Raw genomic sequence first — 488784 nt, 5'->3', positions numbered from 1 at the left:
AATAAAAACATAGATAAAGAAAACAGTTCTGCTTTTAGGAAAGACATTATGTTTTCATATATTTTTTTTTTGGAACTTTCCTTAGCAGCCATAATAAAAAAAATAATATGACATTAATCAGTTTTATTTCCCTCGCTGAAACTCACTTTGTGGCATTACAATATAAAATCTTGGGGGAACTGGAAACTCACAGAAATGGGCAAGAAACAATCTAGAGATATTAAAGAACAGAATTTCCCCAAATAATGTTAATTTTTCTCCCAGGAGACACAAAAAAGTAGCTATATGAAATTATACACCAAAAGTTTAAGTCAGTAACAACCTGTTGTGACATTTAATCTAACGGTTAATGAAACCCTCACTTCTTCCATGAAAAAGAACTGACTTTTTATATTGACCATGGAGCCAAAGTTGTATTGCCAAAAAAAAAGTAAATGAAAGTTGCATTACTGCTCCCTGAAACTTATAGATAGGTATCCGTGTGTTTGTGTGTGTGTGAGGGAGTGATGGAGGATATTGATCGCCCCCCCTCTACTTTATATACATTTCAAATTGGTACTGTGGTAAATGCTACCAGTGATGACTGAGTAGGAGTGTGTGTGTGTGTGTGTGTGTGTGTGTGTGTCTTCTCTTAATGTTCTCCTGCCTTGGTTCTCTACAGGTTCTCCCTCTTCAGTGTAAAAAAAGTCTGCAAGGTCATTGAAGATGTGAATGAGAGAGCAAATGGTTGGATGTCTTTGTATGATTGACAGCTGGTCTGTCCAGGTTAAGCTCCGCCTCCTGCATCAAGGTCATCTGGGATTGGTCAAAGTCAATCCTGGGCCCGAGAGCGCAGGATAAACACAGGTACACAGGTAATGAGGTATTTGGAGTTTTGACTTTTGGGGGCCTCTAGGGCCACGTAGTCCACAACACAATCAGTCCATGGGGTGAAAATTCATGTTTGGCATAAAACTTGAATCAATTTTAACATTAAAAGGCAAAGAACAACTTTTCAAATGATGTAAAAGTCATGGAGTTATCGTTTTATCCCCTCCTGTCCATCTGGAGTTTATTAAATGGGTGCAGCGACAGGGTGTTTGGCAGTCGACATCCTCGGCGCCGCTTCCAGATACTGGTTTGGCCAAAAACTGGTAATTTGGGTCTGATTAGGTTTGTTCTTTACAGTCGGTTAACGGCGAGACGCGCCGCCTGCCAGGAGAAGACATGATCAACTAACCTCAAGTCAATCATCTTCTCCGTGTTCTCCTGTGTGAGTGTTCTCCAGGTTCTCCGTCCTCGCTTTAAAAAGACTGGCCGTAGGCGTGCATGATAAAGTGTTTGGTAGGATGACTTTTTGCAGCCTGTGATTGGCAGGTTGTCCAAGTCAAGCTCCACCTCTCGCCCCCTAACACCAGCTGGGATTGGCTAAACTGTGAATGTAATATAGCCAATGAATGATTGAACACATAAACAGTATGTAATCCCTGTGGGCTTGGTATGACTTTTTGTTGAATCCCAGCGTGGAAGAGAAGATTTGGCCTGAATCATCCAAGGAAAATAAAACAAAATAAAATGCAATAAAACTCAGTTCTGCTGGCAGAGACAGGAAGTGACACTGAACCCACGCCAAATCAACGCTTCCTTCAAATGCTCTGAGGGGCCAGCTGTCAATTAAGAAATAAAAAATCGCCTCCCCACTTGCAGAATTTGAAGTTGTGGTGTTTCCTGGGGTATTTGAACACAACATTAAAATGTGTTTTTTTTTTTCTAATTTTCTTCTCCCCCTCCACATCTTAACTTCCCCCCTAAGATGCATTATATTAAATAGCTCAATTTTACTGTGCGCCTGATATTTCCTTTATATCAGCGTCCCCGCCACCCGTTGCGTGCCTGAGCTCTTTTTAAAAAAAATTTTTTTACTTTCCCCAATCTTATTTTTGTCCCCCTTCCCCTCCCCCCAGCACCCATCCCCTTCAACCTAAATCTCCCTGCCGTTTCCACTTCTGCTTCACTTCCCGTGACATCCACTCCCTCCACCGACCGAGCAGCCACCCCCCCCCCCCGGTTCCCCCGGTTCCACTATCTGTCTCCCAGACAGCGATCACTCCCGTCTGCGTGGAGATACAAGGGGTGAGGGGAAGCGACCCCCCCACACACACTAAAAGATGGGGGGGTTAATAATATTCAATGGGACTTTGCTTTGTGAGATCGAGCAAGGGGGAGCGATGTCTTCCCTTCCCTGCTCCTCTTCCTCCCTCCCTCCATCCCTCCCTCCTCTCCCTCCCCTCCTCTCCTCTCTCTCTCCTCCGCTCCGTGTGAGCATGTGTAGTGGCGCGCGTAGCTCCGGTCTCCGCCGGGCTCCGCCGTCGTCAGGCGCCGCCGCAGATGAGCCGCGGAGCGGGGGGACGCCGGGCGTGTCTGACCGGAGGAGGACGGGAGGAGTTCGGATCGGCGCGGGAGACTCGCCCGGCATCATCATCATCATCATCATCATCATCATCATCACCCTCCTTTCCCTCCATCACCCCCCCATCCCTTCCCCTTCATTTTTGGGTCTCTCCATCCCTCCCTCTTTCTGTCACACACACACGCACGCACACACGTGCGCCCTCTCAGACTGACACGCACACCCCGCGCCCGCCGGATGTCTCCACGCTAGGCGGAAGAGGAAGAGAGAGGTGCTCGCAGGCTTGTCATTAGTTGGGAGAGCGCGGGAGATCCCCCCCCACCCCCCCGGAAGCCCGGACGTGCGTGTGTTTGCGTGTGCGTGTGTTGCACGCGTGCAGGAGAGGGGGAGAGAGAGAGTTACCGCGCGCACGCGCCTGGATGGAGACGAGCCGGGACGTGAAGTACACAGAGGCGGCTGTGATTGGCTAAGAGGAGCCTTCCTCTGGGAATCTTTTTTTGTCAATTAAAATCGCGGTGACACGGACGGTGAAGGGAGATGTGTGTGTGTGTGTGTGTGTGTGTGTGTGTGTGTGTGAGCGTGTGAGCGGAGTGCATGGCTCCATTGCGCGTGCATGTGTGTGTTTAGTGAGGAGTGATTGACATTGGAGGCGGGGATGAGGGGGGACCACACACCCCGCCCACCCCCTCTGCGTTTTGTTGACTTTTTTTTGTTTTTAATCCAAAAGTTATCTTTTGTCAATTTGTGTTATTATAATTTGGTTTTTTTTCATTGTTTGGTGACTTTTGGTGCCGTTATTCCTGTTTAAGGTCTCAGTCCTGTTTCAACCAGGTGCTTCCTGGTTCTGACCCTCCCTCTGTCGGCCAGGTGTCCGGCGCAGCGTGGGGTCTCCCCCGCCTCGGGGTGACGCGGGCCGACGATGGATCTGAAGGAGGGTTGCGGCAGCCAGGGGAGCCGCGGGAGCTCCAGCCTCCGCCCCACTTCCTGGCAGGCCTTCGCCCACGGCAGCACCCTGCACGGCCTGCGCTTCGTGTTCCCGTACGGGAAGCCCACGGCGCGCCGGCTCCTCTGGGCCACGGCGCTGCTCACCTGCTTGGGACTCCTGGCGCTGGAGAGCGCCGAGCGTCTGGCCTACTTCTTCTCCTACCCGCACGTCACCAGCGTGGACGCCGTGGTGTCGAGCAGCCTGGTTTTCCCCGCCGTGACCATTTGCAATCTGAACGCCTACCGCTTCAGCCGCCTGACGCGCAACGACCTGTACCACGCCGGTGAGCTGCTGGCCCTGCTGGACGTGCACCTGGCCATCCCGCAGCCGCACCTGGCGGAGCCCGACGTGCTGGCCCTGCTGCAGGAGAGGGCCAACTTCACGGCGTACAGGCCCAAGGCCTTCAGCATGATGGAGTTCATCGAGAGGGTTGGACACGACCTGCGGGAGATGATGCTCTACTGCCGCTTCCAGGGCCAGGAGTGCACCCACGGGGACTTCAAAACGGTGAGTCCACGCATCTCCTCTTCCTCCAAACGCGTGGCCTCCACGGACCTCGTCGATGGTTGTTCACTACCTCTTGTGTTTCTCAAAGGATTTGTTGATTTTTTTTTCTTCTTTTCGGGCTGTTCTTCACCCACCAACCAGGGTGTGCTGAGAGTCGTACCCCTTATCTGCTGCGTGTTTGAGACCCGTTCTGCACACTCCTCATTGTTAGTGGTGTGCCATCCCCCCCAAAAAAACGATGCGTGTGGTGTCTGTGCAACAGGTCCATGCACTCATGTGTTTTTTTTTTTTTTTTTTTTTTCTTTTGTATTTGATCAGTGGTGGAATGCAAACTCACCTCAACCCTAACATGCCAGAGGCTGTTTGTGTGTCTGCTGGGAAAACAAGAACAACAACACAATTTGCTATTTGGATTGTTTCTAGTAGTTTGTTTCTCTTGTGTAAATTCTGCACTTGTGGATCTAGACGGCACGGAAAAGAGCTTGTACATCGCGTCCTGTGTTTTTTTTTCCATTTTTTTTTTTTTTTTTAAAATACCACCCGACCATTTCAAACCTTTTTGTTCGAGCCAATGATTTGCATACCAAAGCGTACATATTCACCTCACACCTCAACTTCATTTACTTGTAAACACCCACTTGTGTCACCCCCCCATCACTTGCACCCCCCAGGCTTGTTACTTGTACCATCTGCCGGGTGTGTAGGTGAAGATATGTAAATGTTAAAAGGGAAAAAAAAAACAGGGAAGCTTTTAAAAGTGCGTTCTCTCTCCACCGATGCTTGACCTTGCGAATACAAAAAAAAAAAAAGAAAAAAACACTGTCTGCCATTTCTTCAAGGGCAGTCCCCTGTGATATCTGTTCAGACAATCGCAGAGGATTTCCCTGGCGTTCTCTCCTGGCAGTCTGCAGCGCGACCCCAGACCCAGGTCCGCCTCACGAGCGCAACTCTCGTCCTCCCCTCCGATTTCAGATGTTTTTCAGCCCTTGTGTCTTTTAATGGAGTTTGGCAGGCTTTAGCTGTGTAATCAGCCTCCCTGGAAACCTCCGCAATATATCTGCAGCTCTGGCATTATTACCGCCTGACAGAACAATGTAGGTGCGGGTCGGTCTCGAAAAAAACATTCTGCTTTTTCCTGCCTTGTTAGAATAACGCGGGGTCGGCGGGCCCGCGTCGCCGCGCCACGCGTTTTGCCGGATCCTCTGTTTCCTAATCTCTCAAAATCCCTCAGCAAATCGAATTTGCGCTGGCTTTCTGCTCCTTTGACTGAAGAGAAAGCGGCAAGGTTCGGCTCGGCCTTTTTTCCGTCCCTCATCGTTGCCTGCCAGCTCCAGGCGGTGCGGCCGCTGGATCCAGGTGTCGCCGTTACCTTCCGCCGAATGGGGCGCTGCGGTTGACTTTTTCCAAAACGGTTTTCCAAAACAAAAATGGCGGAGTGTTGATTGCGCTGCAGCATCAGTGAACCGGGTTATTTCGTCATCGAGCACAACGTTTCTTGGACGGATTGTTAATTTTGTTTGGCATATCCTCCAGAAAGTAGCCTCCCCCTTGACAAGAGTGCCTTTCTGGATGATTCTGTGTATTTAAAAGACAAACAAACAAACAAAATGAGGCCTTTATTTGGTAAACAGAGGACCTGATTGATGAAGTTATTGACTGTTGTGAATGAGGAGGTGGAATATAACATTAAAAATCCTCAGACAAGGGGAGAAACTTCATTGCAGAGCTGCCGGTTCTTTCCCACACAGTTATTGGAGAACGCAGTCTGTCCCTGCTCAGGCGCCGTCCCCCCCTTTGGGATTTCGCATCCTAACTCCCACGTTTCCGCAGAGTCTGAAATGTAGACGAGTGCGAAGCTCTCCACTCGCCGCCTTGCACTTTCAAAATGTTTTTTTTTTTGCTTTGTCCCACGTGCCGCTTGGCTGCCCACCTCCGTCGTCCAAACCCCGGACTTAACTCACTGCTTCACACGGCCTGTGATCAGCAGTGAATCTCTCATCCAATGAAACATTAATGCTTTCATCCGGCATCGACGCTTGCAGACCTGTGATGTTTGATCACACAAAGCCGCGTTGTTGAGGTTCTCTGCTAGCGCTGTCAGACCTCTCTCCATCTTTTTCTCAGCCCACAGATCGCGTCCCGGAGGCGGTTCTATCAAGCGCTCTTGTGCGTCGCTAGTCTTTTTAAGGCCAATGAACAAAAAGGAACATCTTGCTAATAGAATGCTCCTGCAGCCCTAACGTTAACTCAAAAGGCAGGTCTTTTCACGATTGTTTGGTTTCTCTAGAGGCGAAAAAAAAAAAGCCCAGTGCAAAATATAATCGCATCACTTCTCTCGGAGAGTAATATTAAAAAGTATGTAGTTTTTTTTTTCTTTCTTTGCCTGACCACCGCTGAAAGCCGCTGTCATCACCGCCTGAGGCAGATTTACCACCTGCAGGTGGATGAAGACTTTTGGCTCAGGTTTTCAGGTCTTTTGTGCATTATGATTAAAAAAAAAGCAAAGTTTATACCTGTTAAATTTCAGCAATCCGAAAACTGCATAGCTTTAACCTGAATGGGGAGGGGGGGTCCGCTCTGCTTCAACTTTTGCCATCTCAGCTGCACAATGAGTAATGCAAGTGTCAGGTATTAGACAGAGGAGAAGAATGTATGGCATAAAATAAAAGCTCCGGTCGGTGTTGGGATGCATGGATTTTCTTCGCCTCTCCATCCTATAAGGAAGTGGTGATAAATCAAGGCGGTCGTCCTCTAAGCTCGGTCCCCGTTACACCGGCCAACGTGAAATTTCAGGCTGCCGTGTGATGGATGCTCCTTTGCCCGGCCGTGTGAGGAACACGCGAAGGTTCTTTGTTTCAAACTTGTGTTTCTTGTGTCGCCGATGCGCCTCGAGTGAAAACAAAATAGAAGCCTCGGTGAGCGGTTTGAAATCTCGACCTTCAGCCTCCGGGACCTGTCTGACGTCCGCACGCCTTCGTTTTCTGTTTCGGATGGAGCTCAGAAGGTTATAGTCACAAGCGGGCGAGGCTGCCGTGGAAGGTCGATGGATTTCATCTGAAATTAGTCCGTCTGATTCTCCGCTGTCTTCACCTCCTGTCGAGTTTATTAGTCATAACCCAAGCGTTTCTCTTACTATTATCATTTTTCTTTTGAATCGTGTGTTTGCTTTCTTGCCTCTCTTATGTGTCAAATGCCGGTCGGAGAAGCCGTTATTTTATTTGAACCGTAAATAAATGATCCTTGTATACATTACGGCCGCCATGAGCCGCCCCTGTAGAGCCGCTCTCTCCTAGACACGTGTGATGTGTGATTATTATTTTTTTTTCCCTCGACTCGTTCGGCTGAATCTTAGGGGAGTGTGTGCTCTGGGCCCTGTCATGGCCTCCGCGCAGCCCGGGGAGTCTCGGCTCGCCCCCCCGCCGCTCCACCTCCAGCGCCCACGCTGTGTGAAACGTCTTTGACCCCCAGCTGGGTTCAGAGATAATCATGTTGACAGAGAGCCTACTAGGAGGCACTGTCATCTTCTTTGCCCTCTGCCTGTTGCTGCTGCTGAGCTCCTGAGCCTTTCCCTTCCCCCGAGTGTCGACTCACTCGTTCTCCGCTACTAAAGTGACACACCTTCATCATCAGTATTTTATTTTCTGCTGAGGAGAGAGAGAGAGAGGACCCCCCCCCCCCTCTTGAAAGAGAGAAAGTGTGCATGAATGAAAGCTCAGAGAAGAAATGATTTGAAGGAAGACACACACAGACTCAACAAAACACACACACACACACGCAGGAGGGGGGTGGACGATTACCGCGACACCCCGGGGACCCGAGTCAGCATTTGAGTGGCATCAAGATGAGTGACCGTGGGGTCGGTGTAATGCCAGGGGAAGGAACCCTGTGTGCAGCGCTACAGCGCTGGCGTGCACGGAAAGGCGCTCAGCACGCTCGGATGTGTCGGCCGCTCAATTATTTATTCTACGTCTGTGAAGGCTCTCAGGGTCATGATCCCCGTTGTAAAATCTCCACGCGGCACGTTTCGCGGGCGTTCGGCCTCCCGTCCCAGAGGCCTCTCCGCCTCTGTGGATGTCATGTTTCCGTACCAGGATGTCTAATCTGCCTGCCGTGATTTATCTCAGATAAGCGCTTTTCTCTTGTTCTTTAATGGTTCCAAAGACGGACCCCGTCCTCTCGTTCGCTTCTGGGCTGTTGGAGGTGAAAAAAAATGGGCCGGTGAGAAAAGTGGTCTCATTGTTTCAGCTGATTTGCAGAGACAGCTGCACCGTGAGCTGACTGGTCGGGTCCGGCGTCGGTGAACACACTCTGTCCAAGGTGCAGAACCCTCCACGTGACCTATGTTTAGAAACTGATAGGAACGGTGCACGTCGGGGCCCCGCGCAGCGGTTGGTTCATGGTTACATTCCAACCAAGGCCTTTCTGTGTGGAGTTTGCATGTTCTCCATGTCTGCGTCGCTTTCCTCTGGGTTCTCTGGTTTCCCAAAGAACATGCTGGAGGTTGATTCTTCTTCTTCTTCTTCTTTCGGCTTTTCCCTTCAGGGGTCGCCACAGCGAGTCAACTTTCTCCATCTAACCCTATTCTCTGTATCCTCCTCTCACACAACAACTACCTTCATATCCTCTCTCACTACGTCCATAAATCTTCTCTTTGGTCTTCCTCGAGACCTCTTGCCTGGCAGCTCCAATTCCAGCATCCGTCTACCAATATATTCACTATCCCTCCTCTGTACATGACCCAACCATCTCAGTCTGGCTTCTCTGACCTTCTCTCCAAAACATCTAACATGTGCTGTTCCCCTGATAGACTCATTCCTGATCCTATCCATCCTGGTCACTCCCAAAGAGAACCTCAACATCTTTATCTCTACAACCTCTAGTTCTGCCTGCTGTCTTTTGGTCATTGTAACAGTTTCTAGTGCATACATCATCGCTGGTCTCACCACTGTCTTTTACAGTGGAGGTTGATTGGAGACCCTAAATTGCCCAGAGTTGTTAAGGAGAGAGTGAATGGTTTTATTTATCTGTCTGTTATTGAGTGGCGACTGGTCCAGGGTGAAACCCAACTCTCGCCCAATGAGAGCCAGGATAAGCAGGATCAGCGGTATGGATAATGAATAAATGTGGTGTTAATATAATATATTTGTTGCGTTGACATAAAGTCACAATTATGAAAAATGCATCAGTAAGAACAGATGAATCATTTGAATGTCAATATTGGATACGATTATTTGGATAGAGGTCTTAGGACTATATTAACTTGAATGACATGCCTAACACACACACACAAACACACACACAGATATTTGCAATCATCCCAGGCAGGTAGAAGCTGGTCACATTCCAGCGTGACCGGAGGGCTCTGTCGCACAAACACTGATTAGCCGTCTGACCGGAACAGAAGTGCTGGTATTATGACGCCGTCTGTTTCCAGCAGTGGCCAGTTAGCTGTTGACATGCGACTCGTGACCCTGCAGATGCAGGTCCCTCAATGTTGCCAAAACTGGCGCTGACCCACTGTGCCATCCTCATCTGCCGCTACACCTCCGCCGCCAAATTTGATCGCTTTTGCATGAAACCCTCTGTCCTTTCGGGGACGGTACCCGGCTGGTTGCTTGTTCGCGGGCTTAATGACTAACGTGGCATTATGGTGGCATTTCATATTTATGGCAGGCGGGGTTTCTTAAAGGGCAGGGGAAGCACCGCCACCACACAGGCGCCTGGCCCTTCTGAAACACCCAGAGAGGCGGCAGGACCGGGGCTAATTGGTTTAGGGTAAGGAGAAGCTGGAGAGCAGCCACAGACGAACGTCTCTCACAGTGGAGACGCTGCGGTGGTGGGTCACGGTGAGCTTTTCTGTTTTAAATGTCGGCCTTAAAGAGCCAGTAAAATTTTTTTTCCCCCCCAGAGGGATTCCCTCGTCCTCAAATAGCCGATACTGTTTTTGTGGCCGTGCAGGTTCAGTGCTTAATGGAATTATCATTTGTGTTTGTACTGCTGGGAAGAAGGTCAAATAAACATCTTTGCTGCGGCTGTGGAAGCAAGCTAGTCAGTGTTTGGCCTCTTCCTCCTGTGTAAGGTGATATGTTGTAAAGATACAACATACAATTCAAGGTAAAATTAGGAATGGCCTTAAATAACAAAATCAATGAATTAAAGCAATAATGGCAGCACTCATTTCTTTCCAAGTAATTGTATCATGATTTTTTTTGATCCCGATCATCATTATGTTTTGTAATGTTTTTCTTGTGGATTCAGTTACGTAACGTAAGGGTGTCACGGCAGATAGCTTAGATCAGACCTCGGCATTTTACGGCCCGTGGGGCACATCCGTCCCGTTTTGCTTTTTCAACCAGCCCGCCAAACTATTTTCTCTGAATATTTTTAATCAGTCAATTGAATTTTTTCCCTTTGTTTAATTTTGTGTGGATGATCCCATAAAAAACAATATTGGTCCATTGATATGATCATTCATTATTTTAAAAATAAAAGGACAAAAAATGTAAATATTTAAATTGCAATTTTCATTTTGTTCAATTTACATGATGCCCATTTTGGACGGCAGGTTCTTAAAAAGGGACTGGATGTCTTGGCAATTGAGGGACATCCTCAAAGGGGCAACGGAAGACAGGGATTTTCAAAAATGGGCGTCAGGGAACCGAGGAGAGAGCGATATTTTCTCGAAAATCAGGGACACGGTTCACCGTGGCTGAGTAAAATGGTACAGTGGAAACATTTTTGAAAGTTTCATGGACAATAATTACCACTGTCTTTTATTGGACAAAGAGAGATTGGCTGCAGGAAAAAAATCTGTGCAGACATTCCTTATCATATCATTCACAGTTAAATCGCTCATTCAGATGCAGCCAGCGAACTTCCAATTTGGTGTCTCTCCATTTCAGTTTTAGCCCCTCTGCCTTCCCACCTAAAACCGCAAATGGGTTCATCCATCCAGGGCAGGGTTTTTGGCAGTTGGGGTCTGTCTAGATTAGCTAAAAAGTGTTAGAGGAGTCCCTTGCAGTTTGCATTAAATGTCTGGATGAGGGTCTCGGCATCATCATTTCTGTTTGTCATCTCTGAATTTTTTCATGATGATTTGTTTTACTACAGAAATGTTCACATTGGATCCAGAAACATAAATAGATAAAAAAAATATAAAAAAAAATCAACACTCAGGTGCGCGAACACGGAAATTGCTCTGAGTGATTTATTTAGACTGTACAATAAAACATGGGACAAGAGCAGGTCTGGAAACATCTTTTATTAAGTTAAAAACTCATTAATACCAAGGGGTTGGCGTTATAAATGTGAAAAATTAAAATTCCCCAAATAAATCATCCTCTACTTTAATTAAAGGAGATAAAAACCCGGTAAAGACGGACAGCTGGGCTGAGAGGGTCTCGCGTTGCGACATGCTGAGACAGGATGTAATAGATCCATTTGAGACATAATGAATAAAAATGAGGGGGGCGGGTGAGTGGGAGTTGTGAGCGAGAACCAGGTGACCAGTCTCACCTCGAAAGATTGCAGGTTCAGGTGAATCTTTTTTTTTTTTATTTTTCTGAATCCATTTCCCCCCCCCCTCCTTTACTTCATGGTAATTCCTCATGGTTGTCGTAGCATAGTGGTGCTGAAAGTCCGTCATGTTGTTTCACGCTTGACATTACCACACAAATAATGAAGGACGCGAAGGGGATTGTGCACTTGCTGCTCGGCCGGCGGTTTCTTGTCACGCATGGCAACAGGACACAGAGAGCCAGAGAAAGCTACGCGGCGGTGAGACGCTGCCACAGCCTAGCCCGCTATGCTAACTGTTTATGTGGCTGCCACTTTGTCATGTATCATCCAACAGTGAGGAATTTTTATTGTCATTATGCAAGTGTAATGTAATTTTTTAGGGACACATAAAAAAGAGAAACAACACATTTAAATAGACAAAGTACATACACAGTAGAAAAAGAAAAAGTTTGATAGCAGCAAAAAAAGTGGGTGTTATGATTCAAGTGCAGAGGGTCTTGAAAGGACGGTTTCTCCAGATTTCCCCAGATTTCAGCCCGAGAGAGTGCAAATGCATCAGTATAAGGCTTGCTTTCAAAGGGCCAGATTAACACCATGAATGTGACAAAATGCAATATAAATTTAATTAAATTAAACTACACCCTATTATATTATCAAACAGCTGTTTCCGTATTTATTATGTATTCAAGTTACAGATATTACATATGCATTTGCATTTATGTAAAACTAAATTCTGCTGCAGTTCTTTGTTTTTTGTCGGGGCTAAATTACTTAGCTCTGTGTTTGGTGTCAAAACGCAGATATAGATTATATTCTTTTACCGCCTCATAACCCAGACAACATACTGGTTTTTCCCCTTGAAGTATAAACATGTATTCATTTTCACATCATTCTTGAAACAACCTTCCTCAGCATATTTTTTTCTCTTCTTGGACATGTTTGGGTTAATTTGTGGCGATATCTAAATTCCATTTGTTTGGAATATCACCTTGACCTCTAGCTAGTGGCGAGATACTGTTACCTTTGCGGATAACAACTGAAATGCATTGTGGGAGATGTTGTTCATGGTCAATGCGCGCTTTAAAGCAGCATAGTTATTTTAAGACAATCATGCACAAGGACACATAATAAAAGTGTGGCGGGCCACATGTGGCCCGCGGGCCTTGGGTTTGACACGTGATCTGGACCATAAACCACCGCAGGGCTCGATGCTGTCGCGCTCTCGTATGCAGGGATCAGCGCCGATCTGAGACTTTTGCGGGCCGTACTTGTCGGCAGGTAGGAGAAGGAACAGCAGACTCCGCGTCTCTCCCGACGACAATATGTATGAGCTGAGTGGCAGGAACTGCCGGGGCTGTCTTTGTACCCCACTCAGCGGAGAGTTCAACTGTCAAATGGAATCTCCTGCAGGAACGAGAAGGATATTGTGTTTCATAGATGAATACCTACAGCGTAATAATGTTTGCTCTGTTTTCTTTGATGCCGGCGAAGTGAGGAGTGTCAGAGCGGATGTACTGCAGCAGGCAAGTGTGGATTTGGATTTAGACACCCCCCCCCCCCCCCCCCCGCCCCATCCCCTTCATGCACAAATGGAGTTCAGTGGGAGTCCAAGACAACGGTGGCGTCGCTGCACCGTTGTTGTGAAATGGACAAACACGTTTTTAACGGGCTTTTGTTCGAGGTGTTTTGCTTTGCGTACGTTGCTGTCGGTCGGCGAGTAATAACATATAGGGGACATGTACAGCCGCAGATTTGTCGCAAGACTTACACGGTTTACGATGGAGGGAGGGCACTGTGTCAGTGGGTAAGGAGGGGGGGCTAGCAAGGGGGAGCTGGCTCGCGTTGGTATTCATCCTAGCAAACAGGAAGTCAGAGGAGAGGGGTTCGGTCCATTACTTCAGCAGCTCATCCAGAGACCCACTCCATCATGGCCACGAGAGGAGGAGACAACATATCTGTGTGTTTGTTTGTTTGTTTGTTCACCGAGTGTTATGTGAGCATCAGCTTCAAAGTGCTGAAGGGCATGTTTGCATTTCTTTGTGTGTTTTTGTTGGGGTTTTCTGCTGCGGCCTCAGTTCATTCAGTTTGTGTGTGTGTGTCTGCGTTTGAGGTCAGGCATCTGCTGCTTTCAAACAAATATAAAGTGAAAGGTTACGATATCAAAGATTAATTGCCCACAATTAGCTTTGTTTGTTTTGGATGCCAGGATGTAAATGATGAGCTGGCCTCCGTGCTTAACTTCCAAGAAACACCCGTGTCTTGCATGGTAATTACAAAGTTCTAGCCTGTTGATACGTTTAGGCGTAGAAGACAACAGCTTCAGAATCTTCTTTCGTACGTTATCAATATAGCTTATCCCTCTCAAAAGGGCTACGAGAGGGGGCGGAGCCAATCCCAGCTGACAGTGGCACAAGAGGCGGGGTTTATCCTGGACGGTTCAGCTGTCAATCACAAGCTCCCCATGCCCAGCTTTGAACACGTTTCATCTTCTTTTTTTATAGTTTCGTACACGATGTCTGAATGAATAAATAGCAATAGATATGAACAGTGGATGGGTTGACTTCCTGGCTGCTAACAGTTAGTTAAGGAGTCTCGCTGCCCGAGGAATAAAGCTGCTCTGTAATCTGATGGCGACACGGAGGCTACTTGAGAATCGATTGTCGTGCCGCGGCGGAGTCAGCAGGCTGTTGCTGGGTGGGTTCGCTTGTTTCCCCCTGCCTCATTGCTGGTGCTCCTTAGACACCTACCGAATATTTTATAGGCTGTTTTTTTTTAGTTTTCTAAACACTTCCTGTCCGGGTCTGTGCACCTGCCGTGGCGGTTGTCCTCACAGGCCCCTGCAAAAGCCGGAGGGACTCTCGCCTGTGTTTCCTTGGAGAGCAACAAACAGATGCTGAGCTAAGAATTCAGCGAACCTGCTTTGGAGTTTTCTTGCCAAGACATTTTCCAATGTTAGCGCTTCAGCCTCACTTCAGGACCCTGGATTGATTCCCGCAGGGGGATTTTCAGTATGGAGTTTGCATCTTCTGGCCATGGCTATGTGGGTTTCCTCCAGGTTCTCTAATTTCTTCCCACAGTCCAAAGGAGCTTAATTGGAAAAAAAATGTAAAAACACCGAAATGTGTGAATAACAGAGTGAACGGTTGTATCTGTTTTTACCCCTGCAATCAACTGGCAACCTCTTGCCCAATGACAGCTCGGATAGGCTCCTGCATCCTCATGACCCTACGTGCAAGATAAGCGGTAGATAATGGATGGATGGTATTTCAAGAGTTCTCACTGCAGCTTTGCAATCACTGACGTGCACAGGCTGAGCCAACCATTGGCTCCAGATCGAGACACCAGCTGATATTTAGTCCCACCAAATAGTTGGGATGGTCGTGGGATGTGATTTTGTATGGAATCCATCTGGCATCGCAGCCATCGTGTCACTGACTCGAGGAGCTGAGGAAGAGGAGGTGGCGTCCAACTTGAGTTTGGCAGAAAAGAAGAGGCGTGAAGAAGACAAAATAAGATGCCGGTGAAGAGAAAAAAAAAATACAGAACATGTCGACTATTAAACGCACTTCAATGACATTTGACATTTCCTCTTTGGAGGTGTGTTGCGTGAGCGGCCTTGTCCTGGCGAATGCATTACAGTCATTCAACTGAAAATCATGTTGATGCAGCAATCAAACTGAAATTCTGTATTCTTTCTTTTCTTCAACCTCGGCCAGAGACTTGCCTGTTGATGGTGCCTTTTGAATAATTCATCGTCGAGTCAGTTCAGTTTCCCCACATACCTATACACAACCAAAACAAAGCGTTTGTGCTCTTAAGTTCTCAGTTATTTCTCCTTAATGAAGGCTGTTGCTTGGCTTATTCAAATGAACTTTGAAACATTATTTAGTAATTAAGGTATGCCTCCGTCCTCTAGATGCTGGGAACAGTCATTATAAAAACATCCAGGGGCCTAGAGAAGCCATTGAAAATTTGGAATGCTGACTATAAAAAAAAAAGTCTGGCGGGGGCAGATTCCTCCGTGTCTTCTTAAGCGGAGGACAAAATCGAATATTATTTTTGGACCAAGCACTGGCAGTCGAGCGGAGATGGGACCAGTCGGCAGTCATCGGGGACAGTGGGCTTGGCTAGTCGACACAGAAATCTATTTGTTTGTTGGGGGAATTGACCCGGCCTGACCTCAGTTGCAGTCAGTCAAACATATTTGAATATTTGAGACGACCCAATTATGCAGCGTTTGCTGATTACCAAGTGCAAACATGTGCCGCAAACGTGCAATGAAAAAGAGGAGGTGGGATTCAGGGAGTTCGGTCAAAAGACGAAGACGACGGGAATCAGCGGGACTATCAAAACAACGATGGCGAACAGTGAAGGAGGGCGTGGGCTGACAAAGACAAACCGAACTACAGTATACCCTTGTTTTTCGTGGGGGTTACGTTCCAAAGAGAACCCATGATAGGCAAAATCCGTGAAGTAGAAACCTTTTTTTTTTTTTTACAATTATTATACAATTAAATACTCTATTATACATTGAAAAGAAAGCGCAAACCATTTTACAGGCTCAATCATTCATTTCACAAATAAAAGTACTGTACTTTAGAAAGTTTTTTTTCAACAAATAACTTCTGGACTGTACTGTCAAATAATAATTTTAATCATCAATGTGAACAGAAGGCTTTAAATTGCGGAGATTACCACCGCCCACTGCGACCTTAACGCTGCTGCAAAACTTATTGCTGCTGTCGTCCTTATGTTTTTTTCTTCCTTCTTTATGGAACGAACGGAAGATTCATCAATTCCATAATACCGACCTACAGCCGCATAGCTTTTACCTTCCCTTAGCATGTCCAAAAGTTTAACTTTATCTGCGATAGATAGCATCTTCCGCTGCCTTTTGGGCCCTGCCGCAGGTGCTTTTGTCGATCCAGAGCGTTTTGTCAACATTATGGGGTTTTAGAGAAACTCGAAATTGCAAGAGAATTAGCACGTACGTAATGTAAATTTGGCAAGCTGTTTTACGTACGTGTACGTATTAAACTGCAACGTTATTGACACACAGGTAGAGAAGAAGCGGAGTGACTTTTTTAGCCAATCAGAATGCAGAACACAATGCACGATGCAAATCCGTGAAGTAGCGAAACCGTGAAAAGTAAACCGCGTTATTGCGAGGGATCACTGTACACTAATAATTTATCCTTTATCAATAAAAAGTGGGGAAATTCAGTCTCTGCAATGAACCCATCACGGAGGAACCATGATCTACCGTCCACCAGCGCCAGGGGAGCACTTAGGGGTTCAGTGTCTCGCTCAACAGGAATCTTCGGTCCCAAAGACGATCGCTCAGCCAGCGGTTTGTCCCCCATGTTTCTTTACCCTCTCACGGCCTCTCACAGACATGGCCACGCTGTCACGCGTTTGATGCCGCCAATCATATCGTCTTCGCTCCCTCATCGGGTGCAGTCGGTAAATGTCTGATCCCCAGGCCTCATAAAGAAATCTGCCGAAACCACTGGGCTATTGTGAACCTTCAAGCCTTTTCAACATCAGTAACCACGGTGACCATTGTGTCCCCAGCTTTACTCTGGAGTGTGAGGTTGCAGAGCCAATGACCAGAGACAGAACTTATCATTAAAATCAAGTAAGATAATTCTAATCTTATAAGATGTGAAAAAGATTCCACTGCTAATAGCAGTGCTAGCCTAGCGTTTAGCTCAGAGTGAAAACACATATGGGGGCGCTGCAATAACTCTGGATGATGTGAGGGACCTCCCCACCCCCATTTCAGCCCAAATCTCCGGGCTTGAGGAACTGTAAAAGCAGTGCTCCAGAAAGTTTAAAAATATAGCTGCAATAAAGATCTTTAAATGTCCTGGCACAGATTTACATATGAAAGTCACATTTTTGAGGGGGAGGGACCTTTATTTATTTTTTTTATGTAAAATCATTTTGGTAAAAGCCGGCCAACGGGACATTCAAACACTGGATGACGAGGGAGATCAAATACATAAATTAAAAAAAAAAAAACTATGAATAATTAATGAGTGAACTGATTTCTGACTCTCTCGATTAGAATCAAACTCACTCGCTCAGTATTCTGGACAACGCTTCATCTGCACGGCGGGGAGCTGGAGCCATTCGAGGAGTGAGAGGCGGGCTTGAACCACGATGTTTCACCTGTCAGTCACAACCCAGCAAAGATTTTAACGTTCTTTCCTTATGGAGCTGTGCCACGTGACGTCATCTGGCACGCCGCGGTAGACCGTAGCGGCACACCTGCTTCACTTCCTGCCCTGGTAGCATGCACGTTATCCATGTTTTGCGGTTCCTCCAGTAAACACCCACGGTCTGCAGGCAGCTTCCCCAGGTGTCTTGCAGATGGATCTGCGGTTTCGATCGCGACGGGGTTCAAATGTGCCAAATTGCTCTCCGTCTCATCCCCCTATTGTCTGCGTCTCGCGTTTCATATGATCTGAGCTCGAGACCCTGCGGACCAGACGTGCCTCTCCCTCCTTGAAAAGACTTAAGAGTTAATACACCTCATTGTAGACACCGTCTTTTGTGTCTAATCTCCGAAAGCTTCTTTTTGATCTCGGCCTCACCTGAGAAGGGTCTGCTTTGGCACCCGTTGGTTAGCTGATGCTAAAAGATTTTGGCAGCTTCAGTGAAAAGTGACTCTGGCTTTGCGGGCTGGCCGGTGATGCACATCTTTCATCATTTCCATTCATCTGTTGTGATGGGGCGGGGGCGGTGAACTGTCCATCATCGGACCAAAACTCCGAGCTCGCCGAGCTGCTTGCAGCTACTATTAAGTCGGTCTCTATATCCCTTATGCTACCTGCAGAGTTGGCCAATCCCAGCTGTCACTGGCTCAGAGGCGGGGTTGAACTTGGACGGGTCACCTGTCTATCACATGGCCACGCACATTCACCCGCTCACTCGCACCTACGGTGAAACGGGTGTCTGTTTTTGAACTGAGGACGGAGAACACGGAGAAGAACAGGGAGAACATGGACGTCTCTCCTTGCTTGAATAGAATCAGAAACTCCTTTTTCGTGAGGCGAAGGTGCAGAGCACTGCAACGTTGCGACGTCGCGCCGCCGCGATCCAAATCGTGATTAATGGTTGTTGAGACGCTTCATGCTGGAAAAAAAAGCGGTTTCTCCCCTTTTTTCCTTTTTTTTGCACATATGACAATTTTAAGCATTTTAAAAAAAGGATTCACAAGAGAACTCCTCATCACCGAACCAACTACTTTAAACTTTTAGAATGTCAAGATATCCCCTCAGCGGTTCCGCTCTGCAAAACCGACCGTTCTTGTCTCCCGGCACCGCTGCTGGAAAGGATCTTGATACCGGTGTCAGGGCGATGTGCGCTCTCTTTGTCAAAGTGATGCTTGTGTGCACGATAGCGTGACTCAGAATCGGACATTTTTTCTCACAAGGCCAAAGTTGGATTGATTTACTGTCTTGGCTATTTTTTATATATCATTTAGGTCTGACCAGAGGTCATCATTCTCACTGGGGAATAATAATAGGCTAAAGCCAAGCAGTAGGAAACAGCAGGTGCTCGGGTTCATTCTCTAATGGATGCTGTAAATGCCCTTCAAAATAAAAGCACAAATCTCTGAGTGTTTCATTCTGTGAGCAAAAAGGTGCAGTTCGGCTTTATCACCCGAAAGACTTCTGCTATTTCAGAATATCTGAACTTCTGCACAGAAACGGGAAAGCACAGAAAAAGACAATCACGTCAATCACGCTTTGTCGTATTGATTTTGAAAACTATCTTGCAAATGCCGGAACGAAGGGAACGATTGCGGCCACAAACTAGACGGAAACCGTGTCTACAATCACTGCCGTATCTTCATTTTAAACGATTTCCCGTCCCCTCTCATTTACCCAGCAATCAGACTTTTGTTCTTCCTCTCATTTCAGCCACAGAACAGATCCAAAGATCTTCAGCGGGAAGCTTAGTGACTGTTAATGACTGATTTTATTAAAGTTGACGCGGTGTGGAGTGAATATAAATATTTGGCAGGTTAAATCTCTGCAACACAATTTTAAGATGATGATGATGATGATGAATATGCCAAGTGTTTCCATGAATATAAACAAATAATCAACAACTTTTTATGGACCAGATCAGTCCTGTCAATCACAGAGCAGCATATAAAGACACCCACTCTCTCATTAGCGCCTTCGGACAATTGACGGCGCTTTTCCACGACACGGCGCCACCATGACTCGACTGTCTTTTCGTTTTTGTATTTCAATCGCGGGATCATATCCGGTACCTTTTTGCTAGCCGCTCCAGTGAGATTCCGAGGTTCAATTCCGGGCTCCTCCTGTTTGTATGACAAAGGCAAGACACTGAATACCAAGGTACTTCCGATGGTCAGCGCCTTGCATGGCAACTCTGCCGCCATCACTGTGTATGTGTGAATGGGCGAATGCTATCTAGTGTAAAGTGCTTTGAAACTGCAAGGTGTGAAAGTGCTCTGTAAGTGGAGACCATTTACTGGAAACCCACCCAAGTGGAGTCAAGTCGTGCTTGAACTGCATAGAGCAGAGGTCTTCAACGGCGGAATAACTGCAGGGGGAAGGGGGGGGGTTGTGAAATCTTCGGATATTTGTTTTCTCCATAAATTTAAATGCCATTATTATAGTGACAGAAGTGGCAGAAGAAGTCCTCTTTTTTCATGCAGTGGACGGACAACGTGGATACTAGCATACTAGTATTTACTAAAAAGGCATGTTTTGGAAGGACCACCCGAGCTCGCGCATGTTTGAAATAAAAACATGAATATATGAGAATTAAATACAAATCTAGACAGCTTAATAGTGAATGCATAGTGGATACCAGCATTTATCAAAAAGGCATGTTTTGGAAGGGCCACCCGAGATGGCGCACGTTTGAAATAAAAACATGAATATGTGAGAATTAAATACAAATCTAGACCGCTTAATAGTGAAAGCACAATAACGAGGTACATTTCTATGTGGCACTAGGTCTAGTGAAATGCAAAAGACAATTTTATACTGTATAAATAGTGATGTTCCACCTCTCTATCAGTTTGGGGGTCATTGGCCTGAAAAACATTGGCAGACGCTGGTGTGGAGGAAAAGCTCCATTGCAGTCAGCAATGAACCGACTGACTGTTTTTGGACTGCGGGAGCAAGATTCAGTGAACCGTGGGAACAATGTACCAAGTTGCTCCGATGTCTGAAAGGGGGGAAAATTATGATATTTCTTAACACCAAGTTTTTTTTCTTGTTTTTTTAGAGAACGTGGCCAGGTGGCGTGTACAACAAAGTGCACAAAGAATACTTCTGTCATACCTCTGAATGTGTGTAAGAGTTCTATGAAGGTCAAGGTGCTGCTACTTGGAAGGATAAACCAATAGTCTTGCATATCACTGGCATAAGAGTTTAATGAGAAGTTAAAAAAAAAAAAAAAAACAAAGGCAGGTGCTTAACGATGGTAGCCGAGGGAAGGCGAGACTGCTGCTGCGAACAAATTAGCCATGTTAGGTCAAAGTAGCAGACGCTGTCGGCGATCCATTACACGCAACGAGCCACCTCTGTCACCGTCACAGCACATGCTGTAAAACAACAGGTGGATTAGCCGTGCTCTTTAATTAAGCCACGAAAAAGAGGATTACTTTAACAGCTGGATTCGTTCGACCGACTGCCTTGGTCGGAAGAGAGTAGGAAGCGCCGCGGCGGCAATCAGAAGCGTGTCTGCCGACGGAGCAGAAGTCTTAGTTTTCAGCTGAGGGGCTGTCGATGCTGAGCATCCCAACCCTTTTGGACTATGCTGTTTTTAACATCTTTTATCTGGTACAGGGGATTTTAGCCATTGGACATCTGGGTTGTAGGGTTTCAGGGACAGAAATGGCAGCAGCCGATCCCAAGATAGCACTGGGCAGAATTTATGCCGAATCTGGCCTAGAATCTGGTTCCAGCAGTGTTGTTTTGGAACGTGACTATCGCCTAAGCCCAGATTTGGTCACTGAAGTAAAATAACGTGGGCTTGTTGAAGCTAAAACAGAGCTGTCACACTTTGATTGGCAGCTTCTTTAAAAAAAAACGCAAGAATTCTAAAGCTTGGCTTTTACCTTCAGACTTCAGACTAAAGATTTTGTTCAGACTCAAGTAAAACTATCAACTCACACCAGCTCACATCTTATCACTAGTTTTTAGAGTCTGTGAGATTGTTTGTCTCACATCTAAATACTTTGTAAATATGCTGAAAAGACTGGTGGAAAACTACAACTACATCATTTCAACTGTTTTTTGCCACCATGCAATGTTTTCACCGGCTATTTGCAGAGCCTGGGCTATTTCAGTCCACTAATCAGACTCCGAATCAGAGAAACTTCATTTGTCCCTGAGGGGCATGGGGTAGCATAGCAACCTAGAGCAGATGAACATCTCGAAATATATAAAATGAATGGAGATATATAAAATAAAGTAAATACGAATAAGAAATAAAAATAAAGGGAAGTAACACCAACATCATTAAGGCGCTTTAAATAAAATGTATCGTAAGACTCAGAAAAGACTGAGTTACGACTGCATTAAGACCCAAGACTACCACCTCACACTTTACGACCGAGATGACGGGAGCGCCGCCGGACTCAGTTAAGACTCTGCTACGATTTCCTTATGACTTCCAGTTTTAAGTTCGCGATTGGAAAATTTGAAGTTGCCTGTCTCCGGACGGCTGATGTGACGAGTGGCCCTCCTCCCGCCTCTGAAATCCCCCTGGTTCTGAACCCTGTGGTCTGATCTGCTTTGACTCTGGCTGTGCTGATCCCTCGCAGGGCGCCGGCTGCTTCGCTGTGATTGGACCATGACCGTCCCTTATGTTCCCGCTGCAGCTAACGCAGCTCACGCTAACCACCTCAATTTCCCGCCACACTGTCGTAGACATGGCTCCATCATCGCGGTTGCAGTATACTCTTATTCTCAGCTCGAAAAGTTCTCGACCTACTTTTTCGTATCCCCAACATCACTGAGCTCCCGGATGACTGTGCACTCAGAGCAGCGATGGAGACTCCTGGCAATATTTGTGTATTTTTGGATTTAATCCCCACCCCTCCAAGCTCTGCGATGTTCAGCCTTCTCTGCAGTGCTGATCAGTGATTATGCAGTTAGTTTTTTTTTTTTCTTGGCACAAAGCTTCGGGTATCTCAACTGCTTTGATTCATTTTGCAAGTTGTCTGATTTGTTTAAGTCTGATAATCTCCATCTCTAACAGTAACAGTCTTGGTTTCCGAGCTTCTCCCGCCAGTATTTTCCCTCTCTCGCTGGCCGAGGTCGTCCTCTTTAATAAATTGCAACCAACTTATATAATTGTAATTGTGCGATATCACAACCCAAACCGTCTCCTGCTGGCAGTCGTACCGGCTCTCTCAGCTCCGTCTCAGGAGCAGAAAGCAATCTGACAGGAAGTGATGCACCCGCTGATCCTCGGACAAACTCCTAAAATACAGCTTTCTGCTTCAGGCTTGTTTCATTTAGACATAGATGCACTTCTGCATGGAGCTACTGTACATAAAACCATTGTAAAGATACACAAAATGTGGATTCCTACACATCAAAAGCTGTTATAAGAACATTTTTTTTTTTCTTTGAGCTTGGCTAAATCTGTGAGACAAAAGGCTTTGAAATTCACCTTTTTTTTTATTATATTTTTTTATTTTTTTATAAATTGTATTTAAAATCCCCTCCCCCGCCATTCCCTGCCCATGGTTTCGCTAAACTTCCACCACCTGGTTTTTATCAACTTTTTATCTTCTGTCACCATGTTAGGAAATTTTAATTATTTCACTGATTTAAATTTTCACATTGGTGATTCTTCTCTGCCCAAAGCCACGTGTGATGTTCTCTGTGTTATTGAATATTTTAATTTCACACATTTCTTGACCCACTCATTGTGCAGGGCAGCCTCTGGATCTCCAGATGTGCTTGATATTGAGAATATTCATATGAAGGAATTCCCGTACAAGTTAGCAAGAAGTGGTTCTTTTCGACTTGATCGATCCTGATGTCAAATAGCAATAATGTGAAATCTTCGTTCCTGCCTGTTGATTAAAAAAAATTACTGCTCTTCCTTATGAAAACTAGACTGTGTTCGCTTCAGCAAAATATGTTTTTTTTAAAAAAAAAAAAAAGGATTTTCACCTCGGATCAATGACTATATCCGTGGCTTTAGGGCAAAAACGCATGAGGAATCTGTGTTTTATGGAAAACTACTAAACCGAAGGTCCGTCGTCAGAATCTTGAAGAGCTCTTGCCTTTAAATCGTTTATTCAGGAGGCGAGGGCTGCTTTTTTATTTCTCTCTCCGCTCATTTCAGCCTAAACTTCAAACATGAAACGCCTCTTTGAAACCATTAACCCCATATCTACCCGGACTGCTCCACAAGAGCTTCTTCGGTGATCAACCCCTGTGAAACAAGGAATTCCTTGACCCCAGCTGAGCACCACATTTCCTCCCCCGGCTTGAACACAGGTACAGCACTGGTTGAGTCACCTGTCAATCGCAGGATCGGATAAAGAGACGTCCAACCAATCACACTGTCATACACATCTAAAGAAAAGTTAGAGTCTTTAACCTAGAAAACCCAATTTCCTCATTCACTGTCTTCAGCGATTCCACCTTTCTTCCAACCATTGGCCCTCTCATTCACATCTATGGAAAATTAAGGGTATTTAATGAACCTACTGGCTGTTTTCGGCCATACGGGAGGAAGACTGAGAGCCTGGAGAGAACCCAGGCAGGCAGGGCTCGGGGAGAGAACATGGTTCTTCGTGTTCTTCATCGAACACGATGCAGACCATGGCAAAGAGCCCGCTTTTCATTTTTATGTGCCCAGATATATCATGGCCAAGTAACGAACAAATGTTTTGTTTATCTAGCTAGATCACTAGTCGCCAAGTGGCATCATTTATGACTGATAGAAATGATATGCAGTCAGTGACTGTGGTGGAGCATCACTAAAGTAAAAAAATAAAATCAATTCTCCAATCTCAATCAGGTGTGTTTTAATCAAATTTTTGGTGCAGTGACTTGACTTTGCCTGATTTAACTTCGCACCTGACTTAGTTTTATGAAATGACTCACCTTAAACTCAAATTACCAAGGGACTTTTTTCGTTGTCCTCACAACTCTCCGGCGCCGGTATTCTCCGGTCCCTCGAGAGCGGGAATCTAAAAGAACCCACGAGAAATTAGGATCCTGCTCTTTTCGGGGCCGGCTTCTTCCGACTACTTCTTATGCGGCTTGGCAATTACATCGTTGTGGAATTAAAACAAATCCTGCATGAATTAACTGTCTTTACTCGCAGTTATCAGGCCCGATGTTTGTTTGTATAATTGGAAACAGATGAAGCAGTACCTCCTCCTCCTCCTCAGCCCTCTCTTTAGCACGGCTCCCAGGACCTCTACCTGCTTGCCAACCGCCCAAAACAAAGCGCATTCAGAATATTAGCCCTGTTGCCATGGGGACATCATAGATAAACAACCCGGGTGCCGCAAAAACAAAAGTCGATTGGCCTGGCGGTGCAGAGCTTGTCCCCTATTTTCTCCCTGAAAGGACAAAGAGCCAAGTGGCGATGACAGCCGTCGTCGGTTTGATAAACCCATGTCGTATTCGGCCGGCACTTCCTTTTCGAAAAGAGACTGACCTCCCGGCTGGATATGAACCGGACACCCGTCGAATCACAGGTCCTCGACATGAGGATGAATATCTTATCAGGCCGAATCCTGGCATCTTGGCACTGATTGAATTCCAATGAAACAGCTGGAATATGTTGAGTTGTGGACCAGTGGGTGTTGGATGGGGAGGGACGGCGGTGTGACGCAGGGCTGGGGTCAGATCACGCTTGGATGATGGTGTGAAAGGAGTTTTTTTTTTTATTCTTTTAAATTTATTTCCGATCTCTGTCATGACAGAAGAAAAATCTAAATACTTTTTTGAATCTGAGTCCAAGTTGAGGAAGTCTGGTTCTGCCGCTCAGTGCAGTTGCATCACACCGGCTGTTTGTCCAGAGGACTGAGGTCGACACAAAACTACTTAGCATAAGTCTCTTGAAGTTAATTTGTCACATATTTTGCTTTCCTCAGGTTTATACAATCCAGACTTGATTATGGGGGGAAAAAAAAAACAAAAGTCAGATTTTTGTCTTTATGGATACATACAATTTTCATTTCTCACACATGAATCCACATGGCTGAGAACTGGGATCTCTCAAACACTGAAAAGGATTCTGACCCCCCCCCCCTCCGTGTGCCATCTTTACGTCTCATTATTATTCCGATGTATTTCAATGCATCTCGTTTAGTAAATACTTTCAAAAACCGACAGATTCCTAAATTGAATCTCGCCATTGCTCCCCCTGAAATGAGATGGAATGAGTGGGCGGTGGAGTGTGATGGATGATGATTGCAAATTAATCACAGGGAAACAACAATCAACATTCCGTGTTAATTTGAAAGCCCTCGTCTGTTTGCCCAACATCTGCCGGATATCCAGCGTCTGGACGTCGCTGCGCCTCTGCCTCATCCCGCTCTTTGTTTAGTAAATTGTGATGTTTTTTCCCCGAGTCTTTGGTTATAATCCTTTTCATTAGCCCGGGGTTCATCGCACGTCTTTCAAATGACCTTCGTGCGAAGAGGTCTCCATCATGATATTGGACAATCCAAAGTCGTCTCGTGCTCTCTCGGGATGTTGTCCTCTCCTCTTTGGAAGAAGTCGGGCCCGGGAACCGGCAAGGACGTCCGCGATGCTATTTTTCCACAATCCTTTTACGGATCCGACAGTGAGCAGTGCGGCTCGTCAAATCGTCTGCTGAAAACGTCACAACCCGGCACGTCAGGAAGCAAGGCCGCACGTCTCCTGAATATTGTGGATGATTTAACCGCCGTTGGACGGAGCTGCAAACTACATTGTTAGAAACAGAACCTTGGCTTTAAAAGCATCATCGGGAAGCGTTCAGGCGGGGGGGGGGGGGGGGGCAGTCAAACTGCAAACCAAGATCTGTGGATCATCCAGAGACAAACCTTGTCTGTTGAATTTATTATTACTTTTTTCCCCGCCAGTGTTTCGGAACAACGCGAGCCGCATACTTTCCAGTCCTGCTGTGTCGAAGAGCGAACGCAGACGCCTCTACAATCGGCATCAACAGGATTCAGCCGCTGACAACAAATCAATGAAAAATGGATAAATGGTTTGCAGGAAAAAGCAAAAAAAAAAAAAAATTGTTTTTTTAAGTTGTGCTTGTCTCCTATTTCAGTTATTTATATTTATAATTGCTTTCACCGATGTAATTCCACTCTAAAGGGTCAGAGGTCATCGCTATTGAGATACTTCAGGCATCTTTATTTAACAGACTTAGGATTCCAAATAGAATTGTATGGGTTTGTTGGTGGGGTGCGACAGTGGTGCAGTGGTTAGCGCTTCCACCTCAGTGTCCTGGTTCGATTCTCAGAGGGGGGCTTTTCTGTGTGGAGTTTGCAAATGTGTAAATGACAGAGTGAATGGATTGGTCAATAGACCAGGGTGAACCCACCTCCCGCCCAATGACAGCTGGGATAGTTTACAGCATCCCTGCGACCTTGACTGCAGCATAAGTGGTAGATAATTCATCCTTTAAACAAAACCTCAAGACCCACCTCTTCCAAACCACTTACAACACCTACAGCCTCTCCCAATAATTGTGTGTATGTCCTGAATCTTCTGTCTTTCACTTGTAAGGCGTCTTTGAGTACTATGAAAAGCGCTATACAAATCTTATGTATTATTATTATTATCAGATAATGGATGGATGGACGGATGGATTGATGGATGGGTTTGTTTGTAACCACAGTGAAGGTGTGTCCTTTGTTCATATGTTTATCTTGGTATCAAAAATAACAACTAGATTGCTTTGTAAAGGAGACACATTTTCTTTCATTCATTCATTATCTACTGCTTATCCTGCGCTCAGCGTCATGTTGGTGTTGGAGTCCATCCCAGCTGCCAGTCGGTCACAGGGCCACATATAGAGACATACCAACCAGTCACATGTATGAGCAGTTTAGGATCTTTGCATGTTTTTCGACTGTGGAAGCACCGCTGTGGTTCATTGCCATCGCCATCGTCCAGCTGGTCTTCCCTGGGCGCCGCTCCGGTTTTTCGATGAATTTGGATTGGGTTTGATTGAAGGTTGTGTTTTTTAGCTTTTAGCTTGGTGTTTATCTCCCTTGTCTAGAGCATTAACACTGGAAATGATTATTGTTGTGATGAAACTAACCGTGCTCGGTCATAGACGCCGCCTCTGCTTTGTGCTGACATATAAATGAGCGTGAGGCTGCAGGCCAGCTGAGGAGAAACTGCGCTGTTTGATTTATCAAGTTGAGGTTTGTTTGGAACATGCTCATCTAGCCACGGGCACTAATTATATTGTTTGGCCTCATTGAAATTGTGCTTCTTCGCTGCCCTGATATTTCTGTCAAATATCTATTTAATATGCCGGCATTTGGATAAAAAAAAAAAAAAAAAGATTTTTGCATCACATTGCTAATGTATTTTTTTTTTTTGCTGGAAGATATTTTTCTTCTGATAATCGTGTAGAGATTTCTCGAATAAAAAAAAGAGTTGAGGAGAAAATGATTCAAACAGGGTTCAGACAACATGCTCTGTGCAGAAAATGGAGGGGAAAAACCTCTTGCATGCTAAACTGAAAGAAATCTGTTAAGGTGTAAAAGCTGAGATGCTCGGTGTTCACAACGCAAAATTCTTTTTTTTGGCCTGAAACTACATGCCCCTCCAAAAAACAAATCTCCGATGTCCCCAAAACCCAAAATATTAGATTTCTGTAATATCTGCTCTGATCAGGTGGCAGTGGCATACACATTTCTCTACAGGGTATTGGAGTACCGTCCACTGGACTGACACTTTCAGATGGCATTAATATAGATTCACAGAAATATAGGTGTATAGGTGTTATTAGTTAGTAAATTCAAAATGGAGTCCTACCACGGTGCCTTGTAATCTCCCGTATTTGGAAAATTTAAAGAGCCGGAGATGAAAGGGAGGTCGTGAAGAACAACGGCATGACTCAGACAGTGTGCAGCAGACATGCGAAGAGCTCTCCGATGTCTTCGTCACAGCAGGAAAATAGGAAGCGGCTGCTGAGAGAGAGGATGAAGGGGTGGGCAGGCCGGCCAAGGGGTTGCTATGGCGAATGAACGATCGGATGCGATGTCAGGAGGCTGCTACCTTCAGCCCCAAGCCTCCTTCAGCGAAAAAGAAGAAGAGGAAGAACATGTTCTCTTAATGAGGAGCCGGCAAACGTCGGTAAACTGCTTTGGAGGTTTGCTTACGCCACGAGTGCCGCCTCCGTGCCAGGAACCCTTCATTCACCTGAGCTCAGGTTTGACCGGAGAGGCCACACTCTTCATCCATCACGCCTTATTTTTTTTTGGTCACCATAATGGTGATAGTAGATCACCAGGAGGCCGTCTTCCAAACAGCTCCTGCAGCAGTGGCTGTCCGAGGGGTGAAGACACCGCCGTTGTGGCTCACGCAGCCCAAACGTGAAATGGGGGGACGGAGCTGAAAGCTGCGGCAACGCCGGTCGCCCTCCGCTAGACGAACACGGAAATGCTTTTAACCGTCGGTCCCTTCGGAGGAAGAGAGAAGTTTTACTAAATCACATTAAGTGGTGGAATCGAAGTGGAAGGGCTCGTGTGCGGCAGGGATTTTTTTATTTTGTAACCTCCGTTTAACGTTTTGAAAGATCCTTGTTTCTTGTACACAGTAGGAAAGTCTACGAACACTGTCAAGGTATTTGTTCAGGGACGCAACCTCTCTGTGACCTGAGGGTGGCGACAGAGTCGGAGTACCTACAGAGACCTGGGGGCCAGAGACAGTTATGTTCTCATCATCTTCTCATCTTAAACCGTTTCCAGGCTTGATGACCTTGGGTCACTGTTCCACTGGAAGGATAACCCCTAGATTTTCACGCTAAACACAAAAACTAACTGTCCTGTCTGCTCTGTGGGTGACTTCAGTTTGAGCGCTAGGAAATTATGTTTAAAAGACTCGAAAGAACTGGAAATTTTTTTTATTTCTCCATGTGAAAATGAGCCAGTCTTAATTATAGACCTATAGACTCAGTCTCATTTATAGAAGAGGGCTTACATGGATTCTTTCACTGGGCCTTCCAGTAGAGAACTATTCATTTTTTTGAAGGGTAGCAGGGCTCAGTTGGTAAGAGCGGTTGTCTTGGAAGTGAAGGTTCTTGGTTTGATTCCTAAGTGTTTGTTTTGCTGATGGCTGTCTGGATCACTGAATGTGACAAAAGATCTGCTTCATCTTCTTCTTTTACAGCATTCTAAGATCATCTTCTTCTTTGTCATTGCCCGGCGTGTCCTTACATCCGACGGGAGGACGTCTCCTCTCCTCGAGGAAATGCTCCTGTTTGTCGCCGGCAATCTACATTTGACCTTCTGGGCGGGAAGTATGGGAGGTGGGAAGGGTGTTCAAGTGCTTAGCTACACACTCACTGTTCACTCTCCTATTATAGCAAATGTTTTTTTTTATATTATATCAGCTTCTCACGTCGCATCGTGACCTTCAGAGACAAGTGTCTGAGTGTGTGTGTGTGTGACTGTGTGCGCGTGCATATGTGTTGGAAAGGTATAACAGTGACACCTGACTGGGTTCTCCACGTTCTCCTACCTGGGTTCTCTACAGGTCATCCGTCCTCCACCTTCTGTCCAAAAACACTAATAGCTTCATTGACGACTCCTAATTGTCCAACAATGTGAATGAATGAATTTTTGGGTGCCTCTACGCGGCCCTGTGATCGACAGCCGACCCATCCGGCCTCAACCCCGCCTCTACCCCTTGCATTTGTAGTCAATGAACAAGTGTTGTTTGCTCTCTGACACCAGTTTACATTTTCTTTGAACTGGAGAAGCTCGGATCAGACCATCTGCTGGATCGAAAGGATGTGGGACGATGGCGGTGCATTCAGATCAGGAGAGACATAAATAAACGAGGGGTGTGAAGTAATGAATTCGACAGCTCGCGATGAAAAAGCTTGTTTTTGTGTTGCCGGACGAGGGGGACAAAAACGGGAAGGGTGACGGTTGTGGAGCCGCCGGCTGAACAGAAATATTCCCTGAAGAGCAAAGATGATGGGATGCATCGATCTGACGCTGCAATGATTGAATGAAGCACGGCGTTGACACTTGAGAGCTGGTGGGATAATTGCCACACGCGGCACGTGGCAAAAAAATTGTTTGATTGAACCTCAAACCGGTTTTCTTATAGAGATGAACCCATGAAGCGTAAAGAAAACACAAGGAGAGAATGTAAAATGAATGAGTTAAACTGACTAAACAAGCAGGTGGTGTTTGCTGAAATGGGCTTGACTATTTTCTGGATCCCCCTCAAAGATTCACCTCTGTCAAGGTCATTGGAGTGTTCTTTCTGTTCCTACCTGGGTTCTACCCAGATTACCTTTACCTGAAAATTATCCTGAGGTAAGAATAAGCAGGGGACTAGTTGGACAACTCTGTATGCGGTCCCTGGAGGCGGCAATTTGAATTAATGAATGAATGTTTTGAGCTGCTGAATTTAATGAGGTACTCTTTGGCCACAAACGTCAAACCAGGGACATTTTTTTTTACATAAGGTTTCATTGATGGCAAGATTATATGTGTGTGTGTGTGTGTGTGTGTGTGTGTGTGTGTGTGTGTGTGTGTGTGTGTGTGTGTGTGTGTGTGTGTGTGTGTGTGTGTGTGTGTGTGTGTGTGTGCGCATGCATATAAAAGTCATGATGATCATGATCATATGACTGGAAGAGTTAAAGTTATGTTTTATTATTGGAAAATTAGAATAATACTCCTTTCTAGAACTGTCCTATTGCCATATTGGCATTTCAAGGTTATGAACACACTCAGGCCCTCTTCTTTAATATTGGATAAGAAAATCAGATTTTCTGTGCCGAGCACCTGAGCGGGGCTTATTTAACATTTCCATTTTATTAGGTTTTTTTCATTATGTGCATTGTAGGGGGACCTATTGATCAGTAAGCCAAGGGACAGACAGGTTGGATTGATCTACAGTCATTCATTTGTTTATTATCTAAAAAATATTTCCAGTTCTTTCAATCTCAGAGGATATTTGGATTTATCAAGATTTTAGCTTGAATGTTGTTGAAACGTACTGGTTTGACGTGTGGTGGTTAGACAGCAAGAGGGAGACGGATTCCTTCAGCAGTACTGATCTTTAATATCCACGCTTTCACAGCTTCGCAACAACCTCACTTCCTTGTTACGGACCACATGTCCATGAACTGACCAATCGGGAGTAGGAGATTTCACAGTTCAGGAAAAGTTCACTAAATTATTTCAACCGTTTTCCAACCCTGCTGGAAAAATTTTACATGAAAATTGATACTAATTAACAACATGGATATGCGTGTATTATACTCTATTAAGATAAGATAAGATATACTTTATTGATCCCCATAGGGGTAATTCTTTTGTCACAGCAGCACAACAATGATATTATCAATAAATATGAGTATAAATATAAATAAGAGACAATTAAAAGGTCGCAAAAGACATCCGAAAATAAATAGACAGAGTGAACAACAAGGGTAAGAATAGACAACATAATGGAAAAAAAGGCAATCTAAGACAATCAAAATGATAACAAGGATAAGAACAGAAACAGTGACAATAACAACAAAAATAAACGTAATGTGAGTGGAGTGACACCAACAAGGATAATATATATAGTTACATGATTTAATTTCACTTGTAAATCTTGTTATGGTCCTGCCTAACAGTGGAATGCTCTGTTCCATTGGATCGTCCTTGGTGCTTTTGTGCACTGTCCATTTTCCTGCCGCAGGTGTGCTTTTTAAAGGTCCGCTGCTCAAATTTAGGGGATGATTTCAACACTATTGCTAAAATAATGGGTTTTTTGAAACCAGGAAAAAGTCTAAACTGCCAAACAGCCAGTAAATACTTTGGAGTGCTGGTTCCTTTAGACCCTACAACTCAACCATTACAATCAGTAAAACGATTACTCTTGCGATGATCAAATCCATAGGACGAATAGTTTTGCCCAGTCTTTTCAAAATCTTTAGTCTTAGGTGGATCACCTCTCTATTCAAATAGTAATAGTTCACAGTTAGGACCAGTTACCAAGATCTTAGGGAATCGCTCATGAAGTCCGTGATGGAATATCAATATTAACAATATTAATTACCACATAAAATTTAGTTGGCAACAGGTACATATATTAATTCCGGGAAAACAACATATATCAACAAACCATCAGTAAAATTGAACAAGAAAAATAACAAAGTGCGCAAAAAATGATGAAAATAAATAACAAAATACGTATCCTTGTAGCTGCCCTTATGTTTAGTCTTATGGCTTTCAGTTTGTCACGAGCTCAGGTTTGATCTCGTCGGGTCCCTTTGATTTGTGTGGATTTCAACGTCCCACCACACCACTCCTTTGTTCCTTTTTCACCGGCACGCCAAACAGTTCACCGGATCCTCAATCAGGTTATCGGGAAGCCGCCCTGTAGCTGTCCTCTGCTGGTCTCCTCATCTCCCTAGTGTCGACTGCCTGTGTTTTTTCCTCAGAGTCAAATTTCCAACAAATCATTTCCAACACAACTGACTGTTCTGAAGTTAACGTTCTCCTCAGTGGCTCATACACACGAGGCTCTATATTAGCTCGCAGCGAACCTTCACTTTGCGTATAGAGACGCTTTTATTCGACGCCTTCTTTCTCAAAATTTACAAATAACTCACCGCCGGGAAGAAAAAGGTAACTCAACACCCTTCGGGTTGCCAACTTCGACAGTCCTAGAATCCTCTTTTTTTCTTATAGCAGCTTCTGAACAACTTTTGGTAAGGGCAATTCCTCTAAGTGCACAGTCAGCCCGTCTGATCTCTCCTTTTCGAACTCTCTCGAATGCGTGAAGCCACTCGCCAGTGTCCCATCTGCGAGCTACAGTTAGCCCTATAATCGCCGGCTAAGAAGCCCGGGCTACATAAGTCCCTCGTCTTAAAGTGGAAGCTGAGCATAAAACAGCTCGTGCTCTCCAAAGTTATCTTCCAGGGAAAACTCTGAGACCGCACATTGACAGCTTATTACCAGGAGCAGACTCTCCCTCTGGACTTCTTTCTTTAAATATTAATAACTCATCGGATTTGACATCGGATGAGTCCACAAACAACCGCTCGATGGCGGCTCTGAGCTGGAAACACCTCTCCGTCTTTCTGTCGGTCAAAAATACAGAATGACATTATCCAAATATCTTTATTGTTCCTTGATGAGACATTGGTGATGGTTTGAGCCTCCACCTGGACAGCAGGTGTCTTCCTGCTAATTTCCCCATTTTGAATTCAGGCTATAATAATTGGTGTTTTATTCCATCATCATTATGATTAAAAGTCAATAGTACATTCATGTTTCTTTACAGTTGTTGGATTTTCAAGAGAAGCTAATCTGGACTTTTTCAGAACCCCGGGTTTCTTCAGCTTTTCAAAAGGTGTGTCTAGAAAGCATGAATCATGCGGTTTTGTGGGTTGTAAGAGGTCCGCCGGCGCTGTAGCAGTCGGAGGGGGTGTTTTGATGTTCGCCTGTGTGCTTCTGGTGTAATGAGGCTGTCACTGTGGACGTGCGGTGCTGAAAGCGAGGAGGAAGAGGGCGAAAGAGGTCCACGTGACCGGTTAGATGTGAGAAGGCCGGCGCCGATCGGGCTCTCGGGATCAGCGTCGGCTGGAGGGAAATGAGTCCCGAAGATTTGGACTCGCATTATGTGAGTGAAGCACTGAATCTCTGGATCTGAAGCGGCTGTGAGCCAGGTATCTCCCGTCTCAAAACAAAACTCCAACACGATGGAAGGAGATTCTGCTGCGCCGATTCACGGATGTGTAAAGGCAGGCCAGGCAGGAACACGGCCGGACCGTCTGCAATTAGGGGCCTGCCGCGCTGGAGGATGTAGGCGGGCGGATGGATTATACGGAGAGCGGCGGCACTGAGATCATGATTGACAGACGAGAGAGATCTTCCGCCGGCCTCAAGGCCCCTGAATGGATGCTGCTTGATTGATTATTATACCTGGCTCTGGTGCCGTGTCCCTCGTGTTTACTCGCTGACGTGGAGACGCATCCAAGGACCCATAGTTTTTAAACAAGCCATTTCTTCTTTGTAAGGTTCTACAGATGCAGTTTGTGTGTATGTATATTCCCTATGATTCACCCATATTGCTCTGCGATTGAACGGACGAGGTCCGCGAAACAGAGATGCTTTTGTCTAAGTTAAAAGATGCGAGTTGTTCTGCATGTCGAGCGGGAGCTACAGCCACTGTCTCACTGGTTGGGGAAAAAAAAGATTAAAAAAGGATAATGCATAATACATAACATACCTCTAGTTCACAGGCACTTTACAGTGGAAGAAAGAGACTTTATAACCTGAAAGCGGTTTTTTTTTTTTTCTCTCGACTCATCAGGTTAAAAATGCAGCGCACAATGATGATATACATCTAAAACTTTCATTAGCATCTGTAACATTTTCCCCGAGCTCCCATTTCCATACTGTCAAATGCGCTCCCGTCGTACGCGTTGAACAAATAACTTAAAAATCCGATCTCGGATTCAAATCAAAAAGACTTTTATTTTCTTTACCTCCTTTCAACCCCTTTTACTCATCTATTCATGATGAAAGTCTTTCTGCTAAGGATCTGTATTTCCTGTATCCGTAGCAACTGCATCCACGAGATCAATCGTGACTCCGTTTGTCTGTTGACGTCAGGTTTCTGAAAAGTCTTTACAAAACTTTGCCAATGAATGCCAATGTGTTATAATGTGTCTTGTGGAGCCAAAACCAGCTGTTGTTGAGGCTGTAGGTGCGGCTTAAACCTGTCAATCATACAGACACATCTTACCAGTCTGTCTTCAATGAACCTGCTGACTGTTTTCAAACTGTGGGAGGAAACGGGGAACTTTGTAGAGAACCCAGGCGGGAGAACATAAAGAGAACCCTATAATAAGTGAGAATGCTAACCACCTAGCCTCTGCACCGCGCGCTATGAGGGGATGCAACCCGGGATGTTTAGAAAAGCTCAACATATTTAAAAAATTCAGCACCACGGTCCACAAGTAGCCTGGAGGAAAAAAGTGCAACTTCAGCGGAGAGCCTCGCCCAACGAGTCCACGGCCAGAAAATTAAAATCAAACTGTTTTGCGAGTCAAATTTTGGAGGCTATTAAAAAGTCAAATGTTTCCTTACAATTGCAAAGTGCCTTCAGATGTCCAGAGACCTGTTGCTCATTTATTAGATCAACAAAAAGCCATGAAAAAAAAAAAAAAAGCCATGCACTGATATAACCTGAGAAAAAGCGTGCATTTGAGCGCGTGCCTCTCTTGCTACGCGAGGAAATCGCAGGAAATGTGGCGCTTCGCCTGAAGGACGGAATGGTCAACTTTGAATATTTTCTCTGGTTTTGAATGAGGGCTGCGACGTTCTTGACACTGGCCAGCTACTCATCGTGTTACGCGGAATAACTGCAGACTCTAAAATCACGTTCACGTATGTGAAGAGACATTGTCAGGGCCTTGTCAGTTAAATCCCGATCCAGATCTTCCATTTGTGATAACAAACTCCCAGCTGCCCTTTGCATATCCACTTTAAGTATTCAGCTTGTTTCTGATGCACTTGTTCAAGGGCAAGGCAGACTGTAAAATGAATTGGAAAAAAAATACAAGGTGCCCAATATATTTAGCTTTAACAAAACACCTTCTTAGTGTTTGTGAAGGTGAACAAGTTCAAAATAAAAGAGTTCAGAACACTGATGTAATGATTTCTTTTGTTTTTACTGTTTATTTGTTCCAAAGGAGTATTTTGATCAATTTAATTTAGTATATTCATATAAATATTTACAGTATATGCTGTTAACCAGTAGCAGCTAATCAAAATATGTAATTTACTGTCCTTTACATAATTAATACTGAGCATAATTAAGTTGGTTCAGCCCTTCGACATCCGAGTTTCTCATGATGCCTTGAAAAAATTAATCGCCCACTCCTGTACAAGAGCTAGCTCTATTTTTCTACTCACTGTGTGGAAAAGAGAAAAGAAATAAATACATGAACAAAAAAGGGTAATAACAAGGATGACGCCTTAAGTAAATACTGCTAAAGCAGTGTAAGGTTGAGGATGTCGTTTCAGCTGTAAGAGGACACACAGTGGCGGCACCTGCGTGGTTCTCAAGGGGACGACGAGGGTCCCAGGAGTCACTCGACGCAAGGATTGGCGGGGGGGGGGGTTTCCCATCCCGACGCCATGTCACGCCGCTCAACACGGCTGCTGATGAACAGGGAGGGAGCGCAAATCCAAAAAAATCCACATTCACATTGCAGCGCCGGATCTGTCTTTTGTGTCCCTGCAGCCGTGATGTCGCGCTCTCTGAGAAATGGTATCATCCCGCCGTTGCGTGCACGGAGAACCAGGGCGTGCGCATGCATAGTCAACAGCCTCGTACCCACAGCAAGCACCGCCACTGCGTGGAACCTCATGGCTTATGGAATGTTAAGATTTGAACGGGCTCGCATTCAATGAAACAAACCCCACATACAGTTATAAGAGCTCGATGTCATAATAATAATAATAATAATAATGTGAAACGTTCATTCACTCATGTCGGCCTTGCTTCTCCTTCTTTCAGGGTTCTCCCATTAATTCATCCTCGGCACCTTTTACCTTTAACCAACCCTGCTGTTCGCAATTACCGTGTAGTTATTAGATAGATTCCCTAATTACACATTGATGGTTAAACAGTGTAAATTATAGCCCGTGTTTATAATGCGGAGGATGTTTCTGGAAGCAAACGAGATGCTGCGCAGCGAGCCTCCATAAATCAATTGAAAGTAGTCGGACAAATGGGAGAGAGAGCGGCAGAGAAACAGAACAGTTCAAGACCGAGTAGATCCATTAGTAGTAGCTCTGATTTGTTTGGTTTTTCTTGCCTTGTCCTCCGGTGTGAACAACAGCTAACAAGCCTCGTCGTTGAAGCGCTTGCAGGCGCACCTTCGCTCCCGGAGCCACCTGAGGCGCCGTCGTTACCGTCCTCGTTAGCGTTAACTAAAACCCAAGACGCCCGACGAAGTCTTCGGCTCTGCCGCGCCTGGGACGTCTCGCCCCTCGCTTCTCGCCCTTCCCTCCCTCTCCGTCATTAGAGGGGCTAGATCCGGGTCAGGCGGAGGCTCGCATCCCAACATCCCCCTCATTTACTGCATAGAGAAACGCCGGCTGATTAATTCCTTCCGCTGGTCTTCAGAAGCAGCGCCCGGGATGGTAATAAAATCTAAAAACCCCGAGCCCATCCCCTGTCAATCACTTGTCTCCCCCTTGATGTTCTGAACTGTGCTCATCGGCAAATCCAGAAAGCCAAAATCCTAACTTACTGATTTATGAGATTCAAATATCTTCTCATAAAAGAGAGTGGGTCAACATCCAGCTGTTGTCTGGGATGAGTGTGTGAGCTTTAATGACAGGAATTAATTCACGTCTGCTCATTTTTGCAGGAACCCCTCTTAGCACACACACACACACACCTCCGAGATAGGAGTCAATTCTGTATCAATAAGCGGAATCAATCACCGCTGTGCTGGATCCATCAGCTACTTCTAAATTCCCAGCACAGCTCTGCAGAGTCCATCTGTGAGCCAGTGCCAAGAGCGGCACTTCTTGGATTTTTCACGTGCGGGTGACTGACACACACACACACACACACACACCCTGACACTGACTGGGCTTTCTTTGCTGAGAGCAGGGAAGTCAATCCCAAATCCATTGTGGATCAAAATTTACCAGAGTGGTTCAGTTTTTATTAAAAACTTATTGAAATGAACTTATTGCACATATTGACCCTGAGAATAACAAAGCTTTTAAATAATTGCCTATTAAAACACCATTACACATTTAATAAATGAAAAATCTGTTGCAATAAGCTCTATCTGCAGCATTTTCAGGGTAATTTCGAATGAAAATATATTTCCACCGCTAAAAAAGAATTTCCTTTCAAGAAAAATCCAACTTGCCTTGTGGTAGCAAGAAAAAAGTACAAAAAGGAAATTTATTACAGCTCAGTTTCCTGCTCTCTGATGCTCTCTAGTCTAAGCCACAACCTTAAACTGACAAGTTTATAAGTTCTGGGATATAAACAACACACGAATTACAAGAAAGACCTGTTGCATGTATTTCTTATGGTTTTATAATAAACACATTCTCATCCCAATGTGTCAACTGCCTGATGGAAGGTGACGCTTCTCCGGTTTAACATACCGATACACTAGGCGCCTCCTTTTCCTCATTTTTCGACAAACCTGGAGAAGCGTCTAATTTTTATTTTCCTAATTTTTTGATGACACCCTCCCATGCGTCACATACTAGCCCATTAGGTGTCAGTGGAGGTAAGTGTTTTCTCCTTTAGAAAACAAACATATATAAAATACTAACACCGCTTTTATTTTCGTTGGGTTTCGAGAGAGATACAAGTGTTGATGTAGACATGACATGCCAGGTCTGTTGAAAAATGACAAAAAAGGGATTGTTAATGCGTCAGTATGTGACCTGAAAGGAAGCCTTCGGCATTTGTCAAGCGTTTGACGCATTGCGATGAGAATGTGCTGCTATAAGCAGCTTTTTCTGAGTAATTTCCTGAGTAATTCTCGCGCATTTTCTCCCAGATCCTGCCCACCAGTCCACTTTTTTGACCTGGGTGCTCCATCTGTTTATCAGTGCTACAAGTTTATCCCAAGGCAGGCCTATTTCATCTACGCATCCGCATACCGCTTCAAAGATATCCTTTCCCGTAGTTGTGTCATGGATTGATCTTAACCCCAAAAGTTCCTCTGGTACCCAAAGATCTGAGTCCACTCCACTGATAAAAATCAACAGCTGCGTGGTATCACGAGTTGTCTTGAAACCCCCTGTTTTCAAAGTCCACCTTTGGTTTAGCCAGAGAGGGGGCAGCTGACAGTTGACAACAGGTGACGCAGTAAGGCCAGCTGATGAGCGGTTGCGACTCGTGCTTGCCAGTACCAATTGAGGCGCCGCAGTACTCGTAGTGCATTGTGGGACTTGTGTTATTAATGGTGCGGGCCAGCTCTAATAGTAATTAAATATCATCCTGCGGGCCAATGGGCCAAAGATAATCCCACTGCGGGCCGGATTTGGCCCGCAAGCCGTAGGTTTGACATCTGGCTTAGAGCTTAGGGAGTGAACGGAGGAATAAGAAACAAAATAATGGGTCTATGCATGTATTTAAATATGAGGTACTTAAATTTCAAGGGGTCATGTGAATCATTAATTTATATATGTATAGATTTTTTGTGTTTATACATATATATATTTTCATTGTGTGTTGGAGTAGCACACATCGTCTGCATATTGCTCCCCTGTGTGTGTCCTTACTCCTGTATCTCTTCTATGGAAAGCGGGCATGCTGATGTCTGTTCAGATCACTCCAAGCCAAGAGAGGCAAGAAATGAGCAGGGACGGGGGTAGGAAGCAATGGGAGAGCTGGGAGCAGGGAGGAGAGTGTGTCGGTTGTGATCATGGGCTTGTTGCTTGTAACCAACAGCTGAGGAACTCTGGAATGAAACTGCCATATACCATATAGTTGAGTTTAAAAAGAAAAAAAAAAAATCTCACTGGATCAACTCAGCTCTTGTTGAGAACAGCAATAATAGATCCCGGATGTCCCCGCTGTAATATTCAGAGGGGTTTTGCAAACCTGCCCGGGGACCAGAGATGTTTGATCCATTTTTGGGATCCATGTCTTAAAAAACAAAGTGGCTATGAGGTCATCTTATGGAGGTCAGGTTCACTGCTCGAGCCAATGGCGAGCTTTTAACGGTGACACCAGTTGTTTGTCACAGAGAAGAGATGTTGGAAAGGAAGGCAAAAAACTGTTTCCACTGCCAATTGCACCCCGGTTATGGTCTGCTCTCTGTCATTTGTGCATTATCACCCCTGATTCTGTGAGATAGGGGAAATCCTCGTTTTCAGGAAGTATAGAGATTCATTATGAGGCAAGGATGTTGCAGGGGAAGTTCAGGGAGGAGGGAAGTGGGCTGACTCAGTCAAAGGGAGGAGTGGTTTCATCATCAACAATTAAAAACAAAAAAAGACACTGAAGAACTGCTGGCTAATGAGGAGGTAAGAGGGAGATGTTTCCATGGAGATGGTACACGGTCTCATCTGGTTGCAAGATGTTGCAGGCTGTTTCTGTTTTGCTAACCCGTCACGGTTTATGAAGTTTTAGCCGGTTTTCTGCCAGGAAGTCTCGCAATGTCAGCAAAAGTAACCCCCCTGCTTTCCCCCCAGTTTGGCGGCTGTTCAATGAATCCATCCTTACACAAAGTGTTCTAACAAAAAAAAAAAAAAAATCGACACCTGATATAGTCAGTCGGATAATTACCTGCTTCATCTGCAGCAGGTTTGAACAGCATGTCTATAAATGTGCAGACGTGGTCATTTACATACTGTAGATCACAGCGGGGATGTCATTGAAGCGGCGACAAAAAGTGCACGGTAAGGGCAACTTGCTGAGCATATTTACTGAAGCATCAGTGGGCGCTGATCAGAGTTAGCCAACACTTTTTGACGCCCTTATAAAATCTTTAGAGGAATCAGGTGAATGATCGGAGGGCGCTATTGTCCAGGAGGTGAAAATCCACTCTGGTTTTCGAATGAGTTCAAGGGAAGGCCATTGGCGAATGATCATGCGACCAAGAAACCAAGCCAGGGCCACCAGAAAGAAAGAAGTCAGTGGTGTTTGGTAACATAAAGCTTTAAAAATAACCACCCGTTTTAAAGGTACAAACTGTAACCGAAAGCAGATGAAAATCAAACGAAATGATATTGATGTCGTTCTATTACTTTTTATCAGTTGAGTAATTTGTGGATAATTTCAAGATAAATTTAAAACAGATACATAGAACACAATTTGTTCGTTGAGGCCGTTAGCGAACTGCAAACTGTTTGTGAGCCAATTCCATTTTTTTCCCCATTGAAATCAGTGTAAATCCCATCGATCTGTTCTCCAACACCAAAAAACATACTGCACTTTTGAATGTTTTTTGTGTTTATTTGTGGCAAAAATATGAAATAGAATTAAAAATAACCTCAAATATCATTGTGTTTCTTTATTTCTTTCTCAAACACTTGTACTCCGCATTTCCTTCACCAAATCAACATGCAAAAGTAAAGCCTTCTTGCATATGAGACCCCTGCAAAAGCACCCCAGCAAGCTGTCTTTTATTAAACCTAACTAACTCTAGCTTTTCTACGTCTTCTAAGACTTGAGACCTTTGTGTTTTTAACATAGTCACTCCTTTTGCCACATCAGCCTTCTTTAGCACATCTTTGTTCTTCAGGATTGTGCAGATGGTTGACTTTGCCATGTTGGAGTGTTTGGGGAGATCAGAAACACAAAAACCACTCACACATTTTGCTATTATTTTCTACTTCAGATTGACTATAATTCTTAACTTCTTCTTAACACCACCATCAACAAGCACTTTGAACTTTTTTGGAAGCCATAATAAGGGCTCACTTACTCAAAAAAGCAAAAATATGCATTATAACACATTGAACAATGCAAACAATGCAGATTAACAAGCACGATGCCGCAATCAACTTTAATTTGTGTGTTTGTGCACCGAGAACTGTTCAAAGCTGTATTCAAAATTTGATCGAAAACTGCATTCATAGCCATTTTCTTTTGTGATTAGGATGTTTGCAAGCTGAGGTTGTACCCTAATAATGTTGGAGAATAATAAATGACTCCAAATACTTGTCTATTTTTTTTTTTTTTAAATTGAGCATCCTAATCTGAACTTCATCCAGACTTTCATTAAAGTCTGAATGCAGTGAGACCGGCATGGGACCCTAAATAGAGCCCTGTGGGACACAACAGGACACGGGGACCGATATGCAGAGACAAAAGAACCTTCCGGTTCAGGAATACAACTAAAAAAACAACTGATTGAGTCAGCAAGTAGCACAATTAACAGTTGAAGAGAAACGACCTTGAATGAAGGAGCATGCACCGTCAAAAGTAGAAACATTTTTTGGAAATAAAAGTGACTGTTCTCTATTTAGTTATCTTTTTCCGCGCTTGAATTATAAGAGGCAACTCTGATATGAATGTGTGATTAACTGGAAGTCAGGGTTTCATTTCATACCCATTGGTGGCTGAATTATAGCGTATTAAAGAAGATTGGTCATGTCTAAAAATGGCTGAGCTCATTAAACCTAAACGCACCTAAAAACACGGAGGGGGGAAAACGGATGGGGGGGGCGTGAAGGCTTCATTTTTTGCAGTTGTTCAGAGATGCCCTCCGAGGAAACTGGAGAAAATGAGAACCCATGAAATCCGGCCACAGAGGGTTATTTATTCTGATATCGCAAACCTCTTCCATTAAACATTCAAAATAAGTTATTAGAGCAGGAAGAGCAGACGGGCTCTCGTGGTGCTTCTCAGCCCGAAGACAATTTCCTGTTGAAGAAGACAAGAAAAAGCCAGGTCGGGCATTTCAAACCGATACAAATCTCCGAAATGCAGCCAATGACTGGTGAGCTTGGTGGTGAGTTCTCCGTCTCTCTGTGTTCCCGCCTAAAGCCGAGAATGCTTCGGCGTGTTTTTCCATACAAAACTTGAACAGTTCGGGCTGATCTTCATTGAAATTGAGTGCGTTTGTCCAAAACCGAGTAGCGGCAGCGGCCCCGACAGCAAAAATGAAGGTCTCGGCCGATTTCCAAGATGAGTTTCCAAGGAAATGCTCAGCTTTAGGCCCTGGACTCTCAGTCCTGCGTCGGCACAGATCGCTGCCATGACTCATCCGTTGACTAGCAGCCGCGTGGAGTGTCTCAGAGATGAAACGCAGTGATACAGAGATAAAGTGAATGGTGGTTAAGTGATTGGATTTCGAGGCAGATTTTTTAGAAATAGAAATTCGGAAACGAATCTTCATGTTGTTTATCGATGTAAAAAAAAACAAAAACGGAGTAATAAGTCCCAATGTGAGCTGGGAAATTGAAAACGAAACAAAACAACAAGCTAACTGTGCTAATAATTGCATCCTGCTGCTTAAAGTGAAATGAAGTGATCAGTAAACACTTTGAGGTGAGGTATGTGTCTGCAACGCTCAGGAACCCGGGAGCAGTATTATTACGAGGCGTGGAAGTGCCTGCAAGCACATTGTCTGGTGTCTTCTCATTGTAATGTGAATGACGGTCTAGCAAAATGATATATATTTGTGAATACAATAACAGCCAGTAGGACTTTTATTTGAGTTTTCCATAGCTTTTCTTTTGTAAACCTCCCGATTCCTCGGTTCCTGCTCCCCGAATGATGCCGAATACCCGCGTTCCTGCAACAAGCTGTTTCACCCAAAAAGGTTTGCGATCAAAGTGTATAATTACCCCCTGGCGAGACGCAATAAAGACCCATTCTCTCTTTCATGGCGGTTAATCTCCAGATATTCCCTCCTTTCCTACCCGCTTCTCTGCTCCCTTGTAGCCTCTGTGACGATCACGTCCCGTCACTGCTGGCTCCATCATCCCAGGCTGCTCTCACTCCAGTCGGAGGAAAATTTTGAAATACGTCTGTGAACCCCTGTACCTCATGGGATTCCATCCCGCAGCCCGTAGCGTTCTCATTATCGCGTAAATATGGGTGGGTTGCTGTCACATTAGCTATGCATCCATCTCAAATGAGGTGACTACGCGTGCGCGCGCGTGTGTGTGTGTGTGTGTGTGTGTGTGGTGTGTCACGTTCACCTGGAGGAGGCTATTTTTCAGTGGCTGAGAAGCCTTTCATACACTCTCTTTTAATCAGACATGGGTCAGGCGGTGTTAGATTGCAGGAGTGGGCGATGGGAGAGTGAGAGTGTGAGAGAGCGAGGGAGAAAAGTAATGAAGATGTTTTTTCAAGCTTCGGGGTGAACGCTGTCTGAAATAGAGGCGTCCCGGTTATCCATTTTTCACATTTCTTCTGAGACACGCTGCCTCTTAATATTAATGGTGATTAAGATTAACAGCCACCGAGTCCGGGTCCGGTAGAGGGAGGGGGTTCTACTCTTTGCGGCTTTCAGGGAAGCCATCCATCACTCAGGCTCTCGCAGGTGATCCGTCTCAAGGTTGAAAGGCAGATACCGCAGTAATGTTTGTGTGCCACTATGGAAATGTCTGAATGAATGATGGCCCTGGACAAGAGAGCGAGGCGGGGGGGGGGTCAGCAGGGGCAAGGCCAAGACAGGTGACAAATAGTATTGATAGAGTGACGGATATAGTGGCTGAGTGGTTTGGCCTCCCCATTTAAATCACCTTTGCTCTGCACTCCACTCAGTGAATCAATCCAAGCCTTCAGACTGCCTGCTGCGGGGGCAACTATAACCTCAGATTCACTGTGGACTGAAGCGAAGTAGCCCAAAAAGCTACTAGCATCTGGCCGAAGTAATGGAAATGATGGAACGCAAAGTCATGCAAAGTCACTGGACTTGCGGAGGCAGGTTATCACGGCGGAGTTGTCCGATGACACTTTCCTTGTAGGTCCACAACGCTTTAAGATGATTGACAGAAACCTAACCAAGCAAGCACTTGGCGAGGAAATAGATTCCCGCTTGATGTTGGCGGCCTTCTGTCTTGACCGGTTAGGGTGGAAAGAGAGAGACAGAGGGCTAAAAGCTAGAGGGTGACCGAGACAGAGGGGGTATGAAGGTACGGGGGTACGAGGGTTGGGCGGGAGGGTCACCAATGATCCTTACTATGGATAACTGTAGCGGCATTCATAAAATAAATTAAAATAGTGCGGTAGATCAAGCCATCCCCCTGGGAACCTGGGATATGAGAAAGCCCAGGGACTCAAGAGAAGATATGAGGTTTCCATTATGCATTAGTGATGAGATAGAGGAGACAGGATAGGAAGAATGGGAGGAATGAGAGAAGAGTATCATGGGATGTCCTTTGTCAGAGTAAGCCTTTAGCAGCATAACTAGAGGCTGATCTGGCTCTATTTATACGATTTTTAAGGAAGATTTTAAGCCTATTCTTAAACAAGGAGGGGGTGTCCGTCCATCCCGATCAAGATTGGACGATTGTTCCGCAGAAGAGCGGCTCGATAACCGAATACCCCGGGTCCCGCTCTGCTTTGAGAGACTCAAAGGGAGCGCAGAGATCAGACCAGGCGGCGGGGCTGTAAGAGTTCCGTCCATTTAGGGCCGTAGAAGCGGGGAGAAGGATTTAAAGGCAACTCTGAATCGCACAATGAATAAACACCTTAACTCTAACTCAGAAAGAAATATCTTGACTAGTCTAGAAATGTGGGAGTGGATAATTCCTGTAATAAAAGGAGGCTAAGTCAGGATATCTGTCTGCAAGCAAAGAAGCTTGGTGTTTGGTTCCATTTCAAACAGGACTGAGACTAACATCAGCTTATCGGTGTGTGTTTGTGCGTGTGTGTGTGTGCGCGTATGGGAGTGTATGCTGCACACTCCCAATATTTCTCAATGATGCGAGCATCCATTGGCCCCGTACGTCACTTGGTGACCTCATGCTGTGACATCATAGTGATGTCATCGGTATCTCCCCCAGGATTTACCTCAGTGACGAACCTAGTAGGATCAAGTAATCCCAATGTCGGGTGGAATGAAAAGCCAATTTTGCAGATTAGAGGGATCCGAATCCTTTAGATTTCTGAATAACACGTCGGTCCCCAGAAGCGATTGCCACGTCTTTCCTCTGAGTATCGAAGAAAAAGGCTCCTTAAAAACTCCGCCGTTGTTCTGCTGTTTTTTTTTTTCGCTGATCAAGACGAAGGCGGCTTGTCTCTCTTTCAGCCAATTACTTTTGAAGAAGAAACGCGATTCGATTACAGGGAAGAAAAGAGACCCGCACACATCTGTCACCCGGGGATAGAAGACTTTTGATCCACTGTTACGGGTGTATTTAGAATTCAGTCTTCCTACTCCCAAGAACGAGCTGCTTTCTAAGCAACATTTCATTTTTTTTCCTCCAGGAAGTGTGTGACAGTAGGTGGAATGGTGGCGCCCCGTGTTGTCAGACAGCCTGCAGGCCGCGCCCGCCTTTGTTTCTTGACAAATTCGATGGCGCGTCAGCCTCCGACTCCCCTGAGCGCTTTCTTTAATTCACGGATCCCAGTTCTGCTGCCAGTGAGTTAGCCATCGTGCGTAATTCTGGCCTTGTCCCTTGAGACTCAAGACTAAAGATTTTCTTAAGACTCAGGTAAACCAGCTTACATCTTTAGACTAGTTTTTGCAGCCTTAACTCTTAGGGTAGTCTTAGACCAAAGACTGTGCGTCTCACATCTAAAAACTTTTCAAAGATGTGAAAAGACTTGTGGAAAACTAAAGCTACATTTTTACTAAAGCAATTTTTTGCCACCATGCGACGTTATCATCGGGTATTCGCTATTTCAGTCCAATAGTCGGAATCAGGATCAGAGAAACCTTATATGTCCCTGAGGGGCGATTGGAGGGCAGAAAGGGTAGCATATCAGCACAGATGAATATGTATAGATATATGAAAGAAATATAAATTAATATATACAGAATAAAGGTAGAATAAAACATTTATAAAATCAAGTGAACTTACTCCAACATCAACAAGGCAAGTAAGTAAAATGCATTATTACTGTCGCTTTTCCTTTGCCACTTGGTTGTGATACATTGGAGAGTTGACATCGTATGAGCTTTGCTGCTCCGCCATCAGCTCCTCGCTCTGGACGCCCCATATTGATCGGGGGTCCCGTTCATCCATACCGCTAACAAATGGCGTCTGAGCCGCCGATACGGCTCTCGGGATTGTCTGTCCATCAGGTTTCCTTTTTCCGGTTTTGTTGGAGCTCATCTATTAGTTGATAGTCCAGTCTTTATGGTGACGTAATGCTAAGACTTGTGATAATATAAAACATCTTTAATATTGTTGTAAGGCCTAAGACTTGGAAAAGACTTAGCTACAACTGTGCTTAGACTTAAGACTACCAGCTCACACTTAACGTCTGAGATAACGGAAGCTCGCCGCTTCTTAAGTCTCTGCTACGACCCTTGCTACAACTCTGCTAAGATTTCCTCACGATGTCCTTACAACACTCGGTTTTAAGTCTGCAACTGGAAAATTGTAAGGTGTAAGTCCGGCATTGGCCAACAGAAAGGTTTATGAGCAGCCTCGAAGACGCTCAATCGCATTTAACTTTGTTTTCCCCCTCTGCCTCCTCCTGGATGAAGATTTAATCCCCGTAGTTGAGTTTGAAGCAATAAGAAGCAATGGCAGAAATTGTTGTTATTGAACTTTTTGAGGTGAAATGTTATTTTTTGCTGTTTCCATTTTTCTATATAAAGCAAATTGTGGTCTGGTTGGAACAAATTCCCTCGGATAACTGCACAGCCAGCTTAAATATGATGCTAATAAAAACTGCCTAGAAATTAGCTTCAGACAAAATATAGAAAAAGGGTTTTTGTCTGGACTTGTCCAGCTGGGAATTTTGCGAATGAATATGCAAAACATTGTTAGTTTCTGCCCTAACAGCATAATTAATTCCTTTGAGGGTGAAAAGCAGTTGCAAAATAAAAAAAAGAGAACGACTTTCCTCAGTTTTAATGCTGCATTTTTATTCATTACTTTGTTATTTGCACTCACTCCGCAGCAGACGCTAACAAATCCGGTTAGTTCAGACGGAGGCAGACGGCGCCGGTCACATCGCTCGCCGACCGCTCAGTCTTCTGGTATTCAGGCTGCTGACATCAACGCTCAGCCCTCCAGACGGATGAGTTTGTTATTTATGGACATCTTTGATTCATACATTTGGAAACGCTCTGCGGGTTAGTGGGTGACTCAACTCCTGTGTTGCAGCGCTGCTTTATGGACATGTTTTTGCGGAAACGGTCAGTTTCCCGTGGCCTGCTGGGGAAAATTGCGACTCGGAATGATGTTTCCGTTGCGAATGTGCTTTATTTCCCCCCGGGCTTATTTAGTGTGTATGTTTTATTAAAAGCGCTTTTTTATGGGATACTAGCTGTGTGGCGCGTTTATGGAAGGGAGGATGAGGACAATGATGGGGAACCGGCAAGAGGAGAGATGGTGAAAGGGAGGGCAAGTTTTTTAACGTGAGCTCGCTGACGGTTTGCTGCCAGAGCTGAGACTGGTGTGAGCAAACGCATCAACGGGAGAGACGGGAACAGGAAATGGAGCGAGGAGGTGAGAGATTTCAAAGGGGGTGGTCCCGGGAGTGGCGGGTGGGAAATTGGGGGTGTTTTGGTGTTCCCTTTACCTCACCCCAGCTCATTAACGCTCTCATTTAGTCAAGACAGTGGAGTGTGCAAACAAGGATGAGAGTCTGGCATCTCAATGAGGAAGAGGTGAGCAGACGGAGAGCCAGAGAGAGATTGATTTCTCCCCTGAACTACCACATCCCTCTTTTTGTCCCGAGTTGTGTTAAAAACCCCGACAAAAGGTTTTCACAGACTCTGCATAAGGCCAATAAATGAATAGGGTGACGCTCATTCCCTGTTGACAGTTATGACAAGAAATCGATCTCCGTTTCGGAGCGTTAGACTTGAAAGATGGCCTCTCAAAATGCATTAAAACAACAACAAAAACTCCACTACACAATCCATGTTTTGAAACAGTGCCCGCCGGCTTGCCTGCTCTGTGACGGAGGGAAAAGCATTGAAAACCAAATGGCGTTTTTCACATCCTGGATACTTTTCAATATGTTATTTTAAATGATTTAACCCTTGTGTGTTTATTCGGTCCCAAACTCCAATCCTTGCAAGAGCGTTGATAAGCAAACCTGTGAGATCTCGTGAAATCTCACTCAGAGAGTCTGCAGGGTGAAATAAATGAATGAGGATCTAAACCGTTCCCTGAGCTGCCGGCCATGTAATTGATTGATTGATTGATTTATTGATTCATTCATTGTCTTCACCACTTATCCCGCTCTCAGGCTCGCAGTGGTGCTGCAGCCAGCTGTCATTAGGCAATAGGCTGGGTTTAACCTGGAAGGGGAATCTGTCAATCACACCTGCCACGTATGGAGACATCCAACTACTTGTTTCAAATATGTTTTTCAAAAGCACTGAAAAATGATTCTCTGTCAAAGAAAAAAATGGTGGAAAACCAAAGTAACAAAAATGGACCAATGACATTCAGCTGCCAATCCGAGCTAACACTCGGCCGAGAGGCGGGGCTTAACCTGGTCCTGTCACCCATCAGTCACAGGGCTCGGATAGACATCCAACCACTTACCCTCACAATGAAGTCTTTTGTTTGTTTTTGGACCGTGGGAGGAAGTTTGGAGAACCTGGAGAGAACCCAACTGCCTGCTGGATCCAGAATGAGAACTGTCTTTCCAACCACACGGGACGTGAAATGAATCGGTATTCAGTAACTCGCCGGAACACAAGATTTCTGACCGGGGATGATAAATTCACAGCTCTACGTCAAGTCTGTCAGAGCCCGTTAAATTGTCCCGATCTGTCGTCCAGTGAACTGAGCACTCTTGTTCCTGGTCCTGGCCTTGATGGAGAAATCCCACGGTAGCAAACCAGGCTTGAATTTATTTCCTAAAGCTGCTTTGCCTTTTGCTCAAGAACCTTCTTGAAGAAGCTGGAAGTTAGTCACGCATTTTGCTTTACACTTTTTAATTTCCGCGCACGGCATCGGTATTGGAGATTCTGGATTTTGCTCTCGTTTTGCTTTTCATCCTGTGAAACTTTTCGGTTTCCTGCTCCAGCACATGGGGATTAGCGGAGGCACTCTGAAAGGACCGGCTGGAACCCGAGTCCTGCCGAGTGTATTCATCTCGTTACGGATAATTCAACACGGACAAAACCTCCACGAATCACATCTCATTATCACAAATGGGCTTTCAAAGACAATTTTCAACGCGTTTCTTTTAAATGCGGACTAACCATGAAATGTTTGACGTTGCTTTTATTTCCCTAACATGGGGCTCCGCTGCGCTTTTACAGTCTGCTTCCAAATTGTCCGTCCGGGTCTCATTTCCACAGAAATCTGTGTTAAATTGACAGAAGGCTGTTTGAACATCAAGAGGATCAATCCTTCCCATTTCTAGGTCAGTCAGAGGCAGCGGCGGGTTGTAACACTTTATGTAATGGTGGTGTTTGCGAAGCTCCTTGGTCGGCAGTTACGGCCGCTTTCTTGATGTTTAAACAGCAGTAAATCTGTCGATGCAAGGAAGGGGAGGCCGGCGAGTTAAACAGCTGGAATCATGGATCAGAGACTGACGGCGTCGAAAGGCTCTTTTCCTTTGGCAGGCCAGCGCCTTGCCCGCCACAAATCCATCACCAAGCGGCTCGGTGTGTCGCCTAGGGCAACATTGTTGACTCGTCAGTCCAAAGAAAAGGGAAAAAAAATGGACACTCGCCATCGTGAGATGTGTAAAAATAATATGAGTTTCTTCAGTTCTCACTCCAGACAGCGGAGCGTGCTGACCTCTAAGTGCTAAATGTTCAGTCACTGTAAAGTGAAGACATTCCTATGTAAGAAGTCTTCAGGTCAACTTCCTGTTCCATATTTTCTTCATATCGGCAAGCACCAGCTCGTCCACGTGTGCAGATTAAACACTTGAGCTCAGTCTGATCAATCAGTTTCAACATCAGGGTGTTTACCTATTTATTTTTCTTATCCAACTCCGGAGGCTGGTGCCTTGGCGCTGCTAATTTTTCTCTGCTATTCTCTCCGAGTTTAAACCCTCCCGAGACGATCCTGACGTTCATTTCCGATCCCTCTTTCCGCCTGCCACCTCCACCTGTCAGCTGATCCCTCGCCCGAGGTGAACTTCAGATGTCGGTGGCTGGCGTCTGGGGAGAGGGCAGCGCTTGGCGGGCGCATTTCCGGAGATGCAGATGCTTAAAATCAACTCCCTCCGGTTTCTCTGATGAGTTTGACACATCACGTGAACCTCGGAGTTGGACTCTACTGATTGGCCACAGCGGCAGCGCATTTCGGTACATCGGGTGTCAGCGTGGGCTGCCCCTGCACGCATCAGGAGTGTGATAAACTGGATAAAAAAAAAGACCCAAAAGTATCCTGCTGACACGAATGGTAATGTTTCCTGCCCTGACTACTCAAGCAGCTGGAACAAATCGTGGAGTGGCATCTCATCTTGATCGGCCAAAGCACTGTAATGTGTGCGGAGGCAGGTCCCGGCCTGGGTCCCAACCGGACGGCTTGCAACTGCTGGCCTTTATATTTTGAGGCGCCAATCAGCCGCAAATAAGACTAGGGATGTCCTGTTGAAGGTAGTCATTGTGTCATCGTGCAATTTTATATGCATTATATTTAGATGTATAAGATACAAGTGGATAAGGGGGAGTCATGGTGGTGCTGTGGTTCGTTCTTCCACTCACAGCAAGAAGGTTCGATTCTGTCAGGGTGCCTTTCTGTGTGAAGGTTTGAAGGTTTGTCCTTCCTGTGCGTGAGTGGGTTTTTTCCGGCTTCTCAGGTTTCATCCCACAGTCCGAGGTTCATTGGAGACCTCAAGTTGCCCAGACGCGCAAATGAGTTGTGAATGGTTGAGAGAGTGAATGCTTGTATGTTGCCGTTTGGTTGACTGGCAGCTCGTCCAGGGCGAATCACGCCTCTCGCTCAATGTAGGGAAAATGAAAAAAAATATAGAGCAGCACTGTAATAAAGTCTTACTCCAAACATCACCAAGCGACCATGATGAAGCTCAGCAGAAGAGAATGAAATGGAGTATATGAGCTAATATTGGCGCTGTTTCTGACTGGAAAGTTAAATTAAAAAAAAAAAAACACCAGTGTGTCTGTGGCAACACCCATGCAACACTTTTGGTGGTGGATCTTTTGATTAGTTCCTTGATAAAGTAATTGGCAGCGTGTTTTGTACCATAACCAAGAAAAAGAAAGGGTTGGAAAAAAAATGTTGATCAGAAGGCAAAATGATTCCAATTTTCCTTTTTGGCGAGTATTTTGATGTTGTGCTACAAAAAGCGGCGTCAAATTATTTCTGAGTCGGCGATGTTTGAAAAATGATCAGTGGGTTTTTTGCAGATCCAAAGTAAACTAACCCCACCCCTCCCTCTGCTATTATCCATGTTACTGATGTTTTTTTATTTTGCATATATAAATGGCTTTTTGCGGAGCCAGGCTGTTAATAGTGAGCGCTCAGTGGGGAAAACATCACTCCTCTGAGAGCGAATTATCATTTTAATTTTTTATATAATTTTTTTTATGTCATGGAAGAAGCAGATGGTTGGGTTTCCCCTCCTAATCCGAAAGCATTATTGGCACTAATAGATGTGTCTTAAAAACAACAAACAACTATATAATACATAATCAGCTTAATGGTGAATACCAAGACAAACACAAGCCGAGTGTCTTTATGTGTCTGATGAAGGTTTAGTGCCATCCGGGAAAATTAACCGATAGGAATCTCTGTTGACTTGCACTCCTGGTGTTGACTTTTCACGGACCGTGTTTTTTTATTTTTTATTTTCCACTCCCATGGGCATCAACCAGCCCAGGAAAGCAAATAAGGATTTGCTTGTTCAAACATTACAGATCAGGTTTACATGTGTGTGAACATTTTCTTTCCCTTTTCTTTTTTTTTTCTTACTGGACTGTCACTAGCTTGTTTCCCAGTCCAGTTTTATCCGAATTGCGTATATAGAAACAAGAGTACTTAACATTGCCGCAAACAAGCGTTAAAGGGATTGTGCTGGCGGCTTGGGCTGCTCCTCATACCAATGAAATCATGTGCCTTGTACGTTTTGTTACCTTGTTTTGTTTACTGTGGGGCCAGAAAAGTGGCACCCGCAGGCAAAACAGTCAAAATCTATGAGATCCCTCTTGCTGGGGTCTGGCTCTGGAAACCTGGAAAAATTACAGTATTGTATTCCAGTGCCGACTCCTGGGGACAAACGTCTGCAAACGTCTTTAACAAAGGGGATCGGATCCCCATTGATTAACCTGGGTCCTTCTCAGATATGGTCGATTGCGTGGTTGAATGCAGATTTTAAATCACAGGGTGATTAATAGTGGCAGGGTACTTGAGGCAAGAAATTATAGGAAAATTAACAAAGAATAAAATAATCAGCCCCTCTATTTTGGAAGGGCAGATCCCTTGCTGAAAATGGATTCATTGTTTTGGGGATGTGACTCGGAATAAAAAAAAAAATGCTGTCTGCCGGCAGATCATCCTCAGCAGTGAGCAATGAGCTATTAGCAGTCGCAGATTTTGCCAAAGTTGTTTGAAAATAAACATTTTTAGGAGTTTGCTTTGAGTCAGAGAGAGAGAGAGAGAGAGAGAGAGAGAGAGAGAGAGAGAAAGGGAGATCTGCAGCTTCTTCTTTTTATTTAAGTATGGAGGGGAGAAACCCATAGATCTTGAAAAAGTACGATACAAGGAAATCTGGAGTAACAGAGAAGTATGTTCGACTGGGGCAGGACATGTATGCCTGCTCTGAGAAAGATTGGGAGGTGTGCTGTAGGTGTGACAGAGAAGTTCAAAGGTGGAGGTGGGACTAAGGGATCAGCTCTGAGCCCCTTCTTGTTTACAGAGGCCATAGACAGACTCGCAGATGAGGTCAGACAGGAATCTCCATGGACCATAATGTTTGCAGATGGCATTGTGATTTTAGTGAGAGCAGGTAGCGGGTGGAGGGAAACCTGGAGCGGTGGAGGTATGCTCTGGAAAGGAGTGGAATGAAGGTTAGCTGCAGAAAGACAAAACAAGTGTGTGAAGGGAGTGTGCGAGGGGGACCCAAGTGGAACCGTGAGGTTACAGGGAGTGGAAATAAAGCGGGTGGAGGATTTCAGGTACTCTGGGTCAACAGTCAAGAGCAGGGGTGCCCAACACATCAATTGGAATCAACCGGTTGATCGCACAGACAACGTGGGTCACTAAAATTTGGAGTCCTGTCTTTGAAAATAAACCCTATTCCACCAAGAATGATGGAAGTCTGTTTTAGGCTGGCTCTGACTGATTCCATTCAGTGCAAGACGTCATCATGGTAAGGTGTTGGCAACAAATTAACAGAATTATATTGTGCCATACATGCTTATGGTGTTATGCAAGGTAAACAATATATATTCTAAATATAAAGTATACTTGGTATATATATATATATATGTATATATATATATAGTATGTTTAGGATTTTCATATTTGGTAGAAGGATGTTGAGATTGGAACTACCATGCAGGAGATCTATAGAAAAGACCAGAGAGGAGATTTATGGATTCAGGTAAAAGAGGGCAGGAAGTTATTTGGTGTGAGAGAGGAGGATGCAGAGAGGATTAGATGGAGGCAGATGACTGGCTGTGCTTTCCCCCTGAAGGGAGCAGCCTAAAAGAAAACTAGAAGATTGAGGGAAGAGAGCAGGGCACGAATCTGCAGCAAGGGCCAGACTGGAGATGCTGTGCACCCTTGACATGAAGTTCCCCGGAGACAGATAAAAGATTGGAGGAAATCCAACAGTGTTGTCATTTGTTGCCTCACAGCAGAAAGGTTCTGGGCTTGAAACCAAACCTCAACAGGATTCTCTAAGTGGAGTCTCCGTGTTCTCCTGTCTGGGTTCTCTCCAGGTTCTCCAACTACCTCATGGAATCAAAAAAACTGTGTGTAGGAGTGAATGGTTGGATGTCTATATGTAGAGCCTGTAATTGACCTGACCAGGTTAAGCTCCGCCTCTTGCCCTGGCGTCAGCTCCGATTGGCTGCTAAGTGTGATAGGTCCTTTTTCGTAACTTTTTTTTTTTTTTCTTTGACAGAACTATATTTTTGCTGCTGTTGAAAAAAAGTATTTTCAGAATGTTTAGTGTTCCTGGTTGGTTTCTTTTTACTTAAAAAAAAAAAGAAAAAAAAATCTTTGATACTCTGCCAATGGGAGTCAGCTGGCAGTGATGTTTCCCCAGTGCAGAGTGAAATACTTCAAGGAAATCACGGAGAACTTGGAGCGATAAAGACCGGACTGAAGTTATCTTCCCTAATAAAAAAAAAAAAAAAATAGTTGCCAAAGGATAATCTACTGAATGCGAACCCTTGAAACATCAGTGGATGTGAACGTCCAGAACTGACATTTGGCTTCAAATGAGGCCGGATATTCGCTGAAATTCCATCTCCGATACCATGAGGTTTTCCGGGGAAACTGAAGCGAAATGATGCCCCTGCTAATAGATGAAAACGTATTTTGAGCCAGTTACGACTATTTCCTTTATCGTTTCGTCGTCTGGAATCTCAGCGGCACCTACTGGTTGGCTAACGGCTCGCTCCGGCCTCCAGAGATGGAGGTCCGTCTTTCCTCGGCTGCCATGGTCCCTCCTTCATCAAACGAGAACAGAGTAATTAATTTGCTGGAGGTTTGCTGGAGGGAGAAACGGCTCCCTGGGTTTTCATCATGTTTGAAGGTCTCTTTCAAGTAGAGGTTCCCCTCAGGCCCGTTTTTGGGGAAAAAAAGACATCTTTATAGTTATTTAAACTGTGTGACCCATTTTTTATTATTATTTTGCACGTCATGTGCCTCAGCTGTACAATCATCTGTGTGTGCGTGTGTGTGTGTAACACAAAGACTTAGCTGATCGGCTGCAAAAATTGGAAGTGATTGTCAATGCGAAAGAGCTACACTGCAGTTTGCTTGCTTTTGTGTGTGTGTTTGTGTGCGTGACATTCCAGTATAAACTGCTAAATCCGGAAGTAATTTGAAGAAAAGGCGCAGCTCTATCTGCTCTCTGTGGGGACACAAAGCCCAGCAAAAGGCCTTGTTTATCCGCCGAGTTTTTCTAAAGCAGAAAAATAAATAAATTAAAAAAAAAAAAAAGAAAATTAAGCGTGCCACAACTAAACCGATAAAAGCTGCATTAAAGCTGTTTTTTTTTTTTTTTCCTTTTTCCTTTTTCCTTTTTTTTCCCCTTGCCGAAGTCAAATATAGTGTTATTTGGACTTGCCGACTGAGTGCTGTGACAAATTTAGCGTAAAAAAATGGCACTTTCATGCAGTTGTGTGAATTTTTGAGGCTTCCCTAGGAGATGCTTTTTGAGCCAGAATCATCTAAGGGGCCTGCAGATCATAGTCTGCTGCTTTATTTTGGGAGGGAGGGGGTGAATCACAACACCGAAGGAAGGGGGAAGCTTTGAAAAATACTCCGAATTAGCACCAAGCTATCATTTAGGTGGTTGTACTGAACAGCTTTATTCTGAACACGCTATATCCATGATATGTTAATCTAACGCAGCCTGAAACAAGGTCAAAAGGATGGCAGTGGAATTCAGAGGATTTAACTTAAAATAACAGTGATGTTTCTGTCCATTATTAGCATCCTTATTGTTGATCTGTCATTTTTAAGGGTACATTTGTCGCTGTGCTTCCTGTGCTTACATTAATCCCTCAACCCAAAATACTTTCCAGGGATATTTCTTTCCTATTTGTGTTTTGGTTATAGTTGCTGAAGTGTCATGTGTTTTTTGAGACTTGCAGTATTAGCGGCTTCACGCACATGCACACACACGTGTGTGCGTGCGTGCGTGCACGTATGCTCCATGTCTGCTATCTCGTTCTTTGAGATTCCTCAAAGCACAAGGATTCCTCTATTGTTATATCTTGACAGGGGTCTTTCTCTGTGTGCACGTTCTCCTGGTTCCTGCGTGGGTTCTCCGTGTTTTCCTCCTGCCTGGATTCTCTTTGTGTGGGGATCCATGTTCTCCCCTGCCTGCCTGGGTTCCCCCAGGTTCTCTATCTTCTTTCCTCACAGTCAGAAGGTCTGCAGAGGTGACCAGGACAGTGAATGGTTAGACGTCTCTTTATTTGGATCCTGCGATCGGCTGTTTCGGGTTAGACCCGTTCGGCTTCACTGTCGGACAAGTGCTGCGGATAATTCATGAATAGATAATTACTACAGTTAGAAGAGTAAATGCTGATGTAGGCTAGACGATGGCAATAGCAATTAGCTGTAATTGTTCGGTAAGGAGCCATAAATGTTTGCTAAATTCCGTTGCTTTTGTGCAGGAAGGTCGAGGATAAATTATAGCCCTCAACGCTGACCACATAACAGACACCATGGGTGAGCAGATTTACTCTCGATTCTGAAATTATTCCAAATGCTTTATACTTTATTTGTTTGTCCGGAGCATTCCTTTCATGCATGACTTCATGCTATAATCATGTATTTAATTAAGTAACAAGGGAAACGGAAGAGCAGCGCTCACCCTCACTTTGCGACGATGCTCCCTCACAGCCAGAGGATCCTCAGTTTCCCCTGCCTGGGTTCTCCTCTGTCTCCCTCCCACGGTCCAAAAACAATTATTAGGTTCATCGAAGACTCTTAAATCCGCTGTTGGTGTGAATAAGAGGTTAAAGCCAATATATGCAATGAATGGATGACTACATACGATCTAGTCTCTAAGTTCACCCTCACACAACCAACCATTTGTTGTTTGCGTTGCGGCTGTAAAATCCCTTAAACTACACGGCGGAGGGCTTCCTTCATCTGGCGTTGCAGTGCGGCCGCTGACACGGCTGCAGATGGATTAAGTTTTTTTGCCGAGCCTGAAAAGGGGCTTATGGGCGACTGATGTGCCGAGTGTCCTCCAGGTCATTTACTCCAAAACTGAAAGGCACCGCATTCCGAGAGGAGATCCTGCCTTCCGAAATGTCCTTTGACAGGGAGGCTTGATTGAAAGGTCAGCTAAATAAATACTTAGAATTTCAAAAGAAGGGTTAAGACGGCCTCTAAAAAATGAGCAGATAATCCTTGAAAACTGTCTAGCGTCTTTTTTTCCTCTTTCTTTCACTTATCATTTACATTTTATTACGTTATTTCAATGAAAGCAAAAAATGGCCGTTCAAGGATATTTGGCAACCCAGTGCTCTTTGTAGAATGTATGCATCTTTGTAGTTAAGTACTACTAAATCACGCCGTGGAAATACTTGTAGGTGTTGTAATTCAGCTGTTTTATGGTGTTTTTACAAGAGAGGACAGTGCCTCTCCTGGGTGACGTTCTCGTATGGCCCACCAAAGCCTCTATTCAATCGATTTCTTCATCTGCTTGGAGTATTTGTGTAATCATCAGCAAGTATTTGCAGAAGCAGAACATGCAACCCCCCCCTCACACACACACACACACACACACACAAAAACACCCACCATTGTCCAGGATCTGAGGTGATATTTTGGAGAGCGAGGATGATGTCCTTTTGCGCCTTCTTCAGGAAACAAGGGAAATGTCTTAAGCTGAGTTAGCATGTCTTTTTATGTTGTCCATCGAGTGCGAGGGGATCGACTGACCTTCACTTTCCCTTGGTAGTGACTTTTCTGGTGATAGATGATCGCTCATTGGAGTCGTAAAAACTGGAGCCTTCCAAGCGTCCTTAAACTGCCATCAACTGTGCATCATCATCATTACCAAATACACAATGCTCAATTTTGCAGTCTAGGATCAACAGAAGAGTTCAGTTTATGACAGGAAGCGAATAAAACAATCCAAAATACGCAACTCTTTATCATTACTTGGCACCGACATGTAACGCTGTTGTTTCGTTCTTGTAAATCCGGACATGAAATCTATTTAGCTAATTGATATGGTTTTGTTCTCCTTAAATGACTTCCTTCATGGGCCGGCGAGGTGCCCGATAACTGCACAGTTTATCAAATTTCCAACAGAACAGGATACGAAGTCTCTCATTCAGAATCCAAATTGGTCTTTGCCCCCTGAAGGTTCTCACACTCGCCGTAACTAAAACCTTGGCACCCTTCGCTCCTGAAGCTGCCGGGAACTATAGCTGCTCAAGTTGATCCGAGACGTTTGGTAACCAGATGTGTTTTCGCGTGATTACTATGAAGCTGGGCTTCTTTCAGGAATGGATGAATCCATTTTGCGTAGTCTCTTACGATGTAAGAAACTTTTGTCTAGGATTTATGAAGAGTTTTGTTTAAGAACTACATTTAGGAATAATTAGACATGTATTTGAGTACAAGCAGATTTGTTCCCGGGATTGTCACCTGGCAGATGCCGCAGACAGTATCCCTGACACGCAGCTCTGTGGAACGCCCACGGGAAGGTCAATTGCCTTTCGACCCGCCTTCACTTCCCCCTGAAAACGTAGGAGGTTTGTCTAGTTGTCCTGGACTGTTAAGGTCAAAAAAACCAAACTTGGAAAAAAAAGAAAGTCAACACTGCTTTGCCTAGTGAGGTCTTGTTATTTTCTACAAGGTGACAGTTTGTCGTTTTCTCGGCGCCGTCTTAATTCCCAAAAGGGGAGAATGAGTGTGTTGTCAAGGTGATCTTCTGGTTCCTCCCTCAGGTCTGGGAAAGCAAAGGAATTAATCAGACTGTAATTGCCTTTGTGCTCTCGCTCTCCAGCTTTTCAAAGAAAAATTGCTTCCAGTTTTGTGAGAATAATGGCTTTCAAAGAAAGATTTGCCAGGTGGAAGGAAGGTGTGGTCAGAGTGGACCAGTGTGTGTGTGTGTGTGTGTGTGTGTGTGTGTGTGTGTGTGTGTGTGTGTGTGTGTGTGTTGCGTCAACCCAAAACAAACCATTCACTTTTCAACTTCCAGTGACCTGTGATTTTTTTTTTTAACAAACTGACTGAGTGAAATCATTAATAATACACTTTGTCTTCACTGTCAGCGCTAAATGTGTCTGTGCTTATTGTAGACCTGAGCGTCTCAGACGGGCTGGGCGAAGGTACCGCAGACCAATTATCGCCCGTCTCGAGTTGTTTATTCATTTATTCTTTGAATGTGGAGCCGATTTTGGGATCCGAACATTTTCAGTACTCTCTTGAGATACTCCTGTTTACTCTGCTCCCCCTTAGAAGTTGCGTCTTTTTTTCCGGACCCAATTGTGGAAGGCCAATCTGATGTCCGATGTTAGTCTCATGGTGAAAAAATTGAGATTGTTTTGGTTTTATCTGTTATTTAATTTTTAAAGCTTCAGTCGTCTTGTCTTACAGGGGACCTGCCGGTTGTCCACTTCAAGGACCTGAGCTCTAAAACACTCCCCTGATTTGAAATTGGCCAAAATGTTGACCATGTTGGAGTGGAGAAGACCTTGCTATGCTCATATCAGGTCCATCTCGATGGTAAATTCAGAATTAATCCCAGACTTGCTCCGCATACAACCACTAATACACCAGACAGGACTGAATTAAAAACCGGGGTCTAAAACCTCGGCTGGATTACTCATCATTGATCCCCTGTAATGTTGTTTCTTTGCCGAAAATGTGGAAGATGTGTTGTGATTGCTTCGCGTTGAAACTTTCACTGCTTTCAATGGGTTGATTTGTGCTCAAATGGGGACGGCGGTCGGAGCAGATTCTCTAGTGATAATTGCAAAGTTTAGGAACACCAACTGCCTCGGTTCTGAAACTGCAGCGCAGTCAGACAGAGGAACCGGGAAGCCAGAGGTCCGGCTGCCGAGAGGGAGCGCGGGAGGCGGCGCCGTGACGGCGGTTGAATGATGAGCTAATAAGATGCGCTGAAGATCAGTGTGGAGTTTAACAAGCCGAAGCAGAAGAAGGAAGTGATTTTGAACCAGAAAGAAACAAGTAGCCTAAAAACCCCGACTGACGCGTTTGAAACATATTAAAAAGATAGAGCTATTTGATGAAAAATAGATTGCTGGAAGCAGATTTCTATCCAGACGTGGTAACAACCAACCGGGAACTTAATACTGTGGTGTCTCATTAAAAAAATAAAGGTTTTTCCAATTTAATTCGAAAGCACGTTACCGGCAATCCTGACAGGATTGAATTAATAAGGGTTTGCAACATTCAGCTACTGTGTTGGTGCGATGAGGTTAACATGCCATCTCTGATATGATACTGTGAAGTAAAACATTGTCTGTTCCTGTGCCTGATGTTGACCCTGGTCTTCACAGACATTAGTTACACAAAGGCGGCTTGTTGAGAAAACACGTCCTTGGCAGCGTGCACATCTCCTCACTAGTGGCAAAACACAAAAGCTTCACCAAAGAGTGACAAGAGGAAGAGAAAGAAGCCCGGGCCGACAAACAAGTGAGAGAAATCTCGGCTCAACATCCCATCAATAATTCAACACCCAGCGGCGTGAGAGGTAACACAATACGGGGGGAAGGCGGGTGGGGAGAAAGGACAGGCCCTGGAAAAAAAGGGAGAATGAAAGTGAAGGATGACTGAAGGATATGAAATCAGGTGGCGGTATTAATGGAGTATTGGGTTTTCGCCCGCCGGGAATGGGAAATCCTCCGTTGTGATCACGGTTCGGTCCTCAGAGGAACCGACTACCGTTCACACGCTCATATGCCATTAGTGCAAATGACTCCGCCGTAATTTGCGTTTCGCGAGGCGCCTGACCTTTGCTCGCTTACGGCCACACCGGTATGCGGTATGTTTGCCTTCAATCCGGCGTTTACCTCGGACTTGAAAGGACTTTCCTCCGCGCGGTTGTCAAGCTCAGTACAAGGCGGACGAGGGAAAAAAAAAAAGAAGGGATTAGTGATTCTCAGCAGATCCCTGAAGTAATTGAAGTATTTCTCAGCTGAAAGCTCCTGTTCATTACTGTGCTTATTGCTCTTGTTTCAGCCTCAATCGAAAATCCTCCCTCAGCACCTTAACTCATCGGGGTTACTGATTCCTGATCGCCGTCCTTGTGTGTGATCAGACTGGACGATCATCCGTCTGTCTCTTTTGCCTTTTTTTTTTTCCCCCAAAGGGTCAAAACCGAACACTACCACCCAGAAGGGTTTTTAACCGACTGTGTGGATGCAGTTTGTCTAATTGCTGAATTATTTTCCATAAAGGGTTGCTATAACGGATATTGTTTTGTATCTGAAGTCTGTAGAAATACTTTGTTTTATATGGTTGCAAAAGTTGGGCAAGTTTTAACGCTAATCCAAGCTTAAAAATTGATATTTTGCAATATTTATCACCCATACCAATATTTTGAGTAGGTGGAACCATTTGCTGCTGGGGATTTTGGCGAGAGGCCTTGATGGGTCGCCTATCAGTAGAGAGACATCCAGCCGTGCACTCTCTCATTCATGAAGGACAGTTCAGAGTCTCCACTGAGCCTGCTAACAGTGACAGTGACAGAACCCAGGCATTCACAGGGGCTGGACATGCACCGCCTTCACCCCCCCCCCTGTGAGACAGTGTGCACGGTAACACAAAATGCAGATTGGTTGAGTTTGGCTTTACTTTCTTAACTTGTGGGTCAGATAGCCTCTGGTCAGCCTTTGAGAAAATGCCATGGGTTAACACAGGTCAAGAGGTCAAAGCGCCATTTAAGGCGAAGGTACTATTTCACTGTAGGCAGCAGCTGTGCATAACCAGTCCCCCCCCCCCCCCCACACACACACACACACATACACATCCAGTGGGCGCTCTTTTGGCACGGCTATCTCTACATCGATGCCAGTTAAAGGTCAAAGGTTAAATCTTGTAACATTAAATTCTGTATTCCTCTGCGGTTGGATGAAAATGAAGGTAAAGAGAAATATATGCCAGTTTCTGTTCTGCTTTAGCCTGAGGAATAAATTCTGTGTGTGTGTGTGTGTGTGTGTGTGTGTGTGTGTGTGTGTGTGTGTGTGTGAGAGAGAGAGAGACACACACACAAGGTTGAAAATTATTAAGATTTGAAATTGATTTATTTTTTAAATCACTGTAGAAAATGAGGTTTGGTTGGGCTTAAGAAAAACGTATTTGTGATGGTCAAGAGGTGAAACTCGACCCTCATTCTTGGCTGCAGGAAGAAATACATTAGGATTTTTCAAACAAGGATAACTTGAAGAGCTATATTCTTCAAAAATCTTCAAAATCACCACAGACGATGTCACGTTGTCACACCATCGCATGCAAAATACTTGAAGGCAAGAGTCCCTATGCGTTTATCGTCTTTGGCAAACCATGAAACTCCATCTCTTTGACTGGCACATCAATGTTTGAGTCACAACATGGACAGCCAAGTAAAAGAAACCAAAGAAAACATGTTACAAATAACATATAAGAACACACACACTGGAGTCTATCCTAGCCATGATCGGGCGGGAGGCAGCCAAAAGACAAACAATCATTCACTCACTCATTCGGGGCAGTTTTGATCGGGCATTCAACTGGTCTTTTTGGTTCTGCGACGTCAGTCCTCCCTCGGCTGCAGATCAGGGAGCCTTGCGAATCATCCGATGACATCATATGACGGGAATTTTTTTTTTTTTCTGCACCCGGGAGTCGATCAGTTTAGGACGCCGGCGGAGAGCGGCAACGGCGGAACTGTCATTCTTCGGATGAGAGGCAAATTTTGCATTAAGACAAAGGTCGCTCCTCCCCCCCCCCCCCCCGGAAAAAACATCTGTAACCAAACAATCAATCCGGATGCACAAATGAATGCTGTCAGTGAAGACGTCTCTATGATGCAGCATGTTGCTTCAGCGCAGCCTCTCCAGCTGCTTTATCATCTGCATTTCCTCCACTGATCCGCAGGTGCCGGATGGATGCTGATGAGCGCCGTCTAACGACAAAACGCTTACCACCACCAGACTTTTCTTTCTCATGAACACGTGTCGGGAAAAAACAGAGGTGAGGCGGGAACAACGATAGAAAAGAATCCAGAGCTTCAATCTTGAAATATTAAAAATTTAGAATAGATTTGATGGGTTTATTTTTCTGCATCACCGTTTGACCGAGTTTGTTGTCACGACTCCCCCAGCAAATGAACCATTCACCTTATCAATGTCAGGAGGATCAATAATCATGGCGCTGCTATCATTGTGTGTGTGTGTGTGTGTGTGTGTGTGTGTGTGTGTGTGTGTGTGTGTTCCGAAATGCTAACAGACACAGCTGATGGAGATTTTCTACAAACTTTAGATTTCTGCAGCCTGATATTGAGTCACACAGCTAGCCAAACATCGTTGCCCCATTTATCCTTTTTTGGAGGAAGGGACGTTTCAGCATATCAGCAAATATATATGAAGGAGTCTGTCTCTGTCTGACAGAGAAGTTATTTATTTCTGTTATTTATTTATTTTTTTCTCCCCTTCCTATCCCCTGAGACTCTGCGATGCCAATAATTTCCAGCGCTGTTATCCCATTATGCCTTATGTCGTGAGCGCCGGATGAGTCTATCGTCCGCCTGCTACAGGTGGGGTTTAAGTGCACGGCCAGTTCTGCTCCCCCACCCCCGCTCCCGAGGGACCTCCTTGTTAATCTACGCTCTGCCTGAGCGAACACACACTGATTTACACATGATGAAAGCCTAGGTGAGCCGGGGACACGGCGGCGGCCGGGACCTGGGTTTATGTGGTGAGATGAGTCGGCTCCTGCAGACGGCATTATTTTTGGAGACGGAGGAGCGCTGACATTTTTATTTTGCTGCCCGTTATCGCAGCGTGACTTTGGTCCACAGCGGGGGGACGTCCCACTCTCTTTTGGTCTGACTTATTAAAGCGTAGTGCGTTAATGGTCGGAACCGCAAGAAGACTTTTTGGTTATCTATTTTTTACCGCTGCTTTGTAAAGTACAGCTGGATCTCAATTGTTTTGTCTCCATGGTGACAGTTTTTAAATAGGTTTGCGTCGTAGAACCCCCCCCTCCCTCCCCTCGCCGGGTCCTATCTGGTAAAGATGTCTGTTTCGACCAGCTCCAGATGAATGAACTCTTTGTGAGTGGCGTATGCAAGCGGCCGGGTGTATTTTTCTGGTGGAGTGGGTATCTGTGAAGGAAATTAAACAGGGAATTTGATAAGACGAGACGGATTTTTTGAATTGCGAGAGGATGAGAGCGGACAGGCAGAGGCAGCCTGGCTTTTAATTTAGGCGTGCCGCTGCATCTGTGTGTGTGAGGCTGAAGAGCCTCTCCTCGCTCACGCCTCCCCGATAAGACGGGTCGTTAAGCCGCGGTGATGCCCGACTGTGGGGTTAAGGGTGCGTTCACACCTACTTAAGAGCAGTTAATTTGACACTGAGTTAACAATTAAATCGCAATAATCATTAGAATAGAAAACATGCTATTGGAGTGTCGGGATGTAGGGGTACTGTGCGATAGAAGACTATCAGCCAGAATGAAAGGAAAGGTCTACAACACATTGGAGAGACCAGCAATGTTTTATGTTGTACAGAAAGGAAAAGAAGATATTATTGGAGTGTTGGACTTTCTATAATTTGACATTGTTTGCACTGTTGCCATTGACTGGGGAATTAAATATTAGCAATAGTAGTGTCATGGCTCTGTTATGTCAGCAAATGACCCCCTGCCTGGCAGTTCCAACATCAGCATCCGCCTATCCAGATATTCACTATGCCTCCTCTGTACATGTCCAAACCATCCCAGTCTGACTTTATCTCACAAAACATCTCACTGGCTCTCCGATGGACTCACTCCTGATCTTATCCATCCTTGTCACTCCCGAAGAACCTCATTGTCCTCATCTCTCCTACTTCCAGATCTGCCTCCTGTCTTTTCTCCAATGCCACCGTCTCTAAACTAGACAACGTGGCTGGTCTTGCCACCGTCTTGTACACCTTTCCTTTCATTCTAGTTGATAATTATATCACACATCACCCCTGAAACTTTTCTCCACATGTTCCAGCCTGCTTGCAGACATTTATTCACCTCTTTTCCCCACTCTCCATTGCTCTGAGCTGCTGACCCCAAGTACTTAAAAATACTTCACCTTCTTTATCTCCATTCCCTCTCGTCTCAGCACTTGGGTTCCTCCATTCACACACATGTGTTCTGTCTTGCTGCAGCTAACCTTCATTGGGATCCTTTCCAGAGCATACCTCCACCTCTCTAGATTTCCCCGCACCTTCTCCCCGCTCTCACTACAGATCACAATGCCATCAGCAAATGTCACAGTCCATGGAGATATCTCTCCAACAGGATCTGTCAGCCTGTCCATCACCACTGCAAACAAGAAAATGCTTAGAGCTGATCCCAGATGTAGTGCCACCTCCACATATATCTCCGCCGTCGCACCAACACCTACGCCACTCCTGTCTCACGGCTTGCATACATGTCTTGCCCCGATCTAACATATTTCTCTGTCACTCCAGACTTCCCCATACCGCACTAAAGTTCTGCTCTCAGTGTATTCTCTGTACATCACTACCACCATTCTTAAAACAAATACTGCATCTGTCGTGATCTTTCTTGGTATGAAACCATACTGCCGCTCACAATTGCTTACTTCTGGTCTCGGTCTAGTTTCCAGTACCCTTCCCCATAACTTCATCAATTTCATAACTCCTCAATAGTTATCACAGGTCTGCATGTCACCATTCCTCAGGCATCCTCTCACTCCAAGGTCCTATTGAATGATCTAATCAAAACTTACTGCCACCTCTCCCAGACACTTCCACACCTTTACTGGGATATTATCAGGACAAACAGCCGTGGCACGTTTCGCCTTCAATTCAGCTTTGCTAATCTCTAGTTTGTGGTTCACACCGGTATTCTCCTCTACTCTTCGTTCTCTCTCATTTTCCTCATTCATCGTTCCTCAAAGTACTCTTTTCATCTTTCCAATACATTTCTGGCACTTGTCAAAACATTTCCCTCTCTATCCTTAATCACCCAAACCTGCTGCACATCACTCCCATCGCTATCTCTCTGCTTTGCCAACCTGTAAAAATCATTCTCTCTTCCTCCTTACTTTCCAACCCCGCATACAAGTCATTCAACGTCATTTGTTTGGTCTTTGCCACCTCGACCTTCACCTTGAGCTGCAACTCCCTGTACTCCTGTCTGCTCTCCTCAGTCGCATCAGTGTCCCACTCCTTCTGTGCCATCCTCTTTCTCTTCATATATGCGCGCACTTCCTCATTCCACTAGTATTTCTCCTAATCGATCTATTTTCTTCCAGATAGAAGGAGGCAGAGGAGGTCTGCCGGTACTCTCCCACCTTTCTCCTTGACTCTATTAGCTGCAGTTGCATTGTCCTCATACGTATTAAAAGTTAGTTAATGTTCCTGCCTATTCTGGAAAAAAAGTATTCAATACAGCCATTTCCATATTTTTTTGCAAAGTCTATGACCCTCTGTCCGTCTGTGTTCCGATAATGGATACCAAATCTGCCCATCACTTTTTCATCACCTCGATTTCCTGATCCAACATGTCTGCAACCGAGTACCACTCTCTTATCTCTGGGGATATTCTGCATCACTTCATCTAACTTACCCCAGAATTTCTCCTTTTCTTCTTAAGCAAATCCCAAAGGCGGGGAATAGCCATTACCAACATTGAGCATCAGACCTTCAATTTCTAGCTTCAGACTCATCACTCTGTCTGACACTCCTTTCACCTCACGAACATTTATAATGACCTCCTTCAAGATAACTACTACTTCACTTCTGCTACCATTGAAACCCTCATAAAACATCTCCCGTCCTGCTCTTAAGCTTCCAGCCTTGATACCTTTTCATTTGGTCTCCTGGATCCACAGTATATCCACCTTCCTTCTCTGCATCATGCCAAATAACTCTAGCATTTTTGCATTTCCCAACATTCAAGTCCTCACCCTTAGTCACAAACTTTCTTCTCACTACTCCTCTCTGATGTTGACCCACTGTAGTCAAATTTGATGTCCTGTAGTTTATCAGCACCACCAGTAATTGTTGTCAACCTGGGATTCGACCGATCTGGCATGGAAGACATTGATTTGATTCACGTATTTAATCTGGAGTGGGTTTTATGTCGAATGTCCTTCCTGACACAGCTTTGTGCCTGGAACCTGCTCAAGGAGAACACTAGTTTGTGCCCCCTTAGGGCTGCATTACCAGGAGTTATTATGGCTGCCGCTCACATATAAAAGCCCACCTGCTGGCATTGTTGGAGAACATTCTGACCCTGAGACAGAAATTGTAGGACATAGAAAGCGTAGACAGATGAAATAAGAAACTCACGTCTCGAATTGGACCCCGGCTGAATCTTGCCAAAGCAGCGACATTAGCATTTTAGCAGAACAAATGAGCTACATATGCAAACACAGCCAAAGGCGACATGGAGGTGTATCAGTGCTCTGTGTGATGTTGGATTTTTGGAGATTTGTGCGCCGTGCCCCCTGCCTTCAAGACTTTTTGGGAGGCGTTCTTCCCCCAGCTATGTTCGTATAATATTTTGTCCCCACTGCTTTCTTGTTCTTGTCCCCCTCCCATCGGCTTCATCTTTTATTCAGTCCGCTGCCAGTGTTTCCTGGCCTCCTATTTGTCTCTCTGTTGCATAAAAACCCCGTTGCTCCCGCTACTCCTGCCGCTCGCTCTTTAATTTGATTTATATGCGATAATCTATGTGTTTTGAGCCGGCAGAGAACCATCTGGGGCGCGAAGTGACTGATGAAACTCTGGATATAGAAATATGTACAAGTGCAGCATCACCAACTCCCTTTAAAGTCATGATGTTAAAAAGCAAAAACAAAAAGAAAAAATCCAAACTCAACATTATTTTGACAACCCTGCAGAAAAACTAAACCGTAAAATAACAAAGCATCAAATTCAAAATGGAAGGCAGTTTTTCCTGAAAGGAGGGTCAGACAACACATACCAATGCAATCAATACTTGTCAGGCTCGATCAAGTTGAAAACAATCAGGAGAAAAATAAAAAACAATCATTTCAGGGGTGAAGGAATCCGCAAATGACTAAATGATTCATGTTTATTCTCTCGACTCCTCACGCCGAAGGCAGATGATCATTTCAACCCGCCCCAAAACACCATGTTCCTCAGCCCGTCAGGCTGACCGTCGTCTCTCCCTCGTCGATACCGACGTAAATGATCACGATGAGGTTCAAGGATCCGGGAGCGGTAGAGCCCTTTCTCATTAATCACAACCAGAAACGCTCAATAATTGTAATGACAGAACACGAGTTAATCTGTATTATACATTATTTTTTTCATGTTTGAGTAATCTTTGACTTTTTAATTAACAGGCCATCATGAATGATTGCTATTATTTGTTTCAACTTATTTGATTCACTCCCCCTCTCCGCCTTCCTACCACACATACAGACACTCACGTCTACAACGTCTTGTCCTAATCCAGGGAAACACTAGTCGACTTTTTTGCCCAGGATTCACAGCTGGGCAGAGTTGGCAGTAGTCAGCACTACTCGGGGAACAGTGGGTGTGGCTAGTTGGCACAGAAATGTGTTATTGTGTGAGTGAGTGGTACACTCCCACAATTGGGAAGGATGTTAAGGGAAGAGACCTGACACGAGGATCATTTGCAGTCAATAAAGCAATCTGAATTTTTACATACCGCACTACAAACACATACAGTATTGCCAAAACCCCTGAAAAAGAGACCGAAAGTAACATCAGAAGACAAAGGCAGTGGGAATCAGCGAAAGAAGGAGTTGGCCGAAGAGGCCAAACTACACTAATGGAAGAAAGAGGAGATAGCGGTATGAATAACTGTGACAGGCAACCTTTCGTCGTCCATGTTTGTTTATCCTCCAAACAGTCGAGTTTCTCGTCGGCATGGCCGCTCTGGTTGCTGTTCGATGCCTTCGGGGGGTTTGACCGATCATGTCGTTTTTTTTTTTCCTTCTGATGTGCGCTCGGTAAATGTCTGATCCCCAGTCTTTCAGTCCTCATTAAGAAAAATCCACCAAAACCAGTGGGTTAGAGTGAATTCCTAGTCTTTTTTTGACATAAGTAACCATCGGGACGGTTGTGACCTGTGACCCTAACTTGAGTAAACAGCTAATATTTACAGTAAAATATTACATATTTTGTCTAACGTTCCTTTTTTTAATTTCACACATTCCTCCCAAATCGTCCTGTATGGGAGGAGGTGTAGCTCCTCTTAATTTGTTGTAAGATTTTGATTTGATGTTGATGATAAGCGTTGACCTGAATGTAAAAAGGCGGGGAGGTTTTCCTGCCTTTCAGTTAAATGAGAGTGAATGGTTGGATTTCTCTGTGTTTTTCCCCGTGATCGACAGGTAAGCCATTCAAGTTAAACATCACGTCTTTCCTAATAAATGCCTGGGTTGGCTGCAGCCCAGCACAGACCCTTTTGCCATTGTAGGATAAACGGCAGAGACAATGAATGGACAACAACAGCGACAACACGCATCCCCTGCCGGTCAATAGAAACAATTGCTCCTCCAGTTATTGCGCAGTCGATTGACTCGAAGATGAAAAATAATCAGATTTCATTAATTATTATGTAACATCCAATTATCTTGCGCCGCAGTCAAGCTGCACAAAGATATTTTTAAACTTTTTTCTTGGGAGTTAATTTCACACCACGCAAATCCGCACTGGCCTCTGAGACAATCCCCATATTGCAAAGCGTCCGGCCGTGCACGGATCGCTTGATCCCAGCGCAGCCAGATATTGCTGATCATGTCTCCCTATTATTCAAGATGCCTCAAGCCCATTACATAAAAAAAGGAAAAAAGGTAGAAAGACCTTTGCAATCATTATGGGTCTGAAATAATAATCTGCTGGGTTTTTACGTTCAATACAAATCACCCCTCTTTTATATTGGTCTCATTAGCATATTAATTGAAGCAGGTCAACATGATGTTTTGGTCGGATTTATAGGAAAGGCATCCGTCTGCACCTTCTTGCATGCAGCGCAAACAACACCGTGGCTCGACGGGCGAAGCAGACGGTTTTAATTACTACGAGCACCTTTACGTTCACAGAGGTCCGGGCTTCTTTTTATTGTTAATTAAAGGTTCGTCGTGTCTTCGGCGGAGCGATCGCACTCATCGGGCGCACATTGATCTCCCAACTCATGGCGACCAGAAAAATTCAAAAAAGTTGATTGACCGGGGAGCATTAATCATAAGTTGCCGGGGGCAGCCGCCGGGTTGGAACAGCTTCGGGATTGAAGTGCCCTGTTACCAAACACGAAGCTGCTGGGATGGAAGTGATGGAAAGCGTCGTCAGGGCAACATTCAGTTTTCCACAAGCGCTGCTTCTTATGTACTGTGTTGGCTCGGTAGGATGCTGAAAATTACCCACCGATTCCTCCGTTTCATTTAAGAGCCAGCGCTTGTGAGCAAAATCACGGCAGGGAGTGAACGCCGTGCATGTGGAGTGTCCACGAAGTGGGGCAAATGGCTCGTATAAGGGAAATGGCCTGGAAAGGTTACTTTGTCCCGTAAGGTTGTGGTTAAAATGATGAGGAATATCCAGTTGCTGTTACTCCAACGTTACTATTAACTTTGACTTCCATTAGTATAAAGTTATCGACGCTTTAAATTCACCACCGTTTATTGTTCAAATTGGATAACGATTATTCATTTGAACAAGTGATTCCATGTTTTTTTGAGTTTAGATACTTTTCATCAGGTTCACTCAACTTCAATTCCCATGTTTTTATTTGTTCTTGCAGTGACTGAAAGTTTTCAAATTAAGAGGAATCACTTTTTTTGCCAACAATTATTCATGAGGTCAACTAGAAAAGAAATGTTTGCAAATTTGCCAGTGTGTTGGAATAATGTTTTTGATATTTCCCTGAGGCCAGATGGGGTTGAACTGTCACGCAAAGCATGAATCAATGTTTTAAACTGGAGGAAAAAAGAAACCAGGCACTGATGTATCAGGTATTCTCTTGGTGTCTTTGTGGGATTGTGGCACATTAAAAAAACACGGTTGAAAAAGTAAATAACAATCAACTTGTTAGATAGAGTGAAAAGATGGTTGTTTTCTTATTTTTTGTTTTATATCTCTGGATTCAAGATTAAAATAGTTGTTGCTAGTAAGAGAGCGAACCTGTTTGACCACCAGGGGGCGCCACCTGTCATCGGGAGCAGAGGCGGGAGAAATGCCAAACTTATCGGAATTCGCTTCTCCGTAGGCCAGGGCTGTTGAAACATGAGGAAATTAAACATTTATGTTATACGTATAAAGAACCAGATGTAAAAAGGACCTTTTGTCTTTGTTAGAGAAGCAGTTATATTTATCTTGCTGTTGACTGGAGGGATTGTACTGCAGATTTTAACATTTCGCTGGTTTTAACAATATGGATGCTGGAATCACGGCGACTGCCACCATTCGGAATAAAATTTGACAAATCAGAGCAAGTCCACCGCATCTTGTACCGCTTAATATTTCAAGACACAGCACAAAACTTCTGTCTCGGGCTTAAGAAGATGCTGTGATACGATTTATCCGCAATGTAATGGTTAATTCCATTGGTCCATAGCTGAACTTCATTCATTCAATGTCAGTACATCTGTACTCTTGGTCTCGGTGTGTTGGAGCCAATCCCAGCCAGGGGGGGTTTGGAGTCTTCAATGAACCCGCCGGCTGGTTTGGGGCTGTGGGAGGAAGACGGAAAGCAAAGAAATAAACCTGAATCTACCTTCAAGTCAGTTTTGTTCTCTGGCATGTGGTGAGGAAGTCCTACAATCTTCTTAAAATACACCGACCCCTTCCTGTTCTGGGCCGCGCCTCCTATTGACTGGGCCTTCAAATGATAAACAATGTCTGCCATCTTTCGATCTAGTCCTGTTTGACCCTTGGTGGAATTTAATTAATTTAATCCGTCCTCTTCCTCACCTCGTGGTTTCACAGTGGGATCTGATTTTCGGCAGCAAAAGGTTTACTTTATCAAGGATGAAACAGAAGTAAACCAGGAACAGGGGCAACCCAGGTGCTCATGTCCAACCTCCTGTTGACCGTTTATTCTCAGGCAAGCCATCGATTGCAGGAAAATGTTTTATTTATAAAGATCGGCAGAAAAAGTTTTGACTCACCTTGTCCTTCTAAAGTTACTTGCATCTTGATTTAACATTTTCCCACAAAATACGACCCGTATCCTGTCATAACTCTTCCTCGCCATAGTTTGGACGGGAACTTTTTGAATGGTCGTCACGTATATTGAATAGAACGGCGCTCGCTTTTCTTGCTTTATCATATTAATTTATCAAGGAATGAACGGCCCCTTGCTCAGCATGTGTCGACTTCTGTGACTAAAACGAGGCGACTTCACAGGCTTGGAAAACCAAATTAAATTAAGCGGAATATTTGATCGTTTTCCAAGTATTTTTACTTCACCGTAAATTGACCGGCATCGCCGTCTCATTAAAATTTCTTTAAAATAAAGGACAAGGGCCCTCGTCACCTCGCCGCTCAGACCATTCCAGGTCATTTTATCCCATTAGGAGACGATCATATGATCAGAGCCCTGGGCTTCAGTGAAGACCCAGAGCTTTTCCAGCAATTATCTCGCTAATTTCTACTTCCATCTGTCTCCCCCGTGTGCGACACACTCATTTTGAGACACGTATAACGGCATATTGGTCACAGTTAGTACATTTCTTTGTTGGGGGTGGGCAGAGCTGATGATGTCACTCCTCTCTGATAATAACCTTAAAAAATAGTGTATAAAAGTGATAATTCAGCCGGTTGATCTGATTACTGTGATTTATGAGAGGATCGGCCACTCCGTCACCTCATGTATGCACCCTCCTCTGAGATGGTGAGTTCACTGCAGCTTGAAAAAAAAGGCAAAATCCAGCTTTTGTGTTAGTTCTGTGCAGTCATCTGAGGATGTGGTCCAGCTGCAGCTCAGGCCTGAGGTCACTACCAGCGCTGCGGCTCCTCCACTGAGACGCCCGGTCGTGTTATCACGTCACGCCGCAGCAGCATCACTTGAGAATGTGTGCGGTCGCGCACGTTGCCGAGGGGGAATCGGCTATTCTGGAGCAGGGTGGTTGCGGCGGACGGTGTAGAGGAACCTGGCACAGCTTTGTAAACGGGCAGGAGTGAGGATTCACGCCTGGTACAAGAAAGAAAACAAACCTGGCCGATTGGGAATCTCTAGAGACACACTTAGGGGTCGATGTCCTGGGAGAGCTGTATTTTCATTCATGCGACGATTACAACATTTCTTGACATTTCTTACCTAGAAAAGCATAATGAACTTCACATGTTTAATCTCTCCTCTCATATCATCCATGTTTTCCTCCTAATTTCTTTTATTGCTCCCTGGCAGCCGCTTAGCTTAGCCTGGTATTAGTTAGCAGGGACGCCAGGCAGAGAGGTTATTAATCAGTTAATTGATTGTGCTGGTTAGACTGTTAGTCCTGATAATTGATCATATTGAGTTTATCATCCCACTTGATGACTGATTGTGTTGGACTAACCAGTACATCTGTTTAACGATTGTTCTGGGTTGACTGTCAAATCTGTTAACTGCTCGGGTTGGGTTAACCATGACACCTATTTACTGATCGTATGGTGTTAACCATCACACCTGTGTTTTGATCTTGTTGGACTAACCAACCACTTTTATTTGATTGTGACGGGTTAATCAGCACATCCCATTATTGATCATCACACATGTATATTGGTTATATTAGGTTGACCTTCACACCTGTTAAGGGATCGTTTATGGTTAACTATCACACCTGTTTAGTGATTGTATAAGGTTTACTACATCTGTCTATTGATTGTGTTGTGATAACCATTAACCTGTTCATAGATTGTGATGGGTTATCCAACCAAACTTATTCGATCATGCTGGGTTAACCATCACGTCGGTTTTGTCGATCGTGCTAGGATAACCAATACATGTATTTATGGATCGTGTGAATTAACCAATCAGACATTTTCATTGTGTTGGGTTAACCATCACACATGTTTCGTTGATCCTGTTTGGATAACCATCATATCTAAATGACTGACCTCGGGCTTAGGAAGAACATTTTGAAATTTATGTAATAGCAGGCATCTTGAGCTGAAGCTGATGTTGCTTGGCCTTAGTAAACTCCGGTAGGTCCATGTTTTCAGCGGTCTCCTGCTCGTGTCGAAAGGCGTACCAAACTCACCCAGCCATGAGCGTCACCCTCAGCTTAGCACGGAATCAGACCCTCGGCCCTCGAGTCCGAGTTTCAAAGTCTGCAGCTCTGCTCGCGTCTCTTCGTTCACCGAGCTGAGCGATTCAGACCCAAAGCACCGTCAGCTGGACAGAAAAATGCTTATTTCTGCCTGCGGCTTGAATTTTAGCAGCTACGGCACAAAACGCACTTTGCGGCTGACACTAGATGTCAGAGCAGCGCGGGCACAGGGTTACTCTGCCAACGTGGAGCTCAATCAATACTTTATCAGCGTGCATCATGACTCTTTAGCAGGTGCAAATGGACTGACTTTCTCCTCTTTTTATGATGAGATTTGCTACAGCTTTATCCTCCGTCAGACTCAAGCCGCTGCAGGCCTGTATGCCGTTTGATTTTTCAAGTCGTTGACGCGAAATACTGCTGAAACACCTGGCGCCGCTGCTCTCAACTGTGTCAAGCGATGAAGACCACTGTTCCCAGGATGAAGCTCAGCGGATGGACCGCTAAAGTAGCTCCGGGGAGGGGGGTCTGACCTTCCTTGTTGCAATGTGGCTTGGAGAACGCAAGTGACATATAGTTTCCCTTTTTTAAAACCAGTTTAAAAGACAAATCCTGTCCTCGCCCTCATCGCTCACCCTTTTACCTCACCCAACCTCTCATCGTGTCACTCTGGGTTTTCGGAAAAAAAAAACAACAACTTCCAACGCGCCTCCGCTCATAACACAGATTTCGATTTACAACCGCCAGTCTGTTCACAGCACACTCCTGCGCCCGCAGGGCACGCGGCGGCCCCTTCTGCTGTTTGTAGCCAAGTAGGCAAACAAGCAACCATGGCATGGGGGTGAGAGGGTGGGCGTGGGGAATCTACATAAACTGTGAAGGAATGCACTCCAGAGCGACGGCATAATGTTTTTAGCTTACAGTTTATAAATATTTTCATATTCGTGTTCGCCGCCGCTTCGGCAGATCTATTATTCAGCACATCTAGGGAGGGGATGTGTTTTACTCCCCGCTGAGCTTTTACCTCCTCGGTTCCCTGAACGTTGTGGACTTCACTGTGGCAGGGCGTCAAGGCCTTTATCCCTGAAAGTCTTGTGCCTGCCCTTTGTATCCCCAGTGTTTTCTGGTTTATGCACACGGACACACACACACACACACATGCACACACAGAGTAGCACATGTTTTGTACCATCTGGTACGCGGGAACACTTGTTTTCTGGAAAATGTAGCTCACGTCTGTGTCGGTTTCTTTTGCAAAGTTGTAGGCGCTTGGGCTTTCATTGAAATAGGTTGGGGATGCAGAACCTTCTCTATTTTCTGTCACAGGGAAGGCAGACTAAAGTGCAAGCGGAGAGTCGTCGCCATCGTTTTCTGTCTGGAATAAAAGCATCAGAAGTCAGATCTCAGAGGAGGAAGGGGAGGAGAGGCAAAGCTGCTTAGAAATCGAAATAATAATTATAATAATAATCAAAATTAAGTGTGAATGATCTCAGTCACACAGTTCCTGGTCAAATATCATCATGGCAATTGGACAACAGGTGTGGGGTTTGTTATGCTAATTTGTGTGTCATTGGTTAGCATTTGTAGTTGTGTCACTGGGTGCTAACACTTTAGCCCTACAATCCTCTGTTCAAACGCCACATCAGGTGAGCGACCCGAGTACTTACTTTGGTTTCCCAATGACCCAGAGTTAACAGGATGACCCCATCCAGCCAAAAATCCTCACCCACTGCAGTTTCTGTTCCTCTTATGCATTTCAATTTGTCCAGCACTTTGATGAGAAGCACTTGTGGATTGATCCCCACAGCCTGTTGGAAGTGAAGAAACCACCAGTTGCCATGATAACATTTGAATGTAATTATTATTAATTTTGATAATAATAATGATGATTTATTTGCATCGATAAAGATAAATACATTCCCACTGATCCTTTGGTTCTCACAAAAACTAGACGAGCGCAAAACAAAAAAAAAAAAAAAAACAGATAAAATTAGCAATCCTCTGTTTTTTTTTTTCCATCTGATGGTGTTTTTTTCCCTCTGTTTTTGAATTTATGTGGAACAAGACTATGACATGCTGAGTTTTAATGAAGTACCTCAGTGAGCACTAAACATCCTGTCGGTTTTCTGTAAATATTCAACCGAGGTGTTATTTAGTTTTTCCTTACAATCGGAGAATGTGAAGGGAATTTCCTGTGAGCGCTTCATTGCACGCACTGCCAAATTTCAATCAGCATCCTACAATCTGACGCAAGACATCGAGGCTGCCAGCCCAGCTGGCAACGCTTGCATTCGCTTCCGGTAATTAAGGTGATGTGACAATGTTATTACGCCAATGTGTTACGGGCGAGACTTTAAATATGCGCTGAATCACATTCACGCTCTCTGAGTGCATTTGTCAAGTGTTTATTTTTGTTTATTTGTTTTTTGAATTTCAAATAGCTCTGACATTGCATGTCAAAAAAAATGATGCCGTGAGAGACAGCGTAATAACAAATTTTGCAGCATTCAGTCATATATTCATTCATTGTTAGGTTTAACAGACAACAGACACACACACACTGATATATTGATTGTCCCATCATCATTCCCCTTTTGTTAAACAAAAAAAAACAGAACAAATTTTACCACTTGTCCCCATACTGATTTCTTTGATTGATTTAATTAATTTTAAATCTCCATCACCCATTGGCTCTTTTTATTCTCCTGAAATCTGTTGAAATATGTTAGTAAGTAAGAATCAGCACTCATTTTTTTTTCTCAGTCTCTCTTTTTCGCTCTCAATGAAAATATGTTGTTATAATAATTTATTTATAAAAATATCACTTCCTGTTTATCCGACCGAGAAGTTTGCTCTCCATTCGAGTGGTAAAGGGAGGCGGTTGACAGTTTGGGTGGCGGGCCTTGCCAGGGATGGGAAGGGGAAGGGGGGCGGTTACATACTCAGCCGCAGCAGCCACGTGCACGCCCTACCGCTGCTACCAACGCGGCGCCGCGCTCGACCCATCTGCAGCGATTAGCCTCAGTTGTAGAGACTTGTACTATTTATAGCTGACCTAGCGAGCATGGAGGGAGGAGGCAGGTCTTCCTCCTCTCTGTCGGGCTCATCCTTCATTTTTCCCCCCATTTCTGTTTACAGTTTGGTTTCCTCCAGTGTATCATTATGATATTTATTCAAAAGACGAAAAAAAAAAGAATTTTTTTAGATTTTCTGAAAATATGTTATAGCACCAGGTGCTTGGATGTCATCCCCATCCCCCTCACACAGCAAATCCATCATCAGCTGGAACCGAAGCACCCTCGACCTCCCCCGGCCCCTTCATTCACTGGCTTATTCTGGAAGCATTGCGTCTCTGGAGTGTGTTTAAGCACCGTCGAATAAAAAAAAGGGTGAGAAAACAACACACCGATATTGACTGATCCCTTCATGGAGGGGGATCTGATCAATTCTGACGCCGCGTCGGATTCATTTCTGACACGCGGCTCATTTAACTGAAGTGTCACTGCGGGAGTGAAGCAGACGAACAAAGTGGGAGTCGATGTCTGGGGCGCGTGGATGGGGGGGATGAACAGTGAGTCATTTTTTCTTGGGAACTAGGTAGTATATACTAGTTTGTTTGTGGATATATTTATTTAAATGTATAGTTTAATTGGTTACCATGTGTTGTTCTTGCTTTGCATACAACTAATGAAGTGATTAAAAATGGATGAATGGGTTTCTGACCCCCCAAATTTAAGCTGTTTTACAGCCAAAGGGGAGTCTATAAAATGTCTTATTCTGGAACAGACCGTCAATCGGTGTACCAGATCTGAAAAACCTGAACACCTTGTTGATGATCTCGACAATCTCTTCTTTTCATCTTTCCTGTTCTTCTTAAAATAAAAACGAAACAAAACAGCAATTTATTTATGTTGTATGCTAGGCATCACCTTAACCACAGCAGCTATTGTCCGTCTTCCCTCGCTTATCCGGAGTTGGGTCACACGGGTAGCAGCTGGAGCAGTAAGGCCCAGACCCCCCCCCCTCTCCCGGGCCACATGGTCCAGCTCCTCTGGGGGGACCCCAGCGTGGAGTCGTAGTCTCTCCAGCGTGTCCTTGGTCTTCCCTGTGGTCTCCTCCCCAATGGACATACCCGTAATACCTCCCCCAGGAGACGTCCATGGAGGCATCCTGACCTGATGCCCGAGGCCACCTCATCTGACTCCTCTCTATGCGGAGGAGCAGCGGCTCTACTCAGAGCTCCTCCCGGTTGACCGAACTTCTCGCCCTATTTCTAAGGGAGAGTCCGGCCACACAGCGGAGGACTCTCATTTCGGCCGCTTGAATCTGTGATTTTGTTCTTTCGGTCACGACTCACAGCTTGTGAAAATAGGAGAGGTTGGGAACGTAGATTGACCGCTAAATTGAGAGCTTCGCCTTTTGACTCCGCTCCCTTTTCACCACGACGGACCGCCACAGAGTCAGCATCGCTGCCAAGGTACCTGAGCTCATCCACTTGGGACAGGACCTCTTCCCCGACCTGGAGTGGGCATTCCCACGTTTCCAGTTGAACACCATGGTCTCGGATTGGGAGCTGCTGATCCTCATCCCGGCCACTTCCCACTTGGGTGTGACTCGGTTCTGTGGGCTTCATCAGGCCATGATCTCTTGCGAGAGCTGGAGATCGTGGCCTGATAAAACCCAACAGAAACACATCACCTGCAAAAAGCAGTGACTCGATCTTGCGGCCACCAAACTGGATCCCCTTGACGCTCTGCCTGCACCTTGAAATTCTTTCCATTAAAGTTATGAACAGAATCGGTGACAAAGGGCAGCCCTGGCAGAGTCCAACTCTTACCGGCAATGCAGACCAAGCTTTGACACGGATCATACAGGGACCGAACAGCCTGCGTATGACGGGGCTGGGTATCCCATACTCCCCCACAGGATTGCTCGCAGGGCACAGTCAAATGCCTTTTCCATATCCACAAAACACATGTAGACTGGTTGAGCAAACTCCAATGCCACCTCGAGGACCCTGCTGAGGGTATAGAGCTGGTCCACTGTTCCACGGCCAGAACAAAAATTAAGCTCTTTCTCCTAGATCCGAGATTCAGCGACCTGGCGGACCCTCTTCTCCGGCATCGGAGAGGTGATATTCCATGTCCGAAAAGCCAGCTTCTGCAGCCGAGGATCGGACCACCAAGCCCCCCCTCCGGCCACCGCCCGGCTCCCACTGCACCCGACCGCTTTGACCCACCCTGTGGCTGGTGAGCCCTTGGGAAGAGGGACCCATATCAATCCTGCCACAGTTGTATGTGTAAAAAAACACATAAAGTCTGATTCTGAAATCAGATTCTGACTGACGTAGCGGTTTGCTGCTCGTTTGTCAACCAAATTTTGGTTTGTGTAAGGCATTCTTTGCTCATAAACTGATGTGCTTTAATCTATTGGTAAATCACGGTACCGCAGAATGTGTTCATTGATTTAATAATGTTGTTTAAATAGCACAGCAGCAAGCTGTCAAAAAAAAAAAAAAAAAACAAATCCCCAAAACCCCCAAAACAATGGCAGATAAACTAAACAGCTAATTCACTAGATGGCATAATCAACCATATTTGATGCGAGCTCATCCTCCCTCTTTATTTTGGAACCCCTGCTGGCTCATCGCCCCGCTAACTGCTGAGCAGATGGGAGGTTCTGGGGGGCTGGGAGGGGGTTTGTGATGGGCGGCGGTTCTGGCCAGCTCTCGCTGTGGGTGGCTGCAGAGAAGAGGATGTAACGACACGCCATGCCTGCCATGTTAACCATCCCCGTGGTTAGCAGAGCGAAACGGATGTCCGTGTGTGCGTGTGTGTGTATGTGTGTGTGTGTGTGTTATATCAGGCCTGTCACACAACACAACCGTGTGTCAGTGAGACTTCATCCAAAAAGGTCCGGACATGCTGAGGCTCTTCAGCTTCCCGCCGCAGGCGTTCAGATGCCACACCTCGCGGGGATCTTTCTCTTCTTCTTGACTTAGCTGGTCTGTGAAAGAGGATTATTGGTTGATAAGTAATCAATATTTAATCAATTAAGTCTCTGGAGGTTTGTTTATGTCTGTTTCCAGTATTACAGTGACAGATTACAAGGTGTGATCCTTAGAAGAGCCACAGCTATCGATTGTATCACTGCTGCCGGTATGATTGTATTACTGATGAGACGGACACAACCATGGATAGTGTGTGTGTGTGTGTGTGTGTGCGTGCGTGCGTGCGTGCGTGCGTGCGTGCGTGTTGATCCAGGAACAGGGCTGGATTGGGTTTCACCATTTTCAAACCGTTTGTATCATTGTAGTTATTTTTGTTATACCTCGTTAAATATTTTTTTTTAATAAGTTACTTAGTTATTTAATCACAAGCTGTTTTACTTAAGTTTTACTTAAGACTGAATTGTCTGTAGGTGTGAATGAGATACGTGGGCATGTGATTGACAGCTGACCCTTCCAGGTTAAACTCTACCTCTTGCTCAACGACAGCTCGGATTGGCTCCACCCAGACCGTTCCCCTGAGCTCAGGATAAATGGTGTCGAGTGAATAAATAAATGTATGAATCACTTGGTCTCAGAAACCCTGAACCTGTTTGCAGAGAATGACGTTCCTGCAGTGAAGACTCTGAAAAGAAAACATTCAGACTTCCAAACACGGTCACCTGACAAGGGTTTAAATTCTGTTATAAAGTTCATTTTATTCAATCAAGTCACTGCTTGTTTGATTGATTGCTTCATCGGGATCATCAATTAGCTCCAGAAATCTATGGGTGTTACATATATATTGAGGTTACGGTCAGAGTAAGCAAAGAAAAAAAAAAGAGAATATTGACATAAAAAGGTGTCCGCAGCCTGCTACTCCCAGAAGGACTTTGACTGTGTGTTTCAACAGATTAGAGTGATCCCTCAGAAGGTGGATGTTCAGTCCGCTGCTCGAGTGGAGATTCAGCTCCGGATTTTATTGGATCGCAGCCATAAGAACTAACACCAACTTGTTTATTCATCATTAATGCTCTGTTTTACTCAAATACTCACCTATAGGAAATAATACATCCATCCATCCATCCATTATCCTATCATTATCTACCGCTTGCTGTGCACTCAGGGTCCCGGGGGATGCTGGCGGCCATTCCAGCTGATATTGAACGACAAGCGGGGTACATCCTGGACACCTGGTCACCAGTTCAATGGCAGCGTCGCATATAGCGACAACTCTCATTCACACACATTCGGGCAGTTTTCCCTATTTTTCCAAGTAACCTCCAGCATGTTTTTTGGCTTTAGAAGAGAAACCAGAAAACCCAGAGGAAACCCACGCAGACACGGGGAGAACATGCAATCTCCACTCAGAAAGCCCCGTAATAGATGATCCATATATCCATTATAGTCGATATACGCTCGGCTCGGAACCCTCCACCCTCATTTTTTTTTTTTTTTTACTAATTATTAGGTTATTGTAGCCACAGGACTATGTGCATGTTTGTGTATTTTATTCCATGCTAACTAGTAGTCTTATTTTTTCTACCACTTGTAGTTCCAACTAAACATGCGGCTCTTTGTTTGTGATCAACAGGCTTGGAAAAAAAACAAACATAAATATCTAAATTTACCACACACACACACACACACACACACACACACACACACACACACACACACACACACACACACACACACACACACACACACACACAAGTTGTGAACCTGAGCTGTTGGATGCTCTGCTGACATTCCTGGAGTCTGTCAGAGGGTCAGCGGCTGGAAGCTGTCCGTGGTGCTGAAGTGGCTCGACGCTTGAGCACCACAAATATACTCTGTGAGTTTATTGAATTTTCAACAAATTAAAAACATAAATAATTGTATTTGTTAAGCCAGCCAAGATGCTTAAATGTCCAAATACCATAATAATTAGGTTTAGCTTGCTGTTGTCTGTGTAAAAACACTTGTCAGTAGGGCTTTTCTCCCCTATCAGGGTTTTACAAGCTACTGGATATTAACGTTCCCATTTCTGATTTTTCTGGACACATTATGTCTGGACACAGTGGACACATTATCTTTAGTTCTAATCAAATATTGGCAGCCTGAAACCATCAGACCAGCTGGTTCCCATTTTTGTGACAAAGTAGTGAGATTTGAAAAGTGCAGACTTCATTTTCCTCCATTCAATTCAGTGTAGATCCTCCTAAACCAGAACCAGGACCAATTCATTTTGGAACCATGACCCAGCAGAACAACCCCGGCACGACTAACACTTCAGACGCAGGCATCGGTTTGTATCTGAAATGCCAGTGGAGGCAGCGAGGTCTCTGTTCCTCCAGTCACGGCAGTTGCTGATATATTTTTAGCTGGGGACACAGGACACGCCTGTCACCCTGGTTACTGATGCTGAAAGGACTTGGAGTTGACACTAAGCCACTGTTTTCAGCGTATTTCTTTATGAGGACTGAAAGACTGTGGATCAGACATTAACCTACTGCGGCTGATGAGGGATCGCAGAGGACATGATTAATCGAACCACCTGAAGGCATCAAACTCTGGCAGGAGCGGCCGTGTCAACGAGACACAGTTTAGAGGGTAAACAAACAGGGAGGACAAACAGCTGGCTGTCGAAGTTGTTTACACGACTATCGGCTCATTCCTCCGTTAGCATTGTCCAGTTTGGCTTCGTAAGCCCTCTCCCTCGTTCGTTGTTCACCATCATTATTATATTCCTGCTAATTCCAATTTCTTTATCTTTTGACCCTACTTCCTGTCTCCTCTTTTTAATTGGCAATTGGCAACATTTGTTTGCAGTCAGTAATCAGCACACACTACCTGACTGGGGATGCTCAAATATTCAAACATGTTCGACTAACAGCGACTGAGGTCGGGCCACACCGACAAATTTCTGTGCCGAGCCGAGCCCGCCTTCCCTAATAGGCCATGAATGGAGTCAACTATGCAAGAGTGATTTTGGTTAAAACAGGACAAAAATATTCTAGTGTGTCCTCTACATACCTTTTAAGTTCTTTCATAGCATCAGGTTCTTGAATTTGAGACACGTAGAACTTCCCTAGAGTGAAATGTTTTTTTTTAATTTTATTTCCTGTGTATAAATCTGAATCTTCTATCTGCAGTTGGAAGTGCGGCAGCTGTCAGTCGAGGGAAGGTTTCCTGAAAGTGAGATCTGGATCAAAGAAAATGCTTTCCTTCCTTTTTTTTTTTAACATTCCCTCTGCATTTATATTTGTCCTTCATATTTTTATGCCAGCGAAACTTTGCCAGATCACAGGAAACATTGTAGCAGTAAAAAACATTGGTTTATTGCTATTATTTTTCTTTTTTTGTTGTAGCGTTGCAGACTCTAGTGTAAAAAACATCGGGCTGAATTAGAATTGTACATTTCGAAGGGATCCTTGACAAAATGTCTGATATTGACTCTTGAAAAGGTGCAATTTTCTGCTTTTATGCCTCTGTGTGTTTTTGGGTGGCGTAAACACCGTCTTTAGCACACACTTTAAACGTCTGGGTGATGAATATCTGGGCTGAGAGGCAAAAACACTGGCTCCAATCAATCACTCTGATTAGATTACCTTTGCATCCCCTTCACGTGGATGTCATATCTTCAATTACGCAGCCATTAAAAATAAAAAAGGGCTGTTTCTTCTTCCCTGTATCAAGGTTTGCTATAAATTTGTTCACTGAGTCTGAAACCTGGCCCCTTCTGGCTGTCATGGATGCTCCAGGGGGAAGTGAAGGTCCTCTGTGGTTTTTTTATGCAGTATCTGAGAGGATGGAAGCTCTGAGCTCCTAATTGAGAAAAAAACAAAACAAAAAAGGGGTGTTTTGTTAACCGAAGTCATGTTTGCATGCGTCTCCTCTACTCTTTCTTAATTTTTATCTGTTTAGTTTGACGAGACAACTTGGCTAATTCTAGAACATTGGCCCCCACTGGTCGTTCCGAGCGCATTTATGGTCAGCATTAGCATTACTATTTTCATGGACTTTTAATGTCTTTATCATTTTAAAGTTCAAAAAATGCAGAGACTTAAAGGGAACCCCACCTGGGAGGACAAGTTGGCATAAAAATACTCTGTTTGTCACACGGTAGAATCTTTTCTTTAAAAAAGCACAAAGAATTGTTAGTTCTTTAAAAGTCACAAATTTCTAACACATATTTTACCAACTTGCACAAAAGATGAATGCTAGTCTTCACAGCTTTCCAAGGGACGAAGAGAAGAGAGGAGTTGGAAATTTCTTGTGGACGTACACAACTTCTCATGTTCTTGACACGCATTTTGTTGAGCTAAGCTGATGAAAGAGTGCAACGGGTGTTGCTAGTTGTTAACGGAGACTAAAACCAAACGCGGTGCCGACAGTTTTCTTTCACAAGCATACAAAAGGTCCTCGGGAAATGACTCGAGCCCGCTTGAAGAAATACCACAGGCAGGAGATGCTGCATGTTCTCCTGCAAGGATGTCAACAACCTGCTAGTGCAGAAGTAGCATCTGACAATGAGTTACCCGGTCAGTCAGCACAACGATCCGGAAGTCGACAGTGAACAGCCGATGACAAGAAATGGAGATCCTTACAATAGAGGCTGTCTCTCTGTTAGCATAGCAGCGTAGTTGCCGAACGCAACATTAGCTGACTCTTACCATTTCTTGTCTTTGTTCGTCTTTATTTTGAAACTCATTTTGACTTCTGTCTTCAGCGTTATCCTCCTTGCTCACGTCTCCCGGATTCAAATGAGCAGGTGACGTGTTTTGTAAAAAATGAATGGGACCGAGCCCAGTTCAACCTCGTGCTGTCACATCCCAGATAGCATTGTGATGTAAACAACAATGGTGGCTTATGAGTTAAACTTTTTTTTTTTTTTTCACAATTTTATACAAACTAAGATATGTAGAGAGATTCCATTATCGTTTGAATGTAGTTGGTACAAATATTGATGGAATCGGAGAATGACATCGTATTAACCGGGGATTGCTTTTAATATGTGTTTAGTGCAAACTACCATGCCCCCGTGTGGCGCTTTCAGACAAGTCCGCTAACCCCTTCATAATTTAAATCTTGCTCTTTAACTCAATTTGCATATATCCTATTTTCATATTTATCTTTTTGGCTGTCGCGGCCGGTCGCTTGCCTTGATGGATTATTCCCACAAGCTGCGAAAGATCTACGTGTTTATGTATTTCCTCCTAAATGTCGGCAGCAGAGATCCTGACCCAGATCTGACAGTGGCAAAAGGGAAAAAGGCTTTCAGAAATCCAATTTCAGTGATTTTGTGAAGGCCAGAAAAATTAGATTCGGCCGATCTTCTGACGTGTCAGGATCAATCTGTGCCACAAAACCGAAGGCCCCAAGATACCAGAGCCGTCAGAGCCATGTTCATCAGCTGCTGTCTGATCAGTTTGTAATGTCAGCCATCTTGAAATCAAATGCGTGAAAACAAATTGACAGACGTTTGCGGTCAATCACAGAATCAGCTGTTATTGTGTCCCGTCCCCCCCCCCGGCCCCATGACCCTGTATAGATATTAAGTGAAAGACTGTTTTACTACTTTTCTGTTTTCAGGCAGTCGTCAGTTGTGTTCGAATTTATTCGCTCTGTGTCGAGAACCCCTCTCGCTTTTGTGTACGCGCTAATCATTGTTCTTGTGTATAACATTTGATGCCGTCTTCTGCTTCTGTTTACCCCGGCCTTGTACTTTTGTACTCCAGCTGTACTACTTTCTTTCAGAGACCGTTGGTAAATTTCCCTGCGGGGCTGTAACTGGCATGTTTACATGAAGCACCGGAGAGCCCGGGTTCATCTAAAGGCATTTTTTTCTCATAAAGAAAATAAACCGAAAACGAACCAAAAACTCCCTCCGGCCTGGCGGGGAGAGAATGACGATCCGGTCCGACCGCTTCAATTTACTCACCTTTATTTATTGCGTGCATCCTCGGCCTCAGGGGGGGGCGGCCGGTGGCCGTGACCGTTAGAGGTTTGCTAGAAGTCGCTTTGCAGTAAGACGTCTTTTTGATTTGTGCATGAGGGAAGTGCGAGGTCACGCTATATTCTGCGCTGCTCAGCCCCGTCCCCGTATCATCTTCTTTTTCTCCCTGTGATTCGGACAGTTTTCTCCCCGGTGGGTGCAGCGGTCCGGGGTGGCAGTGACCGGCCATATTATAAAGTGTCCTATTTTACTGCACAGTTATAAAGCTGCGCTGCTACATGCTGTTATAGCCACATTAGCATTTAGCTTCGCCGTGCAGGATGACAAAGCATGAATGTTAAGGGGATGCGGAAGCTTTTTATTTTTAAAAGTTCCCCCAACCCTCACAGCTGGTCTAACAGATGAATCTATCACACAGAGTCAACACGGTGCCCACGGGGCCCAGGCAGGATTTCCATATGAATGTATAAACTTGATAAACTAGAGTTTCTTATTGGATTGTCTCCCCCTGCGTTGTGAGGCGGAAGCCTGTAAGCAGAAGCCGGTTTGAAATAATACATTTTTTGTGCTGGTTGTATTCCTGCTTATGTCGGAGCTTCCTCAAAGAATGTCGACACTTCCAGTGTTGAACGTGGAACGACCCAACGTCTCTATTGGATGGACCGACATCCCCCTGACAGTCAGCCGCCGGTAGCAGCTACTGAAACCAGATGCGTCAATTTGGGTACCCGATCTCCTTTACAGCAGTGTGACTGGGCCGTAAACTCACAAACCCCTTTTCAGGAACCGTTTCTTTGTGCATTGGGACAGCACAGGACCCAGGGATCATGGACCTCAGTTTTTCTTAAACCATGTTAAGGTGGGGTCTTTTTACAGTTCCTAAGGAATTCATGATTTAGGTGCTTGGTGTTTGGTGGGAGTCATACCAGCCCATTACCTGGTACTTCTTGTGGGGTGCCTGTGGTTTTCCTAAAACCACTGTGCTCACCGCTCAGCTTTTTTCTTTCGACAAAATTGACACAACCAGGGAGAAATAGTCCAACGGAGAAACCCAAGCTCTTCTGGCACTGCTTTGCCACAGCAGGATTTCCAGCGCTTGCAGTTGAACGTACAAATTTTGGCCATTTCACACGGTATTTCACACGGTGAAGCAGTTCGGGAAGAAGATAAAAACATTTCGACCCAGTTGATAGTTGGTGGTTATTATTCCCGCCATGCACAACATGAAAACAGAGGCACCTTCGCTCACCATGTTGTCCTAGTTGTCTTCATCTTCTTGGCGGTGGTTTGTTTTTGAGGTTGGAGCTCAAGGTGTACATCGCTGTACCTTGTTTTGCTACCATGGTCCCTGACTTCCCGTGGGAACGCAAAACTAAAAGGTTCCCCCAGAGGAAGCGAGCTCCTCGAGCCAAATTAGAGCTGGATAGTTTTTAGATATTCATCCATAGAACTTATATTTTCTGTTCCGCCTGCTGGCAAAGGGGGCGCTGCTGTCATCCTCTCATCCTTCTGATGAAGCACATCTAATTTCGATGCTTTATCTGTTTACTGATCCCCTCACATGAAATAACAACAACCTTTGTTAGGAATCAACCTTACTTTCAAGGCGTCGTTAACTGCATCGTTGATTTGAATCCCCTACATTCTTACTCTTTTGTGTCACTCCAGATTTGAAGGGTTCATTTGCATTTTAATCATTTCCCTTGTGTAAAGGAGGAATCTCCATTATGAATTCTTCATCTTTTTGACCGACTGGATTACACGGGAGAGCCTGTTGGTATTTACCAAGGAGGAATATTAATAAAAGATAAAGGTCCCCATAAGGACTCTTGCCTCCCACCGAACTGTGAGTTTTCATTTTCGGAGACCTAATCAATACCGTAAGTCCCATCTTCATCTTGTCACCCGGCGCAATGTGTCGGAGTTTCACAATAAAATCCTATCCATTCCTGAAAGGATATTGTACTAGCGGCGAAAACACAGATTGACATTTATCAGGATCCGGAGGAAAAAATTACATTGTGCTGTCGTTGGGAAGAAAATGTCATGCGATATCCTCTCGAATCGGAGTTGGAGATCACGGTGGGTTTTGCTTGGATTAGCGTAGCAGTAAGGAACTGTAATCCATAGGCAGCTGCATGTATTGCCTACTTGATACTGCGACTCCTCAGTGAGATCTAACCATGATAAAGATATAGTTGGACTTCATTACTGGTCTGCAAATTTAATTATGATAATATAATATGTCACTGACACATAAATGAAAAGCAGAGTCCACGGTGGGATGATATTTAGACTTTTATTTTGAAAAGGCTGTCCTATTGCTATTCACTCAGACAGAACTTTTTGACTCCAGTCCGCCTTCTGTTTGTTGTTTGAGTTATTGCCAGTAATCTGAAAGTGTATGTTTATAATCCGGGCGGCACGATGACGCAGTGATTAGCATTTTGGCCTGACAGCCCTGCAGGAGCCAGACAAGGGGACTTTTCTGTGAGGAGTTTGCACGTTTTCCCCGTGTCTGCGTGGGTTTCCTCCGGGTTCTCCGGTTTTCTCCCACAGTCCAAAAACATGCAGTGGGTTAATTGGAAAAAATTGGGAAAACTGCCCCGTGAGTGAGTGCGTGGATGGTCGTCTGTCTGTATATATGGCCCTGCCATTGACTGGCGACCAATCCATGATGTTCCACGCCTCTCGCCCGATGACAACCAGGATAGACTCCAGCATCCAGGAGTTCAGGATAAAGGGCAGAAGATGGACGGATGGATGAATCTTTATAATCCTGAGGCCTCTTCTGCATCCTGGGGGACCCTGTGATTGGACAAAACCAATTTTGTGATCAACCAATGTTAGATCTGGGGGGGGGGGGGTACACTTTTATCCTTGAAGGACATTAAAAAAAAGTTTTCCCCTCATTTTTGAAAAGTTATTTGATCCAAAAAAAGAATGTTTTTTTGTAGTGCGAGCTTATATCTGCTTCAAAGCCACTTACTAGATATACAATATAAAGAAGATAAAACACAGTTAACTTTCGGTCGACGAGACACCGAGCTATATTTTCTTTAGCGTAAATTGCAGCTAATGGCCGGCTCCTTTTTTTCTTCCACGCTCCTCTGAGGAATTCAACGCGGGCTGAAGAGGTAGCCGTACTTTTAGAAAATAAAAGTGTGTGAAGTTTCTGCCTGGAAACCTGGCGGGCAGTCAGAGGAAGATAAGTGGAAGGAGAAGCAGAAGGTTTCGAAAGATGCGGCGGAGATTGACTGATGACGGGTAAGAGGCAGCGACGGCTTCCTCCAGCCCGTCAGTCGACTTCCTGAAGAGAAATTGAGGCTTTTTATTCTTTCTCTTTCCTGTCTGGATTTGACAGTGAAAGACCGCAGGGACTCTGGGACGCGCTTGCCGAGAAGCGGGCGGAGTTATCTGCCGGCGCCCTCTGAAAGTCAAAAGCTCTCAGGGCATTCAAATAGAAATGTTTAGGATTAATTACATGAGTGAGGCGCATCGGCGGTCGCTCTTTAATCATTATGATTTAATTTGCTGATCTCGGTCTCCGTGTCTCCTTTTCTCTCTCCTTCTTCTCTCTCTGAGATCTTATCAGACCCTCGCCTCCCCCACACACACACCTCTCCATCTGCTCATTTGTTCTCCACCTGCTATTGCTTCTCGCCTCATTCAGATGCTAATTCGAGTTGATTCGAGAGATTAATGTTTTCTCTGATAAACGTATTGTGTGGAGCTGGAATTTCACGCTGGAAAATCCACTGGAGTCTAATCAGTAATAATTTCAGCTTTGCCACCTACGACGGTGCCGGCACTAATACACATATACACACACACACACACACACACACACACGGGCACACGGGCACACTCGCCGCTTCCTCGACAATGTTTGTTTTCCCCTCAACCTTTTTTTCGCAACTGTATCTGTTTGAAGTCACCCTGCCCTACTTTCCCCCCCTCCCTCGCCTATTTTTATCTTTACTTGATGCTGCCTCAATATGCAAGCTTATTTGCTGCGCACCCACACGTCGATTCGCCCTGACACAGCTGGTGTAGTTTTTTTTTTCTGTTTTTTTCCCCGAGAATAAACTAGCTTTACATCAGTCAAACAGATTTGTTAAAAAAAGTCCAATCCTTCTGTCAAAAAGTTAAAGTAGGTCAGAAATAAACAGTTAATAACATTTTTAAAAAGGTAATTACTATGTAACTGAGTCTCCGCCTTGCCCCTTTTCAATCGTTTAATGTATATCTTCAAATTTTGAAACAACGTGATGGTTGGCAATTCTGTCGACACAATCAGCGCAGTGACAATTAATTTTTTTCTGCAAATGGACCCTTCATCCCACACATCTGCGGAGACAAGGCTGTGGATCTGCCTGTGGCCTCGGTAACCGTCTCGGAGGACGGAGGAGAGGAATGTCATCATTATCGAAGTCTCAAAAAAATGTAGCGATTATGATGACGCCGGGTGTCAGACTTTCACGGCGTCACTGACCGCGGGCTCGGTGGCGTGGCCAATCGCGGGGAGTGAGATCGTGGCTCTCAGATGGATCCTTAATATTACATCAGAACGCATCAGGGGGCTCAGATGCAGCATGGGGGCTTTGGGGTTCAATAGTTTGTGCTAAAAAAAGAATCAGCTGCGTACAATGCATGGAATCACATGCAACAATTTCTTATTTCAGGTCTTTGCCATCGTGTCTGGCACTATCATCCTGGTTATTGGTGGTCGTCGTCCTGCAGATGGTGGAGTCGCCTCTGGAGAGAGAGACGCTCCCTCCCTCTGGCATCAGGGAGTAGAGAGAGGAGGGTTTGGATAAAGAGGCTTCTCCTCGGGGGGTTCCGCCGACCTTTAAATGCGTGGGTTTGCCACGTGCACGCTGCATCCGCTGCTGAAGAGCCGCGAACCTGTCGGAGAATCTGTGCATGATGGTTTATTGACGCCCCGGATCGACCACCTATCCATATGGTGGGCTTCCCCACTTTTTTTTTTTCCAGCAAACAGTGCTTGGCATTGGAAGCAGGGATTTCCAAAGAGATGCTCTGATGTCTGGCCCTCCAACACTCGCAGCAGGTCTCATAAAATTCTGGAAGTGTCGCGGGGGCTCCGTGGATCAGACTGCTTTGACCGGCACATTCCTAAATGCTCAATTGGACTTGGATCCAAGGACTGCAGAGGCCAAGAAGTTGTTTCATTATGTTCCTCAAAGCATTTTAGATCCATTTTATGATACCGTAATTTCCAGACAATAAGTTGCTACTTTTTTCACGTGCTTTGAACACTGCGGCTTAAACAATGATGCGGCTAATTTATGGATTTTTTCGGGGGGCTAATGAGCTTTTCGGACCAATGAAATTACTGTGAAATTCTGAGGCTGTTCACTTCCAACTCTAAAGAAGACGACTTTAATGGTTTTAGTGTGCGATGGACTTTTCCTTGTGATATTTATTAATCTTTATCAGTCCATATTTCCAGTACCTATTTGTGGATGTCACTGGTATGTATTTAATAGAAAAAAGTTTCTGCGTAACATCTTTCTGTGTAAATATCTCATGTTAGAAGGTGGGCACCTGTGGCTTATAGACAAGTGCGGCCTATATATCTACACACATATATATATGTATATTATTTATTTCTTTGCCTGTGTGGCTTATATTCAGGTGTGCTAAATAGTCCGGAAATTATGTTGAGGTAACAAACATGAACACTGGTTGCGCCATATTTTCCACCCACCGGCCTGCCAGCGCTCATAATGCTATAGTTATGGTTGCCTATAATGGCAGGTGTATTTACTCGAGCGTCGCCAAAATAGTGCTGCGTTTGAGTCATGCTGGTGACGGAGCCACCTGACGCTGAGATGTTCTCAGACGCCCTCTTTTCCACCTTTTTCTTAGTCGGGTGGACGTGGATTAGAGTTTCGGCACCGTGACAAGTCCCGCCCGCCACATCGCCAGCAGAATTGCCTCGATGACCAAAGCGACACCGTCAAACAGTGGTTTTTCTCACGAAAAACCCAGAGAATAGGTTTTCTCCTGTCTCCCATTTGGGGTAGATTTTAACTTTCATTCAAGACCCCGGGGGGGCTTTTTCTGCTTCGCCGGTCCGAGTCGCATCTAATTGAGTCATGGCTTGCTTCATATGAACGAGTGGAGCCTCATTTTTATTTTGTTGCCGTAATTGGGGGAACTGTTGTCTGCGATACGACATCTTTCCAATTTAACGGTTCTCCGCAGCGACAGGCGATTTTTCGCTCTGCTTTGGTCATGTGACCCCAAAAAAGGCGGCACTGTTCATTTGCTCGTCCTCAATTCGTGACCTTTCTCTCGTCCAATGTGGTAAAAAATGCAAATCCATTCTGATAATACTTGAAAAAAAAAAAAAAAAGGGAAGAGTAAAATTTGCTCCCTCTCGGGAGCTTCACCGCCCCCGGGCCTCCTGCATCTTCGTATTCGCTGCCAAATGGACTCACACTCGCGTTTCGCCATCGAATGTGAAAACAAACAAATCCTCTGACCTGCGCTTGCAATGTAAAATCGAATGGAAAAACCTTGAAAATGCACCGGTCAAAATATTTTTGCAACCATTTGCATAATGGAGCGACCGCGTTGGTCCAAGGAGCTGCAACCCTCCGACCTCTGAGGCTCTGACCATCTTTTCATTTCCCCATATCGGGGTTTTCTTGCCGCGAGTACTGAATGGCTGCTGCTCAGTATTCGGAAGTTGCCACAGGCAGCAGGACTGCAAACCTGTCCTGGTCACAGGGCGTGCTTTTATGGTTAACAGCTTCCACAGACATCTGCTCGATGGCACATCTGTGACTGTGTCTGTGTGTGTGTGTGTGTGTGTGTGTGTGTGTGTGTGTGTGTGTGTGTGTGTGTGTGCGCATGGTTACTGATCCACCCGGACCAGATGTGATACCTCTTTGAGCTGTGAGCACACCAGGTGGATGACAAATAAATGAATGCTTTGTCTTGGGGCTGTTTTTATGGGAAACCTGAGGGATAAAAAATTAAGTATTAATAGTCTTTGCACTCGCCGTTAAGGCCGGACGGCGCTCTGACGTTCTGGAGGCTCGTTGGTCCCGTACCGTAAGTTCTGTTGAGAGATTGTCATGTTTTTGGGGTGGTTTTGGTGATTGCCGTGTTGATAAGGTAGTCCTGTTTTTCGAGATAGTCGTGCTTTGGAGATTGTCCTGTTTCCATGATTGTCATGCTTTCGGGGTGTTTGTGTTTTGAAGAATTTTTTATTTTCAAGACAGTGGTATTTTTGAGGTTGCAATGTTTTGGAGACTATCGTGCTATCGGGGCTGTCTGGGTTTGGAGATTATGTTACGGACATTGTTGTGTTTTCAAATTGTCTTGTTTGGAGATTGTCGCTGTTCCCAGATTGATGTTTTTTTTTCGAGGTGGTCGTGTTTTCGATATTACAGTATTTTTCGATATGTTGTGTTTTAGAGGTTGTCGTGTTTTGGAGACACTTTTAGACAGTTGTGTTTTCCAGATTGCTGTGTTTTGAAAATTTTGATGTTTTTTTCGTCTCTTTTGTTTCCTAGGTGTTAGTTTTTGTCGTGTTTTCAAGTGAGTGGTATTTTTTAAGTTTGTTTTTTGGAGACTGTTAGATTCTCCAGATTGCTGTCTCTTGGAGATTGTCATGTTTTCAATGCAGTTTGGTTTACCAGATTGTTGTGTTTTGGATGTTATGTTGTTTTTGGGATTGCCGTGTTTTCGAAATTGTCCTGTTTCTAGACTGCTGTGTTTTGAGGATTGTCATGTTTTGCAGGCTGTTGGGTTTTGGAGATTGTTGTATTTTGGACATTATCGTGGTTTCCAGATTGCCATGTTTTGGAAATGGTCGGATTTTCCAGATAGTCTTTGAAAGCAGCAGCCCCTTCAGCTCTTCCTTGGCACTCAGGTATTTTTTTTTTTCTTCTTTATAGAAGAAATTCTCCTCCCAAGTTACATCTTCATGTGTTGCGTCAGTCCTTCAGAAGTACTTTTGCAGTGTCCAAATCCCTCTTCTGTTCTGTCATCTGTCTGAAGAAGAAAAAAAATTGTGTATTCATCCGTCTGGAGTTTGCCGCACTTTTCCTTCAGCTTAGCCTCAGACTCTCAAGGCTGCTTTCTTCTTCTGACGGTGGAGGCGCCACTCAGGCCGATGGCGTTTCGGGGCGAGGCATCGGGGCCAGAGCCTGCTCATATACTGTATATACATATCAATAAGATTTATACTGTGTGTGTGTTTGAAAACATGGATGGTGTCTTGTGGTGGCGCGAAAATCCCTTTTCTATACAACGGCAGCAGCTTTTCTCATTAAAAAAAAGAAAAAGAAGGAAAGAAAGACGAAAAGAGAGTTATACTTTGCTCAGCGGGGGACTTTTAATTATTAGCCGAGAGGGAAAGGATTTCCTTCTGTTCTGCAAAATAAACCAAATCCTGACTTCAAAACTGAGGAAGGTACCGTAATTTGTGTGTGTGTTTGTTGGTGGTCCTCTTTTTCTGCTAATGGCTTCTTGGGTGAACGGCAGAAATGAGCAGCAAAGGCTCTGATACGTCTTCGGAAACATCTCCCCTACGTTCCTCCAAAGACGTGGTCTGATTAAGAATTGAAGATGCGGCCACGATGTGACGCCTGAACACACCACGCTGTCCCACAAGAGACAGTTCACCGCTTTCATGGGGAGAAGCGGGACACGGAGAACATGAGAACCGGGGGCCTTTAGGCCATATATGTATGCGCTTCAGAGTGCGGGACTTTGTATGTCTTTTTTTTTTCTTATTTTTTCGCCTTTTGAAATCCGTCTTTGAGGGGCGCCATCGTCCAAACACCTCCCAGATAAAAGCAAAGCCCGTGTGTTACGCTTATTTTTACTTCATTTATCTTTTTGTTGGCGTCAAAGGGTGATGCGGAGCGATTTAAATATATAAAAGTGAAAAAATAATGCTGCCTGACATTTAAAATTCAAATGAATTGAATGTCGAGCATTGGTTTGTTATTATGTAGTAATAGCAGTTATTAAGACAATCTCATTAATTCACTGTGCACTTACCCAGGTAATCTTTATTAGAAAAACAAATAAATAAATAGCATGCCATCTCTTCCTTTGTTTTGGAGTCTTTGGGAACAAGAATTTATTTTTCTTAATTAATCAGGTTTGAACTAAATATCAAGGAGGAGGGAAGAGCGAATCTGGAGCTGATCATCTCATATTGATTGCAGTGAGTGTGCAATTTCACCTATGTGTGTGTGTGTGTGTGTGTGTGTGTTGGTATCGGGGAGGGATCTATAAAAACAATGAATGAATAAATAAATAAATAATTAAAGCTGTCTGCGGCCTAGGAGCTGCAAAAGGATAAACATGCCGAGGCAGATTATTGGATGTGATAAACTCCATGGCACTCTGGCCTTATGGACTGACTAAATGTGGTGATGCTTAGTAACAAGCCCACGTTTTTAAGCTTTTATGAAAATTTTATAAATGCCTCATCCCCCATTTATAAATCATTGTTTTATAACCATGGGTAAATAGGAGTAAATAAGTGATGTGAGAGAGGAAGATTCAGATGAGAGGGTCAGACGGAGGGCAATGATTGGCTGCGGCGACCCCTGAAGGGAGCGACCCAAAGGAAAAGAAGAGGAAATAGTAGTTAATAATTAAGTGGGATAAATAGTGTTTTATTCATCGTTAATTCGCTGATTCAATAGACAGACTCTGCTTCCAGAAACAAAAGCTCCTTGAAACGATTCCTTATTATTAGCACGTTGCTTACATTTACACATATTTACATCATGAATAAAGATGGTTAATCAGTGATTAAAAAGTGCTTTATTAATAGTCGACTGTAGTTTTCATGCCATCATCACCTAGTAAATACCCACTGTCTCGTGTCCTTCACGCGCTCCGTCTTTGGTTGATGAAAAATATAAAATGCCTTCCGCCTTCACTCCTTGCTCAGCCTGTAAACGCCGCCAGGAGACGGCAGGGTGTCTGTTCCAGGATAATGCCGCCCGTAAGGTGGGTATTTAGGCGTAGATCGGCTGTGGCGTCAGCAGAAAAGCCCATATCCTGTGGCTTCGGCCCGTCTTGCTTTTCCTCTCTGGCTGAAAATCAGCTCTAATGGTTCCCTTGAATCTTTGGCTTCCTGCGGCTTGCATGTGGGAGCTTTCCTTTGACTGTTCTGTCACTTTTAAGAGGTAAAAGCTCCGGCGTGCGCCGTCTAATAGCAGGGCTAAGTGGGGGATTTATCTCAAACACCCCTTCATGTGTGCCGTCCGTCACCATCTGACCCCGGCTAAGCTGCATCTCAAAGCCAGCGAGAGCCTTCCGCCTGGCGTCCGCCGCCGCCGCCGCCACCGCGGCTGCTGCTGTCAGTTAGGGTTAGGCCAGGAGGCCACGCAGAGGGCAAGAGATTTTGGCCAGCGGTCTCCACCTCAGATTCACTTTTGGAATCTAACCTTCACTTCCTGACTTTTGCTTGGAAGTAACACCAATCTTGATGTAACGTTTTTGTTAATGGTTTTAAAAATGTTTTATTTTCTAAAGTGCAGCACAACAGGGGTCACTCTAAAGACTTGAGCTCAGTTTCGCTTCTTCCGGCAGTTTTATTACAGCCGCTTTGCCTATTTTTCTTTTAGCGTTGATTGATGAATCGCTTATTTGCCGTAAAGCTACACGAAAAGAAAAAATAAACGGGTATGACTTGCTAACTTCCATCCCGCAGTGTTATAAATAATTAAAAATCTCATTGGTGAGACTCACTGAACACCCCTCTGTGAAAGTAGAAGGCACCTCCATCTCCCTCAGAACTCCACTGTGTTTTTTCTAAATGTCATCAGACAATGTATCCTCTTTCTGGGATTTGATTGACGGATCTGGTCCTGAAAGTGTTCAGTCACACTCACGTCAGAAAGGGACCTGGGGAATAAAGATGTGTGGGTTTTATTCCAGCTTTCTTCAGATTTTGTCTGGACTCATTCATGGGGTGTGAAGGTCAAGGTTGAGCATTGTAAGATCTTGTCGTGGCAACTGGACTTGGTTTCTTTCTTTGAGAGGCTTCATCAGCACCACTAGGCTGTGGTACCTTCTGATATAAAGTATGGCTATCAGGGTTTGGTGTTGCTCCAAGTGCAGATGGTTCATTATCTGTCATGGGACGGATCTCTGCACGGCCCTGTATGTAGCCAACAGTTTGTGTCAAAAGCCACCTTCTCTGTCCAGTGAGCGTCTCTCCAGTTTGACAAAGATGGCTTTTTGACTCATCTCTCAAACCATCTGTCTTGTTTGGCCAGACTATGGACATTGCTGTCGTCAGAGGAGTGACCCGTGAGTGGACCGCTGAGTCCCTACCTCTGTCTCTCCCCTGTTGAGCCATCCAGTGGTGCGAGTAGCGGTTTGGGGTGGGGCGGTTTACATCACTCCAAACTCACCCTTTTGCTTTCTCTGTGATTTCTCAGTACAACACTTCCTAGATCCGGCCTCCAAATACCCCTCAGAAATGAAGAATCCCTCATTCATGAAGGGGTTTATCGAGCCAGCGAACAACTTTGGGGTGGATCCGTTGGCAGGTCCCAGGGTGCACAGACTAAACTCACACAGGGTCATGGGAGGGCTGGAGCCGTTCCTGGCTGTAATAGGTCAAGAACCATTCATCCTCTCATTCACAAGTCGGGGAAATCTACAGACACCAAGGAACCTTGTGCATGTTTTTGGATTGTGGGTGCGGGGACTGGAGGAAACTCAGCACATGCAAACTCTACACAGAAAGCCGGCACTGGAACTGCTCGCTGTGAGACAGAAGCGCTAACTGCGGTGCCACCGTGCTTCCCCCTGCCAAAAAATACAAGTTTTTTTAATTCTAGGCCATCCAGGCTCCGACTGGTTTCCTCTGGTTTTCACTGTGGTTCATACGGAATAATATTTTGCTTCTGGGGACGGAGGCAGAGGAAGGAAAGAAATAAAAAAAACAAATAGATGTCAATCTGTTAATTTTAGTTGGAGAAAAGTGAAGCTGCGACCCCAACTTATCTATTCACAACACGGGGAGTAATTTGTGGACACATACACATATACAAAAAAGAATGAGAATATTGGTAATTCTGGTGTTCCCAATATTCTTTGGTGTTACCGAAGAATATTGGTGTTGACCGACTTGTAATGATGAAGGCTGTTGGAATCCCTCTTGGCACAGTTTCATCCCCCTCTTAGTTGTCCTCATTTTTTTTACTCTCTCCTCCGCAATTTTGTCTCCAAGAGGCGACAAAAAGAAAAACATGATTAACTAAAGGAGAGATATGTGACCCACCCTGTTGGATTGGGCAAATTGCTTTTGATGATCTGTCATCTGTAGAACCTCTGCTTCAAACCGTGCCGGTTGAAATCATTTGTAAAATTATCAGCAGCTCCTACCCTATTTGGTGGCCTCAGGATCCGCTCGCCGCTTCTTTGCAGATGATGTGATTCTATTCATCCGACCGCAATCCGCGTCTCGTTGGATCAGTTCGCAGTTGGATGTGAAGCGGCTGGGATGAAGATGAGCCCTTTCGAATCTGAGGATATGGTCCTACGGAGGTAAAGGCGGCGTGCTCTCTCGGGGTCAGGGGTGAGATTCTGCCCCAAGAGGAGGGGCTCAAGTATCTCGGGGTCTAGTTCACGCAGGAGGGGGGAAAATGGAATAAGAGATCAAGAGGCAGAACTTGGCATTGGCCGGGTGAAAAAAAGGAGCTGGGCGGAAAGGCAAAGCTCTGGATTTAGCGGCCCATCTACTTTCTCACCCTCTCCCGTGGTCAAGAGCTGTGGGTAGTGACCGGAAGAACCAGATCACGGATACAAGTGGCTGAAATGAGTTTCCTCCTTATAGCGTCTGGGGTCTCCCTTAGAGATAGGGCGAGCAGCTCAGCCATCCGTGACGAGCCGCTGCTCCTCCACATCCAGATGAGCCGAATGAGGAGGCCTGGGCGTCTGGTCAGGAGGCCTCCCCGGTTTGGTGTTCTGGGCTCATCTCACCAGAGAGGAGGCCTGGAGGGAAGACTTAGGGCACGCAGGAGGGGGACACTCACCTGGGAATGCCTCAGGATTCCCCTGAAAGAGCTGCACCAAGTGGCCGGGGAGGGGGAAGTCTGGGCCTCTCCGCATTGGCTGCTGCCACCACCATCCCAGATAAGAAGATGGATCGATAGAGGGATGGCTCACAAAGTTCAGAGTCAGCTTTATCGTCAATTTCTCCCCATGTGCTGGACATACAGAGTAATCGAGAAGACGTTTCTGGCAATCCCACGGTGTCATGAAATTAAAATACAATAATAGTAATCAAGTTGAAATTAGCAGTGAAGGGCACTGTTACATTAAACAGTAAACATTAAACTATGAGGTATGAAGTATAAAGGTCACGCACATACAGACTGATTAGCACCAGAGGCTTTTTTTTGTGTACAGTTGAGTGCAAAGGTCAGTAGGTAGTACCGTAATAGTATGATGGTTTTCTCAGTGCAAAGTAGTAGTAGTGGAAAGAGAAAAGAAAGTGGCAATGTTTCGATATGTTATCAGAGTCCAATACAGAGCCGGGGGAGAGATCGGCATCTGGAGCGTAAGGGAGCAGTTCGGGAGGGGATGAAGAGAGAGAAAGTTCAGTATCTTGGGTTGGGCTGGAATGTAGGGAGTGGACTAGTGGAAAGAGAGTTCAGTATTCTGACAGCCTGGTGTATGAAGCTGTTGGTGAGTCTGGTGGAGTGGGACTCGGAGGCTCTGGTACCCTCTGTGTGAAGGCATGAGGCCGAGCAGTACTTGGATGGGGCAGATTTCTTTGGCATGGTAAGATGACGGTGGATTTGAAGCATGACGGAACACCCGCTTGCGTCAGGGAGGTGTTAAAGACATCCATGACGATGTCCTTAGGTTCCCCTGCACAGTCCTTCAGCACCCAACCAGGGATGTTGTCTGGGCCTACTGCCTTGCGGGTGTTGATGGTGGAGAGTGTTCTCCTGGTGGTATCTTCTGTGGATGAGTGTTATTTTTGTGTGTGGGTTATCTTGCTGGTGTATTTGTGTTGGGCTTTCCCTATGCTGCACGCCAGGTTTGCTCTGGCTGCTCTCAGGCCAGTTTTGTCCCTGAATCTGAAGACTCTGTCTTTGGCCTTCAGTAGCTGGTGGGTGTCCCCTGGCAGCAATGGCTTCTGGTTTTCTCAGTTGATGATGGTTTTGGTGTGGGTTACATCGTCAATGCATTTGCTGATGTAAGAATTAACAGTGTCTATATACTCCTCATGTTCATGTGGCCGTTGTAGGTGGCCGCTTGCTTGAACATTTCGCCATCGGTCTTGTCGAAGCAGTCCTTAAGAACAGAGGTGGCCCCATCTGGCCACACCCATATCTACTTCCAAACTAGTCTGGTGACTTTCACCCTTGATCTGTAAGCGGGCGTTAGCATAACAGTGGTGTTAGAGTCCAAGGTGTTGCCACCCACAAAGTTGTAAACACTTTGTGGGTGGTGTAGACCAAGTCCAAGGTGTTGTCTCCTCTTGTTTGGATATCAATATGCTGATGAAGTTTTGGGAGCAAAGCCTTGTGGTTAGCGTGATTCAAATCTCAAGCAAGGATGAGCAATCCATCTTGGTGTGATGTCTGTTGCTTACTGATGGCCTGGTACAGCTCACCAAGTGCTACATTCCTGTCACTGCTATTGGAGGTGGGAGGATTGTAAACAGCAACGCGCAGAATCGTTGTGAGTTCCCTTGGCAGGTCGAAAGGACGGCACTTAATGATCATAAACTCAGCTAGTGGAGTGTTTGCATACCACCACAGCGTCCTGGCACCAAATGTCACGGATGTAAACACAGACTCCACTGCTGCGAGTCTTTCTTCTGTTTACAAGTGCTCTGTCTGCTCGGTAGCATGTTAGCTGCTCCAATCTGGGATGTCATCATTTATCCACGTTTCAGTGAAGACAAGCATACAACAGTTATTCAGTTATTCAGTTGATTCGCTGTCCTCAGAAGCCTTGTGTGATCCGTTTTATTCTCCAGGGATCGTATGCTTGCCAGAAGGATGAATGGTATGGCTGGCCGGGTAGGTTTAGCTGCAAGCCTTCCATGGATACCTCGCGCTTCCCCATCTTCTGATTCCTCTCACACCACCTGCGTTGCCTCCTATCCGGGCAAGAGGTTGGTCGAGTCTGAGCTCTCTCTCTCGGTTTGTAAGGAGTCCATGGTGTCGTGAGGCTGGCTTCTGTACATGCACAGCAGATCTTCCGTTTGTGAAAAGCTAGAAATACACAAAGAACTACGCTAAATCACCATATGTACAGGAGAGTGAGGGCCCGCTGCATCTACACGCACTGCCATCTTGTAATGTCGCCAGCGTGTAGCGCTGACATATGCTGAAGCAATTCCCATTATGATCACCTGTCAGTCACAGGGTCCACCTGTCGAGACATCATACGTGGTCTTCAATGAACCTGAGGATAACCCAGGCAGGAGATCCCATTGGACCTCTGGATCAGAACCGGAAAACCTTTTCTCTGTAAGGCAACAGTTCTAAATGCATCACCAACAGATTAAAATCACCTTCATATCGTCTCTGTCCAAACAGGGTTTGATATTTCAACATCCCGATATTTCATACATTGGTTGATATTTCCAGAGATCAGACACCTTCTGCAACCTCAGAGAGAGGTTGAAGAGGTGCTGAAAAACCCCAGCAAGCTGTTGTCAGGCTCACTGGCTCACTGGTGAGGCTGTGGTTGGGGAGAGGGTGAAGTGGGTGAAAGTTTGTGTGTCAGTATTCAGGGGGATTGGGGGGATACTGTCCGAGGGAGGTGCTGATGGGTAAAATACGATCAATCATGTGCCGCTGCTGGCTGATATGTAATAATTAAAAAGAGTCCATCCATGACTGGCTGCAGCATTCCACGCTGTGATTTCCCCGTCAGCTGGACGCAAAAAGTAGGCTGCAGGGCGTTTTTGGCCGGAGTTCAGAGAGCAGTCATTGATCTCCTACATGCATCAACAGGGGAGGGGAAGTGTCACTGTATGCTAAATAAAAAAAGAAAATGGCGCTAAAAAACAACTAGAATGGGGATAGTGTTATAAAACTTTCCCCAAAAATAGTGTAATGGTAACTGGCTGGCTGGAGCCCAGAGCGAGAGGGCAGGTCTTGGAGAGGTGTTTTCGGTGTTTCCTTTATCACAGGATGGCAACTGTTCTGACAACACACACATACACACAGGCTTTGACTTGCTGCAGCAAACAAGAATTTAGCAGTGTCGGAGGAGAGACTGATGCCACTAAAATGAGCTTAGAAACAGAAACATGCTTTGAAAAAGCTTCACTTCATCCCCCTTCCGCCACCCCCTCCACCCCACTTCCACTTCATTATCCTGCAGCCGCCAAGAAGATGGGGTAAAAGAGAGGAAGTTATTTTGCTGTATTTCTTTCTTTCTTTTTTTTCATCCAGAGGAAGCCAAAAATCAACTCAGAGCGAGGGGCTCAGAGCAGAGAATCCAAAAGCAATTTGTACACAATTGTTACGGGAGATTAAATGTGATGCCTGTGGCTCCCTTTCAAAACAGGCAGGAGGAAAAAAAAATTATATATTTTATGGAGGTTAAAAAAAAAAAAGGTAAATAAAGGATTCCCACGATGTAGCTGTGAACGCCACACGGAAGTCTCCCATGCTCGAAAATTTGTAAGCCATCATCACTTCTACGTAAAAGACCTCTTTTCAGAGGAGGGGAGGTTTCATTTGCTATGGGGAAAAAAAAAACCTCTTTTTTTTTTTTTTTTTTTTTTTTTTTTTAGGAACGCCAATTTGTTTCCCTCAAAGACTGTAAGATAGAATCTGACATGGTTTTCCCGTCCCCCCAACTCTACCCTCCTTCTCCCCCACGGACCGGTTTTCCCGAATCGACACGCCGAAAATCAAAGCGCAGTGAAGTGTGGCGTGCACAAAGGGGCCGATGGCCCATTTCCGCCAGCTGCCAGTGCGCAGCGTTTGCTGGTCTGGAAAAGGACGCCGCCGCTGTTTAAGGTCCCATTAAAAAGCAAATATGGAAGAAACTTGTTGAAATTCATTGATATTCGGGTCGCGGTTGTTGTGTCATGATCCCGTCTCCCAGTTACGGCGGCCTCAAAACGGTCTGCAATCGTGGGGGAAAGCCCACTGCCTTTTCCTACTCCTGTATTTTCTCCTGACGAGCAGACATCTCTTCCTCACCGGTCGTCACGCCGCCCTTGCCCGCCGGCGCCATGGAAATCCTTCCCTGAGAGTAAAAGCATCGCGAGCAGCATCCCGTGACGAAGCAAGATGTAAGTACTCTACAGCTACTACAACCTTCCTGTGTTGTTTCCGTGTTTAGCAAGCAGTTGGTGAAGTTCTGACGTCGCCCCCCATTTCCAGAGCAACGCCGACTCTGTGAAGGATCCGATAGAATCCTCTGATAAAGTTTCTGGAGCAGAAGTACTAGTCGGTATGCGTGCTTGATATATATGGTGTACTCTTGGCTACTAAACCACATCAGACTCGTGTGAAGTGAACCACAACCTGAGAGCTGTGAATTCTCCTCAGTAATCCTGATTCACATAGACAGTATTATTATCACGATCACATAAACAGACAACATGGCCGGCGATAAATTCACGGGCACCTGTATGTCAACGTAAGATCTTTTTCTCTGTAATTTTTCAGCTTCCCATTTTATTTATTTATTTATTTGTTTTTTGTAAAGTCCGAAGTCTCATCTCCTCTTATTTCCCGCAGATGAAAGCTGCCGACACACAATGCCGAGGCAGGTTCGTGTCCGCAGACCTGAAGGCTTGATTTTACTTCACGAAACAGCCGTGGATCAAGTTCAGCACATCCAGCAAGCTGGAGCATTTGTACTCGTACTGAAGTGCCTTTTCGTAGGACTGACCTGGAGCACTTGGATGAAGATGATGATGATGATGAAGATGAGAGGGTTCGTTGGTGCAGAGGGGTCAAGCTGTGCCATCTTTCTTTTAAAGTGCACTGCCCTCCCTTCATGCCTACAGCACAAAAATTGTGTACAAGCATGATATTATGTACTTGCTAGCATGTCTTTCCAATTAGGAAGCGGAGGGAGGAATGTTCCTCTGTGTGTGACAGGGGCCTGTGTGTGCGTTTGTTTTTTTTGGGCTCAAGAGCATGTCACAAAATATCTGTAAACTGGAAACCCGAAGTATTTGCACAGAATTATCTCTGCTGCCAGTTGTCTGTTTCATTAAATACTTGTTTGTTGCTTGACGCAGTATGTGTCCCGTTTTATTTCTTAACTAATTGGTATTATTATTTTATTCTCAATTATTCCAACTTTTTACCATCAAGTACCCCAACATGTATGCCATAAGTTCGGAGAGCTCTTCATTGCAAGTTTTGTGAATTGTTGTGAGCAATGAGTGAAGTATCATAGTACTATCAGACAAAATAGAATACAATGGTATATACATATATTTACTGTAGTTCGGAAGTGCGGCGGCTTTTTCTCGTGTCATCTGCTCGGAGCAGCTAGACTTTTTTTTTAATCAAATATTAATAATTGTTTTATTTGTTTTTACATTTTTCTTAATTGTGTTTTGATGTGCCTGGCTGAATTGACAATTTGCTTCCCCCAAGGGATCTGCCTGTCTGTCTAGTTTCTCATCCCCAGTTCTGACTGATGAGTGTATCATTAGTGTTGTATATAGGTATTATGAATGGATGAGTACGAGGAGTTCTGAGATAAAACAAGAAATATGCTATAGTAATATAAGCGTTGCAGTATTTTGGGTTGTGTGTCATTCATTCATGCCTTCATTCCTTCATTCCTATCCTGCAGTCTGGGTTGCGGGGGTGCTGTAGCTCATGCCAGCACATCTTTATAGGTGAGGCAGGGTTCACCCTAGACCGGTCGCGAGTCGAACACAGGGTTATATATAAAAATCATACAACCCTTCACTCACTCACTCACTCACTCACAAGCCTTGACCTTCTGTTGACCTACGAAGGAATGCATGTTTTTGCGCTTTGGCTGGAAACCGTGGGAAATGAAAGAAACCTATGCAGAAACAAGGCGAGCATGAAAACTGTCAGCATCGAACCAGGCACTTTCTTGCTGTGCCTGCAGCAACGAGCCACCCGGGGGCGCTGTATAATTCTTCAAATGAAACGAGGCGAAGCTTCTCCGGGGTTTGGAGATTTGAGCAGCTGAGTTTCCCACCTCCTCTCTTTTTCTTTCCGCTGCTGTGCTGTTTATCATTTATTGATAGTAATGACTTTATCTTCTCTGTCCTGGTCTCAGGCGGAAAGGTTAAAGGCTATATGCTAATCTCTGTTCTTGCACTTTAATGATTGGAAAGACAAAGACAAATAAGAAAAAGACTCCTCTGGAGCATCCAGATTTTCCTGCAGTGTTTCCTCCCTTTTCCCAGAGTTTTGTTCTGGGGTACGACGGGCTGACTGCTCTTTTCCCGGTTTGTTAATCATACAATCACAGCGATAATCTGACTGCTTTGCTCCAGCTATTCGCACTTTATGAGTGCTCGTATTTGAGGTTCTTTGAGGCCCCCCCTATTTTGCGAGGGCGAGGGGGGCCATTGAAAGCTTGATGGCTTTCTGAGGCTGCATAAAGCGACTATTCGACACGTTCAGGAGCCAGGACTTGTCCTGATATTGCACTCCAGGGCCGGCATCCGTCTGCTCCCTTCGTCCGAACGGCGCTTTGGAGACCGAGATGAAGGTTTTCTTGGAATCTGTGATGTGCACTTAGGTGTTTCATGTCAACGGTGTGCTGACAGGCCGCTAAACACTCTCAGAAGTTGCCGATCCCGGTGAAATAAGGCAGTAGAGTTTCAGCAGCAGCGGATGAATGTTTTTTTTTTTTTTTTTAACACAACAGAACCGAAGGTGCATCAGGGCCCTTACTGTTCATTCCCGCTATCTGCCGCCTTTCTCCAGGCTCTGCCAGCTTGTCAGCTCCAATGTGCGTGACGTTAATATGATCTAGCAGAGCCGGAGAAACACGTGGCCCGCTCAGAGGAATTTGATTGGTCAGAGGCTCCGCTGGAACGCTCCAAGAAGCCAGACAAAGACGTCCGGTGGGTAGAGATAACATTGGGGACTGAGGACTGACGCGGTTTTATTTTATTTTTTTTCAATATTTGGGGGCTTGTGATGGCGATTGCAATGACGTTGGTCGTAGAGTGACAAACACCTGGCATGGGATCTTGCGGGAGCCAGGGAGACATGGTCACGTCGTGGTTAGCTCGGCTGTGCCCTCGGCCCCGGAAAAGAGTAACTCAGCACATTTTCTGCCTTCGGAGATTTGAGTGGTGTTATCAAACACCCCTGCAACACTTCTTCCATCATCCTTCCGATTTATCTCTGAGCCAATTTTCTATCTCCACCACTTTCATTGTATATATAATGAATCATTCGTATATAACCCTGAACATTGTCTCATATGAACCAAATTCATTTTAATTCAGTCTTTTATTTAGTTTACAAGCCTTTAACTTATTGTCTTCTGGGGCTGAAGAGCCCGTCGGTCCAAGTTGAAATGCTTAATTCTTTTAAAAAGAACCTTGCACTTTAAAATTCACATGCAAACTGCTAAAGTGGTACTTCAATACAAGTCAATCCAGCTTATTTTTGATCACAGATGTCAAAAGCATTACACTTTATATTACCCAGTAACGTGAGACACTGTGGTGTAACATTACAAGAAGTAATAAAAAGTAAGAGAAAAGGCGTTGAGATCGCCAATATGAGATGATGCTGCAGAGACAATTTCTTCAAGAGGAGCAAGTAGCCACTCAGAATACAGGGGCTCATGAAATATTAAAGGTTGGTTGTGATATCCATATATAGATGAATAAAATAAATTAATATAGTAGATTTACAATCCTCTATCAAGATCAAGAAACCCAACAGAAATCCAGCTAAATGTTGCCTCACAGGAAACAAGGCAGGTCACATTTTTGTATATTTACATAGGGCAAACACATTTGTCTTGTTATACTCTCTATGTATCGCAGGTCTGGAGCACATTTTTTAAGATTATTTACAAAAACCCAACATTTACCAATCCGAACTCAAAGTGGGCAGCCTTCTGCCTTGACTGACTGGGGATTAAAGAGAGAGGGTGAGAGAGGACACAGAGAGATAGAAAGATAAGATAATACTTTATTGATCCCCATAGGGGAAATAAGGGCATCACAGCAGTAAAGGGCAGAGGACAGGTAACAAAAGATATTAAACAATTAAAAATAACGTTAATATAAATAAAGACACTAAAAAGGACAGAGACAACAACGGGAGGAGGATAAAAATAGATAACAAACTACTACGTGAGGACAGGAGTAAAGTGATGTGAGTGAGTGACAGTTGCAGGTAGTGGCCAGTATTACATCTGCAACTCGGGCCAGTCAGAGCCGTGTACCGTCCAGTCTGATAGCCGTGGGCACAAAGGAACGAATGAAGCGTTCGGTTCTGCACCGGGGTGGGATGATCCGCTGGCAGAATGAGCTGCCCATCAGCCATGCCTTGTCGCGCAGGGGGTGAGAGGGATCCTCCAGAATAGCAAGTTTGTCCGTCATCCTCCCATCAGCCACCTTTTCCACACCGTTCAAGTTTAGTCCCACCGAGCAGGCTTTCCTCCTTGTTTACGGCTTGTTAAGCCTATTTACCTCGCCAGTCTTGGCTCGACCCGCCAGCATGCTACGGCGCAGAAGAGGGCACTGGCTACCATAGACTAGTAGAAATTCTTGAGGAGCCCGCTACAGACACCGAATGACCTCAGTCTCCTCAGGAAGAACTTCCCGCTCTGACCTTTCCTGTAGACAGCATCTGCATTATGTGTCCAGTCCAGTTTATTGTTAATGTGGACCCCAAGTTACTTGTATGAGTCCACCACCTCGACCTCCTGACCCTGGATCGTTGAAGATGGTCTTGAGGCGAGGTAGTGGTGGTGACCCCGGGAGCCACAGCGGCAGGCCCTACTCCTCCTCTCAGTCCAAGACAAGGGTTTGGATCTCCGAGGCGATGGTGGATGAGGTCTGTTGAATCTGAGGTTAGGTCATATATACGGGGAGTGGAGAGAAACAGAGGCAGTGTCTGCTTGTCTGATTGGTTTTCGTGAATCCCTCTCATAAAAAGGAGTAAACAATACAGACATTGAGAAGCACAATGTTGGATACAAAACAGGAGGTGGAACAGATAATGAGGGAATGGGGATTGGTACCTTTCGTCAAGGCCGTTGCAGGACCTTAAGAGCATCAGTGGGAGCTGGAGTGAAGTGTACAATTACAGGGAAATCTCAAAAAGTAGAATAGTAACAGAAAATTATCTAATAGATGGTGGTGTGGATGGGTCTCCCCTGATTCTTCCTTACGTCCACCACCACCTCCTTTTCCTTGGTGATGTTGAGTTTACCAGGTGGTTCTGGTTGCGCCGCTCAACAAAACTCGCAAACCTCGGTTCTCCTTCTCGTCATCTTTGTTGATGACTCGAAAGCAAGAGTGAAGTAGAGACCGAGGGGGGTGCAAATGATCTATTACTACTAACTCCAGTAGCGCTGACAGGTTTATGGATAATTGCTGAAATGATACAATGATAACTTTAATATTCCTAATGGAAATAGCGGTGGCGGACGCAGTAGATCAAGCCACTCTCCCTCTGGGATTCTGCAAAATGAGAAAGCCCAAATCATAGAGTGCAAAAGTGCAGACAGGATAGGAAGAGTGGGAGGAACGAGAGGTGCATCATGAGCTATCCCTGAAAAACTAAGCCCGTGGCAGCATAACTAGGGGTTAAGCTAACAATAAGCACTCAATAAGGAAGTGTTAAAGCCTATTCTGACAGAATGACGGGTTGTCCGCCCCCCCGTGGATGGAGATTGGAAGACGGTTCCACAGAAGAGGAGCTCGGTTACTGAATGCTCCGGCTCCATTGTGGTCATGTGAGGACTCATGCACACTTTTAACAGAAGGCGGATAATGGTGTTAGAGGAATCAAGGGGATCCTTGTCAACTCTGAGGAGCTGTGTGAAGTTGACAGTCGAAAAACAAACTTTAAGATCTACAAGGCGGATGTTTATCTACAACTCAGACACCAAATATTCTTTTAAACAATTCCACGATGCAGAAAACTCAATATTGTCTGCTGCGACTGGAATGAAATTCTCTCAGTGAATTTCCACCGTTTGAATGTAATTAGATCAGATGATGGAGGAGGTGCTCTTATGTCCTCCCTCAGAACTCCGCAGTTCTCATTATCTTCTTATTTTCACTTGATAAGAAAAAGAAAGAAGAAAAGAGGCGGGTTTTTCCTTTCCTGACCAGACTTTCGGATCCGGGCTGCCTTGTGTTTGACTGGCAAAATAGTAATTTTGCCAGTCAAACACAAGAATACAGTATTACAAATGAGACGCGTCCCAAGATATTCAGTTTGATGACTTCACAGAACTTTATACTTCAGCTGACCAGGAAACAGTTCCATCACAGAAAAATAAATTGCAGATAAAACACAACCTTGCATCATTTTCTGCCCTGCACTCGTCTGTATTGCCAGTCAACTTCCCGTCCTTGTGCGAGTTGAACGTCCGTCTCCTTGGGTTTAATTATTCTCGTCTCAGCCTTTTTAACCTCCTTGAAAATTTCTCTCTGGCGCTGCTTTTCCCACGCTGCCTCTCTATAAATCCGCTTTGGAAACTCAAAGGCACGACTTGCGGGCTGTTCATGTTGACCTCGGATCGCAGAGTGGTTACAAATTCTTTTTTCTTTATAATAACTGTTCTTGTCATTCTGCATTCATCCATTGCTCCTTGCTCTGACCGAGACGCATCCCATGACTGTATTATTTATGCTAATAAATCCAACGTCACACAACAGGCCCTGTTAGGAGTTGCAAACGCTGTAGTATTTCCCTCCCCGCAGTCTGACATCGAAGAAGTGCAACCACAGATTGTACTAATGTGACGTCCATAGTCTGAAGTAAACCCTCAGCTAATATAATTAACAGGCTAATCCTCCCATATATCAGCTTATTTCATTCAGTGAGAAAATAGAGATAATACAAACAATGGAATTCTCAGTAAGCCGACACATTCTGTCTGAAGACACGCCTCCTGTTTCTCTCAAACACTGAATTTGATATCAGATTTAGCCCACTAAAAACATGGCGGCTGAGAGATGCGCTGCTTAAAAGGAGTTATTTGACAAGCAAACTGCGAGATGCCTTTTAGCCGAGGCAAATGTGAGAATATTTTGCGTTAGCCATGCTCGAAAGAAACATTTGACCCTCCTTTAGCCACTATCAGCCTATTTACAGATGTCAACTGTTCATTGATGCTAACATAAGCTTTTGTTAGCAGATGTTTTTAGCATCAATAAAACATGCCTTGCCACATAATATAACAACTGTGGTCTCGACATACCACAATAACATTATTTGCCAGTGTGTGATATATACTGCCTGTAGATTGGAATATATTAGCAGCCATTAGCCTAGCTTGGCTAAAATTAGCCTTTTTCAGTTTTTTCCAGCATTAGTTACCCTCCTCCAAACTGCTATTAGCTACCCTCAGCTAAATTTTTGGCTTATTCTAACTGACTGTTGGTACCTGACAACCGTGATCTTGCTTTAGCGCACTTTATTCATTTCTTTACATCACAGGCTACAAATAGGCTAGCCTTCATTAGCTATTTGGTTAGTAGCAATGGTTTTGCTGTGGTTCTGTCATACCTCCCGCCCTTCTTGGCTTGATGTTTCGTAATAACTGATGAATATAAGGCTCAGTCATTTGTGTTCTGGATAGACAGTTACAGACTGTAATTTTATTTTTTTCATGTAAAATATGTAGTGCTGACAAAAAGTATCAAGGCTCCAGGTCTCCTCATACACATGCAGTGAAAGACTAATTTAAAATGTAAAACATACAATACAGTGTTTCACAAAGAAGTACGAGGTTAAAAAGAAAAGCAAGAAGAGAAAGTTTGAAGTTATTTTTAGCAGAAATAAAGACATGGCCAGTTGATATATTGGGAGTTTTTGGAAAGCAGTCGAAGCAGGAGGAGGTAGAAGAGGAGGACTAATCCATTAAAATGTAGCTTATGGGTAACACAATAATACTTACTGTCCTGTATATGGAAAATATTGATGTATATGGAAAATATTATGCATTGCTTGCACAAAGAATATATGTAACCCGGGGATGTTCTGTAAGTTTAGTACTGAAAATGCTCCTCCTCCAAGGGGCACCAATGTGCAGCATTGATGTCGCTTTTTCATAACACAGTTCGATTACGACTCGGCGCAACGCGGTTTTTGGTGGTTGTCTGTCTCTTCATAGTGCATTTGCAGTGTGGGCAGGGCGGTAAAAACAGAGCTGTGCTAATTTAGCATGATACTGTTTTAAATGAGTGGAAGAAATGGAGGTGATGGTATACCTGCTTCCTGGTCTGTGGCTCCTTTTCAAACCAAAGGGAAGAGCTTTTGCGGGGGCGCCTGAGCTAACATGCAGCGCCCTAGTTTTTTTTTTGTTTTTCTTTTAAGGCGAGATTGATTCTTCTGTTGGGTATGACACTCCTTGATGACAACCTGTTCGATTGGTGGCCGTCAATCTGTCAACTCCATGTTTTAATTTTTTTTAACTTTTTAATTCCTCTTCCCTCAGCCGCAGGGAATCTTCAAATCTTTGAACTTAAGACCTTAAAAGACTTGAAAGCCTTAACCTTGACAATTTATTTTTTATTGTATTTCTTATTCTCCCTCCTTCCTACTATTATCTATTATTTTTATGGTTTTGCTTGAAACCCTGGCACAACAATTTCCTTCGGGATAAATAAAGTTGTTTCATCTCATCTCTTTAGCATCAGCTCTTGCCTGAGCAGGCGCAAAAAAAGTACTAAATATCAGCAACGATCCCTGATGGACACAAAGAGAACAAACCGCAAACCTGCAAAGATTATCATTTTGGTTTTGGAGCGGGACAATGTTTCGCTTCCCGCTGGAAGTTCTGCCGCATCAGTGTGATTCACCTTCAATCTCCTCCTTTCTTTTAAAACCAGCATCACTTAAAGCTACCCGACTGTGCCGATATCTGCTTAGGGTTGAAAGCTCGGAGTTGCACTGCGTTAATTTAATGACTGGTGGAATCGTTTTACTTTTGGTCGGCTTCGTCACTAATCGTCTCTTTAGGGGCGGCGAGCGTTGAGTGGGTTGGTTTCGGCCCGCAGCGGACAATACCTGTGATTGGCCCAGGGCTCCGAGCATTTCGTGCACTTTTCGCTCCTCCTGTCGCAATAAAGGAATAAAGAACATTGAGTTAGGTTGCTGGAGGCGGGAGCTGTACGCTAGTCTGATCTAGTGCGCTCGGCCCCTCGACGTGTCAGCTCGTATCTCAGTATTTAAGGGTTTGGATGTGCATGTGCAGAGATGCGTGTGTGTGCAGTTGCCACGTTACGCAAGAAAACCCCTTGGCACCACACACACACACACACACACACACACATACACGTACAGTGTTCAAATTAGTCTTAATATTTGCGGGATTGTTTCTCTCTCTCTCTCTCCTCTGGGCGCCTCCTGGAATTAGGAAGGTGTATCTTCACACTGGACTTTCAGGGCTGAGGTAGAGTCCCACTGCGGCGCCGCTTTGTCTGACTCTGCATGTTCTTTTGTGAAGCCGCCGTCGCCACGCTTCCCAAACTGCGCTTAGTTTAGTAAACTACAATCATTTATCTTCGCTGGAAAGTGCACACGCGAGGAAGTGAGGACAGGAAAGAACAACAACAAAAAGTGCACTTCATGCTTATACAGCCTATTCTTTCTAAGTGGGGTGAGAAAATTGGCTGTTATATATCATAATATGTGCTCTCTGCTTCAGTTATGTGTTGGTAATAATAGTGTAACGACAGTGTACAATGCATTTGTCAACAGACCAGATATCATTGGACGTGCTGATCGATGACCATCTGCTCTGTTGTTGATGAAGCCGAACAACAAACCTTTACCGATTTCCAGCTCCATAAAGGGGTACATATTCTTATTTCTATGACTTACAGAAAAAAGAAAGCTGTAGAAGATATAATATCCAGCTCCTGGGATTTGGATGCCCACTATCTGATTTATTCACCCATCTCCAATTCATAAGTCTGGACTTTTTTTTTTTCTCTTATTGTTTGGTCAACAAACATTCACCTAACATCCCCAAAGCTGAGCTGAATGAACTTCTAGATTTTTCACAAATTACTTTTTTTTTTTTTTTTAAAATCGTTTTTCTCCGAGGCCCGGTGAAGGATGAATTTATTGTTCCGCCAAACCGCCCGTCGACGTGTTACTGATTCACGCTGGGAGAACAGGCCACGGATGACTTTTCTATCGATCCCTGCCAGCTAGTTAACAGATTGCGGGCTGATCTTGGTGCCGTCGCCTCTGCTGGGAGGAGCGCCGCTGCTCAGGGAGGTAAATGAGATCTGGCCGGGCTCCGGGGCGACGGCGGCTGGCCTCGCACCCGCCTATCGGTGGCGCCTGTTGGCACGCCGGTGATAATTATGATGACCGACCGGCCGACCCTCACTGGGAGGGCTGGACGCGCTGGAGGTTTTTCACCCATCTGGTAGAAACTGGCAGATCGCGCTGCTCTGCTAAATTTATTCAAACTGTCTGGATGCTAGTCCTCGTCTCGTCTGCTCTCCTTATTTGCATAAACACAGGGGAGATTCTGGATCCGGTGTCATTGATCGTCATTGTTATCATCACATTGTTCGCTTGGTCTTTCCCGCTCTTCATCACTCGTTCTGCCTCACTTGGAAAAAAAAATAATGGTAATTTGCATCATTTTTCTTCCCCGTCACATGAAGAGGTGATCATGATGCACTGGCCTCATTCTGGATGCAGCCACACGGATCGTGGAATCCGACAGATGCAGAAGCAAATTATTGCCTCCATCAGATTTCATGTTTTCAGTCTGTTTTTAAAGATGTCATTATCAGGAAATAAACTCCCGTGAGGGCGGGTGTTCTGCTGCCTGGGTTCTCTGCATTTTCTCCGTCTTCAGTCCAAAAACAGTCAGCAGGTTCATTTATGGCTTGTAATCGCCTGTAGGTGTAAATGGGAGGGGGAATGGTTGGATGTCTATATGTGGCTCTGTGATTGACAGGTCCAGGTAAGACCCTGCCGGGACCCCCGCTGTAGATAACTGATGACTGATTGATTAGATTTGGGTGTAGCTCGGCAAGTTCGAAATCTGTAGAAATGTATCTGTGTGACATTAAGGCATTGAGTCATGTTCAAAGGAGTTTATGAACACATCCATCGCTCAGTCATCCAGAGTTATTTGTAGATACACAAAAAAACAAAGATATAAAACGGAACATAAAAACCACTGGATACGATTTGAGGCTGGAAATGGAACCTGTAATGGATTTATCAGCCTCTACGGTGATTCATTGGTTCATTTGTGTCCCATAAAACTTATTTTCCGCCTGGTTATTACCACTGAATTACAACAGTGGGGCTCCTGGCAGGTATTATAATGGATCCAGACTTCAATCATCAGCCGCCACACACACACACTTATTTTATTGAAATTTTATTTTATTAAAAGGTCCCTCTGCTTTTGGCCAATAAAATCCTGGCTCGCCGTCAGGTTTGCAGTGTTTGTTTTTCTTGCACCTCCTGTTGTGTTACTGGGGTATTAGAGCGATGGTGGGCTCTGCCTACAGGGGCGCTGCTGTCCCCATTGTGGCTCACATTTAGCGCACCGCTCATGCCTCTGCTAAAACTGAGGATGCAGAAAAAGAATATTTGCTCGATGTTCTGCCAGGATTTTCCCCATCGCCAGTGGGGAAGAGTTGGTGTGGCTAGTCGCCGTAGAAACCTGTCAGTGTGTGAGGGCAGCGGACTTGAACCAACTTCAGTCGCTGTCAATCAGTCATGTTTGATGTTTTGAGATCTGCTGCCATTGATGCACAACTGTGTGTGTGTTTGTGTGTGTGTGTGTGTGTGTGTGTGTGTGTGTGTTCAAATGCTATCTAGTGTGAAGCTCTTCATAACCGTGAGACCATTTTCCCGTCACTGCCGCTCCCACAGATGATCCGCTTACACTCCTGGGTCTTTGATGCCGTGCCTTTCTGTGTTTATTAAATACCTTCAACCCCCTACAGCGGATATAATCCCAACCTCCGCATTAAGAGAGACGCCGCAGTGCATTTCACGCATGAGCCCCGTTAAAAATATCTGTCGCAGTATTTTCCAGGTCATTATTTAAATTAATGAGTTATTGTGTCTATTAGCTGATTGTTAAGATTAGATTTATTTTTTATCTAATTGTAATTGCAGTACTTTGGATGCATGCGGTTATTATCCTGTATCAAACGATGATGCCGCTTTGTCGTTCTCGCTCCGGCCTCAACACCCGTAGCTTGATCGTCACATGACCTGGTGATGTCAACAAAGCGGTGGATTTCATTGGTCTGCTCAAAGTGCTGCTGGGCCCGAGGGTCACCGTGCAGTCAAACTCTACAATAACAATGAGCGAAAACTTCCATTCTGCAAATAATGTGTTGCATTTCCCTTTGTGTGACATGTATCAGCCTCTAAAGAATCACGCTTTGGTAAAAAAACAGGCCAAATGTGCTGGTGTTGACGTGTTTTGCTCTCCACACCCACCCGGCCCCCCATCCAGTCCAGGCGCTGGCCAGCGATTATAGCCGTAGCTCACAATGCAGAACCGGAGAGACCCGCCTACGAGTGTGTGCTTCTGGAGCGATGCCCGGATGTTTTCAGACCCGAGGGTGTCGATGCGTCCGCCATCTTGATTTAGTTTGGGGCTACAGAGCTGTCCAGTGTTTATCGCATCGGTGCAGATGTAGACACTTGGGCTGGGACACTAACGTGTTAATTTTGATTAACACAAATGTAGCTCGAAAATGTAGGTGCGTTATCGCACTTTAATTTGCACTGGACATTGTGATGGACTGATGGGAAAACAAACAGGATCATCCAAGCTTATTTATATCGAGCCATTCATCAAAGAAACTTTAGTTTCAATTACATTTCAATATGTGATTAATTTTGTGTTATTAATCACGAAGCATCTAATTCATTTGATAATTTCTCTGTAACTTGTCCGACCCCAAAAAATACATGAAAAGATGACAGTTAATCTGTGAAACACCAAAAATTTTTTCAGGGCTTCCCTGAATCTTGGAATTAGACGGGATCTGTCACATTTGCCATCAGGCATACAATAACTCCTTCCATCATTTCCCATATTGTTAGACAAATATTTCCATAATCCCCTCATCTCACTCAAAATGAAAAGAAAAATGTGACACATTCTTTCGTTTCAGTGTCTTGAATTTACATGTGTAGACTATGTCAGTGAGAGGTAAGCAAATCACGGCTGTCATTTTTGGGCGTTTTCCCCTTTTTTGAGTCCAAACCAGAGGCAGATTCAACTGAGAAATGACTTCAGAGATGAACCTGTAACCAAATCTGTAGTTTGTGCAATAATGGGGTTCATCTGGGTAAGGAACGGAGAGATATCCGAGAGGACGGTCAGAGACCCAGCGGTGCGCCGACTTTCACATAGATGGACAGATATTTCCATGTCTTCCAATCGCTCTCCCTCTTCTGCTCCGCCTCCCTCTGCTGGCGCTCAGTCTGTGATTGTTATTTCCAGAGTTCCGTCCTGCCTCCATCTGCGGCGGCTGCCCTCCGCCGATTGAACGGGTTCCCCGAAGGAACGACGTTATCTGCACCAATCCGTGTTCGACAGCTGACAGCACATCCGCCCACTGACAATGTAATAAATTCGAATTTCTAAATGCTTTTTAGTATAGTTTGATATATTTACAGAAAATAAATAAATACAAATACTATGTAACTTGCAGTTCCAACCAACAAATCTTTTGAAATATACAATGTACTTTAATGGAAGTGTTATAACACCCCGGATTCAGAATGGCCATTTACTTATTATTGACTTTGATTTATTTATTATTATTATTATTTCACTGATCCATTTGGATTGACTATCATTTAGCATAAATGATGTCTGTCAGCATATGTGACATAATTGTTCCGGGACACGGGACTCATTGATCTGATGTTGTTCTGGTAAAGAGACCAAAAAAAACAGGGTGGAGGGATATTCTTTATTTTCATCTGACGAACCAAAAAAGTCTGTTTTTAAAAAATTTAATATTGAAGATTATTTTCCTCGAGGGCACAATACTCTCACGAAAATGCAAAAACCTGATTTGCTTATTTTTCAATATAATTTTGACCATCCGCGGGAGTCGCCAGCTGGAGGCTGTTACTCTCCGTTCGACGCTTTGAAATTAAAGATCATAATCGATCATGACGGTGATGAGGACGAAGTCTTTTTCGTCCTGGTCTATGGGAGGTCTGCGGGAAAATGCGTCATGAATACTTCTTTCATTCTTTTTTTTTCACCAGCATTGCAGTGGAAGGCCTGTGTCTGTGTGTGCGTGCCTGTGTGTGTGTGTGTGTGTGTGTGTGTGTGTGTGTGTGTGTGTGTGTGTGTGTGCGCGCGCGTGCGTGTGTGCGTATGTTTGCCCTCGGGGGAGGCATGTTTGTGTGAGCCGGATCAGGCAGGGCCAGTTTTCATATCTTTTTATTTTTTTTAGAAGGTCAAGGGTCTTTCCGACTCAGACTACAGTACCGAAAAAAGTCCCTTTCTTTGTTCATTCAGATGGAATACAACACAGAAACCAGTGCTTCAGTTTGTTTTCTGTCAGAGTTACATCGAGGGCAAACCGCAGCTTCTCGATCCACAATGTACGAGACAGGAAGTAGAAATCAGCACCAAAGTTCTGGACACTTTCTGACCCCTGGAAGTAAACGTTGCGTCGTCGGTAAATGCCACTGGAAGCTCAACAACTGAGCCGCTCATTCTCTATGCAATTTGTCTTGCGAGATTCGGGGGTTTAACCTGGCGCAGGAGTCACATCGGGTGCTTTACCTGTCAATCGCGGGTCGATATCGGAGCCCTGCCTTTCAAATGGATGACCGCTCACAAGGTACAGGTAGCGTGTGTAGATCGCATGTCATTAAGAAAGTAGTCTACCGTCCGTGCGCACTGTGGCATTTGGTACTTGATTGACATGCAGGACAGCCAATCCGAGATCACGATAATACTATTCCACCATGAGTGATCACATTGAAGTGTGTTTGAGGCTGCCTACCGGAAACCGGACTTGCAAGTCCAGCTGATTCCATTCAGTGCAGGACATCGTGAGCGTGTACAGAATTGTATTTTTCCGTACATGGTCATGCTGTTATACAGAGTAAACAAGACGCCTCCTCAATGTGGTCGGAGGTTGTCACGACAGTTGACATCTTATTTTCTCTCTTGGAACTTCACAGGAGAAAGTAGTCAAGAAATATGGGGTCCCAGGCACTTCCCCTGATGGAACGTGAACCCAGGCGGGGAGAAATGTGCTTCTTTGCAACAACCAACCATTCACTTCCTCATTCACACCACCAGACAATTTAGTCCTCAATGAATCTATTTCTGGACTGTGGGAGGAAAAGCGAAGGGCGTCCATCCGATGACGGAGTTGGCAATTGCGTTGTCCAGAGAAAAAAAGGAGGGGGGGAGCAGTTCGAGACCCGGAGGTGTGATGCGCGCATTTCGGGTGACGTCATAATTTTCACCACTGATTTTGAAAGATGATATCCCATTTGGTTATGCTTTAAGAAAAAAATACTGTCCCTGTTGTGTCATTTGCTATGGAGAGCTAGTATGAGCTAAATGAGACTGGGAAGGTGATATTTACACCTAAGATAGCATTAGCATGTAGCACCATCTCTCACCTACTGTGAATTTTTTTTTTTTTTTTTTTTCCCCAAAGCAACACAAGAGATCTCGCTTTTGCACAGTGCCAAGCTGAGAATACGTTAATATCTGTTTCTCCCATTCTCTGTTTAATCTTTATTTATTTCCCTCTCGCATCTTTGCTCGCATCTTTGCTCCACCTAAGATAGCATTAGCATGTAGCACCATCTCTCACCTACTGTGAATTTTTTTTTTTTTTTTTTTTCCCAAAGCAACACAAGAGATCTCGCTTTTGCACAGTGCCAAGCTGAGAATACGTTAATATCTGTTTCTCCCATTCTCTGTTTAATCTTTATTTATTTCCCTCTCGCATCTTTGCTAGCCACGGCTGTCCAGCACCCCGGGCAGCCATGTGAAGATTAAGATAAAAGCATTCTCCGAATCAATACGGCTTTCTGTTTGAGCGGCCGGCTCCCGTTGGGCGGCCCGCGCTGAAATTTGAATTTTTGTTGAGTTGAGGAAGGAAGGGAGAGAGAGAGAGAGATAGAGAGAAAGAGAAGTGAAGACAAAAAAGGAAAATGATAAAAAAAAACTTTGAATTAAATTCTGAAGTGACGCAAGATCAAAAAGAGATCCGAATTTCTTTGTGTGCGTGTGTTAGTTGACCTCAAAAAGTTTCTGCAAATACTTTTTACTTTTATTCATCTTTCTATTTTCAAAATCACAACAGCTTCCATCGATCTTGAGTTGCCACACCACTTTGCGTTACCTAGTAACGGTTGTAGGTGTGAATGCCGAGTGACTGGTTTTGGCATTGAACTGTACCAAAACCTCTGCTGCTACACTCTCCATTCAAATGACTTATATTTATACATTTCAGTTTTTATGCCGTGGAATCTGTCATCCGTTCACCCCAGTACCAGTATATTGTATCTGCGTGCACTTCATACTTTATTCTTCTTCTCCTTTTGGCTTTTCCCTTCAGGGGTCTCCACAGCGAATCAACCCTCTCCATCTAACTCTATTCTCTATATCCTCCTCCATCACACCAACTAACTTCATATCCTCACTCACTGCATCCCTAAATCTTCTCTTCGGTGCACTTTATACTTTATAGTTTCTTTGTTTAATGTTTATTGTGCACTTTACTATTTAATTTGAGCTTTATGTCATTGTGGGATTATGAGAAATCTCCTGGATTCCTCTGTATGTCTTATACATGTGGAGAAATTGACAACAAATCTAACTTGGACTTTGACCCTGAGTGAATGAATGAATCATTCAGACTGATTTTTTTTTGTCCTTATAGATATTGCCGTTTATGTGTAGATTGTGCGATACTTTGTTTGGGCTCAGTCCTCAAGGTGGTGGCAAACTCTGGCAGTGCCCTGGCTTGATTTTTCCCGACAGTTTCAATACCCAGACCCCCCCACCCCACCCCGTCACCCCATGGGATTTAATGAGGATTTAATACGGCTCCCTGCCGGCGCATAAAGGCTGTGAATATCAGAACAGGGACATTAATATGGGCAAAGAGTCCGTGTGGTAAGTTATGGACTTTGACTTTAAAACCCGCTCTGTCGTCCAAGTTTGCTAAATGGAAAAGCGCAAACCCGGAGACGAGTGCTGCCTTCGTACCTGCTGATTTCCAAAACGCTTACCGAGGGAGTTTTGACATTTAAAGCTGTTTGTTTTGTTTTGTTTTTTTTTCCATTGCCCTCGGTGAATCAATTATCATCATTCTGGATTGATCCGTTTCCTATTAGCATGCTAAGTAGCTTCTGGTGTGTATCAAGCGAATCCTTTCGGCTCCTCCACCCGCGTCCAAGCGGCCGCCGCCAATATCTGTTCGGACTGTCGGCGAATGTCAAAGTTGTTAAGAGGCAAATTTTTTTCAGTAATTAATTAGTTATGAGCTGTTATAGAGGACAGCATTCGTAAAAGTCTTATATGCACGCAACAAATATTAAAGGGGGTGGGGGTACTAAATTAAAACAGCACATTGTCACCCTTTGTTGACATCTCTATTAAATCACATTTAAAGATAAATGTACTGGCGTTCTTCTGTGTGTAATAAAAAATTAAAAATGTAATTAATGTAAATATAAATGAGTAAATAAATACATGAATAGCTTCCGCTACTGAACTATAGCTACCCCGGCCCCCTAAAGCTGTGTCCAGCGACGCTTGCTGGTGTGCTGGTGTAACACTGTGTGCATTACAGTGTAATAAGGATGTGTCTCAGGTAAGTTAAAAGAACAGAATTATATTAAAGCTGAGAGGCGTAGCGTAGAAGTACATTTAGAAAAACAAAAAAACCATTAAGGCTTATAATGACGGCTCCAGGGTCGTAGATAAGAAATGCAATCGACTTTTCATTACATAGAAAGAAAATAAGGCTTTATGAAAAAGGAATAAAACAATGCGCTATGATACGAAAGGGAAAAAATAGATGAAAAAAAGAATAGAGAAGGTATATTGTCTTTTAAAACATCTGCTTAGAAATATGAGGCTCGATGGAGAAATTGACAATTTTTTTTTAACATTTTTTAAATGTTCATTCCTTTTTTTTTTTAATTTATTCATTTGGTTCACCTTCTTGCGCTCGGATTTTCTGATTGATATCGCATTATACCGCATGCTCCCTTTAAAATGCAGTACTTTTTGCCCATTTGCCTCAGAATCACTGCCTCCGATTGTACCAGTGAATTATTATTGTTATTCTTATTTACTTTAAACGGGACGCTGGGATGCTGTTTTTCATCAAGGATAATGTCATTCGCGGCTGTGCAAACAGGCTGCTTAATGAAGACATCTCTGGGGGAGGAGGCGTTGGGATGATCCATGGGATAGACTGTCAGCCAGACGCTTGCCACAATTGTGTTCGAATCAAATTAACAAATCGAACAAAAGATTAAAAAGACTATCTCAAGATCCTGGACCCGTCCCTCAATGAGCTCTGAGGAAGCATGACGTTCCCGGATGTACTAATGTCCAGTTGATACTTCATATCTGTAACTGACTGTCAGGTTAGCAAACCCATAACCAAGAGTCTCTCCCCGCATGTTGCCAGGGCAACTGCAGTAGGTCATTTCTGCTCTTCCTCTCGGTCCTGTCTTTTTCCAGACGATCTGTCCGGAGGAGTGTCACCAAGGTGAAGCGGAGAATCCCCTCAGCCTTTTTCCCCCCGAAGCCTGATCATTGCCAGTGCAAGATCTACTGCAATCTTTGTGAATTGCAGTACTACACCTGGGCGAGCTGCAATACTACATACGCACAAGAGTGTCCATCCCTTGCTTCTCATTTTAAAAAAACAGACTTGTCAAGAGCTGACCTGATAACATCTACCGTGTGTGTGTAGGTGGTTTTCGTTTGCTCCTCACTAAAGGAGTTCTCAAGGGTAAAAAGACCCATCCATCCATCATCTGCCGCTTATCCTGCTCTCAGGGTCGCGGGGGAAGCTTGAGCCGATCCCAGCTGTTCTTGGGAGGTCGGATACATCTTGGACCAGTCGCCAGTCAAGACACATGTACAAACAATAATTTGCTCGCTCATCCGGGGCAATTTTTCCCAATTTTCTTCCAATTAACCTGCTGCACGTTTTTTGGATCGTGGGAGGAAACTGGAGAACCTGGAGGAAAACCACGCAGACACAGACGAACATGCAAACTCCACACATAACGGTCCAATTATTTTTTAATCCCTGATATTCTCCTGGTGTTTTCTATAGATAATAAAAGGATCCCCTGTTACGAAGACATTATTGTCCTAGTCGATCAATACCAGCTACCTAACAACAATACTGAAATTTCTCAACATATCCCTCAGGTGGTACAATTGGAGAAATCTTTTCACTCGTAGGCCGCTATTGTTGTTTATGTCACAATGCTGCCTGGTTAGTGACGATATGTGGTTGAACTGGACCCCGTGTCAAATGTCCTTAGGAAGTTGTGTACATCCACAAGCAATTTCCCACTCCTTTCTCCTCGTCTTATCCCTTGGAAAGCTGTGTCGACTAGCATGAGTCCCTTTGTTCCGCTTGGACTGGAAATTTCACCCGAAATCAACACAATGTGGTATTACTTCCATATATACATTACTGTTACTAGCCAAAGTTAATACTAGCAACCTGGAAATGTCATCAAGCCAGCATGCATTGCTCTAGTAAAACAATGGCTTTGCTCGTAGGTTAAAATGTGTTATGAATTGCGACTTTTAAAGAAATAATTCTTGTGCTTTTTCAACAACACATTCAACAGAGACAAACATAAACGCATATTTATGCTAATTTGTCCTCCCAGGCGGGGTTCCCTTTACTTTGTACTGTAAATGCACTGTATGTACTGTAAATGTACCTCATCTGCTTCATTCTGCTGAATTTACAATCTCATTATACCATTATTTTTTCCCCTGCTGTTTAATTTCTACTATAATTATTATACTTATACATCATACAAAGGACTTGACAAGCCAGCGGTGTTATTACACGTTTAGAACTGTGTTGTCCCAGTGTCAGCCGTGACAACCGATTCGCTGAAGCCATGCTAATCCCTCTCACAGCCGACAGACACGTGGCATCGTAGAACATCAGTATTAATTAGAGATGATTAGGTAATGATGACCCGTCCCCGGGGTTTGTTTATATTAACCGGATCAAAGTTTGACATTTCAGTCGTCGGAAAATAACACAGTGGTGGTGGCGGGGTGTTGATGCACGCCGCACGTTTTCGCCAACATCAGATGGTCCGTCGATGACAGATGAAAAATTCAAAGCTCTTTCCTTCCCTAGCAGGCCAGGGTGACGGGCGGGAGCTGGGACCCTTTTCATGTCCGCGGATTCGTGCGTCAGATTTGGGGCCGGCGATGGTCAGCTGTCAGATAGTTTTGAAAAAGGGGGGGATCAATGGATGATGCGCTTTGAGGGCCCGTTTCATCAGCCTCACTGCTTCCACCCCCAGTACTGTATGTTCCACGCCGCCTCAGAAGCTCCCGCCTGTCTCCGCCGTTCCTCCGCCGTACCCTTATTGCTTTTTGTCCTCCCATCGTAGAAGTCGGCAATCAATTTGTCAGCCGAGGGATTCGGCGCTGGGGGCGGCGTTGCTCTCCTTCAAACTACATTTCCTGCGGCGGCTGAACTCAACGTCCAGGCCATTTGTGTTTAAAGGAAATGGGATCTGTCACAGCGTGAATGTGAGCTCACGGGGAGGGAAGAGGGGAGGTGGACGGGAGGCTGACGGCGCCGTCTGCTGATAGGCTGCATGTGATTGACGGAGGCCTGACAACCCTCCGAGCCTCTGCCGGAAATCGTTCTTTCCTTTGTCTCTTCACCTGCGGGTTTGGTGAGGTGAAGTCGGACGCGTTTTCTGTCTGGAGATGGGAATAAACATAAAAAATTAAATGAATTAACCACGAGTCTAAAACTTCCTCCCTCCTGCACTAAAATCCCCTATATTTGCAATTAATATCAGTAAAACCTCTTTCAACCCCCGCCATCCCCAACAATCTGCAGCCATACAGACGACATCATTAAATGACACTGATCGTCCTGAAAACTCCCACTGTGGGCATTTTTGGCTTCAGTCACGAGCGATGCTCATTTACCAGCAGGGCTCGGATCCCTTAAGGGTCTTCAGATGACACCGCCTGAAGCCAAGAAGACTTTTTCAATGTTCTTACTCCCTTAACTCACTCGCCTGCGGTCGGTGGACCCTGGGTGTAACTTGCTGGGGATACTGGGCATGGCTAGTTGGCGTGGCTAGTTAGAAGTTCACTCTCCCGTTTGTCGTCCATGTTTGTTTACCATTTGGATTATTTGGGCTCGTAGCGATGGCCGCTGTGACCAGGGTTTGGCGCCTTCAGGTGGTTCAACCAATCATGTCGTCCGTGATGCCTCAGCTGACCTGGCTGGTAAATGACTGAGCCCCAATCCCTCAATCCTCATCAAGAAATCTGCTGCAACTCAAATATCATTTCATGGTTGCACAATGACAATAAAGCTTTTATTCTATTCTGCTCTAACCAGTGGGTTAGTGTGAACTCCTCCGTCTTTTCAGCATTGGTAACCACGGTGACAGTTGTGTCCAGTGTTCCCAGCTTTAATGAAGGGATTAGGGTAGGGATTATGGTTTAGTGCTGTTTTAGAAAAGCATCTCTGTTTCATTGTGCCGCCTTAAACTGCTGTCTGTCATTGGTTTATAGTGGAAAGTCTGGTATTTAAGATCTTCACAAGCGAGCTCTTGATAAACTAACCTAAGGGGACTACTCAACGGGGGGCGTGATAGGAGGAGTATGAACTGCGTACAAATGGAAAATGAATCTGAATATATTGTATATTTGGCAGACGGCTGAGCTGTGGCTGCCGTCGTCATGGTTACACATTTGACCCTGTAACCATCAATTTACTCACCTATTCATTTAAATTCAAATAAAGAAGATGCAATTGAACAGCACGATGAGAAGAACATGGATTTTCAACAGAGTACATTTTGTGTGTAGAAAATAAAATAAAATAGATAGCTAATAAAAAACCTAAATAGATAATATTTTGACCTTGACACTGTGCTTCTATTTTAATTTAAAAACATTACACTTAAGGAGTTTAGCCCTGTAAAAAACTTTAGTTACAAGTGTTGCAAGATCATAGGGGAATTTTTTCGGATACATTTTCAGCTGTATTTCATTGGTTTGTGTAGCGAGACCATTGTTTGTCCTGCCATCTGTATCTCGTCTGGACATCATCCCTCAAACCCACAAGCCGCTGTCGCTGCTCCAAATGGAAGTAGATAGATACTATCGCCCGCCGGCGACAACGCCCCATGACTTTAGATCCTCTCCCCGAGGGTCCGTGCAGAAACTGTGAACAGATACGGACTCTAACTCGGCCCCTCAGTCCGAGGCTCTGATAGACAGAAGACATTTGCGGTCCGTTGGTCCCGCTTATCATGGCAGCGGTTGTTTTGCGTGTTGGTGAGCAGGGCAGGCAATCCTTGTTATCATTGCCTTAGTGCAGGTGGAAGTCAAGTCCTCCCCCAGTGACCCCCCAAAACAATCTTGGGTAATAAGAGTGTAACTACAATGTCATCACAAAGCAGCCCAGGTGAGATGGACTTGAACTCAGATTATTAGAGAAGTGACAGGAAATGTTTACAGATCCTGAGAAATGCGAGGGCTTTGGTCTTTTTATCCAAATTCAAGAAACAGCAGGGTGAAGCATGTTCGCCCAATGGTTCGCACTCACAGTAAAACAGTTCCAGGTTCCCTTCCACTGACTGCCACGGTTCTCCATGGTCTTCAAATGGGTGTCTCCATCTTCTCTTATCTGGGTTCTCCATGTCCCCCTGTCCGGGTTCTGTCCATGTTCTCTGTCTTCAGTCATTAGGTTCATTGAAGACTCCGAATTGTCTGTAGGAGTGAATAGGAGGGTGTATGGTTGCATGGCTCTTTATGTGATTGACAGCTGGGAGCCTTTCATGGCGCCACCACGAGCCTCCCTGCTGTTTGTACTGAGCTGAAGCGCTCGCTAAGGACAAAACCATTTCCGACTCTCATGGACTCATGTTTTGCTTTTATAGATGACAAGAAATTCCTACCATGATAACTCTATTGTGTGTAAAGTTACTATTCTTTTATTGCTGTTTGTATTTTGAAGTTCAAATTATTATGGTATAATCTTGACTGCAGAACACATAGAGAGAACCCAGTTCGCTTAATTGCTCCACGACCAGGGATCCAATAACCGTGCTAATCTTTGCCAATGCAGAGGTTTACTTTCAGAACCATTATTTCAGATGTGAGTTTTTCAGAAAGAACCCATGGAGGCACGGGGTTACATAGAGAGCCTAGTAGGTTAGTAGATTGGACTCTGGTACCCTGCCGGGCCTCAGTTCCTTCCACCTACACATTTTCTGTTGAATCCCTGCTAATTTATTATGTGATTCCGTCCTCACTGGATTCTTTAAGTTTCACTCCCAACACAAGGAGCCCCAGGAAAGGCTTTTTTATTCAATCCTCTCTTTGCTTCAAAAGCACCTGCTCCCGCTGTCGATTTTTCCTGGTTCTTTCACAGAAACAGTTTGTATCAGGTGTTTGGGTTCCAAGCCCCGCCAGGCCCAGACGCCGCTCCAGGAACATCCCCGACCCTGACATCCTTACAACAGCCCAACGACTCTTTCCTTCCCCTTTTGTCCCCCTGTGGTTGTTGTTGTCATTTTCTCGCTCTGTGCACTCAAGCCGAGACCGCGCTGCCAAATCAGAAAAATAGCACCGTTGCCGTGGGAACAAAACAAGCTCATAATCACGCTGTTGAATCACGGCCTGCCGGCACAGCACAGCAACTTTAAAAGCAGAGCCATTTTCAGTGGAGACTCTTCTTTTTCTTTTTTTTTTTTTTTAAGTGGCTCATTCTTGCAATGACGCTTTTCCTCCCAAGGTATTCTCACTTCTCTGTGTCTTTGTGTGTGTGTGTGTGTGTGTGTGACAGAGAGAGAGACATAATGGTGACTGGTGGTGATTATGTCACCACCGCATTCATCAGAATGATTTGCCTGGAACAAGCAAATATGGGTGTGACTGAGTCAGTAAGTGGATTTATGTCTATATGATGTGTGAATGAGAGAATGAATCGTTGTAGGTCTCTATACGCAGCGACCGACAACTTCTTTAGGATATCCTGCCTTCCCGGCTTCCAACCCCCCCGTGATCCTGACAGCAGGAGAAGCGGTATAGAAAAGCAATGAATGGATGTAATATAGTCTGTTAGAAACCTTATTTGGACTGTTTCACATCAGAACACTATCTAATCTCCGGGTTGTCCAGTGACTCAGAATCAGAATGAGAAACCACTTGTATTTCCAAGTAAGTTTTCTTTTCCAAGACATTTTTCGCGGCATGTGGTTAGACAATTGTACATATAACACTTACGCCAAAGGGGAGGGGTCCAGCAGTTTTGGTGCCCGGGATGGAAGGGGTCTGCTGTAACCTTCCGGGCGCGCCTCAGGGTCCTCGATGCACGCAGGTCCTGCAGGGATGGCAGTTTACAAGCGATCGGCCTCTTGGCAGAGCGAGTGACGCGCTGCAGTCTGCCCGCGTGATGGATGGCCCCGCAGTGACAGCGGCGCGCTGGGTGTTGATGGAGGAGGTGAGGATGGACTGGATGATGGCTGCGTAGAAGTGCACCATCATCACGTTAGGCCAAGTTGAATTTCTCCGGCTACCGCAGGAAATACATCCTCTGCTGTACTTTTTTTTTTTTTTTTTTTTTGATCTGGGCGCTGATGTTGGGTCAGGGGTTATGACGGTTTCAATGAAGGAAGCGAAATGACTTCACAGTGACGATCAGCGGACGGCAGTTTGCAGCTCTCCGAGCGATACCCATTAACGGTGGCTGTCTAATACGCGTGCGGACGATTTGAAAGAAGCAAAAAGTTCTTTTAATATAGTTATGGGATTACTTTATACGGGTATAGCTCTCTTAAGGTATGCCATATTTGTAATACCGCGTCCCTGTTTCTCAGCTCTAACAAGCACAGACTGCGGCAGGAAGCACGGGTGAACTGTTGTGAAAATGTATGATTTTATAACAATATCTAATTTATTGATTTTTTTTTGTATTGAGTTTTTCTGTCATATTAAATGGAGAGGAGAGGGTTGAATAGAGGCAGGTGAAGAGAAGACAAATAGGCCTGCGTTAATATGTTATTACGTCGTCACGACCCCCCGCCCCAGTTGACTGACGCCTCAGCATCAGTGGCGGAGCGGAGAAATTTGGACGTTATGTCATCAGGTGCATTTGGACGGCAGTCCTGAGAAGAAGCAGCAGGAAAGAAACAAAAATAAGGGAACAGAGCCAGTCAGCAGATCCTTCCATCTGCTGCTTCGCTCAGGGTCAGCTTCGAAAATCCAACCGTATTCCAACCGGAATATCACACGCTACTTCACACACTCACTGTAAACCCCCGTGTATCTGCGCACATATCTTATCCTACTGCAGTGCAAACATACACATTTACTGGTTATGGCCAGGACCTGCTGTGTGCAAGTATATGAGAGGAGTGTGTAGATGCATTTATTTTTCTAATAATTCTCAGCTTATTAGAGATCCCTACATTTCAGTACAGCGCTTGTGTGATGTTGCTGGTGTCCTCTTGGGGGGCATTTGCAGAGATTGCACGGTGCCCCCGATACGACCCATCAGTCGGTTGTGTGCACCGACTTCATTGGGTGTTTTGGGTGTTTCATATCATGTCAAGTTCCTGTACACATTGTACATTTGCAGATGAAAGAAATTGTGATTCTGATGTTTACGTCCACATATTTGAAATGATCAAGAATCTATGTTCCAAATGTTTGCCTTAAAAAGACATGCAAAATAACTCGTTTGTTCTCTCTCTCTCTTTTTCCCTCCATGCTCCGCTCACCTCTCTGTTGAACTGACTGATGTGCTCCTCCTGCCTCTCAGGTAAGTGCCCTGTTTTGAACTCTCCCCGCCGCTCGCTGTCTGTTTGCCGGTTCCGCTCTGAAGCGCGTCGAGACTGTGAATTTGCAGAAAGGGCAGGTCTTGCCGGGTGTGTGAAGACCTGCCGGCGAGGTTTTGGAGGGGTTTTCACAAACAGGGCGGGAAGCAACCAACACACACACACACACACGCACACTCACACAACCACGACCTTACTCAGCACATGTGCAGGTACACACACAATGTCACTCCTGATGGCAGCTCCCCCTGGTGGTTGTTGAAAAGCTGCCCATTTTCCCCTGGAGTGTGTCCCATCACTGTACACCCCCTGCCCCTCCCCCCGCTGTGTTCATGTTAAAGTCAGGGGACATATTTCCTCTTAACCACCCCCTTTGCCCCCCCCTCTCCAAGACCTCCCTCCTGTCTCAGCATCAAGCAGGTTGGGGAGAATCCGCCCCCAGACGTGACTGCATGTATGTGACTTTTGGTTAATCCGATGCTGTATAAGGCCACACCATCATCACCCCCACTTTTTTTTTTTTTCTTGCCGCTCCACTCCATCACTTGCTTTTCCGCTTTGCACCACTAGATGGCAGAGCATAGTCGAGAGTGAAACAGTCGCTCTCTGTTTGGGATAGGAGTGAGGGGACGCTTGGTGTGCATGTGTGTGTGTGTGTGTGTGTGTATCACTTATGTCTTCAGAGATTCTGCAGATTAATAAGCTTTTTATTCAGGCGAACAGAAGTGTTTATTCACTCCAGGGCTTTTTAAATATGTCGTGTTGTGGCGCCTGGCAGGTAAGTGCGCTTCAGCAGGCAAACCTGATGCAGCCAGTGTCCTCAGCGTGCATCGCCTTCATGTCACAGCTTGCCTGTTGCCTTACAGTGTCTTTTGCAGGGTGAACTTTGGTCGGAAGAGTTTTGACCTACTTCCTTTTTCGTTGAAAGCAACACACAGTTTTACAAAGTCCCCCCCCCCCCCCAAAAAAAAAAAACAAGAGAAAGAAAACAACTTCAGCGCTTATTATCTCTGGAAAAGACAAAATGTATATATCAAACGGCGAGGGACAAAATCCCGACCTCAGAAATAGTCTTTCCCGGCTACGTTCCCTCTATTCCAGCCAGCGCGTGAAAGGCTCTCCGGGTTGATAACTCCCGCGGAACCCTAAACCTATTTCCGAGATGAATGACGCGGCCTAATCTGTGTTCTCCACCAGACCCACAGCTAATTATGATAAGAAGACATACTTGCACTTCTTCCCATTTCCTGGGCAGCTGATAGAAAACAGGGTGAAATATGGTCCTTCAGCCAGGGGAAAATTCATAAGGGCAGTTATTCATGAGTTTTGAATATATGAAAAACACATGCTTGTGGTGGATGTAGGCAGATAGCCGCTCCTTCACTTCCCCCCTGCTGAAGAACACACGGGTGGAGAAAACACACCAGGCAGCTCTTTTTAAATCCCCCTATTTTTTTCTTTCTTATTTTACATCCTGTCAGTACGCAGGGACCCCCCCCCCCCCCCCCCCCTCCACCTTGTGGATCAGACCTCATGATCGTTCCCGTTGCGTGTGGCTAAAAGCGAATTCATGAAGGGGAATATGAAAACACTGTTCTCAGTTAGCTTGAAGCGGCAGGTGGGGGTGAGCGAGATGTTCCACCTGAATCCATCACATGAAGTCTGCCGGTCGAAAGCAGCATTTATGAAGGTGTCAGGTATTTAAATGTTTGGTCATGACTGAGGATGTGACCTTCACTTCTGTGGGTCTTGATTGATGGCGCCTGAATAAACGTTGTGTTTTGAGAAAAGGCTGGGGGTCTGAAACGGACATGAATTTCAGAGATGGAGAGAAAGAGGGAAAAAATGTGAGGATTAAAAATGCAGTTTTCAGTTTAATGTGTTTAAATGGCAAAAGTCCCTGGCCATGAAAAATGTAAGGCTACCGCCGTCAGGCGACAACTGAGGTAAAGCCTCTGTGATTGACAGGTGACCGGTTTAGGTTAAACCCCGCCTCCTGCTGTGAGCTGGATGAAAGGTGGGGATGATGACAGCAGGTAGGGGTGCGCTAGCTTGTTAATGTGATTTGTATAAAAAAAATCCTCAATTTGTGGCTTGATGAAAATGATTTGTACCAGATATTTGCCCTGAGCAGTTGCCAGGCAACCGGCAAGTTTTCATTCCCCCGTCGGCCAAGGAGCAGACGGGCACAAAAACGCAGGAGATGAAAAGGCCAGTTCAACGCCTGCATTAGAATAAAGATGAATGATGCCGGACCTGTAGTTCCATAGTCAAGGGTTCTTTCTTGCAGGGGAAGAATGGCTTTGCTGCTAAATTTGCCGAAAAAATTCAATGTCAGGACGAGTGTGAATAGTTTAGAGCAGGGGTGTCAAACTCATTTTGGTCCGGGGGGCCACACACAGCCCAATATGATGTCCAGAGGGACGAATCAGTAAAATCATTACCTAGAAGTAACACTAAGTCCAAATTTTTCCTTTGTTTTAGAGTAAAGGAGGTAAACAAGTAAATTATAAAAATCCTTACATGCAAATTCTCTGTTCCTCTAAAAAATACACGACGAATTAATATTAAAAAAGAATTGATGAAATTACAACCTAATATAACCAAAATATTATTGAGTTAAAAGAGAAATCGTGTCACTGTGGGAAAATTTGCCACTAGAATTGACTAGAAAATGGATTTGTAGCATGTATCAGGGGAGGAATAATGATTACAAAGCCAATGGTGGCTAACTAGTTATTAAATCAATGTTTTTAATTTTACCTGTTTTTTTTTGCTATCGTTTTTGTGTTTTTTTTATAAAAATAAAAAAAGATCTGTTTAACAATGTCATTAGATGTTTTTTCATCAAAAAAAAAAATTGTTTTCAAGCAAAATTACTTTTTCATTTTTTCCTTGCTCGTTTTTTTTTTTTTTTTTTTTTTAAACCCACTGTATAAAACCCTAAGATGCATGTGAGAAAAATCGCGCGGGCCAGGGGGCCACAAATATTGTTCCAAGGGCCGCGAATCTGAGACCCCTGGTTTCGAGCGAGTGAAAGGTTTGGTGTCTGCGTTTGGTCGTGTGATTGACAGGTGAAGCATCCAAGCTTTATCTCCACCTCCTGGCAAATTATCAGCTGCTTGGCTATATTTGCTTGGGACCCCCAAATCTTGTGAGCAGGATATGTCGTTGTTGCATCATGACAGGGTTGTATTAAAAAAAAAAGGGGGGGGGTTTGAAAGTTTATATTTAGGTTCTTTTGAACTTTGCAGAGTAGTTGTTTGTTTTCCTGAAGTCGGCTGAATTGAGTCGTGGCGGAGCTTATTATTTTGGCGGGATTATATTTGATTGACTTTGGCTGCTGTCACAACAAACATTATTTGCTGCAAGCGTCACACACGTTTCCATTTTCTCTTTCTTTCTTTCTTTTCACCGCAGGACTTTATCTTTCACGCTCAAGTCAATTCATACAGCTGAAGCATTTTCTCAGTCAGCCAGCGCTCGACATTTCTCCATATTAGTCTTGACAAGAAGATTCTTCATCGGAGGGAGAAATAAATAGCGATATAATGCCAGCAGAGAACTTAGAACCCTTTAAAAACCAAACTAAACAAACAAATATGAATGTTTGTGTATCATTTTCTAATAAATTCAACAATAGAGCCCCTGGGTGTCACTGTCGACTCAAAACTGCCATCCAGGTAATATTTACCTGCTAATGGAGTGTTGATTTTTCAAGGTGCACAATCCTATTACTTATCATTCTTCTACTTGTCACTGTGCCATCTTTACCCATTTCCCCATCGGTCCGTCAGTAGGCGGGGAGAGGGAGGTACGGCCTCGGAGTAATATGTTCCTGTAGTACAGGGGGGCTCACACTTTTTCAACATGCGAGCTACTTACAAAATGACCAAGTCAAAATGATCCACCCACAACAAAAATGCAAATCATTCTTTATGTACAATGTATGTTGCATAACCGCATGGCACAACACAAAATAATTATGTACATTTTTTGTCATTACCCACGTTCACTCTGATGACTTGCACTGAATTGAATCATAGTCTGGACTGTAGCTGCTGACGGCCAGTAAGTAACGATGACGTGATTCACCCCGAACAATGCTTCGGTCGCGGCTTTCGCTTTTGAAGTATGTTGTGTGAAAAGTGATGCTGTCCGGACAACTGGGATTTTAGTTCCTTCACCTTTCTCTTTCTCTGCTCGCTTTTCGACGGGATGTCCGTGTCGTATTTTCCACGATCGCTCCAAAAGCGCCGCTCCACATTATCTTCCTTGTAATGCGATGGTTGACTCGCAGATGAGGCGAACACACTTTGAAATGTCATTGTGGGAAAAAAAAGTCCTCCTGCCATTTTGTATGAAAGTGATAATTTTTGGCTTCTTACTTGGTCCGGCTCCCACACTCATTTTACACTCTTTCATAAGTTTAAGAGAAAAAACCAAGGGCTAAAAATCGGAGGTAACTTGCTGACCAGCTTGCTAGTTTTGCTGCACTTTGCGCCGTTGTTTGTTCATGTGCAGTGACCTCAGTGTCAGAAAAAAGTAAGATGTCATCTGAATGGCTGTTTTGTATATCAATCAAGCGATGGGATGGATGATAGGCTGACGTCTATTTTTTTAATGTCATGCGATCTACCGGTATTACCTTTGCGATCGACTGGAAGATCGCAATCGACGTATTTAGGACCCCTGATGTAGTATAAACAAGCATTGTGTTTTGTTACTAAATTAGGAACAGCTTTTAGAGGAATGAAAGCAGTTTGTAAAGGTTAACGATTTCTTCCTTCAAGGCACTTTTGCATTCAGACGAATTGCCAGCTTTTCGATTGAAGGGACACCGCTATACCAACTGAGCCCCGCCCACTCACACCTCCTGTCTTACATCCCTGCGTTGCTTATTCTTCTGCTTATTGCAGTGTGCTTTATGATTTATGCAACTTTTGTATCACAAACAGGGGAAGAAAAAAATCTGTTGCCATAGCGATGTGTGAAAAGGATCACACAAAAATGTCATTATTCTCTATGTGGGTAACTTTTACCCCGCTGGTGGTTGTTGTGTTAAGTTACATCACGTTATCGGGCCTTTATCAGGCATGTCCTAAGGCTAATGAGACGTCACTGAGTCTCTCAATTCCTGGCTTTCACTCTTTTTCTGTCTTTTCTTTTCCCCTCCTCCCGCTCCGCCGAGATCCTGCTCGGCATGAAGGGCCGCCGCTCGACTCGTCTCGATGGGACTTCGATTCCTCATGCCATCAGTTTGCGCGTCTCCATGGCAAACAGATGAAAACCCACATTTCACAGACCCGCGACTAAGTCGGGGCTGCGTTCACGCCGAACGCAACCGTTAAACGCCGTTTCACCACCGTGACACCGTGGTTTTTCTGAATCTCTGGAAAAAAATTCTGGAATAAATAATGCAGTCCAGGATTCTTCGCTCCCAGATTTGTTTGTCCTTACTGAGTTACCAAGCTCTTTTTAAAATGAGAAAAAAATGTCTGTTTATTTTATATAATTTTATTGTATTTTCAGACAGTAATTGGGAGTAGTTGGAGGCCAATGTAATATTTATAATAATCATTCTGTTTTTACAACAACATGAGCTAAATCTGAATCAAATGAGCTTCATTGACCAAGTGTGTTCACACAAAAATGGAACTTGGTTCTGCTTGACGATTACTCCTCGTAAATAGTCACAATCTCTTTTTATATAACAACTTTGTGAATCTGAAACTTCTTAGATAGTTTTGAGGGGTGATGCTAACTGTCACACATCAGGCGAAAACCTATTTTCACAGTCTTTCATTTATGTAAAATTTGGCTCCTTTGACTTTATGACACATTTTCTTTTCCTTTGTTTTTCACTCTTGATTTTTTTAATCATTAATATTCAACAGATTAGCAAAACAACTGAAGCAAAGTGTTTAAGATGGTTGATGCTAATTAGCAATAGAGTAAAAGGCTGCAGTCGATCAGCCGTCACGATCATGTGATCGGTCAGGACTGTGGGATGAAAATGAGAGAAAAAAAGAAAAGTTGAAAGGAAGGTGATATGTTTTGAGTCTTGTGTCGCCTCCAGCTGCAGAACCACAAACCAAAGAGTTCTTGAAACGACCCATCAAAACAGAAGCTGTTTGATATCAGATCGAGGTGAAAACATGCACAAAAATGCACAAACAGAAATACACACACCACCACACACACTGACAAACAAGGGCAGACTGCGAATGGACTCCAACCCACAAGAAAATTGATGATTTTTTTTTTCTTGAGTCCAATCGATTCAGGGAACCGCACGACTTCTCCGTCTCCGACGCCGGTGTTTGTTTTTGTTCTCTTCTATTCTAAACGTTTCCAAACACGTTTCAAACCAGGAACCTGAAGGCAGCTGTTTCTGAAGATGGGTTCTGTTTGCCATCATCGGTCCGACATTCTGATGAAATTGATTGAGTTGGCTTTGGCGGCGCGGCGGTTAGCACTTCTGCCTCTCCTAAGGTTCTCTGTCTTCCTCTGAAAGTCCAAAAACAGTCAGTTGGCTCATTGAAGACTGACTTGTCAGTGGGCATGATATGAGCAAAGATTAGCTGCAGCTCCAATGTGACCCTGAGTGCAGGATAAATGATCTAATGAATGAATGATTCTGATGTTTGTCTGTGCATGTTGGTTTTGACCACAGTCAGTTTCGTGTTTATTTCGCCATATGCCATAATCTTATTAAGAAAGTCTTCTTCTACATTCCATCAATGCTGTTTGTGATGCTAAAATTAATTTTGCGGAGCGAACGAATAAGTCATGAGGCAGCCCCACATGAGGAAAACAACTTTGTTTATATTCGTCAGTTGTACGCCCGATTGGATTGTGCCGCACTGGCTTTATTTTGTTTGTGTTGTTTTTTTGGAAACTTTTTGCCCGTATGTGAGTTTCCAGAAACGTTGTGTCACTTTGCGATGTAGAAATGGAATTCTGTCATAAATCGAGGACCCCCTGTACCTACATTTGAAGGGATCACGCCCCCCTTCTAAAGCCGGGGTCCGTGTCTCCGCTTCAAATCACTGTCTTTCTTTAAGCAGATTAAGAGCTGCCGGTGTATGTGTACGTGTGTGTGTGTGTGTACTTGTGTGTCTGTGTATGTGTGTGTGTGGGTGGGAGGGGGGCGTTTGAGGGTCCGGGTGACCTAATGAAACCATTAGAAAAAGAGGAAATAGATCTTGCCGGCTCCTGGCGTGGGGCGTGAGCCCTGTCAAATGTTATCCATGACCGGGGGCCCTGAGGGGCTGGTGAATGCGTCACCGCCCGGCCCGTGGGTTCAACATCAGCGCCTGGGGGAAGGTGTTTTTGGTAAAGTGAGGTGGGAAATGGAAACCAGCCGGGAATGACTCAGGCCAGTGGGGAGTGGAGGAGGTCGGCAGCGGTGCACCGCTGGGCCTGGCGTCGCCCAGGTGGCGTTTGTTGATGTCTTTTGAGTTCAAAAGTTGGCTTAGGCTGATGAAGGTCACTCCATGTAAATATTTTACTGCCGCTGTAAAATTTCGAGGTGTAGGCTTAGAACCATAGAATCATATTCCATGCATTTACTCCTGTAAGAAATGGCTTGGGGTTATTATAAATATTGTTATATTTTGTATTAATATTATTCATGAACAATAAAATTCACAAAACCTCTTAAAACTTATAGTGTCTCGGTCAAATTGAGGAAGAAATTGTTAATTATCATAATAATGAGGCCACATTTTTATTATAGTTCATTTTTTAATAATTTGGCACCACAGTGATCATGATTGTCATTATTAAGATATTATTAATATGAAATAAGACTAAATTTTTACACCCAAACCTGTTTGATCTAAGAGAGATTTTCTTAGACTTTAATTTTGTTGAATATTTCTGAAGCCGAATTGGATGTTTTTGGGGAATTGCGTTTATTGTTTATTTATTTATTTATTTATTCATTTTTATTTCGAAAGGATTTGTTACATCATTGATATAATTCACAGCCACTGGATAACGTCAGTGCAGGATAATGACTTTTTAGTTAATAATAATAATGATAATCACCATTTACTCTCATTATGCAAATATAATGACATTTTCATCGAAACTGACGGCTACAGGCATTGGCGAAAGGTTAGTTGTTTTTTATGAAACTGCAAAATAAAATTGGTCTAATTATTTTTGTGCTCATGTTGATTTTATTTAGTTTTATTTCATTATTCATTTAGCCACAAACATCAGGTTGTGTGAGGCAAGCTCTTGCACAGCCAGCCTTGTAAGCACTGGCACCCGTGATGATATTACGGCGTGATGACTTCATGTATTCAAGCATCCATACCTTTAGTTTGCCTCCGAGGGTCTGACCGGCCGGACGTGAAAACAAATAAAAATCTCACACATGCACAGACACATTGGGGAGAATCTCAGTGATGAGGAGTTAATATGACATGCGGTACTCCGCGGGATGTCGTTCTCAGGCTGCCACGCGAGCTGTTACACTGCACCCAAGGTAATTTTCCTGTTTGCGCGGCTGCGTAAAGTGTGCATGAGTGCGCATCCCCCCTGGGGGAGCCGGCACCTTCTTGCCACATGAGGGTAATATTTGTTCATTTGTCCGCGGTGCCTGGCTGGTCCCCGGGTCATAGTTCCAACTGTCACTGCAAAACCGGTCGTTTAACACGTTTGTTGTTGCTGGCCTTTGCTTCTCCTGCCTGGTTGAGCGGAAGCAGCACGTGCAATCTTGGATCCAGTTCCTCTCCGCCATCAGAAGCATTTTTTTTACAGTTTCGACAGGTGGGGGAGGCAAGAAGCTAAGCTATAACCCCTGTCGGTAAATCTATCCTGAGTCAAACAAGGACAGCGTGTAGAAACCGAACGGCTTCTCTCTGGATTGGGTTCTTCACGTTCCATGCGAACGCTTGGGTTTTCTGTGGGCTCTCTGTCTTTCTCTCGCAGCCCAAAAATACTCATCAGGTTAACTGAAGACTCTAAGCTGTCTAATACTGGATTAATTGTATAATTACAATGTCATACTGAAGAAGGCTGTCCCACAAATGATCGTATCCCAGAGTTTAGATTATTAAAAAGTGGTAATTAAATGTTTTATGAGTCTCACCGACACTGAGAAATGTGATCAGCGCGGTCTAATAGCAGCTTTTCATCCAGATTCAGGAACTGCAGCGGGGCCTCATGGTGGTCCAGTTATTAGCACTCTGTGTGTGTTCTCTTCAGGTTTGCCTAACACCGTCCAAAAACAGGCACCAGGTATAATGAAGACAAAAAATAAATGAGAGAGCGAATAGTTGTATATCTCCTGTCACGGACCCTGCGATTACATTACATTACATTACATTACATTGCATTTGGCAGACGCTTTTATCCAAAGCAACTTACAATAGAACTGACAGGAGACCCCAAATTCAGCAGGGATTGGTTCCCGGCCCCTGCAACCCCAGGTATGATGCAGACAATTCCATTCGGTTTTAATATAAATGTCACATTTTTAGACTTGGTATTCATGTATCCTCATACCAAGCAGTAACTTTAGATGGTTATTTACAGCGTAGGAGTATTTGAAGTGCGGAGGTGTTGTGAACGCCGCTCTGTTTTCTCTAAGTCCAGGCCGGAGGCAATGAACCTTCTAAAATGCCGGGTTTCTTTCTTTTTTTTTCTTGGTGATGTTCTTCCATAAAAATAACAGGAAGCCTCGCCCCCCCCACCCCTCCTCCCGGTGGCAAGCGCTGACTCTCGAGACAGCCGAGAGAGAGATGCCCCGTCACCTGCCTCGGCCTGGAGAGACGTCCCGTCATTAGCGGCGTTCTCAAGTCTGTTTTCCATTATCCCGGCTGCCGGAGGACGTTGGCCGGTGTTGGAAAAACAACAACAGCAAAAGAGGCTTATTTGCAGCGGCGAAATGTCCCACAGAGAATTGAGGAACTTAAGAGAGACGTTAGATGCATCCCGAAAAGGCGAGCCTTACCGGTCTCCCGTTAAATTACATGTTTATTTTCTTGTTTTGTTTTTTTTTATTTTTCCATCGTTGGAGCCCCAAGAGATGCAAGATCAGGCTTTTATTCACTTATTTGTTTTTTCATTTTTTATATTTATTTATCTATTTATTTTGAGGGCTTAACTTCTGCTTTTAAAGCAAGGATACAAACAGAATAAGTACATGTAATATAAATAAATAGATGGATGAATTGTTGGATGGATGGATCTGAATTGGAATCAGAATACTTTATTGATCCCCGAGGTGAAAATTTCTCTGCATTGCAGTGGCTCTTATTCACACTCCGGATAAAAATATAAGCATCCATATGAAAAAAAACAAACAAAAAAAAACAACATAAAAAATGAATGTAAGGCATATACAAATGTATAAAAAGTATATAAAAATACATTTAGTATCAGGTATATGTTTATATAATTCGGAATTTGAAGAGGGTTATGGCACAGCTGGAAATTTTTGCACTGAAGTCCAGCCAGCTGACACTCAGAGTGAGGAATTGTGCAGTTTGATGGCCGGGGGGCAGGAATGACTTCCTGATGTTCTGTAGTGCATCATGGTGCGATCTGCCCGTACCTTCACTTCGTGAAGCATCCTCCTACATGTCACCACTGTCAGAAGAACCAGGTTCACTCTGGTCAGTCTGTTAGTATCCGCTGTCTTCAGCCTGCTGCCCCGGCACACCGCAGCAGCAACGAATCCCTGTGTTCTTATGGCTTGGACCATTGAAGGCGAGATTGAGAGGGTGAATGGTTGAATGTCTCTTTTTGCCTGACATTTTGCACTGTGATTGACAAGCGACCCATCCAGGTTAAGCGCCGCCTCTATCCCCTCTCTGGAGATTGGCTCCATCCCCTTCGGACTGGTTGAGAAGAGTGTAACAAAAATAGATGCTGACTGAATAAATGGATGAAAGGTTAAATTAGTGGTAAATATTCGGAAGCTCAATTCTGTCCGATTGAACCGTCAACGGCAATTTCGCTCTGGGATATTGATATGTGGAAATTCGTATCCCTAAACATTTATTACCATGTTACGACAATTCTATTTCCTCTTAATAGTTCAAGGCAAAGCACAAACATTCATTACTGCAACAACATTACGGCATGCTCAGTCTTTTCATCTCTGAGTCCTCGGCTTGTAAACCCCATAAAATTCAAAACATCATTCGAGACGTTTCTTGTGAAAATGTGATTGAAACTCGTCTGCGGTTTGATCCAGATCATAGAAATCAGAAGAATTATTTTCTCCATTGAGGAGATTTAGAAAAAAATATTTAAAAATATGTGTATATCATGAGTAGCGCATGAGTAGCATTGAGAGCAATCGGGCTTAGCGCTCCAACGTCCCTGTAGCCTGACTGAAACTGTATCTCTCTTTTCATGTTGGGTACATTTTCATCATCATAACCCCTCCAGCAGCAATAGCACTCATATGTTGACAGTACGAAAGTGCTGTTATCGGGTTAAACGGTAAAAACAAGTAGAGTGCAAATACCCAAACTGTCCCGTAATGTAAAGCTTTGAATATGAGACCCAAGAAATGAACGGTTCTATTCCGGTTCCAGAACGACTCGACCGGGTTCTCTTTGCGTCACCATCGGGGATAGAACCCGGGAGTTTTTCAGTAGCTGCTTCGAATAAGCCGAGCCGAGACTAAAACACAATGCCAACAGACCGCCGGCCCCTGATTGGCGAGAGAACGCCGTCACTGAGCGCCGCGCTCGAGCCAAGAAACAAACCTGCAGAGAGTCCATGTTAGCATGACTGCTGCTGAGTCTTCTCTGTCGCTCTGAGTGCCAAGAACCCATCGACCTAGCAGCAGGTCGCCATCGCCGCCACCTCCAGCATTGTTTTTATGTTTAGTGTCGCGTATGAACCCATGCCACGGCCGTATGGCGCTGCCGTGCTGCGACCATCCTGCCCACATTGAGGAGGAAACACCACCCGAACCGAGTGGAGCGGAGCTGAACCTATGTCATGGAAAAAGCAGCACCGTATCTATTTCCCTTGGACCAAATGAACAATTTGATATTTGCTTTGCACCAAATGAGCTGAGCTGTAGATTCCAAGGCCCGAGGGCAGAAACATACCTCCAACCCCCAACCCGAAGGGGTTCCACACTGCAGAACTTTCAAATTGTCCACCATTTTAATTTATGACGAGACACAAGCATGTCAACGTGTGGTTCAGGGTTACATAAAGGGGCTATTTTATTAACGCTGTTCTTTATTATATGATGCATTTTGACAATTTCATACATTTTCATGTCGTATTTTTCATGTCATTTGCATAAAAATGATGTGATTTCTTTTTTTGGACACATTCATTGTGCGAAAAAACTGAAGGCACTGACTAGAATTTGGTATTTTCTTTGATAGATTATTACGCCTTTGTCATCTCTTGGCGTTTCCACGGTGACAGTGTTTTGTTTTTTTTTTCTTCCTCTTCATAAGCACAGAGCTTTAGTTAACCTTTGGAGGGCCCTAAAACATTTCCAATATCCCATTATTATGAGAAAAGATCATTGAATTGATACGCTGAGGCTTGGAATCAATATTCCATTGAGTGTGGAACACACACAACGTGCACACACACAAACACACACACAGATACACACAAGTGTTCAGAAAATATATGGATGAGTGAATGAATGGATGAAAACGAGCAGTTTAATGGCAACGGGTGCATCAATATCACAAAAACAAACAAAACAGCCAACTTAATATATAGTATTACGTACATGGGCTTTACTAAACTCAGAAGAAAATATTAATCGTGATAATTAGTAAATGATAAATCAATAATCATATAAAACCTGAGCTGCACTGCCAGGCTGCGGCTCCAGCCACCTCCTCCACATCCAGAACCAATGTCGCTCGCTTAATATTCTAAATTCAAAAACAAAGATGACCCGCTGAGGACAAAATGCTCCATCCTTCTGTCGCGGTCTGGGTGGCGTCACCATGACGACGGAGGAAGAGAAAGAGAGAGCGAGAAAAAGGAGGAGGGACGATCCGTGATCATAATTCATTCAAGAAGGTTGACAAAGTAGGGAAGTTAAATTAAAGATGGGGATGATCAGAGAAGCAGTGGACACCAACGCCCACAACGCCGACGTCCCTTTTTAGTCCCCCGACCTCCAGCACCTCTCCGTCCCTTCTTGCTGTCCTGAGATCACACTCCCGAGGGCCCCGGAAGACGGCGTGATATCAGCTCGCCAATAGTGTCACACTCTGCTCACGCATCAGGCGGTATCTCTCAGCGAGAAGAACAGGAAGGAGAGAGATAATCAGTTTTGTTCTTGGCTCTTCAATCATGAAAGGGGAACGAGAGGTATTTAAGCAAAAAAACAACAAAAAAAAAAAAAAACCAAGGCCATTATCTCGTTACAACTGTTTGTGGTAGAAGTGCTTCAGAACAAGTGCCAGAGTTTTATGTACTGCAGTTGAGGGGCTCTGTGGTACTTCGGTCAGTTGTTTTCGGTTTTATATCCATTACGCTTCCCTTGTATTTACCGAGCACCGCTTTCAAATGGCTACACCGAGCTGATCCGGAGCGCCGTCTCCGGGTCATAAACTGAGCCTTGGGAGGATTACTAGGAATTACTGGGTTGATCCCTGAATCTGTGCGGACATTTATGTAAATTAATTACAAATGCATAATTATATACATATATGTGTGTAAAACTGAATATGCTTGTGTATCAAATTCAATTTCCCCATTGAAATTATTAGAGAAATTAATGTTTTTAAATGAGAAAAATCTACTTCATATATAACAAAAAATGTCTGAAAAATCATAATACATAATAAAAGAAAATCTAAAGAATTAAACTGGTTTTATTAAGATTGGACGAAGATGCCAGTGGCATGGAGAAGGAGATTGGGAGAGTTTATCATTTTGTGCTGCTTTATCTTACTCGCTGCACAATTAATGCTACACTTTATTGCTAAATCTTACACGCACACGAGGCTACATTTTATTGCTAAACTTAATTTAGCGACAAAGTGAAAGCCGGTCCTTGATTTAAAATGATCAAACCCTCCCCGACTCTCTTTGAATGACTCTTCCGATGCCTCGGTTGTTGACATTCTGGCGTTTGCTGCACCAAATCCCAGTAAAAGTTTCCTGCCTTCTCACAGACGTTGCTCACAAACAACTTCTCCATCTCTTCATGGATGAGTTGACAACACACACACCTTGCTTATGTGTTTCGATGATTTTCGCCGGGCTACTCAAGCGACGGTCGTCTCGTACAACTGTTCTTAAACTCCACGGACAGCGACGACCACGTCGTTGTCAAATGCACATCCTGCTCACTTATAACCCACGTCTTGGCTTGAACCACAGAGCAAAAAAATTGACCGATGGCTCGTATCTCGGAAACTTTGTAAATCGATGCACTTATGCACGATGTTAGTCGAGGCTCCGAAGTAATTCTCTTGGGTTACAGCTGTGGAACAAGAACCCTGAACCGGCATAATGAGGTCTGAGACAGCTGGACCGTGTTCACCGTGTTGTTGTTTTCACACTGTTTGCCAATCTGGTGACAAATGGCCTGGTTCTACCGGCAGAGCCTCCCTTACCCCTGCCGTGCGTTAACAACGGGACATAATCCATCACTTCCGCCGTGTCATCGATAGAACATGGGGAGAACACGGCGCCTCCGTGTCCCCCTCTCACCTTTCGAATCGAAGGCGCGCCCGCCGTGCATGCCCATCGTACACCGAAGCATCTTTCATCGACAGACACCTTCTCTTACTCACATTAGTGAAATTTGCTTGCTAAATCCTGCACACCGGATGTATTCATAAATAACAGGAAAAAAGTTGCAATCAAAGCCCTGTAGCGGGAAAACCAAAAAACGTCTGTCATGAGTGACAAAACTAAAAAAAAAAAAAAAAAATCAATCCCCGAGTGACATCTTTAAATTGGGGAAAAAGAACCAAAAGTCCTAGTTTGGGTCGGAGGCTTGCGGAGTTCAGAAGACAGAAGGATGGAGAGGAAAAGCAGCACAATGGGAAGGAAAGCCACTCAGTTCCAGAGCAGAGCTGAGATGAGATTTGGATTTCCCGTCTTGAAAAGGAAGACGGGGCGGGGGGGAGGGGTGATCTTCAAAGGGACGACGATATCGTCAGCAGTGGGGAAGCGGAGACAGCGAGGCCGCGGGAGGAGGAGGAGGAGGAGGGTGATCCCGCGCCATTTACTCCTCCGTAATAGATAACGCACATTCACGGATCCACACCGCTTTATTCCGTCTCTTAATCTTCTTAATTAAAGTTTCTGCAAAACTGCATCAAAGTGCCGGCCGTGCCATTTCCATTGGCGCTGGTGACTGATGCCCGGGGGCCGTTTGCTCCGAGTGTCGCATGAAGTCACAACAGAATATAATGTCGGATAAAAGGCCGTTATTCCTTCCCTGGGGTATTTTCCTGTGTAGAGGATGCAATAATTGGTCCTCCGTCCTGCGATGGGGGACGGGACCGGGTCGGTTCTGCTCTAATAGGCTCTTCGGACCTCGCGGGCATTCGCTTTTTAAAAGGAAAATTAATTTACACATTTTTGAGAATATTAAACATTCCGTGACGACGGCCGTCTGTCTGTTCCCGTCCGTAACTTCAATATATTTATAGGCATTTAGAACAAAAAAACAGCTGAAACACCAGATTGCACCAAAATGGGTTTAATCCAGTTGCAGTTCCTCTCAGCCTCATGAGGCTCAGGAGGCTCGGTCACACCCAGCTTCCAGTCGTTAATCTGAGCCGCGCCGCCTCCCGTTAAGTCGGACGCCGCGCCGTGATTCATCCAACCGGAGTGACTTGGGACCCGGCGGCAGCGGCGGCTCCTGGAGGACGTGCAGCACAAATGTAGCGAGAGCTTACATTCTGCAGGAGGAGCAAGGAGTCACGCGGAAGGCCTTTCTCCTGAGGGGAAGTGTGTGTGTATATTATTATGGTCCCTCAAATATGATGTTTGCTCAGTGGAAAATAAAATCCCAATTCTGAAGGTAAATGATATGTAAAGTATAAAAAGTATGGGTCAGGAGCTCAGCCAATCACTTGGAAGAATCACTTGGAATTTGCAGATGAGTGTGAAAATGGATAAAAGTAGATGAGCTGTAATTGATAAAGGTTTTTTTTTTCTAAAGCGCCAGGTGTGGCTGTGGTTTGGTTGGTAGATTGGGCGTCTCTCCAACCTCCAGGCTCACCCGGTCTGCCTGCCAAAATTTCCCCGGGCAAGATACTGAACCCAAAGTTGCTTCTGATGGCCGGGTTTGTGCCTTGCATTGCGGCTCAGCCATCGATGGAAAAATGTAAGCTAGGAGACCATTTACTATGAACTCTGGCCGCTGGTCCAAACTGTGGTAACTCCAGTGGGAATCTTTTTTGTTTTTTGGGGTGACGTTATAAGAATACGGTTCAGTGTTGTGCTATCTTTAGATTGACGTCTCCCGAAGGGCTTCGTTAGCACTTGAATTCATGCCAGCGACGTGTCTGCGGCTAATTATTAGCAAAATTTCGATCTCATGGATGTTAGAATAAAACCACCACCCATCTGTTGGTGAATTTATCATCCAGAAAGTAGTAATAAAATAAAAGAAAATCCTGATCATGAAGATAAATTATACGAAGTATGAGTCAGGAGTGTCTTCAGGATCCTTTATAACCTGATGCGGTGGGATTGGAGTTGCTGTGAGTCACACGTACGAGTTTGGGGTAAAATAATTGAAATGAGTGGATGGAAGGAAGCGGCTCGTGGCCTCTGGTGACACGGAAATTAACCAGAACAATTCCGGATGGCTGAGGCTTGAAGCCGTTGATCTGTTGCCGCCGCCGCCTGGCCTCACACGCGCAAGGGTTGGTGTGATTTCACACCGCCGCAGGAAGTCACCCAGATCGTTATTATGACACGCGCGTCCAGCAGCTTTGCCCGCACTGCCCCTTGGCTGTTATCCGCTGCTCGGTATGAGCGTCATATATCTGGCTGCAGGGTCGGGGCCGTGTTATTAAAGCAGTCATTCAGAGGATTTGGAAATCTGTCTGGGCTCGAAGGTCGCTGCATTCAAAATCAAATGTTTATGATTTGAAAAAAAAAAAATGATTTTTTTTTTTTTTTCATTGATAAGGTACAGGCTAGGAATGAATGTCTAATGTGCAGGACATTAGCTGAGGCTCCTTAATGGATGTTAATAAATCGATTGTTAGATGTCATGTCGCAGGAGGAAATCACAGGATGGCTCAACATATAGTTAATCAATGCAGTTGTATTATAAGCAATGCAGAGTGGCCTTCATTAATCACATCTATTGTAGAATTGATGCGGTCTGAAAAAATTATAATAATGATCAAATAAATAGAAAGATCCATCTTGAAACAGGGGACTTGAGAGACTTAGCTGATTTTCATGTCGGCTCTGTTTGAAAGTGTAATTACGGCGGGATTTCAAGGTTCAAGGCTCCCTTCTGTCTTCCCATCCACACTGGAGAAATACATTTGTCCAGACCCCTCTTGCCCTGACTGGCATAATAAGCACAAAGGAGAATTAAAAAGAAAAAAAAAAATAATAAAAGGATTATCTGTAAAGGGAATGGCGAACAATAGGTGGACAGCTTTAGTCCTCTTGTAATATATGAAGTAACAGCGACGGGGTCTGTACTGAACCTCTTGGGCGAGTCTTAAGTTCAGTGTACCTAACAATATGGCTGCCAGTGCGCTTGCCTGAGCAGTTTAGAACCATTGATGTGCACAACAGGGGGCTCACCCTCACCTCCTGCAGAGGGAGTTCTCCAGCTTGAAGCAGAGCAAAGCCAGTGGGCCTGAAAAACATCTGCTCCAGGGTCCTCAAGATGTATGCTGAGCAGCTTGCTGGAGTCTTCCAGCACTTCTTCAACCTCTCTCTGAGGTTCGCTGAAGGTGCCTGACTTCTGGAACACCTCCTGCATTGTCGCAGAAAGGATGTCCAAGCGCTCTCTATGACTACAGGCCGGTGGCACTAATGTCACATGTCATTGAGTCCTTTGAGAGGCTTGTACTCCAACACCTTAAAGATCGGCTATTTGCTTCCCCGGACGCAGTTTGCGTACAGGCAGCACATGGATGTTGAGGATGCAATCGTCTTCCTCACACACAGGGCCCTGTCCCATCTGGAGGGTGCAGGAAGCACTGTGAAAGTCCCTTTCTTTGACCTCTCCAGTGCCTTCAACAGCGTCCAACCCATCCTCCTTAAGGACAAGCTAGTGAGTACCCAACTTCACCCTGACATCACTGTCTGGATCCTGGACTACCTCACAGGATGGCCGCAGTATGTCAGGGTGGATGGCTGTGTTTCCGAGGCCGTGGCGTGCGGCATCAAAGTGGCCCAAGGTACTGACCTGCCTCCATTCCTTCTCACCTCCGTCTTCTGGCACAATTGGAGTTCCTGCCACCTCCAGAAGTTCTTTGATGACTCTTCTGTCATTGGATGCATCGACGACGATGGTGTGGAGGAGTACAGGGATCTATTTGTGAGTGTTGTTGAGAGGAGCGACCGGAACCACCTTCTACTCAGTGGACTTCAGGAAGAATCGGAGGACACATATACCAATCAGCATCCAGGGGGAGGTGGAGATAGTGGACTCCTACAAGTACTGTAATTTCCGGACAATAAACCGCAACTTTTTTCATGTAAACAACGATGCGGCTAATATATGGACTTTTTTGGGTGGGGGACGCTAACGAGCTTCACGCCGCTAAAACATTTATCCTCGTCACATCGGACTGATGAAATGACCGGGAAATTCTGAGTCCGTTCAACTCCGACACCTAAGAAGACGACTTTGACGGTTTTAGTGCGCAGGAGGAAGCCCGAGATAGCGATCGGCTAGCCGGTGCGGCTTATATTGCGGTGCGCTCAATAGTCTGGAAATTATGGTACCTTAGAGTCCACATAGGCAATAAACTGGACTGGACACACAACACTGATGCCCTCTACAGGATGGATCAGAGCTGGATGGTCTTCCTGAGAAGACCTTCTACCAGTCTATGGTAGCCAGTGCACTCTTCTTCACTATAATGTGCTGGTGGGGCGGTGCCAGGACTGGTGAGGTCAACAGGCTCAAGAAGCTAGTGAGGAAAGCCCACTCGGTGGTGGGACTGAACCTGGACCATCTTGACTCGGTGGTGGGGGGAGGGTGAAGGACAAACTGGGACGACAGCGAGCTTTGGCTGATGGTCAGCTCATTCGGCCAACGGCTCATCCCACCCCAATGCAGAACTGAACGCTTCATATGCTCCTGTTTGCCCGCGGCCATCAGACTGTATAGCAGCAGTCTGGACAGCACACTGACAACTGACCGGCCGGAGGTGCATCTGTGCTACCACTACCTCACTCATTCGCATGTGTCATGCCCTAACTGTCTTATCTATTTTTATCCTTGTTGGTTTGCATCCTGTTTATTTTTGTTATTTTTATTGTCACTCTGTTTCTGTTCTTATCCTTGTTGTTGTCGTTTTGGTTTTCTATTCTCACCCTTGCTGTAGGTCTTTTGTTTTTCATTCTGTTGCCTATTTTCTTTCCTTGTTGTTGTTCATTTTGCTGTCTAGTTTTTGTGGATGTCTTTTAATTGTCTCTTATTGATACTTATAGTATAAAGTCATTGATATTGTCATTGTTGCACCGCTGTGACAAAATGATTTCCCTGATGGGAATCAATAAAGTATTATCCTTATCCCTATTTTCTTTTTGGTTTATGGGTTTCTGTGGGGTCCATGTCATCCCAGTTTTCTTTCCGTATTTTTTATGATTTTGTATCTTACAAGCCACGTGCCAAAGGAATTTCGCATCTCCTTCGTTTTCATCTCCCTCGACTTTCTATATGTGCTTCCCAGGGGGTTAATTTGCAAAGGGCTGACCTTGAATTTCAAGAGCCGAAGTTCACCGTGGACTTTTCAGTTTCCATGTCCAGGTTCCCCAAAGCTGTCAGAGAAGGTGAGGAGAGAATAAATCAAGTGTTTTGCAGAAGGTAACCAACAGGGCTTCCTAATTATCCACGTTGTGGAGATAAATCCCGCCGATGAGGAAGGATGGCAGTATGCTTTAATTTATGTCAGCACAGGATTTTATTGATCTTATTTCATGCACAGAATCGTATTTACTCGCCGTCGTCGGTTCAGTTAATGCTTGTTTTAAGCATTTCTTCTTAGAATCAACCGGTTGAAAGCGTGAAGCTCCAGGAGCCTGCTGGGCGGGCGGATGGGATCCATCCCAGCTTGTGAGGCCTTTTCAGGCAGTTGCAGCGTGCAGGGCAAATGTCACAACCACCATGAATGTCCTCCCCCATGGATCCTCTCTGGGGTCTCAGCGTGCAGGAGGACCAGTTTATACCATGAGATGGAGATGGCCATTGAGTGAATGGCATCTTATGCTCTCACATCTTGGGTTTTAGAAGTGCAACACAATCATGTCCTTCAGCAAATGTGAATTGATTTTATGAAATGCTCACAGGTTTTTTTCTTTCCCTTTTTTTAACTCATCACAAGTGCTGCACGCAGCACTAGGCAGCCAGCCATCAGTTTAATTTCATGGAGTCAATGAAAACATGGTTGAACGCGTTGAGAGCGAAAGTGGGAAACATATGGCAGGCTAAACTGTGGAGAAAAAAAAATAGAAAGTAATAGGAATCAATGAAACAATAAGAAAGGTCAAAAGAAAGCAAGGAAGGACTCATTCGTAATTCAGTTACCGGCCACGGACGCAGAGTGTAAGGGTGTGAGAGGGGCTTATTTGACTGAAGTTGCGAGCCTTGCTTTGGTATAATTTCACGTATAAAAAATAAAAAATGGGAAAGGAAAAACTCAATTTCTGTTGGAAAGAACCAACTGAATGGAATGGGGAAGTGTGATATTTAGATGTATTGAAATGTGTTTTTTTCTTCAACTGTCAAATGATTAAATTGTAATCAGATTAATCAGGATTAAATCCCAGTCAACATTAATTATGTGTCCCTCGTGCAATCCTGTAGGTGGCACTCCGGGAGTATGGGGTGCCGAATCCTGTCATATGGGCTGTTGGGTCCCTCTATGATCGGTGTCTGAGCTTGGTTTGCTTGGCTGCCCTTTGTCACCAAGTCTGCACATAACTTTTATGAACAGAATTTCTAAGTGCAGCCAGGGTGTCAAGAAGATCCGGTTTGGTGGCTGCAGGATCGAGCTTTTTGTAGAAGATGTGGTTCTGTTGGCTACATCAGGCCATGATCTCAAGCTGTCACTGGAGCGGTTCGCAGCCGAGTGTGAAGCGGCCGGGATGAGGATCAGCACCTCCAAATCCGAGATCATGGTGCTCAACCGGAAATGGGTGGGAAGCCACTCTGGATCAGAGAAGAGGTCCTGCCCAAAGTGGAGGACTTCAAGTATTTTGGGGTCTTGTTCACGTGTGAGGTGAGGATTTAGCGGGAGATCGACATGCAGATCAGTGCAGCAATGTAGACTCTGCAAGAGAAGATGGATGGATGCTTTATTTCAGGCGTATGAGTATGATATTTAAATTCATGTATGTGTGCATTTTTTTTTAACCAAGGAAAAGATATTTTGGTTATACGATGGCGGAGTGATGAGCGCCACCTTGCCCCACCAACCCTGACTGATGGATAAGCTGTATAAATGATGAATGAATGAATGCAAGAACAGATATGTTGCCCTGATTGCAAAACAAAAAAAGAGCATATTGTCTCTACCACCACATATTTACCAACTCCCTTTTTGTGTCTTGTTTTTTTAATTGAACAAACTTCCATACTAATGCAGTGAACATGAAGGTTTGGGATAGACCGGGTGTTGTGGGATCTGAACTCCTGTCAGAGGAATCCCCAAATTATCTCCGCTTTGGGTTGATGTTGTATTTTAAGCTGCAACTACTTTGGTGAGGTGATCCGTTCCCACAGAGTGCACAGATTACTTCATGTCAGTCGAATTGTCTCATCTTGGGATTTTTTGGGGCCCAAAATTCTCATTGTGAGGGACAATATAATGTTTTGAGTGGCCCATCTTGATGGAGTTGGTTCTGCTCGCAGATTAAGTTGGAGCACCAACCTGTGCCAGTGAGTGGAATTTAGCCATCTTCTGCTTTTGGGCAAAAAAGTTCCAAGAGCGCAGTCCCTTTGTACCTTGAATTTGGTTCTGGGAACCTTTCAGTTTTGCATTCTTACAGGCAGGAATGGATGTTCATGTTCTGCATTGCGGGAATAATTACCAAAGACTTATCCAAGTAGTTTTGTTTTCTCTCTGCACTGCTTAAATGTGAAAAAGCCTTCTGTTAGCTAACTCCGTAGAAATTCTGGCAAAAATGTTTGTTTTGCCGCAAGCCCTGGAAACCCCTATGTGGTTTAGCAGGCCAGAGGAGTCTTGACATCTTCGTTGGTCCATTTCTTACTGGTTCTGTTCATTTTCTTGCAGGTTGTGAGAAAATAGCCGACCAGTGAACACAATAGATTTCTAAATATTGTGATCTGCAGTCCGCTAGAGGCATCTGGTTATGGGTATGGCTTACGGGTTCCACCAATCACCAAGGTGGCACGTATGTCATATGAGTTCATATGGACCGTAAAAAGACCTTACATTGAAGAGGCTCTAAGAACTGAGGTCCATGGTCTCTGGCTCCTATTTTTTTTTTTTTTTTTTTTTGTTTTGTTTTCGCTTAATGGAAAGCATTTTGCTACCTTGAGTCTGTCAATGGTGCTATGCTCACTTCCTGTTGCTCCATCATTCCTTTGTTTATGTTTTGGTATTCAAAATGTAAGGGACATGTGAATACATAGTTTAGGGCCACCTACACAACATTTAGACATCTCAAAAAACAAGATAAACTACAACAAAAATTCACAGCCATAACTGTAGCAACTTGACATCATTGAAAAACAAATAAACAAAAAAGTCACACTCTCCATGAAGAACGTTTGTAGATCCAGCCGATAATAACAGTAATTTGTGTCGTTGGCTCTTTCGCTTGTCAGTGATTGTTCGTCACCACCGTTGTTTGCCTCGCTGTCTTTGAAAACCCAAGAGTTATAATACCATTAGGGCTCTTATCAGCCGGTCATCCTGCAATGTTTGTGTAATTCCACCCCTCCTCTCCGCTCCTTCCTCCCCTTCCTGTGCCGCCAGCTGAATCTTATCGACACAGATCATCAAGATGTCACGTCCCGCTAATGCCGATCCGCCGCTCGTCCCCAGCTGAATTCAAATCCTCGACACTGCTGCACAACGTTATTATTCACAGGACGAGCAGAGACGTGTTGATGTGAGGACAGCAACGTCCAGGTTGAAAGGATTATTATCTGCTCTCCAGACGGTGCTTCAGAGTACAGACAATAAACAACTCCGACCCAAAAACCCAGATCACCAAATATTGCAATAACATTCATAGTGCAAATAAATACATTTACCCTTTATTAGGTATACCTTGCTAGTACCAGGATGCACTCCTTTTGCATAAGAACCGCCTGATATCATCAAGGAGTTGATCACATGAGGAGCTGGAAACATCCCTGTGGGATTTTTTGAGCCGAGAAAATCATTACACCCTCATCGGCAGTCTGAATCAATGATATAAGGAAGGATGGTATGGACCTATGCCATCCATCCATCCATCCATCCATCCATCCATCCATCCATCCATCCATCCATCCATCCATCCATCCATCCATCCATCCATCCATCCGCAGGGGATGCCGGAGCCTATCCCAGCTGTCATGGGGCGAGAGGCTGGGTACACCCTGGACTGGTTGCCAGTCGATCGAAGGACTACATATAGAGACCGACAACCATTCACTCACTCACTCATTCACTCACTCACTCATTCACTCACTCATGCTTTAAGGGCGATTACGTCAAATTCTGACTCAGAAATCCAGATGTATCGGACAATGTGACGCTTTTTGATTTTCTACTTTCATTTTTGGTGAGCAGCCTCGGTTTGTTGCTCCGAGTTGGTCGTCCGCTGCTGGAGCCCATCAGCTTCGAGCAGAGATGGTGTTCTGCATACTTGGTGATTTAAGTTCCTATTGCCTGCCTTTTTGTCACCTAGATGACATCTTGTCTGGCCATTCATCTCTGACCTCTTGCATCTGAGAACATCCGTAAAGTGGTGGACATTCCCTATCTTTGAATCATTTTCTGTAAAGCCTAGAGACGGTTTTGTGTGAAAATCTCAGCAGATCAGACCAGCTGGACTTGCACCGGCAACAAGGCTACGTTCAAAGGTCACCTTCCTTCCCCAATCTCAGCATGAACTTCAACAGGTCATCTTGTCCACGTCTACGCGCCTCAATACACTAAGTCGCTGCCATGTGATTGGTTGTTTAGTGATCTCTTTTAACTAACAATTGAAGAAGTGTATTTATAACTTGAACCAGTGAGTGTCGGTCAGTGGTTGCGCCTGCACTTCCTCAGCAGTGACTTACACACTTGTCTGCACAGTGCATATTTTCAAACCTCCTTCAGTCAGAGGGAGACCTGACAGGGTTTGTTTTCCTCAATCACTTTCAGGTCTGTCTTGAATTCAGTTGTGGCCACTCAGAGAAACTCCTTCAATGTGTCCGTCGGAACAATGAGATGTTTTTGAATTTAACTTGTGGAAGTGCTGGGAATCAAAAAAAACCTCTGCACCTGTTTATTTTCATTTCAAGTTGTTTTCTCCTGGCCTGCACAGCGAGGTGTCCAAGTACTGCTGCTCTGCCTCTATCAGCCTGCTGCGCAAAAATGGGGGCAATCGCTCCAGTGCATGTGTGTGTGAGTTTGTGTGTGTGTGTGTGTGTGTGTGTGTGTGTGTGTTTGTTCTCCACCCCAAATCGGGCGCTGTTTTGAAAAACCCCAAGCCTGTGAACATCTGAAAAAATTCCCTGTCGTCAGTAGAAGAGCTTTCAAACACTTTGTTGCTGTGTTAAAAAACCCCAAAACAAACAAAAACAAACATGGCGGCCATTCCTCAACAATCAAGAGAATCTGTCTTTATTTATGCATGCATTTATTTTGAAAATACATCTTAGAGCCACAAAACAAAATGCAAACACTATCCTTTGTATTGAAACTAACAACCGAATTCTTTTAATCATTTATTCATTATTTCCTTTTCAAAGGGTGTTTGGGACAATACTAACATTCACAAACAAGCTCGCCCGTGCAGACTCTGAAGTCTAGTTTGTGTATGGGTTGAATTTTAATTCATTTATACTGTCTTGATTTGCTGTCTGTGCATGTGTGTGCGTAGGTGTGTGTATTACTGCGTGCACACAAGTACGAGCAAATGTCAATCGTACTGACCCGCTGCACTGAGCTGTCATACTTAAATACCATGTTGCTTTTTAGGCATATATGCACTTCATTTCAAGGATTAGTAATTAGTTACAAAAAAATAACTAAAAGTGCATAAATGTAACTGTGTGTGTGGGGCTCTATGTCCATATTCTGTTTGTTAAAACTTTAGTATGGGCTTCATGATCAAGGGCATTGAAGTGTTTAATTTTACGTGTAAAAAGATATATCTACACATAAAAACATTACTTTGAATATCTCATATATCTCATATATTTCCACGGCCAGTCTTGCACCCTCCCGTTGGCCGACATGGATCATTGCAGGGCCCCCGCCCCTCCTGAATGGATGACTATAATTCAAATCGATATGTTGTAATTACATGTCAAAATAGCAGCGGTCAAATGAACCAGTTCAAACCCCAATGTTCTCCTGTGAGGATTAATTAACCTCAAAACAAACACTGACTGGGGATAGCGGAGGAGGGGGGTTGGGTTGGGAAGATGGGGGCTTAATATCCTCCCCTGGTTTCTGTTGGTTGGATGGATTTGGCGTGTTTGCAGTGGATGAGCACACAGCGCAGCACGCCCTCCTTTTTTTTTTTTTTTTAATGATCAAAATTGTATGAAATTGACAGCCGGAAGGTACGGATCCCAGAGATGAGTGTCAGGGCGGCGCTTAGCCAAACGAAGGATAAAATAAAACGCTCTTTGATGTTAAGTCACGTTCTTGGTGCGGCGCCAACGCCGGGGTTCGATGTGCAATTAGGTGCCAGATTGAAAAGGAAAGTTGATATCGTGTGCTGAGCAAGACAAGCTGAAATTTATACAGGGGATTAACTATTATATTTTCCTTTGTATTTTGTGGATTGAAGGCTAGTTCATTTTATGAATTGGTTCTCTGTACTGCTCAGTCTGTGAACGGGGATCTGGGCGGCAAGGAGCTGCAGCCAATCGCAACTGCTTTAGGCAGGAGGCGGGGTTTGACGTATGTTGGTCAGCCATCAATCACAGGGTCCACACATAGTGACATCAATGAAGATATGATAGCAATTTATTAATCCCAAAGGAAATTCTTGTGCCAGTTCGCTCCAAAATAACAACAGTAAAGCATCAAATGTGACGTATAAAAACAAATGTCTAATGAGTAGTTTGCAAATATACAGTACTTAAAAGCATACCAGTAGACGTATTATAAATTGAGTGCAAAGTAAAGCAAAAGGCAATTTACATGGAGAGTGCTATTGGCAGTGCTATTGAGATTTTGAATTGCACCAAATAATGAATGTAAAGATATCACGTGATATTATGCATGCATGTGCATATGTATGACATGACTGTTTTTGAACTGCGTGAGGAAGACGGAGAGCGGGAGAACCAGGCAGGGGGGAGTAAATGGTCTCAACTTACATTTTTGATTTCAAAGCACTGTGCATCAGACTGCACTCACTCATATGGGCACACACTGATGGCGTAAGACAGGGGTGGGCAATTATTTTGACTAGCGGACCACATTTCTGATTTAATTTTTATGCCCGGCACAACTAGGCATCATGAAAATTGAACAAAATGAAAATTTAAATATTTAAATTTTTTGGCATTTTATTTCAACTATAAAATCATTCATGATCATATAAATGTACCATTATTTTGTATGCAATCATCCATACGGAATTAAACAAAAGGAAAAAATAAGGAGTTTCTGAATTCAATATTGATTAAAAATACTATTAAAATATTCAAAGAAAATAGTTTGGTGGGACAAAAGCAAAATGAGCCGGATGTGAGCTGAAAAATGCCCAGGTTTAGCGTAAGAGCTACTTGGCAAGCTTTTAATAGTTTAAGCCATTGCAGAAAAGAGGAGCTGGGAATCAAACTGCCAACCTTCTGATTGAAGGTGCATCAGCATGACAAAGGAAGAGACCATGAGGGGCTCCGCTCAAGAGAGAACTTTGTGGAACCAGGATCATTCTTGCTATGAGGCAACACATTTAACACAGTGCTTCCACACCTCTTTTGTTAGCTTAGCTTGTTAAACAGAAACAGACATTCACACAGGGCCTAGAATAGACCTCTGAGTGACACCACTTCTACCACTTCTATTCAGAAGGTCAAGCTGAAGAATATATATATATATATATATATATATATATATATATATATATGTATCTGACATAAATTCATGTATTTTGTTTTAAGGGGATGTTTTCATATTCTACAGTCACACATCCTGGTCTGTATTCCGGAGAGGAGGCTGCCCTTATCTTCTGAGAGAAGACACCATGTTCATCCAAGGATTATTTATTTGATAAATTTGTGTATTTCGGGGGTGACGGTAATCCACACATCAATTCTACAGTATCGCCGCTCGCATCCAGCACCTGTGCGGATGTCTTTCCGGCCGGCACGGCCGCTTACAAGCTAAAGCCGGTTTAAGTCTCGTGATAAGAAAACACAATCAATCACATGGCGAGGTGACAGGATGCATTGGGAATCCTGAGAAGGGATCCCGTGCACTTTCGAGATTATTCTGACGGTGAACTTGTTAGGGATGTATTATTCTTTATACTTTTATGAACTGACATGACATTTTTCCAGATTTGACAGCTAAAGGAGTAAATAATCTCATCAGTGACAGAAAAGTCAGCACGTTTGATAGAACTGGACTGAATGAAGAAATGACTTCTGACGGTAATCCCAGTTACGGCCCGCTTCAGCGACGAGCGAGTGTTTTGCTAATCCGGATTCCTTTTTATGCAGGAGAGCAGGATTAAGTTTTCAGCAATCTGATTGGCACAATGGTTGATATTTGCAAAAATATGGAGCTAAGTCATTGTTTGTCATTGACTTCTACAAGTTGTTATAGAGGCCAATCAAATATCTCTCACACACACACACACACACACACACACACACACACACACACACACACACAATGTTCTACTGGGCTCCCTTTCCACAACTAAACTAATATAAACTATTAAGCAAACTACTAGGAATGAGAAGTGTTTGATATAATATTGTTAAGTTTAGATAAATGATATACTAGAGGAGGTTGTTCCTGTTCGGCCTGTTTTCACTCCCTAACCTCAAGAGACTGCAGGGTTTTCCTTGGGAAGGATCCTTTTCAAGACCCCAATGAACCAGTCAGCATGCTTAACAGCAGTGTGTGTGTGTGTGTGTGTGTGTGTGTGTGTGTGTTTGTGTGTGTGTTTGTGCATTTTGTGTAAAGTAGAGATAGGAGTAATGAGGACAACTGGAAAAAAAATTACACATTGTGTTCAGCGCAAATGGATTTCTTTTCATCGCAAACCAAAATCAACCCCCCGGCAGAACGTGCATGCACACGTTCACGCTCTGATAGCCACTCAGTGTTCTGTTAAATATGAATTACCTTTCAATTACACACCCCCGTCGACTCACTCACTCACTTCCCATTCAACCGCCTGTGGAGGTAACTGATGCTACCAACAGATCCCAGGGAGGGGGGGCTCGACAGCCCGAGGAGCCCAAAGAGCGACAAGCATCTAGTGCCGGAGGACGCGCAGAGGACCAGAGCTCTGGGTTCTGGCTCCAGACAGGGTTTATGGACTCCTATTGATTGATCAATTCATCCATTTTGGTAACCTCGTGGATTATTGGACTATTTTTATGTTTTTTTCTCCAAGTCTGAAGCTCCTTCAGACATTTAAAAAAAAAAAAAAAAATCTAAAAAAAAAAATATATATATGTATACATACATACAATTATATATACATAAATCTGTATTTATAAAATACATGTATATAAAATATATATATAATCCACGTTGTATCCGGCTTCTTGCTTGGATGGGCTTCAGCATCCTTGCGATTAAGTGCAGGATAAATAGGAGATATTGACTGAACATATAATAATACTTTTTATTTATTTTTTTCATTCCCGAACATAGGGATTGTGGTTATTATTAATGGCATTATCATTTTCATTTATTTATTTCATCATCAAGTAGAAGACCTTGTGACCATGTGTTTACTGCTATAAACTAGTAATGAAAATGGCACCTCCTTTTGCCGAGACAATTTGCAAGCGTGAAAATGTTATTATTTCCGCATGAGGTTGATGCCTGGATATGATTGAATTTTACACTGACTGATAAGACCCAGGGTTCTATCAGAAAGCATTTCCAGCATGTTCTTTTTTATCACGAACTATAAAAGTTCCCGCCCTCATACTTGTAATGCGGTGACTATACAGGTCATAAACTATATGTCACAGTATTTGGAGTCAGTCCCTGGTGACGGATGGCGGAGGAATGCTAACTTTAAATCCAGACTGAAGTGCATTGTGGTTCGCTTACCAGCAGCAGGAGATCTCAAGCTCTTTTGATGCTACGTGCATTTTATTCAGAAAGTTTGTTCAATTCTCAGCTGCTCAGATGCTCGAATGAGAGGGTGAATAGTTTGAAATCTCAATTTGTTTCTCTGTGATTGACAGGTGAGCTGACCCGCTTAGACCTCACCTCTCCCACAACAAACAGCTGGGACTTTGCTCAGAGCCCTGCCATGACCCTGAAAGCGGGATAATGAATGAACAAATTAATTATTTAAAGGATTGTGTTTAGTGGTGAAACTTCCCCACAAGTTGGCGCATCCTAAGAATGTGACTTGCGGCCGAATTCAGACCGACTACTTCGGGATGGAGAGAAGATTGTCTTCTTCCTGGCCTTCTGGCTTTTCCCTTAAGGGGTCGCCGCAGCAAAAACAGGTGGATGCATGGTTGACCTGATTTTTGATAATCGGCAGCAAACCGTTTTAACAACGTCGTTTTAACAATGTTATTCTGTCTGAAATGAGGTAAAATTTTGCCTGTGCAAGAAAATGTTTCCCAAGTGTGGACGTTCTGCCATTTGCAGCACAGGCATAGACATAAACGCTGCGTTGCCTCTTTGCCTTTGAGCCGGATGACAACCGTGGGAATTCATTAAAAAAAAAAGGAAAAAAATAAAGTAAAAGAGGAGAAACTCATTAAATATTTACACTCATTTTTAAAAAGGAGACATTAAACGCAGACGCTGCATGAATGACTCTACATAAAATGAAAAGAGCTGAATTTGCTGGTACCAATATTTTTTATTTTTTATTTTGTAAAAGGAGGGTGTGAGTGTCACATCATGAACCCATTACAGTAAATGGTGGTGTACTCTCAGAAATATGATCACAAGGTGAGAGCACTACAATTTTTTTTTTTTTTACATGAAAACATGAAATGGGGACTTCATTGAGGCGTACTGTCAACATGCTCAATCACAAAAAAACGTGGCCTCCAATTAGGAGAGCATCGTGCGCGGTGCACAAAGCATGTACTCAGCCAACGACGAGTTCCATCTGCGCAGGGAGTAATTTCACCTTTCACAGCACTTTTACCAAAATACACCCAGCAGATGTCTTTTTCTTTGTCTGCATGGCTTGATCATGCTCAAAGGCTGATCTGCCGCTGCAGCCTGTGTTGGTGGGTTGATGAAAGGCTGGGATATAAAACTGCCACACCTTCATAACGGGGAATCGACGATATTGTGGCTAACACTAATGCTGAAAGACAAATAATGGTCCCTAAGTAATGGCATTAGAGCTGTGATTGTGTCCCCTCAGCCTCCTCATGCATCCATACATCTTCTGCCTCCTCATGCAATATGTCATAAATATCTATATCTATATAGAGATATAGTTATATATCTATATATATGATTATTTATTTATTTATTGTTGATTTATGCAGTCTTGTCTGGACTTGATATTGATTGATATATTGATATTGATCTCAAGTTTCTGTGCAGACTGTTCGATCTGAACCTTGACTCAAGCAGCCGCTGCTCATGAGAAGGTGGAGATAAAGGTTTTACGAAGGACAGCGAGAAAAGAATAAGCTTTTTCATTTTGCTTCCCTCTTCTCAAAATACTGCTTACTGCCCGTCTGAAAGGATCACCTGGATCTTCGGCAGCGTGGCACAGGAGGTTTCTGGAACCTAACGTTCCCGGTTTGATCCCCAGCTCCTCCTAGTGTGTCGAAGTGTTGAACCCCTAACTGCCCCCCTGGCGCTTGTTGACTGCATGCCTCCTGCTCATGATTCATCCATGATGGGTTAATTGCGGTGAACAAATTTCTCCACACGGATTCATAAAAGATAAATGATTTATTATTATTATCACAACAGATCTGTCTCATGACAGCATGCCACACACTCCATGTACAACAGGTTCGGACCGTCAGTCTTTTTATCAATAATTGATAGAAATCCAAACATTTCCCGATGAGCCGGCACTTGGCCACAGTGGCGAGGAAACAGACAGATCCCAACACAATGTGGGTGGCCTTCTGTCTCGGGGTAGAAAGGGAGAGAGCGAGAACGAAGGACAGGGAGATGGAACGCAACAATGAGACGGAGACGGTGATAACAGCTACACGGATCACGTGGCACGATATTTGGTTTAATAATCACATTGAAATAAAAATGATGGGCGCCGTGCAGGACCGCTGCAGTTGATGAAACCCCTCTGGGAATCTGCCAAATGAGACAGTTTGGGGACTCAGGAGAACATTTCGTCACCCTCTTAAAATAATCGCCTAAGTTTTTTTCAGATTTTTCAGATTTTTCAGGAAACACAAAAAATTGAACCATTTGACACACTCTTGACATAGGCAATTTCTACTAAACGGGTAGAATGGCACAATCTGTTTAAGTGAGGATGTCGGCAATTTTGCCAGAGGTGGTCAGCATCATGAGGAGATGATTTAGGCAAAAAAACATTTTTGTAAAAAATGACTTAGGCGATTATTTTAAGAGGGTCACAATATGAGGTATCTATTCTGCATTGTTGAGTAGACATGAGTGCAGGTAGGATAGGAAGAGAGGGAGGACTGAGAGAAGTGCAACATGGGATATCCCTCAGCAGAGTAACTATATAGCAGCTTATCCTAGTACTAACAAAGTGTCCCAAAAAGTGAGGACTAGGTCGATAACTTGGATTAGCCAACCAGTTAAACAATTTGAATTTTTTTCTTGGACATAACCCGAATGCCGTGCAGCATCCGTTGCATTGCAACATCTATGTCCTTGTTAGCATTCCAGCTCGTTTGTTAGCAATAATTAGCAGCAATTGTGTAAACAAACTTTCAGAATGTATTTTTGTGCTGGTTATGAAGGATATATTTGACCAAAAGTTATCCCCAGATGCTGGAATACTGCACACACTCATAATGTTTGTTATCTTAATGTATTGCACGTTTGGCTTTCTATTTTATGAGCTACGTTTCTATTCTTATCAGCTTTTTTTTTTAAACTTTGTTCGATTGTTTCTTTTTTTTTTTCTTCACTGTTCCACTTCATGCTCCAGGCATCATCTGAATTGACAATGCGATGATCCACCGGGGTTAGAGGCCAAAGATGCGGAGAAGTTTCTGCAGCCTGAGAATATTCAAGATCTCTAGTCATAGTCTTCTGAGAAGAGTCTATTATATTTTTCTGAATTCTCTGATACTACCCTGTTTTGTGCCATCGCTGAAGGATTCTGCTGGGTCTCCACCAGTAGCTGGTCGTCTAAAGTCTTGAAGTACCTCTCCTGAACTATGCGCCATTGAAATGTGGCTCTTGTTGGCGTCTTCGTTCAGCTAAAAGAGGAATTGAGTTCGTTTTGGTTTTTCTTTGTTATTTAGCCTGCTGCTTTATGAATCTTCTCAAGCTTTCATTATTAGTCTTTGGTCATGAGGATAGCGGTTCAGGGGACTGCAACTTCAACAAAAATCTTGGTATAAATAGACTGCAGTACAAGTACACACCGAATTGTATTCCCCTGAAAAAAAACATTATTTGAAAAGCCGACTTTGAAATGGTGGGTTTGTAGTACTGTGTGGTACTTATACTTTTCATAGTGGGTACAATGAAATAGCTTGTTTTTGCCAGTAACAGCTCAGAATTTCATTTCCCAGGTTTACCGCATCATGGAGGGGATGTGTGTGTGTGTGTGTGTGTGTGTGTGTGTGTCTGTGTGTGTGTGTGTGTGTGTGTGTGTGTGTGTGTGTGTGTGTGTGTGTGTGTGCATGTGCAACTGCGGGCTTATGTTGGTTTCACTGCACAGTTAGTAGGAGAGAGAGGGCCTACAAGGAATCTTCTCACTTAGAATGTGATTATCTTTAAATGACAAATGAAGCCTCCTACACACACACACACACACACGTACACACGGTTGTTATATTAGCGCTCTGAAATTTGACATCATGGGTCATTGCAAATGGAAGAAAAGCTTTAATAAGAAATAAGTCCTATTTATACACATTTTAATAATACAGGCATAAAGGACATCTATGATTTTAATGAAGCTCATGAATAACGACTGCATTCAAGTCTTATTTTATTAATTAATGGATAATAGTAAATGATTCATATATAATATAGTGTATATTCATCTAAATATTAATATTGTTTATATTGTAAATGATTCTGGAGATATACTTATTTTATCCTTTCACTTCAGATTTATTACACTTTCTGGGGTAATGAAAGGATATTAAATCGTTTTCATAACATGTCTTTTTCCTTTTGCTTTGTGTTGACTTCAGTCTGAGATATCAGCTACATTGTCAAGTTGACAGCATTGAGAAAGTTACTGGACAAAAAGAAAAAACAAAAAGACTCGTAGAGCTTCATCTTTGCTCTGCCCCGTGGTTCAGATTTCCCCAAAACGCAATCGACAAATCTCTGGAAGGCGTGTCACAGAGCGGGGCCGCCGTGACAAATTGTCCCATTTGAAATGAGTTATTGCTGCTTCTGGCACAGCAAGCAAAGTGAACGCAGGCTCGTCGCACCCGAAAAGGCTTTCAGGAAGTTATTGGGCTGCCAGGCAGTTTCTATATCACGCACCTTGGTTACTGTTTCTGATGAGATGTGTGTAATTAACCTTTATTTTATTTATTTTTTTCTGAGCCGACTGCTTGTGAGTAAAGTATTGGGATAAGTGATATCAGTTTACGGGTGAATCCGGAATTGCAAAACCCGTGACTAGCCAAGGTTCAATAACCGTGGCGGTAGCAGCCGGTAGTGCACAAGGTCGGGTCTGGGGTTCCGAATCTCCAGCAGTCACACTTCCATCACGAACGGCTGACTCACAACTCGTTTTGATCGATGCGACGAAGATGATTTATATACCGACGGGTGGAAGGGAGGATGTCTGGCGGGGACAGAGATTGATGCAGTGGTTGCGGGACTGCCGGCTTTAGGTCAGCTCCACTTTATTTACCCACAAAACATTGTTCACACAGTGGAGTCAACAAACAGTTTCCACGATGGTTACTTGCTTATCTGCTAATTACACTTCAACGCAGTCATTTTTGGATACTAATGTTTTGAAATGCCTTTTATTCCTATTTTCCACATAAATATGAACAAGTTGTGGTTCCATCAAGTACAAACTTGCGAGCCGTCGGTTAGAAACATGATACCAATCACCATCAGGGTGAAGAGGTGGAGATAGTGGACTCCTACGAGTACCTCGGGCTCCACATTAACAGTAAACTGGACTGGACACACAAGACTGATGGACTCTACAGGAAGGATCAGAGCAGGATGAGCAGACTGAGGTTGTTTGGTGTCTAGCGGGCTCCTCAAGACCTTTTACCAGTCTGTGGTAGCCAGTGCACTCTTCTTCGGTATAGTGTGCTTGTGGTTGTGTGCCAGGACTGGTGAGATCAATAGACTCAATAAGATTGTCTGTGGTGGGAAAGTCACCCGCTCGGTGGTGGGACTGAACCTGGACCATCTTCAATGGGTGGCAGTGGGGAGGATGAAGCGCAAACCGAGAGCTATCCCGGATAATCCTTCCCACGCCCTGCACGACGAGCTGTGGCTGATGGGCAGCTCCTTCAGTCGACGGTTCATCCCACCCCCGTTCAGAACTGAACGCTTCAGACGCTCCTTTGTGCCCACGGCCATCAGACTGTGCAACAGCAGTCTGGACGGCACACAACACTGACCAGCCTGAGGTGCGTCTGTGCTGCTTCCCCAACCTCATTGCCTCAACATTCACATGTCATGCCCTAACTGCTGCTTTTCTGAATCTTGTTGGGGCTCAGCCCACACACATCCTGCCTTTTTTTTGTTTATTTGTTTTATTCTTGTCGTCTCTTTTGTCACTCTATTTATATTGTCGTTTACTTCTGGTTGTGTATTTTTTCACACTTACTGTTCCATTATGCTGTCCATTATTATCCCTGATCTTGTTGCTGTTGTTGTTCTCCCCAGCTGTCTATTTATTCCCGGATGTCTTGCTATCTTCTGTCTTCTAATGTCTCTCTATTTATATTTAAATTCATATTTATTCCATTGTCTCTAATTTTTGACATTATAACTGTTACACTGCTGTAACAAAGGAATTTCCCCAATGGGGATCAATAAAGTTATCTTATCTGATGCTAAGGCTTCAGATTTTTTAATCCTCGTGTAGGTATGATACCATCTTAAAAACCCCAAATCTTTTTCATTTAATCAAAAGTATTTGCAACACACAGAACCCCCATTTACCACAATTTAATCTAGCATCCAAGAATCTGTCATAGATCAAGCCAATTCTCCTTTTGAGTTTTTATTTATTTCTTATTTCTTATGATATAAACCAAATAGGCTTCCCTCATGTTCTTTCCTGTTAGTATCTGGGTTCTCTCCATGTTTCCCGTCTGGGTTGTCTCTAGATTGTCTGTCTTTCTCCCATGACCCACAGACAGTCAGAAGGGTTCGATGAAGACTCTCAGGCCTTGTCCACATTGGGCCGGGGCAACTCTGGCTCAGCTGGTAGAGCAAGCTGCCCCCCCCACCAGTCAGAAGTTTGGTAGTTAGATTCTGAAGTATTCTTTGACAAGACGACGAACCCCTAGTTGCTCTCGATGGCCCCGTTAGCACCAGTCAGCACCACTACCGACACTACGTTGTCTCAAAAAATGCGCGTCGACACAAAAACCCTGGATTGTGCTGTTATTTACATCCCGGGTCTGTAGGTGTCGCCAGATAAATACACCAAAAGCACAGAAGAACAGAAGAAGACATTGAGCACGAGCGTTAAACTGAAGCGATGAAAACAAACACCCTGATCCACCATTGTTTCTCTTGACGGCGGCGGTCAGGGCATGCAGGTTAAGGGAGGGGCAAGGCTACGGCACAACAGTTTCAGATACATGTTGTAAACATTCAGGGAAACATGAGGGTGGTATATTGAGATGGAATCACTCTAGGACCCATTTTCAGATATTAACATTTCCAGCCTCCCGTCTGGAAAAACCTACATGATAAAAAATAACTTTTGCCGATGCCGCTTATTCGTCTGCCAGCATGAATGACAGGGTGAATGTCTGGCTGTCTCTCTATGCCGCCCTGTGATTGACAGCTGATGGGCTCTGGGCCTCTGAGAACCTCCCTGCAGGATGAGCCGTGCAGATAATGAACAAAGCTGCTTTTGTTTGAATTTTTTTTTTCTCTCCCCCTCTCCTCCTTCCATCAGACCAAACATCTCTGCGTTCGCTAATTGTCGGCTCCCTCCTCTGCTGTGGTTTGGGAGATCTCACATTGCAGTGCACGTGGCGACAAAATGCATTCGGTGCCACATTAAGAAGCCCGAGGGAATTAGAGGAAAAAAAAAAAACAAATAAATCCACCGGCAGCCAGACTTGACATCTTCAATGGACTAATTAATGTGTGCAGTGGTTGTTTACCCTGCAGCTGCGTCTGTTTACACCTAGAAGTAGGTGTGAAAGTGATTATGACAACGTGCCATGGCTTGTCGTGTAACCGGGGAGGACGCCGGCATCAAAGAAACATCTCAATTTTATGTTTTTCTCACCTTCTAATACGATGAGGCGGAACTTACAGATATTGCGGGAAGACTCAGAGCGACGGAAATTTAAGATCAGTTTACATCCGATCAGTTCGATATGTTGATAAAGCTGATGTTTAGGGCTAATTATTAAAGGTCTTATTTAATTTGTTTAATTTAATGGTTTAATTTGGATTACCATTATTTTTCTTATCGGTTTTATTGGCCTTTATGGCAGAAACACCACTGTCCAGTTCCCTTCCTCCTCCATTTTAAATAAAGATGACAACCTTCTTGTCACATACCTGCTCGGTGGCATCGAAGGGTGCTTTTCGGGTGTAGTGAATGCTATCCACATACATGAACCTGTATATTTATGTGCACATATTTTCCACTGTGTACTGCAATGCTAATGCACTTGGCGCTGCACAGAGAAGTGCATTAAATTGTTAAAATCAACCTATTATTATAAATAACAATATTTCTGTAAATTATTGACATTTGTAGATGAACCACGAATTATGTTATGGAAAGAAACAAAAAAAAAAAAAAAAAAATCAACCAAGCCCTGTTAGCCAGCAGACTTGTATGCTTTTAAGAACTGGTTTATCACCATCTAATACCTCTTGTCTCCGCTCACACTCCGCCGCTGCATCTCCCATCAGAGCCACAACGCTGCGCTGCATATCCCGAAAGATGGCGGCAGTCACATGTAGCTTCCCGGACCGGGTGCTCTCACCAGTTTTGCTGGCAGCGACGCAGCAGAACAGTTTGTAGTTTTGTTTATTTTGCTCAGTGGCGAAATAAATGATCGGCATGTTGTGTTATTTTTTTACAAGCAGCGACAACCTCGGGTTTCACCCCTACAAGACCCTGCAGTCTCCGCACAAGCGGAAAGTAGTCCTCTGCTCATGAAGCCGGCGCTGTGTTCAGCACACCTTAGTCAGCGATGAAATAATCAGGGGGGTGTTGTCACTCACTGTTAGCCTTTTAGACGAGGAGCTTTACATCTCCAATTGGGTGGGGGGCTGTTGGTTTGTTTGTGTGTGTGTGTCTGTCTGTGTGTGTGCGTGTGTGTGTCTGCGCGTGTGTGCACAAGCTTGACGCTGATCCAGTTTGATGCCCCTTTGAAAATGTTACTCATTGTGTGTGTTAGTGTGCTATTTTGGTGAGTTTGTTTTCATGTCTCTTTTTTTTTTTTTTTCGCCCCCAAGTGTCCGGAACAGTTTGTGCTCGGGAGGCGGTGAGGCCGAGGGCAGGAGTGAAGACTGCGTCAGCCGCGGTTCTCTCTTTCGGCCTCCCATCCCCCCCGTCCACCGTGGGGTCGCACTGGAACATCAGTCTGCACATGATGCCCACCCGGATTTAGAAAATCAAACCGTCCACCGACTTGGCTTGTTGAGCGGTCAGCATAAGTACACAGTACTTGTGTATTTATACATGTCTGGTGTCATTAGTCCTTTAAATGTTGTCAGCCTCTCGTACACTGTTGCCTTCGTCTGAGTCATTTTACTAATATGAAGACAAAATAGGATTTACTCCCATCGTGTTAAATCAAGACCCACTTGAAGCATGAATAAATGTTAAACTCATATATATATATATATATATATATATATATATATATATATATATATGTATGTATACTGTCATTTCCAGACTATTGAGCGCACCTCAATATAAGCCGCACAGGCTAGCCAATCGCTATCCCGGGCTTCCTCCTGAGCACTGAAACCGTCAAAGTCGTCTTCTTCGGTGTCAGAGTTGAACGGACTCAGAATTTCTCGGTCATTTCATCGGTCCGGTGTGACTAGGATACATGTTTTAGCGGTGTGAAGCTTGTAGCACCCCCCCCCCCCCCCCCACACACACACACACACAAAAAAGTCCATTTATCAGCCACAGCATTGTTTACGTGAAAAAAGTTGTGGCTTATCGTCCAGAAATTACTTTATGTATTTATTTGTAATTTTTATATTGTTATATATATAAATATATATAAAGTGTTTTGCAGTGGCACAGTGGCTATCAACTGGTGAACGGTCCATGTTGAATCCTGCTTCTCGTCCAATAGGCTCCTGGAGCTAGATTGGCTCCAGTGCCCTGCAACCCTGGGTGCAGGATGAGCAGTATAGATAATAAATGAACGAATGATTAATGAATGAATGAAAACATTTTACACAACCAATCCCGTTTCAAATTCAGGTTTTAACTATTCAGGCTTTTGGTCGTCTTTCTAAATTCTGTTTTAACATGCCAACTCACTTGCTCTCAATCTAACAGAAAAGGAAACAAGCCTTGATTTTGAAAACCAAGACAAAAAGGAATGAATGTTACATTTATGAATACTTTCTGATTTGGCCTTGCTTCATACTTTGAGTCGTGTTGAGGAATAATTGAAATGAATGTTATCAGGCGTCACTCGTGTTCCAATACCGTGTTCAACTAAGGAAATTACAACTTGTAAACCAATTAAGCCGCAATTGTTAGTTAGGGTTTTAACTATTCTTCCTTCAACTTCAGGCCCAGAGTCCTTGTTGGAATCAGCCTCCTCTTCACGCAGCGGACTTAAACCATATCTAAACAGATTTACGTTTCCAAATACTACTACCCTCACCGCTTTCCACAGTGTGTAACCCTCATGATAAGACAAGACACCCCCCTTACTCCCCCTATCTGGCGCTGTGCTCTCCCCATCCCTCCGAAAACACCATTAAATAGGTGAGGATGGAAAATAGGAAAACTGTGTTGGAAAACAATATGACACACTCACACTCATGGTTTATTTTTGGGTCTAGACAGAAGATACAGTGATGTACTTGTTGTCAAGTTTCCAGTGCCTGTTGAGGAAATCCTGAGCGGTTTGATGCCAAAAGAGTTTGCGTCCAAATGAGGGCATTTTCGGCGAGAGCCCAGGCTGGCTTTCTCTCACCACACTTCCTCTCAGAAATGAACTTGGCAGCATTCTACGTCAACATTGTGTTTTGATACACTAGTGCAACCTTACTGATGTCAACGTCGGCAGCATCACACACAAACACACACATGCACCTTCCCGAAAGGCTCTGCCAGCTTGTTGTCATACAGATCGTGCATCTTGCGTGCACATCTGCTTCCATCCAGCCAGACACCATGACAGGCCAAAATAAAAGCATCAATCCATATTTAGGGGAGGCTGTATTTTCAAACCCTCCTGTCGTTTACTCCCAGACTGATTTTGTTTTATTTTTTTAAAAACACCTCCGTCCACCACAGACTTGGACTGGGGGGACGAAAAGAAGGATCTCCGGTACGCCGGGATGGGTTTCTCATTAAGCCCTTGGCTGAAGGTCGAGCTGGGAAACCGCTGACGTTTCAGTCTGTTAAAGAATAAAAATCAACCTCGTCTGACACTGAGGGACTTAGGACTCATCTCTATTTCCCAACAGCGGAGCCGCATGATTAAACAGTTCATGGTGGAGATGTACTGAATCCTTTTATTTTACTTTCGGCTGCTCCCCTCAGGGGTCGCCACAGCAAATCAACTTCCTCCATCTAACCGTTCTCTCACGCCAACTAACTTCATATCCTCTTTCATGCCATCCATAAATCCTCTCTTTGGTCTTCCTCAAGGCCTCCTGGCTTCCAGCTCCAACCTCAGCATCCTTCCACCAGTATATTCCCTTTCCTTTTGTACATGACCGAACCATCTCAGTATGGCTTCTCTGACCTTCTTTCCAAAACATCTAACATGTGCTCTCCATCTGATGGACTCATTCCTGATCCTATCCATCCTCTTCACTTCCAAAGAGGACCATAACATTTTCATCTCTGCTACCTCCAGCTCTGCTTCTTGTCTTTTCTTCAATTCTACTGTTTACGAACCATACAGCGTTGGGGGTCTCACAAGTGTTTTGTTCACCTTTCCTTTCATTATGTCTTCACCTTCTCTCCACACTCTGCATTGCTCTGGACTGTTGACTCTAAGTACTTGAAATCCTCCACTTTCTTCATCTCCACTCCCTCCGCCTCACCATTCCACTTGGATCTCTTTCATTCACACACATGTCTTGCTGTTGCTAAACTTCCATTCCTCTCCTTTCCAGAGCATACCTCCATCTCTCTGGATTTTCTTCCACCCTCTCCCTGCCCTCACGACAGATCATGATGTCATCTGCAAATGTCATAGTTCATAGAGATTTCTGTCTGACCTCATCTGTCAGCCTGTCCATCACGACTGCAAGCAAGAAGGGGCTTAGAGCTGATCCCTGATGGAGTCACACCTCAACACTGTCTCACAGCTAGCATACATGTCCTGCCCCGGTCTAACATACTTCTATTCTACTCCAGACTTCCCCATACAATACCATAGTTCCTCTCTTGGCCCCCCTGTCATATGCTTTCTCTAGGTCTAAAAGACACAGTGTAGCTCCCTCTGACCATCTGTGTACTTTTCTACCAGCATTCTAAAAGCAAATCCTGCGTCAGTAGCTCTTAAGAGGCATAAACCCATCCTGCTTCTCACCAATCTTGACTTCTGCTCTCAGTCCAGTTTCACTACCTGGTTCCATAACTTCATTGTATGGCTCATCAACTTCATCCCTCTACTGTTACTGCAATTCTGACCATCTTTTTCTCAATAATGGGCACCATCACACTTCTTTTCCATTTGTCAGGCATCCTCCCACTCTCAGAGATCCTTTTGAATAATCTAACCAGAAACTCTCCTATGCTTCTCCGAGGCACCTCCGCACCTGCTGCTTTGTTGTCCACAATAGCCAACTCTTCTACCCTTGCTATCTGCGCCAGTAACCTGTCATGGAAGCTACCTTTGAGCTCCATCCTGATGATGAGCTACTGTATCTACTTGTTTGGCTAGTTAGCAGGGCAGGTAGCGACTGGATTCCCTCACATGTGCATGGGATGACAAGAAATGCAGAGGTCAAAACTCATGTCTTCCTGTTTGGTATTTCAGACCTGATATGAACGGGCTGCAATGTCACAAAGACGGCCCGACTTGTCAGACATCTGCTACCTGCTAGCGTCACGGTGGCCTTGGAGCTGACAATGATGGATGCATGTCTAAGTTCAGTGAAGATTTATTTGCTCCGATTGTCTGAAGTTTGGCTCCGTGCTGACGCAGTGCTTAGTGCTACTAGATCTGAGCAAGAAGGCTCCTGATTCAATTCCAACAGGTGGCCTTTCAGTATCCAGTCTCCGTGCTATCTGCCTGGTTTTGCCATTCTGCTCCTGTTGACTTTTTTCGTTGTTCCCAATGAAAGACGTTCCACAGGGGTCCCGTGTCCAATGTGACTCCCCAGTACCTCTATAAATGCTTCAACTCATTTCTGAAAGATTGCCAACACCTCGATAATAACGATTTTACAAAAACAGTTCTATGGAAAAAACAAAAAAAAAAAACAAAAAACTTAAATGTCTCAGGGATTATTGGATTATTATTGGTATGACAACAATATTCACTGCAACAGACCCACTGTTAACTGTGTTGGTTGCACTGACTGTACATAATAGAGGGTGTAATCTCTCCCTCACGCATACACACAGACACACACGCACACACACACACACACACACACACACATACACCCACACACACACAGACATGCATGCAAAGATTAGGTACACAAGTGAGTGTCTATTTGCTTTATTGACACCACCGTCTTGCTCCTGGATCCTCCCCCTTTATTAATGTTACCAACCAATCTTTCTGACAAGTGTCCATTGATAATTTATTTTTATTTATTTTTTCCTCTCTCCTCCCTTGTACCGGAAACACAAACCTAACAGTCAACATTTTGTTTGGCAGCAGTGGCAGAAAGGTTAGACAGCTACTACAGTCCGAAAAGGTCAGGAAAGTTTCATTAAAGAAAAAAACCTGGAACAAGGGACGGTGTTTAGTATTCTGCGGGGATCTATATCTGCCTCACTTTTCCTGTTCAATCTGGGTGTGAAACAAATTCTGCATTTAAAAAAAAACATATTAAATTAGGACCGCTTATGACATCTGATTCAATTTCAATCTGATTTTTATTCTGAGGATTTTTATTCAAATACTGCTGATACTTTGTCGAGATCATTATTTAAAATGGATTATTAAAATGATCCTGTCCAGCTGGGCCCGGCTTTTCTTCAGCGGTGCAGAATTACTTACCCAAAACATCTCTGTTTGGGAGTCAGTTTGTTTTCATTATGATTATTGTTGTTTTTATTTAACCATCGCAATAAACCCATGTTTGATACACACACACATACAGAGACACACACACACACACACATGGGCGTGCAAATGTGACATCACAGATATCTCAGTTTGCAAACTGACTACTTCCTGAACAAATTGGTTTTCAAACAAAATTTCTGAACAGAAATTGCCTTAGTTCATGAGCAAAATGTTGATTAGCAAACAAATTCACCGCTAACAGTCTGCTAACCGCTAGCTGAGATACTGCAGCGGTTAGCAAACAAATTCGCCGCTAACAGTCTACTAACCGCTAGCCGAGATACTGCAGCATCCATTGTGGTGCTGCCCAGCTGAACTCATTTGTTTTCAGCATTTTGTCTTGCATTTCATAGGTTTTTGCATTTTTAATTTCCAAAAAAGACTGGTGACCAGTCCAGGGTGTACACCGCCTCTCACCCAGTCACAGCTGGGATAGGCTCCAACATCCCCCGTGACCCTGAGTGCAGGATAAGTGGCAGACGATGGCCAGGTTGTAACAAAGTGTGAGTGAATTGTTTGGTCTTTGGATTTGGCTTGATAACAAGCAATGGTGAGATCGTGACTCTTTTCCAGAACAAAGAGGCGATGAAGGGGGCTGACGTTTTGGATACAGAGCAGATTCATCAGCATTGGAAAGAAGTTTCCGGGCTCTACACTGAATTTAAAACAGCAAATGAAGCTTTTATTTGGAGAGTCAGGAACACATTCATTCATTTTCCCTATTTCTTACAGAAAAAGTTATTGTTATTACAAGTAGTTTGGGTGTACAAACATTTTGGTTGAAGGTTAAGGATTAAATCTATTCCTCCATGTATACCTTTGTATATAGATATTTTGGTTTGGATGGAACATCTTCGAAGGACATGAAGAAAAGTCATTTCTAATGGCCGATATAAAGAAGAACAGTCAATAATAAGTCACTTTATGGTCGACATGAATTTTCGGTATCATGAATTAGCTACACTTACACATTGAGGTTATACCAGTTAGCTAAACAGCTAAAGCCAAATGTCTGCATCGACAGCGCCCCCAGCTGACTTGCTGCGCCGAAGATCACAGATTACGCTTGGAAATCGCCATCGATGTGTCACCTTTGCCGCGAGCTGTGTCAGCTGTAGCATGAGTGAAAGGATATTAGCGACCGTCTGGAGTGACACACTCAAGTGACGTTCTTTTTTAGGACATAAAAACAAAAAAGGAGAGGGTTGAAATGATTGTGTTTCTTGACAGTGGAAATTACCTCCTTCTCTCAGTATGTAAACAGAAAAGGGGGGAGCCATTTTCCAGCAAGAGGGAAGTCTGTCGGGAAGCACCAGTTGCATCATGAACTCCATTCTTACAGGGGAGCCGTGCCGCCAGGCTGATTCCAAATGATGTGTTTGAAGTACAGACTTTGAGCTTTAATTTGGTGTGTGTTTGTGTGTGTGTGTGTGTGTGTGCGCTTTTTCTGTCTGGTAGTTAAACCGCTTAAGCTCTGAGCAAAACCTTGTAAACTGAGAGAAAATACTCTCTAATATAGAGCTAAAACCCCTTTTCCAATAGAAAAAACCTCTCATATTGCAGCGATACCTGTTAAACATAGTGCTAAAACCTCTTAAATTAGTGTATAATTCTCTTTTACAGCAAAACTTCCTGAAATGTAGACTTAAAACTTCTTAAATAACAATAACGTCTCTTTTCCTACAACTAATATCTCTTGAATTGAAAGCTAAACGTCTGAATTGAGCACAAAAATGTCTTAACTCCAGCTAAACCTCTTTTCCAAAAATGCTGGAAATTACAGTTTAACTGATAAATTAACCTCCTTAACTTAGAGCTTCAACCATTTCATTGATAAGAAAACCTCTTAGATTATAACAATATCTCTTAAACTTATAGCCAAAACCCCTTAAATAACAGTTAAACCACTTACATCTCAGCAAAACCTCTTAACCTGAAAACAAAACTTTTAAAGTTTAGTGCTTACTCCTTCCTCTCCTGGCTGCTCCCTTCAGAGGTTGCCAGAATGAATCACCCTCCTCCATCTAACCCTATTATCTGTATCCTATTCTCTCAAGAAAACTAACTTCATGTCCTCGTTCACTCCTTCCATGAATCTTCTCTCTGGTCTTCCTCCAGACCTCCCGCCAGGCAGTTCCAACCTCAGCATCCTACAAACAATATAGTATATTCACTATCCCTCCTCTGTACATGACAAACCATCACAGTCTGGCCTCTCAAAGCCAAAACATCTAACATGTGCTGTCCCTCAGATGGACTCATTCCTGATCCTATCCATCCTTTTCTCTCCCAAAGAGAACCTCAAGATTTTCAGAGCCTCCAGCTCTGCGTCCTGTCTTTTACTCAATGCCACTGTTTCTAAACCATACAGCATCACTGGTCTCACCTTTCCTTTCATTCAGATACCTCTGACACTTTTCTCCACCTGTTCCAACCTGCTTGTGCATGTTTCATGCCCTCTTCTCCCCCTTTTTGATTGCTCTGGTCTGTAGACTACAGTCGTGGGCCGTCGGGGCCTGCAAGGCCTTCTCTGCTGGCCTAAAAAAATATCTGAATCACAAACATTACTTATATTTTGTCCATGGATACTTATTAAATTATTCAAAATGGTCTGTTCATTTCCTTTCATAGCTTTTCTCCTGGCTGTGCCGCTTCCAGACATGCATTTTCATATTAAAGCATTTAACCAATCACATTTCAGCCATCATCTGTTCACAGGTAGGGTCAAAGTCAAAGAAATCTGCCTGGGGGGAGGGGCTTGCACAATCAGTTTTGCAAGCCCTTTACTCAAAAAATAAATGTTGATGACGCTGTTGCTTCAACCAATCAGATTTTGAGTTGGTGACATCAGAGCCTTCTAGCAGGCTACAGCAACGTCAGCATATTCACACCTTCTGATTGCATAGTCAGAGAGTGGACAAGTGTATTAGCGAGGAGAAGCTTACGAGTGAGCTGCCAACAGAAATATAGTTGTGCTTGTTTAATATCGGTATTTGTCAACTTACAATGGCTACAGGAGGAGAAGAAACGGATTTAGTTACTAATATATTGTTAAGGCCATTTTCTAGATGGAGTCTTGAAGAAAAGCTGGACATAATAAAGAAAGGTCGGGCAACTCCTAAACTAGCGAACCTGTCACAACCAGGAAAAGGATTTGTCCGACATTTTCAAGCCACGAACTCTGACCGGTACACCTGACTCACAGGCTTGGAGGTGCACTGAAAATTTTATTGCTGGGAGTATTGGAACTGAAGCGCACTGCTAATCTGTACGACAGAATAATTGAACTCTTTTTGAGGAAAGAAAGGAGGATTTTGTCACCAAATGATCAGAATTTTTGGTTAGTAAAATTCTGCTATTTTCTTAGATAATCCTGCAAGTTTATAAGTTTATTATTGGTGCTTTTTATGTGTTGCAGCTGTTTGTTATGAAGGCATTTATTGTGACTATTGTCAGTTTTTGTGGCTCCCGCCACGGGACCAGACTTTGTTGTCCCGGGTGTTCAAATTTCATTCAGGGAAGAACGTCATAATGGTCAGGATCTGATCAAGCAAGAATGGTTTATTCAAAGTCAGGAAATACACTTATGAGATATCCCGGGCCAGAATGAATGTCACCCCGAGAGAATAGTTCACCCTCTGCACACCCGCTGAGACGCGTCCAGTGGATGTGAAGGTGAGGAGGTTCTGGCCCCGAGCCAGGGTGGCACTGTCATTTTATACCATCGCCCATCGCCTCAACGGTCAGGTTAACTTTATAATAAGGACTTGTTTTACACACCCTTGGAATTTGGGCACTTGGGGTGCCGGGCCACTCCCCGGATAAAGCTGCGGGGTGTGTGATCGATCATGCTGGGGGGTGTCAGTGGAAAGCGCACAGAGTTGGGCATCTCTTTGTCGTCACGTGATGCGCTCCCATGGGCGAACTTTAACACTACAAGAGTTATCTATCTGCGATGCACCTCTCTTTATACTGCATTTCTGCATACCGTAATAAGATGTTTATCTATAGCCATAAACTAATCATTGGGGGGTGGATTGATTCGGAGCACTACTGATGGTCTAGGTGTAAAATACACAGACCGCCAGTGGTAGACTACTTGGCCGATAGACTAAGTTTATATACCTAAACTTATCCAGCTTTCTTGTTGTCCACTCCCTATAGCCTTATGGTTCAACATGAGTCCCTCTCGTTCACGCACATGTATTCTGTATTGCTGTTGCTAACCTTCATTCCTCTCCTTTCCAGAGCATAGCTCAACTTCTATAGATTTCCCTTCACCTTCTCTCTGCTCTCACTATAGATCACAATGTCATCTGCAAATATCATGGTCTCTGGAGATTGCGATCTGACCTCATCTGTCAGCCTGTCCATCACCACTGCAAAAAAGAAGGGCTCAGAGCTGATTCCCGAAGTAGTTCAAACTGCACGTTGAAGTCCTCCACCTACACCACACCTAACCACTGTCTCACAGCTAGCATACATGTCCTGCACCGGTCTAAATACTTTTCTGCCACTCCAGACATGCTCATCCATTACCATAGTTTACGTATCAGCACCCTGTTGTATGCTTTTTCTTGATCTACAAAGGCACTCTATGCAGCTCCCTCTGACCTTTTCTCTCTCCAGCATTTTCCTGCATCCGTAGTACTGTTGCATGAAACCGTGCTGCAGCTCACTAAAGCTGACTTCTGCTCACAGTCTAGTTTCTACTACTCTTTCCCATAACTTAATTATATGGCTCATCAACACACTTATTCTCGATTCCTCAGGCAACCTTCTCATTCTCTAAGATCCTGTTTAATAAAATTTCCAGAAACTCTACTGCTGCTTTTTCTAGACACTTCCTTATCTTTTCCATCTCTATCTCTCTGTTTTGCCAACATGTATAAATCATAATCTTCCGCTGAACTTTCCAATCTCGTATGCGGGTCATCTTATGCTTTGCCTGGCCTTCACTACTTCTATTACTACTACTTTGTCAGCTCTACCTTTACATTGTGCTGCATCTCTCTGTACACCGGTCTGCTCTCTTCAATACCCTCAGTGTCCCAAATCCTCTTTGGTGAGCTTGCTCTCTGTATATTCTCTTGTACTTCCTCATTCCACCACCAAGGCTCCTTATCTACCGTCTTTCCAGACGACACTCGAAGTACTCTTCCACCTGTCTGCCTGATCACATTAGCTGTGATTGGCCAGTCATCTTGACACTCCCCCTGACCACACTGACCCTTTCTCACCTCCTCCCTGAAAACCATACAATATTCCTCCATTTTCATCGTCCACCCATTCGTCCTCTGCTCTGACTTTTCCCTCTTCATCTTTCTTGTCATCGTAAAAAAAACCCATCCTATACTATCTAGCTCTCACCTACCACTACTTTGCAGTCACTGATCTCCTCAAGATTACATCATCTATACAAGATGTAATCTACCTCCTTGCTCCTCCCACCCCTCTTATAATCTACCCAATGCTCCTGCCTCTTCTGGTCTGGACAAAAGCATTCACTACAGCTATTTCAATCCTTTTGTCCAAAATCGACCACTGTCTGTCCCTCTGTGTTCCTATCCTGGATATCAAACCTGCCCATCAATGACTTCATCCCCTCTATTTTCTGCAATAACATGTCTGTTGAAGTCTGTACCTATTACCACCCTCACCTCTGGGGATATCCTGCATTACTTCATCAAACTCACTCCAGAATTTTCCTCAAACTCACATCCAACCTGTGGGGCATGGGCACTAACAACATTGAGCATTATTCCTTCAATTTCCAGCTTCAGACTCATCAGTCTATTTGATGCACGTTTCACCTCCAAGATATTCCTAACAATCAACTCCTCCAAGGTAACTCCTACTCCATTTTTTTTTCCTGTCAATACCATAATAGTACAACTTCAAACCTGCTCCTAAGCTTCTAGCCTTGCTACCTTACCTCCCGTCATGTCCTTAGCTTTTCCTGTCAAATTGTTTCCTCTCAGTCCCAGACTCTTGGCATTCCTCTTCTCTCTCCTTCTGAAAAAGCCTTCCCCTTCTCCTTCTTCGACCCACAACAGGTATCAACAACGTGGTGGTCGTTGTTAACCCGAGCCTCGACCGGTTCGATTTGCACATTTGGTTTTTGCACGATTTTTACAAAGGTCCTTCCTGGCACAAACCTCGACATGAATGCGGGCTCATGCAGGCTGTCCGGTGCCCCTTTGAGGCTGCATATTAGCTGTTGCTAAAACCTCTTAATTGACAGTAAAACCTCCTACAACCAAAACCTCTTCAACTTTAAGGAAAAGCGCTTAACTTGGTGCTAATATGCCTTAAATTACAGTTGAGGCTCTTAAATTGACTCTTGAACTTGGAGCAAAAACACCTTAAACTCATTGTGAACCCCTTTCAAAGTATGAATATTGTTACCATGGCTACAGAGAGCTTGTAGTGACAGGGAAAGTTATACCAAATCCATTTGTCGACCGTCTTCAGACAAAACATCTAGGTCATGATGTTGGATACATGAGTTGCCCCTCCCCGGCGGAGGCGGATGTTCCACCGTTGGCGCCGCCACCGCCGTCGCCATCACCGCCGCCACTTTCTAGCATCAATGCTGCTTGTGAATCACAAACTCCTGGAACCCTTTTATGTGCCCTGCTGAGCACTTAGGTCTAATTGGCTGCTGCTTCAAACTCTCACCACCATCAGATATAGCTCTGCGGTGGCGTGTGATTTCAGATGCGTCCCCCCTACCGGCACAATCGGCAGCAACTTAGCGGTTACCGTGGCAACCCCACTTTTGCAATGTCAGATCAGCAGGTTGAACTGTTTTCTCTTATGTCTTCGGCTCAGGTCACTGAGTTGTTACATTTCCTTGTACGGGGGAGGTTCTGCATGCTCACACCTTCAAACCTCAGTCATAATTGAAGGTCATTAGTTACCGCCTATGTAATTACAAGGTAATTGCATGAAAACATGTTGTTTCATTGTGCGACACTTGTAAGCAACGAGCTTAAATCCTTCCTTACCCTCCCAGCAGCCGGTCCAGCCTTACCCTGTGTGTTAAGATACCACTCATTTACCGGTCGTAGCGGTGTAATTAAAAACAGTTGTGAGGCGGTTGTGCTGATAGAAAAAGAATTAAAGCTCCTGGGGCTTTTATTCTGGAAAACAAGAAGTCATTGCGTTTTTTTTTTTTTTTTCTTAACTTTCTTTTTTTTTGTAATTCAGCTCCACCAACCCACAAAATCAGTAGGAAACATGAAAGTAGAGCCAAACACACGGCGAGGCTTAATGACCCACTTAGAGCCCTCAGAGCTGTGGGAGTGGGAGTGGGAGTGGGGGTTGGGTGGCGGGTGGGGTCGTCTCAGGCTCTTCGTCTGCCACCTCTTCCTCCTTAAATCGGTCCTCTGCGGTCTGTGATTTGTCAATTCGAAAAGGAACATCAATCTGCCTGTCAGAAAGAGCATAGTCTCTTCCACAATCCAGGTGTGTGTGTGTGTTTGGAGGGGAGGCTGGAGAGGTAGCAGGGGTTGGTGGGGAATCATATTTTGAGATGTGTTTGTGTGTATTAGGACTTAAATATGTATCTCTCAGTACAGGTTGTGAGGCTTTACCCCGGCGTGCTTCAGCAGCTGCAGTTTATGGGATGCCTTGGCAAACATCCCGCTGCTAAATCCAAAACTCATGCCTGTCCCTGAGGTGATGCAGCGTGATAGCAAACATTTAATATAAATTAGATAAACAGTTGCATAAATGCATCTCAACACGGACAAGAGATCCAGTCCACTGCAATGAAAGTGAGGAAAACATGGTAAACGAGGGCTTTTTTTCGACAGAGGGGAAAACATTCTGCAGTCACAATATCTCAGCACAAACGCCAGCATCGGGAGTTCTAACAGTACCTTGGCACATATTACTGTGTGTTAATAAGCTGGTTGTGACTAATTTTGGGAAAGAACAAAAGACACATCTGGTGCAAATACAGTATATATATTTTTTTTTTCTTGAAGATAATGATTAGGGGAGAATGATAGAAAAATGACAGTAGTAAAAGAATAGTCTGGAAAGTGGTTGAAAAGGAGTTTAGAGTAGTTTTAGAAAAACAAAGAAGCCCCGCTCACTTCCTGGTATTTCCACATCCATCCATCCATTGTCTACCACTTAGCCCACTCAGGGTTGTGGGGATGCTGGTTCCCAGCTGCCATCAGCCCAGAGGCTGGTACACCCTTTACTGGTCGCCAATCAATCGCAGGGCCACATATACGGAACAATCACACAACATATTCATTGTACAATAACAATAGCAGGTACATTAGTACCTCATAATTTTGCCAAATTGACAGTCTTTTTAAATTTGAGATACAAAGCAAGGCGTAAATGTGATGGCTCTATATACAGTACTGTCAGTTGAGGTATCACCTTGTGTACAAATGTTGTATATTTTTGTGTATAATTATGAATCAAGATTGTACCTTTGAATTATAATTTATCAGTAGACATTGTATTTATGACACTAGGTAATTCTAGTTGATTTACAATAACTGTTACTTTTCAATGCTATAAGATATTACCATTACCCAACAGCGGTGGTGAAGATGAATATTTTGTCAAAAAAGTTACAATGCTTTTCTCCTTTCAAACGATGACAGTACATAATTTGAAATTAAGAACAATTTAAAATTAAGAGTAGGAAATTAAGGTTAAATTAGATGCCATCTGACCACACCTAGGTTCTCCCCATGCTCTCCTACCAATGCTCTCGCCAGTCCATAAAAACACAGCAGCTCCATTGAACCTAAGGATTGGATGTGTGATTGACAGGCGTACCTTCCAGGTTAAACCGGCCTCTCTTGGTTCGTGCACACCCCTCCCACGTGCACGTGCGTGTGTGCAGGCGGTATATTACAGCTAATGGCGGGTGTGAATGAGAGAGTGTTGTCTCTGTGTGATCCTTTGATTGACAGGTGACCCCTCAACCCCTCCCAAAGCCCCTTGCGTTGTTTTCCTTCGTAAAACTTGCCTCCGTATTTGCATCTCGTTGTCATGTTCCAACTGTTGCTGTAAAATAGCTAGAATGACACAAATTGCCATCTTGTCACCGCAGATGTTTTTCCCCCATCTACAGCGAGTTAATCCTGAAGGTACCATCGCCCCCTTTCCTTATTTCTGAAAATCTTTCTGCGATTTCCTTTCTTCAAAAGGTTGCCCGCTCACATACCCGCCGTCTTACAGGGGAAAAACAGGCCAGTGGGCATTAAACATTGATAAAGGGTCATATTGGAGGTGAAATTAGCTGTTTTTTTCCTCCCTTTTCTCGAGAAATAAAAAGATTAATAACCCACCGAGTGAGGAGTGGATTGTCTGACCGAGAGCTCTCGGCGACCTGATGGAGGCGTCTCTGTTATAATGAAGGAAAAAGATCCACTGATTGAAAAGAGTCTTTACAAGTCATGATATCACAGTAAATCCTCCTGGTAGAGCAACTGTGGGAAGTCTGTCTGTTTGCCTGTTGCAACATATCCATGTGTGGTTTTCTTTATGATGGACGATGATCTGCCAGACCGTCCGTCTCAGATCTATGAGTATTTTCCACCATCATTGTCAAATGCCGCCTGCCTGTCTGCCAATCCCTTCTCTATCAATGAGTATTTTCTCGATGTTGGCCTCATAGTATCTGTGAAGAACCTTTCAACCTTGAAAAAGTGATGAGAATGAAAGTGAAGGTTTTACATATTGTGTTTAAATTTCACAGTCTTCAGCCGTAGAACCCGCTCTCCTGTCTTCTCCTTCGCTGTTTTTGTGTCTTTGCCTGTTTTGTTTCATGCATATTTCTTCTAATTAATTATTGGTCCCCTTAATGACTGACTCACTGAATGATTGCCCCCTAGAAATCAGTTTATATGATTGACACTAATCAGAAAATATTCCCTCGCCAGTTAACAGGGTTAATAGGAGTTGCAAGTTGAAATATGTATTTAAATGAAATCGAATACAAATAAGAATGAATCAGGTTAGTGAACTAAATAGATAGATAGATAGATAGATAGATAGATAGATAGATAGATAGATAGATAGATAGATAGATAGATAGATAGATTATTATAATTGATATTTTATTTATTATTATTATTATTATTATTATTGTTGTTGTTGCTGTTGTTGCTGTTTTTGTTGTTATTATGTTTTTTTCATGGCTTTTTATTATATTTTAATTAAATATTTAGAATTTTGTAGATTTTATAATTATATTATATTGGACCCATATATTTTTTATTGTTATTGAATATTTTATTCCAACATCATATTTCTTTTTTTTTTTTTTATTGTGAATATATTTTTCCCATTCATAGTCAGTCCGGGTCATGACCCAGCTGTGTGGTTCGACTGATACTCAGCCCAGCGGCACTGAATGAACCTTTGCCAAACAGCTCACTGATTATCCAGAGCAGTAGCTTTGACTTCTAGCCAAATAAATAAAAACGATAATAAAAAAATAAAAAAAACCCAAAGGCCAGCAAGCAAAACACAGCGGCATCATTTGGGCTAACATCACGCCGACTAATGTGACGGCCGCTGACCTGACAGCGGTTGCAAACCCGGAGGCCCTGAATCGAATCAACACCCCCGCTTGCTCGAGATCCGTAACGGGGAACACTCAGACAGAGAAACATGTCGCAGAGGAAGGAGGAACGTCATAACCTGGTGGAACCCGATGGAACCTCCTACCTTCAATAGGTTCCCTGGCAGTGCAACTTTTTTTCTGCACTTCATTGTGTATCCTCCCCCTTTACAAAGCGGAATTAATACATTCTACCGTTGTACAATAACAAGAGATTGCATCTCTCTCTCTCTCTCTCTCTCAATATGTATATTTAATAGATATTTCTACCTATTAGATATACCCTTCTGAATTAACTATCTAAGGTAATTCATACATATTGCATATATATTGCATATAAATGTATTCATCGTATGTTGTGGCGATTTTTAAACACCCCTTTTTCTATGCATTTAATGTCATTTTCTATGTCCTTGTAATTATTTTTATTCTCAGCCTTGCCTGTTACGTCTAACCTCCGCTATGGCGACCATCTTTTAATTACCAACCTTAAGCGATTTCTTTTTTTCTTCTGCTTTTGTTTCCTTTATTTTATTTCTTAGTTTATTCGTTTTGAAGATGACAGTATCTGAATTTTTATTTTTCTATTTTTATTTTTAAAACAGTGACTTATTAAATGTAATTTCTTGAGAATGCTCGGATTTCTTGCTTTTATAAAGACAAACTATCACATCTCATAATTCTAAAACACTACCTAATTAGGTGATGGAACTTTCTCCCTTCCTCCCACTCTCACTCTCTCTTTCTCTCAGAATACAAAAATATAAGTTGACCAAGGTAATAGATGATGTTTGGTCACGTGACCTCGAGGTTCATCTCTCTACACCGGGCTTCGTATAGAAACAGTCTTCTGGTTCCAGCCGCTGCAAAGCTTTCAGGGGACACGCCTACGTTTTCCGTTCACCACGTCAAACTGCGCCGGCACCTGAAGGGATGGAAAGACAACGGAGAGGGGGATCAGGGCAACGACTTTTCTGGATGAGAAATGAAGGGGAATCAGATGGGTTGGGGTCATCGCACCCCCCTGGACGCCTGTCATCCAGATTTGGGTTCACGGGAAACAACCCCCTTCTCATGTTTTGCCTCTGCCCCCTCCTCGTTTTTTACAAAATTTGTCGAAAATCCTGGGGGCTCCTCTCCTTGGAGCCGGATTTCATTAAAGTGGAAACCAAGCTCCTTCCGTTATTTTGAAGCAACGATACATCACCCCCCCTTTCCTCACCATGCGCCAGGTGCCGGGTGCAAACGGGTCAGCTGGAGATTAATTCCCGGGTGAGTTTTTGGGTAGGTCTTTGGACAAAACACGACCAACCAATTCTAAGTTCTGGAGCCCTTTCAGGAAAAAGTGCTCAAGCCATGCATCACGGCTAACTTGCCAGGAAGAGTTTGCAAATCACAACTGTTAACGGGTCATTCAGCCCTGATACATCACAAATTATCACCCTGCTGCAGTAATACTCCACAAAAATCCTGCCAGCTTATTTCTTCCTGCATCTCTGATCCCTCATTGCTGTGTTTTTTTTTTTTTGCATGTCACATAGTTCAGGAAATCACAATGCGTGGCAAAGTCAGAGCTTGAGAAAATGAACATGGGGACAGAATGCACGCTAGCCAGCGGCTCCGGTTTCGTGCCCAGCAAATTGCGCCCCCGATGGCACAGATAAGCATGAACACGATCCCATTTTCACACAATGAAGTCCAAAGAGATTATTTTGCAAATGATGAAAATTAAAGTTGAAGGTGGGTGTGGCCTGAAAAGCCACCACTTGAATGCCTTGTTAGAATCAATAAAGGTGTTTTTAACTGTTATCATACGACCAAAAACACCCCTCAAATGCTTTAATGAGCTGTTTCAAATCCTCCAGCCGACAAACAAGCAAGAAATCAGACAAATTTCCCCTTCACCTTTTTTTGTCGCCGAAATCATCTGGCAGCTGCTTATGTTTTACACACACCTCATAGTCATTTAACTGTATGAAGAGAAGAAAGGCCTGATTTGTGTGTTGCATTTAGAAAGAGACGACAATAAAACGGTGCTCCCGTCAATTGGTCAATTAGAGGAATAACATGCTCATGACTTTTACCAGGCCGTGATTATTTATGTCAATGGGTTTGAAACATTACGCAAAGTTTGAACAGAGGCTCATGATTATGGTTTGATATGAGAAGAGGGCCTGGCTTAGCCTCAGAGAGCAGCTGCATGAGAAATAACCTAATCTTTGCAGATTTTATTTCCAATTTGAAATTCAGGTCACTTTTATTTTCCAGAGCTGGGAATCAATAACACAGTTTCCCCCGGAGGGTCCTGACCCGCCCACACAACCTGCTGCCCTTAGAACTCTGAATCAAAGTAGAAAAAAATAGTCAAAAAGCAAACCAGTTTTCAGGTCTTAGAGGGACATTGAAAGTACACAAGAATGAAAAAAAGATCACATACTGTATATAGCCTATCAACATGCCGTGCCAGGAAAATATAAATAAACCGGCATTAAACAATGCCCTCCAACAGGGAGCTTCTGGAATGAGAGAGGGAGAGGAGAGGTGCAGTTCAGGTCTTCCAAGGCGGCAAACAAACTCCCACTGGAACCAGGAGAGCAGAAATCATCCGATCAATGGGTCTGGTCTCCATGGCGGAGCGCCCTGAGGGGCCTCTGCGTCCCGCTCCATCCCTCACCATTTAGGATACTTAAAATTCTGCTTCACTTTAAGGGATCTGAGCACCAGCAATGGCAGACTCAGTTTGCTCTGAGGTCTGACTGAACCAAATCAGAGGAGGAGCCGAAGGTGTGTTTTGACTTATTACAATATATTATTATATATAACTATACTTAAAATATTATTTTAATGACATATATATTAATATATATATAAAATCATATAAATCATATATATAGTGCTAACCATCACTGTGTCGCCCCTAAAATATAAATCAATACAGAAAAAATAACCTTGCTAAAATCAGACACCCAGTTGAATCTAAATGTTGTTTTGATGTCCTTTCAATTTATTGGTGTTTTTTGGTTGTTTTTTTAGACAGATCAAAGTTCCAAATATATTTTTATTGAATTTAATAAATATAGCTGAGATTATTTATTCAATAATGGCTTTTTGGATGTTGTTCATGATGGAGGAACAGCATGACGCTAACACTAAGGTTAATTGGACAAATGTTACCGGAATCAAAATATGCAATAGCCACACACACACACAAAGACACACACACACACAGACACACACACACACACACACACACACTGCTGTGCACAATCTTGATTTTTATGAGGGTTCTGTCCCAACATCATTGCACGATTTTTTCTTGTTATACGGGATTACGAGGGAGTACACCTGTGGGTGTGTGTGTGATGTAGATGGTATCAGTCGGCAGGCGCCGGGAGGGTGGTGTTTATGAGTTTACCACAGTGTTGCAGGCAGGAGATAATTCATAAGCTCACTCACCGTGGGAGTTGTGGAGGACGGAGCCGCTTAGGAGGTCGGCGGGCGGCAGGAGTTCTCTCAGGAACTGGATGTAATAGAACAGTGCCCCCTGGTTGAGTCACAGACAGGAATTGTAACCAAGCCAAACCAAAAATGGTACAAGACTTGTATACATTTAAAAATACCCCTTTTAAAGACAACAATATTTTTGGAGAAAATATTCAGTTATTCTGGATCATATCTATACAGATTTAAATTATTTGCAAGGAAGAACATAGAGAACGTTCCAGTCTGGGTGTTGCGTTTGAATGTGCTTGTGTGTGTGTGTGTGTGTGTGTGTGTGTGTGTGTGTGTGTGTGTGTGTCATGGGGCATTCAAGAACATATATTTTGGCGAGGAATTTCAGATATTGTCACAGGACAGACTTCGCTGTCCAGTGAGGCCTCTTCCCCAGATGACGGTTTAGTACTTACCATAATTACTGCTGTAAGGTGAGCCTGAAATTTGGTCTCTGTAATTGCATTACACTAAGAAAAAAAAAAAAATCAATACTGAAAAATAACTTCACTAAAACCAGGATCTCCCAAATGAATCTGAATGTTGTTTTGATGCCCTTTTAATTTATTGGTGTTATTTCTAACCTGATTAAAGTCAAGGCAGCAGAGACAAACCGAGGGGAGGCATTCACAGCAGACTCTCTCGCCGCAGTGAATGAATGCTTCTCTCTGTGTTACGAGGTACGAGGCCGCGGGGCGGGCAGAAAGCGGCGGCTCGTCTACGTGCACATTTTGCCCGCGCTTCAGGAACTCGGCGCTCCGGCCTTGCAGCGCTCCGGCCCCGCAGCGCCACAACTCGCCTAAAACATCTCTAAGTGTTTACTCACGTCGCTCCATTATCTTCTCCAGTGGCGGTGGAGTGCAGGGCTTTTCAGGGGCTGAGTGCCTCCAGCCCTTCGCTCGGGAAAAAAAAAAAAAAACGGGATCCAGCTGAGCAGAAAAGTGCCACTCGAGTTCCATCAGTGGTTATCGTAATTAGCTTGTTTGCTCCCCTCCACCCCCCGCTGACACACACATACACACACAAACACACACTCATCTCTCAGGTGAATATGCGTCAGATATTTCAAGGACTGGGTAATTTGGAATTGAAACAAAGTGAAGACCATCCAAGGAATTTTTTTTTTTTTTGTAATTTTCATATTTTCCAGGGTCCCATGTAGCAACACTTTAGCTGCAGGTAGTGGAGGCCTGTGGTGTTCCTGCTTACTTTTTACTGTATATTCATGGGACAGCAGCAGGAAGAGAGGGGAGGTGTCAAGGATGTGCTCTACTCTCTTGATGAAAAACTACAGGAGATGACACACAGCACGCGCCAATCACGCCGTCTCCCACTGACTGATGTGCATTTTCAAACTGCCACTTGGCCTGTTCGGAGAGCGCTTCTTTACTCAATCTTAAGTCTCTTTCAAGACTTGCTCTCGGTCAGCGTGGCCTTGACTACACCGCAAGAGCCAATCGCAGTTGGCATCGGTCGAGGGGCGGGGTTTAATCTGGATGGGTCACCTGCCAATCACGGGGCCACACCTAGAGACATACAGCCTTTGACTCTCTCATTCCCACTTTCAGATAATAGAGGGTCTTCAATAGAACTGCTGACAATTTTTCTAGACTGTGGGGGAAAGATTAAGAACCCTTGGAGAGCCCGAGCAGGAGAGCATGGTGAGAGCCAATGGAAGAAGAAATGGAAATAACCCAGGCAGGAGAACTTAGAGCGAACATAGTTGAAATTGAACCAGAAACCCTCTTGCGAGTTGCCCGTGTCAAAACATGCGAGTAGAAAAAAAAAGACTTTGCTGAAAACAAACCGGCCCGAGAAACGGTGGAAACAAGAAGATGCGTTTGTTCGATGAGTTTATGTTGACCATGTTGCTAGAGCGGTGCCTTCAAGCCCTTTACGATTATCTTCTGGAAGCCTGGCGGAGCAGACCGATGAGATGCCGCGTGGTGGGCGGGCGCGTCGGTCTGCAAAGCAGAACAGCGCTGATGTACGCCTCGCCTCGCCTCGGCTGGGTGAGTCCCGCTCCGCCTGCCTTCTTGCTCGGAGGTTTTTCCGCGCCGGAGGCTGCTAATGCTGCTGCTGCTCCCGCCGCCGTGCCGCAAACTTGCAGATTGCAATGGTGATGAGAGAAGCCGTGGGAGGAACATCTCCCCAGCGAGATGCTGCTCTTTCTCATTAATCCGGCTAAAATAACCATCCGCTGACGATGAGGACTTCACTAATCATTTCAAGCCCTGATACTTGGCTTATTCCATTCCTCCACCTTTTTTGAACCAATGTGCCCTTTTTTTCTGCAAACATACAACACGTTGTTATGTAAATTTAATTCACATTCATCTTTCCATCTTATGTTAAGCAACTTGTCGCTGCCAATTGACAACTTTGTCATGATGTATATTAAAGATATCAAGATGATAAGGAAGATGGAATCTTATATTTAGTAGATATTTCACCCGCCACTAGGATGCTATAATGAATAAATTGTGACTGAACTGCTGTAAACAATGCGGGTTTCTCTTTATTATTTAATTTAATTTTACTCAACTACAAAAATGTAGGGCACAGCAGGGCAGGCTGTGCTGACCAGAAATAGACCCGGCTGTAAATGTTCATCCGGATGTGGAATTGGAGTCATGTCAAACTTATGGGGTGATTTTTTTTTTTTTTAAATTACTTTTTCATTTTTTTTTTCCTGCTGGATCCGAGTCTCCGGAAAAGTCCATTTATATGAAAATGACCATATTATGACCACTTTTTGAGTGACAAGGCGGTGATAAATTAGCCCGTCAGTGCGCGTCTTTCCGGGCCGCCACCGGGAGCGGCCGCGGTGCCCGGACAAAGGACAGGAGCCTTTTTTCTCGCCGTGCTGTCAAGCGACGATTCGGTTTCACCGCTGGCTAGCACGCTGCTGAAACACCAGATGGATGCGACTCACACATTCGTGGTTCGGTTACGACTGGGTTCACAGGTTCTTTCCAGGTTCCCCGTCTTCCTCCAATAGTCCAAAAACAGTGAGTAGGTTCACTGAAGACTGCCAAGTGTCTGTAGGTGTGAAGGACGGGGTGATTGGTGGCGTGTCTCTATATGTGGACCCTGTGATTGATTGACAGATGACCCCGCCTCTCGCCCGCTGACAGCCCGGGTCGGCTCCAGCCCCGCCGGGATCCTGAGAGCAGAAAGGATTGGATGGATGGATGATTTTAAGTCACCTGTTTAATCCATTAACTGACAGAAACAGGGCGGGTTCCAGATGGGTAGCAGGTGTTTCTCGTGTCGTTTTTTTGTTTTTCATGAATCCTGCCCGCTTATTGGCTGTGAATAGCCGCGACAAGGCCCACCCTGAGAATAAGCCAGCAGCTGCGGGAGAACAAAGTTCCGGCAAACAAAAACAAACAAAGAGAAGTCAATTTGATGAAGCGGACATAATTCCCGTCCATCTCGCCCCTGGAGTGCGTCGGCGCTCGAAGGCTGAGGGGACTTTTCTTCTTCCGGCGCGTCCGTAATCCTCATCTTTGGGTTTAGCTAAAGTGGATTTAACTGAGGCGCCGCCGGCGGTCGGGCCCTCTGAAGGAAGTGGGGGCCCGCGTGGCTGCCCGCCAAGTGCATTTGGAGGAAGTTGCAACACTTGACCCCCCGGTGCGTGTTTGTTATTGTGGACTCTCGTGGAAGAAAAGGCAAAGAAACTGCGTTGTTTCCACTTCCCTCTGTGTCTGTGTTTGTGGGGAGTTTATTTTCTCTTGTGTCGGCGGAGGGTATGAACACCTCTCAGCCGATACTGTTCCGGCCGCGGGCTTCCTCACTGTTGTTATTGTTGATGTTGTTGTTTTTCCCATCCATACGAACACAGTGCCTCCGTATTGCCTGTGGGAAACTTCCTCCAATTCAGCAGGGATCGGCAGAACTCCAGGCCACTGGGAGTTAACCAGACGTGTTTGTGTTGATGTAAAAATCTAGAAAAACCAAAGCAGCTTTTTATATATAGCCTATTCCCTCTCCCTTTTCATGGACAAACCGTCCAGATATTTCGATATTTTACATCAGTGCATCAATAGATCTGCTCAATATGGTTGATTTCACAACATACGGCTCTGGGGGAGCAAACCATTCAAAGTAAAATGGGGTTGGAGATGCATACACAGTAAAGAAGACGGCAGAGAACAGCCTTTTGGAAAGAACCAAGAAGAGAAGCCCCTCCGTCGGGTTTTTCAATGAGTTGGACGCGACCTGTAGTTCGAAACCTTCAGCCGGCGTTATTTAGCAGTGCCGTTGAAAACGTACTGCCACCATTCTTCAGCTATTTCGTGTTAATCATTTATTCACTTCCTGATTCCCATGACACACTGCGTTTTGCTGCACTCCAGCTCTTCAGTTGCCATGAAATACATTTGAGGGGAGGTTATCATCTTGAAAAATATTTTTTTTCAGTGCATTAACCACAGAACCCCCCCCCCCCCCATCCTCTGTTTGGAGGCTTTAAACAGGGCTTTCTGTTTACATGGCAGATTGTGGAACCATATGGTACAGTGTCCTGGCGCCGTGGCAACAAGGTGGCGTGGTGGGGTGAGGGGGGGGTTCTTCTGTCAGCAGTTGAATATTGTTGAATATTCAAAGGTGCAGCAGTTTCATAATATCGAAAATTGAAGTGTTCTTTACGTTATTTTTACTCCAACGTCTTTTTTTCAGATTTTTTGTCTCACATTAATAAACTCCTCAGACAGTTGCCTTTTCTTCCAATCAACTCAAAAATGAAAAGGGGTGAGGATGAGGGAAGAGCATAAATTATACCAAAGTTAATTATTTGACCCGCAAAAGACCCGTAAAAACAATATCAGCGCATGGTGGCTGCTGTCCAATCAAAATTAGAGCAGGAATCAATTATAATGAAAAATACAGCAAATTTAAAACTGGGAAAATGAAAGTGCGAAATAAGGCTGAAATGTTTTCTTCGTCTTTGTCGCATTTAATCACAGAATGTAATAAAACGGATGAGAAAACATACTGGTTTCTCCTCCAGAGACGTGATTTACATGGGAAAAGAAGTATTCCTCCTTGCGCCTGTCGGTCAGCGCATTCAACCCTGAGGATCTCAGCCGTCCTCATCCTCAGCCCGCCTCACCATCACTGGCCTTTTTTTAAATAAACATTCACCCTGTTTTTAATTCCTTTTCTCCAAAGTGTTGCCAGAAAGAGTAAACGCGGCATGTTGACGATCCGGCGGCAGAGCGTGGGTGCCACACTCCGTGCTAACGGACGTCTTATTATTCATATTCTCATTATTTTCTTTCTTTGCGCTGCTATTCTCAACGCTCTTTAAAAAGGTCGTGCTCGCACCGTTGCCCACACTTCACCAGCCTCCTCGCGTTCGCTTGGAAATGAATGCGAGGGCTGCCGCAGTTTTAAAATCCGTCGACTTCCTCCTTCGGGGACGGCGGTCGAAGCCCATCAGCTCTTCCCTAATTTAGGGGGGGGGGGGGGGGGTATTTTGGAAATATTGAATTAGCAGAATCATGGTCCGTCCTTTGCCACGGAGAGGATCAAAGAGGCCAGCCAAGGCGAACTCTGTTGCGTTTTCAGGAGATCTCGCAGCCTCGCTCCTATTGGCGGCAGCGCTTTCAGGTTAATATTCACGACTTCGGGTCGGAGATGCAAGAGAGGCATGAAATCGCTGTCGGCGATGAATGTTGTTGAATACGAAGAGCCTCCGTCGGATTTTTTTTCTTTTGACAGCCTCCCACCCCCAAACCTCGCAGACACTGCTCGAAGCTACTGCCATTTTGGATACTCAAATACTCCCTGCCCCTTTAATTAACCAGAAGGTGGAAATCCTGTTTGTCGTCCTCAGTCCTGTTGCCTCCAGGTTTCCGGCGGCAGTGATATTTTCCCGTGCTGGAAGGCCCCCTCCCCAGTTTACAGGTGGATTATGGGATTAGAGCAGCGACGGGTTCTGGCATCGCAAACCTCCGTGTCTTTTCTCTTTTTTCAGCCCTGCAATTAGTTAAAGATCCCACACCCGGCCCTTTTCCCTGCAGAGAGACAGAGGACATGGCTTGATGTCATATTTCGCCCAATTAAGGCCGGCTGGTTTAAGATGGTGCACGCCCACACTGGTCTCTCCAAAGAGTCCAATTGAGTCACCATTAGCAGAACCTTCCCGGGCTGCCATGGCGGTGACCGGCGACAGGACCGTGTAATAACTAGGGCCAGGAATGCACAGCATACATTTTTATTAGTTATTTGATCATATATTAGTTTAGTTATCACAAGTTCTCTGACGCACAGTGGGAGAGGCATGATGGGAATACGCCGGTCCGTTGGAAATTTAAATATAATAAACTTCCAGGTGGGTGTTTAAGCAAAAATCCTTTTCTCTGCACTTTATGTAAGAAAGAGTTGGTGTATGATTGAGGAATCTCTACCTTTTGCAGCTCATGTTGGGGCTAGCATGTAGGTGGATAATGTTAACCTAGCTGCAAAAGCTAGGTATTAGCTAAGCTAAGCATTGGTAGCCCGGCAGTGGAGCCCGGCAACTTTCCATCAAACATTCAGGTTCAAGACTTTGGAGCTCATGTCAGAAAACTGATGATATCCTTGATATACCTGTTCATTTGATTTACCTGATGATATACATTGGCAGATTTGGTCTCCACTCTTTGCTTTGTTTTCTGCATTCGTCCTACGGTCTGCGCCGTGAAGAAATCAATTTATCAATTCAAGTTCATGTTTATGACCCATGTGATAACGGAGTTTATCCAAAATCCACCTGATTGACGAGTTTGACGTGGATTGTCTTCAACATAAAGAGTCGAAGTAGTATTAGAAAGTAGTGAAACTGCAATTTATGCGCAGCACAAACTACATCGTCTGACGTCTGCAAAAACAATGGATACTACAACACAAACCGAATCATGGGAACTGTAGTCTGCAGACGAAGCTTGCGTTTTTCATTCATTTGTTCATATTTTTAAATTCACTGACAGACTCCCTTCCTTGTGTCTGCATTGCGGGGTTTCAAATTGCACCGAGGCAGACACTACGACCTTCTAGGGATGTAACAGTTCTCAAAGAACACTCATCACAAAAAATAAGCCACTTAAAGGTGGATTTTCTTGGTTGTATTCAATACCGACCTGTTTTCATGGAGACAAAACTAAGAACAAGACGTGGACTTGTGTCCCTCAAAACGCTGGGTGAAGATCTGGTGATGGCAGGAATGCGCATGTCCAAGAAAAGGCGAAGGAGGAATCACGAGTGGCGGTCAGCGAGTGCAAATCCTTCCTCTTACCGGTGTGTCACCGGGGGTCGTGAGTGCGTCTTGTAAAAGTAACGGTTAAATAAATCGACTAAGGCCATTTAAACAATCAACTCGGCAAACATTCTGCAGAAGAAAATGGGAGTTTGATTGTCTTTGCTTCGCTTCAGGGAGCCTTGGAGTGCGCGGCATTGTTCTAAGACTCGAGCGTTTCCTCTCCAATGACAATTCTCTTGTATTCTATTATCATAACTTTGTATTTATCTCTTTAACGTTGCTGTGTTGTGTTGGAGTATTTGCTGAAACAAGCAAACGAGGCGAGGAGCACGGTGACTTCGCTTGCGTCTGTGGCCACGGCGGTTGACAGATTTGTGAAATTGTTTTCTTTTTGCTCTAATAAAGAACAAAACAAAGAGAAATCAGAAAAGGTACTCTTTTTGTTTTAACCCTTTTATATTTTTGGCTGTCCTCATTTTGAAAACCATAAGTTTTAAGTGCATCTCGGTGCAATTGGAGGTAATTTAGCTAACTAGAACATGACTGTCTCTGCCCGACCACGCCACTTTGGAGCCATTTTCTTCACACATCCAATTAAATTTGCAGCTTCCAATATATTGACTTTTCCTTCAATCAGCACAAACCTGTTTATTTGTGCATTTTTGTATCTCTTCCTATTGTTAACAAAATGTCATTCGTTTTCCGCCGCCCGTGGTCACTCGCACAGCCTAATTGAAAAAAACATGATTGAAGGTTGCCTTGTTTCTCCCCCTGCCATCATTTTCATTAAACTCCCCGATATCAGCTTGGTTCCCAATTACCTAAGGAAAAAAATAAACATAAAAAAAATAAAAAACTGTGACCTTCAGCCGAAGCCCTTTCAATTATCTGATGAAGAGCTCTATAAAGACCTCTGGACACACAGGGAAACATCCACATCCTTCATGCACACTGTGACACAACTAATGAGGACAGCATCTTCTGCTTTAATTCACATCTTGAAGGTGAAAAAACATGTTCATAAAATGACTCAAATAATTTAATACTTGCAAAGAAATGCAACAAGCGAAAGGAGCTGATGTCGACAGAGACTTAAAGTGCATGACCCCCTCCTGACCTCATGAGCAGGATAGGTTGTGTAAATATTTCTTTCAAAAGACTGGATGGGGGGGGGGGGGGGAGATGTAATTACACAATTAATCTTGTAATTACAAGGTGATACCCTGCGCAGAATTGAACCTGTGCAAAGGCACGTCTGAGTCGAGGGTTAATTAAGTTTCAGTTTTTTTTTTTTTCCTGGGCATCCGTTTCTCTGCCCAGAACAGTTTTTATCTACATTGCTTATTGTTTAAATTCTTTCAAGGGAATTGACGAGCAGCAGCGCGGGCAGTTGGCTCCTCATATTGGGGTTTAGATTATCAGTTGTTGAATTTAGCAGTTTGAAAAAGAAAAAGAAACTCATACGGCTACATTTGTGGTACCAAATATTGATTACTGGGTCTATAACTGGGTCTATAATTAAGAAACCAATTTTACAAGTATTGATAATTGATTTTAGTATCAACACACTCAATACTTTAATTTTGAAGCATTAATCAGGATTATACACCTCTTTTAAATTTTTTTGGGATAGAAATGCAAATGATTCCCACTCACCATGTGGAGTGGCCACTTCAAAGATTATATTAAATTAGAATTTTTGTTATCATTACACATGTTCAACTACATGGCAACAAGATGAAGTTTAGCGTCTAACCAGCAGTGCAAAAAAGCAGCAGGCGCAGATATAATGAATACATTAACATTCGGACAGAATATACAGGTAGGTAATATACAGATAAACATGTGCATTAATTATGTTAAACTATGTTCAAAGAGGCCTACTGTCCATTCATTTAGCAACAACACCGCTAATCCCGCACTCAGGGTTGTCATGGGTCACAGCCAATCACAAGGCAAGAGGCGGGGCTTAACCGGACCGGTCACCTGTCAATCACAGGGTCTGCATATAGGGACATCCAACCATTCAGTCTCTCATTCACCCCCATAGAAAATTTTGAGTCTTCAGTGGACCTGATGACTGTTTTTTGATGCTGGATGGGAACCTGGGGAGAACCAAGGCAGGAACAGGGAGAGGCAGCGATGATGTTCTTTGTTGATGTTCTGATGCTACCAGAGTGAAGTCAATCCCTTTGTTATGATGAAAAGGAGAAGAAGGAGGCCAACAGAAGCCAAGTTAATGAGGAGCAGCGTGCATCTCCGCCGCCTCCCCGTTCTCCTTGTCCTCACCCGCCGTCTGGATAATGGCCACCGGGTGGGACGGCGCCCCCGTTTTTGCAAAAGCACACTCGACATCTCTGCTTGGTTCTGTCTGGAGAGATGAAAGGTGGCGGCGGACATGAAAGGGGAGATCCGAGGGGAAAATGGCGATCCAGACGCGAACTGCGCCATCACGGAGGACGATAGAAACGGAGGCGGGCAAGGCAGAATTCATGAGACTTGCTGTCACCCAGAGGTCTAAACTGGTAATCTGACAAGAAGCCAGAAAAAAAATTAATAAATATAAACAGATCAAGATAAGATAAGATAGATGTTATTTATCCCACAATGGGAAAATTCAAATGTCATAGCATTATTACCAGGTAGTAAAGTGTGCAAATGATAATAATAGAAAGAACATTTGCAAATAAAGGATACAAATAAACAAAACCATATGCTGTGTAAATACCATACAAAATATGAAAACATTAATTGAAATAAAAGAAAGGCCTTGTGCAGGGAATTGTTATACAAATAACCGCTGTGCAGTAGGTGATTTGGGTTGTAAATAAGTCAGGACAATGCATACATAAAATGTGAATATTAATTAAGATTTGACGTTGGTAAATAGAGATGGAGGTTGAGGGGTAGTGCCAGTTTTTTTATTAATTTTCTTTTTTGTGGTGCCTTTTCGCATCACTAGAGGCACCAGTCTGGGGGAGACTTTAGTTGTCAGGCATTGTTTTGATGAAGTTGTTCGCCTGAATGTAAAAAGGAAAATAATTTGAGTAAAAAAAAAAAAAAAAAATCACATAAAAAACTGCAAAGCAGCAAGCTGACATTATAACTTTTCATAGTTATATATATAGTAATACATCGAGCAAAGTGCTTGTTTTGTTATTAATGCACAATTTGTGTTGGTGTGTGATTTCCCATTACTGTTCATCTCGGACTGAGCTGAATGCTAGAATCACTGCGGTGTCTGCTCATCTTCAGGGACATCTTTTTTTTCTTTCCTTTTTCCCTTGATGAGGACTCTGACAAGTCATTGCATGCAGGCACATGTGCACGCACTCACACAGAAAAGCAACAAGTGTCAGATAAGTGATTACGACGATGAGTTCAAGGACCTGCCATGTTTTTCGCCACTGCTATTTTTCCGGGGTCCTTCGATTTCTGCAGAAAATTCCCGGAGGGCCTGGCAGTCAAAGACGTTTCATCTCTCGCGTTTTCCTGTCAGTGCACCTCTCTATGTCAAGCATCATAATGACAATGGGCAGCACAGAGCAACAGTTCTGCCCAAATACTCTAAGGAAGAAACATCAGAGGGTCAGAACGTTTAGATAGACACTTGTAGTTACTGCATCGTAACATCGTAATCCTCAATGCGCCATTCGAATCTGAAATACAGCGTTTGATCTCGGTGACTAAAACACAGATCATCAGATATTGTACTAATCAATCAATGGCAGTCATTCCATACTCTAAGGAAAGATTGGTGGACTGATGGAAAGCTGGATGGATGGACTGGGGAAGAGGGAGGGACAAACATAGGGAGGGACCGATGGAAGGACCAAGAGATAAAGGCACAGATATAGGGATGGATGGATGGATGGATGAAGGGGGTGATGTTTGGATGGATAGATGGCCGAACATACGTATAGATTAATGAATGAATTGAGGCAAAGACCAAGAATTGTAGGGACAAACATGGACGGATGGATGAATTGAAGAATGGGGGGACGGTTGAATGAATAGATAGAGGTACAGGTTAATGGATGGATGGAGGGTAGAAGGGAGGAAAGGATGAATAGTTAAAAAAAGTTGTATAATTGCCTGTTTGCACCAATTGTGTCTTAATTGATTGATTGATTGATTGATTTCCTAGGCAACCCAACATAGAGTATCTCCTCGCTGCTCTACTTTCTCTGCACACCCATTGTCATCATAGGTTCAGTCTTCCAGTCTGCACAGCCACTCCGGTATGACTCGGTTTTATCACACTGTCATCGGCAGACACGTCTTTCTTCCGTGTCACATGCTTCACATGTATGTGTGTGTGTGTGCGTGTGTGTGTGTGATGCACTCTCTGGTGCTCAGTAGACCGACAGCTGTGTGAGAGAAGCTGTTTTTCAGCCTGCTGGAGAAGAGTGAATACTTTAAGAGTTGGAAGGGAGGGGGTGTTTTTCGGCGCTTATGATGAGCTTTTCTCCAACTGTGCTCCCTGGCTGAGCCGTTTTCGCTTCCAGCTGCGGAGCCTCCCTGTCGGAGGCTGTGATACAGCTGGTCAGCGCGCTTTCCATGGTGCATCTCGCATAGTTAATCAGGATTATATGAGCTTTCTTCAATGTCGGAGGGAAGCATTTCTGTTCCGTCTTGAGCAGGTTGTGCTGGTTTACCAGATGTGGTGTGGACTCTAAGGAATATGAAGCTAGAGATACACACTGCCTCACGCCCTCTGAGCAGGAGCCGAGTGTGTGAACCATCTCCACAGAGTTGATAATGAGCTCCGTCGTCTTCTCGGTGTTGAGGGTCAGGTTGTTGTCTCCACAGCAGGAAGCCAGATGTTCCACCTACTCTCTGTAGGGGCAGAACACTGAGCACCCTGAGCATGTAAAAGTAAAATAAAAAAATTGATATCTTTAAGTTAAAGTATTTTGTGAACAAGCTCATGAACCCGTTTGCTTGTATATCATATTAAATTTCTCCAAAATGGACTGAAATGCTATGAATCCGTTCCAGACCCCCGTTTTTGTAACATATTTTAAAATGAGAATAATGTATTTCATATATATATATATATATATATATATATATATATATATATATATTTATATTCTGATTTATACATCAGAATGCAGAATGCATAATAAAAGAGGTTGGAAAGAAATGAACTAGTTTTATTAAGTGTATTTACCATGAAGATCAGACAAAGATGGTGGCGGCAGCGGAGGAGTTTTTAATTTCGTGCTCTATTGCTTAACTTAACTTACTCTCAACCACATTTAATGCTACCATGTGTTGCTAAATTTAACTTACACCCTGTGCTTCATTTTCCTGCGAAACTTAATTTAGCTATGGAGCGAGTGCCTGTCACGTTTTTAAAATGAACAAAACTACTCTCGATCACAATATCTCACCAACAACAACTTCTCCATCTCTTCATGGACAAGTTAACAACACATGCACATAGCTCATGTTTTTTGATGATGCCCTGTGGGCTACCTCATGGCAGGTGGCACGTCCAACTTTTTTAAAACGCCAAATACAACTGCACTGTCTAACGCTCATCCTGCTAGTTCGCAACGAGCTACTAGCTTGATTTTGGCTTGTATCAGCAAAAAAATTGGATGAGCGACGCCTCATATCTTTGTAAGCTGATGCATTCATATGTCAAGGTTCCACTGTATATTTCCATCTATTTCTCTCTCTCGCTCTCTCTCTCTATGTACATATCACATTTTTAATTTTTTATCTTTTTACAAAATACAAAAATGGAGAAAAAAGTTGAATTAGGAGTTTATTTATGCAAAAAAGTCTATTCAGAAATTGATTTGAATGAAGCGGATAACCTCTGAGGAACCCCTTAACTACAGTACGCTGCTCCATACCAACGCGCCTCATCTTAACTTGTCAAGGAAAGAGTAGAGTCAACATGTGTATGAAAGAGTGTGGCAAAAAATAAGGAATAAATTGTATATTTTAAGCCCCGACATCACATAGAGAATCTCATTTATCGTAAAATCTAACAGAATATTCCAGATTTGAAGATCAGTGCAGTCGCCTGCTGGATCAAACATCGATGAAATCATAAATATTGATTTGATATGGTATAGAAAACCAAATATAGACATATGGCATCGGGGAAGGCAAACAGACGGCTTCCACCTGCAAGTTTGTTTTTTTTTTCCTCCCGTGTGCGTCTCCATAAAGGCGATAAATTCAAGCCGGCTGACACCCCACGGAGAAGAAGAAGAAAATCTACTTGACTTTGATATTGTAATAGCTCCACGCGAAAAACGCCTCCCACCTCGCTCTCGGAGGTAGGGAGTGAAAAGGGGGAACATCGCAGAAGACGTTCTTCCTGGTTCCACTGACTCACCGGATCAAAAGGGAGCCTGAGCTCCATCTGATCCCTCTCCAGACTGTGACATCAGCGATAAACGCTCCTTTCAGTGGCGGCGGGTTAACCACTTTGAAGTTCCAAGTCTGGCTCAAACTATAGATTTTCCATCCCGAGTCAAAAACCAGACCGACATTTGTTTTCATTTCTTTATTTCTGATTGGAGGAGCATCCGGTTGACGTTTGTCTCCCAGCGCTCAAGGGTTTAATATGTGGAACGGCCGCCCCGGCATGAGATTCAAAAACCTTTACAGCATGCTAAATAGTTCCCGTTGACCTCCACCCCTGAGTCTTTACTCCCTGACTCCTAAATGTTTCTCCTGATGGGATCGCCTTCCTCTTGAATTCCTTCATTCAAATTCTGTCGCACTTCCGTCACCGCTGAGCGCAAACGCAGCAGCTATAAATAACCTGGGCGGAGCGAACCGTTCTCGCCGCCTGAGCGGCAGCAACAGATGTAATGGCTTCTAGCCACATGTGATTGACTGATTGGTGCCTTAATTAAAACATTCGGTTGAGAACGGTTCGGTATCATGAATAATGCCGTCATTCAAGTGACTTAAGCAGCTCGTGTCCACCTTGTCGCTGGCAAAGCGCCACTTCCTCATTTTATGATGAACAGAGCTCAACGCTCATATCATCACCTTAAAATATGGCTCCGGAATCAGTCTCTGCATGAACAATGTGTTCTGTAAAAACACCGGCAATAAAGGAAGTGGCGCTGCTTCCTAGAATATATCCAGAATCGGCAGGGGGGCTAATGAACCTCGCTGACCGAGGCGGCGGTTGCGATCCATGTCTTGGATAGAAATCCCGATTCTTGTGCACATGCTTTGAACTCAGAACAAAAGAACCTGTGGGCGCTCTGGCAGCCAACATGGTGCCTCCAGTTCCTCGGCAGCTGGCGGGGCATCAAGCGGCTACGCACATGTAGTTTTGGTTAGCTCAGCGATGCAGCTGGGAACCTTTTATAACGCAAAAGATACTCGTCCTTTCGGTAATCGTGTTGCAGAACTGACCTGAGTCTGATTGGATTCGGTTTTTTCGGAGTTACTTCTTGACCCCGCAGAGCCGTCCCAGCTTTCCCATCTCCCAATCAGCAGGGACGATGCTGCTGTTTGATGAGATTCCCCCTCAAGTCGTAAATCCCAATCCGAGATTTGGTGGATGGCTAATTTGCGTGAAGCTTAACTCTTCTCCTGCTGTGACTCTGGGCTTTAGCTGCCGATGCATTTCCGTTTCCCCGTTGCCAGGGCTTTAGATCCACCGGCTTTGAGTGGGAAAAAAAAAAAATTCTGTGTCTTTTGTAGTTTGTTTTGTGTGCATCGATATCACAGGGTTCTTAGTTCTGTCCTGCGGGGGAAGACAGGGTTTTCTGATGTTGAGAATGGTCTTTGTTGATCAGAAATCCCATCTGTGCTTCACTGGACGTTGTGATCATTTCAGCTAATACTAATACCTAATTAATGGGTAATCTTCTTGTTTTTACACTGACATGTTCCATTTTTGGAGAGTATCACAAAATTACAGTAAACACGTCACATCAGTAGCCACCGCAGGAACATTTAGTTCAAATGTTTAAGTTCTCAGAGCCTTCTCTTGAACTAGACCGTTTTTAATTTTCGTGCATTGCGACAGCATAGGAACTTAAAACCTTGACCTCAGTTGGAAGAACAATTTTATCTCTTAGTGTCTTTTTAAGGTTCCATAAGAACTCTTTACCAACAGGTGCTTAGTGATTGGTGGAACTCCTCAGCCAGGCCCATTACTAGATACGTCCTGCAAACCGTGGAGCACCATTTATAAAATACAGCGTTAGCTAATGTCGTTTTTTTTCGAATGACAAAGCAGTGTAGGGAGGAAATAAAGGCAGTTCAACCCATTTGATGGTCTAAAATGATTGTCCCTGCCATTCAAAACATAAATGCTGTAGCACCTTTGCTCTCCATCTTGTCAGTGTCTTCTTCCTCCCATTCATGTGGCATATAAGGTACATGTCCCAGAAGCTCGCTGTTCTCTTTTGTGGTTACTTACTGCCTATGCGGAGGCAAAGCTAATATGTTTGCCTGGAGGAGGGGGCGGGGGGGGAGGGCTGCTAGGAGGAAATTCAAGCTGGACAACTCTTAGACCCAAGCTCTTAAAACTGCTCCGTCCAAAAGTGGGGTCCCTAAGATCCCAGACACCTAAATTTGTGCATGTCCCTGCATACTGCTGCTAAAACACCCTTAAAGAGAAGACATGGTCCCAGATTGACCTCAATCAGTGGGTTCTTTGAGGTGCCAGGGTGGAGCCTCTTTGGGTCAGACACCTGAGAAAGACCGACACTATGCTCTGCAAATATCTCGTAATAGGCGATGCAAAGGGCAATGCGACGAGGGCAGAGTCTTTGTTTCTAAGGAAAACGTTAACCAGAGCATCAATCTGCTACTGTTGTGGCCAGTATGCGCACCTTCATCGCCCTGAGCTGCAGTAGCTCCTCAGTTGGCCTCGGATCACACCGGCCAGCCGTCGGTTGCCACGTCAATCAACGAGCCTCAATCAGATTTATCCCGTCACCCTTGTCGGTTATTCCGACTGGCTGCTGCAGATTGTGGAAAGACCTGAAGGAAATGGACATTTGGCGTCTGCCAAAGTCCTAAGTATCTCTCTTGTTTCTTGAACAATTCTTCCCTCTTTCAAAAGATGAGGCGTTTCGTCCGGATCCGGTAGTGACCCCAATAATCAATCCAAATCGCTGCAATCCGTGCCTCAGCCTTCCAGCAAATTAAAACCATGTGACATTCAAAGGTTTTCTAATCAATATGCTAATTTTGGAATCTGAAGAGAGGATATCTCGCTCAGCCACAGAAATGTCTACACTCGTCTGACAGAAACGGTCATTCGACAGACATCCAACCAACCGCTCTTTCACTCGCATTTGCGGACAATTTAGAGTCGTCAGCGAACCTGTGGAATCTTTTTCGGACGGTGAGAGTAAGATGGAGAACATGGAGGGAACCTTGCCAGGAAAACACAGCAAGCGGGAGGATGGTGCTTTCATCATGGGGTGTCTATTTATATTTTCAGTCTTAAACTCAGAGATACAGGAGCAGATTTGTTTATGATCCTCACAGACGATGGCGGTGACTTAAAGCGAGTGATGCCATCGTGGCTGCAGCGCACTCTTAAATGAAACTATTTCTTTTGTGTTTGCCTCAGTGTGAAATAAGATTATTACACTCCTGAAGTTTTGTAGGAACAAATTCATTTGTATGTGTCCGGCATTTTGTGTGTCCTTTTTGAAGTCGAGATCAGCCAAGTGCATTTTCAAGCAGTGGCGTTTTGGATGTTTCAATGAGAGCGGGGTTTTCTTTAAAATTTCCATGTCTCCGGAGCTCCCCGATTTCAGGCACTCTCTGTGCACAAGTGCAACTCGTAATACTTGTTATTTGCGTGCAATCATGGCTACCGTTGATATCTACATCTGCAGTAGTGCCCAAGTTTGTCACTGCATTGAGACGGTGTCTCTCCCCATGCACGTTTCAGTTCATCACAAAATCACGTTGTCAACTACCTGTCAGTCGTGTGCACCGCAGCATATCTGGCGTTTCCCGCCGTCTCACCTGCGCGTGGATCTTCTGTCGAAACGATGACTGAAAGCAAAAAGGAACGTAAAAGGGGTCTGAGACTCACTCGGGGGCCAGATTGTCACAGCCATTTCTGTTGTTTTTATTTGCTGCCAAGAAGTTGTTTCTCAAACACGCCGGCATGAGAGACGGCAGCGGCTGCGGCCCACAGTCTTGAAGGTTACACACAGCCCCTCTGACTAATGGCCCAGCTCTCTGTACACGCTCACACTAATCACTCCTCTGATTTATTGTGCTGCTCAGAAGCCCTAATAGCATCATTAGCCGGAGCTGTTGCGGCGATCTCAGCTCTGAGCTTTTTTTTTTTTTTTTTTTTTCGCTGCGCCAATTTTTTTTTTTTTTTTTTTTCCTTTAGCCTTTGGCCTTATAAAGCATAAGGTAGGTCGGGGTGGGTACGCTCAGAATTAATTGGCTTTGATTCCAGATAAAGAATACCAAGAAACATAATTTCATCCAGCCGCTTGGCTCGGTTCCCCGGGCTGGGCCCGTGCAGCTGTCAGGACCCGGTGTTATGATGCGGCTTGAGGTAGCGTTACCTTGGCAACCTTTGCAGCAAATGCTTTTAGTGAGGACAGATGGATGCCATTCACCACCCGGGAAGCTGTGTTTGTGATTGGGTAAAGACAGGAGGACTTTGCTCAGCTTGAATGATGGAAATAGGCAACATTTTTTGTCCAGTTATTTAATTTCATTTTGCTTTTATCGGTAAATTGATTGTTTACCATTGAAGACATGTAACGATTCATCGATCATCACTGTACCTCCTCTATCCCGGTAGTAATAATTACTACGGTCATTAAATGGCTCAGAGCCCTCTAAAATGTCGATAAATTAATTTGTCGCTCTGCATTTTTTAAATTATACGGCCATTCAGTTTATTCGATTATTTATTTATTTTCTGAGCTTGACAGTTCCTCAGATGACGCAATTTGGTGTCTGGCTATTTTGCATTAAGCGGATAATTGGAGACATAATGAGATATGTGTCATGGATCTGTGCCAGTCAGGGAGAAATGAGACAAGTCATTTAAATCGGCGTGTTCTGACATGTTTTTTTTTTCGGCACCTATTAAGCCCAAACGTGACAAAACGGCTTGTTTCTAAAATCGTTACCGCGTGGCGTGTGAGCTGTCACTGGCTCCGAGGCGATCGGATTGATCCGACGGCCCCCTTTTCAACACATCGATTTGCACAGCAATTATTTAGCCTGTAAAATAACGAGACGGGGAATCGAGGGTTCTCAGGCTCCGGTTTTAATACTGATACGGTGCATCCAGGAGTCGCTGAATCCCTCTCTGCAAAATGTGTGCAGTGGAATAAATAAACGGACTCGGAAGGAGGAGACAGAGAGGGGTTGAGCTGTTGTTATTTCACTTCGGACCCTCTGGTTCTAGCGTTGCTTGGATCCGGGCTTATCGTTGATCTCTCAGCTGTGACCGTTGATCTGACATCTGTTGGGTGGCCATCTCTTTCTCACGGCTGAGCTCTTTCCTGAAAAGCCATCTAACTCACACTAAATGTCCTGTGAAATCCCCCTCGTCGGGAGTTCGGTACTGCTTTCTTGTTCCGGACCAAAGAACCGTGAACCCCAGGGAAGCGGACAGTAGAATCCGAAAATGGTAGGGTGACTGAGGTTTTTTGGGGGCCGTCGAGTCAGGCTGCGTCAGCTTTGTGGCCGATGGGGCGTCAGCCGTGGAAAGGAATCTGAATCCATCATATCATTTAGGAATTGTATAATATGTGACTTAAGAAGAAGCAGGAACGTCGATGATTTTTTTCCAAGGTGGTCCAAGAGGTTTTCTCTCACCTCTGGCCTTGACAAAAAGATGTTTCATCCGACCTCCGAGCAGCTGCCGCTGCCACAGTTTCAACATTCTCACGTTACACGAGCCTTCGTCCTCTCCTTCTTTTAAATTGACACGGAACATTGGCGTGAAGCATTTAGAGCTAATGACATGTCTTTGCAGCCTGGCCAAGACGGTTGGCTGCAGCAAGTGCCAGAGCGGTCCAGACCGATTTAGTGCCCGAGACGAAATATGAAAATGACATTTGTTTCAGGACAAATACAATTTTATTTATTTGAATTTTTTTCATTTTACTTAATTTGTAATTCATAAATGACTTTCATATAATGTTTCTATTTATTTTTAGAAAATGCAACACCAAGATGTCAAAATAGTGTCAGGTGGATTCAGGTGTTGGCCTTGCAATACACACACAAAAACATACTTTCAAACACACACACACACACACACACACACACAAACACACACACACGAGTCTGGTTTGTTTGGTTCTGGGGGTTCTGCGGTGCCCCTCTCCAGTTTGACTGTTCACCAGTATTCGTCAGAGGTCTGGCCGCCAACCGACTCGTGAGCTATGGAGCGTGCGCACGTACATGCGTGAGTGTGAGTGTGTGTGGATGGCTGTGTGGGGGGGGGGGGGGAGGGCGAAGGCTGGGAGTCTGTTTGCAGAGAGCGGCTGGAGCGTTGCCAGTCCGTTGGAGGGTGTTCGGCGCTGTCAGCTGCTGAAGATCATTAGTTTAACCAGAGCCGATGTTCTAATCAGAGGCGCGAGAGACCAGCTTTGTTACAAACAAACAGTCCTCCGGTCACCAGAAGCCACAAACACCATCCGGGGCGCCGGCGGTGCATCCAACTGATCACGGTCTGCGTCCACAATTAGTTACTCTTCAAGTTTCCGCCAGCCTACTTTCTGCAAGATTCTTTGTCTTGAGAAACTGCTTCTTGTGTTGTTATTTCCAAAAGGTTAAAATAATTCAACAATCAATCAGTGGATTTAATTAAATCCCAGTCACGCATTTAAATAGAAATAAAGTTTATCACAAAAACAACAAACAATGCTTTTTTTTCGCTCTGTCTTCTAAAATAGTGGGTCAGTTTTTATCTAAACTTCTGTAAACCACTTTACACGATGAGACAAGGCAATCTGATGAAAATGATACAAGAACAAGAAATAGATTTACTCATTACTACTCCAGAAGAATGTCTTTATTTCTTTATTTGCTGATTTAAGTATTCTGGCTTAAATCAAGACAAGGATGCCTGAATATTGGGGAAATGTTCAATAAATTCAAACACTAAACAAGGAAAAAAAAATGGCCGCAGGTTGTTTTCACAACTTTCTTTGAAGTTGTTTCCGTCGATATTCTTCCTATTTTTAATTGTTTAGTTGGACTTTCAAGGAGGTAAGAAGAGTCATGATGACGTCAGTAGAAGTCTCCCACGTTGCGGGATCATTTTTTTCTTTTCGCCTCCCCGACGCTGAGACGAAACGTCTTTTCCCCTGGCTCCGTTTGTAAGCTCATTCCATTCACCAAGGAAATGTTCCGATCTGTCCCGGATCTCCGTCCACTTGTCACCCGTTGGGGTGGCGGTGGCCGTGATAGCTCACTCATCTCGAGGACACTCCCCCCCCCCCCCCCCCCCCGCCGCCTCCTATTGGTCCTTTACTGAACAAGTGGAACAACGGTAGCGTCTAACAGCGCCTCGAAGGAGGGAAAACAGAGATTGGCCTCATGCAGGTACCGGGGCTGCAGTTGCCACAGTGCTAAGTGGAACATCATTTCACAGTTCACAATAGGAGTCTCTTTTCTGAGGATGGACCCCCGGACTGCTGGGATGACTTCAAATTACTGAAATTATTGAAATGTTCCACAGGTTCCTCTCTGGTCTCAGGTTTTGTTTTTTTTTTTTCCACAGTGCTGTTTCCTTATTCTCTGCAGGAGACGACATATTAAAGAAAAATAAAAAATAAATAAATAAGGTTAACAAGCTCGGTGCTGCCGTGCTGGAGCCCGGGAAGTATCTGATTTGCACGGGGGGAACTTTTTTTTTACGATTATTCAGCATTATGTCTTCATTTTTAATGCGGAATTGGCTGGTAAAATAGGTTAGTGAGAACTTTGACGGATCAGGGAGCCGCATGCTGCAAACCGCGCTGGTTTATTGAACTGCCTCTTTTCAAATGAGGTATAAAAATAGAAGCGTTGGGGGGGGGGGGGTGCAATGAGTCAAATCGTCCCTCACAATTCCAGTGCATTTGAATTAATACCTTCATGTTTTTCACGAGGGTTGCATTGTGTACTCGGATGATGCATTGGATCCATCACCTGCCGGTTTAATCACCAAAGCTCCTTAAATTGGCATCGATTTTTGAATCCCTCGACAGACAAGGGAGCCTTCGGGGCTCATTCAGCACACGGGAACTAAAAATAATAAGAAATAAATTAGTAAATAATCAGTCCAACCCTGAAGTCCCATCTTTCTTGAAGATTAGAGGAGCAGTTAGGCAATGCTACGACACGACATAATAATAATCATAGTTTTTGATTTTTCTGGCCCTTAATGAGGAGCTATGAACCTCTTGAATCAGTGATTCCTTTTTTTCGTCTCATAAGCGAAAACAGGATGGAAGAAAAAGCACACGAGTACAAAAGTGCATATCATTATATTCACGCGTTGCTCGTGAAGTCTGATGTGACTCTGTGGCACGAACCATGAGTCTCCTCCACCTGCATTCCCCAGCGGTCGCCAGAGATGCTGACAAAGCAGTTCTGATGATCTCCCTGCAGCGTTCACTGTCCAAACGCAAATCCCAGCACTTTGTTCAGCCCGACCCCGGGGACGCGAAGGTTTTCGGGAGGACTCGACGTTCTCCGCGCAACCTTATCACTAGTGACGGGAACTCGGGTGATTGATAGGTCCTTTACATCCTGGTAACAAAGAATTTTTTTTCCGTCCCTTTTTTCCTATGAATCCTGACAACTTTTAGGTGAGGGGATGATTAAATGAGCGGGCGCCAAAGGATCATCAATCTTCAGACTAAATCAGCAGCTGTCAGGGGGACCCGTCCTCTCCACTCACCGACGTATGTAATTTGGGGAGAAGGAGGATGGCGAAGATGGTCTTTTGATGTTAACTTCAGCCAATCATGCGGCGCTGTCGAAACCGGGAAGCTCATGACCAAAGCTGTCGTCCTCGCCGCGGTCGTCCTTAATCAGAACAGCGTTTTAATTAATGACAGCTGGTTTACACGCAGGTATTTAATTCACGTCCCTCTCGCCTGTGCAAAACTCGTCGTGAAACTTTTTTTTTTTTTTTTGCGCGGCCATTGTTGTGTTATTAAGTGCTTTTAAACCTGGCACTTTCAGAAACATTCACAGCTTATTAAGCGTGATTTATGAATGTTTAATCACGGTTTATATTTACAGCCTGCTCTCTGCCTCTCGACCAGCACATTTTGCCTGATGCGTCCTTCGGGTTACTGAATATCTTTTGTGTGGAGCAGACGTCACGCCATGGCGTGCTGCGTAATGGCTTCTGAGTGGGATATGCCGCTAATAAATCCCTAATTTTATCTGTGCTTTGTCTATGTTTACCTATTTATCTATGTCAAATTAGATATTTTGAGGCTTCAAGCTGAGTTTTTTTCTTTTTTTTTTCTCTTTTATACTGACTGCATAACCGGTCTGAGAAATCCTCTTCATGGCTGCGATCTTAATTATTCAGCCTTTGGATCCAGGCTTTGGAAGGCTGCTCTTGCTTTAGGCTGTGTGTTGTATGGGTATGTGTGTGTGAACGTGTGTGTGTGTGTGTGTGTATGTGTGTTTGTGTGTGTGTGTGTGCTTGTGTTAAACCGCGCTACGCACTCACTGTTTGAAGAAATGTGTGTATTAGCATGCGTTTGACATTTCAATTCGGCGTTCCTGTTCCTTGTATCTCCTCGTTATGAATAATACATGGGTGTGTTTTAGTGGTAATAGCCTTCGCAGGCCTGCTTTGGCTGTCCGGCCAAAGGAGTGTCTTGTCGTGCACGAGCCTCCGGTCCCCGTCTGCGTTCACGTGCCAGTTTGAGTTTGTAAACTGATTTATTCTGACGGGCTGGCACTGTTCTTTCCGGCTCACCGGCAGGCTTCATTCAACTGTAAAGACAGAACCGCCTCTTTGTTCCGTAATCAATAATAAGGCGGCCCGGCGAGACTAAACCGTGTCGAGCCCCCGCGCCTCTTCCGTCCTGTCTTGTTTCACGTCACGGCGAACCTGTCCTGTGATCAGTCGTTCGTCTTCCGTGACTGACAACTTTGAAAGCTCGCCTTGTGGAATGATGATTAGGGAAGGAGCCGCAAACACCAATTTGGATACCGATCCCGGCTGATATTTGGGGGCGGGAGGCGGGGTTTAACCTGGGCGGGTCACCTTTCAATCGCATGGACGCGTGCACTCGCTCGTGCATCTGCGCCGCGGGGTATGCGAAGCCTATGGCAGCTTTCATTGGTCGAGGAAAGGGTCGCCCTGGACACCAGTCAATCAAAAGGCGGCACAAAGAGACATACAACCATTCACTCTCTCATTCCAGTGTGTGAGCACTTTAGGTTGTGCAATCAACCCAGTTTGTGCTTTCGGAATTACTTGCAAAGTGATTTTGCAAAGTGCATTTTTTGAATTCCAACTGTGAAAATAATAATCATTTTGAAAGAGGACGGCGAAGTAGCCAGGAACCCCAACTTGATAAAAGCCTGGTTTTAAATCAAACTGTCTATTTCGAAATTGTGATTTGGAGACGGCGTAATGATGCTACTGGCCAGCAGGTGGCATACCGGGATGACATGATGGGGGGGGCTCCCAGACAAATATCTAAACCAATATATGTGTAAAAAAACACCATTACACAGTTATCAATCTCTCTGTCATTCAAGCTATTATTTTACAGCCTCAGCCATTGCAGCTACATCCTGTTTTTGGACTGAGTGTGATATAACCTGTCAAAAGCAGTGGCTTTAACATGCACTCCATGGTTTCTACATGTTCTATGTTCCCCTCAGGTTCCCCCTCATGAGGTATCAGTTTGTCAGTTATATAGAGATATATAAAGAAAGACAGCACAAAATAAAAAGGTAATAAATCTCCAAAGCTGGTAAACAAATGTAAAAAAATGCAGCATTTAATTAAGAACAAATCTCAGGATTAGAGTCCTGAGTGTGAGATCAGTTTTAAACGAGTCGTAAGTCATGATTACGTGAAAAGAGCTATGGGCTCTTTTGGTTTACTGTCACACACATACACACACACACACACACACACACACACGCATCTTTCACTCCATCTCCCTCAGCTGATGCTGTGTGGCTCAGCAGTGGCCACAGACAGACAGACAAACAGAGGGGGTTGAAAGACCTCGCAAGTTAGTAGAGAGAGAAAGAGAGCGAGAGAGCAAGAGAGAAAGAGAGAGAGAGAGAGAGAGAGAGAGAGAGAGACTCACCGGCTGCGTGGACAGAGCTGTGGCGCAGGAGGAGGAGGAGGAGGAGGAGGCGACGACGAGATGCAACGGGAGGACAGACTGTCTCAGCAGTGGAGAGAAACAGAGAGGCAGAGCCGAAGAGAGAGACCGCCAGAGAGAGGGGAGGAAAGAGGAGGACGGGCGAGGGGAGAGGAGTCACCGGGAGCGCGGAGCGGGATCACGCCGGAGGAGGATGACAAGGGCACCGAAGGAGGCGAGCAAGCAGGGAAGCCTCTGCTGAGGGGCGGAGGAGCAGGAGGTGGGGGGTGCTGGAGAGAAGTGCCTGAGGAGAGTGTGGTGCACAAAGTGGAGAAGAAGAAGAAGAAGAAGAGGAGAAGAAGCCGGCGGGGAGGTCGAGCTCGTGGCGTTTGAGTGACGCTGATGGAAAAAAAAAAGCGAGGAGGAGGAGCTTGAGGGCAAGTTGATGGATTTGATTTGGAGGGAGTATTTTTAGCAGGAGGAGCAGAGACATGGCAGAAATGCTGAGAGCGGAGCCGCTGCCCAGGAAGTCCACGAGAAACTACTCCGGGGGAGAGGAAGGAGGGATGAGGGAAAACTGAGGACGGTAAAGGGCGGAGAGACCGAAGCGGAGTGTGACCGCGCCGTTTGCCCCCTCGCAGGAGACGAGACCGCTGCCGGCGCGTGCACGCCTGGTGCCGCCACCCCTGCGCGAGAGCGGCTCGTTCGGCTCACCGCTGCGTCGGCGAGAGGTTCCGCCGCACCAAGTAGCCACCCGCCCGGCGCGGTCGGCGGGGGAGGAAACCTTGAGTCAGTCGGACCAAAAACAAACGAGCGTGCTCTACTTCTGTGCCGTCCAATGAAGTCATCCGCGTGACGGCCGCCAGGAAGTGATGGCAGCCGCTGGCTGATGGATGCCTCTGACAGCCGGGGAGGCCGGGAAGACTCACACGCTTCTCCAAAAAGAAGAAGAGTAGTGGAGGGGGTGGAAGAGAGCACTTCTCCAAACAAGCCTCTCCGCCGTCCTCTCTCATTATTCTAATTACCTCCCCTTCCTCCTCCTCCTCCTTCTTCTTCCCTTTATTTTTCCGTTCTTGCGCTCCGCGCTAAGCCGTCTGTGTTTTGTATGCTATCCCCCTCTCTCTCCCTCCCACCCTCCTCTTCCTCTTGCCTTTGCCCGCTCTGTCTCATCCGCTCTCGTTCGCTGTCACCCTCGCTGCGCCGGATGCCGGAGTCACTCATGTAGAAGCCACCTTGCTTGGAGCCCGTTTGCAGAGCTGTTTTTTTTTTTTTTTTTTTTTTTATGTATGTATCAGTTTATTTTTTCCTCCCCGCTGAGCCGGATGATCACAGTCCGGTCCTCGGAAGACAGCGGGAGGGACGACCAACAAGTAGCTGAGGCTGAGTCTGTCTGAGCCGGACAGATAAATCCCTGTGAGCGCGGATCCACGTGCCCCGATCCCACGCGGGGATCTCGGAGTCGTCTGCAGCTGCGAGGCCGGGGCTCATCCAGGTGCGGATTACCGTAGTGGATTTATCCTGGAACTACATGTGGGCCCGAGCCCCGGAGGCCTGGCTGGGAAATGAAGCCCTCCCCGCGGCTGTAGGAGTGCTGTGGGCAGCCATGACCCTGGAGGGGCGCTGTCTCCGGGGGGGATCCCCCGCCATGATCAGGAAGGGTCGCCGGCAGCGTCCCGCGAGGCCGAATCTGGCTCGGCTGACCTCCGCCCTGCTCTCAAGGACACGCCTGCACGGCCTGAGGCACGTGTGCATCCCCGGGGGCTCGGTGGGTCGCAGGGCCTTCTGGATGCTGGCCCTCTGCACCTCCCTGGGGTTGCTCCTGTCCTGGTCCTCAAACCGCCTGCTCCACTGGCTTTCCTTCCCCACGTACACACGGGTCCACTCCGAGTGGGCCAAAGAACTGGCCTTCCCCGTAGTCACCGTCTGCAACAACAACCCCATCCGCCTGTACAAGCTCACCAAGAGCGACCTGTACTTTGCCGGCCACTGGCTGGGACTGCTGCTGGCCAACCGGACAGCCAGGCCTCTGGTTCTGGACCTGCTCCAGGAGGACCGTCGCGCCTGGTTCAGGAAGCTGTCGGACTTCCGGCTCTTTCTGCCGCCCAGAAACTTTGAGGGAACCAACTTTGAGTTTATGGATAGGTTGAGCCACCAGCTCGACGACATGCTGCTGTCCTGCAAGTTCCGAGGGGAACCCTGCGGCGCCCACAACTTCTCTTCTGTAAGTCCGGCGGTTTCCACTCAATGCTGACGGGACTGTTACCTTATATGTTTTGGGTTCTCCCACGTGCACCGAATGCCACGTTTCCCGTTCCCGGATTCTTGTTAAGTGTGACCGTCAAACCAGAGCATCAAAAACCCAGATGAAATAAACATCAAGTTTTTTTTTTGTTTTTGACAGAAACGGCGCTAACCTTGATCCCACGCCAGCGAGAAATAGTTAATGACCGACACGGTTGAGGCGCAAGGCGGCTGCAGCCTCTCTGAATCAAAAGCATCTTTCCTGCCGCCGCTGCGTGTGTGTGATCCCTCTTATATCTGTGTTGCTTTTCTGCATGGGTGGTGTCAGGTTCAGGGATGTGTGTTCCACACTCCCTCGGGATGTTTGATCCATAATAGATGTTTCTACTCAGGATTATGCCAGAGCTGAAACTGTCTTTGAAACTTTTCTCTTTCTCTCTCTCGCGCTCTTGCTCGCTCTTTCTCTGGCCCTGTGCATTTGTGTATGTGTCACTACAATTAGTCCCTCTCTCTCACTCAAAGAAGTCAAAGTGGCAGGTTTATGTTGGCAAAACCCTCTGTCACGCGCCATCTCCCTTTCCTGAAACGTGTGTTTGTTGCTAACGGGGCGCCGCGTTGTAAACAGACGGCAGGACTCGTACGTGAGCGAGGCGCGTTCTCTCATTAGCATAAGTTAATTGAGCAAATAAACACCAGAAATAGTACGACGTGCATCGCTGACTTTGTATTATAACTTTTCCGATACCGCTATTGATTTTGACCCCTGAACTCGAAGACTGTCATTGATTATCGACATGATACAACTGAATAGAAATGGCCGCCTATTGGCCGACGCTGATTTTCCCCAGTATGCCAACAGTCTATCACGTTACTGCCAAAAAAAGCATCTGTGTTTAATAGCTCTATTATATTATTAATATTTACCAACATAGAGCCTAATGTTGTCGCGTCAATTCTACCCGGTAGGCAATGGTAGAACAGCGCCCCCTACTGACACGGAGGACCCGTTGGTTTATTTTTGTTATGATTATTGAGGTTATTTTACTGCATTTTACAATTGGTTTTGGATGTTTTTAGGATAATTTATATTGAATCCGTGTTTGGATAATTATTCATGGATCAGTTTATTGCCTGTGAAGAACAGTAAATGAATGCAGGAAGAAAAAACCATGAGCACCATAATTAAACTGGGCTCATCTACTCATAGTTTTCATCCAAAGCGTCTTTGCTTCCCCTGTCGCGCTACGATATGGAGCTCACAAACAAACACATCTAAGCTAGCAGTTGGGTCCAAACAGGTGCGGAATTTGCTTGCAGCATCTGTGATATCCCATAATTTGCTTAGCACTGTTTACTCTTGTCTACTTAGCCATTCATATATTTGTGTTGTACTATAATGACAGTGCTTTGATCAGCATTCCCACCTCACAGCAAGAGCCCGGTTTATACCCAATGCACTCTTGGGTTCTCTGTGTGGGGTCTCCTTGTTCTTCCCCTCTTCCTCTGTGGATTCTCTCCAGATTCTCCTGACCAAGTTCTCCTTGTTTTCCTGTCTTGGATCTCTCATCTCCTTCTCGGGTTCTCTGGATTTTCCTGCCCATGTGCTGTCCATGCTCTCCTGCCTGGGCTTTCTCCAGGATCTGCCTCTTGCTCCCAAAGTCCTAAAACAGTCAGTAGGTTCAGTGTCTGTAGGTTGTATCTTTGATTGACAGGTGACCCGTCCCGCTTTAACCCCGCCTCTTGCATAAGCGTAATCTGGGATTGGCTGCGGCCCCTTACCGCCATGTGTGTAGGATAATCAGTTCATAACTCTAGACTTGGACATTTTTCTTATTTCAAATATGATGCTCTATAAGTGCTCCTTCCTTCTCCACATTGTATTCTTTTGCCAAAGTCCAGTCATCGGTCTGCTTGTTTGCCTTTCAACCTTATTCGCCCTTCAGGACTTTATTGAGTTTGTTCTTTAAAGAAAAAAGAAATGCATGACTCTTATCCTACGCGTGGCTAGTTACTGTATGCTAACTGGAGTCGGTACAAACAGAGGAAGCTGGTACTATCAAAGCTGAGCACAGAACAAATGAAAAGCCCTTTAGAAAAGACTCAACCTGCAATTAAAACCCAGAGAATGCAACAATGACCCGATCTTTCTGAAATCTTCCATGGATTCCGTGCATTTGTCATGTAAGTGGGCACAAAAAACACATTAGGTGCGAGTGAACCAGACAAATCACATTTTGTCCCGTCTCACAAGATGCCGCATATTATCTTGTATCTTTTTTTTTATCAGAAAGGCGACAAGGTGCATTTCGCCGTATGACTTTCGAAAGAGGATTCTAAGCAACAGCCGTGTCATTAATTCAGCTTCCATTAACACCACTGTCAAGTCGAGGTTTCATCAAGGTAGGGAGAGAGAGAGAAACGCTACATCTGTTTTCCATCTATCAGCCAGTGTTCATCTTTGAAATGAATAAATAAATACATGAAGGTTTGTTCTCTCAGCTCTTTAGTTAAGGTAATGGCCACCGGAGTGGGTCCACTAGCATGATAAAACAATGGGCGCTCGCCAGGAGTGATGGACTCATCCGAAAGGGGCCGGGAAAATGAAGTTTGCATGCTAATGTGAAGACGGTGCGGGAATGCAAGCCGACGCCTGAGCTTTCCACCTCCGATGCAAAGCGCGTGTTTTAAAACACCAAAAAAACACAGAGTCTCATTTCCTTGCACGTCCGCGGATTTTCTTCCCCGCGCGTCGGACGCTGTCGGCTTCACTTTTTGTGAAGTGGAGAGCCGCATCGATTCGCCCACCCGCCGCCATGCCTTCCCACCACGTCCCGTGCTACCTCGCCAGGAGGGCCACATACCCCTAACCGGCCCTCGGTGCTTTCCTGTAATCTCATTAGCCCGTCTCTGCGAGTCAGCAAAGGCTCCCGGAGGCCTTTTCATTATCGCTGCATTCAGAGCGGCTGCCGCTCTGAAGACAAAGAAGAGAAGGATTTAAAAAGATTGAGGAGGACGCTTGGAACTGGAAGTAAATAAAATTTGAGGGTTTTTTTTCGAGCGGTATCGCCTTGCATGTTCCGAGGGGACGGTCAATAGATAGAAAAAAAATTGCGAGATAAAATAAATGTGCCCTGTAACGCTTGCAAACCTCTCGCAGTGGCCAGTATTCATCCCCCGCTCAGCAGCAAATGGCCGACTAGAATAGGCTTCACGAATCGATAAATCTATTAGCTGTGCGCTGTGGTTTACGGTGGACAATTTTGCTCCCACTTGTCCACCGCTGATATACGCAGCCGGGCCCGCGGCTCAGCTCGCCATAGCCCCCTCCCGACCCCTCCCACGGTAAAAGCCGTATGAAAACATCCGGCCACCCGCAAAATGAAAATGTTAGCGATACCTTATCATTTAAGAAGGTGAGCTAACGCATCTTCACCTCGCTTTTTCCAAGTTCTGCAAGGGACTGGATTCTGTACCCTGCTGCCGCAATTTAAACAGCGCCCGTGATGGGAGAATGGGGAAGCAACTCGCCTCTGCTCTCCTTGGGGCGTCACCCGTGGAAACGCCAGCCTATTGCTTCACCAGGCATGGTGTTGGTGTTCTAGAACCATACAAGTGTTGGTTAACAGGTAACAGACCACGGCTGCAATCAAATTTATCGTTGACATTTGGGATTTTCATTGATATTTGTGAAGTGGATATTATTTACAGTAGAACCTCGACTTGCGAACGTCCCCAATCACGGACAAACTGGATTAGGACAATGGATTATGATTAAATTTTGAATCGACCCGCGAACAAGCCTCAGTTCATGAGCACAAACAAAAAAACTTGCTGGCTGTCCGCGTTGTAGCGTAGTTGCAGTCTGTGTTGTTTACACATCTTTCACGTTCATCTTTATGGTCCTCTGTTATAATGCTTTTTTGTGCTTTTTTCAGTAAGTTAGCCCTCGTTATAGCTTCCAAAAACATTAAGCTCACTAATGATGGTGGTGTTAAGAGGTTAAGATTTGCTGTTGATCTGAAGAAGGAAATCATTGCTAAACATGAAAGTGGTTTTCCTGTTACTGATCTCGCCAACCACTACGGCATGGCTAAGTCAACCATCTGCACAATCCTGAAGAACAAAGATGCGCTAAAGAAGGCTGCTGTGGCTAAAAGGGTGTCCTACATTAATGATGCAAAAGTCTCTAGTCTTAGAAGGAGTAGAAAAATTATTGTTAGTTTGCGTTAATAAAAGACAGCTTGCTGGAGATGCTTTAGCGAGGGTCTCATAAGCAAGAAGGTTTTGCTTTTGCATGCTTATTTAGTGAAAGAAATGCAGAGCACAAGCGCTGACAAGAAGAACAAAAAAACTAGAATCACAGAGATAATTTAGGTTATCTTTAATTCCTCTCTATTTTTTGCCACAAATAAACTCATAGAAAGTTTCAAAAGAGAGCAGGATGTTTTTTTGCACCTGAAGAATGGATCAATAGGTTTTTGATTGATTTCAAATGGAAAAATTGATTAAATTTGTCAAAGGACAAATTAAAATCGTAAGAGGCTCTACTGTTTTTCCAGGCATGGATCAATATCGTTGGAAATGACCCACATGCGGCGACAAATCCGGGCAGATTAATCGTCTTCATTTCTTTTGTTTTCAAAGCTGCTCCTGCTCAATACCTTCGTCTTTAACCCGCAAATGCCGCCGTTCTCGGCTCTCCCTCACCTCCTCACCCTCATCGTCTTCATCATTTCCATTTTCCATTTTTCTGGAATATATATATATATATATAGACGCGGGGGGGGGGGACAAAAAAGGCAGCTTTCATTTCGACTTTATTTTTTCGAAGCCAGCTGATAAACACATCACAGGGCTTGGCAGCTAAAGAGAACAACATTTCCATAAAGAGTTGAGGAGAAAAGCAGTAGCGAAAAGAGGAAAGGATAATGGAGTCGCAGTCACCGGCCTGCCAGAAAAACAAACAAAACAAAAACAAATCAAAGCTAATGACTGTGTTTATTTCTTTTATTTTATTTCATTTGGAAAAAAGGCAGAATTTGGCATCTCCTTGCTTCCATTTTCACAATATTAAGTAAGAGCTGCCAAACAGAAGCTTTGGATGCATACGGGGACATATGACTCCGCAGTTTAGCCTCTGACGACATCTTTCATTTGTGAAACGCTGATTCCCCTACGAAGAGACCTTCCAGGGGCCTGTCAAGCCGAGGGGTGGGGGGTTGGAGGTCGGGTGCGGTGGCGTCGATCATCAGGCAAAAAAAAGACTCCCCTTCCAAGAGAAGCCGGCCAACCTGGTCCGATCCTGGCTCCGAGCTGCAGTTCCCTGATCGGTTTGTTTGGCTGCCGGTCAATGGTCACCTGACAACCACCCCCTACACACACAAACACACGCGTAAACAACCCATGCCTCTGCAGAGCGAGCCACTGCAGCCAGGTAGAGCCAGACACTTCATTCAGTGTGTAAACCTTCTGTATCCGAGCCAGAAACATCCAGCTGTGTCCCAAATACAGTCATTTCGGAAATGTGTGTGCGCGTGTGTGTTTGACCCGGCTGGAAATAGTACAGAGAATATTGCGTGGGAGCCCCCCCGTCTCCCCCGTTTAATTATCGAACTAAATTTCATACACACGAAAAGGCGGTGTTTGACATCAGCCCGGGCTCTCCAGCTGTGTGGTTCCACGCTGCGGTTCTTATGATGATATGATAAGTTGATGCATGCGTGTGTATGTGTGTGTGTGTCATGAAGATTGCATTCACATTTTAAAAGAGAAATTTAATAATGTCATTTCAAAAGATGGATAGAGGAGGAGAGGAAGGATAATGTTTTATTACATGACAGTTTGGGCACGAGTGTCGCAACGCATTCTGGGAAAACTGCCTCCTCTGGTCAATGTCCAGGGGCCATTTTCCTCCCTCTTCGTTAGCTGCTGTGATTAGCATGCACGGAGGCATCAAAATAACACAATAGATCTGATTGGACCGTCAGCTGTGGAATACGCAAACAGGAAAAAAAGATAAAAGTGTGATACATGTCCGATCTTCCGGCTTGGAGTTTTATTTTCAAGATTTATCCGTCTTGTTTTCCCCGCTTGAGCCTTTTTTTTTATCCTGTTGGCAAAAGCCTACTTATCTACAGCCACATTAACTTTAACTGCCCTTTATTTAAACCTCCGTGAGCCCCTTTAAATCTCGCTCTGTGCTTTACCTCCAAAAGGCAAACATGCATTTATGTGCAAAAATTCAAAGCCCATTTCAACCCCCCACCTGTTAGTATTGTGCTCCGGCAACTATGCGCTCCTCAAGCACGCAGCTGCTGAAGATTCCCGTGCATTGGGAGAATGCAAGGCTGGCGCTAGTTTCTGGCACATATTGAGGACTTAAAGGTGGGAGTCCTAGTCTCCCTAGTTGCTGGGTCATTGTTCACTCAACCCTCACGTCCTCTCTGGACGCCTCTACGCATCCAGTGACAGATGACTTGAGACAGTTGACCGGGAACCGGACCATGAACCGCTATCAGGTTAAGTCCTTATGTATCACCATTTGTTCCTTAAGCAACCGGAGTCCGGAGACTAACAGACCAGAATCTGGAGTGCGATCCTCCGCCAGGTTTATTCCTCCACTAGCCTCACCTGTTCGGTGGTCTCCAAATGCTAATCCCCGTCAGGCTTAGTCCCTGTGTATCCTTGTTTGTTTCCCTTCACACCCTGAGACCAAAGACCAGACAGGAGGCCAGTAACCAGAGACTGGACTACTAACCCCGTCAGGTCAGCAGCACGTGAAATGCCAGAGCCCGGGAACCGGAGACCAAACCCATACTGTCCAGATATGTCAAGCACCTGGATCCTGCACTGAAGCAGTACCTCAAGTTGGAGGAGACAGACTTGCCTAAGCTGTTCAGGCTTCCGGGTGCCTACGGCCCCCCGACCTGTTTCTCCTGTTCCTACTCCCTCTTGTTTCAAGTAACTGTTCATCTGTTGGGCGGCACAGTGGCGCAGCGGTTAGTGATCGGCCTCACAGTATGAAGGACCCTGGTTCGACCTTTCTGTGTTGAATTTGCATGATCTCCCCCGTGTCTGTGTGGGTTTCCTCCAGGTTCTCCGGTTTCCTCCCGCAGTCCAAAAACATGTAGCGGGTAAATTGGAAGAAAATTGGTGAAGAACTGCCATCAGTGACTGCATGAATTGTTGTCTGTATATGAGGCCCTGCGATTGCTTGGCGACCGAAGAGTCCAAGGTGTACGCCGCCTCTCAGCTGGGATGGGCTCCAGCATCCCCCGCAACCCTGAGTGCAGGATAAGCGGCAGACGATGGATGGATGGATGGATATTCATCTGTTACTTTACTGAGTAAAATTAATTTTTGAAGTCTCTTCATTGATCCAGCATCTGGTGTTGCTTTTTAGTCTGTAAACACACTGAAACGTAACACCTCCCAAATTTTTTAATCTCTAAATTCAGGTTAAAGGACACTAATGAGGTGGCTTTGCAGTCTTGTTGGTGCCGGTGGTGGTTGGTGGTCGGGGAGTGTTGGGTTCCACCCAACCTGGCTACTCGGCACTGCTCTGGAGCGGCCCCGCTGAATTTCTTTCAATTGTTTGCTGGTAATAACAGGTCTCCTTTCCACTTGTTCGCCGCTGACCTTTCCAGCAGGATTCTGCAAGGAGGGACCAGGCCTTATTGATTTGGCTTGAGGTAGAATCACGAGTGACGCTCGGCGGCGAGCCGTGGCTCCTATCGCGTTGATGTCATTAGCCTGGGTGGCCCCCGCATTCACCCGTCTCCTCGCTCCCGGTACGATTCCTCCACTCCAGAATTAATGGCCTCGGCGGTTTTCGCGAGCTTTCGGCTTCTAGATTATTTAGAAAAAACGCGACGCTGCAGGCGATTGGTGGCGCCGCTCGTCGCTGAGATGGCGTTGTTCCCGGCTGCTCGGTGGCGAGTCACCCACCGTGCTCTTTGTCTCCGGAGTGAGAGGCGAGTCTTGAATGCAGATGAGAAGATTATACCTGGTTAGCCACAGTGGGGTCATGTTGATGCATAAACTGGTTGGAAACCAAAAGGCATATTGACAATGTTCGATTTCAGAAATACAATTTGCCCTGAACTGTGGACGTAAATATTAGCTGCACGTCATGGAGGACTCACAGCAGTACATGAGATGAGCCTTACACACACACACACATACACAAAAGCACACACACACACACCGATCTCTCTCTGGGGATGATATAACAATTAAAAACTTGAGGTTTGTGGAGACAAACAAAGCACGTGTGTTTGCTGGGGTCTTAGGAGAAGACAGATGACAGCAAATAATTCAAAACTCTGCATGAGGCAAACACACACACACACACACACACAGACACACACACACACACACACACACACACGCACACAGACTCTGCGCTAAATATCACACCTCAGCCTTTTCCCTCGAAAAGAAACGCACAAACAAACAGGAAATGCATCTCTCTACAGCCCCAGTTCCCATCTTGATCCACTTCCATAGCCCTGAGCAACAAACTCCTACTTGCAGTATTTTCCATAAACTGTGTGTATGTGTGTGTGTTTGATAGATGACGAGATAGATCAATAACACAGAAAGCGGTTCAAGAAAGACCAACAAAGCTGTTAAAAATGAAAAAAAATGTGTGTTTGCAGCACAGCAGCACATTACCGTAAAACTGAGAAAATTTTCAAAATTGCAGCGGGTTCATTCCCAGACGTGTGAATGACAGGGGGATCAGTGTTAAATGAAACCATCATGAGGTCACATGGATGTTTCGCTCCAAAGATGCGAAGATGCCCCGATTGCCCTGATGTCACTCAGGGAGGGACTAGTTGTGATTCTGGTTCTGAGGGGACAGTTTATATTCACACCTCAAGATTGGACGAATCCAGAGTCAGGCTCGAGGTCAAGCCCCACTCCTCGACTGGTTAAAAAAAAAAAATATCCTGATCGTATTCGACGTGATTAGTCGTCTCCTTGCTTCGGTTCAGATCCGACTTATCTGATCCTCATCCCTGCATGCAAACCGGTGCGGGCCCGAAAGCCATGCAGATGGAGCACAAATAAAACTTGATTTATGTCACTGCATCGGCTGACCGCCGACCCCATGCCGACACAGATGGCGGCGGGATTTATACTTCCGCAGTGCCGCGGCTGTTGTCATTTTGCAATTACGCTACCAGAAGATCAATCGGCGGCGGGATTTTGAGAGCGCTCCGTTAAGTTTTGCTCAAAAACGACTTCAGCCAGAGGCGGAGAGTCTCACCGTGGAGTCTGAACTGATGAGTGTGGAACGCAAAGAGAAAGCAGAGATGTGTGTGGAAATTAGCATATCTGTGCACGTCTATGTGTGTGTGTGTGTGTATTTATGTGTTGAAGGAGACATTCTGCTTGCTAAGAAATGTTTGTGCTGCCATCAAGCTTGAGCGGGTGCTGAAAGACTTTCTGCACAGACGTGTTTGGGTTTGTGCATGCGTGTAATCATTCTATCTTAAGATAATGTTTTCAACATAATCAGCCGCTGTGCTGCAGATGCTTTGATCCGAAAATGACAATCAACTCCGTCTTAACCGATGTGCCGCGCTGAGTGATGGCGGAAACCACTCTCATCTCCTCACCTCTTGTCCGATGCTTTCCATATATGCTATTTTAGAAAGCGTGTGTTGATTGGGTGGAGCCGGTTTGGCTCCGCCCTCATGGTCGACGGCCCATCGCGCGGCTGGGTCATGGACGATTCAACCGTTTGATTCGCTGACGCGCTCCGGTGACATGCACCTCCACGCTGCTGGGTATGAGCCGAGGCCCGGACGCAGCTGCCTCTGCGCTCCACGCCAGAATATGCCGCCATTCCGTCTTACTTTCTGTTTTTTTTTTTTTTTTTTGCTCTCGCATGAAGCGCCTGTCGGAAGCATGCCAGCCAGCAGAAATTTTTACGGCTCTGTTGAAAGGAGATAGCGGTTCTTTATGCAATGGCTCCTTTTCTCCTCAAACCCCCTGAATTTGGAAGCAGGTGAAAGAAACAGGAGTTCTCACTCTCTCCCTTCTTTCCTTTACCTTCTTTTTTTTTTCTTTTAAGCAAGCTCTTAATCCCTACCTTGTCCTCTTCAAATTACACGCGGGATCGATGCCGGCCGATCCCGATTTGGCTCCGGCGGTCTTCAGCCTGCAGCTCTTTGCCGTATTTCGGGCATTTCGTGCTCGGATGCGGGATGCGCCGAATGACGGTTGAAGCGGTTGAAGGCCGGCAGACGCTCAGACGCCGCTACGCGATCTCCCTCCGTTCGGCATTGAAGTTTTCCGACTGGTCAAGGCTGACGCATTGATTTGTTGAGTTTTCCTCACTCCGGCGCCGAGCGGTGGCGTGGACCCGTCAGCGTCGGCCAGCCAGAGATTAGGTTGTGTTGATGCTAATCCATATTTCATAGGTCTCCCCTGACCTCGGGTCCAAGGGACGCCACAGATTAGATCCGCTTGTCGCCTTTCTCCATTTCGCACGTCATTAAACGACGGTTACTCAAAATAGCTGCGACGCCAGTTCATTCCCAGCCTTTTCTCATTTCATCTGTTGCGGAAACAATCCAGAGGGTGTGATTTTTTTTTTGTTGTTTCTCGAAAATAAAAAAGGAGAATGTAAACAACGGGGAGCGTTCTCCGCGCCCCGGGGCTCTCCAGGTTTGAGCTCAGACAAAGGGAGGGGAAAGGGAGCGGCTTCTGAGATCCACAGTCTCTGTCAATAATTGAAGGCGCTGAGTGTCGGGGTGGAGTTTTGCCGCGCTCCTTCAGACGCCAACACCTTTATGAATAATGGAACTACAGGAAGTGATTCATCCCCCCGTCTACTTGACAGCACACTTTAAATCAGATTTAGCCCGATGCGTCCATGGCCGTATGCATGAATATATAAACATGAATAATTTCCCACTGTACAAATCCGCACTGGGTGCTGGATTGACACCCCCCCCCCCCCCCCCCAAAAAGCCCGGCAGAGCTAATTACTGAGAAACCACCTCGTAAGTGAGCATTATGTGGCGGCAGCCATCTTGACTGTTTACCCGCAATTGCCCGCATTTCCCTGGTGGTGTCACAGTTTTTTTTTTTTCTCTCTTTTTTCCTTTTTTTTAAAATTTTGAATTCAATCTGCCTAATCTGCAGAGCCGTTTAAGCTCCAAGACTAAATTTACAATCAAATAAAAAGTGTTAAATGGGCTATGATTGGCGATGAATTATTCTTTCCCCATAAAACTTGCTCTTGCGGGCAGAAGACAGATGATCAAATACAACCCAAGTCATTTCATATAACTGCAGTAATCACAACCGAGTCTGTTTGGGAATAACACCAGGATAATGTATGTTCTTTCGTTTTTTTTTGTGTTTGTTTTTTATCCAATTATTATTCTATACTGTTTTCTGAAGCTGGAGGCAAAGGACACACCTCCCACCGTGGTTACCGATGTTGAAACCCGCGGGTTTCAGCAGATTTCTTTATGAGAAGTTAAAGAGGAAGGATCAGATCCGATGAGGGATCACATACCACTTGATCGGTGGAACAACCTGAAAGCATCAAACACTGGCCAGAGCAGACATGTCAATGAAAGACACACTTTAGAAGGTAAACAAACATGGAGGTCAAATGTTGCTGTTTGCCCTTTCCTCCATTACTGTAGCCCAGTTTGGCTTCGTCCGATCTCTCCTTTCTTTTCTATTTGCCATATTTGTTTTTGACATTCCCTTTGATTCCAATGGTTTCTGGCGTAAACCTCGTGTATCCCACTGTCTTTTTTAAACTGTGACTTGTTTGCAGTCAGGTCAGTATTCCGCACACACACTACCCGTGTTTGATTGACAGAGCCTGAGGTCGGCTCACTGACATGCTCACAGATTTGTGTGGCCACTAGCCACTAGCCACTGTGGCCAACTACTACAGCAGACTTTCATGATGTCCTCGCTTTTGTCTAGGTCTGCTCCGAAGTAGGATCTGGAAAAACGAGAGGTTTATCACAAACCACCGAGAAATGAGTCGGTGAGCAAACGGTTTCCAAATGGTGAGGATAAATAAGGCTGTGAAAGCTGCCTGGCAGAAGTGCTGTTTCTCTGTTCAGCATCTGAGCAGATGAGTTTAATGAGTGATGCAAAGCTCTGACGAGAAACTGTGAGAGATCGAGGACACACAAACACAGACACAGTAAATGTGGGCACAGGTGGCACCGGCTCATTACTCCGACCGCCACGCTCTGCCTCACCGAGGAACATACCGAGTCCTGATTAGCGCGTCTCCCGCTGCGTTGGCCGATGTTTGCGTGGGTCAAGGCAGGAGTGGGCGGCGGTGCTGGCTGGCGGCGGTCGGCGAAAAAGCGACAGAGTCCCGTTCGCTTCTCGTCAGGATCGTAAATAGGCGTTTCATAAAAAATATGATTAAATAAAAATCAAATGTCATTTTAACAAACCATCTGTGTCTCATCTCACGCCTGCCAGTTTTTACCAGGGATATTCCACATACAGCAGGGCGATTTGGATGAGACAGATTCGCATTAAAGTTTTTGACAAATTCTTGAAAAAAATAATACATTTTATCATCCAAGAAATGATATTAAGTTCACAGAGAAACCATGTTTGCGCAGTTAGATCGTCCGCCTCACAGCTAAAACACTCCTGATTCATTTCCAGTGGTTGTCTGGGTTTCCTATTTTCGTTGAGTCTCCATGTTCTCCTGCCTAAGTTCTCCATCTTTCACCCAAAAACTGACAGAACTTTTAACAGAAAATACTCTTAACGTCCACAGGTGTAAATGCGATTGAATGAATGAATGAAATAATGAATGGGTGAATGAATTTCATGCACATTTATGTGCTATTTTACGTGTTTGCATTCTTTGCGTTTCTTGTATATTATTATGCTTAATCCTCTAAATCTCAATTTAAAAAGATCTGCAGAAACTGTGTTTCACAGAGAGTTGAGGGTCAGTGTTTGAAGGAAAAGAACAGTTGATCACTTTTTTTTTTTTCCCTTTTCTGAGAGCAGATGACACCCAATGTTCTCCCATCACGTCTCTGGAGCCTCGCAGTGAAACTGAGCTAAACCTCTACATAGGAAAAAACAGAGACTCCAGAGTCGATACTCACTTGGAAACTTTTCTAAAACTAGAAAAATGAAATAAGAAAATCCCCAGTCCTGGCAGTAACCTAATGAAAGCCGTTTAATCTTCATCAGCGGCGTATAATACGCTGTAAGTGGAAAGTTAATGGCCTGGTAACATGGAGTCCCGGGCGGCCGGACACGTCAGCTTTCAAGCAGCGCCCACCTCTCCCTCCTCTCAGCCAAAGTCTGGAGAAGAAATATTAGGAAAGGTTGAAGCCGCAGATCGGTTAAAAGCGTGTTGCATGTTTTTATACTGAAAACATGATCGGCGGTGAGACTTTTTGAACCGAACTGTTGCTTCAAGAACCTTCGACGGGGACACTGTTCTGTAAGGAGAGGGAGAAAAGTTTCTACTGTGTTCCAGAAACAGGGGGAGGAAGTTTAACAAGGCTTTTCAGCATCTCAAGCCTCCTTTAGCAAATTGTTTTCGACATTTATGGGATTTTGATTCGGTCAGAAAGCGCGGTTGGAATAAAGCGGGCTGTCGTTTTTCTGACTTGGAAAAAAAAGGCTCGTTGCCACTGTGATCAGAAAAGGTAAAAAAAAAAAAAAATGCCTGAATTGACTCTACGCTAAGAGAATTGAAATGTAAAAAAGATTTTTTTTTTTTCTTCTCAGTTCAGATACTTCTAATTCTAAGTGAGATAGCTATTGACTGAGCCACCATTCAGAGCTGGCACTTCAGAAAGGTTGAATTCTGTGATAAAAAAAAAAAAAAGGAAAAATAAATAGTTTGAAGATGGAGGATGCGAGTGAATCAAAGATGAGTATATTAAGCAGTAGTCTGAATTCGCGTTTAGCGTCTGAAAGCAGCTATGTCGCTGCTTCCGCTGGTCGCCAAAAAAAGGAAAACAATCTGATTTAATTCACGGTTGGTCGGTTTCCACGGCGACGCTGGCTGGGATAATCTGATTTGTGTGGGACAAATTACACTTACTTCCAGATGACACAGCCGCCTCCTTTGATTGGGCGAGAAAATATTTCCTTCCGGAAAATCCCTGCAGCTGTGGATCTGAGGCAAACAGGTGACTTGTAAACCAACCCCCCCTCGACACACACACACACACACACACACACACACACACACACACACACACTATCTGGCTGGTTCATTTCTTTTCCACACCTTTTCTGATCTCATACATCACCTTCTCCTCCCCTCGGACTTCAGATCTGATGTGCGTTTTCTGACGAGGTGGTGGGTCCGTCAGTCTCTGTGACTTTCCACCCCCACGCTTCGGTGGCTGAGATACGCGTGTGTGTGTTTGTGTGTGTGTTTGGGGGGGTGGGGCTCCAAGGCTGCCGCCATCAGTCAAAGCAGACAAGTCCCTAAGGAAAAAAAATTGGCGTGATCAGAGAGGCTCTGCTGTCAAATCTCCCATCATGCCTGGGACTGGACGGAGTTGCAAGATGGCCACACACACACACACATACACACACACATACATACACACACGCTCTAAAACCCACTCACACCTGTGTGATTCTGAAGGACACCCACATGCGACCCATCAAATTTAGCAACTCCTTCTTTCCAGGCCCGGTCTTGTTATTTGGTGTTATCGAAGCATCTTCGGTGTGGGAGCCGCCGCCTCTTCTCAGTTCCTCCGCTGCTCGCCGCTTGTCTGATTTGCCTCCCGCCTGATTGGCTGGGACCAGCGTCCCAAGGCTACCCCGTCAACTTGTTATTGTTTGCCCCCCTTTATTTATTCATTTTTTCCCCTCGGTTACTTCGTAGTTGCCTCCACTCCTCCGGTCCTGATTGAGCTTCGCCTCGAGGCGGTGCTTCACCTGCTCTGCCTGCTTTATTAGCCATGGCGAAAATGGTGTTTTGGTTTTATTCACCCGTCTTTTTCACTTTTTGCTGTGATTTATGCTTTTGGTAACAGCCCCCCATTCCCATTCTGGGGTGGAGCCTCGTAGCCATCCGTTCCCCGGCGACGATAGGAACACCGTGTCGCAGTATTTTTACGTCTCACAGCGCTCCCTGCACGCCGGGGGGGTTTGTTGTTGTGATCTGAGTGGCCATACTCCAACTACTTCCGCGCTACTGGCATCCGGTAGCATAATCAGGCAGGAAGAAAAATATGTGGAATAATTCCGCTTTTAATCAGATCTTCGGGGTTTACTGTCTGCTGGGATGGTTATTATAGGATACGTTCCTTGTGCAGTTTCTGCCCTTGGTGTGTATCAGGGCGGAGTATCACACATACACATATACACACACGCAGCTCATTAACAGAGTCAACACAAGATAATAAAGACTTTAAAAATGCAAAAATACACTGGGTTATTCTGTGTCTGGATTTTGGGGCGTATAGCTGTGTGTTGACTGCGCCTTCCAATTCATCCCTTCATTAAAGCAATTAAAAATAACGATCTTTGAAAAAACAAGTAATATTGGTGATATTTTTTCTCATCTAAAAATTGACCTTTGACTTTCCTTTGAGTCTGACTTTTCCAAAAATTGTTCCATTAAATTTCCATGAGTTAAAATTCCGATATACAGGACTGTCTCCGGGTCTCCGAAAATTTGACGATTGTGGTAAAGTTCTTTATCTTCTGTAATGCAATTAAAAAAACAAAAATGACTTTTTCATGATATTCTAATATTTTGAGATAGGATTTTTAAGTTTTCTTAAGAAGTAAGCCATAATCAGCAATATTAAAATAATAAAAGGCCTGCAATATTTCAGTAAATTTGTAATGAATCCAGAATGTATGACATTTTTGTTTTTGTAATTGCATTACAGAAGATAAAGATATCACAATATTCTAATTTTTTCAGACAGTCCTGTATATACAACCTGATAAATACCATAGTATACAGAAATAATAGGGGGGTTGATTCTTGTGTCAAACGCTGCATTCGGTGACAACATTCTCCGGCTAATGTTGTTATGCTGGAACTGAAAGCGAACCACCTTTTCGCTGGGCTTACGTCAAAAGATTTCACAGTCACAGTTTCAAATACGGTAATTTGAGCAGTTTTAGATCTGTCTTGAATCTTGGGCTTACGACAGTATGAAACCTGATATAATCGCAAATATTTCAGTCTTTACAGTGGCGTAGCATAATCGACAACCAATAGATGAGCTCCATAAAAACAAACAATCAGCGGAGTCGTGCTGGCGGCAGAGACGGTATTTGTTTGCGGTACGGCTGAACGGGAATGGCGACGGTCGTCCAGATCAATATAGACCATCCAGAAATAGGGGCAAATGTCGGAGCTGTGGGCAGAACAGCCCAGCTTGAACAACAATGTCAACTCCTCAACATATCACACCCCAGTGGAGAAGGAAAAATGATGGACTGAAATAGCAGAGGCTCTGCAAATACCTGGTCAAAACATTGGGGAAAAATTGCTGAAAGAATCTAGTTGCAGTTTTGTAAATAGTGACCTTGTAAGATTCACTGTCAGTAAAGACAAGGCTGAAACACTGAAAACACTAAAACTAGTCCTTAGATGTAAGCAGATGTAAGATGGTTGTTTCCATGAAAGTCGTCCGATGTACGGACAGCTTTCGTTAATCAGTTACATGATATGATGACTACCAAAAATAAATAAAAAGATAATCCAAGAAACAGCCAGACACAGGGAGATATTACTTTTTGAAAGGTAGTACAGAGAATTTAGTGGTTGTAAACCAAACATCAATGAATGAATGATTTTGACTATTATTTCTGCTTGCCCAGAACTTTGTAAATGCATTTATCATTGTTATTATTATTATTATTGTTTTTGTTGTCATAGTTAAAGTATAGTCCAGTGCAGCCAGGTAGGTTCTTGAGAGCATAAAATGAATAAAGAAATTAGAAGGCTGTTTAGAAAATGGATGGTGTTCATAAGATGTGGGTCCGATTAGCCTGCTTCGATGACAGAAAGTGAACCGGAGCCCATCGCTCAGCGATGTTCTCACATCCCTCACATATTAAAATCTAAAAAGTGGGATAAGTTGACTAATGAGGAAGGTGAAGCCTTGATAATTTAGTGCCACCAAAGTAATTGTCTCAACGCACTTTCATTCATCTCCGGCCAATTACATTGCCCCGTGTTTCCTGTCACTTCCGCTTGAGTAATAGACTGTGTGGGTTTCTCACTCAGCATCGTGAGACCACGGAATCCCACCACGGAAACCCCCACCTCTCACACGGAAAACCAACTTCATCTCCGTATGCTTGTCTGGTTGTACAAAAACTGCTAAAAAATGTTGCTCTTACTCGAGACAGAAAGATGAATATATCAAGAGGAGGTGCATTCATGGATGGATGGATAGAGAAAGAGTATAAGGAATGGCTGGATGGAAGATAGAGAGAGAGCTGAATGGATGGATGGAAAAAAGGATGGTGGATTAATAATAGGGAGAAAGGGGTGGATAGAGGGATGGATAGATAAAGAGAATGACAGGATGGATAGAAAAGGATACAGTTTGGAGAGAGATAAGGGAAAGAGTTGGATAGAAGAGGATGGATGGATGATGGATGGCTTGATAGAGAAAGGGATAGATGGATCCAAGCTAGAGAACAAGCAGAAGGGGTGGGTAGAGATAGATAGATAGATAGATAGATAGATAGATAGATAGATAGATAGATAGATAGATAGATAGATAGATAGATAGATAGATAGATAGATAGATGATTTACACACATTCAGAATGTGTAAGCCTCTGGTTCCTCCTTCAGGCCTCTTCCTGTAAGTGGTTCATGTTCCTGTCATACATCAGAGATATTTCAGATGTTGTGTTTGTGTTTTTCCAAAATTGTCGTGGAAGAGATGGAACTGAGAGCTTCCCTGGTTTGAAGACAGGAGTGACCTTCAGCATGAAAGTGGAACAAGCTCTCCGGACACAGATATCGCCGGCTTTGTGCGACCGCCGCATTCTCAGAACACAAGTCGTGGCGCGTTTTACTCTCATCCCTTCGTGTTTGTTGAAAGCCTCATTTGAAAGGATACGAAAAAAAAAAAAAAAGACGTAGCCCACAGATCACCAGAGGGTACGAGGGAGGGGGAGCCCAAACTTCCAGGATCCAAACGCATCAAATAACTGAGTGATGTCGGCTGCTGGATCAACACAGAAGGGCTGAGGGGCCTAAACCAGAAGTGAAGCGCAGAGTCAGCTCCTCCCCCGTCCACGAAGAGGAGGCGGGTGTAATGCTGCGCTGCTGCAACGCCGCTGCAACGTCGTAGCAACTTCACATTAATCAGAAACAAGATTGGCCCGCTAACGGCACCCGGAGCTCTTTGTCAGTGTGATAAGCTCAAAGCTGAGAGGGGATTAAAGCATCCTCCGTTATGGATGCTGTGTGTGTGTGTTTGTGTGTGTGTGTGTGTGTGTGTGTGTGTGTGTGTGTGTGTTTTCATCTCCCGCGATGAAACCGTATAAAGTGCTTGATTTTAACTTCTGCTCTCAACTGAAAAGGCGAAAAAAGGAAAAAGCTGCGTCCTTGACTGTCAACACTGATCGCAAAAAGAAAACAAACAAAATCAAAAGTGAACAACTTGCTTTTCAGTTGAACAGCATCGTCGTCGTCCTCACAAATGTGACGTGCTTGCGAATAACGTTTCTTGCCTCAGCGGCGCTCGCTTGTATTTAAATTCAGGCGGCACGCCACCACAAGTAATCTGCCTTCAATTCACACTCACAATTACTGTTTGTTATTTAAATGAGTTTTTAAAAACTAGCTCGTGACTTAAAGATGATTAATGCGCCGCTCGGGCGTCGGCTGGCGCGCACCAGAGAGCTCGCCGTCGAATTTGAAAAATTAGCTAAAAACATTTCTCGCGGCTAATCAGCCCAGACACCCGAAAACAAACAACCTGCTTGGGATTCTGTCATCCGCCGTGCAGCGACTGCTGCCGCCCCCTGCTGGCGGCAGAGGGGAGCAGCGGCGGCGCGAGCGGCCGGCCCCACGGGTCCCGGTTGCGCCGTGTTCTGTGTAATTGTGCTTGCAAAAGCCGCCGGCAGCTGTTTCAGAAAGCCCGCCACCTGCTCTTAATGCCCGTCAGCCACAATAAAAGCCCGCCGAGCTACGCGTTTTGCTGGGAGTTGTCGCTATGGAAACAGTATACTGTGACGTTCCAGCAACGTTGAACGACAAGTTGTGGTGTATCGCTGACCGTACAAGTCCAAACAGCCGTTATGGTGTTTTTCTTTTCATATATATATTTAGCTCCAGCATCCCCCGTGACACTGAGTGCGGTATAACCAGCAGAAGATGGATGGATAATTATGGGTCTGAAGAAGTTATGCGGTGATGCAAAACGGTCATCTCGTGGAGAGAACTTTACAGGTTCTCTCCAAGTTCTCCACCTTTAGCTAGTTACTAGCTAATTTAAAACCGAATTGTTCATAGGGGTGAAGAGAGTCTCTTCTTGTGTGGCCTCTGTGATTGACGGCTGACCCTGCTGTCCGCCATCTTGGATCTGCTCCAGAATCACCCCGAACATCCGAGCGGGATGAAGATTAAGACGGACAGCGCCGCCGAGGCAGCGATTATGTAACCGCTGTGATTGTATTGGGCGGCAGCTGTGTTTCGGCTCTGAGTAAATTTGCAAAAAATCAAAATGCTTTTTTGTGGTATTGACAGTTCTGGCAGAAAAAATCACCACGCTCCAATCATTCTCAATCTTTCTTTTTTGTCTGTCTTTAATTCCTCACCCGTGTGTGTGTGTGTGTGTGTGTGTGTGTTCTCTTCATATCTGTGATTTCAATGTGAATCTAGATCCATCAGCTCCTTGAAGCAACAGACAGACGGGCTTGGAATCGCCCATAAAATATTTAATGGAAGTCTGCAAACCTTTTATTTTGTGAGTAATGCAAGTGGAGATGCGTTCATGCACATGCTGAAAAAATATTAACGGCACCCGCAGCATTTAAGAAGCTGTGTGTCCCCCGCAAGCTTTTCTGCTACTAAGGTGTGGGGAGTCACGTAGCGCCAGGCTTCCTGCTCCGCTCCCCCTCGCCGTCCGTGAACACGCCTCCAATTAGCAGAGAGTTACGGCTGCTTTGAACGCAGCAGGCGCCGTAAAGCTGGTGTAAAAGCTCATCGAGAAAATCCTCAAATCTCAGGAGAATGTAGACATCCTTTCCAACCCGGCGTATTAACTTGTTTTTTTTTCATCTTTTCTGGGCTTACATATTTACCGTCTGTTCGGCGCATAGCTGTCGTCATCATTGCCACGTCGCCCGTATCCTGGCTGGCAGTTCCTTTTTTTTTTTTTTTTTTTTTTTTCCTCATGAAGTTCTAGATTATTCTAGCCACGCGTGAAATGATCAGTGAATCACGGGATTACATTTCGACAGGTTGTTCGCGTCTGTTTGCATGTGTTAGGATTTAGTAAGAATCACAACATTGGTGGTAAACAACATCAGCTTAGTGGTGTAAACAAAGTCACCGGAAAGTGCGTCTTTTGGAATAAATGCCACGTCGGCGGCCTTCAGCTGTCAGATGGCGTCAGACTGACCTCGTCGAACTGTACAGGCTCGGCGATGCATTGCTTGCACATTTTCTTGATTTAAAGACAAAAAATGTTTCTTTAAGAAAATATATATTTTAACTAACTCTTGAAAAACAAGACAAGGCATTTTAATGGGACGAACCTCAAAAAACAAGACGTTTCCACAACGCTGGCGTGCAAAGATTTTTAAGTCTCATTTCAACGACACAGATCCAGCACCTGGATCAGTGTCATATTTGATACCCGGTACTTCTACTTCCTGGTCTGGTGATGTTCCAAGCTAACAGAGCCAAAACTAAAATATGATGTCAACAGACTGCCAGCTCCTGATTGGCCAGAGAATGTCATCCCTTCAAACCACCATTTTTTTTTTTTCCTGCAAGACCACTACATATAAGCATGGTTGCTGCTGCATCTCACCATCTGTAGCCTTCTCTGGCTCTTCTCTTGCTTTGTATGGCAAGAAGCCTGGTGCCGTACGTGCACCATCGCCTTCGCATCCTCCATTGTTTGCGCCGTTATTATCGCGTATTAAACAACGTGGCAGCAGTTTGGCGCCGCCGTGCTGCGATCGCCCCAAACCAAGTCGCGCCAAGCCGGAACAGCGCAGAGGCAAAGCCCACAAACATATCGGCGATATGAAAGCGTCGCCAGACCAGGGTTGCTGATTGGAGCGATGGGATCCCATATGTGCCGTCTGCTTGTGCAGATCATCTGAGACAAACTGCAAAGTGTGATTTATTCGGCTTCCTGTTGGAAGTCAGCGGCTTCAGAAGTTGATTCTCTTCATCCGTGACGAAGGAAAAGTCGTTTTTATACATCTAAAGCAAATTTGAAAACTTCACAGGATTTTTTTTATCGCTTTTATCCCCTTTTTTTTAATCCAGCTGCTTCATGTCAGGCCTCATATCTCTGTTTTGGCAGTCAATCATGTTTATTTTTGGATTTTTCCAGCGTTACCCCAGGAAACCCACAAAAAAACCTATTCAGCTGAACTTTTTTTTTTTTTTTAAATCCCATGCACTTCTGAGAGCCAAGGCAAATATAGTCTTTCCATTATTTACACCTTGTGCAAAACGAGGTGTTGGGAAAGTGAATCTACTTCCTTATGCTGAGCGGTGAAATTCGTCTCTACCTGCTCGCGCTGTGCCCTGAAAACTGGCCAAGTGGGGAGTGTAAGCTGATAGGCCTCGCCAACCCGTCGTTCATCCCAAACCTCCTCCAAGGTTTGTTGCAGTCGCAGTCTTGAAGAGAAAACAGACAGAATTGTTTGGCGTGGCCACATGGGCGACGAAGTGATCCACGGGAAATCCACGATATTCAATCACTCATTGCTTTAAAGCTGCAGCCCATTCAGGGGGACATCTAAGACAGAGGGGTCTGTATATGTATCTGTGTGTGTGTGTGTGTGTGTGTGTGTGTGTGTGTGTGAGTGAGTGAGTGAGATGAGCTCCAATTGCTTGAAGACAAAGTCGGTATGATCACATATCAGGAATTTTCAGTTATGTTATGACTGAGTGGTAAAAGCCAATCACTCATTAATATTTCTTTTAACTAACTCTTGAAAAAAGTAGACGAGGCGTCTAAATGGGACGAACCTCATGACTCAAGTCCAGCACCGCTCGATTGGACTGCGCTCTCTTTGCTTCCATGACCGCGTTCGTGCACCTGGAGCCGAGCTGACCGTGCCCCCTTGCCTGAAAGTAAATAAAAATCAAATGAAGTGCCGTTGCTTAAACATTTTTGGAGAAACCAAACAAGCACAAAAAAAAAAATCAGAAATCAATACAGTGGAGTATAGAAGAAATGAATTTCAAAAATGTGTTTCTGACTTGATAACAGGGCTTATCGAGGGACTTCCAGGGCCTTGTGAATTCAGGTCTCGCTGGCAAGGGCTCTGATTTCATGGTGGCTCAGTGCCAGTGACCAGAACCGCCACGTTTCATTCGGAGCAAATATTTCAATTCTCATGGGGATTTTCGACGCGGTTCCAGCCGTCGGATCCGCCACCGACCGTCCTGATGACGTACCTTTCCGCACAAGAAGGTTTATGTATCTGTTTTCCGAGATCCAGCGTTCCGAGTTCCGGTCTCGCCAGCAAAAGGCCGGTTAGATCACGAAAAGCTTAGTAGTTGCTTTTCCTGTCAGACACAAACCCCAGCTGTCAGTTACAACCGCACAGCATGGCGGCTCTGTATCCCGGGTAGCCGGGCGGTTTGTGGAGTGTGTCGGCGGCGGGCCCAGCTGGACGCGAAACCGTCCCCACCCTCCCCAGCGAGACCTCAGACAGGAATGACAGCTCTCCGGCTCCAGGCCAGAACTCAGCGGCGCCCTGTCATTCAGAAATCTCTGCTCGCCGCGACGGTTGCATTGTAAAGCGCCGCTCTTTGCTCGAGTCCAGCTGTTTATTCAAACGGCGGGGGCTCACATCGCGCCGAGTGGGATGTGGTGTTCGTGCCGATCTGCTGATTTGCCCTTCGATCATCTGCGCATTGGAAGTTGTTGGCTGGAGTGTGAAACCATCTGGGAGGACCTTTGCACTGGACAAACACACACGCACACATACACAAGACTCACATTCCTGTGCAACAACAAAGGCCATGAAAATTTTATTACTTGATAAAAATAAGTCCGCCAGTAAACAAGAAGCAGCAGTTGACGAAGTCATTACTCATGCTGCCATATTGGGGATTTATTAGCAGAAATACACCAGAAAAGTTCAACAAGTTATATTTTAGGCCAGTTCTGCACCTGGATAGCTTTTTTTTTTTTTTTTTTTTTTTTCTTGCAACCTGAAGGTCAGTCGCGGGTTTTCTTGTACGGCCCGCGAATCCTTGTGTCCCCATTAGTGTTACTCAATAATCCTGCTTTTCCGCAAATGTTTCGTTTCGTGTTGCACCTGCCATGAGTTAAAGTGCGTTGTATCGCACCTATTGTTGTCCTGTCTGAGTAATTTGGTGTTTTCTCATTTTTTTAATCTTTTCATGGACACTGGACTTGGATTTCTACCCTTGAAGACGTTTCCCCTCTCATCCGCGAGGCTTCTTCAGGTCGAACAAACCGAGGAGAGAGCAGCTCTGTGCTGTAATGGCTTGTTAAACCAATGGAAGGGTTCCTCAAGTTCAAATTTTATAGGCACAGTTAAAATTCAGAACGTGTGAAACCCCAGACAGATCAAGTCACACACACCAGGTCAATCCGCAAACTCAAATTTTAACTCTAAACTAAGTCCCGAGAAGCTGTACCTTTGTTCCCTGAAGCACATCCCATTAACACGCCAACCCTGTTTAACCTAGTTTCTGCGACATGATTCTCTTATTAACATAACAAACTATTGGAAGTAAGACCAGCCACCGAACCCTGGCAGTTATGTACTCCATTCTAAAACTCCCCACAGTCCAATTGAACTGAAGAAGCTTCTCGGATGAGAGCTGATACGTCTTCAAGGGAAAGAAATTCAACCACGGTAGCTGTGAAACGATTTCAACAAGAATTTGGTTGTGTGGTGGAGAGAGACGGCAATTGGAGCCACTTCTGGCGGTGGAAGTAGATCACACGAAGGACTGGAGATTGAGGTGAACGGAGACAGCAGGTGAGGATACAACATGAATTTTCTGGGAAAACCTGGTGGTTTCCACTGCCGCCTCACAGCGGGAAGGTCAAATTGCCAGCTCTGATCTCTCTGTGAGTTCTCTCCGGCCTGGGTTCTCTTCAGGTTCTCCGTCTTCCTACCGCGTTCCAAACACAGTCAGCGGATTCATTGAAGACTTAGTTGTCCGAAGGTGTGAATGAGAAAGTGAATGGTTGGATGCTGCTGCAGGTGGAACTGTGATTGACAGGTTATCCATCTGGGTTAAGCCCTTTATTGCCAAGAATTGGTTCCGGCCGTGCAGGATATGTGTTCATTTATTTATTTCAGAAAAAAAAGGTACCCAAATGATTGAACCTAGAAAAACTAGGATTAATAAAAAAACAACAAAAACATAATAATAAGAATAATAACAACTTAAATTCCTATACCGTGATGTGTGCAACATGAGAAAAAATATACATATTGCAGTGCTTATTTCCTCTATTGTAAGTCGCTTTGGATAAAAGCGTCTGCCAAATGTAATGTAATGTAATGTAACATATTTTAATTAACAGAATAACAGTTGAATAACTAGTTTCTAATACATGGAATAAACATGAGTGGACTTTGAGCAGAGTGAAATATCATTGACATTTTGTCCTGACATTTGAATCTGAGCCAGGCTGAATTATTGTACAATGGAGAGTGCCATTAGCGCAACAGTTGACTCAACAGCATAGTTGTTGTTGACAAAGAAACAAGATATAGGTAAACATTTTGCGTGCAGTTTCACCTCTCTATTGGCCTCAGCTGACAGTGGATTGAGTGAATCTATTAAACATATTTCTTATTTTACTTTTTATGAGCCCCAGTCAGTTTGTCATTATTCATCTCGCACTTCCCCGCTGGTCTGCAAAGGTTAGGCTCGGTACATTTTCTGCACGGCTCCTGTGTGTGTGATTGTACGTTCCGTATTGGCAGCCAGGTTTGCCCCAGACCAGGGAACGACGAGTCAATCCGGAGTCCTGCTGTCCATTAAACAGAAATAAAAAAAGAAGTAAGTCAAAGTGAATGGCGATGTAATTTGCCTCTTTGCTGTGTCGCCTGCGCGGATGAAGTAACAAACAGACGAGAAATATTGTTATCCACGGCTTAGATGATTTGCCACCTGGGTTATTTGAACCCCTTCCTCCCCGTGTGAATGTAATGATTTACTTTCAGCCCTGTATTCCAGCAGGGAAAAAAATAAGAAAGTTGACAGTGCAGCACTTTTGATCTTTTTTGGGGGGGAGGTAATGGTTTTTGGGACTTCAATATCCGGCAGCACAAAGCCAGAAACCTTATGAAATGGTTTTTCACACCGTGCGCAGGCAACAGTCAGACTGCAGGGTTTATCTGATGCTGCCGTGGAGACCTGCAAAACGGTATCATGTTTGTTTGTTATTTTTGTTTTGTTTTGGTTGCTTTTTTTTCCAGACGCTACGGGCTTTTGTCGCTGACAAAAAAACAATTACACCTAAAGTCGGGCAGCTGGTAGAAAATCTGTGTCAGTAAGTGTGTGTGAGTCATAGCTGCAGCCAAGATGTAAGCTTTACATGTTTGATCCAGTATGTTTTAAGTATGAAACTGAGGCTTAAAGAAACACAAAAATACACACAGCCATCAGAGTTCTTTTCACACATATGCACACTAACACACACACACACACACACACATGCTATCCATCTGAAATGATGACAGACCCTCCTGTCACAATTAAGGTAAAGATATGTTCTCACCTCATTTTAATCTAAATTGTTTATTTATTAGTGTTCATGATCTGCCTCTCTATAATCCGGTCTGGGTTCTTCCCAGCTTCTCCATCTTCCTGCAATAGTCTAAAACAGTCAGTATGTTCATTGAAGACTAAATCGTCCATAGGTGTGATGGAGACGGTTAATGGGTGAATGGTTTTCATGCATAGGACTGTGATTGACAGCTGACCCTGTGACTGACATCCACGTTAAGCCCCGCCTCCTGCTCCGTTGTCAAGGGAATGTCAAAAATGTCAAACAGTCTGGGTTTGTCACATACACACACACTCACAGTCACACACACAGACACACAAACACACTGTGGAGGACTGTTCCCACACACACACGTACAGAAACAGACACACACACTCACCATGCTACCATGTTCTCCCTGCTGTTGTTCCAGCAGATCAAGGCAGGCGTTTGTTAAAAACGATCAGGAAGTAACACAAGCAGCATCTCTACCGGCAGCTGCTCCTCCCACGGGAAAGAAAGACGTGCGCAGCCACTGACGTGGATGACAGCTTGCAAATATTGAATAAATCCTCATCCTGTTCACCTCATCATGCGTGCTGCTGCACCTCTTCCGGGAAAGGCGGGGAAGGTTTTTTTTATTTTCTTTCCCCTCCATTTCTGCAGGCATCATGCTTACGGAACAGAGTCTAGAGTGCAAGGGAAAGGGCGGGGGTTGAGCGAGCCGGAACACGACTTGTCATCCCATCCCAAGCTTTTGGGGGTTAAAACCTGCAGCCCCTCGCTGAGCCAGCAGAGCACGCAGGTGCATCTCAATGTCTCTGTTTTAGAGTCAGTGTGCATGTGGTGTGTGTGTGTGTGGTGTGAAGGTGATATATACCCTCCTTTAGCTGGGGGAGTGATAAAGGCTCCGGTGCATGAGAGGAAATCGGTCACAGCTTCCCGCAGTGACGGTACTTATATAACCGAATATAATAATAAAAAAATCCTGTCCCGAAAAAAAAGCGATACTTTTTATTCCCCACCTTCACTGAAAGTGACAGATAAATATGAGATGTACCGTGTCTGTGTGTAAATATGTTGTGATGTGCTCAGATGTGAAGGGCTTCTTTTTTAAACATCAGCAGGGATTGAGTTACTGGATTGTCTTACTTTCCAAGCTGACGACTAATATGTCACAGGAATCGGAGTCGGCACGAGTCCGGGGCAGTGGGGATGGCTATTCAGGCGGCGGGGATGGCTCGACGGAACAGACCCAACCATAGTCGCTGTCAATCGAATGCGTTTGAATCTTTAGCCCAATCCGATCGGAAAGTGTTTGCCGACTGCTAACACATGTTACGATAGTCAGTTAAAAAAGAAGTTGGAGCACAATAAGTAATATTAGAAAATAAGGTCAGGGGAGGCCTGGCAAGCCAACATGGACTTTGGTACTGGAGAAAAGTTTGTCTGTCCTTCATGTTTGTTTACGTCCTTAACTGTGTCAACATTGGTTACCAAGGTGAAGGTTTTGTTGCGCTCCCCCATTTAAAATTTCAGCTGCTGTGTTTTTTTGTTTTGTTTTGTTTGTTTGTTATATGTTGCAAAGAACAGACATAGACTAAGTATATGTGAAAATGCTTTTTCAACCAGGGGAACCATTCCCTTAACTTTTTATCGATTTCTTCGTTTATCTGTGTATTTAATTATCTTGAGATTGAGGTGTGTGAATGTGTTTAAATTTCTTTCTATTATGCAATGAATCCAAAAATACTGCAAACAAATAATTCATTTTTTCATCCATTTTTTTTTAGTATTGTAGATTTTGTCGAGGCTATATACTGACCTTCAAAGTAAAAAGCAATATAAAAAATTTGAATAAATCATAAGTGTGCCGTGTCTATCCCATATGCACTCTGAGATTCCCGTGCAGTAGCTTATTATTATCGCGCTGGTGTTCTTATTCGAGGCACTGGCTCACCAACAAATGCTGAGTGAGCCTGAACGGGTGTCCCATCAAGTTTCACCGTTTTATTTTTTTCACTTTCTGCTGCTGTATCTTTACACTGCATGGGTGTATTCAGTAAAGTGATGACTGGAAAGGACCTATTGAAGCAGTTAGCGCAGCCCAGATGTCCCCAAAACATTGCTTTTTTTTTCCCGCCTTCATTCTAGTTTTTTATACCTTGCCCGATACGTGAAGGGAATCGAGCTCCCGGCTTTCACGGCGACTTGTTCCACTTGCCCTGGGAAGTCACACTTTATTGTTAAGCCTTAGATTTAAGTGTCAGACATTAACCTGATATTTTCGCAGCGACATCCTTGGACTATCCCGCGGCTGATTAGCCACGGAAACCCGTATCGCAGAGCAGTTATTAACTTTTTATTTTTATTCTTTTTTTTTTACTCGCTGAGGTTGTTCCCCGAGGACAGACCACAAATGATGTGTGCTGGTTTAATACTCAACCTTTCCTCTCTGCTTGAGGGACCACGGCTTAAACTGCCAAAATCCCCATCCTAACGGCGCCGCCCGCTGACCACCAAAGATTTTGCGGGTCGGGAAAATGTTTCAACAAATAGTTTCTGTTGATAAAAACAACAGCAATGAAAATAAAACGTTTTCACCAGCATTTTCACCCTGATGGTACTTCAAGGAAATGCAAAGTTACATTTTTAACTTGTTCTATCTTCTTAAAATTTCTGGCATGATTTTTAAATTTTTATCCCAGGGCTTCAAGCGAGAGGCCATTTTTTTTTGTTGTTTTTTTTCATCTGAATGGACCCCCTGTCATTTATAGACCCACCTGTCAGAGACACCCAACCATTCATTCTCTCATTCACTCCTGTGGATCAGGTAGAGTCATCTATTAACCTGACGACTGGTTTTTGCACTGGATGAAGAAGACGTAGAACCTGGAGTGAACCCAGGCAAGAACACGGAAACCTACACGGAAAGAACACAATGGAATAACTGCACTGCTGTGTCACCTTTAAAAACCTAATTTGTTACTACAATAGATCCTTGAGATGACACCGTTTTCCCTCTATAAGTCAAGCTGAGTTGTGTGAGACACGCTAATATAGTTTTCATTTTTACTCATTTAAAGACATACAAACCTAGAATGAAACTGGTGTTTTGGACTACGGGAAGGGTTCGGGTTAGAACCTGTCGAGAACCCGGGAAAGAGAACATGGAGAATGTATGAATGAATGAATCGCTTTCGGAGTGAGCCTTTCTTCAGTCGATCCCGGTATTTCCTTATCCGTCTTTAGTTTGCTTTGGTTTGTCTTCTTTCCGTCACGGCTGTGAGGGCACAGTTCGGGAAACAAATTTTGGACTTGGCTTGTAAAACTGGTGGAGCTGAAAACAAACAAGAATACCAACAACAACAGCAGCAACCAATAGATTTCTAAGACGATGTGCACACTTGAACCGACCAGTCAAAGCTCAGGGTGTAATAATGCTGAGCTGTTAAATGTGTTTACGTCCCCTTGCCTTTGCATTCATTCCACTTTGAATTTGTGCAGAGGCTCCCCTAGCAGGGCGGCGAGTCTAATATCATCGCAACTCTCTAAAACAAAACTGGCTTTTACGAGTTTGAGGCGCGATCCCGAACCCCTACCCTCACCCTCTATCCAAGCAGAGATTATGCAAATCAGGGATCGAGGTGAAACATCAAGAGGATTGTGAGATTTGAACCGACTTTTGTGCTCCTGACATTAGCGGAGTCGAACTTCTTTTTCCTGATCCCTCTCTGCTACCTTTTCCAGCCAGACTCTCCACCCGACCTCCGCCCGCAGGTCCCCTCATCTTGCCGCTGTCAAGTACACAGAACATTTCCCAGCGGGGAGAAAAGGTTTACCTTCTACCGACGTGCGCATATTTACCCGTAGAATATAAACCGAAATAATCTTCTTCCTAGAGGTGTCAGATTTTGTTTTTTCTCCAAATATCAGCACTATTCGTTGTAAATTACACAAAGAAGTTTGACAAAATAAGGTCAAACCAAAGCCTCTTGTTATTTTTCTCGTGAAAATAATCATTTTAATATGCATAATGCCATAATATGCATTTTAATAACGGTAAGATATCGGAGTGGGTGTATTATTGATGCTGCAGGATCTCTTATGTAGCTTCAATACTTCAAGTAAATAATGGCCTCGATTTTTTTCTTTTTAATTCAGCTTATCGCTTGAAAGAAAACATTTTAATCCTCGTGATCCTTCGCTGGTTCCTAATTTTTCCACAGTTACTCTGGAGATTAGATTTGGAGAAACGGGTTGGATGCATACGAGGATTTCAGGCTATCGTTCTCAGAAAGGAGCTTCAGTAGTACTGACAGGTACTTTGGCTGCATCACAAGTACAAGAAGCTTTTACAGTGGTAATGGTTCTCGTTTCGTTAAATGTGGGGAGAGGCAGCCAAACAAGGCGGGGCTTGCAGCTCTGTCAATCAGATGCTTTGTCCGCAGACTTCCACAGTGTTTGATAAGGGGTCGGAACTTTAACTCGAACCCGCAAACCAAACAGGACTCGATGAGCATAGCAATCAGCGCAGTGAGCGCTATTGGGGATTGGCTGTCGTTCCACCGCCGTATCTTCACGCTGTTCAATAGTTAATGCCACCTGGAGGTGGCTCAGAGGGCCGTGGCCACCTGGCCGCGAGCAGGAAGTACAACCGGCTCCGGCGGCGGTGCGATTTGAAATGAAAATGCACTGAGGCAGGAAAAAAAAAAAGTAATCGGTTGATTTCAGCCACATCCCCGCAGGACGATGCATTAACATTGAAGTAGAATTTCATCCAGATCTTAGATTTAGCGAAACCCATCACGCCGCCACTGAGCCGGAGAGAGGCGGAACTCGGCCCCCGGAGTGCGTCGGTGGACGAAAAATGCTTGAGAATCACCTTGGCCCTTGCAGCGTAACGAGGGAAACCCTGGGGGACGATTCTGTCTCTGCGAGATTGATGGGTGATATTAAATGTCCCCCGGCGCGCTCCTTACGCTCCTGCACATTTTAAAAAGCTTACTCTGCTGACAGTTGGAAAAAGAATCACTCATTAAAGATGCTCTTCTCTTGCAGAGTACTTAAAAACAAGTCACCATGGTTTTTAAAGTATTGTCCCTCGCCGCTGAGACTCGTGAAGACGCTTAACAAGGGTCAGCGGGCGTTCACGTTGCTTCAAGTCGAGGTTGCCGCCATTTCCGACGCCACCTTGGAGGTTTCCCAGACTGCGTTTGCGGAACAGGAGGAACGTTACATTCAATTCCCAGGGTTCGCATGATCTCTCTGTATCTTCTTGGGTTTCCTCCAGGGTTTTCTGGTGGAGAACATATAAAAGAACAAGAACATATAGAAGCTTAATAGGAAAAATTTCCCAAATGTGTGAATGAGAGTGATTAGTGTCTATTTATGGCTCTGCGAGCGACTGGCGAGTCCAGTTCAGGGTGAAACCCGCCTTTTGCCCAGTTCCAGCTGGATTAGGCTCCAGCAACCCTGCATCCCTTAGCCTTTGGTAGCAGCCCTGTGATTGACAGGGGACTGGTTCCTCCACCCTTGTGGTAAGCGCTGAGGAGGCGGGGCCTGAAACAGATAAATATGGAAATGGTCTCTGGAGTCGAAAGATTTGAATATATCTCTGTCTCCTTGTAGACGGAGAAAACACAACACTTGGAAAACCGGTGCACGTTTGGTGGGTCGATCATGAAGTGCTTCTGCACATGCATGGGTTACAGTTAGTTACAAACCACACCGTCAGCTGGGCTGGTGGTGTTTTTCATTGTCTGATGTGCACTTGGATAGATTCCACAACCTGGATTGGTTTGAAAACGGCGGCTGAAAACAAAACAGGAGGTTGCCCGAGGCCGGTGTCTTTAAACTGGCTTGCGTTACCGGCGATCGGATTCAGGCGCGTCAAGATGGGCAACGGAGCAGTCAAAGAAAGCTGTGACCAGATTTGAAAACCTGCAGTTGGCGTCCAAAGCATTCTTTCATTCGTCCTCGACAGCTGGAGGTACGATGGGTTACGGAGGAGTAAAAACCCTCTTTTATTTAATTTATGTTTAATTCAAGGAAGAGCCAGACGAAGAAAAAATCTGTTTATCCGAGTGTGTTAGTCCAAGAGGCACTTTGGTAAATAGAAGCCATTAACTGCTCTGTTAGCATTTGTAGCTTTGATAGCAAGTGGGTTTTATTCACCCTTTTTATTTGTTATTTCCAAACACTCCTGCTCTCTCTCTCTCTCTCTCCCCATACCTTTTTTTCCCCCCTTCTGATCCATTTGAGCGAATGAGATTAGAGATGACACTAAGCAGGCCGAGTGTGCGGAGCGGTGGCAGTTCAAGTGCTGTAAGTGTGTGTGTGAGTGTGTGCGCGCACACAACATGGGGACTGAAACTATTTCCAAATTCAAAGGACGGTATGTGTGAAACAGTCACATAAATAAATAAATAATGTCTGTCTTTCTAACAAGGTCCATTTCCCAGTTCCTATATTTATAAAAAGAAAAACAAAACCAGCTCACGCACTCTCCTCTATCGTTTTCCTCTGTTTTGTCGACGTCGGGTTGAAGAGATGTTGTGTAGGAATTATTCATGAACGCTCCCGTCGGTCCGCCCCGCGTTTCATTTCACATTATGAATCTCCTGCTCTTTTTTTTTGTTCTTACTGCTTTCCTTTGCTTTTATTGGTTTGTGAAGATCCCTATTTTCCATCGCCATGTTTTTTGGCGGCTTGGGATGCAATAAAGACCAGGGCGTCGCGGGTGAAAATGGGTCAAAGGGCTTTTTGGAATAAATCGTACCGGCGTGACCCCTCGGTTGACTTCGGGGAAGTTGATTCTTTGCCCGGATCGAGCGAATCGCAACTCAAGTCGCTCGGGAAATGCGCTCTCGGTGAAATGCGTCGTGTTATTTTCAAGCTCACGCCGCTCTGCAGGTAAAGGGACGCAATAGTGACTCCTCACTTTCATCGGTAGGTCCGGTGCCGAATTGGAGTCGCTCATCCGCCACTTTTCCATTGTATCGCTCGCATCTGTCCGAGAACCCGAAAATCAAACAGCCCCTGTGCGAGCCAGCGAACGAACGTCACGGTTGAGCGGCGGCCAGATGTCGCCGCGGCGATAATCACAGCTCGGTTTCTGCCGAAGTCAGCCCCGGGTTCGAACTCCCAGAGTCTGAGGCAGCGGGGGGGGGGGGGAAGTGGCCGACTGCTTCGAGATAATGATCCGGGCTGTTTGAGGCCATTTTCACTTTACCTCTATTTTCGTCTCTTTGCCAGTCCAATCCATTCACTTTTTGTTCTTTTTCGTTTTCATATAAAACCATGATATTCTTTTTCGCAGCTCAGTCAATTTGATTCCAGCGTGCCTCGTCGCATGGGTTGTCATTCAGTCATCGTTTTACTGCTGCTATTTTAAAAAAAAAGGACTTATTGGCACATTCAAGTCTGATGTGAATTATGTCAGATGATTTGCAGCAGGAACACAAGCGGTGTGTGAGAAACGCTCCCACGCCCCGTACCATCGCCGCCGGTGATTAAGCCTTCATGTGTTCTCATTCTTCCTTGCTTTGCAGCCACCTGTCAGCGCAGAACAGCGCTCTTATTTTTCCCGCGATCGAATATAAATCACAATGTTTGTCTTGTTAAAAGTCAATGAAGTTCCGTGGAATCATCGACGCGCGGCACAAACCAATCCTTCATACGGGATCCTAATGGCGAATTCTTTTAGCGTGAGTTCTCCATGTTCTCCTGCCAGGGTTCCTCTCCCTCGCAGTCTAAAATACAGAAGCTTCAGTAAAGACTATAAATTGCGTGTAGGTTTGAATGAGAAAGTGAATGGTTTCTGTATGTAGCCCTGTGATTGACAGCAGACCCGCCCAGGTTAAACCCGCCGCTCTTGGCCCAATGGGATTGACTCCAGGAGAATATTCTGTGTAATGCTAATCTCTGGGTTTATTCAGGAATAGGGGCCTTAGATATCCAGGTGAAAGGGAGTGGAAGAGGAAGAGATTTAATTCAAAATAAAAGAGTAGTCTGGAAACCACACACCCTAATCCCAGATGTTCATTAAGGTTCTTGGTCTGCAATCGTAGGAGGACAAATTATAATATTCCCACTATGATTAACAGTAACGTCCAACCATCTTCTCCATGTTTTTGGATTCATTAATGCGTTTTAAAATCACAGATGGCACAGTCCTCAAATTCATTATGTAAAACAGGGCTGTCCAAACTGTTCGCAAAGAGGGCCGTGTTTGAGAAGAGGAAAATGTGTGAGGGACGACCATTAAGCATGACATTCTTTGAACCATTAACATTAAATCCAAATGAACTATTTTATGAATTGTTATTATTGCAAATGGTACAGAACACAAATTTAAAGTTTTTACCAAAATCTCTCTCGTTCATATTTGAATACCACACAAAATGAGGAAAAAGTGTGTCTGGAAAAAAAAAACTTTAAGAAAGATTAAACATATCCAGGTTTATTTGAAACATTCCACATTACATATGGTCCACAGTGTTGGCGGCTGCATATTATTGATTTTATGACAGAGGCTGCGGGTCGGTGTAAATTTGAACACGGACTAATTAATAAGAGACACCTTTTTAATAAACGGTCTCCAGTTTAATCTTGGCGGAAAATGAAAAGGAATACTTACTACTAAAATAAAATTCTCAAGGTGACACTGCTGCATCCTATGAAAGAATACCCCATTGATCCAAAATGACTGCTATTCTTATGATAAACAGGTTTATCCTAACTAACCTGCAAAAAGAAGCCCCGTATTTCCAAGAATGGCATTCTCAACCTGTATATTAGCCATAATTAGACAAGTGGAGTGAGGCTCAACGTAACGGTTCCTTTTCTAACGGGAAGTAAATCATCATCCAGAGGATTTTGCTTCACCGTCTGTCATTGTTTTGAGTCAGCATCTCACACAGGAGGTCTGGCTTTTTATTTCTGTCCTCATTATGTCCTCTTGGCGGTGACTGTGACTCAACCAGAACGCCCCGCCGCTCCCCGTCACTCTGAAACGTCCCATTTTTTTCTCACTTTATGGAGAAGAGATGCAACGTGGGAAAAATCGTAAACGAAATAAAAAAAATCACAAGATCATTCACCTCCCTGAATTTATTGTATACAAGAAGTTGGAACCTACTAAGTCAAGGAAAGTTAAATAACAATCACGACGCATTTGAAAGGTGATTTTTGCTCCATTAAAGTGAAATAGATCTGGAGACCCCGCCAAGAAATATAGTCAGTACATGATATAAAGTCAAAGTATTTTTCAAGGTGTTTGTAGACATTCAGGGCTGGTTGTCTAATCCTTCAAAATCGTCCTGGACTTTATTTTGATGTATTTCGGCAAGACGTTTGTACAAGTGAGAGAGAAGATGACAATGTTGTCTTCAAGTGTCTGCATTTAGATTGGATGACCTTGGATTTTCTCTGTGACGCCCACCTCCCTTTTCTCCTGTAAGTGGATTCATTCTGTTTATACAGACCCATTATTTTGGCCCTGGAACATGTAGAATCGATCACAACAAAAGAAAGAAAGATGGCTGTTACCAACCATTCTACTTCAACCTATCCTTGCAGACCAGTTGCAACACGCTGTGAAAGAAGAGATAGGAGAGTGTCCGTTCGCCCGCTGTGGCCATTGTTCAATTGTATTGCGACCGATGTCTCTTAAAGACAGGAGCCGTGGTCTGTGAACATTTCGCTCTCCAGGTTGATCCGGCGAGCGCTCGCCTCCCAGACGGCCTTGAAATTGAAAACAAACCATCGGTGAAAAAGATTCTGACTGAGGACTCGGAGTTGACCTAATTCAGAGTTGGTTTTCATGCAGACGTAGCCAACGGAGTTCCGGTCATTGCAGAAACCTGTCCGCCTGGAAGTAAACGTACTTTCTTCCCATGCAGGCACGTGCCCACGCGCACCGAAATCTTCCCTGTGACCCCCGCGGAGTCCCTGACTCCATTTGCCTTCGCTAACAGCTCCAAACCTTCCAGCTGGGGCTTTCGCTCCACGGCGCCTCCAGGACGTTAAGAAACAATCGATAGATGGATCACTGGAAAAACCACAGGGACAGAAAAAGAGAGGGAGAGTTGGTTGTTTATCAAGTAACCTCAGCGGGTTTGATCCCAATTGCGCGTTGGTCTACGTGCTCGACCGTCTTTGCAAAGCTCACGTCTCTGAGTATCCATTTCCACAGAGGGTTACAATAATAATAACGGTAGTAATGACGTTCAGGGGCGTTTGTCCAATAGCCCTGTCTGTTTTTTGGCATTTGGGAATACAGTCGTCACATCCGCGCAGTGTCATCTCCGAGGTCTCCGATGTAATACACACCGTCTGCGTTCGCGCAATTCATTATCCGACTAATGGTTTAAACAGACCGTTTTCTCGCCACGACCTTGGAGGGCTCAAGTTAGTTAATCACCTGTGGGAATCGTTTGGATCCTGAAACACACGCATTCGAGTCACATTTCACGAAACCGATCCTCCGAATTCATTAAATTAGAAGTGCTGGCGGAGCAATTTGGGATCCCAGTTCACATTATATGGCGCATTAATGATTTGATTTTTTTTTTCCCCATTAATCTCCTGTGAGCTCCACTTCCTGTTTCCCAGCTCATGTAACGCTCCTTCCTTTTTCTTTCTCTTTTTTTTTTTCCCGAACACACCTGACGCATCCTTTACCCTTCATATCTCTACATCATCTCAAAAGACTTTTCAAGATTACTTTCTGCCCTGGCAGAGAAATCTTACTCTATGATTTAGTGAAATCCTGTGTAAAGCCGCACAACGGGCCACGTTTCAGCTTGGAATATCTGTCGCCGTCGCCAATTAAATTCAAAGTAGAGAGGAATGCACGTGAGATAGAGTCATTTTCAGCCCCCAACAATGGTGAGTTCCTGACTGGTTGCTCTAGTTTTTTTCGTTTTTTTTTATTATTTTCTTTGAATGTGCCAAGTGCAGCGGCCCAGTGGTCCTCTGTAGTTCTTAGAGCGTCTGACAGCATCAGTGGGGAGCAGGGACGAGCGCCATGAAGAATTGATCTGCGTCGGACAGGAGATGAAAGAGGCGAGACACAGAGAGCGGCACGGGATTCGGTAGACTTCTAATTAAATTGGACAGATAAAGAGGAGATGAAAGACCGCAAGGGAAAATAAGTGCAAGAAAAACTGTTCGACTGTTTGAGCTGCACCTCCGAGTCGGATGGAGGTTGTGGTGGGTAAGAGGGAGAGGGGTAAGATGCCGCGACGCCTCGCTTCGTGAATTCCATTCATTCCTAAATGTTGTTCTTAAACCAAAATGTTTGTAAATAGAAATAAATGTTCCCACTAGCAACAATGGGGAAAAGGGTGAATCCGTTAATGAACCCCCCAAAGGAAAAAGAGAAAAAAAAATATATATATACACATATACACGTACATACATATGCATATATAAAGGTGTGTATATATAAAGGTGTGTGTTTATATATATACACAAAAAAAAATGTGTGTGTGTAGAAATTTATACACACACAAATTTTTTTTTTTTTTTTTTTGCTAATGATTTTTACCTAACAGACTCCACACAGCGGTCATTGCTGCTGCAGCGGCTGGTCTTCATTGCCAGTTCATGGAGCACCACACTGACTCGTTCGTACAGAAAATCAATAAATTCTGCAAATAAATAAATGAAATGAAGTGAAAAAAAATCCCACATTCTGCAACCAACTAGAACCTTTCGTGGAACCATCAGAGCAGTCCTTTGGGCTTAAATGTCCTGCTTTTATCGTCAAAAACGTAAATAGATCGATGTGTTTTTCTGGCGTTCTCAAAACCAACGGCATTTTAGATCAATTCTACTTTTTTTAAAGTGAAATAAAGAAAGGGCCAATCAACAAAAAATGCTGGTCTTTTATTTTATCAATAGTAATCTGGGTGTTCTGAGACATGCGGCGAGACGCCCCCAGCGCTCCACCACCGGTCCCCCGCTGTCAGCCGTTGCAATGGTGCCATTTCTGCGGCGATGCACAGCTTCCTGTTGCAGTGTGAAAAATGTCAGTGCCCAGAAACCGATTAGGGGCCAGACAGTTAATAGTGAGCTGTGAAATTGCTTTTTTTTAGTAACTAGATTAAAATCCTGTTTCCTATAAGGCCTATTTTTATTATTTTCAGTGATTGACAATGCAGATTGTCCCAGAAAAACTGTTTAATATCGTGATACTACTGTAATGATAACATAATAACAATGTTTAATATGCTCACTGGCGGTTGAGAAGGCCGAGATCTTGGAGGGCTGCGTCTGGATTTATTTATGGTGTTTTGAAGTTTGCCGCGTGACAAAACATCGGTCCCAAACTGGGTAATGAAGCATTTACCACCACTGCATCCGCCGATCAAAAACGTTTATATTTCAAAGCACCCTGATTATGACCAAGCGCTTCTCAGCTCTGCTCCGAATTGCCTAATTTTTCAGATAATTCCAATCACATCTTCTAACACCTCCTATCAGCTGTCAATCATAGACAAAAAGTTTTCAGTGCACGTTCGGGGGCCGTGCAGACCCTAAACACTGCATTTTTTTTGCGCAGGCTTTCGGACTACGGGTGATCGACCCATAGCTGCCTCCAACTATATGCTAATGGCGGAGGTGAAAGAGGCTTTGTGGTGAATGGGGAGTTTAACCCGGGACTTTGTTCCTCGAGGAAAATCAATTATGCTCTTAATGAGAAGTAGATTGAACGTCTGTTTCCTGCCCCCTCGTCTCCGATCTCTTTAGATCCGGACTTTGTTTCTGTTCTCTCCCCCCTCCATCATTATTTCAGTGCACTATTTCACCCACTCAAGTACACGGTTTGTGGTGATGAAGCTCCGCCTCCCAACCCCTTCACCTCACTCTTTCCCATTTCCTCCCTCATCAATATACCTTTGTCAAAATACAGCCCCTAATTCTGCTCCCATTTGCTAAATTACAAGCGACAGTGAGCCGACCGCCCCATTTGGGACCCACGGAGCTATCGGGGCGGGAAATTACATCGTTAGCCTGCGGTTGCTAGAGTGTTAGCTTTGAGAGCCTGGTGTCATCTGAGCGCCGTATGGTTGAAGAAAACGGGAAAAAAAAGGAATCCCAGGGGTGTTGTGTGACGTTAGAGCTGAGTGTCCAGTCACCGGCTTTTAATTTATTTTATAGCAACTTTGGCACTTGGATTTCCACAATGGGGATCAATAAACTATTAGCTTATCCTATTTCTGCTCTTTTGCCCCTGTTAGCTGCGGCTAGCGTTGGTTCTGATCTTTGAGTAGGCTTTGATTTTGTGAAGCATTAAAAGATATTAAAAGATCGGAGCTTTTTCCTCTTAGATAGTCCAATACCTGGGGGTCAAAAGGACCCCTTGATCAACTCCTACTTTTCTACTTTCCAGACAAAGTTTTCTTCCACTGCAGTTCGTTGATGCCTCACCATATATGTCCTTCCCCTGCTCACCATATATGTCACTGGGGTGAAAAACAAATTTAGAATATTTTAAAAGATTTACTTTAAAAGTCATTCACCACCGTTTTTTATCTTTAGTTTCTAATATTGAAGGAAAATGAACTTCATGTACCAATTTTTCTCCCTTGTAGCACATGATAAAAAAGGCCTATTGGTAAGTTGGTATCAAAAAAAAAAAAAAGGTTGTCTTCAAGTCACACTAATGATGTTCAAGATTTACGATGCCTTTCCCTCCTTCTTTGAAACCAAATACTATGTTTCGTGTTAACGGGACTGTCAACTGTCATCGGCAAAAACGCCACGATAGCATTGACAGGGAACGCACAATTGAACCAATTATGCTGCTCAGCCTTGTAGAGCAAACATGTAATAAAAGGTATTCATTTCTGTGTTACAATCTGTTAGTTACCTCACTACTGATGTCTGGGGATGGATTTTGAAAAATGAGACAAATGACTGGGCAAAGTTGACCCTTGACCTCTTCGAATTCACCTGATGGTTTTCATCAAACTGTCTGACCGGCGGTCGCCTCGGGCGCTCGGGTCTCCTTGACTTACTCCCTGAGCCTCGGCGCCCCCTTTTTTCATTCCGGTTCTGATTTCGGCGCGAGCCCTGTGCTCTGACTTATCGATCTTGGGGGACATGCCGGCAGCCCGGCGCTTCGCGGTCACCTCGGTGCAGCGGCGGAGCGGACACGAAAGCCTCCCTGTCTGCTCGTCAAATCGTTTTAATCCATTGTCGCACCTGAATTGTTGCTTCATCGCCCCCTTCGCTGTTCCTCTGTGGCTAAGTGTCCTTTGCGTTTAATGTTTCGTAGCCCTCCGTAGGCTTCATTCGCCGTTGGGAAAAACAAAAAAAAAGAGCCTCTGTATGCTCGTGCGGCACTCAGCAGCCGGCTGCAAATGCACGCATCTATTCCCGTGATAGCCAGCTCGCCACCCTGCTCTTGTTTTTTTTAAGCTTTTACTGAGGCCTTTGTTTGAGTTTTTCGCTACACTTTCGTATTTCAAGCCCCAAAAAGTACATGTTCTTTCACTGCAGTTTTCTCGACAAGGGCTCGGTACGTCATCCACCCCCAACCACATGCGTAGGTCGTTTCCTGTTTCCACGTCACCTCACATTCGCCGGATTTAAAAGCCTCATCTTGCGTCAGCTGGCTGCCCTTCGCTTCCAGCCGTCACTCTGCCCGCCATTCCAAGAACCGTTTGTGACGCTTGGGTGATGCGTTCAGGCAGCCCGGAATTTTTAAGGTAAAGGCAAGGGCGACCCAGAAATAGCATTCCTCTGATGCAAGGAAGATTTGCACTGCTTCCTTTTCATGTTATTTTTATGAAGATATACGGCAAACAGCATCGTACGTCTCGCTAAATGGTACTTAATCAGGTGTATGAGTACTGCAGTCGTGGTAAACGAAATTTTACACAGCTTCGAAAACTGCCCGGAGCACCCGGGGAAGCCCAAGTGCTTGACCCGGGGCAGAGAGCCGGCCGGGGGATAAACAAGAGCAGATGCAGGATTGGCTCTGGTGAATCCAGGGCTGCGCACACAGAGCGCATTATTCATGCAGGAGCTGCAGGTTCAAGCCAACACAGATGGAGAACAGGGATTTAGCGTAAACCCATATCAGATTGACCAGCAGATTATTTCCCATCAGTAACGTTGAAGGAGCATCGCCTTTAGTTGCGTTCTGCATCACCGGGCTCATTGCCAAAATTCCTTTTTTGTCAGTTTTTCATTGAATGTTTTATGTATTTTCAAATTCCACCACCGCTTTCCTTTATTTTTTAGGCCCGCTGCCTTGTATTGTTGCTCAAAGTAACCTTCCACGATTTTCTGGAGTGAATCAACCAGCCAAAGAGCGACTACAAAATTTTAAAAAAAGGGAGAAAGTTCAACTTTTGTGTCAGTAGAAAAGAAAAAGTGATGGAAGTTCTAATAAAAGTTCTCGTGGGCGTTTTCAAGTAGTTTGGAACTTTGAGTTTTAAGGCACAGTTAGAAAAAGTGAGACTGCGGAGGAGCCTATTTCTTTCTTCATCATTATAGCTGCGCTAGCCATCATGCTAATGCTATCCATTAGAAGAATAAGATCTTTGTTTCCTGCCTTCCAGCATCAGGGCCCCAAATCTCAAGGCCGTTGTGAAGAAAAATCTCCGAGCCCGCAGATGAGTAGCAATTGACCTCTGCTCCCTTGGAAAATAGATACATTGAAAATCCCCCAGTTATTTTCCCTCGAAAAAGGAGCAGTTTCAGTTGGACGCCTCTGTGATGAGACTTCAGAATTTAATCGTACATCTTCAGACCATTTTTATTCTTTTTTCTCCTTGTCCGGGGTGCTCTTGCTTGGAGGGGCTTTATTTGCCACCAGTGTTTGTAGTTAATAACTAGATGCCTCTGAAAGGAGGTGGTTGTTTTGATGATTTAATGGGCAATTCAAAGGATTAATACCGCCGTGAGGCACGGTGTCTATCTGAAAGACACAAAGCGATCATTTTATAGCCCATGAGGACTGGCGGCGCCCCTTTACCCTTCTGCTTGTGTTCGCCGCAGAACCACAGTTCCATCTATGCGGTGAATATGGTGCGCCTCTGCTCCACAACGTTTCCTCAGCTTTCTTTCCCTTAATTTTTGCTTCCTGTTACAGGCAACACCGTGGCATTCCAGTCATGTTTGTACTCGCTGAAATCCAATTGAAAGACTCCCCTCACATGATTTGTACCTAAGCTGACATTTTGAACATTATATAATCTCCGAATCAAATGAAGTGACCTTCTTTCGACTGGAGTTTCTTTTTTTGTTTTTTTCTTTTTCTTTTCAATTCAAAAGAAATACCCAGATGATTTTTTGTCATTTCTGACAGCGCCGCCAGATCTTCCGTCATCCCCGAAGGGCGTAAATCACTCATAGCTTCCAGTTTTAAATCAAAGTCTAAAGACCATCCATCTCCTTGCCCTTAAATATTCATTTACTCTGAGCCTTGTGGCTAAGCTAGGCTATTTTGAGGTAAGGTAAGGCACTGGAATATAACACCCGTTAAGGCTTTCGGTCCATGTGTGTCTAAGCGTGTGGAGTAAATCTAAAGTCCATTATTTGGTCAAAGAAACAAACTCTGGTCCACTTGAAAAGGTCTTGGTCGAGCCTTGATTGAATCTTGGTGTGGTTCGTCTGGACCAGCGAGCAGGAGCAGAGCAAAACGCAGTGTGTTATTGCAATTGGGAAGTAAACAAATGATTGACAGTATTCAGCCGGAGAATACTTGTCACGGCAGTTGGTCAGACTGTGTCGCCAGGAGGTCCAAAAACTACGTGTCCCGTCATTGATTAAGCCAGCGAAGTGAGCCTCGCTTCCTTGTTCTCTCTTTCCTGTCACCTTCTACGGTGTTTGGTGGCAGGTGGTGATCCAGCGGGAAGATGCATCGCCACTAGAGGCCACATGATATGATTCGGATGGTTTGACAAAGTGCAGTGGTTTCCTTTTTCCACAGGAAACCAGATTGCCTTGATATATTCAGGCTCAGTTTTGCTCACGATACGTTTCATACGTAAGCACTTTTGTCAGTTTCAAGCGTCAAACGTCGTTGGAGATGCAAAAAGAGGCCCGTCGTTAGACCCCGGTGGTCTGTGCAGCCATTAAACACATTAACTGATGCTATGTTGTCTTCTTCTTCTCTGTTGTTTGCTCCGGCTCATACCGCACAATGCTGTGCCCCACCACTTCACATGGTACTACGACAATTGCTTCATTTGGCTACGCATCTGCAAGCTCTCTGAGAATGCACGGAATTATACCAAAATGAACAAAAGAGGACGAATAGAAGGCTATCTCCGCATGCTTGTAATGTCAAGAGTAAATGAGCCCTTAGCCAGATCATGGCATCGGATTGCACGACCTTCTCAAACATAAGTGCTTCCTGTTGGAGCAGCTCTTTGAGGATTCAGTCACTGTGTCACTTGCATAAATAATATTATCTGAAAGCTGCTGTGTAAATGACCAATTACTTGTCTACATCTCTGGAGATGCGCGGCAGCGCCAGCGCCATGACGACAGCCCTGCCAGGAAAAACACTTCAGAATGCAGTTGAACCAGAAGTCCGACTTTCCAATTTGTTTTGTTACTCTTGAATCTTGACAGGAATAGGAATCAGTTGATGCTTGGTAATGTTTGGTGAATGGTAACCGTGGAGACGACCGCACCGGTGGATTCCGCCCAGCAGGGAAAATGTGCCTTTCACATTAAAAGCAGCTGTGCAGTATTTTCACACAGGTTGCAAATCTACTCTGACTCACCGAGGGTCACCCTGACTTACAGCGGCGGCTTTTTTGTTTTGTTTGTTTTGTTTGTTTTTCCGCTGCCAACCCTCATTGTCTCCGTCCCCGGATGTTTTCCGACGCCTCCCTGGCGACTCGGGGGTCACAGGTAAAACGTTCGGCTCGATTTCCCTCCACTCATCGGCGTGACAAAACGGAGCGTGGCTCAGTAATGGCGTACGGGGCGCCGGATCATCAGCCGCAGCTGAGGGATTTCCATCCCCGCCTGAGCTAAATGTCAATGACACCGCTACCCGAGGCGTGCCGCTCATCCGCGGGGTTGAAGAGGAGGCCGCTGCGCCTATTGACATTCAGCTTATAGAAAAGTACAGTCGGAACTCAGGCCATTTATCTACACCTACGCTGGTTCTCAGCGCAACCATTACTCAGGGAGAATCAGCCTTCCTGCCGAAGCCCCCGAGGCCTCCTTTGTCCGCGGATTCAGACTTTGACTTCCGATGCCGCGACTGTCTCGAAAACTCTCCGGAGGCGTCCATCTAGCCGCTTTTCACGGCAAAACTCGGACGCCGCAAGGCCGAGCTGAACGGGTTCTTTGGGGAGAATAAAAACGAACCCATGTGACGACGTCGGTGTTAATGGCGTCATTACACACAGCCTCGCTGCCGCTCACTCCAGGGAACGGCAAGGGAATGAAAAAGATGGGATAGGGGGGGTGATGATGATGGGAGACAGAGGCAGTAAATTAAAGCGAAGAGAACATTTTAATATTCTCCTATCTGATCTCCTCTCCATACTTAGCAGGGAATCTGAGGGCCTGTCGGACATTATCTACAACTTCCCCGTAATGCCATTAATCATTCGATAACTTACCCTCCCGCCACCCCGTCCCTCCTCCCTCCTTGCCCCCCCCCGCTGCCGGATTTATTCTGGTTTGAGTTTTACTTTCTATTCGCCATCAGTCACCGAACATGCCGCGCCAGATAATAGATGTTTGGACACGGCGGCGCGGCGGCGGTAATAAATCAGCGCGGCACACTGTACCATCTCCCACAGGCCAAAAAACCCAAGCGCTTTTCTCCTTTGCGGGGTGAAAGATGGTGTCCGAGCGCCGCCGTTTTCCCCGGCGGTGACGCCGACTGTTGTGCTACGTAATGGACCGTTACCATGGACGTCGCTCCGTAGATCAAGCCCGTGTCAGATTGAGCAGTTGGCACGTTGACGTGACGCCGATGAGTGAAAATGATGGTTCCTCCCGCACCCCCCACCTCTGACTCACTGACGTTGGAGGTTCGCTCTCATTTCGGCCCGAGCCGTTAAATCCACCGTGTCCCTTTCAAACCCTCAGTTCGACTCTGCCGGCGAGGAGCGGTGTTGCTGTGGAGAGGCGACAGCTTCCCGTCTTCTGAAGAGCGCGGCGCGGCGTCGGCATCGGCTCCGGCTCTGCCCCGCCGCCACCAATCAAAGCTGGCCCAGTCAGCCAGCGACCCAGATATTCTCTTTCATGTTCTCAGCTGTTAAGTGTCATTCAAGCGGTATTATTAACTAGCTTATTAATTCTGCCTAACCTGCCTTCCTCTGCGTCCCCTGACATTTCCTGCCATCTCAGTTGATGTCACTTCCATTGTTACTGGAGAATCATCATGGTTTCCTCCAGCATCCCGATCATTGAGGTCTCTGTTTGGGTTCAGGCCCGCCGTGGGGAATCCATATTTCTTTCAGAGCCACACGATTTGCTAATGATCCCGTTCCCTTCACTTCTGAGGTGAGATGCAGTCGCCACTCCGTATCTAACAGTTTATAGAGCAGGATAAAACAAATAAGGGCGGATCAATACGAGAGAATTAAAAAAACAGATCACGATGAATTGAAAGAACATTTACCTTGAGATATGTGGCCTTTTCACTCATTCGATGTTTGTACCGCTTACCCCGCTCAGAGGATTTAGGGGCGGCGGAGCCAATCCAAGCAAGAGCCCTGATTTAAACCGGACGAGTAGAGTGTCAATCACAGGGCAACATCTAACAAATCACCCTCTCAGTCACATCTATGGAAAATTTAGGGTCTTGAAGTAACCGACTTGCTGTTTTTTTAACCGCGGAAGGGAGATGGAAAGCCTTGAAAGACCCTTAGAAGGGAAACATGGAGAGAGCCCAGGCATACATGTAGGTGAATCACAGGTTGATGGTTCAGACGCCAGAGTCAGGGCCAGGGGATGGAGATGATCGAAAGTTCATTCATCCATTCATTACCTGTACAGTTTGTCTTAGATTGCCAATTCTGACTAAGATCAGGGCGAGAGGCAGGGTTTAACCTGGATGGGTCAGCTGTCAATCACAGGTCATCCTCTCATTCACACCTACGGGCAACAAGGGGTCTTCAATGAAGCGGCCGGTTCTTTTTGTACAGTGGGAACCTTGTTACTGGGAGGCAGGAAACTCGAACCGATCTGTAACGGCAACCCATGTGGTCTCCTGCATGTACTTTTGATTATTTTTGGTGAACATATTTGCATTTCAAGCACTTGAAGTTTCTCAGCCCGGGACCAAACGAACTTCGTAATTCGCCGACTTCAGATCTCTCGCATCGGGGTGTCGCTAAAACCCAGACGGTCCTCAGTCTGGGAGACAGTTGATATCTTTATGCTTTATGCGTCACTTTATTGTGAAGGGCGAATTATTTTCTCTTTTCTGATAACCTCTCATTACCCTCTTGGTATTAGTGCATCAGTGTTTGTCTGCACATCAGCATGGCTTTAAGTGTGTTCAATCAGACGCTCATTAGAAGTCAATTATCCGGCGGCCCAGCCGGTGACCGACCTCTCCAGAGGCAGGAAGGAAATGAAAAGCTCCCCAAGCTCATTATTTAACATAATTCTGTCCTTGGATCTCCATTTTTACAGCAAGCTCCCACCGTCTGTCGGCGCCCGTCTGTCTGTGCCCGTCTGGCGGCGTCCATCCGCCTGAAACTTTAACGGGATGAAAAGCTCGCCCGGATGCGCCGCGGCACGCACCAACTAGAAAATCAAATGCCGATCGACAACTCCCGGGCTGGGCAACTGGATTTAAATGGTTTTCCGTGTTTTCAAACACATACCTTGTACTCTGGGAAGGATATCGATGTGGAATTGACGGACTCACCGGCCCTTCGCTTGGGACTGGTATTTCTTTTTCTTTTTTAATGTTTCTGCAACAGCAAGACAAAAATAAAATCACTTTATTTCTATTGAACTAGAGCAATATAGGATGACAGCATTTAGATGTGTGTGTGCGGAGCGTTGCAATTGGAAACGCCTTGTGCAGAAGGAACTGTAGTTGTGCGTTAGATTCTGAAGTTTCACAGGTTCTCTCTCAAGCACACTGTGATTGTCAAGGATGCATGGAGTCCTTTCATTTTTTTTTGAGATCTTTTTAGCATCATATTTATTTGTTTGTGTGTGTGTGTGCATGTATGTGTGTTTATAAATGTTTATAAATGGCTGTTTGTATATAACTGGAAAGTACACATACTTTAATTTATACACCTTAATAAAGTACATATATATGTATGCACGTCCATTTATATGGCACAACAAGATTAGCAAATTGTTCTAGAAATTAAAACTTTTTTTTTCAAACATTTTATTTAAAACCTCCAATGTCAGTTTCATGCACCAAAGTCCTACTACTACGAATGATAATAACTATATTGTAGATTATCTTGTCTTCTGCTGTTTGGGAAAATATTTGGAATTAATCTGGATATGAAATACAACAAGTTTTGTTTGTCTTCTTCAAGTCAAGCTTTATCATTTTGGAGATTAATATATATATATATATACAGTATATGATCAAAAATATTCGCTCACCTGCCTTGAATGCATATGAACTTAAGTGACATCCCATTCCTGATCCATAGGGTTCAATATGTTGTTGGTCCACCTATTGCAGCTAGAACAGCTTCAGCTCTTCTGGGACGGCTGTCCTCAGGTCTCAGGAGTGTGTTTAGGGGAATTTTTGACCATTCTTCCAGAAGCGCATTTGTGAGGTCACACGTTGATGTTGAACAAGAAGGCCTGGCTCTCAGTCTCTGCTCTAATTTATCCCAAATTTATGGACCTTGCTTTGTGCACTGGTGCACTGTCATGTTGGAAAAGGGAAAGGGCCAGGAAACTGTTCCCACAAAGTTGGGGGCATTGAATTGTCCAAAATGTCTCGGTATGCTGAAGCTTTCAGAGTTCCTTTCACTGGAACTAAGAAGCCAAGCTCAGCTCCTGAAAAGCAACCCCACACCATAATCCCCCCTCCACCAAACTTTACACTTGGCACAATGCAGTCAGACAAGTACCGTTCTCCTGTCAACCGTCAAACCCATCAGTCCATCAGATTACCTGATGGAGAAGCGCGATTTGCCACTCTAGAAAGGCATCAGGAGTCCAGTGGCGGCGTGCTTTACACCGACGCTTTGCATTTCACTCGGTCATGTGTGGCTTGGAAGTTTGGAGGCGATTGACTCTGCAGAAAGTTGCCAACCTCTTATATTCTTTAAATACAGCTGGCAGTTGACTGTGGAATATTTTGGAGTGAAGAAATTTCACAACTGGATTCGTTGCACAGGTTGCATCCCGTCACAGTTCCACGCTGGAATTCACTGAACTCCTGAGAGCGACCCAGTCTTTCATAAATGTTTGTAAAACCCCTTGCATGCATAGGTTCTTGATTTTATAAACTGGATTCCGATAATTTGGACAGGTGAGCAAATACTTTTGACCATATAGTGTCTGTTCTCTGTGTATTATTTTATTCAAAATATCATTAATTCATTAAATACTAAACTGCACAGAAAATATATAGTATCAAGGTGAACATTATGAAGGATTCATGGATTGATGCATTTATGATAAAAGTAATTCAAATATAGCGATAATATACCTACTGCCTTGAATTATATTTGCACAAAACATTGCAATGGGAACGCTCGTTTTGTGAGGCAAAACGGCGAATCATCTGTGAGTCTCCTGTGCTTTTCTTTTGGCGGTCAATTCAAAGACTTGTGCATTCTGTCTCCCAAGTAGGGTGTTTTTAATCTGTGGTACGCAGCAGCGTTTTTGGTGGGCGTTGGGTGGGTTTGGAGGAGGGGGTGTCGGAGGAACCTCGGTCCGGCGCAGCTCACGCTGGCTGAAATTACCAAACTAAAAGGAGAGAAATTACTTGTTCAGTCCCGACGTGGAAGCGATGTCGGCAAGCCAAGTGAATTCCTGTGGCCGCCCTTCATTGGGGGGCTCTTAGCGCAGGTCCCCATGGAGACCATGTTACCGGTGGGAGGGACGTTCCCGCGGCCCCCGCTGAGTAGCAAGCGAAGGGACGTCATGTGAAAAAGGGATCCTTAATGCTCAGGGCTCCACGTCCTACGACTTCTTGTTAAAAGCGCCGGCGTTTAGCACTTTCCTTCCAGCACTATGGAAGAGCGTCGATTGAAAACGAAAAAAAAAAGGAAAAAGGTTGTGAAAAGGGTTTCGGTGTACCGCTCGATCCGCTGCCGGACAGGAAAAGGAAGTCTAGACGCGGCTGCTGAACAAAATGTTCCCGTCACAGTCGGCAAGTGAAGGACGTTGAGGGCCAAGACTCACTTCAATCCCTGCATATCTCTTTGGTAATAACCACTCAATTACCATGAAAGCAGCGTGTTTTTCTGTTAATTGACTGCCAGTTGGCCCGAGAGACTGATTAGCTGCTTGATCCCAGATTAGCTACTCAGCTACCAGGTATCTTAATTAACTTCACAAAACTGGAGGCTCTTTTTTTATAAATTATCTCAGTCATCAGTTCATTTTTTAATATTTCGCCCTGTTTATTTGATAATGAGGGAGTCGTAGCGATGATGTTTTCGACGCCACCAGCAAACATTAGCGTCATGCAGAAATCTGGGCTTGGAGTCTGCTCACAGGATGGAAACAGTGGAGAAAGGTGTTATTTTTTTCATTTTTTTCATTTTTAAATCACTCGTCCTGCTTGCAGAATCATATGTTAAAGGCGGGGCTTAACTTTGATTGATCACCGGTCAATCACAAGACCACACAGAGCGACGTCAACCCATTAACTCTCTCGGTTTATCAGCGTACTTTTCTAACATTAGCTGTTCAAACATCGATCGACAAAAAATTATTTCATGTCAGCGTTCAAGGAAGGTTATATCAAGGCCTTCTCTGGCATGAGAATTTTTCACGACCGTCTTACGCAAGGTTCCTCTCAGCAGGCGCACACCAAGGCTCGGTTTGCACCAGTGGAGGTTTTGACTTTGATATGGAAATGGATTTGCATGCCTGCTGAATTTCGTAGCGGTCCGAAACCTTGTCGTTCCCTGTAGCGTCGCACGTGACCGCTTCATTTAGGCCAATTATCGCCGTCCACGTCACGATTCCTGAAGGGACAATGAAGTCGTCCACTTAGTGATTATCAGAAATGTAATAAAAGTAAACCAGACCGTGCGAGACGTAAACCCAAGACATATTTCACACCTAGTGTATTTTCCGCCACTGCACAGATCAGAAGGATTCTGATGAGCGGAGCGTCGATTCGTATTAATATTTGTTTCACAAAGATTCAACGGCTGCAGGAGATCATCTCACAGCAAGGCCTTTGCACAATACACCTGGTTCGCTCTGTGGGTTCTTCTCCTGCTTGGGTTCTCAAGGTTCTCTGTGTTCCTCCCACAGTCAAAAACAGCCAGTAGGGTCATTGAAGAATCTAAATTGTCTTTAGGTGTGAATGACATCATGAATGGTTGGACGTAAGATAAGATAACGTAAAACTTTATTGATCCACACTGCAGAAAGTTGAATGCCGCAGCAGCAGGACAGGAGGACAGATGACAAAAAGGCATTAAAAAGGACTGAGAAGAAATGAAAAGATAAAATAGATGAAACCCGCTGCACAAAGTGGCTGCAGCAAATGATTGATCGTGTTATTGATAGATGATTCATCCAGATTAAGCCCCGCCTCCTCCAACCTTTACCGCAGGACGGCAGTACAAGTGGTCCTTACGTAACAACAGGGTCACTTTCCAAGGGGTTAAGCGGGTTCTTAGTTAAGCGAAACTACCGTACTACCTCATAGCATTTGCATACGTATCGGCCATTTGTAACGTGCTATTTTACCTTAGGCCAATTTTAAGCGCGGGTAAGCGCTAACAATACATACTCATTCACAACTCCGCTGCCAGTGCATTCAACGGGTATTTTAATATTATCGCAAAGCCCATTGTAACTTAGAGTTGTCGTTAACCGAGGACATCGTTAAATGAGGACCACCTGTTTAGATGAGTAGTTAATTACTGTGTAATTGTAGTAATAGAAATGACAGAATCCATCCCGCAGGCATGTGACATCCTCCTGCAGGAACCTCAGAAACACAAACTCCAGTCTGAGAGAGATTATATTTTCCAAACATCATTTTAAACGGAGCGAGCGATTCTTGTTTAGGTTTGCAACACAGCCAGATGTCATGTGTTCGACTTTCCAGGTGAAATTTGACTTTTTTTTTGGCTTGTTTATTTTTATACCCCCTTTTTTTTTTTTTCCTTCTCAAAGTTAATTACCTCCCGCCCCATGCAAAACAGTCTGAAAACACCATCTGGCAGCGAGGACCAACGCGGCGATGTGGGCTTTACCTTCTTACCCTCTGTAAGTCTTAACCGGATGGTCAGATTTTTGTCAGCGGGAGCCTGAAGCCCACAGCAGCTCCTGGGCTGCATCCAAACGCCTGTCTTCATTTGATTCTGCTCAGAAACGCCAATGTCTTTTATTTTCCAGAGACCTTGAGCTGGCTCTTAATTCCTCAGCGATAAACGTGAATAAAGCCTATCTTCGTTTTTTTTTTTTTTTACAATAAATCATTCAGTTTTTTTTTTTTCACTTAATGAGCTAATTGCTTTGTCAGAAGTCGGTACTTGACTTGAGGGCTGGTGTATAATCTTTGTTTTTTATTCAAAGCCGCACCTGAATCTGAAAATGAAAGCGCCGGAACTGAAGCGGAGCAGGGGGGGGGCGGCTCAGAGGGTCATTTCATACATTGTTCATCAAAAACTATCAAACAGAGCGATTTTGCTTCCGTTCGCCTTTTCACTTTCTCCCTTCCTCTTTATAATCAGCCTCTCAAAGGTACAATTAGTCGATTTCAAGAAAACACTGAAGAGGCTGCTGCTCCTCCACGCTTGTGTTTTTTTTTCTCTCTAATGGTCCCGGGTTTCTCGCTGATTCTTTAAGCACAATTCTGTCAACGCGCACACCGTACATTTTCCCCTGGTTCTCATGCAAATGGAGAAAGTGGAGTCAGCAGTGAGGGCAGGCGATGATGAATAAGGTGACTGTCGTGTGTTTGTGTGTGTGTGTGTGCGTGCATTAGTGTGGTTCACACCACACCGAATTTCCACCTCCGATTCAACGGGGTTTTTAATAACAAGCCTGAAAAAAAGGAAAAGATGGCATATACATAAAATGACAGAAAGATAATGGAGTGACATTTTCCCTTGGCCCTGTGGTTGACCGGCGCATGTGGGCGTGAGGCAGGACAGTGCCGTGCATGTTTTTTTGGGGGGCGAGCAGTGAGAATAATGTGTGTAGCCGTGTCTGGGTTTGTTTTAAGATTCATGTCTGCAGCGAGTCTGACTCAAGATTTTAAGAAAGAAAAAAAAATTCACCCGGATATGGGATCGGATTATTATTTTCCATTAGTCGCAGCACAAATAGCATCCTGGCACGACTTGTTGCACACACACACACATACACATCCTCACATACATAATGATTATCCCCGCGCACACGTCCCACACAGATGCATGTATGTATTAGATTTCACACTTAATGTAAGCACAGTTGTTCCGCCTGCAGCCGCCTCCCCACGGTCGCCGTCTATTTTCCATTATTTGGCACTCATTTATCATTCCGTGTTTCCAATAAACTCCATTTTTCACAGCTCCCGGGTCGAACCCCGCCCACATGCAGGAGGCGACAAGATATATGTCAATATCAGCCAGGCGCTGTTGGGATATTTATACATTTGCGGTTATTATTCATCCCCCCCTCCGCCTCCCCAGCCCTTCTATCTGCTATAGTTGGCCATTTTTTTCCTGCCTTTGCGCAAACAGCCGCTCAATGGACGTCGGCGTGAAGGATCCCAAAAGAATGTCTGTCCGTGATGATAAAGTCTCAGTTGGAGGCTAAAGCTGCCTCGGGGAAGGGGGATGAAAAAATGGCGCGGGGGGATGAAGTGGAGGGGGGGGTCCTAATCACATTTTGCAGTATTTAAAATTGTGTGTTTGTCAACAGCAGCAGGAGTCTTTATCTGCCATTGTTGTCTATTGATTAAATTAAACAACGCTATAATTAACATCATTTTAATCTATGTTTTTGCCGTTTTTTGTTTCCTTTCACCTCTCGCCTCCGGAACCCTCTCTCAGAGTCCTCAGACACGCCACGCCGCCTGCGACAATTTCCCGGCGATCGATTACAAAAATGGTGGGCCGTAAGTTTTCGTGTCGGTCGATACATTTTTAATCAACACACTCATCAAAGATTGGTTTGAAATGCTGATTGTAACGAAAATAATAAATAATGCTTTTCCTCAGAAAATCAATCCGATACGTAATCTGGGATCTAAAATCAAGTGTATGTGTGCGTGTGTTTGTGTGTGTGTCTGTGTGCGTGTTAGTCAAGATTTTTCTTCTTCCGCCAACTCCGTCATTTCAGATAAAGTTCATCAAAAGCAGTTTTCAAAGTAAAGCAAAGTTGGACAAAGGGAGGTGCCTTTTGTGCAACCCAGGCACGACGATTCGCAGACGATTCACCGTTGTTATATCACTCTGAAATGTATAAACATGTTTGATTAACTCTGCCGCGATACCGGTCGTTTTACTTCAGTATTAGATTTGTTCAGACAACAGCCCTCCCTCCCCGCCGCCTACAGAATTATCACAAATAGAAATTAATCGACACGTAGGCTTTGAAATTGCCGGGAGGTCGTCAAAATCTGTTATGTTGGGGTCGCTCTGCGAACAGGCCGATCTGCACGTCAGACTGTGGGAATGTTTCCGACAGTGTGATTTAAAGAGAAAGCAGAGATCCAGAGAAACATCAGCGCAGCGAGGCGGTTAATGAATTTCCCCTGGTTTGACCGAGTGGCGTTTGACTGGAGGCGCAGCCTGCTGCATACAACAGAACAATTAAATTTCCACATCTTTACAGATCTTTATTAACATTCAAGAAACAGACAAGATGACAAAACCGCTAGTTTCAAGGAGCACTTCAGATTTTGATGGAATGGCTCGAACTCTCAGGCTCTCCCTCCGTACTGGGACGGGATGGAGTCATTCTCTGCTGTCACTGAGCTGCAATGTGGGGTTAAACCTGGCCTGATTGGCCAGATCCACATGTAAAGACAATGATTGACCCTCTTATTTAAATTGATGGACAATACAGTCTTCAATGGACTTATAGACTGTTTTGAGATTGTCAGCGACTTGGAAGAACATGGGAAGAACCCGGGCACGAGCGCATGGTAACACCACTCAAGGAGAACCGAGGCAGAAGAACATAAGGAGACCCCAGGGTGGAGAACATTGTGACACAACATGATGACTCCACACTGTGGAGAAGAACCTGGAGGGAACCCAGGAGGGGGAATATGGGTGAAAGCCAACTTTGGAGAACCTGGAGAGAACCCAGACCAAACCTGATCTGATGGACAGATTTTTCTTTTTCCTGGAAGAAAACAGTTCCCATTGGACATCCTCATCATCATGGGCAGTTTTACAAAGCTTCTGTCGGACCCTCGTCTTCTTCTCGCCAGTTATGGTTCCCATCTTCAACGCCTCTTTGGTTACCATCAAAGACTGACAGTGTCCATGACTGAAAGGAGCCGTTTTTCCCTTTTCGTTCATTAATTCCTCCATTCATTCATTTATTCATCTCAGAGAATCAGGCTCAGTATTAATGGCTGCTGCCGAACCCTCCCGCCCTTCAGCTCCACCTCCATATCATCACACTTAATTTAGCATTTTCCCAACTTCCCTGCAAAGATGTGGAAAAGGACCTGCAAATTGAGGCTCATCATGCATTTCTTAGTTTTTTTTATTTAGTGCAAAAAAAAAAAAAAAAACAATTGACATCTGACTGCGTTTCTATCCAGAAAATAAGAAATTAGTTTCCAAAGCCACAGCAGGCAGTTCGGTTCTCATTAGCGGCACCGCGTGAAGAGGTCACAAGGTAAACAGCAGGCGAGGCCGTAATCGATAAAAAACAAATTGCGCAGGATTACACATCTCGCATCGGCTCCCCCACGAATCCCGCGTGAGTCCGAGAGCAATCTGAGTTTAACGCCTGACTGGCTCGGGTTCCTGCCGACGCCGTCAGGAACACCTCATCCAGAGATGATTGCAGGAAGTAAATACTTTGACTGAAAACCTTCATATCAGAGTGGGTTTGGATCTCGGATGCGTCTCGAAGTATTTGCCACGCTTTCACGTCCGACGCCGGACGGATTTTGCTAGCCGGAACAATCAGCTGATTCGCCGTGAAGATATTTCATAAAAGTACTTCACACTGTGACAAATAAAAAGCAAAAATGATAGAAATTATTCATTCTTTCCCCTGCACCGCAAGGGAGACGGCGACACGTACACTTCCCAAATCGGGAATCGGAAATGATCTGTCTCCTCATTGGTGACTGTCTCCTCTGCATCCGCTGCACGTCCTCATCGTGTTTGTGATGATGACCGTCATCTGCGGCGCCGCAAACACGCAAGATGTGAGTTTTTTTACATGTTGCCAGCATATTTAATCCCTGGAAATGATCCATCCTAATATCCACACCCTGGTCCTTTAACTCTGTGACACTGTTAAAAAAAAAAAGCACCATTAAATCCACAAATAGCGTTATATATACGAAAAATATTTCATAAGCGATATTGTAGTGCGGATGTACTCGATGTACCGCATCCGGATCTCCTGGGGGAAGCTCCACGTACACCAAAGGCTGATTTCGGAGAGCAGGGAGGTGCAGGGGGCTCACATATACTTGGTTGGGGTTCGTTTGAACTTTTTGGGTAAGGAAGCAGAAAGAAATTCAAGTTTTGAGTCGTGGAACTTTACTTGGTCGTCGAGAGGCTTCTGCGCAAATTTGTTCCGGCTCAGGTGAAAATGACCGGGTCGGTGAAACGCGGCACTGCCGAGGGTAAAGACGAGGGAAAAGGGTTGCGGGGGGTTGGGTGGGGGGTCTGCGGACCAGATGGACAGACTGAGCCGGCAGATGGGCTTGAGCATCGTCAGGGGAGCTGGCTCACGACGCCTGGAATCGTCTCTCTTTGCAGAATCAGCCCGCCGGAAAAAAAAAAAGATAATCTGTACCTTTAGTTTGGGGCTGGCGGAGAGAGTTAATTGAAAATCATGTCTGCGGTGGTTCACTGGGAGCTAACACTGCGTGACAAACCTTTTTCTCCTCAAAGGAGGTCAATGTCTGGGGCCCAAATATCTAAATAATTTACACTTCAGCATTGAATGTCTCTGAGCATTGATAAATATACATGGACTGAGGGGAGTGTGTTTCTCAATAAATAAATATATGTATATATTTGTATATATACTGCTCAAAAAAATAAAGGGAACACTTGAACAACACAATGTAACTCCAAGGCAATCACACTTCTGTGAAATCATAGTGTCCACTCAGGAAGCAACGCAGATTCATTTTGACTTGTTTTAAGGACATTACATCAAAGTTGGAACAGCCTGGAGTTTGTTTTTACACTTTAATTTTGAGTGTCATTCTTATCCAGACCTCCATGGGTTGATACAATTGATTTCCATTGATCATTTTTGTGTGATTTTGTAGTCAGCACATTCAACTGTGTAAAGAGCAAAGTATTTCATAAGAATATTTCATTCATTTAGATCAAGGATGTGTTTTTTAAGTGTTCCCTTTATTTTTTTGAGCAGTGTATATATATATATATATATATATATATATATATATATATATATAGTACCGTTATTTCCGGACAATAAGCCGCGACTTTTTTCACGTAAACAATGATGTGGCTAATATATGGACTTTTTTGTTTGGGGGACGCTAACGAGCTTCACGCCGCTAAAAAATTTATCCTCGTCACATCGGACCGATGAAATGACCGGGAAATTCTGAGTCCGTTCAACTCTGACACCGAAGAAGACGACTTTGACGGTAGTGCCCAGGAGGAAGCCCACAATAGCGATCGGCTAGCCGGTGCGGCTTATATTGAGGTGCGCTCAATAGTCCGGAAAGTACGGTATATATTTAACAGATTGACTCCCATTTCACTATAAAATTTATTTTTTTAGCAGTGCAAAGCATGCTAAGCGTTGGGAAGCATAGATAAGTGGAGCAGGATTGGATTCTACTCTCAAACCTAACTGGCCTTAAACAAGTACATTTTGTCCAGAGGAACACATTAATGATGTGATGTAACGTTATTTAGTTTGCATTAAACCGAGCCCCGACATCCCCCTGCAAGGGGGGCGGGGGGTTCCTTCTCGTTCTAACTCTCGTTCTCAGGTTACAACATGTTTCCTTTTCACACATGTTTAATTGTCATTCTGTAACCGAGTCGCAATTCGCACTCATACAGTTAATTAACCAGGTGGTGCACCCCTCCTGGAATATACAATTTCCTCCAGTATCAATAAACCATTTTGGTTTCTGATTTTAATCCAGCGTCAGCTGAGATTGGTAATCATATTTGTATTGACGATGAACGGATGAATGGTATAATGCTGGCATGAGGAGACAGGGCCAGACTCTTGCTTCTGCATTTAATTATCAGGTTATTGTAAAGCTGGATAAACCCTGGTACACCCCCCCACACACACACACACATACACACACACACACACACACACACACACACACCTCCCAATTTGTTTCATCCATTCACATGATTTAATCCATTGTCAGATGGAATGAAAACCATGTTTTATGTATTTGCTGACTCCTGGATGCGCTTAATACGATAAGATAATCCATTATTTAATCCTGCCGCGGCAGAATTGGCGGCCGTACAGCAGTGGCGGGAAACCATCACTTATCAAAGAAAAAAAAAGGCATAAATGTGAAAAAAAATAAAAAGCTGGATAAATTAGGTGTGAATGTAAAGAGGTGAAAAATGGGACAAGTAGACTGAGTGTTTTCCACTGCTATGCTTACAAAGCACTGAGATGTGCATGATACTCCTGTAACCTACCTGTGTCTATCCTGTATATCTATTTATATATAGGTTTTCCGCATTATAAAAAATAGGGGGGCTCCGGTAACAGAAACAAAGATGGAGCTCAAATTGAATTTGGAATGCGATGTTTGCCTTCATCCCACCACCTGGTAGTGTCTCCCAGGAGTGTCCTCTCTGTAATCCCCCCGGTATCATCGTAATCCTGGCTAAAGAGGGTGCAGCGGTCAAGGGCTTCTGGAGGTAGTGGCCGGCTGAAATTTGTACGAAGCCTGCAGTGAGGAAGAGGAAGGGAGCCCGGACGTCTCCCCTGCGTCTCTCTCTGTCGCGTCAGACTAAGTCAGAAATCAAAAGTCCAAATCCTGGAAAAAAGGAGGATTGATCCGAACTAAGTGAGCTGTTAGAGCAGTGTTTCCCAATGATTTGAGCCACTGCGCACATTTTACATGAGAAAAATCACACGACACACCACCAAATAAATATGTCGAAAACGTTTTTAATGAAATAGAGTGAAACTGTTGTCTCAGTTTACGTGTGGTTGAACACAAAGCTGATATTCTTGCAGGAACTGAGGAGAGACACGCACAAAGATCTCAACTGATTCAGCTGATCTGAGTCTCTCTCTTTTCTTTTAGTCTTTATTACAGTCATGCTTGAAAAGCCCAGCTCACATAGGTACAGGTATGTTGTGGAGAAAGAGAGCAGACCTGATGTAGTTGCATTTACCAGAGAGGGGAACTCCTTGGCAACAGTTGGCCAAAAACTGTCCAAAGGTGGAACGGAAAAGCTCAGCTTTAGACCCCATTTTTGTCTCAATTCAGTTATTTCCTCCTGCTCCTGCAAACTCATATATTTTCCAACTGCAGTTGAGCTGTATGGGTTCCTGACCGAGTCAAGGCGATCAGTTGAAAGTGAAGGGAAATAAAATAACATGCTTCAGACTCTGCAGATGTTTACCAATTGTCTCACTCAGCGCTGCACTATTTACACCCAGACATTTCTGGGTGTGTGGGAACATTTCAAGGTTGGCCCTTTCCGCAGGTTGGAATCCGAACATCCAAATTCTTTTATCTGTGCTTGTGAGCAGGTTTTCATCTCAGCCTTGCATTCGTGTGTTGAGGTCATTCTATAATATCTGCCGGCTACGCCAGTCTTGCGCACCACTCCTCACTTGAAAACAATTTAGGATCATCCCACTTTGTCAAGTTCCTCCTGCAGCTCATACACACGGCCTAAACATTTTCCCAACGGACCTGTGTATGGAGCAATAACACTTTATGCACCGCTCCCATTTCCTCACTCAATGATGCAAACATGCGTTTTTTTACAAATCTCATCTTCACAAAGTTTATCGTGCGCACAACATCTGTCAGTGCGGGAGCTCGGTCTGCTGGTAATGGCTTGGCAGCAAGAACACAAGGCATCGCAATAACATCTGGATGCTGCGCTTTCACCCCCCTTTACAAATCCTTCGGTGCGGCCGAGCGTAGCAGCTGCTCCATCAGTGCAAACACTTCCGCAGTTTTGCCACTTAAGTTCTCTTTGGTCAAAATACTCTGATACAACTTAAATTATTTCCTCTCTTGTTGCTCTTTCATGCAAAACAGAACATTTTCTCCGATGCATGTTGCAATGCAAAGTTCCCACTGATGTGCAACTTTTCCAGAACATTCTTTTCAATGTCTGCAGACATGTCATCAATATGTCTGGAAATGGTATTATTTGAGAGCAGGGCCGAGCATTTCTTCCAAGATGATTTAGCAGGCAGGTAATATTAATGTCTCTGCCACGATATGTGGCTGTTTGGATTTAGCGATGAGCCCAGCAACTTTGTAGCTAGCTTTGAGAGCTTTCTCATTCATCTCAGTGGTTTTCTTCAGCAACGCTGCCTGTTACTCAGTCTGTTTACGCAGATAAACAAAATGGTCCGTGTTCTTATCTTGAAGTGAAGGGTGTTTAGTTTGGAGATGGCGTTTTGAAGTTTGCTTGGAACCATGGCACTGCTGGACTGCTTTTCCCCGAGTCAGCTCGATTGGTTCCCCCCCGGTAAAAGTGAACCCAAACGCAATCTAACTTTCATTGTATTGTTCACCTTTTTATGTTTTACTTCCTCCTGATTGAGTACTTTTTCTTTTAAAATATTTATCCATCCCGTGTAACTGCCGCCGTCTCACCGGAGGCATCACTAATTATTCAGCTGTTTGAGCAGCAGCAGGCAGAAACACAGGTTCATTCACTACCTGTTGCCATCTAGTGGAAGAGCATTTAATTATTCTGTCTGTCACTGTGCGCTGCCCACATAGATAGTCGTATGAAGACACATTATCTGCGTTGAATAAATCCTTTTTGGACCAATCAGGGGCATTCACGCGAAATGCAGTGACATACCATTCGCGCCTCTTGGCAGTGACAAATAACGCGTGGGCGAGGAAGTGGCCGTTCACACCCCCTCGCCTTCACCACAGAAGAAGATTCTAATTTCAAACAACATGGGTCTCTCCGTTCCGGGAACCTCAGCCGGGCCTGATCCCTCACGCGCTCGCACAGGGATGCCTGCGCGACAGCTAATAACCTTTTGATTGGATGTCATGTGGGCAGGGAGGTTCGAGGGGCTCTCGCTGCCAATGTGCTCCTCTTACATCTCTTTTGGCTCGCGCTACTCCCATCGAGAAGCTCCGCGCGGGACTGCCGGCGTTAATTTAATCAGCTCTCAGAATCAGAGGGTCCCTCCTCCCGCTCTCCTGTTCGCATGTCTGAAAATGACAAACTAATGGAAATATCTGTGTGCGTGTTTGGCAGGCCCGCTAACCCATCACTTCATCCAATTTCATGCTGTCGAATGAGACAATGGAGACATTACAGGAATGTTTTCTTCCCGCTCGGTCTGCGCGCCTGTCGGAGAGCCGCGGCCAGAACCCCCCCGAAGAGAGGAAGAGGAGGTGTGGGGGGAGGGGGGGGGGTAAATGAGGAATCAGCTAAATTCATTTCTGCAGACGGCTCCCCAATTACATTTTAGCTGCCTCAAACGCTTGTCATCTCATCGCTGCAGTAATATTAGCCGAGCAGCAGAAGGGAGCCGTATTGTTATTCGTTTTTACCGCTGTGCATACAAACTCCCCTCTCCACCCCCCATCACCCACCACCACCAACATCCAGGTCTGTGTAGCTAACATGAGCACGGGCCTCAAATGAACCCCTTCCTGCAAACCGCGCCGCCCGTCCTTCCCGAATTGTCTTTGCAACGGAACATCTGCAACGGTGAATCCAGGAAATTTACCTACCGATACCTTTGTGCTGTTTTTTTTTTTTTTTTAATTATTACCTCAGGCTGCAACTGCACCAGAAACCAGTCACTGTGGTTTGATCTGTATGCACAGTAACATTTAAGCACACGGTAAAAATCCATTCCAGAATTTCAATTTACCAATTAGGTTCAATCCAATGACAATAATAATAATAATCAATATCATCATCATTTTCTGTCACAAATTTGGTACCAGCTGGAGGTCGAATTGGTTCTTTTCAGGCATGAATTTCTTGAGTTAATTGAGAAGTAAAACATGACTGTGGGCACAGACCCACACACATACACACGCACATTCCTATTGTTGTATCATAATATGTCAAACTATAATAATCTATAAACCGCCGCTCGGGACCCGTCAGTGATCCGCATGATTAGTGGTTTATTTCATCGATGTCTGTTTTATTTCATGGACCATCAGCTTTGCTGCACTGCAGACCCGCCGGCCCCGCAGGCTGCCGACGGGCCGCCATGTTATATAGGATTAATTTTCCAGGGTTATTGTTTCTTACTTTATGGGGAAACTAAGCCGGGATCACTAATTCATGTAGGGCTCACTTGTGTAAAATAAAACAAAAAAACAAATAGATGCTCATTCACCCCGGACATTTCTCAGGCCCTTTCTGGTTGTTTAATTTTACTTTTAACTGTTAAAAACAAACCAAACGATCAGTATCATCTTAACTGCAAGGTTTTTAAATCAATTTCAGGCCGGGTAGGAACACAGGGGGATTACAATCACAGCTCGCTCACCTATATAGTCCAACCTCCTCAACATGTATTGTTTTAGTTATATTTAAGGGCAAATTTAAATTTATTTTTACTGCACCTATTGCTATGACTGACATTTTTACTACTACTACTACTACTACTACTACTATCCGAGGCTTACCGACATACTCCAACCTCCTCAAGATATCATCTAGAAGTTACATTTAATGTCATTTTAAGGGTATTACAACAATTGCTACTACCACTACTTCTACTACTACTATCATATGCTTAGCTACATACTCAGGCCTCATCGAGGTGTACTTGATGAGTTATATTTAATGACAGTTTTAAGGGTAATACCCCTTTAACTATTATTACTACCTCTACAACTACTTCTACTTCTACTAGAGCTACTACTCCTATCATCAAAATCTCACCTACATACTCCAGCCTCCTCAAGATGTACTCCATGAGTTCTATTTAATGGCAGTTAAAAGGATACTGCAATCATCACTATTATGGCTATAATAATAATGATAATAATAATGATAATGATGTAAATACTGTTGTTATTATTGAAATGTAATTTGAGTCGACAGCAGCTCTCGTGAGGGCAGAGCAGTAAATGCAGACCTGACACTGTGTCGGAGGCCATTGTCAGGGAGGCCAATCACGTCGTCCAGGTCATATGAGTCGGCTTCGTATCATCCGTCACCCCCCCTTTATCCCCCAGCGGCGTCCTCCATTACTCAGCCTTGCATCAGCCCCTGCAGACCGTTGACAGGTGAGCCGGAGCCGCACTGGTCATCAGCGAGACGTGCAACTATTAAAAATAATGACTGGCCTTTGCATGTTGTGATATATCGGTAATGGCGTATGTGTGAGTGTGAGTGTGTGTGTGTCTGTGTGTGTGCGCCCATGTTGATTTGTGTGTGGAGATCGGGGAAGCTTCATCTACATGCCCTCCGAACACATCGCATCATTTGAGTACTTTAATTTTCCAGTCTGCAGGAAGGTGGGGGCCGGATGGAGCAGAGAGATCGGGATCTCTTTTCTTCTCGCTTTTCTGGCTTTTGATATAGTTGTGTGTTTTTTTATTAAAAAAAAAAAAAAAAAAGAAATACAACAAAGGGGGAACACGGTCAACAAGGAAATGTAATTCATGGCTGGATTGGTGGGGGAAAGTTTGCAGAGCACGTTCTCCATGTTAAGGTGGGAGAACATTGACATGCTCTTTAATTTTTCCTAACTCGGCTAAGTTTCTTAAGGTAAACACAGCCTTCAAGAAGAGTTGTGTGAAATCGGTAACCCCCCATCCCCCCCTTCCTCCCTCTCCTTTCTCAATAAACTAAGCGGTTGCGGTAAATAATGAGGCATTAAATCTTAAGCCAGACTGGGACTAAACTTCCCGTCAGTGAATTTAATTTAAATATGGCGGGTTAAAGAGATTAACAGCGCAGGTTTAACCATTCCTTCGCTCGCCGTTGCACAGTGTCTCAACATAAGGACCGAGTAACCCCACCCCCCCCCACCCCAACCCAACCCTTCCCCGTCCCGCCGTCATATTGATTTCACCGGCCCACGTTCTGGCAGTCGTCACGACAACACGGAAATGCAACCGACCCATTCAGCCTCCTCAAATTAAACAGAAGTAACGTTTGAAGTGTTTAAAAATGGCAGTTGGTTTGTTGGAGGCTAATATTCTGTCTTTTACATGTCAGTCAAGGGGGAGCTTTCTTTTTAATATGTTGACAGATTAGACTGCGGTGCCGCTGATGGGCGCCGGACGCCCTGCTCCTCCCCTTCCTGTCTCATAAACGCTGCAATCTACTAGAAGCCTCATTGTTAATTGTAAATGGAGCGAAGGCGAAGCAGATCGACATATGACGCTGAGTTACATATTATTTCAAAATATTTAGCGTTGACCCACGATTGGTTTTCCCTTCATTTTCTCTTCGCTCATCTATCTCTTTATCCTCATTTTTCGACTTCTCTTTCCTGCCGTCTCGGCGAGCATAAATTTCATGGCGGCGGTGACCACATTCCTTTCCCTCTATCATAGCCTTGTCCTCCTTGCGCGCCGCCGCGCAAAATAAAATATCATTGACGGGTACAGTAAAGATTACACCGGGCTGTGGCGATAAATGTGTTCCATAAATCTTCTGCCATGTTCCAATAAATGGCAGAGTTTCCTTAATGCAATGTGAAATATGTCACATGGAAGGGGTGTGCATTGCGAAGCTACTGCATTATTCATCCCGGCATATCACCTTCTTTAAAAGCCTGGATGTGGAACAAGTGGATGCCTCGCAGCTCAACGGCCCGTTTCACGTACTTGACTAAGGCGCCCTGTCGGCGCCTTGGTCGGCGCCACTCGCTTCCGTTCAATCGCTCCTTTCCGCTTTGCTTCGTTATCATAAAACAACCACCAGATTGGACCGTAATGGATATTGATTTGTCGAACAGTAGCGCAGCTCGGCCGTAGACGCCGCCTGCCGAAGCGGCGCGACCATCTGAGATGCTTCTGTTCGGATGGCGATGTGAGTCCGACGTTTCAATTTGCTCTCCGGTGCTTTTGACTTCATTTATTGGACGGGACAACAAAGCACCCTGGCATGGGGCTGACTCCCTAGTGAAGAAAATACAAGTGGAGGAAGTAATACTGAAGTTTTGTTCATTAGAATTGTTGTCCGGCCAAATAAGGCCCCTGACGGGAAGTAATCGTAAGAATCAGCGTGCAGTTTCCCCCCCAAAAGTGCAAGAATTTATCCGGTCTTTTCAAAAGCGAAGCACTGGACTGCTTTCCTTTGTGTTGATTGTGAGCAGAGAGGAGCCTTCCCGCCTCGCTGCGTCCACAAGTCTAGTCCAATCTTGAAAAAGACGGACAATATTTGATCTGAATCGGCGCGGCGGCAGATACGGCGAAGCCCTTTCCTCACGGTTGATACTGCTTCGCTGTGTCAGTCAATCTGTCATGCACTACAGAGTGGTCTGATTGCCTGAGCGCGACATGGACGTCGGGAGATAAACAACGGGAGTCAACGGGGACGCCGCTGGAAAATTAAGGAAAGATAACATTTCCTTTTTCAGAAGCCCCGACGTGGCAGTTTCTTGGGCATAGCGTCCACGGGCCATTTGCAAGGCACTGATAACGAAAACGGCGTGCCATGAAGGAAACTGGGGGGAATCTGACACAGCCCAGCTACAGGAAAATCTCCCTGAAAAGGCCCAGCGCTGGCTCAGAGATAAAGAAATTTAAAACACGCTCTGCCTTGCTTTTGTTTTTCCAAAATGTTGTGTAAATGGACGCACGCTATATCATTTGGAGGGTGGACTGGCAACGACTGACCTTTCATTGTGACAGGGATGTGCAATAGCCAAAGCGTCATCTTTGTCATCACACTGGCAGGAGGCTCCATGACAAGGTCGTGTCATGTTTGCCGTTCGTGCTCATGAGTGCGCCTGCAGCGTCAAATGCTAATCGGACGCGCTTAATCGGTGCAAAGGGGTTTCGATTGGGCAGAGGTGTCGTGGCTGGCCGGGACTCAACAGCACTGAAACAAAGAAGGCCTGCGTGTGACGACACATCATCGCACTTGTGTGTGTGTGTGTGGGAAATTTCATCCCAAGTTTTAGGTAAACACAGATTTACTTTTTTAATCATTTGATTCTAACAAGCATTAAAAAAAGGTTTAATCGCAAAGAAATGCAGGATTTAAACGAAAACAAAGCGATCAGAATGGTCAAAAACAGTGTTTTTGTGTTTTTTGGGGCATTTTTGCGCTCTGAAATAGCCTCACGATGAGGCTGATGGGGATCGAACTCCAGGCAGTTTTGACGCGGGGTAGAAAAAAAAAACACCAAGCAGAAACGATCGCCTTAAATGGTTCTCCAGTGACAGAATACGGGTAAAATGTTTGGCCGATTACGCCTCTGTTTATTTACACTCCTCCAGACGCGCTGGAACTGAAGGGATGCCCGGAGCAGTCCCATATGTCAGACTGAGCTCCAGCTCAACATGTAAAACAGCCGCATCTTGGCAGCAGCTACTGTTTCCAGGTTCCGTGATGTCACCATGGAAACTGATATATACATATATATATATATATATATATATATATGTATATATATTGGTCTTTCACTGAAAGCACATACACATCACCTGGCTTTATGTCTCTTGCCGTTTCTAAAGCGTTTGAATGTCTATGTCGGGGAGGAGCAGAGGTTGTCTCTTTAATTGGAGGTGAGCGGCTGTGTCACCCTAGCCTGAATGAAAGTGTTAAAACGCTTAATGAAGCTCCATCCGTGCATCTCATGTGTAGATCACCGTCTCTCGTGGGGGCACGAGAGGAAAATACCCGATTGTAGTGCAGTAATTTGGCCCAGTGTGGTGGAGACTACACCCGCTTCCTGTTAGCGGCGGTCAGCAGCCATGTGTGAGGGGCGTGAAGATCGACTGTCAGAAAATGACATAGAGAACCAAACGGCATGTATTTGCCCTCTTGCTGGAAAACCAACTGAGGATGGGGGTTAAGACATTGAGACTTCATTACCTCCTCCCAGCTGACAGCTTCACCTGAGGCGGCAGATCCGGAGCGGGCGAGGCGGTGGCGAGGGCGAGGGCGTTGATGTAGCGGGAAGGGCGGGTGAGATGAGGAACGTGGCTGTCATGGTGTTTGTTAGTCGTCCAGAGGCCCGGGAGGAGCCACTCCGTCTGGCGGAGGTCTAATGTGATGTTGACCCGGGTGCGTGACCCGTCTGTCAAACAGCATCAGCCTTGACAACAGCGGCGAAAGAGAGGCGAGCGCCCCATCGCCCCGTCACACACCTCCCCTCCCAGAAAGCAATCCCTCCATATTTGATCGTCAGGGACGAGGAAGATGTCGAGGGCAGACACGGGGGGAATCAATCGCGTCGAGAAAGATAAATATATTCATCCACGAGCCAAAGAAGGGTACGTCCAGACCGGCAGCTTCAAACCCGCGTATATATACACAACAAGTAGTGAACATCGGCCTGATAATAGCACTTGTTGCCACAGTATCCAAACAATTACCATGCAGGGGTTAAACAAAGCCCGCGGAGGGCTGGGGAAGCTGCGTATATGAAGTTCATTAGCGGCAGTCGCCGGTTTCCGCTGAGAGAAACCGGCTCCCCGATGATGCCGGGAGCAACAGTCCTGACACCGGACCTCCACCGCTCGCCACCTCTTTTGTCTGAGTGGATAACCCACGAAAAAAAAAGGGGTACATGTTGTACTAGGAAAGAAGAAGTGACAGGGCCATTAATATTTATCTGATGTTCTTTTCGCAATGCTCCGGGAACTCCTGCCGTATCATTTATTTTCTTGGGATACTGTATCTGCCTCATTGTGGGTTGTTTTTTTTTTCTTTTTCGCAGAGGTGACTGAACCTGTAATATGGTACTTTATATTCCTCTTTATTCGTGCCACCGCTCTGGCAGTTTGTTATTAGCCAGTCAATCAATCACGTCGGTAAAAGCGGCGGTGAGAAGGCCTCTGTCTGTTTTCGGGAAGGGGGCCGTCTCTTTTTATTTTCATCTCAGAAAAGATCGGCTGCTTCTGGAGCTTTGCTTTTTCCCTTTTTTTTTTTTTATTTATTTTTTTTATTTTGTTGGCTGTTTCAAAAACATAACACATTACAACTGAGGACATTAGATTTGCCGGCCTGAAAACAAACCTGATGTCCTCTGTGGGTGAAAAAGATAACAAAATGAAAAATGAAAGCACAGAGCGCCGCCAACAAGGGCAAGAGGATGACGGATGGGGGGAGGGGGATGTTGTCTTGGGGTGAAACAGCTGTGCAGGGTTTAGCACTGTCGCCCCGAGGCAAGAGGGTTCCTGTCTGGGTTCTCCTTAGCTTCACCGTCTTCCTCCCCCAGTGCAAAAACCGTCAGCACTGTGGACTAAATTGTGATGTAGATGTGACGACTGAGAGGGTCGACCGCTGAATGTCTAGTCCTACATGTCGCCCTGTGATTGACAGGTGAGCACGGCATTGACAGGTTGAACCCCGACTCCTGCTCTAGTGCCATGGAAACGTCTAACTGTGCACGAGGGCATTTAGTCTTAGTCTAAATGGTTGTGTAAAGGGCTTTTAGGGGTGAATGGTTGGTTCTCTCTATATGTGACGGGATGCTGAATTTCAGGGAATAACTCCAGATATAAGATTCCTCCCCCGAACACACTTGCCTTCATGCGTTTCACTTAATGGATATAAACTTTTTTTCATTATCTCCACTCCCGTCAGATGAGATCTTATCTAAATGAGGTCGGCGGAGCTGGCAAGCGCGGTAACCGTAATCGGAGCGCTGCGGGAAAAGGACGGCCAAATTGTGCAGGACAAGGTGCGGGTGACAGACGAGGACAGAGGCTGATATATCTCAGCATCCTCGCTCAGCCTCGAGCTGAGAAAATAATCGTCCGCGGGCGACATTTCTGGCAACCGCACGATTTTTTGTGTCATAACGTTTTCCGTCAGAGCCTCGACGGTTGCTGGGTACCGTCACATGATCAGAACACCGTATACGTTGCCATGTAATTAAAAAAAAAATTAACAAGTTCTCTTTTCCTGGAGGGAACATCCAGTGGTCAACCTTTTCCAATGAGTGGTTTTCTTCAGGCGTACAAAGTCAGCATCAAAATATATAGATAGAGAGATAGTTTGCTGCCTATATTACACACACACACACACACATACACACACACACACGTACAGTGCCTATGCTTCTAAATATATAGAGCCATACCCTGTAATTTTAACTCTATGTAATATTTATCAGCGACCCGAGGCCACATGTTGGCTCAAGGTGGAGGAAGTTGTTGAATGCAGAGAGGAAACCATTCTCTGCATGTGTCGCCTCCAACTGTTGGATTTTTACATTCTCGGAGTCTAAAGGGATGCAGATTGTGTTTTCTTTTTTTTTTCTTTTTTTTTTTGAGTACTTGTTGAGGTTCTGCACGGAAAGTCTTTTTGTAAAATTTTCGATGTTATATGCTTCTGCCGCCTCTAACAAGCAAGGACTGAAGCGAGAAGTGACGTTCGCTACGGGAAAAATAAAATACTGACTATGAAAAAAAATAATCAGCGGATCGTGTGAAAATGTTCTCAACACATACCTGCCAACTTTCTTTAATTTTCTTTTTAATGATAGGCATTAACATGTACTTGAGGGACACCTTACCTCCTGGTGTAAAATTGTATGTACTCCTTGGCTGCGCCGTGTTTATGTGACTAAGAAGCTGAATCTCCGTGTCCTCCCCCAGGTGTTCACCAGGTACGGGAAGTGCTACATGTTCAACGCCGCAGAGGACGGCAAGTCGCTCCGCACCACCATGAAGGGCGGGACGGGAAACGGGCTGGAGATCATGCTGGACATCCAGCAGGACGAGTACCTGCCCGTGTGGGGAGACACAGGTACCAGCTCGCTTACTTCAAACGGAAGTGTTTGTCTTTTTTTATTCGTGTTCTTATATACCTTGACTGCACGTCGAACGGAGGAGGCACTCCAGTTCTACTCGTCGGCTCCGTAGGGAACCTCAACATACCTAAAGCCGCTCTTCCGATCTCTCTCACCGCCTTCGGCTCTTGCTGAGTCAGGTAGCACTGTTACAATTTTATCAACCAAAGGATTCTAGGTATAAAAAAAACATCTGATTCTTTCCTGGTAGTTACAACCTGGACTCTTTATATTGTCTATTATTAATGGAAAGGCGTTTGCGGAACATTTCAGATTTCAGTATTTCTCTCGAATCGGTATTAACTCTTTGACTGGCAGCAGAGGGCGGAACTTTGGTGCTCACTGGGTGTTAGCCTTCTCACCCCGACGTGATGAGGTCCTCGGTTCAACGTGAGACCAGAAAAGCTGCACGGTCTCTTCCCTCCAGGTTCTTTGTCTTCTTCCCACAGTCCAAAATCAGTCGGTGGCTTTATTTAAGACTCTAGATTGCCTGTAGGTGCGAATAAATTGAGTGAGCAGTTGGACGTCTGTACATGTGACCCTGTGATCGACAGCTGACGCTGTGATCGACAGCTGATCGGCTCAGATTAAACCTCACCCCTTGCGCTAATGTCCGCTGGAGTCTGCTCCGGCCGCCACAAAGTGTAGACGATGAATAAATGAAGGAGTGTTGATAATCCGTTGTGGATGTTGCTCCTTGGGACCGGACGAGATCAACGGGTCGGTCCCGCTTTCCGAAAGTCTCGGTTGTTGGCGGGAAAGGAATAAAAACTTTCCGGAGAGGTTTTTCGTCTGCCGTCTTTGGGGCTCAGACGCTTCCCCCCCGTTCATCCAGGAGGAGATAACGGTAATGAGACCTGTCAGCGTCTTCAAAACAAGTTGCTTGTAGACTGCGCTCTTTAACCGATGACTGGATATCAGGCGAGATGGAGAGGGGAGCAATTCTGACAAGTAATAACCGGCCGGGTTAGCACATTCAGTGCTAATCGACAGTGCTAAAGACAGTAAGGGGAAAAAGAAGAGAAAAGATTAAGTGGCGCAAACATAGTTTTTAAATTCATTTATTTATTCATGATTTTACTTATTGATCCCTTGCAGAGAATTCCTCTCTGTATTTAACCCATCGTAGATGAACCTTGAGGAGTTGGTAGCCATTTAGCAGCGCCAGGAGAGCAGTCAGGGGTTCAGTACCTTGCTCAACAGCACTTCGACAAGCTTGGAGGAGCCTATTAATTCATTATTAATATTAATCATTAATTATTTATCAGTTAATTTTATTAACTTTGAAAATCTGAAGGGAAATTAAAACTTTATTCCTGCGCGTCGCCGAGCCCCGGCATCATTGATGTTTCCGGAGTCACGCTGTTGAAGTTATACATAATTAGCGCGGCACCCCAAGAAACTGTCTCTGAAATTCAAAAGTATCTCGTAAAAAAGGAGCCGTAGAACGCAATGTGAATTTTTTATGACGCGTGAGATGATCTTTCTTTGTTCGGCCTCGATGCAGCTCGACAATTTGAGTGAAGGGACGCTTTGGTTTAATTACCTCGAATATTCAATTTTCAGGTGAAACAGTATGTCGTCAGTCCGCTGGAAAATTGTTATTCTTAGACGCTGCTTGAGTCTTATGGTTATTTCTTATGATGTTGCCAAGTTTGAACGCAGGGATATCAAAACCAAAGACGGGGCTTGACCAGTACCAGCCACCTGTCAATCATATAGAGGCATCCGACCAGTCACGCTTAGAGAACCCAGGCTGGAGAACATGAAGAGAACCTACACGGACAGAAGCGAGGAGAAAATTGAACCGGGAACCTCCTCCGACCACCACCTGTTCCTTGTGGACGCCCATCCGTCAGACACGCGAATGCCAGTTTACCTGCAAAGAATAACAAATATAAGAAAGCATCCCATCTCTTTATAACTACACGGTTATTAAGGGGTAACTAACGCTCAATCCAAGGTCAGCCACACCTCCCCGCTGCAGTTCTGAGTCATTGGATTAAATTATAATTAAATACTCGGTTACATCTGCTCCCAGTGGACTCATTTTAGCAAATTCTTAAAGAGCAACTGTACGGGAACTGATTCAGAAGAGGCCGTAATGGAGCTGTTTTCCACTCTGTCTCCTATATGGACATAAATTCCATCGGGTCCCGCTAATAATCTTGGTAATAAATAGCACTGTCTTACATAATCTCAGGTCCCGTCAGGGTTTAGCAGAGCAAGAGATCGCCGTGCGTTCAAACGGCCGACTCACTTCCGAAACGAGGCGAAGGGCGGGCGGCGGAGCCCCCCGGCGCCGCATCATGCTAGCCGCCGCTCGCCAAACTGATTTATTTTACCATCAGCACTGATACAAAGAGGCTCCATCATCAAGAAATGCACCTTTTTCCTCGTTCTTCTCAAGGACAACAGGCGGAGGTTCTGTGACCCTGAGCGCCCAACACACACGCACACACACACACACACACACACACATCCCTACTATTTGAACAAGCTGCAGTCTCGCCACCGTCACCATGTGAAATGTGTCTACAGTTTATGGTGGCCGTTTTTCCCCCGGTTTCATTAGCTGAAATGAGCCAAGTCAGCCTAGGCCAGATTCTGGCAGCCCACCCTCCGTCAAAATTCATAGCGTCCATCTGTCAATCGCCCCGGGGGGTCGACCGTCGGTTCCCCGGAGTCTTATTACCGCGTGGCTCCGTCCGAGTTGCCATAGGGCAGCCCGTGTCACTCCACCTCGCTTCATCATCCTCCACCAGCATTGAAAACATCACGCCAGAGATGAAGAAGACAAATGAGCGGCGGGAGAGAACAAATGGCCCGTTGCCTGGATACCTGGTCTTGTTGGTCGCCGAAAAAAATGCTGTCGTCCGGTCTGCTCGCCATCGACCTGAACAACGCACGCGTCCAATCCGGAGGTTGTTTTCCTTAAAAGACTGATTTTCATCGGACGTACGGGAATATGAATCCAAAGGTTGCGGTTCGGAGCAACAAGCTGCATCTCCCTTTTATTTTACCTTCTTTTCTTTTTGATTTTGCTGCATGCGGAGACGAGCGGGTCCAGAGCAGCCTGCTGCTTCTCTGCCGCAGTGAAGGCACGTTGCTTTTTTCATTTTATTTATTTTTTTCATGTCTTATTCACTGCGGTGGTGCTGGTTCTGCACGTAGTTTTTTTGTTGTTTTTTTTCCCCCTTTTTACACATTGTTCAGAAGGTATCTTACAATTCATTCATTCTTGGCCCCCACATTGGGGAGCAGGACAGCGGTTAACTCATTATTCATATAAAGATCCAACTGTTAACCCATCTTTCACACCGACGGACAATTTAGAGCCTGGAATACCAATTGTTTTTTTTACTGTGGGAAGAAAATGGAGAACCTGAAGAGAACGTTAGCAGGGAGGGGGAGAACATGTGGAGAACCCCAGTAGGAGAACCGTGAAAGAAACCCAGGGGAGTCTAGAACCTTGTTCTCATCGTGATACCGAACTACCTTATATGTTTACAGAAAGTGGAAAATCAACTTGGATCTAAAATTGATCCTTGAGGTTCACCGTTTCCTCTGAAACATCAGCTGAAATAGAATTTACTTGTAAGACTCTTTAGTTGGAGTTATTTATGAACCCTGAAAGAACCCAGGTGACTTAGAGCACCACTTCAGATTTGATCTGAGGATGAAAAAAGGATTCAAATTTTTGAATTTGAAGCATATTTTTAGATCACCCTGACCTGTTTAGGAAATTCCTTTGAAGTTTCAACACCGGACGGGCATCTCTCATATCAGATTTGCCGAGTTGTGTTGATGAAAGTCTTCCCGTCCATTCACCACGCTCCCCCTCGCCAGCACCACTTCCCTCACCCCCAAGCAATGCAGCTACATAACACAGGAAAGCCTTCCTATACACATCGCAGGTCGTCAAAGGGTGACACTGAGTGTGTGTGAGCATGTAATCACACATACACACACACACCAGCGTCATTGTGGCTCACATATTAATCCACCGCCTCATGCCGACATTCAAATTGCGAAGCAGACTTTTCCAGAGTTCCCAGGCAACCAATTATGTCGCGCTCCCCTATGACAGCGGTTCTATTTTTAATACACTTTTATTGCTCGCCGAGTACATGGGAGGAACGCAAGGAATTATTTATGACACAAATTTGTTTTAAATTTTTCTTTCAAAACAGGGAAGAAATTATAAAGCCTTACCCCTCCGCCCCCATGGTGGCGTTTTACCTGTTTGGTTGTATATTGCCACCAATTCACTGATTGCTTACTTTGTCCTTTTAGTCACAGCAGAGCCGCTGCCTTTATTTACCTCAAATTGTATATTTCTTATATCCTCCAACAAGCTGCCCATTTGAAACATGGCCACATCACTCGGAAAAGTAATGCAATAAATAACATTCGTGTGGGTGCGTGTGTGTGTGTGTGTGTGTGTGTGTGTGTGTGTGTGTGTGTGTGTGTGTATGTGTATGTATGTATGTGTGTGTGTGTGTGTGTGTGTGTTTCCCATCCTCTGACAATTTAGATCTGCTGTAACCACGCTGGGCTACTGCGTGATCCTCCGCTGTTACTGTTAAATTACAAAATTGCAGCATTGGCACGAGCACCTTGAAGGAGAAGAATGGTCCTCCCTTCTTTTTTTTTTTTCTTCAATTGCTAACCTTTTTTTAGTCTGACAATGAGTCACGAAAGAACGCTATTATCATGGAGATGCGAAGAGCGGCTCATGCAGAAACACTCATGATGGATGGGTAAATTTCCCATTCCTCAAGGTTCCCCTTTGTTCTCCATCGCTAAAATTACACATTAGTGCTCACAAGAAGTTAAACTTCCACCACCTCTATAATAATAGAGATGCTGGAAGACATCATCACCATCTCTTCCAAGAAATATCTATCTATCTATCTATCTATCTAAATGCACACTCATCCATCTATCATCCATTCTTCATCAACATCCATTCATCATTATCATCATCCCTCCATCCATTCCATCCCTCCCAATGTCATTGTTTTGAACTCGACAGAACTGCCCTTCTTTTTTTCTCTACTGCTTCTTTTAGACTTTATGATTGACATACTGTACATATATATATATATATATATATATGTATCTTTTCTTAAGTCAACTGCAGGGTAAAAGCAGTGAAACTCAGAGTTTAAAAATGAAACAATCAAAGCAGAGAGCACGCACGAGTCGGTGGGAGGTGGATAAGGTGGGCGGTCCGCGCTACTGGCAAGCTGGAACTCGACAACGGCTCATTATGATTATTTGAAGCTAAAAAAGTTGTGATTGGCTCGCATGTTGGAAATGCCAGTATGCACATATTATATGGGTTAGCTTGTAGTTCAGGTTCAATGGTATAATCGTAGGGACACAAGGAACAGGACGCTACAAGCAACGCAAACCTTCAAAAACCACGAAGCTCAAGAATCTCACTCTTTAACCCCCCAAATTTTATTATTAAGCAGTAATAACATGGAAATTACTATAATTATCATATCTGTGCCGATTATCAGAGACTAAAAGAGCAAAAATTGAATAATTGGTCGATACCAAAGATCTTGCACTTTGATAAACTCACTTCCCCTGCCGACTTCAGGATAAGTGTTGAATATAAAAAAAAGGAATCACTGAATTTGTATTTGTAGTTGCATCCAAAAAAATCCATGTGGAGAGCTGCAGTCTAAAAGGAGGCAGATGCATCATGTGTTCCCGTCTATAAATGCTAACCGCATTTTGTCGATTCAGCCACGTCGACTTCATGCAAGGCGGCACGAGGCCCTTTATGGCGGCGAGTGCTGTTCTTAAAGGACGGAGCGGACGCAGATGGCACTTAGAATGATTTACGTCCCCCCCAGTCAGCCACCGTCAATGGCGTTCCCACGCACAGAGCCCGCCGCTGCGGAACTTTGATTGGCAAGCACCACGTCAGTACACCCGCACCTCTCCACGGCGGTCCAACCCCGGCTCCAATGGGAGGCGCTTCTCGGCGGGCCGGCATTTTCATCCGGCAGGATTGCAACAATTCCTATGTGCCCCCTTCATCCCAAAACGGCCATGTAGTTTGTGGAGCGCCACCTCGTTTCTAGTGCTTCTGAAGAAATGTAACAAACGCAATTTGCTGGGAGCCCCGGAGGAGATTTCTGAAAGGTTGTCCGACTCAGGAGCTGCAGTTTGCAGTTGTAAAAACATATTTATTTTGTTCCTCCGCTCCCTGAACTGTTTTATCGGAACACCCTTCCAACAACCCACTCCCATTTCCCCTCATTTGCATATTTTCCATTCAACCGAGTCCCGTCTTCGAATTTTCCAGAGGACACGGCGTTCGAAGCGGGCGTGCGGGTGCAGATCCACAGCCAGGCGGAGCCCCCGTTCGTACACGAGCTGGGCTTCGGCGTGGCCCCCGGCTTCCAGACGTTTGTGGCCACACAGGAGCAGAGGGTAAGTCCTGCACAGCGTGTCGATTTAGAGGTTTTTTTTTTTGCAACCTAGGCGTGCCAAATATCAGGTTGAGGTCACCCGGGCATTTTTTACTTTTAACCAAGTTCACCGAGCGGAGGAGGCCGGACTGCCCTCGCCTCGGCTCCTGGATTGAAGTTAATATTACCCGCTGAATTTGGATTGGGTTTTAGAGCATAGTGCTGGAAATAGCAGATACGGCTAAAGCAAACAAAAAAAAAAAAAAAAAAGAAACCGAATTCAATTTTGACTTTCGGCGTTCCGCCGGAATATTTAGCTCTGTTGAAAAAAAAAAAAAAGAGAGAGCGAGCCGTCCAGAGTCCTGGGTAATGAGCCTCGGGGTTTCCTGTCTCAGCTCATCTATCAGCCCGGTTCCGTGACTGTCGGGCCGAAGACGAGACCCTCCTCTGCACGCCAGCTGTGAAAACAGCCCCCCCTCCCACATCAGGGGCGGAGGGGTGTAAATTCAGCTCCGGGTAATTAATGCAAAGTCGTCGCACTTTACGTCCAGCCAGAAAAGCGAGGAAGGCGGGAGAAAAAAAAGTTCCCATCTGTCTGATCTCCTACGGAAGCCCGGAGGGCACTTTGAAACAAGTCCCCGACATTAGCGATAACAATGATGATAATGATGATGATAATTTGGCTGAATAATCGCATGCCAAGATTCGGGACGGAGCCCTGCGGAGCCCGCTTTAAAGGGAAAAAAAAGGAAAAGGGTGATTAGTTCATCTTCAATCCGATACGCCTGCTCGCCAGAATGACTTTGACAGACTTTAAATGAATTAATTTCGCAAATAAAGCTGGACCGGATCCAGTCACGGGGTGTAAAGGACGAGGGTCGAGCGAGTTCCCGCGCCGGGGCGGGCGCTTTCGATTGAATACGACGCGGATCTCCCGCCCGTCCCTCCCTCTGCCTCCAGCCTCGAAACCAAGGGAGCGCCACTTCGGAGAACACAAAGAGAAATCTTTACGATAACATCACTCATATCATTCCTTTCACGCCCCTTCGTTTAGCAGCAGGGCGGGAGTCGGGTTTTCGTTTTGTTCTGTTTTTTTTTTTTTTCCTGCGGCTCGGCCTTCTCATCTGACCTTCATCCGACCGGGGCGGCTCACCGAAGCGACCTCGTCCAAACACAATCCCCCGGAAAAATCACTCCGTGAAATATTGATAAAGGACGCGGCGAGCTGAACGCAGGCACCGGCTCTTCATCAGACGGACCGTAATCGGGTCAGAAAGTCCCACGCGGCGAGAGGTGATATCAGGCTTGGATTGTCTGATTAATTGGAATAATCAGAGGGAACTGCAGGGGAACGGGTCGGCCGGGGGGGTTTGCAGAGGTGGCAGATATAGAGCATGTCGGCGTCCGCGGTCTGCACTTGCCGGCGGCGTCCGGAAGGTTGGTTTTGCTTTTTTCGAGTCGGAGCGGCGCCCGGGACGAGCCGGTGGCTCTGAAGCCATGAAATATTCAGCAGCCTTAACTGCTGTTTAGATTGTGTTTGAATTTATTGTGTTAAGTTTCAGCACTGAGATTTTTATCTGCAGCTGGAGGAGAGGTGGAGTCCTTCCGGTGGACCGGGCCTGTTTTTTTTTTTTTGGGGGGGGGGAACAGAAGTTGGACTCCGTGCCAAAAAACAACGAGCAGATTTGGCCCAACAAGGGATTGTCGGTTTTCTTTTGGCGCGGCGGACAGAACCGGCAACAATACACGGCAAAGACAATGGCTGGAGGGGGAGGGGGTGGGAAAGTGCAATTGATGTGCTCGGCAGCCGCCCGTGGAGCAGGTGGGCCTAAACGCCGCCCGGTCCCTCCGTCGCTCCTCATCTGCCCGTCCAGCCTGCAGTGCCGCGGTAGCCGGAGGAGAACATTCAGAACCGCGAGGCTGCTCGGGGGGAGATTTCTTCGCCTGACAGTTTTTCTCCTGCAGTCTGACCAATTGTTTTCTCCGCCGGCTGCGTTTCACAGAGGACGCTGGCCAAATACCCTCTGCATTTTCAGCCAAATATACAGATTCCCTGCGTGAATAATGGGCAAATCATGGGTTTTGAAAAAGAGAACAAAATAAAACATGCGGATACGGTGAATTCAAAAGAACAACCCAGTGCAGTAAAAACAAAGTTCTCGGAAATAATTGTTGCACTTTAAATGATTAATGATTACGGCGTCTCAACTAACAACGCATTCAAGCTTCAGCTCGGTTACACTCAAATATCGAGATGTTAGCATACAGCATTTTCCGACCCCCCAGCTGACCTACCTGCCCCCGCCATGGGGAGAGTGCGAGTCCAAGGCGCTGGAATCCGGCTTCTTCCAGGTCTACAGCATCACCGCCTGCAGGATCGATTGCGAGACGCGCTACATCGTGGAGAACTGCAACTGCAGGATGGTGCACATGCCCGGTGAGCGCCGCCGCCGCCGGTCCCGGATGTGTCGGAGGTCAATCAGACATATCTGTCAATAAGTGATCAATCCAGCTCGACTGGAAATTGTTTTTTTCGAACCGACGTGTTCATGGTTAAGACGCGGGGTTCAGCCATGCAATAATAATCCTGAAACTTTTTAGAAGCTTGCTGGATTCAGATGCAGCTTGTAGTTAAAATAAAGAAATTAAAGAAAAAGAAAAATTACCAAGATGAGAGGAGAAAATATGACTCCATATACTGTTATTTTTGTAGTAATCTGTTTAGAGCGCTGATGTCTAGTAGTCCCTTCTATTTATCAACTTAATTGTGTCACATGGATATTCATTCATTTATCATTTATTCACGTACACATGCTGTTTAAACTATTTTAGCGAACAAAAAATTACAACAGAAAAAAATATGTATACTGTGATTGACTGAAGAAAGGCTCAGATTAGCACACTCTCACACCCACACACACCCACACACATACCTGTTCATACACATACAACCCACCAGCAACCTGAGCTTTTTATGTAAGACAAACTGTATACATAGTTTATAATACAAGTATTCTCGTAGATGATTGTTAGTTTTGATTTTTAAAATTTTCCTGGGGTTCCTCTATCCACACATTAAAATTGTCCCTGTTGAAATGTGACCTGAGCCGCGGCCTGTGAACACTGATGCAGCTTTTAAGCTGGCACGAATACTTGATGTGGTTCATTTGTACATCAAACCATAAAATAATTTCAAATAAAATGGAAAGCCTAAACTGTCCATCATTTCCTGATTTACATATTTTTTTCATCCATTCCTCCATCCATCCAGTTTCCTCAGAAAAGTCTTGAATCACCTTCTGTCGTGAGTTTTCACCTAATTTTCACTTCTCAACTCTCCCCAGGCGACGCCTCGTACTGCACGCCAGAGCAGTACAAAGACTGTGCCGAGCCCGCCTTGGGTAAGTCCACACGGACTCAACCACCTCCATCTGGATTTTGGGGGATGGGCGTGAGCCGGGCCGTGGGCGGGGTCGTCACAGCACGGCAACCCGAAATGTGCCCTGATGTTGTTTCATACGAGACACTTAACACACAAACAATGTAGGGATTGGAGGGGATTGTGTACCTATAGTGTAACTACGGTTTGTTTTTTTTTCAATAATGGTACTACCCGCGATGGAAACGCAGGAAAGTCGAGCTGCGTCGCGGGAAAAGAGCTATTACTGTCCTGTCGTGGTCAGCCATTACTTTCCCCCAAAGCCAAGGATTGAGATTTCTTCCTCTTTAATGCCGACATTGAGCTTTAATGCAAAGCCCGCTCCAGGAGTCACCTTGATATTTGTATTTGTGCAAGAGGGCAGGTGAAGGCGGCGCCGAGAATTCAATTTAATGGACGGATGGTGAGGCAGATAAGGGCTGGCGTGTATTTAAAGACAACTGCACTCCTGCTTCTCTGTGGCGGACTTCGCTAGCAATTAAATCCCAGGTTTTATCCCAAATAAGGCAGACGCACCGAGCTGTGTGACGATTCTAATTACACTCCGGATTCTCCTCCTCACACTTTGGCAATAGATTAGACCAAGATTTTCTATCTGGTTTCATCTAAATTCAATTTCATGGAAAGCATGTCAAGGTCGCAGCTCAAACGGCCGCGCTGAAGCGGGACCACAAGACGAGCCGGAACCCGGACCGTCGGCTTGAAGGCACAAATATTGCCTTTTTTTTTTGTCTGCAAAAATTGGAATTTATGGATCTAAAAAATGATTTGCTCCCAAAAGTTCGATGGCATTGTTTGTGTTCGCTTTCTGGTTTGAACTACCGGCAGGAATGTTCCATATTCGATCACCGACACGTGTGTTAACTCAAAATTTCCGAATCGCTTCTGAAAACCGCGTTCTGTGATGCCTTCTGAGATTTTTTTCTGAGCTCGTCGTCCCCGGCCTGGGTCGTGACCTCTGACCTCCTGATCCAACACCGAATTGTGTATTCCATAGATTTGTCATTTTTCGATCACGTTCATGGCGAAGACAAACGGGAAACTGTCAGCTCCGGCCGATAGTCGTGATTAGTCGAAACCTGATTTGTGACGTCCACCGGGTCTCCATCAGATCCTCCTCCTCCTCCAGTCCCGTGACCCTGATGATGGCGCCCCTTTTTCCTCGGCTCAGCTTCTCTTTCTTGAATCGTAAACGGTGATCCGCTGAACTCCCCTCCTCTCGCCAGGGTCGGCTGCGTTGCGTCGAACGGCCGTCACCGTGCCGACAAACACATAAGGGCGCTCTCTCCCCCTTTCAACTTCTTCTTTACCCTTTTCACACTCTGCGAAGTTCAGGATTATTATCTCTCCCTCCTCTTCCTTTCCTTTCCTTCTTTTAATGAATGAGTTTAATGCGAGGAGATAAAGGGCACGTACAGTTCCATGTAGGGTAGAATGTGGAGGCGGATCTGAAGATCGGAATCTATAAAATCAGAGCAAAGAACACGCAGGGTTTTTACAGCTCGGGTAAAAAAGGCTGCATCTTCAGCATTTTCTCTTTTTTTCCTTTTTTTTTTATACCCCATTACAAGGACAACACACTGATATTCTTAAAAGATGCGAAGCACCAAATTATATCCGCTGGAGTTTATGAAAAAAAAAAAAACTCATAAATTATTATGTTTTTGCATCAGTGTCCCAAAAGCCTCCATATAAAAAGGAAAAAACGTTATGTTTTATAGATTTTTGAAAATATGTGAACGGCAGTGCGGAGCAGCATGGCAGCAAAGGAGTTTGCACATTCAAGTTCTTCATGTTCCTCCCACTGTCCAAAAACAGCACTGCACTGCCGCTCATATATTTTTAATTTAAGACTTAATTATTGGATAATTAATGGATAGCAGAGCCGTCCTGGTTAAGCCCCGCCTCTTACAGGGATCGCCGCCAGCCCTTCCATCACCCTGTGTGTGGAATTTGCAGTAAAGACAATAAATTAATGAATACAGTTAATGGTCTCAACTCCTGTTATCATGGCCTCTGTGACCACTTTGTATTTTTACTTTAAATCCGTTCCAATCTATTTTCTGGCGACAAAGTTCAATCTTCCCGTCTCTTTCTTCGGCACTTCAACCAGTGTCGCTTTTCTGCAGCAGCTCGGGTTGCACAGCATTCTGCACAAATGTGTGTGAATGTTAGCGTCTCCTCTGCTGGGAGGAAAGTGAGAACCCCACAGTCTTGTTAGCTACTCCAAGCTTTCATCCTCACCCGCCATTTCCCGCTCAACGCCGGTAGACGCTTTGGCGCCCTCTGCCGCCACTTGTTTCCCCTCTCCTGGAGAACCGGACCGGTGACACCGCAGGCACTGTGAGGTTTTAAAGTTTTAAAAATTCAGAGATACCTCCCAAAAACTTTTTTTTTCAGGGGTGAAATCGAGAGTAAGATTAGGCGCCTGAGTGCCTCAGATGAAGCTCATTTGCCTTTGAAAAGCCGGTTTCCTCTCAACATTACCATCATAGTGGAGGAGAAGTTAGTGTGCTTAACAGTAAATCACCCAGAGGCATTCATCTTCTTCTCTTTCTCTCCCCGTCCTTCCGAAGGCGACTGCAGAGGCACAGCCCTGAATAGTCTGGCATTTTCTTAATCCGCACATTAAGTCAAAAAGATTTGTTTAAGGCTCTGGCTTGGGGGTGTGTTTTTTTAGTTTCCATTGCATGGGTTCCCTTTGCACCGACACGCGCCGCCGCCGTCAAACGCCGTCCGATAGCATCCACGCAAAGTGGCGTGCCTTATCATCGTACTACACGGAATCCGAAGCCCGTTGTCAGATTAATGAAGAAAAAGAAGAAGAAAAAAAAACAGAGGGACCGCAGGCGTTTCAAATGCCGGGCACGAAGCGAGAACTAAACGTGGCTTCGGGCTTCCGCTTAAAAGGGCAAGCAGTTGGTTTAAAAGCCAGTCCCTGCCACTCCGTTATAACAGGCAGTATCACTTCCTGCTTCAAGGTGAGTGAACTCCTTATCGGCGCCGTATGAGGCTGCGGCATTAAATCTGAGGAAAAACATCACGAAGCCAGGGCCGTCTGACGTCCGTAAGGTTTTTACTCCTCGCACTCACGCTGCGTTTTCAATTATTTCATCGGTGTTTGTCAATATGAGCGGAGTCGTCACAGCATGGGGATGCGTAAATTCCCGTAATGTCGTTTTATAGGCCACACTAGACACATAATTAATGGAGAATAGGAGGCGGCGGCGTCTGAGGCAAGAGACGCAGTAGCATCCATGCTAACATGTAGCGCTCAATTCAAGTGGATCAAAAACCAATCGGTGGCGGCGGTACGTTGGCGTTGCCAATCTGCAGAGCTCTAGATTGCTGGCTGGATTCTTGTGTCTGCACAGCGCTCAGTGATAACGTTCTCTGACCAATCAGTGGCCGGCAGATCTCCTGTTTTAGTATCGGCTTGGCGTGAACCAAGAGCATCGGTTACCGAGTGCAACCTCCTGAAAGAGCCCTGGAGCTCAAACTATCGGACTCCAGGGAGCACTGTGGCTTGGTACGCCCTTCATTAACACTTTGACCGTGAGTCACCTACACACCTGTTGCATTTACACCTCTGAGCTAAAAGCAAAATTGTGTTTTATATTTTAAACGTATACTTCAATCACGGATCCAACCAGCTCCCCAACCTGTACTTTTCTTAAGCGCTTTGAAAATCTCAGAATTACTCTGCAACAATTGAATGTTGGCACGGCTGTTCGCGATTCAGCCTCACAGCAGGAAGGACCCTGGTTCTATTCTCACAAGGAGCCTTTCTGTGAGGAGTCACATGTTCTCCCCGTGTCTGCGTGGGTTTTCTCCGAGTTCTTCGGTTTCCTTCCACAGTCCAATAACATGGCGAGGGTTAATAGGAAAAAAGTGGGAAAAAGTGCCCCGCAGCGTGATTGAAAGAGCGATCGGTTGTTTATCTCGGTCTGTGGCTCCGCAAATGACTGCCAACCAGTCCGGGTCAGACATTGGCAGCTGGGACAGGCTCCGGCATCCCTAGTGACCCCACGTGTGAGATAAGCGGTAGATGATGGATGGATATGATGTATTGAAGTAATAAATGGGGATGTGGTGGTATCACTGTAATAACCAATGCTAACTGTCATCATCCCCCCCCCGTGTTCTTTTCTCTGCCGCCGCCGTCGCTGCGATTCCAAGCCAAGCTGTCCTCCGTGGAAAGCAGCAGCTGCATGTGCAGGACGCCGTGCAACATGACCCGGTACAACAAGGAGCTGTCCATGGTCAAAATCCCCAGCAAGACGTCGGCCCGCTACCTGCAGAAGAAGTTCAACAAGTCGGAGAAGTACATAACGTAAGCGCCGACACAGATGATTTGGAGCGTGATGAAAAAAAAACCCGTATGGGGGAAAAAGAGTTTTCATCGAAGAGACTTTTTGGTTTTTTTAAGGGCTGGGATCCGAATGTTGTCAGTGACACATAAAAATAAAAACCAAGTCAATTCAAGCCAGGTTCTTTCTTTTATTCTTTTATCCCGGTTTTGCGCTGATCCGAGGGCTGTGTGTGGGACGTCTTCATCTCCCCCCCGCCCAGATCACACCCCTGATTTGTCTCGTATCTTGGCAACGCAGCGATGTCTTTCTCTCTTTCTTCTTTTTCTCTTTCTGTGCTAGCCCACTCACGGAAAAAGTTTCGGCTGAACAAACAGAACTTTTGATTCCCGTTTCTCGCATGCCAAGATAAACCAGCAGAAGCGTCTGTTCCTGCTAATCTGCGATCCTAATATTCAATCTGTTGTTTGACAAGCATAATAACACAAAGAGGAGACACTGATGCTGACGGATCAAATTGAAGAACACCACCAGAGGGCAGCTACCCACGTAAACAATAACCAGGCCTTGCAGAGTAAAGCAGAGTAAACCCCAGTGAAGTTGTTCGGCATCAGTATTTGCCTCAGCCCCGCCCATTGATGCCTCTTGTAGTTTTTCCAGCCCAACATCCACTCGTGCAAACGTGAACTCGGGGCCCTCGTGCGAGCGCCGTTGGTCGCTCGTCTGCCAGCGCATCGGCATTGGCGCATTGGCGGGTTTTGTCTCTGGGATCAGGGCGTTTTGTGCCAAGGCGCCAGGGAGCCTTGAATTATTAAACTATTCATTCCAAGTCCTCAAATGAAGCAGTCTGGAAAAACTAATTTTCTTGAGAGAATGCTGCTTTGGTTGCTTAGTCTTCCTCCTGACAACGAGGCAAGCAAACACCACATCAACCCTGATCAATCTTACCGTATAGTATAGTATAGTATAGTATAGTATAGTATAGTGCATTATAGTACAGTAGAGTACAGCATATCTATCTATCAATCACTTTTTATATTGTTGTTTTTAATACATTTTATTTATTTATTTACATGGAAACGTATTTTATTTTCATTTGTTTAGTTTTTCTCTGTATTTAATGGCTCTGCTCCAAAATGAAATAGACTTCCCATTCACTCAGCTTGAGCTGCCGGTTTGTCGACAGTAGTGGACAGTCAGGAGTAGCAGCCAATAGGAAGAGGAGACTCCCAGTATATACACATTAATACACTGCCTTTTCTTTTATTTGTCTTTTACAACAGAGACAACATCTTGGTGTTGGATGTGTTTTTCGAGGCCCTGAACTACGAGACCATCGAGCAGAAGAAAGCCTATGAGGTGGCAGGATTACTGGGTGGGCCTCTTTATCTCAAAGATTAAAAGTGTGCATTTTTCAACCCAGATGTTTGCGTTTCATTGTTTCTTTGCTACGTGACGAAACGGGAAACATTTTTCTTTTGTTTTTAGCTTTTTGGTTTCAGCCTATCAATTTTAAGGTTGTGGACGGGTTTGATGGGTCCTTCAAAACAACATGAGCCGCAGTTCCGAGTGTCCCCTTCTATAATTTCATTGTCTTTTGTGCAATGTTTTTATTTTGTAGACTATGAAATCATTATTTCCCGAAGGGCTAATGTGGAAGATAGAATTAACTTTAGCCATCGCCCATCCTCTGTCTGCAGGTGACATCGGGGGTCAGATGGGTCTATTCATCGGGGCGAGCATCCTCACCATCCTGGAGCTGTTCGACTACGCCTATGAGGTTGGTCCCTCGCACTGAAAACGTGTAATTTCACTCAGTTATCACCCCCGACCGAGAGCTCTTGTTATTCTTTTCTTCAGTGAAAGCGCTAGACATCACTTGTCACCGTTTTTTTTTTTTCTCCCAGTAAGGAGCCAAACAATTGGCTAAAGAAAATAATAAAAAAGAGAGAGAGTGAGGGAGTTTCTTCACAACAAGCTGACATGAAAGAGTGTAAGATGGCACTTTAGCAGTGGCCTCATCGCAACGTCAGCCTCGCAGTGCTCGCAGAGGAACATAATAGGGGGCAGAAGTAGGTCAGAGTGTTTGCTCAGTCCAACTAACACAACTGATATAGCTTTTTTTTTCTCTTTGTTTGTTCCGCAAACATAGACTAACCTGTGAAAATGTAAAGACCGGCCCGAGGGAACAGACTCCGTCACCGCCGATGGCACGGATAATTGTTATTAATGTGTTATTACACTGATCCCCGTTTACCCCGTGGCGTTGATGCGTCCGAGGCGTCTTGTTTTCCCCGCTAATCTGCACCCTGCTTTCATTCGGTCAAGCGCGACTCGCGCAGGTTTTCGCATCGCACGCCGAAAAGCTTGCCGCTTCGAGCCGCGGAGATTATTTTTATTTTGAGGATCTGAGTTTTCACCTGTTTCAAAAAAGCTCCTATGCAAGCCAAGAGCCGCCGCCGCTTTTACCGGCCCTGCCTGACCCGGCTGCTTTGTGATCCGCAGGTGGTGAAAGACAGACTCTTCGATCTGCTGAGCAGAGAGGAGGAGGACGAGAGTCACGGGGAGGATGTGGTAAGAGAGGCCTTCCAACCCGAGCCGCTCACTTCACTGCGATTTTAACCCCGATCGTGCATTTTCGTACCGCCCATTTTTTCCTCTCCCTAAATCAGACTAGCGTTAGCATGCTTAATGGAATGGGACAAAGGTTGACTCGTCAACATATTACTGGAAACCGCACGCAAATGAAACGAGATGCTCGTTAATTTCCGCTCAGCTTGCAAAGTCTGCGTGAGAAGCATCAGGTTACAGCGGCGCCCGTCCGGACTGGCGGGAAAATGACCTGACGACGGTTGCCAAGCAGCGGTGAATTAGCTACTAATGGAGACACATGAAGGAAGCCGCTGCCAATTTAGCGGAAGCGGCCTGCTTAATGAGAACCGAACACTTCTGATCCATATTTTTATTACTGATGACCTGAACCTCAGTCAAATTCCAATCAAGTGCCATACACTTATCTCTTTTTTTTTAATATCGCTGAGGAATTCCTTGAATCGTGAGGATCGTGGAATTTGCACGTGTGCTACTTTAATAAATAACTTGACACCACGGTAAAACCCTTAGCCGAGCACTTTTTTGAATTTGTCAACCTGTGCGGCATGAATTGAATCTAATTTTAATTTGAAAAGAAAACGGTAAAATGAAAACAAGACACTAGGATATAATGAGAGATAAAATAAAATGAAATAAGCCACCTTTTTTCCAGGTGAGAGACTTTTATTTTGAAATGCTGCGTCTCAATTCAACGTCCGATCCGTCCTTCAACCCCTCCTGTCCTTTTTTAACATTCTTTATTGTCTCATCAAATCCCTTTTACTTAATTCTTTTCTTTTTTTTACCTCCCTCCCATATTCTTGCCAGACCAGCTTTTCAGTGATCTGGGGTTTCCTGTCAAGTTAAATGTCAAGCTTTCCACTTCCTCTCTTCACCGCTCTGCCCCTTGATCTCAAATAATCATAATTTAGTTTAAATTGATCAGTTTACAAAACCAAAGGCAACCAGCTTGTTAGCCGTGTCTGAGATTAATTAGCCTGTCGCAATGCGAGACGGCGCCACATCTCCTAGACCCGGGAGTCACGCCGTCCGCCATGTTGTTCCAGAGTTCCTGCGACCCGGTGGCGAACCACTCCGAGTCCATCAGCCACACGGTGGCCGTGCCGTTGCAGACCACGCTGGGCACCCTGGAGGAGATCGCCTGCTGAGGCCCCGCCCCGAACCCCAGGGGGCGGCAGCGCATCCTCCTGCCCGGCGAGGAGACCGAACTAAAGACGAAGGGGGGGCGGCACGGCGCTGGTGGGGATTTAAGAGCCATCCGCTTGACTGAGCAGCCCCCCCCCTCCTTCCCTTCGTCAGCCTGAAGTCAGCAGGCAGCTGGTCCAGACCTGCACGGCGGTCTGTCTCCAACACACACACACCCACACACACACACACACAAACACACATTGACGTTCAGAGCCTGGATGTTGCAGCTGCCCAGCGGGGTCACCGCCATATTTATGTCTGGAACAACATGCGTCTGTCGCTCACTGCCAAAAGAACTGTCCGAAGAAAAGAAGAAGAAAAAAAAAAAAAGGAAAAGAAGAAATTTTGAACTGCAAACTGCATGCTCTCTCTTGCTCTTTTAGCCAATGCGAAACACTGGACTGCAGTGTGGCTTTACCGTACACGTGCGCGCCATTTGTCTCTCTCTCTCTCTCTGTCTGCCTGCCCGGACGAGATACTGAGTTTTTTTGAATGTACAGAGCGAACGCGTGACTCGCGACCCATCCATCGCTGAAAAATACGTTCGGATCAGTTTCCGGCTTGACCCAGGAGGAGGAGGAGGAGGAGGAGGGCCGCCGGGGAGTTATCACAGCCGAGCATAAAAAAAAAAAAAAAAAAAAAAAAAAAAAAAAAAATGCCTGTATTTTTGTAAACGACATTTCGTTTTGGGTTTTCTTCTTCTCGTGTGTGTTTTTTTTGGCGTCAACTGCTGGTTGATGGAAGGCATGTTTGCCAAGTGACCCCCATGTGACGGCTTGCCGGGTCGGAGCCTGGTTCCGATTGTTAATTTTTGAATTTTACTGACTCGCAACGCAACCGGCGGGTCAATCAATTCAAGATTTCTCAAATTGCCACCCTGATATTTTTGGAAATAGCGATTTTACATTTTAACAATGTCATCATGTTCACCAAAAGAAAAAAAACAATTTAATGGTAATCATTTGCAAAATCACCATGGGATATTTTTGTACCATGCAGACCCTGCCATGTTGTGTTGTAAGTATAAGTGCTGGAAGATGATTGGTGGAGCCCGGTCGCGATGTCATGTTTTCTGTCTCGGGGTTCCTCTGTCCGCAGCGCCATGGAGGTCGGCTCTTTGGAGCCAGCATCCTGTTCAGGGTTCCCCGGGAAACTCAGCTACATCACCCCGTCCGCACCCCTTTACAAAAAAGAAACCTCGCACGCAGCCATCTTGAGTTCTCCATTTGTCGCCCGCGGTCACCCTAGCGAGGCCTCCGTTGCAGAATGAATGTCGGGATTGTTTTAATCACAATTTCCTTGACACGTTGCGGCCCGCCGTCTCGGTGTACAGTCTCATGCTGTTACTTACTCAGCCGACCAGTTTTGGGGGGGTCTGTTTCTACCGACCCCCTCAGTGGTACAAAAAAAAAAAAAAAAATGGGGAAAGAAAACACTTGGGCCGTTTTTTGTCGCGCTACTTTGGCTTCAGTCGTTGTTGCAGGACAGCATTTCACCCATTTTGTGATGCCGCATAACACCTGTGTGTTTTCAGTGTGAAGTCATTAAATGAAAAGCGTTTGTTTTGCAGTGGTGCTCGTCTCTGCTTCACCAGCCAAGTAACTTTATATTTCATTTACTTTGTTGTTGTTTTTTTAACTGCAGCCCCATTAGAAGAAGATCTTTTTGCTGTACAGAATTTTTTTTAATTTAATTAAAGCTGAGCTGCAAATATGGAATTTGAAATTGATGTCGGTCACTTTCTTTAAAATAAACTATGTCCTGGATTTTTTTTTTTTTCAAGTTAGAATGATTCTTTTCCAAAATAATGTGAAGTGAAATTAACCCAGCCGGACTTTTTATGGCACAACCATGGAAACAAAGAAAAGCTAAGTTCATCCTTTTGTCTAAGTGGAAACACACACACGCAAACACACAGACACACACACTCACATACACACACAATCCACAATTCAACAATATCAACCAGACAGTTTTTTTTGCCGCCAAGACATGTATATTACGTTGTTATTAACTGAGAACAGTGCTTTCATTCCTCAGCTCGTGTTCTCGTGTTCACTTTGCAGGTTAGGGGTTCCATTTCGACAAAATTTGGTTATTGTCGGAATAAACAATGACTTACCTGTGGATGGACGTTTACCAAATATCTATCTGCCCAAGCAAAGTCACATGGGAGAGCAAAAACCGTCCTGGTGAGGAGAAGAAAAAGTGTCTCTTGTTTCATACCGCAGACTCTACCACGGCACGGAGGTGGGAGGGTGTCTTCTGAAGTGTTTTTTACCGCATGTATTTTTTTGTCCTGATTTTAAAAAGCTGTATTTTGCAGAGATGTGTCATGGCAGCATTCGAGTTCCCCGTCTGGATCCTTTCAGAACAGAATGGATGCATTCTTTGGAGTGAGCGTACTTTTGTTTGGTTTGTTTTCTCCCCCTCGGTGTGGACTCTCCGGTGAAGCTTTACCCCGGGAGCGCAGCGGCAGCAGCGTTTTAGAGCAAAGCGTAGTATTCGGAAAAGACTGCCCTCCTTTTGTTTACCTCCATTATGATTCCACACGTCATCTGCGAGGCGCTGAGGGCCGGGGGGTTTCAGACGCTGCTCAGTCTCACTTCATTAAGCTCGTATTAATGCTGTGGAAATTGCCTGCAGGTCGTCCCCCGGTGCGGCGGCGGCCCGGTGTGAGCGCCGTGTTGTGAGGGCTGTGATGGAGTCACACGGGGAAAGACTGGCGCTGGGATCAAGAACCGATGGGATCAGCTGCCGTTGAAATACCATTCCTCCTTGAATGTTCTCGGTTCACTTAAAACTGGGTTCTCGCTCTTCTCCTGCCTGGGTTTTCCTTCATGTTCTGTCTTGGTTCACTATATGGACGTTAGTCTTCCTGGGTTCTTCCCATGTTTTCTTGCCTGGTTTCTCTCCATGTTCTCCTTTATTGGTTCTCTACATGCATGTTCTCCAGCCCAGGTTCTCTCCAGATATCACTCCAAAAACAGTCATTTGGTTCATTAAAGGTTCTTTATTGCCTGTAAGTGTGAATGAAAGAGCGAGTGATTGGATGCAACACCCTTGATTGACAGGTGAGCGGTCCAGGTGGAACTCCGCCTCTCGGCCAATGCCAGCTAGGATAGGCTCCGACCTCCCCACACCCCTGCGTCTGACCACGATTCGCAAGGTAAGCTGAGCAATCAATGAGAAATGTGTGCAAAAGTGAAGAAAGAAAATGGGGCGAGCTTTGATGGTGGTCAAATTGACAGTTTGGACTCTTTGACGACGTCTTTCCATATTGGAGATGATGTTTGGACTCCACCAACACTCACAATGCCGTGCATCGGCCCAGCGTGTTAAATATTTCGGTGTTGAATGAGATCTTTACAAATTCCAGAGCTTCACATAACAGTTTGATTCTTCTCGAACCGGCAAAGATTTATTTTTTGAAGAAACAGAAGCACTGGAATTTAGCCTTCAAAAGCCTTTAAGGGATTGTTGACTCCCTTTTCCACAAGTGAACAGTGTGGCTGTAAGTCCAAACATCAACATCAACAATCAACAACAGGTTGGAGTTATTTGACAAAGAATACGTAGCTGAGGATCAAAATCAGGGCTCATGGAGCCTGAAAACACTCAAGATGTCATATAAATACTGACAATGTCAAGTTCAGGAGATCAAGGATTTAGATAAGTTAACAGAGCAGCTTGATCCCGATGGTTCACCGGGTTCTTCATCACACGGTCCAAAACACTTCAATGACGATTCCAAATTGAATGAGAAAGTGATTGATAGGACGCATACGTGGCCCTGTGATTGACAGCTGACCCATGCAGGTTAAAACCCGCCTTTAGCCCCAGTGTAAGCTGGGATTGGATTTAGAGACCGACTGAACACACGGAGAGTGCGGTTTCTTGAATACCAGCTGGGCTTTTGTCACCTCTGGCTCCATCCTGGCACCTCCAAGTGTCGGGACAGATGGTTAACAGGCCGACTGCGGCCCCTCACCTTGATAAACTGGGCCTTTGAGATTGCGGCGGCCTCACCTGGAGCTCAATGTGACTGGAGTCAGGACGCGTGCTTGCACACCACGAACATTTTTATGTCGGACCATATTTTTATGGACCGACCTTTAGGGTGTGTGTGTGTGTGCGCGTGTGTGTGTGTGTGTGCGAGTGTGTTGTATAAAAATGATACGACCGGCATAAAACAAAGAAACTCATCCAACACCTGCCTGTTTGAAACAGAACTTCTTACGATTACGATGTCAGACTTCGCTTTCTTGCTTTCATCGCCTTTTCACCCGACGTGACCCAACCCGAAAATCTTATTCTCCAAATTGGAGAACGATTTCGCTCTTTTTCGCGCAGTCACGTACCGACCGATGGGTCTACCGCACGACCGTTGCTGAGTCAGAGGAGCCGTGCATCGGGAGCGGCTGTGGACCCAACAGTGCGTTACCATCTGATAAAAACAGCTGTGAGAGTCTCTTATTTTGCGTCGGAGGCAGTTTGGATAGACTGTCTTCGTGGCGCGAGACCAGATTCCGTCATCGCCGCCGCTATCTTTCAGGGACGCGGACAAGATGTGTTTCTTTTGCTGTATCAGGGGTCGAACAAGAGGCCCCGTCAACTTTCCGAAATTGTCTCCACTGTTTGCTTGCTGCAAGAGATTAGTTCCCGTCAGACAGGCTTCCGGGACGACGCCTAACAACCTTGATCTATAATTCAGGCTTTTGCAAGCATCATCTCATAAAAGCAACTTCGACAACATTAGTGAATGTTTGATTCAAAACAGAAACCAGAGGCGTGGGGAGCGGTTGTAAAGACCAATTTACCAAATTGAATTTGAAAGGTCACACTTATGCTTGTTTTCTTGCCGTAAAAAAAATAAATAAATGAACTTGCCTGGCCAGTAACACAGAACATTGAGAATGCCGGCGTAATTGATTTGATGTTTACAGTCACCGGCTGTTACCTGGCCCCTGAATCATCATTTAATTATCTGTTGACTCATTTTATTGCTTAAGAGAGTTGATTACCAGTTTCATCACGACCCACAGACTCATCTGCGCTCTCATCTTTGCACGACCAGCGGGCCCCGGGGAAATCAGTGACATTCAAAGTTGTCAGGCTATCGTGCTAATTATTCACACGGCTAATGAAACAAGTGCCACGCAGGCCGCCTGACAGGCACACTTAACAAGTCAAGTATCTGCATCCTGCATGTTTCCCCAGGTGTTTTTAAGAAATTGACCAGGGTGTTTTGGGGCTTTTGTTTGTTACAAAGCAAGGTATCCGCCGTCTCGTTCGAACGATGGCGGCGTGTTTACACAAAGCCTGCCTCTTGAACCGCAATGTAGATCTGAGTGATATTTAAGAAAGGCTCAGCTAGGCTATTTATTTATTCATTCATTCACTCTTATCTGTACTGCTTATTCTGCAAACAGAGGTCAGATAGAGGATTTTACACCATAAGTTAAGCCCCCACAGGATTCCTGGAACCCCTCCCCACCATCACCTTTTGCAGATGATGCAGTTTTATGTGCCTCAGGAGCCCGTGACCTCTAGCAATAAAGCGGCTACAAATAATAAATTTGTTTATAGAGCACTTTCCATTAAAGTATTGTACAAAAGAGTAGAGATAAGAGTACGATCCAAGTAGCAAGAGGTTTTCAATTAATCCACGTGTTTTGGACTGTGGAGGGGAAACCAGAGGACCCACAGGAAGCCCACACAGACACGGGGAGAACATGCAAACTCCACACAATCAAACAAGGAATCGTCTTCTTGCTGTGAGGCAGAAGCGCTTACCACTAAAGAGAAAATGAAAGATTCAAGATTCCTTCAAGATTGTTTTTTTCATGTGTACAGTCTGGAAATGTGTTTCCCTGTGCAACAAAATTATTACTTTACCACCCGCCTGAAAGGATCTCTGCATTTTTTCCTCACAAGGAGTCGACGTGTTAGAAACTCCAGCATTGGAGGGGATAATAAATCCAGGTTCCTTCTTAGATTTAATCATGAACGTATACATTTTATTCTTCAGTGCTTTAAATCTGCCGCCATAGCCGAGCTCACAAAAAAGTGAAATAAATAAATTATTTGGCAAACAGAACTGCTTCTGGGTAAAAATACAGACAAAATCAATCCGTAACTTGTCAGGAGATATGAAAACGCTGACTTCTCCGTAAATCTTCTGAAACTGACAAAGAATAAGAGAAAAGATCGATCTGCAGTTGGAAGGCAAACATCAGGCTGGTGTTTCTTTCATCTCAGAGTTTATAACATATTCATATCCTCACCTTAGTATCCCCAAGGCCAGCGGCTTCATCACGGTTCTTCTGGGTCAGCCAGAGATAAATACATCCTTCACACAGGAGTTGAGGACCGTGTTAGCGGTCCTAACCTTCCCAAACCTCCGTGTTCAGATGGATCTTTATTTGACGTGTAGCAGCAGGAGTGCGCCAGCGGCCCCGGCAGCCAGTTATTCTTGAGTATCCTCAGAAGGCAGAGTCCCCGCTGTGACTTCTTGACTCATGGACATCCTCAATTTTTTGCCCTCCCAACCATGTAGGCTTCCTTGGGTCCCCGAAATCTCGTGGTCTGCAGATTCCAGATATCCAGAAGATGCCGGACAACAAGTGGCAGAGCATTAGGTGCTGGAGATTAAGAGCAGAATTATAATTTGTTTTATAACAGTAATTATCATTTCTGTTGTTAATATTTGCCTATTTATTCTTTTTTTCATAAAATTACAATTGTAGTTTACTAATTTATTATATAACGATAATGAGAATATTCATTATGATACATTTATTTCTTTATGGAATTAAAATCATATTTTCCAGTTAACTTCAGAAACATAATGTCCTGGTCACACACAGACACACAGTGGGTAGGTGTGTGTCTGTGTATGCCTATACGTATATGTGTCTGTGTGTGTGTGTGTGTGTGTGTGTGTGTTGGAACTACTTCCTGGCCTCCTTTCGAGCCACTTGAATGTGTTGTAGCAGCCAAGCTTGCCACCCTCTTGGTGTTTACATATCGGCTACATGCTCTTTTCTCAAGGTCAACGTCAGCTTGGACGGACAAGGAAGGCGATAGCGTGTAATCCGACACATGATGAGAAGGAAATTAGTAGTTGCCCAGTCAAACCCAAGGCCTCTGACCAGTACGGCGGCATGTCTGATGAGCTGTCAGTCAAAAGGAAAGGTATCCATGGAAACTTTTAATGTACACTGACATGTGTTTTTCAGTCAGCACCCGAAGTAATGCATTAGAAGTCTGGTCATGTTTCCCCCCCTCAAACCCCCGCTAGAATATCCACACTCATTATAAGTAACCTTCAACAATGACTGATGAAATATAAATGGTGGAACTGCCCTCAGTCTCTCCTTTAAATGTTTATCAATGCCAGCCAGTCTCGTAATGCTCGCCTATTTTTAGCAGCTGCTCTGTTGTCCAGCGGCAAAAGCAAAAGATTCAAGCAGTGCGAGCACACCGGCGCGGCCTGCCAACCCCCTCCCTTAACCCCCACATAATCTGAGCTCAGTGAACTGTGACCAAGCCTCCGCGAGGCAAGCTCTCCAACCAAAATAACTACCTTGTTATTACAGCATGACAAACAGCTACTCCCCTCCCCCCTCCCCCTTTCCCTATATGAAACAAGCCACCTCGCCAAGATGAGCAGCAGGATGGTACCGGCTCCCTGCTAAGGAAGCAACAAACCAGAGGGAATCCCTGGGACGTCCCCCACCAGCACCGGCGAGCAGTGACTGAGACAACAACTCCATTCGCAACTCTCCATCCAAGTCTGACTGTCGAGGGCGGAGCGGCGCTCACCCGGCCGAGACGGTAGCAGGTACCAATTAAAATTAAAGACTTCATAAACACAGTGGAATAAACCAAAGTCAATATGACTGCCGGCGGTGAAGTGATGCGTATGGAGCGTGCTGGGCGGGGAGGGGGGACCCTGCATATGAAAGAGTGTAAGAAAGGGATGTGACAATGGGGGGGTGAATAAGAAAAAGAAGGCAAACAGCTGTGTGTGTGTGTGTAAACGTGCACGTGAGTGTGTGCCAGGAGATGACATGCAGAGACGCAGCTCACCAGGGGAGCTGTAAACATGCCATGATTCCTTCCTGTGGCGTTGAAGGAGGCATCACCTGTAGAGGAGTGCACGTAACACATATTATCACACGTTGCTGACAAAATGTGTCAGCGGAGAAGCTGAGGCAGAAACACACAAACATGTTAGTACTCGGTTTGCTCCTGGATCGATAAAGTAGTTGTGATTCTGATTCTAATATACATATATGTTATATATGTATATCAGAATAAGAATGGATTGCATGAAATATATAGTCTTTAAAGAATGACACCAATGTTTTGTTTTTTTTTTTCCCATGACTGTTCAGCTATAGCATCGGTGTCTACAGTTAGGCTATTTGGACAGTGACACTGTTGCGTGTTATTGTAGCTGTTTACAAAAACATACTCAGGATACAATTATACTATCAATGTGGGCTTAAAGTGCAGTCTCTTAGCTGTAATTTGAGAATATTCACATCCAAATTGGAGCAACAGTAATTTGACAATTGACTCAAAAGGCTGCAAAAAAAATAAGGAGGCTGCATTGGCTCTTCCCTCGGTAACCTGTCATCAATTAAGCAGTTAAAAATCTGGAGTTTGATTCCAGGTGTGGCGTTTGCATTTGGAAGCTGCTGCTGTGAACACACAACATGCAGTCAAAAGAGCTCTCAATGGAGGTGAGACAGACCATCCTGACGCTGAAAAAACAAAAAAAAAAAAACAAGAAATCCATCAGAGAGATAGCAGAAATGTCAGCATTGACCAAATCAATAGTTTGGGACAGTCTGAAAAAAAAAGAGTGTACTGGTGAGCTTGGGAACTCAAAAAGGCCTGGACGTCTACGGAAGACAACAGTGGTGGGTGATCACAAAATCCTTTCCATGGTGAAGAAAAACCCCTTCAACATCCACTCAAGTGAAGATCACTCTCTAGGGAGTAGGTGTATCTAAGTCTACCATTAAGAGAAGACTTCATGAGAGTAAATACACAGGATTCACCGCAAGGTTGCAAACCATTAATCAGCCTCAAAAATAGAAAGGCCAGAATTAATTTTAGCCCAGGTCTGGAACAGCATTCTTTGGACAGATGAGACGAAGACCAACCTGTACTAGAATGATGGGAAGAGGAAAGTTTGGAGAGGAACTGGAACAGCTGATTATCCAAAGCACCACATCTTCTGTAAAATATGGTGGAGGTAGTGTGATGGCATGGGCATGCATGGCTTCCAGTGGCGCTGGCGCGCTTGTGTTTATTGATGATGTGACAAAAGACAGAAGCAGCCAGATGGACAGGGATATACTTTCTGCTCAGATTCAGCCAAATGTAGTGCAGTCACAGCACAGATGAACAATGATCCAAGACGTACTGAAAAAACAACCCGGTAGTTTTTTAAAGCATAGAAGTGGAATATTCCACAATTGCCGAGTCAATCGCCAGATCTCAACCCATTGGAGCATGCGTTTTACTTGCTCAAGACAAAACTTCGAAAAAAGACCCAAAAACAAGCAACAACTGAAGACAGCTGCAGCAAAGGCCTGGCAAAGGCCCAGCATTCGGTGATGTCCATGGCTTCCAGACTTCAGGCACTCATTGCCTGCAAAGGATTCTCAACAAAATATTGAAAAGTAACATTTTACTTAGGGTAATGTTTATTTATCCAATTCATTTTGAGCCCCTGAAATGAGGAGCATTTGTAGAAAAATAGCTACAATTCCTACATGTTTAATCATACATTTTTGTTCAACTCCATGCACTTCAATTCCATTATAGTTAGTTCATTTCAAATCCAATGTGATGGCATGCAGAGCCCATATCATGAAGGTTGTGTCATTATCCAAATATTTCTGGGCCTAACTGTATATCCCTAATAATCAACATGTCCTATAAAAGGGGGAAGGGGTTGGACCATCAGGGTCTTCAGGTGGTCACCCTCTTTCATCGGTGTTTCGTTGTTGGCCCACGACACCTCCAGAGGGCTCAACAGCAGCACCTGGCACACACTGGGTGTGCTCTTTCTGCTTTTACTCCACTTTGCTGTTCTTCACAGCCCAATTTGGGCCCTTTTTGTCCAGATCCACTTGTTGCTGCCTCTGATAGTGATCTCATGGCTTTCCTGAAGGTGTGTCCATAAACTCCTACCCCGCTCAGGAGCCTGTTTGTGGAAAACCTCTGCACTCAACCTCAACCGAGAGCACCTGTGTACGCTACACTTGTCATCGTGCCTCAAAAGCTATGTTGGTGTCCTTCAGCTTTTTTCGATTCATACCCCTCTCCTGCTGCGGCTTCTCATGGCACCGTTAGTTCCACTGTGAGCAGCAACTTCTGTGAAACTGACCACATAATAAGATCCGGCCTCAGATTGGTGTTCAAAATCTCAGATGGAAACTTGCATTTTCCAGTCTCTTGCAGCTGTTTGCTGCTGTCGTCACTTGGCTCTGTCCTGCTCTGACAAAGGATGAGTTCTTAGATGTTGGGTGAGGTGAGGCATTGACGCATGATCACCTTCCTTCCGGGAGGATTGTCAGTTGGCATAGGACTTTAAGGCCTCCAGGTGGCCTTAGAGCAGGATGGTTTTGCAGCTGGTGAGGATGTGCCTGAGAGTTACTGGAGTTTGGCAGAAAGGGCCTGCTAGGTCTTCTCCGATCTACTGCTGCTATCCACTGGTTGAGATGTTGGGGTGTAGGAAGAATACCAGAGATGGCCCTGATGATGAAGCTTATTTGGCTCCAAGAGATCTATCCAAGTAAGCTTCAGGTGCTCCAGGTTTTCGCAGATAGTCCACTGGCCCGGCTTCGCTTGCAACACTGCCTGCGCGCATCTCTCTACTTGCTGTTGGTTCAGAATCTCAGAAACTACCAGCTTTTTCCTCTCCACAGGTGTAGAGTCGGTTGACTTGTCCCAAATGCAAAATCCACCTCTTCCTTGCTGCCAGAGGGCAGCCTGTGCCTGCTCTACAGCCTTACTTGCTCACACTTTCCAGTCTGGGAGGAGCTGTTCGTATGCCTGCATCTTGAGACTCTGCTACGCTCACTTTGGTCTACTCGTACTCTTCAGTTAGGTGAGAAACAGGTAGTTTCTATTCCCCATATGGCTACACTGGAGTCCCAGCCACTTCTTGATGTATGTATACTTATTTATTTGTCACGCAGACACTACAGTTGTATCATATTTAATCCTTATCTCTTTTTGAAAATTATTAACTCAAATGTTGACCTCCTTCCATCATATTTGGGCCTGTCTTTCACGGTGTCCCTCAAGCTATACCGCCTTATCCACCGCTTCTAATAGGGCGGGTTAATTGGTAAAAATGCCCTGAATGAGTGAGTCAATGGTTGTCTATTTGTCCAGTGGCCCTTCGAATGACTGGCGACCAGGTCCGGATGTACCCCACCTCTCACCCGATGACAGCTGGTATAGGCTCCAGCATCCCCTGCGACCCTGAGTGCAGGATAAGCGGCAGACGATGGATTGATGGATGACTGGATGGATGGATGGATAACAATTAGTGAATGATTAGAATGAACCCTAGTTTACTGTGCCTGCACACAAAGACACAGGAGCTAAAGCATAATATGAGGAAATAAAATACCTCAATCTGTAGGCCATTTATTTCATTTTTTTTTTTTTAATGTCAAACCCTGGATGGTGACCTTCTTTAGAAAATAAAACCTGCTAAAAGCACCGTTGATGTGCCGAGGAAACTCGTCGGATTCTAAAGGTCCCTCCGGTGGTTTAGCCTTTTCTTTTGGGAAGGGTTCACGGCAGGACCAAGAGTAGGGTCAGGTGATACTTCTGTGAAGTAACCCTTATACAGCGTGTGCTTTCTCCCCTCTTTGTTAGCATGACTGGCCATTAAATTGCCATGACTCGGCCCGGCAGCGGTTTGAAGCTGTACTCTCTGTTAATCAGACGGAATGTGACAGAGGAAGAGGTGAGGGGATGTGTGCAGTCATGCACACCGTGCTGCACGGTGATAGATAACACTACCGGGGGGCAAGGGGGGTCCACACCTCACAAGTGAAGGGAACACGTGCGGAACTCACAAGAGAATATCGCAGGTTACTCCGGCTCATCCATTATTGGTGTTTCCACTGCGAGGGGAAAGTCCTCGGGGGAGACATGGCCCTCAGGCCACACCTGAGAAACAGTAAAGATTAAATATTAGATTATAGTACGGGGGGCCGTTCCGTCCCGCATTCTCGGGACCGGAACTTGAGTCCTGATTCACTGCTGGGCTTTTATCAGTTTTACTCTAGAGAAATATGTGCTTACTTGGGTTTGCTGTTTATTTCTCCTCACGTCTCACGGAAAACAGATCTGCAGCGCGATATGGCTCTCAGGCCTCAAAAAGAACAAGTAGAATTTGTGTTAGTGTTATTATCATCAGGAGGAAAGATATTTCAAGGGGCGGCGGGGGTTGGAGGTATTGTGCCATTTCCTGTGAGAAAAATTATGTGTAGCCTTTGCGGAGGCTTGCCATGTTCTGATTCTGCCATCTACTGGTGATGCCTGACCCGACAGCCCGTCCTCCGTCTTATCTTGTTTTCTGATAAAGTGACAAAGAGCGAAAAATGGCAGAAATATGATTTCTTAAAAAATGCTCTGCAAACAACATATTTATGTTTTTAATCTAGTAAGAAAGTAGGTAATCTTTTGTTCATTTATTTCTTTGATGTAACTTTCTATTTTTAATGAAGGATATATTCATTTTGGTTTTTTTTTCAGCTTTTTAGTATTTTTTTGTTATTTATTTATTCATTTATTTATTTTAATTTTCTGCAGCCTCATGGGGTCGCAAGCAAGTGTGTTTTCCAGCCGGTCCCAAGCCTGCATAAATGTAGTGGGTTGCGCCAGGAAGGGCATTTGACATAAAACTTGTGCCAAAATCAAATATGCAAATCAAACCTGCAACATTGACGACAACCGCCATCGGTGCTGATTACCTACAGAGTATCTGTGGAAATTGGATTACTGTGGGTTCAAGAAGGAGAGGAGGAAGGCATGTTTGCAAATAGAGAGAGAAGAGGAAAGGCAAGAGAGTCTGGGCCTGAGTGTAGTGACTTTGTATTTTGGGACGATGACAGGAAAAGCTAGAGATTTGGTTGACATTATGCAGAGAAGGAAGGGGGATATTCTGTGTGCCCAAGAGACCAGGTGATAAGGAAGCAGGGTTAGTTTTAAGTTGTACTGTCATGTATTGACAGGAAGAGAAATGGAGTAAGAGTTATCTTGAAGGAGGAGTTTGTAAGGAATGTCTTGGAGGTGAAACGTGTATGAGATAATCTGATGAGTCTGAAGCTGGAAATTGAAGGTGTGGTGTTAGTTAAAGGAGAAGGAGACATTCTAGAGTGAGTTTGATGAAGTGATGCAGAATTTCCCCAGAAGTGAGAGAGTGTTAATAGGTGCAGACTTCAACGGACATGTTGTTGCCGGCAATGAAGGAGGTGATGAAGGAGGTGATGGGCAGGTTTGGTATCCAGGATAGGAACACAGGGGGACAGATGGCGATAGACGTGGCAAATGGATGCAAATTGCTGTAGTGAGGACCAGAAGAGGCAGGAACATAGGGTAATTTGTGAGAGTGAAGGTATGACCACATAGGAATACTATCTCTTGGGCAGACAATATGATCTTAAGATTAGTGACTGTAAAAGAAGTGGTTGGTGAGGGCGGAGCTGCTACACCCTATTTTGCAGTAGGTAGTGGTCATGGGCTGCACTGCAGCCAGACAGCATGAGATGCTGGTTCGAAGGATGAATCCGGTGACAAGGAAGACGAAGCGGACAGAGGTAGAGCAGAGGATGAACTGGTGGGAGGAAGCTGAAAAGGGAGGAGTGTTTTATAGCTTTGAAGGGAAGCTGAGAAGGGCTCACGGTGGTCAGGGAGATCTTCCAGATGACTGGACAACGATAGCTAATGTGATCAGAGTGACAGGTAGGGAGTACTTGGTATGTCGTCTGGAAGGAAAGTAGATAAGGAAACTTGGAGGTGGAACACAGAGTGATGGTGTGTATTTACATCACTTACAACAGAATAAGAATCAGATTGTAATACAGTGATGAATCTGATTCTGATTCTGATACAGAGTGATGCGGATTGTTTAACAGAGAAAGGCATTGAAGAGAAGACGGGAAGCAGAGCTGGAGGTAGCAGAGATGAAGACAAACAGCACATGTTTGATGTTTTGGAGATAAGGTTAGAGAAGCCAGGCTAAGATGGTTTGGTCATGGACAGAGGAGAAACAGTGAATGTATTGGTAGAGGGATGCTGGGGTGGACCTGCCAGGCAGGAGGTCTAGAGGAGGGATACAGAGAATAGGGTTAGATGGACGAGATTGATTTTCTGTGGTGACCCCTTGAGGGAAGAGTCGAAAGAGATTGCGGAATGTGGAAGATCAGGAGTTTATACAGAGAAAGAGGTTAGCAAAGAAGAAGTGACGGGACTGAAGAGAACAGACAGGAGTAAAGGGAGTTGCAGCACAGGGGAAAAGTAGAGGTAGAAAAGGCTGAACAAAGGGTGTGCGATTGCTTGTATGATAGGTTGGGAAGAATGAAAGGAGATATAAAGGTTGGCAAAAATAAAGGTTGGCTAGAGAGGGAATAATATTGACAAGTGCCAGGCGAGTGATTGGAAGATGGAAAAAGTACTTTGAAGAGCTGATGAATGAGTAAAATTAGAGAGAGCAAAGGGTAGAAGAGGTGACTATTGTGAACCACCAAGAAGGGGAGGAGGGCACTGAAAAGGATGTGAAACAAGAGTTCGTCCTGATGATGTACCTGCGGATGTAAGCAAATGTCTTGGAGAGGCGGCAGTAGAGCTCCTGCTTAGATTATTCAATAAGATCTTAGAAAGTGAGAAAATGCCTGAGGAATGGAGAAGTGTGGGGGTGCCATATTTTTGCTGCAACTATAGGAAAATAAAGTTGATGAGCCATATGATCAAGTTATGGGAAAGAGTAGAGGAAACTAGACTGAGAACAGAAGTTAGCATTTGTGAGTAGCAGTATGGCTTTGTGCTTAGGAGTACTACATATGCAGTATTTGCTTCAAGAATGCTGGTAGAGAAGTACAGAGAAGGCCAGAGGGAGCTGCATTGTCTCTTTGTAGACCTAGAAAAAGCATATGACAGGGTGCCGTGAGCAGAACTATGTTATTGTATGAGAAAATCTGGAGTGACCGAAGTATGTTAGACTGGTGCAGGACTAGTATGTGAGCTTGTGAGACTGTGGCGAGGTGTGCTGTAGGTGTGACGGAGAAGTCCAAGATGGAGGTGGGACTTCATCGGGGGACCAGCTCAGAGCCCCCTCTTGTTTACAATGGTGATAGACAAGTTGAGAAATGAGGCTCGAAAGGAATCTCCATGGACCATGGTGTTTACAGATTAAATTGTATTCTGTAGTGAGAGCAGAGAGCAGGAGGAGGAGAGTTGGATGTATGCTGTGGAAAGGAGAGGAATGAAGGTTAGGCGCAGCAAGACAGAATACATGTGTGTGAATGAAAGGGACCCAAGTGCAACAGTGAGGCTACAGGGAGGGAGATAAAGTATGGATGATTTGAAGTACCGAGGGTCAACAGTCAGGGGTCAACAGTGGAGATTGTGAGAAAAAGGTGAAGAAATGTATTCAAGCAAGTTGGAAGGGTATCAGCTAGAATGACAGGAAAGATGTAAAAGATGGTGGTGAGACCAGTGATGTTGTCTGGTTCAGAGTGTAGCGTTGAATAAAAGAGAGGAAGCAGAGCTGTTGAATGCAGACATGAAGATGTTGAGGTTCTCTTTGGGAGTTATGAGGATGAATAAAATCAGGAAGGATTCCTCAGAATGACAGCATATGTTAGATGTTTTGGAAATAAGGTCAGAGAAGCCAGACTGAGATGGTTCGACATGTACAAAGGAGTGATGGTGAATATATTGTCAGAAGATGCTGAGTTGGAAACTGCCAGGCAGGAGGCCGAGAGAAAGACCAAAGAGAATATTTATTGATGTAGTGAGAGAGGACATGAAGTTCGTTGGTATAAGAGAGGAGAATTCAGATTATAGGGTTTATTCAGATTTGGATTGACGTGGCTGATCCACTGTTGTGACCCATGAAGGCAGTAGCAAAAAGGAAAGGAAGATTTTTTTAATATTATTTAGCAGTATCGTATTTGATGTTGTTATGTAATATTATTAACATTCTTACTAACTTATTATAGTTGAGGGTCTTATTATTCATTTTCTATTTTAAAGTACAGCATATGTATTTAATGATTTGTTTATTCATGTACTCATTCCTATTTATTTAATCAGATTCTATTCAAGGATAGTGAGTATACATGCAAACTTATGCATGTATATATGTGTGTGTGTTTGTGTGTATGTACAGTGTTTATACAGGTATACTGTAACTGATTAGAGTGAGTTATTGTATGGGGTTATGGCATGAGGTTGGAAAGATTTCTTGTATCTTTCTGTTGGACAGCAGAGCTGATCAGTCTCTGCCGGGGAAGCTGCTCCGCGGTCTATTCGGTGTGAGGTGGAGGGGCTGGTCCGGGTTGTCCATGACAGATGGCAGTTTCTTAAGCGTCCTCAAAGTTCTCCATCCTGAGACCAATCTCACACCCGGCTCTCCTGATGACCTTGTCCAGTCTGTCGGAGTGTCTGGAACTGATGCTGCTCCCCCAACACACAGCTGTAAAAAAGTTAACACTAGAGACAACAGACTGATAAAAGATCTCCAGTATCTTGCTGCATACGTTAAATGATCTGAGCTTCCCGAGGAAGTGCAGTCTGCTCATTCCTTTCCTGTACACAGACTTGGTGTTGGATCTCTGTTGTCAATCACGGCACCCAGGAGTCCATAGTCCTCTACCATCTCCACCACCTCACCCCTGATCTGAAGAGGCTGTGCCGGTATGACCCCCCAAATACAGCCGAGTCGTCTGAGAATTTCTGTAAGTGACTGTTTTGTACTGGAAGTTAGTGGTGTACAAGATAGCACAGTCCTCTGGGGAGCTCCAGTATCACTAACCACCACATCATAATAATAATAATAATAATAATAATAATAATACATACGATTTGTATAGCGCTTTTCAAGGTACACAAAGACGCTTTACAAGTTGACGACAGAAAACATAGAACATACACATAGTTAATGGGAAGAGCTGTAGGTGTTGTAGGTGGTTTGGAAGAGGTGGAACATCAGACAGAACACTGCCCACAAGGTCAAACTGTGGCCTGTCAGTAATCCAGGAGATCGCCGAGCCGTTGACACCCATCACCCGCAGCTTCTCGCCCAACAGCAGTGGCTTAATGGTATTGAAAGCAATGGAGAAATCAAAGAATGTGGTTTTCACATTAGAGTCCGTCAGAGGAACAGCATATGTTAGATGGTTTGGAGAGAAGGTCAGGGAAGCCAGACTGAGATGGTTGGGTCATGTACAGAGGAGGGATCGTGAATACAGGACTGTCTCAGAAAATTAGAATATTTTGATAAAGTTCTTTATCTTCTGTAATGCATTTACAAAAACAAAAATGTCATAAATTCTGGATTTATTACAAATCCAAAAATCTTATCTCAAAATATTAGAATATCATGAAAAAGTAATTTTTTGTTTTTTTAATTGCATTACAGAAGATAAAGAACTTTATCACAATATTCTAATTTCTGAGACAGCCCTGTATATTGGTAAACGGATGCTGGCATTGGAGCTGCCGGGCAGGACATCTACAAGAAGACCAAAAAGAAGATTTATGGACATAGTGAGAAGGTGGTTGGTGTGAGTGAGGAGGATACAGTGAACAGGGTTAGATGGAGACGCTTGATTCGCTGTGGCGAACCCTGAAGGGAAAAGCCAAAAGGAGAAGAAGAAGACGAATATGACAATCCATATACTGGTGGAAGGTTGGCAGAAAAATCTCCAAGGAAGCATGATTAAAGGCCTCAATAATGACCACAAATGTATCTGGGTGTTTGGCCATTTGAGTGGTGGTGGTGGAGCTGATGACATCATGTGCGACCGCGGCATCCGCAGATGGTCGGATGTAAACAGCAACCACAATGGTGGACATGAACTCCCATGGCAAATAATATGGTCGCATTCCCACAGTCAGAAGTTCGTGTTCCGAGTTACAAAGATGTTACTTGACGTGCATAAGTGCGGGATGACGCCACCTCTCATTCACATATGATACAACCCCCCCTCCTTTATTCTTGCTGCTGCCAACAATGTCTCTGTCTGCCCGAATACTCTTAAAGACTGTTACTGCGATGTTGTTGTCCGGAATGTACGCGTGCAGCCAGCATTCTGTCAAAAACAGAATACTACACTCATGGTATTCCCACTGGGTCCTGACCAGTGCTGTGGCTTCATCCGTCTTATTTCCCACAGACCTCACGTTCCCCATGATGATCACCGGGACCGCCAGTTTGTGCCCTCTCCTCCTCTCCTTCACTCAAAGACCGGCTGTGCACTGATGGCGTCTCCTCAGCTCAACCGGAATTGCAGGCCTCTCAGCGGGCTGCAGGGCCGGCTTGTTCAGCACGATCAGTCGCAAGCGTAGAGGATAGAGCCGCTGCCTACAAAATGTAATAAAAGGAGAAATAAGCGTAATAAGCAGGAGAAAAATAGAAAAACTTGGCCCAGTCATAGCTCTAATTGTTTTTGACCAGGAACAGATGTAGAAAAATTCTTGAAAGGAAGACACAAACTAATAAAAGAAAAAGTTACAAATTACCGTCCGGAGCTGCTGCTGCAGGCTGCTTCATCTCACAGCACCAAAGCAGTTATATTTGTTTTATGTATTTATGTGTAGGTGGAGTGCATACAGTGAGAGCATACAATACATACATACAAACGTACCAACCAGTGACATGCAGTCAGTAGTGGCAGGGGAGGCCGGGCCTCACCTAACATCATGCAAAGAAAAAAATGTAAAATGAAAAAGTAAATTAAATGGTTATATTTATTTTATAAAGTTATTTCCCACTTAACTTCGCCATTTTTAGTTTGTTTTTTAAATCACTGAAAAAAATTCACATTTACCTTTCAAATATGAAGAGACGAGGCATGAGGCACGCAGTAACGGTGCCTCATGGTAGGGGGCACCGCTGATCCCAGGGATCCTTCTTACTACTCAGCTACAGAAAAGTAGAATTAGCGATAGTAAGCTACAGTAAACGGATAGCAAGTCAAGTGCAGCCATCCAGTTATTTTTTTCCCAATCTCATCGGGCTCTATAGATCACAAACGGTAAGGGATGAATGTAAATCTCCTGGGCAGCTTCTCAACTTTTTGGCCTAGTAGGATCTCATCCAAACTGAGAGACTTTTAGAACTGAAGAAAGATAAGGAAGACTTCCACAAGCAAGTTATCGATGCTTTTCTTCAGAGGGAGTGTGGCGCATGGACTTCATTTATAAGTAAAGGTAAGGGGATTTTTTTTTTTTTTTTAAATGTGCTTTTTTTCTATGCTACAGTTTGCATATGTAAAGAATGTTGATATGATATTTTGAACAAAACATGTTAACCGCTGCCAATAAAGGGCTGGGCTCTCCCAACAGATCGGAGCAACAAGTCTCCGCCCGGACAGGGTCCAAGGCTGCTAAACACCAGACCATGTTGGAACTTACAGAAGAGTGCATTGTGAAAGCCAATGTGAGTTTGTGAGCGAGTGCAGGGAAAAAGGCTGGAGGACCTTCTACAAGCCTATAGACTGTGGAGGCTTTACAGGGCGCCGTCTTTGCAAAGTCCTCGGGCATTTTGGGCAATACAGGGGCAGAGAGGAAAAGGGCCATTCAATCTACCGGCAAGAGAACAGAAGGCCACAAGGTGGTTTTGGATTTGGAGGACTGTTCCTTGGACTGCTTCTGGGCAAGAAGATATATGGTCAGATTTTTAACATAGGCAAACAGAAAAAAAGTACTATAAAGAAAGATTGTGGCCACAAAGTAGCTGGAAAGAACAACACTAACCTCACATGGCACCTGAAGGCTCACCATGCAGATATTTTGAAGATAAGTTACAAGTCCTGTTATCATTTCATATTTGGACAATTTTACTCCGCAATTGCCTTCTGATACATTTCATAGCAAGCTTATTGTAAGTTTTGACGGAAAGGTGAAATATGAAAATGAAAGGTTTCTGCCAGTGACGTGTGGTGAGGTTCATGGCTGGTGAGGCACTGACGTTTACTGTAGCTTCTTTTACTGATAATATTATTCTGTAGCCGAGTAGTAATAAGGATCCCCGTGATCAACTGTGCCCCCTGCCACGAGGCAACGTTACTGCATGCCTCAATTAATGTCTCTTCGCAGTCGTTTTATGATTGATCAGCACAAGAATCAGGTTACAGTTGTTGAAGAAAAACATTACATACATCAGATAAACTATGGAAATTTTGTTCAAATATTAAAAGTGTTTGAAAATTTTAATAGTTAATGGGAGATTTGTTATGTAGGATGTTTAATATATAATGGGATCACTAGTGCCCCCTACCACAAGGCAGCGTTAGTGCGTGCCTCAATTAATGTCTCTTCACAGTCGTTTTATGATTACTCATCACAAGAAAAACGTTACAGTTGTTGACATAAAACATTACACACATCAGACAAATTATGGAAATTTAGTTCATATATTAAAAGTGCTTGAAAATTTTAATCGTGAATGTGATATTCAATATTGGGATATTTAATATCTAATGGGATCATCTGTGCCCCCTACCGCGAGGCAGCGTTATCGGTGCCTCAATTAATGTCTCTTCACAGTCATTTTATGATTGTTCAGCACAAGAAACATGTCACAGCTGTTGACGAAAAACATTACACACATCACATAAATTATGGAAATTAAGTTAATGTATTAAAAGTTTTTGAAAATTTTAATAGTTAATGTGGTATTTCAAATTTGGAATATTTAATATGTAATGGGATTATCTGTGCCCCCTACCACGAGGGGCCGTTACTGCATATCTCAATTGATGTTTCTTCGCAGTCATTTTATGATTGCTCAGCACAGGAAACACATCACAGCTGTTGACAAAAAACATTGAACACATCACATAAATTATGGAAATTTAGTTCATATTTTAAAAGTGTTTGAAAATTTTAATAATTAATGGGATATTACATATTGGGATATGTTATAGTTAATTGGATCACCAGTGCACCCTACCACGAGGCACCGTAACTGCGTGCCTCAATCATTGTCTCTTCCCAGTCGTATCATGATTGCTCAGCACAATAAAAAGGTTACAGTTGTTGACGAAATATATTACACACATCATATTAATTATGGAAATTTAATTCATACATCAAAAGTATTTGAAATTTTTAATAGTTAATTGGATATTCAATACTGGGATATGTAATTTTTAATGGGATCACCAGTACCCCCGACCACGAGGCACCGTAACTGCGTGCCTCAATTAATTTCTATTCACAGTCCTTATGTGATTGCTCACCACAAGAAACACGTTACAGCTGCTGACGAAAAACATTACACACATCACATGAATTATGGAAATTTAGTTCATATATTTAAAGTTTTGGAAAATCTTAATAGTTAATGGGATATTTATTATTTGAATATTTAATATTTAATGGGATCAGCAGAGCCCCCTACCACAATCATTGTCCTACCACAATATCCTTAATGTGAGCCTCAATTAATGTCTCTTTGCAGTCATTTTATGGTTGCTCAACATAAAAAAAAACGTTACAGCTGTTGACCAAAAACATTACACACATCATATGAATTATGGAATTCTAATTCATATATTAAAAGTTTCTGAAAATTTTAATAGTTAATGTGGTACTTCAAATTTAAGACATTTAATATTTAATGGGATCATCTGTGCCCCCTACCGCAAGGCAGTGTTACTGCGTGCCTCAATTAATGTCTCTTTGCAGTCGTTTTATGATTGCTCAGCACAAGAAACACGTCACAGTTGTTGACCAAAAACATTGCACACATCACATGAATTATGGAAATTTAGCTCATATATTTAAAGTTTTTGAAAATTTTTATAGGTAATGGAATAGTTATTATTTGGATATTTTATATTAAATGGGATCACCAGAGCCCGCTACGACGAGGCACCTGTAATGCTTGCCTCAATTAACGTCTCTTCACAGTCATCTTATGATTGCTCAGCACAAGAAAAAGGTTACAGCTGTTGACCAAGAACATTACACACATCACATAATTATGGAAATTCAGTTCAAATATTAAAGGTTTTTGAAAATTTTAATAGTTAATGTGGTATTTCAAATTTGGGATGTTTAATATTTAATGGGATCATCTGTGCCCCCTACCATGAGGCAGCGTTACTGCGTATCTCAATTAATGTTTCCTCGCAGTCGTTTTATGATTGCTCAGCCCAAGAAACACGTTACAATAGTTGACAAAATACATTACACACATCAGATAAACTATGGAAATTAAGTTAATATATTAAAAGTGTTTTAAAATTTTAATAGTTAATGAGATATTTATTGTTAGGATATTTAATATTTAATGGGATCACCAGTGCCCCCTTCCACGAGGCACCGTTACTGTGTGCCTCAATTAATGTCTCTTCGCAGTTGTGTTGTGATTGCTCCCCACAAGAAACATGTTACAGCTGCTGACGAAAAACATTACACACATCAAATAAATAATGGAAATTTAGGTCATATATAAAAACTTTATGAAATATTTAATAGTTAATTTGATATTCAATATCGGGATATTTAATATTTAATTGGATCACCAGTGTCCCCTACCACGAGGCACCGTTACTGCGTGCCTAAATTAATGTCGTTTTATGATTGCGCAGCACAAGAAACACGTTACAGTTGTTGACAAAAAAACATTACACACATGACATGAATTATGGAAATTTAGTTCATATATTAAAAGTGTTTGATGACTTTAATTGTTAATGGGATATTAAAGATTGGGATATTTAATATATAATGGGATCACCAGTGCCCCCTACCACAATGCAGTATTAGTGCGTGCTTCAATTAATGTCTCTTCACAGTCGTTTTATGATTACTCATCACAAGAAAAACGTTACAGTTGTTGACAAAAAACATTACACTCATATTAATTATGGAAATTAAGTTCATATATTAAAAGTTTTTGAAAATTTTAATAGTTAATGTGGTATTTCAAATTGGGGATATTTAATATTTAAAGGGATGATCTCTGCCCCCTACCGTGAGGCAGCGTTACTGCGTGCCTCAATTAATGTCTCTTCAAAGTTCTTTTATGATTACTCAGCACAAGAAAAAAGTTACAGTTGTTGACAAAAAACATTACACACATTACATAAATTATAAAAATCTAGTTCATTGATTAAAATTGTTTGATAATTTAAAGAGTTACTGTGATATTCAATGTTGGGATATGTAATATTTAATGGGATCACCAGTGCCCCCTACCACGAGGCAGCGTTACTGCGTCCCTCAATCTTTGTCTCTTCACAGTTGTTTTATGATTGCTCAGCAAAAGAAAACCGTTACAGTTGTTGACAAAAAACATTACACATATCACATAGATATAGAAAATTAGTTCATATATGAAAAGTGTTTGATAACTTTAATTGTTAATTGGATATTAGAGATTTGGATATTTAATATATAATTGGATCACCATCGCCCCTTACCATGAGGCAGCGTTACTGCGTGTCTCAATTAATGTCTCTACGCAGTCCTGTTGTGTTTGCTCACCACAAGAAACACATTACAGCTGCTGACGAAAACCGTTACACACATCACATAAATTAGGGAAATTTAGGTCATATATATAAACTGTATGAAATTTTTAGTAGTTGATATGATATATAATATTGGGATATCTAATATTTAATGGGATCACCAGTGCCCCCTACCACGAGGCACCGTTACTTCGTGCCTAAATTAATGTTGTTTTATGATTGCTCAGCACAAGAAACACGTTACAGTTGTTGACAAAAAACATTACACACATCACATTAATTATGGAAATTTAGTTCACATATTAAAAGTTTTTGAAAATTTTAATAGTCAATGTGGTATCTCAAATTTGGGATATTTAATATTTAAAGGGATCATCTCTGCCCCCTACCACGAGGCAGCGTTAGTGCGTGCCTCAATTAATGTTTCTTCGCAGTTGTTTAATGATTGCTCAGCCCAAGAAACACGTTACAGTTGTTGACGAAATACATATCACACATAAGATAAACTATAAAAATTTTGTTCATATAGTAAGAGTGTTTTTATAGTTAATGTGATATTCAATATTGGGATATGTAATATTTAATGGGATCACCAGTGCCCCCTACCACGAGGCAGCGTTACTGCGTGCCTCAATTAATATCTCTTTACAGTCCTTTTTGATTACTCAGCACAAGAAAAACATTTCAGTTGTTGACGCAAAACATTACACAAATCACATAAATTATGGAAATTTAGTTCATATATTAAACGTTTTTGAAAATTTTAATAGTTAATGTGGTATTTCAAATTTGGGATATTTAATATTCAAAGGTATCAACAGTGCTCCCTACCATGAGGCACCGTAAATGCGTGTCTCAATTAATGTCTCCTCGCAGTCATGTTATGATTGCTCAGCACAAAAAACACGTTACAGTTGTTGACGAAATACATAGCACACCTCAGATAAACTATAGAAATTTAGATCATATATTAAAAGTTGTTTGAAAATTTTAATAGTTGATGGGATATTTAATGTTGGGATATTTAATATTTAATAGGATCACCAGTGCCCTCTACCATGAGGCAGCGTTAGCGCGTGCCTCATTTAATGTCTCTTCGCAGTCATTTTGTGATAGCTCACCACAAGAAACACGTTACAGTTGTTGATGAAAAACATTAAACACATCACATAAATTATGGAAATTTAGTTCATATATTAAAAGTGCATGAACATTTTTAGAGTTAATGGGATATATTGAATATTTGGATATTTAATATTCAATGGGATCATCTGTGCCCCCTACCACGAGGTAACGTCATCAGTGCCTCAATTGATGTCTCTTTGCAGTCGTTTTATGATTGCTCAGCCCAAGAAACACGTTACATTTGTTGACAAAATACATTGAACACATCACATAAATTATGGAAATTTAGTTCATGTATTAAAAGTGTATGAAAATTATAATAGTGGGATATTTAATATTGGGATACTTAGTATTTAATGGGATCACCAGTGCCCCCTTCCACGAGGCACCGTTACTGAGTGCCTCAATTAATGTCATTTTATGATTGCTCATCTCAAGAAAGACGTTACAGTTGTTGATGAAAAACATTCCACACATCAGATAAACAATGGGTGTTTGAAATTTTTAATATTAATGGGATATCTTATATTGGAATACATAATATTTAATGGGATCACCAGTCCCCCCTAACACTTCGCAGTGGTTTTACGATCGCTCAGCACAACAAACACGTTACAGTTGTTGACGAAAAACATTACACACATCAGCCAAAGTATGGGAATTTAGTTCATGTATTAAAAGGTTTTGAGAATTGTAATTGCGACATACACAGAGACAGCAATACGGTCACAGTGTATAGCATGCCAACACGGTTAGCATAATCATTTTGCAATCCATAGTGGGCTCAGCTGGTTGCTGTTTAATCGTGCAGCTCTTCTTCATATTTGAACGTTAAATGTGATTTTTTTTTCAGCGATTTTGAAAAAAAAAACTTAAAAATGGTTAGTTACGTGTAAAATAACTTTATAGTACAAATCACTGAATAAATATGAACATTCAATTTATTTTTTCATTTCAAATTTTTTTCTTTCCGTAATGACAGAAGAGGCCCGGCCTCCCCTGCCTCTACTGACTGCACGTCACGGTTTTCTGCCCAACTACAATCTCCAATACTGATAAACCTAGATAAATTTGTTGAAACTTTGTTGATACTTTTTTAAACAAAAACTGACTAAATTTAGACAAAACTTTTGAGTTTCGTCGACTAGAACTGGACTAAAACAATCACATCTAGAAATGACTAAAATATGACTGAACTAATATGCATTTTAGTCCAAAAGACTAATACTAAGTTTTAAAGTAAATGTCTGCAAAAAAAACACTGTTGATGATGTGCCCCAGTGCATCCATGAGATGTTTATTACATAGTAAAAAGTACAAAAAAAGAAGTAATTGAAAGAAGCATAACAAATTAAAAAGAATAAATTATGAAATAAATACATAAAACAACATAAATACATTTTATGAACATTAGAACATACACAAATCCGTAACACTATCGATACATTCATACATACAGAACGTAAACAATATTGCTTTAAATACAAACATACACAAACAAAGTTACACACAGGCTTATTGTATATAGTATATTGTATATTGTAACAAGTCACGAATGTTGGGCTTTATGTTGATGCTTGTTTTCTGTGTGATTTTAGGGTTCCTGAATTCTGTTGTTTTGTTTTGTTTTTACCTGGAATTGAGTTGTATTGCTGGCTTGTGTGGCGTGGCTGTGCCCAACAACAGCTATTGCTCATTAAACAGACTCTTCACCATCACCCAGGTGTTTCCTTGACTAAAACGCTACAATATATACAAACATGCATACACACACACATACACACACTTTCATACATTCATGCATGCATTTGGGTAAGCTGTATCTGCTGTGGAAGACGTCCTGTCGTCCTGTTCAGGCTTGTCACATTGACATCACACGACATGACGACATTGGAGCTGGTGTCGCTACATCTTCTCAGACCCCAGGTCAGCCGGGCACTCGATCCCCTGTAATTCATGAATCAGGAGAAAGTGCAGGCGGAGGACGCGCTTCTTTTTCTGCTTCACTGGTCTCTTGCTCACTTGGACAAGGGGAACAATGTTCTGAGGCTGATTTTTTTTTACTTAAACACAATCCGACCCATCCTACTGAGATACAAGCTGAAAGAAGCGGAGGTTACTTGACAGATTGGACCAGTCCAAAAACACCGACCAACTTTCGAAAAATGGACAAAATGGACTCTATTTCCTGAGGCAACAGATATCTTTTAGCATCAGCCAGAAACACCTGCAAATGTTCTAATGTTCTTTAATACCCCTCTACCTCCAGCTGGAGGGAACATTTTGAAATGAAATCGCCACTGTTCACAGTATGATTCACTGTGATGCCGGTGAACCACATTTCACATTTATATTCTGATCCACATCATACTCTTCTATTAACATATTTGAACTCCAACCATAAAATGAATACTCGTATCATGTACATCTAATTTTTACATAGTTTTATTTAATATTGTTCAATTTTTCTTCCTTTCCTAATTTTTTAGCTCATTCACTTGTGTGTAGAAATGTGCTATGCTTGTTGTCTCCTGCTGGGCTTTCCCTCTGGATCAATAAAGTTTCTATCTATCTATCCAGCTATCTACACATAAATAAAACATCAGGACCCTGGGACTCGCTCCTGTAACCTTCCGTTACACTATCCAGTGGAAGTTCATGGTTCCAATTGTCAGTATTCTGTCAATTACATACTATTGCTTTAGTATTATTGTGCAAAATCCCTCTTGTACATTAATCCCAGCTCTCATTGGGACATTGGGTTTTACCCGAACCAGTCATCCATTGATCACAGGGCTTCCTATCGAGCCATCTCATCATTCTAAATAGACCTGTTGATTGTTTTTGGACTGTGGGAGGAAGACGGAGAACAGACAGAGAATCCATGAAGAAGAATGTGGAGATAACCTGGGCAGAACACAAGGTTCCACCCGTGGTTTCAACTGAGAGTCTTCATGCTGTCAGGCACTAAGCCCATAAGAAATAAAGGTGAAAAAGAAAATGGTGATCAGTAACTCGACAAAAGGTAAACAAGAAATGTTCTTAAGCTCCAACATATTTGCATATCAACATAAATGACCTTAGTATTACCTCACATTTTTGTGTGGGTAAAATAAATCCCCGGTTTGAGGCTTTCAGGAGCTGCAACCGGCGTTCATCCTTCCTCTTCCATTAATTCTCCCTGCTGCTGCAGCTTCTAGGTAAATGAATTTGGCCTCCTCCTGAACTTTATTTTGGGTCTTGCGCTCCGCACAGCAGAGCAACCAGGGAAAACAAAGTACACATGAAGTATTCATGTGTACTTTGGCGGAGTTTAAGTACCTGCATTGAATAACATGAGGGAAACTTGGACTGAGATAGATTTTATGGCACTTTTTTTTAACATTTCACGTTACAAATTTGACATTCTAGGTTTCTTGTTTTGTACAGAATGTGAGAATTTTTTTTTAAATTAAATTAAAAAAAAAAAAAAGACGGAATGATATGCTGGAAAGAAACAGTAGGCTATGGAGAAGTGTTTTTGTGTTTCCACTCACTTTTTCTGTCTTCTTTCACACACACACACACACACACACACACACAGACTTAGATCTTGAAATCTATAACGTTCCATAGCTGCATTATTTTGATGGTATTTGCTTGAATCGCTTATTTTCTTATGAACTAATTTTAATGTCATGCCTTTTATTTGAAATCAGGCGACAACCGAGCAGCAGCTTCCTGTTGCAGTCAGCCAACACTCATGCTAACTTGATGTTGTTGCCTCTTCAAAAATAAATGAATGAGATAGTAAAATCGAGCGAGATAAGAAAAAAAGGATTACTGACAGTAGATACTAAAAACATGTTCATTGTTCTGAATAAAATATTTAAATTTAAATAAACAGGTTTAGCCTTAATTTGCGACCTGCGGGTGTGAGGTCACTTATACAAACATCCTCAGTGACATGCATCCTTTTCTTTTAGACACAAGAAGACACAACGCTGTTTGTTTTCTTTTCAGGATGGAAACAGTAAACGGGTTGCATTGAAGTGCTACAAGACCATCGGTTGGCACGGCAGGAGTCACTTATACATATTTACATCTGAGACTAAACGGCCACTCTTCATGCATTTCTCTGGAAAAACGGGAGGTTAATAGAAAACACCATCCTCGCATTATTCGCGTGTGGGTATTATATTTACGCTGATGCGCGGAGGAGGTTTCAAACGGCATTCACTTTTACTTATTCACGTGTTATTACTCCTCTGCTGCTAAAATGCATGGTTGTTTTGGTTGTTTTGTTTTGTTTTATTTTGTATTTTATATATATATATATTGTCCAGGAAGCATTCTGTGATTGGAATTTAACTTACGAAAAAAAAAAAGAAATTAAACATGCTACTAGAAGTTCTCCAACAGGAGACACAATAAAACTGACTGACTGAGCAATCCTCTGAGTGGGATCCCTGGCCTGACGCCCTCCGGGAAGCACGACGGCGTAAGGAATGAACCGTTTCTTCGACTAAACACAAGCTTCAGTCTTTCCTGGTGTTTGACGGATGAATGCAGAAACCTAAAGAAATGCCGGCATGGGTAGGCGGGGTAAGGGGTTGAGACGGCGGTTTTTGGAGAGAATATCTTCTCTTCTCTTGTGGCGTGGCGCTGGCGTGACCCGCTTCGGATGGAGGGGTTCTCCTCTGACATCATCGTTCTCCCACGCTGAGCCCGGCGTCGGTCGGGCGGAGGGAGGAGGGGGGGATGAGGGGACGGGCTCGGCGGAGGGGTGGGTAGGGGGTGCGGGAGCAGGTACGGGAAGAGGGTGTGACGCTCCTCTGGACGTGTCCGGGGTTTAGGTCCGCACCCAGCAGAGGGGAACCCAGAAGGACTCCCGCTCAAGCCTTTCCAAAATACCCCTCAGCTCCACGCAGGCGCTGGCCGAGTCCTCCTTGATCAAGACCCGGTCCACCAGGTGGCCGTACTGCTGGTCGATCTGAATAGCAGACTGACGCATCTCCTGGAGGTCATCGTCCTGGGGGGAAAAAAAAAAAAAAATTACCCTACCTTGTAGATAAAGGAAAACACACATTATCCAGTATCTCTATGTTTTATATCATTATTTTGAATAATATTTGTTTCACAAGTATCACAAATTATTGCTGCTTAGTTATAGAAACCTGAGTGGTTTCTAATTTTCAATGCTGTGCACAAATGTATGGATATTAACCTGAAACACTTGTTTCCATCACTCCCTGTATTATAAGGATTTCATTGGAAAAATTAGATTTAATTACTCCCTTATTATTTTGATGTATTACCGAGGTCCACCTTTACTCTCAATCTGACCAATGGGGGCATGTCATAGGTCTTTCTTTTCACCTCCCCCCCATTACTTTCACTAGGGTGCTATTGAAAAAGGCTATAAATGTAATAAAACATGTGTAATAAACCATGTCCTAATAAAGATAAGTAACTTGAAACAACCTTTACTTATAATTGGTGCTGCTGATGTGAGATGTAATTGAACCCTATAAAGACCACTGTAAAAATAAAAAATAAAATACAGAATGTGTTTGCCAACTGCCAAGATGAACAGGATAAGAACATTTTAATTACAGTCATATAAATCGCGACTGAACTGCTTTATCACTTCTTTTTTCAGTAACAGTAATTAACTTGTGAGATAATTCTATCAGTCTGTGACTGGCATTTTACTATACAGCTAAATTTCTATTAGTAGTAGTAGTAGTAGTAGTAACATTGATAGTATGATATGATTCTAACATACTATAACAGCATTGTAGTTCATCTGAGTCCATATTAAAATAAAACCATCAAAACTTACTGTGACGCGGCCGTGATCGCCTCCTCCCGGCGAGGTGGCGGCGGCGGCGCGTCGACGCCTGCTTTCCGGCACCCGGGGTTTGACGAATATGACGTAGGGCTTGAACTCGGCCGTCCGCAGCCTCCTCAGTGCCTGCAGAGGCGGAGGATGCAGACGGAGCAGATCATAGAATGAGGTTCTTCCAGAAAAAAATCCACATTTCTTTTGGTGTATATTAAACCCGCAGGTCGTAGAACCACAGACCTCAGGCTGCACGTCCACGATGCACATCTTGTTCTTGGCCTGCACGGAGCGGATTGCCTCTATACTGGTGCCGTACTGGTTCTCCTTGTACTCCCCGTGTTCGATGAACCTGTGAGGAGACGCCAGATGGTCAACCCGGAAATCACTCATTAGATGTTTTTTCTTTTGAATTAAATCAAAAATCCCACTTGTTGTTGAGGGCGTCGGCGTCGAACTGCTGCTTGGTGACAAAGTGATACTCCACGCCCTCTTTTTCGTGGGCTTTCTTGGGCCTGGTGGTGTCTGCGAGAGAGCACAGGGAGAGTTTTCAACCTGACGGTCAGTGCACGGCGGCGATGTGCGCGATGTGGGCTCACGTGGTACGGCCACAGCATAGCGATGTGGGTTTTCTGCAATCACTCGCTGTTTCAGTTCATTGATCCGCGCTCCAAGGGAACCTTTGGGAAAAAAATTGTGCTGTAAAAATGTTTTTTCGTGCTACATGCTAACATGGTAGCAAGCGATAGATGAATCCGCGGGCTCTCACCAATCAGAACCACCAGTCGAGGCCTCTCATTGGGCCGCTGCTGGTAGCGAGTCACCTCCTCATAGGTCAAGAAATCGGAATCCCCGGCATCGGAGCCCTCGCCGGATGATCCCTGCCTGTCTTTACGACTCAGACGGAAACTCCTCCGCAGACCAGCTACAGCGAGCCCAGAGACCAGAGGAAGGGGAGGGGAGGAAAAACAAAACAAAAACAGCTTTCACCAAAGTCACTTCACTGGAGCGCGTCAACTTCCGGAATATTTCAGCTTAAAAGTGAAAAGTACTGTGAACAAACATGACCAACCCACTGACAGTCATGCATTAATGGCCTCGGTGAAAAATACACAGGGCTGAAAACACCGTAAATCGACTTTGACTTCTAGACTAATGCTAAGCTAATACTAATTCGACGACAAGCATCATACCAAACATGCAACCGACGCGTCAGGTGCAAGTAAAGCCTCAAAAAAAAAAACGTCAGTTTATCCTGAGACGGCGTTAATTTTCGTAATTAATACAAATATGTATCGATGAACACATGAACTTTATGCAGATCATTAGAAACATATTTCAGTGACCAAGAGTTAAAATCATTGCGGTCCAACATGCTACTCTGAAAGAGGCTACAGTGCTGAGGCAGGACAGACAGGACAGCCTGGCCCCGGGAGACGCCGCAGACAGCGACCTCCGGGGGGAGGGGAGAAGAGGGGAGGGGGGCGGGGGGGGTCTCCCGGTGTCAGGTCTGTCTGTACCCCTGTCAGTGGTGTGTACCTGAGGGAATGAGCCGGGCACTGTACCTGAATAAAATTCCCAGGAAAACACCTGGCCACAGGAGGGCGCCACTGCTTTACACTTAGGAGAGACTATAACTGGTGTTAGAGCATCACACAACCCGGCCTCACACCTGCACACGGGTGACGAGCAGCAAACGTGTCTGGTTGAGTGTGCAATGCGTCCAACACAGCAGGGCCCTCGCTGGGTTGGGGGGTGGGGGGATTCGGGGAGGTTTGCACTGGCCGCAGCAGAAGCAGCAGTTAGTCAGATGCAGGGAAGGGGGGGGGGGGGGGGGTTACCACACACTGCCATGTTGCGGGGGCGGCGCAGGAATGGGGGTTGTGGAGGGGGGCAAGTAAAAAGCTCCAAGCGGTGTGCTTCATGTGCTGGTTCATAGAAAGCACAAAAACACAGGTATGATGAACAGGCACCGGGGATAATGTTTTACATTAATGTACTTGTAATTGGCATTAGTAAATAGGTAATAACGCCCTATTATGCAAGACATTTAATGTAACAAGTCATCTTTCATTGTAACGCCTCAAAGCATGTGATGACGTGCAAAACGTGACGTAAAAAATTATAGCTAAATGGAAAAGGAACATATAAAACAATGACTCTGTGAGTTTACCGTGTCTATTCCAAGAGAACAATAAAACTAGGGCAAAAAACACGATTTAGGAAAAAGCGAGATGCAATAAGACAGTAAAAACATTGTAGTACAGTGCAGTTCATGACTCCTACGATCCAGAAATTATTAATTTGCCATTTAAAAAGTGCTAAACTCTCATAACAACTACTTTTTTCCATACATTTATAATTATTTTGTTGTATCTATCGGGACATCAATGCCCTCGCTACCCATTAACTCACACACATTACAAGTACAGTAATATATGGCACTGCCATGCCTCATGTTGCAGACAGGGGGAGCTCTTTCACTCAGGGATGTGTTGACATATTTCTTGTTGCTTTGTGTGTCCACCTAGTCTTATTCCTGGAGTCCATATGGTGTGGGAGGGAGCAGCTGAGGGAGGGGAGGTCAGAGGAAGGCTAGAAAAGGATTTGGGATGTGCGGTGGAAACTTAAAAGGATGATTCGTCACCTATCTAAATATTTCCCCCTTGTGCTTTTAATTGGCTTTCCGTTAAGTTCCAATCCGCTCCCACGAGACGATCCTTGCGTTTTCTTACGGGTTGGTTTTGCAAGATGAACCAAAAGTTGGATTAACAACTGGGAGGTGAGGGGGGAACTCTCTCCTCTTTAACTTGGGCAGTACACGAAGTCCTGTGTGATTAAACAAGTACTCCAAAATGCAGCTAAAAAACATATAACTCAATGAATCATGTTTTATGGTTTGTATTTAGAAAAAAATTGCAACATGATTGATGTAAAAAATTAAGAAAATAGCTTATCATGCAGGAAAGGTTCTGAATAGATTTCTACCTGCAGAGGGGACAAACATAACCTTCAGCAAACTTCTGCGCTGGCGTGTTTTGTGCAAGCCTGCAGGAAGCCCTTGTGTTTTCTGCAGAAACGAGACGGGCGTCACCTGACCTTTGAAGGCAGGAGGCCTTTTCACGCCTCAAATAACTGACCCCCTTTGATTTGGACGTCCACAGTGGGACCTGGGAATGCTAGGAATGGAGGCCTCGTGTTTCTGTGCGGCAAAGCAAGCTCCCTGAGCAACACACACACACACACATGCACACACAAACACACACACGTTGTCGTACAGTGGACCCAATGACAGGAGGAACTGCTCTGACCGACGTTGCTTCAGCTTTTCTCTCACTGAACGGCTCCCGCTGTGAGCCACTTCCTCCTCCAACCTTCCTGTCTAGAAACCATCCTCAGATACGAGCCACCGGGACCGAGCTTAACTCTTAACCTCCTTTCCCTTATTATTTTTTTTCGAACCTTCATCCTCTCTCCTCGCCCCCTCCATCCCCAGGAGGCCCAGCACAGCTCTCGAGGTAACCGCTTCGACACCACCACCACCACCCCCCCAGCCCAAAGCATCCAGGGAACCAGCACAGCCAGGCTGCAGCAGGCAAAGAGCGGTAGGTGGGGGAGGAGGAGGAGGATGAGGAGGAAGAGGAGGTGGAGAAAGACGTGCACGCTCTCACCTATGTACTGTCCATTGAAATAGCCCTCACAGTCACAGTCCTCTGTAGGGAGGCAAGCAGGGGAAAAGAGGGAGGGGGTAAGCACAGGGTAAGAGACCTGGAAGAGTTAAGGTAGAGAGCGATTGAGTGGTTAAGGAGGCGGGCGGGCGGGCTGGAAGGCGGCGGGCGAGGAGGGCGAGGAGGGCGAGGAGGGCGAGGAGGGGAGGTGAAGGCGCAGCCCAGAGCTGAGGGAGAAACGCTGTCAAGGTTGCCTCCATGAGATCTGATAAACAGGAGGGGAAAAGCGAGGAGAGAAGAGGAGGCCTTCCATCATCTGCAGAAGGAACCAGCAGTGGGCGGGGCCTGTAAACAGCTCCCCACCCCGTCTCCTACGCGATGCACGGCCTGGGCTCCAAGCGGCCTGACGCAACCACAAAAAAAAAAAAAAAAACAACAAAAACACGCCACTTCCCCAACCAGGAGGAGATAACCACTCATCTACGAGTGAATTCTGTGCTTTCATCAAAGATAATACATGGAAACGGGGAGAGGGGGGGGGGGGGGGTGGCAGAGCAAAGGATGGAGGGGGGGAAGGAAAAAAAAAACAAATAGAACAAAAGATAAAGGGGAAATCAGGATGATGCCAAAGAGAAGGGGAGCTATTGTTATGTTTAACAACCGGCGCTTGGTTGGAGTCTCTAGGGATGCCTCTATAATCAGCCAGCACATCAACTGGTACAGGCACGCACAAACACACACGCACATGCTCGCGTATATACACGCACACACACACACGCGCGCACGCACGCATGCTTACTGGTCTGCTAGAGCAACAGCAGGAGGGGAGGAATTAAGCTAGAAGCCGCAGAAATCCCGAACGCACACCCCACTTGCGTTCAAAACTGTACACACACTCACGCGTACACACACACACACGTCCTCCAGCACCTTGTCTCTAGCGTGTGTTTTGAAATGTGTTGGGGGGGGGGTGTGCATTGCACTCGTGCGCTGCAGCACGAGCACCCACCTTTGTCGCATCCTTGGTCGTCTGACAGAGGCGGCAGCAGCGGGACAGGAGACAGCGTGAGAACATGGTTAGTGTCAGCGGTGAAACATTTCCTCCAGATCAGATGACTGGGTGAGATGGGAAATATGAAATATTTGTAAAAAAAAAAAAAAACAATCATCCGAATGGGGGACTTATTAGAATTCATGCTACCCAGCTGAGGAGGCCCCCACCTGGGATTGAGGGAAATGAACTGAGCTGGAGGTGTGTGGCGAGGAGGCAGAGACAGAGGAGACCCCTGTAGGGTCGCTGCAGCTGCAGCAGCGGCAGCAGGGCCCAGCAGGGCCCAGCAGGGCGAGCTGCCATGTTGCTAAGCCCTTGTTGTCTCCCCGTGGCTAAGGCCTAATCGGATAGCCTGCTGCTAATGCACCACAAAGGGGCTGCCACTTGCGTTGCCCGCTCACCTGGCTGTTTACACGCCAACCTGTACGGCGGTCGGCGTGAGGAGAGCGCTAACCACTGCTGCGGTGGGGATGTGTGTGGGGAGGGGTGGCATTTGTAACGCTATCAGGTTGGACTTAAGCCTCAACCACAGGCCTGCTAACGCGCCAGATGGAGCAGACATGGAAGAGATTAATGCATATCTGTGATCCCTCTTCTTCCTCATCTCTTTCAGAAACACGCCGACACAGCAGCGTGGAGAGGAGCCGCAGCGAATGCTAATGTCTCCAGAGAGTGCCGATTGCTGGTAGAAGGATAAATAAATAAAATAAGGGTTGACAAATGTCAATAGGAATGCAATTATCCAGAGGAGAGCAGCGAGGAAGAAAACTGAATATCTGGGAAATGATACATCTAGAGAAAAGGAGGAGGCTTATAGTATTCACTGTATAACAGAAAAACAATTTCTAGCCTCTGCTGCCAAGATTAAAGTTTGGCTGATAATATTAACCTCCCCTTTTTTATTATTTCATTATAATTGTTGCCTATTACCATAATAATGAATAAAAACAATAATAAATATTACTATTATTATTATTATGGCTCATATTTTTATCATCATAATTATTATTATTATACGGATGGTAATTATTAGTTGTTGCTGTTATTGTTATTAGCAGAATTATTCTCATTATTATGTAGAAGATTATTATTTTTTATCATCCTCATGTCATCCATTAATGTTATTATTAAGGTAATCAGCACCACAGCTAAGCCTGGTCCACTCCACAGGGCATGACCTCTGCTCGCCATTTCCTCTCCTCTTAAACTTGGGCCACAATTATCAGGCAACTCAGGAAATGATAATCAATGAATGAAATGGAAATCCGTAGCATCCTGAGAGGGGAATCAACTTACAGACAGGCTTTTTAGGGGATTTTGGATTCGGGAGCGTGCCCACTTTCATCCTGTAGGCCAGCCGCCTGGAGGAAACGTGCAGAGCAAGGAGCCGGAGGAGGCAATTGAGAGGAGAGGAGAGAAAATCAGAGAGGAGGTGAAATAAAAGAGTCGGACATGAGAGGCGGGGGATCGTCTCGACCTGTCGGGCGGCGGGAAAAGTGCTGAGCGTTGACTGAAAGACATTGTCTTTGTCATGCATTGGCCCTTTTACCTTCAATCCGACAAAACCACTAATCCACAGCGCCCCACTTAGTCGGGCCAGAATATTCATTTCACGCACCCGAGATCTCCGTTCGAGCTTCTCAAGGTTCCGCCATGCTCCTGACCCGCCTCCGGATAATCTGCCATTATTAATTCCAGCAGACGCTAGAAGTGTGTTAGAACGGATCTGGCCGTCTTACCAAGGGATTATGACACTCCAGCATGTGCCTGTTCAAGGCTGTGCCTTGGCTTTTTGTTTTGTTTTTGTTGTTTCCAAGCGGGATCTGACTCCGTCCCATCACTGAGTGGAACACATGAGTATGGATCTAACAGATTACAAAAGCATTGCTCCTGCACGTCGCAACTTCTTTAACGTGGCCCTATCGTTCGGGTGGAGGGATACGCCACTCCAACCACTCTCACCTTTCCTGGAAGGTCTTGGAGGGGATGAGTCCTGCCCGCAGGTTGCTGTCTCCCACCCGCTTGGCCTGCCACCACGTGGGGTCATCCTGGGTCACCACCTGCAGGATGTCACCCCGCTTGAAGGGAAGTCCCGCCTCCTGGCAGGGCGTGGCTTTGTCTTCCAAGGGGATGTAGTCAAACAAGGCTCTCATGTACACCTGGGAGCAGTGATTGGAAAGTTTAGAATTTTCTGAGGGAAGAAATGTTTGGTAAGCTTGTGTGGACCTCTTCCTCACCTTGCTCTCCCTCATTCGGTCTTCCTCTTTGATTGCAGGGATTATCTTCAGAGTGATGGAGCCCTGGGACTGGGACTGGGAGAGAATGCAGATTCAAGCGCTGTATCAACGCTACTCCATTATTCTGGTAGTTAAAACCCCGAGGCACTGTGTTCTCGATGTTTTGCCACTGGCTAATCCCTGTGAATCAGCTCAGCGTTGATTCAATCTGTTCAATTTGCCAATGTTTTCACAACACACCAGTCTTACTTCCGGTTGATTCGTGACTGACGCGAGGATCAGCCAATAGCCATCAAGGAGAGACAGCGGCACAGTAGTACCATGAAACATACATGCACACACATATATCTATACATACATACATCTTCTTCCATTTATCCTGCACTCAGGGTTGTGGGGCATGCTGGAGCCTATACCAGTCAATCACAGAGCTACATATATAGACAAACATCCATTCATTCACTCACTCGTTTATTTTTTCCAAATTTTTTCCAATTAACCTGCATTTTTTTTTGTACTGTGGGCGGATACTGGAGAACTCTGAGGAAACCCATGCAGACACGGGGAGAACATGCAAACCCTACACAGAGATGTCCCCTTGTCCTAATGCTTGTCCCTGGGTCTATTGTGCCATGAGGCCGAAGCGGTAACCACTGCAACGCCATGCCACCCTTTTATATATATATATATATATATATATATATATATATACCACATAGCATGTATATATATATAGCATATGTAGCATATAGCATGTAAAAAGGAAAATAAACTGCACCATATGTAAGATGGTCATACCACATTGGGATGTTGACTGGCCTGAATCCAGCTGCAGCCCCACCCGTGTCTTACCAGCAGCTGACTGATCTCATCGGGCCTCTTGTGGATGACGGAGACGCCGTTGACCTCCCGGAGTTCGTCCCCCACATGGACCAAACCTGTGAGTGACACCAGAGACGGCATGAAAGTTCAAACACAGAGCGGGAAACTTCATCAGGCATCAATACAAACAAAACTTTTAATACAGGCATGTTTGACTGCAGCCCACAAAAGCGAAGTAATAGGCTGACATCAATATGTTGCTGACGCCGAACAAAACACTGTAATATGTTATAACATATGTATAAGCCTTGAACCAACACTGCCAGGCACCGTGCGTCATGTGGCTGCGGTCCAGGTTTAGGAACGGACTGACGATTTCACTTGACAAGGCAAAGGATCAGGAACATGTAAATTATTCATAAGTATGACCACTAATTGGTTTATATTCTGCAGCACACACGATTCCAATGCCAAAGTAACACACACTCACACGCACTTGCACAAGGCTGATGTCTCCAAGGCAACGCTCATGAAAGGATCTTTGCTGAGTCTTTGTTATGTATGATTGAGTCTTCAGGGAATCAGACCGACTTCGGTTTCAGACGACCGACCGCCACATCCTTCCCACCTTCTCCGCCTCTCTCTCGCCCCGTGGCCCTCAACCCACTCTCATTAGCAGGTTTGATACAGCCTCCGGGACACGTATGGATTCAATTTGGGATCTTACCACCTTAAGGTCACATGACTGCAACATCCAGGGACTTTCATTCTTGATGTATCAATATGAGCCTAATGATTTCATAGTTGCTCTTGAAATCAACCCTGAAATATAATTAGCCAATTAGCAGTAAAAGGTTTACCGCTTCGGTCGGCCGCTCCCCCTCTCATGATCCGAGCCACGATCACCGCGCCGGTGGCCTCGTCGCGTCTGATGGTGGCTCCCTGCGGGGCAATGCGGGGGGAGGGGTCATTAACGGGAAAAATAAATAGGAAAGCCAAGTTCCGTGTCACTGCCGCTCCTCTCATCTCACCAGCGGCTCTTTGTTCTTCACCAGCCTGACTATCTTCACCGACTCCTCCTCCAGCTCGTCGTCAAAGTCGTCTGGCAGTGGCGGAAGAACGGGGTCGAAATTCTTCTGCGCTACCGTGTCGTGCACCGAAAGCACGGCCTGCAGGGACAGAAATGAAATGGACTACTGGGGCACATGCGCGCACACACACAAAAACAAACACACACACAGACACACAGCAGACAGCTGGCAAAATGAATTTGCACTTTGATATCAGGACAATAGAAATCTCATCCAACAGAAAAGGGGCCACATGGATTTGTAATTGTGTTATAACACAACCAAATCTCTTTACAATCAAACAGGATGCCTGGATCGCTTATGCGCCGGACAGTCTTTATTCACAACCCACTGGAAAAAGTGGGCTTTCAAAAAATACAGTCATTCATTTATTTGTTTTCCACACAATTTATCCTGCTAACATGGCCACAGGGGGTCTGGAGCAAACCCCAGCTGTCATTGGACAGGTCACCTGTCAATCACAGGTCCGCATATTGAGATATCCACTCTATCATTCACACTGATGGACTATTTTGGAGTTTTCAATGAACCTACTGATTTGGACTGTGAGAGGAAGATGGAGAACCTGGAGAGAACCCAAGGCACGTAAACAAACAGGAAGTATCTTCTGGGAGGCGTGTCTACCTTGAGGTGCGGCGAGGTCAGCAGATGTAGCAGCTCCTTCTCCTCCGTGCTCATCGGTCCGCTCTGCAGCTCCTCCGCCACCTGCCCGTCACAATACACGAATGAGGCATGAGCAACAACTTGGCCCGAACACATAGAACGCCATTACCACGGTAATGGAGAAAGTGCAGACACACACAGACACACACATAATAAACGCGCGTGAGGATAAGTGGTGTGTGGCGGAGATCAGCAGTTTCCCCAACTATGTCAAGCAAGGGGGGAGAACTGCAGGAAGTAGTGCTTCCCTAGATGAGCATGGGGATGATTCAGCACTTTGTGGGCATTAAAATTCACTTTTGATAACTGAGGGGAAGTGGTGATCCAGGTGTACGTGCCTCGTGTGAGTGTGTGTGTGTGTATCGCACTCACATCCTCAGCCAGAGAGGAGGCGCTGTGCAGTACGGGCGTTGGACTCTGCCTCTCATACTGTCTCAGTTTCTCGTGAATCTGCGACGAAAAGACATCGATTTAGCTAAATATCTTGCAATTTCCATTACAATTTGCAGTAAGTTTGCAAGCCCCCTGGAGTCGGAGAGAAAAACTCTTTGGCAGAAACAATCAAAGACCAATGGTGAAGGAACTCGCCAAGATGTTTGTACCTGGAAAATTGTAAGCATTCAATTAATGTTTTCCAAGAAATAAAAGTTTGGCTGTCAAAGTGATTTTCGTGTTTATTTCCATCCATTAATGTCCTGCCGCTTATCCTGCAGGGTCGCGGGGGATGCTGTCATCAGGCGAGAGGCAGGGTACACCCTGGACTGGTTGCCAGTCAATCGCAGGGCCACATATATAGTGAAAAGAATCATTCACTCACTCATTCCGGCCAATCGTCCCAAATTTTTTCCAGTTAATCTGTATGATTTGGACTGTGGGAGGAAACCAGAGAACCCAGAGGAAACCCACGCAGACACAGAAAGAACATGCAAACTCCACACATAGAGGGAATTGAACCAGGGTCCTTCATGCTCTGAGGCTGAAGCGCTAATCGATGCATCACCGTACCGCTCATAATATAATATACTATAATAAAATAAATGTATTTGCCTCTAACCGATGTTTGATCACAGAGGACAATGCAGAGAAAGTTATGCTTATAGAGCCTTCAAGCACAAGAAATATATTAAAAAGCATGTATAAAATGTTTGGATAAACCTTACAGGTATGATGACTGGCTTCATACGACTTTGCAGAAATTCAAAATAACAAAAAATAAGAAATATCGGGGTTTCATTTCTGGCTGTAGGAAGCCAGACTGCCCAATAACATTCCAGCTCCCTCCGCACCAGGAAGCAGATTGTCAGGAGTCCCTCACCTTCATCAGATATCCCAGGCTTCTCTCGCTGAAGACATCTCTGAGGAAGACCATGTCCTCCTTGTGGTTGGCATCGGGCCGTAGCTGAGATGTCAGCAGGGCTAGCGTTTCGTGCAGCCCTTGAGGAGGAAGAGGAAGAGAGAGGGATGAGTGACAGAGAGATGGAGGGCAGTGAGCGGTGGAAGTGTGCGGCGAGCTGGTCTCACCTGCTCCCGCTGTGAGGACCGGCATGGCTTCTTTCATGGGTCAGGGAGGCGAGGAAGGGGAAGCCTGGCAGCAGGAGAAGAGAATCCAATCGGCCGTCTTTAATGTACTCCTGTGCGGGGTTTCTTAGTGTTGTTTTATCGTTCTGCGAACACAAACACACATATCTGAGGTAAAAGTATTCAGGAACACATGGCTCCGAAATGGAGACAGAGATGGAAACATAGACCGGAGGGGAAGGACAGCTGCTTTGTTTTCACAAAAAAAAACACTGGTCTCTTCCCAGGAAATCTTTACAGTATTTCACTTTTAATGCCTGAACTCAGCAATGAACTCAAAACAGAATGAACCAACAGAATAAAGCAAACTTGTTTTTTTTCTTTTTGAAAATTGACTCATCGACGGGACTGAAACGGCGTTTGCCTGTGTGAGGTAACACACTGGCTGCTAAATTATGAACCTCTATAATAATAAACCAGCATCGCCATAAATTGCTAATATACAAAATCGTATTGTAGTGACTGGAATAAATAAGGCAACGTTGTGTTTATGGGTACCAATGTCTCTGGGCTAGACGGAGCGGAGTCAACCACGGGATTAGCCATGCTCTGTATTGATCGGCCGCCACACATAAGTTCTCCCGCCCACGGGAGAGCAGTCCGAAACAGAACCCCCAGACTGTCTGTAAACAGCAAGAGTCCATAGAGAGTCTGTAAAGTAGAAGTTATACTTCGACCGAAACTGAAATAACTTCTTCTTGCGAAACTTTTCTCTGCAAGCGAAACACTATATAATACATGGACTTTGGGTGAGAGAGAATGCCAGATCACACAATTATGTTCTCATTTGGACGTCATCCATCGTGGTGCTAAACATGCTTAAACATGAAGATGCACCATCAAGAGCCGCCTCCACAAGCTATTTGCACTGTTTCAAGTGTTTGGGAAAAGGGTGGAGATTTAATTTTTTTTTGTTTGAAATGAAGTATTTTTATCATGAGTGGCCATTGACACCCTGCCCTCGTCCTACAGTTAGCCGTCTCCTTCACAGAGACTCTGACGCTCCGCTGTTATCAGGGATTATTCAACATTCCCTACATGTTTTATGTTTTATCTCTACTTTGCCTTGAAAAATAAATATAAGCACCGACACAGAGTCAGACATGGAGAATATTCCAACTGCTCTCAGCCCTTTGAATTGATTTCTTTTCATTTGGTGGATATCAATCATCATAATTTGGAATTACGGTTTATTGGGGGTTTCCTTCATGTCTTTGTCGCTAAGTAAATTATGGCAGTAAATTATTACTAAGTAAATTATCGTTAAATAAATATAAGACAGAAAGGACTAGATTACATGAATAAATGTGTTCTGTTTTGTTTTTTTTCCCTGAGTTTTGGCAGCTGGGGTATGAAATCAATAATAAATATAATAATAATCACCTGCAATAAGTCACATCCGGATGTTCTGATGTTACTTGACTTTTCTTAGTTTATCTGTTCTGTTACGATTGGATATGAGGGTAGTTGGTGTGAGAGAGGAGTATACGGAGAATATGGTTAGACGGAGAAAGTTGATTCGCTGTGGCGACCCCTGAAGGGAAAAGCCGAAACAAGAAGAAGAAGAAGATCTGTTCTGTTACGATGGTCCACTAAAAAAAAAAAATAAAGTAATGAAATAGAATTAGATTTAATTAAATATCCCCAAAAGACCATCGACATCACAGCCTGAATGTAACAGCCCTGACAATGCATCTCGCAAAGTTCCGATGTTTAAAAAAAAAAAAAATTTGAAAGTTCATCATGGAAACATGTTGACCTCAAAGCAAAGACTCAGCCAGTCACCAAGCCATTAATAAAAAAGGGGGTGAGGGAGTGATGCATATCTTGAGCAGGACTTCTGTCTGTCGGTAAAATCTGCAGGATCAAGCCATGATAGACAGCCCCCCCCCCCACGCCTCCCACCCCTCTAAAAATCAGATTCAATTCAAATGAGCCACAGAGTATTCAGTAAATAAACACTCAAACTTTCCCCCCCGCTGCCCCTGACTACTAAATATTTGCTTGACTTGCCAGCAATTTGAAGATAATACAAAGCCACTTTTCGTGACAAAGTGCTCACAGTTTGTAAGCAGGCGGCTAAACGCGAGCTCATAATTCATTAATTATCAGAACAGCTTAGCCTGCGGTCGAGGTCGCGGGGGTCTGAAGGCTATCCCAGCTGTCATCCACCAAAAGGCAGGGTACTCCCTTGTCTTGAGTCAGTCACAGGGCCAAATATAGAGACACACAACTGTTCACGCTGTCAGTCACCCGTCTGGGCAATCATCAATAAAGCTAGTGCGTGTTTTTGGACTGTGGGAGAAAACACAGGCAGAAGAATTCCACACAGAAAGCCCCCCTGTCGGGCTCAAACCACAATCCTTCTCGGTGTGAGGAGGAAAAATGCTAGATGAGATAGGTATTGTCAGTCACACTGCAATATCCGTTATGCCAACATCCATCAAACTGCTCATTGGTTCCCAGTTTCTTGTTTCTGATTTTATTTGTTTTGGTTCTTTGTTTCAATGAACTAGAGAAGAGGTAAAGACGGAGATCGTGGTGAAACCTGAACGATCCATTCCTTTTTGCGATCTTGCTTTACGGGATTGGAAAATGTTCACTGGTCTGAAGTCTCAGGGGAAAGAAGAGAAGAATTTCAGAAGAGAACGGAGCTGAAATCAGAGGGACAATCGAAGACAGCGGATACAACTGATTTCCAATTTTTCAAATGTTTTATCCGCACAATTTTTTTCCTCTTGTTTTTCCCGAAAAAACCTGCATTTGGTTCAAACCCCATCAGTTTGACTGACAGGCCTGCGGATAAAGGCCGGCCCAGACGGCTGAAACCTTGACACTCACAAATATTCCTTCAGGCTTCGACATGAAGAAGGACGCGGGGATGGGAAATGTTTACCACATATCAGGAATCCGCTGTCAGCGCTGCCAGAAACGAGGCCGCAGGACACGTCGCCTCGCGTCACACTCGGCAGGACGTCGGTAAAAACGTCCCGGGGGGAATGACATGGTTGGAGAAAAACAAGCAGATATTCACGATCGCATAGACTTTGGCCTCCTGTTGTCCAAAATCAGAATAAGCTTCTGTGTCTTTTCAGCATGAACCTCAGAGTTTGGTTTCTAATTCAACAGCAGAATTCAGTTCTAGCTTAAACAAACAAAAAACTCGCCAAATCCTCCATGTCTGACCTCGCCATGGAACACGAAGGCCCGGCATTAGATCAGGGAACGTACGTCACTACTCCAGAAATAGAATCAGACGAAATGCGTATCGCATTTGGGCCAAAAGAGAAAAAAAATATCAAAATGGCTTTTTTGGGATTTTTTTGCTGGAATCTAGTGAAGAGCTTAGCAGGGGATCACACAAACATGATGGAGTCCCAGTGAGGTCAGAGTGGGAGGAGGGCTGGTAGCTGGGGGTCGGGGGTGACTGCCGCCGCCACCGTATTCGGACAAATGAAAATAAATAACCATAAGTATCTGCCAAAAGCACAGCAGATGTTTCCCCCAAGCGCGGTCTGGTTCCTCTAAGATTAAGAATGTGGACGGGACTGACGGACAAAGTGACAGACCCAGATTATCCCGTCTGAGCCGTCGCACCTCTCCATCCGCGGGTTCTCGCCTTCCCTCACGATGCGTCCCTGTTCGCCTGCTTTCACTTGTGAGTGAGCTTGTGGACCTGCTAGAACTCGGGATCCTCTGGTGGGAGTCAAAAAGCCCGAGGGTGTGAGGATCCCCTCGGTGAGTTCTGATAATTCTAGGGACTAAAAATGCTGACACAGCGATAACAACCTGATGCTCAACACGGACACGCAGCTTCAGCTCACAGGGGTTCCCTTTGTCTACACACCAATGCCTGACATTGTTCTCTGCAGGTTCTCCTGCTTGGGTTCGCTCCATGTTGTCTTGCCTGTTAGCTCAAGGTTCTCCATTTTCCTCCCACAGTCCAAAAACAGTCAGTTAGTTCATTGAAGGATGAATGTAACCCTGTGATCGACAGCTGATCCAGCCAGGTTAAATCCCGGCTCTCTTCTCAATGAATCCTCCCGTGTTATAGTTTCGCAGAAATACAACAGCCAATCATTTTACATTGCTGGATTTAGGTTGGTTTGTTTGTAAGTCCAGATCAACAGCTGAACGAACAAAAGCTGGAATTCCACCATCCATTTTATTCAACTTTTTGGGGAACACAAGTCTTTTCTCACAGAGGTCAAGATGCAGATGAGTAAAAGACGGCGGGGCTGACATCCCATAATGACAGCAGTCTTGATGAGGGGATTTCTCAAAAGGGTTTGCTTAAGATCCAAAGAGGAAATCAGGTGAAGTTACCATGGAGGTACTGAGGACAAGATGTGACCTCTAAAGGTGTGTATATGTTGCTTTGCCAGTTGAGGAACTCCTTCAGGACCGTGCACACACACACACAAACACACACACGGCTAACAGTGGCAGTATTTTGGTGTGTACGTGTCTGAGAATGAGCACGGCTAATCCACTGCCCAAGGTGGTAAGCGGGAGGCGACGCTGAGCGTGCCTAGCGAGCACATCCAGGCACACTCTCACGCACAAACACACACACACACACACACACACAGATGCCAATCGTGCAGTCTCAGCCCCAGCGGAGGGTGTGGTCGAGCAAAAACTTGGTGGTGATGGTTCTGCAACATGGAGGGAATCTTCTGATGTTGACAGCTCACATGCACATGCTCAGTGGTGACACGCCATCCCTCTGCCTCTCTCTATCTATCTCTCTCTCTCACACACACACACGCAAACACACACACTCACATACAGACACACACCCACACACACAGCTCCCCGGTCCCCCCAGTCTTACCAGCACCCCACTCCTGCACAGCAAAGCAGCGGCCGGTGTTTATCATCCTCCTCTCCTCTCATCCCTCCTTTCCTCGTCTCCTTTCCTTCCCTCCTCTCCTCTCTCCTGTTTTGATTTCCTCCTGTGTGAAGGAGCCGAATGGTGTCCCGACCCGCCCCCACCCCCCTCCTCTCTCCGCATCACCCCGCAGTGCTCCCTCTCTCCTCTCCTCTCTCCCCGTCAAGAGGCGGATACCGAGAAAAGACGCAGCCGGGTGAAGCAGCATCCCGGTGGGCCGTCGCCGCCTCCACCCCTCGGTGTTAGCCGGAGCTAGCTCTTACCGTCTCTCTGCGTGTCTCTCCTCCTCTTCTTACCCCGCGTCGACTGCAGCCAACCCGCTCCGTTTCCTCCCGCCGCTGCCTCCCTCCCTCCCTCCCTCCGTCGGTCCTCCTCCTCCTCCTCTCCTCCTCGCCCGGGCGTTGCGCGGCGGAGTGTCCGCCTCCTTCCCGCCCCTCCCGGGCTCCTCCCTCTCGCCTCCGCCGCCTCCTCCTCCTCCGGGCTCGGCCTGGAGGAGGCGCGCCTGACGCCGTTGGGCTTCTGTGACAACAAAAAAAAATGCTTGTGATTTAAATGAAATGTGTATTTTGCCGATGACGTTTTTAGAATGTAATGGCTACGTGACACTCATGACGTAAGCAAATCATGACGTATGTTATACCTCTGACGCAACTGATTTTACACCGACATTTTAGATATTGATGAGTTCGAACCAAAAAAATGAATACGTTTTTAAATTATGCGAACTTTAATAAAAAGATATAAAGCTGGAGGCAACAAGAATTTTACAAAAGACATGTTACATATTAGTTTGAAGAAAAAAATATTTGTACATTTAATACATTTTAAAAATTTGTGAAATTTAATGAACAATTTAGGCTAGCAGGTCTCTGCTGTCAAAAGTCATGAAATAACGTATTCTTATCAATAAATACATTTTTAAGAATTTGAGAAAAAAAAAAGTCGGAATTAGAAAGATACTCTTGAAAGACAACAGAAAAACTAATTTCCTTGCTACTCAAGACATGCAGGTAATTTTTCCTGCAAAAGTCTGATTATGAAATTACAGACCAATAACAGGCACCGTCTGAAACTATCAAAACAGCTTATAATTGTTTTTAAATCATTGCAATAATAATTGTTTGTGGAAATCAAATTACTTGATTAGTCCATGTTGCTCCCTCTCATTCATTGTGACTGGGGATGTTTCCAGTCCACCTCTATGCCTTGGTGACCTCTGACAAGAAACACACACACACACACACACGTTAATACCCACTATCTCTTGACGTATCTCAGACAAACTGTATCAGCAGATTTAAAAAAATGATCATTTAAAAAGGGGGAGGGGGGGGGAGCAGGCAAGTGACAGCAGGTCAGTTCTGGGGGTGTGTTTTTCATTTTAAGCGCCCCCTCTGTCAATCACACCGCAGGTCGTCATGGATCTCTGAGCAGATTGATAGGGGGCATCTGTTATCTTGACTCACGCGACAAGCGGTCCAGCCTGGCCTGATGTCCATGTGGGCAGGGTCAAATGGGCAGGGGGCATGCACACACACACACACACAGGTTGATTATATGGGCCTGCTCTTGCTTGCTCTGCTCCAGTGGGGAAGATAATTGGGCAGATGCAGGAGGCCATTATTCCGGGCCAAGCACAGATGCCAGGGTTTGACTGAGTGGCACTGCTCTCTGGGCGGTGAAACCAAGAATGTGTATTTAAAAAAAGAAAAAGCAGAAAAGACCCACAGTGAAAAAAAGACTCTCTCATTATCTTTCCTTTCCCTTGCCATTTTTTACATTTCAAACAGAGATCATTTAAAATATACTGCAGCAGTTCATGTTGTTCTTTCCTCTTCAATTGCCCTGTAATCAGACACAGTAATACTGGATGCATGTGATTCCTCCCCAGTCCCAAAGAGGTCTCCTTCCTAAGATGGAATAGCTGGTCATTTTATGCATGGGGGTGGGAGGTCAGCATAAATTGGAACTTGAATCAAAACATCACGCACATACCTCAGTCAACCTTATGTCAAACATAATTTGACTGACCCAAACATGGATAACAACTGTAGGAAAATACAATTCAAACAGGTGTGTCTTTGTCATTAGATTCCTCCTTGTTGGGAAGCTCTCACTTCTGATAAGTGCTCTCTCTCTCTCTGCCATCATCTGAATGGTGAGGCACAGTGAATGTAGTTTTTACATCAGAATTCAAAGTTCCTCATTGCCTCCAGCGGTTCAGAATCAGATTTGCCAATAACTTGATGGAATAGATCTTTGGGGCAATGTTGGGACATCCTACTCTACATCTTGCGTTACCATTAGAGTACCTTTCCAGCAGCTTCTCCATGTCGTAACAAATAACATGACCAGCAAAAGAAAGATGGTCTGTTTTGATTCCATCTGAAAGTTTTGGCAGCCTACCACGGAGAACATTATTTGGAGTGTGGCTATTCAAAGACAAGTTGAATGGTGCTTGAAGCATTCTTGTATGAGTCTTCTTGTATGGGTAGTATTTAGGGTCTGCAAGTCAGATCCACTCAGATGGGCCACATAGTAGCCATAAAATGCTTGATGTCTTGGGTTTCATTTTGATAGGGGCTTCCCACACCTTATCCAATGCATTCAGAGCGGTCCAAGCTTAGGGCTGGTAAAACAATAATATTGGTGAATGAAGTCAAGTACTTGGAGTTGTGAATGAGGTCGATACAGGAATCGCCCATAGAGGTTGGATGACTAACAGGTGTGGAGTTCATGTGCACTTACAGAATGTAGAAAGAATATAATGTTTTGGTATGCTTGTTCTACATGAGCTAGGAGATCTTGTGCAGGCCCTCTAAAAGAGCGATATCATGGCAAAGACAGGGACTAAGGCTGGATAGCGTTTACTTTTGCAAGATATGACTGTCAGACCATCTTAGAGATGCCAATTCAAAGAGCAAAGTCAAGGCAAATAACAGGAAAAGAGACAGATGGTCTCCTTGGAGCACACCAGTGTCAATTACAAATCTGAAGATAATGGATACAATTAAATGAAATTATTTTGTGACAAAGTGGTTGGGATGGGCAGATTAGTCTGGAGTCTAACTGCTGTTTCATCCCCGTAGGCTTTCAGAGGTGTAGGTTTGCCACGCCGGCTGAGGGAGAAGAAGACGGCGGGCTCGTCTTTCTACAGATCAGCTGCAATCACATTAACTCTGCTGCTTCTCAGCTCATCGCTGCACGTTGCGCAGGTGCCTTAATGCCCTTTCAGACGAAAGATCGTCTGGCGCCGAGTCTTCTTCGCTCCACCCGGCCCTCCAAGAGACATCGATATGATTGTCTCTTCTGCACTCAAGGCCTCTGACTACCCTCTCCTCTGTCTGAGATTTAAGGAGAACAAATCCTCTTGTAGCCACAGATATGGGCCAGGATAGAGAAGGTGTAATCTACAGCCCCTGGCTTTAGACCCCTCATCACTCCAAATACATTATGGATGAATATAAATGGAGGCGAAGGAGGATGTCGTGCAACATAAAAATAAAAACTGCCTGATGCATCAATTTTTCCTTATTTAAATGTCAGATAAAAACTTTTGCTTGGGTTAAATGGTTTTATTCAACCAGCAGCTGTTTGCCGAAAAATGGGATCTGTCGCCAGCTGCTGCAGCGCTGTATTGGCCAAAGTGAATTATAGCTGTCAGCATGATGCAATGGATGCTTTGGAAGCGAGGCAGAATGGCTGCTCATTCACCGCAGTGAAACAGAGGAGCAGGTGGCTTTGGCTGCCTTGTGGCATCCTTTTTGGGGGGCAAGAATTTACTATGCTATTTGTCAGCTATCAGGCTTCTTTGAAACAAGTGCTTCTTCCTGCATGGTTACAGCTGAGGCTCCGCCCTGTTCCGGAGCAGAATAGTCAACCATGCCGACAAGAAGGGGATTGCAAGGAAGCTCACACTTTCCTACTGACGTATTAAAATTCAAAATATAAGACCTAGAAATGACAGATTTACCAACTCCTGATAAACAGTGGGTTAGTTAAGAGGTTAAACATCCCCCTATGTGGACCTGCGATTGAATGATGACCGGTGCAGATTAAGCTTTGCCCAATTAACAGCTTCAATACAAAAATAAACTGTGACCCTATTTGTGAACCGAATCTAGCAACCTATTTGATCAATATTTGTACCAGCTACATGAAAACAATAATATAGTATCTCAGCATATCTTAGTTGAAATAAAATTGCAAATAAACCTCAGTTGTAGGCCACTATTGTTTACATCACAAAGCTATCTTGGTAGGGATGTCATGAGGTTGACTTGGGCTTGATCCATTCATTCATTTTACTGTACATTACAAAAACATATCTGTCCATATGAACCCGGGAGAGACATGAGCAAGGTAGATGACGCTGGAGACAGAAGTCAAAATGAGCATGAAAAATAATTGTGTCCTTTTAACAAATGCTGGTATGACACAAACATTGAATCCCCTTTATCCCAGTTAACCTCCCAGGCAGGGTTCCCTTTCAAGTCATTAAAATTCTTTAAAGTGACCCCTGAAAATGTACTTCTGTAATTATTATTATTCTAACCAGTGTTTCCACTATTTATCCAGGCAAGCAAGGAAACTGATCACTCACCAGGGTCACATATTCATCTCTTCCAGAATGGACACACACCGGCCCACCGTCGAGCTCCCGTCTCGCTGCGGTCCGATGCTTATTGGATTGCGCTACGGCGGGTCGGTCTGCTGGGACGCATACATCAGGCTGCAAAGTGGTCTATCGATTAATCAGCGGCCCACCGGATGACAGGTCGGGCCGCTGCAGAGCCGAGTCACGGGGGCCCAAATCACAAGAGGTTCCTCCATGCAGAACTGGCATCAGCACATGGATGTTCGCACATACGTTCAGCCATTTTATTAGGTACACCATGCTGGTACCTGGTTGGACCCCCTTTGGCACCCTCAACGAGGTGCTGCAAATATTCTTCAGAGCTTTTGTGAGCCAAGTAAATGTCATTAAACCAACAGCAGCCTCAACTGCTGATCTGAGGCAAGATGGGATGGATCCATGCTTTCAGGTTGTTTGAGCCAAATGTTACTCATTCACCCAGGCGCCATTTTCCAATTGTCTAACTCTGGTGAGTAGCTTCAATTTCCTGTTCTTAGCTTACATAGATGTGGCACCTGGTGGGATCTTCTGCTGTTGGAGCTGCAAGTTTCCTTGCGTTGTTCACGAAGAGGTGGTCTTCTACTTACCGCAGTTGCAAAGTGTGGCTATTTAAGTCCCCGTTGTCCTTTTGTCATCTGGAACCCTACTGTCTGTTCCCGTCTGACATCAAATAATCGCTGCTCAGTGGACCTTCCCTCTCTTTGGATTGTTCTCTGTAAACCCTGGGAACAGTTTGTGAATGAAAATCCCAGCAGTTTGGCAGTTTGGGAAATACTCTGACCAAGTCATCTGGAACCAGCAACCATGTTATTTTCAAAGTCTACTTTTATCCACATTCTCTTCAGTTTTTTAGTGAAACATCGTCTGATGCATAGCAAAGGAACATCATCAGTGATGTCATTGGATTATTCGGGTCTTCCGAACATCAGACACCCTTACTCAGGCGAGCCAGCTGTGGTTGATCAGCCCTAAACTTGTGCCCTAGCAGCAATTGACCACGGATCCACCCTCTTTATCGGGAGCCATCTAGAGGCTTTTTCTGCTGCCTCAGTGTTGTTAAAGATGGCCCTCCTTCTTGCTCCTGTGACGCCAAGTGCAGCATAGGTTCTGCACAGAGACTGTCCGGAAAATCCCCAGCACCTTACCTTCACAAGCAAGCACCTAGCCTTCCATCCTTGTCCCTGGTCGTCGCTAACCGGGCTGAGGTTTCTCCTCTTCCGCTCACAGGCCTCCTCCATAAGTTCTTCCCACAACACAGTGAGCGCCAACATGACAACACTCTTTGTTGCCTCTGACACCAGAACAATGTCAGGTGTGAGGGGGGTCTTAACAACATACATGAGCTGGCTCCCCAATTCCACTGACAGCTGCCAGTCCTGCACAGTGTTGAGAAGCCCCGATGTTGCTTTCTGTATTATTGGCTTCTCTCCTGCTCTGATGAAGATGGTGGCTTCTTCTTGGGTTTTGACCTCCGACACCTTGCAATGCCACTCCAGATGCTTTCTGCAATGGACCTGAGCACCTGATCATGACGCCATCGGTATCTGCCTTGCCCCACAGCTTTTGGGCAACTTAGTATGTCCTTAAGAGTCCCCTTTCTCTGGCAAAAGGGGGATGCCGGTGTGTCAACCAAACCCCAGCGGTGCAGGTTGGATGGGCTTGGAAGTACGTCATAGATAGGCCGGACCAAGAACCTGATTCATGCCAGAGCTCACAAAATCTTCCTCTCTGCAAGTTGCTTCCATCTCGTCCAGGAGCCTTGCTCTCAGGTGGGGGTCAATGAAGGTGTCGTGGAAATGTTCATTGATTTCCTCCTTTGAACAGGCCAAATTTAGCTAATCATCTTTACCAGGTCTACACACCTAAATACAAGAGTTGCTGCTATTTGATTGGCTGATTAGCTGTTTGAGTTAAGTAGCGGTTGAACAGGTGTATCTAATGAAGTGGCAATGGTGAATATTGTTTTCTAGTCTGAACAGCTGAATTTCACCAAACATAAAATAAATTTATGTTACATCGGTGATATATATTTGTCTTGTGATGTTACTTTTAAATCAAAGCCCAGGTTCTTCACTGAAAATTAAACCCTGGAGTTTAAAATCTCTGTTTGCTTGTTTCCAGGGTGAATTAACAAGTGAATTAGCACAGCTGCCTCAGGTCACAGGAACAAACTCGGGTGGAAAAATTTAATTTAATTGTGGATTCAGTCTTTTTAATCCACAAAAAAGAAAAAATGGTGGAGAAGATGGAACGGGGTAAAGAGCATGAAAATCATAAAACGATAGATGGAAAGTTCAACATTCCATCTGATATTGGAGGAGTATCTGGTATCAGCTGATTACTGTCGATGTTATATCATAAGTATATTGTTTATCTATCTCTAAGCTAGTGGAGGCCACGTTATCACCTAACTGCCAGGCTGCGCCCCGTTGCCTTGGTATCCAGGCATGTTGTTCTCCACAGGTGTCATATGTTCATGCCTTCCAGCCCAGATGCTGAACCTTGAAGCGAGGCGTCTTTTATTTGAGGCCGTTGCCAGGTGGCGTAACCCAGGGTGGTGTCTGAGGTCTGGAGGACGAACTTTGCCCTCCGTGTGTTTGTATCTTCATGACCTCACTGTCATGTTTCCAGGGAAATAATTAAACCATCATTTATGTTTTCCCCGTTATACATTGCATCCACTGCTTTTTATATCCATCCACACAGTTAGTAATCTATCTATCAGATAGATAGATAGATAGATAGATAGATAGATAGATAGATAGATAGATAGATAGATAGATAGATAGATAGATAGATAGATAGATAGATAGATAGATAGATAGATAGATAGATAGATATGACAGGAAGGTTAGGGTTTCGATTAATTTATTCCTCTGCCCATCTTGTATTATTTACAAAAACTGTAAAGACACATATGTATATATACATATATATATACACTCTACATATATACTGCACTATCTTAGACACATAAGGATGATAAAGAGGTGTAAAAGAGGCTTTTAAAAAATGTGGTAATTGGCACATCAACCAGATTTTGCATTAGTCAATTGAAATGTGGCAAGTGCAGCTTTAAACAGCAACAGTCATTTAGCTAGAAATAAGACGAAAGGTAATTATCAAAAGAATCTCTTTAAACACTTACAGAACCAGGGATCCAGCCCCCTTGAGTCCTTCAGTCATTTATAGATATACCCCCCCAAAACAAATACATAAAATAAAATAAAGAAAAAAAGAAATCAATCATTACATATGAAAAGGATAAAGTAACCCTGGAAAGTGCAATATTCAATCTGATATCAGAGGAAATCCAGTGGCGCAAAAGTTCATGCAGTTTAAACGTTTCTCTTTGGTCGTCCAGGTTCCTCGTCCTTTTGATTCGTCGGAACAATTCAAAATACAAACAAAAAGTACTTCATAAATAGCCTGGTCCTGCCCAGGAGACGTCCCTGCGGTCCCTTGTTTTTTTTCCATCGTGATTGTCTCAGAATTGCTTCCTCCCCGGCTGCTCAGTTTTTCTTCAGCTCTCCCGGTAGGAAGTAGGGGTTCTCGTGTCCCTGAACCAGGTACGAGTAGCGGGACGGGTGTTTACCTGTGAAGGTCTTCAGCCCGTCCGGGTGGAAATCGTACGACCCCGACTGAAATGTCAGCCAGACCGGCGGGAATGTTAGTATCTTTTCCACCGACAGATCTCACACACATTATTAGCAGGTAAATGCCAAGCACATGTAAATAAGTAGCTGCGTCCACCAACGTGCAGGCGGTGGGAAACCTAATCCCCTCCAAACACAGAACACACACACACACCCTGCATTCCACACACCCTCAAACACTTGCGTGAGCTCAGCTTCTCCTTGGAGCAGTGACCTTTTTCGTAACAAAAACACAAGCTTAGGGTTGGACGCAAAAGCAAACTGCCGAGCCCCGGGCCACCGCCACCGACAAGCTTCTCGACATTGCAAATCTAAGTGAGGGGCTACAAGGGGGGGGGGGGGAGAAAATCTAAAAGCGAAGCCTTACCTTTTTCCATCCTTTCTGCTTGAGTTCAAACCCCTAAAGCAACACACGGGGTGGGGGTCAGGCAAAGCGAAGAGCAACGGGCGGAGGCTACGTGTGCTACAAATTACCAACTCCCTACACGCCTGACTCAAACTATGGGCCGAGACAGCATTTAAGGCGAAACGCTGAAATGAAGCGTTTTATAATTTATGTCGCAGCTACGTCTGAGACTTGATCAAGATGCAACCCGGCCCCAGGCTTGCGGGATGGGAATGTTCAGGGTGTGATCTGGACGAAGAGGTGAAGCAGCTTTGGACAAATAATAGGCCGATTCTAAGACGAGTCCGAGCGACCGGACGTGTGAACTCACCAATCCGTTGCTCTGGGGCTTTTTGTCCACTAAGGATCGAGTGCTGCCCCCCTCAGTCATCTCCATGGAGGCGGTGTTCCAGCTGGTGGTGGTGGCGCGGGGAATGGTGGTGACTTCCGTGGGCCAGGGCTTGCTCACGTTTCCGGATGAATAAGGGCTGATGCCGCTGGCATCCTGTTTGCTGCTTTCTGAGCAGGTCCTCCTGGGAAGGTGATGAATAATCAGTAATTCAACTACCATAACTTCTCTTCACAGATGCTTATCCTGTAAAAATGTTTTTTTTAAGTGGTGTTGGGTAGGGGGTGGGGGGGGCAGCTCATGATAAGGTGAGAGGCAGGGTTTAACCTGGCCAATGCAGCTGTCAATCACAGAGACACACACAGAAATATCAAAGCGCTCTCTCTCATCAAAATAGTTAAACAAAACAATATCTCTTATAAACAGATCATTATCACATTTCAAAGAGAAATAAATTAACTTAATTAAGTGAAAAGATGCATTTCAATTTAGAGGGGTGTGTGTTATTTCTGTCTGATGGAAAAGCCTTGGAGCTGGGCGGCTGTTCCCTGAGAGCAGACTGACCCCTGGTGTTTTATTGCAAATACTGCAATACTGCAGTGCAGGAACTATGCGAAGTATTGCAAGGTACTGAAAATTGCTGGTGTGCCACAAAAGTGTGCAATCAAAGTACTTGAATACGGAGTCAATTATTGCTGAGTAAATTATGTAATGGACCTCAAAAACTGAGAGCAGATAAAGCAGCTGCTTGTATACAAGAGAATATTGTGAAATATAATTGAATTGGGCCTCTTGACTTCTGTGATTCCCATTTTAGTAACTAAAAGATTATTACATTTGATATTGAAACATTCATTTTGTAAATCAGATGGTGAATCCTTATACTTGAGATTACTTTTCTTTTTTTAAAACCAAAAAGCAAATTTCCGATGCACGATGTTTCAAGAAATCCACTGTGCGCTCCATTTTCAATCGATATGAGGCCTAATGGAATATGTGTGTGTTTGTGTGTGTGTGTTTCAATCTCTTACCAGCAGCAGTATGCAAGCAATGCCAAAACGAGAATGAGTAGGATGCCTCCTAGAACACAAGAGATGACCACCACTGCCAGCAGAGACGCTACAAAGACAGAACATGAATTACTGCAGTGAGCAGAAGTTTTAAGAGGTAATTTCTTCTTTTCATGTCTTTTTTTAGTGTTTAATATCACAATTACTTACAATCCTGGCAGTTGAAGCCGCCGTATCCAAAGGCACAACTAAATGATGGAAAATTTAAAACGATCAAGTTTGCATGAGGGCAATAAATAAATTAAAAATGGTATAAATGTGTGCACATACTCTTCACAATGATTATCCACTGCTTTCTGGCCACTTCGACAGGCTGGAAAAAAAAAATGTTATAAATATAAGAAATGTTTATTTTCTTTTTTTTTTCAAGCACACCACATTTATCTCAGTGAGACTAAAATGAGGACCTAACAAGCTACGTATCGTGCGATGTACATATCCCAGCGTCCCGGCCAGGATACGTACGTCTTCGCCCTGACAGACAAAAACCAGGGCATAATGCTATAATGCCACATTACTGCTCAGCATTTCGGTTTGTCTTCAGGAGTTTGGGACAGGGATTCTTGTGCTCGTTTCCAGGGAAACCACCCCATTAAACAGAGTTAAGCACGGTGAGGGTCCAGGGTCAGCGTTGATGCCCCCTCCAGCCAGATTTCCATTCTTACACTAAAATACTTCACTGACAACAAAATGTTATTGTGACATTTCCCTCAGATGAAGAGCTGACAGAATAGTTCCTTTATTCAGTTTTGAAATAATAAAAACTAAGTGAGGAAGTTCCCCTGTTAGTTCCCATGTTTTCGTTTTGTTTTTTTCCCTGAAATGACAATTGAATCTGTAATGATGGATACATGATGATAAGATGAATTGTTGTTTTCACAATTTTCACAGTAACAAAGGTGAAATGTAAGGTCATAATTGTTTGCTAATTAGCATTTCACCTTACTTTTAGCCAGAAACCATTTCAAAGGTTCAAAAAATTAAAAAATGCTTCTTCACGGCTAAAAACAAGAAACACTAATGCATAATGAGTAACAAATCAACCAACACAGAAATTTATATTAAGTTATCTACTCCTTGACATTGACCTCAGCAACAGTTTCCCGTCACTGCCTGAAACTGCCTGATAAGCCGAGCTACCTGCTTCCTCGAGACTGAGGTGACGGAAAAGACGGCTACGGTTATTTACCCGTGCAGCTGGTGTTGGAATAGACGATGTTGATGAAGCCGTCTTTACATGAGCAGAACGCCATGCCGTCTTTCTCTCGGCACGTTGTGGTGCTGGTCTCGCAGGGGAAAGGCAGCTGCTTGCACAGGTCTTTACCTACAACAGAGAGGCAGGACTTGAAATCACACCATCACAAACTTGATTTTCAGGAGGGGCGGGTTGGGGCAACACTCACGCGTAAACTCGGCATCGGACAGCAACCCTTCCGTGCTGCTCTTTATGGCCTCCGTGATTGTCTGACTGATGGACACCGCAGTGGCGGATGTGTTGCGATAGATGTTGTTTACAGAAGCTATCACGCTGCCTTTTCTAGAAGAGTAGTGAAAGAGAACATGAAGGACCGTGGGGGTGGGGAGCGGGCTGTTTTTAAAGTTTTATAAAATACTCACTCAAGGCTCACCACCTCAGAGGTGATGTAGCCCGGCTCATCGCTGAGGATGTTGCTGAGCTGTGGAGGAATAAAAAATAAATAAACTTAAAATGAAAGAATAGTTCAAAGTGACTACCGGTCAGCATTCTTTGCGGGACCCACCACAGTCGAGATCCTTTTTGCCACTGACAGGAATACAGGTGATGACCTGTTTGACATTTCGGGGACAAATTGCAAGGAATTGATGTGAAGGTCACCAGGGAACACTTGCGCTGAAAAAAAGGAGGAAATACGGCACAAGGTGGTCAAGCTGGGATATTCTTGTGATTTGATTTGATTTGATTTTGTCTGTTTTGCTGTTGGGTCCATACCAGGTGTGCAAAGTCCATCTTGCAGAATGAAACCGGACAAACACTGGCAAGTTCCGCCAAGACAGGCCATGTTCAAAGGGCAGGGTTTGTCAGGGCAAACTTGAAAAGGGACAAAAAATGAAAAATAAATAATGCAAGTAAAAATCACCATGGTATTTTGTTATCCTCCATATCACTAGAAATGGTTCAAGCATGAAAACACAAAACAGCGAAAAATATAGATATGTCTGTGCAGGATTTAAGTCCCATCGTTTCAGCAGCTCATATCTCATTGAAGTTATATTTGTTGTCTTGTCTGTAACAAGAATATTGTTCTGTTTTTATGTGAATATATATGTATTGCTGTTGTGGTTGCTTTACAACAGTTCAGGGTACCCACACCTTTCTCGATATTATTTTCCAGGACATCTTCAGCTTCTCTAGTATGGCAGGCAGGTTTTCACATCATACGCTAAAACAATAGCCCATTAACTTTATTTCCATTTTTTTTTTGCTGTTTAATCAACCCTTTGAATTGGAAGCGACTTGCTAACAAGTTGCAAGATAGAGAAAAAATGATCAAATCATGGTTGAACAGCTAATTTTAGCCAGGTTAAATCCTATTGATATATGCTAACATTAGCAATAAGAATGGGGGATTTCAACGGTGCTCGTCCTTCCAATGCTTCTCACTTGAAGTAGGCTGCAGGAAAAGTCACTAGTCTCACAAATGTCTACTTTTCTCCTCTGTGCACATACACAGTATTGTAATACAAGCAAATTTTTTAATAAAGTTGTCACCATTCAGTGGATATCATTCTATCATTTACTTATTCTCTGTTTTTGCTGTCAGACAATTAAATTGGAGCAGCGAGACTGGCAAAGTGGTGAGCGCCTCCAAGAATGCCCTTTCTATGTGGAGTTAGCATGTTTTTCCTGTGTCTGCTTGGGCTTCCTCCGGGTTCTCTGGTTTCCTCCCACAGTCAAAAAACACCCTGCAAGTTTATACAAGACCTCATATTGCCCAGAAGTGTGAATGACAGAGTGAATGGTTGTGTGCCTCTACATGTAGCCCTGCGGTTCAGGATGAACCTTGCTTCTCGCCCAATGTCAGCTGGTATAGGCTTCAATCCCCCTCTGCGGAGCCGTTCACTAACAAGTCAGAGAGAGGCTGAGGGAGGAGTAAGTAATTTTTCAGGACTTTTTGAGCTTTTCCAAGACATTTGACTTCTGTTTCTCGTTTTCATTATGACTAAAAAAAATTGACTAGAAAACTGGTCACTCATTTTCTATTTTTTTATCCCGGACAGGTGGGATCCCTGTAGCACACACACAAAAAAAAGCTTCATGACAAAACCGCCAAAGTTTCAGACACATACCATCGGTTGGGATGGGTAAAGCTGGAGTGGAGCCGGTGGTGATCCCTGTTGGTTTTAAGGTGGTGAACTCGGTGTCTGGGGACTGATTGGTGACAGCAGTTGTCATGCTGCTTGAGGGTTTTTGGGTGGTTACTGGTGTCGGAACTGTTCCTGTGACAAAAAAAAGACAAGTACGGATCACTTCATATCAGCAGAAAACAGCTGACATCAGTAAAATACCTCCAAAAAGGTATGACTTTATAGTGCTGCATGCATTTAAAATACTATTTACTGAAATCACAGAACATACATATAAAATTATCTGATATGTATTGTGAAGTACATAATAGTAGTAGTACTTCATCAGGCTTATACCTTTAGCATGTAGCTTGTGATTGTAGCATTGAAAATCTTTCCTTAATTCCTTTCGTCTGATGCCACAGCAGTGACCGAGAACTGTCCTTATCACTATGCCTGATGCCATGATTTGCTACAGGGAGGGCCACAATGAAAAATTGGTAAGACTATCGACAGGTACCAACAGGGAGGAGAACATCAGGGGGGAGGGGGGAGGCAAGACAAAACATGCAATTACTGGAGAAAAGAAGAAGTGAACTCAATGAGTCTTCGCATTAATGTTGTTGTATAACGTCTTTAGCTAAGTTAATGGCTACCTCATAAATTGGTATGTCATTGAGTAACAGTGGACCAAGCTGAGCCGAAACACCTAAACGGCCCAAGAAAAAAATCAATTGGACATTGACAATTGATTTGGAAAATTTAGCATTGCTGTGTTATATCACAGTACAAAGTACTACAGCGACAGTACGATGGACTCGCAGGTCTGAACCTCAGCTCTGTGTGCCGTCCAAAGCACAGGTCGATAAAACATCAGCTGATCTCTGTTTCACGGCAGCTGCAGTCAGTGAGCTGTGGCAATACGCCAACATTAAATGACTGAAACCAAGTTAGAATACGACGAATATAAACCTGATCAATTGCGTATTCTTGTACAAAAGAAAATGCTGATTGGTTGAAATATTCGTTGAAATATTTTGCCGAGACAAGAGGTAACCATAAATGCTATTATTCAACACAAAACTTATTCTATATTATTCAACCATAATTACTTACTTTTTAATACTGCTGAGAAAAATCTGTCATTAACTTGAAACTTTACACAAACACATGCACGTGCATGATTGTACTGTATATGATAGATAATTATGTAGTAGAAATCCCTGCCTTTGTGTTTATCAACCTTGAATCCCTAAGTAGAAATTTCAATGCAAATCTTTGATGCAAAGTTTCAAACTGCAACACCAAACTGCAAAGTTTGATTTTCCAGCAATTGAGATTTTGCCTCTTAAGGTCTGAATTAGTACATGTTTAGTTTGGGATGTAACCCTGGGGTTCCCCTGTCTGCCCGCATCATAATCCTAAGAACACGAGTCAACACGCAGCATCTCGCTCATCCTACCTCCGGAGGTCGGTGCTGAGGGGGTGGGGGTGGTGTCTCCAGTTGAGGGTTTGGTGCTACTACTCGGGGAGGTGGAGACAGGTGAAGAGGGTGAGGTTCCGGATCGCACTGTGGTCATTTCTGTTCTACTGGTGGTGAGAGTTGAGGGTGCAATGGGAGTCTCACTGTTGGTCAGGGCTGTCCGTGTGATGGAGGTTGTCTCATTGTTGGGCAGAGTGGTCAGTTTGATCGGGGTTGTGTTAATGCTTTTTGGGGATGTTGGTGTAATAGAAGTTGTGTCATTGTTTGGGGTGGTTGGTGTAATTGAGGTTTTGTCATTGTTGTTTGGGCTAGTTGGTGAAATTGAAGTTGTGTCATTTTTATTTGGGGTAGTTGGTGTAATTGAAGTCCTGTCATTGTTGTTTGGGGTAGTTGGTGAAATAGAAGTTGTGTTGTTGTGTGGGGTGGTTGGTTTAATTGAAGTTGTGTCATTGTTGCTTGGGGTGGTTGGTGTTATTGAAGTTGTGTCGTTGTTTGGGGTGGTTGGTGAAATGGAAGTGGTGTCATTGTGGTTTGGGGTGGTTGGTGAAATGGAAGTTGTTTCATTGTTGCCTTGGTTGGTTGGTGTAATTGAAGTTGTGTCATTGTTGCTTGGGATGGTTGGTGTAATTGAAGTTGTGTCATTGTTGCTTGGGATGGTTGGTGTAATGGAGGATGTATCATTACTGCTTGGGGTAGTTGGTGAAATTGAAGTTGTGTCATTGTTTGGGGTGGTTGGTTTAATTGAGGTTGTATCATTGTTGCTTGGGATAGTTGGTGAAATTGAAGTTGTGTCATTGTTTGGGGTGGTTGGTTTAATTGAGGTTGTATCATTGTTGCTTGGGATAGTTGGTGATATTGAAGTTGTGTCATTGTTTGGGGTGGTTGGTTTAATTGAGGTTGTATCATTGTTGCTTGGGATAGTTGGTGAAATTGAAGTTGTGTCATTGTTTGGGGTGGTTGGTTTAATTGAGGTTGTATCATTGTTGCTTGGGATAGTTGGTGAAATTGAAGTTGTGTCATTGTTTGGGGTGGTTGGTTTAATTGAGGTTGTATGATTGTTGCTTGGGTTAGTTGGTGAAATTGAAGTTGTGTCATTGTTTGGGGTGGTTGGTTTAATTGAGGTTGTATCATTGTTGCTTGGGATAGTTGGTGAAATTGAAGTTGTGTCATTGTTTGGGGTGGTTGGTTTAATTGAGGTTGTATCATTGTTGCTTGGGATAGTTGGTGAAATTGAAGTTGTGTCATTGTTTGGGGTGGTTGGTTTAATTGAGGTTGTATCATTGTTGCTTGGGATAGTTGGTGAAATTGAAGTTGTGTCATTGTTTGGGGTGGTTGGTTTAATTGAGGTTGTATCATTGTTGCTTGGGATAGTTGGTGAAATTGAAGTTGTGTCATTGTTTGGGGTGGTTGGTTTAATTGAGGTTGTATCATTGTTGCTTGGGATAGTTGGTGAAATTGAAGTTGTGTCATTGTTTGGGGTGGTTGGTTTAATTGAGGTTGTATGATTGTTGCTTGGGTTAGTTGGTGAAATTGAAGTTGTGTCATTGTTTGGGGTGGTTGGTTTAATTGAGGTTGTATCATTGTTGCTTGGGGTAGTTGGTGAAATTGAAGTTGTGTCATTGTTTGGGGTGGTTGGTTTAATTGAGGTTGTATGATTGTTGCTTGGGTTAGTTGGTGAAATTGAAGTTGTGTCATTGTTTGGGGTGGTTGGTTTAATTGAGGTTGTATCATTGTTGCTTGGGGTAGTTGGTGAAATTGAAGTTGTGTCATTGTTTGGGGTGGTTGGTATGATTGAGGTTGTGTCATTATTTGGGGTGGTGGATGAAATGGAAGTTGTGTTGTTGTTTGGGGTGGTTGGTGTAATTGAGGTTTTGCCATTGTTGTTTGGGCTAGTTGGTGTAATTGAAGTTGTATCATTTTTATTTGGGGTTGTTGGTGTTATTGAGGTTTTGTCATTGTTGCTTGGGGTAGTTGGTGTCATTGAAGTTGTGTCGTTGTTGTTTGGTGTGGTTGGTGTAATGGAAGTCTTGTCGTTGTTTGGGGTGGTTGGTGTTATGGAAGTCTTGTCGTTGTTTGGGGTAGTTGGTGTAATGGAAGTCTTGTCGTTGTTTGGGGTAGTTGGTGTAATTGAGGTTTTGTCGTTGTTTGGCGTGGTTGGTACACTTGGAGATATGTCATTGTTGTGTGAAGTGGTTGGTGTGTTGGAGGATTCCTCTCTGTTGGTGGTCGGAGTTATGGAGGTTTTGTGTTGATGTGGTGTGGTTGTTATATCTTGCATCTCACTGGTGTTGCCGGGCAGACTGATTGGGGTACTGCTGTCTGGTGGCATAGAGTCCCTTGAGGTTCTGTCAGCTTCGGATCCTGTGGTGGTTCCAGTGATGAGGAGGGGATGCAATGTTGTGGAAGAGGTTTTGTAGATCATTTGCGTGGTGCTGCTGGGGTCAGTTTCCAGTTCAGCTGCCTCAATTTCTGTGTGAATTAAACAAAAAGTACCAACGTGTAAGTAACCTTGAGTAGGACAATGAATGTGAACCGGGACTGTAACCAAACACATGAATACAATGTTTCATGGATTTTATTTATCGATTCATTTGATCAATGTAATTCTACAAAAATCCAGACAGATGATTTGTCATCGGGTGACAACCATCGGTGCAACAAATATATGTTCATCTTCAAGAAAAATGACTTGATGATGTTTATGTATGAAGTTCTAAATGCTGTAATAACTGTTGGTAAATGCTTATCATCTCACTAACAAATGATCACTGATGTATCCTGATTAGAATCAGGAACTAGTGTACATCAGTAAAAAAATCCAAAGGACTCTTTGGAGTTTTTGTTTTTCTGTAGCCACAGTGTCAAGTTGTGTATTTACTGCCCCACGCTGCTCAGGAAGGGAACCACTGTGGGGGCAAACAAACCCAGAGAAGGAGGCCAGATGACATATCATATAAATATATCTGTACTGTTGACAAAGTGAGCGTACGTAAAGGTGGTTACAGCAAGAAACTGATGGCACGCCCCTGATAATGGCATTGACATAAACTCATGGTCTGTATGCACTGCATGATTACATTCGAAAGTCCCCTGGCAGCATCGGCGGAAGTGCTGCGTGGCAAGACAGGGACGCCTTGCACAAACACCTCTCACCACGGGGGCTCGAGAAGATGAGAGAGCGAGGCTAGTATCAGCCAGCGGGGCTCATTTGATTGTTCTCCGGGCTCAAAGCTCTCTGTGACCTTGAGTTTATATATTGAAAGCAGAGTCCTATGATTTTCCTAATATACACGCACGCAAGCACTCTCACACACGCCCTCCCTAAACAGTGAGTAGAAGCAATCACCGACAACAGGTAAAAGGAAGTGATAGAAAGAGGGAGAAATGTGTTCTGGGTGGGCGAGGCCTTTAAGCGGCCGTAATGTGAAGGAGTGACAGCGAGGGGCCAGGTCGCACAAAGCTTCTCAAGTGGAGGAGGGTCAGCAGTTGGAGGAAGGAGAGCAGAAGTTGCCTAACATTCCGAACTCGAAAACATTGACCAATTTAACTTAGCAGTTAGGTTTAGCCCCCACTGGGGTTTGATACAAATAAAATAATACATATAGGAATAACAACGAAACTAATGATAAGTCTTTTTTATGTTGCATCTTTTTTCAGCTTCTCTTTCAATTCTGGAACGTGTTGGTCATAATAAATAGGTAATTAAGACCCCAGCAACAGGCATCGTGGCCTCAGTCATTCATTCGTTCATTATCTACACTGCTTTTCCTGAACTCAGGGTCACCCATCCCAATTTAGGGTCCTCAATGAACCTCAATGAAATGCGTGATGAACCTGCAAACTCCCTAAAGGTCCCCCATCGGAGTCAAGCTTGGGACCTTCATGCTGTGAGGCGGGACTGCTCACCATTGCGCCCTCGTAGTTTTATGCCAATTTAAACTAATATCACTGTCAATCTTATATCAGAATGAAGTTGTAGTAATACGACTTGTTCTTGGACAAGATTCTGGTTTTGCTATGAATACTATGAGTACTTAGGAAACTGCAGAGCTCTTTTTCGAAAATGGGTGGTGGAATGGTCAACATGGGCACAGTCTCTTGAGGGACAAACCGAGCGCGTTTTCATCCCAATGCGTCAATGGCGTGACGTTTTCCCTTTGCGTCACATTCAGATGCATTAGAACCCCTTTATTGAAATTTTTTCGATGAACCGTGGTCCGTCATGTCTACATCAACATCAGTATCGATATCAAAATGAAACAAAATAAAAGCAGAGTTTGTATTTTCCACAACTTTCTATCCACATCTTTCTGAAAATGCATCCACCCACTGCCGCTGCAGTTGAAAACAGACGCTTCTTTAGGTCGGTCGAAAAAAACAAGGGAAAATGCGTAAGAAAATGACAAGAAAGGGGTTCTATTGCAGAGATATGTGACGCAGGCTTGGGAGTGAGAACATGTAGAAAAAAAAAAACCCCACACACACATACATGTACAGGACTCATCTAGATTAAGTATTAACACAACAGGCTAATCTTACTGGAGGACCAGAGACCCAAGATTAATGGGAAAAACCTCTTAAATCAGCAGGAGCCAACTCTGCATTAATCAGCATTGTTGCGCCCTCAGTCATCAGCCTTCTGCCCACTCTGGGACCGGAGTGTGTGAACGGATGTCTGCCACTCGTGAGGTCGTTCACACTCGCATTACACTCCAGCCTGGTATGAGATGCAGGAGTTTTGTCTTGTAATGACTGAACTAGCTGCATTTTAAACCCCTTGATCAGATTCAAACTGCTAATTTCCTCCATAGTGTTTGTTTCTACATGTTTCTTTGAATGAACACGTGTGAGCAAATGCATGAAAACAGAATTTTATGATTCATGCCTTCCATATTTGTTAGTTTTTCACATGGGGTCAATATATCTCTGAGTTGACTGGAACGATAAAAAGTCCTGTTGATCATTTACCTTTGAATGCATCATAAATACAACAGGGGGCAGCTAGAGTTTCAATGGCCCCAACATCTGTGTCTTTTGTGGTATTGAAAGGCTGAGAAGAAGTTTAATAACATAGTTTATTCACTATGTCAAAACGCTTACGATATGGTTATGAGACAACGCGCCATCAACACGAAATGTCTCAATTGTCAAATTTCTTTTACTTTTTTGCATGTAACTCGGGCAGTTATTTCAGTTCAGCTAACGTAAAATCCAACCTCAATTTCATTGCCTCAGATTAAGCTCCAACCAGAATCAGGAATATTATAAATAAACCACATATTTTAAATATATTCAGTGATTCATATTCAGATTATAATCTACAAACAATAGTCAATGCTGGGATTGCAGCTGTGATCGACAAAGAGGAAGAATGCCTGTCTAGCATTTCCTGTTCTTTTGCACGATTCTCTTTAGCATATAATGTCAGCTCTCACTGCAACTTTTAATTTCTTCCACTAGTCATATCCATATTGATGTTAAGTCACAGTAACCCACGGCAACAGGTTGGTACTAGAGCCAAACTGGCAAGTGATTGCTTTGTTTACAGGAGAAATGTTCCCGCATTGAGCCTGTTTCAAGCCGCAAAAAGCGAAAATGGACCCAAATACCGAAAAACAGAAGTGACAATGGTCAATCGCTGACCTTGGCGCTCTGGACTCGCTGAGATATTTCACACACGTATTAAACCAAAATCATGAATGGGGATGAACATTGAGGTTATGTGATTTAAAATAAGGGGAAAGTGGTAGAGGGGAAACGTTTAAAAATCAGAAATAGGGATGTTTTTGTGCTGGACATGAATAATACGCCGGAGAAATATATTCATGTTTGCTTCTGCTTTCAAAGTTCTCTGCTGCTTTTTCCTTTTTTAAAAATCTCTGTTGACACTGAAGATTGTTTGCGCCGAATGGGTCCGAATCATGACAACGTACAAAACGTTCTACGGCTCTCCTGCTTGAGCTGCAGACGGTTTCCGGATAGTTCCCATGCCGATGCCGCTCACATCAGGAAAAGTTATAAAACTGGAGCAGAGCGGACAATAACTTGGTGTAATAACATTGCAAGAATGGTGTTATTAACAACATATGAGGGGGTTTGCCTGCTCAACAAGAAGACTTGTCTCTCAGGATTTAACCCTGCAGCCAGATAATCCAGTGCAGACACAAAAGGGATGACTGGGTCAGGCAGGGTGACAAGTGGGTCTAAGGTCACCTGTACACACACACACACACACACACACACACACACACACACACACACACACACACATACATACACACACACAGGAGGATGTGGAGAATGAGGTCCGGCTCTGCCCGCTGAGTTCAGCTGGCAGTCCATGTCCAGTAGGGAAGGTTGGAAACAACGGCTGCGCCCCACCTTCAACCCTTTTCTTTTGTGAAGGGGGGGGGGGGGTTGCGACACAAGGAGCGCTTGAGTGTTTCTGTTGCCGTGGGGACGCCGGCTTGAGGCTGTTCAAGCTCTGCCCAGCTTTAAATCACTGACAGTAACAAGAGGGACGGTCGGGCACTGCTGCTCGTGTTTCAGCACAGACCAGCACTCCGGAGGTGGGGGGTTCTATTCGTGCGACACAATGGCACCCCTGTAAAGTACCTGTTCTTGGGCCGATTGTCAGATCCATCCACACACTCTCACACACACACACACACATACACACGCACACGCAAAAGCTCAGCTTGCTGCTCACATGGCCAACACAATGACACACACATCAGACTGCCTTGTGCAGACTGATGACAGGCCTCCGGGCAAGGGCTGACCAGGTGACCTCAAGCACAATAAAAGTTAATTTTTCAGAGTTGCCATAAAAAAAATGAATTGACGCCTCATTGATGCGATTTTTTTTAAGCACCCCGGGGGACGGAGACAGTTAAAGAATCCAAACAGGACAGGAGATGAATTGACAGGCTGCGACCCACCAGACAGGAAGAGCGAGAGGCCGAGATGCAGGAACTTATTAGGAGAAAGAGGCATCATGTGGCGAGCCGACCCGGGATGCAAGTGTGTGTGTGTGTGTATGTGTGGTGCCTCTGTTTCAGGAGCTGTGCGGTATGACATCTGAAGCCAGCTGATCAAAGAGGAGGAACGCTGGAAGGACCCGGCTCCCGGCTCCCGGCTAAACACAGCTCACACTTTGGGCTGCCTCTAATGAGAACACATTTCTTGCACAGCCCGCTGCTTTATGGTCTCCCGGTATTTTTAACGACGGTGCATTACACAACACACGCCACATGAAAAGTCACGGACACAGACAAGTCAGTACCCCCCCCCCCCCCTCTGAGTCCATTGCCAAAAGGACGGGGGGGTGAAAACACGCCACACTCCCAGTCCGGATTGCCGGGAGCCACCGGACACGTCCCAAAACAATCTCAGTCAAATCTGAAATGTGCTGCCTGTCTTTGAAAGGCAACACAAAACTCCTGAGCTTTTCAAAGTAATCCTGGAAAGTGCAGCTCAACTTGCTGAAGAGAGGACTGATGACTGACTCATCCCTGTTTCCCTGAACAGGTGGGCGGCGTTCGTGCACATTATCTGTGGCTAATCACGTCACTACGTCTCTTTTTCTGTCTTTTCCCCTCCAGCCACTCCCATGTAAACTGCCGACAAGTTTTCCTTATCACCACAGAGTTCTTACTGCCGGGGGTGACAGATGGCTGGACCGAGGCGGAGCTCGCTTGTGCCCGTGGCCTGTGCACGTATCATATCCAATTAAAGCTCCGCCAGCACATGCTTTCCAATTACCCGGTGAGATTAAGTAGCCTGGAGAAGGTCTAATCCAGTAGGATGCCGAGGGGACGCGGAGATGGCGGAAGGGAGGCAGCAACAAGTGACGGAAACGCAGCGCGGGCTCGGGAGATGTGACACTGAAACCAGGAAAGTACAGCTGGAGTTTGAAGAAGGGGAAGAGTTTCATCATCCAAACTGCGTCCGAACACATGACGATCCACAAAGGCACAGATCGGAAACAAAGGCGTCTGGGTATTGAGACTGGCAGCGGCACGGCTGGCTACTTGAGTAGGAAGTGGCAGGAGAGACGAGAGGATGGGACTATAAAACTTATATATATATATGTATGTGCGTGAGTGTGCATTTTACATTTGCATTTTTTGTGTCTCATGATAATAAAAGAAAAATGTGGTCACCTGTCCAACCCCTCACCCCCACTTTTGAGTCAGTCTGAAGAAGCTGTGAGTCAGACTTAAAACTATTTGGAGATTATTGCGAGGGAAGACCCCCACCCCTTACCACATGCCCCTGAAACCCCAACCGTTTTTTTTTTTTTTTTTTTAAAAAGGACTGTAAGTGTGGTATTTTAAAAGTAAAATTTATCATTTTAGAACAGCTGCTGGAACACTTTACATAATACAATTATTTTTCCATTATTTCTTTTTTCAATCGCATTTTCAAACGTTTTTTTTAATCATAGAAACGTACGTTTTTAAAGGCTTTACTCAGTTATGTAATGACTTGTAGGTGTGATCTCACCTAACCTGTGTGATGCATTCAAATCTCACGATCAGATAGCAGTAATTTATCAAACATTTTATGAGACTATCATTGTAACAGATTGTTCTGGAAACATGAGTGTTGGAAAACCTCATTGTAAACACATATACTTCCAGACATTGAGTAATAACTAGAATTAAACACATACGTGCACATCCTGCACTACAATGTTAATCTCGGTAAAATTGATGAAACATATCATATTCCCAACGTGAATTTTATATGTCATTTTGAAATATGACTAATGTGATAATTACATAATTATAATAATATAATATAATACAATAATAATAAAGTAATATACCTACTGCAGTTGCTGGGTTGTGGGGGGTTGTTTTGCTATAAAACTATATTAATTCATTCTTTAAAGTATTCCCTCCCTGAACATTTAGATAAATAAACACATCAATACTTTGTGATAACTCCCCAAGGTGTTTCATCGCAGAACACGGCTCAAAAATCTTTTCACCATATTATGGGCTGTCTATTGATGTCGTCCTCTCCAGCAAGATGGAAAACTACAAAGTACGGGCCTCCAGAAACAAATGGATAATATTTTTTTTCTGCAAATATTGTTTCAATATAAACACGCTCTATTTGTTTCTATAAATATATATCTTAGTATAGAATATGATATAAAATATATAAAAATAATTATAGGTACATGTATACGGTAGTGTGTGTGTCAAAAAACTCTTGTGAATATCAAAAGGAGGCAGCTGCAAATTCCACTTCATGTAAGTATAAAAGTCAGTGCTAATTCACATGGAATGTAGAAAACATATATTTATAGACATATGTGAGAGTATATATAGATATATATGTGTGTGTGTATACATATGAAATAATGAAATTGGACTTCGTTTCTGCGACCCACCGCCAAACATTATTTCTAGAACGCGCAGTTGAATTATCATCGTTTCTTTTTCTAGAGGAAATATAGAAATTAAAAAAAAAAAAAAAAAAAAATGGAAAAACTTCCATCCAGTGAGAGTGCAGGAAAGTTCCGCTCACCGTGTGTGACGGCGCCCAGCAGGAGCACCACGTTCAGACATGTGAAGATCATGGCTCCGGTGCGCCTCCGGTTCTCCTCCGGTTCTCCTCCGTTGCTCCTGCGCCCGGCTGGCCGCTCCAGGTGGTCTGGGAGCGGCAGCCTTTCCCGGCATTAAGAGCTTTAGGCTCGCCTCTGATTGGCCCGCCGCGCTGCCACGGCGCCTCCTCCATCTCCTCCTTCTCCTGGACCGTAAACCTGCCATCCAACTGTGTAACACACACATCTCAACGGTAAGTTCCACAGAAGTGGAAGATCAGAAACGGAGAAAAACAGAACTTTTACAAAAAAAAAAAAAAAAAAAAGTCATTCTCAAGCTGTCAATCATCTTGAACGGATGATTGACAGCTCAGAAATAGCCACTTCGGTGTGTGTTTTAAAAGGACCCCATTAACGGGAAAGGGTCCTCCACCAGTGGCTCAGACCCCTGGAAGCCCATCACAGCATTTCTCACCCACTCATTGATTAATATAAAAATTTAAGTCTGGGTTTTAGTCAGGGAAACACTCAGGTCACAGTAAAGCGTCTATTAATGAGCAGTAGCTGTTGTTGGCCACAGCCACGCCACACAAGCCTGCAATATTACCAACTGTTCCTGCTCAATTCCGGGTGGGAAAAAAAAAACAAAAAACAGAATTCATTGCACCTCAAACCACACCCCCATCATTCCCAGCAACTCCAAAATCCCACAGAAAATAAGCAACAAAACATAAACCCCAACATCCATGACACGCTACAATATATTCATTTTTATTTATTCATTGAGTTTCTGGGTCACTATTGAATTTATCAGAGGTCGGTCTTGGTCGTGCAGAGACTTTGGATTCGACTCAGAGTATCCCCATGTTGTTGTGACACAAAAGTTTTCAAACCACTCGAAACGAAGTCCGCATTTCAGACAAAATGCTTCAAATATGGAGTGTCCTCCACATAACATTGTTCTGATGCTCAATGTCAAAACCGCCATTCACTCCCATTAAACTTTAATGGCCCGAGATGTGGCTGTTTCACCGCACTGGTACTCATTGCATGACCGCACAAAGTTCTACAGGCTAAATCCCCGGCTGCCAGCATTTGGCTGAGGCCCAAATTAAAAACACTGGGAAAATCAAATGTCCGTCAGGAGTCATCGGGACGCCTCGGGTTTGAGTGCCGCCACTGAAGCCCTGACGCAGATCCACGCCAGAGGCCAAGAAGCCAAGAAGCCAAGAAGCCAATGCGATCGCTGTCAATTACTTTGAGGAAATTCCACTCATTTTTGTCTGATGGTATGATGTTTGCCAGTCAGATATCAAGGATTGCAACGGTTCTGGGTCAACCCAGAACTCAAACAGAGCCGTGGGCCATGGCAAACAAAAGCCGTATCAAAAACCGTTCTCCTTACCTTACACCGGGAGTGAAGTATTTTTCGGGTCATAATGCAGCACAAACTTTTTTTTTCTTTTTTTCTGTCCCTCTTCACCTCAAAAACATATTTGATGATGGCGATCCGGGGGTGTGTTTGGGTTCAGGAGCAGGGCGTGGAATGTTTGCTGTGCCCGGCTCAACCTCAGCTACTCTGAGTCGGATAGTTGGCATCGGGACTCGACCCCACCAGGAGCCGGTTCGCCCTCCCTCGGCGTTGGAGTCCAGTTTTACGGGTCAACAATATGGGGCCAAGATACCATTTTCATTCATTCATTCATTCATTCAGCCATTATCTATGCTGATGATCCTGTAGTCAGGGTTGCAGCGAGTTCTGGAGTCAATCCCAGCTGTCTGGGCGAGAGGCAGGGTTCTCTCTCCAACGGTCGCCAGTCAATCACAGGGTCAGTTATAGACACACACAGCCATTCGCTCTCATTCACACATTTGGACAATTTAGGATCTCCATGCAAAAGCCACAAAGCAAGACTTCCTGTCGGAATCGAACCGGGGCCCCACAGGGGCGGAACCGTTCCACTCGATACCGCTGTTGCTTCGATTAAGATTAAACATTTTGAGGGCAAAGGGGTTAAAAGTCATAATAACGACTTTCTTTTTGTGCGTTTCAAAGTCTGAAAGCAGAGTATTCTATATTTTTGATGTAATTAGAGTGAAAAACACAACCGGAGCCTCTCCGACTTCGTCTTTACGTCTCCAATCGCTGAACTGGGTCGCCCATTCCGGGATAAATTAGATCAACGGAAAAAAGGCAAAGAAACATTGGCTGTTACGTAAGCACAACCACACACACGTACCTACACACACACACACACACACACCCCAGCTTTGACGAAGCGAGCGGTGAAGAACTTAGAGTCCTCGTTCAAAGCAGAACCATTGGGGGAGGAAGGGAGGCACTCTATTGTATCGTCGCGCAAACACTCAGGTTTGGCGTCAAAAAGAACGGGGAAGTAAACCCGTCCCGCGGGCAGTGATTGATAATGTCTGGAAAAATGTCAGGAGGTTTATCAGCGTATGTTTCAATAATGTCACACCCTTTGCCCGTCACACATTGGCTATACTAAAAATAGCCGTGCTTGACGAGCCGGGCCCAACACTTTCCGCAGAAACTCTTTCGTAATTTATATTTCGTTTCCTTTTTTCCCGCCATCAAGGAAAGATCTGGGCGTGAAAGACTTGATTACCAAGAAATCAAATTCAGCCAATAAAAACAAAGCTCTGCTGCACTGTCATTTTTAAAACCAAACAAACATCGGAGGGCCGCGGTTGGCGCCTCCTAGCCAGCTTAAAACCTGTTAACGCTGTCCACCTGAAGCTTTTCCACTTGTTATATCTTCCAAAACTGTGGAGGTTCACGGAATCGAATCTGCACGAGGGAAGATAGCAAAGACAATATAAAGATACACACATTTACATAGCAGGGGCAGTTTTCAAGACCTAAGATTTTTAGTTCTCAGTTGCCCTTCCCGATACATGTGCAGGAAACCTGACAAATTGCAGGACCTTGACCTTGACTTCATTCATCACAGTGATAAAGTAATGATGTGGCTATATGGTGAGGAACATCACAGATGCTGAGGCGATATGGAGGGAATGTGCCGTGCACGTCATCCATGTCTTATTTAATGAAGGTGTGGACTTGCAGGTGTAGTGGCGGAGTGGTCAGTGCAATCTTGTGAAATTTGCTCCCTTGGAAACTCCCTCGTGTTGCCATGGTTCAGCCAATAAAGCCTCCGTCCGGAAACAAAATAGAAGCACAAGCGCAACATATGAGGCAGTGTTGCAAAATGTGTTATCTGGGGTCGGGTCCAGGCCCGGCAAAACCTTCCAGATGAATTCCTGTGGCCTCCTCAACAGACCAAAAAATATTTTTTTGTAGATTATTAACTTATTACCAGAATTTCATACTCTCCCATCGATGACACATCAATGGCACGGAAGCCAAACTCCACCTGAACAAGTTGATGTATACCGTGATTCTGGGAGTGCTTTCTTGTTACATTGAGCGGTTCACTACCCACGCGTGTCCCGGTGCAAATTAAGAAAAAAAAATGGGGATCCATGAAAATATCTAGACCTACACGATATGAATGTCCACCTTAGTTACGTGGTTGAAAAAGTATGCAAGAGTAATTTTGGTAAAAAGTATATTTTGGAATTCCAATCAAGTCAATAACGTAATCTTTGCCATCGACAGTTTGTGTGTATTTTTTGCTTTGACATGATCCAATTTGGTGATGATAGTGATCGGATGATGATGACTTGCAAATTTCTGGAGGAAACGCACACACACAACCGCCAATACCTCCAAGGGCACACCATTTTTTTTCATTCACAACATCCTGGTCTTACTTGTGACTCAAGTTATAGCATTGTCAAAGTCCATCCTCACTTTATGGCCCCCCACTACACACACACACACACTTATCCAGCGTTATTTTGTCCTTGTGTAAATACCAGCCTCCTTACGCTCTCGATAAGAGACTCAGGCATCCCGGGCCATCATTGTCCTGCCCCCATCTCATTACAAGGGGGAAAGGTCAGAGCAGGTGGGGGTGGATGGGGACTTTGAGCCTTCTTCCAAACCACAAGAGGAGTTTGATGAGAAAGTTCTGGAAGACCTCCTTGTCCTCTCACCTGAGCTTTGAGAGTTTAAGACCTGTAGGAACAAAGAGGTTAGGGGTTTATACACACACACACACACAAAACAAAATGGAGAGGGTGAAAATGAGGTGAACAAACACATTCAAGGAGGTTGGTACAGCGGGGGAAAAGTGTCAGGGGTGCTGTGTCGTAAGAGTATCAGCTAGAATGAATGGAAAAGTGTAGGGGGCCGGGTGAGACAAATGGTGCTGCACGGTCTAAGCACACTGATTTGAGGGAAAAGACATAGAGCAGAGCTGGACGTAGCAGAGATGAAGATGCTGAGGTTCTTTCGGGGTGAGGAGGATGGATAGGATCAGAAATAATTCCATCAGGGGGACAGCACATGTTAGATAAGGTCAAAGAGACTGGACTGAGATGAGATGGACATGTGCAGAGGAGGGATATAGAATAAATTGGCAGAAGGACAAGAAGAAGACCGAAGAGAAGATTAGATGTTCTGAAAGAGGACCCAAAGTAACGGTATCGCGGGGGCGGACGCAGAGGATGGAGCTCTATGGAGGCAATGATTTGTGGTGGTGATTCCTACAGGGAACAGCCCAAAGGAAAAGTTTTCTTCACAGTATATGTAGAAATGTACATTTTATAAATGTTATTTAGCGGGACAATCGCAGACCATTTTTATCATCTGCTTTTGTTGATTTAATTAGTATGGTTAATTTATATTCCATTCAGGAAGTGCCACGTTTGGCTTTGAGGGAATATTTTAAAAATAGCCAGGTGGGTGCAGCGTGGAGTTGTGATGTGTTTTGTTCTGTGCTCATAGGAAGATTATCTAGTTCCCTTTTTTCTGATTTGCAGAGTTGTTCTGCATGAAGTCACCATGAATGAAAGAAAGACACCTGCCTTGCCCACAATGGTCCTCCTCATCCTCACAGGTGTTTAGCATGCAGTATCGCTTCCCTCAGGTGTGGGGAATTTTTTGTTTTAAATCAGGATTGGACATTTCTTTACAGAATGACTGATAAAATTCCTCCATTGAAGTAAAGATTATGGGGATTCCTAGAACTCTAAACTGAAAAGGATGAGTTTTCCTGCCCATGTAAATAAGAAACAGAATAAACATCAAAAGTGGATGGGTTTTTTTTTTTACCTTTGGGGTTCATGGTTTCCATGCAGTTAAGAAATTAGTTGAGTGTGAAACGTAAAACGTATTTTCTTTGCTGAAGCACAAGTGCGTCAGCGGCCCAGCCTGCTCTCCACTCCCTTTGCATGGTTTGACTTTCGTACTGACAAATTCGGGGTTAGATGGTTGTTTTATGGCCGGGGGCGAAATCAGATCTGGTTGCTTAGGAAGATTTAAAGACAAAAAAATAAACTTTTTCATGCCCCGTTTCCTAGGGAACAGCTCCACCTAGCAGTGAGAATCAGGCACAGCAGCTGACACTGAGCAGGCTCCGAATCAGTTCCAGCTGGAAGGAAATGACAGAGACTTTCCTCTACTGAATTTATTTTTCTTTATTGTTTTCTCCCTAATCAGCTTAAAATCCATTGGACATGTATTTTCTTGTGAAATCAGTCACAAGAAACATAATGGAGGGGGGTATCATCAGCTACTAAATTTTGGCGGTGATTTAAAAAAAAATAAAGTAAAATCAAAATTATCATCATCATTATCATAAAGGGGAAGTAAAGATAGTAAAATAGAAATTTATACAGGGTCGTAATTAAGAAAAAGAAATGTAGTGTTGAATGCAGTTTCTGTAAACACTAAGCGCACTGGAAATATGGCAGACAGGAAGCGAAGGACAGGGAAATTGAACACTGATTAGCGTGAGACAGACAGGAAACCCTTGAGCAATGCCTCACTGGGTAATACGGACTAAGGCCGTTAGAAAAATAGTCTCACAAAACATCTTTTTTTTTTTTCTTCCTTCTTTTACAAGAGTCATCTGAGCACTTTCACTCCTTTTCCCTGCATTGCTAAGATATGAGGTATTGTAAGAGGCAATTTATTTCTTTTATTTTTTTTTGTAATTCGCCCCTAAACCGCTCAATGTAGCGCTATTTCACGCCGCTGCTGTTCTACAACGTCTCATGATTGCTTCAAACAGCAGGCAATTGGGGCTTCGAAAAAAAAAAAAAAAATTTTAAAGACAGCAGAGTGATATTGTTTCCAGCGCTCAAGGCCAGCAGTAGCTACGGAAGACAGCGCAATTATTGTAGTCTTTTTTTGTTTGTTTAAAAAAAAAAAAAAAAAAAACAGAGCATAAATACATTTTGTAAATCGTCAAGAAAATACATCAAACATTTACTAGACAACATCCTGCACTTCTCAGGATCAGGCACCCCCTTTCCCACAGGGGAGGAAAACACACTCTTCTCTGCAGTCACATGTGGAAGGAAGTATAGATTTCTCACGGGGGTAGGAGGGGGTTCACCCACGGCCGCAGTATTTCGCTCACGTCGCCACGCAGCCGCCTCAGCGACGGGCCCGGACACACACTGGGTCACTAACACGTTTGTCATCAAATTCGATAAGAAAGCAAAACTGCTATGTCAGGTAAACAAGTGTAATAACTAAAACTAGGGGTTTGAATTACATTTACATTATCCCGATTAAATGATACAGCCCACCCGCCCACCCGCCCAAGCCTAGACCCTCCCTAAAAGTACGAAAAAAGATAATATCAATGAAAAAGGACCACTTTTACACCCCCCACCCAACCACCCACCCACCCACCCACCAGCCCATACAAAACACACCACCCACAAAAAAGGAGGTACACCCATCATTCAGAATATATTCAGCCCCTTAAACCGTGTTTCTTACTTCTTTTTCAAAATGGACAAAGGCAGGGCGGGGGGTTACTTAACGCAATGGATATTTAAAAGGAAAATAAAACTAAAAAAAAAAACTAAAAAAAAAAAACAAATAAACAAAACAACGGCTCAAAGTGCTAATTGGATTCTTTAAAAGACATTGTAGAAATGAGGAAGGAGGGCAGGGCATGAGGGGGGTAAAAGGGGAAGGCCATTCTATCCCTGTCCAACAGCGAACCTCTATTGGCCACAGAAAAAGCCACAATGTCAACGTTTGTTCTCCAAAAACATATAAACAAGGACAAGATTTACACCCCCCCTACCCAGAGACAGCTCTCGTTCTTCCTCTGCTTCGACTGGTATGTCACCAGAGTGATTATATCTGTTACTTTACATAATATATATTCTTATAAATATATATAGATATATAGATATATGTATGGCCCTTATTGAAGAAGACGTGAGTTTCACATTGACACCAAAGTACCATAATCTCTATTTAGCCAAGTAGAAAGTGTTTTCAGTGTTCAAGTGAGCTGGCAGCAGTCTGGTTGTGTCACACTCATTCCACAAGTTATAAAACATTAACAAAACAAAAAACAAACAAAAAAATCCTCTCTGAAGTCACAAAATTACACTTCTGAACGTATCTCCTTTTCCACTTATTCCTGAGTAATACTTGTTTTTTTTTTTTGTTTTTTTTTTTAAACCTTGTAACAGACAGTAACTTTTTTTTGCATTTTCAATTCTGGGCTTTTCCCTGCCATCATGTCCATTATTATTGTTATTATTATCATTTTTGCAATGTCAGATGTAAAGTTGATTTCTCAAAACACTTCATTCAGCTCAATTGGGAAAAAGAAAGTCATCTGTTGCTACGGTAACTTTAAAAAGCACATTCGGTTCACGACTGGTGACCGGGACCCTTAATAAATGACAAGCGAAGACGGTTTAAAACTAAAAGTAACAGAGCCGTAAAAAATTTTGCATTCGCGGGTAGCCTCGCAGGTTCACCGATGGAAGAGGAGTGGGCACGAAAAAACAAAAAAGAAACAGCATCAGTATAATCAAAATGAAGACGTGACTTAAAAAAATAATAATAATAATATTAATAATAAAATAGGAGCACTAAAAAAAAATGTTCAAATAAAGACAGCAACAGTGTTGTCTCCCTTGTGGACTCATCTGTAGCTTTGGCTTGTTGGAGTTTTGGAACCTGTACTTACTGGCTCATTGACATCAGACAACAAACTACTATACCCTGAGAATTCAGACACAGGCGTCCTAATCCTGTGGTCCACTTCCCCGCCTGAGTCAGTGCCGTAAGACAAGCCGCCGCCGCCGCCGCTGCCGTCCGACTTGAACTGGGAGCCAAAGGCCTGAGCAAAGTTTTCTATCTGGTAGGAAGGCTTCGAAGAGGCCAGATCCTGTGAGGGGGCCATGGGGAACACCGTAGCCCCGTTCTTGACAGGGAGCTGGTCTTTCTGGCTGCTCAGTTCGGATGGGGTGATCTGGTAGGAGGAAGGAGGGGTGGAGGAGTGCTGCTTCTCCATCTGCTCTGCGAGCTCCTGAGACGGGGTGAGCTGCTGGTGCGTGGGGGCCTCCAGGCTGCTCAGGTGGAAGCTGTGCTGCGGCGAGGTGCCGGTCAGCATCGCAAAGTGAGACTTTGGCACGGAGGACAGTGACGGTGAGGCCACCGGGGGACCGAACCCGCACTCCAGAGGGGAAGTAGTGTAGATGTTTTTGTCGGAGTAAAGGGGGTTGCCCGTATGAGAACTGGTGAAGGGCCCTGCTGAAGGGTGCCCATGGCCGAGGGGGAAACCGGCACCGTGACTAGTGCGCTCCAGCGTCTGCAGCAGAAAGCGGGAGTACTCGTGCATCACGATGGCCTTGTCTCCCGACGGGCTGGGGGCGTCCGAGCCGTGGACGATGTCCGGGCCGTCGGCCGAGGTAGGGTTCAGCTCCACGTGATGGTCACCAATGTCAAAGTGTAGGTCGTGGTGCGAGCCGTCAGGTTTCTGGGCGTAGTGGTCGAGGAGGCTCTGCAGCACCTCATCTGGGATCCCTGACTTGTCGAGACCCAGAGGCGCGTCGCTTTCCATCACACCGGGGACACCCTGAATAACTGACTGCTGCGATGGCAAAAGGGAAACACCGACATCATACTCGCCGCCAGTGGCCCCTGCCAACGCAGGCCCCGAGGAGTTTGCATTGTTCGCTGCGTGAAGGTAGCGCCTCTTCTTCAGAAACTGCATGGCATCGTCATAGTTGCTGCTGCTGCTGGGGCCCACCTTGGCCCCGCTACCCTGCATGAGGCCGAGGCCATCCAAGCCCCCGCTCTGGCCCAGAGGGCCAGCCTTGGCCTGTCCCAGACCAGCCTTGTCCAGGCTCTTACGGTTGGCCTTCTTAAACGCCATCTTGGGAGCTCGGCCAGGGTGACCCTGCTGCATGCTGGGTCCGGGCTCAGTAGAGGAAGATACTGTTTGATTCTCCGCCGAGTACTCATGGATGCCGTAGCCTTCTGGTACGGAGCCGTGACTGTGTGGTACCCTAAGTACTGACGACGCTCCCCCTGCACCTCCCTTTTTCTTGCGCTCACCTCCTTCTCCAGCATTCTTGGACCTTCCGCGTTTCTTCCCAGTACTCCCTGCATTTCCCTGAGTGATCCCGTACCTGCCTGGCCCAACATCAACACAACCCAGGTCCATCATCCCAGGATCCAGCCCCTTCCTCATGGCTTCTCCACAGGTTCGCTTGTGCTTAAGCAGTCGATCCGTCCTGGAAAAATACTAAGGAAACAAAAAAACAAAATACATGAATATATATGTAAATAAATGGTGGCAGCTGTTTGTCTTTGATGCAGACTTGAGAATTGTCGGATTGTAGATTCTTCAAAAGGCGATGCGAGCTTGCTGACCTGTTGGCAAGTCTCACATCTGTATGGCTTTTCCCCGCTGTGTGTCCTTTTGTGCCTCTCCATGTGGTACTTCTGAATGAATCGCATGTTACACTGGTCACAGCTGAATGGCTTCTCTCCTGACATCATAAAACAGCACCGCTTAAGGTTACTTATCTTCCGCTTCAGTGGAAGCGCTGGGTGACTCACAATTTGTCAGGCGCTTTAGTGGTGTTTGTCGGAAAAAAAAAACAAACAAAAAAAAAACTCACCACTGTGGATTTTCTCGTGCCGCTGGAGAAGGTACTTCTGTATGAAACTCATGTTGCACTGACTGCATCGGAAGGGTCTTTCCCCTGCAAAGAAACCCAATAGATTTATACATCTGGAGCAATTAAAGTCGACCCAGATTGCCCAGCCTTGGCGTCTAGACTACTATGGCCTGAAACAGTGGTGTAAAACTAACAGCATCAAAGATTCCGCTTTACTTTCTTTAAATCAAAAACTCAAAAATCCAAGGGCTGATCCCTTGGGTTATTCGATGCTATCACACATCTCACCGAAGGCCCCATGTTCTGAGTAGATCTAAAAATGTTCTACACATGCATCCATGTGAAAAAGGGCAAAGCAAATTAGCAATTTGTAAAAGCATGTATACGGTGATAATGAAGACCGAAATGCAAACAATTGGATCAGTGGCGGCAGTGTGGGTGAAAGTAGGTCAGAGGATCATGACATTATTTTGCATGCAGCCAACCTGTGTGAATGAGGACGTGTCTCCGTAGGTGATAGGAGCTCCTAAAGGATGCAGTGCAGTGCTCACAGATGTGAGGCTTGGCTCCTGGCGACAGGCTCCCCCCGTCGGCATCTAGCATCGCCGACTGCTGTTGGACAGGAGGAAGGGTGGAAACAGAAAAGCTTGAGTATCTTCAAACATGCTCTTATGTTAAATGGACAATTTCTAGATCGCATTTTAGTGGGTGTGTTTCAACAGTATTGGCTCGTTCCCAAATTAAACCCCTTTGTTAGTGATGTTTATTTGCTTATGTATGATGCTACAGTCTTCATGGGATAACATGTAAAGCATGCATAAATAAATGATGACAAACCTTTGCCTCGCTTCGCTTCTTTCTAGGTCTGCCATCCTGTCCATCACCATTTGACCTTCGACCTTTCCTCCCTGTGGGCTCCTTTCTTAACTGACTTGGCAGCTGTGGGTGGTGAGAGAGAGCGAGACGGGGGGCAGTGTGAAAGCTAGCTATGACAAGGAAATTACTTAATTGAAGGTTAAGGGCCTTCAGGTCTGGCACTGTAAGGAAAACAAGACCACGGTGGCTGCCTGTTGTTAAAAGTGGAACACTTGCACAGGGTTGTGTGGCTGTCAGTTGGCAAGATGTGTCTCTGGCATGTAGGATAACAAAGCCCTAAATTTACGGCCCTCCTGTGGATAAATGACCTATAATTCACTGTGAGGGCTTTTAATTGACTGTTCTAAGTAAAATACAAAAACACACCTCACACACCACAGTTCCCAAAACAAGCATTCGAGCTCTTAACCAGATTTCGATCGCAAACATTCAGTAACAAGAGAAAGGAGTGAAAAAAATATTGAAAGATTCTTGAAAGATTCCTGAATCCTCCTTTGTTCCGTCTGTTTTGCTGTTCTTCACGGTTGTTTGCTGAAACGACGCTCCTCAGTGCCATATGGTGATAGACGGGCTAATAGCAGGTGCACCTGCTGCTCTCAAAATCATGATGTTTTTAACCGTACAAAATCAAGATGTTTTTAATCGTACAACAATATCAAACCTTCCATAAAAGCAAAACAAGACCAAAACAGCTTGGATGAAGTGGCAAAAAAAAAAAGAAAAAAATGAAATGCAATATAGCCAATCTGACGGTACGACAAACAAAACAAATATCAGTACTAGGAATCGTACATGTTAGATGAGAATACATGCTGCAAGTTAAACCATTTAATCATCATTGAATCAACCATATCCACAACAAGAGGCTGCGTCTGTAGACAACAATTAATTCTGTTGCACGGAGAGTCTGATGACCCCTGATGACTGGCTATTGTTGCAAGTGTGTGGATGTGTGCGTTTCTATTTGAATGAGCACAAAAGATGTCTGAAATGAAGTGCAACCTCAAACAAGACAGCTGTGTCCTTGGCAAGATGTTTTCATTCAAACTGAGCCTGAATGACATCACCCTTTAAGCCAAAGAGAGAATGGGGGGGGCTCATTTATATTTTGCATTTCAAGCCATCAGTAGATTTATGTCACCGGTTAAAAAAAAGTTGCCTAAAAGCTCCTCCTCAGCAGCCTTTCCGACCCTCACAGGCTTAACCTATCGCCTCTTCCCATAGCTGATTATTTCAAGACAATTTCCACAAATAAAACCAAATAAAATACAAAGTTTTTGGATTCATGAACAGATAAATAACTCGACATCGGACGACTCAAAGTTAAAAATAACAGATAATCATAAACTAAAGGCCTCACAAATCTGGAATGAGACCAAAACCTTAATGACTCACTGATTTGAACGGTGATCATTTTTACAGCCCATCGTTCAGTGACACCATTTACAACTGGACTGTGCAGCATCACTCTGCTTTATGGGACGTCGAAGCTTGACAAATGGCACCGAAAACTGCGGGCCAAAGTATTGTACAGCCAAGAGCTAAGGTGTTTCTCTCAGGATAGAGATATTATTAAGACCCAGCAGAACCGCAGTTAAAATTTTATGACAAAACATCAACTCAGGAAAAAATATAAAGAATAGAATTACTGGTATCAGCTCATCAGTTGGGAGTTTGTGGAAGTGCCACCCAACTCTCACCTGGACAAAAGGTGCATCACAGCTGACCCACCTGCAAAATTCTGGTGTAGTGCATGGACTGGGGATTGACGGCAGCTCAGTGTGGCTGTCGCTGCCGGGAATGACATTTGGCTCTGTGCCCTTGTGGGGAACATAAAAGCTCTGGGCGCATCGGTTTTAATCAAGACAAAACATTTTTAAATTCCTTCAGGTTTACATCTCCTGAGTCACAGTGCAAGTCTGTATTTGTACTGCTGATTCAAGCAGCGCAAACCCTTCTGTTCTGCATTAACCCCCCACCACCTTTTTTCAGACAAAAAAATTTTATTTCGACTTTTTTCCAAATGTCTTGCTCAGCATGCTTAACAGAGCCTTTCATCATGAGGGAAAATATAATTTGCTTATGAGTCATAGAGTAGCTGATGTATTTTCACAATCCTCATTCTGGGGACTGCATTTAAAGAGTGCCTATCAAAAGGCATAAAAATGTCTATTGAAATGTTTCTACAGGGCATCAGCCGCAAGGTCGTCATCCATCTCACAACCTACTGACACTACGCACCAAAGAACAAGTTGTCAGCATCTTCGTATTCTGAGGATCAGCATGAATGTTTTTAAACTAAAATCCATCTGAATTCAATCTCGCCTTCACTGAACAGGTCATGATTTTCAGACCTTAGCTTGCGAGAGTTGCCACTGGAGTATTACACTCTGAACTCCACTCTGAATGGATTCACACACCACTCCAACGCCAACACTGTCTCTCTCATTCAGGGAAACAGCGGCACACAAACATGAGGGCACTAATGTGTGTAATGAAGTTTTAAGAGGTGGCCAGACCCTGATAACCTTAAGACCTATCATCATGATCATCTTTCTGTAAAGGAAAGAGCTGGTTTACCAGAAGCCTGGGTTGCCCTGGCTTTCAGTTTACTTTAAACGGCTCAGAGCTTCATTACTTTTTTTTCCCAGCACTATCAGGAACCCTGAGTCCAGAAAAAAACGCTTACACAACCACACAACATACCAGACAAACATTAGAAAAGAAGACGACCATTTAGAAGTCATGGCAGACCTATAGCAACTGATGTTGCTAATACGGTATAACTATAATATCATGTTATGGATTACTTTAGAAATGGAGACCACCGAACCAAACTACATGCGCGGTCACACACACACACACACACACACACACACACACACACGTATATATGTAGTCCAGCATAGATAGAAATTAGTATTTTTTCCCACAGAAAAAAAAACCCTTCAAGTGCATTTTTGCTCAACTCTGCAACAACTCAGCTGTCCGGTGTACTCTGGCAACGGTGGACAACACAGTGCCCGGAAACAGCCAACGCCGTGCATCGGTCATCCCAGCTCCACGGGAGCTTTAATCAACCGCAACACAAAATGACCGGCTGTGACTGGCCTGTCATTGGCAAGACCGCTAAAAATCTGACAGAATGGGAAAGGGGCTCCAGATGGGTCCACAGAGGGAAATCAAATGTCAGCGTGGCAGATTGGTTGGTCTGCCAGGCTAAAAATCTGCAATACTCACATCAGGGCTAAAAGCAAATTGTAATCCTGTTTCCATTTGTATTGAAAAGGATGAATAGAAATATGCTTATTTTGTGGTTTTTACAGTTTTCCCATGTTACCCAGCGCAGAGAGCTACTGGGGACAAAAGATTTTTACCCCTCAGATCCAGGGGACAATCAATGAATCTATTATCATATCATTTGCCAGCGGGACAGAAACACAACTCAATTGAATGCTGAAGTCACTCTTGGTTTGCTAAAGATGGGTTTATCACGTGAGATTAGGCCAATGCTGCATTCAGCAATCAAAAAGACATGACAGTGCAGTCTTTAAACCTCACACCTGCTCACACTGCGTTTCCCTATCAGGAATGCCTACCTGGCCCATGTTGAGGTTCGGCACCAGCAGGTTCTGGCTGTTACCAACTGTCCCCTCCAGCAGCTCCGTGCTCTTGCCCATCCCTCCTGGGTACAAAGGCAGGCGATAGTCGTGCTCTGACATCTTCTCTTGCTTTATACCCATGGCATGAACGTAGTCCCCTACCCCTGTACACCCTAGCGTGGGGATGCCGCCCTGAACCCCCATGCTGCAGTCGGGCGAGTCGCGCTCCTTCTTGAAGATCATTTCTTGTGGTGGAAGGTCGTGCATGACAGACTGCGCAGCCAGTCGAGTGAAACTGGTCACTGGAGGGAGGTGGCTGAACATGATCATGCTGGGGCCAAAGTTGGACTCCATGTTGCCGTTGGAGCGCAGGAATTCGTTTCCTATTTTGTCCTGAATGATGCTCATGGCGAATGCTGGTGAGCAGGAAAGCTATGGGATACCAATCAGTGTCGTTCTGCAAAAAAAGACAAAACACCCACGGTCAAGGTTGATATTATATTGCAGATCTCGGGCTCTCTAATAATCAGTCCGTGGAGCTGATACACAGAATAATGGCTAACAGACAACAATTACGCAGCTAGTTAAGCTCAGGCTTCAGGAATGAGTGTCATGATCTGCAGTCCCACAACTGGGCGCTTGGTTGGGATTAAAACTTATGATTTGTGGGTCAACAGTGGGTTACAGTCTGACACACAACAAAGAGACAGGAGCACAAATCTGATGTTCTGTCAATGGTTGCAGTACGCCTGTACAGTACTTTACAGGTCATAGAGGTCACTTGCGACAGCAACATCAAATGACATCAAACCAGTTATAAAAAGGATTCACGTTGTGTGTTAATCTGTTTGATGGGCCTGTCTGACCCAGTCATCCTATTTACATGAGCTTATCTGCCAATGAGAGTGCACACAGCCTGCGGTTGCATGTCTGTTTGTGTAATTACGTGGCTGCTGCTTAGCAAAGAGTACAAAAATCAAAAATAGAATTAAAATAAACCAAATGATCTGCAGCGGTTCTGGCTTGGCATTCATACAGCCTGTGCAAACATTTCCGGTGGTGATAAAATGTATTGTATAATGAAAATTAATTGATTTAAGGAGTTCTGATGGATGCAAATGTTATTTAAGCTCCATCGCTATTTTCAACTAGGCTGGATTACTTCTTTTCCCCCCTAATAAACAAAAACAAACCAGCGGTAATGATAATTGACTTCAGACTCTGCATGAAAGGTCCATTTCAGCTAATGAACCCGAAATGCTGCCAAACGCCTTGAGCTTGGATCATCTCGCTAGCAGCAATAGAGGCGTAGCGCAAATGCGGGGAGGGCTTTTTCATGTAAGTTTATAAATGAATGAAGACGTTTCAAATCGGTAAATCTGCGGTCCTCGCTTCGCCCTTCGAGGCACGTTTGCGGCGTGCACGACAGAAAAGAAAAAACAATTAAAACCGAAGACTACCGTTACCGTACTTGTGCGATGCAATTAGCTAACCTAGCTAACCACTTGGCTAGCCAATCTTGCGGGGCCCTTCTTTGTGATGCAGGATCAGGCAATAATTAATATGGCCAGGCAATAACAGCGGCGGGTCGGCGCTGATGGACGCCAACCCGCCTGAACGCCGGCAGGCTTGAAATAAAACGGCCAGTGCTAATAATGTGCTGGTTTTATCGTGTTTCAGAAGTTGGCTTCACTTCTTCCCACCCGGAAAAAATGATAATAAAAAGAAGAATCGGCGATTTAGCAACCGTTATCGCACCGTGGCGTCACGAGACAAACAAAAAATCTGTGGGCTCGCGAGAGAGAATAATAATCGCGAACTCTCCGCGACGGGGCAAACGCGTCGCTTTTCGGCGGGTTTGGGACTGTACGGTGTTCATTTTAAGGGTTTCGTGTTTAATCCAAAGTTGGCGGCTGCCTTCCTGTGGAAGGAGAGCCGGACCGTAGGTGATGGAGCAGACGTGACCCCATAACAAACGGCCCATACAACTCCGAGCGAACAATGATGCTGCCCAACTAGCCGAGACGGCTAAGTTAGCAGGCTAACTAGCGGTGAGGTACGTTAGTGCGCTGCGCTTTGTTGTCCGTCCCGTGCGAGAAGTTCGAACTGCGGTACCGGCCGACTTCCCTCCCGGGAAACTTCATTTTATTCCATGAAATCCTCTTACCGGTGCATGACCACGACCTGATGTCTCGGCTCGCGTAGTTCGCCCTCAGCGGCGCGTCGAGGGGGGGGGGAGAGAAGAAAAAAACCTAGAGCCAAAACATTGTTCTCCCGCAGCTGCTGGGCTCTTCCATCTTGCCTCGGCGCAGGGAATTCTGGGTCCCGCAGAGGGACGAGTCCTGAAAGAGAGGCGAGGATCGCCGTGCGGGGGGACGCGCACTCATTGTGTCTGGCGACCCTGAGCGGACGCGTCACTCCGACCTGCCACCGGTCGAATTTGCGCTGGAGTCGATTTTGTGCAGGATGCGACTGTGCATTCCCGTTACACGCAACGGTTCGCCGTTTTCTGCAGGAGCCGCAACGATCCGAGCAGTTTGCACAAAGAAAAGCCAGACTGCACCGAGTTAATCGCACCATTGCCTCTGCTGCAGCCTGCAGTTTTTTTCTTATTTTTGCTGTTTGCAGATAAAAACAAAAGGAAAACCCACACACGCGCGCTTTATACATCCCACAGAGTATATACAGGGAGTTGAGGAATTCAAACCAATACAATAAAACATGGAAAGGACGCCTTTCAGTAATAATGCAATAACGTTTTTTTTTTCTCAATGCAACTTAAAAAAAAAAGCTTTTTTCTTATAGAAGTTTGCTAGGCAAAAACATCAGGCTATTACCACGGTGACTCTATTTTCAAGATTCAAAGTGTTTATTATCATGTGTACAGTCTCGAAAAATGTTTCCCTGTAAAATTAACTTCTTATTATGCTGTTTTGTCCACAGTGATAGGTAGCGATACATAGATAATACGCATACTGTTGCAGACTGATGTAAACTGTGCAGAGGAATGTAAACCATTTTTTTTATTTTACTGATCTGCCTTGTAAATATATTTTTTTTTTGTTTGGGTTCTTTAGTTTGCCACATATGCTACCTCTTGAATATTAATACTTCAAGCCCCAATTTGACTTGAATCTCAAAATATAATCAGTGATAAACAGGCAACCTTGACATTAAAGACATCCTCGTTTAATTCGAATACAAATCCTGTTACTTCAGTGAGTTAAACTGTTGGTGTTCACATATATCTTTCCTTTACCTGTCTTGAACTCACCTTGAAGATTTCTTTCATCATTTAATGTTATTGATTACAATTGCATGGAATTCACTCATTAATGAAGGCAGTTTTTCTTGGAGGTGATGGACAAAGGTTGCCAAATTCAAAATGGTTGACCGGACACTGGAAGGACGGAGCCAATCCAGGTCCTCGGACTGAAACCCCTCAGATCTGCCACATGAATGACAATGCAGACATGAAGAACCCCATGCAGAGTCAGGCCTACAAACTCCCACTCCCACTTTGCTAATGAGCTACTTAATGCACAAAACATGACTTCATTGAAATGCAGACAGCAGAGATATGCAAAAAAAAGAGGAGGGGGCATCAGAGGAAGAGCGTTTGATTTCCTCATTCTATCAAATCATCCATGACAACATCTTTGAAATCATGCTAATTTTCCGGCATTTGAGCAAGCGCAACGACGGATAAGGATAACAGTGACTGTGTGATTTAGTGTAATTTAGTGCAGGCCACTAAAGTTAATCATATTTTTCAATTCATAAGTCATATTTTGGCTCCTCTTTTCCTCCCACCTGGGTTCTCTCCTGCAATGTGAATATGAATTGTTAAACATTTTCATTCACAAGACGAACAGTGAGAGTCCCGCTGATACAATGTTATTCCCTGATTTTCTGACTGAGAAATAGTATAGACGACTGGAATTATACATCTATGTTTGCTCTAAGTGATCCAGGTCATGGTTTATAATAGTGGAACCAGAGACGTCCAGTTGCCATGATAAGATTTGAATACGGTAGATATGGATATGAAAACTATTGATGATAATAAGGAGACGCGCAAAAGGAATTTGAAGCATTTCCATGGTATAAATGAAGACTGTGGCAGATTTCTTTGTCAAATTCAAAGACGGAAAATGACATCGGGAGAAAAAAAACAATCCGACATCTGTAACCCCCCCCCCCCCCCCCCCCCAAAAAAAAAAAAGATAAAGAGGATGCAGGGGTTTGTTTCAGTGTCACATCATTAGTCAACCAATCGATCTCAGGATGTGGCCTCCGTGAGACGTTCACTTCCCTTCCACAGTGCCCGTCCACCCTCGCTGCTCCGGGAACGACGAGCGTGAGTTTAAACTGAAACAACAAGGTGGGGAGAGACGAAAACAACCCAGAATCATTCTCATCTGGAATCTGTGACAGTCCGTGGATCACATGACACGCGTGTTTATCAAATCCGCGGTCCTCATTAATAATTCAGTCTGTGCCGTGAGTCTTTGTTCTGTCTCGGCGCTCCCCTAAACCTATCCAAGCCCCGCATCACACAAATTGGGACGCCCTCCCTCCCCCCCCTGCCCGAGGATGGAAACAAAGAAAACACTGAACAGAATTGCAACAAAAAATTAAACTCTAAAAAACGTTTTCTCCATTTTGTGCTGTTTTGGATGCACGTCACAGAGAAAAGTGTAGCTGTGCCTTAAACTGAGCAGATGGTCGTCTCGGACGCCTGCGCTCCCGTTAATCCTCACCCCTCCGGAGAGCACCTGGGCCCGGGAGGAGTGGCGCACCGCTGGGGTTCCAGGGGCCTCTGCCCGGACACACAGGATTCACATATTTTAACCGTCACCTTTTAAATCACCAAAATTCCTCGGCTTGGTTCGCCTGTGTTAGTTTCAAAGTGGTCGATGTCATTCAAAGAAAAAAAAAACAACAGAATGTGACGGCCAGGTTTACCGGCTCCGAGCAGAGATACAGAGACACTGAAACATATATTAATTATTAAAAGAGTAAAATGGAGGGAGCAAAATAACTCATGTAGCTGTAAAAAGAGGTCTACAAATAACAAGGGGTTTGTGTCCCTCTGGTGGTCAGAGAAGGTACGACAGAAAGTTTCTCTGGATTTTCACTTCATTAGCAAATAAAGTGAAAATCATATATTTCATATGGCATATATAACTGCGTTTAAGCCCCAGGAGTGTTTAACAGATTCTCTTGCAGTTTTAAAAGGGGTTCACTTGACAGAACAAGAGCAAAGTTGTGAAAAAGTGTATGAAACACACAAAACTCGGGGGATCCAAGTCTGTGCATTTGTTTTTCTTGAAACTTTTTTTGTTCCTTGGTAAAAACATTTCCCTGTTAACCTCGTCTGTTTTCAATTTTTTTTGCCTTTGTATTTCTTTTTCCTTTTGCAGTTACAATTCAGTTGAAATGCTTTCCAAACTTGCTCAAGAGAGGATGAATTAGACTCTTAGTTTTTCACACTATTAACAAACTGCTCTGTAAGTTCAGCTGTCATTAGTGGAAGCAACATTTCTATATGATTTCTTGCATTGAAAATTCAGACAAAATCAAATTCACCTTCATTTCATCCTGTTCAGCTTCGACTTTGCTATGTTGTGGTTCCCTGAAGTGTTGTGTGTGTGTGTGTGCACTTGCCAGAGCACAAACAGTTTCCTCTTATAGTATTTTCACACCTTCACAGTTTAGTAGAGCTGTCCTGATCCCTGGAGTGTTATCCCTCCACCGCAGGCCATCTGAGCGGGGATGAGGACAGGGATCCCCGACAGGCTTGGACATGAAGAGCCACATGAGAACTCTGTCACGTTCTCCGGTACCTGGTGGAACCAGAACCTAGGTATTCTGGGTGCATCAGAGTAAGCATGGATAGTGGAAAAAAGGTACACACACACACACACACACACACACACACACACACATAAATACACACTAGTCCAAGCCACAGAACTGTCTCCCTCTTGCACAACAATGGTTTGCTGAACAAATGGTGTGAACATTTCCCCGTGGTTTGTAGTGACAACATTCACTTTGATTCCTACTTTTTTTTCTTTTTTCTTTATTGCTCTGCATGAAAATAGGGACGGGGAAACCATCCGAACTCACAAACTTACCACTTCAGTCGAACCAGAATCAAACGGGGCGTCGATGAGAGAAAGCGCGGCCCCTGGGTCTCAGTTGAGTAGAAATCGGTGCTTCAAAAGCTGGAGTGTACTTGCAGGTGTTCCTCCTTCCGACGGCTCATTACGTCTAACAAGGTTCTCAGCCTTTCACTTAACATGTGTGGCAAATGCTGTGGATTTACATATGAAACAATAAAAAAAAACAATTTCCATATCACAAAAGCAAGCAATGAGGATAATCAGTAGGGTGTTTTTTATTATAGACTAACAAAACGTTTTCATAAACTTATTAACCCCAAAATTCAGCCACTTGTTGGATTTTAATGTATAGTAAATGTTAGAAAAAGGCACATTAATGAAAGGAGTCAATTAATGTAAAAATTCAGAAATAGAAATAAATACACCCAATCCAATTTAGAAATAATATTAGTAAATATAGAAATGAATAATGAGAACGAGCAGGAGTGCTTGTAAACTGCCGACTGTATGTTTAAAATAAGGATCTAATTCTTTTCTTAATTTCTAAAAGTGGTTGGTGTAATGAGGGACTCAAAAAAAAGCTAAAGCATCTGCTGATGCCTTTATGGTCAGGGTAAAGATGTTTTTTGAAATTTTATATGAATTATTGGTTTCTTGTGTAATTAAGTGTTATGAGTATATATTGGCATTTTTTTACTTATGTATCTGATTCGACAAGTTGAAAAGACAGAAATAAACTCACTGAACTAAACTAGAGCTGTTGAGGTTCAGAGTAGCCTGAAGATAAATGTCCTCATTAGATGATGGATTATTATAAGGATTTCTACGTAAATGAGCATCTCCCTCTGAACAAAGTGAAAGAAAGTCGAAAACGTATGAGTCATTGTCTGAGAGGAGCGATTACATCGGCGGCTCGTGTGACGGTTCGACGAACATTCCTCGGAAGAGTTGTTTAACACAGACGATGGTTCCAAAATAATCTTGCAACCTCGTGATGGTAATAATCCAGAATCATCTTAGGTCATCCTTAGTTTTTGCTTTCAAGGGCTTGTAACAACGTTTTGTATACAAGCAATGAGGCCGAGGGAAATGTTTGAACCTTAAGGCTCAGGATAACCCTGGTTAGCCACTTTTGGACTGAAAAGTTCTGAGAACTCGATTCTAAGAGCTGTCCAACTTGAATTTTTTCTGAGAAATTCCCTCCTCCAAGGAACCCTCTCGCTTTGCATTCCATGGTAGGGGCCGGTGTGATGCAGTGCAACTTAAAAACAAACCACACTCAATAACAAACCACTGCTGAGAAGAGGAGGAAGACATGGACAACATGAAGAGGGAAACCGCCATGGCATTCATGTTCTGCATGGCGGCAATAATAACCGCTGACTATAACATGGATTGAAGTGTTTGTGAAAGCCTATTCTGCCGCGAGCCCCAGAAAAACCTTCAGTGGAGTAGCAGGACAGAAGAACTCGGACCTCTCTGTCGCAACTCGCAAGAAAATAGCTGACCAGTGACCTTGATAGTTTCTAAAAATGCCGCCGTGCAAGAAGTATCCGTTCATGGCTTACCATGAGGTCCAGCAATCACCAAGCACCTGCGCCATACGAGTTCCGATGGAACTGTGAAAAGACCCTGCCGCGGAGTAGGAGCTTAAATGGATCGAGGAGCTGAGGTCCATGGTTTCTGTTCTGTACTATCCCAATGCAGGAAGTAACAGCCCAATTCTTAAAAAGGTTCTCGGAACTACAGAGTATCTCTACAATGAGAAAGGGGCTTTGGGTCTTGTGTTCCGAAAAGCCAAAGATCACAATGTCACTTCACCACAAAGACTCTGGGTCTGAGTGGCAAAGGAGATGAGGACGGGAGAGGAGGCTGGTCACGGGCTTACGATGGAAACGCCGATCGGCCACTTCACAATGGCTGTTCTTCCGCCGACCAGATTTTCATCTGCATAGAGGAACAAGAATATTGTGGTCTGTGCAGATGAAATTAAAAGAACAATGTCCCTTGGGAGGAACCTAGAAAGCTGCAAAGTGAAAGGGAAGGTGTAGAAGACAGTGGTGAGACCAACAAAGCCGTGTGGTCTAGAGACATTGAGGAAAAAGACGAGAAGCAGAGCAGAAGGCGGCAGAGACGAAGATGTTGAGGTTCTCTTTGGAAGTGAGGAGGATGGATGGGATCAGGAATGAGTCCATCAGAGGGACAGCACATATTTTGAACGCTGAGATGGTTTGTCATGTACAGAGGAAGGATGGTGAGTATACTGGTGGAAAGATTGGAGATTGGAGCTGCCATTGGGATTGGAGCTACCAGGCAGGAGGCCAAGAGGAAGACCAAAGAGAAGATGTGTGGATTTAGTGTAAGAGGGCAGGAAGTTAGCTGGTAAGAGAGAAGATGACACAGAGACGATGGTTCGATGGAGGAGGTTGATTCGCCGGGACGACAACCGAAATGAGCCGACGAAAGGAAAAGACTAAGCAGATCATATTCTCACTTGCACCTGACTCCCCGCTAGGTGAGGTCAAACGTGCACGGAGTCGCCGGATCCGGTAGGTGGCACAGTCCAGCTTGGAAGCAGGGGGCAGTTCCGCTTCTCCTGCTGCCAACCGGAGAGCGGTCGGAACCCGAGGGCGATTCAAAACATCGAACCGCCGAGACGCGTCCTCCGATCGTCCCGGAGTTCCGTCTCATTCACTGATTTGGACCCGCGGAGCGCAGATGACGCTCACCTCTCACCTCCCCTCTTCTCAGACTCTCACCCCGTGCCGTGTAACGCCCCCTTCCTCCCCCTCCCTCCTCCCCCTTCCCTGTACTCTCCTCCTCATCCTCCACGGCTCTCCAGAAGCTGTGGATGGCGAGCGGCTCCGGAGGCTGAGACGAGCGCGTCGCTCCGCCGGGCCAAGTCAAGCCGATTCAGCCTATATATTTACTGAAATAGAAACATTTTGCGATTTAAAGTGCTGATATATACCGTTTTTTATTTTTTTTTAACATTTACATTACATTTTTAAACGGTTTCGGTCCGTGCGCGGTCAAGTGCCCCATGGCTCCTTTTACGCACTGCAGGTAACCGCTGCCGGGCAGCCCGGGGGACATGCTCTGAGCGCCGGCTCTCTCCTCCCGACCGGCCCCACCGGAGACCAAATGGCAGCACTCCGTAGAAAATTCGGCGAGGACTACCAGGTGGTGAACACGAACCGGGCGAGCGGCTTCGCGGCGCCGGTGAAGAAGAAGCGGCAGCGCTTCGTGGAGAAGAACGGCCGCTGCAACGTGCAGCACGGGAACCTCGGCGGAGAGACCAGCCGGTACCTGTCCGACCTCTTCACCACCCTGGTGGACCTCAAGTGGAGATGGAACCTGCTCATCTTCATCCTGACCTACACCATCGCCTGGCTGGTCATGGCATCCATGTGGTGGATCATCGCCTACATCCGCGGGGACCTGAATCACGGCCACGACTCGTCCTACACGCCGTGCGTGGCCAACGTGTACAACTTCCCGTCGGCTTTTCTGTTCTTCATCGAGACCGAGGCCACGATCGGATACGGATACCGTTACATCACGGAGAAGTGTCCGGAGGGCATCATCCTCTTCCTCTTCCAGTCGCTGCTGGGCTCCATCGTGGACGCTTTCCTCATCGGCTGCATGTTCATCAAGATGTCCCAGCCCAAGAAGCGCGCCGAGACGCTCATGTTCAGCCAGGACGCCGTGATCTCCCAGCGTGACGGGAAACTCTGCCTCATGTTCCGCGTGGGGAACCTGCGCAACAGCCACATGGTATCCGCGCAGATCAGGTGCAAACTCATAAAGGTAAGCGTAAATATCCACACACGGGGGTGCACGACATCGAAGCAGGTGGGATGGAGTGGATTTCATGTCAAAGAATCGATTGCATTCCACTTTATTGGCAGTTTCCTGATCGAACCACAAGTGCAGATATCAGAAATAAATTAACCAAATGTGCATGGTATATTATGCCAATTATTTACTAGTGATTTACAGATTGGGTGCTATCGATCTGCCAGAAGGACATTACATATTAGAAAAAAAGAGGAAACTCCAATTGAAACAGGCTTTTTCAAATCTGTCACTTCTCCTCCATTCAATTCAAATATTGAAATAAAGCCGCTCGATTCAGACCCAAACCCCCTCGTCCCCGCACCACCCTGTTTACAACACATGCCTTGTTCAACAAATCTGGCTTATGGGTATCATTACCATAATCCGGCAGCTGCAGGATGCAGAGGCCAGGTGGCGGCCAGGTGCCTCCCCATCAACAGCAGGAGTAGAGGTGAGGCCGCCGGGCGCCGCCGCCTGGAGGGTCAGTTCGACGACCCCCGGCCACACCTGGTCAGCCAGGTGGGGAAGGCAAGGGTGAAGTTCGGCTGAGAATCACCAGCGAGAGGAAAGCTCTGCAAGTTATGTAATGACAGAAGCTTTTTAGTCAGCAGGCTTTCTGCACACCGGATGGAATCCCGAGTTCCAGACCAATACACTATGGGGCATGACTAATAAACCTCCCATTCTGGAAATAATAATAATAATTAAAAAAAAAAGAGCTACAAAGCAGAAAGTTGCCCTTAAAGAGTAAAATGACTCCCTCCTCTTTTAATGATCATAATTGAGCTCCTTCCAGCCATATCCGTGTTCAATGTGCAAAATGGGCCGTAAAATAAAGAAGAGGGAAAAAAAAAAGACAAGCAGCATTAGTGAGGTGCTCGGCGCGTGTATTTTGCTTAGTGTGTGTGCGCGCGCGCGCGTGTGTGTGTGTGTGTGTGTACTCTCCTCTGCATCAGCCACATCCAGCACAGCCTTGGTCAGCCTAATGATGCATGCAGGCAGGCAGAGGGAGGCAGGGTGGAGGGGGTGGGAGTGGGAGTGGGAGTGGGAACGACACTCCACGTTCACAGGCCAGCCAAAAACTCACAAGCATTAAGTGCAGCCGCACACGCACCTCCCAATTTCCCCCCGCGAGATTGAGTCGTAAACGCGCAGCATCCTAATCAGAGGTGCCATCAGTAAAGCTTCATCACCCCTCTTCATCTTCACATGCAGAGTTTGTGTTTTTTTTTTTTGTTTGTTTGTTTGTTTTTTTTAATTTTTTTGCCTTTTTTTCTCTCCCCAAAACAAAGGCACACAGAAATCACAACCAGCTGTAAAACAGTCATTACAACAAAAGCCTCCCGAAGAGCAGACGAGAGCAGATGCGAGAACATGATCCAGCCCCCGGGGGGTTGTAGGGGGGTTCTTTTCAAATTTGATTTTATTTTATTTACTTTAGTTTTTGTGCGGTTCCCAACCCCCTACTACCTCTGTCTCCGGACTACAATCAATATACATTTCCAGAGCTTTGTTTCCAGCCTCACATCATTTTACACCGCAGCTCTCTGTGAAACACAATAAATACAGCATCCACTCCGTGCTCCTGATTTTCCTTTTCTTTCTTTCTTTTTTTTATATTTTAGCTCCGGGGCTTTGTGGTCTAACCTTGTTCTTTCGCTTCAAAGACTCTCTGACTGAGCCTGAATTTTTGCAGCAGCTCTGCCAGAGAAAAGAGCACGAAAATACAAAGTGACTCATCCTGCATGAGCATCAGCAAGGTTTTTGGCTGAGCACACCTTTAGACGGTACATGCTACATGCAATGTTTTTGAAAAGGTAGATAAATAAAGGAGTCTCGGGGTAAAATATGGCAGAGCTCTGGCTGCAGTCCCTGTGCAGGAATGTTGGTGGTGCTATTGAACTATAACCTTCCTCAAGTTGAGTCTCATCATTCACCATAAACAGACGTCACTGGCAGCGGGACTTGAAACAGCATGTGTGTATATGTGTGTGTGTGTGTGTGTGTTTGTGTGTGTGTGCAAAGGCTTGTGTGAAAAATTTTAACATAAAGTGGTACTAAAACAGAAAAGCCAGTTGAACAACTTTCCTCTAAAAGTTCATGTTTGCTGATCTTCCGTAAATCAAACAGCGATTTTATTATGATACCAAATTGGGTGTAATTAAATTCAAATCTATCTCGGGGCGCAGAGGTGCTTTTCTTTGAATTGAAGTGCCTGTCAGATGTTTGAAATCTATCCGCGGCAACTTCCGGGGATGAAACTCAGCTGCCTCCAAAACCCGAGGACTTGCAGAAAAGCCGCTCTTCGCTCCGCTCGAAAGCCTAAGATATGGACGATCAGATCACATTTCAGGCCTGATTCGCTTCAGACAGATCCTCTGAAGCTCTAGGATGACATGCAAACTTGGAATACACACCTCCAACATCTGAGATATTGTGTAACAATCACAAAGACCAAATTGAAAAGAAGTCATTGTGCAGACACCTTCAATTTCCTCCTGCAAAATATAATTCTCTGGGTTTGAATTTCCCTCTGTGTACCACGATCACATCCATGTGACATTTCAAAAACGTGCTTCACAAGTAAAGCTTATTTCTTCCCCTCAGCGGAAACAGCACTAAGACTCCCTGCCGAGGGAGAACCAGGGAAGCGTTAGAGGATTTCTGTCTGGGTTTGTCCATGGGCTCCAGATACTACGCCTTCTTTTTAGAGATTGTTCTTCCGCAGGAGTTTTTTTCCCAGCCATTACTATCATTTCTTTTCATGCAACTTCAACCAGAACACCCCTGGAGGGACTTCTCTTGGGGCTGCTGGGACAAAACACTATGCAAGACATGTCATTGCAAACTAACGTCCGATAAAAGTCCAAAGAAACCGCTAGAATAAACCCTTGATATCGTGTGTAGATTCTCCACAGAGGTTTTCGCCTCCTTCTTTGATTCAGATTTTGCCTTAGCGTCTTGAATCCATAACTAGTCTACAAATGCGCGGAGCTCCATTTGATGCAGATTAAACGATTTTAGATGAAACCAACATTATGTTCTTCGTGTTCTGATATTTGTAAAACTAAATATTCCATCAGGATATACATTTGGACAAGTCTGCTGCCCTCAGGCTGTTGTTGTATTGTACCGGCCTGTCACTCCCAGAGCTGTCACCCCAGTGCTGTGCTCACTCCACACACGAGCTGACCTTTGGTTGAGAGTGTGCCCCTGGCCCTCTGCCCGCACCTTGATACAAGACTCCCACCTTGTTCTGTCGCCGATAAAAGCTTGGGGAAATATTGCGTCAAAGGGGGAGCGCCCGGCTTCAGCCAAGCACAGCGACGTGATTTGTGGAAGCACGAAGGCAAATACTTGGGGTTTCAATCAGAAATAGGTGTCTTCCTACAGACTGCAGAAGCAGCACAAAAAAAGAAGAGATGGCCTCCGCAGCAGCAGCTAGAGGAATCAAACTAACTGCCAGTAGTGGATGATGGAATAGCAGTCAGAGAGGCTTTTGCCAGGTATGGAGCAGCTCAGGTGCAGCAGAGAGTCTATTCTTCTCATGTTTATGTCAGAAACCCCCTCCCTATTCACACCTGCAGAGATTTAACCAGCTTCAAATCCGAAGGGGGGAGTAGCCTAAAGCCAAGCTATCAATGGACTGCGGTTAGAACCCGGCTCTGGGAAAGGTGTCCCAGTTTGACGGACTGCTGAGGCCTGTGGCAAAACACAATCAGCTCATGGGGATCAATGCCCTGAAACAGGAAGTGCTGTTTTTTATTTTTTGTTTGTTGTTGTCGCTATTTTTGTCCGGGATCGAAACGAGTGAGAATAAAAGTAGAGGCAATGGTCAGTGTGTCGACAGAAGTTGCATGGTGTCGGGTCGGGGGGGGCTCTGCTGGAGCATTGCGGCGGAAATACAGTGTAGAAAGTCCACCGGGTGCCGTCACAAAGATTCCCCAGCGTTATGAAGCCGAGACGCAGCTTTGTGCTGAATATGCGGCAGCCTCAGCAGGTATCAGAGCAACGCCAAGTTGCGAAAAAAAAAAAGTGTACAGAGGAGCCGGAGTGAGAGTGCGAAAGAAATAAAATAGATAAACTTTTTTTATTCACCCCCTCCCTCAATAATCCCATTCTCTGAGCAGCATCTCCTGCCTCGGAGATATACTGGGGGAGAAATTCCTTTTTGGTGGCGCATCTCCCGTGCAGATTGCACCCTGAGCTACATGCAGACGGTTATCACAAGCGGAATTGCATTTTCATTCCCTTTCTAAAGAAAAATAGAGATTCCATAATGGCCTGGTTGTGGAGGATTTGAGTCACCGATTACCCATAACCATGTGTGCGTGCCACATAAGAGGATTTTTGCCGTACCTACTCATCACCTCACAGACACTCGGTTTCCTCACAAGCTTTTCGTGCAGGGAAAGTTCTCAATCAGATCCTGATTGGGTTTTCTCCATCCTCATGTTCTTCCCCCGTGCCCATCTGGCCTCAAGTTCGCTTCCAGTTTTCTATCCTCCCCAACAGTCTGCAAACACTCTATAGGTTCATGGAAGACTGTATATTGTTCACTGGTATGAAAAAGTGGGTGAATGGTTTCCACATGTAGCCTTGTGATTGACAGGTGTCCCATCCACGTTAAACCCCTCCTCTCTTCCCCCTTGCTTGTGTGCGGCAATAGCCGAGTAATGAATACATGAATGTTTGTTTTCACCAGGGAGTCATGTCTTGATGTTATGAAGGTGTTGGAAGCTGGGGGTAAAAAATGCGTCCCAATCATTGGGACGTTAGCTGCTCTGATGAGAACCAACCACTGATGGTTCACCTCAGAAAAGGTACGTGGTTTTGTGGGGGGTCCCGGTATGCCAAGGTCTGTCACTGCCCAACAAGCTGCGAGGAAGGTTGAGCAGTTCAGTACCAGTTCAGACATTTGCATAGGGAGTGAAATTGCAGCTCACTCCAGAGAGTTATTACACTAAAACAGCACGCTGACACTCTTGTGCACAGGAACCGGGGCACGTAGACACAAAATAAATACAGTCAATTTCCATAGAGGATTGTGTGCTTCCACAGCCCCCCAAAAAGTTTTGTGAAGCAGTATTAAGACTTCCCAGTGGCCAAAAATCCCCACGGAAAGCATCTGAGTGAGGGAAGGCTTCCCAAATTATCAGGAGCGCATTTACATTTCAAATCAGGTTCCATTCAAATGCAGTAAGAAAAAGCAGAACAACAGGAAGTAACCAGGGTTTACAAAAAAGAAAAAAATTGGGCTGTATTTCATTTGAAGCACTTGAGTGTGGTTTTTTTAAACCTGGAGGGAGATGAATGAATCCGACTGCTGCTTTAAGCCGAAGGATACGGTGATCTTTACAGCGCTCGTCTGGGAGATAAAGAGGAAAAGCTAGCCTGTCGTTTTTTTCGTTTACGCTCGGCTTCTGTTCATTCTGTCCCAGTAAGACGGCTGAATTGATGTGAGTCGTGATGATCACATGGCAGGTGATGGATCTGCCCGGTCCATTTCACTCAGTCTGGGAATCGTTAGCTGAAATGTCAGGCTGTCCTGGCCTTTTTTGAAAACGCGGGCGGTATCTTTTAGCGTGAAAGCTTGTGTGTTTCAACCGGGGCTGTCAGGCGACCCGATTGCTTGCAATCTCCGCCGCCCCCTCTTCGGGCTATTGGGAGATTGATGAGGGCCCGGCAGAGTATGGGCTGATGTTGAGTGGGAAAATCGGCCCACTCTTGGTCGAATCAATTTTATTTATCTCTCTTCTTCAACCGTGAGAATCATTCACACAGCTGATAATCTCTCCCCGTGAGCCTTTCTTTCTGATGGTAATGAGCAGCTTGGGTTGACTAGAGCCACTTTCACACACTTCCTGATAAACTGCTAACAGTGTCCCAGATATCGGGGCACGCCTGCTTGTTATACAAGAAACGAAAAGTATCAAGATAGAACTCCGGCTGCGAACTTTCCCAAAGTTTTAACATGAATAATAAAAATGAATCACAGCACTTTTGCAACACTGCTTACCAGAACACTCACAACCGGTAAACAAAGACTGAGGGTTCCAGGTTGAACCATCACACACGCACACAACCACACTTTACCTGGTGCGATCAGGGTGTCAGTTTTCAGCAAAATACGAATCAACAGGTTCTGTAAAAGAAACAAATTACTCGATGGTTTTATCCAAAAGCTATAACTGATGAGACGCCGTGTAGCAACTTTTCAAGACGCACTCTAGATATTCCTCCAGCTGTACCCACAGTCACTTTCGGAGCAAAAACGTTATTTGAATACTTTGTTTTGAAAATTCCCCTCCTCAAAGGGAACCTTTTAGTTTTGCACTGACACAGGCAGCAAGGGAGCGCGGTAGGGATTGGCATGACGTGCACCTTAAGTGCCACACTCAAAAACAAACGACCGTGGGCAACATAGAGAGAAAAGTTCCCACGGCATTCATGTTCTGCATGGTGGAAATAATAACCATGGACTATTAAATGTCTTGAAGTGTTGTTATTTCCTCCTTGCACTGTTTTGCCATGTGAAATTCCCGCCATTAGCTAACTCCATACTTATTTTGGTCAAAATGTTTATGTTTTGCAGTGAGCCCTGGAAACCCCTCTGTGGTGTAGCACGCAAGAAGAGCTCAGACCTCTTTGTTGGTCCACTTCTTGCTGGTTCTGTCCATTTATTGCAAGTTCTGAGAAAAACAGCCGACCAGTTACACCAATAGTTTTTAAAAATGACACTCAGATGTCTGCAAGAAGTATCTCCTAACGGACGTGGCTTATGAGTTCTACCAATCTTCAAGCACCTGCCTCATAAGAGTTTCAGTTAAACTGAGCTAAAATGGTTCGGTTCTAGGAACTGAAGTCCATGGTCCCTGGCACCTTTGCTGTCCAAATGCACAAAGAAACTGACTTGTTCCTGAGAAGGTTGTAGGGACTGCAAAAAGTTCCTGCAAGGGGCTCGTGTTAGAGTGACCTCTCTGGGGCTTCTGAAAGGGGACCAGCCAGTGTTCTTCCTCATGGTGTCGTGCCTTGGGTGTCTTTAGCGTAGCTTCAACAGTATTACATCTGTACAAACACACACAGACCCATAGAAACAGCTAAGCTTGACCAGGTGTCTTGTGTTTGTCTCTAGTACCATATCATGGAGGGCACCTGGTTGTCCACTACGATATGTGGAATTAACTATTATTGGATTCGATCTTGGTTGTTTGTTAGCGTATGTGATTGACTGGCAACCATTCAAGGGTGTAACCCGCCTCTCGCCCGATAGGTTCGGATAGGCTTCAGCATCCCCCACGACCCTGCGTGCAGGATAAGTAGCAGACGATGGATGGATGGGTTAGATCTTGGTTATTTCGCTTAACCAACACTTTTTAACTATTGAAATTTGCCAAAAGCAAAATGTCAGTATCAACAAGAGTAAGGGCAATGCTGCCAAAAGGCCGATGCTTCTGCCCGCCTGTTACGAGCCGACTTGGATTTTTTGATTCTCTCCCCAAAGCATGAGCGCCGTCCCGACTTTGTTATGATTTTTTTTTTAAATAAGAGCCAATGAATTTGTTTTTCCATCTCTATTTGGAGCTTTTAGGCTTCCCGTCTTCCCCCAAAGGGCTTTGTGAAAATGATAAGTCCTCGCGTTGTCTCCATATAGTACATCAGGGAGAACAATTAGTTTATCTGCTGGAACAGTGTCAGATTCACGGGAAAAGAGAGTAGCTCCGCTATCTTGGAATCTTTATGCGGGTAGAGGCGTGGGCGGGTGCCAGCGGGGGATGTGTAAGGAGCTTTGTCTGTCAATGTATGCATACACTCATCCATCTTTTTAATCTTAAGTGACAAAGACAGCGAAATGAAGTAAAATTTCCCTAAGCTAGCTTGCAATAACCCACACGGAAGAATGATGCTGAAGTGCATTCAGAAAACTGAGTACCTGAAAGTGGAACAAAGACCCGCTGACATAAGTCGCTTGCGCCGTAAATCCAGAGGGACAAACTCCTTATTGTTCAAAGGAAGGAGAAATACGGTTCAGTGGCGGTGGGAGGCCTGCTGACTCACCTATTTCACAATGTGATTCTCAGAGGGTTAACCAGTATGGCAATGATCAACTGACGGTCAGGATGGATGGATGGCTTTCCAGCATCTGTGAGACAAAGGCCAGAGGTGCTTAATTCATATTCTGACTCCCACCAGAGTTCAGGGTGAAGTTTGGAATCGTGATGATTTTTTTTTGTAAAATATTGAACTGTACTGACAATTGCTCTTGACAAGACAAATAAAAGTCCAGCAGAACTTCAGTTGCACCCCAATAAAAGTACTTATAAAACATCCATCCATTATCTGTACAGCTTATCCTGCAGTCGTGGCCGTAACGGTGCCGGAGCCGATCTCAGCTGATTGGACAACAGGCGGATCACCGGTCAACTGTCGATCATGGACCAGTAATAGACAAACAACTATTCACTCTCTTATCTATACATCCGGGCATTTAGGTTCTCGAGTCGACCTGTAGGAGTATTTTTTGTACTGTGGGAGGAAACCTGGAGTGAAGAACATGCAAACTCTACAAAGAGAGGCCCCCTGTTGGAATCTAATCAGATATTCCTGATGTGAGGCGGAAGTGCCGCCCTTTTTGTGTCAAAAATATATGAAAGTCTATTTTTTAGAGTGAAATTCTGTTCATTCATTCATTCATTACCCATAATTTTGCTCACAGGGGTCTTGAGCCAATCGCAGCAGACCGTCGTCCAAGACGCAGGGTCTAACTTGGACCCGTCAATCACGGGGCCTCGTTCCCTTACTCATTCACACTCATGGACAATTTTGAGTCTTCAATGAACCTTAAGATAATATTTTGAATGTAGATGGAGAACATGGAGAGAACCCAGTCAAAAACCGACCTCCCTGCTGTCCGGTGGGATTGCTAGTCACTGTGTGAAACACCCTTTGCCTCAGATCGTGGCCCAGTGGTTTCAAACGTCACTTTTGTGCCATTTTTTCTGGTATATCAGCCTGACCGTTGTCACCGAGCCACTAAGTTTGTGGCTTTACCAAGTATATCTCTAATAACGATAACGGTTGATAAACGCTCAAGAAGAAAATTGCCTTTTTCTGTCTGGATTTGTGAGTATGCGCATTTACAGGATGAAACAATAGCTACAGAAATGACAGAAAGGGGGAAAGATAGCGTGGGCCTGTGTGTGTCTGCGTGGGAGAGCTCTGTAATTATTATCAACCCTGTCGTAGAGGAATAATGCGGGAGGGGGCTGTCAAATCTGAGTTATTAGTCGGAGGTGTAATAAAACAGCAGCAGGACCAGGGAAGATGAAGCGTTTCCTTTTAACTGACAGAGAAATAGACAAAAACTCAAACGAGCTCTGAAACACTCTCTTTCTACTTTTGCTCGATTCTACCTTTTTTCCAAGCTGACAAAAATGAAAAAAGTGAAAAATTCGAAAAACAAAAAAACAGCAGAAGGGTTTTGAATGTAAGTGAGCCCGCAGGAACGAGGGAAAACACGCCGCTGAGCGGAGGGAAGCAGGTCGGGGGGAGGGAAAGTGAGCAGATGGATTAGACTGAGTAAGACAGGAAGAAAAAAATACTTTGGAGATCCCTGACCCTCTTCTTCGACGTCGTCTAGGCAGCTAAATGCTTCCGCACCAGTTAGCGCTCGGTGGGCGAGGCCTGTCCGAGCGCCGCTTCCTCAAACACCCGTCTGCACGTCGCGTCTGGAAGCTGACGTGAAGCACCAAGTCTGCAGCCGCAGCGGTCGGGGGGGGGGGGAGAGATCTTGCATCATTTATTTTGTACAATTTGCCTCTTTCGGGCGGCTGGAATAATAAAGAACTCCAGGAGACATGTTGAATGATACAACCGTCCTTCAAAGTATAAAACATTAACAAGCCTCTCACATGTTGGTTTTTCTTTGCCAGAATCCTCAAACTTGCCTTTCCTCCCTTCGTCTCAGCACAGATATGCAATCCACAAATGGATCTGCGGAGGCTGCGCTCCTTTCAAAAGAGCAACTCTTTGGCAGGATGCTTTCCGCCTCGGTGAGCTATCGTTTCTCGGGGCTCCGCTTTGATGATCCGACGGGTTTTCAGGGCCGCGGTCGAATTCACCCTCCGCTCGTTTTTTACGGTTGAAGGATGTGAACTCCGCGCCAGGGGGCTCGGTTCACCGGGCTCATCTCGAAGTTTGTTGGACGATTCGCAGATGGAGTAGTCTGCAACCTGCTGTCATGGCTGCCAGAGGGTCAGATGACGCCTGGGCACGTCACCAGTTTAACCAGCATTGAGACAGACAGCTGATAACATTGTTAGATAGAAAAGAGAAAATATTACCCGAAAAAAAGCACATCCAATTAAAAATATGCTTTTGATATATTAATGTGCACTTTATATCGCTACAGATACGCATATTACACTAACAGTCACTGAAAACACAAAGTCGATGAACAGCTCTAGCGGTCCTGAGTTGTTGACTGTCCCAATTTTCTCACAGTTGATCACCTGTGTTCCAGTCGCGCTGGTGTCATTTTTCCTTGATATTTTGGTTTGGGTTTGTCACTCTGAGGTGACTTAGATGGAAAAAATTTGAAAGAGAGGCGTCTGGAGATGTCTGTGTGTGTGTGTTTGTGTGTGTGTGTGTGTGTGTGTGTGTGTGTGTGTTTGTGTACCCCTAAGATATCATTCATACATGCATCGTGGAATTAGACCTGGTTTGAAGAGCTCAGGTAATTGCTGTAATTCATAGTTGCCTGAATTTGTAAACAGTCTAGTCTAAACACTCTATAATGAGGGTATGTTCTAAATTCACCGTCAGAGCACACACACACATACACACACACACACACACACTCAAACAAACATACACACCAAGCAGTGCATTGGCATGCAGGTGCGTTTGCGAATCTGAAGTTCCACAAGGCGGATGCAGTTTCCAGTGCAGACTAGTAGCACTGCTAGCTGCGCTCAGACTCCGGTTTCAAGTTTTCACATTGTAACAAAACTGAAAAGCAGACAGGTAAGTGAAAACACTCTGAAACAAACAATTTTATGAAAAATTCTTAATTCTGCTCATTTTCAGCTCAGTAATTTGTCCATTTTAATGGACTTGTCTTACACACTCTTGGAATTTGGGCACTTGGGGTGCCCCGCACAAAGCTACGGGGTGTGTGATCGATTACACGAGGGGGAAAAATACAGAGTTTGGCATTCCTTTGTCGTCCCGTGATGCATTCCCGCGGGTAAATTTGAACCAATTTCCTTCACTACCATATTTCTCGTGTCCCCTAAAGCTTGCCTGCTCGGCTAACCTAGCACAACGTCAGTTACCGTAGCTAGTTGCTAGTTGGTCGTTCAGAGACTTGGGAAAAGCCTTATAGAGTTGGAAAAAACTCCCCCAAAGTGATTTCAGTAAGTTTGACAAAGCCAAACAGAAGACCTTGTATTTTGTTTTGTTTTTGTTTCATATTGAGCTAATTTGGCGTTGCTCGAAGGTCGTGGTGGATTGACAGGTCGACAACAGACTTTGCAACAGAATCTTACCGAGGCTTTTTCTCCCTTTATTGCCAGCTAGTGTCGACATTAGATCATTGGATCTACTTCAAAAGTTTCGTGACAATTTTGGATTTATTGCACTAGTGGGCTCACCCGTAATCCTAATTTGTCACTCATTTCAACTATTCTCTGATGTTATGCCGAAAGAAGTCATCCTGTATTTTGTCTGCCCTGGTTTTTCCTCTTGAATTTACAACTATCTCTGCTTTTGTCTCCGTGCCTCCCTTAGTCACGACAGACACCGGAGGGGGAGTTCCTGCCCCTGGACCAGTGTGAGCTGGATGTGGGTTTCGGAACCGGTGCCGACCAGCTCTTCTTGGTCTCCCCTCTCACCATTTGCCACGAAATCAACCCCAAGAGCCCCTTCTTCGACCTGTCCCAGCGTTCGCTCATGAATGAGCAGTTTGAGATCGTCGTCATCCTGGAGGGCATCGTGGAGACCACTGGTGAGGACTCCCTCGTCTAACTCACATTCTACATTACTCCAGCCCTTCAATCTAACATTTTTTTACTTTTTCCTCTTTGTATCTTACGATCTTAAACGCAATCCTTTGTGTCGGTATCAGCCCAGATTAGGCTGGCGTTACTCCTAATCCAGATTCTGAAATCTCACTTATCTGCCACTTTGGCATGTTTGAAGAACACAACAGCTGGGAAAACAGGCAAAGAGCGACGTCAACACATTAGACTGACATGCTGATTGAATTATGCTGGGTATTTTATTACTGCAGGATTGGTTTATACCCACTCTATGCATAATAAAAGCCTGTGGTTATGGATGCGTGTCAGTTTGATGAACGAGCCGGTGGGGAGGGGGTTAGTAAAAGTTACAGTACACGCACCCCGAACCCCCTCCTTCATACGACAGCTGAGAACAGAGGTAATTTTGAGCCCCTGAAATATTCAGTCTCTTATAGCGGGGCCGGAACGAACTCCGCTGTAAAAGACAGGCGGCGCTGCTGGAGTAGGCCCCCGCAACAAACACCCCTCTCTCTGTTGCATATTTAACGGAACGATTTTCCCCTGAAGTCCAATACAAATAAATCTCGCCCGCTCACTCGCTCTCTCTCCCTCTTATCCGACTTAATAATCCTCACGTCTCCCACCGCTGCAGGAGAAACCACAGTGCTGGCGGGAGGGAGGGGTCGGCGGCGAACACGGTCCGTGTTTTCTCTGAAACGCCATCAGGTGTTCTGTGATGTTGCTGAGCGGAGCGGGTTTGATGTAGGACACCCCGATGGCGCTGCCTTCCTCCGGGCGACGACATCCTGTCACGCTCACACTGCATCAGCATTAATTGGAACAGACCAGCTCCGGTGATTTTCATATTTCCACCACAAGACGTTTGCCCTTGTTGCCAGTGGGTGACTTGTGACGTCACAAATCATTTGCCCTTTGCCCATTTTTGAAAAACATTTCTTTATACAGGTAACTAGCGAAATGCCTTTCTTGTTTGACCTCATGTTATCATACCATCATTTGATCACCTAGCCTTGTAAACACTGAAAAAAGTCTTAAAAGAAAAAACAACCGCCCTCACTCTCCTTGTCACTAAAAGTGGGTTGGAAAAATAATTTTTGTTTATGTTTTTTTGCTTTGAGACGATCAGAACTATATTAAAAACTATTTTAGCTTGCCGGGGGAAATATAAGCGAGCAATCTAATGTTTGCTGAACGTTTCAATCAGCATCCCCAACCTCGAGGGCTGATTTCAACAATGTCACTTCCTTGCCAGGAAACGTCTGCCCTCATAAAGATGGCAAACTAACCCAGCTGGAGAAGGGCGTCCACACTAACCCTCCATCATCCTTAATAACATGCTGAGGAGCAAGGCCGACTGTCTGGTCAGTGCCCACGCTCAGCTCTCATTACCATAATACTAGAACTATAATCAACACAGTATTTATGTCTGCAACTTATAGATGGTGATAAACCAATAACGCCAGCTCTTGAAGTCGGGGGTCAGGTTTCTCAGAACAGGAAGCGACTGTTGGTCCGCCTCAACAATTATTACTAAATTATGAAGGCGTGATATTCAAAGTGTGCCAAACAAGGTAGTTAGTGAAAATTAGCACATCTGAAACATGCCAAAGGAAGCATATAAAAGTTGTCATCTGATCATTAAGTCATCACTGAAGCCATCTTCACTGCTAGCATCATCACCACAGTGTTTGTTTGTTTTTTTTTGTTACCATTTTCAAGATTCACAGCGTGTATTGTCATGTGTACAGTCTGGAAATGTGTTTCCCTGCACAGTGAAAACAAATGTAAACAGTGCAGAGAAATTTAAAGAGTAGTAACAGGATGTATAATTTGAAAGAAAGAATGGAATTGAAATGTAAACAGTTATGTTCACCGGATGTGCACGTTCAGAAAGTGCTGATTGAGCACTCCTGGCTAAGATACTCTTTTGGATTGCCAAGAGTTAGCAGTGTGGCTAACCACCAGGCATCATGAACACGTAGAGCTCAGACGCTAACGGGGGAAAGTGTGCGAACATCTCACCCTCCATTGCGCTTCACTACAGGAATCACCAAGGCTAAAGTTTTAAAATAAAAAGGCGGTAGGGGACAGTAGGAATGACATTCAGTGGTGAACTTGCAACATGCCCACTGGTGTCAACAGTCACGTGACCTGACGTTTCCACAGTTTGCATCAGAAAATGTACAACAGCAGTGTGTGTGATGCACAATTATCGTTGCAATTTTCTGCACAAAGACCACTTTAGCAAAAAGCAGACCTCCACTGCACGTGTGTGAGAACCATGGTGGCCAGCAGGCCTCCTCAGCATCAACACTGACTGACACGTTCACAAACAAATCACCGCTGAGACGGTGATCTTCTTATTTGGGTTAGTAACAATGAACGGGGACAAAACATGAATTATGTTTTGTAAGGATAACAACACCAGGGGGCTGGAGGAGGGGAGGATAATAGAGGGCCTGAGACAGCCTGCTGTCGATCAAATGAATACCAGCTTGTTGATGTACTGGCAGAAAAGAAAGGAAGATAACCGTGTTGCCGGATGGCTGGTCCAGCCCTGTATGTGAGGGGCAAGCGAGAGGACTTTGACTTTGGTGTTTTCAAATAAGACGCAACATTTCTCTCAAGATGTCACTCTGTGGTGTCACTGCTGGGCAGCCGGAGTTCAGTTGGTAGGGTGGCAACCTTCCAATCGGACGATCGGCGGTTCGATCTCCGGCTCCTTCATCTCCGCATGCCAAAGTGTCTCGGGCAAGACGCTAAACCCGTAGTTGCTCCCAATGGTATGCTTAGCGCCTTGCGTGGTAGTTCTGCGTCCATCAGTGTGTGATTGTGTATGTGAATGTGATCCTGTGAAAAGTGCTTTGGAACCAAAAGGTGATGGAGTCGCTGTATAAGTGGGGACCATCTACCGTTAACCCTGTGAGAGAGAACCATGGGGGAGCCCTCCTTTTTTCCATTTATGTCTGATGACATCATGGATCATTTTGTGAGGATTAATGGCTGCCTGACCGTCTCTTTTCACCTCCATAAACTCATCACCATGACGTCAGGCTCAAGGTCAATGAACTCACTCCACCCTCTTTGGGACTGGACTGGAGTCACTTCCACATCCTCTCAGTCTTTTATATTTGTGTCCTTTAATTTTTCAAAGCATCAAATGCAGATTTTTAATGTCTGCGTGTAATTTATTCATCGCGCTGTGGTTATATAATTCGTTCAGAAATACTTTAGGGTGCACGTTAAATTATAAATCCTATCATCAACGCTGATATTGTCATTTCCATTCCGAACGCAGGCGGCTCTGAAGCCAGCAAGAGAAACGGAGCATTGGCCTTTTTCCTTGAAAATGAACCGTCTTCTTCTAAATTCTGAAAAAGTATGTGACCAATCAGCAGTAAGATTGTGCTGTGAAGACGGAATAAATTGCTTTCGCGGTTAAAGTATTGGCCGCTTAATGTTCGGTGACACGTCCCGACCGGGTCGACCATCATCTCCTGTCTCATCTCTTCCTCGCTTCCTCTAAGAAAAGTACCGAACCTTCCAATGAAATCTTGCCAACAAATCTCGACTCTGTATTCAAACACCTCGTTCTTCTTTTTTGCCTCCGCTGATGTGAAAACAGCAAAGCTGCTAGGTCGGACGTGCGCTCTCATTACACTGAGAGCCACTGCTCTGAGTCAGTACCATGCAATCCCAAACTCAGAGGGTTTTGTCTGCTCAGAATAGCTTTGCGCTCCCAAGAACATTTCAAACGGATGAAATGGTTTGTTTATTATGCCTTTTAAAAACGGTCATTTGTGCCATTAGACTTTCTTGTGCCGTGACAGCCAGCGAGTAAAAATACAGTTATGTTTACGTAGATTGTCTTTATATTTCAGGGGGTGATAATCCCCTCCGTCATTTCTGCTCGGTCCCATCATCATGTCGATGTATTGATAGGAGATAACAGTATTTATTTTCTTTTTCTGTTGTCCAAAGCGTCAAATGGTCCATTGGTGTGTGACTGCCTGTTCTGCTCAGTCTGCACAGCAGACAGCAGCTTCAAGGAGCCTCTGTCAACGTGAAAAGTGAAATGATCTGAACCGTCTAAAATCGGGTTCTGTCAGTACTGTTGACAAAACGCCCAAATGCCTTCGCTCCAGACCAAACGAATTTCTTCTCACTCTGCAGGTCCATCCCACTCCTCAGTCTGCGATGGTTTCCCTGACACGGATCGACTCACAATATCTTAGGTAGAGTTGGGATTGAATCTAATGGCCACTAGGTTATATTTTTCGAAATGCAAGATAGCAGCCTCTGCTGAAGTGAAGCAAATGACCTGCAATGTAATCAAAAATGACTTTATGTATTGAGAGACATTTTTGTTGGGACCAGCAACTTGTGGCGGTGTGTATTGGAAAGTCTTAACTGTCCGGGGTTAAGGCTGAAAAAGATCAGTGGTTCCTTTGGACAAAAGTAGTTACAAAATGATTGAATGTTAAGTAGAGTGACTATAAGTTTTTGAAAAAACAGATAATGTAGAAAACAAATAGCCCTTGTTGAAGCACTTCTAATGGATTACTGGACATTCTTCCTCTCTCCTCCCATCATTCATTCATTCTTTCTACTATTTATTTCACAAACACAAACAGTGCAGTGCTCGTCCTTGAACTAATCCTTTCTGACATCGGAGCAAGAGGCACGGTGTATCCCAGACATTTCAGCTGTCAATCACAGAGCCTGGAGAGACATCCAATCATTCACACCGAAGGACAATTTAGAGTCTTGAGACTTTTTCAAGCCGTTATAGACAGTCAGCCAACTTTCACTTGAAGTCAGTTTTACGTGTGTGTACGAATGCCTGAGGTCCATATGTGTGTGTGTGTGAGTGTGTGTGCATATTACTTTTCCTTGTCCTCCATCCCTCCGAGTCATCCCCTATGGGCCATCTCTCCCAACAACTGACTTGTTTTCATTGTAGAGCCAATTGACCATCAGTCATGCCATTTTATTTTGAAAATGTCACAAATATCCAGATGCCTCTTGCCATGTCTTTGTACTACTCGCTATTCTTGCTATAGATTCAGAGACCAAATTAAAAAAAAAAACGCCACCACAGCTGTAGTAAGGTGCATGTAAATACAGCATAATTTGTCATCCTTTCCAGAGAGGGAAGATTAGTCAACGCTCTGCCAACCCGCTTTGCCTGTCCCTGCGGATCAAGACTCTTCCTGCCCCGTCCACATCCTGTTCATCTTTGCGGTCCAACAAACTTGCTCTACCCGTACACTGTACTTTCCCTTATTCGCAGATGATGCACCCCTCATGCCCATGCAAATGTTGCATCTCTGTCTTTGCCCCATTTAAAATTCCTCCGGGGTCGGGCAGAGACCCGGGGAGAAGCTGATGCATCAGGACGTGTCAGGGAAACAGCAGCGGTAAAAAGGCTGCGGGCAAGAATTTGAAAATCCTCCTCCAGGGATGCCATCATCCTCATTGTTGTCCTAAGAGTTTGTATATCTTAAATATTAAACAGCTCATGACGCACCAGCCTCACCGCCATCTTGAGCAGCTCCAGTCAGCGGTCATGAAGACACGATCGGACCGCTGAGTCGGACAGATGGATTGGTCTCACCCTTGCGATGAAAGTCAGCCTTTGGGCTAATTAAGAACAAATGTGACCTTTGTGCAGATGCGGGACTGTTGAAGGTTTTGTTCGGGATGAAGATGAGTAGTGAGCCTGGAATAGCATCAGGGTATGACATAACACGGCACGCATCCCTCAGAGGGACGGGATCAGACTCCTACTCGGGAGCCGGTTGGAGTGTTTTACGGGGAAGCTCGGGTTGCGGAGGAGCCATTGGATACGAAAAATAAAAGCACTAAATGCTTATTGATTATGAAGGGCCCAAAACAAAAAATAAAGAAGACATATTTTTACAAACCTAAGGTCAGAGGGCAGAGAAGTGGAGTTTGTAAGAGGTGGAAACAGACACACGCGTCGACACAAACAGTATTACGTCATCATTAAATGTAAAATATGAAGAATAATGAAAAAGATGGCTGGAGTCAGCATGCAGCTACTGCATGTTATTCTTATTTTGCTGCCAACTGCCAGTAAGCCTCGTTAAAATTAAATGCTTAGGTTACTTAAAAGATCAACCGTAAACTAATGTGTCAGTAAATAACCCACAGGATGCAGATAGTGTTTTGAAAAATTGCACTTGTGGGTGATATCATGCACATCAATATTTACTCATTGTACCGGTAGATCAGGATCATTTGTTATTTGACTGACGCACCAGGATACATCCCATGTAACGGCGGTGAGATTGATTCAAGGATCAATCTGTAACCCAACTACAAGTTTCTTCAGGAACTGTGTACAGAAGAGCACGCCGTTATTTTCTCTGGTCGGTTAATCAGACGGAAAAAGACAGAGAATTTATGTCAGCGATCTTCACCATTATGGTGCGGCATGTAGAGACAGGGTCTGCGGATTTGTCCGCCAATGAAGGAAGGCCGCTGGGTGTCAGGGTGTAATTCTCCGATCAGGTTAAACAAAGGGGGATTTACGGAACGGGCGACGGCAAAACTCAATATCTATTCATATTAATGTGAGGAAATCAGAAACTGTCGAGTTAGGCCATCACCCTGCTCGGGCTCCTGCCACAGTTCATTTAATCTGATGTGCTCGGGATATGAAAAGACGAAGTCTGCATCTGTGAAGCGTTTTATACGGAATTGGACGGCATCGCTCGATGGATTTACTGGCATGAGAGTGTTTCAAAACCCACACAATGTGACCGAGGCAGTAATTCAATAAGCATTAGAGAGCAGAATGAAATCATCGCAGGGGATACAACCCTGTTTTGTTCAACTTTATCAGCCAATAACAGTTTTAATGGACTTTCCCGTTTAATGACAGATGTTTGAATTATTACACCGCCGTATTTCTCTCCTAGGTATGACATGCCAGGCGCGGACTTCGTATACTGAGGACGAGGTGCTGTGGGGTCATCGATTCTTGCCGGTGATGTCACTGGAGGAGGGCTTCTTCAGAGTGGACTACTCCCAGTTCCACAGCACGTTCGAGGTACCGACACCTTCGTACAGCGTCAAGGAGCATGAGGAGAAGAACTCCCTGCCATCGCCCCTGTCCACTCCCACCCCCGCACTGACTGAGAGCCACGGCGCTCACCGTGACCGGGTGTTTTCCGTGGATTGCATCAACACCTCGGACGACAGAGGCCGCCACGGCGGCGCCGGGGGTCGGCTACCGAGCAAGCTTCAGAGGATGAGTTCTTCCGGCAAGGAGGACCTGCAAAGGAAGGTGCTAATGCTGAGCTCCCAGCACTCGGAGAAGGCCTGCAGTACGGGGGACCTGCCCCTGAAGCTCCAGCGCCTCAGCTCCTCGTCCGGCCCAGAGGCAGAGAACCGGCTGCAGCTCAAGTCCCTCAAGGTGGGCTTCGAACCCATGACTCAGTCCACCGGGGACCTTTACCACCACAGCCTGCCAGCTCCTCTGTCCCCGGCCCCCGGCCCCATGCACAGCCCCCTCCTCTCAGCCGGCGGAAGGCCGGAGGACAACCTGCCGGCAAAGCTGCGCAAGATGAACGCTGACCGCTGACGCCCCGCACGCAGGGACGCTAGCCCTCCCTGAGCCGGGCGGGGGGAGATCTGCATGGAAACAGGTTTTGGACTCGAGCGCCGGGAGACATGGCGCAGCGAGAACATGGTTTAGTTCCAGGTTGTTTTGTTTTTGTTTGTTTTTTTTTCCAGAGATACAACCTTGACTTGAATTACTGTGATTTGTGTTCGGTGGCGAAAGGCATTCATACGGGCTTCTTTTACTACAAAGAAACAAACTTCATAGTAGCAGCTCGTGTTTTAGACTGAACCAGTTTGGCATCACCTTGGAATTTTCCAGAGAGTACACTTTTAACCTTCTTGTATGAACATGTGCGTTTGAAATATTTATCAGTACCGACTGGGACTTGAATACATGCGCCACACAAGGAGCGAGTAGTATTTTTATTGTTAGGAAACCAATAAAGAGGTATTTTAAAAAAAGTACAAAGAATGTAAGTATTTTATGTAACAAAGTATTTTTAAGTACCTGGTAAAAAAAAAAAAACCCTTATGAGAGGAAATGGAAGATGGAGTAAACCTCATGTATTTTGAAAGTTCCAGGTACCTACATTGTGTTTCAGTGAGAAGTGAAAACAGATAATACTATCGTTTTTTTCTAAGTACTGCATACCCACATTGTATTTTATTGGATGAGTAAGAGATATTTTATTGCAAGAGTTTATTAAGTACTGGTTACAGTATTCTAAGAGAAAATCTGTACATATTTTATTGTAACTATTTTGTAAATACCAGGTACCTACAAGGTATTTTGTTCCATCATATCTGCATTCAAGTACCAGTGGGAACTGATAAGTTGGATGTGTGTGGAAGGATTTGTGCGAAAGAACAACATACTTTCTGGGAAATTACTATGATTAGTTAGTATTGTTTTCGCAATGAAACATGAGCTGTATTATGAAATGTTACAGATTAACACACACACAAATCCACACACAAACACACACACACAGTGCTAAATGCAAAAAAAAACAATCATTCTGCAAGAGTTGTGCATGTTCAGTGAATGCACCACTTCACTCAATAGTCTACCTTAGTTTTATCGATATATATTAACAATACTGAGCTGATAATAAAATGCTCTTTCAACTTTCTTCTGTGCTTTTTTTTTGTTTGTCATCACACCAACAGCCACGATTCACATCCAATTTGCTCTTTTGCAGAATATCAATGAGACTGAAAAACACGGCTCAGATTTGCAGTTAGCGTCCTTAATTTACAAGCAACACTTCAAACAGCGGCAATCACATAAATCCTGGATGGATGAGGAGCCTTTGAGAGATGCTGGAGGATGAAGGACCGGGCCGTTGCTGAGAGAGAAATACGACGAGAGCCGATTGGTCCTAGTGGACAGGGAGGCGACCTGGTCACCGACATGATCTGTCCACAAAAACGTGAGGTTGGAGAATTTTGCCAAAACAAAGGCTTTTTCAGCAGCAGCTAATCCTTCATTTGACCAAGACAGCAGAGCTGAGATGGGAAAATCAATGACTTGAGGAGAAGATTAATGCTTTGGCTGCAGTGAGCAAAGCTGCCATCACACCTCCGAGGCATGAGCCCAAAATACCTCAAATATCTTATAAGTTATAAATTATGAACATTTAGATATATTCATCCATTTACCCTTCTGAAGAACAGGAACAGCTGGATCCAATCCCAGCCGACAGCGTGTAACCTGGCCAGGTTAGCTGTCAATCATAGGGCTACAGATAGTGACATCCAACCCTTCACCCTCCCATTCACGCCTACGGACAATCTAGAGCAGGGGTGCTCGATACGTTGATTGCGAGCTACCAGTCGATCACAAAGGTAATACTGGTAGATCGCATGACATTAAAAAAATAGACATCAGCCGATCATCCATCCTGTCACTTGATTGATAAACAGGGCCGCTGAGGTCACTGCAGACACACAAACAACGGCGCGAAGTGCAGCAAAACTTGCAAGCTAGTCAGCAAGTTACCTCCGATTTTTAGCCCTCATTTTTTTCTCTTAAATTTAAGACAGGGTATAAAATGAGTGAGGGAGCCGGACCAAGTAAGAATACAAAAATGTATCACTTTCATATGGAATTGGAGAAGGACTTTTTTTCACGATGACATTTTCGTAGTGCGTTCGCCTCATCTGCTGGTCTACCATCGCATTACCAAAGAAGGGTAATGTGGAGCGGCATTTTCAGACTGTTCATGGAAAATAGGACACAAACATCCTGCCAAAAAGCGAGCTGAGAAAGAGAAAAGTGATGGAATTAAAATCCCAGTTGCCCAGACAGCAGTCACTTTTCACACAACATACTTCAAAAACGAATGCCGCGACCGAAGCATCGTTCCGGGTGAGTCACGTCATTGCTGATACAGCTGGCCGTCAGCAGCTACTGTCCGGATAATGATTCAAATCAGTGCAAGTCATCAGAGCGAACGTGGCTCATGACAAAAAAATTTACATATTTATTTTGTGTTGTTTAATATTGGCTCATGAGGTTATGCAAGGTCATATCAACATAGTTTTGCATTTTTGTTGTGGGTAGATCATTTTGACTTGGTCATGTTATAAGTAGCTTGCATGCTGAAAAAGTGTGAGCACCCCTGATTTAGAATCTTCAGTGAACCTACTGACTGTTTTTGGAGTTGGAGGGAGACAGAGAACATGGAGAGAACCAAGGTAGGAGAGCCTGCAGAACCCAATCATGCAGCATTCTGACTCTGAGGTGGAAGTCCAAAGCATCTCACTAACATCTTCATCTTCACACAATTTTTGAATCCTAATGAAAATGTTCAGAAGAAATAGAATAGCCAGTCGGTCCTTGAGGTTCAAAGTGGTTGTCTTGAAGCCAAACATGCATGGTTTGATTCCTGAGCTCCCCCTAGGCTGTCAAAGAGTTCTGAGCCAGGCACCCAAACTCTAACTTCACCCTGCAGCTCGTGGTTCATCCATGATGGGTTGAATGCGTTTTTTATCACCTGAGAGAATCCTGCTTGTTGATCTAATCACTTGCAGGTTTGTTTGTTTTTTTTGCCCAGGATCTACAGTCATATCATTCATGACATTCTTTTGGTTTTGTGATCAGCAAGCCAAGTGAAAGGACCTTAGTGATTCAGAAGCCCCTTAAAACACTTTACCTTGAGAAACATCTGGACGTCCCTACTTTCACAATCAGGCACAGCCCTCTTCTCCAAACTTTCCATCCTGTTTCTCCTTCCCTGCGTCAGGACCAGCTTTTGGAAGTTTTTGCACCGCTGATGCCCGTAACCTTGTCAATGACGTCTCAGCAGGTTAAAAATACCTTAAGCATGAATAGTTGATCACAAGACAAGTAGCTGGAGAGACTCATTAGGATCAGTCTCACCGGCGCTCCTCTGCGGGGAAAAAAAAATTCTCTGCTCTGGGGTGTTGAAAAAGTTATAAGACCATCACTTCTGCGTCCGTCACGTAATCAGGTAGGATTGATGTCCCGCTCCTGCAGCAGACCGTCAGCTGTGTGGCTCATTCATGCGAAACCCGCTCTGGACGCACAATTAGATCACCTGTGTTGTGTGAAAGGGCACCACGCCTGACCGAGCCATCCCAGGTGCATTCACTCACGCGCACACCATAGCAGACGCAGCAACCATTAGTATGGAAAAACAAGAAGCCACTCCGTTCCACTGTCGCCACGGCAACATGGGATTGTCCTCGCTGGCAGAAGTGTAAGCAATCATGGAGGTTATGGATGGGGTTTCGTCCGGGCCAAATCCTATGCACGGCCTTTCATTTATTATTCAAATGAAAAGCATTTGTGTGTGCGTGTGTGTGTGTGTGTGCATGTGTGTGTGTGTGTGTGAGGTAAGTGTAACATCTTTTGCTCAACTTGACTGATGGGTTAGAATGAATGTGCCGTCCTGTAGATGCTACACAGTCAAGGCATGCTCAGGGGACAGGCCTCTATCGCTCAAAAATCAAAGGGAGCATCAATTCTTGCCTCCCTGCTGCCGCCCAGACCCGCAACCCAGCATGGAGTCCGACGCCCGGGTACCTGGATAATCAGTCCGCTCTACAGAGGGCAACTGGCGGAGCAGGGATCGGAGGATGGAGGTCAGAAAGAATATCCAGGCAAACTGTCCCAGGTGGCCTCTTGTTCCTGCCGATCGATGGCGGCAGGAGGAGGCAGGGAGAAGAACTTTGACGCATACAAAGGCAATCTTAGGTTGTTTTCACTACTAATAGCCCGAGGGACTCACTTTAGACTGACACTGTCGGACTCTGCTTTGGTTGGTACATTTGTTTTCGAAGCGGACTTCGTCAAATGGACCAAATCCGTTGCAACATTGGCTGGCCTGTAGCAGTGATGCATCCTCTGGGTTGATCTCCACCGATCAACAAACACCAACAATGAAGACAACGAGGAAGAGGACCATTCATCTATTGGAACAAGCAAGAGGTTATTTGAAGGGAATGCACTTTTCACCGGCACCATTAAAACCAACTGCGGTCATTCTCTGGCTTAGTGTCAATTGTTTACTTCCTGATTCCCACGACGCAATGCATTTTGCTCCTCTCCAAGAACCCGGCGCTTTTGCTTTCTGGTCGGTCCGATCGAAAGAAAAAACAAGACTCGTCTTTTCAAGCGAACCAGAGTTTGTATCTTTGATATGCACCTGTTGGTCTGTTGGGGTGCTCACACCGGTCCAAGCGGATCGACTGCTAGACTGCACCTGGGTTGACCAGCACTAGTGTGAATGCAAGCTCAATGTTTCTGCCAGAAAATATGTTTTTATGTTTCAATAGCAGCCTAGGTGGTCTTTGTCACGGCTGGACACGTCATCTCAGACAGATGCATTGCTTGAACTTTTCGATCTGAGTGTGTATGTGAGTGTGTGTGTGTGTGTGTATGAAAACTAGAGGAATTCAGTGCAGAAGCTCCAAGGTCCATGTTTGATTTTAGCCCCCGAGGCTGTGCTGCCTGTTGAGGTTTTTTTGTGCCCTACTAGAGGAATCCATGGGGTCGGGAGGCGAAGAGCCGGCCGATGATTCATTCTGAATGATGACAGCAGGTTCATGGTTTAATACACTCGAATTAACCGAGAACTAAAAAAAAAAATTCAAATGTCAACTATATCTCCTCCCACGTCTGAGCGGGGTTATAGTTGTAAAAAATGGAAGATGGTGCAGTCATAAAGGAAACGTTTTTTTTTTTTTTCCCGCACATCAAACCTGATGAAGAGGTTTCAGGGCAAACCTTCATCTCTCGTCTCTTTTGCTTTTATTGTGAAAGAAAACACTTCAGCATCACAACGAATACAACATTGGTTAACTTATTTATCATCTGCGCCATGCGTCCTGCTCACAGGGCCACATGAGGGGACGGAGTCTTTAGCGCTAGAGAGGAGGAGTCTAACCTGGACAGATCACCTGTCAATCACATACAGCATACACACATCACTCTCTGGCAATTTCAACTTCAACAAGACTGCTGGCTGTTTTAGGCACGAAGAATGACAACCTAGAGAGAATCCACGAAGCCTTTTTTCAGAGGGGAGAGGGTTCTTTTTTTTTGGTCATTTGTAAGCTGAACAGCTCTCAGAGGCAAACAGTACTCACACACATGCACACACTCATGCACACATATACAAATGCAATAGATTTTCCTTGTATCAGCCTACAGTGACCACACAATGGAGAAGAACCACGATGACAAAGGAAAAACAACTCCCAAACAGGGGGGGAAAAGAAGAATGGCAGAGTTGAGATAAAATAATATTCAGTAATGAAGATGAAGTGCTTTTTGAAGGACACACTACTGCATTCTGGTTCTGGTGTCGAGCAGAATTTCTTTGTACATGTTCTGACCTTGAGTGTAAACTAAGGTGTCTTCCCCGACCTTGTGCGCGGATTTGACGTACATATCGGGAAAAAGCAAGATGTTCTGGATAAATTGAAATAAACATGCGATGAACGAGCCATTTGATGAGCTTCGGTTCATTTCTCCCAAATTCTCTAATTTAAATTTAAATCCTGGTTCCTCTCACTTGAATAACTAGAAAAAGGGAATCTGGCGCCTGCTGTGATAGGCCCTTCCCACCCATCGCCGCAGCCTCGTACTCCTTTGTTTGAGGTTTAGCTGAAAGCGCGGCAGGTTAAACGATTAACCTCTAGGTCACCGTCGGATATTTGCAAACCCAAAAGAAATCCCATATTGACTTGTTTTGCTTGTTTTAGCAGGCTGCGCTGCGCTACGCCGGGCAACTTCTCGCCCATCAAAAAAACTAAGTGAAATCCTGGGTCTGGCGCTTGTAAATGTGACTAATGGCTTTCCGATGTCCCATTTATCTCCCCCCTCCCTTTGTCCTCCTTATCTTTCTTTACGTCTTTTTTTTCCCCTCCTCTCTTCCACCCTTCTTGTGGACAAACCGTTTATCAAATGCTATCTCCTCTGTGAAATTATTCGTCGCATGCGGCGTATGGGTCTCGACACTGGGGTCCGTTGAACTGGGGGGGGGGGGGGACTCCTCCCTGTTTCCTCATGTTTTCTTCACTTGGGGTTTTTGGGGATCAAATTTTCCCGTGACCCGAGTCAACTCCCATCCTCAGACACTGGAAAGCTTTTATTCTTTAATTACACTCTAAGTTAACTGACTTTAAATCACGCATGCGCGCACACATCTGCTGTGCTTCTGCATGCGTGTGTGTGTGTGTGTGTAAAAAGGGAAGCAGAGTGTGACGGATCGGTGAGAGGAGGCAGAAAGAATAAAAAGAACCCCCCCCATCCTCACGAGGCCAGTCAATGCATCAGAACCAGCAAAATGACCCATGGTCACCCTCCTCTTCCTCCTCCCATAATTGGGTTTGCAGGGGAAAATTTCTTGAGACCTATATTGCATTTGTTCAGTTGCCCCCACCGCCACCTCCGGTGCTGCCTTCCTGCAGCTCACCCCTGCAGCAGGCGGTCTATGGGGGCTCCGTGGGATGTAATAATTCCAGTTGTCACACACTAATGGTCACGGCTGCATAACTTCATCTCGGTACGGAGAATAATAGCGTTAATTCCGCGGCGAGGGGCGTTGTCGACTTATATATGAGGCCAATTTCTCAGCGTGCAAGTAGGAGGAGGCACAGAATGATTAAGAAAGTACCTAATGCCCCCATCGGTCATTTACATCCGGTTATTGCTTTTTATCCCCCCGGTGGATTTTGACACGGGGGGGTTGGTCGTCAATAGAATATATCGGGGCCTGGGGTCATTATCGGGGGGCTGGAATTTCACAAGGGGACATCATTTTTAATGTTTCTTTTTTTTTTTTTTTGCTTCATGCTGTTGATTTTAATAGCCTCGCCGCCTTCGGCTCGGTGGAGGGACCACCTCTTCTGGCCGCCATTTTGCCGACATCGGGCGCAAATAAAGATGTGTGGGGAAAAAACTGTCACTTTTATTTCATTTTCCCAAAGAACTGATTACAAGGAAAGGGTGTAAGGGACCGAAGACAACAATAATAAATGTGTTATAAACCTGTCATCAGAGAATTTTCCGAGGTCATTTATTCCTATAATCATATCTCAACTGTCTCAGACCTTCATTTTTTAAGCTATTTTCAATTTGCTCCGTTCAAGAGGCTCACTGGATTCCCCCTCATAAGTCCCACCCCTACGGACTTTTCCCACCCAATCGGTTCCCAACCTTCCCCCCCGACCCCCGGTGGATTCCTCCCCCCTGTCGCCCCTGTGTTTCGTGTACATTGTAATACATTGCGTATCTGTGAGGACGACAGTTGTGCCAGAGACCATTCACCAAGAGGTAATTGAGGGCTGCCGACAAACTCCACCATTTACAAATCTGAGGAAATGTTATTTGTATAAAACGTTGTCCTTGAAATCTGAAGCAGTTCCAAACAAGACACATTATTATACTTGGTTTTTTTTTTTTGCTCCACTGAAAAAATCCTGAATTCATTATAAAGACCTAATCCACTGACATGATTCAGCCCGAGGCCAGCGGTTCTTGCCTTATTAGCCCAGCCGCTGTTCGGGACCAGGTCGTGAGAGGGGACACAACTGGGTTAATAAAAAATATTCGTGATGTATGGCGACCATCTGCAAGGAGTTTAAAGACCCAGTCAAAGACTGTTCGGTAAATCTGCCTAAAAATTGAAGCTACCGCTCCCTCCGACTCTCCTGAATCCACTCTCCTCTGGCCTCCGGTGTTGTGACGTGCGGAGTGGATTCAGGATCACAAAGCCTGATGCTCGCTCGCCTTCCTCTCATGGTTGCTCGCCTTTTATTATGTAAAAGCTGTCCCCGAGCCGGCATGCATGCACAGCCCATTTAAAAAGGGCTGCGCAGCAATTGCTTTCAATCTCCATCACAACAGGTCTGTTTTAAAAGCGGCCAAACACAGCAGCTCTCCCTTCACAAAAGAAGAATGCACACTCTGTTTGAACATCTGCCTGTCTGTCAGCCTGCCAATTCATGTGTTAAAAGAACTAAGAAATGTTTTTTTGGGTGGGGGGGGTGGATTTTACACTGGGTGATTACCAACACAGTGGGAGCTCAAGCATGAGAACCGCAGGTAACCGCACGTTATGGTTTTTGGTGAAGCCCAACATGTATGAGTAGGATTCCAGTGCAGAGAGAGCGCACGGAGACATGGAGCCGCTTCTGATGATCATCTAGTGGCTGAAAGTGGTTTTCTGATGAAGGAAATATGAAAAATTATTATATATACGAGCAAGAAAGAAGGAGGGAAAGTGGCCGACTTTCTTGCCTTCAACTTTCTTGCCAATTTCCTGTTGGGATCCACGTCATCAGGAGGTTTCCGTCCTCCACAATGGCTCAGCCTCTTCCAATAATCGGCTTTGGTGCTGCTCCACCCCGTAATGTAGAACGGATGGTTCTGCTTTAGCAGCTTATTTTTTTTTTATAGCCGAATGCATTGAGATCTGCTTGAATAAATGATAACAATTTAGTTCGGTTTGATTTATTCTTTAAGGATCTCAAGGATGCTCTGCTCGGTTTGTGCTCTTTATCATGTTGGCTTTTTGAATGAATGAGCTGCCCCTCGGTTTTATAACAGTGTTTCGCGTCATTGCGCGTTTATGTTCAATTCAAAAGCGGAAAAATCATTAAGCTGCTACAAAGGCATCTGTGTTCGCTGTTTAACTGGCCAGCAATCTTAGCACGCTTACTATCAAACCAGTGGAAAAAAAAACTCCAAAGTGAACGCCTTGAATTTCCTGGCTACGTGGAGTATCTTTTGTAGAACCTCACGGAGAGGAGAATGCTACAGAGAAAATGATTCAGCACAGGTAAGCATCTGGGCAAATTAGCATCGGGATGTGGAGACGCTCCATTCTCACAGCAATCTGGCATGTAAATGAGAATCTGCTGATTGCTGAAGGCATTGGGGCTCGTATGACCGCGTGCTCGGGGCCATTAACTCACTTCCTGATTGTTATTTCTTGCCGTGGCCAGAGCGTCTGCAGTAAGCATCTCCAAGCAGGACATGCTGTTGGAGAAGGTGTCACGCAGCCCGGCACGCTTTCCTTATCTCCCATTGATGCAGCGTGACTTCGGGTCAAAAACATCTTGATAAACTAGATAGTCGTGACTAAGGAAGTGCACAGTGTCCTCATTCATCTTGGTCTTTCTCCACTCTGCATCTACACCCAAATTTCTCAGGACACATTGCAAGGTGAGGAGCGATGTCCTCTGTTCCAGCTGCAGCGCAATTTCCCTCTGAAAAATGTGCACTTTTTACTTTTTTCCCCTTTCCAGGTAGTTTTTGTCAGGTATTGTTATACAGAATAATACGGTACAAATCATTGATAGAAACTCAATTTTCAACCTTTGGTGCTCAAGGCCGTACCAATGTGCGGGTCTGCCAAAAAGTTACATGTCAGCGTTTTGTCCTTCCTTCGTGTCGGCACTTAAAGTGGAGTCGCTTTCAAAGAGAAGGTGCCGCGTTGATCGCACAAACGCCGGCGGGCGATTTAAAGGTAGTTCTTCTCGCCCACCGAAGTAGCACTGCATCCATAAATATTTCTCCACTGTTGCCTCCCTTGGAAATAAAATAATAAACAGCCAAGCAAACAAGTGTGTCCTCCATAATGAATCCTCAGCTTCCTGCCCGGTGGAGCCGCCAGCTCGATGGAAACTTACTATTGAGTCCTCACGTTGCATTTCATGTGTGATTAAAATAGCCAGTTCTCAACTAGGCTCTGCAGGTTTGACGCCTTGTTTATTACACAGAGAATACTCATTCGTGCAGATGCGGGTCTCCACCTGCTTTATTGCTTCCTTAATCTCCCCCAACAAAGCCACGGGAGCCCGAACTGTCGCAGAGCCTGAGCTCGTCTGCCGCAGGCGGGCTGAGTAGCATTGCCGGAAATGCAGTCTCCAACATGGATTTGGTTGCTGAGAGCGCTGCTACTGTGACTTCTAAACAGTTTGACGGCGGAGAGGCCATAAACACTGGCATGGTGGAGACACACTGTGGATGCATGCGCATCCAAAGAGGCATTGGCTAAGAACCCAGCCTGTAATTAATTTAAAGTTGTGGGGGGGGCGAGAAATAAGACACAATGACTATTTGACCACCCAGCAACACGTCCCAAATGGTAAACCGATCATAGGCATGTTTGGCTAATGATGGGGTGTGTTTAGGCGCTACCGTGGCGACTGCTCTGTTGAAACTCAACAGTTCAACACAAAAACATTTACGCAGCAGAGGTTTGTTCACCACGACACAGCATGAAGGTTACTGGTTCTATTCTGACTGGGTTTTCTATGTGTAGAGTCTCCAGGTTGTTCCTGGGTTCTCTCCAGACTCAGCAGGTTCAGCAAAGACACTGAATGGCCAAGTTCAGAGGTCGGGAACCCGCGACTCTTAGATCTCTCCAATACTGTTCACTGTGGCTTTTGAAAACTATTAACGAGTATTTAATTAAAATTTTTTGAGTCTGTTCATTTTTAAAATGTCATTTTAAATTTGAAGATAATGGCAGTCTTGTAACAACTTAATTTAGGTGTTACAAGATTGCCATAATTTTCAAATGCATGCACCAGTAAAAGGATGACGGCACACAGAGAGAGGACGGCATTTTTGGTTTGCTGCTGGGGGACAATTTAAGTTTGGCTTTTTTTTTTTTGTAATAAATAGGACTCAAGGAGACATTGAGTATTTTACCTTCAACCCAACGTTTTTTTTATTTAAGAATTCTATATGTTTTGTTACATGCAAAAATCTAATTTCAATTCCTCTGCAGTTGTTCATTTATTTAAAAAAATGCAACATATATTTCATTTATACATAGCATAAAGGCAAAAAAATAACATCATATGCCTTGTTAAGTCTTTTTAAATTTTAAAAGGGTTGCGTTGCTCCCGGTGTTTTCTTTACTGTGGGCTAATTGGTCAAAATAGCTCTTGGAATGGTAAAAGTTGCCGACCCCTGGCCTAGTTTATGGTTGGACGTCTATATGTAACTATGTGATTGACACATGACTAGTTCAAGTTAAACTCTGTCTCTCATCAGGTGGGAATGGCTTTTGCCCCCCATTGACCTTCTGTGCATCTTTAGTGTGTATTTCAAATTATCATATATTTTCTGAAACACTCCATGGAAAAAAACTAAAAAACAAGCCAAAATAAGTCTTTTAAACACAACCATACATAGGAATTGGTGTCCATAGACTTGGAAGGCAAAACAAATCTGGAACTTTCCCAATTAAATACCTCATCCCGCCCGCAGCACCCGCCAGGCTGGAGAGCTAGAAGTGTCACCCAGGGAGATGCATTCGCATTCCAACCATTTCGAAGCAGGAACAAGTATTTGACTTGTTACAGGGAAAGAGAAAACAATCCAGGCTGGCGACGGCGACTTGCCCTCGCTCAGATCCAGTGTTATTTTTGATTATTTTCTATTTTCGTACAGATTGGAAGACGGTCACGATCTGATCGACAAGCATGGCCTACGTGTCCCGCCGGGCTCTTCGGCCTCAGGTACGAAGACACACCCAAAAGCAATAACGACGGACATTTGACTTGTTTTCCTTTTTCCGCAACAATGCAGTCAATTACAGCGGCGAGCGGAAGCGGACCACCGAGCCGCCATCCTGTGACCAGAAAGCTGATTTACCGCCCCTCCCATTATTTTGTCAGCTCCATTAAAATGGTCTGTTCCCATCAAAAGTAAGTGGGGAAAAAATGATACGGTGTTCCCGATCGCTATATCTCATGAGAAATATCGGGGGGGGGGAAGTTATCAGTTCACACCAGTTCGCTGACAGCCGTGTTTTACTTCGATCATCCGTCTGCTGCTTGACGGCTGCCATTATGTAAATGGACACGTGGTAAAGACGGAAGACGATGCGGCTTCTCCGTGGGGAGCTCGGCCAGCAGTCGCAATGGATTTATGCATATGAGCATTAATGTTTGCCTCTGACGAGATGACAGACTAATACCCGTTTGGTAATTAATGGGTTAATATGACTGCTGTCGGCGCATATTTGTGCAGGTTAATCATCCGGTGCTGCGTTTTAGTTTACTCACTGAACGGATGAGCTAAATACACACTGCAAACACACACTGGAGCTTAAAGAAGTTATCAGACGTTTCTGAGCGGCGAAATTAATAATTTCATAATTTATCACCAGTGTTAGGTGAATAAAGATAGTTTGAAGCGAAGGCTTTTTGGTCATCGCTGTGGTTGTTGTAAATACTAGCCAAGCGTGACACACACCCAGGAACCATGTGGGAGGAGGTATTCTAATTGATGTCACAGAAAACAGTGTTTATCCTCGCAATTGCTGCTTCCGTAGGCTCATTATTTTTTCCTTTTTTTTTTTTTGGAACGTCCAAAACCCCCATCTTCTTCTTTTCTGAAATCCTTCGTCTGTTCCGTCCGTTTGCTTTGTCTGATCCGGGCTTACATTGTATGAGAAGATATAAAATACATTTTGGTTTTATTGGTTTTCCAGGGATCTCGTATTTGTTTATATTTGCATTTTAAGTAATCAGAAGACTGAATAACTCTGCTTGTGAGGAGACAGATTAAACTTCAATACTGAGATTGATGCATTTTGTTTGTCGTCACAGGTTCGTGAATCCTGCATTAATTCCAGTGATCCAGCTCACAGGTTTAGAGGGCAGAGCCGGTCCCAGCTGACATTGAGGAGAGTGAGGTGGGGTTTAACCTGGAACAATCAGCTGTCAATCACTGGTCCACATATAGAAACACCCACCAAATCCACTCATTCACACTTACACACAATTTAGGGGTCTTCAAATAACCCACTGGCTGTTTTTGGACTGTGGGAGGAAAACGGAGAACGTGGAGGGAACGCTAGTCCGTCATCGGAACAGGGCTGAGAGCGTGAAGCGACGGTTGGCCTCAGTGTGTCATTTTAATAATCATAATAATTATGATAAAAATGATGTAATGGGGTCTCATTGTCTTTCCTTTTCATCTGATTGGTGTGTGCGTACACTGTATTTTATATTATTCTTATCATGTGATTTACACAGCTAATTATCAACAACCAGCCAAATTCAATAATCAGAGCAAGAATCTTCCCTTTTACATCCAAAATTAGCCGAGCTAGTATGAAAAGTTCAACGCTAAGCTATTACCAAATAGCCTGACTAGGTAAGTATTAAGAGAAGTATGAGGAAAACTTAAAAGAATGTAATATGACACCATTAGCAGCAAACAGTGTCAAACTGTGGACTTAGAACTCGTGAACAAAAGTCGTTCAGTTTAAGCCGTCAGCCAAACAAATCCCAACAGGATTGTTAAACGGATCATTGAGGACATTGCGGTTTCTCAAAAAGTGGTTGCGCCGCTTCTGTCTCGGGCAGATCACATGACCGTTCACACAATTCTAAGGTTTAGCCACCGAGAGAATTTACTCAGACGGCTCAAAAAGTGTATCCAGCTTTTAGTTTCATATGACCCCGCTTCCAACAATCAATCATTACGGCGGGAAAATCCAAAAATGTACCAACGGTACATAAAAATAAAATTAGCCATTGGAGCTCAACTGAAACATGCCTCCTGTCTATCTGTGACCATTTACAATGAATCTTGGTAGAATTAAAGTCAGTTAATGACAGTTATATTATGAAAGTCGCGACATCTTGCATCTAAAATGAGGAAATTGTTTCTGTCAGAATTTGAGTCGAATTAATCAGAGAAACTGTGGCGTAAATCAGATGTGTCTTACAGAACGGGCACCGGGTCCGGTCTCAGATAACCACCTCCGGCGCCTAACGCTCCTCGCACATTCTTCGCTTCTTTTGGGGGAATTGAATTTGTCAGAATCTTTTGGAAGCAGAAGCCAAAAGCGGCACTTGAGTCACGGACAAAGCCTCCTCTCCGCGAACCGGCGTCGGGTTCCGACGGATCCTGACAGGGCGGTGCGGAGGGACACCAAACCGGCGGGCTCCTGCATTTAGCCCTGTCAAACACAGTTAGGCCGCCACGAGGGCGCCGCTGCTCCCCCGGCAATAACTTTTTTTTCTTTCTAGGTTCATCCTGTTTTTTTTTTCTTCCCAATCTGAGTGTCCTCACAGACGGAAGCTCTGTTGGGAGAAAATGGAACAATAATGAACTGCATGTCTCTTGGGACAGAGGTCCCGGGGTTACCATTAATTCTAGTTTGAAAGATACAAATGAGAACCGTGTTAAAAGGACGGCTGGATCTCAGGGCGTGAGCAGGTAGATAAAAATAAATAGTAAATAAATAAAGAGCTACTTGTTATGTAACATCCCACATAAATTATTACAAGTCTCACATGCTGTATGTTGTACATTTGGAATTCCACTGCTAACTGAAGACATTACATGTGCTGCATGTTTCAAAAGAAGGCGAAGGACAAGAAGTTTGATTGACAAATACGAAAACCTTCCACACTGAAACCGCATTGGTTTGGACACGAGGTGTCAAGAGTTGATTCTGGGATTGTACAGTATATTAATAATTGGGATGCCATTCTTAAATTTCATTCATTTATTATTTATACCACTAATCCAGCACTGGAGCCTGTCCCCGCTTTTATTGGGTGAAGTTGGGATGAGATGAGATGAGATGAGAACAACTTTATTTATCCCGAAGGAATTTGTTGTGCCAGAGTTTCAAAAGAAAAAAAGCAAAAACATAACAATAATAGATAATAGTAGGAAGGAGAGAGAATAAGAAATACATTAAATATAAATTGTCAAGGTTAAGGCTATCAGTGTTTTATGGTCTTAAATATAAGATTCCCTGCGGCTGAGGGAAGAGGAATTAAAAAGTCTGATAGCCTCAGGTAGGAAAGATCTCCTGTGGCGTTCAGTTGGATCACCCTATACCGGTTGGCAGTAAATCAGGTCAATGAGGAACAAACTTTCTTGATTTCGAGGTCACCGTGTGCCGCCATCCCCTTTCGGCATCACAACTTAATTCATTTCATTCGCCTCGGAAGTCATGTTTGTAAATTGTGTTTAAACTCAATGACAACAATCGAGAGCGACGCTTGTATAGATCGTGGAAACCGCATTGAGAAGTTTGGTAGAAATATTTATGGATATACAGAAATTCCACATGGTTTATTTTGGCCATTGGATACACGTTCAGGTGTATTTCGTGTGTGCGGTCACCTGGAAAATGGAGAAAGTCCATGTTTCTGATGCCAATTGGAAACGGCTCATGGCCTCGTCCCTCTGGGGTGAACTTAAAAAAAAAAAAAAAGGAAAAAGGCCCGCAGCGCCTCGATAATCAAACGCTCCGACTCCATCTCTCATTAGCTTTTTCATTTTTCTTTTGTTTTTTTCTCTTTAGGACCAAACATGCAGGATGGCTGCTGCTGATGCCGTAAACACCAGAGCAGAGCACAAGAAATAAGGCATTGTCTGGCTCTAGAGATTAAATATTGGATACAAAACAAACAAATGAAGAAGAGCGTATGTGTGGAAAGCATTCTATCCAGTAGGCAGATCGTGAGAATTTAAATTTTAACTGATGAACGTCAGAAGAAGCTAAAAGATTCTTCCTGCTTTTTTTCTGTTCTGTCCAAATGATTTCTTCTGAAGCTCTTACTCAGATTGTAATTATAATCTAATGATCCAATCACGCCTAAATGGAGATCGTGTCTTGAGCAATCTGTGGTGTTCAGCCTTTGAGAAATTAAAGGCCTGCAACTTATTTTATTTTCTGGATTTAATTTCTCTGGTTTCAGCGATGGATGTTCATGCAGCCAACTGGGAAAACAGAAAGCTCACGGTCTGTGAGACGCCAGAACATGCAAACGTGTCTCCGGATCGTCTCCACAGGTTTAAATAAAAAAACTAGGACAATGCCGGCGGACAAGCAAGATGTTTCTGCAATGTTAAACATTTATGGATGCACACTGTTTGAATTCGCTAACAAGAAAATAAATAAAGAGGGCTGGAGTGGCGGTATTTTCGGAGGGACTAGGGTGTTCAGCCAATCGGCTCTGTCGACCACCGAGAGCATGTTAGGACTCACTCCGAGAGCCGGAGCGAGTCGATAATCATAAGATTTGAAGGAAATAAAACACACCAGTCCAGAGCTTGGACTCGGTGCGGTGTCAGTCGGCTCGCTGCTCACGTCAAAACAATTCTTCACTCTGTCAGTGAATGATTCCTTATTTCCAGGCGGGAGGTCGATTTCACAGACGATGCAGGTCTGAGAAATTAATGCCATTCATCATCCCAGGGGAGGGTGGAGCCGATTCCAGTTGTCATTGGAGAGAGAGGCGGGGTTTAACCTGAAACAGTCACCTGTCAGGTTCGCAGATAGAGGCTTCCAACCATTCACTTGGTTTTTCACATCTACGGACAATTTAGAGTCCTCAATGAACCAGCTGACTCGTTTTGGACTGAAGACGGAGAACATGGATAGGACCCAGGCGGGAGAACCTGAAGAGAACCCATCAAAGATGTTTCAAGCAAATAAATCAAGACGAAAGGCAAAAATAATTGAAAAAAAAAAGAAAGAACAAAACCATATGAGTATTCACATCAAAACTTTTTTAGTCTGTTTGCCCGACAATCTCCACTGCCCAACTTTTGTTTTGAAGCAAACTCATCAAACTCTGTCTTCAATGAACATCAACAACCCTCCACCACCACCACATTTCACAAATTTCTTTTCTGTCAGTAAAATTTTCCACACTAATGATTCGAGCCTTTTGCACAAACAACATACGAAGAAGCAGCAGAACAAGCCATGGACGGAATTAGCTTTAAGATTCTGAGAACTCAAAAGATAGGGTCAGAGCTGTCACTCACAGGGTTGCCTGTCAATCACAGGACTACACATTTAAACATCCAACCATTCACGCTCATCCACACCTACACACAATGTAGAGTCTCCAATCCACCTACTGACTGCGTTTTGCCGGTGGGCAAAAGACTGAGAACTCGGAGAGAAACCAGGCAGGAGATCCTAGAGAGACCTACCGTAATTTCCGGACGATAAGCCGCGACTTTTTTCCCGTAAACAATGCTGCGGCTAATATATGCACTTTTCTTGGGGGGGGGGGGGGGGGGGGGGGGGGGGGTGCTAACGAGCTTCACGCCGCTAAAACATTTATCCTCGTCACATCGGACCGATGAAATGACCAAGAAATTCTGAGTCCGTTCAACTCCGACACTGAAGAAGACGACGGTTTTAGTGCGCAGGAGGAAGTCCGAGATTGCGATCGGCTAGCCGGTGCAGCTTATATTGAGGTGCGCTCAACAGTCCGGAAATTGCAGTAATCAGGAACAGGAGACATCGCTTATTAACTTGATGCTGCAGTATCTCACTATTTCTGGTAAGTTTCGATGATTTTGATTCAATTTTTTTTTTTGTTTGTTTTTGTCAGGTGAGTTTCGGAGAAGCTGATGTCCCGGTATTTTCACAGACAAGCGGGTCACTACCTCAAAAGACCCTAGCTGTGGAAACAGCAGGGGTAAAAACGTATGAGGGGCTCTTCTGATGTTCTGCTTATCGGAGAACGGTGGCCAGAGCTTCGGCCCTCGCCTGCAACCAGGGTGATAAGGCAGCTTTCCATACATACACACACACACACAAACAAACAAAGCGCACAACTCCACAATTTTTACGATGTGAACGGACTTATTGATTTTCCTTTTGTGTGGAAATTCATTTTAGCAGTCCATGCTAACAAGTTGTGTCATCATCAGCAGGTCCTGCAACCAGGTTTGTGTGTACAGTAATACCCTGACTTGTGAATGTAATTCCTTCTGTGACCTAGCTCGTAACCCAATTGGCTCGTATATCGAATTCAATTTTCCCATTGAAATGAATTGAAATGCTATTAATCCATTCCAGCTACCTGTTGTATTACCTTTATTTAAAAATAAATATGTACTTTGATAAATAATCTATGTTCATCATTTGTGCTCTATTGCTTATCTTCACTTACTCGCTACACGCTAAACCAGGGGTTGGCAAACTACGGCCCGCGGGCCACATCCGGCCCGTTGGTCTTTTTAATCTGGCCTGCCAAAGATTGGTACAGAATTCATACTTGATGTGAACAATTGAATGATTGGATCAATAAGTGTGGAAGCTCAAACAGGTGATTATTTCATTTTTGGAGCTACTTGAGAACACTTGAGAATACTCCAGCGCTGAATGACACAGATTGGCTTCGTGATTTAGCTTTTATTGTGAACATACTGACACACACGAATGAGCTGGACATGAAGCTATAAGGGAAAAGACGGTTTGCGTGTGAAATGCAAGCAAATGTCAGAGCTTTCAAAACCAAGCTGGTTTTATTTTCAGAGCAAATGTCAGACAAGTATGATGTGTACTGTTAACAAATGCGTTCTTTTTTTATGTGTAACGTATCTTGTGGTGACCTGGCCCGTCAATGCAGCCTCTGAGACAAAAAGTTTGCCCACCCCTGCACTAAACGCTACACATTACGGTGAAATTTAACTTTCACACAATGCGACACTTTCCCACCAAACTCAATTTAAGAACAGAGTGAATGCCGATCTTCGTTTTAAAATGATCAAACCGTCCCCGACTTGCCTTGAATTACTCTTCTGATGCTTTGTCCATTTACGTTCCCGCCATCTGCTGCACCAGCACCGCCAATCAATGTGCCTTCACAGATAATGCTCTAAGTCATGGTATCTCACCAACATCCACATCCATCTCTTCATGGACAAGTCCACAACACACACACCTCGCTCATGTTTTTCAGTGATTTACGCTGGGCTACCTCATGGCAAGTGGTGTGTCCAACTTTTTTTAAACGGCATGGCAAGAGCAGTAGCGGCCATGTCGGTGTCAAACACTCATCCTGCATCCTATAAAAAATGTAAAAAAAAAATCGACTGAGTGACAGCTCGTATCTCAGAAAAACCATAAATTTGATGCACTTGTAAGTCAAGGTTCCACTGTATTTGAGTTTTGTTTTGCAGAAAGGTTCTTTGAAGTCACAACTTTTTAAGAAAAGTGTCAGATCTTGATCTGGAGAAAAACAAAATATTAAAATGGGCCCAGATGCTGTTGACAACCCGACAGACATCGTTCCAAGCTGACTTTGAGCCGAAATCACTCAAAGCACAGAGGGGATTAGTGTTCTTAGAAACAACACGTCCTAATGCAGGATGATATAAAGATGAAGGTGTCAGTTCGAAGCACTGGTTTGGATCAGCGCCACCTCATAAGTGCATCACAGACTCCGATTTATTTCAAAGCTTTCAATTATTCTTTATAGGATCAAGTCTCTACATGACGGCAACTATTTGTCTCTGTCTACTCTTTTCCCTCATTCACTCCAGGTGAAAAATCTTTTCCCGGGGCGGGAGCTTCCACTGCACGCGGAGGGGAATGAATGAGTCACGTCACGTCGTCACAAGCGTGTGAGGCTGCACATGCTTTGCTTCTGCTGATATGAGGACCTCTCGCACTCGCAAAGCACCAAAACAAGAGGGGAGGGAGGTGTGAGCGGATCGGCTGCCGGCTGCCGTTAGCGGTTAATGTGACCGGGACATGTGACACCCTCCGCCGTCAGGTGGAGGCTTCCCCTTCAAACAGTGTGAAGTTTAGATTTGTCCCAAGCCCAATCCAACACCTGATAACACGGTCAGGAGATATAGCAAGGTTTTGAGGCTCCAGAATAAAAACATGTTCCTCAACCTTTTATGGGATCAGAGAATGTTGATTGCGGAATATTTATTATATGTGTTTATATATAAATATGTAAGAGAGTCATCCATGCCAACACTGCCTGTGCATATTGGAAGCAGTGACCTCACCGACATTTCAAATATGAGGCGAGGAAGAGACGGGCGACATAAAGAAAGAGCTCAGATTCGCATAAATGGCAAAACCCGGCGCTAAACGGCCTCCGGCGTCTCCCCGCAGAGCACCGGCCGGTGTGTCACATCTGTCCACACCCCGCTCGGGGGCTGGAAAGGTCAAACCGGACCATTTTTCGTCCTGTTAGCACCGTCCGAGGTGAGAACTGCTCGTGGTATTCCAAGCCTGCCAAGAGAACTCCGCCGCCGCTGGCGAGCCCACCGGCCTGCTGCCGTGAAAGGAGGGGCGGCTCGGGTGTAACTCTAAATCAACCCTCCGACCATCTGTGCAGACCAGAACTTGACCCGAAGCAGCTGAGGTGATAAAGAACCCGAGCGCATTAACCGTGACCAAAGCAGCCAACATATTTAATCCGAACTGAGGAGAACCATGATGCCTTAACTAATGGCTTGCTTTGCCCAGAGAAGGAGGTCTGTCCCCCCCCGCCCTCAAATTCAGAGATAGACACATGGAAATGGGCACTGAACGCCGGCACCGTTCCACTTCATCCTAACGCAAGCCAAGAGCCGCGGGAGGATTTCAGGGGGGCGGAGACCAATTTCCTCTGTCGCCTCACGAGGACCGGCTGCTACCCTGGACCTAAAGCTCAATCCTGCCATGACTCCTTAAGTTAAGGGAAAAAAAAAATAGCTCTCTGTGACTTCTCCATGTCTTTTTCCTGAAGTCGATCCACAGAGGAAATTACTTCCAGGGAATAATAGAAATGTTATTACAAAGAAACAAAGGAGAAAGGACAGACGGCTCGAGGAGGCTTTGGTCTTTTGGTGTCTGCTGGCAGCGGGAGAGCCTCTCATGGGTGACAGGCCGTGGTGAGCCGAGCCGCGGATGTCGGGAAGATACTTCACAGTGATGAAGTGTCTGGCGTCAGACTCAATTGGTCCCTGTGAAACAGGAGGCGACCGCAGGTGGAGGATTAAAAAAAGAAAAACAAAAACAAAAACGCTACCAAAAACATTGTAAATTAGCCACCAGCTATTTCATAAGATCACTTAAAATAATAAGATGTCTGGAAAAAATAAGGTCAATTCACTATTTCTGGTGAGGAGGGAAGGGATCCTGCCTTCTGCAGACTCCAACACGTGGCCGAGCTCCAGCTCGATGACACTTGACGAGGCGGAAGAAAGCCAGACAGAAGTAAGACGTTGCTGAGAGGCTGCGGGAGGGGGGGAAGGTGGGCTGAAGGATGGAGAACCAATCAAGAAAATAGCCACTGTATTACAGGAAGAAGGTGCTGCGAGCTGCTTTTTCCAACAAAGAAACACTCGTATCCATACGAGTTTATTCGTTCATCCATTCATCATCGATATAGCGCTTTTTCTTTGCTCAAGGTCGCAGCTTTCATTGGCTGAAAGCCGGGATTCACCCTCGACGCCAGTCGATCATGGGGAAAAATATATAGATAAGCAAGCCTTCACGCTCTCATTCACATGCTTGGATATTTTAGGGACTCCAATGAAACTTTTGCATGTTTTTTAGATACCGGAGAACCCATTGGAAACCCACGCAGACGCAAGGGAGAAATGCAAACTACACCTAGAAAGCCCACCCTGTCAGAATTGAACCAGGAACCTCCTTGCTGTGCGACAGAAGTGCCAACCATTGTCCCAACTTGCAGGTTACAGGGTTAAAAATGAACGCTACCATGGCTTTCTGCCATTTGAACCCCAGACTTCATATGGATTACGAGGTCGGCACCTCAATCTTCTGTGGAAAAAGTTTACTCCACTGAAGGCCTCAGCAAACGCGTCATTTCCATTTTGACCTTAAACACCTCCCACAGTTTGAACGGCCCCACCTCTCGGGCCCCCCGGTAAATGTTCGCATTAGCATTTTGGCATTTCCACTGTTTGTCCTTCTTGCCTCTGTGTGTGTGTGTGTGTGTGTGTGTGTATGTGTGGGCTGCGCTCTTCTGCGCTGCCTGCCAGGCTGGGCCACGGCTGCGGCGCTGCGAGGTGATTTGGCCGCTTGCTTCTCTCCAAAAAATAATGCCATTTGCTGAACGGAGAGAGGGGAGAACAAACCTGGGATGTCAGAAACATCCTCGGATATTCTCAGCGTGCCGCCTGCCCTTTTCGGGGGGTCAAAAGCTCACTTTTCACTGATCTCATTATAGACAGTGGCATTTCATTAGCCAGGATCTATCATAAAGTACCATTATCTCTCCATCTGATGGAGCCTGCTCTTCACAGCCTCCCAGGCCTGCTATAAATGATCGCTAATCTAATCCTGGAGCTCCGAAAGCCCGAGTGGGCCGAGAAAAGTAGGGTTAGAGTCGGAGTGTGGGCAGGAGAGAAATTTCAGCTTCAATAATTGCAAAGCTCGACGGAAAAAAAAAAAAAAGGTTTAACTCGGTGGGAACATTTTATATGCTAATAGATTCATTACCATCGAGTAATAAGGTCATTTAACTACATTTACCATGATCATATTAAAGAAAATCTAAATTCACACAGCATTTAATACGCTCTTAAGCCGATACGGTAATTAGTATTAAGTATGCTGCAGCAATAACTACCAGGTCGGGTTAACTCGTCTTCTAGATATCAAATCATGTTGCTTTTTGTCCACATGATTCAAGATCAACTCGACTTGGATGGTTTTCTGTTACTTCATAGTGTCTCCTCAATGTGGTCAGGGTCCCTTTAGCTCGGTGGCAACAAACAGCCCTGATGTTGATTTACACGCAACTATAAACACACATGCAAAGGAGTAAATGGAGGCGATGGTGTCACCGCTGCACACCGTTGCCGGTTTGAGGCTTCCTGTCACACAAGGCAAGAGACAGGCCAATGAAGGCTGAACGATAGACTCTTCCACCTGAACATCGGTCACGTCTTTCTTCTAGAATTCCACTGCTAAAATACAACAAGATGATTCTTGTGTCGAGCGCCACGCTCTGTAAGCATCACTCTCCAGCCAATCGGGAGTCGGCAGTTCAATGAAGTTCAGTTTTACTCTTGACTAAGGTCACTCAGAGGAACTTAGCAGTTCAGCTGCTGAATAACGGACTGAAGTAAAAAAAAAAAAAAGAAAAAGAAAAAAACCCTTTTTTTGTTTGTAACTGTAGTTTGTAACTACTTAAAACATTTTTGAGAGTTTGCTCCAAAATTCATTCATTCATCAGCTAGAACGAGGTTGCAAAAATGCTTATTTTGGTTTCGTCTCGGCTCACTGAGCGAGATGAACCGCTTGGCTGCTGGATAACGGACTGAAGTTAAAAAAATAAATAGATGAATAAAAAGTATGACTGTTGCAACCTAGAAGGTTCGCTTTGCTACCACTGCTGCACGTTGGAGAATTTAACCCTGGAATTCACTTAGAGACCAGACACCCACCATGTGAGACAGATGGATGATGGATAGCAAGCAGTTAATGCAATTGATTCATTACTAAATAAACTGATTCAACCTCGAGCCTGTGAACATAAAAACAGCTAGTGTGTGAAAAGGTACACGATAAGTAAGTCAAAAGATTTTTTTTTGTGGCTTTTTCTTTTGGATGTCATTGAAATATTGCTTATGATGTATTCATGCCAGTACAGTGGTTGGTGCTGATGCTCCACAGCAAGGCTGTTCCTGCTGTTCATGCAGTTGGGACTGGGTTCTCTATGGGTGGGCTCTCCATGTCCTGCTCTTGCCTCCGTTCTCTCCGTGTTCTCCTGCCTGCGGTTCTCTCTTTTGGTTGGAGGTTTCTGTGGGCTGACCAGGTGAGCAGCCCGGGTTAAATCTGCACCTGACATGTCAATGTTAGCGGAAGCTCCAACCCCACTAAACCCTGAGTGTGCAAGAAAAGCAGTGTAGACAGTTGATGAGTAACCAATTTATTCAGTACAGACCTCGAAAATCAGAGTGCTTTGTTTGTATTTTTTAGATCCCAACAAATCAAAATTTGTTTGTTTTTCTCTTCCCACGCAGACTTTGCTCCAGAATCCACCGGTTATTTCCTTCATTCATTCATCAGCTAGAAATGCAGAAAAAATGTTCATAGCTTTTCAGACTGAAATTTCCTTTGATGCCAAAAACAGCATTGGCGATGTGTTCGACCTCTTAGTTCTTTGTGTGTATGCGTGTGTGTGGGTGGGTATGCTTGTGTGTGTGTGTGCGCGTCCGTTCAAGTACACACACGGGCACAAAACTCACCATCAAGCCAGCTATAATTAACTCAATTACATTGAACTGCGCCATCGCATTATGTTATCGGCTTCAGTTAACAACTGAAATGTGACCGCCAACACTAAATTAAAGTGGCTGCAGATAATGGAGGCTAAACGCGATGCTATCAAAGCGGTGTGTTTCACTGCAACACTGCATCCTCGCAACTGGCCGCTACCATACGATACGATAAGCTGGTCAAGGGGAGAAGAAAGCGGACGTGCATGAAATCATCCGCTTTTACTTGTGCAAACCGAACTATGAAGCGGAAAAGTAATCAGTGGCGTTTATAGAAGGCGGCTGATGTAATTAATTCAGTATTGACTCAAGAAAACAATACGGGCTCTTCTCAGTGTATAAATGAGTTTCTATTGTATGAACTGAAAACCCCAAGCTCTGAGGATTTTGTATTTCAGAACCACATAAAGAGATGTTAAAATTTCAAATAAAAACATTTTCAAAATTTTCAATGAAAAGGTTGCCATTTTTGACAGAAACTTTCACACAAATACAGCAGCTTGGTTTCACTCAGGGCCGAGCGACACAGCAAGCTTCTGTCAGGTTTCAAGGTAATGATGATTAACAGGGAACAAGCTGCCGTCTCACATATGAATGTTTGATTTGATTTTAGAATAAATGTTCTTGCCGCACAAACTGGCAGGCAGTGCTGGGTTAATAATCAAATATATATCTTAATTGAAAAAAAAACAAACACCCAAACCACAAAAGGCAAAAATGCCAAAAGCAGCAACTCTGGTAATTTCCATGTTTCCTGTCAGAACATTTCTTTGCATTAAATAAAAAAAAAAAACAAACATAAAATTCATATCCCTGACACTAACAAATTTGATTCATGAAAGAATACCTGTGTGTGTCCGTATAACAGGAGCAAAGAGAATGAACAAAGCTCCTCTAGTTTGTTAGTGCCAAACAGAATAGATGATGAAACCTTAATGAGATTTTCCAGGACATACATGGTTCATGCCCGTAATATTCATTCTCCCGGGTGGCCAGTCAGACTTAATGCTGTTAAGAGTCAACATGACAGCTATTATCGCCATCTCCTACCACTCCCTTTCTACCAGTGCGGCAGGCGACCCGGATCCAAAACCCCACCGAGGCGACCTTATGTAGCGTGACACAAATTTTGCTTTGGTTACATCAAGGGGCCCCATACTGTGTATGAAATTTGGACAGATCGTGTGTGTGTGTGTGTGTGTGTAAGTCACACACAAAGTGTGAGGGGCCCTGGAGTGAAGCTTCGAACCCGTGTGTTTCTGGAGGTCTAACACTCGCTGTATCCAACTCATCTTTAAGCCTTTTATATTGAAAAAAAAAATCTGTGGCGCTCCAGCAGCGTAGTTATCTCACGAGGACGGCTACCATGGCAACTTCAGTAAGTGCGTGCATGTGTTTGTGTGTCTCCCTCAGATGGTCTGTCTCCTCCAAAGAATCACTGCGTCATCCAAACAAAGTTGTACCTGAACATTAACTGTATTTCTTCCAAATATGAGCTCCTAAAGTAGTCATGGTTGCGTTTTCCCCCTTTAAATGATACAAACTCGCAAAGGCCAAGGCTCCTGCTGCTGCACTTTTGAGATAACTAAAAAGTAAATAAGCTGTTCGGAGTCCAGACTCCCAAGGAGTTCCTTAATTTCTGTCGTGTTTGGCAGTTGGGCGTTTGTGGTTAACTTTGTGTTTTACACTTCTCTCCGGCTGACAATTTGGGACCGGGGATTAGTCAGTAAAAGCTGATTAGCTGGTTGCTACTACCCCCAGCCTCTGACTTCTCCTGGCAGACTTTTTCAATGTGTGTATGGGTTTTTTTTAAGCAGAAAGATCTGGACAATCAGGCCAACAATTTGAAGTGCAGCTTCAATAAAGGAAGACCTTCTGAGTTTTACGTAGTGTTGTTGGAGAGAGAGGTCTTGTCGTCATAATTTTGATGTTGCGAGAACATGTCGATATTTCTGCTATTTTTCTTTGAGATTTGCCAAAACAATTTAGTGAGCGGCGCTGAGACATACCATGGCTGATCAATGCATGGACTATGCAACCTTCATTCCCTATTTTAATTTGTTTCTGAATGTTATTTGTAAACCAAAACTAATGTTTCCAAAAGAAAAAAATGGAAAATGGATGAATCCACTCTTGACCCCCAAAATAGGAGCTCCCTTGACCATCACAGGGGAGCCTGGAAATGTCTTTTTAAGCTGATGACCCTGCTTTGCATCCAAGAACATCACCTCCCTTCATTTCCTCTTTGTTTTGACGACAGATCGACAATCTAGCCGCACCTTGTTCAGCCTTCGCTATGATTTCTCCCACCTTTATCTGCTATCAACAGTAAAGCAATGAGAACCAATGAGGTTCAGCATCGTGTTCGTACAACGGACGCTGCAATGTGACTGACATATCTCAGCAAAAGGCGAGCAGCCTGTCAGCAGCCAGTTTGTTTGCCGAGCAACATGATGTCAGTGTACTAAGGCATTTCTTCCGGAAATTTTATTCACAATCCAATTTTTTAGGGAAGTAGTCCACACATAAAATGAGGTGACCTCTTGCTCAGCTGGGACAGGCACCGGTACCCCCCCGCAACCCTGACTGCAGGGTAAGAAATATAATGTGTGAATAACTTAATGTTACAAAAATTGATAAATGCAAATAAACAAGCTATACATTTATCATTCCTGCATTCTAATCTAGTTCAAGGCTCCCCTTCCATTGCAAAACATTGAAGAATGCCAGGGCGCCAATGATTTCCCGCCAGCGACCGGAGAGAACGCAATGGCCCGAGATCCTGGACACAGAAAATCTTCTTTACATTCAGTCGTAGAGGTCGTACAGGAGCAATTAGTCTGAGCTGTATATATTTATTTTAATTTAATCTAATATTTTCAGAGGCATGATGCATGATACTGGCCCTTCGGCATCTCCTGGTGGTGTTAAGTGATCATAGCGCATCTGAAAACACTAATTATCGTGCTCTTCTTCCAGCATTATCCAACGAGGTTCATTTTTTTTGGTCCAGATGCGGTCGTTTGCACTTCAGATTACAATTTTGGATGAGCCGGTTCTTTTTTGGACTGAAGTATCGTAGGTATTTTTCGGAGTGCAAGAGAAAACACAATCATCACTCAAAGTACAAGTACTAGATTACACTCGTGCGTCATCATTGCGGTACATCGGCAAACAGTCAGGTTGCTTCCTGGCTAGCATGCACGTGATAGTTTGTGAGAGGGACTATAACAAAGGCTATTTGTTAGAAAATAAACATGACTGCTCTGCATTCAAAGGAGTCTTTTTTTATTTCAAAAGTCATACACAACAAAGAGGAAAATTACGGTTCCTTATTGTTGAGAAAAACACCCAAGACAACTCTGTTATCACCAGATGCATTCTGTGGTGAAAATACAGCAAATGCAACACTCATCTTCTAACCATATGTCAATCACGCACACAGTCAAGGTGATTGTTTTTTTTTTTTCTTTTTAATGTTTTCTTTGTACTGAGCCAAAGCTCTCCAAGCTGTTTGGTTCGAGACTCCACCGCTTTGCAGTTTTTCTTTTCCCTGCAGCAGGATTCAAATTTTCCCTAATTGTCTATTAGGGGCCTCAAATAGGCTGCTGCCTTGCCCCCGTCACGAGTTACAAGATGACTGCCGATGAGGAGTCATCCTTCAAAACTGCATTTAAAGATACACAGGGGGGCTGGCGTTTATGCATGTGTGTGTGTGTGTGTGTGAAACCGATTAGTATCTGTAGCTGAGGAGAGTCCGGCCAAAGGCTGAGCTAATGATAGAGAATCCTCACTCTCAAGATGGCTAATGATTAGTTGAGGGCCTCGGCATCATCACCGTTGACATGAATTAAACATAAACTGTCAACCAATAATAATGAGAGGCAGAAATCTAAAAAAAAAAAAAAAACAACCTGGAGGAAAATGGAAGTGCAGAATTGTCCTCCCTGCTGATTTGTTGCTTCTGCGCCAGACAGTTAAAGTCACTGACTCAACATCTCAGCATCCCAACATACTAACCTGCGGGAAAGGAAATGAAAATATTAGCATTTTCTGCATAAGTCTGTTTGGGAGGACAAACTGGCCACCATTTAAATAAATATGGCAGGCCTGGCTTTTTTCCCTGAGGGAATCTGAAAATTAAAGCAAAAAGGTTGCATTTTTTTGCCGTCATTAGCAGTTTTCAGACGGAAAAGTTCCAAGACATGAGATCTAAGAACTGTTTAGCCTTAGCCTCACTCTGGGAACTCCCCTCCCCCTGGAAACCTATTTTTGCATTGGAACAGACCGTAGGGGACAAACATGGGGACTCTTCGAACTAGTACCTTAATTTGCACACTCAAAAACAAACCATGCAAACAAGGGGAAGACAACAATGACTACATGGAGAAGTTTAGACAGTATTTCTTTCCAGCATGGCAGGGATAATAACTATGGACTATCAGATGGGCTGAAGTGTTTAATTTTCTCCCTTCTAGGAAATGCAGTATCTGGTCTGAGATGCCCGATGTTGTCCCACTGCTAGGAAATAATTGTCTAGTTCCCAAGACACTTCTAGAAACCGCAAAAAATGTGAAAGGGGCTATGATTTCAAGAGTAGATGGCGGAGGAGCGATAACTTGCCCGAGCGCAGCCTATGCTTGCATTTATACATTCAAAAACTGGCTTGGTTTTAAAGTTGACGTGTCTTTGGCGGCCCGGTTCTGAGCGCCCGGGTTTTAATTCTTTTCTTCCCTCAGCGCCAGGCTGCATCCTTATCTCAGTGTTCTGTGTTCTCCTCGGTTCTCTGTTTACTCCCAGCTGCGTCTCTGCATTATCTTCCAGTGTCTCCCACGTTATACGGTAACTGTGTCTTGTGCGGTTTCCTCTCTTCGGCTGTCCGTCTTCCCTCTCTCTCGTTCGTCGCCACCCGCTGGTAATCAGCGCTCGGCGGCTCCTGTCTGGTCCGATCATCTTAGCGCCCTGCCCACATCTTCACCCGTCTCTCGGTGTGCAATTAGCAGAGGTGTGGTTTCGGCTTGGTTCCTCAGTGTTCACTGTGAATTTTTCCAATTACTTCCACTGGTTTATTACCTCTTCTATTTATTTTGCCGTTTTATTAAGAAGTTATATGTCGAGTAATCCATGCAATAGCTGCACTGTACATTTGAGCCTGAACCAAAAAAAAAAAAAATACAGATCTCCATAACACCTTAGGATTAGGCTATAAAAATGGACAAGATGATTGAGATGATAGTGGACAGTGAGGAAGAAGAGGAGACCTCATCAGTCACTTTTCATACGAGATCTTGACGAACGGAGGATGAGCAGCTTTAAATACCTGAATGTGCACATCAGTGAGGGCCTCACCTGGTCACTCAGCAGCACACAGATGGTTAAGGGGGCTCAACAGCAGCTGTAGTTTCTGAACAGGCTTAGGAAGTTTGGCATGTGGCCTGAGAACCTTCTACAGTTGAGAGCATCTCCACCAGCTGCATCTCTGAAAGGGACGGCAGCACCTTCCGCAAGTGGTGAAGACCTCAGAGAAGATGACAAGGACCTCACTGCCTTCTGTGCAAACCATCAACAACGGAGGAGATGCCTTCCATCACCGAGGACCACACCTGCGTGGAGTGTTCCCACCACTACCCACCGGCCAGAGGTACAGGAACGTGAAATGTAGGTCATGACTAAAGAACATCTTCCATCCAACCATTTTTAGACTCCGAAGCAACTGACAGAATTCAATAACTACATACTAGGACAATTAGATACAATCAATTTTTCACTTCTCTGTACTTTACATTCAGCACAGCCAGTGCTTCACTTAACTGGTCATTTAATTTAACTGTGTGTTTACCGGTTTGCGTACAACTTGTGCTTTGTCCGTTTGCACACTCAAGCTGTACTCAATTTTTAAGAAGTCAATCTGTGCTTTCTTAACTTGTCCATCCCATGAACACAACTGTTAATGTTAACTTTGCAATGTTAACATTTCTGTGACCTATTTACATTTCTTGGCATTTTTGCATTTCTTTGCACCATGAACATGCCTTTGCTTTTTTTCCATGTCTTTGCAATGATACTTATGTTTTTATATTATTGTTTTAGGTTTTTATTGTCGACCTAATTATCTGTCTTCACTGTGGACGGCAAAGTAAGAATTTCATCGTGCAGGGACAAATGTTTCTCGGCTGCACACGTGACAATAATCACTTTTGAATCTTGAATAAATGTACATCAGCTCTCTATGTCAGTGTAGGTTTTCCTTTTTATCTTTTTTTTCTGATGCACTGCAGTGTGTAATGATTTGAGTGGCTGCTTTTATCTTATATTTATGAACAATCAGTCACAATGGTCTAGCTATCTGGGGAACAATGGAATAAATCTTTATAAAATTCAAATTTGAATACAATAACATCCCCTGGTGCTGTGCAGTTCCTTATCATTTGCTGGTATTTTTACACAGATGCAGTAACTAGGAATAGTACTTCTTCCACAGGCAGAAAAATCTGAAATATTGGGGAGTTCAAAAGTCCATCTTTAATCAGTTGAAACTGAGACACTATTGGCTCTTAAAAAGAGTCACTTAATTCCAATGGCTTTATTTATTCCCACAAGTTTGATCTGAATTAGAATTTTAAATTTCTGCATTCATTAATTTTTGTAAAACTTCCAAAAGGAGGAATATTTAAACTTAAAAATGAAAGATGAAACATCCACAGTAGCTGCGAAGCACTGACTTGTAAGCATGCACACATGTACGTATGTACGCACACACACACAAACACACACACACGCGCAACATCCAAATTTTTTCTTCTCTCCCCAGCAGCAACATCTATGTAAAATACAAGTCTGCATAAATCAGGAGTGGTCACTGGTCTCACCTTGTCACTCTGTGTGCGTGTGTGTGTGTGTGTGTGTGTGTGTGTGTGTGTGCGTTTGTGTTTGTGTGTTTGTGTGTGTGAGAGTGTGAGAGTGTGTCTGGTTTAAACAGCCCACTCTAAGGCAGCTGCAGCAGACCATCAGCTTTTTTTTTTTTGAGCCACCTAGGCTGTGACTTTTAAACGTCTGAGTCACAGGAGCCGGGACTGATCGGGCCATTAACCACTCAAATCAAATTACTGACACTGATTGGCTCATTTCCATGCAGGTTCAGCAATGAAAATTATCAGCCATATTCTTCCAGGCTGCTTCTCTCTGGTCTTTCACGGCCCAAGTGACCAGTGATGGAATCGCACTACTGCGAATCCACCACTGGCCCATCCACAGCACTTTATTTAAACCTTATTTGCCGTCTCAAACTGGACCAACGCCCCGCCACAGCGGTTACATACCGGAAACTCACAACAGTCTAGTACAAACAAAGAAGTCCCTCAGAGGTGAAATGTCTTCAAAAAAAAAAAGTCCAGTTGCCACGACAAGCTTTGACAAGGGTTAACCGGGACCTGGATGACTGAGAACCTCCACAGACATGTTTTCTTATTATCTCAGCTATGTGCTGCTGGAGCCCTGCCATCCATCACCGTCTGTCTGCACAGGGGAGAAAAAAAAAATGGACCACTGGCAACGGATGTGGACAGAAACGATGAAGATTAAACCCATTAGGTGAGAGAAGACCCTTTGAGTCCTTGACCCTAAGGAACCTCACAGATCCATTCTGTAATGCCGTGACAACAACCCCTTCCCTGGATCCATGTTAACGGTGACCTCCGGGCTGATATAGCGGTATATACTGTATATTATATATGCAAAATATATGCACAGTGGTTAACCCAATGCCTGTAGAATCCTTTGACCTCATTTGGGCCCCGTGTCAATGCACGCTCACACGCCCACTGAATAATAAGGTTCATCGTGTTCTGCCACGGTGCCATATGGACCTCGGCAGAGAACACTAGAGAACATCCCCGAGGACCCAGCAGCACAACTCTCTGGGCAATGGGCCTGGAGCACAACGTTTGTCCCAACCACTTCTCCAGTGTTATCATGGAAGCACCCCCCCACACACACTAACAACACAAACACACACACACACACACACACACACCTTCATGCATCAGTTCACACAATACATATGCATACAACATGTACACTATATAGACTCTCCTGACTGAGAATATATTCATATATTGGAGGTGGGTGTGTCATAACCAGCTCATAGAACACACACACACACACACACACACACACACACACATGCATTCCATTAACTCAAAATGCATTAACAAAAACATGAGCCGACTGGATGTACATAAAACATTATGCCAGTGTTCTGCTTGTCACCTGTGTTCAGGCATTATCAGTGTTCTCTAAAAGGAACACGGACTGTTCTAGCTCACTATTTATTGCACACACACCCCCCTCCCGTTCCCCCTTGGGGCCGGTCGCAGATTCCCGCCTGTGGCTTATCGACAAGCACGAAGCCACAGAGTCAGACTCCAGAATGCGAATGCCATATTTTTCTGCTACGTGAATAGAGCAGTCATTTTAATCAAAACAAAAGTTAATTGCGAGTTGCATTTAATGTTACCTGTCATGTTTCTAGTTAGTGAAGGCGCTGAAGCGAGTCAGGAAGTCAGAGGGGAGACTGATCAAACTGAACATAGCATGAAGATGGTGTTGGCTTAGTGGTGGATGTCGAAACATCACGCAGAAGGATTCGGGGAGCGAAGTTGAACCAAATTGGTTTAAATAAGGCAGGTGTATTAAAGCGGAAAAACCGGGTTGTGGTGTGACACGGGCTGCCTGGACAAGGGGAATGTCAGCAATATAATGTGTTTACTTCCACAGCCAAAAGCACAATATTCATGATTATTACTGACTGAATGAGTGAGATAAACTCTTTTTTTCCCCTCGTATTTTCACCCAGTGGTAATCAACAGCTTCAAAGTAGCATTTGCCTGTTTATTCCTGACAGACGCAGAGCAGGTAAGCGGGAGAGGTAAGCGTCAGATCTCAATCTTTATTACTTTGATAAGGCGTTTAACGGTTGTGCGCAGTTTCTGGCATTGTGTATTCCTGGAGGAGCGTTACATCGATAAAAATAGATGATAAATAAGTAAATAGCCAAGACTTGTACTGGAAAATGCATGTCCACCAGCCTCACAGAGCAGATCGAGGTCAGAATAAATTGAGGTCAGAATAAAAAATTCCCTGTAAAGTGGATATTTTACAACACTGATTCATTTATAAAAGACCACAGCGAAATGACAGATTTTCCAGGGGGTCTTTCAATTTAGCTTAGTTTCGGGTGAATCTGTCCAAACAACAAAAACACGAACGCACCCCTGCAGGTTCCACGTGCTTCCTGTTGCTGTCACTGTCTTCCCCGGATATCAAAAAACCGATCGGTGTAACTTTACGCCAAAATGCAGCTCTGACGGAAACACAGAAAACGCTCGACAACAAGCTGAGTGGAATTTAATATGTAATTGAGGGAAGATGCATTTTGTTAATAATTTGCTCTTTTTTTACCATAATGGAAAACATAGCAAATATCATGCTGAACAGCACGGGAGCAAATGCGATGTCATTTTTTTTTCCAAATGTGTGTGACTGCAATACAGTTATACCACTAGGAACTACATGTGAAGCAGCCCTGCAGGCTCCAATCACATGATTTCAAACCATTAATACTCATATTTCATCATAAACAATTGATTCAATCTTCAAGGTATTTTCTTTGTATTATCATTAATAAACTACCGTAATCAGTTTGACGTCATTTGATTAGGAGACATAATGTAACCTTTGGTTTGACTTCAACCGCCATTCTTAGTTTTATGTTATTAATCCATTCATCATCTGTACTGCTTGTTCTGCAAACAGGGTCCTGTGGGATGGGGGGACTAACCCCAGCTGCCAATTTAGTATCTTCAATTAACCTAATCCATGTTTTTGGAAAGAACCAAAATAGTTGCCAGAATCAGAATCAGGAAAAACAATTTGTTCCCAAGGGGCAATTGGGCAGGGGAACCTGGTGGACTGGAACATGAAGAGACGTTGGTTAAAATCGGTGTTTCAGTTTAGGTTCAGGTCTGCAGTCCAAATTTCCATTGTCTATCACACTCGGCAACATTCATTCTTTTATGTATTTTTTTTACACCACTTATCCTCTGTTCAGGGTCGTGGTGGGGATGTAGCCCATCCCAGAGGACTTTGAGGTCAGAGGTGGGGATTTAACTTGGGCTGCTCACCTGTCAATCACAGGATGACCCCTCATTCGCAATTCATACATCCCACCATTAAATTCGATGACTTTTCAATCAGCCCACTGACTGGGAGGACGACAGAGAACCTGGAGACGACCAAGGCAGGAAAACATGCGGAGAACATGTAGAAAGGCCCTAATCGGAATCAAACAATGCCCATGTGGGAGAAGTGCTCACCCCTGCGCTGCCAGTGTGTCAGAAATCCGTCAGTCAACACAAGATTAACCAGAACTGATAGCAACCACCCGAATGTGATAAAACAAGCCTGATTTATATTTTTAGTACGGCGATGTTCTTTTGCTCTGATGAAGAGGATTAGTTGTGTCTGGCGAGCGAAGGGGCCGGTACTTGAGCAGGAGAGGTGAGAACAGGATGACACGCTTGCAATAGAACTGAAGACAGATTGAATCTGAAAACACGGGGGGGCTTCACTCTGGGTGGGCGTGAAAGTGGGTGTGAATGAAAAGCTCTGGATACAGATAGCAGGTGAGAATGAAAACGGGGGTGTTGGCCGGACGGGCGATCGGACCGCCGGGGCTTGATGTGTGAAAGAGGATGATCAGCAGATGTCACCACATGTTCCCAACCATGTTGCTGACCTGTTATCTGAATGAGGCAATTTAAAGGCCGGTCACGTCAGCTCGGAGGGGTGATCTACGGAGGCCGCGGGAGACGACATCTGCAGAATCACTATGCTATATTTAATGCCTCGCTGCAACACGGAGGGAGGTGTCTTTTGATTCTATACATATCCATTGTATGAATTATTCAAACTTTTTTTGTTTATTTGAAAAACTTGTCCCAGAGTGAATAAATCTCAAATCACCACTTCTGAATATCTGCATTAACAACAACTATGCAGCTTTTCTGAGATGATGATGACGTCTCAGTCTATACATTTTCATGATTACAAGTTTTACGAAAGCACTCTATGTTTTCTTCTCTGTTTTTCGTGTATTTCTGTAGCAGTGTTACAGCAACCAGTAGTTTTGTGTGGACACACACAAAAACCCCACACATTTGTGAGACAACACTGTATTCTGGGAAAAAATTCTAACACAGAAAGAAAGATTATTTTCTTCTCCAAGTAGACATGGCCTCATTTAGCCACATCTCTCATTTTGCATTTTAACTGGCAATATATGATGAACGGATGATGGGCAGTGAGGGACACGACGTCCAGTTGGGAATTATTAGAGGAAAGTCAATAGAGGTCGTGAGGGGGGCAACACATAAACACACAGTTGAACAACCGGCAATGGCCCGTATGCAGCATGCAAGTACAAGCGGTGAGCTGAATACATAATGTTAGCCTAATCCCAACCAGCTAATTCCTTATAAGCTTTGCCTGCCTAGCTGTTTGAGAGCTGCTTCCTTGTGGGCAAAACTCTCTCCAAGTGAATGTTTCAGCACAGTGGTGTTAAAATGGGGGGTTTGGGGGGAGCAGGAACGGAACATTACCCCGCAGTCATGTCGAATTAGAGCGTAGACACGCGCACAAATGAAAAATCTGCAGCAGGGAAAAATCCTTAATTTTCTAGTTCCATTAAAAAATAAGGCAGCTGTTTGTGTTTAAAAAGGAACAATAGAAGCAACAAGAGCAAAAAAAAAAAAAAAAAAGGAAAAGAAATTAGTGGTTTTGAAAAAGAGATTATTGAGTGCAAACGTGATCAGTAGGTGCACGGGCTTGCCCGTCTTTTTGCACATTTCAGCCGCTAACACAGGAGTGGGGCCTGGCTAATTGAATTGCTGTTGTTACGGCGCTGTAACAGATCTTAATCGGAGGGGGGGACCTTGAGCGGCTGACGGCGGGGGCCATGCATCTCCGGGCCTGACAGCTGATCGCTTGGAGAACAATTAGAAAGCCATAGTGTGGACTGGACCAAACCAGATGATGGAAGGCAGCCACTGAGGGAGAGCGGCGCTCTGCTTTGCACTGCAGGGAAAAGTTGATGTGCATAAATTGGGGTTTTCCTTTCAGCAATCAGTGCAGACGCTCATACAGACCATTGATCAATGTGTAGAGTATCTGTACAACCAATATGTACAGATATTACACAAATATTACAACCAATATGAAACAGCAGAAGCTTAGGATGTTTATGGAAGAATGCAATGCTTTTAAAAACCAGCAACAATGGTTATAAATAGATCCATTCATGAGAGCATCTTTCAGAGAGCTTGAAAGACAACTTTCATATCTCCTTTTCATGAAACTGGTGATCCCGCAGAGGTTTGCAACTACTGGCCAGTTTGCATAGTGACCGTTTTATCAAAGGTAGTTGCAAGACATATTGCAGTTGCCAGTTGCAGTTGCAAGACCCAGTGAAAAATAATTTTCTAATTATCTTAAAACCACCCCCCCTCAAATTGCACCCTTCTTGGTTTGGTTTTAGGAGCAAACCGAATGCTCCTAGAGAACATATCTAAATTAGATAAGGGAAGGGGTCATCGGGGCCACTTTCCTATATCTAAGAAAAGTATTTGATACTATTGAGTACGGTGTTCTTCTGGAAAAGCTCTCCAGGTGTCAGATTTTCTGACGATGGCATCACATGGATGCAGTCCTATTTGCAAGATAGAACACAGTAGTTTAGAATAATGGGCAAGTTGTCATCAGCTCTTAGTTGGAACATCGAGCTTCTCTTGGTCAACCACCACGTAAAAGATCATGATCATATACCGGGACTGTGAGGTCCAAATGCAGCAAGCTCCGTTTCAGCTCACAGCTGAGAGGCTGATGTTACGCAATGGCATAATTAATACTGTTATACTGCAATTAGCTCAAATCAAATTATTTCAAATCAAATTACCAAATTAACCAAAATGTTGTCATCGCTGCTTATAAACCACAGTTTATTGAGCCGGGATTATCCCATCTAACTCAGACGTCTGTGTTGTTTGTAAGATCCTCTGTGTCTTGGCTCCTTCCTCCCTTGGTGCTTTTATACAACAGAAAACAGACTGGGTCCATAGAAAGAGGGGACTGTGTAATACATTCCTTTGAGGGGGTCTTCCTCCTAATAGGAGGCATCTTTTTTGTCTTTTAATCTTTTTTCCTGGGCATCTTTTTCGGTGAGATTTGGTCGCACTTGAAACAGTCAGCCAACAGCTATCAGAAACCGTGACACGATTCATTTAAAGGGAACCCAGCCCAGGAGGACGAATTGGCATAAATATACTGTAATGTTAGAATATGTTTTTTTTTTTTTTTAAGCACACTGTTAAGCACACACTGTTGTTATTTTTTAAAAATTGCAAATTATAACATATTGTAACCTACTTGTGCCGAATGCATACTGGTTGCATTTTGTTAACTTTGGTTTTCCGCTAGTGTTAACTTTTGCTCGTTACGGTAAGGCGTATACTGCAATAATGCCACATTGCGCTGCTTTTGGGTGCAATTTCCAGGCTAAGGGAAACAAAGAGACTGATGCTTGTCTAAAACAGCCTTCCAAGAGACAAGAAGAGAAGAAAGGAGTGGGAAATTGCTTGTGGACGTAAACAACTTCCTCAGGACCCGCGGTTGCGTTAGACACTTTTCCATTGATGTGTTTAACGCATTCAGCCATCCTAGGCTCGTGAAAGATTTCACGGGTGCTGCTAGTTTTAGACGGAAACTAAAGCCAAACAATGTGCCGACAGTTTTCTTTCACAAGCATACAAAAAGGTCCTCAGGAAACGAGTGAAGACCGCTTGAACAAACGCCACAGGCAGGAGACGCTAAATGTTCTCCTGCGAGGTTGTCAATGACCTGCTACTGGAGAAGTGGCATCTGAAGACGAAAGACCGGCACTGGCACGATCATGAAAGAAGATGCCGACGAGTCACCTGGTCCGTCAGCACACCGTCAGTTAACGGCCGATGACAGAAAGTGTTGCTCCCTACAATACACACTCTCCCTGTCGGCATAGTAACGGAGCTGCCACACAAACACACCATTGACTTTGCCTGACAAGTACCTGTTCGTGTCTTTGTTAGTCTTCATTTTGAAGCTTATTTTGACTTCTGTCTTTGGGGTTATTCTTACTCACATCTCTCAGGTTCAATGGGGAAGGTTGCACAATTTTGCACCGCAGGGTAATAGAAATGGGACCAAGCTGAGTGCAACCACAACATCACTACCCAGACAGCACTGCGATGTAAACAACATTGGCGGCCTACAAATGAAACGGTATTTTTTACAATTTTATTCAAACTAGGATGTTGAGATACTTCATTATTGTTTTTATGAAGCTGACACAGATATTCAGCAAATAGGACAATAGCATATTGATAGCCAGGGATCCCTTTAAAGCTAGCTCACAATCACAATTATCACAATTATCACAAAACACACTTGTCTGACTGTTTTGAACTCATTGTGGATGACCTGCAATGTGCTTTGTGATGCCTTGTTTTATAGTGGTTTTGCTACGAGCAGGTATCATTGGGTTTTTTTTTCTTGTTTGTTGTTGATATTTAATAGTTCTATAAACTTATTTTGGAATACATTTTGTTTTTATTACTCATGGACTACACATTTACAGAAACACCTATATGTCTTGTCCCTTTAACTATGATTTCAGTAAATAGATAATATATGAATAAATAAATCATTTAAACCAAGGGAAAAATTATGCTTTTTTTATACATATATATAGGACCTTGAAAGTATTGTTCTGTTTCTTCCTCCCGTCTTTTTGCACACAATGCTACATAATGGTAGCTAGTGCTGTTTGGGTAAAGATGACAAATATAGCTTTTATAATAAATAAGACAAATGCAGCTCATTTAGCTGTGTACTGTGTACTGTGAATACTAAGTACTGACTGAGACACAGTCAGTTTAACAAAAACATTTCTTTAGAGGCTCCAAAGTAAACAAAACTATAAATCTAAATCCAAACCAAGTCTATGGAGGTAGGAGCTGATCATCTTGATCCTGAGCTTCTCCAGCTCCTCGTTCTAAACCCTCTTGATATTCATCATGGACATCCAACTGTGTCAGATGTTCATCTACATTAACCAGCCATGTGTTGTCAGCCTTTCTAGTCAGATGAAATGCCAGAAATGTCCCAAAATTGTTTAATCATGAAAAAAATTGAGTAGCTTATCATTGATGAGGCCATATTCAAAGCTTGCCAAAATAAAAAAAATAGGAAACTGTCTGTGTCGTTGTTAGAACAACAGATCAGCTCATCCTGGCTGCCTTCTCATGTTGACAGAGACATACTTTCCTCTATATTTGTGAACGTGTGAGTAAAATGGGGTTAAACTGATATTTGGTGTCAGAATTCCACAGAATGACGCAGCGCCGTCAGCTACTCCATCAGGCAAACTTCCAGGGGTGTTCCCCGCCAACGCTGTGTTCTGCTGTCATGTTTCTATCGCCCACGACAGGATGTGGGGAAAGAAATAACCAAATTCAAATCGCCAGAGCTGTTTATCTCGCACTTCGTGTTCGTGGCGCGGAGCACGAAACCCCCTTCATTTACTCGTCCTGCCAGACAATAACAGAGACACGTAGTGAGCTGGCCACACTGATTACAGGGATCAGGACATTCAGCCATCCTGCGTCGTCATGGTTCTATTGTTTGCCCTGGGCCCTGTTCAAGGCAAACATCGGAACAGATGCTTCTGTCCAGCCAGAGGGAAATTCGAGGCGTATTTGTTGTGGGAGTGTTGTCCCTGGCGACGGAGGGTCCGTATGTTCCCCGCACTGTTCACAGTCATTACGAGCCTCTGCGCCTTGTGTGACGCCGCCGTTTTGTTAGGGGGAGCTCTGTCCCTCCACCTCATCTTCATCTCCATCGTCTTGGGAGCGGCAGCTACGGGAGGGGGTTGCCAGTCAGCAGGAAATTAGCAGTGTGACAAGATAAGACCCAGCATTCATCTGATACTGTTCCTTGGCAACGAGTGGGAAGTAATGAATAACAAACAAAAAAAAAAGGAATAATGTGTTGAAAAACTACATGCTCACACAAGTCTAGGGGCTAAAGTCAAAATTCTGAGCTAAACGATGACTTGAATTCATAGAACTGCCAGGCGTGTCAATATTTCAATATCCGGCTCAACAACATAGCTGTGCCAAAGTGGCTGCAGCCTTGGCTGGTGTTTTCCTTTGCCGATATAATATTTTCAAAGCCGGGGGGGGGATTGTGGCCAAACTTGCTCATTATAAACCTCTTGGCTTTTGTGGGAAGGTGATGGTAAAAAAAATAAATAAAAAAAATTTAAGAAAAGGTCAGATGCGTACGATCTCGCACATGTTGCATCAGAAACCACGGACATCCCTGTTTGAGGACCTATCGCTCACCAGCTGGGAGGTTCATGACTTTCTTTAATTTACTAAAAAGCCACCACATAATCACCAAATCACCACTCTTCCCAGCGTCATTTTCTCAGTAAGTGATTTTTCAGCACCGGTTTACAAGGTGTTATAAACATCTTTATATCTTTCATCTCTAACACCCTGCCTGCAGTATCTACAGACAGCATGGTGCAAGAACACAAAACCAGGAACCCCTGCAGTTAATTTTCCCATGCAGTTAATGAGTTGGAGCCACCAACAACCCCCAAGTGTGTCATCAGCTCTGTCTCCACCTTCTTCAATCTATCTATCCTATAACATTACTATCACATTCCTCCCTCCATCCCCACAGAAAGCCCCTCAAAACTAATATGTTTCTCCTTTTTTATGTTCCAATGTAATTTCTCCCCCCCTCTTCATTTACAGCCTTTCTTTTTCCACTGGCAGTGTAAACAGGAAGTGTAGAGGTGAGAGAGAAAGCATGGCCGCCAAGTGATCCAGGAAGCACGGTGAAGCGGGCATTAGGGGACAGCCCATCTGCTACATTACCCTCTTCCCCATCGTACATCCCGCCAACACACACATCGTGACGCGCCCCAAAATAACCTGGAACTTTGATTTCTTCAGGTGAAGCCAGAGTGAGATGACAGCTGAGCCTGAGCCCTCCGCTCCCCGGGGATCACAAAAGATCAACCCTTCGCAGCGTCACAAGCCACCCGAAGGAGATCTTCAAGCAGTTGAAAGGGGATTCTATTCGGCTTTAACTTTCATGGGATCCCTTCAGAAATGAAGACCATGCGTCATCTGCCGTGTTCTTTTCGGTGCATCAACGACAGACCACGTTAACAAGGTTTCTTCATCATATTAAACATAATTATATGTACTTTTTTTTTCTTTTTTTCATTGCAGGTTGATGTTAGATTTGTAGGTATGGAATGTGAAGCCTGTGTGTGCGGATACGACTGTTTTTGAAGGCCAAGCATGTTAGCAATACAACTTTACTTATAATCACAATTTTTTTTTTCCAATTATGTATCACTGATCAAATCATAGTTTTGACATGCCTAATTGACAATCTTTTGCTACCCAGTGACAATCTTGGTTAATTTGGACCTCCATTAGGACCCAAGACCGGGAGAGAATCCGCAAGGGTATTGACAGATACAAATTCATTTTCTTTCCTAGTTTTGACCAAAGGGGATAACAAACTCAATTATCCGTTTGGAAGATGGCTCCTCTCTCCCAACAGGCATCAGTGGACCCTCTGATTACATTTCCCTTCCAAATGCTTCCAACAGCGGATACCAAAACAGATCTGCCACACACTCTAAAAAAACTGAATTTTGGGTCTCGTCCGGGTCGCTGTTTAGAGTGCCGGTCCGAAATTTTCATACATGTATTGTACCAGAATTGGAAAGTCTACTCTATAAATGCATTTAAAAATTCAATGAAATTTCATCCAAGCCACATTTTGAATTGTGACTCCAGGTTTCTGCAGATGGACCTCTGTTTTCTCAGCTTCTGCAATTAAAAGAAAGAAAACCAAGCTCCAGAGACTATCAGGTCACAGATGGCTAGATTGTCACCATAGCAACCGGAGCAATGCATTGGTCACTCCAGGTTGCTTGTATTGATCCTATAGGATTGGTTGCAAGCAAAGATGTGATTTTACGTCTAGCCTTGTAGCTCAGCCTAAACAGTAATTCCTTGAATGACACCAACACAAGTGACAACTTTTTCATCCCTGCCAAAAAGTAAAATTCAACTCCAATCCTCTCCGAGGATCTGTCAGATGATCTCACATATGCTCAGCGATCTCTTTGTGGTATTATCAAAAAAAAGAAAAAAAGTCTTCAATTTATCCTCTCCAGAGGTCTCCAAAGCTTTTTTCACCAAGAGCAACATCAAGGAAAATATAGAAGGGTCGGACCACATAGTAGAGGTATATTCAGTATATTGCCTCACCTCTAGTGTCAAAATTAATCATATGTAGGTTAAAACATGCTTTACTATGCTCATAAGAAAAAGCAGCCAATGTCACAGATTTCCATTCATGGGTTTTTATTGGTTAGTTATAAAAATGGATGTCAGCTGACTCTCAAAACAGCAGTCTCAGATACAGTATCTCAGCCAGGACAGCAATTCCCCTTCCATGCCCTGGGGAAAAGGTGTGGGTGAACAAGATTGTTTTGGAAATAAGTTATCAGGTTATTTAGTACATCGTTTAGACCATTTACCATATTTGCCTTTTAGCACAGAGGTTGCTCTTTGGAAAAGTACATTTGATTTTGCACAGTTGAAATGATTTTGGATGGCGCAGGAGAATGCACACCATTGAAGTTGAGCAGCAGCATCTCAAAAAAGTGCAAAAAAGATGGTCACTGCCTTGTAGGCTTTCTTATTCAGTGTGTTAAGATGAGCTATAAGATCAACTAAAAATGCACTGCCATAAAGCATCATTCAAGGCATGGAGAGGTTGGTCCTTCACTTTCAAAAGTCTGTTCTATTTCTGGCACAGAAGGCATCTTGATGGATGACCCAGTGCATTTTAGAAGAGCCTCACCTCTGCTCACCTGCACGTTAGCGCGCGCGCACACACACACACACACACACACACACACACACGCGCGCGCGCGCACACACACATACACACAATTGAGACCAGTCCTTTGCACGCCCCTGCCATAGCCCTACCTGTTATAACTCCAAATAGCTTTTCCTATTTAGGCCCCATCTTGTTACTTGCATCTGACACAGTTCCATAACTCTCCCTACCTGTGGTTCCCTTTAGACTCCAAAGATTGAGCAGTTGATCTTGTACTTTCAGCTCACAAGTCTTTGATTCGTCACATACGCATTTCTGGCTAACATTGCTGAAATCATGCATTTTTTCCATGCACATTATCCCTGTGACTTCAATGAAGCACTGTTTCATGAATTGGGCAATCTGCTCAGCCACCTTGTAGCTGGCTGTTGTGGCCTTTTCTTGTTTGTTGGTGTTAAAACGAAGAAGTACAATACACTTGTATTGAATACAGTCAAACACCACTTTTTGCATGCCAGAAAGAACCACAGGCCATAGTTTGGACAACTCGGCCGTTTAGTAAAGATGTAACTTAACATCGTGTAAAACACACAATAGGCATGAAGCCAGAGGTTAAGGGGAGCATCTGCAACTCATACGATCACAAATGGCAATTGAGTCATCTTGAATTAAAGGCAGTGTTATCAGTGTTTTCCATCAGGTGACAAATCTGATATATTAAATAAATATTAATATGTAATTAAATTCTAAAAACGAAATTATTCAATTAAAGAGGGTTATAATATGTTTGTTTTTGTGTTTACTTGTATGGTAAATGGTCACTTGTCTACTTTTTCCTTTTTTCGGTTGAGGAACAAACACAACACACAACATGATCTCAATAATAAACAAATGTAGGTTAAATAAGATACAAAGTCCAGTATTTGCTCTCCGTTATTCACCTGTATGTGCTTGTCTTTTCTGAAAACGGACACACCGTAGCCATGTGTCAATCACACAAGACCACGTGTCTTCGCCGAAGCGCAAGATCCCAGTATTTCTAGAATCTCCAGTGATGGAACAAATCTGCAGGTTTGAAGTTGACCAGAGGTCGAGCTGTGCACTGTGGAATCGGCGCTACCTGAATGCTGCATCATTACCAGGGAGGTCAAGTCTGGTCGTCATAGCTCTGTTGACATAATTACACGGAGCTCTCCGACCGGTCAGTAATTTTCTCTCCGCTGGGGAGACGTAAGAGCCTGCAGAGAGAGATTTTCTGCCTGTCCAGAATGTAGAAGAGAAATAATAAATGTAGCTGTTTCATAAAAGAAAATGGCCTCTCTCATGTGGACACTCCTGTGGCCTCTCACAGCAACATGCAGCCCCGGGATGTTTGGTGAGACAGATGGCGTCAGAGGATCGGCGGGAGAAAGCGAGTGTCTGCTCACGAAAATAAATGTGTGTGTTTGCTGAAAAATCCAACAGGAACGGGCACAAAGAGAAAACAGTGACCTTTAGAGCTCCCTCTCCGTCCACGCCGGTCCACAATCGGGGCCCCCGGAGCCTCCTTCAACAAACATTCTGTTTGCAGCGCAGACACCAAATCTGAGAGCCATACAAAAGTGCGGGAACAGACGGGTAATGTCACGCCATTTGACACGAAGCCTGATTGTTTCATTCAATGTGAGCAAACGCGCACACAGCAGCAGATTTAGGCAGTTGACATAATTTCCCCTGCATCGCAAGTGCCCTTAACCCCTGCCGTGCCGGGCAACACGGAACCTGCTTAAGAATAATGGAAATCTTGTAATTGGGGGCGGCTTGGCTTTGGAACCGAACATTCCTGGTTGGATTCCCGGCTCCTCCAAGTGTGTCGAAGTGTCGTTGAGCAAGAAGCCGAACCCCTAACTGCTCCCCTGGCGCTGGTGGACGGTAGCGTACTGCTCGTGGCTCAACCATGATGGATTAATCACAGAGAAAAAATGTCCCCACAGGGATTAATAAAGGATAATTATTATTATTAATTCTAGTATATCACACTAATGTTTCAGATTCATTCTGATAGACTCCTTCTGTGAAAGCAACATCTTCATAAAATACTGATATTTCCGGGGTACATCTTTGACATCTACCCGATGTTATAGACACATTCAGTTATATTGTTCCCTTGCCCTCAAAATAAAACAGATTTTCATTTTTTTCCATGCAAGATCTCATTATTTTGACCGGGAATAGTTTTTGTCAGTTTCAATTTTTTTAATTTCTTCTCTATTATGACTGATCCGAGGGGGGTGATATGTAATCTCATCGCAACCATCGCAAACATATCATTGGCTCAAAGGTTCCTCAGCGGGGAGGCCGCGTTGCCATTTTTCATCCGATCACACGGTACAAATACACGGGAAATGAAGCGATAATCCACACAAGCCCCTCAAGGACGTTTGCGTCACTGACTTTCAAACCCACCGGCACAGTGAGTGGGGTTTCCAGAGTGACACGCCCTGATCATCTGCCCCTGCCTGCCCGCTCTCATTTCAAAACAGACACGGTACGTTCAGCGGGGTGTGCGGTTCACCGCCGGGCGCTGCCACGGCAACGCCACGGCGCTAAAGCGACATGTCACTCCAAATCATGTAAGTTTGTGCTCAACCTCCACGTGGAGCCTGCAGAGCACACTTCCTGCGCCGTGCTGAACGCTGTTGGCTCAAGCCGACTCATCTGTCCTGCTGAGGAGCCACTGAGCAAGGCACGGCGGGGGAGGTTTGAAAATTAGGTGCATGGTTCTGTCAAACCCTGGAGGTTTTTCAACTCACTGACTAATGAAATAAAATTAAGCGCGTACTTGAGTCAAGATTCAAAGTGTTTATTGTCGTGTGTACCCTGTGCAGTGCTACTTTGCTGTCCACAGTGCATTTAAGAATAAGAACAACTTTATTTATTCCGAAGGAAATTGTTGCACCAGAATTAGAAGAAAAGTATAACAATAATAAATAACAGAAGAAAATTCTATACAATAAAAAAAAAATGCATTTTGTAATTTGTAAATTTATATTGGAAATAAATAGGTATTGTAAACATTATTATAGATATGAACAGTATTGAAACCTAAGGCGAGGTAACATAGATATTGGGCTGAACACGCCTTTTTGCCCTTCACTTAATCTAAACTTTATTATAGGTTATAAAAGCAGGATAAGGATCAAGACAGACTGTCACTAAATGCAGCTTCAGAAAAGTCGGCACGGTCAGAATATTTATGTAGTTTTGGAGAGTTAGTGCATTATTTATATCAGTATTCATTTCACTTGACATTTACTCTGCCCTCTTGTTCCTAGTAAGATCCAAATGCTGCTTAATACTGCACCTTTCTCATTTGTTTGATTATATGTGTTAAATACAAGTCTGCCTGCTATATAATATTTGTTTCCGCTACCGCTGCACTCAACCACACCGTTCAGATTGACCGCAACCTTCAGTTCCACCATGACGCTTGATACGTTCTCAAAAAATATATTAGTTTTGACTGGATTAGCTGATACTGGGTCTTGCAGTGTTGTGGAACGCAAAGCTGTGACTGATGAAAAATGAAATTGTTGAGTAAATTTTTGAGGGTGTCAATTGACTGTATTTTGAAGATTTTATTATCAGTAGTTTAAAGTATTTTTAGCACATCTTGCTACTTTGCAAAATTTACACCAAAGCAAATGAACACAATTGTTAAAGAGTCTTTTTTGTCACACTAGAGAACAAGTCACACACACACACACACACACACACACACAAGCACACACGCACTTCATCCATCATTATAGTATCAGAGCCTTGTATAACTGTATACTGACGTCCAAGTAAATTCATGACACTCCTGCTTCCTGCATCTTGACAAAACAACCGATTAGTTCCTGATCAGTAAACGATACATTGGAATGCTAAACCGTACGGGCCGTGAATGGCAATGCACAGTGTTCGCGTGTGATTGTCTGATGATCACACAAAGTCATTTGGTGCTGTTCTCATAAGAAAAATTAGGGTGCCAGATCAATCCATACCAGGTGATGACCAGGTGTGCCATATATTGGACGCTCCGATGTTAAAGAAGCCCACAGGATTAAGTCCTTCGATATTTGGGGGGGAGAATAATCCAGCATCATCAGACTACCAGATAGATTTATGTAGCGACTGTATGATGAATAAACTGCGAACGTGGCGTGCTTGACTCTTAGCTGTCACAGTCACATGGTGCATGCTTACATGAGACCCCTGACCTCAAAATTCATATGTGCACGTCAGTACGTTAAACATGTCCACAGGGAGTCAGGCGGGCTGTCAGCACCCATCAGCGGCTCCTCGCTTGTGATTCAGCGGCTGGATGTGGATCCAGGGGATTCAAGGAGAGAGGAGGGCAGGCGAGCGTCGGCGGGGCGTTCGGTCACACGCCGGGATTGGTTCCCTGTCATCCAGGGCCCAGCGCGGCCTTCCCACCGGCCCACAGCGCATCAAGGAAGCGGTGACAGGCCGGCGAGGAGACAGGCGAACAGGTTAACAGGAGTCCAGATTTAGCAGGGGAGCTCAGTCACCTCCCCCTCGGACTTTGCTGACTTTTACAAATAACTCAAAGTCGTTTATTCACCGGCTGATCCCGCGCTGCTGTCACCACGAATCCTTCTTAGGCTACAGTAAAATGTGCACTCGTGTCAACGTGCGTGGTTTTTAACGCAGCAGTGACTCCCGGCGGTGTGATTAAACCCCTTTACTCCGTCAACCCTCAACTGTCACATCTGCGGCGCCTTGAGTCACATCGCACGCTGCTGGGATTGACAACTGAACAATAACTTAACAGATTTAACAGAACAGATGCATGTATCTTTGAATTCCGGGACGGCTGAATCTCCTCCAAAGTGTGCAAAGTTATCCCTTTCAAATTTTGCTGAAAAATATTCAAAGTTCAACCTTCCGTGTCGAGTGGAAAATGAAGGCAGTTTAATTCAATCCAAAAAGTCCAGATACAGACCACTGTCTTGCTGTTCGCTGATTTCAAAAATGAAACTGATCAGAGATGATGATCAACCTGGCGGTAGTGTGTAACCTATTTTACTAATTTCATTAATTTTCAACAAAAGTGGTCTGCAAGTCCAATTTAATAAAAAAAAATTTTAAAAAGATGAAGGCAAGGGGATATTGCAGAATTATCAAAACAATGATTATGAACAGCGAAGGCCAGAAAGGGTCAACAAAACCAAACTGGACCACAGTCATGGAGGAAAGAGCAGATAGCTGCTCAAACCGCTGCCCTTGTCCTCAATGTTTGCTCACCATCCAAACTGTGGCTGTCAGACAGTTTGATGCCTTCCAGTGGTTTGACAAATTATGTCTGTGGGCGTTCAGGTGCAGTTGGTATATGGCTGATTCCAAATCATTCAGGGATCTGCTGAAACCAGTAAGTTAGCATAAATTAGGTCTTTTCAACATCAGTGACCATGGTGATAGCTGTGTCCCGTGGCCCGAGCCAAGAAGTTATCTCTGGAAAGTTATCTCTGATCCCTGAAAAGGCCCTGAATGGAAAGCAAAATTAAAAAATTATAAAAGCCTACTAAAGTCAACACATTTGTCCAATGAAACACTGAAAGAATTTGTGCTCGCACACACAAACACACACACACACACACACGCACACCTAAGACACCTGGAGTAAACCAACATCAGATCTTCATCTTTCCTTCCGCAGCACACAGCATCTCAGATGCTGCTAATTACATTTAAAAGGTCCTCTTTGTCAATCCTGTAAAACCAGGACTAACTTTTTTTTCCTGCCAAGCATACAAGCAAAATTGTGATCATGAGCAGTTTGATACTTAAAACCTCAGCTAGGATCTGAAAATCCTGCAAGACCAAACGGAGGGCTGCAGATTATGTCCCCTTTGCATCACTTTAAGGTTAATTTTTCAGCCGTGCTTCTCCGGCACGGATTCTCATTTTGAAAACAGGCCGTCCAATACACTGAATCGGTGGAGTGGGGATTTTAAAAGAAATCCAACACTTTCATCCTGCATATTTGACAGTCCATTGAGGGATTTGATTCTCGGATTCTTTCCTTGCACAGAATCGAGGCTGCAAAATCCTTAATGTAAAGTCTGCGTAAAAATGCAAGGGGAACACCTCCACACACCAGATGTATTGGTCAGATATATCACATCACGTTTCCCCCCCTGAGATCTAAACTGTGAGAAGAAAAAAGCAATTTCCTTCCGGTGAGGGGCTCAAAAGATGGCAGAGTCTTTTGTGACGGCAAATATATTACATCGAGAGCCTCTCGTTGCGTATTTGAGCCCAGAACTCGTGTGTCTGTCTTTATCTTTTTGGGGAAAAAAAAAAAGAGACATAAAAAAAGTTCAGTATGGCTGAAAAGTAAACTGTAAAGTTCACGCAAGGATAGTTTGAGAGACTCATCAGCAACAGCTGAATTATCCCATAATAATCCAGCCCCATCTAATTGCAAATAAAGGACCCCCAACTATGCTAATTAACTGTCTCACATACTTTGAATTGAGTAATGGGGCCAACAGAAGACTATTTGCTCGGAAATCCATTAGATTTCCCGGGGCAACGGCACAATTAGAAATGGAAAAAAAAAAAAACAGCACGTTTTCTCTCATGTATCGCTCCATGAGAGAAAAATCTGCTACCAGTTCTTCAGAGCTGCAGCTTATTTCCAGGAAAATTATTTATGAGAACCAGATATTACACCTGTCGTGCATGAATCCAGAATGTAACAGCAATCGAACCATCTATGCAAGCCGTTGGGGCGAGGCCCATCCTCACCAGGTGAAAGGGGATTCTCCGGGTAAAGAGCATTTCCAGCCATTCCCCCACATGCTTGTTGGCAGAGGAAGCAACAAAAAACGCTGGGTTGATAAGTCAAATCGTTGATTTTTGCTTGAGAAGTGACGGGGGGGCCGATTCTGCCGCATCAGCATTAACACGCCGCTTTGGAAAAAGAAAACATCCCTGCTCACCAGGGGACATTTCATTTAACTGACACGCCGGCTTCTAATAACAGAGGGAAAAGTTAGGTTTAATATGCTTAGTGACAGTCAATTCTGCTTGACTATCATCTCACACAAACACACACACGCATGCACACACACCACTCGCCGCCCTCAAAATTCTCTATCAGTATTCCCCTTTCCCACAAGTTGCCACGTGCGCTACGAAAAGCTTGAAGCCTCAAGTGGAGCCAGGATGTGTTCGCACAAATTAACTACTTCAAAAGTCAAGAAGCGTAGGTGCTACAACCGGCCCCCCCGCCCCGTCTCGTCCTCCGCTCAACCACCCCCCTTCCTGCAAAACACAGAGATAAGAATAGAAATAAGCCGGAGTTTCGGATGAGGCCGGGCCATTTATAAACGTCGGTCTTCATGCGGTCCGGTAAAAGGGATCGACGTTTTTTCAGCGGGCATGCGCGCTTGTCGAATTCAGTCATTTCAAAGATGTGACCTTGAGGAACAAAAGAAAAAAAAGGAAAGACGCGCTAGTGTAAGAGGTCTCTGGTTGAGACCCCATTAGTGGGCAAGATAAGAGAGTGGGTATGAGTGCTGCAGGCCGGGGCAGCCTCATTCTACACAACAAGGAAGTAGCGCAAGCTGGCCCACAAAAGGCAGTTAATGGGCGGAGCAAAACACTATATTGCCACCTACTGGTGTCCGTGAAAAAGCCGTCGCTGTGCATACAAATGATTGTATTAGAATCGTCCTTTCACATTGTCAACATGAGTTAAATAGGATAAGACCACACAACTGAAGGCATCATAGAGTCATGGTCGCTCAGGAGCTCAGGTTTAGTCTGAAACTTCCGATGTTCCACGGCGTCCGTTCCGCAGTGCCAGTTTATCGGAGCGGGGTCTCCACGGGTTGCTGACAGTTGCTGCGCAGCGTCGAGGGACGCTGCTCGGCCACTCAAACCTCCCGAACCTGTCAGCGGCCGGTTCAAACGGGGGCCCCGGTTACAACCCCTGTCACGATAAGAAGTAACGCCTTCCAAAATGGTCGGGAAGCATTTCAGAGCTGGACGGACACTCGGGTTGGAGCAGGTGGCGGCATGAGAACTGACAGCTTTTTGCACTCCGGGGTACTTGAAGTGCCTCTGAAACACTTCGGTAGTCGACCAGACAGTGGATGTGCCTACACACACACACACACACACCTGTGAGCCATGGCAGGTTATCATGTCGGTTACCATTCGAGCACCAACCATGTGGGCCTGTGGCATCTGGACAAGCACAGACCCGGTAACAGATGTGTGTTTGATCTCTGAAATATTGAAGGGGGGCAACTGTCCATTTCACTGTGGGGGAATCTTTCCTCCACTACTTTCATTCCCTAAAACAGTGTTTAAGACTGAAGGTGCTCTCAGGGATCATGCAACCCTCTGTAAACCCTTCCTGGGACTTGAACCGGATGTTCTGGCACCAACCATCTAACAAAAACAGTTCCTCTCAAAACGAATTTCATCTCAAGTTGTAAAGGGAAGTGGAAGGCATGGAAGGCATAAATACGCTTTAATGTTTGTCTCTTACCAGAATGTGTTGTTAAAAAGGACAAGGTACTGCTATTTCTTCATAAAAATAATGCAATTTATAACATATACTTTAACCCAGGAGCCCTGCCATTGTTTTACTAGAACAATGCATGCTGGCTGGATGACATTTCCAGGATGCTCGTGTTAACTTTGGCTATGCACTAGAGTTAACTTTGGCTTGATATGGTATGGTACATAAATAATAATCCCACATTGTGCTGCTTTTGGGTGTAATTTCCAATCCAATGGAAACCGATGCTCGTCTTGCTTTCCAAGGAACAAGAGAAGAAGAGAAGAAAGGAGAGAGAAACTCAGGACCCACTGCTGTGTTATATGTTTCTCTACAGATGCATTTGACGCATTTTGCCAACCTAAGCTCACGGATGCAGCCGGTTTAAGTTTTTAAACGGAGACTGAAGCCAAACGCCGTGCCTACAGTTTTGATTCACAAGGACACAAAAGGTCCCCGGGAAATGGGTGAAGCCCGCTTAAATAAACGTCATACATCGGATGTTACGGTTTACTGCAGAAGTACGGTGGTATCTGACGAAGAGTCGCCCAGTCAGTCAGCATAGCAGCCCGGAGTCAACAGTGAACAGCCGATGACAAAAAGTGGAATGCCTTACTCTCCCTGCTAGCATAGCAATGCAGTTTTTGCAGTTGTTGTAAGCACACCAATGACTTTTGCCTCTTGTGAAAAGTTTTATTACAGTTTTATACAAGCTAATATATGTTGAGCGATTTCATTATCGTTTTTATGTAGCTGTTAAAAATTTAGATCGAACAGGACGATAACATTTGGTAACCGGGGATCCCTTAAAGTCATCCAAAGAGTACACATTACAAGATGGAGGAAATCCACTTTACCGCCTGTTATTTGATTTTACGGGCACTTTTCACTGCTTACTGTCGTTAAAACAAACTGTGAAATGGATGAAACAATTTCTTTTCCAACATCGTCCCCCCTCGACATCGTTCCCAGTAAAGATCCTTTTTTTTTTAGGCAGCGACAAATTAAAAACATTTTGATATCCTGGATTCCAGGCCTGAACCGTCCCAGTCAGCCAGTTTGATCCTGATATTTGTTTTGCTGCAAAGGTAATACTCACTGTCCCATGAGGTCTGGCTGCCCTCCCATCCTCCCCTGCTGCCTTGATTATTAAAACCCTGGGGATTATATGGTGGCAGTGTAGTGGGAAAATTTACACCCAATGGGGAGTCGGTACCAGTACAACTGACAGGGAGCTACTGAGATGAAAAAGCTGAGTTTGTTTTACATTTTTTCTATTTTACCTCTTGGAAAACCACCAACCATTTTGAAGAGACTAAATGCAAAGAGTGCGCTTGAAATTAAACCATTTATCAAAATTAAGAAAACCAAAGAAAATGGAATTCGTAATGGAATCAAGTATAAACAAAGGAAATGAATATGATACGGATTGATATTTTCAAAATCTTTTCATGGCAACTGGACAGTCCAGCTGCCACGAAAAAGACTAACAAGGATTAACCATGACCCGGATTACTGAGAACCTCCATAGTCATGTTTAACAATTGTGATTTAAATATAGTGGATTTTTAAAGAGACACCATGAATTATTTCTGATTCAGGCAGAAGATTATACTATCCGAGATAATTCTTGAAGCTGGGGATATGAATGCTCCATGTTTGTACAATAATGTAGGCTTTACCAAGTTTAATAATAATAATAATAATAATAATAATAACAATTTGGCTAAATTGAATAAGTTCAATTTAAGTCAATATGTGACATCTTTATACTCTAACATCAATTTAATATACTATCATCTCAGGTGTCTATCATCAATATCATCCACCTCTAAAACAAAAAGGTACCATATTTGTATTTCCCTGCTGGCACTGATACAAACCAAGAAAGTTTACACACATTTGTTTCCTGATTCAGGCTCACCAACGCAGCTGTCACTAACACAAATTCCTTTTGTTGACTTAAAAATAAAGGAAATACAGCCAATTCAGCTGGAACCAACCACAGTCTGTCGATCTGGTGAATGTTGTGTTCTTGTTCAATCCAGATGTTCAGCCGTCCTCAGCCCCGTCACCTTGGGGGGAAATAAGAAAAAAAACAAAAAACACATCAGATCATTAACACGGAGGATGATTCCATATGTCTGAGTTGCATAACATAATGTACTTCCTGTTTTTTCCATAGCATGAAGACTTTTTTTTTATATGATCAATGTGTATAGGAACAAAATGGTCAACAGAAATATAGGACATACGTGGAAACAATTAGGAGGTCTTGCAGTTTCCTCGGCCCCTATTCAAGGTAAGAACAGAGGTGGCAAGTGCGTCTGCAGCCTTAATGTATGGTTTTAGATCAGACCTGGCCAACCCACAGCTCTTTGCCCAGTTTCATGCAGCTCTTACATTCGTGTCAAATTTTGTGATGCAATTTTTTGTTTTCAGTGTATGTGTATGCAAGTTCACTGAGCCTAATGAGCAACAGTATTTTCATCTCACGCACATGCATGATTGAAGCAAGTTTTTAGGAGGGAAACTCTTGTTTGCTCTCAAAATGAAAGCAAAGAAATGCACAGCAAAACAACAATATGAAGAGCTGAGGACATTTAACAGAGTGGGAGGGGGTTTTTGTTATTACTGAACACAATAGCAAGACATTCTTGGGCTTAAGATATTATCAAACATGTTTGATATTAGTCAGATGCAAATCAGGCATTTCAAGACTTCCGATCTTTAGCCCCTCTTCAGTTCACTTCATGCTATCATCGGCCAGGAATTACCAAATGAGAGTGAACTTCGCAAGCACAGCTTGCCCAGTTTGAACATTCTTGCAGAAAAGCGGTCCAATAAAGCATCCAGAGACCATTACGCTTGCATCATATCAACTTTGGAAACCACACAAAAAATGTTCAAGGCAAAGAATGCCAGAGGTCCAACTAACAACGTGCATGTTTAAAGGAAAAAAGCAATTAAAAAAGGCTGCCACCCCCATTAATAAATGATAGTTTTGAGAAAAAGGTATTTCTAAAGATAATTGTATTCAATCAATCTATGTATTCAGAACTGTTTATGTTCAGTTTTTAGTGAAATTGGTAATTTTGGTTAAAAAAAAAAAAAACAATGTTGTACAAACATTACTTAAAAGATGTGAAAACAGTTCACAAAAATAAACAAGATATATTTTTCTTTAGAGATGTGGAAGGTTTAACTGCCAAAAATACAAAGTCATTATCCAGATATGGAAAGACCCAAAAATCTGATAAGGACAGACAGACAGACAGACAGACAGACAGACAGACAGACAGACAGACAGACAGACAGACAGACAGACAGACAGACAGACAGACACTTTTCTTTCTCCAATAAATGTGAGACTGAATAGGCGTGACAAAAACAAGAAAGTTTGAATTATTATATTTTGTTCGTATACTTGGTCGAACTGATATTTTGTGTTTGTGAGTGCATACAATGTTCATTGTTTAGATGACTGGCCCGTGGTCTTGAAGTAGATATCTATTTATGTCATTATCATGTTGATGGTTGTGTGAAACTTACATCAAATGTGGGTCAGCAGAGGTCTGTGTGTGAGGGAGAAAGAAAAATGGGAGCAGTTCATACGTGCCAATTTGTGTGACGCAGCTCTTTGCAGTAACATAGTAAAAAATGTGTCTATTAGTCTCTGACTGGTTGACCACCCCTGCTTTAAATCAAACTCAACAGAAACAACACAGAGGGCATTTAAAGCTCTTTTTCCAGAACCAGGAAAAGCCACAGCGCAGGGACTGAGCTGGACGAGGGGAGCTCAGGAGGGCAGACAGCCCAAGGCCAAAGCAGATCAGACAAGAGCGGGTGGAGCAGCGATGAACCGCCGTGGGCCAGTCACTCGCAGGTGAGAGACATCAAGGGGCTGCGGGGTAATCACACCGCGAGGCAGACAAACAAAGACAGGGCCGGAAAATATATATAATGAAAGCGAGAGAAGAAATAAGAGGAGAAGAAAGAAAAATTTTCGGCACGAAGTGGCCGAGTGGTTTAAAAAAAAAAAGAATGGCCGAACAAACCAGAAACTGCTGATACAGCCCTTGCACAAATGTTCATAAACAACAGTTGAAGCTCAGATATTTTTAATTGAGGATCACATTATTCAACCATTATTTACTAAATAATGGTAAACCAAAGTGATGAATGCGTCACGCCTACGCTTTTAAGCCGCGCGATGTCAGACAGGCCCCTCGGCAATCACATGGGGAGCCGTCCCGGCCCACGCAGGGGGAAATTCTGGAGGAGAAACGAGAGCTGGGCACGTGACGCCGCGCCAGGTCACATTCTTCAAGAGATTCTTACACTGAATTTGGGAGTCACACACTCCCGGCCTGCTAAGACACGGCTCTCTGAGCATTAGCATAAATATTACAGCAGGTGTGCTCGTTTCATCTGCAGATTTCTGATTCCGGCCAATTAGATGTGAGGTTTACATGTTTGAGGGCGTTTAGAAATTCATGCGCAGCAGAGCTGGATAAAAGTGTGTAATGAGAAATGGCTGAAAAAGCTGCTCGGGAGGCAGAACAGAAATCTAAACTCTGCGTCAGATCGTTGAATAAAGGCTGGTGTCCAAGAAAGCAGAGGCGGCTTCCACATTAGCAGATGAAGCGGGAGAAACTTAAAAATAAAAAAATAAAAAAAATGTAAAAAGATAGCGAAATCCAAAAAAAAAAAAAAAAAACATGCACAGTCATCCAAATCTGAACATATTGCTTTTTCTAGCTAATTAGGCCAGTGTGCATGTGCATGTGCATGCGCACGTGTGTGTGTGTGTGCATGCGCAAGTCACCTACTAATCACAGGGCCACATGGAAAGACAGAGCCATTTGCTTTCCTCAGTGATGGGATTTTTTTCTTCCCCAGAACGATCATGTTATTGATCAGAAATTTGCAGCGGGCATGGCTAATGCAGAAAAGAAGTGTTACGCTCCCTTTTCTGCTGAAGTTTTTCCGGCAACAAAGTTTCGAAGATGAAAGCATGAAACTCTATAGAACCCATATAGCGAGGTACACAAATGCATGAAAGAGTCTTGTGCACAGAGGATGCCTTTGCAACAAATTCCCAAAAGCTAAAAGACATGTACAGATAAAGAGTGGCAACATCAGCAGGAGAAAATGCATCCCAGCGCTGTACACGTTGTTACATTAAACACTATCAAAACACTAAAAACTATCCAGCACAAACTCATTTCCAGGAACTCCCCTCCTCCAGGGGAACTCTTTAGTTTTGCATTTGCGCAGGCAGTAAGGGACAACCATAGAGATGGGTGGACCCGCAAAAAGACCCCGTGGTGCCTATGAGGACTTTCCAGGAGTTCTGCACCTGAGATTCTCCCAAGAAATGGCATGTCACAGCCAGAAAGTATTCTGTTCTCACTTCCAGGTCTCCAGTTCGTGCAGATTATGCAAAGGCCTTCACAATCACGCCACCCTGTTCTGGCCGAAGCCAAGCAGGATGGAGGCTGGTTGAGACTACAAGCTATAACTGCATGGTGTGAAACAATTTCATTTATCCCACCACATTTGTTTTTTCTGCTTTTTCTTACCATCAGCAGAACAAAAGTGCAACAAAACTTTATATTTGCTCTTGAAATCCCGTCCCTCGGCTAATTAAACCAATATTTCCGGCGGGTTCAGAACTTTCGCAGCCACGGATCGCAGGGCACTCGTAGATGTCGTTTTTTTCTTGAGTAACGACCGCACAGTTTTTTTCGTAGAGGCAATGCCAAGAATTATTGGAAGGGTTTGTGTGAGGTGGAAGATTCTAGCACTGCGAAGAATGTGGCGTGACAAACCTGTACAGCCCTGAGAGTCTGACAGAAAGAAATATTTATCAAATAGCTTTGTGCACAACAGAAGGAGGAGGAAAAAAGAAACAGCGGCATGAAAATAGTTATCTACAGTTGTGTGTGTGTGTGTGTGTGTGTGCTAGCAGGGCTCACTCACACACAAACACTTTATATTCTCCCTGGAGAGAACAGGCAGCCGTACAATGTAATTACACAGAGTTAACTTGTGCACAATGAATGTCCAAAATACAAGTGACACACACTCCCATACACATTTTCTTTTTTGGGGCGTGTGAGGTGGGGTGGTTCTGTCCCTGAGTTGGACAAGAGTGCCTGCAATGTGATTAAACACACAGGATGACTAATAACCAATGCATACAGGCGCTGCTCCCCAGCCACCGCGAGCCGCCATTTAATTTATGCAGCTGAATGGAACTGAGAGTAATTGAAGCTTTTAAGCCTCGTCTCCGTGTGTCAACATCGTCTCAGCACCGAGAGCACCGTCAAATCATTTCATCCCCATGCCTATCATCTCCCCGCGGCACAGATCTGCTTATGGGAGGGAATCTCGTACGTGCCCGCGGGCCCTCCGGCAAGAAAGGGACCCTCCGTTATGTGGGGGAAGGGAAGTGCCGTCAGCTGGCAGTCATCAAATGTGAATAGAATAATAATGTCAACAAGGGTACATATCTTGATTGATTCTTGTTAGTGTCAATCAAATTGTTTGTCACGTTGTTTATCAGGTGGGGAGCCGCTGATCGGAAGGAAAATAAAATGGTCATGCAGGCGAGGGGGAGGCAAAGCAAAGGAATACAAAGAAGGTAGTTAAAAATAAATGTCCCGTCAGAGGGGATCTGGAGCCAGGCAAAGGGGTTGAACATAAAAACACAGGTAGGTAAGCGTTCAGAGCCCGTCACTACTTGCTAAAGTCCTTTCCCAGATCTTCCGTACGCTGCAAATACTTCCCCTGGTACCCTGTTACTACATGTCTTGTTTTTCAGTGAAGCTATCACCACCATCCACTATTTAATGACCTTGAAAGCATTTTAGCTACTGCCTCCTGGTGAATTATGGGTAAACTAGCAGCACCTAGTTTATTGAATGTTACATATTACCTGTTACCATTTATATTAATCTATACCGCTTACCCTACACTCAGGGTCACGGTTCTTGCAGCAAGTTCAAATAAAAGCTCCCGATAAACGTCACTCCGACATCCTGGGCGATTGATTACATGCTAGTTGTATTGTATTAGATTTTAGAAATTATAGTTGTTCCCTTTTAATCATAATTCTGCCGTGAATTTATTATTTTGCATCGTGTTGTTTGTGTAATAACCTGCTTGTAAATAACACCTCGATATTAAATCCGTTGCAGGAAATGCTCTCACTGGTGTGGCGGCACAAGCTGCACGGAAAAATACTCACAGCGTGACGGGGTCAATGTCTTGCACGTCTCTGCAGAACCACCTGCCAAAGAGTGGTTCTGTGCCGACTGGCATGGTTTACATTTTAATATTGTATTAGGTACAGTTACGGTTTATATTGGGCCACTAGAAGACTTTTTGACGATTTTACCCAAGAGTTCACCGTGGGTAAGAGTTAGAGCCACTCAGCACTAGTTGGGGAAAGTGGGCGTGGCTAGTCATACAGAAAAGTTGGTTGGTGACCTGAGTTGTCGTCAAATATGTTAGAACATTTTTGCAAACTCCATTGCAGTGACGTGCAGTCAGTAGAGGTAGGGGAGGCCCGGCCTCACCTGTCATCATGGAAAGAAAAAAATGTGAAATGAAAAAAATAAATAGTTATATTTTACTGCGATTTATACTATAAAGTTATTTTCCACTTAACTTCACAATTTTTAGTGTTTTTTTTTCCAAAATCGCTTGGAAAAAAAATAAATTAAAAAAATCACATTTACTGTTCAAATATGAAGAAGAGACGTGCGGTGACACAGCAACCAGCTGAGTTCACTATGGATTGCACAATGATTATGCTAACTGGGCTGGCATGCTATGCACTGAGACTGTATTGCCGTTTCTGTATATGTCACTATTAAAAAAAAACACTTTTAATATATGAACAAATTTCCATAGTTTAGCTGATGTGTAAAATGTTTTTTGTCAACAACTATAACGTGTTTCTTGTAATCATAAAACGAATGAGAAGAGACATTAAGTGAGGCACGCAGTAACGGTGCCTCATGGTAGGGGGCACTGGTACTACTCAGCTACAGAATAATATAATTAGCAATAGCAAGCTACAGGAAACGTCAGTGCCTCACCAGCCATGACCCTCACCGCACGTCCATTGGTAACATGTGCTGAATACTGACCCGACGACAGGCATATCACCGACAGACAGTGAAGAGGAGGAGGTGGGACATCGGAAATAGTGTCAGATGTGAGAGACATGAGGAAGTAGCAGGAATGACAAACAACAATGGCAAACTGCATGGGAGGAAGAGCGCCAATGAAGCCAAATTGGATGACAATAATGAAGGAAGGATTAGATGTCCAAATAAACTGAGGCCCACTCTGGCCAGAATTTGATGCCTTCAGGCCATTTGATCAATCGTGTCTGCAGTCCCTCATCAGGTGCAGTTGGTAAACGATTGATCCACAGTCTTTCAGTGCTCAGAAAGGAATTTGCTGAAACTAGTGGATTGGTTTGAGCCGGTCATTTCAACATCGCTAACCCGGGTGACAGTCGTGTCCCCACAATATACAACAATACGTCAATGCAGGGAACCTAAACTCAGTTTTCCTCCCAAAACAACAATGCAAAAGGATCCAGTGTACTAAAAAAATGGTTCAACATCGTAAATTGTGGCTAATTGTGGGATTTCAATAGATTTGATTTCTCAACGGTTTGATTCTGGGATGTCATGCTGTAACACAACATGTATAAATGAGTTTGCCACTGCTTTTCAAACTTAATGAGCACATTAAATCATTAAAGAACCTCCCTCATTTAGAATTAAAATTTGAACAAATAGTTGCCTCAAAAACATAAAATGTCACAAATCCTGTTTTTGAAAGATGATTCACAGCAAGGACAGAGAAATTAAAATTAGACAGTTGGCATAAATCAGTCTGCATGTGTGTGTATATACAAGTGCAAATAGACTGAAGGGGGGCTCGAAATCCTCCTCTGAGACATGAAATTTCCATTTCGAAGCAAATGAATGGCTGCCCGAAGATTGGGGGGGGTTAGAAATCTAGACAAAGTCCCATTTTAAACTTGTGTGTCGGAAATCATCTTGGCTGAAGACTGCAATTATATCTTAAGTGTTTATCCAGGCAGCCTTTGAAATCACCATCCTCTCGGGAGTTTTTTATTTTTTTATCCACTCTCTTTCTCTCTCGCTCCTGTGTCTGACTCGCTCTCCTTTTGTGACTCAGCCAGCGCGGAAAGCCAGACATCAATACTTGATCGAGGTCCAAAGCGGCCCCGGAGCTGCTCTGTTCCACCGGCGCTACGGGGGGGCAGACCAAGCAAATCTCCCTCCCGGGGCTTTCAAGGTGTCCAGCCGGTAATGTTTGGCAGTGTCCGCCTTGGGACAGAACAGCACCTCCTAAAATACCCCTGCAGAAAACACTGCAGAAGAATGTTCATGTGTGTTTGTGGAGAAGGTGTTTATTTGCACAGACTCCCTCGGCTCGTGGCCCCATGTGACGAGCCTTGCATTTGCCGTCAACACTTTATTCCTCCATTGTGTCTGTACTGCTACAGAGTAATGTCACAAGGGGGTGGTTTAAACGCATCGCCCCTCTGCGAGAGACTGCTTTGTCCGGAGGCACCAGCCCGACGAAACGTAAAGGACAACTTCCAATCTCATGGTGATATTTACCAAGAAAATAAATACCAGTAACTTTGAAATATCAATTTGGAGGCACACCTCATTGTTGGCTGTCAATAAAGCAAGGGAAATTTCCTCTGAGTTGAGGTCGCGGTTCGCTAAACTAGCAATATCCGATCTTAATAGCCAAAGCGGAACCGTTTACAGATTCAATTCGCATAATGCTTATTAGGAATCGGCGGAGGAGAGAAGTGCAGAAGTTCTGCAGTTCACTCAATTAAAGAAGAACAAAAATAAACATGAATAGCAGAAGCACTTTATTTTAAAAGATTAAGTAAGCAAACTACTCGTAGTATTAGCAGGAATACTTTTTTTTAAAAAAAAAATAAATGATGTAGGTTTTGTTTCATATCAGTGTCAGTTTGCCCCCTGTCAAGTCGGCACATCTGACAGGTTTAAATACACCACAGGGAAGCAGGAAAATAACCACCAACCAAAACAATCAGTCTCTGACTATCAAAAGCCAAATATGTTGGCACCAGACTAAACCACATCCAAATGTTTCTACAGCAAAAAGAAGACAAAATTACTTTAAAAACAATCCACATTAGGGGGAAAGTTTTACATCTTAATCATTTGAAAATGTTCTCAATTTATAACTGTGCCAGTTATAGAAAAGAATCGGACGATACATCAAGCGCTGGATGAACATCGTTTTTCTGTAGAAGCAGAATTTGATTGAACTGTTGGCAAGTGAATCACCTGAATTGAAATTTGGTTGCAAAAGGCTAAGTCTGATTAAAGAAGGTAAATCAGGCAACGTGCTGACGCCTGTAGGGTGAGCTGGAGAGATTTCGAAAAGCCTGCATTTTCATTTAACATTGGCTTCAGCGTGTTTTGCAAGCAGGCTCAGTTGGCTTTTTCTCCCTAACGACTCTTTACCATCGTAAAGTGAGAGTGACATCGAGGAGCAAATTTGATGCTTCTCTGTTTTTAAAACTTCCAGAGTACATTGAAATGGTGACCAAAAATAAGAAAAAAAGAAAAGAAACCTGGCTAGAAGCTGCTATGTTGGCAGATCAATAATTGTTAATTTGCAAGGTTAAGCCAATCCTATACCACTGCTGGCTTCAGAGGACAGGAAAACAAAACATAAAAAAAAGGTTGTGTCGGGTGATTGTATCGCAGACAAACGTAGTTTCCCAGAGTCTGAACAGGTCACTGCTGACACTGGAGAGTTAAAAGGAAAAGATTCCAATACGGAGAGTAAATATCTCCGTCCCGCAAGAGTGACACCAGATGCTTCAGCGACAGCGATTTCCAGCGCAATTATTGCCGACTGTTGGAGGAGTGACTCACCATCTGTAATGGCCACGGCTGGATTGAGCTTATGCTGGCAATAAAAATGAAAACTATGCATCTTCGCTCAGCAGTGAGGAGAAGGTGGCAGAGAACACATGACCGCACAGTTGTCCGTTCCCTTGTGTGTTGAAACAGACATGGGATCCATTCCAACTGTGTTGATGCTTGTGCATGCCGGGGTTTCAGCCGCAAAGTTTTGCTCCAATCAGATGAGTAAAGTCAGACTGAGAGCTCGTTGCTCTGGTGGTGCATCACTGAAAATGAGTCCTACATTAAAACAGCTGCTTTGCACATTCATGTCTGTAGCCACATCGGAAGCCCAGGGGATTCATTCAGAACGAGCCGCTACCTGAAGTTATTGCTGTAACTGTTCATCAGATTGCTTAGCCTTCCTGATCATTAACCTTAGTAGTAAAACCTGTGAGCATTTCTGCTGGACAAACATGAAGGACAGCGCCAGACAAACCCCAGAAGGGGCATCAGAGGGAGCAGTTTTTGGCTAGCTTGTAGTCTGAGCAGCAAATCCTCATGCTTTGGTGCCATCCATTAACTACCAACAGGTTCCCAGATATTAAATGTTACAAACGTAACATAAACGTAATTTGTCTGTTCCTTTGGCACTCTTCAAACAACCACCGCAAAAGATAACTGAGACCAAGATTTGTTCCCCCCCTTTGTTTGCATGAGGAGAGCTATACGGCTTACTAATTAGCTATTAGGAAGACCTCTACTTATACACAAAAACAAAAGAGTGCTAAAAAAGTTTTAGACAAATGCTGAGGATGCTGCTGGAGGCATTGTGTGTGCAAACAATGCAGCTTTTGAAGGATTGGTTGCCATAGTTTCTGTCATCCAGAACAGAGATGGGAAAGGTTCCCAGCTGACCCTGTGCAAGAGGTTTAACCTGGAGCCAAAGTCTATTGATACTGTCTTTATGTCCTTAAAGCCATCACTCCATCATGGGAGAAATGTACGTATTCTGCATTGTTATTCCAAACTATGATAAGAAAAAAAATGTTTACGAGCATCTCTGATGATGCACCATTTCATAAAGTCCTATTGCTTTGGGAAAAATGGAATTACAGTGAATAAGATAATTAAATTCAACAATGAGCAGATGCTTGTTTGTGCGATCAGGCCAGTTAGAGTTCTTTTATTGCAGGGCATTTCATTAAAACACTTGAAAATGTAATTGAAACAAACAATATTAGCAATGTCCCACAAGCAGCAGTCTGACTTCAACCACTTTGGCTGAAGAGACCGTAATAAACCAGTGCCAGTAGTAGTTTCAAAGTGATTGCTGTCGACAAAATCTCAAGCTGTCCACAAGCAACACACTTGCAGACGAATCAGCCCCAATGCGTGTTAATTGCTCTTCCATAAGCAGCTGATTTAAAAAGCCCTGGCCAAGCCAGGCGGCGTGTTCACCATGATCTTCCAAATGTGACAGGAAAAGGCCCGGGATGGAGTGCAAATCTAAGAGTCGGGCTGAGGGTGAAGCGTAACGCTGATGAGAGCAGGCTGTTCTGACTGCTGGACAAGAAAATAAAAGATGTTGAAATACATTTAAATTTAATCTGTTGATCTGCCGCAATGATATCCCTCAGCGTCTAAGAGCCGGTGAGGGCTCTTTTCAACAGTAATATCAGGGAGCCTTGACAATCAATACAGGGCCTGACGGGGGCTTGGGGCAGGTTGATTGTTTTATGAACCAAGGGTAAAAAGGTAAAACAATAAAGTGCCCACAGGAGGAGAGGGAATGACAGGTCCGGCATTCAGGGACTCATTAACATGGGTCCCCGTGGCCCCTTACTCGGGTCAGGAGACGTTGTAAACTTTTCTGATGGGTAGTGGCGCACCAGGGTGGGGGAAGGGAGGAAATGTAAGATGCCTGATGTTAACTTAACACGGAGCTGAGACCATTGTACACGGGGGGAACGTAAGTTAAATCCGGGGGCATCTGAAAGGTCGAGGGGAGTCTGAGGAGAGAAGACTGGACCCAGTAAAAATGCCACTCCCGTTTATGACTGAATGGGCTGCCTCTGTCTGGCCATCGCATCGTAAGGTGCTTTATCGCATTTGGTCGTAGAACTAGCGACGCGTTTCCACAGCAGCGTTTGTTATTTCCTCCCCCAGTGTCCGTCATTAAAGACCTGATGGAAAATAGAAATGGACTGTCACAGACCGGACCAATCCATCATTTAGCGCGGTGCTATCACCCGACTCTTGTGGACAATCCCGCTGATCAAATTTAACTTCACATTTTTCTATTTTCATGCTTAATAAGAACAGTTTTCTTTGTGCTTCTTGTTTACAGGCATCACCACCAGCTGAGAACAGTGAGATTGAGTTTAGACTGTAATTGAAGTTATTACATGGCAAGAAGTGAGTAATAAAAAGGAGAATGACCATTGCTAGAACGGCTTTCTTTAAATTGAGCAAAATCCGCCCAAAAAACAGATGCCAAATACCTCTGCAAACAAGATCACAACTTCTGAAAATGCTTTTGAGGTGAACATATAGACAAATGCGAAAAAAAAACCTCTTTGACAGAAAGGAACAAAACCCCAAAAGATGCCAAATTGAGAAACGGAAATTATTTGGCCACTTCACCAGAAAGAACACCATTACGATTATTATAACAGGCCTGTTACTTTTTCTACAACTCGAACGACTTTCAATCTGTAATTCTTCCTCGCTTGCGAAGGTTTTAAAACTCGTTCTATCGCAGAACCCGTGTCACTGAGCTGAACAGAATGTCAGCTTAGAAAAAATAAGTTGATAAAAACCAACATTTGATCACCAACCGTGACACGTGCAAGAGTAGCTGCAGCCACAGCCATTAATCTATATTTTTTCTTATCCCAATATGAGCAAATGCACAGATAAAACTCTTACAGTTACATGACCTCCACAGCCATAAAAACACAATATCTAATGCAGCCTTAGGGCGGCACGGGTCAGAGTCTCCCTGAGCCAGTCCCAAGCCCGGATAGATCCAGAGGGTTGCGTCAGAAAGGGCATCCGGTGTAAAGCTTTTGCCAAAACCAAACATGCGAATCAAGCCTAATAATCTCGTTCCGGATCGGTTGAGGCCCAGGTTAACAACGACCGCCATTGGTACTGATGACCTCAGATGTCCTTAGAGATGAGAGAGTGGTAATTGGTGCAGACATCAATGGACATGTTGGTGCAGGCACTAGAGGGGATGAAGAAGTGATGGGCAGATTTGGTATGCAGGATAGGGGCGCAGAGGGACAGATGGTGATAGATTTTGCAAAAAGGATGGAAATGGCTGTAGTGAACACTTTTTTCCAGGAAAGACAGGAACATAGGGTAACTTATAAAAGCAGAGATAGGAGCATGCAGGTAGACTACTTTTTATATAGAGGTAACCTGAAAGAGATCAGTGACTGCAATGTAGTCACAGATGAGAGTGCAGCCAGACAGCAAAGCATGCTGGTTTGTAGGATGACTGGTGACAAGGAAGATGAAGAGGACAAAGGCAGAGCAGAGGACAAAGTGGTGGGAGCTGAAAAGGGAGGCGTGTTGGATGGTTTTCAGGGAGGAGTTGAGAAAGGCTCTGGGTGGTCAGGGAGAGCTTCCAGATGATTGGACAACTGCAGCTAGTGTTATCAGGGAGACAGGTAGGAGAATACTTGGTGTATCATCTGGAAGGAAAGTAGATAAGGAAACTTGGTGGTGGAATAAAGACATGCAGGAGTATATACAGAGATAGCGATTACCAAAGAAGAAGGGGGACACTGAGGGGACTGAAGAGAACGGACAGGAGTACAGGGACCTGTATGCTCAGTTGGACAGTGAGGAGGGAGACAATGATCTATACAGGTTGGCAAGACAGAGAGATAACGATGGAAAGGATGTAAAACAGGTCCGGGTGATTAAGGATAGAGAGGGAAATGTATTGACAGATGCTAGAAGATTGATGAGAAGCTGGAAAGAGTACTTTGAAGAGCTGATGAATGTTGAAAATGAAAGAGAAGCAAGAGTAAATTAGGTGACTATCGCAGACCACAAAGTAGCACAAATTAGTAAAAGTGAAGTGAAGAAGGCATTGAAGAAGATGAAGGTGTGGAAGTGTCTAGGAGAGGCAGCGGTATAGTTTCTGACTAGATTATTCAACAGGATCTTAGAGAGTGAGAAGATGCCTGAAGAATGGAGACGAAGTGTGATGGTGCCCATTCTTAAGAATGAGGGGAATGTGAAGAATTGCAGCACTATAGAGGGATAAAGTTGATGAGCCATACAATGAAGTTATGGGAAAGAGTAATTAAAACTAGACTGAGAGCAGAAGTCAGCATTTGTGAACAGCAGTATGGCTTCATGCCTAGAAAGAGTACTACAGATGCAGTATTGGCTTTGAGAATGCTAATAAAGAAGTACAGACAAGACCAGAGGGACCTGCATTGTGTTTTTGTAGACCTAGAAAAAGCAAATGACAGGGTTCCAAGAGAGGAACTCTGGTATTGTATGAGGACATCTTGAGTGGCAGAGATGTATTTTGACTGGTGCAGGACATGTACGCTAGCTGTGAAACAGTGGTGCGGCGTGCTGTAGGGGTAACAGAGAAGTTCAAGGTGCAGGTAGGACAGATGCTGTTTGGACTCGAAACACTTACAATGACAAACAAACAGGAGGCAAAGCTGAGGGTTCCAGAAATGAAGATGCAAAGGTTCTCTTTGGGAGTGACTAGGATCAGGAATGAGTCCATTAGAGGAACAGCACGTTAGATGTTTTGGAGAGAAGGTCAGAGAAGCCAGACTGAGATGATTCGGTTATGTACAGAGGAGGAACAGTGAATATATTGGTAGACTGATGCTGGAATTGGAGCTGCCAGGCAGGAGGTCTCGAGGAAGACCAAAGATAAGATTTATGGACGTAGTGAGAGAGGATATGAAGGTAGTTGGTGTGAGAGAGGAGGATTCGGAGAATAGGGAGGTTTTTTTTTTTCTGCGCACACACACACACACGCATGCATGCACACACGCACACGCCCTTAAATGTTCCTTATCATTTAAAGTGTTTTTTTCCCCTCTAAACAAGACAAAACTGGCTCAAATATTAATCCAGTGACCCCTTCCTTCAGGATTTGTCCTCATCACTTCTTCATGTAATGGACCTTTGAGACTTGAAGATTTTTTTTTTAAAAGCCTATCCATAGCCCATGAGACCCTGGGCTCAGCTTGCGAGTGTGACGCCGACAGAGCGATAATCCCACAGGAAACATCCTCTTCACTGGGACGGTTAACTCAGCAGCAGTGAACTGTGCTCCATTAAAAATGTGCACATAAGAGCTCTTACATGAACATCTAGCAGAGCCCCAACAGAAAACTCGCTCCTGCCAGCCAAAGTGTACAGATGCTGACCTTGGAGGCCTCGGGGGTGTGTGGATCTACAATCAACAAAACGAATGGAATCAAAAATACAGCCCTAGTAGTTGCGGGGGGTGGGATCCTGTGACCTGAGGCCGAGCTTCTCTCTGCATCGCTGGGCGCGATGCACCTGAGTCTTTGCTTCACGCCTGGACGCTCCGCTGGACTGACAAATCTTCCAAGAAAACCTGCCGCCAAATGATCTCCCTTTTCCCCCCTGACGGTCTGATCTACCTTTTCAATAACTCTCTTACATGTCCACTGACGAATAACGTCAACACAGTGACGCTCTCAGATGATGCTCTCATGAGAGACTCCAAAAACGAAAAAAAAAAATGGCTGATAGATAATAGGAGTGGAGGCTGGAAAACTAGTGACAATAGTTTAGTTTTACCGTTTTATCCACTTAATATTATCCGGCCACATGTTAATAGCGCCGCTGTTTCACAATGAACTCGAAGACCAGGCTTTATCACAGAAATTCAGGTTTGTCGAGGGCTGAGCAAACTCGACACGCCGTAGTGAACATTTTCTTTGCGGCGTAAAATCGCCCGAAAAGTTGCATAAAAGCTGAAGATTGATGAATAGCAGATGGCGTCTGGGATGCTTCTGCCTTCTACCTGAACTTTGTCTCCTATTTTTTTCATGTTCTGCACTGGGATAGAAGAGAATCCCCAATATTTGCCATCTGAAGGACGAGAAAAGAAAAGACCTCATTCTGCTGATGCCATTACAGCTTAACATTTCCATGGCGAGAGGCGCTTCTCATCAAAAATGTGTTGGATAATACGACACTGGAATCAGATGAAGCGAAGCTGAAAGACGCCTCGTCAGCCTGGAAACTGCAAGACGTAGATTCTCTGTGACAGCCTGTGTCACGCCTTAATGTCCCACCAACGAAAGTGTGACATCCAGACAATGGAATGGCGGCCCTGGACTGAATGAAGGATAAAGGATGAGACCGGAGGGCTTGTTTTCCTTCCCTTTTGGGAGCCATGACTGTCGAGTCAGATGGACCTGTCCACCAGCACTTTGAGAAGAAGTGAATTTGCACTTTCCTATTGAATGTGCATGAAGGTGTCCATGTCTTCATGTATATACAATACACACATTTGCTTATCATGGTAAAAGTATAAAACGCTTGCATATATGAAAAAGGAATGTCAGCCTCTGATACAAATTCTAGAATAAAACCACTGGTAAAATAAAATAACTCCAAATGCGTTTTCAGTACACATCATTTCATCCCGGTTTCCAACTGATGCATAAAGCCAACGTGTGTCTCAAGCTTTCCCAGTTTGCATGTCAGAATTCTGCAGAATTTGAGGGAAGAGAGAGGTCAGGTCACTATTACGCCGGTGCTAGGATACGCTGGTCTGTTAGGGGCATTCAATTACAGTAACATGTTATTTGTTCTCTTTGAAACACCCATTCCAGTGGAGGTGGGAGATGCCAAGGACCAGGCTGGTGGTTCCGTATGGGAAATCTCTTAAAATGTGTGAAAAATATTGCTGTGTTTTGTACAGTCAATTTTAAAAAACACATTTAAACTGACAGTAGCTTGACAGTCCCCCGCAGGCTTTCAAAATGCCCGCTTATGAAAAGTGTTTGCTTTCAGAAAGAAACATAAATATTTAAAATGATGGAATACTGAATGACCGTGTTCTCGCGCTCTTCAAAAAAAATAAATTAAAAAAAAAAAAAGTCATGTTAGTCTGTTTTACAGCAAGAAATGAAAATTTCAGATGTACTTGGAAACTAACGCGGCAGATTCAGCCCGTGGAATGATTTTTCTAACACTGCAGGGACTAATTGTACTTTGTTTGTCCTTTTTTGATTGTTGGGGGGGATTTTCATGTATGATTGTTTGTGTAAATAGATCACTTAGTCGTTTGCGTAGCTTCGCGGGCACTGACCACAACACCTAGATATTTTCAAAATCTCCATTGTCTTCATTTTTTTTCTACTTTTTCACAAAAAAAAAAAAAATCATGATGAGTGAAATACAAACAAGATGTTTTCCACAGCAGATTAGGCGTATTGTGGTGTGATAATGGAAGACAGATCACCAGGAATCACCCATCCTGCAAACAAACAAAAGTGGATATTTGAAGGCGTCTCTCGGATCAGAGACAAAGATCAAAAACAGCCTTCGGAGGAGGTACATCAAAATACCACAGGCGTGATTTGTCACCATCCGTTTCTTCATCATTTGACGTCACTTCTGCTCCATGAATCACATCTTCAAGGTCGTCAAAAGTGTGTGTGTGTGTATTTTCATACATGCATTTAGCTTTTTTATTTCACCCTTTTGCTTGAACAGATCACGGCTTGATAAATATGTTGCTATTATTCAGTCAACGGAAATAAAAACGAAATACTTTGCAATAACAATACCCATTAAGTAAAGACTTATACAAGGATCAAATAAAAACTTTAAATGCATATCTAAAAAGAACCATTACGGTAATAGCTGTTACTGATAGACAACATAGTGTAAGATTTAGACAAGGCGCTTTTCAAAATAAGGTGTCATTTAAGAATAGACATTTTAGACTCCACTCACCGAGCTATATTTAAAGTATACAATTAGTCAGCTGATCAATTTGTCAATAATGACCAATTGACTTCTGACCTTTGCGAAACCACAACCCGGCACCGATAGTGCAGAAGGGGGCAAACACCGGTGTTAAATTAAGAAGTTGTGAGCGTGGTACGTCGCAGAAGTGAGGCTTCTGTTGGGCCGCACTAGATGAGCCACAAATCCAAGACTGTTGTCGCACGCGGATGGAAAAAACAGTGATCTGGTTTGTAAATAGGGGATGTATGGCAACGGTCACTGTCACACATCTGGCCAATTTCGGATCTCTAACGAACCATCTGTGGGAGGAAACCCACGCAGACACGGGAGAACACGGAGAGGCCCCATGTCAGAATCAAATC

General features: G+C 44.5%; 5 protein-coding genes and 2 long non-coding RNA genes across 14 annotated transcripts; 3 read left to right on the top strand and 4 right to left on the bottom strand.

The window, feature by feature from the left end:
- Positions 1–2382: 2382 nt before the first annotated feature.
- asic2 (acid-sensing (proton-gated) ion channel 2) lies at positions 2383–303763 on the top strand. 2 transcript variants are annotated; one of them, XM_086175926.1, is made up of 11 exons: positions 2383–2660; positions 3257–3881; positions 283861–284011; positions 290383–290510; positions 292775–292925; positions 293833–293889; positions 298107–298260; positions 299521–299612; positions 299938–300017; positions 300743–300811; positions 301897–303763. In XM_086175926.1, exons 2-11 carry the CDS (start codon positions 3309–3311, stop codon positions 301996–301998), a joined length of 1557 nt encoding a protein of 518 aa, XP_086032052.1. In that variant the 5' UTR covers positions 2383–2660; positions 3257–3308; the 3' UTR covers positions 301999–303763. The 2 variants fall into 2 exon arrangements, with proteins under 2 accessions (XP_086032052.1, XP_086032051.1); XM_086175925.1 differs by lacking the exons at positions 2383–2660; positions 3257–3881 and adding an exon at positions 212453–214634.
- Positions 303764–309652: 5889 nt separating this feature from the next.
- Positions 309653–320956, top strand: LOC147217451 (uncharacterized). Its single transcript, XR_015108986.1, has 3 exons — positions 309653–309884; positions 318906–319044; positions 320485–320956. It is a non-coding gene; the product is annotated as an uncharacterized LOC147217451 (long non-coding RNA).
- Positions 320957–330266: 9310 nt separating this feature from the next.
- mpp3a (MAGUK p55 scaffold protein 3a) lies at positions 330267–349084 on the bottom strand. Of its 4 annotated transcripts, none has more exons than XM_086175921.1 (20): positions 349011–349084; positions 343797–343939; positions 343591–343709; positions 342648–342725; positions 342237–342317; positions 341553–341690; positions 341382–341463; positions 340552–340637; positions 339700–339774; positions 339425–339621; positions 338759–338823; positions 337421–337441; positions 336415–336456; positions 334309–334374; positions 333513–333668; positions 333343–333423; positions 333175–333268; positions 332987–333095; positions 332744–332875; positions 330267–331930 (listed from the first exon to the last, which is right to left on the bottom strand). In XM_086175921.1, exons 2-20 carry the CDS (start codon positions 343831–343833, stop codon positions 331751–331753), a joined length of 1839 nt encoding a protein of 612 aa, XP_086032047.1. In that variant the 5' UTR covers positions 343834–343939; positions 349011–349084; the 3' UTR covers positions 330267–331750. The 4 variants fall into 4 exon arrangements, with proteins under 4 accessions (XP_086032047.1, XP_086032046.1, XP_086032048.1 ...); XM_086175920.1 differs by lacking the exon at positions 349011–349084 and adding an exon at positions 348691–348802; XM_086175922.1 differs by lacking the exon at positions 334309–334374 and having other exon boundaries at positions 349011–349081.
- A 7161-nt stretch (positions 349085–356245) lies between these two features.
- LOC147217449 (protein HEG homolog 1) lies at positions 356246–373536 on the bottom strand. 3 transcript variants are annotated; one of them, XM_086176198.1, is made up of 14 exons: positions 373194–373536; positions 363630–366119; positions 362171–362320; positions 360813–360911; positions 360604–360713; positions 360461–360519; positions 360247–360380; positions 360033–360167; positions 359114–359156; positions 358994–359031; positions 358805–358892; positions 357756–357957; positions 357407–357439; positions 356246–357024 (listed from the first exon to the last, which is right to left on the bottom strand). In XM_086176198.1, the coding sequence occupies exons 1-14, from the start codon at positions 373243–373245 to the stop codon at positions 356896–356898; spliced, it is 3762 nt and encodes a 1253-aa protein (XP_086032324.1). In that variant the 5' UTR covers positions 373246–373536; the 3' UTR covers positions 356246–356895. The 3 variants fall into 3 exon arrangements, with proteins under 3 accessions (XP_086032324.1, XP_086032326.1, XP_086032325.1); XM_086176200.1 differs by having other exon boundaries at positions 365934–366119; positions 373194–373498; XM_086176199.1 differs by lacking the exon at positions 357407–357439.
- A 6478-nt stretch (positions 373537–380014) lies between these two features.
- On the bottom strand, positions 380015–390023 carry znf281a (zinc finger protein 281a). Of its 2 annotated transcripts, none has more exons than XM_086176154.1 (7): positions 389896–390023; positions 387726–388185; positions 384088–384189; positions 383736–383862; positions 383251–383334; positions 383000–383118; positions 380015–382871 (listed from the first exon to the last, which is right to left on the bottom strand). In XM_086176154.1, exons 2-7 carry the CDS (start codon positions 388134–388136, stop codon positions 381264–381266), a joined length of 2451 nt encoding a protein of 816 aa, XP_086032280.1. In that variant the 5' UTR covers positions 388137–388185; positions 389896–390023; the 3' UTR covers positions 380015–381263. The 2 variants fall into 2 exon arrangements, with proteins under 2 accessions (XP_086032280.1, XP_086032281.1); XM_086176155.1 differs by having other exon boundaries at positions 383736–383859.
- A 1928-nt stretch (positions 390024–391951) lies between these two features.
- On the bottom strand, positions 391952–394043 carry LOC147217447 (uncharacterized). Its single transcript, XR_015108968.1, has 3 exons — positions 393872–394043; positions 393437–393577; positions 391952–392099 (listed from the first exon to the last, which is right to left on the bottom strand). It is a non-coding gene; the product is annotated as an uncharacterized LOC147217447 (long non-coding RNA).
- Positions 394044–396652: 2609 nt separating this feature from the next.
- On the top strand, positions 396653–418468 carry kcnj19a (potassium inwardly rectifying channel subfamily J member 19a). The gene is made up of 3 exons (XM_086176169.1): positions 396653–397669; positions 409490–409706; positions 416691–418468. Exons 1-3 carry the CDS (start codon positions 397004–397006, stop codon positions 417353–417355), a joined length of 1548 nt encoding a protein of 515 aa, XP_086032295.1. The 5' UTR covers positions 396653–397003; the 3' UTR covers positions 417356–418468.
- The last annotated feature ends 70316 nt before the right edge of the window (positions 418469–488784 follow it).

The sequence above is a fragment of the Fistularia commersonii genome, chromosome 28 (assembly GCF_037954325.1).
Source record: "Fistularia commersonii isolate RoL2024-O1a breed Wild chromosome 28, RoL_Fcom_v1.0, whole genome shotgun sequence".
In the NCBI taxonomy this organism is placed as follows: Eukaryota; Metazoa; Chordata; class Actinopteri; order Syngnathiformes; family Fistulariidae; genus Fistularia; species Fistularia commersonii.
Note: the sequence above shows the minus strand (reverse complement) of the source record. Positions and strands in the feature narration are given on the sequence as shown.

Bases quoted from the DNA above. Each gene is read 5' to 3' on its own strand.
- asic2 (XM_086175925.1), top strand. From the start codon at position 213,942: ATGTGGGCCCGAGCCCCGGAGGCCTGGCTGGGAAATGAAGCCCTCCCC. The intron at 290,511-292,774 runs GTAAGTCCTGCA...CCGACCCCCCAG, and splicing joins TGGCCACACAGGAGCAGAGG to CTGACCTACCTGCCCCCGCC. The intron at 300,812-301,896 runs GTAAGAGAGGCC...ATGTTGTTCCAG, and splicing joins AGAGTCACGGGGAGGATGTG to AGTTCCTGCGACCCGGTGGC.
- mpp3a (XM_086175921.1), bottom strand. From the start codon at position 343,833: ATGAAAGAAGCCATGCCGGTCCTCACAGCGGGAGCAG. The intron at 339,775-340,551 runs GTAAGACACGGG...ATTCTCTCCCAG, and splicing joins ATGAGATCAGTCAGCTGCTG to TCCCAGTCCCAGGGCTCCAT. The intron at 333,424-333,512 runs GTGAGAGCCCGC...TTTTTCCCAAAG, and splicing joins TCGACTGGTGGTTCTGATTG to GTTCCCTTGGAGCGCGGATC.
- kcnj19a (XM_086176169.1), top strand. From the start codon at position 397,004: ATGGCAGCACTCCGTAGAAAATTCGGCGAGGACTACCAGGTGGTGAAC. The intron at 397,670-409,489 runs GTAAGCGTAAAT...TGCCTCCCTTAG, and splicing joins TCAGGTGCAAACTCATAAAG to TCACGACAGACACCGGAGGG. The intron at 409,707-416,690 runs GTGAGGACTCCC...TTTCTCTCCTAG, and splicing joins GGGCATCGTGGAGACCACTG to GTATGACATGCCAGGCGCGG.
- LOC147217449 (XM_086176198.1), bottom strand. From the start codon at position 373,245: ATGATCTTCACATGTCTGAACGTGGTGCTCCTGCTGGGCGCCGTCACA. The intron at 360,912-362,170 runs GTATGTGTCTGA...TCCCTTTTCAAG, and splicing joins TTTACCCATCCCAACCGATG to TTTGCCCTGACAAACCCTGC. The intron at 359,032-359,113 runs GTATGTGCACAC...TCCATCATTTAG, and splicing joins GTGGATAATCATTGTGAAGA to TTGTGCCTTTGGATACGGCG.
- znf281a (XM_086176154.1), bottom strand. From the start codon at position 388,136: ATGAGCATCATTCAGGACAAAATAGGAAACGAATTCCTGCGCTCCAAC. The intron at 383,863-384,087 runs GTTTGTCATCAT...CCTGTCCAACAG, and splicing joins AGAAGCGAAGCGAGGCAAAG to CAGTCGGCGATGCTAGATGC. The intron at 383,119-383,250 runs GTGAGTTTTTTT...TTATGATGTCAG, and splicing joins GCACGAGAAAATCCACAGTG to GAGAGAAGCCATTCAGCTGT.